The 457,703-nt window shown below is 54.0% G+C and overlaps 3 protein-coding genes and 2 long non-coding RNA genes across 10 annotated transcripts; 1 reads left to right on the plus strand and 4 right to left on the minus strand.

Moving 5' to 3' along the window:
* Window positions 1–10,722: 10,722 nt before the first annotated feature.
* Window positions 10,723–18,138, minus strand: LOC102131557 (ficolin-2). Of its 4 annotated transcripts, none has more exons than XM_045374229.3 (8): window positions 18,027–18,138; window positions 16,358–16,471; window positions 15,629–15,674; window positions 13,467–13,498; window positions 12,882–13,009; window positions 12,345–12,474; window positions 11,676–11,810; window positions 10,723–11,077 (listed from the first exon to the last, which is right to left on the minus strand). In XM_045374229.3, exons 1-8 carry the CDS (start codon window positions 18,124–18,126, stop codon window positions 10,830–10,832), a joined length of 933 nt encoding a protein of 310 aa, XP_045230164.2. In that variant the 5' UTR covers window positions 18,127–18,138; the 3' UTR covers window positions 10,723–10,829. The 4 variants fall into 4 exon arrangements, with proteins under 4 accessions (XP_045230164.2, XP_045230163.2, XP_005580537.3 ...); XM_045374228.3 differs by having other exon boundaries at window positions 12,882–13,033; XM_005580480.5 differs by having other exon boundaries at window positions 13,467–13,499; window positions 15,621–15,674.
* An 11,737-nt stretch (window positions 18,139–29,875) lies between these two features.
* Window positions 29,876–37,640, minus strand: LOC102132200 (ficolin-2). Its single transcript, XM_045374230.3, has 8 exons — window positions 37,088–37,640; window positions 35,282–35,395; window positions 34,548–34,601; window positions 33,331–33,363; window positions 32,700–32,827; window positions 32,163–32,292; window positions 31,161–31,295; window positions 29,876–30,595 (listed from the first exon to the last, which is right to left on the minus strand). Exons 1-8 carry the CDS (start codon window positions 37,257–37,259, stop codon window positions 30,348–30,350), a joined length of 1,014 nt encoding a protein of 337 aa, XP_045230165.2. The 5' UTR covers window positions 37,260–37,640; the 3' UTR covers window positions 29,876–30,347.
* An 18,331-nt stretch (window positions 37,641–55,971) lies between these two features.
* On the minus strand, window positions 55,972–264,616 carry COL5A1 (collagen type V alpha 1 chain). 3 transcript variants are annotated; one of them, XR_012424123.1, is made up of 66 exons: window positions 264,121–264,616; window positions 214,016–214,183; window positions 204,784–204,997; window positions 203,296–203,458; window positions 177,278–177,409; window positions 175,873–176,010; window positions 174,290–174,529; window positions 172,953–173,120; window positions 172,490–172,546; window positions 165,906–165,947; window positions 165,611–165,673; window positions 154,544–154,618; window positions 154,278–154,370; window positions 151,711–151,767; window positions 150,448–150,501; window positions 150,027–150,080; window positions 147,580–147,633; window positions 146,104–146,157; window positions 143,512–143,565; window positions 141,330–141,374; window positions 139,102–139,155; window positions 138,337–138,381; window positions 137,781–137,834; window positions 137,480–137,524; window positions 136,379–136,432; window positions 131,267–131,311; window positions 129,127–129,180; window positions 123,990–124,034; window positions 121,480–121,533; window positions 118,814–118,921; window positions 117,858–117,911; window positions 114,414–114,467; window positions 107,705–107,749; window positions 107,516–107,569; window positions 106,423–106,467; window positions 105,940–105,993; window positions 104,434–104,487; window positions 100,579–100,632; window positions 99,598–99,705; window positions 97,854–97,943; window positions 97,703–97,756; window positions 96,699–96,806; window positions 93,681–93,788; window positions 92,662–92,715; window positions 91,614–91,667; window positions 91,409–91,516; window positions 90,509–90,562; window positions 90,300–90,407; window positions 88,915–88,968; window positions 88,025–88,132; window positions 87,300–87,353; window positions 86,944–86,997; window positions 85,872–85,925; window positions 85,180–85,233; window positions 84,250–84,357; window positions 84,111–84,164; window positions 83,959–84,012; window positions 82,764–82,871; window positions 80,830–80,883; window positions 79,994–80,029; window positions 79,552–79,605; window positions 77,724–77,979; window positions 76,674–76,786; window positions 70,263–70,463; window positions 65,246–65,479; window positions 55,972–58,359 (listed from the first exon to the last, which is right to left on the minus strand). XR_012424123.1 is itself a non-coding variant. In XM_045374232.2 (66 exons), exons 1-66 carry the CDS (start codon window positions 264,236–264,238, stop codon window positions 58,213–58,215), a joined length of 5,526 nt encoding a protein of 1,841 aa, XP_045230167.2. In that variant the 5' UTR covers window positions 264,239–264,616; the 3' UTR covers window positions 55,972–58,212. The 3 variants fall into 3 exon arrangements, 2 of the variants coding, with proteins under 2 accessions (XP_045230167.2, XP_045230166.2); XM_045374232.2 differs by having other exon boundaries at window positions 70,263–70,331; XM_045374231.2 differs by having other exon boundaries at window positions 70,395–70,463.
* On the plus strand, window positions 164,821–167,876 carry LOC141408578 (uncharacterized). Its single transcript, XR_012424125.1, has 2 exons — window positions 164,821–165,219; window positions 165,829–167,876. It is a non-coding gene; the product is annotated as an uncharacterized lncRNA (long non-coding RNA).
* Window positions 264,617–351,945: 87,329 nt separating the features above from the next.
* Window positions 351,946–395,541, minus strand: LOC135967323 (uncharacterized). The gene is made up of 2 exons (XR_010581335.2): window positions 395,465–395,541; window positions 351,946–354,163 (listed from the first exon to the last, which is right to left on the minus strand). It is a non-coding gene; the product is annotated as an uncharacterized lncRNA (long non-coding RNA).
* Window positions 395,542–457,703: the final 62,162 nt, after the last annotated feature.

Below are 457,703 nucleotides of genomic sequence, written 5' to 3' on the forward strand. Positions count from 1 at the left end.
TCCATCCTTGGCAAGCTCTAAACATGTACCCTGGTTCCCTTCAGCCTGCTAAGTTGACAAAATTCCCGCACAGACTTGAAAACTCCTCTTTGATTGGTGAATGACCCCAGGCAAAGATACTCACAGATGCTCCACTCCCGGTTTCTATTTCTGCTGAATCTTATTCTGGTCATTCCTCATTACTCTGATTATCTTTAGTGCTTAAGAAGAGTATCTCTGAACTTTGTCCAGCTTTTTCGATTTCAAAAGGAAGTTCGGCCTTGTTTTCTAACCCATTATTACTGGAAGTAGAAGTCTGCACTTCCATTTCTATGTTCTAATTTTACACTTAGGTTTCCAGGTCACTAGAGCTTGCACATTGAGCACTTTTTTAAATGGCCACTTAATACTCACTGGAGGAAAAGGACATCCTCTTATTGCTGAACACTTAGAATCTATCCAGCGTTTCCTCTTATTGTTGAATACTGATATCCTAGCCAGTAATTAACACATTTATGTACATGCTGTTTTCTCTTATGTTGCATTTTTTTCCCCAAGAGTAAGTTCTCTGGTGAGCTTACTGATTCAAAGGGTACAAACTTTTCTTTAAGATCGTATTGTGTCGTAAGGGACACTTATGAAACAGACTCAAGTCGTAATACCACATCCCCATAAAACAATCTATTTAAGGCAGGTAAATAGTCACCGTAATTAATTTGATCTTTATTCTGTGTTTAAAAAAAATATTTGAGCTTGCTGTTGATTTGGATCACTCTCACCTTTATTCTGAGGGATGGGTGGGGGGGGCCTGGGGACACGTGGCCCACAAAAGGCTGGAGATGGAGTGGGAGGTAGGCTAACTTGTCATCTCCGTTTGATGTGCTGTCGTGTGGCTTCCTACCACAGCTCATCAGCAGAGAAGAGGGACGGCTCTAGGCATCACCCACTGAGATTTTGGTTCTAAGAGTCTGGGATGGGGCCCCTGAATCTGTATTTTTCAGAGCCTCCCCAGGTGGCTCCGATGGACAGTCAGGTTGAGGAACCACTAGTGTGCTAGTTTCAGAGAGTCAAGTAGAAGGCCTGATGATTTTAGTGCAAGCAAACAAAACCCGGAGACCTTCTGGCTCATCAGAGCAAACTCATATTAAAGAAGACAGCAATCCTGGAAGGGAAAAGAGAGATAAACAAATTAACGCAAATGGGTTTCAATTAGAATCCAGGCTCGCACAGCCCAGAGAAACAGGAGCTGGGAAGCCAGGTAGGTATCAGCCGAGACAAGTATTCATCAGAGCCAAGCATGCCGGATACGTAATGGCCGGTCCGGGTTTTGTTTTTGGTTTTGGGTGTGCGTTCTGTCCTTGACTCTCACGTCTTGGCCATCAGCCCAGTAGAGGCCCTTCCTGATGGTATGGGGTAAACAACTGTGGACTTCCCACCATACAGGTCGCTTGGCCCACTCCAAAGATTAGCTTTTATGGAGAAGCAGAGCTACATTTGACAAGAGGAAGACCTTCCAATGTCAGTCACCACCGTCCCAGGCCACACCGATCTGGTGGTTGCTCATGACAGTGAGTTTCTTGTGCCTGTGGGTCTGCTGGGAGCTGCAGAGGCACTGAGTCGAGTTCGGCATGGCAAGATCACCCAGAGCAGCTGCCCCTTCATTTCCAGTTCTCAGATTTGAAGATTTACGTTTCAACCCCAATTAAATTGTAGAGCACCCATCCCGTCATGGAAAGCACAGTGCTCTGGGAGGGCCCATTTGCTACCTTGGGACAGATGGACATTTCCAGATTGTCACTGGCTCTGCCGGCTTCCCAACTGGGACTTCTGCCACATTATGGGGTGGGCGTGTGAGCTTCCAGCCTCCTGTAAAGCTGCAGGAATCAGAAAATTGGCCGCCCCCCACCCATATGGCCTCAGGCTGATGAGCCACAGTGACAATGAAAACCATACTGAGTAGCTCCAGTGCAGCTAAAGAAATCAGTAGGAGGCCAACTTGGCACAAAGCCCAGAGTAAGTTTTCGAACCAGGAGGAGAATGCAGGTTTCTCCTCTCCTTGCCTGGGCCACCTCTTTGTAAAGATAAGAAACAGCAGCTATTTTAACAGGCAATCTTAATATCTCAGGGCTGAAATACAATGCAAGTGTGTTTCTTGCCCAGGTCACAGTCCAGGGCAGGGCATGGTGACAAGAATCACTCCTGCAGTGACTCAAAACCCCAAATTTCTTCTGGGCATCTTCTTTTCTGAGATAGAAATTTGGTTCATATTTGACTCAGATTTGATGCACTTCTTTGCTAATTTATCCCCATGCCTCCCTGTATCTCTCATCTTAAGGAAGTATTCCTTGAAGTTTTCAGGCTTGAGCAGGAAGGATCTTTACTACAATTCTGAGTCACTCTGTTCAAAACAACATATTCCATTGATCCTTCTTACCCTAGTGCTTTTAAAAGCTCATCTCTTACTGTTTGGAGTCTAACAATGTTCAGGCATTTTCCAACTCTGAGAGATTTCCAATTCCTAGACTCTTTAATCCATTTTATTCCTGCTTGCTAAGTTCTTTTCTAAGCTATTCTTTCTCTTGTAACACCTAGTTAGTCAGTCAATAAAAATAAACACACACTGAAAATTCTGTTTTTCAAGCTGCTCCCGTGGGGCTAGAAGAGATGTTCCAAGGAACTGCCTCCCAAGTTATTGAAGGCAACACGTTCATCAAACAAAACTCTGCAGCCCTCCACCCACCATGTGGCTGCTAGGCTAGTGCCTTGGATTTTAGGTGTTTTTTGCCACGCTCTTGCACTTCTGGTACCAATCTCTGCATGAGTCAGTGTAAGTACCAATAGCTGCTATAACAAAGAACCCCTCAAGATCAAGTGTCATCATCTTCCCTTGTGCTGCAATGCAGGGCCCATGTGGTGCAATGCAGGTTTACAGAGGGCTTTGGGGTTCCCCACCAGTACATGGGACTGAAGGTTTGGGGGTCCAATTTAGAAAGGGATCTGCATAATCTCTGTGAACATCCCATTGACTAAATCTCCATCATATAGTCTCATTTAACTGCAAGAGAGGTTTAGAAAAGCAGCCTTCTTGTACCCTCAGGAGGGAGAAAAACAGGTTTGGTGAACATATAACATCATCTCTGTCTCAATGCCACAAGGCATGCCTTTTGTAAACAACAATAATGAGAAACGCTCCTGGAGTGATGGGAGCACGTACAGTAACGACGCAGCCGTCTTCCCCATGGGTTTGCCATTTGTGTATGGATTGGAATGTGAACTGTCTGTATTTGCACTTAAATTTGGACCTCCATCTGATGCAGGGCAGGTGAGCGCCAAATTGGGGCTTAACCCAGGAAAGAATTCAAGGGTGAGCTGGGGGCATCAAACGGCAACTTCTGTTGAAGCGGCCATGTACAGCAGTAACCAAGGTACTCTCCTTGCAGAGCAGGGCTCCCCATAGGCAGTGTGCCCAGAGCAGCAGCTCAGAGACAGTTCTGCAGACACACTTAAACCCACTTTTAACTATATGCAAATTAAGGGTGGTTTATATAGAAGTTTCCAGGAAAAGGATGGTAACTTCTGGGTCATCAAGTCATTGCCATGGAAAGGGGTGGTAACGTCTGGGTGTTGCTGTGGCAATGGTAAACTGACATGGCACCCTGGTGGGTGTGTCTTACGGAAAGCTACTTTCCCCTGGGCCCTGTTTTAGTTGGTCCTCAATCTGATCCAGTGTCCAAGTCCCTGCCTCCAGAGTCACGTCCCGCCTCCTAACTCTCTCTCTCTCAGGTCAGACAGGCAGTGAGAAAGTAACTGGGAAGTTCTGGCTCCTCTAAGGATTCAGGAGAACTTCAGGCTGAGCCTGGAAGAAAGAAACAGGACAGGACTCACTGGAGCCACTGCTTTGAGTCTTCCATTTAGGCCGTTTGTCTGATGCTTTTGGAAAAGGCCTCATGCTCCTGGTGAGAGGGCAGCCTCCTTCAGAGCAGGAATTCACTGCCCTGTACTCCAGACAGGGCTGGGCACCTAGCAGATGTTCCATGGGGGTAGTGGGAGAAGGGCTTGGCTTAGTCTTTCTTCACTAAGTGATTAGTGTCATTCTGGTGAAGAAAAGAGAAGGTGAAGGTCAGTCAGGCAGGTGTCCTGAACTCTGTGTCTTCCCTGACCTTGAAGATAGGGCATCCAGGGTTTTGGGGATTTTTCACCTGTTGCATCTGACTGGGGTCACTGAGACTCCTCTTAGGACAACCGATCATCCTGGTGGTCGGGGCTTTTCCAGGAGATGGGATACTCAGTGCCAGAACTGGGCAGGCCCAGGCTCACTGGGACAAGTTGGCCACCCCACTCTTTCTGACTACGGGCTACTGCGAGAGGAAAGAAGCCTAGGACACAGAGGAATAAATGGACAAGAACAGACACCCAGAGAGGCTGGGGACAAAGAGATGGGAGGGACCCTCCATGCCCAGGAGCCTGGAACAGTGATGTCCTCCTAGTGTGGGGTCACCTCCCACGATGCACAGTTCATGCTCTGCAGCAGGCCATGTTTTCTGCCTGTTACTCCCCACTTGCCTTCAGCCACTTCCCAGAATGCTGTTTCCAGCTCTCCACTCGTTCCCCAGCAGTGTTTCCACCTAGGTTGCTGTAAAGTGCAAAACTTAGAACCCAGGGCACAGGTGTGGAGTGACCTATGCAGAGGCGAGTATGGCATCTTCCTTGTTCTAGATGTCAGGTCTTTGTGAATGCAGCCTAAAATCACATCCCACCTTTGGTGAGCAACATCACGCCCTGCCTAGAGCCAGCTGAGCCTGGAATCTGTCCGGAGCTGCACGCCCTGGCCATAGCGAATGGTAACTGACGATTAAAAACGCCTGAGCTCTATTCATTTCCACCTTCTACCTCCTCCCTAGATCTGCCTTTTTTCCCTGTATTAATACCTCATAAAAGATGGCGCTCTTCCTGCTTCTTCTTCACCCATTTTTCCCGCGCCCGCGAAAATTACTACCTGACAGCGCAGGTGCAACATGACGTTCGACCAGAGAAACCAATACCTACTTGGTCACGCCCTTTGCGATGAGATCATCTCCGCCTCTGGCCCAACCCCTTTCCCTCCAAGTGTATATAAGGCACTGCATTACCGCCATTAAAAGAGACTTGATCAGAGCACTGTCTTGTCTCCATTTCTCGTATCTCTTGTTCCCCAAATTCCCACCCCCTCCTCCAGGGCCTGCTTCGACTATCCCGCGGGCCGGGATAGGAATCCACAAGACGGCCCTTTCCTGGAATCCACAAGATGGCCCTTTCCCGGTTCTTTTTTTATAAATTGCACTTAAGGCATGGAAGCATTGGAAGAACTCAGAAACCCATGGTGAAGGGAAGGGAAAGGGCAGGAAACACGGGGGTTTGGGTCGATGGAGGCAAGAACCACCTGGTTTCAAGGTTTGGGCGCCTGTCAGTCACAGCTCCCAACGATCAGCTTATTGGAGGGAGACAGTGTCCCTCAGGCCAGGAAAGAGAGAAGAAGAGAGCCAGTTCTCCCTCAAGCAGATTCTGAAGGCAATAAAGGCAGGCAGCCTGGCCTCTGCGCTGACCTCAGGGAGCCCGCCCTGGCTCGTGTGGGCAGCAGGGAGGGAGGCCTTTGCTGGAGCCCGGCCCACATCAGGTGGCTCCGTCCTCCTCTCCCAGGTCTGGATACACAACAGAGTCAATCCCTGCCTGCCACTCCTATGCCAGGGCACAGCTCCCAATACCCTCAACAGAATAGCCTGGACTCAGCCCAAGGAGAGAGGCAGGTGACAGGAGGTGTTGGGGGCAGGCCAGGCAGGGCTGGAGCCCACAACAGAGACCTATAGCCAAGGGCTCCTGCGTCCAGGGGAGGCCTCACAGACAAGGGCTGTCAGCTGGGCAGGTAGTCCTGTAGGAGGAGGACTGGCAGCTGGGCCAGGTGGGTGATGCTGTGCACATTGCACACCCGGTGTGGGAGCACATTCTTCTTACTCCCCGGGTCCTTCAAATCTACCCTGTCATTCCATGTCACGCGAGAAGGAAGATTCAGAGAAGTCAGGTCACTGATGAAGGCCACACAGCCCAGGTCTCTGAGGGCAAAATGCCGCTGCACTTCACCAGCTGAAATGAAGAGACTTTGCTTTTGAATGAGGCAAGTTCTACTCCGAGACCCTGCCTGGGAGCGCAAACCACACATAATGCCGTGTGGCCAATGTCTCCGTAAACACGTACTAACAGCTGAACAGGGTTAGGGACCAAAGGGCACCAGGCAGAGCCACCAGCACCAAGGCCAGGAGGCCTCACAGAGCCCCAGACTCGGTCGGTTCCTCCTGAAGACTGGACAGGAAGCGAGGTGGGGATCAGGCTGCAGCAATTCCATTGCCCAAGGGCTGAAAGTCTCTGGGTGCAGGATGGAAGGGTCCTAAGTTCCACAGGAGGCAGAGCACAGGGAAGACAAAACCAGAAACCAGAGATTCTGGAGAGGTGAAGGTGAGTGACAGTGAGGTCTGGGAGCAGGTGTAGCAGGGGCAGCATGGAGAATGATGATCCCAGGGAAGGGTCAGGGTGTGCCCCCATTCCCAGAGGGCATCACACCTTCATGGAGAGAGTCCTCGGAGGTGCAGGACTGCCCTGGACCTGGATTTGTTAAATGGCCCTCTCTCCTGCAGAGGAGCTTTCTGGGAACACCGCTTCACCTTCCTGATACATGGGGTTCCAGCCCTGCAGGGCGGGTTCCTTTCTCATCCTAAGGACGGGGCCCTCCTGATGTTGCAACCACCCAATGGGTTCGCCTTGCCTGCTGCCCAGACAGAGCCAATTTATCAATGCAGGGGAATTGGAATAGAGAAAGAGTAATTCACGCAGAGCGGCCGTGCAGGATACCTGACTAGAGTTTCATTATTACCAAATCAGTCTCCCCGAGCATTCAGGGATCAGAGTTTTTAAGGACTACTTGGTAGGTGGGGAGAAAGCCAATGAGCCAGGAGTGCTGATTGGTCAGGGTTGGGGGGAAGCCAATGAGCCAGGAGTGCTGATTGGTCAGGGTTGGGGGGAAGCCAATGAGCCAGGAGTGCTGATTGGTCAGGGTTAGAGGGAAGCCAATGAACCGAGTGTGCTGATTGGTCAGAGATGAAATCATAGGGAGTCCCCACTGTCTTCTTGCACTGAGTCAGATCCTGGGTGGTGCCACAAGATCAAATGAGCCAGTTTATCAATCTGGGTGGTGCCAGCTGAGCCATCAACTGCAGGGTCTACAAAATACCTCAAGCACTGACTTTAGGAGCAGTTTAGGGAGGGTCAGAATCTTGTAGCCTCCAGCTGCATGGCGCCTAAACCATAATTTCTAATCTTGTGGCTAATTTGTTAGTCCTACAAAAGCAGTCTAGTCCCCAGGCAAGAAGGAGGTTTTGAGAAAGGGCTATTACCATCTTTGTTTTTAACTATAAACTAAGTTCTTCACAAAGTTAGTTCAGCCTATGCCTAGGAATGAACAAGGACAGCTTGGAGGTTAGAAGCAAGATGGAGTTGGTTCAGTCAGATCTCTTTCATTGTCTCAGTCCTAATTTACAGTGGCGGTTTCAATGTCAGTTACTCCAGACAAAGCAAGGCTTCACAGCTTTGGGGAAAACAAGCATCCTTATCCAGACTCCAAGAGAGGGTTCTTGGACCTCCCACAAGAAAGAATTTGGGGCAAGTTCATCAAGTAAAAGCAAGTTTATTAGAGAAGTAAAGAAACAAAAGAACGGCTACTCCATAGGCAGAGAAGCTCTGAGGACTGGTAACTGGCTATTTTTATAGTTATTTCTTGATTACATACTAAACAAGGGGTGGATCTTTCATGAGTTTTCCAAGAAAGGGGCAGGGAACTGAGGGTCCCTCCCTTTTTCAGACTATACATGGTAAGTTCCGGAAGTTGCCATGGTGTTTGCAAACTGTCATGGGAGTGTCTTTCAACATGCGAATGCATTATAATTAACATATGGTGAGCAGTGAGGATGACCAGAGGTCACTTTTGTCACCATCTTGGTTTTGGTAGGATTTGGCCGCCTTCTTTCCTGCATCCTGTTTTATCAACAGGATCTTTATGACCTGTATCTTGTGATACCCATCCTACCAGCCTCCTGTGACTAAGAATGCCTAACCTCCTAGGACTGCAGCCCAGCAGGTCTCAGCCTCATTTCACTCAGCCCCTATTCAAGATGGAGTCTGGCTCGAATGCCTGCATCACCCCCAGCCTGACCACAGAAACCACAGTTATAGTTAAGAATCTAGGGTCTAGTGGGCACAGGCCCACTGCCAGGTGCTGTCCCTTCTTCCAGCCCTCCCGACAGCAGAGGCCTGAGACCTCTGAAAATCAGGAAGGGAGGCGCCGGTCTCCAGCAGAGGGACAGGGACAGTCCAGCAGTGGTCCCCAGCAGAGGGACAGGGACAGCCCAGTCCTGGGGACACTCTTGACCTTGGCTCAGGCCCCAACCTGGCTCAGCCCCCTGCTCTGGAGGGAGACAGACACCCCGAGGCAGCACTGGTGACATGCAGGAGGCAGGTCTCTCGGGAGATCGGAGAAGCAGGCACCTGCAGCTCCAGGCACTCGCCCATTGCCAGCTGGTCCTACAGAGCCCTTCTGATGCCTGCCTCAGTTACACCTCCCAGAGGCCCCGCAGGTGCACGCATACACACATATGCACATGTGATGCACGTGTCATGCAAATATGTTTATGTGACATTAGGTTAATTACACATGCCTCCATGACCTCCCTGTGCTGTGCTAACCACACAAGCCCCCTGACATACTGATTGCATTTTAATAAGTACTTTTTCTTATCCCAACAAATCCCCGAAGTTTGAGAGTATTTATAAAGTATAGCAAAGCTACATTAAATATTTAGAAAAAGTTACTTTTTAGCTCCTCTCTCAATTAAGAAAATTTTAAAAACAATATTTTAAAAAATCTCTGACTTGTCAGACTAAAAATATTTCTTTATTTAATAGCTTTATTTTTGCCTGCCAGAATAATGCCATCATAGATTCCAGAGAGGACCCCGTTTCTAGAACTCGAGGGTCAAGATTTGAGAGGAATTCCAAGTTCCTCACTTTACAGTTGAGTGAGGTGCATGTTTTCCTCATTTCGGTCTCCTATTGGAGATTGAAATGCCCAGAATGGGGGGTGGATGGCGCTGAGGGGAGTCCCCTCCCCTCTGAGGGGAGGTCTCATCCTGACTGGCCCGGGGTGTGTGGCTGAGCTCTTTGCTGCCCTAGAAGACTGCCTAGCAGTGAATGGCTGAAGTGTGAGGCTACAATGCATGTAAAGTCAGTACCTGTCAATGATGTGTCATCCTGTCTAAAAGCTAGGGACCCAGGTCTATGAGAAAAGAGATGTCTGGGTGTAATTTCCTGGGGCAGCACCCCATCATTTAGTTATAAACCCTCAGGTTTGACAGCTTGCTAGTTTCTGTACTGAGGACAGGTCAGCCCCCTGGGTGGGTGGTGTGGCCCCCTCCTGCTGGCCCAGGAAGGAAGGGCCATGCCCAGGGCTGTCCCTGCTTCCCCCTGTCCTGGCTCATCCCAGGCCTTGAACCCAGAGTGAGGAGGGAAGGTGGGGATGGCTTACGGAGGGTGAGGCCAGAGCTGCATCCCGATCTTCATGGTGCACACCCTCCAGGAACTCAGAGGAAATGGTGCACATCCCCCCAGAAGTCCCAGACACTCACCCTCCCCATGACTTACGTGGGGCTTAGACCAGCTAAGACCCAGGAGGGACCCTTGTAGGGGAAGGAGGGGGCCCACATTAAAACGCTCAGGGAGGGATCATGGCCTCCTTGGACGTGCCTGGATCCTCTCTGAGTAGAGGGTATAGGACAAGGGCAGGGCTGTTATGAGAGGGATCAGGGACCCAAACAGGCGGACAAGGGTCAGCACTGGCCGATGCCGGGATGTGGAGCCTCCAAAAGCCTCATCGGGCTGAGCTGGCCAGGGACTGGGGACAGGGGATGGGTCCTCAGGAAGACCAGGAGGTGGCGAGAGGAGAAGGCCAGGTGCCGTCCTCAGCAGACACAAGCTGCTGCACTAATACACTTTGCTGTCTTGCAGGCGGCTTGCCTGAGAGAAGCAGGTGGAAGGGCCCTTGGCTTTCTGATTCTAACTGCACTGGGCTCAGCTGCAGGGCAGCTTTGGGCTGGACACTCATGGCCAAAAGGAGGATTCTTCCCTTCTCAGGAGTGCTCGGGTCCCTCGCACCTGCCTTGTATAACCACTCTCTCCATTTTGATGAGGGAGTCACAGGCACACTCTTGCTTTGGCTTGTGAGGAAGTAGCGAGCAGGTCCCACGAATACCCAACAGAGCGGGCGACAGGAAGCCTGGGTGACGGGGGTGAGTGGGCAGAGCTGCGGCTGGGAGGCTGGGGGCCTTGGACAGGCAACAGCATCTCTGATTGCAGGAGAAACCTCCTCTCCAATGCGCCTTCTCACTTCCCCACCATCCAGCTCACAGAGAAGCCCAGATGGTCGAGCCCCAGGAAGGCATTTAGCCTGCCCAGGGACCAGAGCAGGGCTGCACTCTGAGCCCATCATAGCGTCAAAGTCTTGTATTTGCTCTTAAGGAAGGTTCCTGCTGGCATGGTCAGAAACACATTCTTACTTGTTGCCAAGGAAAGACAGAGGTTTGAGGTGAGTTAATGTCACAAATCTGGAAGGGCCGATTGTGGAAACAGCAGGATTTGAACCTCTTCCGCACAGCAAGACAAACGCAATTTAGAATCACGACATGTGTTTCTTTTAAAAACCCTAGGGCCAAGCTCCCAACCCTACCCCCCACCAACTGTGTGTGGAGGCGTCCTGACCCTGAGGCCGGCCTGGGCTAGGCAGGTCGCACCTTCATCTCTGACACCTTGTAGCTGTAATTGTATCCTTTCCCCGACTTCCAGTTGATGCCGTTTGCAAAGCTGTCGTGAGCCCCCCTGAGGTAGCGACCATTCAGGTTTGACACATGGCAGGTTCTATACCACCAAGCTCCCTGATATATCACAGCACAATTTCCGGTGTTAAGGTCATTGTCCTGGTCTTTGGTGGAGAAGGAGTGGTTGTTGTGGGATGTCAGGGAATCACCTGTGCAGGAGGAAATGTGAGCATCATTACAGGCAGTAACATCGTTATAGGCAGTATAAGTCTTTATACCTGAAGCCTGGCCTGGTGTGTCCTCCATGTATGGTTAATCAGGTTGTGCACTGCACAATCCAAGAAGTGCAATCCGTGACTCCAGTGACTACTACCCTGCTGTCGGCAGTGGTCTTGGCAATTTGTCTTTAGGTCTAGCCCTGCCACCGAATGTGCACTATTTTATTTCACAGAAGAACAGGAGGCAGGGGTCGGGATCATCATTCTCTACTCCGGATTTCACCATGGCAGACCCCTTCCAGCCACACCCCACAGAGATAGCAGCTGCTGTCGTGTGCATAGGTCCCTGCTCTGCAGAGATTTCCTTCCTACCGGATGTCCTTGCTGGGGTTTCTGCAGTCATGCGCTGATGTGTCCCGTGACCCCCCACGCTACACAGAGCGCAGACATTAGTGTCTGCATGTAGAGACGGACAAACCGGCTCAGAGGTGAGGCCTCTTCCGCAGACTGCCAGGACACTGAGCACGCTCTCTCCACTTCCCAAACCCCCTCAGAAGCCCAGGCCGCACAACCCCAAGCAGACACTCACCCGCACTGCCCTCCGCAAAGGCCCCCAGGACCAGATTGTACTTCTCCTTCTCGTCGGCCACCTTGAATGATCTGTACTTAGCAAACTGGTGGTTGTCCTCAAAGTCCACCAGGTCTACACGGAGCTCGCTGGTTCCTGTTACAGGAAGGTTTCAGGGTCCCAGCAGAAGGACCCTCTACCTTTAGACATGGGAGCTGGGGATCTGGGGCAGAGCCTGGAAGGAGGTCTGGACTCCATGGAGGCAGAGGGCAGAGAGCACCGCAGCTTCCCCAGGGCCTGTGTAGCTGTGACCCGGCAGGGTGAGCTGAGCAACAGGGCGAGACTCTTGACTCCCAAATCCTAGCGGATTAGAGGCAGAGTTGGGGTTGGGCCCAAACTCCACTATGGGGCCGCTGTGTCCTTCCTTCCCACTCTCAGGGTCTGAGATGCTAGTGGGGCCAAGACCAGAAGAGGCTTTCAGCCCAGAGCTCTACCCTCTCCTGTCCTGATGCCACCAGAGCCTGCGGCAGGGGACGCAGCCCTCGGAGGTCCCAGTGCCACCCTGAGTGTGCTCAGGGCCCACTCCCCTGTGGGCTAAGAGGCGCTTATGTTCCAGGCAGTCCAGGCCTAAGGGGCAGGGGCACCCCCATTCAGGGCCCCCTCACCCCCAAGCCCCAGCAGCGGCCCTACCCTGGGCGGTCAGGGCGTGGATGTTGTCGTTCCCCAGCCAGAACTCCCCCAGCCGACTGCCAAAGCCCTGCTTGTACGCGGCCCAGTCCCGGTAGAAGTCCACGGAGCCGTCCACCCTCCGCTGGAAAACCTGTGGAGGAGCCAGGGGACGGGAGCCAGGCGGGGCAGGCCGATGTCCCACAGCACGGGGGACCCGCCCTCCAGAGGAGCAGCATTTGTAGTTGGCAGAGCATCGCAGGCTGGGGTCCCCAGCACGCCCACCTGGTCTCCTCACAGACCCCACGGGATGAAGGAGGAAATGGGGGCTCAGAGAGGGGAGGCAACAAGTCCCAAGCCACACAGCAGGAGAGCACCAGGCCCCTCCCAGCCTCCCCCACGGCCTGGACTTTTACCCACGGGTCACCTCCCCCATCATCTCTGTCCCCGACCAGGGGAATAGAGAATTCCAGAGCGTGTTCTCCGGCCAGGTGTGCAGCCTGGACTCCGGGTCTCCCAGGCTGACCACCTCTGCCCAGGGCCCCTCAGTCTCCCACTCACGGTCCAGCCCCCTCCGTCCGTGTCCATGTCACAGAGCACAGTCAGGGGCCGGCAGTCAGGCAGGTAGATGGTGTGCCAGCCGCTCAGGAAGTGCCCTCGGTCTAGCAGGTCCTTGCAGGTGCGTGGGCCTGAGAAGAGAACCCAGGCAGTGGCTGCAGGACAGGGGCCTTGGGCAGGGCAGGGGCAGTGGGAGGGAAGCCCAGGAGGGAGGAGCAGGGCCATAGGCGTCTGTATGAACAGAGCAGAACTCTGAGGCCTAGAGAGAGACAGGGCCACACAGCTGTGATGGCCACACCCAGTCGGCCTGACCCTCCCACCTCCCAGTGTCACCCCCACCTTCGGCTCCTGGGCTCCCGGCCTTCTGGGGTAGATTAGAAGATAGGAGAAAATTGCCATGAAATGTATGTAAGTTGTCTGGACAATATTTGTCACTTCCTTGAATAATTAGAGGACAAGGAAACGGGCAAGCAACCATTTTCTTTTGTTCCTATTTGTCACTTCATTCCGGCAGTGGCGTCGTCTGACCCTGAACTTCCAGACAAGAGCAGCCACAAGCCGTGGGGGCAAGTGGGGATGGCCAGTCACCTGTCAGGCACGGCTGGGGCTCCCCAGGTGCTCCTGTTCGTGGATGAGAGAGGACACAGTTTGGAAATCAGAGCCCTTCAGCCCCCACTGGTCCACGGACACTGCGTGGAAAGTGGAGACCATTTTCTGGGCCTCCCCAGGAGGAGATGGTATGGGTCCAATCAAAGAGTCCCTGACCCTGCTTCTGTTGACCAAATTTTTCTTTCCCTCGAGGGTTACCTACACTGGCCCCTCCACCCCATGCACCCCTTTCGGAGGTCCCTGGGGAAGGAGACGCCACCATTCCAGAGACTGCTGAGGTCTCCACATGCCAAGTAGAGGGAGCCTGGATCTTCAGGGTTCTCTTGAGGTCCCAAGGCCTGCAAACAGCCCATCTTGGTGGACACGGTGATATGATGGGGGTAGGGTTGTTTGGGGTCTGGGCACCAACCCTGCGTATTTTACGTTTAGACACAACCCATGACTGAGCCTGGGGTTTGGTGAGTGTAGGGTGGTCTTATCCTGAATAGGTCTGTGGGTAAAGGTGAGTGAGTAAAGGGAGCTTCAATTTCCGACTGCATATTTCCCTGATTCTTCAAAATATTCCTCAAGAAAATATATCAGGAAATTCTTTGTTTTAAAGCAGAGAATTTCTAGTAATTCTGTATTTGGAGCTTGTTGGCATGGTTCTCCAAGCCATCTGGGGTTGATCCTGGTTTTTGAGCAGAGTCAGGAGGAGGGGACAAGACAGGGCCTCGTGCTCAGGGGACAGAGGCCAGGATTGAGTGGGTCACAGAGGAGTGAGCAGACACTCCCATCCCAAGACCATTTCCACTTTAGAGGAACAGGATTTGGCCTCAGACCCACCCTCAGGGCAGATGCTCCTGCATTGAAAACCTTCCCCTACCTGAGAACCTCTTCCCCCATACAGACAGCCCCCCACTAAGAACCCCCCCCACACTGCAAGTCCCTCCCCCAATAATCAGAACCTCTGCCCATCCCAGAATCTCTCCCCCATACTGACAGCTCCTCCCTCCATGCTGATAACACCTCCCCACAACCGGCCCACCAGGAACCCCTCCCCCAACACGCACCCCAAGAACGTCTCCCTACACCCCCAAGAACCCCTCTTCTGACACTGAGAACCCAGCTCCCACACTGAGGACCCCACTCCCCCAAACTGAGACCCCCCCACACATACATTGAGAACCAGCTCCCATACTGAGGACCCCACTCCCCCAAACTGAGACCCTCCCCCACACATATTGAGAACCAGCTCCCACACTGAGGACCCCACCCCCCCAAACTGAGACCCCCCCACACATACATTGAGAACCAGCTCCCATACTGAGGACCCCACTCCCCCAAACTGAGACCCTCCCCCACACACATTGAGAACCAGCTCCCATACTGATGACCCTGCCCTGGACTGAGCCCCAGGAGCCCTGCCTGGGCAGGCGTTGGCTCCCGCCGGAGGACAGTGTCGGAGAACAGTGTCGGAGGACAGTGTCGGAGGAGGGCGCCGGAGGACAGCGCCGGAGGACAGTGCCGGAGGACAGTGTCGGAGGACAGTGTCGGAGGACAGTACCGGAGGACAGCGTCGGAGGACAGTATCGGAGGACAGTATCGGAGGACAGCGCCGGAGAACAGTGTCGGAGGACAGCGCCGGAGGACAGTATCGGAGGACAGTGTCGGAGGACAGTGTCGGAGGAGAACAGTGCCAGAGAACAGTGCCGGAGGACAGCGCTGGAGGACAGTATCGGAGGACAGTATCGGAGGACAGTGCCGGAGGACAGTATCGGAGGACAGTGCCGGAGGACAGTGCCGGAGAACAGCGCCGGAGGACAGTGCCGGAGGACAGCAAGAGAACAGCGCCGGAGGACAGTGTCGGAGAACAGTGCCGGAGGACAGTGTCGGAGAACAGTGCCGGAGGACAGTGCCGGAGGACAGTATCGGAGGACAGTGCCGGAGCAGAGGACAGTGCCGGAGGACAGTATCAGAGGACAGCGCCGGAGAACAGTGCCGGAGGACAGCGTCGGAGGACAGTGTCGGAGGACAGTGTCGGAGGACAGCGCCGGAGGACAGCGTGGCAGCCCCAGAAGGGCCGCCCACATTCCTCTGCAGCTGGGTCTGGAAGAGCCTCAAAGCCCCTCCTCACTCTTGTCCCCTCCTTACCCTTGGACCCAGGTGGTCCTGCCTTCCCAGGAGGTCCAGGGGGGCCGCGTTCTCCTGCAATTTCCAAAGACACTGCCTTGAGCAAAACTCCCCGGCCCAGGATCAGAGGGCCCACCCTGGAGCTGGCAGCTGCCATTTCCAATCATGACCATGACCCTGCTCCTGCTACGATGTGACTGTGGCCCCGCCCGGGCTTGCCCATCCTGCACCAGAAGGTTCTAGACCCAGGACCCAGGCCTCACGGGGCTCTCCTGTTCACTCAAGGGCCAGGAGCTGGAAATCCAGAAACCATGGGTGGAATCCTGGCTCTTTTCTTTCCAAGTGTGAGAACAGAGGGAAATCCCTGGACTCTTTGAGCCCCAGTTTCCTCATCTGAGACAGGCGGAGAAGAGCGTCGTGGCCTCCGGGTTGAGGTGGGAAGGCGGAGGGACATAGAACTTAGAAGTCGTGCCGGTGGCCGAGCAAAGCTGGAATTGGATCAAGGACTAGGAGACAGAGCTACAAAAGCGTGTCCAAATGTGAGCTCATGAAATAGTTAAGAAAGATGCTCCCTCCATTCCAGAACCCTGTTGGGCCCTAGAAGTCAGCTCTGCTCCTGGCTGTAGCAGGGACCCGACCCAGGCTCTCGATCCAGGAACCATGGGGTTGGGGGGTGCCCAACTCAGCATCTAATTTCAAAAAGAGCAAGAGCCAGTGCCCCCCGCCATGCCTGGCCTCCTGATGCGGCCCGCACCTACCTCTGTTTCCATTGGTGCCTGCCTCTCCCTTGGGCCCAGGGGCCCCGGGCAGCCCCGGGCAGCCTCGGAGAATGGTGAGCTTGTCAGAGCCCTCCAGGCCCACCACCTTCACCTCTGTAAAAAACACAGGTGGCCACTTAGTGTCACCTGGGCCTGAAGACTCCACTGAGCCACAGACACACCACTCAACTGAAAGGCACCTGCCACCTTGGTGACATCAGGACTGGGCAGATGGCTATAGCCACAGCCACCTCCCCCAGCTGGAGGGTCACCTGGAAAGGAGGTTTTCCTGCTCTGGTGGCCACTTGGTCTGTCCTCACCTCTCGGGCACTGGTCAGGCAGGAAGGTGATTTGGGGCAGAACCCTGGCCTTGGAGGCTACCCTGCCCGAAGGCAAGCCTTACTTCCTCAGTACTGTGTGTCCTGAAACAAGTCCCTTAACCCCTCTGAGCCTCTGTTTCCTTACCTACCTAGGGGTGCAGGTTCATTTCAGCTCCTACCATTCAGGGTAGCATCCTAATCTCGTCTGTTCTGTAATCAATATCGGGTGAGAAGGACAGGGAGCGAGGGCTACCATCGCGACTCCCACGCCTGATTTTGGAACAGATCTGAGAATGGATGGGCTCCTGTGGGTCCACCTCGTTCCTCCACAGAGGGAGGCGTCCTTCAAGGACACAGAACAAGTTGGTGCAAAACTAGAACTGGAATGCAGCTTTGTTGTTTTTAGATAACTCAAATTCAAGTTAGTGTGTTATGAAAATAACACGGGCTATTATTTGATCATTTAGAAACTCTAGAAGTGTTTAAGGAAGAAAATAAGGCCACCCTAACCCCACCACTCCACAACAAGCCAGCAGGAGTTTCCAAGCGAATTTCTGCTGTTGCTGGCCTGTGTCACACTTCACTCCACTGACTGCTTCTTGAATGTGATGCCAGCCACAGCACACCCCAGATCTCTGTGTCTCGCATGCGTTCCAGAAATCCCGACACGGATCTCTGCAAGCATCGGGAGCGTCACAATTCCTGACCCTCCATCCCAGCCTCAGGTGGATGAAGTCAGGACCTGACTCCAGGACCTGCATTTTCAACCTGCCCTCCCATGCATTGAAGCCCACGGTTTGGCACCGCAGTGTCCTCTTGGGAGCCCCGAAGGAGGTCCAGAACTCATGGGGACAATGCCACCTTTATTGTGCCACATCAGGGACACCATGGGAAATGTCATCTCCAGAGCCCAGCAGGTGCTGGACGGAAAGGTCCCACAGTGCTGGTTGCTCATCCCCGCCTGACACCTTGTCTCTCCGTGATGGTGATCATGGCAGAATATCTGACTGGTGTTTGTCCAGCTGGCACCACAAGCCCCCCCTCCCCACACAACACCGTGACTGCGCTTTTTACGCTTAGAGAGGGACATGTGGCCCAGGGAGGGTGGAAACCTGCCTCGGTTTCCATTATGGGACGGCAAGCAGAAGAAGCCCCATTTCTGAGATGCCACATCCATTCAGGGCCTCTGCATTTGTTCCCATAAGATGAGGTGTGCAGAGCTGCTGTTTTGCTGGACGATGCACCACATGGCCTGGTGCAAGGCCTGGAAGCCAGGAAGCCACCAATCACGAAGCTGCCAGCTTTCAGGGACGAGAAGTTTCCAACAAGAGGCCCTGGAGTGCCCTTACCTGGACAGGTGTCTGCCGCCTGGACAGCCCAGGCCAAGCCCAGGAAAGTGAGCAGCAGGGTGGCAGGGCCCAGGACCCTCACAGCTCTGTCCAGCTCCATCTCTTCTGGTCTTTGCTTCAAGAGGTCCCTGCGCTCTTATAGGGCTGGAGGAGCCGGCCTCCCTCAGACTCCAATTTCTCATCTTCCGAGTGACAGCCGCTTCCTCTCCATGGGCTTGGTGACGCCAGCAGGAGGTGCGAGATCATCTCCAGGGCTGCTCCCTTCCCCCCCGCTCCTTGGGGATACCGTGGGGACTCTCATCCCTGCAGGGGGACGGTCTCTTTCCAGGGAACAGGCTGACTTGCTTGTGGCCTTGCGCAAAGCCCGGGCCCATCCTCCCACCTTTGTTGGGCTTTGAGCAGATGACACCATGAGCTGAGAATGGGGAACAAGGAAGGTTTGCTAAAGACGTTCTGCTTCAAAGAGGTCCCTCGCCCTTATCCAAATACCTAGAGTCCTCGTGGCCGGAGCTGGTCATGGACCACGGGTGTGGGCCTTACATAGTAACCCTCACCATGCCATGAGCAGACTTGGGACGTTCCTCAGGAGGCTTGGAAACTGCCACTATGAGGTCCAGGCAGGCTGCCAGGGTGAAAAGGAGAGGAAAATGCCTGTGTGTGTTCACTGTTTCCTGGGGCAGTATGTAGAGCACAGTGGCACACACACAGGAGGGAAAGGACAGAAGGGTGGGGAGCCTGGGGGACTATGACCCAGGTGCACGTCTGAGGGGAAGACCTTGAGGGTGAATGCGGGGGCTTAGCCTGTAGGGAGGATGAGAGGAGGCGAATTTCACTCCTAGGGCCCAGGGAACCGCCTGAGCCCTGAGGCCAGGCATCCCACCTGTAGGATGGCTGTGGACGTCAGTGGTTGTATTCACCTTTTGGAGAAGAACTGGCCTGAAGGTGCACTCTCACCTGGCACTGAGCCAGGTTAGAGACAGTAGCAGGTGGGGCCCCAGAGGCCGTATACTTAAAGTCCCCAGAGACAGAACCGGCACTGCACCTCCCATTACCACCACCGCACCCTGCTACCTGCCGCCATCGGGATGCCGGGGTGCCTCCTCCCTTAGCAAGATCAGTAGAAGCCCAGCAAAGTCATGCAAGAAACAAAATCCCATTGGATATTCCTTCAATGCCCATGGAGATGTGTGGTCCTGAGATTATGACTAGTTAAGACCCCCCCCTCGGGTTCCATGGTGTTTAGGGCAGACCTCTCAAGACTTAAGGCTATGCCAGATACAGATGAGGTCCAGGGATGAACCTGGGGAAGACACAGGCTCATGGAGGTGCAGATATGGAACCGGGGAAGATGGCTTGGAAGCGTCTTCCTCAAAGTCCTGAAGTCACCTGCAGAGGAGCCAGGTCCCCGGAGCTGCCCAGTGAAACCCCAGCAGCCAAAATTTCAGGTCCTTAGGCAAGTTCCTTTACTGCATGCTATTTGTCCTTCTTAATAGAAGCATCTTTCAAGCCTGGATGACTTATAATTAAGTCTAGAAGGCTTTAAAAGCTCAAAGATATTATATTAATATTTTAGCGTTCAGAAATCTAAAAAATATGCTGTTTAAAGTACTTGTAATAATCAAGAGAATTTGGCCTATTGGAGTGGGTACAGGGTAACTTCAACAGAAAATGGTCACTTGAGTAATTGATTTGACAGAGTGCATTTATGCAGAAACCTTACTGAATTCATATAAACTATTGAATCCGTTTATTGGAACTCTGAGTTTATCACATGGTGAATTTAAACGATTACATTTCTAACAGTTCATATTCAGAAGAATTTTTTAAAGTTAGACAAGGTACTAAAGGATGAATGTGGGTATATTAAATGTATAAATGCGGTAACAATGTTTGAAGGTGTTTAGCTAGCTAAGTTAGGGAATGGACCAGGAATTATTCACAGGTTCCTTATACGTGGTTATTAAAAAGATAGAATAATAAGATTTATAAGTCACACTTTAAAAATGAAGGCAGAATGCAGCTTTTAAAGTGCAATTTTTTTTTTTTTTTTTTTTGAGATAGAGTTTCACTCTTGTTGCCCAGGCTGGAGTGCAATGGTGTGATCTCGGCTCACCACAACCTCCACCTCCCAGGTTCAAGCTATTCTCCTGCCTCAGCCTCCTGAGTAGCTGGGATTACAGGCATGCACCACCATGCCTGGCTACTTTTTGTATTTTTAACAGAGACGGGGTTTCTCCATGTTGGTCAGGCTGGTCTCGAACTCCCGACCTCAGGTGATCCACCCACCCTGGCCTCCCTAAGCATTGGGATTACAGGTGTGAGCCACCGTGCCCAGCCCTAGAGTATGATTTTTAATAAACGGAAATAATTAAATTTGAATTCATTTTAGAAAACAAAGGAAGACCTGAAAAGTCTTCGGTGAACTCAAAATTGCCCACAAATGATAACATACAAAAACCAAAGCCCTCACAGGCACCAGTATAAATGTTGGTGGGGGGTGCTTCCAGAGGTCACGTCACTCGTTATGGGCGAGGAGGCTGAGGCCCGGAGAAAGGCAGAAGGTCCTACAAGGCACATGGCCAGTCCATGGCTGAGCCGGCATCCAGCCCCAGCTCCTCAGGTCCCACCCCAGGGCCTTTTCTACCCCCCTGTGTTAATCAGGATTATTTTAGAGGGATGGAACTAATAGGATAGGTATATATAAAGAGGAGTCTATTAAGTATTAAATTATAGGATCACAATAGGCTGTCTGCAAGCTGAGGAGCAAGGAAAGCCAATCTGAGTCTCAAAACTAAAGAACTCGGAGTCTGATGTTCGAGGGCAGGAAACATCCAGCACGGAAGAAAGATGTAGGCTGAGAAGCTAGGCCCATCTCACTTTTTCATATTTTTCTGCCTGCTTTTTATTACTGGCAGCCGATGAGATGGTGCCCACCAGACTCAGCGTGGGTCTGCCTTCCCCAGCCCACGGACTCAAATGTTCATCTCCTTTGGCAACATCCTCTCAGAAACACTCAGGATCAGTACTTTGCATCTTTCAATCCAATCAAGTTGACACTCAGTAGTAACCATCACATCCCCCTTCCAGAAGTTTCCCTCCCACACAAGCTACTTCTGTGCCTGAGCCCAGGTCTCCACCCTCAGGTTGCCAGCTGTTCTAGGGCAGGTGATGCTGTGCAGAGGAGATGGACCAGGCAGGCATGGATCCTGTCTGTGAGGTCTCTAACGTGACTACCTTCTCACAAAGGCCAGGAGGAGAGAAATGGAGAACGCGGCCATGAGACTCTTGTAGCAGACAGCAGTGGCTTCATGTTTCCAGAAGGTAAACTGTGATAGTGGAAAGAGATTTACTACAAATTCTAACGCGGCCACTGAAATCACAACTTTCTACAGATTCCAGCCATGCAAAGTGTGTTCTCTGACAACAATGGAATTAATTAGAAATCAAGAAAAGAAGTGTGTCTAGAAAATCCTCCCAAATATTTGGATACTAAATAACATTCTTCTAAATAAGATATAGGAAACAGAAGAGGCCAAAGGAGAAATTAGAAAGAATTTTGAATTGAATAAAAACAAAAAGGCAGTAAAATACAGTTTGCATGGTGTTCCTAAAGCACTCCTTGGGAGGCAAATTACAGTGTAAAATGCCCACTAAAAAGGAAGAAAGGCCTCAGGTTAACAGCCTCTGCTTCCATCTCAAGACTAGAAAAACAAGAGTAAATTAAATCTGAAGTAGAAAGAAGAGAATGAATAATAATGAAAAAAGGCAGAAAATCAATACAACCTGAAGCCAATTCTTTGAGAAGGTAAATAAAATTTATAAACCTCTAGTCAGACTGAAGAAAAGAGAAAAAAGAGAGAGAATGCAAAATATCACTATTAGGAAGAGATCGATGACCTCACTGCATCTTCTACAACTATTAGGAATATAAGGGGATATTAAAACACTTTAGCACCAATATATTCAACAGCAGAAATGAAATTGACAATTTCTTTGAACCACCAAAGTCACTCAAGAAATACATAAGTCGAACAACTGGGGTGGTGGCTCATGCTTGTAATCCCAGCACTTTGGGAGGTCGAGGCGGGTAGATCACCTGAAGTCAGGAGTTTGAGACCAGCCTGGCCAACGTGACGAAACCCTGTCTCTACTAAAAATACAATAATTAGCTGGTGTGGTGGTGGGCACCTGTAATCTCCGCTACTCAGGAGGTTGAGGCAGGAGAATCGCTAGAACGCAGGAGGCGAAGGTTGTGGTGAGCCAAGATCACGCCATTGCACTCCAGCCCAAGTGACAAGAGCGAAACTCTATTTCACAACAAAACAAAACAAAACAAAACTATACATATAAAATAAATTGAAATTGTAGTTAAGCCTTTATTTTTATTATAAAGAAGTTTATCAGGATAATGTGGTACTGATGTGAAGGTAGACATATAGACCAATGGAACAGACAAGAGAGTCCACGAAGAAATAGACAGTCTGCAGAATAGACAGCCCAGCAAAAAAAATCTCCAGGCCCAGACAGCATCACTTATGAAATCTACCAAATATTTAAGGAAGAGATAATAACAATCCTTCCCACATTCTTTCTGAAAATCAGAAGGTTGCAACTACTTCATCACTCATTCTATGAGGCCAGCATTTCTCCAATAGCAAAAGTATATAGAAATCATTGCAAGAAAAAAGTAACTATAGACTGATAGCCCTCATGAACATAGATACCACAATTGTAAGCAAAATTTTAGCAAACTGAACCCGTCTATGAAAATAATGTATCATGAGCAAGTGAGGTTTCGCCCAGGAATAGGATGTTTGTTTACCACTTGAAAATCAATGTAATTCTCTATCTTACCAAATTAAAAATGATATATGATAATCTCAAAAGAAACAGAAAAAGATTTGAACATTTTCATCCATTCTAGATGAAAAAAGGCTCTCCAAAAATAAAGAATAGGAAGTATTCATTTTCTATCATTGTGTAAAGAATTACCACATATTAGCAGCTTAAAAGAACACCTGTTTATTATCTCATAGTTTTTGTGGGTCAGGAGTCCATGCACAGTTTAGTGGGGTCCTCTGCTAAGATCTCAAAAGCAACAATCGAGGTATGAGACAGGGCTATAATCTTATCTGTGGTTCACCTGGGGAGTGGTCTGTTTTTAAGCTCGTTCAGTTGAGGGGCAGACTGCAAACCCTTGTCATTGTATTAATAGGAATTGAGGGATCCATTTTCTTGCTGGTTTTTGGTTGGAAGATGCCCTTTATTCCTAAAGACTACCCACAATTCCTGTCCCATGGGGTTCCCCAAATGGTCACTTCCTCCCTCAAAACCAACAAGGGAGTGAGAGACTCCAGCAAGACCAGCAAGATGGGAGATACCATCTTATGCAATAATCACGTGCACATAATCACATGCACAGCTTCCTCTTTGCCGTACTCTGTTGGTTAGAAGCAAATCACAGATTCTCTCTACACTCAAGGAGGGTGGGGGCTGGTGGGGACCAGACAAGGCTGTGAGCAATGAGATGTAAGGATCCTGGGGGATGCCCTGGGGACTGTCTACCATGGAAGGAAGCTTGCTCAAGGGCATCCACAAAAAAACCCATAGTTCACATCACGTTGAATGGTACAAGATGGAATGAATGCAATTAGAACAGCCAAGAGCAAGAGAAGGCGTCCACTCCCACCATTTCTACTCAGCAAGGTGCTGAGGTCCTCAGCAAGGTACTAGAGGTCAGTGTCACTGGCAAGAAAAAAAAGTCATGCATGTTAGGAAAGGAAGAAGTAAACCGTCTTTTTGTATTTAACACATGACATGATTCTGTAGAAAATCTGATCAAATCTGTGAAAACTCTACTAGAAGTACAAAGTGAGTTTAGTAAGGTTGGAGTATATAACTTCAATATATAAAATCCATTTTTTTTTTCAAATCACTAATGAATAATCAGAAATTAATTAAAACACCATTTACCATGGCATTGAAAATATAAAATACTTATGGATAAATCCAACAAAATATGTGTAAGACCTATTCAGAAAACTACAAGATATTGTTGGAAAAAATTAAAGATCTAAGTAAATGAGAGATTATACCTAGGTCATGGATAGGAAGATTCAATAATGTTTAGCTGCCTAATCTCCCCATATTGATCTGCAGATGCAACACAGGCCAAACAAAAATCCCAGCAGCTTCTTAAATGCAAACTGAAGTTGGTTGTAAAATTTATATGGAAAAACACAGGATGTAGCATACCAAAACATCTTAAATAAATAAATAAATAAATTTGAGGGGTCAATACTACCTAATTTTGAGAATTATTATAAAGCAACACTATCAAGAAAGTGGTTGTTTGGATGTAAAGGCAGACAAATAGAACAATGAAACAGAATAGAGATTTTAGAAATAGACCTACATGGATGTGGAAATTGATATTTGATAAAAGCACAAAGGAAATGTAGTGGAGAAAATCTAGACTTTTCAATAAGTGGTTGTGGACTAATTGAATATGTAACAAAAAGAACATTGATCCCTACCTCACACTATGTAGAAAAATGAATTTGAAATAGATCATAGCCCTCAGTGGGAAATAGAAAAGACAAAACTTCCAGAAGAAAACATTGGAATTAGGCAATGATTTCTTGGAAAGGATACTAAAAGCATAATCTCCAAAAGCAAAATATTGATTAATGGATTGTATCAAAATTAAAATATTCTATTGTTTGGGCTGGGCACAGTGGCTCCTGACTATACTCCCAGCACTTTGGGAGGCCGAAGTGGGCAGGTCACTTGAGGCCAAGAGTTTGAGACCAGACTGGCCAACATGGTGAAACCCCATTTCTACTTAAAATACAAAAAATTAACTGAGTGTGGCGGCATACACCTGTAATGCCAGCTACTTGGGAAGCTGAGGCATGAGCATCACTTGAACCTGGGAGGTGGAGGTTACAGTGAACCAAGATTGAGCCACAGCACTCCAGCCTGGGTGACAGAGCAATATCCTATCTCAAGAAAAAAAAAAAGTTCTGCCATTTGAAAGGCTGTGTTAAGGGAATAAAAAGAAAGCCATAGTTCAAATGAAAATCCTAGCAGCCCTACTTTTGTACAAATTGAAGAATCAACTTCGATTTGTACAAAAACGGGGCTGCTGGGATTTTCATTTAGACTGCATTGCATCTGCAGATCAAATTCAGGAGAATAGGCAGCTTAACATCACCGACTCTTCCTAGCCACAGACTCAGAGAATATATTTGCAAATTGTATGTTGCAGGCTGAAGAATGGCCCCAAAGCCCATCGACCATACGTGGCAAAATGCAGATGAGATGAAGGGTCGTGACCCGGGGAGATGATCCTGGCTTCTCTGAGTGGGCCTGATGTAATCTCAAGGGTCCTTCTAAATGGGGAACAGTAGAGTTAGGGTCAGGGAGGAAAAGGAGGCAATGAGGACAGAAGCCAAGGTTGGAGCCACACTCTTTGCAGATGAAGGGAGGGGCCATGAGTTATCATGCAGCAGTCTCTAAAAGCTGGGAAAGTCAATGAAGCAGATTCTCCTCAGAAGCCTCCAGAAGGAACCCAGCCCTATCGACAACTTGATTTTAGGCTTCTAACTTCCACAACTGTAGAATAATAATTTTGTGTGATTGTAAGCCTCTAAGCTTGTGGTAATTATCTTACAGCAGCAATAGGCTCTCATGCATCACATACAGTTGATAAAGGAGTAGTACTCAGAACACAGAGAGAACTCTTCAAACTCAGTAAAAACAAAACTAACCCTCGAATTAGGAAAACAGGCACACGATGTGAAAGGATGCTTCACTGAAGAAGAGCTATGGATATATAGCAAATAAGCCTATGAAAAGATGCTCGACATCATTAGTCATAAGGAAAATGGAAACAAAACGTGATGAGACGTCACCACACCCCTGTGAAAATGGCTCAACCTGAAAAGACTGACAATACCCAGTGCGGACAAGGATGTGGAAGACCAGCCTCTCTTGCACTGCTGGATGAAGCAGGGCAGCCTTTTTGGAAAACCGCTTTGCAATTTCACAAAAAGCTAAAAACATACCTGCTGATATGGTTTGGCTGTATCCCCACCCAAATCTCAAATTGTAGCTCCCATAATTCCCATGTGGGAAGGACATGGTGGGAGGTAACTGAATCACGAGGGCGGGTCTTTCTTGTGCTGTTCTGGTGACGATGAACAAGTCTCACGAGATCTGATGGTTTTATAAAGGGGAGTTTCCCTGCACACGATCTCTCTTGCCTGCTGCCAGGCAAGACGTGACTTTGTTCCCCCTTTGCCTTCTGCCATGATTGTGAGGTCTCCCCAGTCATGTGGAACTGTGAGTCCACTAAACCTCTTTCCTTTATAAATTACCCTGTCTTGGGTATGTCTTTATGAGCAGTGTGAGAACGGACTAATATACCTACCGGACAATCCAACAATTTCCAAGCCTGGATATTAACCCAGGAGAAATGAAACCATATATCTACACAAAGACCTGTGCACAGAGGTTCATAGCAGCCCGGTTTGTCGTGGCCCCAGCTGGAAGAAACCTAAATGTCCATCAACACCGGAATGGATACACAGCTGTGGTCCATCCACACACGGAGTGTGACTCTGCTGAATGGATACACAGCTGTGGTCCATCCACACACGGAGTATGACTCTGCAGTGAAAGGAAACGAACCGCTGTGCACAGCACAACATCATGACCCTTAAAATAGGTCTGCCGAGGAGAGGAAGACAGGCAGCGGAGAGTGGATAGGATATGATTTCACTCATAAAATATCTTAGGAAAACAAGCTGTAGTGACAGAGACAAGTGCAGACATTGCCTGGGGACACAACGAGTGGGGCCGGATGGGGCTGGAATTGCAATGAGGAAGCGTCTGGGGGTGATAGATCTGTTCCTTGTCTCAACTGTGGTGCTGGTTTCACGGGTGCATCCTCTGTCAAGCGACTCAAGTTGTACACTTCAAAGCCTTGTAGCTTATTCAACGTCAAGTACACCCCTGTAGGCTCTTAGAAAAGAAACTCCTACGGGACCCAGAGCATAAGCTTTCTGATGGCTCTCGGGGGCCTTTCGTTTCAGGCAAGGGGCAGCCAGGACTCCTGCCCATCACAGTCCTCCACCTGCCCACAGACCCACATCCTCCCTCTTGGCACTGGGTTCCAGAAGGAGCTCGGGAGGGGCCGGGCAGGGAGCCCAGTGCCCACTCTGCACAGCTCCCTGGTCCCAGAGGGTCTGGGGCCCCAGAGCCAGAGAGAGGCGAAGAACAGAGGAGTGGGTGTGGGCTCAGCACGCGATCACAGGGGAAGGAGCACGCAGCAGCAGCACAGCGCTGCCCCACTCCTCTCTACTTCCTGCCCTTTTCTTGGTCAGGATGACGAGGTGACCTGGCGAGTGGGACCCTCGAGATGCCAGGCATGTGCCCCCCATCAAACTGCCAAGCAGGAGGACACAGGGATGGCCCAGACAGTGGCCCCCAGACCAGGATGCGGTCAGCGATCCCAGAAACCACACGCCATGAGAACCACACTCAGAGGCCAAGCTGTGGGAATCCATGGCAGAGACAACCCATTCCACCAGTCCTCAGAGCTGAACACCGGGTTGGACAAGGAATACGGTCCTGCCTGATTCGGATCACACGTTCTGAGTAAATTGTAGAAGAGGGGCAACCGTAATAACACCCAGGCCTGCCCACTCAGGGTCTTTCGTAGTGCTCAAATAAATACATAAAAATACAAGGCATATTAGAAAATAAAACACGCTTTGGGCAAGGAAACTAAAAACCATGTCGGCCGCAGTGGGAACGGGGTCGCCCGGCTCTGGAGTCAGAGGGCAGCGCCTTTGGGTGGGGAATGGAGAGAGGGCACCACCGAGCCCAGTTCTGGTGCTGGAGGAGCCCTGTGCAGTGAGGATTCTGACCCACTTAAGGGAGGAGGCTCCAAGCGCACAAGCTGCCTTCTGCCAGCTTCCCTCCCGCCTCCCTCCCACCCCACCTTCGTCCTGATACCTCTCCCTCCTCTGGGGCTCGGCGTCCTCTCCCCTCCCCTGGGAGCATCTGTGATGACTCAGAGTCTGGGGGCTCACACCGTGCTCTCCGAGTCCCCCTTCCTTTATCACAGCACAGCAGCTGTGCGATCAGCGGTGGGTTGGCTGTCCCCCCGCGGGGCCGGGCTCTGTGCTCAGGGTGGGGTCCCCCTTGCTCACCGTGGCTGCTTGGGGCTCCGTACGGGAGGCACCCAGGGCACCCCCGAGAACGCTCATTGCTGCTACTCAGGCACGGCCTCCCTCCACGGAGGTAACGTGGGCTCGGCACCCCCCAGGGGCGCAGCTGAACTCAGAGGCCAGGTGGTGGAGTGGCAGGGAGTGGCAGGCGTCAGGACCCCCAGGGTGAAGGCTGGGGCTGGGAATTTCTGGGCACCCCCTGGCCCTTGCCATTCCCAGGTCTATACTCAGCCCTCCCAGTGAGCCACGGACCCCTGCACCCACACTAGGGCCGGGTGGACAAGGCTCCAGGCAACGGAGTCACAGCCGTGGGGCTGCGAGACCTGCTGCCTCAGCGGGGACAATGTGCTGGCGGCCGCTGTCTCCCACACGGAGCTGCGGCCAGAAGAACTCGGGGAAGCCGGCATCCAGTGTCCCACGGCACGGGGTTTGCCAGGTGCCACCAGCCACCTCCACATTAACTCCTTCAGGCCAGGATGTCCCTTGGGCAGAGGAACCCTGCCTAGTCCAGGAGCTGTCCGCGGGGGGAGTCCAAGAGTAGACAGAAGGACCACCAGAGTCAGATCCGATTCATCCTCCCAGGCATGGGGCAAACCTACCCCATGTGAAGCCCCCTAACAACAGGAATTTGTGGGCCCCCCAACTCCTGCAGCTGTCTGTGCCCCTTATGCAGTCTATGGGTGCTTGCAGACAGCAGGAGCTCAGGAATAGTGCGGTGCCCATCTGAGGGGCCTGTTCCGTGATCACATAGCCCTCACCTGCACCAGGAGCACCTGAGAGCAGGAGCCAAGGCTCCTCCATGCTCCGCACACCCTCCCCTGCGGGCCTCAGCCCCTCGAGGCCTCTGCTAGAGGCTTATGGGTCCCTGTAGGTCACAGGTTGAGAAGAGTCATCTGCACAGCGGCCGCACTGGGCCTGCCAGCATTTCCACCTGGCGAGTTGAGTGGAGCAGAGAAAAGGCAGAAGGAAGCCTCGGAGAGACTAACAGAAGCAAAAGCAAAGCCAGGGGCCCAGAGAGGGCCCTGAGTTCCAGAGGTGGGGACGGGAGCCTGCAGGGGTCTGAACCCTCTCCAGGAGAGACAGACTGAGGCTGGGGAGAACCCTCCATCCTCTGCTGGGTCTGGGCTTAGGGCAGCTGGTCCCAGGAGAGGGCCTGCTTGGCTGACTAGGAGAAAAACAGGTGGTGTCAGGCCTTATGCAACCCACGGTTTTGTGGGCTCAGCCTTCCGGCTACTTCCAAGAGGAAATGCTTGAGGGAGGAGGACCTTTCCCTCTCCCGTGGTCTCAGATCCGTCTCACCCACTTGCCTCCTTCAAATCTTTGCTTCATTCTTGATGAGGGATTCACGCGCACGCAATCACCTTTGGTACAACAGGGGACCCTAGGAGGCAGGTGGCAGGAAGCCCCGGCAGGGGGACCAAGTGGGCAGAGCAGGGGCCAGGCAGCCGAGGTCAGGTGGCTGTGAGTGCAGGGGTCAGCGAACACTCTCTGTAAGGGACTGATTAACACACAATTTAGGAGTTGTCAGTCATATGGCCTCTGTCCCAACTACTCTATTCTGCCTGGCGTTTGGAAACTGCCAGAGATGATAGAAACCAACCAGAGACAATATGGAAGCCATGGGAATGGCTGTGCCGATAAAACTTTATTCACCAACAGGCAGGGTGGCCCTGCTTTGTCTTAGCCAGTGGGAAACCCCCTCAGCCCTAGGGCATCTGATCCACCCACAGGGCCAAGTCGCAGGGAAGCAAGGACGGATGAGCAGCACAGTGGCATGGCCAGTGGTCAGGGCAGGGCAAATAGCCATGGCATTCCATGATCGCCTGTGAGGCAAGCAAGCACTGACAGCTGCCGTGAGGGAGGCACACTGGGGCTTCGCCTAACCTTGCAGACGGGAGGCAGGGGGCTGGACGCTGGCACTGGGCGCAAAGCTCTGTGGGCCATGCCTACAAGGGACTGGTGGGAGCTCCCTCTTTCCATGAGGATGGGGGCCACGATCCCCACGTTGCCCTCTTGGTGAGGGCTGAGGGATGCGCTCCTCCAGCCAGGGTTCGTGGAGAGACCCTCTGACCTCAGCGCCGGGCTAGGTGGGCCGCACCTTCATCTCCGACACCTTGTAGCTGTAGTTGTACCCTTTCCCCGAATTCCAGTTGATGCCATTTGCAAAGCTGTCATGGGCCCCCCCGAGGTAGCCACCATTCAGGTTTGACAGGTGACAGGTGGCATACCACCAGGCTCCCTGATAGTGCACAGCACAGTTTTTAGCATCTTGGTCGTTGTCTCGGTCTTTGGTGGAGAAGGGGTAGTTGTTGTGGTATGTCAGAGAATCACCTGCTCAGAGGGAAAAGTAGGGCATTTTCCATGAAGTGCCAGGGAGCCTGGATCCTAGGTCCAGTGCAGAGCTGCCATGGCCAGGAGCCCATGTTGTGCACTGCACAACTCCAAGGGGCACCACCCAGTGAGCATGCGCTCTGCTGGGACGGCAGCTTTGGCATCTCCTCGCCTGGTCTGCTCAGCCAGCTAACAGGCATTGCTACACTTGGAGACCGCCTGGCTCTGGGTGGGGCAGCAGAGGGGAAGAGTGACTTCCGGCAGAGTGTAGGGATTCAGTCTTTGTAGAAATAGACTTATCATCTTCCCCATTTTTCATCAATAATGGCAGCAAATAATCATAGCCACTATGTGTTGTACTTTTTATGACATGTGGATCATAATTTTCACAAGTACAATAAACTGGGTGAATTGACGGATGAACAGATTGTGGGTTTGTGGGTTGGACAGGTTAAGTCACCCCCAATGTCACACAGCAGAGGCATAGCCAGATGCTGAGCACGCTGTCTCCCCTTCCCCAGCCCCCCTCAGAGGCCCAGGCCACTCAGCCCGCACAGACACTCACCCGCGCTGCCCTCCACAAAGGTCCCCAGGACCAGCTTGTACTTCTCCGCCTCACTGGCCACCTTGAATGATCTGTACTTAGCAAACTGGCGATTGCCCTCAAAATCCACCAGGTCTACACGGAGTTCGCTGGTTCCTGTGGGAGAAAGGTTTGAAGCTCCCAGCCCAAGGGCCCTTCTGCCTCCAGGAACCGGAGGTGGGAATTGGAGTGTTTTCAGATGCCTGAACTTGTGATCCACGGAAAGCTTCCTCAAGTTCATGCAGAAAGTCGTCTGTGGTAGGAGGGATTGGGAGGACCTACTCCCTCAGGTCCACCCGCTGAACCTGGAGTTTCCCCCCTCCTACAAATATCACTTCACTTCATCAAGGAACCGTGCATTTCCCTGGAATGGGCTGTGAGGTCACCGATCCTCACTGTGGGAAAGTACTGCAGTCCTTCCTTGACGTGGAAAGGTCACAGCAAACACGAGGAGGTGGCTTAGGAGCTCGGAATGGGCTCCTGCGGAGGAAAGGGACCATTTTCCAGTTTCCCCAGGATCAGGGACCAGCTGATACGCTGGAGCTGGTGGCGGGAGGATGAAGGTGCTGTCCTCACTCCTGCTGAGGGCTGTGGCCTGGCTGGAGGAATGAGAGGAGGCCCAGAGAGGAACCTCCCCCTGCCCCTGAGACAGCAGCTTTAGGAAGGGGAGACAGTGGGAAGTGAAGTTAGGGCTGGGGGTTGGGCCGATGGTCTCTTTCTCTGCATGCTCAGGGTCTGAGATGCCAGTGGGGCCAAGACCTGAACAGGCCTTCAGCCCAGAGCTCTACCCTCTCCTGTCCTGATGCCGCCACAGCCTGCGGCAGGGGACGCAGCCCTCGGAGGTCCCAGTGCTACCCTGAGCGTGCTCAGGGCCCGATCCCCTGTGGACTAAGAGGCGCTTATGTTCCAGGCAGTCCAGGCCTAAGGGGCAGGGGCACCCCCATTCAGGACCCCTTGACCCCCAAGCCCCAGCAGCGGCCCTACCCTGGGCGGTCAGGGCGTGGATGTTGTCGTTCCCCAGCCAGAACTCCCCCAGCCGACTGCCAAAGCCCTGCTTGTACGCGGCCCAGTCCCGGTAGAAGTCCACGGAGCCGTCCACCCTCCGCTGGAAAACCTGTGGAGGAGCCAGGGGACGGGAGCCAGGCGGGGCAGGCCGATGTCCCACAGCACGGGGGACCCGCCCTCCAGAGGAGCAGCATTTGTAGTTGGCAGAGCGTCGCAGGCTGGGGTCCCCAGCACGCCCACCTGGTCTCCTCACAGACCCCACGGGATGAAGGAGGAAATGGGGGCTCAGAGAGGGGAGGCAACAAGCCCCAAGCCACACAGCAGGAGAGCACCAGGCCCCTCCCAGCCTCTCCCACGGCCTGGACTTTTACCCACGGGTCACCTCCCCCATCATCTCTGTCCCCGACCAGGGGAATAGAGAATTCCAGAGTGTGTTCTCCGGCCAGGTGTGCAGCCTGGACTCCGGGTCTCCCAGGTTGACTGCCTCTGCCCAGGGCCCCTCAGCCCCACACTCACGGTCCAGCCCCCTCCGTCCGTGTCCATGTCACAGAGCACAGTCAGGGGCCGGCAGTCAGGCAGGTAGATGGTGTACCAGCCGCTCAGGGAAGGCCCACGGCCTAGCAGGTCCTTGCAGGTATGTGGGCCTGGGAAGGGAACCCAGGGAGTGGCTGCAGGACGGGAGCCCCTGGGCAGGGCAGGGGCAGTGGGAGGGAGGCCCGGGAGGGAGGAGCAGGGCCACAGGCTTCTGTGTGGACAGAGTAGGACTCCCAGGCCTGGACAGGGACATGGCCCCCAGCGTCATGCAGCTGTGATGGCCACACTCAGTCTGCCTGACCCTCCCACCTCCTATTGCTTCCCCCATCTTCACCTCCCGGGAACCCGGCCTTTCGGGTACATTCCAGTTTTCTTTGTGGCACACAACCATGAAAGCCATGCCCTGCTCCTTCCAGGGGCATCTGCCAGGGAACCAGTCACCCCTGTTCTGTGGATCTGGCCAGTGCAGAGAGGGAAGAAAGGGCAGAGGCCTCGGGCTGGGATTGCACAACATCCCAATGCTGCCCGGCTCCTGGTGGGTGCAAGTCGGGGTGGGTTGGGCTGGGTTCCATAGGACAGGTGGAGCGGGAGGATCCTGGGGCCTGCCACCCACCTGTGTTACATTGATCAGATTCCCAAGCGTCTCCTGGAGATGCGGACAGACAGGCAAACACACAAAGAGTTGGAAGTCAGATAACTTGTCCCCAGCACAGAGCAGAAGATGGTGGCACTTGCCTCACTTTCCTGGCATGCAGGTGGCCACTGCCCTCCAGAAAAGCTGCCAGTGCCCATGGTCATCTGGGGTAACTGTGGCCCTTCTTGTCCCTGGAGGCAGCAGAGTCACTGTGCCTGCGTTCATTGGCCCCTTCCTCCTGCCACCTGTCTAAGCTAGAGGGAACTTGGTGCTTCAGGGCTCCCCTGAGCCCCCAGAGGCTCCAGCGTGGCCTGTGTTTGTAGATGCGGCACGAAGGGTGGGGTGAGGTGGGGTCTGGGCAGATAGGCATTTATTTACATTTAGAGGCAAAGTATGACGGAGCCTCCAGGTCAGTGAGAGAAAAGACTCCTCTCACAGCGCACCCAGGACAGCTCAGAGCAGCTCAGGGGTGAACGGAGGGGTGAATGTGGGGCTGCTTTCCCTGCAGCACGTCACTCTGGTTTTTCTAAATAATCTGTAAACACGTGCCTCAGAAAATGCGTTCTATTTTATATATTATACACACATAACAGATAAATACATAGTATTTCTATCTGCGTGGGATGCATAGATTTCTATTGGAAGGTATCTAATGTATGTTTACACATTCTCTCTGATCAGAGCTTGTCATTAATATTCCCTGCCCACTCTGGCCAACCTAGGTTTTGAAACAGTGCCCCCAAATGACAACACCTGCAGGGGGCAGGAGACACGAGGCGGCAGCACAGGGCCTCCTGCCTAGTGAGATGACAGGTGAGATGGGATGAGAGAGGCTGGCAGAGGTGACCACCCACCCCAGCTGATGCTGACCTTAGACGGGGAAGGCTTGGTCTCAGACCCACCCACAGGTGGATGCTCTGGCACTGAGAACCTCCCCCAGACTGAGACCCCTCCCCCAGGCTGAGATCCCTCCCCCACACTGAGACCCCTCCCCCACACTGAGACCCCTCCCCCAGACTGAGACCCCCTCCCCCACACTGAGACCTCTGCCCGGGACTGAGCCCCGGGAGTCCTTCCTGGACAGGCATGGGCTCTGGTGAGGACAGTATGGCAGCCCCAGAGGTCTCATCCATGCTCCTCTGCAGCTGAGTCTGGAAGGGCCTCACAGCCCCTCCTCACTCTCATCTCCTCCTTACCCTTGGGCGCAGGTGGTCCTGCCTTCCCAGGGGGTCCAGGGGGGCCGCGTTCTCCTGCAAATTCCAAAGACACCACCTTAAACAGAGCTCCCTGCCCAGGACCCGAAGGACCCACCCTGGAGCTGGCGGCTGTGACTCTTCCTGTCATGACTGGGATCCTGTTTGTGCTGCGATGTGACCGTGGCCCCACCTGAGCTTGCCTGCCTTGCACCAGAAGGTTCTAGACCGAGGACCCAGGCCTCACGAAGCTCTCCTGTCCACTCAGGGGCCGGGAGCCCTTCCCAGAGAACATAGGTGGAGTCCTGGCTCTTCCCCTTCCAGGCATGAGCACCTGAAAACGTTTCCTCACTTCCCTTAGCTGCAGGTTCCTCCTCTGAAGCTGGTCCCTGGGAGACGTTTAGCCCCACAGCCCAGGTGAGAACAGGGACTGGGAATCAGAGTCCTGCAGGGGGCCACACAGCAGATGGTAGGTCAGGACTGAAACCAAGTTTTCTGCCAAAACACCCACTGGGCACTCATTAAGTCATTAAAAGATGAGCACCCCACTAAGGCCTTTTCAGAATGCCCACTGGGCCCTGGGAGTCAGCTCTGTCCCTGGCTCTAACAGGGGCCAGACCCAGGCTCTCAATCTGTGAACCATGGTGGGGGTGTTGCCCAACTCAGCATCTAGCTTCAAAAAGAGCAAGAGCCCGTGCCCCCGCCATGCCTGGCCTCCCCACCCGGCCCGCACCTACCTGTCTTTCCATTGGCGCCTGCCTCTCCCTTTGGCCCTGGGGCCCCGGGCAGCCCCGGGCAGCCTCGGAGAATGGTGAGCTTGTCAGAGCCCTCCAGGCCCACCACCTTCACCTCTGCAGAGAAACACAGGTGCCCACTCAGTGCCTGGCCCAACAGTGGCTGGGAAGTGAGGTTTTCTGCTCTGCTGGGGCCTTGGTCTGTCCTCACCCCTCGGGCACTGGTGAGGCGGAGACGTGATGGGGGCAGAGTCCTGGCGTTGGAGGCCACCCCTACCTAGGGGAGCCCCATCTCCTCAGTGCTGTGTGTCCTGGGGCAAGTCACTTAACTCCTCTGAGCTTTGTGCTCTGGGCTACGAAGTGGGGATAATAAGGCTGTGGCCAGGGCTGTATTAGAGAATGTGCATTTTAGTCTCTTAGTGTAATTCGTGCCATTTAGAAAGAGCTTAATAAACAGTGAGCTCTTGCAGTAACCAATGACAATCAATGTTTCTAAGAAACTTGGGGAATTGAGGCTCACAAAGCATTTTCCCTTCCAGACCTTGGGAATGTGGTTGTGGAATTACTGGGCTGGAAGGGGCCTTCTAGGTCCTCTGGAGAGGGGCAGTGTGGGGTCCAAGGACACAGAGCCAGGTGTGGCACAGCTGGAGCCAAACTGAGGGTTTTCTACTTCCTTGAAAAAATATTTTTCATGTTGTTGATTATGAAATCAATATGCCCTGCTAAGGGCGCTCTTAGAGACTGGGGAACGGAGCAGCGCTCTCACCAGAGACACGGCAGCTGCCACTGCTTGGTGCATTTTTTTTTTAATCTGTCCTCACCCCTGGCTCACTGGTCAGAGCAAGTGTAGATCACTTTTTTATTTGCTTCATTTTTCTCATTAAAAAAGAATACTTGGTAATGTTGGATAATCTGGAAAATAAGACATGTTTGGGGGGAAAAAAGTTAACTCACTCATAACATAACCAGCGAAGGGCCTCTGTGGTGTGCATTTTCTTCCTAGCCCCACTCGGGGCCTTTCTCCACGGGACCCATCATTGCCCTGGTCCCCTGGTCCCCTGGTCCACCACGAGCAGGCTCAGGCCATGGGGCCCACCAGGGTTTTTGGAAGCCATCCTGGGTTCTGAGTTCAGAGCAAGGTACTCCAGCGTGGCCACGATGCAGGGGGGCCCAGAGCCTCCCCCAGAAGGCAGAGCTACAGGTGGAGCTACTGGGAATCACCTGAGTGCCCCCAGGAGCTCAGGGAAGGAGGTCTGGAGCCCTGGGGTCACATCAGCCTCACTGGACTACATCAGGGACACAGTGGGGACCACCTGTCCCCAGTGCCGGGCACATCTCAGGCCAAATTCCCCGCAGAGCTGGGGCTTGACTTTGCTGGCCACGTCCAGCGGGGTGGTCTTCCAGTGACACGATCGTGGCACAGACTCTGACTAGGCCCACCCCCCACCGGCGCCCTGTACGCCCGCCGCCTCCTCACACAGCTGGTGGGACTCTCAGGACGGCCCTCAATGGAGGAGGATTCAGCCCCAGGGAGACTCCCCAGTTGCATGCTCTGAATTTGGGACCTGGCCCATTTGACCCCAGGGCTCTGTTCCTAACCCCTGTGTTAGCTGCATCTGTTTCTTTGAGCCTCTGTCTCCTCTTTAAAGTGCGAGGCTTAAAACGAGCTGTTGAGAAACTAAGGCAGGAACCTTCACAAAGGGCGTAGTACCGGGCCTGGCGTGCCGTGAGTGGTCAGCAGGTGGCCGCTGTCAGCTTCCCGGAGTGTGATCGCTCTAAGGTCCTAACCCCCGGGGGGGACTGACTCACCTGGACAGGTGTCCTCAGTCAAGGCCGTGGTCCACAGGAAGGAGAGGGCGAGGAGAGCAGGTCCCATGGCCACGGCAGCTTGGCTCAGCCTTTGTGGCTCTGGTCTTTGCCACTGAAGGAACTCCGTGGTTCTTATAGGGTTGCAGCCGCCCACTGTAACCTCTGTCTCCATTTCCCAACCACAGTGGGGAAGGCCACTCCCTCCTGACAGCTTGGTGGCACCAACTGGCGGCGGAGACAGCCTCAGGGCTGCTGCCTTCCTCAGGCCCCACAGGCTTCCCACTTAACGAGCCTGGCTTCCCCTGGCAGGGATGCTCTGCCCAGCAGAAGGCTCCCCGAGGCCGGTGTGGAAAGGGCCTGCCTGTTTGTGTCTTTAGGGAAAGCTTGGCGGGAACACTGCCTGAGGCCCGCAGCAGGACAGAAGGGCTTGTGGAATCCAGCCCTTAAGGAGATAACTGGCCGAGAAGCTGCTGTGAGTCCACAGAAATTTAGGAGCATCCACTGCGGTCTGAGGTGATTCCCAGGGGAGGGAGAGGGACGCAGGACGATTACCAGGGACCTCCCTGGGCCAGCGTGCAGGGAGTTGGTTCCAACCCTAGAGGACATTGGCTGGAGAAAAGTGGTATGAGCAGACCAGGAGCCTTGCCAAGGAGTGGCACGCTGGCACTGGATCAGGCTCCTGTCCAAGCCAGTGCTGCAAAGAGGCAGGACTGTGAATGAGACGGAAGCAGCTTCAGGTGGGAGCGGGGGCAGGGGTGGGGAAGGGTGGCACGCAATTGCTCGCAGGGGCCACTGGACACCTGCCCCCTGAACAGGGGAATTGGTGAATTGGCCCCAGTTTCAAAGTGAGGTTATCCACACCTCTTAGAGGAGAGCAAAATCCTGAAGCAAATGCTAGCCTTGGATTCAGTCCCATCAGGGAGAAGTGGCAGGCTGTGGCCCTAGTTGCACCACCACTGGTCCCTGTGCAGGTGTCAGAAGGGTTAGAATCATGACCCCAGGTGGAAAAAGCCCTGTGAGGTTCCTCCATGGCAGACCAGCTCTATGTCCCTGGCGTCCTATGGGCCTGAAAACACAAAGCCATTCAAAGGCCTCGACTCTGACCGTGCCAGACCCAGTGTGAGCAGAACGTGGCTGGGAAGGGCAGGCTCCCAGGGGTGTGTGGAAACGGAACTCAGAGATGTGGCCTCCCTCCTGGCACCTCCTCTTCTCACCAAAGTGCCATGGGCAAGACTCACACAGAAACAGTGAACCCCTCAGAACTGGTAGCTAAAAGCCCACGGCAGGCTGCCCGGATTCCCTGGCCATTAGTCACCTGGGCTCCCTGAGTGGAGACGGCCTCCTGGGTAGGTGTGCGTTTCTTCTAAAGTCTAGACAGGATCGAGAAATTGAATTTCATAGTATGAATATTTTAGCATAAAGCAATCTATGCCAATTTGGTATTTTGAGGAGTGGAGAATTTGGCCTATGTCAGTGACACCCTGATAATCCAATTGAAAGTGTGAAATCGAGGAATTGAACGAGTTAGTGTGTACAGTTTTGGAACATTTAAGAGACCTCCCCTAAGTTCATCACAGTCATATGTTTAAATTATTAGATTTTGAAAAACTAGTTTATACACAGAAGGCAAGGTAGAAAGCTGAAGTACTAAAGCATCAATTTAAACATATTCATTTTGGAAGTGCAATCAAAATGTTCAAAACTATTAAATGAACTAAGTCGGTGATGGACCAAGAATTATTCACAGGCCTCATCAAGGACGTTATCAACATTTGCCTGTTACAGGTAGAACAAGGTTTATCTGCCAAATTTCAAGTCTCAAGGAAGCACTGGACTTTTGAAATTGGGATTTTAATACATTGAACAAATTACATTTGACTCGAACTTTTTAAAAAACGAAGTAATCCACAGAGTAATCTCTGTGTGAGAAATAAAAGTAAGCAATAAAATACTATGGAAGGAACCACCCATATCACTAGGACCGGGCACAGGTCGGCTGCTGGGTCTCTGAAGGCATTTTTGCTAAGGATAAGAAAACGGGGTCCATGGAGCTCCCTAAGGGTCTACAGATGCTCCTGCCCCACCCCCGGCCTCCCTGTGGGTGCTCCATAGCATCATTCCTTGCGTCAGCACACAAGGATTTGGCTTCCAACTGTTGTGGTCTCACAAGTATGAGAGAAAAAGGGCTTGTGTTTAATAAACACTTACTACGTGCCAGGTACTGTTTTATGCCCTGTGGTGCAGTAAGGAACAGAAAGACCAGTCCTTGTGCCCTAGACACCTGTTCTATTGAGGGCAAACAGAAAATAACCAACTAGACAAACAATCGAACGAATGCATAATTATGATATCAGATCATATATCTCAAGAAAGCAATGTGGGCTGCAAAGTAAATATGAGTAGAGAGTATTATTAAAGTAAAGCAAAATGAAACAGCTATCTCAGTGGCTACACACACGCACATACTCACACACTCACACGCACATACACACACACCCACACGCATGCACACACACACATTTATTTGTTGCTGTCATAAAAGTACAGGGTGAGTGCCCCTGGCCAGACATCTCTCCTTCCACAGTGATTCCAGGTCCCCAGCTTCTTCTAGCATGTGGCTCTTCCCTCTTCCGTATGTGGCCCCTGTCCTGAGCGTGGTCTCCATTCCAGCCACTTGGAACTGGAAGAGAGCATGGGGGAGCCTGTGGCAGGGGCTTCTGGTGACTTCCTGGTGCCTAATGGTGATGATGCACTTCCCTTCCACTCATTGTCCCTTGGCCCGACCTACACCACCGCTGGGTGACTGCAAGGAACACTAGGGAACACAGCCTGGTTGTGTGACTGGAACAGGAAACAGGGGTTGCCAAGCACACAGGAAAATGAACTGAGGTTATCTGGAGGGTGCATTTCAAGGTCACTGTTTGCGTGGTGTGTGTTTCTCCATTCATTTGCTTTCATCCTGTTTGTCCCTGCAAGTGTCTTCTTGTAAACAGCGTGTCACTGGGTCCTTCTTTAAAACAAAGAAAAAAAAAATGCATCCTGACAATCTGTGCCTCCTGAGTGTTTAGTTGATTTACATTTTATGTAATTATCGATACAGTTCTGTTAGGGCTACCATCTTGCTATTTATTTTATATCCTACCTTTGTTCTGTCTTACCTATATTGCCTTGAGCTGGTCAAGCATGTTTTAGTACTTCATTCTTTCTCCTCTGTTGGCTATCTATCTATCTATTTATTTATTTATTTATTTATTTTCATTTGTTTATTTATTTTGAGATGGAGTCTCACTCTGTCATCCAGGCTGGAGTGCAGTGGTGCCATCTTGGCTCACTGCAACCTCTGCCTCCCCGGTTTAAGTGATTCTCATACCTCAGCCTCCCAAGTAGCTGGGACTATAGGCACAGTCACCATGTATTTTTAGTAGAGATGGGGTTTTACCATGTTGGCCAGGCTGGTCTAGAACTCTTGACCTTCAAATGATCCACCCACCTCGGCCTCCCAAAGTCCTGGGATTACAGGCGTGAGCCACCACACCGTTTAAGGGAAAATCTTGAAAGCAACCGGAGGAGAAGAAAAAAGCAAAAATTAATCAGAAGGGTAAATGACTTCTCATAAAAGGAGAAGATAATGAAAGAACATTTCTGAGGTGCTGCAAGACAAAAATTCTTAACTTAGAATCTTAACTAGATGATTCTAAAATGAAGGTGAAATAATATTTTTTTCAGTTGAGTGAAAGCTGAGAGGATTTGTTGCCAGCAGATCCATATCCCCAGCGACGCTGAAGGGCGGTCTACAGCTCAGGGAGATGTCCCCAGATAGAAACACTGATCTGTGGGGAAGGTGGAAGAGCAGTGAAAATGGGAAGTCTGAGCGAGATTCCTTCTCAGAAAACAAACGAGGTTTTCCCTTGACCTTTTGTTTTAAGCAGTATGCCTTGGTGGGATTTTTTCTTTGTGTTTATCCTGCTAGGGTTTCTTTTTCTTTCTTTCTTTTTTTTTTTTTTCCCCCGAAACAGAATTTCACTCTTGTTGCCCAGGCTGGAGTGCAATGGTGTGATCTCAGCTCACTGCAACCTCCGCCTCCCATTTTCAGGCAATTCTCCTGTCTCAGCCTCCCAAGTAGCTGGGATTACTGGCGTGCATCACCATGCCTGGTTAATTTTGTATTTTTAGTAGAGACAGGGTTTCACCATGTTGGTCAGACTGGTCTCAAACTTCTAACCTGAGATGATCCACCTGCCTCAGCCTCCCAAAGTGCTGGGATTATAGGCGTAAGCCACCACGCCTGGCCTCCTGCTAGGGTTTCATCCAGATCCTAGATATGCAGGTTCATGTGGCTGATCAGATTTATAAATTTTTGGCCAGTATTTCTTAAACTATTCTCCTGCCCCATCATCCCTTTCCCTTCTTTGGACTGCAATTGCACTCTCTCCATTTGCTCACTACCTTCCCAGTGAAGATTGAAGCTTTGTGCACTTGTCCTAGAAACTTTATTTTCCATGCCTTAACTTTGGTATCTATGTTATATGTAAAAATGTTTAGAAACAGAACACTGGTTCCCTGGTGCTGCAAAGAAATAGGCCTTGAACATAAACTTAATTATCTCAGCAAGGCTTTTTGTACTTTCTGCCGAAAGGGTGCTCATCGCAGATGGAACAGTGGTGAGAGCACATCCGAACAAAGGAGGGAAGCAATTTTTATTCCTTATGCAGTTTGTCCCTGCTACTGTGTCCTGTCTCCATTGCCTGGAACCAGACCTTACAATCTAAACTAAAACTTGATTGGCTAATCTTAGTTTAAAACTTTTCTAAATAGGTAAAAATAATGGAAAGACAAAGGAAAATAGGAAGTTGTTTATGAAAGGACTTAGAAAAGTAATAACATTCCCAAAAAGGAAGGGGTACAGGCTGCGAGCTGGGACATGCCTGTGAGCACATCCAGCACGGATATTTCGGTTAAAGTACAAGGATATAGAATGTACTATGTGCCTATGAGCACGTCTAGCATAAAGCTAATCTTTAAAAGAAACTATTATTTCTAACACTTATGATTTATTCTTTAATAAGAATGGAAACTTTGAAGAGGAACATTTTACTTTCTACATCTATCAACACTTCTTTATATTCCCTGATCCTTCCTTATATTCTCCATCTGATAAATGCTTAATTTTACATACCAAAATTTTTACTTTTAATATTTATACTTCACTCATCATTAGATTTCCATGTCTTTTTTGAAATCCTCCATTTCTCCACTCATTATATCTTAGTTTTCTTGCATATAAATTAACATATTTATGCTACTTATTTAAATAATTTGCCTGCAAATTTCAGCATCTGAACACTCATTCATTTGTTTCCATTGATTTTCTTCTGTTTGATTAAGGATTACATCTTCCTTCTTCACTTGCATGTCTAGTAAGTCTTGATTCTGTGCAAAGCATTGTGAATGCTATGTTACAGAATTCTGAATTCTGTACCCTCTCTCAGAAAAAGCTGAGCTTTGTGCCAGCAGGCAGGCAAGTTGCAATCACTTTTGATTCTGTGGGTGCCTGGTTTTAGACTTTATTAGAATGGTTCTATGTTGTCCTTAATCCTAAGGTAAAAGCTTTGGTTCTGGAATATGGTGCTTATATAATACTTAAGCACTGGGTCTCAATGGAGAGCCTGATTTGCCAAATTCATTAAAGTGTGGGGCTTGAACTCCAATTGTCTCCTCAACACTGGGGAGCTGCTGGAATCTCTGCTCAGCCATGCCAGCCTTCCAGCAGCTTCTCCCCAGCAGGTTCATTGGAGTCTCACTCATGCATATTGACACCAGGAGGCAGGCAAGGCTATGAAAGCGTTCTGTCAGCAGATGCTGGGGCTTCCCCACACGGCTCTCTCTTTTTCAGGATTTCTCACCCCAGTCCCAGCCACTCTGGTCGCCTCAGTCTCTGGCAGCAAGTCCTCAGCCTCATAGGACAGCTGCCTTCTGCTTGGCCAGTGTCCCCTGCATTCCATGGACTTGGAAGGACCCAGGGGAGGAAATCGGGGTGCCCAGCTGTCATGCAGGGTGGCTCCTATCTCCTGTCTCTTCCTCCACGTCCGGATTCTGCCTGCTTTTAGTGACTCTGCATTGCCTTCCAATAGTTGTATTTTCATAGGTTTTCTAGAGTATTTTTGTTCACAGGAGAGTTAATCTAATGTAAGCTGTCTCTCAACTGTCAGACGCTACAAGTCTGAAGGGTGAATTTTTTTTAACTTTTAGTTCCACAAAGCCTCTCTGAGAAGGTGACATTTGAGTCAAGAACTGAAAAACATGAGTCAGATATACAATATTTGGGGTAAAGTCTTACAGAAAGAGGAAAAAGTCTTGGTGGATCTGAGACACAGTAAAGGGGCCAAGTTGTCAGAGAGGAGAAGAGTGGGAGAGGAGTGGCGGGAGCCAGCGTGGAAGGCATTGACTGTATAGGTGGCCTGGGGTCCCCTCCTGCACCAAGCGGGGTGGCAGCGAGCAGGGTGACTGTCGTCCACGCTTTCTCCCATGTCCTTACTATTTCTCTAGACATCTGAAGCCACCTCTGTGCCTCCTATGCCTGCCTTTCACACCAAATGCCAGGTGCACATTGTTTTTCTTTTTCTCATTGTACTTTAAGTTCTGGGGCATGTGTGCAGAATGTACAGGTTTGTTACACAGGTATACACATGCCACAGTGGTTTGCTGCACCCCTCAACACACCGTCTACATTAGGTATTTCTCCTAAGGCTCTCCCTCCCCTTGCCCCCCACCCCTCGACAGGCCCCAGTGTGTGATGTTCCCTTCCCTGTGTCCATGTGTTCTCATCATTCAGTTCCCACTTATGAATAGGAACAGGCGATGTTTGGATTTCTGTTCTTTTGTTAGTTTGCTGAGAATGATGGTTTCCAGCTTCATCCATGTCCCTGCAAAGGACATGAACTCATCCTTTTTTATGACTGCATAGTATTCCATGGTGTCTAAGTGCCACATTTTCTTTATCCAGTCTGTCATTGATGGGCACATTTTTAAAGCGAAGCTGGGATTACATCCACCTCCCGTCCTCAAACCCTGTCCCCGGATGCGTGTCCACTGCTCCTGAACACAGTGTAAGCCTCGTAAAGGGTTCAAAGCCATGATCCATATTCCAGGCCACGCCTGATTTCCTGCACTGTCTTTCATTCTTCATCTACCCCATGACCAAACGGGGAATGCTGTTATTATCTACACACAATGCATTTACATCCCTTCCTCCAGGACATTTCTTATGATGCTCTCTCAACTGTGAATTCCCCTCCCTCATTCATCCGTAAACCACTTCTTGTCCCAGCGCTTCATTCTTCTTTCTTCTGAGAAGAAATCACATTCTTCTCCCAGAGGAAAATTAGATGCCAACTAGGGCGGAACAAACCAGTACGTGAGACCGCAGTGTCCTCCACCCATGGTTATGTCCAGCGGGATCTCAAACAGGAGAGAAATAACACCTGTCTCCCCTGATGAAGGATTAAGTGGGCGAGATCGGCTCTTAGTGCCACATGCAGCACACTCGGCCTCCATCCATTAGAGGAGCCCTCCACATTTCTCTTCTTTCTCAGGATCTTGTCTTCCGTACCAAAATTCTACCCTAAATAAAGGTTGTCAAATTGATTTCTACAAAAGGATCAGAACCTTCCTAGAGTGGTTTATAAGAAAAACAGCTGGCCAGGTGCAGTGGCTCATACCTGTAATCCCAGCACTTTGGGAGGCCGAAGCAGGCAGATCACGAGGTCAGGAGTTCGAGACCAGTCTGGCCAACACGGTGAAACTCCTCTACTAAAAATACAAAAATTAGCCAGGCGTGGTGGTGGATGCCTGTAATCCCAGCTACTCAGGAGACTGAGGCAGAAGAATTGCTGGAAACCTGAAGGCAGAAGTTGCAGTAAGCCGAGATCGTGCCAACCTGGACAAAACAGCGAAACTGCATCTGGAAAACAACAACAAACAAAAACAAAACAAAACAAAACACCAGTCAAGTCTTCGAGACACTTGCATTTTAATGATATTTCCAGCTGTATATGGGAGGAGTAAGTTTCTTGATAGTGGAATTTTAGCATCCGAGGAACCTCGGTGGTATGGTTTCGTGAACCCACTGTGCGGGAGGTACCTTACTTTGAGTACGACCTGGCTGGGTTGACAGCACAAGTCTGGGAAGGCTAGCAAATCCTGCCTGTTTCAAGCCGCAGCAACACCTGCGCACTTTCTAGAAACACACATTCTCAGTGCCGCCCCCTACCTACTGAACCAGGCTCTCAGCAGGGAGGGGAGCTGGAGGGGACCCTGCAAACTGTTTTAGGAAACCTTCCAGCAGGCTCTGAAGCAGGCTCAAGTGTGAGAACACTGTCAGCCCTTTCCAGGGGCTCCCAGGCCCTGCCCTCTGTCTCCACAGGCTCCCCTGAGGGTGAAGGAGAAGCAGCTGTCCCGACCTGGGACAGATCTCTCTTCTTTTGGTCCAATCTTCTCTGGTCACCCAGCTCCAAGCGTGGAGCCCAGATCCACACCTTCCATGCCCACCATAAGCCTGAATGTGGAGCTCTGATGAACGGTGCCCCCACCCCGCCGCCCGCCTACGCTCATCAGAACCAAAGCCTTGGGCCAGGCTACACTCCTGCTTCAATATCTGCCCTGCCGCTGTCTCTCAAGAAAGTGCAGAATGAGGTGATCACGGCTGACTCCCACTAGCACAGTCCTATTGTGTGCCCGGCACTGATCTAAGCGACCCTCATGCCTGGCACAAAAGTTGGGTGGGCAAGGCTCCTGCAGGGAGGTGAGGCAGAGCCACGGGCTCGTGGGGCCTGCCCTGCCTTGGGAAACATGCGACGGGAGTGCTGTGTTTCCAAGAAGAGTCGAAGCCAATAGAACCTGAGAAAGCGGCGTGGCATCTGGCATCAGTACTGTGGCTGGGAGTGGGTGGAAGGCTTGCTAGCTGCACCCAGCCAGCCCCGTGGAACTCCTCACTCCTGGAATGCCCCCCGGAGGGAGGAACCAAGCTTAGCAGGGCGGCTTTCCCTGGGCTGAGGCAGACAGGCAGGGTCCGGGGTCGGGAATTCACCCTCCCAGGCCTGGGTCAGATCCACTTCACCCGGGATCTGCGTCCCTCCCCAGAGCCTGCTGGTGCTGCATGGGCAGTGGGAGCTCAGGAGGGGCAAAGCGAATGGCGGACGGCCCTAGTCCCAGGCCCACATCGACCTCCACCTGCCTCTCGAGCACCCGAGGGCACGGCTGCCTCCTCCATGACATTTGCCGTGGGACAGGGTTGGAGCTGGACCAATGTGGACTGGCGGCATGTGGCCCAAGTTCCCACCCTGGTTGTCTTGGCTCCAGCTATGAAAACGGGGGCTCCCTCTCCCCCACTGGAGAAGACCACCTCTTCTCATTTGGTGCTCTTATCTTTTGGAATCTGGCAGAGAGGTGCAGAGGGTCAGCCCCAGGACCCAGCCTCCAAGTGCAGAGGGCACAGGGCTGTTCCATGAACAGCGTTCCATGCAGATCTCCAACAGACAGACAGACAGACATCACAAAAGCATACTTGAGAAAGGTATCCAAATGGCTTCTTCAGTCCATCTCCACATTCCACCTTCTTGTGGAGGGTGAGATCCCACCTCTTTCTGGAAGCCTGTCCTGAATACTCTGCCTGCTTAGAGCAGGCTCGGCGCTCAGCCTGGGGGTTCCTGGCCTCTGAGTGGCTCTTGGGGGGCCTCGGTTGTGAGTCTGGTCTCTTCGGGTGTATTTGAGGTCATCACAGGCAGGACATTCTCTTCTCTCAAGATACTCACTCAACAAACCCAGGGCCGCACACCCAGCACGTTCTGGACACTAAGAGATTGCTCTGTGATCAGTGGCACCCTGGGATCCCCCGGCCAGCACGTGGTGAGCAGCACCGGTGTGACCGAGTGCATGACAGTTGCTGGGGCCCTGGAAGAAAGCGTTTCCCAGCTATTAACTCAGCTGGCCCTGCAAGCTGTGGAAGCTCCGTCGTTTCTGTGGATGAGGAAACCAGGCAGCCGGACATCTCGCTTATGACTTATCCCATGCGTGGATGGTTAAGAAACACACTTCAGGCCCCAGAGTTAAGGAGCACTTGGGCACTGCCACTCATACCTCCTGAACGATGAGCAGGCCAACCAAAAGCTGGCACCGCTGCTCCCTAACTCCCGCACCCTCAGCCTTGTGGAGTCCCCGCCCCTTGAATCTGGGCTGGGCGTAGTAATTTGCTTCTAACCCACAGAATACAGCAAGGGACATGGTGCATCCCTTCTGTGACTGGCATAAAAGATGGTACTTCCATCTCGCTAGCAGTCTCTCCTCTTGTGGTTGTGATGGAGCAGGTGGCTGTGCTGGGAGGCCCGCATCCTAAAGAACTGAGGGTGGCCTCCAGCCAATAGCCAGTCACCACCTGAGACCCTCAGTCCAATGGCACTGAGGGCCCCGAATCCTGCCAACCGCCATGAGTGAGCTTGGAAGTGGAGCTCTCCCCAGATGAGCCCCGGATAAGCCCCCAGCCCTGGGTGACACCTCGATTGCAATTTTGGGGCAAGAGGGATCCCGAGGCAGAGACCCCCTGAGATGTTTCTGGATTCCTGACCCTCGGAAGCTGTGAGATGATACACAGGTACGGTTTTGAGCTTCCAGGCTTCGGGATAATTTGTGATACAGTGGTAAAGAATGCAAGCACGGAGGAGGGTGCCCTTGTATGGCCAGACTCCCACCTTTAGGAAGTCTTTGAAATCATCCCCACCCTTATAAGGAGCATTCAGTCTAGTCTAGTGACTTCTAGTTTTAAAATGAGTTTGAGAAAGTCCCAAAGGGTAGTGAGATTCTTGCTCCGTTGAACATGTCAGTTCTCAACAGATGTCAGGGAATTCGGCTTCTCCCAAACCTACGTGATTTCCATTTGTCAATTTGGAAAGAAGAAAAGCAAGATGTTTGGGGCGGAAAGTGCATGTTGCTTTTGTGGAAGTGTTCACTCCTGGGATATTACTAGAAAGTAATGTTTTCCAGGCTGGGGTACAGAAACAGTCCCCAGTCTCCAGGAGAGGCTATGGGTTCATCACAACCCAACCAGAGTAGAGCCAAGGCAGCCTGCACATCCTCCCAGCTTGGGCTGGGAGGACAGGAGGAGGAGCAAGCCCAGTCCTTCCAACCCCTGCCGGCTTCCCCAGGCTGAGGACATGATGGGGATGACCCACAGAGCTGGGGAGTCTCTCCCAGGCCTCAGAGTCCTTTGGAGACCTGGCCACACTGGGAACACGGGCTGTGTGCCTGAGCCTTGTATGCCTGGAGGGACTCTCCTGGGGGAGCAGTGTACCCTTGAACACTGCTGGCACGTCAGGATGGGCTTCACCGGGCCCCTGGGCAAGGATGACGATGCTGCCTTGTCACCTTGCAGGCTGCCTTGTCAGGGGAAATCTGGACAAACATCCATGCCTCCCGTGCCTCAGTGGTCACCCCAGGGCTGTGGGACCTTGTCGTGGGGTCTGCTCTTCCCATGCGCTATGGTTGCACATCCAACACCCTCAGACGGCCACACCGCCTCCCTGGATGGCCTGCCTCGCTTCGGTTGGATCCTTGGCCTGTTTCCTCTCCTCTGTTGAAATGGTCCTCATGACAAAGTCTCATTTGTGAGACTGTTGGATCGGAATGAATGGCTCCCTTTTATGCTTCGGGTAGGTTTCATTATATTAGAAATATTTAAATCTGACTCCCACATCTCCACGCAGTGGTATGTTTCCTATGACACGTACGTAAAATATATGCTTACGTTTTATGTCTGCATCTAAAGCACCCACTGTTACACGGGCACGCCTCCAACTCCATCTAAAGCACACACAATGCTTTGTGTGCACTCCTCTAACTTCATTCAAAGCGTACGAAATGATACTTCTGCACACCTGTAACTTTAACGCATACATAATGTTGCATGTGCGCACCTCTAACTTTATTCAGTGTGGTTTCCTGGATCCCTCTTCAGGAGGTTTTAGTATTCGACTTCATGCAGCTGCAGGCCCAGCCCGCTGTGGGCTGTGACGGGAGACCCCTTCCTGCAGAAGTGCGGGTGTGTGGGGACAGGTGGGGCTACTGTCTCCATGCAGCTGAAGTGAAATGAGTTCTAAGCGCAGCCGAGCAGAGAACGCTATGGGGTGGGGTGTGGGGCCTCAAGCACCGCAGGTTCTACGTTCTAGGCTTAGAAGGCCTAGAGGTGGACCTAGAATGTGAACTTTTAGGGGGCTCCCTGGGCGACTCTGACAGGCAGCCAGGTTGGGGACCACTGATGGGCAGACACCAAGAAACACCAGGAGCATTTCTGCTGAGCGCAGGCCTTGTCCCATCAAGAACCTGTGGCTCCCCTGGGGGGGTGTGACCCCATGCTCCCTGGGGGGGTGTGACCCCGTGCTCCCTGGGGGGTGTGATGCCGTGCTCCCTGGGGGGTGTGATCCCATGCTCCCTGGGGGGGTGTGACCCCGCGCTCCCTGGGGGGTGTGACCCCACGCTTCCTGGGGGGTGTGACCCCATGCTCCCTGGGGGTGTGATCCCGTGCTTCCTGGGGGGTGTGACCCCGTGCTCCCTGGGAGGTGTGAGCTCATGCCTGTTGGTGATGGAGAGGTGCAGCTCCCCAGTGGGGAACAACCAGGACCCGGCCCTGGGAGGCATGGATTCGGGAAGGCCCTGGAGGCCTGCATGAGGCAGTGAGAGCTAGGAGGTGGTGTCCACACTGGGAGCTGGGCCCACACAGTGGGCATGAGGGGTAAGCATCAGTGAAGTTCCGGGGGTCAGGCAATTGCGCCCTCCCGATGGCCCTGGAGCAGCTGCAAAAGCTTCCTGCTCTCCCCTCTTCCCCTTCTCCAACTGACTCCCGAATGCAGACGCCCCTGGCCCTCCTGGGCTGTCAGAGTCCGGGGACATTCACTAGGACAGCCCTGGGCAGCTCAAAGGAGCACTTTGGCCTGGCACAGGCCAGCTCCAGGGACGCCCCTACCTTCCTCCTCATGCATGGATGGGGTTTCGTCACCAAGACATCTGCAGGACAGGAGCGGGGCCACATGGCCAGAGTGCTCCTCCATTCATGGGTCCTACGTGCAAATGGGCAGACAGGAGCTCTGAGCCGCAGATTCCACGAGGCCACATGGGGCACTGGTGGCGTCTGAGCCTGGGTCACTGAGGCAGCTGTCCTCAGCCCGTTCTCACCAGGCCACAGCTGTCAGTGGGGAAGCGTGTGTACACGCGTGTGTGCTCCTGTGGGGGTCATGCCTGTGGCCGAGCATCTTCTAGAATTCTCTCTTCTCCCTTCCGACCTCCTCTTCTCAGCAAATCCCATCAACCCCACCTTTGAAACACCTGGAGCTGGAGCGTGACCCACTCTCGTGGGTCTGCGCCGCCCCCAGCCTGCGTCTGGGTTACTGCCCCATGCGGCTTCCCTCCCCATCTCTGCTCAGGCCACACCAGCCCCTCCCGCTTCCTCTCCCTCTCCCTCTTCCCTCTGGCCTCTGCCCTGCTGTTCTCTCTCCTGCAACGTCCTTCCTGCCCACTGGGTTCCAGGCAGAGAGAACCTTCCCAGCAGCCCTGGTCACCCGGGAGGGCACTTCAATCCCCACCCCCCACACACTGCACACCCCATACACACAGGCGCACGCAAGCACGCACACCACATACACAGGCACACACCATGCACACAGGTAGACACACTATACACATGCAGCACACACCACACACAGGCATACTCCCCACAGGTGCACACACAGGTACACACACCACACACACAGAAACACACACACCACACACACAGGCACACTCCCCACAGGCGCACACACCGGTACACACACCACAGCCACACACACTACAGACACAGCACAAACCATACACACAGGCACACACCACACACAGAAACACACACACCACACACACAGGCACACTCCCCACAGGCGCACACACAGGTACACACACCACAGCCACACACACTACAGACACAGCACAAACCATACACACAGGCACACACCACACACAGAAACACACACACCACACACACAGGCACGCCCCGTACACACAGGCGCACACAAGCATGCACACCACATACACAGGCACACACCATGCACACACACGCACACACACCACAGCCACACACACACTATACAGACACACCACAAACCACACACACAGGCACACTCCCCACAAGCACACACAAAGGCACACACCACACACAGAAACATACACACCACACACACAGGCACACTCCATACACACAGGCACACACACCACAGCCACACACACACTATATAGACACAGCACAAACCACACACACAGGCACACACACCGTACACACAGAAACGCACACACCACACACACACACAGGCACACCCCTCCACAGGCACGCACACACACACCAGCACACACACCACACAGGCACACGCACAGACACCACCCCCACACACAGGCATACACCACACACACACCATACACACACAGGCACACACACCACATACACAGGTACACACACAACACACGCTTCACATAAACACAAATAGCACATGCAAAATACACACACCACATAGCACATGCACACACATGTGCCTTACACACGTGCCATACACACATGCACATCACCCACACACACACACCACACGCATGCACATTGTCTCCTCCCCTTTACATTCCCTCAGGTCTCATTCCTCTGGGCACACCTCACCCCTGCCTTGTGGGTCTTGGTCAGCCCATGTCCCCTGGAGTGGCATCTCCTTGAGGGTGGGTTCTCCCTTGCTGCTCCCACCTGGCACACAGCAGATGGTCAATGAACTGCCACTGAAGGAATGGAGGCATGAATGGATGAATGAAAGAGTGGATGGATGGATGGATGGATGAAATGATGAATAGATGGATGGATGGATAGATGAATGGATGGATGGATGGACAGATAAATGGTGAATAGATGGGTGAATGGATGGATAGATGAATGGATGAATCAAAGGGTGAATGAATGTGTGAATGGATGGATGGATGGACGGATGGATAAATGATGAAGAGATGGATGGATGGATAGATGAATGGATGGATGGATGGATGGACAGATAAATGGTGAATAGATGGGTGAATGGATGGATAGATGAATGGATGAATGAAAGGGTGAATGAATGTGTGAATGGATGGATGGATGGATGGACGGATGGATAAATGATGAATAGATGGATGGATGGATAGATGAATGGATGGATGGATGGATGGATGGATGGATGGACAGATAAATGGTGAATAGATGGGTGAATGGATGGATAGATGAATGGATGAATGAAAGGGTGAATCAATGTGTGAATGGATGGATGGATGGATGGATAAATGGTGAATAGTGGGAGGAGGAAGGCAAGGAAGGCAGACCAGGGGCATGCACCCCCCCTCCAGGATTCCTTCTCCCCAGGAAACTTCCCAGAGCTGCCACCTACAACCTCGAGAAATCATGGGACTCCCCTTGCATGACGGGTGCGAGGGGAGTCCCACAACTCTGGGTCACAACTGTGCCATGGCTCAGCCGCCGGCCTCGCTGTGACTGAGAAATCAGTTGGATCCCAGCCCTCCTGGGCCCCAGCCAGCCAGGTTGGCTGAGAGCCAGGGGTCTCTATGCACATCCACATGGAAGCCCACCCGTGGCCCACATGGAGGCCACTGCCCAAGGCGGGCTAGGATCTTGGTGGCCAAGGGCCCTGGCAGGCAAGGAGGTTCCCTCACCCCACACCTGCAGCCCAGGGGCCCAGCTTTGCAGGGACGAGGCCTTTTGGCAAAGCCTCTGTGCTTGCCAGGCTGGTGTGCACACATTTCCCCTCCTGCCTTCCTTCCTCTCAGTCATGCTGAGGACACCCTGAGGGCCCAGGGCACTAGTGCTAGGATAAAGGGGGGCTCAGGGACATCTCTTCCGATACAGGAAGCTTGAATTAATTCCCGCTCCGGATGGCAAGTGACAACCTGCTTTCTCCTTTGCGGGAATAGACGTTTTCCCTCATCCAGCAAGGATCAACCTGGCCCGCTGGGAATGCTTAAAATGAAAGGACAGTGATCACCCACTCCTGCTGGGGTTTTCCACGCGAATCCCACTCTGGCTCATGAGATGCAGTGAATGGCGACACAGCCCCGGCCCCAGCCTCTGTCTTTCTCACAGGGATGCGGTGGGCAGGGAGCGGATCTCATCTCCAAGGCTGAGATTGGGGACCGGCACCCTGTCTTCAGGAGACTCAGCCCAGGCCAGGACATGCTCAGGTGCTTGCTGAGGAATCGCCGGGGCCATGACGGTGGGAGGCAGAGGTGTGCGGGCTGAGCCCAGCTGTTCTGCTCACGTTCCTGGTGACACTCATTGTGAACACTCATGGGACACCAGGCCCAGTGCCGGACCTCCAGCCAAGCTTGCAGGCAGGTGCTTTCATCAGCCAGGCTCTTAGGGGTGAGGCGAGGTGCACAGAGGAGCCAGGGGCGGGCCTCGCTTGGGAGCCTTGGCCTTGGTCGCCTCACTTGGAGGCTGAGTTCACAGTGCTTGCCTCAGATGAAGCTGGCAGGTAGCTGAGCTCTGTGCCTGCAGGCAGCGGGGAGGAGTCGCATTGTAACTCCCTGGATGAGAGTCACTCTGTCTCCAGGGCACCCCCAGCAGGACCTCAGCTTTCCCCTGGGCCAGCCTCACTTAGCTTGTCCTGGAGCTTGACCCGGGGAAGAGAGGGCCCTCCGGGTTGCCGGCCTCTACCTGGGTGGTGCATCTAAATGAAATCTCTCTTTCCAGTCATCTCCGGAGCCAGTTGCAAAGGGAGCATCTCCAGAGGCTGCACCCAGGAAGGGGCTCCTGCCGTAGCAGCGCGTTTGCCAGTCTCTCAGCTCCTGGGAGGCTCCTCCCTTTCCAGCCTTCCCTGCCCACACCCTCGGGGCACTTCATAGGAGGGGGCAGTCCCTGGAGGTGGAGCAGACCTCACGCCTCCTGCTGCCTGGGACGGTCAAAGCATCATTGTGAGTCTGAGCCGCCGACTCCTCCAGACCAGGCTGGGGCCCCTCTGCAGGATGCCTCTCTGGAGGACAGATCAGCTGCCCACCTGTGCGATTCTGGCCGCTCCACCAGCAGGCACCACGCCGACTGTCCGCCCACCTGCCTTGCTCTCTCTCCCGCTCTGGATGCAATGGCAGGGACCTTCAGACCCGTCACCCTTTGACGACTGCGAGCGTCCATTGCCGGAGTCACTTTTCACTTTCCCAACTCAAGTGCATTTATTAGGCGCCATCCTAATCTATTCCAGGATTTTAAGAAAGGGATGGGCTGCTCAAATTCATGATGACTGAGTTTTAACTGGCGTGTGTCCCTCAAGGCGTCTCTCAATGTGGCATTTAAACAGTTGATGTCGGGAAACGGTTGCCTCTTCCAGCCCTGCACATCCTTGATTCGTGGACCGTTTCGGTTCGTTCCTGGCTCTTTCCAGAGCTGGTCTGCCACGTGGTACCTTGCCACAGAGAGTCCAGGCATCCAGCCTGCCCATCATCATTTCATGTGGAGCCTCCTCCCCAAGGGCTGCTGGCTATGAGTTCGTAATTTCCCTCTGAGCTATCACAGTGATCAAACAATTGTACCCAATGTTCTGCCTGTGGATGGCATGGGTCAACAGCCTCCCATCCTCTCACAACAGCCCCAGCTTCCTGGGGCAATGCTGCAGCATACCCTTCTGTTGTGAAATTCGCCCCATCCTTAGGCACCTACACAATTCAGGATCACCTAGGTTACCGGCTCTCCGACTGAACGTGCAGCAGAGTTGCTTAGAGGCCTGCTCTCAGATGACTCAGCCCTCTCCCAGGGCATCTGGGCCAGCCGGTCTGGGATGGGGCTCAGGAATTGGCACTTCTAACAAGGTGGTGCCATTGCTGCTGGTCCGTGGACCCCGCGGGAGACCCACTGGCCTAGGTTCTTCAGCAGTAATAAACAGTCCCTGATATCAGTGGCTTTAACAAAGCAAAAATGTGCTTCTCCTGCTCCTGCTACCAGTTCTCACAAGCTGGCAGGGGGCTCACTCAGGGAACCTGCTGGTGATGCAGTCCCTCCATGAAACGTGGCAGGTGCTATGCATGAGGGAACCACACCTTCAGACTGGAAGTGGCGAACGCCATGTGGGCTCAAGGTCACTGGCTGGAACGAACCCCATACCTTCCCCGACCCCTAGTCACAAGGAGCCAGAGACTCTAATTCTGCTACACAGTTGGAAAGGCAGTGCTGGAGAGCTTCCAGAACATTCCTGCAGGGCGCTAACTGCCCGGAGTGAAGAGTGAGGCCAGTACATTGGTGGTGTGGACGCCCAGCAGTTGCTGAAACTCACATCTTGGGCTGGTGCCCGGCCATGTTCTAACATCCTCCCAAGGGCACACAGCTGTCCATGCCAGCCTTGGCCTCTCCTGAGGGACAAGCTCCACCTAAGGACAGCCGGGGTCATCCCTTCCTTTCTCCGGGTGGCCAGTGTGGTTATCTCCAGAGCCCCTAGTGTCCTGGGACTGTGTCCTGTCTGGGAGGGGCCTGGCCACCCTTAAGAAGACAGCCACTCACATCTGTTTAGGGTGGAAACAGCCAACTCGATTTATTGAAAATCTATTACAATTATTCCTTTGTTACACAGGTTTAGAATATTTTAAGGTATCCTTTCCTGGGCATTACAGTTAAAACTTACGACATGTCTACCGGATTTTTTGAAAATGTACAATGCATCATTTGACATTGTATTTCAAAGGGCCTGATGTCCTAGAATCTTTATCTTGGGTTTGTTTTTTTTTTTTTTTGCTTACCATTTTTTCTTTTCACCAGCATTTGTCCAATTATATATATATTGGGAGGAAAAAATAAAATTACACCAAAAGAATTTCTGCAAATATAAGAAGTAATTTTATTGCAATATACTGTGGCAAGAGTGGTCTGGGGAGAACGGGACATATTTTGAAGTTCAGTACAAATTATAACAACTTTGAAGGGACCACAGAGGAAGCAAATGACAGGAGAAAAGGACAAATTGGATGGGATGAGAAATGAAAACAGAATCACATGACCTAGACGCAGTCCACGGGGTGTTGCGGGGCAGTCCTCGGCTAAGGCTTTTCTTTTGAAGAGGTGAAGGTGACAGTCATTGGCATACGCTGGCATCCTGGGCTCCAGAGACTCTCCAAGCCAGACTTTTCTTTGGCAAGAGCAAGACTTATTTTCCAGGGAAATTTGGAAAAGCCGCATTGGTGGTATTGTGTTCCTCCTGGGTGACTTGGTTGTGGCTTCCTAAGCTGGAACTGCGTTCTGGTGGGGGTGGGGGACAGCACCAGAGCCCTGCGGGCTCACCCCGAGGGCCCAGCCTGCATTTCCCACAGCGGAAGGAAAAGGCGCTGCACCTGGGCAACTTTTCACAGTGAAGAGATCGCCTTTCCTGACTGCCCCTCGGGTCCTCCTGCCCGCAGACGGCAGCCCCCCGACCTCGACGGCCAGGAAAGGGTCCCCCAAAGGGGACCTGACCCACCCCGAGCTCTGGAGCTGCTGACGCTCGCATCCAGGACATTTGAGATGGGAATCCAAATCGGCTACTTGGAAATGAAGTGCTGCAGGCAGCCCTGGAGAGACTCATGGAGTTCACTGTACATTATTCCATCTACCGAGGCAGCGCGTGGCACGACTGAACGGCTTGGAACAAACACAGAAATTAGCACCACAAACACTCAGGAACCAAATACAATCCGCTATGGTCACACCACAGACAATGCAGGAAGAGGCTTTTTATTGCTTGTGTGTGTTTTCAAATCAAGTAGGCACAACCCAGTCCTCATAACAGCCCTCGGGAGTGGACGCACTGGGGCGGGAGGGCGCCGGAGAGCGCAGGAGGGTGAGTGCTTGGCTATCCTGCCCAGTGGAAAGGAAAGTGACGTGCATTGATCTTAAAGTCCTTGGCAACAGACTGTGGAGGCGATAACAGGATAAAGAAAGCAGGGAGAACGAGGCATGGCCAGGTACCCCGGTGCGCCTTCGAGGAGACCTTAAAACAGATAGCACCACAAGAGAGAAGTATAAAAAATAAGCACCAATTTTCATTGAGTTATCACCTACAAAAAATGTGGTTTCCCTGCCCTGGACATTCTCCCATCAGGCTCTGTGGGAAGAAAAGCGGAAAAAAGGAAGCAAATAAAATTAATCTAAACCTGTGTTTTAGTTTAAGTGCATGTAGAAAAAAGTAAAATATCAAAAATTTTTTTTCCCTCCCTATTAAAAAAAGGTCTAGAGTGAATCAAAAACTGTCTGAAAAGGGGCACTGGGACCTGCTTTTCAACGGCAGCATCAATTCTTGCTGCCCCGGGTAAATCTCCAATTTATTGCACGTTCTTGGCCAGGGCGGGGGTGGGGAGATTTCCTACTTCTAATCAGAACTGTCCTGCAACCCAGAATCCATGCCTCGCCCATTCTGTTCGCGGGACTGAGACTGGGTTTCCGTGCATGATTGAAAGCCAGGCACACTTAACATTTATAACAATACAATACAAATATTTACTTAAAACTCACAAAAACATAAGCACCTTTAATCCATCGGGAAGGCACCTGCAGAATGACATTTGGCCTCTGAATGGATCGTGTTGGGGGTTGTTAAAAACGGAGGCTTTGGTGACGGTGGGATGACCTTTACAAGGCTTACCTCGCAACATTTTTTGAAGGTCAGGGGAAATACGCATCTTCAAGTTGAATTTAGAAAAAAAAAATACAGCGTCCACATCTGGCAGTCCCTCCCCCAACCCCTGCGAGCTATTCACGAACAGGATTGGTCAGGCGAGCTGGGGGGCCGGAGGCCTGGCCCCCGCTCCCGGGGCGCGTGGGTGTGGACAGAGCGTGGGGCGGGCCCAGGCGCTGTGGTGCAGCTAGGTCATGTGATTCGGCTCCGGGTGGGGGCGCGGCTCCTTCCCTCTGTTCTCTCCGGGCTGGGGTCCCACGCCCCGCGGTGCCGAGGCGCAGATGAAGTCAGGCGGGAGGGGAGGGAGAAGCCTTCACTGTCCAGGATCAGGACGTGCACGGGACACTCACGAACGAACGGCATGCTGAGGTCACGAGGTTGCTCTCGGGAGCCCGGGCTGGGCGGCTCCTAGCCCATGAAGCAAGCTGGCCCCACTTCAAATCCAAATTTCTGTGACGCTTCACCGAAGTCATTGAACATGATGTCCACGATGGGCACCTGCTCCACTTTGGGGGTGTCGATCTCCAGAACCGTCTTCTGGTAGCCTTTCTTGGTCTGGGGAAGAGGGAGACAGGTGGCCGGTGGTTAAGAACAGTAGGGGGTCTTGGGGTTTACCAATCGCCTCCCATACTCTGGCTGGCTCGGAAACCCGGGCTGGTGTCCTGTCTCCCACCTATGGCTGTGCTTCCCCGGGCGAGTGTTGGAGGAAATACAGCTGATCAGAGCATGCACTTAACCCCTGTGGATGTCCCGAGAGTCCCCCTTGCACAGGTGGGAAGGGGGTGGGGTGGGCATCAGTGAGGCGACAGGACCCTCCCAAGGCTTCAGGTGCAGCTGAGGCTAACACAGGATCGGAGCTGATCAGCCTACCCTGTGCCCAGTCCAGACTCCTTGTGATACCCCAGGTATTTGCTTCCAGGCAGCCCCCCAGGACCCAGGGCCAGCTACAGAACAAGCAGGGCACATGGGAAAATCAAAGGGTGGTTCTGGATCAGCAAAGGAAAGAGTCCAAGGTGGCACTGGCAGAGCCTTGAGCCACGTAAGACCCCCCTACGACCACCTGCCTCACACCGCCTTAGGCACTCGGTGGGCTGCGTCTTCACCTTCACAAGTATGGGAAGGTGTGGGGACCTTCTACACCCTCTGGTCCAGAGGAGTCGTAGGTAAACTGAGGCACAGAGGGCCGGGGTAGCGCAATGAACCTGGCCTGCACGATGAGTCGGCACCCATCCCTTGCTCAAACCAGCACAACCCTGGGTGCTGGGGTGGGGGATGGAAGCCTAGGAGAGGCCTCCTCCCTCCCAGAACACAGGCGGCGAAGGTGTGAGATTCTTTGGTCCCTCCCCAAAGCCACCCAAATGTAACTCGCGGTGTTCGGGGCATTTATAACTGAGGCTGAGCTGGCCCTGCTGTCCTGTCAACTTCCCCCAAGACAGGGGCCTCGGAGGTTGCATCTTTCCCGCAAACCAGGAGCCTGCAAACGCATGCTGGGCAATGGCTTTTGCCACCTCAGACCCAGACCGGATTTACGGTCTCAGCGGGATCTGGACCTGGGAAGGATCTTCCACTGCCCCATCCCCAGAAGAAATGATCAGATAAGCAAGTCGAGCCAGCCAGGGTTCCCTCCGGGGTGGGAGGCAGTGTCCCCAGGACACAGCCCTGCAGAGGGCCCAGCACAGGCTCCCAGGCCAGAGATTTCGATAGCAGACAGCAGCTCCAGCTCCCCTGGTGTTCTGCTCCCTGACCTATGGGGAGGGCGTGGCCACGAAGGGCCTTATTCTCCCCGGCTATGATCTTAACGTTCCCGTTCCCAAGGATGGTGTTAGGAGGTGAGGCCGTCGGATGGGAGCTGAGGAGGTCCTGAGGGTGGAGCCCCATGAGTGGTATTAGTGCCCCTATAAAAGAGGTACCCAAGAGACTCTGCCGTGTGAAGGTGCAGTGAGAAGCTGCTATCTGCAGCCCGGAGGGGAGCTCACCAGAGCCTGCCTTGCTGGCAACCTGGTCACAGACTTCCAGCCTCCAGAACTGTGGGTGACAAATCTCTGGTGCTTATGAGCCACGCAGCTGGTGAGATTTGTCGTGGCAGCGAGTGGACTAAGAGACCCTGAGCTAGAGCCAGCCAGCCGCGCCTGTCCCAGGCTTCTGACGCGCGGACACGGAGTGAGATAAACATCTGTGGTTTTAAGCTGCTAAATTTGGGGGGCTCATTGGTTACGAGCAATGGATAACCAATTCACTTTCTGTGACTCAGTTTCCTCAGCTGGAAAATGGGCACGCCAACGTCATAGATGCACTGTGAGAATGAATGAAGCTCACCTTCCCTGCATGCATTCCTGGTATTACCCACGAGACTCTCGAGCTTCACCTCCTAATGTCCACTTCTCCCCACGACCCTGCCCTTCTCACAACCCTGCCTCGATAGGAACACCTTTCTCCTTACTGCAGCTGGCTCGGCCTGGAATGATTTTCAAGTTGGGATTGGAACTTCAGAGCGAACGCGAGTTCTCGGGGAGCTTGTTAACCCCATGCACCTCTGACCCCCGCCCAGAGAGGCTGATTCCGTCAGGCTGGGGTGGGACTCAGAATCTGCATTTTAACAAAATGGGTGTCTCAGACAATTCTGATAGGCATGTTCATGACTGGCCTTTGAGAAATGCTGTCCTAAAGGACCTCACCACAGGGCGCCCCGGGGCTCGACAGCAAAAGCACACGGTTCCACGGAATGCCGAGTGTGGGGCAGACAGCACCCTGTGGCCAGCTCAGCCCTGCAGAACGCAGCTGGGATGCTGCTGTCCCACAAGCCCGCCTGGGGGTGGCCACAGCTCTCCCATGGAGAGGAAGGGCAGGGCCAGTCGCAGCTCTGCGGTGGCTGGGAAGGATGGGTAGGCAGCAGGGCTGGACACAGGATATTCAATGAGAGGCAGCCACCCATACCCTCCAGGGGTGAAGCCCTGCGGGGTACTGACCTCCTCACCCTTCCCACTGGCGAGGAGCGAGAGACCACCCCTGCCTGTCTAGGCCCCTCTCCTCAGGCCTCTGCTCCCTCGCCCGGTCCCACTCAGGGAGTCCAGTGAGATGCTCGGGCCTGGCTTCGCCGGGCCACTGCAAGGCGGCACTGTCCTGGGGAGCTACGTGAGCTTGGCGACAGGTCAGCAAGCCAGCAGGCAGTGCCCGGCCTTTCTCATCCACCCGGGAGGCCGGGCAAAGCAGTTCTTCTCAGCGGTGGCATCGGTCACAGCCCTTCTCAGCGATGGCATCAGTCTCTCCCCGGAGGGACGGGCGGCGTTTGCTGAGCTGTCTGGTGATTTCAGGGGATTTATGGGACCCCTCTGCTCCCATTATCAGAGTGCTTAGAGAGGGGCGTATTTAAAGTAGGCCGCTGCAAGCCGCTCTGTTACCCCATTATTCCAGAGGCATAAATAACCATTATAGGCCAGGAACGGCCCCCCAGAGGCGCCGAAAGCTGCACAAACACCAGGATTTATGGGGCGCGCTGCCTGGGCCCTCCTGCAGGTGATTTGTGCCTCTCCACTGGGCCCGCTCAGCGGCCCCGTCAATCAGGCGTCCCAGCCACACGATGGCCACGTTGGAATTCCAATTTCTTCGGCCGTTATTACAATATGAATCACGCGGACCTCTGGGGCCCGAGGCAGGGCTTTTGCCGCTGGCCCAAGTTCGGGGCATCGGGGCCTCCTGCAGCAGCCCCCGTAATTAAATGAGAGGGTTGTGACTTTTCAAATTGCGGCTGGGCTTGTCAGGGACGAGGGTCAGCAGGGCACCTGCGAGTCCAGGCCAGCGTCCCTGCATGCCACCCCCATGGCCGCCTTGCACCCAGCTCCACACTGCTGCCACTGCCTACCGTTCCACCCAAACCTCCCGTCCAGCCTGGCCACACAGCCTGCCTCTGCCCTCTGGGGTTATGCAGTGTTGAGCCATTCTCTCTCCATCTTTTCAAAGTCAGAATCTTTGCTTTCCAGAAGTAAAACGGCCCTGGAGCTGCTTCTCCTCTCCCAGCCCAGAGTGCAGTCTGGGTAGCCCCGTGTTTCCAATCCCGTCTCTGTGTGCAAAGACACTCTAAGGACAGTCCTGGAATTCAGGAACGCCTGCCATGGGGAAGGGGTGAGAGAGCGGGCCAGTGTCTCCTGACTTGTAGCACTGGGTGGCTAACCGGACCCACGCTGCTGACTGCCTGAGGACGTGGCGCGGTCTGGATGGCAGCTGCACTTGGTTCTCGGCTTCGAGGGTCCTGATCCTCGGCCCCAGAAGTGCCAGCTTCTTTGGGTTCCATGGGGAAGAGGAAGGAACAGGTCCTCTATGCCCTTGCAGCAGGTGAACCCTCTGTACTCCCTTCAAACCTTAGTTCTCTGTGTAGAACGGTGCTTCTCCATGGGGGAGATTTTGGCCCTGGGAGATGTGTCTGGAGACATTGTGGGTTGCTGTCACTCGGTAGGGCGGCTCCTACTGGCATCTAGTGGGCGGAGGCCAAGAATGTCAAACAGCCTGCAGCCCCCATCAGAGAGCCGTCGGGCCTTGATGTCAGAGGGGCTTGCTGGGAAGCTGCTCTTGGACCCGGTTCCCTCCGCATGGCTGATGGGACCAGAACCAGGAGGTGATGGGCGGATGTTACAGACAAGTAGACTTAAGCCCCGTTCTCAGAAGAGCTTCCTCGTCCTGCGGCTCTGCAGCCATGGCCTGGGCTGTCTCAGGAGGTAGTAAGGTAACTGTCAACCGAGGTATTCAAGCTGCAGCTACGCCAGGAAGGGGCTATGGTGAGAAGAATGCTGCAGTGGGAATTAGGAGCCTCAGCTCTGCCACACCTGGGGACCTTGGGCGAGCCGCCGTAACTCTCTGGGCCTCAGGTTTTGCGTATGTAGAAAGAAGGGAATGCTGCTATCGGAGGTTCACATTCGGAAGTGGGGAGCGTTTCTGGTGGCGTTTGGCGCACCCAAGACTGGCAAAGTTACATGTCCAGATGCCAACAGCACACCCTCATCACCGGGAGACACTGGGCTGAGCGACAGCCCTCTCTGCTTGTGGAGTTTAAGCGATCCCGGCTTGACCCTATCCCGGGATGCAGGTGCAGCCAGGAAGTCAGGTTCTGAGACCAAAGACTTCTGGGACCTCCCAGAAGGTCATGGAATGAGTAGGGGCAAGAGCTTCAAGAGGAACTGGGATGAAAGAAGTTGGATCTTCCAGGAAGGCCTTAAAGGCAGCAGGAGCCTGTCTAAGCCAGATTAGGGAGCCGGGGTCTGGCCCACCCTTTAATCTCCACAGGTCCTCTGTGGGATCCATCTCTCTAGCATTGTCTTCCAGGAACCTTCCCCTCTCTGGAAAGCTGTTCCTTTCCCTTTACCAGACTATACCCACTGGGCCAACTAGTTTCCCTTTTTGCCATGGAAGCCAGGAAGCTCAAAGCCAAACTCAGGGATCTGTCACTCCAGATCCTGCCTCTCCTTTACAGGGTTCCTGATTTCTCTTCACCTCCATGCTTACTGCCTGACACTTGTGATCCATAGTATCTAAAAATAGTCACAGGAACCGGGTGCTCATCCAGGGCTTGTAGTGAGTCAGACACAATTCCGAGCTCTAAAGGCATGGTTTGATGTGCTCCCCAGAAAGCCCTGTGAGGCAGGTGCTACGTTATCCTCATTTGGGGAGGACGGGTAAGGTCCCTGGCATTTTTTAATGCCTCTTTCCAGGGATACAGATCCATCAGCCTTACACAGGGATGAGATGAGTTCGGCACATTCCACAGTCAGATCTGAAGTACTGACCCCAACCAATCGCAGAAGGCAGTGGCGGCGACAAGTACTCCCAGTGGCCGCGGGATGGCCCTGGGAGACACAGCGTTAACCCTCAGTGTAGCCCTTGGGCAGCAGAGAAAAGGAGCTGAGCGTCCTATGGCTGAGAGCCAGGTGCTCCCCAGCGGTGCTGGGCAGGGGGAGGCGGGATTGGAACCCAGGTCCACTCTGCTCCCAGGGCTACAGACGGTCCTGGCAGTCTCAGTCAGCGCCACCCTCTGGCTTTCCTGCCTGCCCAGGCCTCACTCTGAGGACCCATCTGTGCTGCTCAGAGGAGGGCACCCTGCAGGGCTGGCCCTAACGCCAGCCCCGTTCCCCTCAGGAGCTGGCCTGGGTCGGCGCCATGGCTTGGACGTTCGCCCCCTCCAAATCTCGCATTGAAATGTGGTCCCGGTGTTGGAGGTGGGCCTGGTGGGAGGCGTCTGGGTCACGGGGCTTGGTGCTGCCCTTGGGGTAATGAGCGAGTTCTCGTTCTACTAGTTCCCATGAGAGCTGAAAAAAGGGCCTGGCACCCCCTCGCTTCCTCTCTCCCGTGCCTTCCACACCCCAGCCCCTTCACCTTCCCGAGACTGGATGCAGCCTGAGGCCATCACTGGATGCAGATGCTGGCACCACACCACCTTCCTGCACAGCCTGCGGAGCTGGGAGCCAGGTAAACCGCTTCCCATTCTCCCAGCCTCAGGCGTTCCTTTCTAGCAACACGAAGGGACCCAAACGCTAAGCGGTGTTTTCTGCAGGGTCTCTCAGGAATCAGCGGTGGAGAGAACGGGCTCCAGTGTCAGTGACAGGAAGACCCACAGACTGGGCTTCTCAGCGACTCCCACCTCCAACCTCTAAAAGGCCACACGAGGGGGACATGTCTGAGGCTCCCGCAGGCCTGGGATCTTGGGGCACAGCTGCACCCTAAACACCTCTGGGACACGCAAGCACGTCCCAGACCTGTGCGATGGCCCTGGCAGCCCTGGGAGGAGCAGTCTCGAGGAAACCTTAGCGGAGGTGAGCCCCGCTCGCTACGTAGAGAGGAGGAAAAGGCGTGCATGTGGGAAGGCCCACGGGGGGGCAGAAAGGCAGGGGTATGAGCACCAATACCAGCCCTGACTGCCCGTGAGGTGTGAGCAAGCCTCCCACAGCTCAGGCCTCCGTTCCCTTGTCTGGGAGCAGAACAGCTCTCCCTGCACGGAGAGGGTCCACGGGCCGGGCAGTCCAGAGAGCTGGCAACTCTCCGTCTGCAGTGTTTCCAGCATGGCCGTGCTCTCGGGAACAGGCCCAGCTTAGTTCTGGCCACTCCCAGAAGAGCCCTGTCCAAGGAGAGGGAGGCTCCCAGCTCCAAACTGGAACCACAGTGGGTCCTCCATTCCTCACTCCACACCACAGCCCTGGATGGGGCGCGGGACCCAGGCCCCTGGCTTTTCCAGCCAGGTCTCAGATGTCCCGTCCTAACCCACGGAACTCTCCAAAATTCCCGGAGCTCTGGCTACACAGGCCTGGGATTCCCAGTCTACCCTGCAACTGTGGGGCTGCCTGGGGGCGAGAGCCTGGTCCGAGGCCCTCACTGCCCTCCGGCAGGCATCCTGGGGACAGGTCAACCTGTGCTGAGTGAGGCGTGAGCAGGGATGCTGGGGGTGGCGCGGGACACTCACTGCACAGCCGTCCACCAGGGCGCGGATATAGGGGTTGTTATCATAGGACATCTCCTCGTCGTTGGAGCCCAGGAAGCGGATGGCCTTGTCGTAGCTGCCCGTGGCTGCGTCCTGCCAGGCCACTGACTGGTAGCAGTGGTAGGTGACGTTCTGGTGGGCTGAGGCACTCAGCAGCCGCAGGAAGGTCATCTGTACCACGCCCACCGGGTTGCCCTCGGCGTCCACATAGGAGAGCTGGGGGGACAGGGGGGTTGGGGCTCAGCAGGGCAGGGACACACACAGCAACAAAGCCCCACATCCGCACTGCCCTGGGCTTCACCCACACTGTGTTCTTCTTGGGGGCACTACCTGGAAACGTACTACACCCACAGATCCCCCCCGAGGCCAGCGCACATGGACTCCCCTGGGCGTTCCCAGGAACAAAGGGAACCGTGCCTCATGTCCTTCGGGGCCTTAAATAATCCACCCACTCCTCTTGGCCTGTGTAGGCTCGGCACCTGTGCTGCCTCCTCCAGGAAGCCCACCCAGAATAGATGCTCTTGCACTTGCTCTGTGGCTGCCCTCCCCAACCTCAGTTTGTCACAGTGTCTTCCCTAACAGACTGTAAGTTCACAGAGGGCAGGATGGCATCCTTCTTGCTCGTTTCTGGCCCTGGTACCCACTCCATGGCTGCCCCAGTGTGGACTTGATAAAGCTTTGCTGCATGGTGAACGGCAGCCAGTGTCTCCTGGGCCAGCGCCCACTGCAGTCCCGGCTGCAGCTGCTCTCCTTGCACCTCCACCCACGCCCTCCTCCCCTTCTGCCACCTGGGTGCCTCCATCCCAGATGGTGATCTGGGTCTGCCTGGTTTGTATGTGTTGAGTGAACAGAGAACCATTCTCAAAAATACGGCTTGCATGAAGACTGGCCTCTCATCCCTAAAACACAGAGCTCTGCACCCGATCGCTAGGTTGGGGCACCTGGAGCAGCAGGTGAGCCCTGGCTTCCCCTGAGTCGGGGGGTGCCGGGCCAGAGAGGGGCATTAGGTTCCCTGGGGGTGAGAGGAGGAGGTCTTAGAGCCCCCCTCCCAGCTGTACCACACTTCTCCCTGCGCCCTGGACAGTAGGCGGCCTCCTTCTGCCCCGAGCCACTGACCGGCTCCTCCCTCTGCCTGGGACACTCCCCACCCGGTAGGAGGTGCCCCCACTGCTGTCCTTTGGGTCACACTGCCCCTAGGGAAGGCTCCTCCCCACCTCCAGCCTTTAAGGCTGGCTTAGGGCCCCTGGTCTGCATCCCAGCCCTCCCTATGTCCCTCCACTCCAGCCCTGGCCCCCTATCATCCTGCCCCAACGCTGGCAAAGGAAGGTGCTCACAAGATTATGTGAACAAATGACCATCTGCCGGGTGCCCAGGATGTACAAGGCCCTGGCCAGGGAGACTGTGAGAAGCTGGAGCCAGAGGGGGCACGAGGCCTCAGGGAGTGAGTGGGCCAGCTGTAGTGAGGTGCTCGGGGGAGGCAAGCCTGAGGGTCAGGGCTGTGCAGATGGCTGGGGTGACCGGGGACCCTCCTGGAGGCACGGGGGTCCTGGATGATGTCTGGCACGACCACTCAAGAAAGGCCACTCCTCCTCTTCCCAGAAGTGTCCCCTCAGGGCAGTGAGCAGGCTTCCTGTGGCCAGAGTGGCTCCATCTGCCTGCCTCGCCTGTGCCAAAGGTCAGCCGGGGACTCTGGGGACATTGACCCTCCCTGAAAGCCCTCCCAGGCTCTGCACAAATCCAGAGAAGGCATCAGAGAAGGACAACATGCAGCTTCTTTGGTGGCCTCTCCAGCATCACTAGCTGGGTATCCAGAACTGGGCTGCTCAGCTCCACCAGGCACAAGGCCCGTGCAGGGCATCCTGAGCGATGATGCATCTCACTTTTGCATCTGTTGCAAACTCAAGGTTTCTGAAAAGCCTGACACTGCCAGGGGACATGGATGCATCTTAGCTCCCTGAAATGAAGCACACATCTCTCCCGGCCTAGGCAGGGCCTTGAAGGACCTCTCTGCAGGGAAGGCCTGGCTGGGCAGGGCAGCCTGTCCTGTTTGCAGCGTCAGGGAACGAAGCAGGCTAAAGCCAGGGCCTGAGACCTGCTCTGCCCACTCCTGTGCAACCGCTGCCTCGTGGTGGTGTGTTTTGGACCCTGCCTCTGGTCTGCTCCGGAAGAGCCCCAGTGAACACGGGAAGGGAACTGACTTCAGTGTTACCACGGCTGTTTGGACACCAGGACTGGGAGGAGGGTGAACACACTGCAGGACCCACTTTTTCAACAGATGTCACTAGAATGTGCCCAAGGTGAGCAGCCGGCCCGGGGCCTGGGCCTTCCCAGGGGCGAGGGAACACACTGCGGCCCCAGGGCTATCGGTGAACTCCACTCGGACGCAGCCACGAGAACCTTAGAGGCAAACCTTGAGGAGGAAAAGTGAATACCAACCGCCAGGCTGTGCCATCCGGCGTCCTTCCGGGAGGGAACGTGACTGACTCAAGGAAGGGTGTGCACCACAGGGAGCGGCGGTGGGCAGCACCGGACACAGAAGGACCTGAAGCCCCCAGTGCCCATGGGGCGGCAGGGGGGCCCGGGGGCATGGGGCACGCAGCCCTGCATCGGAACTCCAGGGTCCCATGGTGAGGCCCTGCTCTCCTGGTGGGAGGGGTCTCTACAGTATTATCTCAATATGGTGCATCGTGGGTAGCCCTGCCCAGATACAATTCCCATTTCTGGTTTTTTCTTTTTTGTTTTCCTTTTGAGATGAAGTCTAGCTCTGTCCCCCAGGCTGGAGTGCAGTGGTGCGACCTCAGCTCACTGCAACCTCTGTCTCCTGGGTTCAAGAGATTCTCCTGCCTCAGCCTCCCGAGTAGGTGGAATTACAGGTGCACACCACCATGCCCGGCTAATTTTTGTATTTTTAGTAGAGATGGGGTTTTGCCACATTGGCCAGGCTGGTCTTAAACTCCTGACCTCAGGTGATCCACCTGCCTCAGCCTCCCAAAGTGCTGGGATTACAGGCGTGAGGCACCATGCCCAGCCTATTTCTGCATTTTCTTTTTTAATAGAGATGGAGTCTCGGTGTGTTGCCCAGGCTGGTCTCAAACTCCTGGGCTCAAGCGATCTGCCCGCCTCAGTCTCCCAAAGTGCTGGGATTATAAGCACGAGCCACTGAACCCAGCTGAAAAATCCAGTATCTTTGAGGAGAGGCCTCCATCTACCTCTTGTCCACGTATGATCTTCACAGAGCTAGAAATAAGGCCGTGGAAAGATCCTGAAGTAAGCTGACGTGTTCCCTGGGTCGTCCCTTCACCCCACCCTTCATCCACTGTCTATGGGACAGGATGAGAGGTGGAAATGGGCTACTCGGGCTGAAGGTTGCAAATGAGGTTTCACAGCCATCTCCTCCAAGCGAGGAAAACAGGCTCTTTCTACTTTTCCCATGTTGGAGGTGCTGTGAGAGGCTCTCTTTGGAGGCTGAGAGCTGTCATTGCGGGGAGAGGGCAGTGCCGAGCACAGGCTGGTAGCCACTCGCAAGACTGCAGAATGCACCCTGCCACCTCGGCCCCCAGCCTCCCCAGGGTCCCTTCCCTGCCTGAGCCCACACCAGCATCCCCTACGCTCTGTCCCTCCGGGCCAAGCAGCCTTGGTCCCGGGCCCTCCCTGTCCCCGGGTGTTTCAGGTCCTTCTGTATGCCAGCAGCTCTTTTTGGAACACAGCACAGAGGCGGCGGCAGAGAGGAAAAGCAGGAGGAGGAAGGGAGAAGGGGACTGCAAGTCCACGGCAAACCACAAAACAGGAAGCCTCCAGAAACACGGCCACAGTGAGCACAGACCCTCGGAGTGTCTGCAAAGGAGCTGGTATCTGACTTGAAATCAGTAACAATGAGGGCACGAGAGATTAATAATCAGCTGTGAATGCCTTCAGGTTACAAGACGAGAGGCTTCAGGGGTGCAGACAGGGCAAAGGCGGCTCAGGGCCAGTGCTCTGAGTCCTTGGGGAAAGGATGGCCTCTGTGTCCACCCAGGGAGGCTCGGGCTGGTGCCAGGGTGCAGCAACCAATGGCAAGTGGTCAGGCCAGAAGCCGCAGAACCCACGGGCTAGCTTCTGAGTGAGCAAGGCCCTCCTTTGAGGGCCACTTGGGAGTGGGGTCACCAGATCCCAAGAAGGGAAGGAAAGAAGGAGAATCGGGCCCATAAATGGCACCCAGAACCCATCAGTGTTCTGGAATCGTGGTCCTTTAACTTGCTGGGAGAAGAGACGGAACTCTGCCCTGCATTCCAGGAAAGGGCCCAAATCCAGCTCCCGTGGGGCTCCTAGGGGGACACTCCACGTGGCAGAAGCAGCCACTGTCCTCACATCAATGTGTCCAAACTGGCTCTTGGGCACTACACCGGCCAGAAGAACCTCCTATGTGTTCCTTCCTGGGAGGACAACGTCTTTTGCTTTCAGGGATGGATTCCGTAAGACTCGATCCCCAAAAGCAAAAGCAAGATTCGTACAGTGGTGTGCAGCGTCACTGGGAATCTGCAGCCCGGCGGGCAGAGAGACGGCCCCTCAGCCCTGAGCAGCCGGGGAGAGGGGATCCGTGGTGCAGGTTCTAGAAGGAGTTCTGAATGGCTTAAGTGGTCTTGGATCCATATCCTCTGCTCTGCCATCAGACGCAATGAAAGCAGCTTCTGGAGCGTCTGACCTCAGTGCCCAGGTGCCTGGGGCTGCACCGTCTGTGGGCAGAGGTGCAGCTCAGGCTGGGGCCCACACCCAGCTCTGGGCGCCCTGCACAGAAACGGAAAACCATCCGCCAACTCCAGGCTGAAATGCACTCTTGTCGGGGTGACGGGGGTTGGGGAGAGGACTCCACACCTAGCTGAGTCTTGCTGTCACGTGACGTGGAGCAGTTTGGCAAGAGCGGTGTGGCACACATGGCAGCGATGGGTGCCATGCAGAGCCGCGAGCCAGCCGTGCCGCAAGCAGGCAGTGCCGAGGTGGCCGGGCCGAGGTGGCCACTTACCAGGGACCCCCGCTTGTACTGACTATACCAGGTGGAGGGCTGCTCTTTGGGCCAGCGGGCCATTTTACTCTGTAAGATACGAGATGGGCGGGTTTAAAGTGACAACCGCAAAGACGCCAGAGGCCACCTTACCAGTTTCCCACGCTTGAATTCACTGAACCAGGAGCCCGGGTTTTCTTTGGGCCAAGAAGTGATTCTGGCCTAAATGTGCAGCGGGGAGGTGGGGAGGGAGAGAAACAGAACAAGTGGGTTACTTCTCTGGCCTCCAGAGCAATGCCCCACGCTCTCCCGGCCCCTGGCACCTGCGTCCTCAGGCGAGGGGCTGCGGGGAGGCCCCACCGAGCACCTCTGATGCAGCCTGAGGGCCCCGGCCCTTGGGGAGACTGACGGTCACGTGAGAATGAGCCCGGCCCAGGCCCTCAGGGGATGAGCCTGGCCTGGGCCTTGGGGGAGACTGGAGGCCACATTAGGAGCCTGGCCCTGGCCCTCAGGGAGACTGGAGGCTGTGTGAGGAGCCTGGTCCCCGCCCTTGGGGAGACTGCAGGCTGTGTGAGGATGAGCCTGGCCAGGGCCCTCGGGGAGGCCGTGAGGAGCCTGGCCAGGGTCCTCAAGGAGACTGGAGGCCACATGAGGGCCCAGCCCCGGCCCTTAGGGAGACAGGAGGCCATGTCAGGAGCCTGGCCCTGGCCCTCAGGGAGACTCTGGAGGCCACGTGAGGAGCCCGGCCCCGGCCCTTAGGGAGACTGGAGGCTGCGTGAGGAGCTGGCCCGGGGCCTCTGGCCCCTGCTGCTGCCCACGAAGGGTGCGCTCTGCCTGTCCTGTTTTGCATGTTAGTCCCCAGGCCAGCGCCTGGTGCTCAATCACTGCTGGCAACGCTCACTGAGGGAGGGAATGAATGAATGAATGAAGAATGAATGAATGAAGAATGAATGAATGAAGAATGAATGATGGGCCAAGGGAATGGTAATAAAAGCCAACATTTACTGCAGGCAAGGGGTGGGGGCACCCTCATCCCATCCTCGCAGCCTTGCCTGGCTGCTGCGGCACCGGACTGTGTGTGTGTGGTGTGTGTGTGCATGGTGTGTGCCATGTGGGTATGTGGGGTGTGTCTGTGTGGAGGGTGTGGTGTGTGGTATGCATCTGTATGTGTGATGTGTGGTGTGTACTTGTGTGTATGGTGTATGTGAGGTATGTGTGGTATGCATCTGAGCGTGTGGTATCTGTGTGTGTGGCATGTGATGTGTGTGCGCGTGGTATGTATATGTGTGTGTGTGATGTGTATCTGTGTATGTGGTGTGTGTGTGGTGTAATGTGTGGTCTCTGTGTATGTGATGTGTGGTATGTATGTGTGTGTGTGGTGTGTGGTATGTGTGGTGTGTGTAGTGTGTTATGGGTCCATCTGTGTGGTGTGTATCTGTGTGTGGAGTGTAGTATGTGTGGTGTGTATTTGTGTGTAATGTCTGTATGTGGTATCTGTGTGTACGATGTGTAGTGTGTGATGTGGTGTGTGGTGTGTGGTGTGTATTATGTGTGTGCTGTGTGGTATCTGCATGTGTGGTGTGTATCTGTGTGGTATGTGTGGTGTATGTCGTGTGTGTATGGTGCGTATCTATGTGGTATATGTGGTGTTTATCATGTATGTATGTGGTGTGTATCTGTGTTGTATATGTGATGTGTGTTGTGTGTGTGGTGTGTGATGTATGGTGTGTATCTGTGTGTGGTATGTGTGGTATGTATCTGTGTGTGTTGTGTGTGTGATATGTGGTATGTGTGGTGTGTATCATGTGTGTGGTGTGTATCTGTGTGTTTCATGTATGGTGTGTATCTGTGTGATGTGTGGTGTATGGTATGTGTGGGTGGGGTATGTGGTGTAGTATGTGTGGTATGTATCTGTGTGTTTGATGTGTGATGTGTATCTGTGTGGTGTGTGGTGTATGGTATGTGTGGGGGGTGTGTGTGGTGTGGTATGTGTGGGGTGTGTGATGTGTGGTGTGTATGGTGTGTGGTATGTGTGGTATCATGTATCTGTGTGTGTGGTGTGTGATATGTGTGGTATCGTGTATCTGTGTGTGTGGTGTGTGGTATGTGTGGTGTGTATTGTGTGTGGCATGTATCTGTGTGATGTGTGGTGTGTATCTGTGTAGTGTGTGGTATGTGTCATGTGTGGTATGTATCTCTGTGTGTGGTATGTGTGGTGTGTATTGTGTGTGGTATGTGTGGTGTGTGGTGTGTGGTATGTGTGGTGTGTACTGTGTGTGGTATGTGTGGTGTGTACTGTGTATTGTGTGTGGTGTGTGTGGTGTGTGGTGTGTATTGTGTGTGGTGTGTATTGTGTGTGGTGTTTGTGGTGTGTACTGTGTGTGGTATGTGTGGTGTGTATTGTGTGTGGTATGTGTGGTGTGTATTGTGTGTGGTATGTGTGGTGTGTACTGTGTGTGGTGTGTGTGGTGTGTACTGTGTGTGGTATGTGTGGTGTGTATTGTGTGTGGTGTGTGTGGTGTGTGGTATGTGTGGTGTGTACTGTGTGTGGTATGTGTGGTGTGTATTGTGTGTGGTGTGTGTGGTGTGTGGTATGTGTGGTGTGTACTGTGTGTGGTATGTGTGGTGTGTATTGTGTGTGGTGTGTGGTATGTGTGGTGTGTACTGTGTGTGGTATGTGTGGTGTGTATTGTGTGTGGTGTGTGTGGTGTGTGGTATGTGTGGTGTGTACTGTGTGTGGTATGTGTGGTGTGTATTGTGTGTGGTGTGTGTGGTGTGTGGTATGTGTGGTGTGTACTGTGTGTGGTATGTGTGGTGTGTATTGTGTGTGGTGTGTGTGGTGTGTGGTATGTGTGGTGTGTACTGTGTGTGGTATGTGTGGTGTGTATTGTGTGTGGTGTGTGTGGTGTGTGGTATGTGTGGTGTGTATTGTGTGTGGTGTGTGTGGTGTGTGGTATGTGTGGTGTGTACTGTGTGTGGTATGTGTGGTGTGTACTGTGTGTGGTATGTGTGGTGTGTATTGTGTGTGGTGTGTGTGGTGTGTATTGTGTGTGGTGTGTATTGTGTGTGGTATGTGTGGTGTGTATTGTGTGTGGTGTGTGTGGTGTGTGGTATGTGTGGTGTGTACTGTGTGTGGTATGTGTGGTGTGTATTGTGTGTGGTGTGTGTGGTGTGTGGTATGTGTGGTGTGTACTGTGTGTGGTATGTGTGGTGTGTATTGTGTGTGGTATGTGTGGTGTGTGGTGTGTACTGTGTGTGGTATGTGTGGTGTGTATTGTGTGTGGTATGTGTGGTGTGTGTGGTGTGTGGTATGTGTGGTGTGTATTGTGTGTGGTGTGCACCTGCGTGTGTGTGTGGCTGAGGCTTCTTGGAGACTGACACGTGTGCAGGTGGGGGCTGCTCACTGGCTGCCTGCCTGGATCATATGCAGCCAGCTCACTCTGCCACAGGGCACCACTTGTGCCTGCTTCCTGGGAGGGCGCCCACTTAGGGCCTGCTTTCCTCAGAAGCCGAGGCTGTAGACACACAGGCTGGGCCCAGCAGGGCGGGCCTCAGTGACGCCGCGGAAGGCACGGATGGATGGGTGGGTGAGCGGCCATTCCTCTGAGAGGAGACCTGCATGCTGGGTCCCAGCAACAGGACAAGGGGAGCCCCGGCTGCCCGAGGGTCCACTTGCTGCAGGTGTGGAGTGGAAGGGCCCCCAGGGCCGGCCTGTCCCCAGCCTGGACTGACGGGGGCCCACGTCGTGCGCCATGAGGACACAGAAGACTGATTCTTGGCTGAACCCCCCAGCCTTCTTGAGCTGGCCTCATGCCAAGAAGGCCAGAAAAGGGGATCCCCTGGAGGAAAGGGGTGTCCCACCTGCCTCTCACGCCACTCAGAGCTCTCCCACCCTCTCTCGTTTCCAAATGTGCCACTGTCGATGCCAAGCCCGGGCGGCGTGAAGGCAGCTTCCTCCTGGAAGAGCCCCAGGATGTGGGCGAGTGCGGCTCCCCCAGCCTCTGCTGTGAGCCTCCTCCAGGTCCAAGGGGGCCGCCTAGGAGAGCGTCTCCACTTGCCCTTGGCCAAGCAGCTGTAGCCCAAGCCCGAGGCTGCAGCCCATGGACGCCTGGCTGGTCAACACCTGGGGAGCCTGGGGTCACTCGGCGGCCCCACACAGCTGTGCCGTGAACACCCGCCACGGCTTCCCAGGAAACCTCTGAGTCTGGAGGACTCTGTCCCGTGATTTCCACAGCGGAGCGGCCACCCGTTTGCAGAGGCAGGCCGTGAAGGAGGGCCGAGAAACCTCTTTTCTAAGGGAATTCCATGCAGGGCCTCTCTGGCTGGACTGAGGGAAAGGAGAGCTGAGATGGAAGGTTCCCGTGTTTGGGTTCTCTCTGAACAGGTTTGTCACTAGGAAGGCAGGTTCTCAAGGAGTTAAAACTCCAGGTGGGGGAGGGGACCCCTACACTCGGAGCCCCACAGATCTCCAGCCATGTGCAGCCTCCGCTGTAGCCAGTGGGCTCCTGACCCAAAGCGGGTGCTGAGTTCAGCACGGTCAGGGCGTGATTGAGGGGTAAGGGGATGGCAGTCCCCAGGGAGAATGCAGCTGCTCTTCCCCTGGCAGGAAACTGCTTCTGGGGCGCTGAGGGTGTTAGGAAGCGGAGGCTGCAGGGGCGCACAGGTCTGGACCTGCACAGCAAACCGTTGTGGCCCCAGAAACAGGTGGCCTTTGCCTGGGGCCACGCAACAACCACGAGCTCATGGAGGAGTGGCCGTTCAAGCTGATGCAGGGGCACGAGAGCTGCAGGCTTGGTCACCTTCCAGGAGCGACAGGGAGACCCAGTCCTTACCTGGCCTGGACCAACACTGGACCTGCTTCAGGTGCATGCTTGAGGGATAGCAACACATGCCCGTCCACATGCATGCACATGCCAGCCACATGCACCCACACACCATCCACACACATGCACACGCCAGCCACACACACCCACATACCATATACGCACCCACATCAGCCACACGCACCCAAACACCATCTACACACCCACACACCAGCCTCATGCACCCGAACACCATGTACATACCCACACACCACACACACACACCCACACACCACCCATGCACCCACACACCATACACCCACATGCCAGCCACGTGCACCCACCACCCACACACATCCCACACAAGCCATACACACACACCAGAGACACCTACACACACCCCCACACACCATCCACACACCCACACACCAGCCACATGTACCCACACCTACACACACCCATACACCACCCCCACACCCCCCCCACACCCACACACCATCCACACACCCACACCAGCCACACACCATTCACACACACCCACATACCAGCCACACACCACACACCAGACACACACACCCGAGCAACACATGCCCGTCCACATGCATGCACATGCCATCCACACACGCACCTACAGACCATCCACACACACGCCCCCACTACACACACACACACACCATCCACACACCTATCTACATGCACCCACATTCTGTCCACACACCGATCCACACGCACCCACAGACCACACACACACACACACATCCCAACTACAAAACCATCCACACAGCATGTACACACACACACAGCATTCACACACCCATCCACATGCACCCACAAACCACACACACCTACACACCATCTATAATACTCCCCATCCACACAGCATCTACACTCACACACACCATCCACACACCCATCCACAGGCACCCACATTCCATCCACAGGCACACACAAACCACACACACCCACACACCATCTACATGCACCCACATACCATCCACACACTCATCCACGTGCGCCCACAAACCATCCACATGCACGCAAACTCCTGCTACAGAGCCGAGGCCTCCGAAAGGCCAAGGGGGTGGGTATCTAAGTGACATGCCACAAAATCTCCACACAGCCTAGCTCCCCACCCCAAATTCTTGACTAAACAGACTTCAAAACAAAGCACTCAGGAGGGACTGGGGCCAACCCACAGAAACAAGCTGGATAATAAGAATTGAAGCAAAGGGCAGCTTCTGGAAGATGTCTCGGGCTCACGTTATTATACCTGCTCCCAATTCCTTTAAAGGGTTTTAATGGGGGTCTCCGGTCAGCGGGACCACGGAGTCACCAGAGAAAAGCTTTTATCAACCGGTGAGTGGAGTCCCAGCCCTGGGATGGCAGGATGGCAGGTGGAAAACCCTCCAACCTTTCCTGACCGCAAGCTGCACAAACCTATTTTATGGCTAAACAATTTCTTAAAATGATTTAAGGTCTACTTCTGGAAGAACAGTTTCACTTACGAAACTGATTCATTTCTGGCTTTCAGTCTTAAAGCTGCATACACAAGAAATGCTTGAAGCCCTCAGCATGGCCCTGTCTGCGACGACTGTCCCTCCTGGGGCCATCAAGGGACACAGCTACTCACCCCTTCAGACTTCTTGTCAGGGAAGACGCATGTCGACCCCCCGGCTGTGAAGTTGCAGTAAACCTTGAAGGAATCCCTGGAGCATCCTTGGTTAGGATCGACCCAGTATTCACCTGGATTTCAGAGACGGGGAGGGAGGCAGGCAGATTCAGGAGGATTGCTCCCTGGATGGTTCCGGAAGCCGCAAGGACATTTCAGTCTGGCAGTTAAAATGCATGCCCCAGGAATGCCGCCAACACGGGCCTTTCTGGGATTTACTTTATTGCATTTTGCTTTTCCTGCTGGGCCCATAAAAAGATGTGGAGAAACTCATTCGCCAAGAACACAGCTGGGGCATCAAGCAGCTGGGTTCGTGTTCTGGGGGCCGGGAGGGTTGAGGTCCGGCCCCCTCTCTGGGTGGACAGACATGCAGAGAGGGCTCTGGAAGGAACTCTGGAAATTCATGCATGTAGCATCAGAGTCTACTGGAACTCTGAACATCCCTTGAATCTTGGAGGGGAACATTCAAACTTCCCGGGGGAAGACAAGCTAATGTGATTTTATCCTTCAGGTGGTGCCTGATGCAATGACAGTGAGAAGGAGGATGTGTTTTTACGGTATCGCGGAGTTTGAAGGCCGTCTGCCCGAGCGTGCCGCCTGATGCCCGTCCTAACACTGACCCTTATTTCCGCCGGCACTGTGCCAGCCTCTCATGCACTGCCTCATGCAACTCTGACCCCCTCCTGGGAGATCTTTTTATTCCCACTTGACAGGTCAGGAACACGAGGTTCAAGCAGGTCACCCCGCCAGAAAAAGGCTAAGACCAGATGAGGACCTGGAGGGTCGGACCTCAAAGCCTTGGCCTCTGCACCCAGCCTCACCCTGAGATGCCTCCATAAAGTTCAAGAGGGGAGGCTCCCGTGCACCCCTGCCCCACAGATGGGGAGGCTGTGGCTGCCCATCCTGTCCCTTCCGCTGTGCCTGGCTGAGCTGCCCTTGCCACACTCTGTGTGTCCTGCAGGTCCATGCCCACACTTTGGGGGGCCAGCCCTGCCCTCGCTGGGCCCTCACCATCTGGAAAGTCGGGGTGACAGAGCTGCAGGTCCTTGCAGGTGCGGGCGGGGTTCTGCTGCGTGCCCAGCGGCCGCTTCATCTGCTCAATCTCCAGCTTCAGGGAGTTGAGAGAGCCGAAGATCTCTTCCATGCCATCCGCATAGTCCACGTAGTTCTCGCCATTCCCGTCGTCCAGCAGCTGGCTGGCGTCGATGTTCCGCCGCGTCCTGGACGCCTGGATCGGCAGGGGCTGGATGACCTCTCCTGGGGGGCCCTGGGGGACAGAACAGGAGCAGTGGTGGGTGACGGAGGATGGGATGGGTCCCAGGATACGAGCAGAGCAGGGGCAGCTGGGGCCACATCTGCAAGGATTTCCTGGGGCCTGGCAACCTGGGCTACATGGACATCTGTCCGCCTTAGAACTGTTTTCTTCCTTTCCTCTGGCCTCTGGAACATTCCACACCCATCCCCACTGCCAGATGCTTGCCAGCACGGAGCACTTCTCTAAGCCACATCCCTAGCTCCTCTTCCCTTTCTCTCTAGAGCTGAAACGTAACAGTTTGCAGCCTTGGGCTTGCATCTACCATCCTGCCCTCAGCCACATGAAAGGCCAAGCCTTGAGGAAAGGGACCAGGTCTCCCCGCTCTTGCCTCTGCAGCCCTAGCTGGGGCTGAACACAGTGGGGCCACATGAATGCCTCCTGAGGCAAGGAGCCGTTCAGTTCCAGGAAGCCCCAGCTAAGATGATGGGAGTTGAGAGACTACACAACCAAAGGCGGTGTTCGATAGTGCTCTCGCCATGCCCTGGTTCAAACTGGCTTCATCTTGCGCCTCTAGGGCCTCGTTTAGTGCTCCCCCATCCCAACACACACGTATGCACACACACACACACTATAAATACACATGCGCGTGCACACACACACGAGTCTAGTGCTCCCCCATCCCAACACACATGTACGCATGCACACACACATTATAAACACACACACGCACACACACACATGAGTCTAGTGCTCCCTCATCCCAACACGCACGTATGCATACACACACACATTATAAACACACACACGCGCACACACACACATACATAAGTCTAGTGTTCCCCAACCCAACACACATGTACGCATGCACACACGTTATAAACACACACACGCGCACACACATACACACATACACGAGTCTAGTGCTCCCCAATCCCAACACACATGTATGCATACACACATATTATACACACACACACACATGCATATATATCCCAGACACGCATGCACATGTATACATACGCACACACACGCACACATACACACAGCCATGCATGCACATACACAATATACACACACTACACATATATACATGCACATACACTACACATGCACACACAAATACACAAGCACACATGCACACACATACATGTGTCCCACACATATACACATGCATACCCATACACACATCATGTACACACAAGCACATACAGACCATGTACACACACATTACACATGCAGGCACATATACAGGATGCAGGTACACATACAGACGTGCACACACATGTGCCCAGTCACATACACACATATACACGTTCACACATTCACACATGTATGCATACACACAGCACACACACGTGTGTCCTCTCTCTCCTGGCCAGCTGTTCTTCCCAGGGTTGGCCTGTAAGCTTCCTGTGGACAGACTGTGTGGTTCGCTTCCCCTGCTGTGCACCAGGGACAAGGCCCGGGCATGCCACACGGGCTTCATGAGTCTCCGGGGGCAGTCACACACACAGTTGCTTTCTCGATTCCCTTGGAACTAGCCAGAGCCCCTACCCCGCTTCCTGGGCTTCAAGGGCTACTTACCGGGGGGCCTGGGGGGCCTGGGTGGCCTGCCTCACCCTTCGGGCCAGTTGGACCCTGAGGAGAAAGAAAAGAATCAACCCTTGGTCGCAGAGGCATGAGGGGACTTTGAATCCACCTTCAGCTCTAGAACGGTCCCTGGAGACCTGTGTGGAGGAGGTGGCCCTCACAGCCACAGGAGAGAAGAGAATGGCAGAGACCCCCATACCCTCCTGGATCCCTGAGATGAGGACAGAGTGGGATGGAGCCCTTCCTAGGGCAGGGCGCGAGCAGCTCACATGCCTCAGTCTGCCATGCTGGGGTCAGTGTAGAAAGACGGGAGGATCGTGAGCAGCAGGGCCTGAGCTAGGATGGATGTGTGGGTGGTTTGTTCCTGTGCCAGGGGACCCGCCACCCTCCCCTACCTTCCAGGCATGTGGCCTGGCTGGGGCAGCGTGTCACTTACCGAGGAGCCCTTAGCACCTTTTGGACCAGGCGGACCCTGCAGAGAGAGGACGGCAGAGCGTCAGCAAGCCGGGTCTCAGCTCCAGCCCCACCGTGCTCCATGTCCTGCCCAGCCTGGTCTCATCCCTCGCCCCTCTCCCTCCCGCATCCCCCTCAGGAGTCTACGCCTGTATTTGCCCGGCTAGAGTGGGATGAGGGTTGGGGCCTGGCTGGTGCTCACCCCTCGTGGAGACACAAGGTGGTCCTACCTGCCCCCGGCCAGCCTACCACCCACCCTGGCTAGGAAACCACAGCTCAGACAGCCGGGGAAGGGGAGCGGAAAAGAGCGTGTCCTGGCTCAGAAGGGGCTGATGAAATGCACCCCCAGCCCTCTCTGAGAGCACACAGCAGGGGCCAGCCCTCAGCGCAGCGGGGGCCCCGGGGACCGTGTGCACCTGCGGCCCAGTGGCTGTGGGGATGTCCTGGGAGTGCAGAGTCTCCCAGCAACGTGAGAGCCAGGAGGCACTGCCAGAGGAGGGGAGCTAACTCCTCTTGTCGGGGCCAGGCTGGCCGGGCTCCTGCCAGATGCCTACAGACAAGTGTCCTTGTTCCCTGAAACGGCCACCGTTTCCCGTCCCTGTCTTCCCCACCTGAAGCCAGGGCCAGGCAACGCCACTTCCTTTCTTCTGTCTCCTGGGACCCCAATGTTGAGTTAATGGGCAAAGCTACCCTGGAGGCCCCAATTCTAGCTTCTCGTGTGACTTTTCCACGATTCTCCAGCCCCACACTGAGGCCCCAAGGCTTACCCCCACCCTCCCTGCCCTCCCAGGAAGGACCACACCCCTCCCAGATACACACCGGCAGACCAGGGGGCCCAGGAGGCCCAATCGGGCCGGAAGGACCAGTGATACCCTGAAAAGGAGCAGAAAATGCAGGTTATTACCTTCAGACAAGGAGGAGCCACGGAGCTGTGACCATGTCACCCAGCCACACCCCTCGGCTCCCCCTGTCCCTTCCCCACGGTGCCCCTTCGGCCCCTCAGCAGCCTCCTGTGGCTGCTCTCTGATCCCGGGCTGTGCATGTCAGGGGAGCCATCGACCTGAGCATCCACCCCAAGGCTGTCAGCCCTCGGCACTGCTCCCCCGGCTGGGCTGCCAGGAACTCTCTCTCATCCCCCAGGCCACCGAGGACTTCGGGCTGAGCACCTCTTTTCACGTTCAATCAGAAATACGGAAACCATTGCCCTGACATGGCAGCCCCGGCTTGGGCCCCTCTTGCTGTTTCCTGCTCATGGTGTTGGTCTCCCCACTAGAACTAAGCCCAGAGGGGTTGGGCAGGGAGTCCCATCCATGCTGACTGTCCTGTCCAGCCTGTAAATGTGCTTTCTGCATCCTTGGAGCATGGAACCTCCGCTCAGACCCCTTCTCCCCACTGGCTCCCTCGGGGGCTGAGCTGCTGGCACAGAACAACTTCGGCTAGCTTTGCCACAGACACCTGGGCAGCTGGAACCACTGCAGCCCCTCCCCCCATAGCCCCGGATTCCACTCAGAGCTCTCTCTGGGCGGAAGCTGGAGGCAAGGGTAGCGGAGGGCTGATGGCCATATTTCACTGGGGAGGGAGTGCTTCCCTCCCTTCACCTTGTCCCTGCAGGGACTTGGGCTGTGGCTCATTGTAAGAACCCCACAACTCCCCAAGCCTGCACACCAACCCGACACCTTCATCAGCAACACTGCCAAGATCACAGTTCAGGGTGAGGGCAGGGGAGCAAACGGTGGACACAGAGGTGCTTTCCTGTTGGCCGTGGGGACCCTGGATGCCTCTCTAATTTTCATGGTCACTGCGCCACCACACCCTGGGCGGCACTCCTCTGAGGACCCTGCTGTGACCTGGGGACACCGGCTGAGGAAAATGGTCAATGGCATGAAGGACAGTGGCCAGCGATGTAGGGTTTGCAATGAGCTCCACCCTTCAGCAATGTCCTGCAACCTTCCTGGAGCCTGTGGTGAGGATGCCACCTTACTCCCAGCCTGCAGGGGCTCTGCCTGCTCCTGCCCTGTCCCCGGCATCCTATGAGGCATGGGGTGGGCACAGCGTATTGTGCGTGTGTGTGTCCGTCACGCCTTGCTCGGGACGGAAAGATTCCCACATGGGAATAAGGACCCGTGGCCCTCATGGGGGAAGGACAGAGACACCGCAGGTCACCTCATCCCCTCTCCTGCCTCCACGGCACACGTCACCCTCCCCAGGCCACTTCCAAGTCACTCAGAGTGTAGGACAGAGTGAAGCTCCCTGCATGGGATTTCCTTGGATATGGTTTGCAGAGGCTGCAAACTCCAATGAGCTACAGTGGCTTCCAGGGAAGTTTGGGGGCAGCTGGGGGCAGGGTGGAAGCAAGAGCCACAGCAGCCACTCTGCCCGCAGCACTGGCAAACACGGCTGGTTGTCACCAGTGACCTCCTGGGCAAGCGGTGGGTGACAGGCTCTCCCACAGGGCTGGGAACCAGGCAAAATGACCTGACTTCGGAGTCCCTCCAGCTCTGGGGGCCACCATGGTCATGAGGAGGAAGCCCCGCCTGCCAGTCAGGGCATGGGACTGGGAGACGGTTCTGCCGCCAGCTCCCTGTGCACCTGGGCGAGCCCAGCCCCTCAATGTTCCCATCTGCCAAGCAGGATGACCGGACTCAATGGACGTGTGGACGTCCTTCCGGGCTCTGATGGGCCCCTGGGTGCCTGCCGCAGGGATCCAAAATGCCTCTCCACAGCCCACATGCAAGAAGTGCCATCTCACGCACCTGTTCTCCCTTAGGACCGGAGGAGCCCTGGGGGCCGGGGAGACCGCGGTCGCCCTTCTCACCCTGTTCACCCGGAGGACCGATGAGCCCAATCAGGCCTGGATGACCCTGTGGGAAAATGAAGACGGGAAGGGGCATTTGAGGGAGCCATGCCTCATGCTCGGCCACGGTGGGCCAGGTAGCATGCAGCACAGCCATGGCACAGGAATCTTCACGTCATGGTCAGCCTCCCCCGGAAGGGGAACAAGCTCAACAGAGGGGAACAAGCTCAACAAAGAAGCCAGGTGACGAAATGGCAGGTCCGAGGCAGCCCTTCGCTGGGCCAGAGTCATGTCTAAAAACAGACAGGGAGCCACAGACACAGAGACAGACCAAAGTGATAAAGGGGTTTTCCTGAGTGGTCATGTTTATCTCTGTCTTTCTCTTCATATACACTCGCCAATTTCCTCACGGCAAATCCGAACGCCTGCTCCTATACGGGACTAAAACAAAGTTTGTGGACTGACACGGAAAGAAAGATGCAGAGTATTACAGATACTATAATCATGGGTTGTTTTTTAAAAAAGAAGAATCCATGACATTCGCTGTCTACGTCTGTCTTCTAGGACCCCATGGCAAGCCCCGCAAGGAAGCCCCAGCTCTCATCTGCCTTGGGGCTGGGGGCGGTGGTGGTGGACGTCGGAGTGGAAATGAGAGGGTCCTCATTGTCTTCTGCTTCATATACAACCGTCTCCCTCCTGAGTACCTTTTATGTTTGTAAATAAATCAGTGCGAGTGGAAAACAACTCCCAGCAGTTAGGAAAAATAAAAGGGTTTTGCTCCCACTGCAGAACCGTCCCCACACCTCCTGAGGGAAGGATCTGAGGCCGCCCAGCCCAGGGAGAGCAGCAACCTGGGATCCCGCACATCCATCAGCCAGGGCCTCTGCGCCTCGCCGGAAGGTTTTCCATCAATACCGCAGGGGCCTCCGGGATCTCCCGAACTGCTCAGGACCCTCCAAAGGCAGGGGCCAAGCCTCAAACACAGCGTGTCTATTTTCCTTTGTTTTGTCACCTCTCAGGGTCCCCACCACCAGCTTGCAACAGGTGCTTGACAGATTCGGGCGACGGAGCAAGAGCTTGTTGAGTTTGAGACCCAGGGTTACAAATTTAAAGGTCCCGAGTCACAACTGCCAGGGCAGGGAGGTCCCTCTTACCTTTTCACCTTTGGGACCAGAATCTCCTTTGAGGCCGGGAAGTCCTGGGGGACCCTGAGGGAGGAGGCAGAGGGATCAGAGTCCTCATCCCAGGGGTTTCGGGCGGCAAACTCACCCCACCCCCTACCCTCACCATGGGGAATGTCACTCACCATAGGGCCGGGGGGACCATCCGGGCCTGGGGATCCTGGGAGACCTTGTTCACCCTGAAACACAGAGACGCTCCGCATTAATTGCTGGGTTGCCCGTCCCTCCACCTGGCAACCCCTCCGCCCCTCACAGCCTACTCACCACAGGGCCAGGGATCCCTCGAAGGCCATCGGGTCCGGGCTTCCCAGGGGCCCCCTGGGGACCGATGGGGCCAGTCTTCCCAGGAGGGCCTTCCAAGCCAGCTTCTCCCTGCAGGGCGGCGGAGGGCAGAATGAGGTCCGGAACTTGAGGCTCCAGGCACCCTGGCCCAGGACCACTGCTTGGAAATCCTGGGCACCTCTGGGAGAGCCCCAGAGTGACCCCATATCCAGGGTTGCCCTAATTCTCCACATTCTCTGTGGAAGCTGCCCTGGCCAAGTCTCCATCCCGACATTTCCCCGGCCAGCAGGGATCCCCAGTCTCCGCGGACTGTGCCGACCACAGCCCGGGCGTCACAGCACCATTGTCCGAGCAGGGATGGAACCGCACAACCTCCCGTCTCACTTAACAACAGGCGCCTCCAGGAGGGAGGCAGACAGCGCCAGGCCAGGCCCTCAACACCTTGCTGACAGAACAACCTCCCGTGTGCTCTGGGCCAGGCCCCAAGCCAACTGCATGGGTGACGGCATCCCATCTTCTCCACAGGCCCCGAAGCAGACACGGTCACCATCGGACACGGTCCACTTTAGAGGTAGGCAGCTGCAGTGTGGCCGACTCAAAGAGCAAACATGAGGTCGCAGGGCTCCCCGGGACAGAACTACTCAGCACTGGGCTCCCTGAATCCCGCACCCACCACCCGCCTCCTTCCTCAGGCGGGCAGGACAGATGGCCCCAGTCTCGTGGCTAGCACTTGGCTGCCTCCTTGAGAGAGAACCAGGTCTCCTCCCCAGGTAGGCCATGAGCCAGGTGCCCCTGGGGCAGCCACTCTTGGCCTCCGTGGCCTTCTCTGCCCACACGTTTGTTCACTCCCCGCCCACTGGGCTCCCTTGGGGGAGGTCCACGCGGTCACGGCCTGGCCCCAAAACACATTACCTTGGCCCCTTTCTCTCCCTGTCTGCCTTCGGGGCCTGCAGGGCCCGGGGGACCCTGAAACAAGTAAGAGAACAACAGGTGGTGAGTGTGTCCTGCAGTGGTGGGGGGACGAGCTCGGGTGCAGGCGCTCAGGGTGTGCCGGGCTGCAGGGCAGGGGTGCAGGGTCATGGAAGCTGCTTCCGGGCCACCCGCAGGGACACGGGTCCTCAGCATGAGTCCTACGGACTCCAGTCCCAGGTAAAAGCCTCTCAGGCCACATGGGGAGGCGCAGTGCATGCCTCGAGTTCCGTGTGGCCTCCGTCCTGGGTGCACCAGGCAGCTGTTTACTGTACCGCCAGCAAGCGGCCGGGTCATTCAATCTGCTAAGGATGCCTTCTCATTTCCTCTGGCTTTTCAGTAAAACCTGAGCTAGGGGAGAAGGACTTCTGCGGCTTTGCAGGTGTCTTTCTCCCACAATGAATACCACTGACGGTGTCAGCAGCCGGCCTGTCCTAAAACGAGCAGCCGCATCCGCCGGGCAGGCCTGTGATTTTGTGACATGGTGGAGGCTGAGTGGAGAACACGCCACACCCAAGCCCTTCCACATCAGTGTGGCTCGGAGCACCCAGGGCCCAAGCAAAATGTGACGGGAAGGGGCGGGGATGCTTCATGCAGGGAGCTGACGGCAAGGATGTGCTTGCAGAATGATTTACCCTTTTTCCTGGAGGCCCAGATGGACCTGGTTCGCCAGTAGGGCCGGGGGATCCCTGGTATTGGGAGAAAGAACAGTGTCAGGAACTGGGGTCTGTTAGACTCAGTTAAGGCAAAACCCACGGAGATTTCAGTCTACTCTCTCCTCGGCCGTCCTGCAGCTGCCTCTCTCCTCTTTTGGGGTGACCGCAGAGGCTGTTAAGAGAGCGTGGCACCCGGGCTGTGACAGCGTAAGGAACCCTGACTCCCATCCCATGGGTTTTCTGCATTTTGGAAGAGAACTTTCCCACTCACGGTCCTGACTCTTAATACACAATGACTGGTTCAGTCCTCGCCACAACCCGGGCAGGGACAAGGCACTGGCATCCACTTTCACAGAAGGGGGGACAAGAATCGTCCCAGGACACAGGCCGGGACGTGGTGGAATGGGGGCATCTGTTGGGGAAATCCAGCCCGGGGCTTGATCCCTAACGCCTTCTCTGAGTGGACACTTCTCTCAACTCGGTGACATGGCCTTTGCCCTCAGGTCCGCAGTCCCCTGCGCTTGGCCAGGCTGGGTGCGAGGTGGCGCAAGGGCACCTGCAAGGCCTCAGGGGCCACCTCCAGGCCCAGTCCTGCCCAGGGCCCGTGGGGGTCGATCCATCCCAGAGAGACAATCTGGGCTTGAAGCAATGTTTAAAACACGCAACGCCAAGCATCAGATGCAATGTCCAGTGTGACCTCGGTCAAAGTAAGGCAGGAAGGGCCCGGTGAGGAGAGGCACTGGCCCTGCTAGGCAGAGCTGTGGGTAAGATCTGACGTTCCTGTGCAAGCCCGTGGCGGGTCGTGGAAGCCCTGGGGCTGCCTGCAAACCTGCTGCTGAGATGGCACATACATCTCAGAGGGAGTTCATGAGCCCCGTCACTGTCCAGAATCAATATCGTAAGGGAATCAATATCATAAGGGAATCAATATTGTAAAGGAGTCAATATCAACTAGGTTGGAGTTTTTCCCAGACATGAGCCAAGCAAGTTGCAAAGTCCCAAGAATACACTGACACCTCCACCAGGAAGCCAGCGCAGATTGTGGACTCACCGTCTGCCCGGGTTCACCATCATCTCCTTTGTCACCAGGGGGACCATCTTGACCCTGTGGGAACAAACACGAGCTCCTTGCTGACCCCCAAATGGCACCCTGAGTTCATGCACCAGCTCCCAGTGCATCTCCAGTCCCTTCCCAAAACCCAAATCCATCCTGGTGCAGCACAGAGCATGCTCAGTGGGGTCAAAGGCGTCTTCTTGCTCTGATCACCAAACATGAGTGCATTTTGGGACACTGCCTGCCCCAGTGAGAGTTCATCACGAAGAACAACCGGAAAGAGGGGACATGGGGCTGGCAGAGGCAGGCCAGCGTTGTGGGGATCCAGTGGCTTTACCCTCTTGTGCACCTACCGCGGGGCCAGGCTCTCCAGGGGGACCGGGATCTCCAGGAAAACCCACTGGGCCCTGAAAAGAAGAAAGAAAGAGGCAGCCAAGGCCATCAGCAACCTGACTGAGACCACACGTGGCCAATCATGTTGCTGCCTCAAGACAGCCACCTGCTACCGTCCAGCTCCTAGGACATTCCAGCAATTCCAACACCTCAGTGCACTTTATGGCGCAGAAACCCTCCCATGTGCAGCATGCCCCAGAGCCAGCAAGCCTGGCCAGTGGGCATGGCACAGGTCAGCTGTCTCTTGCTTTCCAGAGCCAAGCAAGGGGCAGGCGTTCCGCCCACAGGTCCATTCCTGGGAGCTCCAGGCTGCAAGTAGAACCTGGACCTTCAGACTTCCGGAATGTGCCTCTCCAAAGCCCCTCTGATGCAAAATCAGGGCCGGCCAAGGGCAGGGGCATCTTCCCAAAGCCCAGCTGTCACTCGTACATCTCAGCTGGCTGCCTGGTCCACAGAGAAGAACCACTCAGGGCTTCCTCCTCCAGTCCACGCCCTCTGTCTCATCTCTGCTATTTTGGTTCAGTAGCTGGTATGAAAACCTCTAGTGTCTAGAAAAATTAGCCAAGACATGGAACGGTCTTGAAGCTGCTCTTGGAGCAGAGTGCACAGCCAATGAGTCAGAAGGATCCCAGTGCAGAGCCCCGCTCCTGCTGCAGGGTCCCTGAGGCGTGACCGGCATACTCACAGGGCTGCCTTTAGGACCATCGTCTCCGGGAGGGCCTTTGGGTCCAGGGGGTCCAGCAGCACCCGAAGGGCCCGACTCGCCCTTCTCTCCCCTTTCTCCTTTGGGTCCCTGGAGGAGAGACACCAGGGTCAAGTTCTCAGAGCCAACCACGTCGCCGCCCAGAGCAAGGCAGGTGCCGGTTTACGGTGGGCCTCCCCGGTTCTCACCCCATTCAGACCAGCCTTTCCAAGTATCTGCTGAACCCTGCAGGGGGCCGGCTGCCAGGTCGCTCCCCAGCCCTGGGCAGAGTCAGCTCCTGTGTGCACCCTGAGAGGGACCTTCACTTTTTGGGAGCCCTCGAAGGCTGAGATTCAGCTCTAGGTGGGAGGGACTGACTCCTGGACCAGACGTCAGTCAGTGAAGACCACAAGGGGTGTCCACGTACTCCATGGATCTCAGGGGGAGGGAGCAGCTAGAACCAGGAGACCTGAGTCCACCCAGCTGGTCCTGGGCCTGAAAGCCGCCTTTGGACTGGCTTCACAGTGAACACTCATCCGGCCTGAGAAGGCCTGGATATTCCTAGTCTGTCCCTCATGGTCCGGGGGAACAAGGTGACAACAGCCACCCTCACACTTATGGCAGCCCACGAAGGGGCCAGGAGCAAACACTACAGAGGACAGAGTCCCTGCAGGCCACGGGGCACAGGTAGTTATTGCTAAGTCTGCGTGCGCACGCTCATTCCCACATCACACACCTTGTTCACGGTAATTCCATGAAACGGGCACAAGAGGGGTTACAACTCCCATTTCACGGATGGAAAAGCTAAGGCAGAGCCAGAGCCTCTGACCCAGCACCCCGTCCACACACCTGCTCGGTCGTATCTCACCCTCCCGCAGTGCCCGCTCACTCACCGGGGGGCCGCCTTCTCCTGGAAGGCCAGGCTCGCCTGCTTCGCCGGGCTCGCCCTAGGGAGATAGTGGTTATGGCAGCGGTGAGTGCTATGGTTTCAAGCATTTGCCACATCCTGCCTGCTGCCTGCCTGCCCCTGGGCACCCAGGACCCAGCGGCTCCTGGGGCAGTGGTTGCCGTCCCCAGATACTTCCGGAATTGGAGGTGCATGAGGAATATGGCAGACACGTGATGGATACAGGGCAGAGTGTCCAGGTTGCAAGCAACACTGGCCGTGAAGGCTTTCCCGGAGCACTGCTCCAAGGGTTGTGGAGGGCAACTATGAGAAGCTGGTAAGTGACTAGGACGGCACTCCAGGTGGGGGATGGCCAGGGCCGAGGCAGGACAGGCACGCCGTCCTCAGGGACACAGGCCACAGGGGCGCAGGGAAGGGGGCACCCACAGTGGCAGCAGGTGAACGGAAACACATGCCCTACGGCGGAGACACCACGGCAAACACCACCTCTCTGCGTGGAAGCCGCACACCATCACCCTGTGGTCTCGGCAGGGTATACTTCTCTTTAATTTCTATATCATAAAAAATGAGCAGTGGTGGAAGGCGTCTTCCAATTTAATGGCCTGATTGATGTCAGAAAGAAAGCTCTGGAAACCGTGCGCAGGAGGCTGCAGTGCATGGATGCACACTGTGTCTTCCCGCTTGTCCAGGGGAACTGGGAGAGGTGCTTTTGCAGTCAGGCGAATGCAGGAACAAGGATGTGGAGTCACAGCCCAGCGCCATCCCGCCCAGCATGCAGGCACACACACATGCACCTGTGTGCACACACGAACTCACACACACAGGCACGCGCACACACACGGGTCCATCACGCTGCACACACGAGCTCACACACACAGGCACGCACACACACACGGGTCCATCACGCTGCACACATGAGCTCACACACACAGGCACGCACACACACACGGGTCCATCACGCTCATGGAGTCTGGGCTCCAAAACCAATCAGATCAAATGGAGAGGACCCATTTGAGAAAATAATTCGGCTGAAATGGAAGCTGCAAGCTTGGAAACACCAGTTCTTTAAGGAATAGTCTCCACCAGAGCTGAGCCTTGGAGAAGGAGGCAGGGGCTTTGCCGGTGGGGCGTTGTCTGGAAATTCTGCAAAAGGCTGTCACGAATGGACAGTCAGAGTTCTCAGCTCCATTTCACAAGTATTTGCCTACCTTTCAAAATGCCTTTCACAGGAATAACCCAGCCATGCCCATAGAGATGAGTACATCTCATCTCACACACATGCATGTACCCCCACAAGCACGCACGTACATATACACACACACACACCTCAAACAACCACAAATCTGCCACCAGAGCAGGCACAAGCCTCACCTTCTCTCCCACTGCACCAGGGTTTCCTATTCCACCTGGGGGACCCTGTGGGCCATCAGCACCTGGAGCTCCGGAGGGTCCTCGGGGGCCAGGGGGACCTGGGGGGCCCTAGGAAAGGGGAGAGACCACTGAGCCCAGAGGAAACGCAAATGTTTCCCCAAAACTGAGCCGCTAGGATGGCAAGGCGTTGGAGTCTCAGGCACACTTACCATCTGGCCCACGTCTCCTGTCTCACCCTTCTCACCTGGAGGTCCTGGCAAACCCTGAGAACAGAAAACTTCCCAGTTAAGCGCTGTTCTGTCATGTGCATGTCAGACACACACACGACTTTCATGACCTCCACCCACACAGCACCGCTGAGCGTCGGAAGCCCCGGGAAGGTGCTTCTCTGTGCATAGCTACCCATGAGGACGTCCTGGGGTTCCCAGTCTCAGAATCAGCCCGAGGAAACAAGCAGAGGAGATCGCAAAGATTTACGACAAAGGTGATTGTGGCAGGATCCCATAAAACAATAAAGCCTAAGGAGCCAGCAGCAGGGGACGCCTGGGTAAATTATGTCACCACCAGATGCTGACTTACTGTGCAGTGACTAAAAATCATGTTTTCCAAATAAATAGAAAGTCATGTGTAATGGCATTCAACACGCTCATAACATAAAATGGGAATGGAGGATGGAAAATGGGGAAAGCTGGGTACAAACTTTCTCTCTTACAACATGATTCATTTTTCAAAAACCAAATACAATTACATATGTGCCTCTGTGTATGAGAATACACACATTTAAAAGGCATGGCAATGAAACGTGCCCAAATGTTTATTGCTGTCATCTCTAGGGGGTGCATTTAGAAGTCACTCTTGCTGTGTTTCTTACGAATCGTCAGTTTCCACAATGAGCACAGAAATAAATGAGATTGTTGAAGAGCGGTAAATGCGGGCACGCCTGGAATTCTGGGAAGCCACAGCACTTCCAGTTGGAACGAGGAGGCCCGGGAGGCCCCCTGCAGCCTGGCTTTAGTTTTCCATTCTCAAAAAGACAAGAGGGGAGAGCACAGGGAAGACACAGGGGACGTCAGAAGCGGAGACCGGCGTGGTGAGAACCCCGCAGTTACCTGAAGCCCCACTGGCCCAGGGGGTCCAGGAAAGCCTCTGGGACCTTCATCACCTTTCTGCCCGAAAAGGCCCTGCTGGCCCCGAGGCCCTGGCTCGCCGTCAGCTCCCTGCAGGGAAACAACCGGCCACAGGTGAGGATGCTGGCACCCCAGCAGCTCCAGGGGGCATGGGGCTTTCCGAAGGTCATTGACCGTGGATACTCACAGAGGGACCCGGCTGTCCGATGGGGCCTTGAGGACCTGTAGGCCCGGGAGGACCCTGTGGGGAACAAGACAGAGATACGGGAGGCTTCCGGGATTGTGGATAAGGCTGAGGGAGGGGTGGACCACACCCTGAGCCCAGGGACCGATGCATCAACATCATCAGTTCAGTCTCCACATGTGTCGTTCCTTGCACCACGGTGCAAGCCTGCTGCAGCCTCTGGGAGGTAGATGCGGATCTTGGTTCCACCCCGAGCCCATTTCTGGATGGCAAAGAGCTGCCCCCAATGTCTCTCGAGAGCACCGTGTGTCATCTCAACTCCCACCATGCACCCACAACACGGGCACGTGAGGCCCCCTTCAACAGGGAGGGTCCCAGCACCATGTCCCCTGCTGTGCCATCCTCAAGAGACCTCCGGCATGGGACCACGGGAAGGAGGCAAGCAAGGAGGGCACCGTGCCCTTGGCCCCGGTAGCCCACCCACGGCTGGAAGGACACAGCCCCTGCGGCAGGCCTCCCGGGAGCGCGGATCCTGCTTGACTAGGAATCAATATATTGGGGGAAAGGCCTGGCCGCACAGGGGAGAAGGAGACGTTTCAGCCGTCGGGAGGGAGCTGGTAGCAGAGCGATGGGGCTTTTGTAAGAACACACTAGGATTTCTGAACAGATGAAAAAACAAAAAGGGGAAAAATGAACAGGCACTTGGTCAATGGTGCTGCCTGTGCCGCAGCATTCTGGTCCCCTCACCTCAGAGGGCAATGGGTGTGTCTGCAGAACCCAAACCCTCAAGGACAGAAACGCTTGGTTTGTTTAATTTCACAAAACTGGAGGATGCATCCTGTTCATTCTAACACAGAGACTCACTGCCAGATATGCATGCGTGTGCACACACATGCTGTTGGAACACACACACACACACGGGAGATTTTCACAGCATGTCCTGCCAGTCATCAGCAATGTTGGAAGAGAACGTGCATGGCACACGGCCTACAGCCTGTGACGAGGCCCCTGGGGACCTGGGGGCCGCCGCGCCTCCCGCGCCAACTCTTACCTGCTCTCCTTTGTCCCCTTTGCTTCCTTTCTGCCCTGGCTCCCCGATCTCTCCCTAGAGGAAGGTGTGTGGGATTCTGTTAGACAGCTTGACAACCGTTTGGACCTTTTCTGTTCCCCATAATGAATTTTTCTTGGCGATGAAGAGCAGTGTCCTCTCCAGGTGGCCCTATAACTTTCCTACACATAAATGTTTCCATATATTAGCTTGATTTCCTTTTTAATACACGGGCTAAAAGGGATGAGGTCTTGATCTGATGCTAGACGGGCTTTTAGTGGACCTGAAAATGTGGGAAAAGTCATATTGAAAGTATTTACTCTGTTTTTCAAATTGGGCTGCTGCCATGACAACGTAATAACAGACAACTCAATTACTATGTTGCCAAAGAAGTTACTAAAATCCTCTCTGTTGTTTCTGTTGGGGTAAGGCTGTCTCCAGCCCGGAGATGTAAGGCATCATCCATGCCGAGGTGACAAAGTCGGAAATGTCCCCAGAGAGGGGTCATAAATAGAAAGTTACAGCAGAGCAAAATTTCACTGTCTGCATTAAACGAAGGATAAAATACAAGCTCCTGCAGTCATCATTTGAGAATTATAAAGCACATTGTTAATGAACGGGAGCCTGGATCATTCAAGTGGAGACATTTAAAAATAGACAGTGAGCAAAACCTCATTAAACCGGGCTCCGCAGCTTCAGAATTGGAAATGATTCGGGGGGGACCGGGAAGCATTTTTCTCTGCTCTGGCTACTCACAGCAAATGTCGTGGGCAACCTCAAAATGACACAGGAGGAGGTGGTTTCTAAGTCCCTCAAGCATGCCGGGGACTGCGTGTATTACCGTTTATCTGTGGGCTGCTGGGACATTATCCCCTAACGCCAGGGCTGCAGGGTGGGTGCAGTATCACTCCACCAGCTGAGCCGCTCTACCCACCGGCATCCTATCCTTTAAATTTGCCACCCTCCCTCGCACCCGCCTGCCCAGCCAGGCCCAGCCATGGGTCACTCTGGATTCGCCTTACCTTATCTCCGTCTTCTCCAGGGGGACCCACAGGGCCAGCTGGACCCGGGAGTCCCACAGGACCCTGGAGACCGTCTCGGCCAGCTGGGCCTTGTGGGCCTTTCTCACCCTAGAGAATACAGAAGATCTCAGGTCAAATGTGGTTCCAACCTGGGAACATCCCCTCACCAGCTCATTACCCAAGAGAGGGACCCGTCGGCAGGGAGTGGGAGTTGGTGAGCGTCGACTGTCCCCACAGTCCTAATGGATTTCAGCCAGGGCCACTGAGGGCCGACTCTGAGCCCGCCCCCAGACCGTGAACTTCTGGTGCATCGCTTCAATTAATCCACACTCATCCTATGAAAGGCTGCTCTTTTACAGATGGGGAAACTGAGGCACAGTGAGTGAGTAGTAGAGACAGGATCCAAACCCAGCCAGCCTGAATTCAGGCTCAAACAAAATGAGCCTGTATGTGGATCGTCTAAGCTAGCGACTGGTAGCCAAGCCCAGTGATGGGTATAGCCTGAGCTCCAGCCTTCACCAACCTTCTGATTCTTTATACTCTCTGCACTCTCCCTGCACACACGCAAAAGGATGTGCATGCACACACATGAAGCCATATAAGCATACACCAACATGTACATACATGCACACACGCAAATATGGCTGTGTATATACATATATACATGTATGCACACACAAACGTGTGCACAAAACAAGCATACTCACATGCACATGCACACACATGAATATGCACTGACGTACACACAAGGACATGCATGCACACACAAGGACGTACACACAAACAAGCACACCAACAGGTATGTGCATGCATATATGAGTATGCACACACACGTACACACACAGGACATGCTTGCATGCATACGCACACCCTATTTTTCCTGTCCTTGTAACTTCATTTTCCTCCTAACTGCCTGCTTGGTAATCTCAAATGATCCTTCTTAAGTTCTTGCTTTGCTCAGTTTTACCAGCCATCACATCACTCGGTGAGCAGCCTATATTTTCTCACTCCAGACAGGAATCCCTGTCTTCCGACAGATATACAGAAGGAGAGTGTGCAAGTTGGGAAGGGAAACATGGAAGAGAGAATGTACATGCAATGTTCTGGTCTAAATGTAGCCGGGATTTAGTCATCCATCACTATTTCGTCTTACCATTTCCTCCCTCCACAATGCACGTCCTGCTCCTCAAACTTAGCTCCTATTCATAGAAATTTCTACCCTACTTAAGCCAGAGAATGCAAAGACCACGTGTGGGGCTTTTGTGGGAGCTTCCTGTCCTACATTCCGGGTCAGGTTGGGAGTTCTCGGAGACGTCCGACCTTTGCTTGGCCTTTCCTTCCCTCTGGAGCTATTCTAGGAGGATAACGAGCTTCTCCCTGGATAGAGCAACTCTTATAAGGTTTCTGCTTAAATATCTACTCTCTTGAAACCGTGAACCGAGCCATTTCCAACTGACTTTGTGTGCACTCTCTGCACTGACTGCCCAGTTGGCTTCAGTTTTCTGGCACAGAATCCAGCTGGATCCATGTCCTGGGTGCCTCACTGGAAATGATTAGAAATCACCAAAATTGCCAATAACATATTAAACAGATTCTCAATGGCCCAGATGTTTCCAATGTGGTTTCCAGGGAAGTTCCTGCCCAGGGAATGTAGGCTATTCCTGCCACCCATGAGCCACTGAGAGTGAAACGTACAAGAAAATCACAGCTTTCTGGCTGGGCGCAGTGGCTCACGCCTGTCATCCCAGCACCTTGGGAGGCTGAGGTGGGTAGATCACCTCAGGTCAGGAGTTCGAGACCCGCCTGGCCAATATGGCGAAACCCCGTCTCTACTAAAAATACAAAAATTAGCCGGGTGTGGTAGCGCACGTCTGTAATCCCAGCTACTGGGGAGGCTGAGGCAGGAGAATCGCTTAAACCCAGGGGGCAGAGGTTGCAGCGAGCCAAGATCACGCCACTGCACTCCAGCCTGGGCAACAGAGCGAGACTCCGTCTCAAAAAAAAAAAAGAGAAAGAAAACAGCTTTCTAACAATCAGCACTCAGACCTAACTCAATTTGAGATGGTCTGCGCTGATACCTGCTGATTGCCCCAGAGAACTCAAGCTCACTCTGACCGTCTATACTGGGAAGGAAAAGCGGAGATTAATTAAATTGGTCTCCATAGCTGATTGAATGCAGAGGTAGGGGACACTGCAAAATTGTGTGGCAGAAGTCAAACACGGGTCAGGGTGGACCACTTCTGGATGGTAAGTGGTATTTTGTGGGTTATTCACGAAAGCAGGCTGGCAGGAGGCATCTAGGCGAGGGCGCTCACTCATCTCCTTCATGGAGACCAAGATCTGGGCGGCCTCAAGACATGCTCCTCTCCACTCCTGAGGCTCCACAAAGCCTGCAAAATTTGGGGCTCACCGGTAGGTGGACTTTTCCTGGACACAGAGGATGGTGCTTCGTCTTCCCGTTATCCACCCATCCCCTGCCCCTTCTTTGCTGGACATCTGCTCTCTCCACCTGCCCCCCAACCAAGAAACGGGGCTCCCCAGTTCCAAATATCCTTTCCCATGAAGAGCCCAGCCATGGGTCTAGGCCAGTAGCGGGGAGCAGTTCACACAGTGGGCAGCTGTGGCCCGATCACACAGGTGGCACTGAGGGTGGACGGAGACCAAGTCCACAGGTCACTGACTGTCTTCGGCCCCTTCCTCTGTCCACACGGGTGGGGAACACCAGCACGCAGGCGTGGACAGGCTGAGCCCTGCCCAGCATCATCCCCGCAGGGCCCCTTTGGCTCAGCTAATGGCAGGAAGAATGTGGTTGGCGCCGGGGCTCCTCCTGTGCTCCTCGGGCAGTTCACCAGGTCACTGTGGGACACTCCCTCTGGCCTAGAGGGCCACAGACCCCACCCTATCCCCAATCCCAAGGAAATACCCCTGGGGTCATCACAGGAGGAGGGACAAGGCTGGACACGGAACGACCCCAGCACCTCTGAGGGAAGGGCTCCCCCGATCCAAGGCAGTACTTACAGGAGCCCCTTTCTCTCCTGCTGGCCCTGGGGGTCCCTGGGGCCCAGGTCTCCCTGGAATTCCAATGGGCCCAGCGGCTCCGGCTGGACCTCTCTCCCCTGGAGATCCCTGGAGCAAGAAAACAGTCTGTTTCAAAGGCTCTCAAACTGCGTGGACGTGACTTTGTAAAGTACCAGCTGATCCCTCCACTTACCTGCTCACTCTAGAGCCCACAGTGGCTCCCTATGGCCCTTTGCAAGCACAAATTACCCGGTCTAGCTTCGGGGCTCTGCGTCCTCCTGTAACTCCAAGCTCCCAGGTGCTCCTCCCCTTGGTGTCTGACAGTGTGCCCTGTGGTGTGCTTGCCTTCAACAGGCTCCCTCTTCTAGGAGCCTGGCACTCCCTCCCCTCTAGGGCCCACAGGGTACCCCCTCTCCTCCAGGGCCCACGTGCCTGCGGGGTGCCCCCTCTCCTCCAGGGCCCCCATGCCCATGGGGCACCCACTCCCCTCCAGGGCCCACATGCCCACGGGGCACCCATGCCCCTCTCTGCTGTGCTCCTTCATGGTGTGCATTTTCCAGGGAATGCCCTGCCTGGGGGCTGGCATATGGATGGGTGGGTACCTGGCCTAATCGAGAGGGCTATCCTGCCCAGTGTGCCCCCGCCGTGGGCAGCCTGGCTTTAGCGTGCATCTTCAGAGTCCCGGGAGACCCGCGTCTGTTTCTTCCCCTGCTGGCCCAGCCCAGACCCATGCTAGATGTATAGGCTTTCTCCTTGCTCCTCCTGCCCTACAGGCTGCCCAGCGCTCTCCTTTCCTCGGTGTGCCCCGGGACCCTTCATCATCCTGGCTGCAGGCTTGGGATGCACCGTCCATATCTCCCCAAAGGCCATCTTCCCCCCTCCACGTCCTCCCCAGGATCCTCAGGGGTCTGGGGCAGCTGCATGCTCTGGGCTCTCAGGGACTGCCCCTTCTGACCTGGAGAGTAGGATTCAAGAAAGAGGATGGGACAAAGGCTTTGACTCACCGCAGGGCCTGGCGGGCCAGGGGGTCCTTCATTGCCTTTCAGTCCAAGAGCTCCCTGCAAAGCCATGAAAAGGTTGGTCAAGGGCACGCAGGGAGAGGCCTCCAGGGCTGCATCCTGTCCCATTTCATTCCCCGCCTGGCCTCTCACTCACCACTGGACCAGGAAGCCCTCGGTCCCCAGGGAAACCACGTAATCCTGGAGGGCCATCTTTCCCAGGGAGGCCTGCGGGGCCTGGGTCACCCTGAAAACAGAGTCAGAAATGAGTTTTCTTGGAGCCAGCGACGCAGACCTCTCAGCCGCCCCAGAGCGAGGCCAAGCATTGGGGCCTTCTCATCAGACACCCCGGGACTTGGGTTGGATTGGGCTTCTCCTGGCCACTTTCCAGAGTCGTGACTGGACTCAGCAGTCCACACGTGGGAGCACAGCCTGAGCCTCTGCCTGGAAGCCATGCCCATCTGGCAGGCTCTGCGTGCAAATCTGACCCTGCCCCTGCTCCATGGGGTTCCTGGGTCCTTCCTCCCAAGGCCCTTAAGGGCTACGATGGGCCCCGTGGCAGCTGAGGGCACATCCACCTTTTCCATAGATTTGGGGCTCCTTGTAAGACCATGCTCAAAGAAATCCGTGGTCAAAACAGCGTTAAAAGCATTGTCCTAAATGGATTTATCGCTTAAGGGACTTCTTCACGCCTGAAACCACATTTTCTGAAAAAAAAGTCACCACTTAGCCTCGACTCTCCCTGAGGTGCAGTAAAGCTTTGATAGCTTCCAAACTATTCTCTGGGGTCCAATGTGGAGCACAGTGCGGTTTTCAAACGAGCAGGTCAAATGCCCGTGGCCGCCTTTCCAAGCCTGGAGAGCTCTCTTTGTGTCTAGAATACACACACGTGTGCGTGTACACATGTGTTTTGATTCCTATATCTACATGCACACACGGGTGTGTGGTTTTTTTCCGGTATTTCTTCATTTGCTTCACTTTGTTATTTTTCAGGTTTACTCTTCTGTGGTCCTACGGGCTGGAGAGCTTGCCTTTGCAGCATCCCTTATTGAAGAGCTGAAAGGGAGGGGCTATTTTTGTGCTAACACAGCAAGTTATGGCCACTCACTCTGGGGCGCCCAGGGGAGGAGATATGAAAAGAGGGTAGTTGGAGCTGGCACCAAGAGGTGGGACAAAAACACGTTTGCTTTTCACTTATATAATTTCTCAGGCTCTTGGGGTGAGGGCTGTTTTTTAAAAATAAACAAACAAACAAACAAACAAGAAAAAACAAAAAACCAGAGCTTCATTGGTGTTAACCAGGCTGGAGTGCAGTGGTACGATCTCGGCTCACTGCAACCTCCGCTTCCCGGGTTCAAGCGATTCTCCTGCCTCAGCCTCCCAAGTAGGCGGGATTACAGGTGCACGCCACCACACCCAGCTAATTTCTGTATTTTTAGTAGAGATGTTGGCCAGGCTGGTCTCAACTTCCTGACCTCAGGTGATCTACCTGCCTCAGCCTGCAAAAGTGCTGGGATTACAGGCGTGAGCCACCGCACCTGGCTGGGGTGAGGGGTTTTTAAAAGGACCACTTTCTGCTAAATGTGATATGGACGCACGAAGTCCCAGAGCTTTTTAACCTTTTCTGGGAGCAGGGCTGGCAGCTGGGGAGAGAGCAGACGGTGGAGGATGGTGATGACCCCTGCACTCCCCCTTCAAGCCCATCCCTGAGCAGGTCAGCACGACTCCTGGAGTGAATCAAGCAAAAGTGAGTAAATCGTGCGGTCTGGGGAGTGAACTGGCATGAGGAGCGTCTGTTTCAGGAATTACCCATTCATCAGGAAAGAGCAAGAAAAACACCAAGTCCCAAAATGATTCCTTAGGAAACGCCTGAGCTGACACAGAAGGTTCCAGAAACTCACCTTCGTCCCTTCTTTTCCAGCAAGGCCCGGAAGCCCCTGTTCACCGGGGGGTCCAGGGGGCCCAGGGTGGCCACGCTCACCCATTGGGCCCGTTTCTCCCGTGGGACCCTGTGGGGAAAATCAGTGTCAGCCACAAATGTTTCGAGTGACTTGCAAGGGAGCGAGCATTTCTTCCTAAACCTAAGAACAGCCCTGGTCACGGAGGCAAAGGCCTGCTGCAGGCCCACCAAACCTCCAAGTGCCTTTGCAAGCCTTCTCTTCCTGGCAACAATCCAGAGGGTGGGTGCTGGTGCGCTGCTCACTGCCTGGCCCCTGCTGGGCCCCGCGTGGCCCTCTTCCCCAACCTGGCGCCTTCAGGAGGCACAGCCAAGCCTGCCTTCCTGGGACATGCCCTGAGAGAGGCTGATTCAGCCACAGGACAGGCTGAGGATGGCAGAAAAGCCACACCAGGGGCAGAGCCCACATGCCCTTCAGTTCTGTGGCTGCAGTGGGTCCACATCTTACCACTACATGAGGTGTGCGCTTTCTAGGACACAAGGTGACCCCTCCCCGTTTCACAGCTCTAAGCCATCCATCCTGGCTCTAAGCCGCTCCTGCCACTGATCTGCCACCGATCTGCGGTTAGAACGGCAGGCCCGTGGCACCCACAGGGCCCAGTGGCAGGAAGAGTTAGCTGCCTTGGACACCCACAGCAGCGATGAGCCCAGTTCCTGAGCTGGCCCAGGTCTGGCCCCAGCCACGCTGTGAGCCTCGGGCAGCCTTCCTTGGCCCGTGTGCTGGGTTCGCGTCGAGGGCAAACACATCTTTGCTCGTGTGTGGGGGCGAGCCTCACACTGACTAGCATTCAGGACCTAAGACAACCTCTCAGCAGCACCTGCACCTCCAGAATCGTGGAGGGAGCAGACGCCTGGGCTGGGACCCTCTTCCCTGTGGGCAAGTGACACCGGGTGACCCATGGAATTCGGGAAGGCTGGAGCTTACCTGAGGGCCGACCACGCCTGGGGGGCCTGGAGGGCCAGTCTTGCCTTGGAAACCCTGTCAAAAGAGAGTCACTGCACTGAGGGTGCTGCAGTGGCCTGCGCCACCCCGCCCTGCGCTGTTCTCAGCAGGATGCTTGCCCCCACCTCCCTTCCCCCATAGTAGACCCTCCAGACTTTGTGTGAGAGGCCCATGTCTTTTGTTTCATTTTTTTTTTCCCAGATGGAGAGTCTCGCTCTGTCACCCCGGCTGGAGTGCAGTGGCTCGATCTCCGCTCACTGCAACCTCTGCCTCCCAGGTTCAAGTGATTCTCCTGCCTCACCCTCCTGGGTAGCTGGGATTACAGGCACGCACGACCACACCCGGCTAATTTTTGTATTTTTACTACAGACAGGGTTTCACCATGTTGGTCAGGCTGGCCTCGAACTCCCAACCTCGTGATCCGCCTGCCTCAGCCTCCCAAAGTGCTGGGATTACAGGCGTGAGCCACTGTGCATTTGCACTAATTTCACGAGGGTAACGAAGCCACACAAGCTCATCTCACTGGCTGCTCTTCTGCCTCTGCATCTTTAGGCCGATGCAATTCACCTTTATCATGTCACCAAGCGTTCCTTTTCTGAGTCGGCTCAGTGCCCTTTCTGGACCAGGGGCTACCTCTGGCTGTTTCTCAGCAGTGGCTCTGTGGCGACTGCCCTGCTTTGGCATGAACGCCTCTGATGCACGACAGGTGACTCTGCCCGTGTGCTCCTCAGCATGTATTTAAAACAGGCTAGAGCGAGAGCCAGCTGCTTTCATAACGCGGCAGCTTGGATGCGTTATTTTTAGCTTGATTCAGCGGGAATATCTCACGCCCGCTCTGCATGCTCATGCGTAGGTAACGATCCTGGCTTGGCTGTGGGTGTCGCCACGCTTGCTGTACTCTCCCTCAAAGGAGAAAGATGACCTTAAGGCAACACAAGCTTCATTTCCGGGCACCTCTGCAGAGCACGACAGGTGCCAGCGAGAAGCCACCTGCAGGTGCCACATGACACTGGTGGAGACATGCACATCTTCCACCCGGAGGCCTCGAGGCAAACTCTAGACTCTGGAGGAGAAGGTGGCTGGCCCCGAGGCCAAGCTAGGGCTGGAGGGTGAACAGCCCCAGGCCTGGGCTCACTGCCTCATTGTCCAGCAGCCAGTGGCACAGTCTCACACCAAGCCACCGGGCCATAAGAACCCACAGCAGATTCAGCTTCCTTTTTTTTTTTTGAGACGGAGTTTCACTCTTGTTGCCCAGGCTGGAGCGCAACAGCACGATCTCGGCTCACTGCAGCCTCTGCCTCCCAGGTTCAAGCGATTCTCCTGCCTCAGCCTCCTGAGTAGCTGGGATTACAGGTGCCTGCCACCAGGCCTGGCTAATTTTTGTATTTTTAGTAGAGACGGGGTTTCACCATGTTGGCTAGGCTGGTCTCAAACTCCCGACCTCAGGTGATCGGCCCACCTCGGCCTCCCAAAGTGCTGGGATTATAGGAGTGAGCCACTGTGGCCAGCCCAGATTCAGTTTCGTTGCAAACTCTAGGAGGGCTCTCTCCTTTAAGCCCAGCTCAGTTGTATACAGCTGGCTAGAACGATCGCTTCTAACGTACGTTACACTTACGGGGTCAGAAGGAAGGGGTGGTGGACAGGTGTCAAGGGCATGCCCTGCTCAGTGGACCCGGGGAGAAGAGCCCAAGGGCCCAAGGGGAGACAGGAGCCTTGGTTAAGTTTTGCTAACGTCAATGTTAACACAAAACAAAAAAAGGCCTCCCCCAGGGGCCCTCAGCCACTCCTAGCTGTTGAGGACGGAATATGAGCTCAGCCCTTTGCTGAGAAATAAGTTTCTGGCTCACATTTAGGAGAAATAATGACCATTTCTGTTCCATTTTTTTAAAAAAAGAAGGAAATCAACACTCCAGAGAAGCTCTTTCTGGTGGGCTTGTCTGGACTAGCCCATGGAGGAGATGCTGTGCCCCAAGTGGGTCTCCGAGACATGGAGCGCCCACTGGCATCGCTCCAGCGCCCTGTGTCTAGGGAGGCGGCCGCGGTGGCAGAAGGCAGCTGGAAGTACATGTGCAACTTTCTGAGCAGAGACGAGCAGCTTAATTCTTTTACCAGCCTCCGTCCAGTATAAGTCAGAGGGAGAAAAGCACATAATAGGTAAAACCTTCTATCTTGTCTCCTTGAAAAGGCATTAGAGAAAAATATGCAAAGCTCAGAAGAAATGTTTTAATTTTTCTCTATAAACAAAAGAGCAAAGCAATCTCCATTTATCAGGCAGCACGCGCCATGCAGAACAGCAGTGAAGGCATAATTAAAAGAGGTTTCATCACAACGAACCAAAGACAGACAAAGGGGATTTTGTCAAAGCAGGCACGGAGAATATATTCAACAGGGCACTCACAGACCCATTCCACGAGGGGACCTGCTTTTGCTGGTCCTGTAGAGACCCCTAGAAACCTGGCTGCAGAGACCCTTGCAGTGACCCTGGCATGCCCCCCGGTCTCCTTGGTGGGAAATGCTGCATTTGTGTAATTCATCCTTTAAGCTGGACAGAGCGGGTGGGCACTCAAGAGAAGGAACACAGCGTGGCGATGAGGAAGTCGCCCGATGCTGCACATCCCCAGAGAGTCAAAGCCTGGAGTCCCAAGCTTGCAGGTGTGGGCCAGGTCACCGGCGTGCCTGCACCCTTTCCTGAAACACACCTTTAGGGAGCTGGGTCAAATTCCAAAGGGCTGATGGGGCCAGGAAAATGATCCCGTTTCTGATGAGGGCTTTTTCTCCCAACTGAAAATGTTGGAGTCCTTTCTGGTCTAGATGAAGTAGCCTGTGATATGTATTTCTTTTTTTTTTTTTTTTTAAGACAGAGTCTCCCTCTGTCGCCCGGGCGGGAGTGCAGTGGCCGGATCTCAGCTCACTGCAAGCTCCGCCTCCCGGGTTCACGCCATTCTCCTGCCTCAGCCTCCCGAGTAGCTGGGACGACAGGCGCCCACCACCTCGCCAGGCTAGTTTTTTGTATTTTTTTAGTAGAGACAGGGTTTCACCGTGTTAGCCAGGATGGTCTCTATCTCCTGACCTCGTGATCCGCCCATCTCGGCCTCCCAAAGTGCTGGGATTACAGGCTTGAGCCACCGCGCCCGGCCCATGATATGCATTTCTAAAGTGAAGGGCAAGGTCAACGTGGAGTCTTTGGCTGCAAAGACCATGGGCCCTGAGGCATGACCAGTTAGAGGCCACTTAAACCTGCCTGGCACGTGTCTTCTTTACTGTAAAGGGGACATCGCAGGCATCCTCCAGACCCCCTGGATTGGAGCTGAAAGGGCCTGGGTAAACGCGGGTGGGGATGGTACGTGGCCCACAGCCGCCCTCTTGAAGTGCTGCAGCGTCGAATGACTGAATGACACTGAGTAACATGTAGACCCTTTCCCAGCACTTTCCCAATTAAAGGACGTATCCCTCAAGCTCGGTGACACTCAGCATTATTCTAGAAGGAAAATAAGGCTGGATGCACGAGGCTTCAGTCTGCCCAGGATAATCTGTGTATATCTTTAAATGTGGCCTCTTACCAAAGTTTCCAAAACCAGCCCACAGCCAGCACCTGTCTTCCGCCCACAGATGCCACAAGGCGCTGCCAGCCAGCAGGACTGCTCTGCCCCAGCCCTGCCTCATAGCCCGGCTCTGAGTCAGTGGAAGCCGGCCGAGCCCTTGGGAACCTTTCTGAGGCCAACCTGTCTCTCCCAGGCCAGGAGGGTCCTAGATGGCACTGGGCAGCGAGGGCTGTGCCCACATGCAGGGTGTTCAGAGAGCCAGCCAGCCACGTCCCCCAGCACCCAGGATACTCACAGTCTCGCCTCTCTGTCCAGGGTGCCCCGGGAGTCCATCCTTGCCTGGAGGGCCCTGAAGAAAAAAACCAAAGGAAACGAGGTTCATTCGTGTCTGAGAAGCACCCACCTTTGAGATTTAATGCCACGTGGAGCGACCGTTATTTCCATGGCTCCTGTCCCTGCACATCCTCTGAGAAGGACAATCACCCGGCAGGCAGGGGGACAGTGACAACAAATGTAAGGCTGCCCTTGGCGCCTGCCCGTCATCCTACAAAATCCTCACAACTGCCCCAAGGGACGTGCTGTTGTCGCCCTCATCTCCCAAGGGAGAAACCGAGGCAGAAGAGGCCACTCGGCATCCCGAGGTCCGGCAGCAGGTGGCACAGGCGGCGCCAGGACCTGAGTCTGTCGGTTGCAAAGTCCAACCCCCTCCCCACCAGCCCCGCAATGCCTGCTGGACCATAATCCCACTGCTAGATGGATGTTGATACTGGAGGAGATACATCACACCCATCGTAAGGCGAAGTGTGTCCCCCAAAAGGGCATGTCCCCCCGAGAACCTGTGCCTGTGACCTCACTTGGAAATGGGGTCTTTGCCAGTGTAACTGAATTAGGATGAAGCCAACCTAGATGGGTGTGGGCCCAGCCCAGTGACTGGTGTTTTTATAAAACGAAAGAGATGTCCAGGTGCAGTGGCTCACGCCTGTAACCCCAGCAATCTGGGAGGCTGAGGCGGGTGGATCACCTGAGGTCAGGAGTTTGAGACCATCCTGGCCAACACGGTGAAACCCCGTCTCTACTAAAAATACAAAAATTAGCTGGGTGTGGCAGCGCACACCTGTAATCCCAGCTACTCTGGAGGCTGAGGCAGGAGAATGGCTTGATCCCAGGAGGCGGAGGTTGCAGTGAGCCGAGATCGTGCCACTGCCACTGCACTCCAGCCTGGGCGACAGAGCGAGACTCTCAAAAAACAAAAAAAAAAAAGAAAGAGATTAGAAGACAGAAAGACACAGAAGGAAGTCCACGTGAAGATGGAGGCAGCGGCCAGGGTGAGTGTGCACAGGCCACTGGGTGCCAAGGACTGGCAGCAGCTACCAGCGCCCCGGGAGAAGCTTCCAGAAGGTGCCCGCTCTGACTGACCACACTTTGCTAACTTCTGGCCTCCAGGGCTGTGAGAGAAGAGCCACACCCAGTTCTAAGCCACACCCGGTTCCTGGTCATTCGTGATGGCGGCCCCAGGGCACTAACACAGAATTGGGTGAGAAAATCACTTCAGTCTAAAGGAGAGAGGACCCCAGTGCGCAGCTCTCTCCAGCGCCGGTGGCCCGGCAATGGGACACAGTCACGGACTGCCCTGCAGTAGCCTTGGGCGGGGGTCTCCCCCTCATCTGAGCAGCCAGAATTTCACCTCGGGCCTCCCTCCACCCACCGGCCACTGTGAGGAGCTCCGAGCAGACCTCGGAGACAAGCAGGCGGTGTCGGAAGGGACAGGCAGTGCTGGCCCAGCAAGGAAGCCATTACTTACAGGGGGGCCCTTTGGTCCAGGAAATCCCGTGGGTCCTTGGGGTCCGTTGGGTCCCTGGGAACACAGAAAGGCCAGTTTGAGGATAAGGGGTCTCTTCAGAGCAGCTCCTGCGGCTGACGTGTCTGTGCCGGTGGCTCTCGGAATGCAGGTGTCATTTCTTGCCACCCCCATGACCTTTCCTCCATTATTCCAGCCTCTCCCTCACCCTGCCCCACCCTTGGGGGCAGGATGGAGCCTGGGACCCATTTCCTGTCATCTCCGCCATTCCCAAACCCCAAGACCAGGGCTGGGGCACAGGTCCCTGACGTATGGAAAAGTTCACTCCCTGGGTGTGACCTATTCTTGGTATCTTAGGAAAACCCTACCCTTCGGCAGGGTCTGAGGTGTCCTTCCCTGGCCCCAGCCCACCCCAGGACAAAGTGCAGGGGGCATTCGAGGCAGGCTCTGCCCTCGGAGACACCCCCGAAGGCTCCAGCTGCTTACCCGTTCACCAGGAGGGCCAGCTGGGCCGTCACCTCCAGAGTTGCCCTTGAAAAGGAAGGAGAGAGGGGGAAAAGCTTATGATTGTTATTATTTGGATAAAAAGACTCTGGCCCATAATGTCATCAAAACGTCTCAGTCAAATATTGCACCTGCGTGCACCCCTCAAGGTGGCCCTGACCCTCAATAAGGGGCAGAAGGCATTGGCACTGATCTGTGGCTACTAAAGCCAGCCTGCCCCCCGCCTCTGCACGCAGCTGACCGCCCAGTGTCTACAGGGCTGGACATTTCCAGAGTACTCTCCTGAGTGGGACAAAGGTTGTGGCCCAGCCTCGAGCGCCTCGAAAAGTCAAGCAGAGGCAGAACGCAGGGACCCATTCTAGGGCCACCCCCACATGACAGCTGCTGCTCTGAGTTCTCCTACGTGAGCCTCATGTCAGCTCACCGGGCATGAGAAGTGCCCCAGAGCTTGTCCCAGAGGAGTTCAGGTTAGCCTGTGGGTACATTCCAGTCAGCTGAGGGACAGGCCAGGTCGGCCCCTCAGCCACTGGAAGACTTATCCCAGCAGGAACCCGCTCTGGAGTGGCATCCTGGACAGGTAGGAGCAGCCCGCCTGTTGGGTCTGTGTCCAGATTCTCCACCCAAGGAGTGGCTTCAACGTCCCTCAGTGGGAAGAATGTGCACGAGGCCGGCCTGGGCCTTCCCCTGCCAGAAAGTTCTGGTAGAGGCCTCTGCAGGTCTCAAACCCCTTTCAAGAGAGGAAACAGGGCCTCCTGACCAGGGCGGGTGAGTCTGTGGTGGACCTGGCCCCTGCTGCTGTCTCGGGTCCCAGGTGTTGGGGCGAGGCCCTGCCCCTGCTCTGCTGGGGCCACATCTCATGACCATCGTTCTCAATCACTTAATTAAATCTCATCTAAAGCATCCAGAGGCTGCTGGAGGGGACAAGCTGCTTCTTAAATACACCTAAGAAAAGGTCCTGTTTGTTTTTTTTTTTTTTTCAATAAAAATGGTCACAGACACCCTCAGATGCTCCGTATCTCTGTAGCTTTGCAACTTGGGTTCATGCCACCCACCACCCAGGAGGCCAAACACGTACCTTGGGGCCAGGTTTCCCAGTGATGCCCCGGGGGCCTCTTTCACCCCTTGGACCCTGGACAGATGGGAGAGAAGGAAAGTCAGCTCAAGTCCCGACTCACAGACACCGCCTTCCCCCAGCCCCCAGCATGTGCTCCCTAAACCATACTCCCGTGTCCCAGACATGCCCACAAGCTGAAAGGGCGGTTACCGTTGGGCCTCGCTGCCCCCGCGGTCCCGGCTTTCCAGGGGTCCCCTAGAATCAGAGAAGGGGCTGGTCAGTCATTCTCTAAATGCCCGGCCCTGCTTAGGTGGCAGCTCTCTCCCGGGTTATTGAGAGACTCTGAATTCAGAGCAGGCTAGGAGGAACGCGGGCCTCCCTGCCACCCACCTTTTCCGTGTTTTAATAGGAGATTTATCAGGGCGAGAAGCTCACCGCACACCCGACACACAGAGCTTTGCTCTTCTGCACAAGTCCTGCTGAAATCCAATTTTCCTCCTGCAGTCTGATGGATGTTTATACTATTATCTGGTTTCTCTCCTCAGAGCACCGCCACATCCTTCCTCCTCCTTCCTCCCTCCTTCCCCTCCTCCTCATCTCTCTCTCTCTCTCTGTCCTCAGCAGGGAGGGAAATCATTATTGCAAGGAAAGAGAAGAAAGTCAACCCCTTTCATACATAATTTACTTTTGCTACAGTTAAGAATATTAGCCATTAAATTTTCAACAGGCTCTGCAGACGTGCAAACTTGCAATTTAATATATAAATCATATATCCAAGAGTCATCGGCTTCTCCTCTAATAGAATTTATACTCTTTTTTCTGTTGCTGTTTTGCATTTTCCAAACCACAGAAAACAAATGTAGTGCAAAGATATCAGAGCTGGAAGATGCAGATAATCTACAGTGAACGGAAGCCAGGGGCTGAACGCGCACCGGCCCCTACATCCCCACCGGGTCCCAGTTCAGCTTCCTGAACTTGACTGGTTTCTTTTTTTTTTTGGAGACAGAGTCTCACCCTGCCACCAGGCTGGAATGAATGCAGTGGCGTCATCTTGACTGACTGCAACCTCTGCCTCCCAGGTTCAAGCGCTTCTCCTGCCTCAGCCTCCCAAGTAGCCAGGACTACAGGCACACGCCACCATGCCTGGCTAATTTTAGTAGAGACGGGGTTTCACCATGTTGGCCAGGATGGTCTCGATCTCTTCACCTCGTGATTCACCCGCCTCAGCCTCCCAAAGTGCTGGGATTACAGGTGTGAGCCACCGTGCCCGGCTGATCTTGACTGGTTTCTGATGCTCCGCCCAAGGTGGCTCTGTATGGCTGGAGGCCACCTGAGAAGTTTCCTCTCATCATCTTTCATTCATTTGCTGCCAGAGTCAAAACTGCTTCCTAGAGTCTCCCATTTTGAAATGCATTTAATAAAACCATTTATGATGATGAGTTAATCATGTGGCTTTTTAACAATGAGCTCCCTTTCCAGTTCTTCAATTACTATGGTGATATCCTTTGGCTTCAAATAAATATTTGCATATGAAAATTAACGAAACATCTGCTCTCTTCCAGTGACAGGCATTCTACAGGCAAGGACGCCCACAGCCAACCTGGTTACTCCCGGCATTTAGGTGTGAATGAGCTCCGGTTGCCAGGTTTACACATTCCCATCCTCCCCCAGAATGAAAACCCTCTACCCTAAAACAGTCCCACGATGACCTGGACCACAGGTTTCATCCTGCAACACAAATGACTGCAACCCAAGGCACAGGCGCGAGGGCCCTGGCAGGGAGCACAATACCGGCTCGGCCAAAGCACCATCTGGGGCTCCCTGCAGGCGTCTTGCTCATCTGTTTTCTTTATAAACTAATTCAAGCCAAAGAATTTCGAGTCCCTGTGACTGGAGCTGTGGAACAGAATGTCCCCCCTCGTCCCTTTAACCTTCCTTCTCCCTGGCAAATTGCTTGTGGGCACCTGTCTTCTTGCCCTGAGGAAGGAGAGGACAGTCCCACTAATGGACGTGCTGGGAAGCCAAGCACAGTTTGAGAGGGGACCTTCCGCTGGAGAAGCCAAACACAGCTAGGAGAGGCCTTCCACTGGCGGGCAGGTGCATCTGAAGAGTGGGTCTTCCCCTTTCCCGGGAAGGGGCTCCTGGGATCACTCCTTGGCCCGAGGACGAAGGGGCAAAGCAGCACTTTGCTCACACCCACTCCTCTTCCTTTGGCTTCAGCTGGCTTGACATAGCAGCTTATATTCCTGCCATTTCCACGTCTGGCCCATAGTCAAGGTGTCAAGGGCCACAGACCAACACTAGCTCTGCAGAAGGTAGGACCAGGCAGACAGAGGGCAGGCAGCCCTCATGTGGAAGGCAGACATACACACACACGCACACACATACACTTGCATGAACACACACGCATGCACACACATGCACGCACACACAGGCACATGCGCGCACACATATGCACATACACACACATGCATGCACGCATGCAGACACTCAGGCCTGGCATCCTAGCACCTAGAAGCATCCGTCTGGCCAGAATATCCAAGATCTTTTAAAAGACCTGTCTGGGCCAGGCACGGTGACTCACGCCTGTAATCCCAGCACTTCGGGAGGCTGAGGCAGGCGGATTACTTGAGGTCAGGAGTTTGAAACTGGCCCGGTCAACATGGCGAAACCTTGTCTCTACTGAAAATATAAAAATTAGCCAGGTATGGTGGTGCACACCTGTAATCTCAGCTATTTAGGAGGCTGAGGCAGGAGAATCGCTTGACCCTGGGAGGTGGAGGTTGCAGTGAGCCGAGATCGCACCATTGCACTCTAGCCTGGGTGACAGAGCGAGACTCCGTCTCAAAAAAATAAAATAAATAAACAAAAGACCTCTCTGGATGAGCATAGACATCCCACTGGCTTTCCCTTCACATCCTTGGAATGGTCTCCTTCCCATTCCTGCCCCACACTGGGACCAGAGTTGTTTCAAACAGCCTTCAGTGCCACTCCCCCGGCTACAACTTTCAGTGACGCTCCCCCTGGCTACAACCTTCGGTGCCACTCCCCCTGGCTACAACCTTCCGTGCCAATCCCCCTGGCTACAACCTTCAGTAGGTCCCAGTGCCTTGGGATAAAGAGTTTTCCCCACAAGCAGCTGGCCGCCCCAGCAGGCTCTGCAGCCCACAGCCCACTCCCACGTCTCTCTTGCTGGGCTCGGCCCTGTGCCAGCCCCTGCCTCCTCACCTCTTGACCCCACAGCTCTGCCTGCTTTCCATACCTCACCTATCCACTTCTGTCCCTCCTGCAGGGCTCAGCAAAAATGTCACTGCTCCAGGAGGCCTCCCTGGACCTTCTGGGTCAGACTCTGGTGCCTATGACCTTTCCCTGACTCACCCTTGTCCTTCATCGTCACAGCCACCACTTCTGAGTGCTGCTCACTGGGTGGTGTTCCTCTCTGGATGCCAGAGGAATGTCTGGTTTGACCACCAGAGTCCTCAGAGCCTAGCAGAGCACCCAGCACGTAGAATGCATGTGCGATGCATGCGCCGTTTAAGTGAATGGACTGCCCCGAAGACTACCAAGTCCAAAGCCCAAGGCAAAAGAAGGGCGGCCAAGGGCGAAACCCAGGAGGCAGCGTCTGTTCACTAAGGCGCAGAAGACAAGCCAGCGCCCAGAGGCTTCTGGGTAACCTGAGTGAGGCTTCTGCAGTCAACAAAAGAGGAAGGGTCCCTTTGCAAGGCCAGCCCAGTCCCCAGCTTCCTGTTGGGCTTTCCTGTTTGGGAAGCCCAACCTACTAGACCAGAGGGCACCCACGCTCTCCACCATTCCCCAAACTTGGCACAAAGCATCAACCCTGCCCAGAAAGCCGGGCAGTGCTGCCGGTGTCATTCTGCAGTGCCTATGCCACCGAAGGCTCACGGGGGTAAAGACTATGCTCAGCGTCCTGAACGGGAGGCTCTGAAGAGCTGTGATGGCAAAGATGAAGGAGGCCAGGGCTCCAACTCACACGCATGAACCACCACCACCACGGCTCAAGGTGAAGCAAACAGCCTCGCCCTTTTGGCCTGAGGTCTGTGTTGTGGGTTGTGCCACCAGCCAGATGCAGTGGTGAACAAAATGTCCCTGGGCAGGGCCAGACACCCAGAGGCTACAGAAAGGTTGTGAGTGGCTCCCATGTGTGACTGGGGCATGTGGCAGGTCTGGGCTTGAGTCAGGTTTGTGTTATGTCTGGTGACCCACAGTGCTGATGCCCAGGACATCTGGAGCACCCATCTCAGCTCCTTGGCTCGGGGATAGGGAGGCTGAGACGCATGAGGGGCAGAGCCCCAATCAGAAGCATGGGAGTGAGCAAGGGCTCCAGGTGCTCCAAGAGGTCCCTGGTCCCACATGGTCCTCCACGGAAAGGGCTTGCGGTCACATCCCATGACCAGCTGCAGAAGGTCATTTCTTCCCCCAGGCACTCTCACTACAGTGCAGGGTGAAAGGCCCCCCAGCACAGGAGCAGTGTACCGGGGTACCCCACATTCCCCATGCTTCTCAGAGTGGTACCTAAGAGTATTTCAGAAGACAGTGTATCCCCAAAGGCACTAGCCAGGCTTCCAGAGAAAGAATGACAGCTAGATAGTGACAAATGGAGAGGTGGATGGGTTGGATAGATACGGACAGAGATAGACAGATAATAGAAGATGGATGGATGGATGGATGAATGGGTGGGTAGATGGATGGATGGGTGGGTGGATGGATGGATGGATGGATGATGGATGGATGGATGGACGGATGGATGGATGGATGGATAGATGGGTGGGTGGGTGGGTGGGTGGATGGGTGAATGGATGATGGATGGATGGACAGATGGATGGATGGACGGACAGATGGTTGGGTGGGTGGGTGGATGGATGGATGGATGATGGATGGATGGATGGACGGATGGATGGACGGATAGATGGGTGGGTGGATAGGTGGGTGGGTGGGTGGATGGGTGGGTGGGTGGGTGGATGGATGATGGATGATGGATGGATGGACGGATGGATAGATGGACGGATAGATGGGTGGGTGGATGGGTGGGTGGGAGGGTGGGCAGGAGGGTGGATGGGTGGATGGATGATGGATGGACGGATGGATGGGTGGTTGGATGGGTGGGTGGGTGGATGGATGGTGGATGGATGGACGGATAGATGGGTGGGTGGATGCGTGGGTGGGTGGGTAGATGGGTGGATGGATGATGCTGGACAGATGGATGGATGGACGGATAGATGGGTGAGTGGTGGATGGATGATGGATGGATGGATGGATGGATGGATGGATAGATGGGTGGGTGGATGGGTGGGTCGGTGGGTGGACGGGTGGATGATGGATGGATGGACAGATAGATGGGTGGGTGGATGGGTGTGTGGGTGGATGATGGATGGATGGACACATAGATCGATGGACGGATAGATGGGTGGGTGGATGCGTGGGTGGGTGGGTAGATGGGTGGATGGATGATGGCTGGACAGATGGATGGATGGATGGATAGATGGGTGGGTGGTGGATGGATGATGGATGGATGGATGGATGGATGGATGGATAGATGGGTGGGTGGGTGGACGGGTGGATGATGGATGGATGGACAGATGGATGGATGGACAGATAGATGGGTGGGTGGTGGATGGATGATGGATGGATGGATGGATGGATAGATGGGTGGGTGGATGGGTGGGTCGGTGGGTGGACGGGTGGATGATGGATGGATGGACACATAGATCGATGGACGGATAGATGGGTGGGTGGATGGATGGGTGGGTGGGTGGATGGATGGGTGGGGGGGTGGGTGGGTGGATGGAGAGATGGGTGGATGGATGGACGGGTAGAAGGACAGAGACAGAGAAGGGTGGAGATGGAAATAATAGTCTCCTCGGGTCTGTGCTGTCAACTTACACTCAGAACAGTCTTCCTTTTCCTATTTTGTGAATCTGACAGAACACATTTGTTTGCTCACAAGGTTTTGGCCAGAAGGGATGGGCCCAAGAGGGAGCTGCAACCCTGTAGCTCTGTCTGCCCTGGGAGAGCAGGATGGGGCATACGAGGATGGGCTGGGCGGGGCCGCAGGATTGCGGCTGGGGCTACGAGGCAGGTGTGAGCTCTGCCATCTTTTGGGGAGCGGGTCCCCCGGGCCTGCTCTGCAGACGCTGTCCTGCATGTACACCACAGACTGGTCTCTGTCCCCGCCATATGCCCCGTGGACAAGGCCAGCTCAGAGTCCAAGGCCTGAGGACCATCTCTCTCCTGTTTTCCCAAGTGGCAATGCTCAGGCACTATGATTTCACTAACAAGCATCCAGGGCAGCTCCTTCAGGGAGGCCTGGGCCAGCGGGGGCTCCAGAAGGTGTGGGGAGAACACAGCTCCCTCTGCCCAGCTCTCGGTTCCTTCGTTGAGGGTGAGAACAAAAGACACTCGAACCACACTGCAACCTGGTGGGTGTTTATGACAATGGCAGCTTGCTAACCCTGTTCAAGTTAATGTTAATTTAAATGACTTTAAATTTGGACGACGGTAGGTAGCAGGACATTTTTAAAAGGAAAAAACAATCTCCTTTTTCCCTTCCTTTTAAAATTAGCTTGGAGGAAAAGTCCACTTGGGTAGAGGAGAGGAATCTGATTTTCAGAATGACCTGAAAGAGCCTTCTGGATTGCGGTGCTAATCGGAAAGCTCCATTTTCTCAACATACTTCCCTCCTGCCTCTGCCCCGTCCTATCACATACCTGCCTAGCCCAATGTCTGGAGAGTGTCACCAGGGCTTGGTGCTAAAGGTCAAGAGCTTAAGGCCAGCCATTCAGGAGAGCAGTTTCAGAAGCAAAAGGGGTGAGAAATAAACAGGCCATCAGCTGGAGAACCAACCCGCTATGCACCCAGGCAGCCGAACAAGCTGCCTGCCCAGGGGCCAGGCTGTCCTTACCCTGCCGCCCTTCTCTCCATTGGCGCCAGGAAATCCAGGGAATCCAATAGAGCCCTGAAAGAGAATTTAAGGAGGAGGCATAAGAGCTGGGCCAGGAATAAGTCACGCTGCACGGGCAGCCTGGGGGACCGCCTGCATGCCAGTGCACAGCCTCTGCCCCAGACTCCACCTGCCCACCCACCTAACCACCCACCTACCTGTCTACCTACCTGCCCACCTATGCACCCACTCATCCATCCACTTGTCTACTCACCCACCCACTCATCTGCCTGTCTACCCACCTACCCATTCATCCATCTACCTGTCTACCCACCCACCCACTCATCTGCTTGTCTACCCACCTACCCATTCATCCATCTACCTGTCTACCCACCCACCCATTCATCCATCTACCTGTCTACCCACCCACCCACCCACCCACCCATTCATCTATCTGCCTGTCTATTCACCCACCCACTCATCCATCTGCCTGTCTACTTATCCACCCAGGCCTCCATTCATCTATCTGTCTACCCACCCATCCACCATCTACCTGTCTACTCATCTGCCCACTCATCCATCCACCTGTCTACCCATCTGCCCACCCACCCATCCATCCACCTGTCTACCCATCTGCCCACCCACCCATTCATCCACCTGTTTACCCACTGGCCCACCCATCTGTCTATCCATCTATCTGTCTATCCATCTACCTGTCTACCTACCCACCCACCCACCTACCCATTCATTCATCTGCCTACCTATCCACCCGCCCCTCCATTCACAACTATCTACCCACCTGCCCACCCATCCATTCATCCACCTATCTACCCACTGGCCTACCTATGTATCCATCTACCTGCCTACCTACTCACCCACCCACCTAACCATTCATCCATTTGCCTGTCTACCCATCCACCTACCCCTCCATTCATCCATCTGTCTACTTACCTGCTCAACCATCCATTCATCCACCTCTCTGCCCAGCAGCCCACCTATGTGAATATCCATGTGTCTACCTACCCACCTACCCATTCATCCATTTGCCTGTCTACCTATACACCCACCCCTCCATTCATCCACCTGTCTACTTACCTGCCCACCCACCCATCCATCTATGTATCTACCCACCTGCCCACCCATCCTTTCATCCACCTCTCTTCCCACCAACCCACCTGTCTATCCATCTACCTACACACCCACCCACCTACCCATTCATCCATCTGCCTGTCTACCTATCCACACCCCTCCACTCACCCACCCACCTATCCCCTCTATCCATCCTCTCTACTCAATAAATATTTCCTAAGCATTTCACAGGCTTCAGCTCTAGAAACCCGAATGGAGTTTTCATCATGCTCCCTCCCCCACCACCATCCCCGACACACCCATGTCCATAGGAGGGTGGCTGGTGTTTGGGAGAAAGGGACACATACTGCTGAGCTGAACTGAGGTGAGACATGAACATCGCACTGTGACATTGTGTTTTCTGTGCCTCGTGCATGTTGTGTTGGCGTCCCACAATCCCTCTAAATAAAGCACGGCAGCTTGCAGAGTTGGGAATGAATGCAAATTTATGCACTGACTGTAGCACCTACCAGCTCTTTAATTCTAGAAGTCTGCAAGGTGCACACAGACCAGAGATGGATTTAGGGACTCTGACCTGGTGAATATCCAAACACCCACGCAAGAAGCATCACCGCAGTGAGGCCGCTCAGCTGTCCGCAGGGTTGGCGCTGGCCACTGTCTTTGGCAGGTCTCTATTTGTCTGGCTTAAAATCCTGTCCTGAATGCACACTTGTATCCACGAAGAGCTCACACATGTCCAAACCTTATATTTCTCACAGGGGACTGAGTTCAGCCAACCCACTCATACACCCACCTGCCAATCCAGGCAGGAGGCGGGACCCAGGAAACTTCAGTGCAGGTGACACAGAGCTCAGTTCAGAAACCAGGTCACTGTACTGATGGCTACTTCTAGTCTCTGCCCAGGAAACACGTGCCATTCCTTTCCAAAAAGTTGCCTGAACTTGATTTAGACCACCCATCTCTCCCAAACTTCTCCTCTTTTCTCCATCCCCAGAGGGATGTGTATTAACAGAGAGGAAAGTGCCCATCAGCCCCTTTGACTACATTCGGGTGATGATGCTGCGGTCAGCAGCTACATCACACCCACGTTCAATGAGCCACTGTTAAATCCTAAATGAAATTCCTGTTTCACAGCAAGCTCTCCTACATGTGGGGTGTGCCTTTACACACCCGTGGCAGGGGGCTTCGCATTCCACAGGAAGGACGGATAGCAGCATTTCCTTAATGAGAATGGAAAAACCTGGAGGAAAGCCCCAGGCCACCACGCCCATCCTCCTATTAACAAGACTGCTCCAGTGAGACCGAAAAGGTACCCAGGCTAAAAGGAGGTGCCTCGGGCAGAGGCAGATCTGAGAAAGACGACCCAGCTTGGGCTGTTAATTATGTCTCCAGTGCAGGCAGCTGGTTATTCTTTAAGGAAGAACCATGAATAATAAAATGTGAGATTTGAAAAAAAAATACCGTTTTCAATGATTTCCAAAGCCTCAAGGAGCTGTTTCATTTAAACCTGAACACGATTTCACATAAGAAAGGTTTCCTTTTTCTTTTATACTCCATTAGGAGCAAATAGCCTTCAAATCGCCAGTGTGGTGGAGTTGAGAGGCGACCGTCCCACGGGTTCTGCGTATAGACAACCCGGGGGACAAGGGCCACCAGCCAAGCAACAGGTGCAGAAGATCGCAGGACACTCCAGGAGAACCCTAGAAGGACCCCAGGTGCCTGTGCCGCCTGGGACAGAAGACTCATCGCCCAAAAGCCTCCTTTCAACTCAGCAAATTAATGCAGAAGGCAGTGAACACGGTGGAGGTTGAGAGCCACAGTGTCACACACGCCCCCAAGGATGGGGAGCAGATGAACCTGTGCAGAGTTAGGAGGACCGCTGGAGCCTCCCTCCACCTGTCCCGGGACACCTAACACGGCCAGATGCGAGGTGAGGAGGCCTGACGGTACAACCCTCCGCCTGCGCCGGGATACCTAACACAGTCGGAAGTTACCGTCGGAACATCCCTCTGCCTGCACCGGGGCACCTAACACGGCCGGAAGTTACCGTCGGAACATCCCTCTGCCTGCGCCGGGGCACCTAACACGGCCGGAAGTTACCGTCGGAACATCCCTCTGCCTGCGCCGGGGCACCTAACACGGCCGGAAGTTACCGGCGGAACATCCCTCTGCCTGCGCCGGGGCACCTAACACGGCCGGAAGTTACCGGCGGAACATCCCTCTGCCTGCGCTGGGGCACCTAAGACGGCCGGAAGTTACAGGCGGAATATCCCTCTGCCTGTCCCAGGACACCTAACGTGGCCGGATGCAGGGTGGGGAGACCTGGCGGAACATCCGTCCACCTGTCCCGGGACACCTAACACGGCCGGAAGTTACCTTTGGTCCTTGTCTTCCTGGGTACCCTGGTAACCCTGGGACTCCGAGTTTTCCCTGGGGGAAGAAAGAGTTGCATTAATGGCCAGCATGGTATTGCTCCATCCGTTTCCTCGGAGCAGAATGGAGACGTGCGTTCTGGCAGGGGCCTGGAGGAGGAGGGTGTGGTTTCCAGAGGCCAGGGCACACGTCGTCATGCAGAACCCCTGCCTGCCCTGGGTGGGGAGTGACTGCCAGCACCCATGAAGTCCAGCGGGTACCCGATGGTCCCTGCACCGAGGGAGAAGTGAAGGCCCCTGGAGGAGAGGTCGTGCCACTGTGGAGCAAAGCAATTAGAGGCAAGTGCCCCAGCTCAGAGTGTTCTTCATCTCGGGGCACCTCTGAGCCCTTCTGTATGGGTCTACCTGGCAGGATGGGACGACAAGTCTGGGCCACTGCATGCACCATTCCTGCCGGAGCCCAGGGTGGAAACAGGGTGGAGCAGGGTGTGTGGCTGGCCCAGGAGCCTCCTGCAGCTGGAAACTGCAGGCCTATGGATGGCTGCATGCCCCAGAGCCTGCTCCGTGGACTCCGGCCTTCCTTCCTGCCAGGCTGCCACACCTTCAGGCCATGGTGGGGACACCGTTATTACCCAGGTGTGGTGGCGGGAATGTGACAAGGACGGGGTCCTGGAATGTTGGGGCTCAGAACGCAGGCTTTGTAGCCACTGGGAGGAAGGAGCCCTCCAAGGCAATGGTGGAGGGCTGGGAAGGGCTGAACCCGGGACAAGGTAAGGGTCGTCATTCAACAAACAGCTTCACAGGAGCAGCAACAAGAGCCCAGGGTGGAGACAGGAGCCCGCTCAGGAATCACCCCCACCCCATGCCTAGGGCAGCCACAGCCAACAGGAGCCCGAGGCCATGGGGAAGGGCCTGTCAGATCCCTCCCAAGAAAGTGGCTGGAAGTCCCACATCACAAACCTTCTCCCCAGGGGGCCCCAGAGGACCGGGATCACCATTGGGACCTCCACGACCCTTCGGGCCTTCAGGGCCATCTTCTCCCCTGGGACCGGGCGGGCCGATCTCCCCCTGCAAGCCAGAAAAGAGGAGGTGTAAGAGGAACCCCCTACACACACACACTATTCTCCACCACTGTTGTGAGAGCAAGGGGACGGCTTACAGGCACCCTGTGGTCTGAGCTGCTCCACCAGCTCAGCTCCGCCTCACTCAGGCCGCCGAGCTGCTCCTGGAGCCACTGACCAAACGAGCACATTGTGCCGTGAATTCCGGGCTCTGTGGAAGCTGCACTGAGGTTGCCTGCTATTTATTTTCTCAAGGCTGCCTGCTCCTACTTCCCAATTACCTTCTCTAAATTGAGTGCCTCTTGGCTAAAATAACTTTGGTTAACAATAGTAGCTCTGAATTGCTATTTCTCCAAATAGAGCAGAGTGACTGGGAGCTGCTGCTGCTGCTGAAGCCCCAGGAAGTATGGAAGTGGGCCCCAGACCCGATCGAGCGGTTACCTGGGCATAACCAGCACACGGGAGAGCCACAGGAGGCGTCCCAGCAACAGACGGGCTTAAATTCTACCTCGTCCAACTTCCCCAAGTTACAGATTGGGAGCTCAGGGCTCAGACAGGGCAGAGGGCTCTGGAGCCTGCCCAGGCAATGGTAGCGCCACGGGAGAGTCTCCAAATGCCCTTCCGGGCACCCTTTGTCCAGCAATGGACAAATCCTCCTCTGATCATCTGTCTCCAAGAGCAGCTATAAAGCAGTGGTTCAAGTCCACAACACAAATGTGTATTGCTCAGATAGACAAAAATTAATAACTTCCTCATTCTGAAGCTCTAACCTGTCATTGGGTCAGGACCTCTCTGTCCCTCGTTCAACAAAATAATCCTGCACACATTTACAGAGCACCGAGAAGGTGCAAAGCCCCAGGCTGTGCTCTCTGAAGAGGTCCGGGTGTGGGGTCCTGTTCCCTGGGCTCAGGACAGGTCCCACCCCTGCATCCCACCCTTGTCCCATGGCAACAAGTGCTCCACTCTCGGAGCCCTGGCACAGGAATGTGTGTCATCTCTTCTGAAGCTGCAGCCTCATCATGTGGACGCCACATGTGTGAACAGAGGCATCAGAAAGGAGAAGAAAAGGACTTTGACCATCAAACTGAAAGGCCGCTGAGATGTGGGGATTCAAGAGCCTTCCACTACGAAAGGAGTTCTAGAATGGGCGCCTCTAGCAGCCACTTAACTGGGACAGCATTGCGAAACAGATCCCCTCCTCCCTCCCCCTTCCTTCCCACAGAGGTGCAGATTGCCTCTGCCTTTTGCCTGCCAGGTTGGGACGAAGTGCCAAGTGTGTGGGGCTTTCCTGTTCTGGAAAACCACCTGCGAGCCGGCGCTGCAGGGGGACGATTACGGCAGCTGGGTGACAGCCATGCTACCGCCGACAGATGTCCGTCCCGGTGCGTGCACAGCTGCCACCACGGCTGTGCCCACCGGAGGCCGAGGCATCTCGGCTCCTTCTGCCGGGCTCCTGCTCACTGAGAGGTTACTGGGGAAACCTCCAAGAGATTTTTGGCCGCCCTGGCTGCTCAAAGAGCTCCCTACCCTTCCTTCGTGCCCTTGGTGTCGCCTTCTCTTTAATTATAGGAATGTGCAGCCTGTGGCTTTCTGTGGTTGCCGGCAAGCCCCAGTCCCTCCCAGCACCCACCGGCTTTCTCTGGAGCCGAGCTAAATCATTCATTTAAAAACGGCCGGGCACGGTGGCTCAAGCCTGTAATCCCAGCACTTTGGGAGGCCGAGACGGGCGGATCACTAGGTCAGGAGATCGAGACCATCCTGGCTAACACGGTGAAACCCCGTCTCTACTAAAAAAAAAAAATACAAAAAACTAGCCGGGCGAGGTGGCGGGCGCCTGTAGTCCCAGCTACTCAGGAGGCTGAGACAGGAGAATGGCCCGAACCCGGGAGGCGGAGCTTGCAGTGAGCTGAGATCCGGCCACTGCACTCCAGCCTGGGCGACAGAGCGAGACTCCGTCTCAAAAAAAAAAAAAAAAAAAAAAAACAAGCCAGGTTGCTGTGGCTTCTCCTGAGCCAATATCACAGACCACAGGACTGTGTGGGAGTCCCAGGGCCCCTGAAGAACTGTTTGGGGACCAGGATGCTCCCCGGGCTCACAGGGATCCTAGACCCACGTCGCGTGCTGCCCTGTGGGCGCCGGCCCTGTGGCCTGGGGAGCAGCTGTGCTGCTTGGGTAAGCTGGGTCATTTCCAGAGCTGCTCTCCTTCCTCTTCCCAGGCATGGCTTATCGCTTGAGTCAGGTGAATAACTCTGCAATCCACAGGAGCAGCCTGAAGTGAACCCAGCCCCACTGACCCCTTGTGTGGGACACTGGGCGGAGCAGCTGGCGACCACAGGTTATTCCCAGTCCCCAAGGGGCAAGCTGAGGAGGAGGAGGTGAAGAGGAGCTGGAGAGAGTCGGGCCCTGGGCTCCAGGCCACTGTCCCCTTCCCACCAGGAGTCTCTACCGAGAATTTACCTCCTTTCTGAGACGCTGCCCTGTGGCAGCGAACATCCCCACCCCCTCCCATATGGCCAAGCACACCTGGCCTTTCCCCAGCGCAGATCCCAAACCCAGGATGCTCACCCGATCACCCTTGATGCCCATGTCTCCTTTAAACCCAGGAAAGCCGTCTTCACCCTGAATACGGGACAAGAGAGTGCCTTAGTCCAGGCAAGAGGACCCGCCTCCCTGGCGGTCCCTTCCCCGCTCCAAACGACCACGCTCAGCACCAGGTCCCCCACCCTTGAGGGGCAGCGCACACCCCGGACTCGAGGGTAGGCTTGGGGCCCGTCCCTCCAGCTGTAACATTCTGAAGCTGGAGAGAGCTGCGTCCCTGCTTCTCAGGCAGGCCCAGTTTGAATCTGAAAGTTCTGCATGGTGAGGCCTCAGCAAGCCGAGGCCCCCGAGCTCCCGGCATCGTTTCTCAGTGCACTTTGTGGCATCCCATCAGCACTGAAGCGACGGGTAAAGGGGGTGACAGTTGAGGACGGGGAGCTGGATGAAAATGCCCCCGCAAAGAATCCCTAAGGCCTGCAGTAAGAGGCAGTGCTTTTTGAAGGGTGGCGGATGTTCCTGAAGGTGGCAGGGGAAGTCGGCGGCCCACACACCCCAGGGCTACTGGTGAATCTGGGACACAAATGAGGCTGCCCTGCTGTCCGTTCGAGTCCCTGGTCTAGACTTTCCCCGTCCAGGAAACCACAGGGCGAAAGCCCTCAGATCCTTCCACAGAGGGGACGGGTGGCTCCTAGAGAAGGCCCTTGGCTGGGCTTTTCCTCTCATTATTCAGGGACCACATCTTGATCCAAAAAGAGTGAAAGGACAGGATCTGGGGACTCAGCCAGGTCGTAAACATTCAGGGCCTGGCTGGGAGCACACGCAAGGGAGGCAGCCTTCTGTTCAGTGAGAATCCAGCCCTCTCCAGCCAGCGCCAGCTCCCAGGGCCCCCAGGACCTCAAGGCCCCTGTTCGCAGTGTTCACACAGTGCTGGAAGCTTAGCAGCGGCCACAAATAATGCAGAAGTCCACAAAGACGGCCCCTTGACACCGCTCCCCTCCTTCCCCAGACCATCTCGGGCTGCCCGCGTGGCCCTCGGGAACAGTGCGGTAGCTGTCCTGGCAAGAAGGCGTCCTCTGCACAGCCTCATCAATATCATCTCAAGTAGCCCTGTCTCTGGCTAGGGACAAATGTGACAAGATCAAGTGGCAAAGCTGGACTCTCTGAAGCCACCTTGGAAAGGATGAAAGGTCCTCAGGTGAGGGAGCCTCCCTGGGGACCAACAGGATGGAGACCCTGTGTCGTCAGGGCCTCGTGTTCCGAAGCCCCGACGGGCTCCGTGTAGAAAGCAGTGCTCTTGGAGAGGCCAAACGGCTCAGCTTTCTTGGATGCAGACTTAGGGTTCCGCTGTGCGGGTACCCTCAGGAAGGAACCGAGATGGCACGGGCTCAGGCCTCTTGGCTGGTCCTCCCACAAGGGCAGTCACTAAGAACAGAAACCAGGGACAAGCACTCTCAGCAAACGCCATGGAACAAGGGCGTTCCTGCTGCCGCGTCGTTTCTGATTCAGCTGTGGCCATTCGATGTGTCCCCTCGGGAATGGCTTTAAGGCTGGCAGATTTCACAAGAAAGGATCCAAGCGACATCTTTGACAGGTGGCAAATAAGGAGTCTCGGCACGTGGACCATCCCAGCAGCAGACGCCAGCACCCGCACTCCAGCCCCACAGGCCACCGTGGCCAGGGGAGAGGCCAGGGTCTGCCCAGCGAAGGGGCCCAATGTGCTTTATGGAAAGCAAGTACTGCGTGGCTACACGGCACAGCAGGGTGAACCCGCACAGTTAGGCCACGGTGGGGAGGGTGGCACGGTGAGGCCGCCCTGAGGCCTAAATCTGTGTCATAACTGGGCCTTGGATTTGGCTGTGAGCTTCGTTCCACCAGAGTGAGAAGAGAAAGGTGGCCGGCCACGCAGCTCCATGTGGCTCAGGCTGTCGCCGCTGCAGGCTGTAACCAACCTTCTGACTCTGGCAGGCATGCATGGAGGTGTCGTTAGCTTTGTTTTCACCACAGTGATCCGCTAGGCCTGACTTGCACCCACGGACCATGGCCAATGGCGTGGCCTCTCTCCCTCCCTGCCTGGCTCTGGTGCATGCCTGGCTCTGGTGCATGGTGAGTTTCTGCTGCTTGGGCTGCCCAGGGAAGAACGTCTAACAACTAAATGGACCCTCATGCCAGCGGCCATGCAGGGCGGCCCACCTGGGGGTGGGGAGGGTGACAGGTGTCCACTGGCCCCCGCAGGCACGTGGGGGCCTGTGTGTTTTCTCTGGGGCCAAGGCTTTCTTGTGCAGAGACACAAACCCTGGACCCACTCAGCTCTGCTAGGAGATGTGCTCCAGGGTACCCGAAGGCCCATCCTCCTCAACTCATTGTTCTTCCATCTGCAAACAGACACTTTCCACAGAGTGGCATCAATTCCCCTCAATACTCAGAGGCGACGTCCACCTCAGCTGGTTTCATGGAAGAAGCATTGCGGGAGGGGCCCGCCAGCTGGAATTGGGCTCTGGACTAAGCAGAGGGCTCCACGGCTGCAAGGACAGACTTACCTTCTCACCCTTCGTGCCCTTCAGACCACGGATGCCATCGGCCCCCTGTGCGGGTGGGAAAAGCAAAAGGAGTGCCTGGTTACAAATCTCAGCCTCCCTAGAGCTGTGGCAGGCGCAGGTCCAAGTCCCAAGTGTCAAGACAGGCTGAGCTCTCCGAAGCAGACAGATGAGGCCAGCGCCCTGCCCTCAACACACTTCTTCCCACGTGTCCCCCTGTGGCCTCGGGAGGCCCAGCGTGTCCACGATTACTAGGCTGACTCCACTGACTCCTATATATGCAAAGACCCAAGCCCATCCCTGGCCTTCCAGCTCAAGCTCTGGGTCTGCCCTTCCAAGGGCCCACACCCCACAGCCCACACACCCCTCCTGCTTCCCGTTACAGCATCATCTTCTAGAAACACCCCCACCTTTCAGAGGTTTGGGAGGAAGCAGGAAGTGAAGTCTGAGTCAGGTAGATTTGATTAGGTCCCAGCTCCCCCTCCACGGCCTCTGACAATGCCCGAGACTCAGTTTCCTCATTTGGGAAGTGGAGAGGACGACAACCCTCAACTCATTACCACTGTTGGGAGGGAAATGCCTGCTAAGCCCTCAGGACAGCACCTAGCACCCAGCACACAGTAGGTCTCAATAAGCAAAAGCCCAGTGCCATCTGAGTATTTCAATTCTGTGTTATCATGAATAGATGATACCGTGATATTACTAAGTAATGACGATAACATTTATTGCAGTTGTCGTGAGTTCAGGACACACCATCCCACCTCCTTGCTGAACAGGACTTTCTGGGACGGGGGCCAGGACTATTTCTCTGACGCTCTCACTGTGCCAAGCGCCCGGGGCAGTGGAGGTAAATCTGTGGGTAGAATTACGCAGCCGCACCCTTGCCGTTAATGTCTTTGACTTCAGCCCTCCCAGCAGGGTGACTTTTAGCTAGAGAGACTACCTCGGGCTACCTCAGGCCACCTGCCCATGGGATGTGAGAGAGAGAGAAGCCACACTGCCCCCCCGCACCGGGATTCCAGGCTGAGGCTGAAGCCAGGGCCACAGAGCACTGGAGGACGCAGGGGCTGCCGGCTGCCCTCTGGTGGTCAGAACTTCCCACATACTTGGCAGTTCTGGCCTTTCCCCACGTCCTGGAGAGGGAGGGGCTCTGGGAAGGGATGGAGACACAGAGGGTGCTCCTTTCTAAAGAGGTGGCTGGGCTTGGGCTGCGTGCCCTGGCCCTCCCAAGGAGCTGCGGATGTAACTGCAGAAGCACCTTCCACTCCAGTGCCAGCTGCAAGGCACTTCCAGCCACGCAGACAGAGCAGCGGCGTGGTTGCCCTGAACCATAATCACTGGAGGATTTGGAGCACGGGGACAAGCAAGAGCTCTGCCACTATGCCTGCACGCACCATTGCCAAAGTCATGTCTGCTCCACACCTGGCCGCCACCACTAGCAGAGAGGCCTGGGACACCCAGCACAGGGTGGAGGCAGCCAGGAGGGCAAGGTGGGCTCGAAGCAGCTCTGGTTCACCTGGCCCGGCACTTGGCACACTAATGCGGACCAGTATGGAGTGCCTTGGGGGGACAGGGCACAGCTCAGAAACAGCACTGGCCCAGGCAGGGAGGCCGACTCCAAACAAACCTCTCCCACGCTAATCTCTACCCGAGCCTGAGACGGGACGTGGACCTCACGATGGAGAGGAAGCACCGGGCAAACACAGCATGCGTATTCCAGGGCCGAGTGGGAATGGCCAGCCAAGCCGCGAGGACACTCAGAACAGCCTGCTGCAGGCCGCTGCCCCCGCTGAGCACAGCGCGCACTTGGCAGCACCTGTGGGCCCGGGCAGCCCAGGAAGGTGAGAAGTGACTCAGCTGGGCCAACTGCTGAGAGGCGAGTGGTTTCTAAGCACTTGGTGGTGGTTTTTTCCTACAGACGCCTTCTTCCGAAGCAATCCTGGCTGGAAGCCCCCAGAGGAAAAGAGAACAGGTAGGCCCACGAGGGCTGACACAGAGCTGCGGACCCTGGAAAACCACCTGCCATCTCACCACGGTGAGGCACCGCCTCAGACACAATAGCCCTAGAACCCCACAGAGAAGGGCTTTCTGGAGATGAGCTACTTCCTTTTCTTAGAGCAATTTTGAGTTCTCAGCATACTTGCAAAATAGAATAGCAACTTGAGATTCTGCTTATTTCCTCTGAAGCACACAAGAAAATTGCAGGTGTGGTTGAGAATACACTCAGGGTTGAGCCTGCTCAGCAGTGTCTGATCCTAAATGCAAGGTGATGTCCAGCTGCCCCTCCCTGCCATGAGTCCTGGGGGACGGGGTTTGTGTGGCTGGCATTATTTTTCAGGAGCACTAAACTCCCTGGTACGGCATCCAGGGGGCATTGGCACCAGCTCTCCTCCCTCTCGCTGGGCAGGCTGGGCGACGCTGCTGCTCCCACCCTGCCCACGCCCTGCTGAGAGCAGGCAGGTAGGACCACAGCCCCCTGAGACCTCTCCCAGTCCTACAGTTCTAGCGTTTTAGGATCCCCATCAGAGCAATGGGACCAACTAGACAGAACCAGCACTTCCCAGAGTTTCTCGGCCACGGGGCTGTTGACATTGGGGCTCCTGTGTGCATGGTGGGGTGTGTGGTACCTCCCATTAGAGGGCACTCCTCAGTCATGCAGGAAGTGGCCCTGGCTGGGAAGGGCTGGACTGGAGCATCTGTGACACGACGGCCAGCCAGCCGCCCCAGCAAGGAGCACTCAGGAGCTGCAGCATGGCTGGGGCTAGATGTGCACATAGCCCAGAGAGGGGCAGGCTTTTGCCCGAGGCCTGGATGTGAATTCATATTTTAGGCCGCCCGGCAACCTCCTAGCAGCTGGGGGCTAAACAAAGGGTGGATTTGACTCTGTTGACAGTCAGGTTGAAACGGGTGCCTCTTCAGAAGTGCAAGGCAGAGGGAAGCCTGGGGGCGGGCCAAAGGTCAGTGAACTCAGAGGAACACAAAGGGAGCCTGCTGTGACCTGAACATCGTGTGTCCACCAAAAACTCAGATGGTGAACCCCAACACCCAAGGCAATGGAACTAGGAGGTGGGGCCGTGGGGAGGTGACTGGGTCACAGGGCGGAGCCCCTGTGATTAGGATTAGTGCCCTCACCAGAGGCCCCAGGGTGCTTGTCCCCCCTCTCCTGCTATGTGAAGGACACAGTGAGAGGGGACCATCCCAGATGGCAGCCCTCCCCAGACACTGAATCTGCTGCTGCTGTGATCTTGGACTTCCCAGCCTCCAGGACGGTGAGAAATAATTTCCTGTTGTTTACAAGTCACCCATTTTAGGGTCTTTTTATTGTAGCAGCTCCAATGGACTAAGAACCTTTTCCCAGGAAGAAAGTAGGGCTTTGGTGGAAAATAACGGGCCCGCTCTCACCGAGGACTATTCACCTCGAACGGCGGCAGCTTGGCCCACACAATCCCACGCCCTGCCGCCATCACCGCCGCCCAGGCCAAGCTCGTGAGGCGCCAACACCACTCACATTTCCAAATGCACGGGACCATGAGAAACTTTTTCCCCGACGAAAATTATTTTAAACCTCAGTTTTCCTTCCACCCTCTGCTTCCAAGTCTAACTGGATTGCTCATGTCATGAATGAATTTTAATCAGATAGACAAGATAAGAGCATTCTCCATAAACATTTTAAAGCAAACACCTTTTTAGCTCACAGAGCAGCGTTATGCAATTAGCCATGTATGGGAGTTGGCAGAGGCTCCTGCTATGCGACAGGAATTTGTAAAATAAACATGCTATAGAACTCACATCATCAGCATTTCTGCTAAATTATCACCCTTATAAAATTTGCTAGGCATTTTGCTGCTAGAAGCTGGCTTTAGGGAAAAACCTGACTCGCCTCAGGCTCCCAACCGTTGGAAGGTCTCTCTTCAGTACCTCGTGAACTTGGAACGTCCTCATTCCTGGGAAATGGAAGTCGGGGCCTCCCGGGGACAAGGGTGGGGCACACGATTTCGAATCTGGTTTGATTTCTGACAGCAGCCTCGCTTTTAGTGTAATTTGGGGCATGTCACTGAACACTGATGTCTTGGGCTCTCAGAGCAGGTGAGGGGGTGACCAGCCTGAGTCAGGAGGTTGATTCGGAGCAGGAGGCAGTTTCCAGTCGGCCTCCATGCCCCAGGGCGGCCACACACTTCTGATGTGCAACAGTGTTTGAAAAGCATAAAGCCCTTTGGACCAGGGAGGTGAGGGGCAGCTGAGCTGATGAGTCATTTCTACAAATCCCTCAAGCTTGACTAGTTGCTATATATACACACATATTCCTTCACATCCAGTTAAAAGCATCTTGAAGGAAAGAGTCATCATGAGCCTTTAAGATGCCGCAAGTCCCCATTCTCAGAGGAGGAAGAGAGCTGGTCCGCATGCTCCTAGGCGTATGTCTGTCTACACAGAACGGGCCGTGTCCAGAGAGCTGCACAACTCGGGATTGCATTACCCAGCTCAGAGCAAACACAGTTAGCTGGGCTGTGACGGAGGGCACCTGTGTCTGGGATAGTGCTCTGGAGCCGTGCGTCCCACGTAACGAGGTTGTCAGAGCCCTTCATGGCAGAAACACGATTGATTGTGAATAAATGGACAGCTCCCATGAGCTCCGCCTTGCGACGGGGCTGGCCCGCCCAGATGCTATCAGCGGAGACAGATTCTCTTTCTCATTCGGAATGTGCAAATGGCTAGAAAGAAACGTTTCCGAGCTTCCCCAGGAAAGAGGCCAGGCTCTCGGCCTCAGCCGGGATCTGCTGTCTCTGAGGAGAGTGGCAGAAGCCTGACAAATGGCAACAATAAAAGAGGCAAGAAGCAAAAGGACGTGTCCCGTCCTGAAAGATGGCTGCCAGCGCACCCCTGGCTTCATCACCACAGACTGCAGACTGTCCCACGCTCCATATCAGCCCTCCTGACTCCGGTTGGTCACACCCTCGCCTGCTCAGGCCCGCTGTCCTGAGACCTAGCATCCACATAAGTGACTGGGAGGACTGGGCTACTCCGGTTTGAAGGGCAGGGACATTAAACCACAGAGAATTCCCACAAACCAGCCACGCCAAGGCCCGCAGCCCCAACCCTGACCTCCAGGATGACCTGGAGCGGCGTGAGTCTCTCTCACCTTGACTCCTCGAGGACCTGGGTAGCCGATCGGACCCTGGGGGCCAGGTGGACCCTAAAACCAAAGAGAAAAAGACCGTTAGCCCCATGCCAGTGTGGAGGTGCCTGGGGAACTTCAGGAAACCCCAGAGTTCTGGCATAGCCCTCCTGCTGAGAGCAGGGCGAACATCCCAGGTCAGAGAGGCCCCGCCATGGGAGACTCACACCGGTGTTCCCAGCCTGCACTGACGGTGGAGGTGTGGCTGTGTCTCATGTCTCATAGCAGGACACAGAGGTGAAGCAAACGCTGGTCCCACCCGGCAGTCAGGGAAATAAGGGATAGGCTGGGGGAACGGTGAGATGGTGGAAGACCAGCTTTGGAGCTCTGCAAGGAGCATTGCCCCTAAAGAAATGCATCCCCAGACTAAGGACCTTGGAATAAATCAGGAGCGCCTCCGGCTGGGAGAAGGGTCAAGGCTGCTAGACAGGGAAGGGGCATCCGCCAGCAGCCAAGGGCCTCGCTGATGCTCATCTAGAGCTCACGGGGGTGGGCATCCAGCCCCGCCTGCCCCAGCCCAAGACACAGGCATGACGAACGGCTCCCACCACCTCCCTCCCAGCCCCCTTTCCACGTGGTGTCACGGCAGCAGCTGGAGTTCCCAGACAGGATAGGCTTGGTGGCCTCCTCTGCAAGGATGCAGTTCTGAGACCCGGCCCCGGAGTGCCTGCTCCCTGCTGTATCCCATCGCTAACAGGATGCCTGGCACAGAGAGTAACTCAGGAAGTCCCAGGGAGTAAATGAATGCCTCTCATCCCAGCTGAAAAGCCAGCACTTGGAACAGCGGGCCTGTGCTGTGGGCTCTACGTGCCAACCGCCGGTCAGCACCAGTTCCGGGTGCTGTGCAAGCACTGGTGGCCCCAGGTGCTGCCTCCACCTCTGATGATAAGAGGCTGTGCCCAGGGAGGATGGTTGGTAAATGACCCACTGGAGGCAGCAGGAACAGGATCTCTCATGGTGAACAGAAGCCAAGGGCCGAGGGGAGCGTTCACCCCAGTGGCTGCTGTGACTTTCAGGAGAGGAAGCAGGACAGAAGTGGCGAATCTCAGACCCCACTGGGTCTCAGGGGCAGCATGTTGGAGAAGTGCCACTGCCAAGCAGGCCTGGCACTGGAAATGGAACCCCTGTGAGGACTGGCGCTAGCTCTGCTGCCCTGGAAGGTCAGTCCTGGCCCACTACACCCTTGGCAGGGGGCGCTAAGACCAAGCCCCGGACCCCATCTTGCCTGTACAGACCCTGCTTCAAGAGATAAATGTTAGTCAGGCCCGATCCCAGAGCCTGTGACAAATGGGGCCTCTGGAACCCTGGTGCAGGTGGGCCTCTGCCCTCAGCCCCGGGCTTCCAATGACCATGAGCTCAGTGTGAGGTTTCAACACACAAGTGGTCTTGGGGTGAACAAAGTTTGGGGCACACCAGGACAGCAACAGCAGTCCCCGCTGTCTACTCCTCCTGTCTGGAGGCTCTTCCCACAGAGGCGCTTGCAGCCCAGCAGCTTTGTCATGAATCACAGTGGAGAGAAGGCGCTGGTGAACGCGCTGCATGGGACCCTCACAGGCCCAGCAGGCCCCACAGGAGGAACCATGAGCCACTCACAGTGCCAGACACAGGCATCCGCAGAAAGACCCCATCCCTGGCACTGGCATGACCTGGCAGTCTGTCCCTGTTCATAGCGGCATCTCCCTAAAACTCAAAGGCCACCCAGCTTGTGCAGATTCAAGGCCAGGGCTGAACACCGAGACACTGCCCTGCTGCCCGCATCCGATCTGGTCATGGGCACCTGATCTGGTCATGGGCACCCGATCTGGTCATGGGCACCCAATCTGGTCATGGGCACCTGATCTGGTCATGGGCACCCGATCTGGTCATGGACAGCAACTGGAGGGTGGGGTGAGGGGCAGTGACCCAGACGGATGCCCCGCTTCTCAGAGAAAAGGCCTGTGTTCCCCCTAGGCTGGGTCCCTTGGCAGAGACGCCTGAGGAAGGTGTGAGTGTCCCCGGCTCCTTCCTTTCCAAGCTGGGCGTCCCTGAGCAGAGGCTGAGCCCAGAGCACCTGGACCCGCCCCGCCTGAATGCTGAAGGGTAGGAGGGCACGGAGAGCACCCACCTGACCTCCTTTCTCTCCTGGAGGGCCTTCTTTGCCAGGGTGTCCCTGTCACAAAAGAAGAAGCCTTGATTAGTCAGCGCCACTCCAGAAAGCAACCTCCCTCGCTTCCCCTCCCTGCCTAGCATCCATGATCATGGAGCCCATTTCCCTCCCTCCCCAGGAAAACTAAGAGCACCAAAAGTTGAAGCAGCCGGACAGGCAGCCAAGCACAGCCCGGCCTCCCTGGGCCTGCGCCAGGCCCTGAACCTCGACTGCTTCATATGCAAAATGGAAACAATAAGCCTGACCCTGGCCCGACCCCGACCACAGTCAGAGCGACTTCGGGAGTGTGCAGCAACCCCCAAGCGCACAGGTGACCTGCACGGTGGCTCCTGACCCGGCCAGAGCCAGCCCCGCCCTGCAGTGCAGGTCCACAGACCAGCGACCCATGAGTGGGGACAGGGCCAACAAGGGCCTCTTCCCCAGGTCACCTAACAAGATGAATCTGCATGATAACGAGCTGGGACTAGGTTCCTGGCATCCCTGCTTCCTGGACTAGCAACTGCTGAGCTGTCTGCAAACCTCGGAATCTCTGACTGTTGGGGAACCAAAAGTAAAGCAAGGTTGGCGCCGGGTGGAGGGTTAAGGCGCGCAGGGTGGAGGACAAGGCGTGTGGGGTGGAGGACAAGGCGTGTGGGGTGGAGGGCTAAGGCGCGCGGGGTAGAGGGCTACGGCGCGCGGGGTGGAGGGCTAAGGCATGCGGAGTGGAGGCTAAGGCGCACGGGGTAGAGGGTAAGGCGCACGGGGCGTGGAGGGTTAAGGTGCGCGGGGTGGAAGCTAAGGCGCGCGGGGCAGAGGGTAAGGCGCGCGGGGCGTGGAGGGTAAGGCGCGCGGGGTAGAGGGTAAGGCGCGCGGGGCGTGGAGGGTAAGGCGCGCGGGGTGGAGGCTAAGGCGCACAGGGTAGAGGGTAAGGCGCGCGGGGTGGAGGGTAAGGCGCGCGGGGTGGAGGGTAAGGCGCGCGGGGTGGAGGGTAAGGCGCGCGGGGTGGAGGGTAAGGCGTTTAACTTGACTGAGGGGTCCCAGCACATCCATAAGTCTTCAAACAGTGCCTCATTTGAGACCCACACCCTGGGGTCTCCACCTGGCCTAAGGATGGAGGGGAGCTGAGCGAAGGTGAGGACCTGTGCCCCACGTGACAGGTGCCTAGCCAAGGCCCTAGGAAGGACCTGTGTCTCCTGCCTGCCTGGACCTGTACTAATTCCATTCCTAGGAATGCAGGTTTCTCTGACCTTCCAACCCAAATGGGTCACTCGGTTTAATGCCTGTGAGCTCAGGATCGGTGAGCCAAATGTCCAGGATAAAAACAGAAAGATCATCAATGTTCACTGTGCAGAAATGCAGTTCCACCAACAAGGATTCAAGGAAAGAGGCCGGGCGGGGTGGCGAGAAGGCTGGCAGGGCGGGGTCTGGTTCTACTCCTGGATACACTCAACCTGCTGTGTGAGCTTGGGCAGGTCACTTGCCTCTCTCAGGTGTAACACGAGAGGGTGGCGAGATGCTCTTCTACCTTGAGTGGCCTAACGATGATCTGAGACTTTTTCTAGACACAGTAGCATTCAGAAGACCCAAGTCCCGTCGCCTGAATTAAATGGTTTGTGTGTGACTTTCAAATTTTTATTAGCTGTCCAGTTGGATTTGATGCCTTTGCAGACAGCCTATCCTAGCAAGTGAGTGGGAGGGTGCAAAGTTCCCCTTGAGGGAGGCTTTGAGGAAGTCCAGGCACCTGTGGGACCCCACTTGCTGCTCCAGCCAGGAGGGGACATGCTTGGCCACCACGCCGCCTTCCAGAAACAAGGCTGATCGCGCCAGCACCTCACGGTGGCCGGGCTGGACCTGGACAAAGCTAACGGGAGGGTGTCCTGGTCCAGGGTGGCCGGGAGAGGTTCTTTGTGGCCCTTTATTACAGTTTCTATCAAGCACAGACACCGTTCTGTGAAGGACCTGGCGGGTGGATCTGCAGGGGGGCCAAGAGCCCGGCTCTGGACTGGGCAGACCCAGCCATGGCTGCTCGAGGAAGCCCCCAGGCCTCTCCCCATGGTCATTTCCTCAGTTCCAGGCTGGAGATAACAGCACAACTGCACACAGCGCTGCTGCGGAGACGCACAGAGCGTTTGCAAAGTGCTCAGGACCGCGCCCACCCAGGGAGCGCCACGCAGAGTTAGCGGCTGGCATCACGGCAGCCTCCATTCCCATCCAGGCCAAATTCCTTTAGGTATATTTTCAGTTACAGATAGAGAATGGGAGTAGGCAGTGGGGGGAAGCACAAAGCTCCCTTATTAAAAATGTTTGAGGCCGGGCGCGGTGGCTCAAGCCTGTAATCCCAGCACTTTGGGAGGCCGAGGCGGGCGGATCACAAGGTCAGGAGATCGAGACCACAGTGAAACCCCGTCTCTACTAAAAATACAAAAAATTAGCCGGGCGCGGTGGCGGGCGCCTGTAGTCCCAGCTACTCGGGAGGCTGAGGCAGGAGAATGGCGGGAACCCGGGAGGCGGAGCTTGCAGTGAGCCGAGATCACGCCACTGCACTCCAGCCTGGGCAACAGCGTGAGACTCCGTCTCAAAAAAAAAAAAAAAAAAAAAAAAAAAAATGTTTGAACAGGAAAAGGCAGAAAAGAAACGTCACAAGATAACCATGACTGATTTTCCTGCAAAGCCGGGCAGGATCACTTTCCCCTTTCTTTCTCCTTGTGTGCGTTTCCCAGTATTCTATAATGAGCATTGCTTCTGTAATGGGAAAATAATAAAGCTTACATTATTTGTATTTGATATTTTCTGATTTAAAAAGTAATGTATGTTCATCTTAGACAATTAGGCAAGTGGAACTGGAATTAAAATCCTTCATCACTTCACTGCACGGAGTGGCTGTGGCTAATTGTATGATAGGATCATCCATTGTCTCTGCATATATGCATGTGCCACTGGCTGTGGCTAATTGTGTGATAGAATCATCCATTGTCTCTGCATATATGCATGTGCCACTGGCATGGTAGATCATTTTTAATTTAATATTACATTGTGAGCATTTTCTCATGTCACGGAGTATTTGTCTAAATTCAATTCTTACTGGCTCTGTAATATTCCACTGAGCCATAATTCACTTAATCATTTCTTCAGCGTATGGTATCAGGAATATATTCCACTGAGCCATAATTCACTTAACCATTTCCCCAGCGTGTGCTATCAGGAATTATTCAACAACATATTTCAAGGTATCGAGTCTGCTCCGAAGCACCTCATATTTCTTGATGGATTTTAAGTCAATCTTCCTTTCTTTGAAACCAAAACCAAAGCAAGAAAAAAAGAAAACTCTGTAGCGTTTACCCTCAATGTGCTGCCTTGTAAAGGAGAATTTCTAAAAATCTTTTCTTTCCTCCAGATTGGTGCGAGACAGCTGGGGCTGTCTTTGGGCCTACCCATGGCTTCCTTTTGTTCGACGTACCTTCATGCGAATGGGGTCCGCCTATGCTCACATTTTAAGGTTTAAATTCGGGCCGGGGAAGGGACATCTTAAAGGCCCTTCCTTCCCCCAAAGAATATAAAAGGAAACTGCAGGCTCTTTAGGGACCCCAATTCTTTGGAGGTTTCAACATGGGGAGGGGAGTTCCAGGGAGAACAAGTTAGGTCAGCTGAGGGCCGAGAGAATGATCTTGTCAGGAAGGTGAGGTGCGGCCCCCTTCACACCCAGGCCCCCCTCCTCTCCTCAGAAGGAAAGTGGGGTGTGGCCTGCTTCACACCCAGGCCCCCCTCCTCTCCTCAGAAGGAAAGTGGGGTGTGGCCTGCTTCACACCCAGGCCCCCCTCCTCTCCTCAGAAGGAAAGTGGGGTGTGGCCTGCTTCACACCCAGGCCCCCTCCTCCCCCTCTGGGCCCAGCCACCCTCCCCACAGATTGCGGCCCATACTCCATCGACATCACAGCCAGCAGCACGGGAACAGAAAAAAAGGCTGGAAGGACACACGTCCACCTGCTATCAGTGGCTAAATCAGGAGATGAGATCAAAGGTGGTTATAATTTACTGTAATTGTATTTATTTTCCTAATTTTCTATAACGAGATGTGCTGTTTTGATAATTAGAAAGGGCAATGAAATGTCAATTAAAGGACACAAATAACGCATTGGACAATGAACCACTCAGTGCGCAGACTCCCATGTGGCCAGGTGACCACGGGGCCCCACAGCTGCCCACGTGGGGATGAGAAGGCTCCACTCTGCTTGTTCTGATCAAGAAGGGGTAGTTTGTGATGTGGGAGTCACTGGGCCGACTGACTCAGCCTGAGGGATGCTGCGTGGTGAGCAGTCTCCGATAATCGTCAACATATTTAACTTCCTTGTTTAGTTTTCAACAGTGTTATTAAAACCATAAAGCACACGGTGTCTTCAATAATTAATTCTGCTAATCTCGTTTGTGAAATAGACTCAGCATTAACGGAATAATCAAAACCAAAACCGCAGCAGGCACTTACAGAGGGTAGTGGGTGCAAATCAGCTCACACTCGTGTACATGCACGTGTGCACACACGCACGTACGCATTCTGAGTGTGTTCTACTTCCTCACACCTACGCCCTCCACACAGCTTAGCCACAGATTGGATTTGTCACCAACTCGCTATTTCCAGGCAGAATCTAATTTGGCTCCACAGCTGTGCCCGCACACATTGCAAACGCGTTTGCTCACCACCTCCCTTCTCAGTGCGTGAACACTAAAAATACACACCACGTACCCTGCCTCTTCGCTTCCAACCCCGGGGATGGAAGCGATGGCGTGAAGCCCGGCCCAGCCCTCCTAACGGCTCAGCACGCAGGCCTGACTTCGGTAATTAATCAGCACACCCTAATAAATAGCTAATATTCCTACTCGTGCAGTCACCACTCGTTGATTCAAACACATGATGCTAAGGGTGTCCAAAACCCAAGAATGACCCAGCAGTCAAGCTGGAGACCAAACGGGTCTTCATCAACAGAGCCAGAATGAGTCAGTGCCGGCCAACAGCCCCAAAGAGCCTGGGCCCACAGCCCCTGTCCGCAGGGAGGAGGTGGGGAGAGTATGCAGGGATGAGGGGGGCAGGGCTACTCACCGGGGGTCCGTCAGCACCGGGCATTCCTGGAAGGCCTGGTTTACCCAAGGGACCCTAGAACAAACCAGAGACTCCGTGAGGCTCCGTGAGCCTCCCTAGGCTCACCTGACCTCTCTGTAGGCCCCCAAGGTTACTTTTCAACATTTCTGCCCACACAGCGTTTGCTGAGAAGTGTGGTCAGAGGCACTGGGTCCCTGGCTGTGAGGCATGTAGCCACAGTAGCGCCCTGGGGGCAGCTCCACCGTTCTGATCACCTTCAGGTTTTGCTGTAGGAACAGAGTCAGCCCACCAAGTGCCCCCATTCTTCTCCACATCCACCTGCTGCATGCTGGGGCCCAGGAGGACATTACCCAGCCTCCGCTGCTCTTACGGTGCCGTGCCTTCTTCAAGTGCTCCCACCAGCCTGTCCTCCCGGGTCTGTTCACACAAACACCCCAGGGCGGGGCAGGGCATCCCGCAGTGTAAGGCCCACAGCCTCAGCATCCCACAAACACCAGCTCCTGGAAGGTCCCAGGCCCGGCAGCAGCCCGGCCCTCTGTGTTTCTCAGGCCCCCCGCGGATTATCATGCACTCAGAACCACCCCCTTGGAGGTGTTTTTGCTGGTGGCAACCAAGGCGCTTCGAGCTACCTGAACTATCTCATGCCTGGTTAAGCGACAAACCCTAGAAGGGCAAGTGCTTCTAGCTCTCGTTGCAGGGCACAGGACAAGGTAGGCTCTGCAGACACAGCCAGGTTGCCAAATTTAGCGAAACTAAACTAAACCAAAATAAACAACAACAAAACAAGATGCCCGGTTAAATTTGAATTTCAGATACACAATGGTTCAATACACGGCCTGTATTTTTGTTCCTTGCTAAATCCAGCAACCCCTGTACATACTAGGGAATGAATGAGGGAACAAATGTATGAATCAGTGAGACACGGATCCAAGATTCTTCTCATGCTTCTGGCCCAGTTCTTGGCACTCTGAGCTTTGGCATCTCTTGGGAGCACTAAGATATACATTGAGAGCTGGTGGATATGAGGGGTCCTCCTGGGGCAGGCCAGGGAATTCAACTACAGGTGGGCAGTGGCCCGCAACACAGCCCAGGCCCACCTACCTTTTCTCCTGGAGGACCAATTGCACCCTGGGGGCCTGGAAGACCCTAGGAGGGAGAAAGAGCCAGAAAGGGAAGGTGAGGGCGCTGATTGACTCAGAACCCTGCCCTGCCATCCGCCCATCTTCTCATTGATGTCTCCCTCATCCGGGCACCAACCCAGGTCCTAGTCTCCCTCCAGATAAGAGGAGGGGCTGCAACTTGGAGGGGACAGAGCTGGCCGCTCCCTCCCAGGGCTCGGGGCTGAAGACACGTGCCTCCCACAGCCGGATCCCCGTGAGCTGCCTCTCCCGGGCTCACTTACCTGAGCACCTGGATTACCCTGCTGTCCCGGGGGGCCAGGCTCTCCCTGGGGACCCTACAGGAGACAAAAGCAAAGGCACTGAAGGGGGCTCTGGGAACTGGACCCCCTCCCCTGGGTGTCGTGTGCCCCCTCACTGGCCTCCCATCCTTTCAAACTGCTCCCCACTGCCTGATGCCAGGGGGAAGGGAAAGGCGGCCAGGTTCCACCACAGAGAGCAGCACCAGGACCAGGCGCCTCTGAGGCTGTGGAGGTTGACTCTGATGGAGTGAGCACTAACTCGTTTATGCAAATACACCTAGACATCCGTCCAGGAAGGAACACATGAGAGGAACCGACCAGAAATGATATATCGGGTAGAAAACTCCCAAGTCGCCCCATCATGCTAAAGTCTCCGGGTGCCACTCGCCACTGGAGGGTGGGTGCCACGGAAGAGGGTCTGCAACCTGCCCTTCACGTTCCCAGCTGAGGTGGACGGCGATGGACCTCCCTAGCGGGGCGAGGAGTGTGCCCAGGGAAAATGCCCCTGAAGCCGGGCCACGGGACGCCAGGGACTTACCACATTTCCTTTCGGCCCCGGCTGGCCGTCCATGCCCGTTACACCCTGTGTGCGATTTTAAGAAGAAAAATATGTAACTGAATGCGAAATAACTCACAGTACTCAAAAGGAAAATCCCACTCAACCCAGCTCAGATGCCCGTCCTACAAAGAATCAGAGGACAGATGCTGTCTGGGGAAGGGAAAGACCTGACTCCGAATCCCGTCCCAGAGGTCCACGGGTCAGCCCCGGTAACCCTTGGCTAAAGGTTAACTGAGCTGCCAGGCCCCTGCATTCCACGGGGCAGGCCTCAGGTTCTAGAAAACCAGGTCACACAGGGCTGGGAAGGCTGAAGCGGGCAGGCCTGGCCCTGGGGAAGCTGCCCACCAAGACACGGCCCCACTGGAATCAAGGGCTTCCGCCTCCTTCCAGAATGTTCACAGAAGCTGCTGGAAGTTCTTTCTAGTGGGGAAGAAACGTGACATCCTGAGTTTTGGCTTAGAACTGAAATAGCACGTGCTGTCTGCCGGGAGTAAGTGCCGCCAAGGTGAAGCGGACGTGTGAGGCCGGCAGCCTCGGGCCTCCACCTGCGAGGCCACACCTGCTGGGGCCGTGTCTACAGCGTCTGAACGTCACTGTCCCACTCACGCCTCACACTGGCAGCAGGCAGGCGTCACAGGGGCCAGTGCAGACTTCCTGCCTCTGTGCCCAAGTGGCCACCGGCTGGGAGGTGGGGTCTCAAAAGTCAAGATGGGGGCAGACAAGAAGAGTGGCGATAGGACTTACGGGAGGTCCGGGAGGACCTGGAGGCCCCTTCGGCCCAAGCAGACCACGTGGCCCCTGTAAGAGGAAAGGGAAAATAAAGGGAAGACAGGTTTTAAACTCGGGCAGAAACCCCAGCCCTCCTCTCTCTGTCCCCTAAGCCCGCTTGGCCCTGACTCCACCCAGAACCCCAGTTGGTGACTCAGGCCTCCCGGCCTCCCAGCAGCGAGGTCCAGACTCCCTCCCAGCCTGCTGTGCTGCCTCCCTCCACCCCACCCTGGTGCTGGGAACAGGGGCAGGTGTCTGGAATTGGTGGGAACTGAGAGAGAACACTATGGGGCACCCTCAGGGAAAGGAGGGTTTTCAAGCTGACCGGCTCCTCTGACACTTGCTGGGGCACAGACGCTCCCCCCAAGAATCATCACGCAATTACATTCCACCGCACGGAGCCCTTGCGCCCCGTCCTCATTATCAGCTCCCTCTCGAATTCCCCTCCGCAGCAGCGACATACAACTGTTTTTATGATATCACAGGGTCCGAGGGTGTGGGCAGGAAGGCGTCAGGCGAAACTAGTCCCTGGCGGGAACCCCACGACTGAACGTGCGGAAGGAGGCACGGGGTACAGATCTTTTCCAGGACGCTACTCTGGTCAGGAGTTGGCACGCCCTCCCCGGTGAGCCAGGGCTCCTGCAGAACAGTCCCCGCTTACCGCAGGTGGAGTGAGATTCCGGGAGCACTGCCTGCCACCCGCGGGGAATTACGGAGCCTTCACCCCAGGTACCTGGACTTCAAGTGCTCTTAATTTTGACAGAACCTTTTCAGATTCTGTAGAAGGGAGATCCTTCCCCCGCTCATTGCCTCTTCAATGTTTCCTTCGTTATTTTAATACCTAGTTCTAGCAACGTTTCTTGGAAGCTAACAGCCCGGAAGGTATTGCTTGGACGTGTGTTAAGGAGAGAGTGGAGTTGATGAATTCTCCTTAGAGGCTAATCAGACATCTGGGGTATAATTTAGTCCCAAATGAGTCTGCAGGCGCCGACCCCTGCCTCCTCTACGCAGTGCCTGCGATATTTCTCATCAATTAGCACCACCCGATGCACGCAGCCGGGCTGACGTGGCTACGAGAAAAGAGATTCTTTAAAGCAACAGCAAATGAATAGTAATGAACGTCCTCTCAGTCAGGACATTTGCTCTGGGCCTAAATATATGTCCGCTTAGGGAAGAGCTTTCCCATGCCCAGGGCTGGGGCAGTCTGCTGGAGGGATCTGCCTCTGGAAGGGCGGCCACTGAAACAGGCCCAAGCTCGGGCTGACTCAGGTGTGTGAACCCCGCCCCTGCCACGATGCCCCTGATGCCGCTGTGCTGCCCCGGGACCCCTGACAATGCACTCAGATCCCCTACAATGCCCTTGAACCCCCCATGCTGCCCCCTGACCCCCACAATGCCCTCAGGCCCCCCATAATGCCACTGAACCCCACCATGTTGACCCTAGACCCCCCACAATGCTCTCAGACCCCCCACAATGCTCTCAGACCCCTCACAATGCCCTTGGGCCCCCCACGATGCCACTGAACCCCACTATATTGCCCCTAGACACCCCCACATGCTCTCGGCCCCCCCACCATGCTCTCAGCCCCCCCGACAATGCTCTCAGACCCCCCACAATGCCCTCGGATGCCCCATAATGCCACTGAACCCCACCATGTTGCCCCTAGACCCCCCACAACACTCTCAGACCCCCCACAATGCTCTCAGAACCCCACAATGCTCTCAGACCCCCCACAGTGCCCTTGTTCCCACCCATGCTGACCCCGGACCCTCCCAATGATGCCCCGGGACCCCACCATGTTGTCCCTGGAATCCCCAATGCCCTCAGACACCCCGCACTGACCCCAGACCCCACCATGATACCCTCAGACCCTCCACAATGCCCATGGACCCCACATATTGCCCCCTGACTCCCCACGATGCCCCTAGACCCCACCACACTGCCCCTGGACTCCCACAACAACACTTGAGGGCCGTGCTTGCTCCTGTAGGCGGCTCAGACTTCCTCCTGGGGTTGCCAGCCAGCCTCGCCTGTGCCTCCTCTCTTTGGTTTCCCTGGGAAATGGCCAGGTCCGTCTGTTCTCAGGTCGAGCCCTCTCTCATCTAAGCTCCTGGCTGATCCCAGATCCTGCTCCAGCAGGAGCCTTGGACAAAGCCTTTCTCCACACTGAGCCCCCACCGTCCCACTCAGCCCACAGACTTACGGGCTCCCCAGGCAGCCCCCTGGGCCCGACTTCTCCGTCGTCACCCTGCAGAGGAGAAAAAAAGGCAAGGTTAGAGGAACGAGCTGTTAGCCTGGACACCAGTTTCCCCTCAGTGGGGCACAAGGGTTCTCTGGCTTGGGGCTGCTTCACATATGCCAGGTTTACCAGCCCTGGTACCAGCTGGGAAGGCCTGGAATGTCCTCGCTCCCAGCAAGCTGCTAGGTGTGCAGACGCTGCAGCTGAGGCCTGAAGGCTCTGAGATGCTGGTTCAGGAGCTCACATACCACAGCTCTCCAGAGGGAAAGACTGGGCAGAAAGATCATATAATTGAAAGGATTTGGTGACCTTCATGAATGACAGACTCTGGGGCAGAGCATCAGGGGAGAGTCACAAGATCCCCTGGGCCGCCCTCTGGGGAACCAGGTGTCCCCCCTGGGGTCCTAAACAGCTGGGAAAGTAAAGCAAGAAGAGGCTTCCTCCTGGCTGCAGAAGGGGGAGCCTCCCTGGCTCCACCGCTTCACACCCACGGGCTGCCTGCAAACGCTGCCCCTCACCAAAGCACCAGTGCCCCTTCCCACCTGCCTCACGTATGCAAGCACGCATGCTCACACACAGCCTGCCTGCACATGCCTACACATACATGCACACACAGACCCTATGTGTGCACGTGCATACACAGCTGTGCTCACACGCTTGTGCACATACCCCCACGCATGCACATGCATACACAGCCATACACACACGCTTGTCAACACACACATAGGCCCTGTGCATGCACGTGTATACACACACACTTGTCCATACACACACCACACGCCCTGTGCATGCACGTGCATACACAGCCATACACACATGCTTATGCACACACACACACTATATGCATGCACACACATACACAGCCATATGCACACTTGTAAACACACACACACCCTGTGCATGCACGTGCATATGCAGCCATGCACACATGCTTGTCCACACACATACAGCCACGTCTGCATGCATGCACACAGGTACATGCACACTCCCTGCACATACACGTGCACACAGCCACACATGCACACACACACACGTCCTCTCAATCAAGCAGCACTGACATCTAGAAGGGTCCCTCTCTCCTTCCTTATCTTACAGCAGACTGTGCTGAGGCCCAGACAGGAGCAGGTGCCCCGACCACGTCAGCCTGAAAGCTGGTGAGACAGAAATGCCCCTGGAGCCGCTCCTCTTTCTCACCCTCCAGGGTTCCTTAAAGCTTTTCCCCTAAACACCCCTTACACACAAAGGTGTCTGAGTGACTGTGGTGCCTGCCGGGAGGAGCTTAGAAACTCACAGCCTCATACATCCCATGCCCCAGTCCCACTGTGCTGTGGCCTAGAGATCACACTTCGCCTCCACACACAAAAACGACATGGCAGATACCAGACCCCAGCCTGTGCGCCCATGCTGGGGAACAGCTCCCTCCCACGCTCCGACCCCACTCCGGCCGCAGCCACTCGCTTCCCTACCTCCAGGCCCACAGAGGGTTATTCCAATCCCCCGCCCTCCTCTGCTCCCCAAATCTCAGCTTTCTGCCACCTGCATGCCTCCAGCTAACTCCTCATCTGGACGAGATAAGCAGAGATGCCGAGCTCAGTAAACTCTCTGGCCACCTTTCCTCCCGGTGGGGTTCAGGGCACCTGTCTCCTGCAGTGAGAGCTGACAGGTGGCCCTGGGCTCCGTCCACCGGCAGAACCAATAGAGTCACTAAACGTCCACCGGCAGGGCCAATAGAGTAACTAAACGTCCAACGGCAGGGTCAATAGAGTAACTAAACGTCCACCGGCAGAACCAATAGAGTAACTAAACGTCCACCGGCAGAACCAATAGAGTAACTAAACGTCCACCGGCAGAACCAATAGAGTAACTAAATGTCCACCGGCAGAACCAATAGAGTAACTAAACGTCCACCGGCAGAACCAATAGAGTAACTAAACATTGCAGTCAGGGTCTCTCCCATGCCCCGCAGCCTCTTGGCATCTGATCAATTGCTTTGCCCACTGGGAATCCCCCTCTGCCCTCTCCCAGCTGGCCCTCCACATGCAGCAGGCCGATCCCACACCATAGGCCTCTCTTCTGCGGTCTTCCTGCGCAAATCACTGAGGAGCAGGGCAGGCAGGAGCAGTCACAGGGACGGCAGAATACCTACCCTCTCTCCGTCGTCTCCTGGAGGTCCTGGCGGGCCGGAAGGACCAGGGTCACCCTAGGAAGTGAAAGGGTCAATGTCAGCCTCTCCTGAGCAGGTCATGCAGGGCTTGTCCAAGGTCCACACTCTGTTTTTCTCTAATTCTGACAGTAAGATTCCCAAGCTCTCGGAAGGCCCTTCCAAAATGAGGGAAGGTTCCTTAGGAGATCACGTGTGCCTCGGCTGGGCTAATGTAGGCTGCAGACTCTCACCTGAGTCTCGCCATGATGGCCTGAAGATAGGAGGGTGCTGGACTGAGCACCCTGCGGGGCCAGGCAGGGCCACCCACGTGGGCAGCCTCAGGACACTAAGCCAAGGTCTGAGCTATCCTCGGCCCAAGTCCTCGAGGTGAAGCAGCCTCACCCTCGGGGAGAACCGCCTGCCTGCAGCCTCAGAGCGCGCATGCAGTGGGTGCTCAATATGTGCTCATCAGTCATGCAAAAGGGCTGGAGCTGAGTCACGGACGGCCTTCGTGGCCGTGCTCTTTCCATGTGGTTGTTGGAGAACACAGATGCAGCAGCTTTGGATAAACGGCAACAGCCAAGCCCCTTCTCAAGGCATCATGGAGGGCAGCAGGCCGTGCTTACGGGCACAATCGACAGAGCGGTGGGGTGAGGGTGGACGTGTGGGTGCACGCATGTGTGTGTGCGGGCATGTGTGTATGTGAGTGCACGTGTGTGGGTGGAGTGTGCAGGGGTATGTGGGGTATTTGCATATGCATGTGTGCATGTGGGGGCATGGGGGACATATGTGTGTGTAGGTGTGCATGTGTGTGTGCATGTCAGTGTGTGGGTATGTATGTGTGTGCAGCATGCGTGTGTGCATGTGGGGGTGTGGGGGTATGAGTGTGCATGTGCGGGGGTATGTGCATGTGTGGGGTGTGTGCACATGGGCATGTATGTGTGCATGTGGGTGTGAGTGTGGGTATATGTGGCACCTGTGCACGGGTATGCATGTGTGTGGGTGGTGTGCGCATGTGTATGTGTGTGGGGGTGGTATGCATGTGTGTATGCATGCGGAGGGGTGTGGGTATGTATGCTTGTGTGCATGAGTGCGTGTGTGGGTGTGCGTGCATGTGTGTATGTGAGTGCACGTGTGTGAGTGGAGTGTGTGGGGGTATGTGGGGGGTGTGCACGTGTATGCCTGTGTGCATGTGGGGGGTGGGGGTGCATATGTGTGTATAGGTGTGCATGTGTGTAAGTGTGTGTGCATGTACAATGTGTGTGGATGTGTACACATGTATGCAGCATGTGTGCATGTGTGGGTGTGGGGTATGAGTGTGCATGTGTGCATGTGTGGGGTGTGTGCACATGTGCACGTATGTGTGCATGTGTGTGTCAGTGTGGGTATGTGTGGAGCCTGTGCACCTCTGTATGCATGTGTGTGCATATGTGTATGTGTGTATGGGGGTGGTGTGCATGTGTGTATGCATGTGTGTGTGTGCATGTATGTGTGGGGTGTGTGGGTGTGTATGCATGTGGGTGGTGTGCATGTGTGTATGCATGTCAGGGGTGTGGGTGTTTATGTGTGTGCGTGTGGGTGTGTGGGTGTGTGTGTGCGTGGGGGGCTGTGTATGCATGTGTGTGCATGTGTGTATGCATGTGGGGCATGTGGATGGGTATGCGTGTGTGTGCGTGTGTGAGGGTGTGCACGCACATACGTGCCTGTATGTCCTCGATGTGCTAAAATATAAAGGAGCCATCAAAGAAATCTACTTCAAAGAAAGCAGGTCAGAGAAGGAACATCTGACAAGCTGTGAAAAGCCCTCGTGTCAGGTCCCCAAATGGCCTGAGAAAGCAGGGCGGGTGGCCAGGACGGGCCTTCCCCACCACACCTCCTCAATAGGGCGTGAGATTGCAGGCTTTCCGTCACGTTGTTGTTGAAAGAAGACCACAGTCTATTGAGACAGATGCAAGAAGATTCAAGGGGCTTGGCTGTTGCTGTTTATCCAAAGCTACCACATCTATGTTCTCCAACAACCACAAGGAAACGGCACAGCCAGGAAGACCCCCAGTTCCCTGCACTAGCTCGGGACTCACGGGACACACTTTCAAGTTCATCCATGCCCGTTAACAGGGAACAGGTAGACACCTGGCAGGTTTTGGTGACCTGGTCTCCTCATGGCCACTTGAGATTGTCCCCGACCCCCTGGGACCACCACTTTAATATTGCAAAGTGTCCTTGGCCGCCCCTGAAATGGCAGCTGCTTGGATTCTGTGAAATGTTCAAGGACTCCATGAAACAGATCTCTAAAAGGAAGGGCTCCTTCCCTGCCCCCTTCACGCCCCTCAGGTGGGTCGGCCCGTCTGGCTCACTTGTCACAAGCTACAGATAGATAAGAGCTCCAGTTCCTTTGGGCTGGTCACCCATCAACAAAGACATCATTTGGGGGCTCTCTGCCATTTGCTGACTCCCGTGAGGTTTGTATAGTGACTGTTGGAATGGCGGAGACCTGACGCCATAGGAAATCTGAGGCTGCCTGGAAGGAGAAGGACCCCCCAAGAGACACTTCTGCTGCCCATCGTCATGCCCGTCTCTCGCAGAGGAGATACTCACCCTGTGGCCCTTCTCGCCCGGCAACCCAGCCAGGCCGTCGAAACCCCGGTCACCCTGCCAAAAGGACAGAAAGGCTGCCTCAGAGGCCACCCTGCACACGCAGACAGCCCGTGATGTGATGGCCGCCCCGCCTTGGACCATGTTTCACGCAGCATCTATGCATCCTGAACGCCACTGGCCAGCCCTCTCTCCATAGGCCCCCGCTTTGCATCTACAATCCCAGCCTCTTCCCCTGAAAACACCAACACGGGCTGCAAAGGGAGAGATGGCTTTCGTCCCCAAGTCCCATGCCGCAGGAACCGATGGATCCTTAGTCACGCGGTATTTTGGCGACCGCCGCAGTGTCCTGTGTGTGTGAGTGTCTGCCGCTGATCTCCCCCACCCCAGGGAGGCCCCAGGAGAGGGTCCCCGTGTGCGTCCGCTCGTGGCTGCATCCACAGTGCCAAAGGGCTGCCCACGCGCAGGAGGCACGCGTGCCCATTGGTGGACGGGCCAGCACTGGCTACTCTCAGGTATCCTGGCTCTCTGGCCAACCCCTCCTCTGCATGCCCTGGAGCCCGGGAACAGCACCCTGTCTCATGGGTGTGCACACCAATGTGGGGTGATGTCAACGATGGGACATTTTAGGCTTTCGGTCATGTTGTTGAAAGAAGACTATGGTCTTTTGAGACACAGTCAACAAGACTGCGTTTCCTCCTGTCACCCCCCAGGCCACCTCACTAGCTCGGGACTGACGCGATGCACTTCAGCGTTCATTCACGCCCGTGAAGAGGGAACAGGTGTAGTTGAGCCCTGGCACTTTTTTGGTGACCCGGTCTCCGATCTCCAAATCACAGCTGCCGTCCCAAGGTGCACGCTTCATAGAAGGTCAGTATCTCCCCTGTCCCCCATCGCCTGGGACAAATGCTTCCAGGAGGTGAGGAGGAGGGGTGAGCCAAGACCGGGGCAATGCTCACAGCAATGCTGGGGCACAGGGGTGGATACACTGAGCACAGCAGTGGGCGGGCACGGGTGGCGACAGCAACAGCTGGCGCATGCCTGGTGCAGGTTCGTTCATGCCACACACACAGGCCTGCCTTTAGCCACGGGCAACATCTATTCACCTCCACAACACCCAGGAGCCCAACTGCATAAGACCTTCTGGCCCCTGGACTTGCCATAGGCCCTGCCTGTGCCCCACATGTAGCCTCATCACCTGCACAGCCACGGATGGTTTTCACAGTTGGGATCCCACCCCCATCCCTGCTCGCCACTGCTGGAAGGAAGCAAATGTCTCCCTTATGGAAATGAACTGCAGCTGTCACACTCGCTGGTGAAATTCACCCACCAACCCTATCTTCACGTCAAATGCCAGTGACGGAGCCACCTGTCCTCATAATCACAGTCATCACATAACCAGCATTGTGGTCTCGTCATCAACATGACCCCAGGGATGACGGTGACGCCGGGGCACCAGGAGGGTGCTGGGTGGCCTACCTTGGGGCCAGTTTGTCCAGGCATTCCTCTGGCTCCGTCACTCCCAGCCCGACCCTGGAACAGAAGAGGCAAAACTGTCAATGCAAAAGAGCCCCTGGTTCACGGAGACCCCCAAGCCATGGTTTTCCAGTAAACCAAGTTGAGCGGTCCACCGAAGCCACGCCCACCCCCAAGGTCACAGCCCGAGTGGCCAGGCTGCTGAGAGGACCCAGATCCGGGAGCCCAGGCGGGGGCTGTTCTGCGCCCCACACACCAACAGATAGAACACACGGGGCTGGTCTTTCTGGCCCACGTCATCCCAGATCGCCAAAGGGGGATCACGCCACTGCCCCTGGGCTTTAAGAAGACGCCATGATGTGGCAGAGGAGACCAGGCTGGGGGAGCTGCGTCAGTCTGGGGGACCATGAATTTAGGACTCAGGCGAGTGCAGGCCGCTGACATCACAGACAGCACAGCTCCTTTCCACCACGTGCAGGTGAGAGGAAGGACAGAGAGGATGCATCTGGTTTGTCCACTCGACTAAGGAAGAGGCCCAGGCCCAAAGCGAGGCCCGGTCTCACTCAGACCACACAGCAGATGCCCCGTTCCTGACGGCCAGCCATGGACACAGCCAAGGACACGGTGCCCACCTGACTGGCCATGGGGCTGAAGAGGGGACCTAGACCTTCCGGGGCCCACGGTGCAAGCCCCACCTTCACCACAGGGAGAGCCCTCCAGGGGAACAAGGTCTCTATGAAACTCAGCCAAACCTCCACGCCAACGAGGCCCCCCAGCCAGCGAGTACAGAGGGCCGCCACCCTGCGCTTCCATTTTCCATGGGCTCCGCCTCATATGAGGCCCTCGCCCCCAACCCGCCACCAAGCAGAGAGAAGATCTGGAGGGCGGCAGCTTTGGGTCTCAAAGCACCGGAGACAGACGAGGCGGCACCAGAGAACAGCAGAGAAGCAAGAAGAGAGAAATCCAAACAGACCCCAAGGAGACAGTCTGTGCTTCCGTGCTCCCCAAAAAGGCATCTCCCTGAGCGGCAAATGGAGGGGCCCACTTCTAAATTTCCAAACACTTTTGGAAACCAAGGGAAATTTGTCAGAAAACTTCACGGGATTTCACAGCACGACCCAGTCCTGCAAAGCACCCAGATGCTTCTACAATCCACCAGCCAGTGTTCCTTGCAGGATATGCTAGCAAAGAATGGAAGAGGCTGCTCAGACCGCTTTGGAGTCGACCCCTCAGCTCCAAGCCCCTCTCTCGCCACCATCTTTTCTTCTGCAGTGGATCTTCTGGGCAGACTTAATGCCTTAAAACACACGCATATGCATGGCCCCGACGCCACGTCACTCTGCAGGTGGCCATGTCAGACAGCATTTCCCACGTCTCCTCTCTTTCCAGTTTTTAACTTCACCCTGACTAGGAAATGAGCTCTAGTGAAACTGGGTGGTAAGTATTTACGGAGACACGCAAAAACAACTTAGGGAACTAACACATTTTTCAGCATCAGATCCAAATAAATGGCCCAATTGTCTACTAAGAGTCAATTCCAGAGCTGCTAATCCTCCTGGAATTATCCAGCCCAGGAGTCTGTCTCATGCCCAGATCCCTGCATAGACCCTCGGACCTGCCAAACTGCAGCTTCTCGGGTCATTTCTACCCACTAATCACAGCTTGCTCCCCGAGTCAGGAGCATCCAGAACCACCAGGGAAGGGCCCATTTTTGCCTTATTGACTCAGACTAAAGCAGTCAAGGGTGGCTTAGGTAGACAACATGCTGGGAAGAGGTCCACACCGAAACAAATCCAACCCTGCACCGAATATTTCTCTTGTTCACCAGAAATGTCCGCTGGTGGAAAAGGTCCACCTTCGAGAACACAATCTGGGCTCCCAGGGCCTGTCCCAGCCTGTCCGGGTGGTGGTCAGCACTCTGGAAACGTGTATCCTCCTTTAGGAGCCAGGGTCATGTGCAAACAAACTAGTTCCATCCAAGAGAACCACACACCAGAGAGAAAATTCCAGACGCCAAGACAGCAGGTGAGATGCAGGAAGTGAGATGTAGGAAGTGAGGTGTAGGAAGGCCCGCCCATGCCCCTGAGTCGGGCCATTTCTGGAGTCCCAACGCTGCCCAAAATATATAAGGCCCGCTGATAGTTTTGTCTTCTTAACATTTGCTCCCAAAGGGCCTGGGAAGTTTCTTGAATTATAAATGTTTATTAAACTAAATGAATGTGCCCAGGACAGAGGCCTTGGTCTGCTGTGTCTGCGTCCAGGACACAGAGCGCTCCTCCTAGGCAGCTGGCTCAGAGGTGGCCTTGGGGACGGACACACCCATCACAAGAAGGGGAGCCACCTGGCTTCATGCAGCCCAGCCTGGCTGTCGGGGGCACCCGCACCCCAGATTTGGGCTCCTCCAGCGCCCACACCGCTGTCACTGAGCCACGCACACTCGCACCACTTACCCGTCTTCCGGGCTTCCCGGCCGGACCAGGCGGGCCTTGCACACCTCGAGGACCCTGCCAGGAGTAAGAGACAAAGGGTCAGTGGTGAGTTCACCTTTCTCAGGAGAAAGAGCAAAGCCTTGTCCCCCTGCTCATCAACCCCGCCAGTAATGCCTGGCTGTCCAAGCCACTAACATGTGGGCACTTCGGGCACAGGGCACGGATCTGCTGCCCAGAGTGAAGGCCAGGGACAGAAGAGAGCCGGCTCATTTCTGCTGCAGGCATCAGAGTTCATGGTGCTCCACACTCACTGCGTAAAGCAATGACAATTCCCAAATTTCCTTGGAAACATGCAGCAGCTGGGGGCCCTCCACACTCGCCCTCGCTGCCCCCGGAAAACGGGAGGCACCCACCAGATAGCAAAGGCCAGGATCCCACGTACCTGAGGCCCCACGTCTCCCGGCTCGCCCTTCAAACCTCCGCTCCCAGGGGGACCCTAGGGAGACACGGTGTGGGTTAACGTCTGCTCAAGGTGGGGACTCGGGAACACAGGAAGGACTGGGGGTGGCAGGGGAGGAGGTGGGGGAGGGGACAGGGCTTCGGCCACGGTGCTCAGCACACAAAGCGCGACCTGCCTGCCTCGAACAGAACCGGGGAATGAACAATGACTTTCCAGGAGCGGGGAAAAGCAGTTGTTTGGATCTCTTCCTAATCGGGAATAAAATTCTAGACATTGGGGCCAGCAAACACCACAGAGCTCCTGGAGACATTTCTCTCTCCAGGGTGAACCTGACCATGGTCCGTTACAGCCCAAAGCTTCCAGCAGCATGTGCACCTGCTACGAGCCCCTCAAGGCCAGATCCCCCAGACATGGGAGGCTAGCCCTGAGTCAGGCCCTGTGTGGAGGGGACCGAGCCTAGACCCAGCAGCAGGCGGCAAAGCCAGGAGGGCCCCTGCGGTGTTGAACTCCTCTGTGTCCCTGTAAACCCACACTCCTCCCTGGAGGCCCCGGAACCCAGCCCCCGTGCCTGACACTGCCAGCCCCTGAGTGCCCCTGGGCACACGCTGTATGTTTTTTAATGAATCGAGCACCCCAGATGGGAGCTAAGTTGAGGCCACAGGGTGGGGGCGGGTGAGGCTGGAAATCCTGCACTCTGCCCCACACTAAGCTATCTTCGACTCTGGAACAGAGCTATGAAGATCAATGGAGGCCCCTGGTCCACAAGGCAAAGCCACAGCCTGTGCGAGGGACTTCCCCAGGCCCCTGGCTGCAGCAGGACTCCACCCCTCCAAGGAGCCACTCCTCTGGTGACAGCTCATAGTATGTTCTCTGCAGGGAGAGCCTGGAGCTCCAATGCAGGGGTGAGGAGGGGCCTCCTGCTCTGATTCCTGCCAGCTCCTTCCATTCAAGATGGAGTTGGGGGCTGTTTCCCAGGGATCGCTGATGTCAGCTCTACCCCGCTAAACTCCCTCAAGTGACTTCGAGGCACAGTCACCCATCCCCACCCCCCCACCAACGAGGAGGCTGGAGCAGCACCAAGAGAGGCCCCTGGTCTCCCTGGCCACCCTCCTGGGAACAGACACTGGACTGAGGGCTGCCCTGTGTCCACAGGACTCCAAGGCCACCTGCCACTGTCCGCCAAGGACACAGCCAGTGGGCCAATCCCCACACCACACCCGGCTCTCAGATTTGCCAATGACTTACCACAGGGCCGGGTCTCCCTGTGAGACCCATTGGGCCAGCTGGTCCCCTCAGTGCCAACTGCAAAGGAAAGTGAGACACGCTGAGACAGGGCCCCAGCAGCGGTGCCCCGGTTTGCTGGCACCTGAGCTGTGAGATGTGGCAGAGTGGACACAGATGTGACAGGAGACTCTGGAAGAGGAGGTCTGATGACTCCCCAACAGCCCCCCCACTTTTGCGGGGCTCTCAGCATCCATGGGAGTGTCGTGGGACATGTAGAGGTGGAAGCCAGTGGGCCCCCATTGCCTCCCTTGGGGGATGGGCCCCATCCCTCCTTCCTGTCTCTCCAGCCCACACAGAGGGCCTGCTCCCAGCCCATCACCCTTGGCTAAGTCTGAAATAAGCCTCTTACTCTGGGCTGGGCGTGAGGAGTACATTTTACACCTGAGCTCAGGCTGAGTCATGACATATTTTATTTCATATGGGAGGTGCTTCAAGCACTCCCAGCCACCAGGAAAGTATTTTGGGAGGGTAGGAACCCACCTGCCCCATCTGAATGTGGCCCCTACCTGCCCCAGTGCAGGACCCACCACTTTCCCACAGAGCCGCTTCTGCTGTTGCTAAGTGACTCTGTTTCCCTGGCAGATGCCATCTGAATTTTAGGAGATTGTTTAGCATTATAAAATCTTCTTAGAGCCTATCGCCCATTTGGTTTCAATTAAAATACACAAGATAAAAGGCCAGCCAGGCAGGCCCAGGCCCATAAACCCAGTGGCAGGTAGCGGGGTTCGCCGCACACCGCCTTCCATCATTCGGGCAATTTGCTCCATGGTGACGACTCCGTGCTTACACTGTCCTGTAATTACCTAAGCACTCTGATCATTAACATCTGCTCTGGCTGCTGTGGGAGCTGCATAAATATTTCTCAAACAAGGGATTACTGAGCAGCTTTCTTGTGCTCTGCTGGAGGATTACCCACCCACTCACCCGCCCCACGGGGCAGTGTTTACACCCATTGTGGGCAATCGGCAGTCCGGAGCCATGTCTGCAGAAAACACAGGCCACTGATGAGCTGCTTCACGATAGGAAACCAAGTGCTCCTCTGAGGACCCTGCTCCTTAGGACCTCCTCAGGCTGAGAGCGAGGGGCTCTGGGGCCCAAGGGCTCTCTCCCAGAGGAGCCTAGCTCAGCCCAGCTCCAGCCCAGGCAGCCCCTTCCAGGAGCCACGTGGGTTTCCAGCTTCACTTCTGGATCCCAGCAGAGGGCCTAGCACAGAGGCAGAGGTCACAAACGGTGGAAGGTGGGCCCGCTGGGTCAGAGGTGGAGGGGCCCAGAAGCCCCTTGTAAAGTTAGAACCCAGACCCTCAGCATGGACCAAGAACCCTGAAAAACTCCCCAAACAGTCCCCAAGCTCTCGGGGTCCCTATTGGACACTGACATGTTCTCGGGTTCCCTACTGGACACTGACTTGCTCTCGGGGTCCCTACTGGATACTGACATGCTCTCAGGGTCCCTACTGGACACTGACTTGCTCTCGGGGTCCCTACTGGACACTGACTTGCTCTCGGGGTCCCTACTGGACACGGACATGCTCTCGGGGTCCCTACTGGACACGGACATGCTCTCGGGGTCCCTACTGGACACTGACTGGCTCTCGGGATCCCTACTGGACACTGACACGCTCTCGGGGTCCCTACTGGACACTGACTTGCTCTCGGGGTCCCTACTGGACACGGACATGCTCTCGGGGTCCCTACTGGACACGGACATGCTCTCGGGGTCCCTACTGGACACTGACTGGCTCTCGGGATCCCTACTGGACACTGACACGCTCTCGGGGTCCCTACTGGACACTGACACGCTCTCGGGGTCCCTACTGGACACTGACTTGCTCTCGGGGTCCCTACTGGACACTGACTTGCTCTCGGGGTCCCTACTGGACACTGACATGCTCTCGGGGTCCCTACTGGACACTGACTTGCTCTCGGGGTCCCTACTGGACACTGACTTGCTCTCGGGGTCCCTACTGGACACTGACTTGCTCTCGGGGTCCCTACTGGACACTGACATGCTCTCGGGGTCCCTACTGGACACTGACTTGCTCTCGGGGTCCCTACTGGACACTGACTGGCTCTCGGGGTCCCTACTGGACACTGACTTGCCCTCGGGGTCCCTACTGGACACTGACTTGCCCTCGGGGTCCCTACTGGACACTGACATGCTCTCGGGGTCCCTACTGGACACTGACATGCTCTCGGGGTCCCTACTGGACACTGACTTGCTCTCGGGGTCCCTACTGGACACTGACTTGCTCTCGGGGTCCCTACTGGACACTGACTTGCTCTCGGGGTCCCTACTGGACACTGACTTGCTCTCGGGGTCCCTACTGGACACTGACTTGCTCTCGGGGTCCCTACTGGACACTGAGGACTGCACGCTCCCACAGCTCCTAACCCCAGCAAGCAGGTACCCTGGGGTCAGGACAGCTGCTTCCCTCCAAGTTGGGCTCTGAGCCTGACTCACTCACTCCTGTTGGCCCCTGAGGCTGGGCTCTGTCCCCTTCAGGCCCCTGGGAACCCAGCACTACTCACCCTGGCCTGCTGGAGAATGGCTTGCGCCTGGGACTCCTGGGCTGAGACCATGGGGCCTTTGGAGCCCGCATCGCCACCACCTCCAAACCGGAACTGCAGGTGCAAGACAAGGGTCACTCTGGGAGCAGTGACGTGGCGCCCAGGCCAGACCGCAGGCTGAGACGGGGCCCACAGGCCTCTCCGGCGACGGCGCAGCCTCGGAGGGTCTGGTTTGGAGCCCACCTGCCCCAGCTGCCTCCCCACCTCCGACCGATGAGGGTACTTACGGGCAGCATGAGCATGGTTCCTGGAGGACCGGGCAGGCCATCGGCTCCAGGAAGGCCTGGGCGTCCAGGGGGGCCCTGCAGACAAGGGGCCAAGAGAGATGAGTCAGAGTGCAACCAGGCTGGGGCCGGGCTGCAGTGAGAATGAGGGCATCAGAGAAGCGGCCCACCCGGGAAACGCACTGGACATGCACAGAAGCTGCGAGATCCCATGGCAGGAATGTTTCAGAAACCCCAGCCGGGAGAAGGGAGGGGCACGGCCATGGGCTTCAGAGGCCACGGATAAGAAGGGAGTGGGCTTTCAGAGGATCAGAAAGCCTTCAGAGGCTGGGGATAAGAAGGGAGGGAGGTCTGAGCTGGATCTAGAGGAATCCAGAGACCCAGCAGGCATCCGCTGGAGCCTGGAAGTGAGAAGGCAGTGTCAGGCTCCTGTCGCTCCAGGAATGCCCCTTCCAGGTCTCCACAGCCAACAGGAAACAAGGACTCCAGCCTCAAGGCCCAGTGCCTCCTGCACCTAGTGGGCGCTCGTCCTTAACGGCCTCCAAGCAACCCGCGTGTGCCTGCTCGGATGGAAGTTGGGACGGAGCAGTCACTTACGTGGACAGACACGCAACACGGCAGAACACACACTCAGCCAGAGCAAATTCAAGAACCCATTTATACGCAAAGAGCACAGTGCCCTCCACATGCCCGGCCAACCTGGCCTCTACCACAGGACCCACACACACATCCCCAGGACTGGGTTCTCTAGACTAATTCCAGCCAGCTTCAGACCACTATATGCATGTAAAACAAGTAAGATGATTTATTTTCAAAATAACATTTGATCGCAAAGCTATTTCACAAAAGCAAGCAGATTCCCAGCCAGTCTAAAGTAGATGAGGCTTGTTTTGCATAGAGATAGGAGTTTAACTCCCTCTCCCCACTGAGAAGAGCCTCGACCAACTACACTGCAGCACAGTGGCTGGGTGTTGGCTCCAGTCTTCCAAATCAGGAACAGCTACACTGAGCGTGTGTGTTCACACCACCCGAGCAAGACACTCCCGGCCAGGAAACCCACGATGGATTCCCAATTCCCAGCCAGGAAGACCAAGAACCTGAGTGGTTCTTCTGGAACTGTCCAGGAGGCTGCGGAGTCATCTGGGCCTGAACCTAAACTTGCCTGCCTTTTCTTTACTGGTTGTTTTTTTATTGCAGAAGTAACTCCAATTCTTGTGAAATGTCTTATGGTACAGATTTATAGAGTGAAAGAGAAAGATTCCTTTTCATCTCCGGATGTAACCAGTGCTCAAGTTCTGTAAGTGCAAAGGCAAAGATGGAGACGCACACGCTGGACACACTAACTAACACATTCGTCACTGTGAGGCTGTGTGGCTTCGGAGTTATCTTCCTTCCTTTCTTTTCTTTCTTTCTTTTTTTTTTTTTGAGATGGAGTCTCACTCTGTTGCCCAGACTGGAGTGCAGTGGCACAATCTCAACTCACTGCAACCTCTGCCTCCCAGGTTCAAGCAGTTCTCTGCCTCAGCCTCCCAAGTAGCTGGGATTACAGGTGTCTACCACCAGGCATGGCTAATTCTTGTATTTTTAGTAGAGATGGGGTTTTACCATCTTGGCCAGGCTGGTCTTGAACTCCTGACCTCGTGATCCACCCACCTTGGACTCCCAAAGTGTTGGGATTACAGGCGTGAGCCACTGCGCCCTGCCTCCTTCTTTTTAATGGTACTGTCCCTAAATATTCTGCAATTTGCTCTTGAAAATCATGACCTATCCCTGTAGATCTCCCTGGCAACATCTGTTGCATCTCCCAGGCACAATGGACTCATCGTTTATTGAAGCCTTCTTCCACTGATGCACGTTGGATTGGTTCCAGTTTGCATTATGACAAACAGTGCCCAATAGACGTGCTAACATATTCCGCTAGGTAAGTCCCTCAAAGCAGTGCTGCTGGGTCAAAGAATGTCTATATGTGTATATTTCTTCATTGCTAATGGATACTGCCAAATTGCCCCCAACTGCCATTTTGGAAAACACTCTCAGAAGACAAAAATCCCGTTTAAAAAAGAAAGATCCAGAACATGTTTGCCACCCAGGTTTTGTCATTGACCTCCAATCCTGACAGCCACTTACAGCTGAGATTCCTGTGTCAGAATCAATTCCAAACCAAACCTTGCATTTAAAATTTAGGGTCAGTGTCTCCTAAGGATGAACTGCTGTCTGGGCAGTGCATGTGTGTAAGTGTGTGTGCATGTGTGTGTGGGTGTGTGTGTGGATGTGTGTAAGTGTATGTGTGTACGTGTGTGAATGTATCAATGTGTGTGCGTGTGTGTGACTGTGTATGCATGTACGAATATGTGTGAATACATGTGTGCACATATGTGACTATATCAATGTGTGTGTGCGCATGTGCATGCATGTGTAAATGGATGTGTGCGTATGTGCATGCATATGTAAATGCATTGTGTGCATGTGTGTACATGTGTGTAAATGCATTGTACGTGAATGTATGTGTGTGTGGAATGTGTGTGAATGCACATGTGCATGTATTTGTATGTATGAACGCATGTGTGTGCATGCATGTTTGTGCATGTGTGTGAATGCATGTTGTGTGTGAATGTGTGCACATTTGTATGTGGGAATGCATGTGTGTGTGTGCATATGTGTGCATGTGTGTCTGTGCATGCATGCTCCTGCTCACATGGTGTTGCTGTAGGAAGCTAGGAAGTCTCCTCAAGGCCACTCCTTGTCCACTGCTGTTCATTTCCAAAGACCCTCGTTTCGGCATCCTCCCTGCCTGTTCTAAGCCACAGTGGTAAAAATCCAGCCTCCGGGCTGTGAAAGCAGCTTCCCTCTGATGCTGCCTCTCACCGACAACCGGAACAAGTCCAGAGAATCGGAACGTAGATGAACAAGGATAACATGAAGTCCTAGAAGAAGGAGACAGTGTGGAGAAGAAAGGAAAGAATGTCGCCACCTCCACGAACCCTTCCGAAGTGTTCAAATTTGACACAAGTCCTCATGGCCACCAACATGAACCTGCATTTGCCATCACTTAGAATCATTGTCAGCAAGCCTTTTGCCAAGCCCCGTGGTCTCCAACAGAAAGACTTGGACCCCTGGGCTGAAAGACACGGCTACCCCTCGAAGTCGCACTTCCAGTTTCACAACACAAAGCACGGGCCAGTGATGTGGCTGTTATCTGCGACAAGGCGGGTGTCAGATACCACGGGAGCGCTCCAGCAGGCGACACACAGGTCATGGGGATGCTGCTCGGCTCCAGCCACTGGCAAAATAGGGCAAAATAAGAAATCCCGCCTTGCCTTTGCTATTTGCTAGTGTGTATTTTCCTGCTACTCTATTAGCTGGCCCCCCAATCCATGCCCTAACGTGGTCAAACAGCAATGTTCTGAAGGCCCTGGCACAGAAGGGCTCTCAGTGTCATACCTACAGCAGGAAAAGAAATCAGGCACCAACTTCCAAATGAAGGCACCACTGGTATCTAACACGTTTTCTTTCCTGAGGACGTCCAGGCATCTTCTGCACAGAGACGACGGGGCCGGATGACCAGATGCCCCACAAAGTGGCTTCCTCTGCCACTGCAGATTCAGCTCGTGAAACTGTCCCCACGAGCCCCTGGCCCAGTCTCAGAGGAGAGGCACAAGGCCTCCTTCCAGGCTGGGATTTGGGTCAAAGCGGTGAGCAGAGAACCCCGAGACTTTTCTCTTCATGGTGGTGGCAGGTTTGGGAGGAGCTGTAGGCCCGCAGGAGGCTTGGTGCTGAAAAGCTCCCTTCCGCTCTCAGAAAGACCTGGAGCAGGAGGACAGCAAGCAGGTGCCCCTCCAGAGCCTTTGTGTGTGTGTGGTGGTCCAGGCCCGACCCTGCGCAGGCGCAGCTCGGGAGTGGCCCAGAGAAGCTCTCAGTGGTCACTTCCTTCTGGACGTCTCCTGGCTGTGCGGAATCCGTGCGTGACCACGTGCGGTGGCCTGAAGGATGCCTCATCGAAGGTACGTGCAGCTCCTGAAACACGTGACTGTGCCCTTACTTGGGGTCTTTGAGGATGGGACTGAGGATCTTGAGATGAGATCTTGGGCCCTAAATCCAATGACGAGTCCTTGGAAGGGAAGAGGAGGGGAGGCAGTGACAGAGACACGGGGGAGGGTCGCGTGAAGACAGAGGCGGAGACTGCAGAGATGCACCAGCAAGCTATGGGGACAGAGGACGGCCAGTGGCTGCCAGGAGCCGGAAAAGGTGAGGAAGATCCTCCCCTGGAGCCTCCAGAGTGGGCGCAGCCCGGCCCACACCTTGATTTCAGATTTCTGGCCTCCAGAACTAAGAAGACACTTCTATTGCTTTAAACCCCAAGTTGGTCATCAATTGTCTGAGGATCCCAAAGAAATGAACCCACGTTTCATTCATTCATTGACAGGTACCTACTGAGCCCCTTCCAAGAGCTAGATACCCTTCCAGGAGGCTTAGGGCCCATCTAAAAGACTGGAGGTGGGGGGCCCTGTCAAGAGGCCTGATGCCTCAGACCACACCCCTCGACCAGAACTAACAGCCAGCAAATCCACAGGAGGGGCTCTTTATCCACAGGCCACCAATAACCAGGGCTCTGGGTAAGACCTGCGGCCTCGAGGGGCCCACCCGAGACAGACTCCTGGATGCACCCGGCCACTGCCACTAACCAACCCTGATGAACACCCTGGCAGGCCCCGCATCGGGTCCGAGAGCACAGTGCGCTTGGGGCCAGACCTGCAGCTTCTGCCAGCTGTCCCTTCACTCTAGAAATGTCCCAAGGCCTTTGCTCCCTTCCCCTCTCTCCCCACAAACTGTACTTGATTTTCTTTTCCATACGAGAACGTACGCCCTCCAATGAATCTTCCTTTCGACACCGAGCTTGCTTTGGGAGACACACACTGCTTCCAGGGCTACAGCAGGGAAACCCACGGTTCCCACAGATCTCCTGGTAGGGCACCTGAGGCTTGGACAGGTTCCTACCAGTAGCCTTGGGGGACAAAGCTTTGAAGATAAATGAGACTCGAAATGGCCACAAGTCATTCACGACCAGGCTGCCGGGGATGCAGGCACACAAGCCTGCAAACCAGCCTCCGTGGAACGGCCGCCGTGTGGAGGTGAACCCAGACAGCGCATGTGTGCGTGTGTAGGGGTGTGTGTGTGTGCGTGCATCTGGGTGTGCACGTGTGCACGAGTGTGTGTGCAGGTGTGTGAGTGCATGTGTGAGTAAATGTGTGTGCACATGTATGGATGAGTGTGTGCATACATGCATAAGTGTGTGAATGTGTGTGTACATGTGTGGGGGTGTGTGCATGTATGGGTGAGCATGTGCACGAGTGTGTGTGCAGGTGTGTGAGTGCATGTGTGTGTATGGATGAGTGTGTGCATACACGCATGAGTGTGCAAATGTGTGTACGTGTGTGTATGGGTGTGTGCGTGAGTGTGCAAGCATGTGAGTGCATGTGTGTGTAAATGTGTGTGCACACATGCATGGGTGTGTGCATTCATGCATGAGTGTGTGTGTGCATGTGTATGTGAGTGTACGTGTGCAAATATGGGTGTGTGCATGAGTGTGTGTGCAGGTGTGGGTGAGTGTGCATGTGTAAGTGTATGTATGGGTATGTGCATATACGCATGAGTGTGCGTGTGTGGGTATGTACATGTGTGCATGTATGGGTGTGTGCATGTAGGCATGAGTGTGTGTGCACATGAGTGCATGTGAATGTGAGTGCATGTGTGGGTGAGTGTGCAAGCATGTGTACTTAAGTGTGTGTGTGAACCTCTCTGAGCAGCTCTGCCAAGATGTCCTGAACACTTCCAAGCACAAGGAGAGACTGGATTGGCATGTCCCGTCCACGGGAGCCTGGGAGCCAGGAAAACAAAGCTAATTCCTTCTGAGTTGGACAGCAGCCGCGTGCTCATGAGTGAACATGCTCTCTTTGTCATGTTGCCAGTGATCTAGTCTGTGTCCTATCCCACCCTGGGTGTAACTCCAGCAGGCCATGGGGAGGGGATGGCACAGCAAGGCGTCATCCCAAGGCTGCTCCTGGGGAGACCACACCAGAACCTGTTATGGAGAGATGAGCCACGCATTCTGGCTGGGAGGGAGTGACTGCTGTTTTTCAGGGCACGGCTTACATACAAACCTTTTCAAGGCACAGAAAAATGCACTCACGCAAAATCCCATGAGAAAGGCTAATCCTGGACACATAAAAAAGAGGGGGAGAGAGTTTGAGCCCCTGCTGAGTGACAGTGCTGGGGAGCATCATTATTGCCAGGCTGCTTCTGAACCTAATGGGGTCATTGAAAGGTGGGGGGGCTCCTCCCAAGGCATCAAATGCATCCGATTATGCAGGCAGCGAGGTGCCCCTGTGTGGCAATCTGGAGAAAGCTTGGGAAACTGCCTCCACTCTGAGCCTGGGGCGGCTGGGAGAGAAACCTGCATACTGAATCCCTGGGGCTTCCCAGAGGAGGATCCAGGCCTCGCGGAGGGTGGGACCTGCCCACAGACTCAGAAAGCAGATCGTTACTTTACCCAAAAATAATAAACATGCTGCAGATGGAAAGATCTGTGTGAAGTCTATCTTAAGGGCAATAGATCAGCGGCTGGTCAACACCAGCTGGAGCTCCCGGGAGTCAATTAGCCGGCAAGCAAGCGTATTTCTAGATGAAAACATTAAACTCTCCAGTGGACCGCGGAGATTCAGGAGGAGTGTGGCCACAGCGTCCTGAAAAATGCAATCAAATCCACAGTAACACTGGATGATATTCAGGAGCTGCCTTAAAACACAGCAGTGCCTGGGGTGCAAGGCTTTCGGAGAGGCGCACACAGGGAAGCGAAAGGAAGGGACTGGCCTCAAAGACGCTCTGATCACACAGAACATTTCTTAGGCACAAACATCCGTGGGCACCAGCTCTGGGGCACACACGCGAATGGATGTAGGGGGCGCTCACAAGCAGCACCGAGGTGGCGCCTGCCTTCTGAGTGCTTCTATCGAGGCTAGCAGGTGTGGGCCCTGGAAGTCCACGGAAGGCGGGACTCACTGGGGCCTGAATCTTTACTGATGGCCCCCAGCCCTCTCCTTCCCCCACCTGCTCACGACCCACAGGGGCACGGCACTGCCATGATGGGATCACAGGGAACCTTCACAAATGCATAACCTCATGCTTTCAGACCCACTGATGTCTGACTATATTCCCAGATGCCCAAAAGAGTCAGCCCCTACAGAAACGCACTGGCAGGTGGCACGGAAGCCAGACCCACAAGAAACCCAGGCCAGAGAGGGGCTGGGTAATGGCCACCTGACTCGCAGCTCCCTTGGGGAACTCCCAGCTCTCTCGGGTTTCTTCTGAACCTCAAAGTAAGAGTGGCCACCTTCCTTCTGCACAGGAGATCTGCATTCAACCCCAGTTCTACCTCTATCTCCCTGCGGGCTTTTGCACACGGCCCCAGCTGTGCACCTGCTCACCAGTCATCTGGGAGAAACTGGATGGGATGATGGCTCGAGCCCCTTCTCCACCCGGACACAGCCGCTCCAGACCTCCCATCTCGAGATTCCCAGTTCTTCCTCCAATGCCTTTACTAATTAATTCTTGCCGTCTAACCACGTCTGGTTTGTGCCTTTTCTTCCTCACTGGATGGTGAGTTTCTCAAGGCAGGCCCCACTTCTGTGCCTCTCCTTGCACCCTGGTCCCTGCAGGCAGCCATGGGCATAAGAGCAAGAAAGGATTTGAGGTGCTAGAATGCAGACGTAGCATGGAGGGTCGTCCAAGGGGAGCAGCGGGAGAGTGTGCAGGGCCCACCAGACAGTGTGAAGGAAGCGATGTGCAGGGCTAGTCAGTGGAGGCACAGGGTGCAGGCTTCAGCGGCTGGTTAGGGCTGCATGATGCCCAGTGGGATGCCACGCCACAGGTGCACAGACGGTTCCCGGCCAATTGTCATGGCTGCCCACAGGGAGCAGGGTGTGAGGAAGGGCACAGAAGTGAGGCCTGTCTTGAGGAACTCACCATCTGGTGAGGAAGAAAAGGCACAAACCGGTCACGGCTAGACGGCCCTTGGGGAAGGGAGGGAGGGCTGGGGAATCCCAAGGCGGGAGGTCTGGGGTATCAGGGAGAAGAGGGTTCTTCCAGACCATGGGGAAAAGGCCATCCTAGAGAGGCACAGGAGGCCACGCAGACAGAGGGGACAGAGCATGCCACTCCTCTGCAGGACTATTTTGTGCTGAAGCCAAATAAGAATCGATGGATGCAAGAAGAGTTCTCTTACCTCCCGCTTTCTGCCTAAAAGCAGGGCATTACCCCCTCCTCCCACCCCACCCTCCCGCCTCTGCTTCTCTATCAGAATTTGGGGAGTGCCCCTTATCACCTGAGAGGGAGGCCAGCCCGAAGAATCTGCATCAACAGACTTTGCCAAGATAACCTTAATCTTCCATTTGTTCCCCCGTGGAGTCACTTGCCTACCATCTGTCACCCCTCGAAGCCCAAACCCTCTTTTCCTTGGTCTAGCCACTTCTCCAAATCCTATTGCTTGTTAAAATGGTATATATGCTCCCGAGCCTAAGCACTTCTTTTGGTTTTTACTTCTTGGCTGTGAAGCCCCCGTGCATAGAAGATTAGAAGTGTTAAAATCATATGCCTCTTCTCTTGTGAATCTGTTTTTTGTCAGTTCACTTTGGAGGCCCCAGATGCTCAACCACCTGAGGGTAGAGAAAACATTGTTTCTCCACTGCACAGGAACCTGAGCCCGGTCCACTGCAGGCAGCGCTGCATGGATCCACCCCACAGCCAGTGATCTTGCACAGCTGATTAGCGGGCATCGAGCAAGATCTGGGCATCAAGAGGACGCTGAGCTGGGAGCAGGGATGTTTTCCTGAACAAGGCTGGCCGGAACTGGACCCAGAGGGGTGGGCAGCTCTCAGCTCCTGGAACCAGCACCCCTCCCTACTGGAAGGGCCCTGGGGAGGCCGGTGGGCTCCAGGTCTCTCCTCCAACTCCACGGATGCACACCCTGGAGGAGTTGGTTCCTCTGCCAACCCCAACCTCAGTCCTCATGCTCCTGGACCCTGAGTGAGTTGGAGGAGGACCAGCTCCTAAACCAACGATATTCTTCAGTCAGGGCCCTTGGCTCCTCTGCAGCAGCTGGGCTGGTCACGGTGTTACAAGGCAGTGGCAGGGCGACCCACCAGTGACCCCAAGCCGGGATCAGCCCATAGGCAGGGACCGCGTGGTGAGGTGTGAACCAGCACCCCTCTGGTTCACACCATTGAGATCCCCAGGCTAGACCCGTGCCCAGCACTCAGTACAAATCTGTATGCTGGATGGATAGAAGGAGGACGGAGCCTTGGAACACCACTGAGGTAGCATCAGTTGGCATCTGGGTGCCCTGTGTGTCGGCCAGCATCTGGGTGCCCTGTGGATACTACCCTGTCCTACATCTGGGAAAGAAACCAGCCCCCAGCGCCATGCAATACACTTTCCTTTGCACAGGAACCCAGCCACATCTGTGGGCCCATCCGCAGGCGGCTCTGTGGAGGGGGAGCTTGGCCATCGCCCCATCTCACATGAATCTGCAGGGAGGGGGTTCCAGAGTGAGCTGGGGTGGCTGCAGCCCCCACCGCAGAGCTCCAATCATGCCGGTCCTGGCTGAGCAAGAGCAGTGGCTGCTGGCTGTTGCCTGTCTGGAGTTTTGGAGATGTGGCTGCCAAGCCGGGGATGCTATGAAAGCTTCGTGCTCCAGGGGCCAGCCAAGCCCCCACCCCACCCCGCTTCCTGCCACGGCCCTTGCCATGGAACAAGACCCGCCTCTTCTGGGCGCCCAAATCCCTGACCGTGAAAAGCAACGTGGCAGAGACTCTTACCGTGTGGCCCAGTCTGATGTGTACTGCCCTCAGAGGTCACCCGGCCACACAGAACGATAACAACCTCCTCCCACATAGTTGACCTGAACCCTTCTCCTCCAAAGGCTGGCCTCAGTACTCCCATCTCTTCCCCAGGCAAGCATCCCCACCGGCTTGGCTCTGGCCCCCACAAAGGCTGCCGCCGTCTGCCCCTGCATCCTGCTGCCTGACCTCACCTATCCTGCACCTTCCCAGCTTCCCAGGGGTACTGAGCGCCCACAAGAACCTCCAGGTCCAAGGCCAGGACTTACTGTCCTGGGCTCTTCCCCGCCTTTCCTGAGCACTGCTGCAAAACCACCAGGCACTGCACAAGACATCCCCAAACGCCTCCCTGTGGAGTAGCCTGGGAAGCATCCCTAGCCACCGTGCTCTGACATTACAAACCACCTTCCCACAGGACCAGACCCTGCCCTGCATCCACCCGCAGTAACACCCACAAGGTCCTCACTCTGCCCCAGACAGCAGGCGGGTTCCTGACATGAACAACTGTGAACACCCACACGCAGCCCTTGTTTCTCCCACCCACAACCCAGCCATTCAGGAATCAGTTCTTGGTCCTTCTGCACTCAAATCCACATTCATTTCAACAGCAGGAAAGAAGAGAGAACTCTCGTCCCCACCGGACACCAGGAGGCCGCAGTACGCGGAGCGCCCACCAGGTGTCAGAAGGAAATCGCGGCGTCTGGGGGGCGGCTGTCCCTCCATCTCCTCCGGCGGCCAGGGATACCGAGGACACCTCTGAGCCTGCGAGCCAGGTGCAACCCACACCAAGTAAGTTCCCAAACCCAGCAAGGAGGGCGGCCGTTTCCGCATAGTATGGCTGCCCGGCGGCCAGGAGTGGGAAAGGCCCCGGAGCCATCCGCTGTGTTTACTGCGGCTGCTGCCATTTGCTGGACAACTGCAGCTCCCGGGGCCACCGTCTGGGCTGAGCACTGGCAGGCTCCCTGGGCCCTGAGGGACCCCACTCTCCCCATAGCCACAGCCAGCCCCAGAAACATCTGAACAGGGCTGGTGTGAGGAGTGCCTGGGTGAGGAGGGGATTTGAAGACACAAGTCTCTGTGTCACCTCCACGGGCAGGGACAGCTCGGGTCACAGTGTGGAGGGGAGGCATGGGCAGCCTCACAGTTCATGTGATCTCAGGAAACACAGTCCACCTCTTACCCTTTCTCCAGGGTCCCCGACTTGGCCAGTAGGACCCATGGTTCCTGGAGGTCCGGGAAGACCCTAGAATTTAAAATAAAGTTGGGGCAGAGTTAAAAGATGGGGCCGCAGGACAAGGTCCGACTTCCACCTTGCCAACCAAGGCAGAGGTGGGGGTGGGAGAGTGCTGGCTCCCAGGGTATCTGCAAAAGTGAAGAGCCCCCCTCTTTTCCATCCAGGAGACATAAGGGGTGTCACCAACCCCACCCCACCAACAGCACCTTCTGCAAGTCACAGGATAAAGCCGGATACTCACCGCGGGGCCTTCTGGGCCGGGCGGGCCCTCGATGAGCATGCCCTGGGGAGACAGAGAGAGGGCGTCTGAGACCGCGGCCCGTCCCTCCCAACACCCCAGACCCCAGTGGTGTGGACGGCCTTCAGCTGCGTGCACAAGGGGCGCTGGCTCAGCTCCTACTGTCCTGGGGAGTCATGATCACAGACTGCAAAGGGGGCCTGTGGCAGGGCCTCAGTGGCTGTCCTCCTAGCACTGCCAGGCAGAAGAGCAACCTGGGTCAGCGGCCAGCGACAGACACCAGCTCCCTCCAGACCAATGCTACGAGAAGCACCTGAAGACACCGAGGTGAAGAAAAGGAGCCGAGACCACCAGGCTCCCCACATTGCCCCAAAGGGGAGTGCCAGCCAGGCCACAGCCACTCAAGGGAGGAGGTGGATGTCAGGACAAGGGGACTAGGGTGGATTTAGGAAGGATGAGGGAAAAATAGGTGTCCCAGCCCCAGGCTGAACTTCTGCCCCCAGCCAGGACCACCGTCAGGCCCTGGGGCTGCAGCCTCCAGACCCTGCCTCCCTCCGGGTAGGAGGTGCGTCCTCCCATGCACACAGCAGCCCAGAACCCACAGGAAACCCTGTCAAGTCCACCTGCCCACTCGGCCCTCCTCCCCCGGCCCTCACCTCACCACACGGCCCGGCTGCCTCAACCACCCCCAGGCCTCACTCTAACCCCAATGGTGACAGGGCCTCCTGGCCCCTGGGTCAGCCTGAGCCCCGGGAAAGGCAACGTGAATGGCTGTGAAGGCAGCAGTGGGAGTGGCTCCCTGCAGGACGGGGCTCCCTGCCCTGAGACCCCCATTTCCCTAGGGCAGGATTCCTCTCCGCTTCCAACCTGGCAATGCCAGGGTCAGGCGCCCCCAATGCCCCAAGTGTCCTCTGTGTTCCATGCCGACTTCAGGGTGACTATTCCTCAAGGGACTTGCTCTGACAGATGGGAGCCAGGTGCCATTCAACAAGACAACGGAGAATGACCCCGAGGCAGCCAGAGATCTTTGAGGCAAGCTAGGACCCGGGGGGCCATGTTTTCAAAGAGGTGCCCAGGAACTCAGCACTCCCTGCCCTGCACCCCTTCAAGTGTCTGCTCCCCACATTGCAACACAGCAACCCTCAGCCGCCCAGCCATGGCTCCAGCAGGCCTAGGCGCGGCTCTGGCTCAGCTCTAGAGGGTGTGGGTGTGGCCTTGGCGGTGCCCACGGGTGCTGATGATCCTGCAGCTGCAGGGAAGGCAGGCAGGAATGGCAGCCATGGCGCCCTCCACCTAGAGGTCAAAGGGTGGCACGGACAGCCTGGGGTCCCACGCAGAAACCAGCCACAGGGGCGGAGGCTCTGCAGAGAGTTCCCTAGGATGACGCCTGGTGGAGCTATGGAAGTGGAGCCACCGTTGAGACCCCAGGACTGTAGCCTCACCAGAGTACAGCGCCAGCCTGGGAGGGCAGCAAGGACAAGGCTCCAGCTCCTGAGACCTGCTGTGCAAAGCTGTATGAGCAGTGCTGCCTGAGGCCCCGTGGCCGCCTCCACCCAGCGTATCCAGGAGCACTCACTTGGCACACCAAGTGAAAGATTATTCTAGAGTTGTCGGATAGAAGGTGGTTCGTCCTGTTAGGTTTTGAACTTCCTTGGGGCTGCTGCCCCTTTCTTCATGCCTCCCTTTTGGAATGGGAATCTGTCCCCCCTGCCCCCCGCCACGTAGTTTGGAAGCATGAAGCTTGTTTCATTCCCCAGCCTCACAGCTGGACAGGGATTTGCTTCAAGATAGATCATTTAAGCCTGACTCGCCGGTATCTGATTCGGGTGAGACTCTGGACTTCGGACTTTTGAGTTGATGTGGGTACTGGATGGGGTCAATGTAAACTATGTGAGAAGGACAGGAATTTGGGGGCTGGGGCAGAATGCTAGGGTTTGAATGTGTCTCCCCAAAAGTCATGTGTTGGAAACTGAATGCTCAATGCGACTGTGTTAAGAGGTAGGATCTTCGGCCGGGCGCGGTGGCTCAAGCCTGTAATCCCAGCACTTTGAGAGGCTGAGACGGGCGGATCACGAGGTCAGGAGATCGAGACCATCCTGGCTAACACAGTGAAACCCTGTCTCTACTAAAAAATACAAAAAAAAAAAACTAGCCGGGCGAGGTGGCAGGCGCCTGTGGTCCCAGCTACTCGGGAGGCTGAGGCAGGAGAATGGCGTAAACCTGGGAGGCGGAGCTTGCAGTGAGCTGAGTTCCGGCCACTGCACTCCAGCCTGGGCCACAGAGCGAGACTCTGTCTCAAAAAAAAAAAAAAAGAGGTTGGATCTTCAGGAGGAGATTAGGTCACCAGGCTCTGCCCTCCTGGAGGGTGAATGCAGCTATGATGGGAGCGGGTTCGTTAGGGTGGAGTGGGCTCTTGATGACAGGATGACAGCAGTCACCTTCTCTCCCGCTCCTTCTCACCACACAATGCCTTACGCCATGTGAGGACACAGCAAAAAGGCCCTCGCCAGATGTGGTCCTTCTATATGTGACTTCCCGACCTCCAGAACTGTGGACCAATGAAGTCCTCTTCATTCTAAATCACCCTGTCTGTGGTATGCTATTACCGCAGCTCAAAATGGACTAAGACAGCTCACTTCTGATAAGTCAAAGGGTGTGTCCAGCCAGGCCACAGGCCACTGGAGGCTGCTGCCAGAGGTGCTGGGTACCAGGCTGGGGAGGGGACTCCCGGCTGGGGGGCTGAAGATATCCAGCCAGGCCACAGGCCATTGGAGGTTGTCGCCAGAGGTGCTGGGTACCAGGCTGGTGAGGGGACCCCAATCGGGGGGGTCGCAGATCTCCCCACCCCTCCCATCCTGCCCCAGCTGGGGAGCCTCGCACTGTGTTTACACAGATGCACGCTCAGAGAGACACTCGTGTGTGTGCTGTACACACAGAGCTCATCCAAGCAGCCTCCAAGAGCCCAGCTTTCCAATTTCCTTCTCTGACAAAGGCAGCTGAGGAAGCCCAGGGCTGAGCTGGGATTAAGGGAGAAACCACTGGCCATCAAGGCGCCAGGGACAGCAGCTGCCTTCCCAGACACACAAATTGCTTTTCTCAGGGAACTGGGGCAATGCGGGCGGGGACCACACAGGGGAGGCAACCCCAGATCATCCCAGGTCAGCGTCTGAAGGAAGCTGGGAACAGCTGGAACAAAGTGCCTGGGGGAGGGAATGCCTGAACCTTCCCTGGCAAGTTGTGGCTCCGCTCTGGCCCCTGCCCACCCAACCACAGATGCCACTCTCAAAATTCACCCGGCAAAAGAGGAACGAGAGGAAAACGTCTTGATATCATTAATGATAGTGCATTGTAGATGTCATTTGCCGAGAGAGTAGACTTTAGGCACTCTTACCCTAAAGAAGAAAAAGAGGCAGCTACAGGGTGGCAGTGGTGGGTGCAGGATCACGTCACTGTGTCTGTCTGTGCCTGCGTAAGTCTATCAAACATGCTGCGCACCTTCAATGCACACAATTTTTTTTTTTTTTTTTTTTTGAGATGGAATCTCACTTTGTCACTCAGGCAGGAGTGCAGTGGCACGATCTTGGCTCATTGCGACCTCCACCTCCCGGGTTCAACTGATTCTCCTGCCTCAGCCTCCAGAGTAGGTGGGATTACAGGTGTCCACCACCACGCCTGGTTAATTTTTTTTGCAGTTTTAGTAGAGACGGGGTTTTGTCATGTTGGTCAGGCTGGTCTCGAACTCCTGACCTCAGGTGATCCACCCACCTCGGCCTCCCAAAGTGCTGGGATTACAGGTGTGAGCCACCGCACCTGGCTGAATGCGTACAATTTTAACAAAAGAAATAAAAGACCTCAGACCTGGCAGAACTCAAGACAACCTCAAAGGAGGTCCACCCATCTGTTAAACAGCACTTTTTAAAAAACAAAAAACAGCGTCAAGTGGAGATGGTGATTTGGATGCCCCTAACCGACGTGGCCCAGGTAAAATCAGCCCCTGGGGGCCTCCCGGTTGGAAGCCCAGGGATAAAGATGAGCCTCTCCGTTCTGTGGATTCCTGTCCTTTTTAGGGAACCTCCGGTTTGGCTGACAATGAGAGGGAGCGGGACTGAGTGGGAAAGACCAGGAACAGATGCATCTCCCAAGAGAGAAGTCAGGTGGGGCAGGTTGCGGGAATGGGAGACAACAGACACCCCCTTCCACAGGCCGGGACGCCTGCAGGGCCCCAGGACCTGGCAATCTGTTTATGTGCAGCTTGGACCCAAGGACATCTGGCGATGCTCCAGGTTGAGAAATTCCAACTGTTTATGTGATCTCTGCAGGGGGCCTGGCCAAAGGCCCCGGGACACTGGGAGCAGGCTGGGGCCCGGGGCAGGGAATCCTTTTTAAGTGATCCAGACGGCTGCTGCTTTTCCCAACAAAGGTGAACTGGACTTTCCGGAGCCGTGAGGTTCCTGTGGGGCCACCTCGACTCTCCGCCCTCTCCTTGACCCACCCTTGCCCACTGCTGGCTTCCCAGGGGCCTGGCAGTGGAACACCTGTGCCCACCCCACACGCCCACCCCCTTTCAGGAGCCCCGACACCACGTCTACACTCACAGAACCAGCTTACTCGGAAATGTGAGCCAACGCGAAGCTCGCTCAAAGGTTTCAGTCTGGCCCTCCCAGAGCGGGGAGGGGAAACCGGGATCTCGCAGAGCCAGCCGCACCTGCCCACTCCTGAGCTCCCATCTTCCTCCCCGAGCAAGGACCGCCTTTCACTGAAGCAATGGGGACAGCACAAAAGAGGCCCAAGGCCAACCTCAAGTCCACCTGCGGGCCAAGACCGTCTGGGGAAATGCGGCAGGATGTCCCACCTCCCAGTAACAAGGGTGGCTCGGGGCTGGGACCTTGGATGCAGCCTCTGCTGTTGTTCACTTTCTGGCCAACACCCTTGGGCAGAACAGAACAGGCCTGCAGCCCCTGCTTCTGGGTGAGTCCGCCCAGGTGGACGGCTGTCACTCTCCCCCGTAGCCACTCTGCTCCCTGAGCTGAGGCCTGGCTCTGAGGTTGTCCACATTGTTGAGCAGGGGGACCCTGGCCTCAGAGTTTCCCTTCACACCTCTGCACCCCCTTGCCCTGCACCCCATGACCCTTCTGCCTCAGACAAGCTCTGTCTTTCCTGGACCCCCAGAGAGCACTGGAAAGGGGCTCCGGTCTGAGAAAAGGATGTGTCTGTGGGCACTGGCAGGTCCTACCCCCGGGCTGGGCCTGCAGCAGGGGCATGGAGCCCCACCAGAGCCATCCAGACACTTCCATAGGCCAGGAAGGGGTGAAGCCCTGGACCCTGGGAATTCCACCCCAGAGATGGGACACATCCCGTCTGCCCTGGCCACGGGCTTCAAACAGATTCCAAGGGGATAAATGCCTGCTAAGTGCCATCTGTCAAGGTTCCAACGGAATGTCCCCAGCTCTACAGGAGGGTGGTGGGTCACCATGACTCCACATTCCGGGAACCGCAAGGTCACGGGGCTTCTGGGAGCCCCAAGGTGTATCCTGAGCTCAGCCCTCAGGAACGGAGCCCTGGCAGCAGAACAAACAGCCGCCCCCAGCCTCGCGACTGGCCGTGATGCAGGACGCGCACATCCTCCTGTGGGCACTTGGACAACATGGCAGGGTGGGCCTTGGTGCTGGCTCCTCCCTGCTCTCAGGTCGTGCCTACCACATGCAGCTGCCAGACTCCCTGCCCAGCTGTTCACGGGGCATCTTGCCCGCCGGCAGGGTGGGCGGGATGTCAATACCTTGACCTTAGCGCCTCTGAGCCCCAGGGAGAAATGCAGGCCTCCCAGCCAGGCCATGACCCCCTGAGGGACAAGGACACCCCAGTGTGGGGCAGGGCCCCCACCAAACACGCCAACCCAGGAGGGGCATCTAGAATGTCCTCCGCTACAGTCCCACACTTGAGGGCATTATCAACAGTAACTTTTTAAACTCACCCATGATCTGATTACCTAACATAGTTGGGTTTTACTCAGCTGGAATTTCGGCACAGTGCTGTTTTATTTCATTATTTCAGCACAGTGCTGTTTTATTTCATTCCCTTGACAAAGTTTCATAAACAGTATTCCATGTTTCAACGGCTTCAGTAAATTTACTCCAAACGGTTGCATAACAGACGCGGAAAGTACAGCCATGTGTTAACTATTCCCTACCACTGCCGCGCGCATCTTTTACAAGGAATGGCCCATTTACATTCTCTCCTCCACCCCTCAAAGGGGACTCCACCTCTGCCTCGAAAGCGCTGAGCTGCTTTTCATCCCGGGTGAAACTGACAAGCACTGAGATGCTCAGAGCTCAGGTGCAGGACGGGCTGGGATCAGCACCTATCCCGCCCCCTCCATCATGGTCCAGAACATCCCCGACCTGAGGGGATTCTTCCCAAGTCCTGGTGACGAGTGGTGCGTGGACTCCACGAGACCAGGTGATTCCTCGAAGTGACCCAGTCCGCGCAGGTCCAGGGGCCCATGGACCTGGTCACGCCCTACACACCCCACTGTGCCCCCAAGCAGCAGACACCACGGCTTCAGGGAGAGAATGAGAAAATGTCCTCACCGGCTCGATGATTGCTGGTTCTCCCTTTTGGCCTTTCTCGCCCCGAGGTCCTCCAATCTGGGGGTGATAAAAGGCAGATGGAGAGAGAATCGGAGAGAAAAGTGAAAAAGAAAGTCCAGATTACACAAAATCTGCCCGATTTCACAAGGCGAGGGCACTATCGCAGTCAGGCGTCTCCCCAGGCCCAGGAGGATGGCAGGAGCGTGACAGAGGCCAGGCCCATGGAAGCCCATGAGACTACTAATGAAGAAACAGGCCCGGAGGAGAGCATGCCGTGATGCACACGTTATTCAGAGCAAATTCGAGGCACTGAGGTGTCTTTAAAAATAAAGTTTTGGGAACAGCATGCAACACTTGAGCTGCCCGTAGAGCCCCACCCCTGAGGAGGCTCCTGGGCAGGAGCCCCCATGATGCCCCGCCAGCCCCCCAGCCCCACCTGGAATGGGGGCCTGCACCCTCTCACCCCTTCATAGATGGTATCCTGGTTCGCTGGCATTCCTGGCCCAATCTCCGACGGGGAGTTGGTGGGGTCATAGTAGGGGTCGTAGTAGTTCTCGTCAAGGTTCCTGATGGTTTCCTCAGTGAACTCCCCCTCCAAGTCATCCGCACCTTCCCCTGGAGGCGGAGCTGGCTGCAGAGGGAGAGGAAGGCGCAGGGTCACCTCACAAATGCACCAGGCACTGCCTCTCCATCAGACCCTGGGCGGGCACCATGGCTACCCAGTCAACCGGGCAGAGACCCCCCTCTGGGAGAGACCTCCTCTGAGGGCTCCAGGTCTGACAAATCCAGGACTTCAAGACCAGCGGCCTCCTAAGCTACACAATGCCTGGAGTCTGGAGTCCAACCCACAAGGAGAGGTCCTGTGTCCCCTGGCAGCCTCTTTATGCATCTTCTCCCTCCAACAAAAAATCATCAGCCCAGATTGCCCTGGCACGAGGGCACACCACGGAGCTGGCACACCCATGCACCCGGGGGACCTGCTCAGGCAGGGGCTCCACCCCACAGCCCCAGGGTCTTGCAATAATGCACTCCGAGTGCGGTGCTGCAGACGCAGGGTCTGGACCTGCTGGAACGGGGGCTCCTCTCTGGCAATGAAGATTCTGCATCACACAGCGGCTGCGTTAAGCATCGGCCATGTGCTACGTACTATGCAAGACTCCCCACGAATCTGAAAACTTCACAGCCCCCAGAGACAAGGCTGTGTCAGTGCCATGATGGAAATGAGAACCCCGAGGTCCGGAGACGCCCGAGGTCCAGAGACGCCCAAGGTCCAGAGATGCCTGAGGTCCAGAGACACGGGCTCACTTTCCAAGGTCTCGGGCAGAGCTTTCAGGCCTGTCTGCTGACAGTCAGCCCCCGTCCCAGCCAGGGCGGCCCTAGCTCCTGCTTCGCTGTATTTATCTGGATCCTGGCTCCCAGGCCCATCCTGCCTGGCCACACCCAGGCCACAGGCAGGGACTCTGTCCACAAGCCATCCCCGTCCTCATCCAATTTCCACTTGAACCCTCCAAGACCGGAAGGGCTCGGGTCATTCTACCCATTTTCCAGGCGAAAAATTGACCACACTGAGATCAACTCAGCAAGCCAGGGATTCCAAACTCGTTCAGCAATGGCCTCCCCTGGGGTGCATTACACCGCCCAGCTGCAAAGGGCCCAGGGCCAGGGTGTGGCGGGAACACAGGGGCCACCCAAGGACACCAAGGTGACAACTGGAGTAAGAAGGGAGCTCAGCACTGTGGCCCCAGCCCTGGCCCTTGGCCTGCTGCCCCAGACCAAACCAATGGGAAGGAAAGAAATTACGTAGGAGGAGTTAGAGGTGCCGGCGGTGCTGGTGGGAATCTCGGCCCCGGCGCCTGGATCTGTGGGCTGGTCGGGGTTCTCCTCCCCCTCGCCATAGGTGAGGTCCTCGTAAGGCGAGGGAGTGTAGTAGTCCTCGATGGGCAGGTAGTCATAGTCCCCGATGCCGGGGTCCTCTTCCTTCCCAGCCGCTTCACTGGTTTCAGGCATGGGAGCTGCTTCCGTGGGGGTTGGGGTCAGCTCCTGGCAGCCAAGGGCAGAGACAGCGGGAGTCAGGGAGGAAGCTGGCAGCGGAGCCAGGCCTGGGACTTGCCGCATGTCCGGGTTCAACGGACATGCATCTCAGTGGCATCTCAGTGGCAACGCCCGGAGCCCTGGGCTGTCAAGAGGCCCAGAGGCTCAGTGCAGGGGCTGCCCCCATCCACGGGGGTTGGGGGCAGAGCAAGTGGGAAGAAGGCGGCCCAGCTGCGAGCCCCCAGTCACCAAGCATGCTCGGAATGGACTCAAACCCACCCAGTTACACACCAGAAAAGGGCGAATCATATATCAATATTTAAAAAAACAAAAGTAGCCAAACATTCCAGGCTCTCAGAGCGATGTGAGATGACCAGATCACCTTTCCCTAGAAGGATACAGACACGCTCACATACACAGGTTCATGTACACCTGTGCCTGCGCGCACACACGCTCACACACACTCACACACATGCTCACACACACTCACACACGCGCTCACACACACACAGGCTCATGCACACCCGTGCCCGCACGCACACACGCTCACACACACACACGCGCTCACACACACACATGCAGTTTCATGCACACCCGTGCCTGCATGCACACACACACACACGCTCACACACACATGCTCACACACATGCAGGCTCATGCACACACATGCCTGCGTGCCACATGCTCACACACACTCCTTCATGCACACATACACACCGCCCATGCTCACGCCCCACCCTCTTTACCGCTGACAATGGCTCTGAGGCTGGACAGCCTCCCTCCCCAGCAGAGCACCCACCCATCCCCACTCCTGCATGGGGCCCGAGCCCTGCTAGGCGTGGCCCTCCAGCTCTCATGGCTGCTCACACACCCTCACAACGGTCCCCAATTTCAGAGGTGAGGGGGTGACAGCCCAGAGAGGGGAGGACCCAAGGCTGACCTCAGACTGCATCACCCCCCGCCCGGGGAGCCCCTGAGCTCTCCTCTCTCCTCTCCCACCACAGCTACACCTACACTTGAGGAACCCAAGAACCAAACTCATCCTGGGCCTGCTCGAGCCCTGTGCCTGGTACAGGGTGGGGACCGGGGCCAGGGCCCAGAGATGCTGGTGGATACTCCCCTGTATACCTTGCATCTCCCAACATCCTCCTCACGGCGGAAAACCCAATGCTCCCCGTGACGGCAAAGCTTACACAGCCCGCAACAGCCGGCTCCCTCACTGAGCTGCCCCCGCAACCTTCAGCAGACAGCCCCCAACCCTCCACCCTGACACAACCTCTCTCAGCCTCGCCCTCCTCTGCACCACAGCCTTGAGAGACCCAGCCCAACCCAGTCCCCCGCTCAGCACAGACCTCGGGGACTGCTGTGGTTTCTTTGGCAGCTTCCACGGGCTTCTTGCTGGGGGTGGGCTCCTTCCCCAGGTCTTCGGGGTCTTCATAGTAGGGGTATTCGTAGTAATACGTCTCACCCTCGCCGTCTCCTTCCGTGTACTGAAAGCGAATTGCGGCCCCGTGAGGAAGCAGCGAGCCCACAGGGCGACCAGCCTGCTGTCCTTCTGCAACCTCCAGATTTGGCTGGGAAGATTGCACGCCACGACGCCCCGTCCAGCCCCAGGCGTGAACCTCCCTGTGGGTCCCCAGCTGGGGTTCCTCCCTCTCCAGCTCCTTGGAAAGCTGACGCAGCCTCATCAGAAGCACAAGGGAGAAAGCGGGGGGGGGACACCAGGTCCCCTTGAGCAGTCAGAGAAAGATGAGCCCTCAAAGGTGAAGGCCTCTGGCCCTTTGGAACCCAGGCCAGAACAACTAACAGAATGGCAGGCTGTGCAGCCGTCACCACGTCACCAGCAGGCTCCCGGGCCTTCAGCCCCAAGCCTCAAAGCCCAGGGACCCCATGGGAGGGGCTTCACTGGGACAGAGCAGGCCTCGTCCTGAGCCCATTCCCATACCAGGAGCTGGGAGGTGACTGGCAGGAGGCCGGGGCAGCAGGGACTCAGCTGGGAGCTCTGTCCAGTCCCTCCTGGGGTTTGTAAGATGTGGCCTGGGCCACGGGGTTCCACAGCTTCCTGAAAGCTACCCTTCCTTCTCTCCTGACTGGTGGTGAAAGAAGGAAGACCCAAGGAGAAATAAACAAGATTTAATATTACGGATGAGAAATGAGAGGCAATGGGCCCAGGGCATGGGCGAGCATTTTCATGCAGAGGTGATAGAAAGAACTGCAAATAAGATAAACTGCAGCGCCACGAGGGTGGGGGGCGGGAGGGGGAGGAAAGCTGACCCATGGACATGGCGGGTCCCAGGAAGAGGGACAAAGGTGTCAGGCACGTGGCTGCCACTCTACAGCACACTCTACACTCAAAGGAGCCGAGGGCTGGCCATTCTACAGTAGACAAGCTCAGGCTCCGTCCTCTTTGGCGAGCTGCACATGGCCCCTCCGGGGACACCTGTGGCATCCGTGCTCACAAATACCCCATCAAGGTCAAGCCCAAGGGTGAGAGCGCACTGGGCGTTCATCATCAAGGAGCTTGTTCAAAAGGTTAAAGGAGAGGGTTATTGATGACAAACGCTGTGACCCTATCATTCTGGGCAGTGCTATTTAGTAAAGTGAGTCAGATATCCCAATGTTTACTTCCTGAGTCCCTCTGAATTCTCACCCAATGGATTTATTTAAAATAAGGGTCCCATGGCTTATGTGTCCCTTCACCAACCATCCCAAGTAGTCTGCTCTCGCCCCCCAAGATCCCAGCCAGAGTTAACTCACATATTCATCTGGATTGGGGTCCTGTGACTGTGGGGTGTCAGGTACTGCAGTGTCACAGTCAGGGCTATAGTGCTCGCAGTAATCATAAGCTGCGCGGTGGTCCGAGACAAAGAGCAGCTGCTGGATGTCACCCTGGAAAAGAACAGATGCGCATGAAAAAGCAGCTCACAGAGCACTCGCATGGGGACCTGGGAGACACAGCCCCATGTCTTGAAGCAGGGCAAAGTCCAGACCAAGCCACAAGATGAGCTTGTCCTCAGAGCCAAACATTCGCCCTAGAAGCTGCCACTCACAAAAGACACTCAAGCTAGGCTGGCCCATCCAACCACCCATCCATCCATTTACTCGTCCATCTACCCATCCATCCATCCATCCATCCATCCACCCACTCATTCATTCATCCATTCACCCATCTATCCACCTATCCATCTGCATCTACCTTCCATCCATCCACCCATCCACCCATCCATCCATCTATCCATCCATTCACCCATTCACCCGTCTATCTATCCATCCATAAACCCTCTATCCATCCACCCGTCTGTCCACTCATTCACTCATCCATCCATCCATGCATCCATCCATCTGCATATATACATCCTTCCATCCATCCATCCATCCAACCATCCATCCATTCACTCATCCATCTACCCATCCATCCATCCACTCATTCATTCATCCACTCACCCATCTATCTACCTATCCATCTACATCTACCAATTCTTCCATCCATTCACCCACCCATCTATTCATCCATCCACCCATCCATCCATCTATCCATCCATTCACCCATTCACCCGTCTATCCATCCATAAACCCTCTATCCATCCACCCATCTGTCCACTCATTCACTCATCCATCCATCCATGCATCCATCCATCTGCATATATACATCCTTCCATCCATCTATCCATCCATCCATCCGTTCACTCATCCATCTACCCATCCATCCATCCACTCATTCATCCACTCACCCATCTATCCACCTTTCCATCTACATCTACCAATCCTTCCATGCATTCACCCATCCATCCATCACTCATCCACCCATCCATCCATGTATCCATCCATTCACCCATTCATCTGTCTATCCATCCATCCATTAAACCCCCTCTATCAATCCACTCCTCCATCTATCTGTCCACTCATTCACTTATCCATCCATGCATCCATCCATCTGCATATATACATCCTTCCATTCATCTATCCATCCATCCACTCATCCTTCCACCCATTCACCCATCCATCCACTCATCCATTCATCCATCTACCTATCCACCTGTCCATCCATCCACCCAGCCATCTATCCACTCATTAATTCATCTATCTATCTATTCATCTAGGTACATCCATCCTTCCATCCTTCTGTCCATCCCTCTACCCATCCTTCCACCCATCCACCCATCCATTCATCTGTCTATCCACCCATCTACCCACCCACCCATCAATCCACCACCCATTCACTCATCCATTTATCAGACACCTGTTAAACACCTGCCAGATGCCAGTGCAATGCTGGCAGCTTTTGCCTGTTGTGAGAAACAGCCTGCACTCTCACCCACCCTAGACCCCGAGGGCTTGGAGGTACCCTGCCTCCTTTGCCATTACCCCTCAACCACTGGGGGAGACAGTATTTTTAAAGAGGTGATGTCTGGTTTCTCAAAAAGTTAAAACTAGAATTACCATATGACCCAGTAATTCCAATCTCAGGAACTGAAACAGATGCATAAACAATTCACCCAAATCAGTTCACCCTCCAAACAAAGCAGGTACTCAAACAAATAAATGTATACAAGTGTTCATAGTAGCATTAGTCACAATGGCCAAGAGATAAATGCAACCCACATGCCTACCGACAGATAAATGGATAAAAAGAGTGTGGTATGCGCATAGAGCGGAACATTATTCAACCATAAAACAGACGGAAGTACTGACCCACACTACAAGGCAGATGAATCCACGCTGCTAATAACTAAACTCTTGGGTTCATTGTGAGCAGCCTACAGTCTCACTGTGTCAGCCAGGAAAAGCATGCAAGCACGTATTCCTTCTTCCTCTAACCACAATGTGTAGACAATTTATTTCATTATTCTCTGACCACGATGTGCGCACAGGAGAAACAAAAGGGCTGCTACTAGGAATAAGAAACGCAGGTCTCATAAACGCTATCTGCAGATATGAAGATGACAGGCATGCTAGGTGTCACCCTGGGTGTTTCAAAGCAGAGGATCTTTTGACCATAATCAGACGCATAGAAGCCGACCAATATAGTAATGATTACAATAATGAGTGATGACGATTTAGATCATGTTGACCACAGATCAAGTACTAGGCAAACAGCCTGCACATGGTCTTTCTGTGCCCTCAAGAACCCTATGAATTGTGTCCCCTAATCCCCACTCTACAGCAGAGGAAACTGAGGCCCTGTGAGGTCACCTGTCCAGGGTCCCCCAGCGGGTGGGGCAGGATCAGCCCAAGGCAGCCTGCAAGGTTCCAACCACTACACACCCCACCGCACTCAAGGGAGGGAAAGAACACGGAGGACCATGTCTGGGTGCTGGAATCCTGTCACTGGAGACAGCGCTGCAGGCAAGGGGAATTGAGGCAGGGCCAGGTGCTGAGTGCTCTGGGTCTGGAGCCCATCTTGCCACCCTGCATCACATCTGCACACTTTTCCAGAGCCACAATACCCAGCGGGCTGCAGGGTCAGGGTGCCCAACCCCATCTGGAGGACGGCACGTTCTCCACGGTTCATCCGAGCCTGGTTCATCCGAGCCTTCACTCCATCCAGGCAGAGGCACCACCTCCCCCGGCCGAGGACCCTCTCTGGGCCAGGAGGAGTCTAGTGACAGCTTTGTCTCTGCCATGAAGACGCTGGCCTGCAGCCGCGGTGGCTGTGACGTGGCTTTGTGCTGTGTACTTCTGACCCTGGTGAGTCACCCTCAGCCCCAGGGTGCCAGTGTTCTGGAAAGGGCTGGGGGACATTCACAGCTGTGACCTCTCAGCGCACACCCGCCATTGTTCCGAGGGCTGCTCTCTTCCACGAAGACCCTTGGTGTGAGGGTCTGGCCACAGCAAGACAGGCACTGAGACTTGGATGGAGCGGGTGGGAGGACCACAAGCACTGCACACACGGGTGGGGCGGAGGGAACCCCAGCCCGCAGGCACGCTCGGAAAAGCAGCAAGCTCTGTGTTGCCAGACAGGCCCGGCCCGCACACCAGCTCCGCCGCTGCCTGGCTGTGTGGCCTGGGATGAGCCTGCTCACACACGCCTCTCAGCTCCCTGCTTTCTCTCTGAAAAAATTAGCATAAAATAGCGGCATTCACCTCACAGAGCTGTGGAGTCCTCCAGGCAAAACTCCTTGTGTATACAGAAGGCACTCAATAAGTAATGCAAAAGATTTTGAGGTCAATGGGGGAAGGCGTGTGCTCAGGAAAAGCCCTGAGTGGGCAGCAGGTTTGGAGGAACTGGGCGTCAGCACGGGGCTGACGCAGGATGCAGGGTGGGGCCCAACAGCAGGTGTGAGAGGGTGGCAGGGAAGAGGCCACAGCAGCCAGGACAGTGCTCCTGAGAGGGGAGGGAGCGGTACGAGGCAGGATCCGAGTGGAGGACCTCGGGGCTCAACAGGAAATGGATCTCAGCACCAAAAAGGGGAAGGAAGTGGGGTATGTGTCTGTGGTTACGGTGGGTGACCCCAACCTATGTTTAAAAACCTCAAACGATGAGCGAGGAGCTCAGAACCCTCCCCAAGCCCACCCGACTCTCCAGGCAGCTCTGCCAGGTGTAAAGTTGCTGCTCCTGGCTTCAGCCACACATCCACACCTGCCTCTGGGTCACAGGCAGACGGACCCACCTTTCTCAGCACCACTGTGCCACAGCCCAGCCCTACAGCCCTTCTGCCCACCTGCCCCTGCCTCGCCCCATCCAGAAGGGTGCAGCCAGGGTTCTGAGGTCCGCCCAGTGCCTGGGTGCCCGCCAGCACCCGTTCCCTTGCAGGACTCAGGACTCACAAGGGAAATTTCGGTCACCTCCATTTAACAGATAGAAAGAAGGGGTTGAGACAGGAGACATCACTGGCCCCAACTGCAGAACCACAGAAGCAGTGGCCAGGACCTGGAACCTGGGCGTGCAGCGGGGCCCCCGACACTAGCTGACCCAGCCCTGTCTCCCCTGTCCCCACATCTCAGAACAGATGGAGCAGCACAGACAGAGACGGGTGCTCCTCCCGCAGGCCTCAGCCCCAGAGCATGGAGCGTCCTTGGCCGCCACGTACCTACCGCCTCATCTGAAGTTTCAGGGACTGTAACCCCCAGCATCACCCCACATCATGGACAGCACTGCCGAGCCCCCTCCAACCCAGGTCCTTCCTCTCCGCAGGATGCCTCAGGACAGTGGTGCAGGAAGCCGCTGAGGGTTGGCGGTTGTCGGGAGCTGAGCTTGCACCTGTTCCCTGGGCTGGGGCATCTGCCGGGCTGAGGAGGGCACTGGGTGACATATTCCTCTCCTTCCAGACTTCACCTCAGGGGCTGTGGCCCACAGAGGGACAGAGCACGGGGACGGGAAGTGACCGAAGACAGCTACCTGCTGTTCCCTCCTGCCCCTGAGACCTCATCACAGTAAACTGGGGGCATTCTGAGGAGGAAGCAAGAGTGGGGCCCTGATGAGCACAGCCCTCAGCATTTCACACCTTCCCTCCCCGACGCCAACCCTCAAACGGGATGCCCTACTCTCCACCCCTTGAGGCCAGCGCAGCTGCCCACCTGCCCCACCTCCCTCTCCCTCTCCCTCCCTCTTTCTCCTTCTCTTTCTCCTGCATCAGAGGATCCTGGCCCATGTTTCAAATTCTCCAGAAGACAAGGAGGAACAGTGAATCAAAACCACACATTTTTATTAAGCAACATGACTTCTGGATCAAATTTCATCCAATTCAAATAAAATATGTTCTCCTTTCAACTGGCAATTTGACATCTGAATATACGCTCTCCAAAGGCACTTCAAAGAAGGAAGAGAAGCCTCGGGGGCCTTCAGGGGCAGCTGTGGTCCTGGGCCCTGGTGCACCCCTGGATCCAGCTCTGCTTCCCCGGAAGCCCCAAGCTCCTCGGATCATGGGTGTGTCCGGCACACCCCCATACCCCAGGGTGTCCAGCACGGCGGCCATACCTTACAGGTCCTGCATAAGGTGCTGGTGCTGGTCTCAGTGCATGTGCGCACACAGCACCCAGGCACACCAGCACGGCCATCAGGGCCCAAGGCTAGGTAATGAACACCCACAAAGGGAGACAAAGCCTGAGGTGTCCCCAGGTGCCCTGCGCTCTGATCCCAGGCTGACCTGGCCCTCAGCCAGCCCTACGTTGTGGCCTGCCCGCCACGCCCCCAGATTGCAGCCATGAATAGGCAGTAAGTAGGACCAGGCGTGAGGCCTCTTCACTTCAGTGCCCCCTCCTCTCTGCAAATGCACCTGCTTCGTTCGAATCATCGCCCACCAAATCCTCACGTGGGTTTTCACACTAGTAAGAGCCGGTGTGTTCTGTGGGCACCACTGCCAAAGGGCAAGGGTCTGCCCAGCCCACACCACCCCCGTGGAGAAGGAGAAACCGAGGCGCAGGTGCTAAGGCTTGGGCTCAGAGTGCTGCAGAAGCAAGGTCGCTCTAGATCTGGGTCCCGGCCCAGGGCTCTTTCCAGCCCACCCACTGCTTCTTCCCTACACATGCAGGTGAGGGAGAGGGCCCTGAACACCTGGGTGCCCAGCAAGGCTGTCGACGAGCAGGAGCTTCTCTGCAGGTCCCCAGGCAGATGGGGCCGTGGTGAAGGATCTGCTCCAGGCTCCAACACGGAGCACATGCCTGCCCTGAAGCCCAGCAGACTCCCACAGGCCAGCCCCACGGCTGCACGAGCTTTCACTGCTTCTGTGCCACCTCCCAGGCAGGGCTGAGAAAAGGGCTCCGTGATGTCTGCACCCCAACATCTGCCCCCCAGCAGACCCCCACAAGGACTGGGAGGAGGAGGAGCTGAAGCTGACGCAAAGGCTGTAACCCACTCTGCAGGACTCCGGTGAGATACCTGCCTCTGCCCTGGGCCGCCCCTGGGGCCACCTGATTCTTGCAAGTCCAGAGGCCCTGGTGCATGGGACTTCCGGCTCTGCCCTCGGGGCTGTGGGTTGGTGGCTAGTCCACTGCTCAGAGCAGAGATGAGATAGTGATGGGATCCAAACACAGTCATCGGGTGCCATGGGGTGATGAGAGGCACTGAACAGCCCTAATGGGGTCATGGGGGGTCCTGGGCAACCCTGTATGGGTACTATGGGGAGGTTACAGGGTGGTCCCAGATAGGGTACTATGGGGGAGCCTGGGCAGCCCTGGATAGGGGTGCCATGGGGGGGGACACCTGACAGCTCTGGATGGGGATAGTTGAGGGGACCCTTGAGGGGTACCATGGGGGGCCCTGGATGGGGACCGTGGGGGCCACACTGAAGTCCTCCTGCATCCCTGAGACCCGTGTCCATCACTGTTCTGGTGAAAGATGTGATGGGTCCAGGGTGGAGAGAAGCTTCTTCCCTGACACACGCAGCCACACAGTGTCCTACCCAGCAGGTGACACCTGCGGAACCCTGGGACCCCCAGAGACTCCATGGAGCGTGTCTGGGGGGTCCTGGGATTCAGGAGCCATAAATGCTCATGAGATTCTAAGATGCAGCCAGGACTGGAGCCGCCCCTCACAGACCTCAAAGGCAGCCGTGGATGCGGAAATGCCCCTCCTTCTGTCAGTGGTACCCGGTCAGTTCCTGAGCCTGCGCTCCTCCTTCTGGAACGTTCACTCAGAGTCAGCTCCTCTCTGGAAGCCAGGCTGGCATGTGGAGACGTCCAGCCCAGCCACCTACCAGCCAGGCAACCAGCCCCTGGAAGCCACCGTCTCCCCATTTCATCGCAGGAAATCCCAGCCTCCCCTGACCCCCTCTAGGCTGTGTGGACCAGACACACAGCTCTGCCTGCAGCTCAAGAAAGCCCTAGGCAGAGATCTGCCCCAGTGCCCTCAGAATCCTTCTCAACCCAGGGCTTCCGGCAGCCACTGCCCACTGTGCTGGAGAGGGCACGCCACCCTGGCCGCTAGAATCTGGCACACACCGTCTTTCAAATACAAAACTAGGATCGTAACTTCATGTTGCATGCTGAGAGCATTTTCACAATGCCTCCTGTGATGCGAAACCAAGCTGCAAACTACAGACCAGGAAAATCGGACGAGAAAGCCACCTCTCCTGGCGAAGCCTTGCCCGGCACTGGCTGGTGGGAGGTGCTGGCGACCTGGAAAAAGGGCCCGGGGCTGGTGGGCAGCCCCTGCTTGGGCTTGGATGTGCTCATGGTTTTTCAGGGGACAGGGACAGGAAACTGGAGCTTGGGACTGGGTCACAATGCACATGCGCAGCCAAAGAAATCCCAGAGAGACCTCAGCCTGTAGCCTTCCAGGACCCAACCCTGGGCCTCTAAGAGGTTGGGTCAGAATTGTCCCGTGGGTCATGCCCTGACCCTTCCTGAGGCACTGAGGCACCCCAGGAATTTCTTAGCTGCAGCTGCCCTCTCAGACAGGTGGGCTCTGACCCCAAGAACCTGCAAGCAGCTTGACCACGACCTCAGAAAGGCCCATGGTCCCCACAGTCCCCCTCCCAGGTGCCATCAGAGCCTCTGGCACACAAGCACATGGAGCCAACCTGATGCCCTGCCCAGCAGTGGCCCATGGCTCTCCTCTGATGTCACATCCAGCTGCCGGGTGTCATGGCACACGCCCCATCCCTGAGCAGGGCAGTAGATGTCACTCCCGACCTTCCTCAGACACGCCCCTTCTCCACCCTTCATTGCTCCTTTCTCCCCATCCTCCATCCTCCATCCTCCTACCAATGATGGCAGCTGCCTCCTTCCTGAGCCGCCCCCTTGCCCTGGAAAGGCAGAGGCCGATCGCCACCTGGGATATGGAGCATGATACACTGCCTTGCCCTTGTCCTGCCCAGGCCATGAGATGAGCATGTGAGGTGCTGTGTCTCACTTGCTACTGTCCTCTTCATGCTGTTTTCCAGCCCTCCTGCAGGGCCAAACACCCACCAGACGCAGGGAAGCCCATCCAGCAACCCCATACTTGTAGGCCCATGGCCGGCTTGCAGGCCAAGCACCAGGACCTGGGGTTGCTTGGTGTGTTGTGTGACTGTGTGCACACGTGTGTGTGTGCATGCGTCCGGTACCGTGTGGGTGCAGGTGTGCACTTGCACACATGAGGCCATATGTGTACTGTGCACACGTGTTTTGCATTCATGTGTGTGTTGTGTGTGTGCATGACATACATGCGTATGTCATGTGCACAGTATACATACGTGTGCAAGTGTGACAGGGGTACATGCACGCACTTTTATGCATATGTATATGGTATGGCATGCCTTGCGCACGTATGTGAACAGGCATGCGTGTGTGTGACACACATGGGTCCTGGCACAGCACTGGCGATGGCCCCGAGGTGCCTGGGACTCAGTCCCCTCCCTTAACAACAGCCCACAGGTCCTTGAGGCTGCTTGTCCTAAGCCACCCCACTTCCCCGCTCCAACGTGACAGGCGGTGTTGACATGTCGGATATCCTCAGCATGAACCGCCTGTACCCGGCCTGCGTTGGGAAAGACCCTAGTGTTTCACACTGACCCAATTCCCAGCCCTACCTCACGCCTCAGCAAAAGGGACTTTTCCTACAGGTCTGGCCCTACTCCCATTCTTTCAGCCACTCCAGGAGGAAGGCAAGGCCTCCTTTCCACTCTCTCATCCCCATTTCACAGATGCAGCAATGGAGGGTCTGAGAGGCAGTGCCACTCTCGCAGGGCACATGGGAAGAGGGCTGACTGGGGCTCCTGAGTCTCCGCCTTCAGCCCCCATAGTCCCCAACCCAGAGCTGCCCACCTTGGAGTCAAGGCCATCGTGCCAAATCACACATCCTACACACGGAACGGCCATAGGCTCCCAGTTCCCACAACCTTGTCCCGTCACCCACACAGCCCTAGGAGCAGGGGCAGGCACCTGGCCAATTCACCTGGTAGATTCAGGCTTCTCCTGTTCCATGTCTTGGCTTCCCGGGCTGAGCCCCTGAACCACTCCATTTAACTTTCAAAGCCAGGACCCAGCACCAGCTGCCCCACACAGCTGGCCCTGTGGCTGCCCAAAGAAGCAGGTGGCAGCCGTTTTCACGCCATCCCTCGCTCTGATAACTGACCACTGTGTCTCCCTTTACATTCCTGGTTTCTGCCCCCTGCCGGGTCACTAAAGTGCCCTGGAAGTTTCCGCCACCAGGCCAGGGTCATTACGGCCATTCCGCTCCGCTGTGGAGCCTCTGCCCACGGCACAACTGGCGGCCACGTTCGACGGAAGACGGGTCGGCGGCCGCGGCGGGAGCGTGTTGTCCTTGGCTCTGGCAGAGACGGGAGCATTTTGCTGAGAGAATCAGTTCTGCCTTTTCTACTAATGAGACTGTATCCAGGCTGCGTTTCTGCTGTGAGTTGAGGAAATTGCAAAGTTTTCATTGGAGAGCCTCATAAGCCTGGGGCCATGGAGATGGGAAACACGGGGCTCACCAAATTATAGGCTCCCGTGGCCGGGGCCCCCAGCCCGGCCTGCTTTCTCATGATGCTGTTCCCTCTAATCGCATGCTCAGTGCCTCCTCTGCCATTTAATCATGCAGTCCTCCTTTCAACTCCTTTCAACCCAATCCCCCATCCCTGGGGTGAGCCAGCCCCCCACCACTGCCTGGCACCCAGACCCCCTCCTCATCCAACCGAAACAGGTTCCACAGGAATCCCAGCTGAGCACTCTGCTTGTCCTGCAGATTTTATCACCTGATTTTAGCCAGAGCGCTTCGTGCTGGTAAACAGAGACACAAATTATTTAAGACAAACCCTTCTCATTCGAGGCTGTGGGAGAAGCGGGCGGCAAGCATGTTGTCCAGGAGAGACTGCTGTGCCACTGCCAGGCCCTGCCACACACCTCCCCTGTCCTGGCAGGCGGGCACATTGTCCAACCTGCCATACAAAATGCAGCCCAGCTGAGTTAACACGCCGACTGGAAGGGACAGAGGCAGGGAGAGCCACAGGCGGTGCCAGGGCCTGGAGCTGGGTTCACCTGGGCCCACAACTGAACCTTGCCCCTTACTGGCTGAGTGATCTCAGGCGTGTTCACAAACCACGTTAAACCACGCTTTCCCCTTCTGAAGCTGGGGATGGAACAACGCTGGCCCCAGAGGCTCCTGGGAGGGTGGAGTCTGGCCCTGGGCTCTGAAACAGGAGCTAAGAACATGACTGCATTCCCTGCAAGTATGGTACCATCATTAGCAGTCTCATGCACAAGGCTTCCCTCCCGCTGGGCCCGGCAGATTCTGACAGACACAGCCAGAGCAGCCTGGCCGGACGCCACCGGTGCCCCTTCTCCACGAGTCACTTCCTTGATGTCCATAGCACTGCACACGTAGGAGACCACCAGATTCCCCCATTCCAGCTGCCCTGGGCCCCAACCAGTCACACTTACAATCTCGCTTTGATATTTTTCATGCGTGAGTCATACAAAATGGAAAAACAAAATGCCCCCAAGCCAGTGAGGTCTAAATAATTTTTTCCATGGTTTTCACAGCACCTGTGAGAACGAGTTTCACACTATTAACGAGAGTGTTAGAGAAATATTTTCATGTCGTCGGAAATTACTTTCTGCTGTCCCCACCATGTCCTTGCTCGCTGCCTCCTGTCCCAGTCCAATTCTCACCTGCAGCCACCCGCCCAAGACGCATAGGGTCAAGTCTACTCACAACAGCTCTGGGTGCGAGGCTGCAAAGTGACATATCTGTGTCTCCATCATGGGGGCAGGACACATGTGTGCAGAGAAGGGGCATGACCAGGTCACAGCCTCATGCACACCCACAGGGACTAAAGGGTCAGCTCAGCAAACTGGGAAAGGGGGGCCTCATCACTAGACCAAGGGATAAAACAGTAGCACCAGTGGCAGGGCTGGGGGGCAGGTCCACCTCCTCAAAGACTCGCCATCCAAAGGGTGGCAACCTCACAAAGGCCTGCACTTGTGGCTTGGGCAGTGCATACTTAAGCTGCTCCTTCCTTCTCCACATCCGGACTTTTGGAGCAGTGGGCCTGCAGACACTGTTTTATGGCACACGGGGCATCGCTGGGCACAGGGGACATTCACTCGGTCCAGGCTCCCCAGAAGGAAGCCACCTGACCCTTGGCAGGACTGCCCAGAGAAGAATGGCACAGGGAAGGCATTGACCACAGGAGGCCGGGGCACTGGATCCCTCCCTTGTCATCTGTGAGGATGTCAGCATATGACTAATTACTCCAGGTCTCCATTTGTTGATAAAACAGGATAATAAGATCTACCTCACGAAGCAGAGGACTAAACGGGATTGCACCAGAACACTGTCCAGAGCAATCAGCATCCACCAGCACAGCCTCCACGGCCACCACCAGCACCAAAACCACAGAACCAGCACACTACTAGCATCACGACCACCACCAGCAGCGCTACCAGCACCAAAACCATAGAACCAACACACTACTAACATCATTACCACCACCATCACCACCACCAGCATCACCATCACCTTCACCACTACCATCACCATCACCACCACCACCATCACCTCCACCACCACTTCCATCATCATCACCATCACCACCACCATCACCTCCACCACTACTTCCATCATCATCACCATCACCGCCACCATCACCTCCACCACCTTCACCATCATCACACCATCATCACACCATCACAATCACCTCCATCACCACCTCCACCAGCATCACCACCACCACCACCACCTCCACTACCACCTTCACCTCCACTACCATCTTTACCATCATCACCATCACCACCACCATCATCACCTCCACCACCTTCACCATCATCACACCATCACAATCACCTCCATCACCACCTCCACCAGCATCACCACCACTACCACCATCACCTCCACCACCGTCACCAGCATAACCACCATCACCTCCACCACCACCTTCACCAGCATCACCACCATCACCATGACACCACCAGCATCACCTCCACCACCACCTCCACCAGCATCACCACCACCACTACCATCACCTCCACCACCACCTTCACCAGAATCACTATCACCACCACCATCACCTCCACCACTACCTTCACCAGCATCATCACCTTCACCACCATCACCTCCACCACCACCAGCATCACACCACCACAATCACCTTCATCACCACTATCACCTCCATCACCACCTTCACCAGCATCACATCACCACCATCACCACCATTACCTCCTCCACGACCATCACCAGCATCACTTCCACCACCACCATCACCACCACCACCTTCACCACCACCTCCACAAGCATCACCACCACCACCATCACCTCCACCACCACCTTCACCAACATCACCACCACCACCACCACCATCACTTCCACCACCACCTTCACCAGCATCACCACCACCACCAAACCATAGAACCACCACACTACCAGCATCACCACCACCACGACCATCACCTCCATCACCAGTATCACCACCAGCATCACCACCTCCACCAGGATCACCAACATCACCATCACCACCACCACCATCACCATCATCACTACAACCATCCCCTTCACTATCACCACCACCAGTATCACCACCTCCACCAGGATCACCAACATCACCATCACCTCTACCACCACCATCACCGTCATCACTACAACCATCCCCTTCACTATCACCACCACCAGCATCACCTCCACCACCACCACCACCAAAACCATAGAACCATCACACTACCAGATCATCACAACCACCACTACCTCCATCACCACCATCACCAGCATCACCATCAGCAGCATCCCCACCACCACTACCATTATCATCACCACCAACACCCTCATCATCACCATCATTACATTCACCACCACCATCACCACCTCTCCACAACCACCATCACCATCATCAGCATATTCACCACCATCAACTTCACCATCACCTTCACCACCACCATCAACTTCACCATCATCATCACTACCATCATCATGACCATTACCACCACAGCACTGTTATCATCATCATCATACTCACCATTAATATCACCACCATCAGCATCATTATTGCCGTCATCACTACCACCACCTCCTCTGTCACCACCACCACCACCATCAACAGTCCTGATCCCTGAGGAAGTCTCACCAGCCCTTCCCGAATACTCCTCTGCAGCATGAAGGCCTGCAGAAAGGCAGCCAGCTCTGATTGCTCATCCTTTTCTTCATTCAATCAGTATTTTTGGCATCTCTCTGGTAAGTCTTAGGGACATAAAGATGAATAAATCTGTGTCTCTGACTCTAAGTCTCAAGGGAGAAGCCTTGGGAGGCAGCACAGGAGCAACAGACTTTGCCTGGAAGGTCAAGGAGAGGGTCATGAATGAGGTTGTTCAGAGCTGGGCCTGGAGGAGAAGGTGGCTGTTACAAAGGTTCACATCCTTTCACTGGCCTCAGTCTGTTATGGTCTCATCCCCTCTCCTCTGGACAAGACCCCACATTCGGGCCACCGACCCACTCTCCACTCCACCAACCTTCTCTGTCCCTGCTTCAGACCCCAGTTCTTTCTATTCAGCTTCCATTCAGCACAGTTTCCAGACCTGAGATCACTCTGCCTTCCGTCCCTAACACCACCTGTGACCGTGCATTCCTGTGGCCGCCATACCACACTGATGTTCATTAATGGGGTTGACACCCACAAACCCCTAAGTCTTTTTCATATAAAACACTTTCATATAAAACACTGCCACTTCTCCTGGCCCTGTGCTTGTACAATTGATTGTTTTGAAACCAAGTGCAGAAGCTCATGTTTATCCTGATCAAATTTCATTTCCTCAGTTCCAGAGCATAGTCCCAGCTTGAAAGATCTTCTGAGTCTTCATTCTGTCAACCAATAGAGTAAGATGGCTTCGCCTGTGATGGGGACAGTGACAGATGCGACTCCCGGGTGTCTCTGCAAATCACCCACCATCAGGAGCACCCGCACATCCCTGTGGAGCACACACAGCCCTGCTGTGGCTGCAGGCCGGGAGGGAGGAGTGCTCTGGGGTTATGTTAGGAGCCAGGCTGCTCCACACTCTCCCCGCCATCCCACCCTGCGGTGAGTAAATGGGCCTGTGACCCAGGCTCCCTGACAGCATGAAGCCAGTGGGGTGGGGCTCAGACATCCCGCTCAGACACCCCAAGGCATGGCTCAGACTGCCTCTAGGGCAAAACTCACTATCGGACATGAGAGAGGCAGGGTGAGGCCACGTGGCTAGCTCGCAGGAAAACCTGCACTTCTCAGCTCCAAAAAATATTTCCAAACACACAGCCTCCCACAGGCATGGACGGCAGGCAGTCAGGGCTCTGGAGAGAGGCCGCGGGGCGCAGCAGGAATCATGCCTTGTTTGGAGAGTCCAGAGCTCTAAAAGCGCTGGGAGTCCCCGGCTGCAGCCTGGTCACCCACAAGCCCTTCTGGAGGACGGGCTTGCAGGCACAGCCAGGATGGGTGTGGGCTGGGAGCACCTGGACAAAGGTGTCCAGGGGAGACCTGGTCCCCATGGTCAAGGAAACCCCAGCAGAGGACAGGGTGGGGCCATTTGAACAAAAAGCAGCAACTCAGGGCTGAACATGAGAAGAACCAGGGTCTAGGGCTAGAGAGGGGCAGGAAAGATGAGGGCAAGAAGAAAGGGAAGCAGAAAAGAGCGGGGCAGGATGGAGGAGGGCAGAAGGAAGAGGGAAGGAATGAGGGGGAACAGGAAGGAAGGGGGAGGGGAGGAGGGGAAACAGGAAGAAGTGAGGCAGAAAGAAGGGGGGACAGGAAGGGGTGTTAGGAAGGAGGGGGACAGGAAGGAGGAGGGACAGGAAGGAGAGAGAAGAAAGGAAGGGAGATAGGAAGAAGGGAGGGAGGAAGGAGGGGGGACAGGAAGGAGGAGGGAAGGAAGGAACAGGGACAGGAATAAATAATAGAGACAGGAAGGAAGGAAGAAGGAAGGAGGGGGGACAGGAAGAAGGGGCAAGAAGGAAGGGGACAGGAAGGAGGGGGGACAGGAAGAAGGGGAAGGAACGAGGGGAACAGGAAGAAGAGAGTCAGGAAGGAGGGGGGAGGAAGGAAGAAGGGGGGACAGAAAGGAGGGGTGACAGGAAGAAGGGAGGCAGGAAGGAAGGGGGGCAGGAAAGAGGGAGGAAGGAAGAAGGCGGACAGGAAGAAGAAGGGGGCAGGAAGGGGGGACAGGAAGAAGAGGGGCAGGAAGGAGGGGGACAGGAAAGAGGAGGGACAGGAAGGAGAGAGAAGAAAGGAAGGGAGATAGGAAGAAGGGAGGGAGGAAGGAGGGGGGACAGGAAAGAGGGAGGAAGGAAGAAGGGGAACAGGAGGAAGGGGGCAGGAAGGAAGGGGACAGGAAGGAGGGGGGCAGGAAGGAGGGCAGAAAGGAGGGGGAAGGAAGGAGGGAGACAGGAAAGAGGGGGAAGGAGCGGGGACAGAAAGGAGGGGGAAGGAAGGAGGGGGACAGGAAAGAGGGGGAAGGAGCGGGAACAGACAGGAGGGGGACAGGAAGGGGGCCAGGGTAAAGGGGGTTCACGTTCTCTTGGGCACTCACAGACAGGCCCAGGAGTCCAGGGCGGGTAAGATTCAAGCCTAGGGCCATCCACCTGCGGGGAGAGCCAGGCACTGACTCTACGGGGCCGGAGAATGAGATGCTGAAAGAGGACACAGGAGATATGACTGAAGAGCGGGGACTTGGATCAGGAGACGCAAGAAGGGGTCATGAGAATAAGGAGACAGGACCCAGCCAGAAGTCTCCCATCTGGGACCCCAAGTCCTGCCCCTCTTCGTCTGAGTACGGGAACTCAACCCAGAAAGATCCAGGCCTGGGCTGAAGTCCTGCCCGGCCTGTTCCCAGCTGTGTAACCTTAGGCAGGTGGCGTTACCTCTCTGGTTCCTCCATCTCAGAGCCTTGGGTTTTCTGAACAAGCGGTGGCCACTGCACCAGCCCCCAGTGCCCCATCCAGCCGAGTGCTTGGGCCCGTGGGGTGCAGCGTTAGAACAGAGCAGCCCTTCCCAACTGCTGGATTTTCAAACAGACCAGAGGGTGCTGGTAGAAAAGTGACTCTGAGACGGATTTTCCATGTGCTCTGGGATCAAGACTCACTCATCAGCACACCTGGCTGGCAAGACACAGCCCCACACCCCAGCCACACGGTCTACAGGACAGCACCCAGGCTCTGCAAGTGGGGTGTCACCGGCCTGGCCAGAGGGACAGTCTGCTCGGGTCTGAGGAAGAGCCAGGAGGCCTCCCCTAGACGGGAAATGGAGCCAACCCGGCCTCCAAGCTGACTCCACAGGCCCACAGGGGCTTCTTCGAGGCACCAAAGGGCCGACCGAGCAATTCATGCCCAGAGGCACACGGCCGTGGAAGGCGGAGGCCAGCTATGGGAGCTCCCTTCCTGGCCTCCCGTGTGGCTGCCCCACCAAGTGGTCCCCTCCCCCACCACTGCACCCAACAAACAGGGCCCCTCCCCCACCACTACACCCAAAAAACGGGGCCCAACCCTCACCACTGCACCCAACTAACAGGGCCCCTCTCCCCCACCACTGCAGCCAACAAACGGGGCCCCTCCCTCACCACCGCACCCAACTAACAGGGCCCCTCTCCCCCACCACTGTACCCAACAAACAGGGCCCCTCCCTCACGACCACACCCAACTAACAGGGCCCCTCTCCCCCACCACTGCACCCAACAAATGGGCCCCCCACCACTGCACCCAACAAACAAGGCCCCCCTCACCAATGCCCCCCAACAAACGAGGCCCCCCTCACCACTGCCCCCCAACAAACGAGGCCCCCCTCACCACTGCACCCAACAAATGGGGCCCCTCTCCCACCACTGCAGCCAACAAACAGGGTGCCTTGATGGGGAGCAGGCTTGGGTCCTGGCTCCCCCACCTGCCCGCTGAGCTTCACACCCCTTTCAGTGAGATAGGGTTAATGGCGCTGACGGCGATACTATGAAAATACCACACAATCGCCATAACCACAATCCTCATCATCATAACAGCCACCGTCCCAGGCGCCGGCAGGAGAGCCTGCCAGCACACAGTGGCGCACCTGCCACCTCGCTGAGTGACCACAGGGCTGGCCGCACCGGCTTTGCCTCCTTTCATCCGCACCACAAGCCTGACATCCCCACTTTCCAGCTGAGGAAACTGAGGTTCAGGCTGGCTCAAAACCGTGGGAAGGATGGGTGGAGGGCTGGGGCTTGACTGTGGCTCCCTCAGATGCCCCTTGGTGCTGAAGAAGGACATCACATTCGTGGGCCCCCTCACCCTTCGGCCGCTTGATGCCAGCTCCTCCGCTCAGGTGGGCGGCTCCCCCAGCCACTGGGCCCTCCCACAGGGACGCCCTGCCCCTTTGCTTCCCCTCCACCGCGGCCCTGCGCGCCCTGGGCACCCCCCTCCAGAGACCCTCCAGCATCATGCGTCCCTTCCCAGAGCCCCTCGGTGCCGTCTTCTGGGAACTGTGGATCAGAACATCCACCATCGGCCCAGCAAGATAGCCTTGGATAAGGCCGGCTCCCGAGATGACATCATTCCCGTCTGGGCTGGGAGATGGGTCTGTGGCTCACATTTTCCATGGAACAAACCTGAAGCCCAAATCTCGGGCCAGGCAGCAGGAGGGGCCAGACCCCACAGCACATGGGAAGAGGCAGGCCCTGCCCAACTCTGTGGGGTCTCTGGAGCCCTCCCTGTTGGGTGCCACACAGATCACCAGCAGGGTCACTGGCACCTGCCAGGCGGGTCACCAGCCACCTGCAGCAGGGAGGAGTCCAGGCCTCACTCACTTACTGCTCAGGCCTCCCTAGACCAGAACTGCAAATGAAAATGTACCCCAATACCAAACTGCACCCCAATACCAAACTACACACTGGTTCCAGTCAGCCAGGCAGCTGCCTACTGCACCAGGGAGATGCCTGCAGGGCTTGGCCAACTGCCAAGTGGCCCACCTGCCCCTCCTCAGTCAGGCACAGCTCAGCAGCCCACCCCGAAGCCTCTGCGAGAAGCTCATATGCATGCCCAGAGGCTCACTTTTAAGCACACGTGCTCTGTGGGAATTAAGAGAGAAAAACCCCTTTTCCACACTGGTGTAGGGAAGTGGCTGACTGGTAACCCCGAGGGATGCATCCAGGTCGGAACTCCCTGAATCTAGATCCACAGGTGACCTTGTCCAGAAATAAGATCACTGCAGATGGAATGAAGGATCTGGAAATGAGAATATCCTAGATTAGGGCGGGCCCTAAATCCAACAAGTATCCTTGTGGGCCACGCAGAGGAGAGACACAGAGGGAAGAGAGAGGCCGTGTGAAGATGGAGGCAGAGGCTGCGGCAACACGGCCACAAGCCAAGGAGTGCCTGGAGCCACCTGGGGCTGGAAGTGGCGGGCAGGGCCCCCCGCTAGAGCCTTCAGAGGGAGCATGGCCCCGTCCACACCTCGATCTTGGAATTCTGGCCTCAGAGCTGGGAGAGCATAAATCTCTGCTGTTTTGCCACCAGGCTGTGACAATTGCTTGCAGCAGTCCCAGGAGATCATGCAGAGTGCAATGTCCCTGTCCTTTCCAGGAGCAAGAGGAGGTCTCTGCAAAGTGGGCAGAGCTGAAGACATGACAAGCGGCCTCTGCCCTTCACCCTCTGGTGTTCCACTGCCAGGGCCTGCCTCATCACTGCCAGGGTGGGGTCTGGGCTGCCACACAGGTGGCCTGAGACAGTGGAAGTGGCTCCTACAGAAAGTACCAGTGGATGCTAAGGAGACAGCAGGGCTGGGTAGATGCAGGTCTTGGACCGAGGACCTAGACGGGTGACAGTGCCCTGTGTCAGTGCAGGTGCACCAGAGCCCCCCAGGGAGTTGCAGTGAGCCGCAATGGCAGGCGCACTGGGCAGGCAGCAGCAGGGGCTTGGGCCAGGACTCGGGAGGGACAGGCACACACTGCCCCCGGGGAAGCCCTGGCAGAGGGACACCTGGCCCATCTACGCTGCCTGGCCAGTGAGGATGGAGGCGCAGAGACAACACAGTAGGGTGCCTGGGGCTGCCCGAGGTGGTGGAGTGCCCCGCCCCACCCAGGTGCACACATCACACCCATCTCATGTCCCAAGTCAGAGTTGGCCCAGCCAGCCCTGCAAACGCGCCCCTCCGGGCAGCTTCCAAGGCGGGGAAAGCCCGGACATCTCCCCATTCCTCTCACGGGGGAACACGGCTCATCAAGTGGAGGCTGAGCAGCAGGGCCCAGGAAAGTTCCGGCGAGGTGGGCTTTCCCAGCCCCGCGGCCCTTCCCCCACCAGGAGGAAAGGTCCTCAGCAGAGTCCCCTCGTGTCCCGGGAGCCGCCAGCCGCACACAGCTCAGCGCCTGGAAGTCAGCTCCCCTTCAGGGCTGCGCTTTCCTCCCCGGGGGCTTCCCCGGCTGCCCAGTGACGGGCTGCGGGCTCCGGAGCCACCCTAGACCCAAGCCTGAGTCCTACCTGCTGCATCCCACAGGCAGCCCAGGGAGCCTGCGAGCAGCAAGGTAGTTCTGGAAAGGTCCAGGGGCTCCAAGGGCCCCGGTCTGGGAAGTTACAGCAAACGTGGACCTGGGCCTCTAACAAAGCCCTTGCTCTCCCCTTCGAGGCCCTGACACTGAAGGGCCTGACGCCCTGGGGGACGTTCCCGCTCACAGCAATCCCAGGGTACCTCCGTGGATGGCTGAGAAAGGCCCCCTCAGCACAGGCCCCACTCCTGTCCCCGGGACAGCAAAATTCCAGAAAGAACATGTCAGTGGAAAAGCCAGGCCCCTGGAAAAAGGGAATCAGGGATTAGGTAAACCACTTGGAGTTTTTCAAAGGCTGAAATGAAGGCAGACAGACGGAGGAACCGCTCGAGCTTGGAGCCGATGCCATCGCTTTCCCACCAGCACCCAGGGGTTTTGCAGGGAGAGCTGGAGTTTATAGTCTGTTTGGCCTTGTTGCCCCTTGAAACCTTCAACAGCTTAAAAGCACATTTGGCTCCTGGCCCAGAACTCGCTGGCCAGCCGGCCGGCCCCCAGGGCAGTTCTCATCCTCTCCACTACCGGCTCCTGGTCATAGCTCACCGGGGGAGGAGTCTTTCATGGCAGGCCTCAAGGCAGAGGCACCCCAGGCCCCCTCTTAGTCCTGCCTCCCAGCCTCCCCGACGTGGATCACTTGGCCGGCTCAGGTCCCACAGATGAGGTGAGACTCTAGAGGGGAGCATGGAGCCCTCCAGATCAGCAGCCAGGCAGCCTCGTGCTGCCCATCTCAGGCTGGGGAAGGTGCTGGGACAGGGGCTTGGCGGGTCCAGGTCACCTGTCACACACAGGAGGGACACTCTTGGGCCCTCTGCCCTTGCTAACAGCTTATGCTGGCTCTTCCTGGAAGGTTCCAGGGTTTCACAGACCCCATAGGCCAGGGGACTCCAGGGTCCTCAGGGCCTGTGCAGGGAGGGCTATGAGAACAGAATGCCAGGCAGGGGCCCACGGTGCTGTCAGGCCAGTCTGAGTCCAGTCTCCTGCTAGGGCGAGCGTTCCAGGGTGCCTCCTGCTGGTGCCTGCACCTGCCATCACAGCAGACCCTCAGCAAGGTGTGGGTTTGCAGGCCCCTGTCCTCCTTCCCCAGCAGCGTCCCCCTGTGGAGCTGGCAGGAGACCCCCCTGGCATGGGCTCTGTCTCCTAGGATGGGGTGGGATGGCCAAGGATGGGGTTGGGCAGCAATGCCCTGAGTCCTCCTCCAACACCAGTGCTGGCCCCAGGGCACTGGCACATGCAAGAAGGGACAAGAATTGGGATGAGAACTTTGCAGGATGATGTCCCAGGCAGCTCCCGCATACTCGCCCTGGGAACAGGCAGCATGAGAGGAACTTGGCCATCCCACCCCATCATGAGACAGAGCCCATGTCGGGGGGTCTCCTGCCAGCTCCACAGGGGGACGCTGCTGGGGGAGGAGGACAGGGGCCTGCGAACCCACACCTTGCTGAGGGTCTGCTGTGATGGCAGGTGCAGGCACCAGCAGGAGGCGCCCTGGAGCACTCGCCCTAGCTGGGGCTGGCGGGACCCTAAGCCAGTTCTTTCACCCCGGGCTTCTCAGTGGCTCCATCCTCCTGAGGGCTCAGGGGCCTCATCTTTACGGCAGGACTCACAGCACCTAATTCATAAGGGGAGTCCAGAAAAGCTGAGAAAAGGGACAGCTCAGGACAGTGCCACTGTGGATGGCGGGCCACCTCTGGCCCATTGTCACGGGCAGATGACCACCGACAGTGGGCCAGAGAGTAGCTCTCACTGCCAAAGACCCAGGACAGGGTGGTTCCCCGCGGCCCTTGGAGGCACTCGCATCTAACACAGATTTGATCTCACCAACCCGAAATCCAACAGCGTTGGCCCTATTGCCCCATTTTACAGATGAGGACACGGGGCTCCAAGTCACCAGCAGGGAAGGAAGTCCAAGGCTGGGGGAACCTGCCAGCAGCACGCCCTCCATGCCCATCACTTCCTTCATGCGTGGTTCTGTGAGGGACAGCAGTGTCCCACTTGCCCTGCACGGCAAGGCTGCCCCGCTAGAACCAGACTCAGGGACTGGGAGGCAGTGAGGGGCTGGTCTACAGGCGTAGGGGTCTGCTGACATGGCCAAGGCCACACACTAAGGCCCCGCGTCTATACCCAGGGAGGCGGCGGGCACAGCACCAGCCGTTAGCACTGTTCTTGCACTGCGGGAGACACATGTGTCTTGGCCCTGAGGGTCTCTGTCTCCCCGTGTCCCTCAAGGGTGCATCACTTTGGACAAAGGGGGCCTCTGTGGAGCCACACACACCCCAGGAAAAACCCCAGTCCCTGTTTAAATGAACTCTCTTAGAGAGTTAGTAAATCCCTGTTTGGTACCAATCTAAGCACAGAACAGACTGGCTTTGAATGAGCGAAAGTCGTCCTTCCAGGGGAAGATTGGGGCTGCTGGAGGAATATGTCTCAACAGTGCCAGCCCCTCGTTTTTAGAGCCTTCTAGAGCAGCCAAGCGGCTGAGATGGGAGGTGGTGTTACGTGGAGCCTGCTGGAAAGCAGAGATAAATCACTTTTACTTCAAAAGAAACAGAAATTCTCTTCCATGTGCAATGAGACAAAAGGTGGCTGGGACTCTGAGGCCAACTCACCGAACTTCCTCCTCACGCTGTTAAAGAAAAAGAAAAAGAAAAAGATGCTTGGGGCAGTTGAAGGCATCGCTGATCCTGCTGGACTTCATTAAGAGAGACAGGTCCAATTTTCCAACGTGAGCACAGCTAACAGCCAGGAAACTCTGGGGCTAGGAAAACACCTCCTCCAGACCATTAAAAACTTGTGGTCAATAAAAACCTCTCGTTCCTGGCAGCCACTCTGGCTCCAATCGAATTCCACGACAGGAAAAAATGGCTCACCCGAAACACAGGATTCGGAACCTATCTGTGACCTACTGTTTCGCCCAGAAGCCTGCCAGGCACCAGCTGCAGTGTGAGACCTGTACCGTTCCCGGGAAGAACAAGTCGGGGTAGGAAAACAGCCTCCTACATTCAAGAGGCATTTCCTTTTGAAAACTGCACGTTACTTTCATTCTTTGGTAATAAAGTAGGTAAACTATGGCATGTTTGCTGTCGGCCACTCATAGGCATTTTTCCTGGATTAATTCTCACGGTGTCACACACACACACACACACACACACACACACACAAATGCGGTGGGTACTATTATTGTCATTTTACAGATGGGCAAACTGAGTCTCAGAGCGGTTAGACAACTCACCCGAGATCTCACCACTGGGAAACAGTGGAGCCAGGATGCAAACCCAGTCCTGAACACGGATTTCTAGTGCTTTCCTGTGGTAAGGGACTCTTCACATACGTCTGCTTTTGGGAAAACAGCTTTTCCTGCTCAGTTAGAATATCAACGAAGCACTACTTGTTTTAGGATCCTAATTTTTTAAAGATAAAATAAAGCTCTTTCCTGAATCTTTACAGCAGAACACACTAGAAATTACAAAGATTTGACACAGCACAAAAAAGCGACTGCATGACATACATTAAAACCCCGGGGCCCGGCGCGGTGGCTCAGGCCTGTAATCCCAGCACTTTGGGAGGCTGGGCACGGTGGCTCACGCCTGCAATCCCGGCACTATGGGGGCTGAGCGCGGTGGCTCAGGCCTATAATCCCAGCACTTTAGGGGCCAGGCGTGGTGGCTCACGCCTGCAATCCCAGCACTATGGGGGCCGAGCGCGGTGGCTCAGGCCTATAATCCCAGCACTTTAGGGGCCAGGCGTGGTGGCTCATGCCTGCAATCCCAGCACTTTAGGGGCCGAGCGTGGTGGCTCAGGCCTGTAATCCCAGCACTTTGGGGGCCAGGTGCGGTGGCTCACGCCTGAATTCCCAGCACTATGGGGGCCGGGCGCGGTGGCTCACACCTGCAATCCCAGCACTTTGGGAGGCTGAGGCGGGCGGATCACAAGGAGATCGAGACCATCCTGGCTAACACGATGAAACCCGTCTCTACTGAAAAACTAAACAATTAGCCAGGCATGGTGGTGGGCACCTGTAGTCCCAGCTACTTGGAAGTCTGAGGCAGGAGAATGGCGTGAACCCGGGAGGCAGAGCTTAAAGTGAGCCAAGATCACGCCACTGCATTCCAGCCTGGGTGACAGAATGAGACTCTGTCTTAAAAAAAAAAAAAAAAAAAAAACCCGAGGCAGGGCCTCGACCCACAGAACAACAGGCAGCGGTGGGGGCGGGTCTGGCAGGTGCCCAGGCCAAGCCCAGAACCTCCCCTGCGGCTCTGCAGGTAGCCTTACTGTGACCCATGTTTGACATCAATGTCACCTGCTTTGCCTAGATCCTCCCACCAGCAAAAGGCAAAACCAGCACTCGATCCCAGCCTGTGTGACCCCAAGGCAGCTTTTAACCCCAGCTCCCCAGAATAGCCCAGAAGCTGCCTCCTGCCTGGCTGAGGACGGCTCCTGCGCCCGCAGTTCCTTCCAGGCATCTAGGCAGGTCTGGTCAGAAGCGTGCCCGGAGGGTGTGTCTCAATAACTTGCAAAATCTGGCTGTGCCAGCAGGACCCAAGCACCCGCCCTACTCTACCGAAGCCTCAGGCTACAGCTTCCTGGAAACTGACGCAGAGCCAACTGCAGGTTCAGCAGAATCTTCACCACCTTCACACCTACTCCTGGCTTCTTCTAACAGGCCCATCTCGTTCCGCAGAAGGTGGCTGCTCTGATCATTCCTCTGCTGTCTGTACTGGGTCGTGGGGCTCTGTCCTGCCTTTCTGCTTGCCTTGACACTGGATTAATATCCAGAACAACTGCATTTGACGTTAAGCCAGGGCTTCCTGTAACAGAGGCAGTGTGCTGGTGTGTCACTGCATTCGACCTCATGGAACCTTTGCCACAGCTCGTGAAGCAGCCACATCTGCGATCCCGTTTTACAGATGGAAACGCTAAGACAGAGAAATAGCAGAGCAGCGTGCCCGAGGCCCAAACCCAACACTCGACAGAGCTGGGAGTCCAGCCCAGGTGGGCTTGCCCCGAGGCCAGCACTCTGCGGAATGTCCAGCTCACCGTGATACTACGCAGTCCCCAGTATGATTTTCTAGAAAGGTGAGACTTTCAGAATTGCCCTCTTCTCACACGCTCAAAGCCCCAGGGCCAGTTCAACTGTGCCCATCCCCACGAGCAGACATCACCACCTTTAACACAGAAATGAACTCAGTACGTGTGATGTCTCCTTCGCGTGCCCTTGGCAGAGCACCAAGATTGATTCAACACGGTGTCTGCTTTGGTGACTCTGAGTCACCGAGAAGAAACATGGGCCTGGGGACCCCACCTCAGCCATGAAACAGGGGCAGCTGGATGCAGAACCGATGTGTAGACACAGCCAGGAGCTCACGGCAGCGCTTGGGGATTTAAGGAGGAGACACTGCCCTTTGGTGTCCCATCTCTGCAGCCCTGGAGGAGGAAATCCCAGAGCCGGGATGGCCCTTGGAGACCATTTAAGCCAGTGGCTTTCAAACAGGTTTTAGCCACAGAGCCCTGGGTGCAAACTAAATCTTCTGCAAAACCCAACTTACATAAACCAAAAAAGAAGCCCAGTGAAGGAGTCCTGGCTGCTGCCTAACCCAAGCTGCAGGGACAACGGTCACTGCAGTGCCCTTGGGAAGTGCGGAGTCCAGGACCCTGTGCAGGCTGTCGCCCCAGCACCTCAGGAGGCAGGGCCCAGGCTCCCGGTGACTCCAAGGCCCCCACCCGGGGCAGCTGGGGATCACTGGTCACTTGCAGGGGCTCTCAACCTGTTTCTTGGCAGTGGAACAGAGCATTCTCATGCAGAACCCCAAACTATGAAGGGCTCCATGGGCTGAAGTGAGGGTCCCAGAGCCCACCCAGCTCAGGCCCCCACTCCCAAGCCTCTGAGGCATTCCCCAGGAAAGCAAGGTCCCTGGCTGGACACAGCTAGACTCTGGAATGAGGCCAGCCTGAGTTGAGTCGGCACAGGTCTTACTGGTGCATCCACACAGTGGCCCAGCTCTGCCCTCCAAGCTCACCCAGAGGACGGCTCCCCCTGTCCCAGGATGGCCCCGGATACAGAGGGCAGGAGTCTCCATGTTTCCAGGAGCCTCAGCACGAGACTGGACAAAGCCCCTGTCCTTTCCAAGCCAGCACTCAGGACACACATACTGGGCCCTTGGGACAAGGGCGGCCACTGTCATCCCCACACAGCCTACAGGCGACAGCAGCTCTGGCCCCTCCATTTCCGAAAGCTACAGACATCCCTTAGGACAACAGCAGAGGCTCCTGAGCAACAGAGACAGTGACCACAGCGGACCACCGGCTAGTCCCTGCCCGAGGAGCCCTCTCCAGCAGCAGTCACAGTGGCTCCATACGAGGAGTGCCCTGGGTGGGCACGGGCGGTGGTCTGCCCTCCTGCTCACCTCAAACACCTCCTCATCCAGGATCCGGGTGCCAAACACGATGATGCCGTTGACGTCTATCATGGGGTGGTCACTGCGGTCGAGGAATTTGGTGGTCTTCTTTTTACAGTCGAGGACCAAGGTGACATTTTTCTTGTGGACGCTGAGAGCAATTCTGTGCCACCTGCAGAGAAACAGACGGTGAGGACAGGGCTTGGATCACAGACGCCAGTTCAAGCGATTTTGCGGCAAATTCCTCGAGACACAGGGAGAAGGCCCACTTCCTGCACGAACGTGGTGGGGTGGAGCGGATCAAGGCCCGGCCTCTGGAATCGGACAAGTTAGGGCAACCCCACGTGCCATGAGATCTACTCATTCCCTAGAATCCTGGTCCCTCAGACAAGGACAGCTGTCTGAACCCTGGAAGCCCATCCAGGAGCCCAAGTGAAAGAGGAAAGGGGGAGCGTGCAGCACTCGGCACGGGCTCGGGAGCGGGGAGCGGGGTCCCTGCGGCACGGTCACAGCCATCGGGAGAAGGGCAGGATGGCGGCCGTTGCATTTTGCTGTGTGCATGAGAGCACTCGTCATGTGCCCTCTGAACCTCAATGGCAAACCGCAGGCAGCCAGAGAAGACTGGGTGTGAACGGGAAATGGTGGAATGAGGGCCGGGCGCGGTGGCTCAAGCTTGTAATCCCAGCACTTTGGGAGGCCGAGACGGGCAAATCACGAGGTCAGGAGATTGAGACCATCCTGGCTAACACGGTGAAACCCCGTCTCTACTAAAAAATACAAAAAACTAGCCAGGCGAGGTGGCGGGCGCCTGTAGTCCCAGCTACTCGGGAGGCTGAGGCTGAGGCGAGGCGGAGCTTGCAGTGAGCTGAGATCCGGCCACTGCACCTCAGCCTGGGCGACAGAGTGAGACTCCGTCTCAAAAAAAAAAAAAAAAGGGAAATGGTGGAATGAGTGGATCTGTCTGAAAGTCTTCGCGAAGAATTCAGATATCATGTACTGAAGGCCTTCCGAGGCATGACCTCACACGTGCTGACCACGAAAGAGGCGACTGACAACCCCTGGTGCTGAGGTCCGCACCCAACAGAGCGCCCTGGCACAACCCGCCTTTCCTCATGCTCACTCCCACTCCTAACACATCTGTGTCCTTGAAGGATACCTTAAATCCTTTCTGGAAAAGGTTGGGTGTAACCTCACAATTTCCTGTGTCCCTTCTGACACAAACAGGCTGGAATTTCACGTGCTTTAGTACACTTTACGAAGGGGCAATGGAGGGCCAGGAAGGAGAAGCGACTCCACAAAGCCACAGACGATGAATCAAGACCATAACCCAGGTTTTAGGACTCCAAGCCCAGCGCCTTCTCCTCTGCTGTGGCGTCTGTGGGAGTCTCGGTACCGGCTGCTGCACGTCCCCTAGTGTGCCCCACATCTGGTCAGTGGTATGAGCTGGCCTGATTCCCACTCCGGCAGGAGAACAGTTGCCCAGAAGTGCCCACTTACTTGCCATCTGACAGGTTGATGCCCCGGAAGAGGGGGTAGTCTTCCGGGCCAGGCTTCCCCGTGTGGTCCTCGTAGAGGAAGACGGGAGAGCGGCCCAGCTCCAGCCCAATCTGCTGGATACCCTGCTCGTTGTAGATGGAGACCAGGAAGGCCTGGCTGCCTTTCTTGGCTTTCACAGTTGTTAGGATGGAGAAGTCCTCGGGAAATGCAGACGCTGGAACAGAGCACAGAGATGAGAAGGCAGTCGGGGAGCCCCCCCAACCACGCCCAGCCATGGCTCTCTGCAAACAAGCCAGCCCGGGGCCCTGGGAAGCTGTGCTGCCCATGGTAGGGCACTGTCATCTGATGCACATCTGCCCCTTGATCAAACTGTTCCTGCAGCCCTTCCCTGCTCCCACTTGGCCAAGCCTGCCCCCTTCAAGACTCAGTGCAAATGCAAACTCCTCCATGAAACATGGCCAGTCCTTCCAGCTGGGAGCCCTCAACACCCTGTCCTCAGCTCCTACACCTCAACCCATCTCTGTGTCAATCCTCAGGAGAACCTCTTGGGCTGTGAGCTGCCTCTGGGCGGAGGCTGCTTCTCAGGCATCTTTGTACACTCCATGGGGTCTCACCACTCAGCATGCAAGGAAGGGAGGGAGGGAGATGGAGGGAGGAAGCAGAGAGAGGAAGGGAGAAGGGAAGCACCAGCCTCAGACTGCCACTAGAATTGTACTTTGTGACCTTTCCTGGTTGATATGCAAAACAGAGAAAACGTGGAAATTAATCAAAAGAATTGAATCCAAATTTAAAATTAGAAAAAAAAAAATCCTTAGTATATTAACAGGAGAAATTACGTCTTACAACACCCGCCAGAAGCAATCTGAGGTCATTAAAAGGCAGACCCAGGCTGGCCCGGCCACGAGCACCTAAGCCCACCCCACATGTCTGCCCCTCATCCGTGGGCATGACCGGAAGCCCTGGCCCCTCCTGTCCATCGATCCTGGTGGCGAAGGTGGCGATGCTCACCCTGGACCACCTGCAGTTCTGCCAAAAGCCCGGGGATGAGGGAGGGCCTGTGGCTAATTGATGCCGCTGGGCCAGCCAAAAGTGCTGGGCCTAAGGCTGTGGGCTCCTCAGAACCAGCCAGAAGGATCATCCCAGCAGGGTGTCACAGGGACGTGCCAAGGAAGGGACCCATGACCTCCTGCTGGAACGGCCCCACAAGCAGCACCGCTACGGAGGGCTGGGATCTGGTGAGGGGACTTGAGCCATCGGGAATCCATTATCAGACCCACTCCTTCTTTAGAAGTGCGGACAAAGGTTAACCAGGTGGCCCAGAGGCCCCTGACCCCATGGGGCGGCAGAGTCTGGATCTGCGGCAGCGGCGCCTGCACGGCGGCTATCCGTGAGCACCCTCTGCTGGCGAAATCATGGCAAGGCAGGCAGCAGCCTCACCGCCTCTGCCCCTGGCCACTCCAGCACAGCTGCAGGGGCCACACTGTGGGGAAGGGGATGCTGAAGGCCCCCTCGTCCCACAGCATCCTGAGGCTTCCCAGTGGGAGGAGAATGCACCGCCAGTCGCAGCCTCTGCATCCTCTGTAAGGTGCTGCAGGGAGATGTCCCGAGGGTCCGAGGAGACCCTCCAAAGCCCCCACAGGCCAACCCAGAGCCTGTGTAAGCGCTGGAAGCTGCCACAGCAGCAGGTTCATCCTGCAGGTCACGAATCTCTCACTAAGGCGCTAACAGGGAACAGCAGGGAACAGCTGTGGCCAGGCACCCTGTGTTGGCCAGCTCCAAGTCATGACTCGGCTGTTCCCACAGGAGACTGGGCCCCAGGTGGGCCTGGCGAAGGCCCCTGCCCCCAAAGCTGGGGACAGCCCCAGGTGGGGGTGATGATAGTCAGTGTGGTCATCTGGGAAAGGCAGGTTTCACGGAAGAACTGGCTTAGGACTCCCACGTCTAGACACAAGCCATCAGCTTTGTTTTTTGTTTTTTATGGGGGTTTTTTGAAATAGAGTCTCATTCTGTCGCCCAGGTTGGAGTGCAGTGGTGAGACCTTAGCTCGCTGCAACGTCCACCTCCAAGGTTCAGGCAGTTCTCCTGCCTCAGCCTCCCAAGTAGCTGGGACTATAGGTCCATGCCACCACACCTGGTTAATTTTTGTATTTTTTGTAAAGATGAGGTTTCACCATGTTGGTCAGGCTGGTATCGAACTCCTGACCTCAGGTGATCCACCCACCTCGGCCTCCCAAATCGCTGGGATTATGGCTTTGCATCATCCCTCCACATGTGGGCATGTGGGCACGGGACCCTGGAGATGGTGGCCTTAGCTGGTTCCACCTATGTCGAGGGAGTGGGACCTGCCATGCCCACCCACAATGGGGGCCCCAGATGGCAAGGCTGCCAGCAGGACCACAGTGGCATGGGGCACTGAGGGCCAGGTGGGATCTCACCTGAAGCACCCAGGGCAGATGGCACAATCACCATCTGAGTCCACTCCCTCACTCTCATGACAAAGGGTCACATCCCTACCCCATCGCCACCTTGTGTGCCAGAGTCATTCTTCCGTCTTAAAAGATCAAAGAATGAGTTGAGCACGCTCATCTCTCCGGCACGAGGCACCGCAAGGCCCATGAACCCCCATCTCCTGCAGCTCATTAAAATGCCGTTTCTCAAGTTTTGAAATCTCTATGGTAACAAATTTTCTCAGCTCAGATAAAACCCGAAAGGATAAATTATGTTGAACATTAATCTCTCTCCTGGCAAAATAACAATGGATTCATTGTCACTGCGAGATGGCCCATTCGAGTCATGACATGAGCTGGGATGCTGACACTTTATAATCTACGCTGTCCGGGCACTCTGGGAGGAGGGAGTCAGCTGTTGAACACTTCATGTTTCATTTCTCCCAGAAAAGTCACAGTTGAGGGGCGTGGGCTCCGGACTTCCGTCTCGTTCTGTCGCCCAGGCTGGAGTGCAGTGGCGCAATCTCAGCTCACTGCAAGCTCCACCTCCTGGGTCCAAGCGATTCTTCTGCCTCAGCCTCCCGAGTAGCTGGGACTACAGGTGCCCACCACCACGCCGGGCTAATTATTTGTGTATTTTTTAGTAGAGACGGAGTTTCACCATGTTAGTCAGGATGGTCTCTATCTCCTGACCTCGTGATCCGCCTGCCTCGGCCTCCCAAAGTGCTGGGATTACAGGTGTGAGCCACTGCGCCCAGCCAGAGCTTTTCATTTTTACTTTTGCTGAAGTCCAAAGGCACTAGAGCATTTTTGGTATGCAGTAGGAGTACAATAAATGCATTTGTGTTGAAACGGCGTCACACTGAGCCGACAGTTACTAAGCACACTGACTGCTCACTACAGTGGATCGTGTGATCAATAAACGGTGACCGGTCCCCTAATAAACAGTGATTGGTGCCAGGCTCTGGGGTGACACAGTCGATGGACATATATGGCCCCTGACCTCAGAAAGTGATACTCCCATGATACAAACAGAAATCATCAAACCAGTTAGTTAAATAATTGCAGGCTGGGTGAGGTGGCTCACACCTGTAATCCCTGCACTTTGGGAGGCCGAGGCCGGAGGATCACTTGAGGTCAGGAGTTCCACACCAGCCTGGCCAACATGGTGAATCCCCGTCTCTGCCAAAAATATAAAAACATTAGCCAGGTGTGGTGGCATGCACCTGTAATCCCAACTACTGGGAGGCAGAGGTTGCAGTGAGCCAAGATCACACCACTGCACTCCAGCCTGGGTGACAGAGTGAGACTTTGTCTCAATAATAATTGCAAATAATGCAGGAGGCAGTGGGGCAGGGGGGCAGAAAGAGGCCGGAGGATAGGAAATGAATGTGGGGTGTGGCTAACTTTGGAAAGGGGGCCAGGAACCTGGGGGGCGGGTGAGGTTTCAGCTGGACCCTGGCAGCCCAGGAAGGGCCGGGCTCAGGAGAGCATGGCAGGCCCAGGGTAGAAACCCAGGATCCAGGGGTACCAAGGCAGCCCTGCAGAAGGAACTTCCCAAGCCATCCTCGGTCCTGACGGGAAGGGCTCTCAGTCCCGACCGGAAGGGCTCTCAGTCCCAGACTGGGGTGGGACAGGTGAGGGGCCCTAGAGAGGAAGCTGTCATCTGGCAGCCCCTACAGGGAGAACTTAGTTCTGGAACCTGCCGGCCTGGACCCAAACTTACTACATTTGTCATGGCCAGAAGTGAGGTTCATATTCCCTGGGCTGGACCAACCCATGGGGTCGAAGATGGAGTGAGAAAGAGACAGTCTCCAGTCTCAAGGGGAGGCCTGTGCACGTACCCAGGTGGGAACCCCACATCTTACTTCATGGGAGCCCCTCGTCTCAGCCATGAGGGACCCTCCATCCTGCCCTACGGGGGTGCAGGGGAGTGGGGAGCGTCTGCTCAGTGAGTAGAGGGTCTGCAAAGCCCCCAGGCTGAGGACAGTACCCTCCTACTGCTGCCTCCATCTTCCCCTCACATCAGCCTGCCCCTGCAGCCGGCACCCTGTCCTCAGCCATCCCTGTGACCCTCATCCAGCACTCAGCACAGTCCTACGGAGGGTCCTGGGGCCCGGCGCGACTGGCTGCTCCCTCGCTTTCTGGCAGGAGGGTACTGGCGGGGGCAGCGAGGAGCAGCAGGACATTCTGCCCGAGGGAGGCTGATTCTGGAGCCCAGGCCCTGGGGTGCAGGAGAGCCACAGGTGAGGACAGGGTGTCAGCCAAGGGGCAGGGGAGTGTGGACAGAGCCATGGCCTCCACCCAACCCTGCCTGGGGCCCTGAGTAGGAGGCAAGTCTCAGAGGCCTGGGCAGAGGAGGGGTATGGAGGAAAAGGCACCTACAAAGGACAGAATGGAGAGGACCCCACCCACAGCACCAGAGCCGAGGAGGAAGCTGCGTGCTGATCCGGGAAGTGGGCTCAGGTGGGGCTGGTCCCTGAGTCAGGTGACCATGGGGGACACTGCCTCGCCTGGTCATCCTCAGAGGGGACAGCTCAGATCTGGATCATTACAAACAAGTAGTGCTGGGTCAACAAGGCAGGGAGCGCCCAATCCCGGGCTCCCAGTGGGGATGTGGATCCCAGAGCTCAGGCCACCCGGTAAGGAAGCCAGGCCCGCTGCCTTCAGGGTCTCAGGCCACCTTACCGTGAGGCAACGTCTGCACTGCAGACATGGGGGGCTGAGGCCTGGGACCCCACAGGGAAGGAAGGAAGTCCCAACCCTCCCCGCTTCGCTGGCAGCCCCCGCGCCACAGTCCTGGGCTTCAGTCCCTGCAGCCTCATCTCCCTGGTGCCAGGATACCCCAGCACCCACGATCAGTCAGAAACTGTGGCTCGGGGTGGAGCTCCCTGGTCTGACAGATCCCAGAACCCAGACTGCTGGGTCTGAGCAAGACTAGAAAACCCTCTTCGAATAAGGGGGGAGTTCTAGCCTCTGTCCTGCCCCCAAGTGCAGAAAATGCTAACAGGCTTCTTCGCCTGCACAGAAGGGAGAGCGGTGCCCCTGAGGAGGGCGGCCTAGGGAACCTCGCTCTCCCAGGCCAGAGGAAGCCGGACTCCGTCTGTTCTGTTCATGGCTATGTCTCCCTGGCACCCAGATCACTCTGCCAGTTCGTGCCCAGTGCGGGATACAGGACCAGCTGGTGCCAAAGTGGGTGGAGGGCAGAGGTTGACACCTGTGCAGCCTGGGTGGGGAGCGGCACTGTACCCAGGTGGAGGCTCCCAGTCACCTGCTCATCTCAGCCTCCAAACCCCCACCCCCGTGATCCAGGGGCCACTTGGCTGCTGGGTTGCTGAGAGGTGTGTGGGCTCTTCAGGGAATGTGGGGAGCCAGCTCAGGGATTTTGTCAGGGGATTGGATGCCAGGGAAACAGCTGCCTGGATGTGGGCTCCCCCTCTCGCCAAGAGATACTTGCAGATACTGTTTTTGCTCCACTCAGTTCCCCACAGCCCAGGCCTTGCCGTGGCCACCTGGGCTGCACCATCTCTTCTTCGTCTGCAGCTGCCAGGCAGGTCAGGTCTCTAGAATCCCGCAGATGCTGCTGCTCCCTGAGACAGGGCACGGTGCAGCTCCGGCTCCCCTAGCACTTAGGCTGACCCACACGAGTGGCTGACGTGAGGCCATGTCGGTCCCAAGCAAACAGCCCTTTCCTATGTGTGACCCCTACACGCTGAGTGAGCACTTCTCAAACAGGAAACCTGAAGTGAGCTTCTGAGTCCCTCCACTGAGGGGCCCACAGGCCAACGGGGGTGGAGGGAGTCAGAGCAACAGAGGACAGGTAGCGAGTTTGCTCTGAGAGCCGGGCGGAAGGGGGAGGTGGGCTACAGCGTCAGATCAAAGGAAATGCCGTCCTGTGACACTGGTCTCCAACAGTGTCCCTTGAATGGCTTTCCCAACCCAACACTTGGGGACCTGCAGAAGGGACTCCATAGACATCCCTGCTTAAATACTTCCCAAGCAACCTCCAGCTTCATCTGCCATGAATGGGGCAACTGGCTTATATGGACCCACTCTACTCTCTAAGCTAATTCACAGAAGGCCCTGGAAGAGGAAGGGCAGCACTCTGGAAAACTTGGAAAAAACATGGACTTAAAAAGACATCCCACATACTACTCAGAAATTTACCCTAGATTATGTGTTGTTTGTTTTGTTTGTTTTGTTTGAGACAGTCTCACTCACTCCGCTGCCCAGGCTGGAGTGCAATGGCGCGATCTCGGTCCACTGCTTCACTGTGTCACGATAACGTCACTCACCTAGCATCTGGTAAAAAGCCCGAAACAGACATGGAAACCAATAGATCTGTAGATAAGAGCCCTGCTCAGGGACAGGGGTCCCTGCTGAGAGGGAAGCACAGAGAGCCTGCTATGCAGAAACTGCTGGAAGGCCAAGCCATTTCTTTCTTTTCTCTTTTTTTTTTTTTTTTTTGGACATAGTCTCACTCTCACTCGGGCTGGAGTGCATTGGAGCCATCTCGGCTCACTGCAACCTCCGCCTCCTAGGTTCAAGCGATTCTTCTGCCTCAGCCTCCCGAGTAGCTGGGATTACAGGCGTGCACCACCACGCCTGGCTAATTTTTGTATTTTTAGTAGAGATGGGGTTTTGCTATGTTGGCCAGGCTGGTCTCAAACTCCTGACCTTAAGTGATCCACCTGCCTCAGCCTCCCAAAGTGCTGGGATTACAGGGTGAGCCACTGCGCCCAGCTGATCCTAGATTATTTATCCAATAACTAGCCTGTATTCCTGAGATACTATAATATTTCTGGCCACAGGATAATCCAGCAGAGAAGGACGAAGTCCAGTGAGTATGTGGTGCCAGTGCCCCAGAATTGGGTGACACAGATAAGATTAAACACAGTGGCTGAGCCGGGCATGGTGGTTCACCCTGTAATCCCAGCACTTTGGGAGGCTGAGGCAGGTGGATCATTTGAGGTCAGGAGTTCGAGACCAGATTGACCTACATAGTGAAACCCCGTCTCTATTAAAATACAAAAATTAGCCGGGCATGGTGGCGGGCGCCTGTAATCCCAGCTACTTGTGAGGCTGAGGCAGGAGAATGGCTTGAACCTAGGAGGCAGAGGTTGCAGTGAGCCGAGATCGCGCTGCTACACTCCAGCCTGGGCAACACAGCGAGACTCCCTCTCAAAAAAAAAAAAAAAAAAAAAAAAAAACACTGACTGAAGATCCTTGGAAAGCAGGAGCGCTTACTTCCCCAGTGTGCCCCTCAGCCTATCACACACCCAGAGTCCACGGGGTCCTTGGCAATCAGCTCCCTAAGCCCTTCCCTGGACCAGCCCTCCCAGGTTCTCTAGGTCACGAATTCTAAACCTGGGGTCATGGGGCAGAAAAGGGTGCAAATTCTGGGCCAAGATGCAGGTGAGCATTCCGTGACTAATTCCAAAAGAGATGTTCTCCCAAAAGCTTAGGAACGCTCCTCCAGCGGCCAGGAGAAACGAAACCGCTGTGGTCCTTCGTGAGGACAGGCTGTCCGTGCCAATGAGTTCCACACGCTTAAGGCTGGGGATCCACAACCCAGGGCCACTTGGGCACCCAAAGGTGGGTTTTTTAAGAGAATGTGGGCTGCCAGGGGTCCCAGGCCACCTCGCCTCACCTCCACCGAGCTGCAAGGCAGGGACTCGGTGCCTCGGAGGTATTTCTTGAAATACCTCATTCTCAAAGATATTCTTGAAAAGAACCGCCCAGATTCTCTCAGAGACAAGCTCTTCAAAGTCACATGGATGTAAAAGAGGGCTGGGCAAGGGCTGGGGATGAGCGCACAGAGAGTAAGTCTGTGGAAGCAGAAACGGCCCCTCAAAAGAGGGTGTCCTTCAGGGGCCCCACAGAGACAGGATCATCAGAAACCCCATGGCACGTTCACAGATCGCCCTGATGGTGGGTTCAATGCCGGACTCACCTCCAGGTCCACCAAAAAGACGCTGCGCTGTCTTCTAATAATTACAGAGCTTCTCATAGAGTGAATTCACCTACCCTACATGCCCCGTCCCTGTCTTATCTGAATCAGAAAGAGGAGCTCATTTTAGTCCAGGCCATGAGCACCCGGCTCGGGCAAGGCGATGAGGTTCTCCGTCAACAGCTCATTAATCACGTCCAGATAAACCCAGAGGGTTTAATTAACTGTGACAGGTGCCACCCCACGACTGGGTGACAGGGACAACTTGAATGCTGCATCTTGGAGCTAATGCTGCTTAGAGCTGATGCTGCTTCTCGCTCCGGGTATGTAATTAAAAGCAGAGACCCAGCGTTTGGCAGTTGATTCTCATTAAAAGCCTCGCGTGCTCTTGCTAAGAGTCACGACGTTTGATTCATCGTCTCTCAATGTCACTGCCCCAGTTAAGCTTTGTCTGGAAGTGCTTCCTTTCCCACGACCCCGAGGTTTCTCTCGACTCATCCCTCAGGACCCACCCAACTGCTTCTGCGCTTGGAGTCCTGGCGGCCCAGCTACCACCGGAGACACGGCTGATAGAAGGTCAAGGGCACTGGGCCACACCCACCCACCCACATCCAGCAGAGAAGGACAGGGACAAAGCCCAGTTCAGTCCAGAAGGACAAAGTCCCACCGTTGCAACCGCGTTTTCACGACAGTGAAACGAAACAGGGCTCGTGAAAGGGGCTTCCTGGACAACTGAGCCTGTATCCGCCACCACACAGGCTTGAGCGCTGCTCCCGGCTGGAGGCCAGAGGGCCAACGGGACCCGCCACCCCAAACAGAAGGGTGCGGCACTTACCAGGGTACAACTGCTTGGTGGGTGCGCTGAGCTGCGCGTCTTTGGTGACTCTGTAAGCGACATCCGGGCCTTTGGAAGATCGCCGCGTGGCGCAAAAGCCTGTTGTCTTTGTTATTCCATCGGGCAAGTTGTGAAAATCTAGAACCTTCAGGAGATCTGCTGGCTGAGCTGAAATGACAGAGGAGGACCGGGGTTAGCCTCGGAGAGGAAAGGAGCGCCTGGGAGCACCCGGAAGCTGGGATGACGGGAAGCACCCCCACCCCCCACCACTGTGAATCCCAGGCACTCGGAAGAGCCCCAGGACTGGCTCAGAGCAGCCTGCTGGGAGAGGCAGGGCGCCACGCTGTGGAGGAGGGTCCCATCCCGGTCCCCACCAGCAGTCACACACCAGGGGCAGACCCAGGCTTGCCCAGCTCTGATGACGCCCGCTTTCCTCATTGTGCTCTCGTGGCTCCTGAGGCTGGCAGGGGCCATACACCCAGCCTCCCAGACACTTCTTCTCATTGGCCACGTAAGGACAGCAGCCCGGGCCGATGCTGGAAGGCCGCAGAAGGCCCACTGCGGAGCTAGCCGCCTTATGGGGTGCTGTGCAATGACACAGAAGCACTGAAGGGTCACAACGTATGCCCTGCAGCCCTGAGAACCTTCATCCCGCCTGAGACTCCTCCGGAGGGCATGGGGATGTCACTGGCCTAGTTTATCCCCCCTCATTATCCACATAGACTGTCTGTCGCCTTCCCATGACCATTTACAGCGGGTGTGCAGTTTCCATTGCCCCGGAAGACCCCTGCCCACATCACCAGACCATGCAGAGCCAAGAACAAGGGAGGGGCAGCCCCCGCATCCCTTCCAGAAGGTTCCTGACCCTCAATCCGGGGGCTCTCAGGGAAGGGCAGGGGATAAGCTGACCTCTGGCCAGCTGAAGCCATGATCGTTACCAGGGAGCTCAATGGTCACCCTCCAACACAGAAGACGGCCCCATCGGCCAGAGCCTCCGTCCCCAACACCACGAGGACCCCAGACCTGCATCCACCGCAAGGCACGAATCCAGGTACCCGCCCTGAACAAGGTCAGCTTCATGGGGGAAAGCACCGCTCCTGTACCTACAAACAAGAGGCTCCTTGGGAGTCTGGGCAGAGAAAATAAACTCAAAGTTGGCGTTGCAGCGACAGAACAGTGTGTGCTGGGGCGGCCTGGGGGTTGGAGGAACCCAGGAGCCACCAACCGCCTGCCCAGTAGGTGTGAATGGGGTTGGGCCGGGCCCCCTCTGCTGGCCAATCAGAGCATGACACCGCCCTGTCCCAGAAGCTCAGCTCAGGGACGGACATGAGACCAGCCAGGATAAGGAAGCTCCGTCCTAGGGCTTTTTTCCTTTGGGAACAAGGAATCCTCCCGCTCTGCCGGCTCCAAACACAGAACAGGAACCTGGAACTGCTGGCAACTGTCTTCTGAGCGGGCAGAGAATGCCTGCCTGAGGACGCAGAGACAGACTCTGGCCACACTGTTTGGGTAGCTGGAGCAAGCTGTGCCTGAACAAGAATCATCTACAGAAACCGGTGTATCCATCTTTATGCTAATGCCAACTGGAGTTAGAGCCCAACATCTGCTACTAAACAGTGCCCATCTCCGGGTGCAGCGGTGTGGGCCTCCTTAGCTATCAGTTCTCCCCTCCGTGGCCCTCCTCCCCAGGGAGGAATGATGACAAGCCTGGGACAGGCTCAAGAGGAAAGTCCCACTTTTTTCACAAGGGCGGAAGGTTTGGAGGTGAGACAGGATGGCCAACATAGGTTTCCTCTCTGCTGGTTTTCGAGGACTCCTGCAGCCAGGGGCACCTGGAGCCTCAGTACTGCCATGGGAGGAGGTGGCCACCAGAGACGACAGTGCAGCATCAGTGCTTGTCCCAGCAGGCCCTCAGCAAGAGGGGCACCCAGACGGAGGATCTGTCTCCCCAGCACTCCCTGTCCCTCCAGGGGACTCAGTGTGGGCACTGTGCTTGGTGCACAGGCCACAAGGAGGTACAGACAGGGCCCTGTGCCGCCCCTACCCCCGCCATGACCAGCTGACGTGACGGTGCAGGGAAGACAGCAGCCTGGGGGTGGGGCTCTGAAGGAGACCAGGGTGGAGGGATATTGAAGCTGCACTTCTCAATCATGAAGCACCTCCTCATCCACAGTTCTCTGGAAGGTTCCACAGTACCCCAGGTCCTAGGGTTTTGAAGTCCCTGCCTCCGACGGTGTCATTTCTACAGCCTGGCTTCGCTGCAGTCCTCTGCCAATCAAATCAAGAAGCCAGAAACATGGGGAAACTGAGGATTTCCCACCGCAGTGTGGGAACAGTTACAAAGGGGAGGGGTGGCCCAGGGACCCAGAACACCCTACGTCCAGGCTGGCCTCTCATGGCCTCTCTGATTTCCTGAGTGGCTTTCGGCTGCCAAGCAGGGCACAGTCCACCCAGCTCTGTCACTCCCTCAGGCATGTATGGCACCTCCCACCTGGTCCCCGCAAAGAAGGCTTTGGCGGGCTTTTGCCTTTGACTTGAGAAGCAACGCTGAGTGCAGGTGCCTGGTGAGGCTGCACCGCACAGCCCTCGGCCTGGATGCAGCCCGTGGGAAGAAAGGACGCGCCAGCTGCCGGCCCACCTGCTGAGGATGACACAGCGCCGAGCCCTGGGTCATCCCTAAGACTCAGTTCCAGCATTGGCAACAGCCAGGGCAGGGGAGCAAGGATCCCAGCCGGGGCTTCCTGGACTCACACCGTAATAAGCCCGTGATGCTCTTCCCAGGCTCAGGCTCGCAAGCCTGTTTTCTCCATTGCTGAAGGCGAGAGCTGTTTCCCAGCAGGCTCGGTGGACATGTTCACAGATCTCTGTTGCAACAAGTTTAAGAGGCCACCAGACCTTTCCCAGGCCCAGTGCCACCCCTCCTGCCGGCCAGGGGCTTCCTTTGCCAGAGCAGAGGAAAACATTCAGTATTTTTTTAAAAAGAAAAGGCTGGGGAGAGCCTGGGAAGAGCCTGGCAACACAGCCTTTCAGGAGCTTTTCTTCCAGTCTCCATCAGGATGAAAACTCCAGTTGGACACAGCACGAGCTTTGGGGAAAGGGGGATGTGGGTTTGAAGCCAGTGTCACCCCCCACCAGAGGGTGGATCCCAGTGAGTCAAGGCCAGTGAGAGAAGCTGCAGAATCAATGGTGGCCACCACACACTGGTCCGTGCACTGCCCAGCTCAGCAAACAAGAACCCCTCTCTTTTACCCTTTTCTCCTAGACGGCCAGGCAGGGGCCCATCACCAGCAGTTCCCATAGGACCCACCGAGCAGCCCAGGTGCTCAGTGAAGATGGAGATGGCATCACCCGTGTGGTCTCCACACCCAGCCTGGTGCCCACTCCTTAATGAGGGGCCATGTGGATGTGCCCAGAGGTTCCTGAGACCGACCATTTGATGCACAAAAGGCCAGCTCCCAAAGCTTCATGAAACAAAAACTTTGTTGCTTCCATGGAACCCTCACCATGACCGGATCACCTATGCGGTCAGTCCATCACATGGTGGAGGGATGGATGGATGGATGGATGGATGGAGGGATGGAGTCCCAGAGAAGAGCAGGCATCCTGCTGTGCCTTGGCCACCCAAGGTCCACCCCCACCTCCTCTGGGCACCATCCTGCTCTGCAGTCTGGGGAGCTAAAAACTACATTTCCCAGGTGCCTTTGCATAAGGATGCAGGGTGCAAATTAGAGTCTACCAATCAGAGAGACTCATAGAGTTAGACAGTGAGAGGGAGGTAGCAGCCTCCCCAGCCCTGGCACAGCCAGCAGGGTCATATCACCAGACACAGCATATGGAGGTGGTCCTGGTGTCCAGACCCCCATGCACGCCACAGCCTGGGACCAGCTTCAGGGCACCGGGCGGCACTGGCAGCAGCAACTTCCTGCAGGCTGAGTGGCAGCCTCGCTATGGTGGTGCAACCCCAAATGGGATAGTGGGGTGGGGCCTCCTGACCCCACCACACCAGTCTCCCGAAGACTGTATCCACCTGACTCCCTGCATTCAATCCTTTCCCCAAAGTGGCTTGCTCCCATCAGCTGTGTGCACTGACACCAGGAGCCTCCCTGGAGCCACCTATAGGACATGGGCCCAGCACAAGGCCACTGGCATCAGAGTCTTTAAATCACAGGCATTTACCCCCAGCACCTAGGGGTCAGGCTTCCTGCACAGCCTCGCTCGACCAAGGAATACCTCTTGCCCTTCCCTGAGTTGACCAGAGTTAGAGAAGTAGGCCTCTGCGTCCCCTGCACTCTTACAAGTAGACGTATTTGTCATTGGCATCCCAGAGGCCCATTCTCATAAGGATGTAACCAGGTATCATGTCCCCAGATGTATAAAGGAAGGGACACCAGCAAGGTCAGTTTTAAGGAAGAAGGGAGGTGACTGAAAAGAATTGGATGGCCAGGCGCAGTGGCTCAGGACTGGAATCCCAGCACTTTGGGAGGCCGAGGGAGACACATGGCTTGAGCTCAGGAGTTGGAGACCAACCTGGGCAACATTGTAAAACCCCATCTCTACATAAATACAAAACTTAGCTGGACTTGGTGGCATGCACCTGTGGTCCTAGCTACTTGAGGGGCTGAGGTGTGAGGCTCATTTGACCCTGGGTGGTGGAGGCTGCAGTAAGCCAAGATCGCATCACTGCACTCCAGCTTGGGTGACAGAGCATAATCTAGTCTCGAAAAAAAAGAAGAGGAAGAAGAAGAAAAAGAAGGAGAAGGAGGAAGGAAGGAGAATAATTTGGAAATGAGTGTTTGAGTTCTATGTGGGTGCCATGCACCACAAAAGGCAGCACAAAGACTCTGATAAGAAATACAAGCAAGACTGCAGCACTGGCACATAGGAGGAGCTCAACATAGACATGTAGGATGGATGGATGAATGGATGGATGGTAGATGAATGAATGGTGGATGGATGGATGGATCAATGGATGGATGGATGAATGGATGGATGGGTGGGTGGATGGATGGATGGCTAATGGATGGATGGATGAATGGATGAATGGATGGATGGTGGATGGATGGATGGATGGATGGATGGATGATGGATGATGGATGGATGATGGTGGATGGATGGTGGATAGATGGATGAATGGATGGATGGTACATGGATGGATGATGGATGGATGAATAGATGGATGGATGAATGGATGTATGATGGATGGACAGATGATGGATGGATGAATGGATGGATGGATGAATGGATGTATGATGGATGGACAGATGATGGATGGATGAATGGATGGATGATGAATGGATGGATGGATGGATGAATGGATGGATGGAGGATGGATGAATGGATGGATGGTGGGTGGATGGATGGATGGATGATGGATGATGGATGGATGATGGTGGATGGATGGTGGATGGAAGGATGGATGAATGGATGCATGGTGGATGGATGATGGATGGATGAAAGGATGGATGGATGGATGAATGGATGTATGATGGATGGATGAATGGATGTATGATGGATGGACAGATGATGGATGGATGATGAATGGATGGATAGATGGATGAATGGATGGATGAATGGATGGAGGGTGGATGGATGGGTGGGTGGATTGGTGGGTGGAAGGATGATGGATGATGGATGGATGAATGGTGGATGGATGGATAAATGCATGGATGGTAGATGGATGGATGATGGATGAATGGATATATGATGGATGGACAGATGATGAATGGATGGATGATGGATGGACAGATGGATGGATGAATGGATGGATAGAGGATGGATGGATGGATGGAGGATGGATGAATGGATGGATGAATGGATGGATGGATGGAGGATGGATAGATGAATGGGAAGATGGATGGTGGATGGATGGATGGTGGATGGATGGATGGAGGATGGTGGGTGGATGGGTGGATGGATGGATGATGGATGGATGGATGGTGGATGGATGGATGAATGCATGGATGGTAGATGGATGGATGATGGATGTATGAATGGATGGATGGATGAATGCATGGATGGTAGATGGAAGGATGATGGATGTATGAATGGATGGATGATGGATGGATGGATGATGGATGGATGGATGATGGATGGATGAATGGAATGATGGATGGATGGATGGATGGGTGGAATGATGCATGAATGGAAGGATGATGGATGGATGAATGGGAGGATGATGGATGAATGGATGGATGAATGGATGCACAATGGATGGATGGGTGAATGGATGGATGATGGATGGATGGATGATGGATGGATGAATGGATGGATGATGGATGGATCGATGGATGAATGGACGGATGGTGGATGGACGGATGGATGGATGGGTGAATGGATAGATGGTGGATGAATAGAGGAGTGGATGGATCAATCAATCAGTGAACAAATGAGCACGTGAATGGTGAAAATCAGGAGGTACAGGGCAATTTTACAATTGCCACACTAAGTTGTCAGTCTTTCCACCAGCCAATAACAATGTCTCCACTAACCATGCTAGGATAACTTTCTCTGTCCCCAACAGGCATTTCCATGATCACCCATGGAGGTCAGCTTCTCTGCTCCTCCAGAGCTAACCCAGAGTAACGGCATTCCATGTCACTCTAGGGCCTGCCACCCTCTCATCACACAGTTGCAGGACATGAGATGCTGAAACATCATCCAAGGACCACAGTGCTCAGTGCACGGAGGTGCTCCTGGCCTGGACCAGCAGTGGACTAATGTGGCCCAGCACAAAGAACCAGAGATGGGGGACTGAAATCGAGCTGGTGAGGCATGAGGATGGAGCCCTGGGCTCCCCTTAAGGCCTGGGACTCACAGACCTGCTGAGAAGGATGAATGCCGGCAGCCAGGTGACCCAAGACACAGTGGGGCAACATCACAGTGCCCAGCCCAGCAATGCTCTGCTTCCCCCTGGGACCTGGGGGGTTGCTGGATATCTGCACAGGGCTCTAGCACCTACAGCAGCTGATGGAATGAGATGGCTTTAGCGGGAACTTAAATCAGTTCCTGGACATCCACTGGTGCCCAGGCACTCCTCCGAGTGCTCAGAAGCAAGAAAGGGGCAACTTCGGCCCGGTCACAGCCTGCCCTGCTGTCTCTCAGGCTCAGCAGCCTCTCCCCTTGGAAGTGGAGCCCCTCACGAAAGAATGCTTCTCCACCAACAACAGAAACGCTGTGGAAGTCAGCCGCTTTCGGGAAGGAGAGCAGAGGTCTGGGGCCACCCTCTTGAATGACACAGATGTGTCAGAATGGAATCCGGAACCCGAGGCTGGACGCTCCATGGCACCACCATCCCGCCAGCCTCGGGGAAGGGAGACACTCAGGGGGTGCCCTGTCGAGTGCTGACCTCAGTGCCCCATCTCACAGGGCGGCAGGAACAGAGCCCTGGTGTGATGGAGAGGGAGCACCGCAGGGCGGCAGGAACAGAGCCCTCGCGTGCAGGGTAGGGCCAGGGTCTGCACAGGAGCCCCCACACACTGGGCACTCAGTCGTGTCTGCTGAATGACTGAGTGAGCAGACCCACAGCTTCTACACACAACAGCCTGGGAGAGGGTGTAAGAGGACACAGAGAGACAGACTCTGGACACACTGTTTGGGTAGCTGGAGCAAGCTGCGCCTGAACAAGAATCATCTACAGAAACCGGTGTATCCATCTTTATGCTAATGCCAACTGGAGTTAGATCCCAACATCCGCTACTAAACAGTGCCCATCTCCAGGTGCAGCGGTGTGGGCCTCCTTAGCTGTCAGTTCTCCCCTCCCTGGCCCTCCTCCCCAGGGAGTAACGATGACAAGCCTGGGACGGGCTCAAGGGTAAAGTCCCACTTTTTTCACAAGGGTGGAGGGTTTGGAGGTGAGACGGGATGGCCAACCCAGGTTTCCTCTCTGCTGGTTTTCGAGGACTCCTGCAGCCAGGGGCACCTGGAGCCTCAGCACTGCTGTGGGAGGAGGTGACCCCTGACCACCTTACAGCCGTTCTACTTTTCTAAATAAAAGCCTCCTTCGGCCTGGTGTGCCACTCTGCTGTCACCGTCTCACGGTGGTCCTCACAGAGCAGGAACAGAGGGGAGGGTGCCTGCCCTGCCCAGGAAGGAGGCTGGGTCTGAGGCCGTGGGATGGCACGCTCCTACGAGGGCTGCTGGGGCCTGCATTGGATCTTTTTCTCTAATTCCTTTTTTTTCCCCCTAAACAAGTTCAGTATCTTTAAGCACTGGCTATGGTTGGGCTGCCTTTGAAGCCCAGGCTGTCTGTCCCCACCAGATGATGTGCTGGCCACGGTCCTGCCTCCCAAAGGCTGGGCATTTGTGATCCATCAGAGCCTGCTCCTTTTTGCCAGCAAATGCACAGGGGTGCTCCCGCGGCCCCAGAATCACAACACACCAGCGGATTCCACCTGGTCACTCGGGTCACTCAGGGGATGACTTTTCCTCAGGTCCCCCATCCCAGTGACCCCCTGAGCCGGAGCAGTGCCCACTGCTACTTTCCAGTCAAGGAGTGCCCCTCAGTGCTGATTCGCCCACCTGCCTGACCTCCGGGATTACTGCACCCTTCCTGGGGCACCAGGCTTTCCCCCAATCCCACCAGGTGATGTGGTAGGATTCTAGTATTATCTTTATCTCCTTATCTCATTAGAGGGTTATTTCCAACTCTGACCCCAGCACTGGGCTGGCTCCATTGGTCCTGGGGTCGGGGGTCTCTGGGGAAGTGTGCCGGCCCAGCCCAGTCTCTCGGCCCCATGTTTACCCATACAGTGCCCTCCACATGCCCGTTGTGTTGGCTAAAGGAAGCCGCCGCTCTTGAGTGACACAGGTACAGAGTGCTCTGCTCAGGACCCGGCCTCCAGAAAGCACGGCTGGGGGAAGGCAAGGCACTCAGCCGGGTCCCCAGCACCCAGCAGAATGGTGCTGTCGGCTCTGTGGACACCCAGTCCGGCCCCCAGCCCAAACAGAGCAGCATTTCTGCCTGGTCCTTAAAGCTCCCCAGCCTGTCTTCCAGAGGTCGCCGTCAAACACTCAGCACCCCAGTCCCAGATATTGAGCCCAGGTCGCGTCCTGCCAAATGTCTGTGGCCTGCACAGCCAAGGGACCAGGGTGGATGGACTTGATGGAATGAGCTGGGGATCAGGGGTTCGGGGGAGGCAGCTGTGGGGACAGACAGAGAGCGAGAGAGAGAGAGAGAGAGGGAGTGGGAGAGAGAGACAGAGAGAGAGACAGAGATAGAGACACAGAGACAGAGACAGAGGGAGAGACAGAGAGAGAAAGAGGAAGAGCGAGGGAGAGAGGGGAGGTTTCTGCGGGTCCCAAAGTCAATATCCTTATCTTCAAGAGAAAACTTGAGAGTCTCCAAATAACCCCAAGCTTGAGGTCTTCACAGTTCTCGGGCTAGAACTCTAATTTTAGAGCCAAGAGTCATAAATAGCACCTGGGCTAAGAGTCTTCACTGGGAAAGAGGAATCGAGGTGCAGAGCAGGCGAGCATGGTCACTCGCAGGCTGGTGCCGCACTGGGGCCGCAAGCGAGCTACCCTCAGCGCCCAGTCCATCCCAGTCCCAAGCGCTGTTCCACTCTGGAGCCAGCGACAGGCTCCCGAAACCACAGGCACACGCTGGCCTCTCCAGACACAGCTGGCAGCCTCCATTCCGGTCCCGCCCGTGGCCCCATCACTGGAACCATATCACTGCTACGTGCATTCCCCGGGCAGCGTGTGCCTCCTCCACCGGCTGTGAACCGCAGGAGGGCAGGGGCCCCGCACAGCCCAGCACCCGCGGATGCTCACAGAAATTGCTCGCGAAGCCGTCAATTTGCTCTGTTTGTAAAGGGCCCTGCGGAGCCGGGGAAGGGCAGCTGTCCCTCCTAGTTCCCTTCCTGTATTTCCTGGAAGCCAGAGAGCAACAGCTCTTGAAGGGCCAAGCTGAGGGCTGAGCCATCGAGCCACAAGGGAGGGTCTGGCCCAGGGCTGAGGCACCCCCCACCCTAGCCCTCCCTGCAAGGCAGGCGGCCTCATCAGTGAGGTCAACCCAGCAGGTTGAAAAACAAACAGAGGCGCTCTGGAGGCTCCGACTGAAATTCTTCCTCAATGACTAAACCAGGCAGCAAAGCGAAGGGGCAGGGGTGGAAAATGCACAGAGGCCTGGGGGCTGCAGGGCAGGCCGAGGACACCACCCTGGGAGGATGGCAGATGGCCCGGCCTCTCCCGCTGCCCCCCAGGGCTGCAGTGCCGGGCGGAGACCTGGAGACCTGAGCCCAAACTGCCAGCCTGTCCCTGTGCTCACTGCCACATCACGAAAGCAGGCTCCATGCACCCACCTAAAAGCTCCCATCAACATCCAACTCCTCTGCCTGATGTCAAAGTCCCGGTCCTCACCCATCCCTCTGCCCCTGTGGGATTTTCCCGGGAGACCCTGGATCTCATGGGTCCATCTCCTCACCAGTGTCATAGCCCTGCAGGACCCCATCATGGTGCATTAGAACAGCGCCCCCTTGGGATTGTGCAGTGCACAGCATGGCCACCCTCCCCAAGCCCCTGGGGCCCCACCTCAAGACCTTCTGCACCTCAGGACCTCACTGGGCATGGCACAGCAGAGAGCAGCAATTTGGAACCGACCAGGGCTAGTCAGGACGCCAGCTCCGCCCTCCACAGCGGGGACCGTGGTTGGTGTCCTCGGCCACGGGTCACGGAGGAACAGGTAGGGGTGTGCTAGGCAGGGAGTTGCACCTGGAAGGGGCCTGCTGTCCCCACCCCTCCACGCCACCAGCCTTTGCAAAAATGACTCTGACCACCTGCCCAGCTTGTCTGTCACCAGAGCCTTCAGGGCCAAGCTAAGGCCACCTCCAGACACCTGTGCCCCGACCCGCAGTGTTTCACAGGGTGAGCAAATGGCCTGTAGCCAGGCCTGGAGGCTCTATGTTAACCTTCGCCTGGATGGCTGCCCTGAGTGGGCTCTGAGGTGCCCAGAGGCACTGCGCTTGTTCATGACTCCCAGCTCATCATTCCTTGCTGAAGAATGAAGGGCCCGTCCAAAGGGCCTCTGGCGGAGTTCTTCCTGAAGCAGACAGTGTCACTGCTCTCACTGCAGTAGTTACTATGAGATTCTCTGTGCACAGGATCTGTGGCTCATCTGGGTCCAACACTAGACCCCCCTCCCCACAGGCACAGGCCTGCCTGACCCGGCACCACCCCACTCCTGGGGTGGATCCCAAATCGCCCATGTACAAGCCCCATGGTCCTGGGCAAAGTAGGTCCATCCCGGAGGCTGCCTGTCATTATCTGTAAGAGGGACACAGTGGGGCCTCGCAAGGGGAGTGGCTGGCAGGAGCTTGAGATCTGACCACTGGAGAGCACCAGGGCACCTCTGCAGTGCCCCCTAACCAGCCTCACAGTGCAGGGGACAGAGCGGGGAAGGACTGTGGGGTGGTGGGTTAGGGCCTCGGAGACTGTTCTTTCCACACAAGACACAAGACTAGGAGGCCCAGAGAGCGAAAGGAAGAAAAGGATGATCAGGCTCCCAGCGTCAATGGCAGGGTATCGTTTTAAGGGTGTCGAGTAGTGAAGAGGAGGCTCCAAATGAACTGAGAATTGATGAGAACTGAAGGCCTGAAAGGCATCTCGGATAACAGAGGGCAGAGACCACGTGACCCCAACACAGAGCCACTGAATGGGACTGACCCAGCAAGCCCTGGAGCCTCGCCCTGCACAGATCTAATGCCTGCCCCCCAGCGGGGGGTAACACCAACCAGCCTGATCCCTGCTCCCTCTTCCCAGGCTCTGCCTTGGCAAAAAGCAGACACTTCAGGGGCCATCCAGTTCCAACGGCATTTAGCTCCAGCCCCTTCACCCAGGGCCCGGCCCACCGGTTCCTCCAGCAAGGGCCAGTTTCATTTTGTCCGCACTGCGCTTCTCTTTGCCCTGGCGGGCGAGAGTCTTGGCGGATCGCTTGGGCTGTCATCCTGGGTGGTCCAGCTGCCCAGCCACAGGGCAGGAAATGGGGGTTTCTGTCACTCACTGCAAGAGTGCACATCAGTTCAGGGATGACAGCAGCCAGGATGAAAACAGGCTCTGAAGAGACCACAGGGGAGCAGCAGGTGGTGAGAAGCAGGTGTCTGCCCTGCAGGGGTGCAGATAGCTTCCCGGGGCTGGCACCAGCCAACACACCTGCCGATGGGACCCCTGAGTCAGGGATGCACGCCGGGGCGGCAGGCCACTGCAATGAGCCTGTCGTTGGGGGACTGGACCCTGGGCGCCCTCCATGCACCCGAACACCCTGGGGGAGGGGCGGCTGAGGACCGTGCACCCATTATGCGCTCTGCGCCCAGCTGCCACACTTCCCTTATCATCAGCTCGGCCCACAGCGTCGGCCCCTTCACTGGCACATGAGGAAACAGCCTGAGAGAGGTGGGGTAAGCTGCCCGCAGTCTCAGAGCCACTGACCCCAGAGACACAGTCCACCTGAGTTTCAGAAAGCATCCATTTGGGTCCAAAACCTTCTTTCCTCTGCACCATGGGGCTGCAAGCTGGGAGAATGCCTCCAAGACCCCCGCAGACACCCTGCTGCAGAGGCAGTGACCCTGGGGAGAACTCTGGGGCCGTGATGAGGGCAGAGCGAGGCTCACTCTGGGGAAGAGCGGAATTGTTCTTCACAGGATGCTCAGGACCGTGGGAGGCCTTGCATGGAGAGGAGACCCTCCATATCCAAGCTATGGGGCAACAGAGAATCTTGAGACCCCCAGCAGCGGAACAAGGGCCGGGCAGAAGACGTCCCTCCCGCGGAACCATGCCATGGGGCGTTCCAGGCAGCGGTGGAGAAAGCAGGCTCCTCACGGTCCTCCCACATCCACTGAATCAACCACGCACCTCAGCCGGGCACTCACTCGAGGACGGACACACAGGCACGTGGAGAGATGAAGGAGGCACAGTGAGTGAGATGGCCAGACTGAGAAAGGATGGAAGGATGGATGCAGACAGACGGCTCACGACAGGATGGAAAGGGGCGCTTGAAGAATGGCCCCAGGGATGGCTGGATGAAGGGTGGCAGCACCAGGGAGTGACTGCCTGGGGGAAGGAATGTCATCATCCTGGAGATCCCGTTGATAAACCTCACCCTCCTATCATTTCAGAGTCAGAGGCAAGGGCCTGGCTGCACGAACCTGAGCATTTGCACATGGCCTCTCTCCACCAGGTGCACTGGATTCCTGCCTGTGTGGGCAGATTCAGGACTTAGAAGGCAGTGAGAAACCTCTCCTGCTGTCCTGTAATGCTCAATGGAACCCAGCACAAGGAAGTACCTGAGAACCAAGGGCAGCTCCACCGCTCTGAGCCTTTTTCCCCGCAGGAAAGGAGGTGTAATACCAGGGCCTGCCTTCCCCGAGAAGCCATGACTGGCAGCTGAGATCTGGAGCGATATTAAGGCTGGACTTTCAGGCTTCCCACCCTCAAGAGTTATTCTGAATATTCAAGGCGGCATCCAGCGAGACACTGTTCCTTCATGAAGCTCAAGGAAGGTGAGAGGCCCCGCCACCAATCACGATGGGATGGACCACCGCTTCCTGGTTTCCCTGCCTCTTCTGTGTCTCACCAGCGAACCACAACACAGAATACCCCATGACCTCCCCCAGCCCAGGACTGGCAGCAGGTGCTCCAAGGGACTTGCTATTTCCCAGACCATCAGCTCCTTTAGGGAAGGGACAAGTCTTGCCCTCAATCCACAGTGGAGAAGAGAGCTGAGCTCAGAGCAGATGCTTGGTACCATGATCCAAGGAAGGAAGAAGGAAGGAGGAAGCCAGCCAATGAGCAAGCAAAGGAACAAGTAACCAAAGGAACCAATCAACAGATGGTCAAACCAACCAATGAACAAATGCAGCAATGACCCAAGCAAAGAACAAACCAACAAACCAACTAAGGGACAAGTGAACAAACCAGTAAGTGAACAGTGAAGCACTACCCCCACCAGCAAATAAAAGAGGGACTAAATGAACAAATCAACCGATGAACAAACAAAGGAACTGTGCATTCGTGGCTCCATGGCGAATGCCAGTGGAAGAAAGCTTTCGGGAGCAGCAATTTTGCAGGATCTCAATGTGGGTGTGCACGTGCATTGACCTGGCATATCCTCCTTTAGGGCTGAGTCCTACAGAAAGGCTTGCTCTGTGCCAGGACATCCAAGGCTTGCTCACAGCAGCAAAGAACTGAAAACAAGGCACACGCCCATCAATCGGGAGCTGGTTAAATCAACAAAGCCGCATCCACCAAATATGCTGCAGAGGCCAGACAGGAAGGGGTTCACGCAGACAGCCTGAGAAAGAGAGATGGCCCAACATGTCCTTAAGCCATGGAAATCCTTATAAAGCACGATCTCTTTTATGTTAAAATAAGTAAAACACGGTGATGTCATCTGATAACACATCATGCAAATGCACACACCAATAAGTACAGAATGATACCAATCAAAGAGTTGAGGGGTTACTTCTGGGAAGGCGGTGAGGTTTGGTGGAGCAGGGAAGGAGGTCTGCTTATCATTCTCTGTATCCCTCTACTTCATAAAAATTGTGTAAATACTTAGCCACATAAAACTGGCATAATTTTGTTAACAACAACAACAACAACAAAATGCTAAAACGAAAGTTTAAAGTGTGGAAGTTTCAAAATGGCCACAAATTATCTAACGTAACAGCCCATCAAGGGGTGGTGTCTATGTCCCCTTCCCTTTAATCAAGGTGGGCTTTGTGGCAACCTGACTGATAGAACGTGATGGAAGCAACACTGCTGGCTCGCAGGTCTAGGCTTTAAGAAACTGGGAGACTCTACTCCCATGTCCCTCAGAATGCTCCTTCTTAGGACCAAGACACCATGCTGTGGGGAAGCCCAAGCAGCCGCTTGGAGGGCCCATGGGAAGATAACCCCAGGCCTTCAGCCAACAGCCAGGATCAATACCACACGTGTGGAAAAGCCATCTAGAAATGGATGCCCCCAGCCTCGGACAAGCCACTCAACCTGAAGTCATGTGGAGCACACAAAGGGTCCTCAACAAACCGTGCTCAAAACACAGATTCATAGACAAAATAAGAGCATGCTATTAAGACACCAGGTTTTGGGGTGATCGTTTTGTAGCAATAGAGAACCACAACAACAACAAAAACAGGCAATAAACAACAAGATGCGTATAACAGAAATACACAACTAGAAAAAGCGGGTGTAGGGGGGAACAAATAAATAGCGTTCAATGTTACTAGTAGCTAAATACAAATTAAATCAAGAGGCCTTTGTCTCCCATCAAACTGGCAAAAAAAATTTTTTAAGGGACCAATTTTTGGCAAGGATGCAAATTCTCATTGAGTACCCACAGGAGTCTACATTGACACCTCTCAGGAAATAGTTTGACACTTAGTACTGGAAGTCTTAGGGACATTCATTCTCTTCATGTTCCTATGGGAGTTTAACACTGAATTCTAGATAAATACAAATGCTTAATCAAAGACGCTCACCCAACAATTACATGCAATACAGAAAAAACATTGAAAGAAAGCAAATGTCCCAACTGGAGAGGATTGAACATATCACGGTACACTCTGTACAACCAACAGAATACCATAGCCATTTATTCGTGTCTTAATGTTACATTAATATTATCATTTATTTCATTTATTAATAATTATTAGTATTAATAAGGGAATATTTAAACATGTGAGGAAATGCTCATGGCATTTGTGGTTTAAGTGAGGTTCATGGAGGTGTAATTTATATGCAATAAAATTCATTCTTTTTCTTTTTTTTTTTTTTTTGAGATGGAGTCTCACTCTGTTACTCAGGCTGGAAATGCAGTGGTGCCATCTCGGCTCATTGCAACCTCCACCTCCCGGGTTCAAGCAATTCTCCTGCCTCAGCTTCCCAAGTAGCTGGGATTACAGGTGCATGCCACTACACCCAGCTAACTTTTGTATTTTTAGTAGAGACAGGGTTTTGCCATGTTGGCCAGGCTGGTCTCAAACTCCTGACCTCAGGTGATCCACCCATCTTGGCCTCTCAAAGTGCTGGGATTACAGGTGTGAGTCACCACACCTGGCCAAATTCATTATTTTTAAGTGTGCAGTTGAATGAGTTTGGACAAATGGATAGTCCTGTTCCCTCCACACCCCCATCCAACACACACACACACACACACACTATCAAGATACACATCATGTCCATCATCCCCAGGAGTTCCCTCATGTCTCTCTCCTCACTCATCTTTTTCCTGTCCCTGCAGTTCTGCCTTTTCTCAAATGTCATATAAGTGAAACCGTGTCCCCTGCGTCTTTCGTGTCTGCTTCTCTCGCTTAGCACAGTGCTTTCGTGCCACCCTATTCAGGTGTCCATGCCTTCTGGTGCCGAGCAGTATTCTCACTTGTCTGTCCCCATAGCAGTTGGGCACTTGGACTGCTCCCTGCTTAAGGCTATTGCAATAACACAGCACATGAGTGCTCACATACATGTCTCTGTATGGACGCATGTTTCATTTCTCTTGGATGAATACCTATACACGGAATTGCTCTGTCCTGTGGTAAAGGAAGGGCTAATCTTATAAAACACAGCCAAACTGTTTTCCAAAGTGGTTGCACCCCTTTGCATCTCCCCCAAGAATGGGTGACAGTTTTTCCACATCTTCACTCACACTTTTGCAGTATCTCCTTATGGTTTTCATTTATATTTCTCTAACGACTAACCCTGACAAACATCTTTTCAGATGCATGTTGGCATGCCTCTGTCTTCTTTTGCGGGACATGTGTCTGAATCTTCTGCCCAGTTTTAAGTGGGGTCATTTGCCTCCATGCTGTGGAGTTGTGACCATGTTTTATGCATTTTAGACGTAAGTTCTTTATCAGATATGTGTTTTACAAACATTTTATTCCAATCTTACTACCTTTCCATTTCCAATAGTGCCTTTTGAAAAGTAAAAGGTGCTGTTTTAACAAAGTCTGATTTATCAGCTTTTGAATCTTTTAATGGCTCATAATTTTGTTTCCTTCTAAGAAATCTTTGCCTAACTCAAGGTCAAAAAGCTCAAGATTTTCTTTTTTGTCTTATGCTTTATAAAAGTTTTAAATCTTACATTTAAATCTATGACCCATCTTAATTTTTGCATATTATTTGAGGTAAGGGTCAGGGCTTTTTCCTTTTTTTTTAAATTTATTTATTATTATTATTATACTTTAAGTTCTAGGGTACATGTGCATAACGTGCAGGTTTGTTACATATGTATACTTGTGCCACGTTGGTGTGCTGCACCCATCAACTCGTCAGCACCCATCAACTCGTCATTTACATCAGGTATAACTCCCAATGCAATCCCTCCCCGCTCCCCCCTCCCCGTGATAGGCCCCGGTGTGTGATGTTCCCCTTCCCAAGTCTAAGTGATCTCATTGTTCAGTTCCCACCTATGAGTGAGAACATGCGGTGTTTGGTTGGTCAGGGCTTTTTCTATCGCAAATAGATATCCAGTTGTTTCAGCACCATTGCATCCTAGCCCTTTTTTTTTTTTTTTTTTTTTGAGATGGAGCCTCACTCTGTTGGCCAGGCTAGAGTGCAGTGGCGTAATCTCGGCTCACTGCAGCATCTTAGCATTTTTATGGAAAACCAAATGATTATTTACGTGTGAGTCTACTTCTGGACTTGATTCTATTCCATTGGTCTATATGTCTTTCTGTCAACACTACACTGCCTTCATCACTATAACTTTAGAGTAAGTCTCAAAATCACAAAGCATAAGCCCTCCGATGTTCTTCTTTCTCAAAATGTTTTGGTTATATTAGGTCCTTTGCATTCCCATATAAATTTCAGAATCAATCATCAATCTCTATTTTAAAAAAGCTTGCTGGGATTTTAATTGGCATTGCATTGAATCTGTAGATCAAGTTGAGGTGGAATAATATCTTAACAATATTGAGGCTTCTGGTCCATGAGAATGGTATATCTCTGTATTTAAATCCTAAGATCTTCATTGTTTTCTCCGAGCAATATTTTGTAATCATCAGCAAATAGGTCATGTATATTTTCATTAGATATATCTCTAAGTATTTCATTTTTTCATGCTATTGTGACAGCTTTTAAAATTCCCATTTCTAACAGTTCATTGCTAGTATCTAGAAACACAATGAATTTTTGCATATTGACTTTGTATTCTGTTGCCATGCTAAACTTTTTAGTTCTAGAAGTTATTTTGTAGATTCCTTAGAATTTTTTTATATATTCACGAATGTGCTCTACAAATAAAGACAGTTTTACTTCATCCTTTCCAATCAACATGCCTTTTATTTTATTTTCTTACCTTATTTCACCAGCTAGGATCTCTATACAGTGTTAATAGGTGTGATAAGAGCAGACGTCCCTGCCTTGCTCCTAATCTTAGGGTGAAAGCATTTAGTATGTAGATTTTACATGAATGTCCTTTATCAAATTGAGGGAATTCTCTTTTATTCCTAATTTATAGAGATTTGCTCATCATGTTTTAAGTTTAAAACTACTACAAAGTAGTATGTAATCCCAATTTTGTAAATACAGGCACAGAACAAATAGTAGAAAATAAATACATCAAAATGTTCCTTTAGTAATGTGTTTGGTTGTACTTAATAGAAACCAACATCATTATCATCATCATAATCATCACCGTCACCATCATAATGGTTTCAACAAATAAGACATTATGACTCATTTTCATCTTCTTCTTTAGACTTTTTGTTTGTAGCTTTGAACACTTCTATCATGGACACATATTGCTTTTATAACAAATGAATGGAAGAATAAATGCCAACTGGCATCTAGCAGGAAATTGCGTTACATAATTAAATACATAGATATTTAACAGCGTCTCTCCATATCTAACTGAAGCTGCAAGATAGTCACGGATCCTTGGCGTTTGCCTTGATAATAGGCAATTTTTAACTGGCCTTTATAAAACAAAACTGCATTTGCACTTCTCAGGAAGGTCTCCACTTTCCAGGAGTGTGACATTTGAAGTGGCTGCCCCCACACCACGTGTCCTCACAGGGCCCTTGGTCAGGCCCGAGTGCAGCATGCACTTGCCCTTTCAGACAAAAATATGGAATGTGGACAAAAGACGAATGTGCCTGTCGGCTCATTGTTCTTCCCCAGCCCTGGCATCAGACGGCACTTGCCTTTACGTTTTCATTATAACGGGCACATTTAGAAATACAAGGAAATTGGCCCCGGGAGATGGTTTAGCACCTATTAAATGCTGCAAAACAGACAACGTGAGAGAGGAAGCTAAAAAGAATACACTTCTAGTTACAAAGGAAAGCTGCTGTCTGTCCACTCAACCCTTCACACACTCGTCCAGATGTGCGGCTCCTCACAGCCACCCCAGGGGAGCAGCTTTAGAGCTGCGGGTGAGCCCAATGGGCTTCCTCTGGCTCTGTTGACTTGGCTCTGAAATTATTGTATTCAATTCTTTGATGCAAGTAAAGGAACATTGCGGTGGGTCACTCTGACCTCTGAGAGGAATCTTTTACATGACTTCCCCCACGGCCAGAGGCATTTTTCAATTACGAGAGCTATGCAAGTTTTCGAAACACTCGGAATGGACTCAAAACCAGCTACGTGGGTCCTGAATGAACACATAACTGTACTGCGCGAGATCCCAGAGACGCAACCAAGGACACACCACACATTGGTGCACTGGGGGCAGGACTCAGAGCCGACGTCCCCTCGTGAGTCTGCACACCCAGTGGGTTAACGGAGCCAAGTTTCAAGGTTCCCTCTGGGGTGGGCAGCTGGGGGCTCTCCAGGTATCTCATGCACAGGCTCAGACAGCCCCGTCGGCCCTCCCAGAAGTGGGTGAAGCACCAGTGTGTGGGGCCACATGGAGCTCATTTTCACACTGAAAAATCCATCTGCAAGAGTCCAACCTGCTGCCCCAGACAACTGAGTCAGGCTGCGACCCCAAAGCTGCAGCAGGTCTCGCCTTCACATCTCCCCACAGCAGCCCAACTCCGTCCCTCTACCAGCCACCTCCAGACATCAGCCCCACCCCGGCCTCGTGGTGCTCCAGTGTGGAAGGCAGGCCCAGGCACACACATTCAGTGCAGGACATCGGGTGGGGAGAAGACCTGCGAATCAGCAGAACCCTCACATGGACAGTGCCGTCCACTCCATCGCCACGGCGGGGACTCAGCACACTGACGGCCAGAGAAAGGGAGGGAAGGAGGGGAAAGTAATGAGCATCTAGTGAAGGTCTGCTGGGTTCTAGAAGATTCCCTTACATTTTTCTGACTCAATGGGAGCAGAGGTCTAAAGCTCTGCATGCATGTGAGTTTCCACTCTTAAGAATCATGCAGCTTCTCGGGACAGCCTGTGGAGCAGGAAGTGCTGCTCCATCCTCCAGACAAGGACCCGCGGGCTCGCCTAAAGGGGTCCCCAAGACGTGCCACAGGCCCAGGAAACAACCACACCAGGACCCAAGCGTTAAATCACAGCTCCCCACTGCCTCTCTAGGAGCAGAGAGGGGGAAGTAACTGGCTTAGCATGGGTGAGCAGCCTCAGTCCTCGGACATGGGGTCCACCTGGGTTTAACACCTGAGGATAACGCTACCCAGGGCATGGTTGCTCAGGTGACAATTGCCTGTTGGTTGGAATGTAATTCTGCAATAAAAAGGTTTTAAAATGTCTCTATGTGTGGATGCAGTGAGTCAATGTCTAAGAATCCGCCCTAAGGAAATAATCAGAGAGGCAGAAAGGATTTATCAGAAAGATGTTCATCCAAGTGTCATTTATAACAGCAAATAATTGGAAACAACCCAAACCCAACATGCAAGCAACAGTTAAGAAAACTATGATACAAGCATGCGGTGGAGTGCTCAGCAGCTCTTGAGTTATTTACAAAGAGCTGATAATGACATCAGAAAATCTCTGTGTCTAAGCGCAGGGCACAACACCGTTTCTGCCCATGAGTTCAATCATGTAAAAAAACATGTGAGGAAAGGAAAATAAAAAGTCATTTTGATATTTCCCAAATGTACTATAATGAGTATGCATTCCTTTCAGAGTCAAGAAAAGTTAACAAAGTTATTTGGAGAATGAGTTGGGTCTCTGAATCTATAAGCAAAGATCCAGGAACATGTGTACTTTTCACCTCCCAGTTCTCAGTTCCCACCATGGAGTTGTGTTATGTCTTACTGTTGACAGGAATGCTCTCCTCACTTCTCCCCTCCCGTCCACACCCCACCTCTGCCGAGAACCAGGGTTACTTCCACATCCCCACCTCCTCCGGCACGGTGGGCTGCCTCCTCTCATAACTCTTAAAAAGATCTCAGCACCTCATGATTTTGACTATACCGTCAGCTGCTGCTGCAACTGGATTTCTCTTGTCTCTCAGTTCAAGCCAACAAAACAGCTTGAGAATCTAGTTGAATCTGGTACCATTCAAAGCACTGCAGAAACTGGTAGGTTAGCCACTCCTGGCCCCCTAGTGTAGAGAGTGGAAGTCTGAGACGGTCATAAACCACTCGAACACAAAAATGCCAATCGCTATGGTAGAGGAGGCAGCCACACATACTTGGAGCCCAGGGATTTAGTTTTCGTTTGGGCTTAAACTCAGTACAGGGAGGGCTGGATTACAGAAGCCATGACAAAATCATGGACAGATGAATGGATGGGTGGATAAGTGGATAGATGGATGAATGGATGGGTAGGTGAATGAATGAAGGAGAAGTGAAGGAAGGAAGGAAGGAAGGAAGGAAGGAAGGAAGGAAGGAAGGAAGGAAGAAAGGAAGGAAGAAAGGAAGGAAGGAAGGAAGGAAGGAAGGAAGGAGGGGGAGGGGGAAGGGGAAAGGAAAGGGAAAGGAAGGGAAGGGAAGGGAGGAAGAGTAGTTAGAAGGGAGGGTGGATGGGTGGGTGATTGAATAGATATATATGGTCTGGATCAATGGGTAAAAGGATGGGTGGGTGGATGGATGGATGGATGGATGAGTAGATGAATGGATAGGTGGATAAATGGATAAATGGGATGGATGGTTGGGTGAGTGGGTGAGTGGATGGATGGATGGATGGATGGATGGATGGATGGATGGATGATTGGATGGGCGGAAGGATGGATGGATGGATTGATGGATGAGTGGGTAGATGGATGGATGAATGGGTACATAGATGGATGGACAGTTGTATGGTTGGTTGAATGAATAGGTGGGTAGACAGGTGGATGAACAGTGAATGGGTACATGAGTGTGTGGACACATGGAGTATGGACAAATGGGTGGACAGATGGATGGGTAGATTAATGGTATGGATGGACAGGTGAACAGATGGAAGAACAGTTGGATGGATGGGTGAGTGGGTGTCTGATTGGATAGATTTATAGTTTAGATGGATGGGTTGGTATATAAATGGATGTGTGGGTAGATTAATGGTATGGATGGACAAGTACACAGATGGGTGGGTGGATGCATGGATGGATGAATGGGTGGGTAAAGACACCAATACGTCTTTGCTAATTTAAACTAAATTTAAGGCACCCAATTTCTTGCTGTACTCTCTCTCCTGCTACCCTATCTCATGGTGAGTGATAGCCAAGCTAAACGCCTCACACAAAGACCAAGATCACACATTGCCAAGGCGTTTGCACATTCTGTTCCTCAGACCTGGAATCCTCCTATTCCCCCAACTCCCACTCCTGGTGAATTCCTCTTCATCTCATAGACCTCAGCTGACACATTACTACCTCTGGAAGGGCTCCTTAGGCCTCATGCTGGATCAGTGGCCATCCTATGTGTTTATTCTTATAGCATTAGATTGAACCATGTGAAATGGCCTATGTTTGATCAGTTTGGCCTACAGGATGGCAATTTCACATGGATCACAAGATCCTCTGATTGTCCAATCCCGGAAGGACACAGGACTCGAGGGCAGGGACGACACCCCACCCTTTTGCTTCTGACATTTGGTGCTATGACTGGTACATCCACAACACTGTCAGCTGAAAAGGTGGATGAGCAGGTCTCAACTCCTTCCCACCCCCACAGCTCTGTGCTCCAACAGAACAGACCAGCTCAGGCTTTCCTGGTAGGAACAACAGTTGCTGAAGTTTGGGGGAAATGTCATGTTCCAGCAAGGACTGCATAGAAACAAGACACAAAGGGCCCTAGGAAGTGAGGGATTTTAGCTCCTTTTCTAGGATGAACGGATCCCTGTTGCTCCACAGAGCCCCCTGTCCTGGAGTCAGGCACTGGTAACCCCCTCCCATGACTGTCTGTGCCTGAGGACTTCCAGGTGAAGGACCTTCAAATCTTGTGTCTGGGCCGGTTTCCTGGGAGGTGGGGCACCTCTGAGCAGAGAATCAGCCAGAGAGGAAGACTGCAAGGATGCCTGTGATGTGGAAAGAGAAAGGCCTAGTGACAGCAGGTGGCCCTGCTGCCGGACATCAAGGTGAGGCCCTAGTGGGGCAGTGCATAGAGATGGTGCAGTTATGAGTGACAAGTGAGCCAGGGAGTGGGGGGTAGTGCTGGCAGGGTTGGAGGTCACCAGCCATACCACCTCTACGCCATCAACTGCTGAACACCAGTGCAGTGACCACACAGAGCCCTTTCCACTGCACACGCCATCACATCCTCTGTCCCACTGACTCACCGAGGAAGGCCCCGGTGGTCAGAATTCCACAGCCACTGATCCTGAGAGGGCCTGGAGGCATTTCCAAACCTCCAGTGCCCACCAGATAGGCTGGGGACAGGTGCCATGCATGGCCACGATGCTGCCAGTGGTGTATAAGGTACAATGTGTGTGCGTCCATTCCACGGGTGAGTGTCAAATAACAGGACAGGCACTGAGCCCATAGAAGTTCTGTGCTGGGGAAGTCACCATAAGCGGCTAGATCCAAGGTCCCAGCTCTCAGTGGTGTGGTTCCTGGCAATTTCCTTCATGTTCCTCTTTTCTAAAAAGAGCTCATCATTATGCCTGACGACTGAAACATAATATCTAGACAATCAGTGCCAGGCCCACAGGAAGTCCTCAAAAAAGGGTTATGTGTCATCACCCTGTCATCAGCATTGGGGTCACGTCGTCCCCACCCTCGAGGAGATGTGAGTTATTTTGCAAAGGTAACTCAACAGGTATACCATGAAAGGAGAAAATAGTGAATTTAATGAGGGACCAAAATGTTTTACCCCATTGCACAGATGATGAAACTGAGTCCCAAAGAGTCGACTCCCCCAAATCTCACAGGGTCAGTGCTGAATCAAGGCCAGCCCAGGTTTGTGTCCCCACACCCGCTGGCAGAAGAAAAGCGTCATGATGGGCTGGCCACACTCCATCCTCCAGGCATCCCCAGTGAGGGAGCCCCCTTGTAGAGAGAGGACAAACAGCTCACCCCACCCTGAGGCCAAATAAGAGAGGCAAAGGCCTTGACCTTCACGAGCTCTCAGTCATCCTGGAGAGAGGAGAGGAAGGAGCATGCCAGGCTGGGACTGTCCCTGGCCAGTCCAACCTGTGTGCCTTTAAGAACAAGTCCCCTAGGCCGGGCGCGGTGGCTCAAGCCTGTAATCCCAGCACTTTGGGAGGCCGAGACGGGTGGATCACGAGGTCAGGAGATCGAGACTATCCTGGCTAACACGGTGAAACCCCGTCTCTACTAAAAATTACAAAAAACTAGCCGGGCGAGGTGGCGGGTGCCTGTAGTCCCAGCTACTCGGGAGGCTGAGGCAGGAGAATGGCGTGAACCCGGGAGGCGGAGCTTGCAGTGAGCTGAGATCTGGCCACTGCACTCCAGCCTGGGCGACAGAGCGAGACTCCGTCTCAAAAAAAAAAAAAAAAAAAAGAACAAGTCCCCTGAAGCCTGCTCATGCCCAGTGACACCCAAGGCCCAGAGCCTCCCCAAGAAGAGAATTCTCCTTCCTGGACAGACTCACCTGAGGCCAAAAGCCACTCTCCAGAGAAGAGGGCCATTGTCCTGAGCAGAATGACCCCAGGAGCCTATGCTGAGCCCAGGGACCCAGTTGCAGTTTCTCTGCCCCCAGTTTACTAAGTGACACCAGGAGAGGTAGGTACCATCCTCAGTTTCCCCACCTGTAAAATGAGTGGATGAAGGTTGCCAAAGACAGTTTCAGTTCTGAGCATCTACAGGAGCACACTACTATTTTCAAAGCACTACTGAGTGATCATATACAGTCAATCCAGCTTCTGCCTGGGTTGATCTCGTTTCCTGTCTTCGTCCTTTTTTAATTTAATTTTATTTTATTTTGAGATGGAGTCTCACTCTATCACTCAGGCTGGATTGCAGTGGTGCGATCTCAACTCACTGCATCCTCTGCCTCCCGGGTTCAAGCGATTCTCCTGTCTCAGCCTCCCGAGTAGCTGGTAGTACAAGCATGTGCCACCAAGCCAGCTAGTTTTTGTATTTTTAGTAGAGATGGGGTTTCACCATATTGGTCAGGCTGCTCTCGAACTCCTGACCTCAGGTGATCCACCTACCTTGGCCTCCCAAAGTGCTGCGATTACGGGCGTGAACCACCACGCCTGGCCTTTTTATTTTTTAAGATCACAACTTGTTTTAATTGACTAAATCATTTCAGCTAAACGCCAGCCGCTTGCCAGCTGGAAAGGTTCGCAACTCCCAGAACCACCAGCCCCACTTCCCTGTCCCTGCTCTGTGTTGTGCACACACACCAGTCCACCTTCCAAAGACCCACCTGCTGAACAACAACGCATTCAACCCCTTTCAAAAGATTCAGGAGAGACCTGCACCCTGTGCATCCACCTGTCCACTCTACAGAAACTACACACGAGTCCCAATTTGTATGCATCCCCTTTCAATAATTACAGACAAGCCTAGATTTGTGTGTCTTTTCTTCGAGTAGAGATGGATCCATTACGACGAGCATTCTTCATTCTGCTTTGCCTTGGTTAACATATCTTGGAGACTGGTGTATCTCAGCAAGCGAAAACTTCATCCTCTTAGCTGCTGCTCTTGTTTTGTTCTGCAGATGCATGGTAACCCACCTAAATGGTTCTCCTTGACGGGCGTTTGGGTATTTGGCCCCTTCGCCCTTCCAGACTGTGCTACACAACGGTTCTCCACACACACATGTATCTGCAGGAAACATTCTGAGAACCGGAGATGCTGGTCAAAGAGTGTGTATGTATGTGTGTGTGTGTGTGTGTGTGTGTGTTTTGACACAGAGTCTCTCTCTGTCACCCAGGCTGGAGTGCAGTGGCGTGATCTTGGCTCACTGCAACCTCTGTCTCCAGGGTTCACGCAATTCTCCTGCCTCAGCCTCTTGAGCAGCTGGGATGACAGACGCCCGCCACCACGCCTGGCCAATTTTTGTATTTTTAGCAGAGATGGGGTTTCACCATGCTGGCCAGGCTGGTCTTGAACTCCTGACTTCAGGTGATCTGTCTGCCTCAGCCTCCCAAAGTGCTGGAATTACAGGCATGAGCCACCATGCCCAGCTCTAGTTTTTGTATTTTTAGTAGAGATGGGGTTTCACCATGTTGGCCAGGCTGGTCTCGAACTCCTGACTTCAGTGATCTGCCTGCCTCAGCCTCCCAAAGTGCTGGAATTACAGGCGTGAGCCACCATGCCCAGCTCTAGTTTTTGTATTTTTAGTAGAGATGGGGTTTCACCATGTTGGCCAGGCCGGTCTCAAACTCCTGGGCTCAGTTGATCCACCCTCTTTGGCCTCCCAAAGTGCTAGAATTATAGGCATGAGCCACCACGCCCGGCCGAGTATGTGTGTTTTAATGCTTGGATAAATATTGCCAAATGCCTTTCAGAGAATGCACCACGGGAACACCCACTGCCCCTCACAGAAGCCAGTGCCACAGACTCTCAGCTTCTGTTCTCTGTCCATCTGGCCGGGGGAGCAGTGCCTCTCCCTATGGATTCACCTCCATTCTCTCCTTGTGAGTAAGGTCTCACATCGTCTCACATTTTAAAAGTCACCTGTATTTTCCTTCCTGAGAACTTGCCGTGTGTTTCGGCCATCTTGGTGTTTGCTTGCTGGACTTTTCTGACTGATCCGCGGGAGTTCCTTGCAGGTCGACCCCCTTTCTGTTAGATATGTGCAGATTCTCTTCTCACCGTGACCAGTTGGGTTTTTTTGCTTTTCTTTTGGCCAGACAGGAAAAATCTTGACTTTTATGGGGTCAAACTGTTCTCTTTTATAACTGCTGGGGTTTACGTCACACTCGGAAAGGCTTCCCATCCCGAGACTGTAAAACCTGGCCTCGCATGTTTTCTTCTAGTAGTTTTATGGTTTCGTTTTTAAAGTTTGCATCTCAGATCCATCTGGAATGCATTTGGGTAGAAGAGTAGGGCAGGATCCAGTCTTTTTTTCCCAGATGGCTTCTGCAACACTCCGGCCCAGTTCAGTGATGAATCCTGTCTTTCCCAGCCAACGTGACAGGCTCTCTTTACCAAACCCGACATTTCTGCCAGTGCCCTGGCTTTATAGGGCAAAAGCTCTGCCTTCCTACCAGCTGACTGATTCCTGAGGATGGGCAGGGGGTCTGTTGCTTGTCCAGCACCCCCAAGATGTTCCTTTCTCCCTGGAGTGCCCAAGAAGGCTTCTAGCACCCTCCGGAGGTGGCAGCTCTGGTGATCCACCACAGCAAGCTTCCTCAACACCCCTGACTTTGCACTATCCAAAACGGGGGAGCCACCCCAATATCCAATAGGAGACACTTTATAGTAGACTCTTGACAGCGGTCATAAATGAAAGAGAACGCCTGCACTATAAAGTGACATGAGAAAGTCCAAGTCCGCTGGCTTCAGACTCCAAGGTCTTCCCCTTCAGGGAAGGGCCCTCGGGGCAGACGCCTGGGGACAGTCCAGGTGTTCCCCATCCGCCACCACCACGTGTTTCCCTCCGCACTTTCTTCCCTGCATTCATAATCTGGGCTTGGCAGAATCTGGGTTCACAGTCATTTTTATTTTCTTCTTTATACTTTTTGGTGTTTTCTAAAATGACTATAATGAAATGTACTATTTTCATTAAAAATAGATATTAAAGAAGGAAGCGGAGGAGGAGGAAAATGCTCAAGTGACATTTATCCGCCCCCCTCGGGCAGCCATGGCCTCCCGGCCCTGCCAGGCTGGCCAGGGCAGCCTCCTTGCACCTCTTCAGCAGACTCCCGAGGCCTCTGAGCACCTGGGCCACGCTCCCTCCCCCAGCCCCAGCCCTTCACCCTCTTAGGCTAACAGGACAGTGTGGGGACAGCAGAGAGGAGACGTGTGCTACGTTCTGGGAAAGGCCCCCGGCCACCACACACCGACTCCAGGATGAGGAGCCCAGGTGTTCAAAGCCTCAGGACCAGCCCAGGTCAGGCCAGGCATCCTCTCTTCTTTCTTGGCCCACATAGCCCTCGTTCCAGACAGGGGCTGCATCCGATGGATGCACCCAGCACAGCAACATGCAGACGGCAGTTCAGGAAACATCGAATTTCATTTTGGGAACGTGGTCTCTTCAACCACCCCCTCAGCAAAGCCACGCACAGGGCCTCTGACATTGTGCATACCCACAAAAGTGTGTGGCGGGTTGAATGCGGAGGCAGTATGTTTAGTAAATTTCCAAACACGGAGGCTCACAGTGCAGGCAGTAGCTGTGCAGCGAACACTCATCATTCTCCGCTAACAAGGCACATGAGGTTCTTCTATGGTTAACAGCCCCGGGTTTAGAGTGACCGACTCTGGTGCAGAACTTGTGGCCCGAGGAAGACGTAATTAACAACAGATTCAGAGCATTGCTTTGCAGCCCGGAGGGTTTCATGCGAGTTAGCCCGTCCCCATCCAAGCTGGCAGCTGTCCACGTCCCCACCTCACTCTAGAGCTGTAAAAGCTGAGGCCGGGAGAGAGATCAGAGGAGAGATACGGGCTGCAGAGCATGAGGGTGGAGAACAACCCCAGAGGCCCTTCCATCTGGACGGCTCTCTTGAATCAACCCTCACTTCTACCCTCCGCCTCCCATCACCCAAGGAGCACAGAATATCCCCACTGGAGAGGTTCAAAGTCCTTGGCAGGCAGCACTGGGCATCTACGCAGGGGTCAGGAATGGTGCTGGGGAGGCCTAGGTCAGCTCCACTGGCACCGGCAGGCCTGAAATCACGGGCTTCAGAGCTTCCCAGACTGTTAGGAAAGTCGAAGTGGAAAAGAAGGAGGCAGCCGGACTGGGCTGGAAACCAGCTGAGTTGTCAGAGAAGAATGTGCGAAGCCCTCAGTTTGACATATCCCAGGGAGGGCAGCTGCCCCGAGTGGCCTGGAAGTCAGGGCCCTGCCTGGGGGCAGTTATGTGCTGGCCGCATACACGACTGCAGAGATCAGATCAGGAAATATTTTCACAAGTGACTAGAAAGAGACCAGACTACCCCCCTTCAGAGGAATTTTTTTTTTTTTTTTTTTTTTTTTTTTTGGCCAAGATATTGACCAGGCATCACATTTTATGGAGAAAGGCACATACTTGGAGCCCAGTGATTTCATTTGGGCTTAAACTCAGCACAGGGAGGGCTGGATTACGGAAGCCAACAGATAGGCACAGAGTCAGGTTCCCGCCTCTGCATGAGTAACTGCCCCAGGGAAGGCGGCTTTCACCCTGAAGCACTTGCAACACTGGTGTCTGTGTCCAGGTGAATGCCATCCTGGGACCAGCCTTAGCATCCTAGAGAACAGAAGCCGCTGGAGGGAAGGGCTGGAAAGGGAAGAAGCGGTCTGAGGAACAGCGAGGTTGGCACTGCTTAAGGAATTCCAGAGCACAGCTGGAAGAACTCCTGGGAGTTATTTATAGGGTGAGATGATTGATCCCAGAATTAAACACATTTAGGTTGAAAGGGCCTGGGGAGATTACAGCTAAGAAGGTGCTGGGTGACATCTGGGAAAACTGTCAGGAAGATGTGGTAGGCTGGGCAGGGTTGCATGGGAAGGGGGGTATGGGTGTGGTGCGAAGGGGACACTGGCGTCTAAGAGAGCCACTAAGTCTCAGCTCTGCTCCCTGTTGGCCAAGTCACCTGGACACTTCCTCACGGAGTCAGGAGAACCGTACTGACCTTGCAGGACTGTTGGGTGGAGTGAAAGTCACCGACAGAAAGCAGTCGGTGCTGGGAGCCATCAGCCCATCTGTCACCATCTGCCCACAGGACTGGAGGCTCCTGCACATCACGCACACACCCTGCTGCAAACTGGTCATCTGCTTGGGAACCCCTTGAAAGATCCAGGGTGGTGCAAACAGCTGTGTGAAGCTCAGCGACACATGGCTGAGCCCAGATTAATGTCAGATGTGGGATAATTAGTGAATCCCTGATCCCAAAGATCCCAATCCAAGCAAAACTGATAGGCAGCTTCCCCAGACGGAGCACTGGGAAAAGTGTCCCCGACACTTCCCCAACCAAACTCCCCAGACCACCCTAGGCAACTCTCAGTTTCCTCTCCCACCCAGCCTCTTTGGGGTCAGCAAGCCCAGCATACCCCACCTCTGCCAGCCAGTGGTGGGTGTGGTAAGCTGAGATTACTCTTCCGGTACCTTCCATCCTCCCCTAAAAGAGCCCAGGCGCATGGTTCACAGCTTCTAATATCTGCTCTCCACCCCACTTCAGAGAGCTAGTTCAAAACAGAGCAATTCCCTGGGCCAGTCAGCACCCTCTGAGTTTACAAAGCACTTACAATTCAACCCAATAACCATTCACTGAGCACCTCACAGTGGTAGGCACTGTGAGATGCAGGAGGAACTCACACAGACCGTGCCTGTTTCTATGCAGATCTCAACTGTGCCTCCTTAGATGCTCACCACAAACCTATGAGGTAGAGAGACATCATCAGCTCCATTTTACACATGAAGAAACTGAGGCACAGAAGAAAGGTAATGGTTTTGAGGTCACACCATGAATACTCTAGCACAACCCAGGCCAAGCCTAGGTTTTCACAATGTCTAGTAGAGCTGGGATGCAATACCCTCCTTGGCCTCCAGGGGCACCACTCCTGGTCTCTAGCTAGACACTGAAGTTTGAGGCTTTGATGTCATGAACATGAACTAGGGCTTTGGGTTACCACTGTTTACAGTGAATTCTGGCTATTGAGGTGACCAGAAACTAGAAATGCCTAAGACCACATATGCAGCATCATCACTATTCCACTGGTTTCTAATAAATTGAAACTTCCTAACTTTTCCTAATAGAATCGGTCTGGGGCATACAGTAGGGGGTAGGTGGGTTACTCAGGTAGCAAATCTTCAGAGGGCTTTGACAATTCTTTAGGACTCATGGTTCATTTTAAGGGAAAACCAAGAGTAAAACTCTTTCAAGCCTGGTCCTTGGCAAACCTGAGGACTCTTATGGCACATAGAACACATCGTTCTGCTAATAGGATAAAGGGTAGACTTGGAAATCAGGCCTGGGGCACTGTTTCTCTCAGAGTTTGCATTTTTCTTTTCTGAAATGCTGATGGTTTAAAGATGTGGATCGTGGCCCAGGTCCCTGACCCAGGAGGGGTTCTGTGATGCTATCCCAGCTCAGCTCCTGAAACATCTGGTCCATTTCTGTCCCTGGCCCGCCTGCACCTTATCTGCTATAGCATCTGGCTTGCTGGGCCCCACTTCTCCTTGGCCATGTGTCCGCTGATACTAAACAGGCAGCACCTACCTGGCAATAATCCTCCCCTATCACTCCTTCCTTTCCGCTAAAATGGAAAAAATGACTCAGACCACAGCAGCTCACCCCCTTAAGCAAACAGCGCACGCACAGCTGGGCACAGGCTCCAGATCTAAGCTGCAGATCCCATCTAGGACGGTACTCGGGGTGCCTGTGGAGCCCATGGCTGAGTGGGCTTTGGAAGAGGCTGCTGAGTGATAGGATCCAAACGGCCCTGCTCCCTCCTGAGACCCACCACCCGGGCCATGGTGATGCAGGAGGGCAGGGAGGACAGAGGGTTGTTCACGGGCATCACCGGGCTTCAGGCTCCTCCTGCTCCTGTCTCTCAGTGCCTACTGCAGGGATGAAGTCCCCAAAGAAAAAAACTGCAACCATCCCTCGGATGGGGCCAAAAATCCCACCTTACTTGGCTACTCGGCACTCGGCACTCTCAGAAGGCCTGGACTCATATCAGGCAAGTTCCCAAGCAGCTGGACAGAATCAAATGTCCACAGTTCAAAGGCATTTTTTTATTTTTTTATTTTTTTGAGATGGAGTCTCTGTTGCCCAGGCTGGAGTGCAATGGCACCATCTCGGCTCACTGCAACGTCTGCCTCCCAGGTTCAAGCAATTCTCTTGCCTCAGTCTCCCAAATAGCTGGGATTACAGGCATGCACCATTACGACTAATTTTTTTTGTATTTTTAGTAGAGACGGGGTTTCACCATATTGGCCAGTCTCAAATTCCTGACCTTGTGATCCACCCGTCTCAGCCTTCCAAAGTGCTGGGATTACAGGCCTGAGCCACTGCGCCCAGCCTCAAAGGTTATTTTAAAGGCCTAACTCTGCCACTTCCTAGCTGCAGGGCCTCTGAGCCTGCTTCTCACCTGTAAAATGGGATGGTATCTCCTGCCTCAGACAGAGGTCATCGGGATAAAACACGGTGTAAAGGCACTTAGGGTCAGGTCAGAAGAAGAAAAGTCCCAAAAAGTCCTATTCTTCACCTGCAGAAAAAAGTCTCAAGCAAACCCCTCCCTCCTCGTATGTTTCATGTGAATTTCTACCTTCACTGACATTTCAGTTACCAGGCTCCGGAGAGACCTTCAAGGGGGCCAGGACCCACCTGGAGCCCAGCAGCCCCTCCCCTCCAGGCCTGGAGACTGACCCTCCCAGCTGCTCTCCACACAACCACAGGGTGCCTGCACCCCCACCCTCCAGGGGACAGAAGCCAGGCAGGGTACAAGAGGGGCATCGGTTTCCATTAAGACCCCCAACATGCCTTTAGGCCCACACTGCCCTCGGACTATAGCCCCTCCCCAGAGCCTGCAAATCCTGCTCGAGGGCCAGGCAGCTGTGTGTAATCGGCCAGGCCCTGGCTGCAGGAAGGGGAGGCAGGAGCGTGTGCACACGGAGGGGCCCAGAGCGTGCAAGGACAGGCTCAGCAGGGGCGGGGGGATGTGCAGGGGCAGGGGGACATACAGGCCCGGCTTGGGCCGTCCCTCCCAGGGCTGTCCCAGCAGAACTGGAGACCCGGGCAGCCAGAACAGGAAAGAAAGAGGAAGCGGGTGTCTGCACTTCGGAGCTGCTTTCCTTTATCACTGGTGAGCAAGCAGATTTTCAGGGTCATGATGAAACCTATGGGCTGCGGAGGCCGGGGTCCAGAACCTCCCAGTGTGGGTGCCGCCTGCCCGCAGAGGGTGAGCTGCCCACCACCATGGGTGTAGGGTGAACATTGGTCCTCAGAGCCTGCCCTGGGCAGAAAGCCCCTGCATTAGAAAGCCTGGGACTCGCTCCAGCCCACCAAGGCTGAGAGAAGACCCAGTTTTGAACACCATCCCCTGACGGTGGCAAGAGATGGGCAGGGTTGCTTTCCTCAGCAACAGGACTCCGGATGCAGTCCACCACAGCAGGCAGCATCTCCATGCCCGGCCCATCCCTCCCCAGTGAAGCCCACCCAACAGGCCAGGACTCCCAGGCCTGGTCTCCCCACTTCTCACCAGCCTGTGACACCAGAAACCCATACCCTCTAAGTCTGAGCTTATTCATCTGCAAAACGGCTCCAGGGCCATAAGCCAGGCCACTGACTCTGTGTACCCTCCCCAGAAGACATCAGAGTCCTCTCTAGGAGTCCAGGCATGTCCTGTCCCATCCCCCTGCCTTCCCTGTCAGGCCTGGCACCCCTGGGCAAAGGAAACTCATCTGGAGAAGCTCCTAGGAACTGAATACAGAGGGAGGTTCCACAGCCCTCACCCCCCATATTATCTATAAACTGTACCCCCTCCTCACCCCCCATATTATCTATAAACTACACCCCCACCCCATCCCCATATTATCTATAAGCTGCACCCCTCTGCCCCGCCCCACATATTATCTATAAACTGTACCCCCTCCTCACCCCCCATATTATCTATAAACTACACCCCCACCCCGCCCCCCATATTATCTATAAGCTGTACCCCTCTGCCCCACCCCACATATTATCTATAAACTGTACCCCCTCCTTACCCCCCATATTATCTATAAACTGCACCCCCACCCCAGCCCCATATTATCTATAAACTGCAACCCCGCCCTGCCCCCATATTATCTACAAACTGTACCCCCTGCCCCCCCATATTATCTATAAACTACACCCCACCCCGTCCCCCATATTATCTACAAACTGTACCCCCTGCCCCCCATATTATCTATAAACTACACCCCCACCCCGTCCCCATATTATCTATAAACTGTACCCCCTGCCTCCCATATTATCTATAAACTAGACCCCCACCCCATCCCCCATATTATCTATAAACTGTACCCCCGCCTCAGCCCCATATTATCTATAAACTGCAACCCCGCCCTGCCCCCATATTATCTACAAACTGTACCCCTGCCCCCCATATTATCTATAAACTGTACCTCTGCCCCCCATATTATCTATAAACTGCACCCCCTGTCCCACCCCATATTATCTATAAAGTACACCCCCACCCTGCCCCCATATTGGCTATAAATTACATCCCCACCCTGCCCCCATATTATCTATAAACTGTACCCCCTGTCCCCCATATTATCTATAAACTGCACCCCCACCCTGCCCCCCCATATTATCTATAAACTGCACCCCCACCCCGCCCCCCATATTTTCTCTAAATTGCACCCCCTGCTTCACCCCCCCCCATATTATCTGTAAAGCACATCCCGTGCCCTGCAGACTGGACCCTCTGGCCCCTTTGTGCCCACCATTTAGCATCCTCTGAGGTCCCTGGCTGGGCCTGAACCTGCGAACAGCAGCTTTAGTCCTTCTTTCACACTTTATAAAAGCTACAATTACTGCCTCCCAACCTCCGTATTAACAGCCACGTACAGTAACAGCCATCTCTAATAAGAATTATATGATACCATCTGCGACCATCCCAATAAAGGCAGCAAGCATTGTTATCAATACCACGATTGCACCTGCTGTTTGCACTGCACGGAGCAATGTCCTGCACACTGGGCACACCTAGGTCTTTGCATCCACACCAATATCCCTTCCTTAGATCCTCACAGCAGCCGGTCCAGGTAGGTGGTGCTATCACCTCTGATATGCAGACAAGCTGCCTCGGGATCAGAGAGGTTAAGTAACATGTTGGAGGTCGCACAGCCAGGAGTTCAAACCTGCTCTCCCAGCCTCCAAAGCTCCCAGTGTCCCTGAGAATCACTGCTCTCCTCCTCATCCCCTGAGCACTCTTTGCAAAAGTCCAAGAGGTGACTGTGAGCTGGTGATAGGGGCAGGCCCTGTAGAAGGACAGAGGGCTGGAGGGAGGCACAGGCCTCCACCCTCCCCTGCTCAGAGTTTCCCAAAGTGCCCTCGACTGGTCACTGCCACTGCATTTGGGGGGCAGGACAAGGAGCCGCAGGCCCCAGGCTCCACTACAGACCCTCAAAAATCTGAATCTGAAAGGTGGGACCCCGGGGCTCCTGCACCTGTCCACTGTGGGGGTCCCAGGCTCCACACAACGGCATCCTCTGGCATCCAGTGATGAGCCCCCCAAAGTCCTACCCTGCAGGAAGGTGGACCTGCCCACCCTCCTTTGTTTCCAGTCAATCCCAGAAAACACCAGGCAACTCCAGGCCAGGGTTACCCAGAGAACTCAAATCTTTGGCAAAATGGCAGTGCAGCTGCTGTCTTGGTACCAACCCCCCGTACCAGGGCATTCAAGGAGGGCAAGGCAGGGGCGCCCTGCTGCAGGTGTCATAGCACAGCCTGGTGGGCACAGCACCCATGGCGCCCTCTGGGTCCTCACCCACAGCCTTCAACTAAACCAGCACTACAGACGCCCGGCCCTACACACCCCCAGCCCTACACACCCCCAGACCTACACACACCAGCCCTACACACGCCCAGCCCAACACACCCCCAGCCCTACACACACTGCCCTACACACCCCCAGTCCTACACACCCCCAGCCCTACACACCCCCAGTCCTACACACCCAGAGCCCTACAGAACCCTAGCCCTACACACACCAACCCTGCACACCCCCAGCCCTACACATCCGCAGCCCTACACACCCCCAACCCTACAAACACTGCCCTACACACCCCCAGCCAAACACACCCACAGCCCTACACACACCGCCCTATACACCCCCAGCCCTACACACCCCCAGACCTACACACAACAGCCCTACACACCTCCAGCTCTACACACACCAGCCCTACACACCCCAGCCCTACACACCCCCAGCCCTACAAACCTCCAGATCTACACACCTCCAGTCCTACACACACCAGCCCTACACACCCCCAGCCCTAAACACCCCCAGCCCTACACACCTCCAGCTCTACACACACCAGCCTACACACCCCAGCCCTATACACCCCCAGCCCTACACACCCCCAGCCCTACACACCCCCAGCCCTACACACCTCCAGCTCTACACACCTCCAGCTCCACACACCCCAGCCCTACACACCCCAGCCCTACACACCCCAGCCCTACACATCCCCAGCCCTACAAAACTCCAGCCCTACACACACCAGCCCTACACACCCCCAGCCCTACACACCTCCAGCTCTACACACACCAGCCCTACACCCCACCCCTACACACCCACAGCCCTAACACCTCCAGCCCTACACACCTCCAGCTCTACACACACCAGCCTTACACACCGCCAGCCCTACACACCCCCAGCCCTACACACCTCCAGCTCTACACCCCCCAGCCCTACACCCCCCAGCCCTACACACCCCCAGCTCTACACACCTCCAGTCCTACACACACCAGCCCTACACACCCCCAGCCCTACACACCCCCAGCCCTACACACCCCCAGCTCTACACACACCAGCCTTACACACCCCCAGCCCTACACACCCCCAGCCCTACACACCTCCAGTCCTACACACACCAGCCCTACACACCCCCAGCCCTACACACACCAGCCTTACACACCCCCAGCCCTACACACCCCCAGCTCTACACACACCAGCCTTACACACCCCCAGCTCTACACACACCAGCCTTACACACCCCCAGCCCTACACACCCCCAGCCCTACACACCTCCAGTCCTACACACACCAGCCCTACACACCCCCAGCTCTACACACACCAGCCTTACACACCCCCAGCCCTACACACCCCCAGCTCTACACACCTCCAGTCCTACACACACCAGCCCTACACACCCCCAGCCCTACACACCCCCAGCCCTACACACCCCCAGCTCTACACACACCAGCCTTACACACCCCCAGCCCTACACACCCCCAGCCCTACACACCTCCAGCTCTACACCCCCCAGCCCTACACCCCCCAGCCCTACACACCCCCAGCTCTACACACCTCCAGTCCTACACACACCAGCCCTACACACCTCCAGCCCTACACACCCCAGCCCTACACACACCAGCCCTACACCCCCCAGCCCTACACACCCCCAGCTCTACACACACCAGCCCTACACACCCCCAGCCCTACACACCTCCAGCTCTACACACACCAGCCCTACACCCCACCCCTACACACCCACAGCCCTAACACCTCCAGCCCTACACACCTCCAGCTCTACACACACCAGCCTTACACACCGCCAGCCCTACACACCCCCAGCCCTACACACCTCCAGCTCTACACCCCCCAGCCCTACACCCCCCAGCCCTACACACCCCCAGCTCTACACACCTCCAGTCCTACACACACCAGCCCTACACACCCCCAGCCCTACACACCCCCAGCCCTACACACCCCCAGCTCTACACACACCAGCCTTACACACCCCCAGCCCTACACACCCCCAGCCCTACACACACCAGCCCTACACACCCCCAGCCCTACACACACCAGCCTTACACACCCCCAGCCCTACACACCCCCAGTCCTACACACACCAGCCCTACACACCCCCAGCCCTACACACACCAGCCTTACACACCCCCAGCCCTACACACCCCCAGCTCTACACACACCAGCCTTACACACCCCCAGCTCTACACACACCAGCCTTACACACCCCCAGCCCTACACACCCCCAGCCCTACACACCTCCAGTCCTACACACACCAGCCCTACACACCCCCAGCTCTACACACACCAGCCTTACACACCCCCAGCCCTACACACCCCCAGCTCTACACACCTCCAGTCCTACACACACCAGCCCTACACACCCCCAGCCCTACACACCCCCAGCCCTACACACCCCCAGCTCTACACACACCAGCCTTACACACCCCCAGCCCTACACACCCCCAGCCCTACACACCTCCAGCTCTACACCCCCCAGCCCTACACCCCCCAGCCCTACACACCCCCAGCTCTACACACCTCCAGTCCTACACACACCAGCCCTACACACCTCCAGCCCTACACACCCCAGCCCTACACACACCAGCCCTACACCCCCCAGCCCTACACACCCCCAGCTCTACACACACCAGCCCTACACACCCCAGCCGTACACACTCCCAGCCCTACACACCCCAGCCCTACACACTCCCAGCCCTACACACCCCTAGCCCTACACACCCCCAGCCCTACACACCTCCAGCTCTACACACCCCAGCCCTACACACCCCCAGCCCTACACACCGCCAGCCCTACACACACCACCCTACACACACCCAGCCCTACAGATGCCCAGCCCTACAGAACCCCAGCCCTACAGATCCCTGGCCTGAGAGACCCCTGAGCCTGCAGACCCTCCAGCCCTGCAGAGTCTCCAGCCCTATAGCCCCCTGCCTGAAAGACCCCCAGCCCTGCAGACCATCATCCCTGTAGAACCCCGGCCCTCCAGACCCCCAGCCCTATAAACCTGCAGTCCTATAGACTCCTGGCTCTGCAGAGCCCGGCCCTGTGGACCCAGCACAGTACTGATGGAGGGGAGGTCTGGGTGTGGGGGGAGCCCCTGGGAGAAGCACAGACAGCACACGGCCAGCAAGCTGAGGTGAGCGTGGAGTGGGGTCCTCCTCTTTCGCAGACTGAAATGGTTACCAAAGAACGGAGCTGACGTCAGGGACTGGCTTCAAATCACCGGGTGCGGGGGCGTGGGCCGGCCTCCGGCTGGAACGGGGCTGGCTGTGGGCTGGTCCTTGTGGCCCCAGGCAGAACATGACCTTTGCTGTGCTGTGTCTGAACCTTCCCATAATAGGAACATCAACAACAGCAGAATCTCAAGGCCAAATCCACGGGAAACCCCCTCCCTAGAAGTTCACCCCCAGCCCCAGGGTCTCCCTGCTCCCTAAGACCTGCAGGATAGCGGCATCTTCGCTTTGGAGATGAGTGAGTGCCCCCGCCAGGTGCGCAGGGGAAGAGCACCATGGGTCCTTGGTGAAGCGGGGACCACCAAAAAGAAAGTGGGAGGGGCCGGGCGCGGTGACTCACGCCTGTAATCCCAGCACTTTGGGAGGCCGAGGCGGGTGGATCACGAGGTCAGGAGATCGAGACCATCCTGGCTAACACAGTGAAACCCCGTCTCTACTACAAAATACAAAACATTTGCCAGGCGCAGTGGCGGGCGCCTGTAGTCCCAGCTACTCGGGAGGCTGAGGCACGAGAATGGCGTGAACCCGGGAGGCGGAGCTTGCAGTGAGCCGAGATCGCACCACTGCACTCCAGCCTGGGCGACAGAGCGAGACTCCGTCTCAAAAAAAAAAAAAAAAAAAAAAAAAGAGAAAGTGGGAGGTTCCTGAGCGGCGTGGAGGAACAGCTACACCCTCCTCTCTTCTCTCCAACGCTTCTCCCCTGGCAGGTGCCCTCCCCACCCCACGACCACCATTAATGCTGAAATCCAAGACCCTGGGCTGGAGGATGCAGAACGACCCATGGTTTGCAAAGTGTGGCACCCCGGACGCCCTGGCATCAGCGTGGTCTGGGAACTTACCTCGCTAGAAATGCAGTTTCCTGGACCCACCCCGGGCCTCCTGAGTCAGAAAAAATCTGTGCCTTAAGAGAGGCCTCGGGGGGATGCCAGGGCCTGGTGAAGTGTGGGAACCGCTGGTCTACACCATGAGGAGAAACCCCGGACCCGGCCTAAGAAGAGGCCCTCCCTGCTGTCTGACAATGAGCCATGAGAAGGCCACGGGGCAGGGCCGTGGAATCTCACCTTTGCTTCCTCTATCCCACGGATTCCTGCAGCCTCCAGACTGGGTCAGTCTTTTTGGTGGGGGCTGTCCCGTGCACTGTGGGGTGCAGAGCAGCATCCTCGGACTCCCCCAACTACAGGCCAATAGCCCTGCCCCCACCCCAGATTCGACAATCCGAAAACATCTCCAGACATTGCCACATGTCCCTAAATGGCCTGGTCTGAGAAGCCATGATATCCACCTGTTTCAGGGCCAGGAGGATGACACTGGCAGGAGGATGACACTGGCATCCCTGGCAGGACAGTCGCTCACCTTCCCTCCCACCCCCTCTCCCTCTCCTGATGGCTCCACCTGGGGCATCTCCTTGCCCCACCCGGCAGAGCCGTGTTACCCTGGCTCTGCCTGTTGTCACCAGCTCACTGTCACCGCCACACCGGCCCAAGGACGCTCTGTGTATTCTCAACCTTCAGATGAGATATCTCCACTGCTCAAGCAGTACTTTTTGACCTAGACAACCATTCGAGATCATCACCCTAAATAACATGAATAATAATTACTTACAAAGCTATTACAATTGCAGTCAGAAATCTAGTTCCCTCCTCTTCCCATAAGAACACCCTTCACCCCGCCCCAACCATGTGAACACTCTGCAGCCAAAGGGTCTGAGAAGAGGCAGTGTCACTTTCTCCTTCTTTCCTTAGAGCCTCTGGGAGTCACCACCCCTCCTTAGGAAGAAGGAAGGGAAACGTCCACAGGAACATGGACACGGGACACTTTCTCCCCACTCTCCTTTCCCCAGGGGAAGAGCAGAGAAATAGCACGGGAAGAGGATTTCAGATCATCCCCAAAGAAAGAAAACAAAACAAAAAATTGAGGGAAGAAAATCAGCAGCAAAGACAGATCCTGGGAACCTCCCTGATGGACACAGTGCTGGGAAGGCAGAAGACCTGAGAAAAGTCCCCCCAGGGGCCCCTCTGTCCTGCGCCTGCCATCCCACCTGTGCAGAACCCACAGGCATCAGGCCGGCTCTCCCCACACCCAGGCTTGCCTGTCACCCCCACAACAGGCCCCAGTGATTGACCTAAGTGTGTGCCGAGGATGCAGGCGCTGGGCCTCTGTCCTCCAGAAGAAAGAAGAAACCACAGTTGGAAAAGCTGAGACTACTGTGCTCTCTGGTGTACATTTTTATTTTTAATTTTTATTTTTTTGAGACAGGGTCTCACTCTGTCACCCAGGCTACAGTGCAGTGGCACAAACACAGCTCACTGCAGCCTCAGCCTCCCTGGCTCAAGTGATCCTCCCACCTCAGCCTCTCAAGCAGCTGGGACCGCAAGCACACACCACTACACCCGGCTAATTGTTTTTGAAATTTTTGTAGAGGTGGTGCCCAGTAATGGGATTACTGGGTCAAATGGTATTTCTGGTTCTAGATCCCTGACGAACCGCCACACTGTTTTTATGTCATTTTGTGGCATTTATTAAAAAAATAAAGAGGCCACCAGATGGTGCCCAGGCTTGATGTGCATTTTTATACATCTGAAAGGAAGAAGGAGAAACCAAGGCAGAGGCTCCATGTAAGCACTGTTGTCTGGGGCCATGGCTCCCCTTCTGAAGCACCAGGGCCCAGCTGCCACGGAGGCCAGGTCGGCCCCAGGAAACAAGCCGGAGGGAGCGGAGCCATGCTGCCCTCACCTGGCCTTGAGGATGGACAGTGGCTGCTTGCATCCATGCATATGACTGTACGGACCTGAACCAAAATGCAGGCCATGAGACCACTGGGACGTGGAGGGAGGCCGTCATCCCCTTGTGCCAGCTGGACTTGAAGAGCTAGACTGGCACATCTGCAGAATGGGCCGTCCCACCTGGCACAAAGGGCTGGTCTGAGGATCACAGGTGCTGATGGGACCACCCTCAGAGCAGGGTCCAGTGTGAATATGAAAATATGAACAGGAGCCAGAGGAAGAACATGCATGGGAACATGCCCTCTGCATCCACCAATGGGAGCCTGCCTTCAGATGCATGCACCCCAAAGGGCTGGCCCTGGAGAAGCAGGCTGGTCTCTGATTGGCCACCGCCCCATGGGGCTGGCAGGTGCCTCCCTAGACTGGCTGTGGCCACATGCTACTCCCACTTCTACTGCACCTCACTCGGTAAAACCACCTGTTCATATGGCTGACTCCCCCACCACAGCGGAAGACCCAGTAGGGCACAGACGGCTCACCTATCGCTCACCTGTGCCCCCCACATAGGTCCGACTCATGTTGGGGGTCCATAAATGCTGCCAAACAAACCTGCTGACACACCCAATGTCTTCACATACGGACCTCACCTGTTCCCTCTGTACCCACACACGGGAAAGAGTGCTGATCCCCCAGGCCACCCACCAGAAGAATGGAAGACGGTCGCTTCACTAGGTTACAACACTCACGTGTTCTCATTGGAAAATCACTGTTTCCCAGTGCAAGGGTCAGAGTTTTTCAACTTAAATCACTCCTGCTACATACACACACTTTTTAAAAAAAAAAAATTTTATTATACTTTAAGTTCTGGGATACATGTGTAGAATGTACAGGTTTGTTACATAGGTATACACGTGCCATGGTGGTTTGCTGCACCCATCAGTCCGTCATCTACATTAGGTATTTCTCCTAATGCTAACCCTCCCCCAGCCCCCCAGCCCCTGACCTGCCCCAGTGTATGATGTTCCCCTCCCTGTGTCCATGTGTTCTCATTGTTCAACTCCCACTTATGAGAACATGTGGTGTTTGGTTTTCTGTTTCTGTGTTACTTGCTGAGAATGATGGTTTCCAGCTTCATCCATGTCCCTGCAAAGGACATGAACTCATCCTTTTTCATGGCTGCATAGTATTCCAAGGTGTGTATGCACCATTGTCTTTATCCAGTCTATCACTGATGGCATTTGGGTTGGTTCCAAGTCTTTGCTATTGTGAACAGCGCCACAATAAACACACGTGGGCATTTGTCTTTATAGTAGGATGATTTATAATCCTTTGGGCATATACCCAGTAATGGGATCACCAGGTCAAATGGTATTTCTGGTTCTAGATCCCTGAGGAATCGCCACACTGTTTTTATGTCACTTTGTGGCATTTATTTAAAAAAAAAAAAAAAAGCCCACCAGAAACCCTATTGCCAAGGTCCTGGCAAGGAAGAAAAGGACAGAAGAACAAATTTCCCTATAAGAACACAGGTCTAGGAAACAGAAAATAAAGGAAGCTTCCATTTCATGGGCACAGACATCTCAGCAAATAGGCTGAGCCCGTGTCCCCGGAGCTCTGCATAATTAAATTTTGAGAAAAGTGGGTCATGCTGTGGTTCCATTTCTCAGGTCTGAGTCACCAAAGGATGGTGACATTTACTGCTAATATGGGGTTATCACCTAGTTTGAGATTCTTCCAGAAAAACTCCTCTGCTAATAGGAAGCCGAGGGTGTGACGGCTCGGACTATCTGACACGGACAACTCAAAGTGACCCGCGCCCCTCCACTGAGCATCCAGCCACCAATTCACTCGTTCTACGGTCTTCTCTCCAGTGGCCTGAGGCTGGGCTGGCACAAAAACAACATCTGAGATGGCAAAGCCCCCCCCCACCGCCCCTGCCAACTTCACCCACCCCGAAACACCTCCTTTCAGTGATCAGCCACCACTCGACGCCATCACGTCACAGAGACAGAACAGAGGCCTGCAGCTGGGAGGTGTCCAGGTTCATCTACCTCCTGGACCTCAGTTCCTTGTCAAGAGCAAGTGGCTGGAGGAGGCAGGGGAGGGCCACGCTGCATGCTGAACTTGGCCCGGCCTGCGACTGCCCAAGGATGCATCTTCCTGGCTCAGGCTCAGAGCCTCAGAGGCAGCAAGCAGTGAGCGATCTGCTGAACTGACCACTGGTGCTTACTGCCTTACCTTTTCTCTTGCTCACCCAGTGAGGGAAGCAGCAGTGTGACCCCACACAGGATGGCAAGGGAGCACGCACAGACCAGTGAGTAGAGGGCCCCGAACCGCCTCACAGCCTCCTGCTGCACTGGGGTCCCCGGTGGCAAGGGCGGTAACAGGGTCTTACTCTGTACTTTATGTGAGTAATGCATTAGACATCACTAAAACCCTGCTGTAGTTACAGTCATCACCCCCTTCTTACAGATGGGGAAACTGAGGCACGGGGTGGTTAAAATGCACTGCTGGTAGACACTGGAACCAGGGTAGGAATCCAGGCATCTTGCTGGTTGCCTGTCCTTCACCAGCATGCCACCCTGGTCCCCACGCCATGTCCTGGTGGCTGCAGTCCTGCCTATGAGCAGGGATGTATTAGTCAGGGTTCCCTTAGAGGGACAGAACTAACAGGAATAGAAATCTATATATATGGGAGTTTATTAAGTATTAACGTACATGATCACAAGGTCCCACCACAATAGGCTGTCTGCAAGCTGAGGAACAAGGAGAGCCGGTCCCAAACCTGAAGAACTTGGAGTCCGATGTTTGAGGGCAGGAAGCGTCCAGCACAAGAGAAAGACATAGGCTGGGAGGCTAGGCCAGTCTCATCTCTTCATGTTTTTCTGCCTGGTATTTGCTGGCGGCTGATTAGATGGTGCCCACCCGATCAGAGGTGGGTCTGCCTTCCCCAGCCCACTGATTCAAGTGTTAATCTCCTTTGGCAACGCTCTCACAGACACACCCAGGATTAATACTTTGTATCCTTCAATCCAATCAAACTGACACTCAGTAGTAACCACCACAAGGGCCGCTGTAGGCTCTGCCTGCAGGATCTCGGCACATCCACCAGCCAGGCCAGAAACATCAAAACTGACACTTGGCAAAGCACCGACAGCAGACTAGTCGATTGTATGGGAGAATGTAAATAGAGGAGAAGCGGGAGCCATCATGCAACATCGCCCTCCTGGGAGCTTAAAAAGACATGAAATTGTCGGATCCAGCCAGACCCAGCTTGCCCTGCAGCGAACCCACAGCCTCCTGCTCAACCGGCAGGCTCCACCTCCTCTCCCATCCAGCCATCTCCTCCTCTCCCGTCCAGCTGGGGCCAGGTCACGGTAAGGAGAGAAACGTCGCCCTGCCACGAGCTCCTGAAACACACCAGGTCCTGCACGTGGAGTCAGCCCGGGACACCCACGTGAACGCATGTACATGTGCAAGGATGCGCATGCATGCACACTCAAACACACATGTACACCCACAAACACACGTGCGCAGGCAGATCGCGGGGAGACATACACATTATACATACATGTACGTGGCCTGATACACATACACACAAACGCACACATAAGTGCAAACCCTGGAATTGGCTTCTAAAACCTTTCACGTGCCTCACACCCCACGGCCTGGATGATGACCCCATGAGGTTCCGTGGGAAAGCAGAGAACCGAGGCCAAGGAAGGCAAGGGGGCAGCAGAGACCAGCTAAGCGGATGACAGCAGAGCCCCGGGGGTCTCAGCAGGGCCAGGCCCCACACAGGCACACCTCCCTCACCTGTGCCTCTGGGATACCTGCATCTAAAGAGGGCTGTGGGAACGCTGCTCTTTCCTCCTGCAAAAACCGCCACTGAAGATGGGGGTGATAACGCCCCCACACAGCCAGTGCCAAGTACAGGTCAGGCAGCTTGCAAAGCTTCTTACAGTTGTGGCCTTAATCAGTCTTCACAACCATGCCTCAAAGCAAGAAATGCAGTTCTCCCCATGTTCAGGAGGGGAAGCTGAGGCGCAGTGACTTGTCCTCACCCAGCCCACCCGACGGCCCCTCAGAGGCACAGAAATTCAGCTCCGGCCTCACACCAACCTTGCTGGCCTGGGGTTCAGTAATCTGATTGCCAAGGAAAGTCACCTCCCACATCGGACCACCTGTCACCCAGCACAGGTACCCAAAATCGCCCCCAGAGGCCCCCACATCCTAGGCCACAGCCGTGGAGCTGTCTGCAGAGCTGTGCACACTGAATTCGCTGTGCCAGGCCAGCAGGGCCCACTGAAGGGAAACAGGAGGAACGGGGGCAGAGAAAGGGTTAAGGAAGCTGCCGGGATCTGCCACTTCGCTTCGGGGCACTTGCAGTCCCCTGGCAAACAGATGCTGGGGGCACCTGCCAAACCCACGAATGAGGGACTTTCCAGCCAAGGCAGCCGCCCAGGAGAGCTCTGGGACATGGTGTGGAATGTCCTGTCAGGAAGGAGGGAAGAGGGTGAGCGAGATTAAAGCCAGAGGCAGAGGAGAGCCCCACGAAGGAGGTTCGTTTCTACAGTAAAAGGAAGGAGAAGAGGAGGAGGGAAGGTCAGTTTCACATCGCCTCCTCCAGGAAGCTCCCCGGCTCTCCTCAGTGCAATGAACCCTCCCAGATTGTCGGACACAAGACCCAGCACATCCCACGTAGGCCCCTGAGTAAAATTCACAACAGTCTGCATGTGAGACCGTGAGCTCCCGGAGGGAAATGAGGGGTCCCATCCCATTTGCCTCTGTCTCCCCAAGACAGGCCCAGTTCGTGTGAAAAGGCAAAAGCCTTCAGGGGCCAGGCAGGTTATACTGATGTGTGGAGAGGCCTGGGTGGCCAGAGGCGAGTGGTGGAGACTGTGGCTACTGCATTCCTCTTGAAGGCATTGGAGTAAAAAGAGAAGGGATAGAGGGATGAAGGCAAGGAAGGAAGGGGATGGGAGGGAGGGAGGGAGGAAGAAAGGGAGGAAGGAAGGAGAGAAGAAAGGATAGAGGGGGAAAGAGGAAGAAAGTAACTTAAACGCTGTCTTGGCCAAATGGAATGGCTCTGCTCCCAGGACCCTGTATGGACTGGGCCCCCAGGCCGGGACTACAGCTCAGGGCCCTGGCCGTCTCCCCGGGGAGAGCTGATAAACCGACGGGAAGTGAGAAGAGGGAACTCTGATAAGTCAAAGAGTGACCATGCCAGGCGGAGAGTGGACGCTGGCTTAGGGCCCCAGAGCAGGAATGGAAGACAGGGCCTGGCATCCCTGCCCCCTGACTCCTAGGCTCTGTCCCTTCTCAGAACAGGGTGAGGATGCAGTGAGATGGTGCAGCTGATGCTCACCACAGGCCAGGCAAGTGCCAGCCCCTGCATTCCCGTGTGTGACTGTCTCCCAAGGCCGTTCCCAGAGCCACTTCACATGACGAAGCAGGGACAGGTCCTGCACTGTTCCAGATGCAGCTTCGCTCAGGCTCCCAAGTGGGTGCCTTCGAGAAGTGTCCGGGCCTCATCCTGGGCCTCCAGCGGGGCAGCTCACTGCTCTGCGCAGCCCCTGCTCCACCCATCAAGGTCTGTCTCCCGGGAAGTGGGATGGGGCGGTCCAGGGAGGAGGCAGGGGCAGGCAGACAGGCCAGGCAGCGAGAAGGCAGGGCGGGACGGGCAGTACCAGCTGTGTTCAGCTAAGGCGTGGCGGTGGGGAGTCCAGAAATATCTGCAGGGCGGGGTGAAGAGCAGGCTCTGGCCAGCCCCGCAGGAGCAGCCCAGGGGTAACCTCACTGGAGAAGCCGCTGCGAGCCTGGCACTGGGAACATGCCCCTGCCTGGGGCTGTGGCACTGCTGGGTGGGCACAGCCCTGGGTGGCGACCAAAACTCCAACCCCTCCGGCAAATCTGGAGCAGAGCAGGGAGAGGGCTTGGGGAATTCTTGGGGCTTCTGAGCTCCTCCCACTCGCTGCTCTTTTATGGGGAGAGGGAGGGAGGGGGCTGAGGATGGAAAAGGATATCTTTTCAGCCAACTCGATTGAGTCAGAGGAAATTTAACCATTTGATATCTGTCAAGTCTCACAAAACTTGGCCGACGCTCCCCACAAATTATTGCAAAAAACAATCACGTGACTGGAGTCAACCAATGGCGTGTAGAGGAGATGACCTCAATTTCCAAATATTGGGGTCATGTTTCACTTCCCATACTCTCCTTCCCCGTTACACTGTTCCGCAGCCCCAAATGCAATCCTACTTTTCATTCCCTCACACACTTGGCCAAAAGGAGGCAGGCAGAAGAAATGTGTTCAGAAAACCCTCAGAAAACATCTGGCAGATCCCAAGACGCAGAAGACAGCGGCCACTTGCTGGTGGCTCCCCGCCGCGCCTGCATCTCCAGTGGACAGCCGCCCCCTCTGGCCATGCTCGGAGGATGACTTCCAAATAGGTCCCACCCTGGGAGGTGGAGAGACATTGGCGAAACCCACGAAGTAAAGCGGTCTCTTCGCATGCTTCTAAAAGTCTGTTTTGTCAAAAGCAAAATGTCCAACTCCAAAGCCCGCCGCTCTGGGCCGTCCTCACTCCCACTTCCAATGAGCCACACTTCGATTAGCCAGGGCAATCACAGAGGGAAAAAGACAGTGTGGAGGCGGGGAGATGGGCAGGGAGGGAAATGGAACCCCACGCCCGGGCCGATGCACGGTCCCCAGCCAGTGCCCTGCCCCAGCTGTCTAGGGTGACGATTCCCCTGAAGGACTCCCTCTTGAGTTTCTGTCGAAAGTCCCCAGAGGCGCTGAGACAGGGCCCAGTTCTCCGGCAATGGCATGGTCCCTGACCACACCTTCCTTCTCCTCTCCACTTTTCTAGGGACCTCTATTGTCCCCCACCTTCAGCTGACCCCTGGAGAAACACAAGCCCAGTTACCCCAGGGTCAGGAGAGAGTTGGTGGCGGCCCAGGGATGAGATCCCAGGTCCTGGGAGTCAGGCCAGGCTCCTGGCTCCTCCCCCAGAGCACCAGGGCAGCCCCCACACCCGGACTGCAGTTCATCCAGTTAGCCCAACAAGCACTGATCATGCCAGGAAAAAAGGAAAAGAGTATTTTAATTGACAAGCAGAACACGGACAATGATTCTTCCCATTTGTCTTCCAATCGTGAAGCAGAGAGAAGCATTCTTGCTGGCAGGCGGCGGGCTGGTCCAGCCGTTCGCTGAGCCCACGGTCCCATCGCTCTGCCCGCCACTTCTGACCTGGCGGCACACAGCTCTGAGCCTCCATCTCCCCACCTGTCAATAAGGATTCAGGGGACCTTCCAGAGCAGAGGGTTCTGATGTTAGAGAGTCTGTTGAAAACCCACCCCACCACTAACTACCAAGAGCGATGCCTAGAAAAATGCCCCTGTCAGGAAGCTGCGCCAGGGAGAGCTGAATCCTCGAGAACCCAGCCAGGGATGCAGACAGTCCTCGCCTTGCAGCGCCCTCCCCGGGAAGCAGGGCTCCTTCTAAGGGCTGACCCTTGGCAGAAGGAATCCCACATCTGCATATCATCCCAACCACTCACAGCCCCGCCTGCAAACCCATCTCTGGCTTTGCTCCACGCATCCCATCTCTCAGCAGCGAACCCAGGAAACGCTGCCTTCCAGGGATCAAGAAGTTTGGGGGTGGGATTAGGAGCAGGGCTGTCTACCACCCTGCAGGGGTCCCCAGTGCCCCCGAACACTTAGGTGACCAAGACTGCAGGAAACGCTGTCCCTGGGGAAAGCAGGGCGCCAGCTCAGCCTAGAGCAAGAGTGCCTGGGGGAAGTTCAGTGCTGGGGGTCCAGGTTTCTGGGATTCCCCCCACCCCAGGAGTCCCGGGATTTGAAGGGCTGTGACTCTAGGGGGCGGCCCTGCCCGGTTTTGAGCGAGGAAGTTCTGCTGTAGGGTTGTGTCGGCCCAAGCTGGGCGCCTGTGATGTGGGACAGAGAAGGAAGGTTTCGGGACAAAAGTTTGCCCGCCTCGTGGACAACCCCTCCTGCTAATCCAGCCCTCGGTCCATCCTCGGCTCGCGCGACAGCCCCACCCGACCCGCCAGTTTGGGGAGGGGGCGGCGGCGCGCCCACGGGCATTGTGTCTGCGTGTCGTCATCTCGGGGGGGGGGCGGGCAGCAAATGGCATTCGTGGTCTTGGCCCGTGCACTCCACAGGCCAAGGAAGAAAAGTTCTGCGGGCGAAGGCGCCCGGGGATGACAGCGGCGTCCGGGCCGCGCGCGCCCCATCCCGCATCCCCGCGCCCCAGGCGCCCTTACCTGCGCGGCTCGGAGGCGGCGCCCACAGCAGCAGCAGCAGCAGCAGCAGCGGCGGGGGCAGGAGCGGGGCGCCGGGGCGGAGCGGGCTGCGCGCTTTCCAGCGGGTATGGACGTCCATGCCGGCGGGGCGCGGGCCGGGGCGCACAGGGGCGCTGGGAGGCGCGCGGGGACGCACAGGGGCGCGGGTCACGGCCCGGGCAGCGCTCTCAGCGGGGACCGCACCACTTTAGGAGGTCATGGGGACCTCGGCACCCCCCGTTCTTCTTTGTGGCGGCGGCTGTTCTGGAAGGGGCGGCTGGCGCGCTCGCCCACGGGCGGGAGGGCTCGACTTTGGCCCGCGGGGCGGCCGGGACCCCGCTCGGCTCGCTCGCCCTCGCCTCCTCCTCCTCCTCCAACTCCTTCTCGCCTCCTCCTCGCCGCCGCCGCCCCGCGACCCGCTCCCCGTAGGCGCTCCGCTCGAGTGAGGTCCTGCGCCAGCCGCGGGGACGGAGAGTGCGGACCTCGCCTTCGGCGCCGAGCACTTTTTTCCCCCTTTTCCTCCCTCCCTCTCTCTTGGAAGGCAGCCGCTGAGGCTGTCGATCCCCAACGCCCGCAGCAAATCAGAGCCCGGCGCCGGGCTTGGCGAGGCCAGCCCCCGCCTCCCACTGGGCGCCGCGGGCGAGGGGGTGGAGACAGCGGGCGAGTCGCTGCGAGGAAGGGGCTGGCCCGGGGCGGAGCGGACGTGGGGCGGGCGCGGCCCCCTGTTCTTTCTCTGAGAGCCGGTAGGCGGGCGGGCCTGGGGCGGCCTCGGAGCCCAGGGGCCCACCGTGGTCCCCCCTACTCTTCCCACCCCAGGTGCCCGCACCTGGCGGAGCTCCAAGAACCAGTGCAGAGGGGCCCCGAGGTTTGCTCACTTCGGGTTAAAAAGAAAGTTGCAGCTTACCCCGCCTAACTTTTTCTTTAACGTGGAGGAGTTCAGAGCTCCTCTTCTGGGTGGAGACTAAACTTCCCATCCAGCCAGATCAGGGCGCCCAAGACTGTGGCCTACGTGTCAACCCGGACCGAGGACCTGCCGCCTAACTGCAGACTGGCACGGGACCGAGCTGGGGTCTGACTTCCCAAGAGCTCACGAGACCTCCATGTGTTTGGACGGGAACATCTGGGTTATTAATTAGGCGAAGTTTGGTTCTGCAGTCCCCAGGCCCCCACCCCTCACGCCTACCCACTCCCTGGTGGCCCCTCTCCAATAAAAAGGAAACCAAAGAAGGCACCCCCTTGGGAGTGACAGCTGGCGCAGGGAGAAGGCATTCCTGAACGACTGCTCTCAGGGAAGAGCTGGGGCCCTGATACTCCCGCCTGGCTTCTTTAAGCCCCTCAGGGTCTCCTCCAGCAGGAGGCCCACCAGTCCCTGTGTGGTAGGTGGGCGTCTCTCCCTCCAGCTTCCCCAGGCCTGGCCTCCCTGCACAGCCTCCTGAATCCTGACCCACGACCCTTCCCCAAGGGCTGCAGGGCTAGTTTTTTTAAAAGAGGGAATCGAAATGAATTAAGAAGGCTTTGCAAACCCTGGGCCATCCCCATTCCCTTTGAACAAACAATTTAGCCAGGGATGCCAGACACGGCTGGGACTCCCCTCTCCAGTTACATCTCCAGACTGGGTGTGAAATTCCCCAAATGCCGTTTAATTCCCACCATTCTGGAAACAGGAGGTGAGGGAGGCATCCGAGGTTAGGTTCGCTGGGATAGCCATGGCAAGCTCCGGAGCTGGGTGATAGGTCGCTGTTGCTAACTTGGTGATGAGGCTTTTAGTCTCCATATCTAACACATGCACTTGCATAGGTATCAAATATTTCACAGGAAAAGAATGAGAAGCTCTTCACACACAGACGTGGGGAGGTGCTTGAGATACATTCAGAAAAGCAAATGTTCCTTGTTATTTGATTGTTTTTTTGTTTTTTGTTTTTTGTTTTTTTTTTACAACTTGTATAAAGTATATGTGATCAGGGAAAAGTGTGTGTGAGTTGTGTACGTGTGTGTGTGTGTGCCTGTGTGCGTGTCTGTACGTTGGTTAACCTGCAGCCACTGGCCGTTTACTTTGCCTGTGAGCTTCAGTGAATGAGATACTCCATCAAACCCCCGCCTCCGCACCAGCCCCCGCTGTGCTTGGTCCTTGGAGTGCCCTCACCCCCACCAGCAAGAGGTCCAGCTTCCCCCTGAAGACTAGGGGTGCTGACACAGGGCATGGCCTGGTTATCAGAAGAGAGTGCAAGCTTTCTGGTTCCAACTTCCAGCTGGGATATTATCTTTTTCCCCAAGTGCAAGTGGGGCTCGTTTCTGACAGTCCCATGTGCACATCCGTGCCTGTCAGCAAGCCCTCCTGTAACTCAGAGCCAGCATCTAAACTTTGGCCTGAATTAACACAACCGGTGCCCTAAGAGCTGATACTCCAGTGACCACCCCAAGGTCCCCCAAAAGTTGACTTCTCAGCAGTGATAAGATGGCTCAGGCTTGCAGCTCAAGCAGCCATAACAGATCCACTTTATCCTCTCTTGAAGAGCAAGTGGTGCAGTGGCTTGGAAAGCTGTCAAATGTGAGTTTCCACCCTCATCTGAGCGTTGAGTTGGGTGGGGAGACGAGTTTCTATCCCACCAGGAAACTCAAAGAGAAGTTCGCAGACTTGGCAACCTGATGTGTCAGCCAGGGACTATAGGAGAATGGCCTGGCAGTACTCAGTCCGGGTTGACACGTAGGCCACAGTCTTGGGCGCCCTGATCTGGCTGGATGGGAAGTTTAGTCTCCACCCAGAAGATCAGGATTTGAACTCTGTTGCCAAACTAACAATATCACACATCTTAAGGCTTTTGCCTCACACTCTTCACCCACATGTGCATCAGTTCTCATGCACCGGTAAGGAATACTGGCATCTCTCCCGTCCACAGATGAGGAAATCAGGGGCCAGAGAGGGCAGGGGACTTATCCAGTCCATTCGTGATAGAGTCCAGATTTGGACCCAGGTCTCCGTGCTTGGAGCCCAGTGTGCGCTGCCTGCCTCCCCATAGCATCCAGACCACACGACTGCCACCAGGACCACCCCTGCGCAGATTCAGACACCAGCAACTGGTGCCGATTGTCCCCAACTCACCATCTTCCATGCCCCCCCCACCAACTGAGCAAAACGAGAGTCCTTGGAAAACTTTATTGCACGCGTACTCCTTGCCAACACTGCTCTAGGCTTTAGGGAGTATGTGGTGAGCAAGGTGCCTGGGTCCCTTCCACACTGACCTGCAATGCAGCAGTGACTCCCACACCCATGCAGAGGTGGCCCCCCTTTTTTTTTTTTTTTTGCATGTGTGTCTTCCTTGTCTTCTGCTATCCATCGTTTCCCATCTAGCCCCTCCCTGGCTGCCTGCTCCTGCTCACAGCACTCACCGCAGAAGGCTAACCAGGTCCTGTATCCTGTGTACTCCTGGCCCACCGGGAGTGCCACCACCCATCACTGCATGCCTCCCACGGTGCCTAGCAGAGAGTGGAGCAGGCCAGATGCCCTGCATCTTACATCTAGAGTCCAATGGCCCAGCTTCTCCTTCCGAGTCTGTGTTTCTTCTCATTTATTTTTCGAGCGGCAGAGCTGTGGTCTGGAGACAGCAGCCGTGGCAAGCATCAGGTGATGTCCTCACGTGGACCTGATGGTTCACCACCAGCCCTGAGGGTCACATCAGCCTCCCAGAGTCATGTCTGGCTGGAAAATGGCTGGCTGCTTCCCAAGACAAAGGCCTCGAGGGGCAGCCAGATTGTCCCTGCTTCTCCTTCTCCTAGACCCATGGAGGAGGTGGAAGAACACAGGTTTTCATGGAGTGCCTGGAGGCAGATGTCTGCTTGCCCTCCAAGTATTTATAGTCCAGAGAGTGCTGAAGCAGGTCCAGGAGGGCCTGGGTGAGCCATGGCCTGGCAGAGTGGCTGGAGCTGCCCCACTCTGTCCCATGCAGGGGATGAGTTCCCTCTAGCTGCCCAAGGAGAATGTTCTGAACCTGCATCCGGCACCTGGGGCTGCAGCTGTGTCCTTCGGCTGATGTCCTGGGGCCAGGCCAACTCCAGAGTCACACAGACTTCCGTGAGAATCCCGGCAGCACCAGTCACTAGCCACATGACCTCGGGCAAGTGGATTCTGTCTCTGAGCCTCAGTTTGTTATATGTGAATGCGAGGTGAAGAAACTGACCTCTGGGGGTTCCCTGTGAAGCTCAGATGAGAAGGTAGGTGAGGGAGGCCTGGCCACAGTCCCCTCCCTCCCTGCTCCCTGCTGCTGGGCAGTCATCCTCCTCTGCCTCCTCCAAGCCCCCTGCTGCCCTCCAGGGCTTCACCCGCTTACCTGCGTCATCTCATTCAATGGAGCAACAACCCTTTGAGGTAGGAGGAAACTGAGGCTCAGAGAGGTGGAACTATTCACTGGAGGTTGAACAGCAAGGGTGTGGTTGAACCCAGTAGCCCCAAACCCAGCCCTTAACCACTGTGCATCCTGCACACCAGCAGCAGAGCAAACCAAGGAGGCACCGGATCCGAGGGCCGGCCCGTGGCTGACCGCGTGTCCTGCCGGTTCCAGGGCCCCAGACCCCCGCTGGCCCTGGTTTACCTTCTGACCCATTGGCCTTGACCACTGTTCCATGTGAGCTGTGGCTCCTCAGCAGACCAGGGGCCACCTCTGTGCCCACAGAGCCAGCAGGACTCTCCCTATGTACTGGGGTGGGGCAGATGGGAGGGAGCCCCTTTCAAGCCAGCCCTCTCTTTGAAAAATTACTTGGGGAAGGTCACCACTTTAAAGACCTTGGACAAAGCGCATTCTTCATTGCCTTGTTTTTGCAGCTTTCTTCAGCCTGTGTCTGCCAAGTGGAGAGTGGAGAAGAGGGTGAAAGAGGGGCTGGGTCCATGCCCCAGGTCACCAGGCTTCCCAGGTGTGTGAGTCAGCTCGGCCGCCACAGCAGAGTGCCACAGATGGGGCAGCTTAGACAGCAGGGATTCATTCCCTCACAGTCCTGGACGCTGGAAGTCCAAGGTCGAGGTGACGGCAGGGCTGGTTTCACCCGAGGCCTCCCTCCTCGGCCTGCAGACGGCATCATCTCCCCGTGCCCTCACAGTCATTTCTCTGTGTGTGTCTGTGTCCTCATCTCCTCTTCTTTTGGGAACCCAGTCGGTTGGATGCGGGCCCACCCTAATGATCCCACTTTAACATAATTATCTTGTTAAAGGCCCATCTCCAATCACAGCCACATTCTCAGGTGCAGAGCTTCCATGTACGAATTTTAGGGGGACACAATTCATCCCCCTAAAACTGGATTCCTGCAGAACAGTTCCAGTCCATGGGCCTTTAGCAGAAACCTGAGGATTGAGGGGCTCTGTTTTCTGGCACTGTAGAGACTTTAACCCAGCCAGGTGCTCTCCTGTTGTGGATTCTGACACCCCAAGGAGGGGGCGGGGGTGAGGGGTGCGGACTCTGGCCAGTGGGAGGGGACTCTGGGCAGTGGGAGGGGACTCTGGCTTCTGATGAATGTGTACCACCCTGTCTCCTTGTCCGTCTAGCACGTAGGCTGAACCTCTCCTCGGTGGCACTGTCCACCGTGGGTGTGAGAGTGGGGCCAGCAGGAAGGCCCAGAACACAGTGCAGAGTCAGCATCTCCTCCAAAAGGTTCCAAGCCCACTCCAGAGTCTCCTCTCTTTGCTTCCCTCCCCACAGCAAATTGCCCTCCCCTTTCTGTGAGTGAGGTGCCACCACCCACACCACCTGTCAGGAGCACATTCTGTTCTGGATATGAAGGAGTGTTGGTGAATAAGTCAGTCTTTGGGACAGATGTGTCTGGGAGCAGGTGTGCATGGGAGCAGCGGTGCACAGGGTAGGTGTGTATTGGAGCAGCGGTGCATGGGGGTAGGTGTGTATTGGAGCAGCGGTGCACAGGGGTAGGTGTGCATTGGAGCAGCGGTGCACGGGGGTAGGTGTGTATTGGAGCAGCGGTGCACGGGGGTAGGTGTGCATGGGAGCAGCGGTGCACAGGGTAAGTGTGCATGGGAGCAGCGGTGCACAGGGTAGGTGTGTATTGGAGCAGCGGTGCATGGGGGTAGGTGTGTATTGGAGCAGCGGTGCACAGGGGTAGGTGTGCATTGGAGCAGCGGTGCACGGGGGTAGGTGTGCATGGGAGCAGCGGTGCACAGGGTAAGTGTGCATGGGAGCAGCGGTGCACAGGGTAGGTGTGTATTGGAGCAGCGGTGCATGGGGGTAGGTGTGTATTGGAGCAGCGGTGCACAGGGGTAGGTGTGCATTGGAGCAGCGGTGCACAGGGGTAGGTGTGTATTGGAGCAGCGGTGCACAGGGGGTAGCTGTGTATTGGAGCAGCGGTGCACGGGGGTAGGTGTGTATTGGAGCAGCGGTGCACGGGGGTAGGTGTGCATTGGAGCAGCAGTGCACGGGGGTAGGTGTGCATGGGACCAGCAGTGCATGGGAGTAGGTGTGTATTGGAGCAGCAGTGCACGGGGCAGGTGTGTACCGGAGCAGGTGGGTACAGAAGCAGGTGTGGCTGGGGGCACACAGTCAAGCATGGTATGTGGGGGCACAGGCCTTGGAATACTGTGTGGTCACATCTGTGGATCCCTCTGCTTCCAGAGAAGCAGCCGTGGGTCTGACCTCAGTCTCCCTAGTCCAAGCCTGCAGCCTGTGCTCCATCTAGATGTGGGTAAAAGGGAGTGGGAGGGGGTGAGAGTGGGCGAGAAGGGGTGGGAGTGGGCGGGAGTGGGTGAGAGCGGGCGGGAGGGGGTGGGAGCGGGCAGGAGGGGGTGGGAGGGGGCGTGAGGGGGCGTGAGGGGGCGGGAGGGGGTGGGAGGGGGTGGGAGGGGGCGGGAGGGGGTGGGAGTGGTTGGGAGGGTGTGAGAGGGGGTGAGAGGAGTGAGCTGGGAAGAACCCGGGCAGGCTGTGGTCCAGTGAACTCCAGGCCCCATGATTCCATTGAAAATGCAATCCGCTGACTCAAATGGTTTACCCTTGAAGCCCTCCCCGCGCACCTGAACTTCCACCACTTTGTGAAGCTGAAGCCTCTTCCTCCTCCCCAACCCCCAGCCTTCCCCAACCCAGAGTCCAGCAAAGGAGCTGCTCTCTTCCCAGAGCTCCCATCCCGGGACACCACGGTGCCAGGACCCACAGTCCAGTTTATCAAGCCGCACAAGCAGGACCAGACACAGCTGGCCCTGGCGTCTGATCAAACATCAAACATGCAACTGGAGGTTGGAGGCGCTTTTCATCACGGCGGCTTCTCAAGCATGGCGGCTCCTGTTCTTTATCATGGTCTGATGGAGGGCCAGGAAGCAGGGCTCTCAACAGCTGAGGGGCTTCCCCTTCCTTCAAGCCCAGGGACAGAGCAGCATAAATCACCAAGGGATGGAGCCGTGACACCGATGGCTGAAACAGCCTGACTGTCCCTTGCCTGCGCCTGGCCCTCCCATCTCACTGGCCCCGCTCCGCTGTGCAGCACAGCACTGTTTTCATGTCATGTCCACGAAGGCCTGGTTTTACTGGACCTGGATATCCCATCAGGTGCCAAGTAAACCCTGCAAAATAATGGAATTTCCAGGCCAGAGAGCCCATGACGAACACCAAACTAACTTTAGATATATAGAGTGAGTTTGCAATTAATTCAGGCCACAGTGTGCCAATGCACGTTTCCAAACTGGGCCTAGCTTGGCATGTCATCCTCCAAGAGAATATGTTAGAGATAAAGGTTGAGTTTGCAGCCCAAGAGAAACATCAGTTGGAAAGATCCCCGCTATTAAATATTTTAAAGAAACATCTGCGTAGATGGAAAGAGATGCTTCCCAGTCAATGGGCTGTTCCCCAGGAGTCAACAAGATCACCCAGGTGAAACAGCATTGGAGGGTGTCTGTGACAATTCCTCACATAGGAATCTCATGCAAGCTTTCTCACCATCCAACGAAGGTGAGGGCAGGCAGGACCACGGAGCCGGGAGCAAGCGGCGTCCTGGATATGAGTCTGCCTCAGCAAGGGGCCCTAGGCTGCAGCCTCCGGACGCTGGCTCAGGTTCTCCTCTGGAAAGGGGACAGCAGTGCACCCCTGCACAGGACGCTGTGAAGGTTATCCGAGATGATACACAGACTGTGCCAGGCACAGAGCAGAGGCTCTGAAAAGGCTCCATTCGTCCTGCTTCCAGCAGCTTCATGATCGACTGCGGAAACTGAGCCTCAGAGGGTGAAACCACTTAACTCGGAGGTGTAGGAGTGGAGAGAGCCCCACCCCATCTGAGCACAGAGCTCTTTCCATGACCAACCGCCCCAGCGACGCTCCAGGACGCCACAAGCGTAAGGCAGTGGGACCAGCAGAAATGCCTGTTAGCTGAAGGCTTTCTCAGGAAGTCAGGAGCCAGTGCTCCACACTGTGGAGGGGGGTTGGCCCAGACCCCCTCAGGGGCCTGACTCCCCTGGCCTCTGTCAAGAGTATGGATTGCCGACAGCCCACAGCTGAGTTCCTTGCCTCAACTGCCTTTTACTGGAGGTTAGGCCCATTCCCTGCTCAAGGGCAGCCCACACCCAAGGACGGGTCAGAAAGAAGGTCCTGTCCCTTTTCCTGAAGTGGGACAACTCAGAAAGGTGGTCCCTGCTTCCGAGTCCTGCGGTCGGGGGGCTCCGTGAGGCCTCTGCAGAAACTGCATGCACCTGTGCCCCCGCCCACTGCCCCCACCCGCTGCCCTCGCCCCTCACAGGCCTTGTTGGCAGAAAACCTGGAACCTCAGAGTCAGCTCCCAGGGACCCTGACATAAACACTGTACTCCTAGACACTTCTCCCTGCAGACAGGGGTCAGCAGGGCCCAGGCTCGGGGCCCAGGGATTCAGGAAGTAGGGGCGCTTGTGGGAGCATGTCCCAAAAGGACACAAGAGGAGGAGGGGCATCTTGGGGCGAGGTGCCGCCCCTCACTGATGCCATCCTGGACTCTTCCCCCTCCTGCAGAGGGAATGCACATGCCCAGGCCCAGAGGAAGCCACAGAGGGTCACCCCAAGGGGGCTGTGATGGAAGAGGGAGGAAGCAGCCTGGGGGCTGAGGGGCTGGAGGCAGGAGGGCAGGGCGGCTGGCACAGGACAAGCCAGTCTAGACAGGGAGTTTGGATCCTTCCCAAGGAGAATGGGGATGCTTAGAGCGTTTTAAGAGGAGAAGGCTATATCACACTTGCATCCTGGAAAGCTCTCCTACTTCAGTGTTGAGAATCGCTTAGAGGCACAAGAGGTGGGGCCCGAGTCAGAGGCAGCTATGGTTTCCAGTGAGAGGGGAGATGGGTGGGATGCCTTCCAGGACACAGTAGAGGAGGAGTCAGCTAGGACTCGCCGGCAGCAAGGGCAGTGGTGCCCAGGACCCCGCCCAGGCTGTGCCTCTCATCATTTGAAGGTCTTTGCCTTGGACACCGTCAGCTGAAGAATGCGCCTCCGGCCAGGCACCACGCAGCCCCTCCAGCTCCCCCGCGAGGCAGGCACTGTGGCCCTGCCTGTTCCCAGACGTAGTGTATTAGTCCATTCCCACACTGCTATGAAGACATACCCGAGACAGGGTAATTTATAAAGAAAAGAGGTTTGATCGGCTCACAGTTCCGCACGCCTGGGGAGGCCTCAGGAAACTTACAAGCATGGCGGAAGGTACCACTTCACAAAGCGGCAGGAGAGAGAATGTGGCCCGGGAAAAGCAGGGAAGCCCTTTACAAAACCGTCAGATTTCGTGAGAACTCACTCATTATCCAAACGACAGCATGGTTCAATGACCTCCACCTGGTCCCGCCCTTGACGTGTGGGGATTATTACAATTCAAGGTGAGATTTGGGTGGGGACACAGAGCCCAACCATATCACATGGGAACCATGGCTCCCATCACTCAGGAGCCTGTGTAGGGCCTCTCACAGGGAGCAGAAGATAGAGTCTATCCAGGAACCTGTCTCAGATATTGTTTTCCATACCATCACCTCCTTCTCATGGTCTCACACATGGCAACCACCCGCCCCCCATTCTCCTGGCCCTTGGCACTAACTCCCCTGTGAGGGAGGCAAAGGCCACACTTCCCGTTTCAGAGATAAAGAAACTGAGGCGTTGAGATGGGACTGATTTGTCTCAGGTAGGAAACCAGCGCATCTGCCCAGGTCTGGCAAGAGCCCCCGTGAGTGACCTATAAGATTCAGATGGCGTGTTCTTCCCTCGGAGAAGCAGGGCTGCCTGCTGGTTACACACACCTTAACCATACTTCCTGGCCCACTTACATCAAGCCTCATCAAAAATCCCCACCCTTGGGGCCCTGGGGACCCCCTTCCTGAGCAGGGTGCTAAGAGATTCCATGGATTCACTGTCTCATCCATCCCCTCACCATGGCCACGTAGTGGGAGCCGACAGACACCGAAGACCTCGGGCATTAGGTGGCTTTGGGGAAGTCATTCTGCAGTTTGAACCGGGCCCCCCAAGTGCACGGAGCTTGCCTTGACTTTTGGGCTTCACTGTGGGATGCACATTTACATGCACCCTGGCCCCCAGGCAGACCCTGAGAATACACAGCTGCTCATCTCAGGCAAGGCCTGGGGCTATTTGATGTCATGCAGGCACACCCTCCACCTCTCAGGGCAGCGTTCAGGTGGGAAAAGGATGCCCTGATTGTGGACTGAAACAGCCAAGCTTTACTTGTTAAACATTCTAGTCCTTGAGCCACGCCATCTGCATTATGGTCCTTGCATCCGAGTCCTGAAGCTGCCATAAGAAAATACCACAAACAGGGAGGCTTAAAACAGCAGACATGTTTCTCTCCCGGTTCTGGAGGCCAGAGGCTGGAGACCAAGATGTTGCAGGGCCACATGCCTCAGAGGCTCCTCCTGCCTGCTCTGGTCCTGGAGGCTCCAGGCCTTCCTCAGCGTGGCTCCAATCTCTGCCTGCATTTCGCAGAACCTGTCTTCAGGGCATGCTGTTGTTTTGACCTCCTCTGCCTCCATCTTACAAGGACACCGGGGATGGTATTTAGGGCCAGGCCAGCCTGGCTAATCCAGGAGGATGTCCTCATCTCAGGTTCTTAAGCTGATTGCATCCACACGGACCCTTTTCCAAATAAGGCCATCTTCACGGGTTTGGGGGCTAGGACATGGGAGTGTATTTTGGGAGCCACCTTTCAACCCTGTATTAGTCAGAGTTCTCTAGAGGGACAGCACTAATAGGGTAACTGTACATATGAAGGGGATTTTATTAAGGAGAATTGACTCACGCGATCGCAAGGTGAAGTCCCGCCATAGGCCATCTGCAAGCTGAGGAGCCCAGAAGCCAGCGTGAGTCCCAAAACCTCAAAAGTAGGGAAGCCGACAGTGCAGCCTTCAGTCTGTGGCCGAAGGCTCAAGAGCCCCTGGCAAACCACTGGTGTGAGTCCGAGAGTCCAAAAGCTGAAGAACCTGGAGTCTAATATTCAAGGGCGGGAAGCATCCAGCACAGGGGATAGATGGAGGCCGGAAGACTCAGCCAGTCTAGTCCTTCCGCGTTCTTCTCCCGGCTTTATTCTGGTCACGCTGGCAGCTGAGATGCTGCCTACCTGGGTTGAGGGTGGGTCGGCCTCTCCCTGTCCACCGACTCAAATGTGAATCTCCTTTGGCAGCACCCTCACAGACACATCCAGGAACAGTACTTTGCATCCTTCAATCCCATCCAGTTGACACCCAGTATTAACCATCACAACCCACTACATTCCGGGACACAATAAAATAGGCCTGTGTACCCCTTGTCTTCCTGTGCTCTCCAGCTTTGGAGGCTGAGAAGACAGCAGGGTGGAGACAGCCATGGTTTGGAGCAACGGGGGGTAAATGGTGCCTGCTGTGCAGCTGGGTGTCGGGGGCAGAAACCTGTCCCCAACAGGAGGGTTAAAGCTGGCAAGGACACACGGGGAGCTCGGTCAGAGGCTGCGTGCGGTGGCGCAGTGCTTATTCGAGACACACACCGTCTGGGGCTGTTATTTTTTCCAGCAGGCTCTAGTTTTATTTGTTTTGATTTTTAGCATTAAACCAATGTTTTTAATGGAAATCTCTCCCAGATTAGATTTTCTTCCACAAGAGGAAGTGAAAAGGGATATAGAATTTAAAACGACTCTCAAACTGGAATCGAACCCAGAAACCATATGTATTCCGCCCTCAAAATCTTTGAGCCTGGTCCACAAGCTGAGCCTCCGGAGGGTTCTCGGGCCGCAGAGAAGTAGGAGGAGGAGACAGAGGAAGAGTCCACACAGGAGTCGAACACTCAGGCTCGGAACCCTAGAAGCAGACTGAGGGCCACAGCGCCCAGGAGAAGGAGCCACATAGGAGGTGAGCACTCAGGCTTAGAGCCCTGGAAGCAGGCTGAAGGCCACAGTGCCCAGGTGAAGGAGCCAGGACCCCCTCCCAGCCCATTCCTCCCGGGTGCCGGCTCTTTCACTTCCACCTTCCAGCAAAAACAGGGCTGATCAGATGCCCAGGGCCTGGCAGGGGCAGAGGACAGGAGTGTGGGCAGGGAAGCTCGGCCGTGGCAGGCCAACAGTGGCTCCTGAAGAGAGGCCCACACCCACGCCCCGAACCCCGGGATGTGATCTTATTTGAGAAAAGCGTCCGTGCAGTTGTGATTAGGTTAAGGACTGTAGGATGAGGCTATCCTCCTGCGTTTGCCGCGTGGTCCCTAATCACCACCCCCAGTGTCCTTATAAGAGAGAGGCAGAGAAGATTAAACACCAAACAGGAGAAGAGCTGTGTGAAGACAGAGGCGGAGGCTGCAGCACGGCGGCCACAAGCCAAGAAGCACCTGGAGCCCCCAGAGCTGGAGAAGGCAGGAGGGTGCTCCCCTGGAGCCTCTGGGAGTGCAGCCCTGCCAACGCCCTGGCTGTAGACTCTGGACTCCGGTGCTGAGGGAAGAGATCCGTCTCCAGCCTTCGAGGTTGTGCTCCTTCCTTCCTGTGGTGGCTACAGGACTCACCCACACAGCCTTCTGAGCTCAGGGCTGAGTGGGCAGGCCCACAGCATGGGGCACCTGGAAGGGCTGGGACAGCGCCAGCAGGGGAGGGGCTGGGGGCGGGAAGTGCCAGGCGGCAGGTTGGGCAACCTGTGCCAAGACCCCTGTGCGACTGGGCCAGGGACTTGGCCCTCGGCATCTCTCCCATGCCTGGCCAGTGAGGCTGACCAAGGAGAAGGCACCAGGCCTGGGCCAGCCCCAGACAGGCTGGAGACAGACGGCCAGCCAGGGAGGCCGACATGTCTGCTGCGGCCACTCCGGGCTGGACTCCTGGAAGAAGAGGATGGGTTCAGAGGCAGGAGCAGGCAGGCTGCCCACCCAGTCCAGACAGGGAGCGGGTCACACCCATGAGCCATTTTCCTGCCAGGCGCAGGGCTGGGAATTCTCATGGATGCAGGGTAGGCCCTGTCCGGGATGCCATTCAAACACTGGGGCAGCGACTCCCAGACCGAAGTGCCCCAGCTGAGCTGCAGGATCAATCCCACCATGCCACAGGGGCCCGGGGGCTTCTGCAGCCAGAAGTGTGAGCTGGGCAGGGGTCCGCAGAGGAGCTGCAGGGGAATGGGCCTGGGGGTGATGTACAGGGTGAGCGGCAGGAGCCTGTGCAGCTCCCATCCGAGGGGCACAGGGGCGGCTCACCCACGTCAGCATCAGCCAAGGCAGCTATGAGGCGTGAATTTCTGGTGAGGGCGAATGGACGTTCTCTTCTGATTGCTTCTATTTGGCTGGGGGTGGGGGTGGACAGGAAGGGAAGGAAAGGCAGGGCATGGTCCTCCAGGGAACAACCAGGGATGGGGGGCCGTGCTTACTTCACTTGAGTGACCGTGAGCTTCAGTGGAGACGGTCACTCGGCTGTGTGCCCTCCTCCAGCCACACGTGTCCACATGGGGTTGTGCTGAATGGACAGAGGTTGAGAGCCAATCAGAGGCCACTGACATGAGTGTGGTGCATGTGTTTGTCTCTGAGTACAATGTGTGGAGAGGGTCAGTGTGTCCCATAGATGTTCAAACGGAGGGCACAGCAATAGCTGATTAGAATCGTGTTGCTGTTCGCATCCATTCTGCTTAAATAAACTTGAGGGAGAACTATTTGCTCCAAGTCTTGTGCAAATTCCTAGGAAGATAAATTTCTTATGTGTCTCTGCCTTCTATGTCCCTGACATATCCTACTGAATACCGTGTCCCTGACACACCCTACTGAATACCGTGTCCCTGACATATCCTACTGAATACCGTGTCCCTGACACACCCTACTGAATACCGTGTCCCTGACATATCCTACTGAATACCATGTCCCCGACATATCCTACTGAATACCGTGTCGCTGACATAGCCTACTGAATACCGTGTCCCCGACATATCCTACTGAATACGGTGTCCCTGACATATCCTACTGAATACCATGTCCCTGACATAGCTGACTGAATACGGTGTCCCTGACATATCCTACTGAATACCATGTCCCTGACATAGCTGACTGAATACGGTGTCCCTGACATATCCTACTGAATACAGTGTCCCTGACACATCCTACTGAATACCGTGTGGAGTGGGTTGAAGGGTGGTCCCCAAAACAACAGGTCCACATCTAACTGGAAACTGTGGCTGGGGCCTTACTGGAAAAATGAGTCTTTGCAGATGGAGATAAGTTAAGGGTCTTGAGATGAGATCATTCTGGGTTATCCAGATGGGCCTTAAATCCAATGACAAGTGTCCTCATAGGAGACACGTAGCGGAGACACTGGGAGAAGAGGAAGGCTGGTGTGAAGACGGAGGCAGAGGCTGGAGCAACGAGGCCACAAGCCAAGGAAAACCTGGGGCCACTGGGAGTTGGATGAGGCAGGCAGGCCTCCCCGGGGGGCCCCTGGAGGGCAGCAGCCTTGCTGACGTCTGGATTTCATACCTCGGGCCTCTGGAACTATGGGAGAGTACATCTGTGTTGTTTGAAGTCCCCTCGTTTGTGGCATATTGTGCAGGACACTAACATGCTGTTTAATGTAGGTTTTCCCACTTCGCCATCTACAGACCCAAAGCTCAATGCTGTAAGAGCCGGGCGGAGTTCCCACCAGGGGTGAGATGGTGACGTGGCGTCCACCCGCCTGTCAACACCCCACTCTCTTCTGCACAGTAGCTGCCACAGTCTTTCTGCTCCAGGGTGCAGCTGTCTGAGGTACCTGCGCTATGAGTGGACCACCCATCCTCAGCGTCTCAGACGTGCCCACCCACCTGCCTGAGCTCAGAAAGTGCCGTCTGTGCAGCCCGAGTGTGCCATGGGCTTCCACTCTGCGTTCACGTCTCACCTCTCAGCTTAGGAAAACCCATGCCTCGCGCCAAGGAACATGAAGCAGAATGTTGTGCAGCGTTAATGAGACTGTGGGCCTGGGCATCTCCCGGCTGCTGCCCCCTGGGGAGGCACTTCCATTCACCAGGGCGCCCCGCCAAAGCCCCTGCCCGATGAGGAATTTTCCCCGCTTTGAAGCTGGTGGGCCTGTGCCAGTTTGGAACACGGGGATCCAGCTCCTTGCGGGAGAATAAAAGCAACTTGCAGACAGTAAATGCTGGCAGAGATTCGGTTCTCTTTATTTTTGTCAACAAGGAGCTTTGTTTTAATGGGAACCAGCAGATTTTCCACTCCTGCAGGTCTCAACAGCAGCAGCCTGTCTTCCACCCCAGGTGGGACAGCTGCGAATCTGGGGACGGTGGGGATGGAGGGAAGGATGGGGAAAGAGGGAGTGTGTCCTAGGGAGAAGGGGCCTCAGCAGCTGCAGGGCCGCTCCCGTCTCTCTCCTGGCCTTCTGCCCCATCCTGCACGTCACCCTCCAGCTCGCTGGACCTCCGCTTCGGGCATCTGATGCCACTGTCCCCAGTTGCAGTCTCCTCTTTGTGAACCAACCTCAGGGCGGGACGCTGACTCCTTTCCCTCCCTTGTAAGGAGGAGGGTTAAGGAACAGAAATGCTTTCTGCAAGATGATCACATATCTTAGCCAAAGTACTTAGCCTCTCTGTGCCCCGTTTTCCTCGTCTGTAAACTGGGGAACCTCAAAGCATTGTCATGAGGATTTCGTGAGATAATTAGTGCCTTATCACCTGGCCTGCAGAAGCAGCTGGATTTACACGTGCTAATATCAATCAGGCTTCAGCCTGCACGGGGAGAACTGATCAGAGAGGCTCTTGGTTGCATGTGTGTTTCTGACCCAGCCAGGGTGCAAACCTCAGACACTTACAGGCCTGGAGGCTGTTAATAGTTCCACAGCTGGACCAGGCTGCCCGGGCTGCCCCCTCCTTTACTCTGTAGACCCTGAGGCCCTGGCAGCCCTCACCTTGACCCTGATCCACTGCTTCACCTGAGATTGGTCCACCTTCCTGGCCTTAGGAAAGGTCCAGGTGTTCCGGCTTGCTGCAACCAACAGTGCATGTCTCTTCCAAAGTCTGTGTTAAAATCTGCCTTGGCCAGAGAGCTTACACCACAGAAATGGGCAGATGCAGCAAATTAAGGCCTTTCCCCTGAAGAGTGAGTCAGTCATTAAGCACCCGGCAGCACCCACTGGTTCCACCCCAGTGGGCTCCTGCTGACGTTGGCCTGCCCTCGTGCGGGCCCGGGGTTCCTTCCCTGCACCCTCCCGGTGATGTGGCAGGCCCTCGGGGGAGGATGGGAAGTTCAATCATCCCGTTATCCATTTTAAAAGCCCGGATTTCCTGTGGGATGGCCATCTGCCTTCTTAAGAAGCTGTCTTTCCTAAACAGCTGCCTGCAGATATTTGCACGGCCGTCACGGGGAGCAGGATTATTCCATATGGGCCAGGAGGAGAGAGGGAACATCGCCACGTGGATGTTCGGGGAAGCAGTTTTGCTTTCACTCTGCATGTGTCTTGGGGTCACAAAGGCCCTTCCCAGGCCCGTTTCTCTTTTCTGAAGACCTCTCAAAACTCCGCTCACTTAAAGAGTACGGAGATACTGCCGCTGCAGAGCCCCTGCTGTGTCCATTTACGAACGGTGCCTATCCCCATCCCTGCTTCTGTCACCCAGCGGCCCTCCCCCTGAGAAAGGAGAATACATGCCTAGCTCTTGACACAGGCCTGGTGAGAATTCAATGTCTGGCCATCAGTACGTCCCAGGCCCACGTTCGCATCGAATCATAGAACTACTGGGAAGACTCTCAGAGGTGTCGAGTTAACTTTCAGCAACTCCCCCCGCCCGCCGAAAGGAAGCCAGTTTCTTCATCAAAGCCCCCAGCTGAGGCTTGCTGAGTGGGGACGCCGTCCCTGCCTGCATGGGGTCTGGAGCTACTTTGGTAAATGACCAAACTGTCTGTCTGTGTTGAGACCAGCAACTGCACAGCCTGGACACAAAACATTGCTGTTTTGTTTGTTTTGTTTACCTTTGAAACAAATTAAAACAATTAAGACTAGATTTAAAACTGGGTTGACTGACAGTCTTTTGGGGGTGGGGTCAGGGACCACATGAGCCTGAAGATGAATCGTGAGTTAATGTCACAGGAAAAGGTTGGGTCTAATCTGGGGCACGTAAGTATTTCGCTTCCGTGTTCTTTCGGTTTATGCAGTGCTTTCAGACAGGCTCACGAGGAAAGTAAGTGCAGCACAGGGAAGCCACAGGTGGGCCCAGCGCGGCGCTGTGTGGGGCGAAGCTGAGAGGAGAGCTCACAGCTCCTGGCCACTGCCTCCGTCTTCGCTCCCACGTGGAATGGCGACTTTTCCCTTTCAAAAATGATAGCGTAGTTCAGTTAATTCTGCAAGTGGGAGTGTCACATCTGCCGGGCGCTCATGGTTACTCGAGACTCAAATTGCGGTCTGTAATTGCCGCGGTCCTGGGAACGCGAATGCTGTGAGGCTGGAAGCTTGCGGGAGGAAATCTCCAGGCCGAAGTTTGGACCACGCCTTCCCAGCTCCACGGCCACGTTCCATCTCTGTCTTTGAGCCCTAACACCTTCAGTGGTTAGGGAACTAACCAGCTCTCCCCTGAGCCTAGACCTCTTATTGGCTTGATTTGGGGTCAGAGAAAATCGGGCTTCTCGTTGAGAAGGAACCTGTAGGCTTCTGTTCACACATACAAGTAGGTGTGGATTTGAGAGGCTGCTGGGCCTGTGTGAAGAAGCATTTGCTGCAGAGTCAGGAGGGCCTGGGGGTCCATTTATTGCCGAATCCAAATGACTGACCTACTTTCCCTCCTTCTCTTTGGAATGAGACTTACTCTCCAGAAAGGCTGTGCCCCGTCCACTGTACCCTCCAGGCTGCATGACTCAATCGCAGGAAACTCAGTCCCTCCCAGTGATGAGCAATGGTGCTGGCGGGTGGGTGTCTGGAGGGACTGAGACGGCTCCCCTCCTCTGCAGAGAGACTGTTTTCAATGACCAGAGTGTGGGGAGGTCAACAGACATGCCTCACACCCCAGCCCCACAGGCAGGGCCAGCTGGTGACTCAGGGGCATGCAGGCGTGCAGAACTTCAGGTAGGCGGTGGGCCCTGAGCTGCAGAGGCTGGGGCAAGCGAGTGCGGGACCCAGGAAGAGGCACCCCGTCGGGCAGTGTTTGAGCAGAGTGCCAGAAGGTAAGCTGGGATGGTGTTGGCCTTTCTGAGGCAATGTGGTGGCTGCTGTGGGCTTCCGGTATGTCCTGGTGACTTCTGGAACATCTACCAGTCCCCTTGCACATAGATGCTGCAAGAGGCAGACCAGATGGCTGGTGGATTTTCCCATTTCTTCTTACAAAAGCTGAATTTTTTGTTGTTGTTGTTCTGAAGAAAGAATCTCGGAGAATTTGAATGCCACATAAAATGGAGCTGAAGCTGACTATATTCTTCCTACATTGCAGTGGGGGTCAGCAAACAGCCAGAGAGACCAATGAACAAACCCTTGCACGTCAGTCCTGGCCAGTCACGTGACCTTGGGTAATTTATATCCCCTCTGAATTTCAGCTCCTCCTCCCTGGGCTCCGGTGAGGATGAAGGGCAGCAAGTCACGCTGTGAGCGTCTCCCGTGCTGGGCATGGAGCAGCTCTGCGAATCTCAGCTGTCAAATGTAGACCTGACCCTTGTTCAGTGCTGCCTGAGGCCAGGGGCGTTGCCAGCTCGGCTGTTCTGCAACTGCACTGTGCAATGTGGTAACCGCTGGCCAGACGTGGTTACTTAAATATTCATTTAAAAGTCATTAAAATTAAACAACATTTAAATTCAGTTTCTCCGTCGCAAGAGCCACATTTCAAGTGTCAATGGCCACATGTACATAGTGGTTACCAATCGCCCGGCCCACATGTAGGATGTTTCCACTGGTGCAGAGTTCTGTTGGACTTCGGATGGCATCGGTCTGGAATCTTGGGGGACCCACAGTCAGCTGGGACACTGGCCAAAACTGCAGACCCCTGTACTGCCCTCTACAGATTCTACTCAGTGGAGTCCCGGTGATGGTCCCCAGAGTGCCAGGACCAGACGCAGAGCCACGCTCGCCAGGCTGACAGCTGCTTCCGCTGAGTGACACACGGAACCAAGAGGCACATTGACGGATGAAACAACTGAGGCCCAGAAACCTGCTGAGACCCCACAGCCAGGGAAGGAGCTGCCCATTAGGCAGGGGTGGAGACGGAGGGCGTTTGCTCCTCTTTTCTTTTTTCTTCTTCTTTTTTTTTTGAGACGGAGTCTCGCTCTGTCACCCAGGCTGGAGTGCAGTGATGCGATCTTGGCTCACTGCCAGCTCCGCCTCCCGGGTTCACGCCATTCTCCTGCCTCAGCCTCCCAAGTAGCTGGGACTACAGGCGCCAGCCACCACGCCGGGCTAATTTTTTGTACTTTTAGTAGAGACGGGGTTTCACTATGTTAGCCAGGATGGTCTCGAACTCCTGACCTCGTGATCCGCCCGCCTCAGCCTCCCAAAGTGCTGGGATGACAGGCGTGAGCCACCGCGCCCGGCCTGCTCCTCTTATGAGTAGCCTCAGCCCCCATGCCTGCTGGGGGACAGGGACTGGCACCCTTGACTCCTTGGTCTCCCCAGATTACCGTGTGCTGCATTCTGGACACACAGCATGGTAGGGCCAGGCTTTTCAGTGTGAAACCCAGTGACGCTGGAACACAGGACCTGTCACAGACCCAGTGTGCTAGGCCAGTCCACTGAAAACTGTCCCTGACCCTCCAGAACATCTGAATGGAAATGACTTCCAAATGGAGGGAACTGGCAAGGGAGCCAAGAGCCCGTTTCTTGCAAATGAATCATGTAGGGCTGGCTCCAGCCAGGCCCTGGGTTTGTACAGGACTGATGCTTGTTTCTGTTCATTTAGAGCCACAGTCAGTTCTGGATTCACTCGAGTTCTGGAAAATTCATCAGCGTGGCCCAGAGGAGGGCTCTGAATGCGCGTCTGTTGGACTGTGCAGCCGCCACGGCCGTTCTGCAACCTGCAGAGCCTCTTCCTGAGGCCCTGCGCATCCTCCCAGGCCACCATTGCCAAAGATCTTTTCCAGTTAACTCGGGCCCAAGGCAGTCTGCAGTCCCAAGTCAGTCCTTCACACGACTGTAAGCAGATACCACGCCATGCCGGAGAGTTCCGTGTCCCCATTCAGTCACCAGATCTCCGAAGTGCACCAGCTCTAGCCAGCTTGGCCACTAGCACTGCAGTGACAAAGGGGGACAATGCACAGCCCCTGCCTTTGCAGAGCTCCAGTTTGGTGGCAGTTGACACTCTTGTCAGCATTTGGCTACAGCCCACTGGAGACGTCCCATACAAAGCCCATACAAAGTGGTGTGCGTGCTGGAGAAGCTGTGATGAATCCTGTGGGAGAAAGAGGAAGGCAGGGAGAGAGGGGCAGAGAGAGGAGGGAAAGAAGAGAAAGAAGAGAGGGGAGGAAGGAGACAGGCATGGAGCCAGGGAGGAAGGCAGGGAGAGAGGGGCAGAGAAGAGGGAAAGAAGAGAAAGAGGAGGGGGGAAGAAGGAGACAGGGATGGAGACACGGAGGAAGGCAGGGAGAGAGGGGCAGAGAAGAGGGAAAGAAGAGAGGAGGGGGTAGGAAGGAGACAGGGATGGAGGCAGGGAGGAAAGCAGGGAGAGAGGAGCAGAGAGAGGAGGGAAAGAGAAGAGAAAAAGGAGGGGGAAGGAAAGAGACAGGGATGAAGGAAGGAAGGAAGGAAGGGGGGAAGGGTCAAAAAAGGAAGGAGGAAGGGAATGGGAGAAGGAGAAAGAGGAGGATGGAGAGGAGGAAGGAATGATGGAAAGGAGGGAGAGAAGGATGGAGGGCAGGAAAGGAGGGAGGGGAGAAAGAGGGCTTTTCGGAGGAAGAAGTACCTGTGCTGAATGAGGTGGGAGGATTAAAGGATACATGGAAGCGCAAGCTTTGAACAAAGCACAGGAGCCCCTTCCAGGGAGTTGCCCCCTCCGGGGAATTGCCCCTTCCAGGGAGTTGCACCTCCCAGGAGGTTGTGTGTGGGTCATCGGAGGATGGAGAGGCATGGAAGGCAATGGTGGGCAGCCGGGCTGCTAATCACCAAGGGCCTTGTCTGCTGTCACTGGTGTGATTTTTGTCCAGAATTGTCATTAAAATGAATTAAAAGCTCAAGCCAGTTTTTTCTGTGTAGCCCCTGCTCCTCAATGTGGGGTGTGGAGCCTGGCACATGGGTGCCCTGAGGGGGACGCCAAAAGACTCAGGGCTCTCAGACCGATGCAGAACTATCTGTGAATCCAGCTGAATATACAGCGACCCCAGTGCCCCTGTGCGGCCGGCCTGCCCGGGGACAGCTCTCCTCCTTACCACACACTCAATCTCGCCAGGTCCAGCTGCATCCCCCATCTCTGCAGCAGGTCTGCCCCGAGGACTCACACACAGGCGAGAATTGTGTCAATTTAGAGCGGGGCAGTTTAACTTCAGCACTACTGACATCTGGAGCCGAGTCGCTTTTTGTCGTGGGAGCTGCCCTGTGCATTGCAGGATGTGGAACAGCACCTCCAACCTCTGCCCATTAGACGTGGGTAGCATCCCTCCGCCATGTGCCATACAAAAGCATCCCCAGACGTGGCCACATGTCCCCTGGGGGACAGAATTGCCCTTGATTGAGAACCACGAATATGCATGGATCTGGGGGGTCCTGGACTGGACCTTCCGGCAGCCACAGGGCAGATGCCCTGCACCAGCCCCTTCCTGAGGGAGGGAGGCCCCAATCAGCAGATACTCATAGGGCACACACCCTTAAAGGTTCAGATCCTTGATCTGGAAACAGCAGAAACTCTCTCTGTAAAGGGTTAGCCAGCACATACTTTGGCCACACAGGCACAAGCATTGGGGCGAATTTGGCTGGTGGCCCCCTGTGGGCCTCTCCTTCTGCCCACGCGTCAGTGGGATCGTCCAGAGGCATGAGCCATAAGTGGTATCCTTGACGGGCGTCCAGCCGCCCCGACCGTACGCCTGTGCCCTGCTGCCCCCTCCCACCTTGGATCACACACCCGGACCCTGGAAGGGGCCAGCCCGGTCGGCCTCTGACCTGAGGCACACTTGAAGCTCCGGATCTCTTCCTGGTCAGGGTGGGGAGTGTCTGGTGAGGAGGGGAAAGAGATCGACATTAGCAGGAAAGAGCGGGATTAATTACTGCCCCGAGTTAATCCCACTCTGGGGGAAAGCCATCAGAATGTGACAGCAGGGGCAGGAAAAGCCCAGGGCAGGTGGCTTATCAGAACCTGGCCACTCCACGTATCTGGCAGGAGGAAAGATAACTCCATTGTCAGGGGCACGGAGGTCCTCCAGGGCCTGTCTCAGCAGCCGTGTGGTCGGCCCCAACACACACAGCTGGCCTGGGACACCTTCTCCCCGAAAGAAGTCTACCCCCAGGGTCCAGGCTGCCCTATTTATAGCTCTGCCCAAACCTTCTCAAGATGGCAATTTCATGCCCACCCATAAATCTCTCCTTCCAAACGGGTACTTGTAGGTCAGTGGAGATGAAGCCAAGAACCAAAATTGCTGGACTCCCTCTCGGGTTGCTGAGGCAGAGACACAATTAGGATCCCAGCAAGGCAGCGGCCTGGGCTTTGTCAGAGGCAGGACACGTCAACTGTGGGCAAGGGTGAGGCCTGGCGGTCAGGTGGGTGAGCAGGGCACCGCCAGTCTCAGGGAGGACATGAGGGCAGCCTCTGCGAGCTCAGCTGGTCGAGCCAGGCCAGTCGCAGGCACTTGAGTGAAGGCCAGATGTCCTGGCCCAGCACCATTGTGTGTGTTTCTCTCTGGGCAAGGACCAGGTGCTGCCCCCTGATGTGCCACAGTTCCGCAGTCACACACCCACCCCGAGGTGCACACAGCAGCCTGTTCCACATCCTCCCAGCACTGTGGCCATACAGAGGCCTCTCACCCAGGATCCCCTGTCAGACTAAAAGCTGGACGTGCCATGAAGATGCAGCCAGTATCCCCAACGTGGGTCATCCCAGAGGGGCCTGGGGACAATGGGAACCCAGGCCAGGTGCCAGGTGTCAGCGCAGCCTGGACCGGAGGCCTGGCCAGGTACCTCCCAGTGGCCAGCTGGCTGGGAGACCCTGGGAGCGTCCATCAGCTCCTTTGGGCCCCAGTTCCCCCAACCATAAAGGGTACATTGGACTAGATGGGCCTGGGTCTCAAACGCAGTATCGCCAGCCAACCCTGCGCCGGGTCCTTCTCCCATCGGCCCACAGTGCTGGAGAGGATATTATCCTCAGGAAGTTGACAGCACAGGGGGCAGGGGTGGGGCTTAGGCTCAGATAACTCCAGGCTCAAGCCCTGGCTCCCATCTGATCATCCACATGTACTTCCGGAGACTGCAAATTCAGGTGGCCCCAGACCTCGGCAGAAGCAATCTAGACTCCTGCTGGGCCACGCACTGAGGGCCCCATGGGCAGGCACCCGACTGCTGAGTGGCACAGCCACTTCTCCCGGCTCTGCCTCCTCCTGGCCTCCTCTCTTCTCCCCTGGGAAGGATTAGAGCCGGGTCTGGTCTTCATGAAGCAGCACTTTTTCTAATCCTGGTGAGGTCAGAGGCAGAAAGCCTGATGTGATTGTCTCTCTCTGCAGATGACAAGTTCCCTCCACCCCCCACACACCTAGGGTTTAGGCAGGAAGCCGCTGTTCACAGGCAGGGGACCCTCAGCTGAACAATATGAAGGGAGATTACCCCGGGACCCCCCCCACCAGCTGGGAGACTCAGGATGTGGGCCTGTCCCATCCAAGCAGACTGCTTCTGTGATGGATAGACGTGGTCGCCACACATGGGTGTGGGGGCAAGGTGTGAGCTGTCACTCCCACGTCCCTGCACGGCCTCTGGGACCCCATCCTCTCAGCACCAAGCCCCCGAGCCTCTGCCTGGAACTCACGTCCTTGTCCTCTCTGACCCTGGTGTAGCCTGTCATAGAGCCCCTGCCAGTCTCCACAGGCCACTCCTGCAGTTTACTGGGCTGACCACACGCCCTGGGGATTCCAAGATGGCACCATGTAGCCTCCACCTGTGAGAAGCCCCAAGTCTGGTCGAGGAGACAGACATGGGAATGGATCATTAGAGCCTACCGGGGTGGAGAAGGGCACCGTGGGAACAGGGGCTGGGTCTGGATCCACCCCTGAGGCAGCCTGGAGGGCCGGTGCAGTCCCACCGCCATGTGCCTGGAGTGCAGCAGCCTCCCTGGAGGGATAGAGGCACAAGACACAGCATCTCTGGAGAGCACAGCCCACCATTCCCCTGGCGTAAACGTCCACACAGAGGAGCAGGCGTAGAAGCCAGTGCACGGGGCCAGCTTCTCACCCGGCCTCGCTGCCCCAGGATCGCTGCCTCCTCACGGCCAGCTTTTTGCATACTTTTTCTTCCCCACACCCTTCTCTAGGAAGCTGGGCTACCTTTCCAGGAATGAGAACCCACCCCTCAAGTCCCATCTGACCCCTCCTACCTCCCTCAGCAAAGCAGCCAGGGCCCTCCCCTCTGCAAGACTGCCCCACGCTGTCACTCTGAACAAGGTAGCAATGGGCATGGTCCCTCCATGGGTCTCCTGCGGCCTCATGTCCACCCTGGTCACCAGAGAGGGAACCAGCAGGCAAGACACGTCCCAGAGCCCTGCAGGAGGGAAGTGAACGAGCCTTAGACAAACACATGCTGATGGGTCTTAGGAAATGGAAAACATCAAATCCTTTCTCTGGCAAGAGAACCAAGAGAGGAGCTGGAGGAAGCCAAGGAGGTTCCGGCCCGGCCTGTGGGCTCCAGTGCAGATGGTCCAAGCATCAGGCAGAGAAGCCAGCCTTGGCACCTGTATGCGTGGATACCGACATGTGCAGGCTGCACGAAGCTCATAAAGGCGGCCGGGTCTGGAGCTGGAACGTGGAGCAGGAAATGGCCTGAGTGAGCAGGCGGGGAGAGAGGTTCGCAGGCAGCCCCGCAGCCCCCCTTCTCGAACCAGGGTGCCCTGTCTGTCTGGGCTCCCGAGAGCCAACAGCCAGGAGCTGGAGATGAGCTCCCTGGGGGAAAGGAGGCTGAACAAGCAGGCCACGGACAGGGCCTGGAATTCCGAAGGCGGCGGAGTAGTTGGAGGAAGGGGGCTGGGATGTCACACTCAGTAGACAGGGGCTAGCGATTCGGCCAGGGGTTTGCATGAGAGGGAGCCCTATGCTTGACAACCGGGAGGCTCTGTCTACAGGTAACAGAGTGCTAACTAAGGGCCAGTACTGCGAGGAGCCTAGGTTTCAGGAGGGCTCAGGTCCTGCGGCTGCGGGGTGGATTGGGCCAGCAGCTCACCCGCGCCTCTAAGGCCTTGGTTCTCCTGGTTCACCTGTGCTGCTGGCCTGGGTGCAACGGCAGCCGTGGGCATCACATCCTACACACCTGTATCCTGGGACGGAAGAGCACTGGGTCCTTCTGAGCTTTTATGGATGTTTCAAGAGCTGAGGGCCTTTCCTTTCCCAGAAAACCTCCTCCATGCTCACCCCAGCAGCATCTCCCTCGTGGCCCTTCCCCTACCAGTCAGAGAGAAGAACAGAGGCATGGTGATTGGCTTAAAGCAGGGATGATCCTGTTTCTGGGGTGGGGGATAGGGTCGCTGTGTGGGGTGACACCCAGGCACCCTCCCCCCGTTGCTGATCCAGTGGCCCCAAAGGGCTCAACTGTCTGCAGACCCTTCACCAGGCCAGCCTGACCCTGCACAGCTTCCTGCCTCCCCACTCAGATGTCTCTGTCCAGGGAGGGCCTGGGAATAATACCAGACACCCCTCAGTGCCCAGGCATGAGCCACCCGAAAGGAAGGGGAACTTCCTACCCCACAGGGGACACCTGGACCCACAGGAGCACAAGCCGGTGGATGAATTTTTCCCACGTTCTCCCCCTGGAGTGATGGACCCAAGACCAGATGTAACGCTTCCCAGAACCTGTCTCATGGGAGACTTACCCCACCCCCCATCCCGTGTCTGCTCCAGGAGGCCATATCCCCAAATAAATCTGTAGCATGCAGTCCTTCGCCGAAGGCTAAGACAGGCGTATTCTCTGAGCACGTGGGTAACACGGAAAAGGGTAAGCTCTGAAGCCAATCAGCCAACAAGAAAGAGAAATTTGGGTAGGGAACTAACAGTACTGCTAAAACAGTGTATTTTAGGGCCAAGTGTGGTGGCTCACGCCTATAATCCCAGCACTTTGGGAGGCCGAGGCAGGCGGATCACGAGGTCAGGAGATCGAGACCATCCTGGCTAACACAGTGAAAACCCGTCTCTACTAAAAATACAAAAAATTAGTGCAGGTGCCTGTAGTCCCAGCTACTTGGGAGGCTGAGGCAGGAGAACAGCTTGAACCCGGAAGGCAGAGCTTGTAGTGAGCCAAAATGGCGCCACTGCACTCCAGCCTGGGGGACAGAGCGAGACTCCATCTAAAAAAAAAACAAAAAAACAAAAAAACAGTGTATTTTAATAAATTTGAAATCCAAGTAATGGGGAAAAGATGTGAGAGAAAAAACTTGTTCTGAGTAATACCTTCAGAGAAAAAAGGTCTGGGCCAAGACAGTTTTATGAAAACGCTCTTTCAAATGTTCTAGAATTATGATTAGAATTCGATCGTGGTAGAAGTATGTATTCCCAGGCTGCGTAAGTGGTTCCAGGTCACAGAAGAAGCAAAAATTGTTCAACTCATTTCATGGCACTGCATCATTTTTACGTCAAAATCAAACACATAGAAAGTAAAAGCGAATGTATGAGTGCTTCCTTGGATCAAACACTGTTTGAGGCCAGGTGCAGTGGCTCACGCCTATACACCAGAAAAGAATTGAACCGGAATATATTCAAAAATGCCTACAACTAATTAATCAAAAGGTAAAAAGCTGAAGTTTTGAAATGAAACAAACTAATAAAATTTTGTTAGAAGAGATAATGAATAGGCAATAAGAACATGAAAATATGCTCAACATCATTAGTCATCAGAAAAAGGCAAGTGTAAACCATAAAGAGATGTAAATACACACCCATCAGAACGGCTAAAACCTGAAAAAACCCAGCGGTAATTCCGGATAACTATCCAAGAAAAGTGAACATATAAAAACACACATAGACACACATGACCGGGCGCGGTGGCTCACGCCTGTAATCCCAGCACTTTCAGAGGCAGAGACAGGCAGATCACTTGAGGTTAGGAGTTTGAGACCAGCCTGGCCAACATGGTGAAACCCTGTCTCTACTGAAGATACAAAAACTAGGCAGGTGTGGTAGTACATGCCTTTAGTCCCAGCTACTTGGGAGGCTGAGGCAGGAAAATTGCTTGAACCTGGAGGTGGAGGCTGCAGTGAGCCGAGATCACGCCACTGCTCTCTAGCCTGGGTGATAGAACAAGACTCCATCTCAAAAAAACAAAAACAAACAAACACACACACAAAAACACGGTTTGAAGCATTTTATTTGTTCCATGATAGGGATACAATTGTTATCCAGTTTACATAAGAGAAACTGAGGCACAAAAACATTAAGTTCCATGCCGAGGTTCACCTCCCAGATCAAATATGTAACACTTCCAACACCCCTGTCCTGCCCTCTGTCCTGCCCTCTCCAGTGGAAACCCACCTTAGAGGCCAGCACTGCCATCTGTAGATTCCTGCATATCAGTCTTGCTTTTTCTTGAATTTTAAATAAATGAAAGTACACAGCATGTGCACCTCTGTGTCTGACCTCTTTTGCTCAAGATAGTGATTTGAGATCCATTCCTGTCGCTGTGAACATCAGCAGATTGTTCTTTCTTTATTGCCGGAAAGCATTCCAAGTCTAAATCTATCAGTTTGCTGAGCCCTCCTTACTTGGTGATCAGTTGGGTTGTTTCTAGTTTGGACCTTGTGTGAATCAAGTTTCTATAAATGTTTTTGTACATTGCGTGTGTGTGTGTGTGTGTGTTTTTGTTTTTGTTTTTGTTTTTTTTTGACAGAGTCTCGCTCTGCTGCCCAGGCTGGAGTGCAGTGGTGTGATCTGGGCTCACTGCAAGCTCCACCTCCCAGGTTCACGCCATTCTCCTGCCTCAGCCTCCCGAGTACCTGGGACTACAGGCACCCGCCACCTCACCTGGCTAGTTTTTTGTATTTTCTTTTAGTAGAGACAGGGTTTCACCGTGTTAGCCAGGATGGTCTCGATCTTCTGACCTCGTGATCTGCCTGCCTCGGCCTCCGAAAGTGCTGGGATTACAGGCGTGAGTCACCGCACCCGGCCATGTGTGTCTATGTGTGTTTTTATATGTTCACTTTTCTTGGATAGTTATCCGGAATTACCGCTGGGTTTTTTCAGGTTTTAGCCGTTCTGATGGGTGTGTATTTACCTCTCTTTATGGTTTACACTTGCCTTTTTCTGATGACTAATGATGTTGAGCATGTTTTCATGTGCTTATTGCCTATTCATTATCTCTTCTAACAAAATTTTATTAGTTTATTTCATTTTAAAACTTCAGCTTTTTACCTTTTGATTAATTAGTTGTAGGCATTTTTGAATATATTCCAGTCCAATTCTTTTCTGGTATATACATTGCAGATATTTTATTTTTCTCCTAATCTATCAATTACCTTTCATTTTCTTAGTATTTTATTGAATAGCTGACACTTTAAATGTTTATTAAATTCAATATATCAATTAGTGCCTTTGGTGCCTTTAATCAATCTTTGCCTAGCTCAAGGCCATGAAGATATTCCCTGATATTACCTTTTAGAGAAGGTATAGTTTTAGTTTCCACAATCAGGCTTATAATCCATAGTAAAGTAATTTGTGTTCATGTGATGAAGTAGAGGATCAAGTTTCTGGTTTTTTTTTTCTGTATCATATCCAGCTTCTTCAACACCATTTATTGAAAAGACTTTCATCTTCCCCGCTAAATACAATCAATGCCTTTGTATGAGCCTATTTCTAGACTGTTTTGTCTTGTTGATCTGTATGTCTGCTGTCACACCAAAGTCATGCTGACCTAAGGAGTGTGCCTTTATAAGAAGCTGTGGAATTGGGTAGTGTAAATTCTCCAACATTCTCTTCTTCTCCAAATTTATGTTGCCCATTTACTTCTGGGCTCTTTTCATTTTCATGTAAATTTTAGACTCAATTTATAAATTTCTATAAAAAATTATACTGTGGATCTATTTTTCTTCTGTATCAACTTTTTAGTTAAATGGATCCCTTATAAATTACAATGTGTATTCTTGATTTATTAAAGTCTTTTAGGCAGATCACTCAAAATGCTAAAAATCATAAATAAAACCTTAAAAACAGCCTGAGGGTGGGGGGCATATTGTCTTCAAAAGAACAATGGTAAACATGATGGCTGACTTTTCAGTGAAATGATGGAAACCAAAGCACAATTGAACAACATCTTTAGGGTGCTTAAAGAAAGGTGTCCCCCGTCTCTACTAAAAAATACAAAAAACTAGCCAGGCGAGGTGACGGGCGCCTGTAGTCCCAGCTACTCGAGAGGCTGAGGCGGGAGAATGGCGTGAACCCAGGAGGCAGAGCTTGCAGTGAGCTGAGATCCAGCCACTGCACTCCAGCCTGGGCGACAGAGCGAGACTCCGTCTCAAAAAAAAAAAAAAAAAAAGAAAGGTGTCAACACAGAGTTCTACAGCCAGTGAAAATGCACTTTACAAATTTAGATGAAATAAACATATTTTCATACAGTAAAAACAAAGCTTAAAGAATATGCCACCACCATACTTGAAGTACAAGACATGCTGAAGGGAGATCTTTAAGCTGAAGAAAAATAATACCAAATAGAATCATAGGACTGTACAAATAAATGAAAAGGGCCCAAAAGGTAAACATGTGGGTAAATATCAATGAACTGTTATCATGTAAGGTAATATCAACAACAATGTCTTTTTGGTGTTTATTATATGGAGGAAACAACAAAATGTATGACCATTGCACAAAGGGCATGGGGCGTGTGTGTGAATGGAGTAAAACTAATATAAAGTTCTTGCATTTTGGGGGGAATTATTCTAGTAAGGATTTTTTCTTAAAGTCTATTCATTGATATTAATCTAGCTATGTCTTTTTGTTGTTGTTTATGTACTTGGTCTATTAACTTTCATCCTTTACTTTTAACTTCTAGGTATCCTGATGTTTTAGATAGATCTTTTTAAAACAGCTTATAATTGAACTTTTTAAATGTGATTTGGCAATCTTTATCTTTTAACAGAATTTTTGGTTTATTTAAATTCATTTTAGTCACTAATATGTGGGTTTATTTCTATTACTTATTTTGAACTTTTTATTTATCTTGCCTCTTTTGTTTCTTTTTCTTCTCTTTTCTACTTCCTTGGGATTGATTCAATATTTTTATTTCAGTTTTCCCCCTTATAGTTATACTCACTATTTTCACTATTTTATTGGCTACCTTAAACATTAATATTTTAAAATGTACATTGAACTTATGAAACTTCAAAGTCAATCAACAGATTTACCCTGCTCCAAAACAACAAAGGTATAAAACACTTCAACTCAAACCATTCCTTCCTGACTTTTGTATTATTGTAATTTGTAAAACTCCCTAAGTCATTTTCATTGTTTTGCATTGTCAATTACTAGTTACATTGGCCTACATATGTAGTAACAGTTTCTTGGAGTTTCGCTCTTGTTGCCCAGGCTGGAGTGTAAAGGCATGATCTTGGCTCACTGCAACCTCTGCCTCCCGGGTTCAAGTGATTCTCCTGCCTCAGCTTCTTGAGTAGCTAGGATTACAGGCAACTGCCAAGTTATCATTTCTTCTTGCATCTCACCTCCCACCTAAGATTACTTTCACTTTGCCTGACATACATCTTCCAGAATTTCCTTTAGGGAAGATATGTAGGTAGAGACAGTTTTGCTTATCTAAAAATACTTGTATTTTGCCTTTATTCTTGAAAGATACTTACTTTGGGTATTACGTTCTAAGAAGAATTTTTTTTTTTTTTTTTTTTGCCAAGAAAATAGAAACATATGATTTCACTGTCTTCTACATTCGTTTGTTAATATTGAAAAGTCAGATGTCAGTCTCATTGCCATTTCTTTGTGGGAAATTTGTCTTTTCTCTCTGGTACTTTAAAGATATTCTCTTATTCCTTGTGGGGGTGTTCTGCATTTTCACTCTTGTCTCTAGATATTGTGTGATTTTTATTCCTCCTAATTTGGATTTGATGGGCTTGATGAATATGAAGATCAGAGTTTTTATTTTATCATTTCTCATCAGAATTCTTGGCCATTACTTCACCAAGTATTGCTTATTCCTCAACTAGATGTAAGTGAAAGCTTTTCTCTCTGTTTCTATGATTATTTATCTCTCTTTTATATCATCTGTGCTTTCATATCATTTGGTATATATAACAAAATTTGTTGCTTGTTGATATAAAAATGATCTTTTATATCATTTGTTTCTCTGCTGTGGTTAGAATAATTTCTACAACTCTATCTCTCAGTTCATTGACTCTCTCTTTAGTTGCATCTAATCTGTGGTTAAATCCATCCATTGAGTTTTTAAATTCAGTTAAAATGTTTTCCCTTTCAGTGATTATATTTGGCTCTTTTTCAAATCTGTTTGGTTCTTATACTTTCTTACTCCTACTCACATTTTCAATCTCTTCTTTTATTCTTTTAAACCTATTAAGGATACTTATATTCCTGCCTAATAATTCCAGTAGGTGAAGTCTTCTGCTTCTTATTTTTCCAGTTGTTTCATTTTGTGTTTTGGGTTTCATCTGAGCCTTCTTCATAGGTCTCTGTTTTCTTGTGTGTAATATGACTGAACTCAAGCCACTTGAAATGAGCTTATTTTGGGGAATACTTTGAGGCCAGATTTGAAGGGCAGTTTCTCCCAGAAGGATGTATCCTTACTTCTTTTTTTTTTTCTTTTTTTCTTTTTTTCTTTTTTTTAGAGACGGAGTCTCGCTCTGTCGCCCAGGCTGGAGTGCTGTGGCCGGATCTCAGCTCACTGCAAGCTCTGCCTCCCGGGTTCACGCCATTCTCCTGCCTCAGCCTCCCAAGTAGCTGGGACTACAGACGCCCGCCACCTCGCCTGGCTAGTTTTTTGTATTTTTTAGTAGAATCGGGGTTTCACCGTGTTAGCCAGGATGGTCTCGATCTCCTGACCTCGTGATCCGCCCGTCTCGGCCTCCCAAAGTGATCCTTACTTCTTTGAAGTACCTCAAGGTGCTGCAGACCCTGGCTACTCTAAACTGCATTTTCAAGTTGAGGCTCTTTGGACCACCTAGGTAGTGTGAACTCACGCTGCAAACCATGTAAGGGCTGGATTGAGGTTACGAATTTCAGGGAGAACTTTTATCTCCATTCAGTGCCAAGTTGTTTATAGCTGGTTTTCTTGACTGCCCCAGGGCATATGGGAAGTATGTTCAATTCACCCTCACACTGATATGAATCCTTTGGCATTGCAGCGATGGTTCCGTCTTAGTCCATTTTCTGTTGCTTACAGCAGAATACTGGAACCTGAGTAATTTATAAAGAAAATGAATTTATTTCTTACAGTTATGGAGTTGGAGAAGTCCAAGGTCAGGGGACCACACTCGGTGAAGAACGTTTTGCTAATGGGAGGCCATCTGTAGTGTCCCAAGGTAGAGCCGGGCATCATGTGGCAAGGGGGCTAAGTGTGCTAGCTCAAGTCTCTCTTCCGCTTATGAAGCCACCATTCCCACTCCCATGATCACCCACCAATCCAGAATCCACAATGAATTAATCTAGTCATGAGGACAGAGCCCTCGTGATGCACTCACTTCTTAAAGGACCCACCTCTTTTTTTTTTTTTTTTTTTTTGAGACGGAGTCTCGCTCTGTCGCCCAGGCTGGAGTGCAGTGGCCGGATCTCAGCTCACTGCAAGCTCCACCTCCCAGGTTCACAACATTCTCCTGCCTCAGCCTCCCGAGTAGCTGGGACTACAGGCGCCTGCCACCTCACCCGGCTAGTTTTTTGTATTTTTTTAGTAGAGACGGGGTTTCACTGGGTTAGCCAGGATGCTCTCGATCTCCTGACCTCCGTGATCCGCCCGTCTCGGCCTCCCAAAGTGCTGGGATTACAGGCTTGAGCCACAGCGCTCAGCCAAAGGACCCACCTCTTAATACTGCCACCTTGGGGACTGGATTTCAACATGAGTCTGGAGGAAGCAAACAACCAACCACAGCAGACTCCTGTCAGAGTCCCCTCATTGGGCAAATGCTGGCCTTTTGTTGTTCCCTGCACCCTGGAAAGCCACAAACACAGGTGACATTCACCTAAGGTTGTCATGGCAAAGACGTGCTCTGATACATGGGGTATTTTGCCTCAGGGAATTCTTGCTTTCTTGCCAGGAGGGCGCTTTGACAAAGCGGTTTTAAAATGAACCTCAAAGAATAAACAGGTGAGAATAGCAGCCAAGGCATTTTGGGAAAAAATAGTGAGTCATAGCATATACCATCCCACATTAAAGCACGAGAGAAAGAAGTCCTAATAATTTTACATGTACGGCGTTAGCTCATGTTACAACTAGAGATCAGCAAAAATGAATAAAATGTCTAGAAATTGACTCTGTTATAAGTAGCATTTTAAATCAATGAAGGTAGAAAGAGTTTGTCAATAAATAACCAATGGTTGGTAACTGTTAGCCGTTTAGAAAAATGTTCAGTTAGGGTTTCTTGTCCATCAAAACACAGTGCAGATGTATTAAAGAGTCAACAGTAAAAAGTGAAAACATAAAAGGATATTCAAAGAGAAAAATAATATTCAAGCAATCTCCAGGTGGGAAAGTCATTTGGAAGCATAAAAAGCAAAGGAAGAAAATATAAAATAAAATTTAAAATATTTAAACTTCTATCCATGAGAGAACGTGGTGACTGAAACTAATGGGCAAAGACCAATTACGGAAGGAGATGGGAATCACGACAGAGGTCAAGATTTATATTGTTTGCCTTTAACGAAATATTGCAACTTAACAAAGCGAAGGCTAGAATGTGGTATAAAAAGAAAACTATACCAAAAATTCTCACATTCACTAGTAATCAAAGAAATGTATATTAGAAGAAATATAGCTTCCAGACTCACCAAATTTTTTTCAATGATAACACTCTGTTAGCAAAGTTTGGGTAAATGGATGTTTCCTCTCCTGATGGTAAACTAAATTGTAATTTCTGGAGGACAATTTGGCATTCTGTATCAAGAGCTATAAAACTATTCCAACACTTTGATGTAGCAATTCCCCTTGTATACTTCTTTTCTAAGGATAAATGAGATCCAGATACATATGATTGTCATTAGCAAAACAGTAACAACAACAAAATCAATATCTAATAATAAAAACTGACGAAATACAGTAAGGTAAATCCAAAGAGTTGACACATGATGAAACAAAAACTGACTAAATACAGTAAGGTAAATCCAAAGAGTTGACACATGATGAAACAAAAACTGACTAAATACAGTAAGGTAAATCCAAAGAGTTGACACATGATGAAACAAATATTTTTAAAAATCAGGCTTTAGACAAAGGAGCAGAAGCAATACCATGGGGCTAAGATAGGCAAGAAGACAAATGGTGCCGAAAAAAACCACACATCCTATGTAAAAAACTGACTCTAACCACAGCCCTCACATCCTTCACAAAAATTAACTCAAAAAGGATCGTAGAGCTGGGCGCAGTGGTTCACGCCTGCAATCCCAGCACTTTGGGAGGCCGAGGTGGGTGGATCATCTGAGGTCAGGAGTTTGAGACCAGCCTGGCCAACATGGTGAAACTCCATCTCTACTAAAAAAAAAAAATACAAAAATACAAAAATTAGCCAGGCATGGTGGTGCATATCTGTAATCCCAGCTAGTCGGGAGGCTGAGGGAGGAGAATCGCTTGAACTTGGGAGGTGGAGGTTGCAATGAGCCAAGACTGCACCATTGCACTCCAGGCTGGGTGACAGAGCGAGACTCTGTTAAAAAAAAAAAAAAAAAAAAGGATCATAGTCCTACATTTAAAAGGGTTAATAATGAAATCTACCTGGTAAAGTGGCTTTGGGGATCGGCTAATTTATTTAAGGCGGTTTACAAAGCTTCCACCTGAGGAGACCAAACACAAAACTATACAACTCCTAGAAGATTGGCCGGGTGCGGTGGCTCAAGCCTGTAATCCCAGCACTCTGGGAGGCCGAGACGGGTGGATCACGAGGTCAGGAGATCGAGACCATCCTGGCTGACACGGTGAAACCCCGTCTCTACTAAAAAAATACAAAAAACTAGCCGGGCGAGGTGGCGGGCGCCTGTAGTCCCAGCTACTCGGGAGGCTGAGGCAGGAGAATGGCGTAAACCCAGGAGGCGGAGCTTGCAACGAGCTGAGATCCGGCCACTGCACTCCAGCCTGGGCGACAGAGCGAGACTCCGTCTCAAAAAAAAAACAAAAAAACAAAAAAACAAAAAAACAACTCCTAGAAGATCACATAAGAGAAAACCTAGATGCCCCGGGGTATAGCAGTGACTCTTTAGATAGAATATCAAAGGCACAATCTCTGAAAGAAATAACTGATAAGCTGGAGGTTATTTCAAATGGAAAACTCTTGCTCGAGGCAATGCAACACTTTGCAAAACACAATGTCAGGAGAATGAGAAGACAAGCCACAGACTATGAGGAAATAGTTGCAAAATAGATATCGGATAAAGAATTGCTATCCAAAATATACAAATAACTCCTAAAACTTAACAACAAGAAAACTAACAATCCAATTTTTAAATGGGCAGAAGATCTGAACAGGCACCTCATCAAAAAAGATGAACAGGCCAGGTGTGGTGACTCACACCTATAATCCCAGCACTTTGGGAGGGCGAGGCAGGCAGATCACCTGAGGTCAGGAGTTCGAGACCTTCCTGGTCAACATAGTGAAACCTTGTCTCCACTAAGAATACAAAAATTCACCGGGCATGGTGGTGCACACCTGTAATCCCAGCTACTCAGGAGGCTGAGGCAGGAGAATTGCTTAAATCTTGAAGGCGGAGGTTGCAGTGAGCCGAGATTGCAGCACTGCACTTCAGCCTGGGCGAAAAGAGCAAGACTCCATCTCAAAAAAAAAAAAAAAAAAGGTACAGATGTTCAACATCACAAGTCATTAGGGAATTGCAAACTAAAACAACAAGGAGGCACCACTGCACACCTAAAACAGCCCAAATCCACAATATTGACAGCACCAGACGCTGGTGAGGATGTGGAGCAACAGGATTGTTGCTGGCAGGAATGCAAAATCCTATGACAGTTTGGCAGTTTCTCACAAAACTAACCATACTCCTATCATACAATGGAACAATCACATTTGTCGGTAGTTATGCAAAGGAACTGGAAACTTACATCCACAAAAAATATGCATACAAATGTTTATAGAAGCTTTGTTTGAAATTGTCAACATTTGAAAGCGATCACTACGTCCTTCAGGAGGTAAATGGATACATAAATGGTGGAACATCCAAATAACGAGATATTACTCAGAGCTAAAAAGAAATGAGCTACCAAGCCACGAAAAGACGTGGAGGAATCTTAAGTGCATGTTACTAAGAGAAAGAAGCCAACCTGAAAACACTACTTGCTGTGTGATTCCAACGCTATGACATTCAGGAAAGACAAAATTACGGAGACAGTAAAAGGCTCAGTGGTTACAAGGAAAGGGGTAGAGGAGGGGAGATGAATAGGTGGAGCACAGAGGATTTTTAGGGCATTGAAACTATTCTGCATGATGTGGTACTGTTGAATCCAGCTCATTAGACATTTGTCAAAACCCACAGAATGCAAAAACCAAAAGTGAGCCGTAACGTAAACTCTGGACTCTGGGAGATGATGACATGTCAAGGGAGGGTCCTCAACTGCAGGAAAGATATTCTTTGCTGGGGAGTCTGTGCAGCAGCCGAGGTCCTGCTCCTTGCAGGGCAGGGCTACTCCACACGCAGTGATCCCAGAGTAGCAGCTCAGAGGCAGGGCTGCAGGCATATTTATACCCATGTTAATCACATGCAAATCAAGGAGCCGATTATGCAGACATTTCTGGGAAAAGAGTGGTAACTTTCAAGTGGTCAGATTGTTGCCATGGCCGTGGTAAACTGACAATGGCACATTGGTGGGTGTGTCTTACGGAAAGCTCCCTCCTCTCCATTCCTGTTTGAGGGCAGGGTGCCAAGGGAAATCTGTCCTTTCCTCTGAATTTTGCTGTGAACCCAAAACTGCTCTAAAACATAGAGTATTAATTTAAAACAAAATAAAGGCGACACGAACAAAATTGATGCAAAACAGGCCTGCAGAGCTGTTGCGTCCTTTTTCTTTTTCTTCTTTTTTTTCTTGAGACAGAGTCTCGCTCTGTCACCCAGGCTGGAGTGCAATGGCATGATCTCCGCTCACTGCAAGCTCCGCCTCCCAGGTTCACACCATTCTTCTGCCTCAGCCTCCCAAGTAGCTGGGACCACAGGCGCTCACTGCCACACCCGGCTAATTTTTTGTATTTTTAGTAGAGACGGAGTTTCACCATATTAGCCAGGATGGTCTTGATCTCCTGACCTAGTGATCCACCAGCCTCGGCCTCCCAAAGTGCTGGGATTACAGGCGTGAGCCACCGCGCCCGGCAGCTCCTGGTGTCCTTTTTCACAATGTGAGGACTCAGTAGGAAGGTGCTGAGACAGGAGGCGGAGCTTGATTCAGGAGGCGGGGCTCAATTCAGGAGGCGGGGTTCGATTCAGGAGGTGGGGCTTGATTCAGGAGGCCGGGCTCAGACACGAGAGAAAATTGAGGACAAGCTAAATAAAACAGGAATGGAGAGGAGGGAGCTTTCCATAAGACACACCCACCAGTGCCCCATTGTCAGTTTACCATGGCCATGGCAACAATCTGACCACTTGAAAGTTACCACTCTTTTCCTAAAAATTTCTGCATAATCGACTCCTTGATTTGCATATAATTAAAATGAGTATAAATATGCCTGCAGCCCTGCCTCTGAGCTGCTACTCTGGGCTCACTGCATATGGGATAGCCCTGCTCTGCAAGGAGCAGGACCTCAGCTGCTGCTGTGCATGGCTGCTTCAATACAAGTTGCTGTTCAAACACCACCCGCTCACCCTTGAATTCTTTCCTGGGCAAAGCCAAGAACCCTTGTGGGTTAAGCTCCAATTTGGGGCTCACCTACCTTGCTTCAGCACCTTCTATAAACCAGGAGACAGGTCCTCACCCAACACCAAATCTGTTGCCTCCAGAACTGTGAGAAATGAATTCCTGATTTTGTTTTGGTTTGGTGTTTTTTTTTTTTTTTTTTTTTTTTTTTGAGATGGAGTCTTGCTCTGTCACCCAGGCTGGAGTGCAGTGGCAGCCTCTGCCTTCCAGGTTCAAGTGATTCTCCTGCCTCAGCCCCCCAAGTAGCTGGGATTACAGGTGCGTGCCACAACACCTGGCTACTTTTTGTATTTGTAGTAGAGATGGGGGTCTCACCATGTTGGCCAGGCTGGTCTCAAACTCTGGACCTCAAGTGATCCACCTGCCTCAGCCTCCCAAAGTACTGGGATTACAGGCATGAGCCACTGTGCCCGGTCCCTGTTTTTTTGTAGTGATCTGACTTAAGGTGTTTTGTTATAGTAGACCCAGCAGACTATGATGGAAAATTGGGGAGAAGCAGGGTCCTGGTACAACAAACCCCTGGACATGTGGACCCAACTTCAGAACCGGGTAACAGGAAGAGGCTGGAAGAGTTTTGAGGTGTGTGCTAGGAAAAACCCACATCACTGTGAACTGACTGTCGGGAATGATTCTGGTGAGGGCTTGGGAGGAGAGCAGGAGAGCTACAGAGAAAGCCTCAGTCTTCTTGGAGATGACCGAAGTGGCTGTGAATAGAAGGTTGGTAGGGACACGATGGGAGAGGCCATGACTGTGAGGTCTCAGATGGAAATAAGGAGTACTTATTGGAAACTGGAGGAAAGGCCATCCTTGTTACCGAGTGGCAAAGAATTTGGCTGAATTGTGTCGTGTCTGGGTGTTCTCTGGAAGGTGGAATTTGTATGCAATGAAACAGGGTATTTGGCAGAAGAAATTGCTAAGCAGTGTAGAGAATGAAGCTTGGCTTCTCTTAAGGCTTGGAGTAAAATGCCAGAAGAGAGGAATACTTTAGACAGGACTCCTTTAAAGTGGAATCTGTAATCATAAAGGAAGCAAAACTTTAACTTTGGAAAATTCTTAGCCTATCCTCATTGAAAAGAATGAGAAAGTGTCTTCGGGAGAAAACACTCAGGGCGCGGCTGCATTCGCAATTGAGAAGAAGATAGTTCCACCATCTACATGGAAGCCAGGAGCTGTCATCTAAGACAATGGAAGAGCCGACCCGAAGACCTTCAGAGGTTTCAGACTTTCAGATGGGAGCTGCCCCTCCCATCACAGGCCCAGAGTGCGAGGGCCTGGGGGGACAAGACGATTCAAAAGGGGCCACTCTAGCTTAGAATCCACTGGGCCCAGACCTGGCACAGGCCACACTGGCCCTGCTCTCCGGACCTAGGGATGAACTTTTGCTGTGTCTGCACAGTGCTATATTTGCCAGTTTGCACAGTGCATGAGCTATGGAGCTGCGGCTGCCTCTACCTAGATTTCTAAAGATGGAGCCAGCTGGAGACACAGGTTCACAACCCACAACAGAGGCAGGGCATGACTTCAAGGGCTGGGTCCCACAGAGAGGCCCACAGAGGTAATGCCTGCTGGAGCCACAGGGGCAGGGTTCCCTCTCCATCCTAGACCAGTAGAACCACCGACTTGTGATTTCAGTCCAGGAGAGTTACAGACACCACCCAGCAATGTCTCAGGGGCAGTGCCACAGGTTCCTTGCAGCCCAGTCACTGCCCCAGTGTGTGCGGAAGGTGGAACGATTATTATTATTATTTTTTGAGACAGAGTCTCACTCTGTTGCCCTGGCTGGAGTGCAGTGGTGTGATCTCTGCTCACTGCAAGCTCCGCCTCCCGGGTTCACGCCATTCTCCTGCCTTAGTCTCCCAAGTAGCTGGGACTACAGGCGCCGGCTACCATGCCCGGCTACTTTTTTGTATTTTTAGTAGAGACAGTGTTTCACTGTGTTAGCCAGGATGGTCTCAATCTCCTGACCTCATGATCTGCCCACCTCGGCCTCCCAAAGTGCTGGGATTACAGGTGTGAGCCACCGCGCATGGCCAGAATGATTCTTCTTGAGTCTAAGATTGGTCTGCCTCGCTGGATTTCGGCCGTGCTTGGGGCCTGTTACTCCTGACTTCTTAGTTGGTTGTCTCTTTTGGAATGCGAGTGTCTGTGCTACACTTGTCCCACCATTTAATTTTGGAAGCATAACGTGCTTGATTTCACAGGCTCCTAGCCGGAGAAAAATTTGCCTGAAGATGAATCGTACCTTCAGGCTCACTCACATCTGATCTAATAAAGGAAAAAAAATAAATAAACAGACTTTGAGAACTATTTAGCTGCAGGGAAAATGTTCACAATGTAACGTGAAGTGACAAAGCACGTTCCTAACTGCAGCCGATTGACGACTGGCAATGATTGGCACGCTGGAGCAGCATTCGTGGTGTATCACACCACGGGCCACGCTCAGAGGACCCTAGTGTAGTTTATGTGGGGGGGGTGGTGGAGAGAGAGAGAGAGAGAAAGATTGGATTTGAGAATGGAATTGAAATTGAGTGTGCATGAATGGAATTTGAATTCCAAGACAAACCCATTCTAAATTCTCGCTCCTCGAGATAGCTCAGCCCTGCACAGTTCCTCTAACCTGTTTCTACAATGCGGAGTCTTTGGTGGAATGAAGGTAGGGAAAAGCCTCCCTCAGAGGGCTGCTTGAGGGGCGCCCTCATAAAATACTGATAGTGGAAGAGGCTTTGCAAGCTGTGAAGTGCTGGGCAATTGTTCCTCCTAATTTCCAGTGAGAATCACTTCCACTCAGTGTCTATCCAGAATTGGTATCAGCACCACACAAACCTTCTAAGGCTCCGGGACCCAGAGTGGAGCTTGGGAAAACTCAGAATGGAGGCCATGACGGGAGGGAGCTATGGAAAAGGAAACAGAGGGAACCACATTGCCAGTGAAAATTCTCCCCTGCCTTCTTTTCTTCCCTTCGCATTCCCTTCTTTTTCTCCCTCCCTTTTCCCTTCTCCCCCCACTTCCTTCCTTCTTCTTTCTCTTTCTTTCTTTCTTTCCCTTCCTTCCTTCCTTCCTTCTTTCTTTTTCTTTCTTTCTTTCTCTTTCTTTCTTTCTCTCTTTCTTTCTTTCTTCTCTCTCCTTCCTTCCTTCTTTTCTTTCTTTCATTCTTTCTTTTTTTTCTCTTTCCTTCCTCTTTCTTCTTTTTTTTTCTTCATGCATTCACTCATCCAGTGTCCACTGTGCCCCAGGTCTATACCAGGCCTATAACATGAAGCTGGCTCAGTCTAACCTCAAGGAACATCACTTGGGGGATAACAGCTTTTATCACCGGGGGATGCCCGTTCACGTCCACTGTGTTGTGTCTGCCTTCGTGCACTCAGCAGAATCCCAGCCACGCTCACATCCCCACGAGGACGTTCCCCCCATCTCATCCCTTCTGGGTCTCTCTCCCTGTGGCCCTCTGTGCTTAGATGTGGAAAGCTGGCCCTCTGTGCCCTTCACAATGGTGGCCTTGTTCCCTGGGTGCTGGAGGCCTGAGGAGGCCAGTGCTTCTCCATGGCCTTTATCTGTCATCGCTGTGCTCTGGGCCAGAGCGTGGTGCCCTTGTGCTCGCCCACGATGTCCTGCCTGCCAGGTAAAAGGCACCGGAGAACATGACATGTCTTTATTGTCATGGAGAACTCACACGGCAATTAACCAGACAAAAGTTCCTCGTTTCTCTCCTGGCTCTGCCAGAACACGGAGCTGACCCCCTCGGTGCTTGCAGGGGGCCGCCCTGGCCATGGTGCTGGTGGCCCAGGGCAGGGTGAAACACCCGCCATCCACGCACCGCACCAGCAGGCTTTTCCTCTGAGAAGAAAGGGGCGGCGATGGGAAGGACGGATGATCCAGTCTTTGTCAGGAAATGGCAATGGTGCGGGCCTCGAGCAGGCCTGCGGGTTCCCATAATTGCTGGGCTCATCAAAGAAAATCCATCTAAGCAAATTTAAGAAGAGCCAGCCCCCTGGCTGGGAGCTGCTCAGGCCATTTGTCATGACTTCCTCCTGATAAGGCCAGTGTTTCATCCAGGAAGAATGTGGCCCACGCGTTCCCAGTCTCTTCTCGGGCCATTCCGAAGGTGGGAGCTGCGGACTTCTTAAGAGTGCAGACGGAGCCCCCGGCTCTGTTTGCAGAAATTCCACTGCTGGTCTGGGCCGTGAATCATGCTCAGGGTTTGGAAAAAATTGCAGCATCAAAGCCAACTGAGGTTTGGGGCTCATCCCAGATGTGGCGTCGGGGCTGGGGGAAGGGCAGTGTTCCTTCCTGAGGCTTCCCCATAGGCACTATCTGGGGACGGAGCGGGGGGTGGGGGCCGTCAAGTAAGGATGGGACTTAGTCACTGGTCAATGTTCCCAGAAACATGGATTCCTCCAGTTGACCAGCTCAAACCACAAACACAGCCTCTGCCTCCTGGTTCTACAATTCTCTAAGGGGCCTCAAACAATTTCTACGAGTGTCCCCAAATCCCCAGAATAAAACTGTTGGTCAGCAGGCATACAAACCCTTTTACCATCACCCCAAACATTCAGAATGTTGGTGAGACACTAGGAGCAGGGAGTTGGGGGTAGGGGTTCTTATTAACAAATAGTGGAAGGACACCCCAGTCATCCGACGACAGACAGCTTCAAGAGACCAAAGGCCTTGTTTTTTTCTTTTATAAATAGAGAAATTGAGGCCCAACAGAGCAAAGGAGTCCCCTCCACCCCAGGTCTCAGAGCATTAAGCAGCATACACCACAGGACTTGCATCTACTCTAGAAATTTCCACCATTAGGGTCTCCTCCCACGTGACCTGCTGAGGACATATATGCATTTTTCCACTTTATAAGCAAACTTGCAAGACTTCACATGGAACTCATTCATCACCGCCACCTCTCACCCCATGGCCTCCTTTTGCAAGTCTTTACATCTTGCTCTCTGGCACAGCTGGAGTGCACCCCTCAGGGATATTTTTCTGCAGCCATCACGCACTGCTGGCAGCTCGCCGGGCATGGAATTTAGAGTCACAGTCTCTATCCTTCAATGTTTGCTGGAGAGTTGCTCCAGTGGCATTTCATTTCGTGCCGCAGAGAGACCTTGGGACCAAACTGATTCTGCTCCTTTGTAAATGAACTTTGTCTCCTTCTCAGGACGACAGGAACCCTAAGAACAAGGTTTTCATGTTTCCCATAAGAAATGAATGCAGCTCAGCCAAGTTTCTCCGTAGGATCCAGGGTCCTTGCCTGGGCCTGAAAACCTGGACTCTGACTTTGTCCTGTCATGAAGTGGGTGTGTGGCCTTCAGTTGTCACTTCACTCATTTCTTTAGGGAGATCATAGTTCCTTCCTGTATCTGCTAGCTCAGGCATGGTTATGCTGGGAAACAAGCATCCCCTAGCATCTCCATGGTTTAAAACAACAAGGAAGTATTTCTCGCTCCTTGTACCTTGAGGGTCAGGGGGCTGTCCTGTACCTCTGGACACCTTCATTCTGTGGTCCTGGCTGCTGGAGCCTCCACCCCCTGGGAATATCGTCCATGGCCGTGGGAACAGAGGAAACAAGCGCTCCTTCTCTCAGTGCCTCTGCTCAGAAGTAAAATGATGGCTTCATTTGCAGGAGTCAAATGACCATGCTCCACTTCAAGGAGGGAGGAGGTGCTGCCCCCCTGCCCAGAAGCTGAAGGAGGTGGGCACTGGTGAGAAGTAGGAATGACAGCACGTTCCCTCCCAGGGTCCACATGAGGGGCAAGGAGACCCTGACCCCACAGCCAGCAGCACACCCTGGTGCAGGCAAACAGCAGTGAATGCAGGGCCCGGGGACTCTGCCCTGGGAGCTCCATGATTGCTGAAGATTAAATATGGGAAGCTGGAAAAGCATGAGGGCGGGTGATGGGACTCTTTCTGCTCCAGGCCACCAGTTAGAGTAGGAAGTGATGCTCCCTGAAGGTGGCCCAGGGGCAGCATGTGCACCCAAAGGAAGAGGTTCAGGGAGGGACAGCTGAGAATATGGCCTGGCCTGGCCAGTGAAACAGGGACCGTGATCCTGTTTACTTCTCCAATGCCTGTGTAGTTTTTTTTTTTTTCTTTTTCTTTCTTTTCTTTTTTCTTTCTTTATAGACTGGGTCTTGCTACGTTGTCCAGGCTGGTCTTGAACTCCTGGGCTCAAGCGATCCTCCTTGGCCTCCCCAGCAGCTGGAACCGCAGACAGGCACCACCATGCCCGGCCCGAGTGAATTTTTTCTTCTCATCTCCCTTCATTTGATGTAGGTTGGGGACCTTACTCTGGAGATCACTCATGGACACTCCTTTGAAAAGGAAGAATGTTGCAACCTGGCAAAAATGGGATCATCCAGTTTTCTAAATCTCCAAGTCCTTGGGATCCTTAAGAAGCGATCTTGCTTTATCTGAAGCTCCAGATGGAACAGAACTCAGGTGAGAGGCCCTGGTTTCAAGTGCAAAGCCCCATGGAATGGGGCGTGGAATCCCCAGACCACCCCGTCCAGGGCAGCTGGGATTTTATCTTTACGTTCTCTCTCTTTTCTTCCCTCTCCTTCTCTTCTCTTTCCCTCTCTCCCTCTCTCCTCTTTCTCTCTCCCTCTCTCTTCCTTCCTGCCTCACCCCCTTTCACCCTCTCTTTCTTCTCTCATTCCCTCTGTTTCTCTCCTCTTTCTCTTTTCTCTCTGTCCCTCTCTCTCTGTGTCTCTGTCTCCTCTCTCTCTTCTCTCTGGGTCTCTTCTGTCTCTGTATCTGTCTCTGTGTGTCTGTCTCTGTATCTGTCTCTGTGTGTCCATCTTTGTGTCTCTCTGTTTCTCTCACTTCTGTCTGTCTCTGTATGTCTTTCTGTCTGAGTGGGTGTCTCTCCCTTCTCTTTGTCTCTGTATGTCTCTCTGTCTCTGTGTGTGTCTCTCTGTCTCTGTGTGTGTCTCTCTGTCTCTGTGTGTGTCTCTCTGTCTCTGTGTGTGTCTCCCTCTGTGTCTCTTTCTTCTCTCTGTCTCCGCGTGTGTCTCTATGTGTCTTTCTTCTCTCTCTCTCCCTCCGTCTTCCTGTCCAGACAACACCACACAATGTTACTTGGAGCCCAGCAGCCGCGTGTGCGATGCCTGAAGAACCCACATGTTTTTGGTGTTTTAGCAAAGAAGAACCCGCTTCCTCTCACGGGGACAGGGCAGAGCAAACCCCGGCCCTGGAATAGATTCCTCAGACCCCGGGGACCACACGCTGGGTGCCGCTCAGAGCTCTAAACCCCTTGGAATCCAGAGACTTCCCTGCTCATGGAAAATGAGCCTCACAGAGGCTGCCAAGGTCTCTCCCTGTCCAGGAGGCCGGTAAACAAGCTGGCGGAGTCAGTGGAGCCCAGTGGGCTGATGACAATCACAGGCCTGCTGGAACGGCTGGGACGCCAGCAGATGAAGCAGCCTCAGCTTCCCCTTCCAGGGTCTCATGTTTTCTGCACTGGCCTCAAGCGCCTGCCCGGTGGGCACACGCGGTGGGTCGCTGGCTCCCCTCAATGGGCTGCGATCCACCGAGGGTCCCTGCCCCGGATCCCACAGCACAAGGCCTTCCTGTTCGGTGGGAACTGTCTTTGGCACCAGATCCACAAAAAGTGCGTGTGTCCCTCTGCAGCTTAGGGCCGAGCCAGGGGCCTGGTGACAGCTTCCGCCGCCGAACACGGCTTTTCCTGACCGGTCATTTGTCAGAGTCAGACGCGGACTGGAGGCCTAGGGATGTGCGCGGGTCCCGGGGGCAGGCCTGGAGGAGGCTGGAACCAAGGAGATTAGAGACTAGAGAAACAGACGTGCCTCTTGCTCTCAGTTTTACTGAACAGATTTTCAAGGCAGTAAAGTTTGACAACGGAAGGAAAAAGAGGGAAAAGCACAAATTCATACATTGCAGGTTCTCCCTTGCACGGTGAGGAACAGAGAAAAGGGCCAAGTTTCCCTTACCCAAAGGCAGGTAGAGCCACGTGCAGAATCTGCTCCCAGAGATAAACCAAGCGTGTGGGTTTCTGGTAGCCTGAGGGGCCAGGACCTGCCTGAAAGACGGGGGACGGCACACCCTGGACACCCCGAAGATTACAGAACAGGGAGCTTTAGCAGGAGAGACCACAGATAAGAGTCCAGTCTGCCCCTTGTTTTACAGATGGGGAAACTGAGGCACACGCAAGGAATGACTTCCATGAGGCTCTGGTTTTATCCAGTTTCCTGATTCTTAGTTTAGATTTTTTCTCTTTAAATCTTGGCCATCTGGGGAGAAAGCTGACTAGGGAGAGGACGAAGGGTTGTGGAATAAGAGTGCAGCGCTCTTGCAGCCACTGAGGCTGAGGCAATGCGTCCATGAGTGGGAAGCGCAGTGGGGTCCATCCTTGGCTCCCCCGTGCTCCTGGATGGACAGGGTAGGAAGACTCAGCCGAGCACTGCTTAAGAGGAGCAAGCTGTCACTGCATGACTCTAGAGGACACAAGTCACATGGTATGGACAGATCCCTAAAGTTGTGCAGTACACAACCTGCACAGCCGTCCACAGTGACCCTGAGTCTAACATATCCTGGTCACTTTGCGGCCCTGCATTTGGGGTTTTCACCCTGCTTGCAGGGCCTCCGTTAACATACAGGTGAAGCGTTAGAATCCTAAACTGGTGAAGACAGACACTGCGGACCCAGGCATAGCACCCGGAGCCCTGGAGAAAGAAAAGACTTGCCCACCCATGGGGTGTCTGGTGCCTCCTAGGTTCAGAAACTGATTTTACCCTCTCTGCTGGCCCATCAGGTAGACCGTGCTGTCCTCAGTTTACAGGTGGACAAAACCGAGGCTCTGAGGCGAGTCCACAGTGAAAGCACTCAAACACCAGGCGCACTGGGCCCTGGGCCCCTGGCCTGTGTCTGCTGAGAGCTGGGGTCGGGGTGCTGAAACCGCACAGTGCTTCATAGGCACGCAGCGGGTAAGTGGTAACTGTGCACATCTGATGTCACTCAGCGGGGCCACCTCGAGCCTCATGCCACCTGCCACGTATGACGAGTACAGGGGCTGGCTCAGCAGCACTTGCTGGATGGAGTGTGAGCTTGGCGATTCATCCCATCTCCTCATGAAGTCCTGTATGGGTCAGGATTCCACAGAGAAGCCACCAGCGGCAGTTACAAAGACTTCGCAAGCAATTAGCTTACAGAATTGGCGGTGTATTAGCCAGATGTGCATACATATCTCCAATAGGTTCTTCTCATATATATGTATATGAGTGTATATGTATGTGTGTATGTGTGTATATATATGAGTACATGTGTTTACATATATTAGTATATGTGTGCGTATATGAGTATATATGTGTAAATGAATATATATGTGTGTATATATGAGCATAATGTGTATATGAATAAACATGTGTATAGATATGAGTATACATATATGTGCATGTATATATGAGTACGTGTATATATGTATGTGTATATATAAGTATATATGTGTGCATGTATCTATGAGTATATATGTGTGTGTATATATCAGTATAATGTGTGTGTATGAATATATATGTGTGCATGTATATACGTGTGTGCATGTATACATAAGTATATATGTGTGTATATGAGTATGTGTATATGAATAAACATACATGTGTATAGATATGAGTATACATATATGTGCATGTATATATGAGTACATGTGTATATATGTGTGTATATATGAGTATAATGTGTGTGTATGAATATATATGTGTGCATGTATATATGAGTATATATGTGTGCATGTATATGAGTGTGTGTATATATCAGTATGTGTGTGCATGTATATATGAGTATAGATGTGTACATGCATATATGTGTGCATGTATATGAGTATATGTGCATGTGTATATGAGTATGTGTGTGTGTATGAGTCTGTGTATATATGAGTATATATGTGTGTATATATGAGTGTATGTGTATGTATATGTAAGTATATGTATGTAGATATAAGTATATATACATGTGGATGTGTATATGAGTATATATACTTGTGTATATGTTAGTATATATGTGTTTTTGTATATATGTGTGTATATATGAGTGTATGTGTCCATATACATGAGTATATGTGTATATACATTAGTGTATATGTATATGAGTATACAGTGTGTGTATATATGAATATATGTGTGTATATATGAGCATATATGTGTGCCTATATGTGAGTGTATATATGTGCACATGTATATGTGAGTATATATGTGCATGTGTACATATAATTGTATATGTGTGGATGTGTATATATGAATATATGTGTATTGTACATGAGTGTATATGGGTATGCATGTATATGTGAGTATATGTGTATACATATGAGTATATATGTGTGCATATGTGAGTATATAAATGTGTGTTCATATATGAGTATATATGTGTGCATGTATATACAAGTATATATGTGCATGTATATATGAGTGTATATGTGTGTATATGTGAATATATGTGTGTGGTTATATATATGAGTATATATACATGTGCATGTGTATATGAGTATATATGTGCAAGTATAAATGAGTATATGTGTATGAATACATACATGTGTGCATATATGTGTGTATAATGAGTATATGTGTGTATATGAGTGCATATATGTGTATATGAGTATATATGTGTTTATCTCTGAGTATATATGTGTGTATATGAGTATGTGTGTATATATGAGTACATATGTGTGTGTATATATGAGTATGTGTGTGTATATGAGTATATATGTGTGTATATATGAGTATATGTGTGTATATCTACATACATAGACATATATATGAGGAGATTTACGATGGAGACCAAGAAGTCTCACAGTCTGCGATCTACAAGCTGCAGAACCTGGAGAGCCCGTGGTGTTCAATTCAGTACAAACCTGAAGGCTGAAGAACCAGGAGCACCAAGGTGAAGGCCGAGAGAAGATGCAAGCCCTGGCTCCAGGAGCAAGCCCCCGGTCAGGTAGGTCCTGGTGTGGCCTGAGGTTTATGGATGATGGAACAGAGCCCCGGAGAGAATAAACAACATGGCTGAGGTCTAGTGGCTGGTGCCCAGCCATGCCGGGATGTGAACTCAGGTCAGCCCCAGGTGGGCGTTTCCTTGGCTTGATCTTGTCCTTGGTGCCAGGGGCAACTCAAGTGCTTTCACTGAAGTCCACCCCTAGAAGTCCCCACACGGTCTGCCCCCCAGGAGACCAGCAGCAGGCCAGAGCCCGACACCGAGGATGCGGTGCAGCAGTGGGTGGAACAGACCCCACCTCTCCTGGGGGCCTCCACACCAAGGTGCTAGGTGGACTTGAGACAAGTCATCCATTCACAGGTGGGTGGTGACCCCAGGTGCAGGACAAGGGGACCCAACAGCTGGGGCAAGTGGAGGCTTCAGACAGAGGGCATTTCATCCAGGCTTAGGGTGATGAGGGCCCAGTCAGCACGGGCTGCAATAGCCAGTTTCCACAAAGTGGGTGGCCCGAGCCACAGATGTGGATTTCTCACTGTTCTGGGAGCTCAGGGGCTAGCAGCTTGGGGGTTGGTTGAGCCAGCGCCCGTGAGTCCGCTTCCCATTGGCAGGATCTCACTGCCGCTGTGTCCTCTCTGGGCCAGAGGGAGCAGCAGGCACCCTAGTGTCTTCTTCCCAGGGCATCGATCCTGTTGCAAGCACCCCACCCTTGTGTCCTCATCTGCCCTAGTTATTTCCCTGAGGCCTCTCCTGCAAACACCATCACACAGGGGATGAGGCTTTGGCATGGGGAGGGACACTCAGTCCATGGGCTGAGTAGAGTGGGGCCTCGGGTGAGTGGGAGGTGTGTGGGGGCTGGTGCTTGGGAGGGGAGCAGTGCAGGCCGGTCCCTTGGCAGGGCACCTGGAGGGTTCCAGGACCCGGCATGCAGCCCCCAGAGGGTGAATTGGCTGGAAGAGGACAGGACAGGAGGCCACAGAGGGCCAGCTGGTAAGAGGTTCAGACTGCACCAGTCTGCCTGTGCAGTGTTGGGTGGGGAGGGGCAGGCACCTGAGGACTGCTCCACTGGGATGGCCATTCTGGGGCAGGTGCTGCTGGGGGGCAGAGTGGGGCCCTGGACTCCTGCAAGGAGCACCCCCTCAGCCGGGCCAACCATTGCTCCTCCCTAAGTGTAGCACGAGTGCTCCTTGGGACTCCCTGGGGTGGAGTCTCTGGGCTGTTGAAGGATTCAGACCAGGGAAGGCACTTCTCTGGCTTCCTCCAAGCCCCAGCCTTCTTCCCATCCCCTCATGGGACCCTCGAAGGTCCAGCAGATGAGGTCCTGCAGCCACCACTTACCAGGACAGGGGAGGCCTTTCTCGGTCCCTGTGGAAGACGAAGTAGTGGCTCTATGGCCAGCCCTGCACTGGGCTGCCCTGGGAACACAGCCTCACTGCCTGGCAGCCCCGACAGAGGTGTGGCAGGGGACATCAAGTCAGCCACCAGCCCCGGAAGACAGAGAGAAGGTTCCCGACTGATGCCTAACCCCAGCACCCCACAGGACATCACCCTAAAGCCAGCATTTGGCCTTGGAGTGACCTCAGAAGGCAAGATGCAGCGCAGACCCTGCCCTGGCCAGCGCTTCCCACACAGACCCGGGACCACCTCAGGAGACCTTAGAGAGGCAGAGCGGGCATGGCCCAGGGCATAGGGTGCACCTGACCCTTCAGAGATGCTTCCTACATGCAAGGCTGAGTCCTCAAAAGTGCTCGAGGCCCCCGTATTGATTCCGTCACTCAACAAATATGAATGGAACACGTTTTATGTTACACTCCACGCTAAACATCAGGGAAACCAGCCAAAAAAGAGAAAGAAAGAGACCAAGAAAAAGAGAAGAGAGGGAAGAAGGGCTGGAAGAGAGAAGGAGGGCAGGTGATTGTAATGATGTCTGGCCATGCCGTCACCTGGCTGTGCCCAGGCGCTCCAGGCACGGGTGGGGAGGGTGAAGCCTCAGCTCGCAAGGACCGCAGGCAGCAAGCGAGGACAACGGGTCCCGAGGTCAGCACAGGGAAACACGGGCTTGCAGGGAGTAAATGGCGAGGTCCCCAAAGGGCGGTGCATGGCGAGAAGGGGCGGCCAGGTGGTGCAGGGAGGGGTGAGCTGTGTCATGAGGCCCCAAGGGCTGTGCTGGCAGAACCCAGCTGAGTTCAGTTCAGTTGGGAAGGGCACAACAGCCTAGATGGGGGTGGAGGACTGTCAGAAGAGGCTTCTCCAGGTGGAGGGAGAGCCCATGAGGAGATCAGTGTGGCTGGGGCAGGGGTGTGGGGCTCATCATGGCCAGTGAGGGGTCGAAGGTGGGTCCAGGTATAGCCCAGTCTTGTAATCTCTGCTGGCTGCAGGGTAAAGAATGGAATGAGAGAGTGGGTGTGGGGCCTTCTGACCAGGGACATCCGTGGGGTGGAGAAGAGGGGATGGATGAGGGGTCCATGGGGCTGCAGGGGTGAGAGCAGTGGGACCCCAGTCCCCTGCAGCACCTCCCTCCCAGTGCTGAGTCCCCCACCCGCCCACCTCGCCCTTCAGCGCTTTCATGCGGTGGTCCCTATTCCTCCCTCCGGGTGGTCCAAAGTTCCAGGGGCACCCGGGAGAACAACAGAGGAGAAGGATGGGGTATGACTTCACTTGAACGTGGCATCCACCCAGCCCAGCCTCTCCCAGGTCTCTGAGCACAGACACAAGGTGACCCTTTGCTTTCAGGAGAACCCTGGCTCCAGCAGGCTGCAGGGCCGGCCCGGGGTGGACCTCAGATCATCCGGGAGGCTTCCGTGCGGCCAGCTGGCTCAGCGCCTGCCCTGTTCGCTGGCCACGGCGCTGTCTACGTGGGGCGCCCTGGGACCCCCATCTCAGAACCCTGAGTCCTGGGCCTGGTGATGCACAAGCGTGGTCTGAGTCTAGGAACCCCAGGGGGGCCTGGAGGCCGGGCCGGGAGGGGCAGTGAGGCCAGTGGAGGATGTTTGCACAGTGAGTCAGCGCAGATGTGGCTCTGTCATTACACGCTTGTCCACGGAGGCAGGAGAAGGCCGCTGCTCCCCAAACCCCACACCCCACGAAAGGGGAGGCCCTGGGAGGGGAGCAGGGAGCCCCGCCGCGGACAAAGTCCTCAGAAACACACTGCCCACGGGCCCAAGGCCAGTTTGAATTAGTGAACATCTGAAATGAAGAAACTTTTGTTTTGTTCTCAGAACCCAACTCTGCTCGAACCGCCAGCCGCAGAGAGAAGCCGAGGCTGGCCGCCAGCTCAGCCTCTTGCTAGGCCCGCCTCGAGGAGCAGATATAAATAACTTCCTTTCAGAACTGGAGTGTTCGAAGGGACACAATTAAAGGGACCCGAGAGCCGGCTCTCTCAGTTTGGGCAGCCGCGACCTCAGGGTCACCACCGGCTCTGTGGCCAACTACAGCACGGGGCTTGTTAAGCCAAGGCTGCCACCGCCTCTGGGTGCAAGGACTGGGCTCTGCTAGGGAGGGCCTCGTGTGGTGGATCCGGGGCCCCGAACATCAGAAATGCCCCTCCAAGGACTCGCTTCCACATCGGCGGTGCTGTTTTCCGAACAGAAAAAACCACTCAGATATTCTCCTGTGGCTAATTTGTTCCAGAAGGCACCAGACTGAATATTGCTACTGTAAATAGATTTCTTCATTATCCTGGGGCCAAAAGACTAAGGAAACAAAAAAAAAAACCCAGGAAAGAGTCAGTAAGTGTCTGGGCTCCCAGCAAGTCCCCAGCAGGGTGTGGGAGGACAGGCACAGGGGAGACTGGGGCCAGCGGCGTGTTCTCTGAGGGATGTCATCTGTGTGGCTGTGTTTATTAACGTGCTCGCCCGGCTGGAGGGTTCTGGGCTGTGCTTCCGTGAGAACCACATCAGGAAGAGGCAGATGCTTAAACCCCCAGGAGGGAGTGCAATGGGCACTATTTCATGATGGTACCTGGGGTTTAATTTATGGAACTAACCAGGTGATGATACAGGAAGGCCAATGTCATTGAAAGAAGAGTTTATTACTCACAGCTCCCAAGAAAAGAGGGGCACGCCACACCGTGCAGGGCCACGTGGGGAGGCACCACGGTCGGTCAGGAGGCAGCAGGAGTGAGGGGAGAGTGTGCCCCAGAACGCAGACAAGTCACAGTGAGCGCAGGACTGGGCAGTCTGAATAATTTTGGCAGGCTCTGGTCTATAGGGATGGTCTCTAGTTGCCTGGCACCTGGCCCTGGGGTGATTTAGGGCAGTGAAAATATTGGTTTGGGGTGTGAGAGTCAGATGAAGGAGACAGTTAGGGACACAGGCTCCGGAGTGGTTGGGATGTACATGAAAGGCGTGTTTGTAGTCACGTTGCCTGTTAGCTCTAGGAATTAGCCAGCCATGGGAGGAGCAGTCTCTCCAGGATTAGCAAAAGCATCATAAAATACAGAAGATAAGAAACGAGGTTAACACAGGCAGATGGGCGCTTGCCGGGCCCACGCTTCTGATGCCCTGGGGAGCAGGCGGCCACTCCCTGCTCCTGGGAACTGCCACCCCCATCTCGGAGAGCCCCTTCCCTCTCTGTGGAGTCCTAGTCTCCCTGCAAAGCCTTCTTCTCTGGATGGTTTGTCGCTGCCTCTCCTCAGGGCCTGGTCTGCGGTGGTCCTCTCCTATCACGGACATGTGTTGAGTGGTCTCTGGGTGGCATGCATAGGCTGAGGGCTTTGTCCCTGCCTCCATCTCACCCCCTCCTGAGCACCATATCTGTGTGTGGATCCTCCCAGGGACTCTCTCTGTGGGCAGACCCTCTGTTCTCACCACGCCCAAGCCAGAGCCCGGATCTTTCTCACCTCCGCCACCCCCTTGTCCACACCACCCCAAACCCATGGATGGCTACAGGGTCTCTACTACAAATACAAAAAAAAAAAAAAAAACTAGCTGGGTACATAGTGGCGTGCACACGTAGTCCTAGCTACTTGGGAGGCTGAGATGGGAGGATGGCTTGAGCCCAGGAGACGGACGTTGCAATGAGCTGAGACCATGCCACTGTACTCTAGCCTAGGTAACAGGATCAATCCCTGTCTCAAAAAAAAAAAAAAAAAAAGATTTTTAACAATGTAATTCCCATTTTTATTTATTTTGAGTCACTCATAATTCGTTGCCCAAAAAGCATTGTTTACATTGAGTTGGGGGATAGTGGATCTTAGTGTGGTGTTGCCTGGAGCGGGGAGATTTCATATTTATAATCAACCTGTGGGTTAACACGTTTTTTTGAAATCCAAGCAATACACAGGAAATTTAAGTAGAATAAAAATTGCAGCCCATTTTTGAAATGTCAGCCTGTGCTGTGTTCAGTTCAGGTTTTTGTTGTTTGTTTTGTTATTTTTTAGCTAATAAGTTGGTTATCAGTGGTGGGTTTTCAAAATGTACATATTCTAATAAGTTGTACAATGAAATAAATCAGTGATATTCTCTAGATAATGTGGGGGAAGGTTAGAATATTTTCTGGCCTCCTGTGAGTAGCAACCCAGAATCAATTTGAATTAGTCCTATTTTGGTGGAGTTTGTACATTTTAAATCCTGTAACAAAAATAATCTAGCTTTCATTTCCTTCCTAGCCAGATGCTAATTTGCCTTTTCACATGATCCTGTCAATAACCCAAACGCTTCTGAGACTTGGCCCGTGTGTCTGGACGAGAAGCCATTCATCATAAGGGTGGAGAAAACTTGACCAAGCTGAATTGCAAACAGCATTCACTCTATTTTTAAATGTACAGGTCCAATCGTTTCTATAGAAATGGGTTTATCTAAGAAAAGTCTTGGTATGTCTTGCTGCTGTAAAAGGCCTTTCCGAACCCCTCCTTTTATTCCTGTTCCCTGTAGCGTGTGTGTAGAGTTGAGGACCTACTGCATGTCTGTCTCCAGGGCCCTGGGGGAAGGAAGGCAGCACCTGCTCTTCCTCAACTCAGCCCATCATCTGAAATTTTGGAAGTGAACCAAGGGTTAGACACCAAAGGTTCGGCTTCTGTTAACAGGGGTTTCAAAACATGAGCCTTATGAGAAGTAGCCTTAAAAAAGGAATGGGTGTATGCAGCGACTTCCGATGGAAATCTCCAAAACAATATTCCTAAGTAGCAATGGGGTTGGCTCAAGTCTTTGTTAACAAAAAACATTCTCTTTTGTCTATAAATAAATTCTTTTTTTTTTTTTTTTTGAGACAGAGTCTTGCTCTGTTGCACAGGCTGGAGTGCAGTGGCATGATCTCAGCTCACTGCAAGCTCTGCCTCGGGTTCAAGCGATTCTCCTGCCTCAGCCTCCCTAGCATACAGGTACCCACCACCACGCCTGGCTAATCCTTCAGTATTTTTAGTGGCAACGGGGTTTCACCATGTCAGCCAGGATGGTCTCAATCTCCTGACCTCTTGATCCACCCACCTTGGCCTTCCAAAGTGCTGGGATTACGGGCGTAAGCCACAGAGCCCAGCCAAGAAATTCTTAAAGATGCGTTGACAGTATTGAATTACCAACAGCCTGTGAAGATCAGTTCGACCGGCGTGGACACGTGCTGGTTAAGAGCTCAGACCTACGTGGGCCTGGTGGGATCTTGATCATGGGACTGGTGTGTGGATGCACCATCAGATTCTGTCTGCAGAGGAGGACACAGGGGGCCGTCCCAACCACCAGGCCTCCCTGCTGTCCTTTCACACAGGCAAAAGAGGTTCACGGCAATATAACAGTCAATGAACTTTCAGTTTAAATTGTGTACATTTTTAAATTGTAAGATTTTTACTGTATATTGATGCATAGTGTGATTCAGTAAATTGCTTGTAATTTAAAAACTATTTAATATTCACAATAAATATAGTTATGTATTTATAAAAATAAAGAACACTGACCTATCCCTACAGTCAGGAAAGTGGTTATGTTATCTTCTAGAAGGCATATTGTTTTATGTTTTACACTCAGCTCTACAAACCACCTAGAACTGTAAGTTTCTTTTCTTTTTATCTTTTTCTCCCCATGTGGCCTAAATGAGTGAACACCATACTTTTTTTTAAAAAAAAGTCTTTTTTCCATTGCTCCTCAGAACCAGCTGATCATAAATCAAGGGATCATATAGATGGGTCTGTTTCTGTACCGAACCCTGTTCCATTGGTCCATGTGTCTATTCTTGAGGAAATATCACACTATCTTACCGTAATTCTACAACACATTTTAGTACATAGTAAAGTAACTCTTAATATTTTGTTTCCTCTTTGAGATTGTCCAGGCTACTACTCTTGGCCCTTCACATTTCCATGTAAATTTTAGAATCAGCATAGAAATCTCCACAAAATGTATGTGGGGGTTGGATTTCAATTCCATTGAAAGTAGATATATTGGGCGATGAATGAACATCTTTACGTAAGTGAGTCTTCCATTCACGAATATGAAACATCTTTCCATTTGTTTGCATCTTCTTTCATTTTTCCAAACAAGGCTTTGTAGTTTACTATGAAGGTGTCTTCCATATATTTTAATGCCTTTATTTTTTGGAAAACTGTATGTATTTTAATACCATTATAAATGACATCTTAAAATTTTATTAAATGTCAGTTAAGGATGTAGAGAAACACAATTTCTTTTGTGTCTTTACATTATATTCAGTGACTTTGCTGAATTCACTTGTTAATTCCAATAGTTTATATATTCTTTTGCATTTTCTATGCAAATAATCATACAGTTTGTGAATAATACTTTTATTCCTTCCTTCCTCATCTTCACACCTTCCATTTGATTTCCTCTGATATCTCCAGTACAGTTTGGAAAGACATGGTGGTAACAGACGGCTTGGTTCCAGCCCCAGTCTCAGAGGAAAATTTCAATATTTCACTATTGAGTAAAATATTTGCTACAGATATTTTTCATTTTGTTGGTTGGTCGATTTGAAAATTCTCTTTTCAGATTAAGGAAGTTTCCTGTATTTCTGGGTTACCCATAGATAATAACTTGTTTTTCTCCTTTATACTGTTACTGTAGTGAATTACACTGCTTGATTTATTGAATGCTAAAATATCCTTGTGCAATACTTTTCTTGGTTATGATGTATTAGCCTTTTATTATTTCACCAGATTAAATTTGTTAAAATTTGATTAGAATTTTCACATGTATGTTCACGAGACAGACTGGTTTATACTTTTTCTTTTGTGTAACATCCTTATCAGATTTGATGTCAAGGATATGTTGTCTTCACAAATGGAGTTGAGAACATTCCATCTTTTCCTATTCTCTGAAAGAATGCATGAAGGACAAGCAGTAGTCTTCCATGAATATTTGGAAGGATTGACTAGTCAAGCCATCAGGCCTGAAGATCTTTTGTAGGAACATGTTAAATTAATGATTCAATTTCTTTACTAGTTAAATTAAATTTTACTTCATTTCTTATATCTCTTTTGGTAAGTTGTATTGTTTTTCAGAATTTTTCCATTCATCTAAGTTTTTAAATGTATTGGCATAAAATTGTTCAAAATATTCCTTTATTACCCTCTAATATCTGTAGGATCTGTAGTGATGTCCCATTTTTTCTTCCTGCTATTGGGTATTTGTGCTTCTCTCTCTCATTGGAGGTTTATCAATTTTAATAGTCTTTTCAAAGAATCAACATTTAACTTTGTTGATCCATGCTATAACATATTCTTTTTTTATGTCATTGATTTCTGCGATTGTCTTTTTTTTCTTCCTTCATTTTTGCAATTTGATTGAAGATACTATTCTAGATTCTTGAGATAGATACACAAATCACTAATCATTACTTTCAAGTTTTCTTCTTTTCCAAAAGGTACTTTTGTTTGACTATAAACTTTCCTCTAGGTATAGCTTCAGCTGTATCCAAAATTGTAAATATGTCATATTACCATTTGTTTTCCATTCAAAATATTTTTAAATCTCCATTTCTATTTATCCTTTTGCCCACTTCTGAAAGCATTTTGGTGAATTTCCAAATACTTAGAGATTCTCTAGTTATATTTTTATTACTGATTTCTAGCTTAATTCCACTGCGGTTAAGGGAAGATATTCTGTATTATTTCAACTATCAGAACTCTGTTGAAAGATGACTTATGGACTGGCTTAGTATCACTTTTGGAAAGTGGTCTAGTACACCTGAAAAAGGATGTGTATTTTGCAGTTGTTGGATGTAGTTCTCTATATGTCAAGAAAGTCATATTTATTAACAGCATTTTTCAAAGCATTTATTTTCTTACTGAATTTTTGTTTGATTAGAACAATCCAATTACTGATAAGATGTATTCAAACCTCTCAATAATAGGTACATGCAAGTTTAGAATTATATCTTCCTAGTAGGACTTGATCCTTTTATCATTACAACTCCCCTTAATCTCTGGCAATCTTCCTCATCCTCCTTCTTCTCCTTCCATCTTCCTTCTTTCCTTCTTCTCTTCTCCCTTCCCCTCCCCCTCCTTCTCCCCTCCTCCTCCCCTTCCCCCTTCCCCTCTCCTCCTCCTCCTCCTTCTTCCTTCTTCCTTCCTCCTCCTCCTCCTCCTCCTTCTTCTTCTTCTTCTTCTTCTTCTTCTTCTTCTTCTTCTTCTTCTTCTTCTTCTTCTTCTTCTTCTTCTTCTTCTTCTTCTTCTTCTTCTTCTTCTTCTTCTTCTTCTTCTTCTTCTTCTTCTTCTTCTTCTTCTTCTTCTTCTTCTTCTTCTTCTTCTTCTTCTTCTTCTTCTTCTTCTCCTCCTCCTCCTCCTCCTCCTCCTCCTCCTCCTCCTCCTTCATCAGATAGGGTTTTTCTCTGTCACCCAGGTTAGAGTGCAGTGGGATGATCATAGCTCATGGGTTCAAGACATCCTCCTCACTCAGCCTCCTGAGTAACTGGAACTACAGTCACACACCACCACAGCTAGTTAACTTTTTGTGTTTTTTTTCTTTTTTGGAGAGACAAGATCTCACTATGTTGCCCAGGGTAGTCTTGAACTCTCGGTCTCAAGCAATCCTCCTTCTACCTCAGCCTCCCAAAGTGCTGGGATTATAGATGTGAGCCACGATGCCCGGCTAGCAATATTTCTTTACTTTGATATCACCAAAACTATAGTAGCTTTCTTATAGTTATTATTTGTCTGGTGTATGTTTGCTAAGCCTTTGCTTTCAACCTTTCTAAATCCTTATATTTACATATAAATATTTTTAGTAATATAGAATAGGTTATGCATGAGAGAAATTTTGGCTTATATTTGGAGTATTTTTCCATATACATTTATTCTATATAGCTAATATTCATCCATTCTTTCTGATTCTAATCCATTATTTTACACTTTTTTCAGTAATGCTAAGACTAGGACTCTGCAGATTACAGTTCTCATTCTTCCTTACTAGCTGGTCTTTTGTTGGGATTCATTCACAGAATAGCCTAGAGAGAGACACAGGACTTGGGGTGAGGGGACTTTCTGTTTTTTCCTGTCCCTTTCAGCATTACTCCTGTGGCAGCAACAGTTGGTTCTTGCTGTGGATATCTTCTTGCACCCCATCCCATGCCCTTGGAAGTATCAGCAGTAGCCAGGCCACAGCACCCTTCCCATCTCTTCCCTTTGGTTCCTCCAGACCTAGGAACAGTAAAATCTTTCTGCAGTTACCATCTTTGTGTTATCTCATTGCTTCTTTTTTGTTCTTCAACAACTGTGTGATCAATTCCCTCTAATAAATTCCCTTTGTTTGAAATAACTCTCGTGGTTTCTGTTTCCCTGACCAGACCTCAACTAACATTCTGTTATTATTATTGTTATTGAGATGGAATTTCACTCTTCTCATGCAGGCTGGAGTGCAATGGTGTGATCTCAGCTCACTGCAAGCTCCGCCTCCTGGGTTCAAGAGATTCCCCTGCCTCAGCTTCCCGAGTAGCTGGGATTACAGGCACCTGCCACCATGCCTGGCTAATTTTTTGTATTTTTAGTAGAGACAGGGTTTCACCATGTTGGGCAGGCTGGTCTGGAATTCCTGACCTCATGATCTGCCCTCCTCAGCCTCCCAAAGTGCTGGGATCACAGGCGTGAGCCACCGTGCCCGGCCTCTGTAATTATTCTATATCGAGCTTTAAATCAATCATGTTACTCTTTCCATATGCTTCATCTGCCCTGTTTTTCTTTTTGTTTTCTTTCTTGCCTTCTTTGTTTTTTATTGTTTCATTTTTGCTCTACCTAATCAAATTAATTAGACGTTATTTTCTACTCTTTTAGTGGTTACCCTAGAGATGGTAGCATGCATTCTTGACATTTTGAAGTCTGGTCTATATTCACACTTTTATCACTTCTTGGACAAGGAAAGGACCTTACAAGGCTTCGTTTACCATTTCCTCTCAACTTACGTGCTTTCATGGACATAGTTTATTCACCATTTGTTTTAAGTATCGCAAGATATTAGTATTGTTTTATCCATTGAGTTCTAACCACATATTCACCTTTTTCACTGTTCTTCATTCCTTCTTGCATTTCTGTTCTGCCATCTGGGTTAATTTTCCTCTGTCTGAAGAGCTCTCTTTAGTATTTCTTTTAGCATCAATCAGCTGGTTCTATCAGGTTTTGATGGTCTGGAAATGTCCTTGTTTCCTCCTAGTTATTAAAGGATATTTTCACTGGGTATAGAATTATAGACGGGCCGCTTTTTCTTTCAGTCCTTTGAAGTTTTCATTCCATCATGTCTGGTTTCCATCATTTCTGTGGCTAAATTAGCAATCCATCTAATGTTAACATTTTTTTTAAAAATGATATGTCTTTTTCTTTGGTTGATAATAAATTCTGTTTTTGGTTTTCAGTATACTTATGACAATTTTACAACATGTAGTTTCCTTTGGATTTATTCTACTTTGGGATATCACTTCTTGGATCTGTGGCTCCTTGTCTTTCTTCAACTTGGGAAATTTCTTTTCAAATACTGCTTCTGTCTTATTCTGCGTCTTCTCATATTCCGGGACTCCAATTTCATGTATTAATCCATATCACCATAGCCTGTATAACTCTTATGTTCTTTTCTACATTTTCCATCCTTTTGCCTATCCATGGAAACTGAACATTTTTTAGACCTATCTTCCAATTAATTAATTCTCCAGTCTGCTGTCTACTGCTAAATGCATCCATAAAGGTATAGTCCTATTTTTTTCATTTCCAAATTTTCTATTTTTTAAATAGTTTCTGGACTTTTGCTAAAATTATCCATCTTAAATTTTAATTTCTTATATATATCATAGTTTTTTTAAAATCCCATATCTGGTGACACTATTGTGTGTATCCCATGGAGGAGTCTGTCTTTGCTGATACGTCTGTGGGAAGGGATTCTACTGGCTTCTAGGGAGCAGGAGTCAGTAGTCATATCTTTGGATCAACAGAGCCAGTCTCTAAGCCTCCAGGAGCAAAGCCAGCCTGTAAGCTAGCACCCTTCAGAGTGTCTATGACCTCATCATCTCCTCGTATAACACACACATGGTTAGCTCTTGCTCTGCACCTAGCAGGGCTGGGGCCAGGCAGGACAAACACGAGAAGGACATGGTCTCCGCTCTCAGGGAGAGCCCATCATCCATCAGGGAGTGACAATTTTAATGGGACCTATGAAATACTGAGGTTGGGCTCACCCTGAAAATAATGGAGGCATTGGTGGCAAAGGTATGGGGTCCTCAAAATGCAGGGAAATCCTGAGTCTGGAAGTGAATGATGTTCAAGACATAAGCCCAGAAGGCACAGGAATGCTCGTCCATCCCAGGAGCTGCAATCCTGTTCCTCAGGGATGAAGCAGACATCAGGCATCTGCCAGGCAGGGAGCCAGGCAGGGTTGCAGGGGCTTTTCAGAACCCTTCCTTTTCAGGAGCATCAAGGTCATGACCTGAGAGACAAAGTGGGTAGCACTAAAGATGAGACTTCCGCTATTATGGCAGGTGAGAGGAAAAAAGGCTTGGGGTTCTCCTCAAATTGCATGTACCTTTCTGTATGATATACAGTCAGCTCTAAATCCATAGCAGTGCCATTCTCTGCAAAACACGGCCACTAGAGAAACTAAGAATCCACGGGTGCACCTTCTGGTGGCCAAGATAGAAGCAGGCAGTCACGTTCTTCAGAGATGCCGGCTCAGGCCAGAGAGAGCTAGACTTCACCATGGGTGCAGGGTGGAGTGCAGTGTGTGAGTTGGTGGCCAAAGGAGGGTCTTAGAGACGGGAACTAGGAACTCTTCCTCTTGTCTTCTCCAGCAACTCTCACACTGTCATTAGCCCACGTCTCAGCATTCCTTGGATGGCCCAGCCCCCTTCCTGCCTGGGCCTCCCCCAACTGTGGCCGCCCTGCACCCCCTCTTATCCCTCCAGATCCAGACCTGCCACAGAGCCCCAGTTCCCTCACCCATAGCTGTCATATGACTTAATCCTTGTTTCTGAATCTCTCTTCCCGAACTGGAATCTCCCAAGAGACAAAGGCCTATGCCAGCCTCATTCCCTCCATCTCCCAGCACCCGGACAGACTCTGATCAGCTGGGTTAAATTTGTGAACAGGCTCTACTGTGGGCCTCGTGCTGGGCACCCCACTGGGTGTTCCCAGGGGACCTGAATCCAGGGCTGTGGGATGCTAAGGGGGAAAATCTGGTTCTTAGTTCCTTGGCATTACCAAGAATGCAGCCATCCCTCCCCTCCCCTTGGGGCCCCTCGGGGCAGGCTGTGTCTGGAATTCCTGAGGTAGGGCAGGTTTACATTGGCCACTGGGGCACTGAGGCTGCAGGGAGGTGCCCAGGCCAAGGCAAACAGCAGAAAGGATTCCGATGACTGACGAGTGGAGGTTGAGGGTAGCCCCAGCCCAAGTGGGAGCCATCAGGGACACCCACACCCTCACATGTCCTGCCTTCAGTGGGTTAGATACCAAGGAAGGCCTGCCACACAGGGAACCACCACAGAACAGACAGGAGACAGAGAGGGCCAGCTATGTTCCCTGGGAGTTGAGACAACTCACAATGCCAAGGCCCCAGCGTCACTATCGTCTCATGAAAAAGCAGGACAGGTGCACTGTGCCTATTGATCGGGGAGGAAACTGAGGTGCAGAGAGGTCTGGGGCTTGCCACAGCCCTCAAACCTAGTGACTCCAGCCCCAACAGAAGGGCACACGGGAAAGTCCATAACGAGGGGGAAGAGCTGGATCTGCCCAAAGCACCTGAGCCTTTTCCTCCAGCACCTCCATGGTTCCCCTGGCCAATTGCCTTTCTGGGCTGAACCTTCTCCCATTCCATGTTCCCGTGGGCCCCTGGGAGCACCCCACATGGGGTTGTCTACGTGGTGTTGGAGGTGGATGTCTGTCTCTCTGCCCATGTGCCTTATCACTCAGCAGTGCCCTGGAACATCCAGCACAGGACTCACACACAGTAGGTACTCACAGGCACCCCTCTGACACCCAGGCAGGGACTCACACACAGTAGGAGCTCACAGGCGCCCTTTGACACTTGGCCTGGGATCTTCACATAGTAGGTACTCACAGCGCCCCTTCTGACACCCAGGCAGGGACTCACACACAGTAGGTACTCACAGGCGCCCCTCTGACACCCAGGCAGGGACTCACACACAGTAGGTACTCACAGGCGCCCCTCTGACACCCAGGCAGGGACTCACACACAGTAGGAGCTCACAGGCGCCCTTTGACACTTGGCCTGGGATCTTCACATAGTAGGTACTCACAGGCACCCCTCTGACACCCAGGCAGGGACTCACACACAGTAGGTACTCACAGGCGCCCCTCTGACACCCAGGCAGGGACTCACACACAGTAGGTACTCACAGGCACCCCTCTGACACCCAGGCAGGGACTCACACACAGTAGGTACTCACAGGCGCCCCTCTGACACCCAGGCAGGGACTCACACACAGTAGGTACTCACAGGCACCCCTCTGACACCCAGGCAGGGACTCACACACAGTAGGTACTCACAGGCGCCCCTCTGACACCCAGGCAGGGACTCACACACAGTAGGTACTCACGGGCGCCCCTCTGACACCCAGGCAGGGACTCACACACAGTAGGTACTCACGGGCGCCCCTCTGACACCCAGGCAGGGACTCACACACAGTAGGTACTCACGGGCGCCCCTCTGACACCCAGGCAGGGACTCACACACAGTAGGTACTCACGGGCGCCCCTCTGACACCCAGGCAGGGACTCACACACAGTAGGTACTCACGGGCGCCCCTCTGACACCCAGGCAGGGACTCACACACAGTAGGTACTCACGGGCGCCCCTCTGACACCCAGGCAGGGACTCACACACAGTAGGTACTCACGGGCGCCCCTCTGACACCCAGGCAGGGACTCACACACAGTAGGAGCTCACGGGCGCCCCTCTGACACCCAGGCAGGGACTCACACACAGTAGGTACTCACAGGCCCCGCTCTGACACCCAGGCAAGGACTCACACACAGTAGGTACTCACAGGTACCCCTCTGACACCCAGGCAGGGACTCACACACAGTAGGAGCTCACGGGCGCCCCTCTGACACCCAGGCAAGGACTCACACATAGTAGGTACTCACAGGCGCCCCTCGACACCCAGGTAAGGACTCATAGGTAAGAACATAGTAGGTACTCACAGGCGACCCTCTGACATCTAGCCCAGGACCTGCACGCAGTAGGTGCTCAACACACACCCCTGAATGAACAGAAAGCATCACTGGGGAAGGCCCTCGGTACAGGAGACAGGAAGTGTCCTGGCCCCACTCAGTAGCAGGCCGGTGGGACCACTGGGCTCTGCTGCTCCCCGTTATCAGGCACAGGGCTGGCGGCGGGACTGTTGGGTCCCCAAACATGCCCATGTCCTAATTTCTGAAACTGAGGATGTGACCTGATAGGACACAGGGGACCTCACAGCTGTGATGAAGGATTTTGAGATGGGAGATTAACCCGGTTCAACTAGGTGGACCCGGGGCAGTCACAGTGCTCCTTGTAGGAGAGAGACAGCAGGATTGGAGGAGTCTGAATCAGGAAGTGATGGGCCACAGAAGCAGAGATTGGAGGGTGCGCTTTGAGGACAGAGGAAGGGGCCACAAGCCAAGGAAAGCGGGAGGCCACTAGAAGCTGGAAAAGGCAGGGTTGCGGATTCTCCCCCAGAGCCTCTGGGAGGAGCCAGCTGACACTTTGACTTCACCTCCATGAGACTGACTGCAGACTTCTAGCCCCCAGATCCGTGAGAAAACAAACTGTATTGTTTTGAGCCACTACGTGGGGGGTCATTTGTCATGGCAGCAGCAGGACACCCGTATGAGGGCAGAGCTGGCAGGGGCAGGAAGGGCTGCCTCGCCGTGGGCTGGGGGGCGATGCCTGGGAGAGACGGTGTGGATTTGGCTGCAGAGGCCCAGGATGTCTGGATGTGGAAGGAGAGTCTCCACTCGTTCCCTGGGCTGTGCCACAAAATGAGAGCGCCCAGCCCGGCCAAAAAGCTTTGACTACGATCCCAGTAACATGATGTCCTAAACAATTCCACCCAAGACCTGAAATCCTCATCAGAAGATGTGGGACATGAATGAACGGAAGGGTCCTCGGCAGCCTATGAGTCCTCACCGGCTCAGTGACCCTGGAAATATGGAAAGCAGGATAATCCCAGCAGCAACCGCGGTGCTGACAGCCGCCGTGTGCCGGGTGCCAGGTATGAGTTCGGTTCTGCACCAGCACCTGCTAAGCACGCGAGGCTCACAGCAACCTCCTCCACGAGTCTCACGCTCCACTTCCCAGGTGAGGACACGGACTTGGAGTGCTTCGCCGAGAGCCCCCCGCCCCACCCTGCCCCCGAGTCGGGACGCATTTCTAATCCTAAAGCCTTTTCTTTCAGCCCTGATACTTTACTGCACTTGTAACCCCCTGGGGGCCCCAAAACCACAGACGCTCACTAATTTGGACACTAACTCCGATTTTGCAAACATGGGGCCTTTGCTTAAGGAAACATTTCCTCGTGGGCACCACAAATTCATGTCACCAGCACCACTGCCAAGCAAGCTTTGGAAAAGCCTGAGAAAATGTTTGCCCCACTCTCAGAAACCTCTCCTGACTGTTTACCCAGAAGGAAAAAACAAATCCAGCTATTCAGTTTCACTGGTCCTTTAAGGATCTCAAGAAGACAACTTCCAGTGACCTTCACACACCGTTTCCAAGTGATCAACGCACACACCGAGTCACACAGCTGTACTTACAACCTCGACTCAATTCAGACTTCTCCAAAATCCACTCTGGCCACTCTCCTAATTCGAGGAAGTGATGGCGCCTCCATCCACCCGACCCATCTCCCTCCAGCCCCTCTGTGTGCTGGCCGCCATCTCCCCACAGAGGCCGCACTGTTTGCTCACAGCACTGAGTGCAGCCAACAGGAAACCCAGGTCCCTAAGGAGAGCCACAGATGCTCCGCTGGGGCACTGCCCAGGTGCTTCACAGGGCAGCCTACATCTGCCAACTCTGTTGATTGCCCCAGAGGAACAAGGCACAACCATCCGAAAGCAGACGCTCAAAGGAGTGCCAGAGACCTCCCTGGAACTCCTAGGCCTGATCCCCGCCAAGGTGGCAGTGAGGAGGCAGGAGGAACTAGGAGCATGCTGAGGGCACCTGCCACCCTAGCTCTGCCCTCGGCGTCCACCTGGGTCTTGGCCGAGTCCCCGGCCCCCTCCTGGCCTGGTGTGGCTTCACCTCTGCACCAAGGAGGTGGGCGAATTAGCTCACAGACCGCCAGGTTTGGGACTTTTGTCTGTCAGTAAAATTATCCCCCAACCCTCAAAAACGGAAAGGCAACCTAGGAGTTGCCAGTGTTTGAAAACCGTTTAATAACCCCTGTCTCCTGCCAATAGAAAGAATGTGATCCCAGAATAAAGGGCAGGATAAATGGAGCTTCATGCAAGCCTTGGTGTGTTATCCTTGTTTGGTTTATTTTGCCTGGGTCCTGCGGAAATGCTGCCCACACTGGCATCATTTGGGACACACAGGGCTGGGTGGCTCTAGGGCCTGCCCAGTTTCTGACCCTTTATGAGTTGTAGGAAATCCATGTTGAGGCCAATTTCACTGACCAGGTCTCCTCGTCCATCCCCCTGACTCACATAAACTTTTTTTTTTTTTGAGACGGAGTCTCACTCTGTCGCCCAGGCTGGAGTGCAGTGGCCGGATCTCAGCTCACTGCAAGCTCCGCCTCCCGAGTTTACACCATTCTCCTGCCTCAGCCTCCCGAGTAGCTGAGACTATAGGCGCCCACCACCTCGCCCGGCTCATTTTTTGTATTTTTGGTAGAGACGGGGTTTCACCGTGTTAACCAGGATGGTCTCGATCTCCTGACCTCGTGATCCGCCCGTCTCGGCCTCCCAAAGTGCTGGGATTACAGGCTTGAGCCACCGCGCCCGATCTGACTCACATAAACTTTTGAGGGCTAAATATGGCATTCGATAATTTTGAGAGCCTAATTTCCACTAATGACAATTTGCTGCATGAATACAAAACTGTGTGGATACCCCGGTAAAGTGATAGACCGTGACCACACTGAGCATCATGTTGACTGTAGGTCACCTTGGCTTCAAGAGGTTAAAAGGTTTTAGGGCATTCGTTTGCATTCCTTCTTTTATTACTAGTCTACTTCTGTTCTTTATTTTTCTCTTTCAGAAAATGCAACTTACCACTTTCAACGAGGTCTTTATTACAGAGAAGACGGACTCTTCTATGTCACTTTCAGTAGGCATGGCTCCCTGCTGCTAGTCACCTTTAATCTAGAAATGTTCATGTCTCAGTCACTTTTAATTTGTGTTTCCTCTGTGACATTTATCTAACTGATGCTTTTGTTCCTCTATCATCTTTACCCTTTGTGTGTTTTCTCTGGATTACAAATATGCTTCAGATTGTTTTGTTTTGCTTTTTAGCCAAAATACTTTACGAATGTTACATATTAATGTTTCAAACATAATTTTTTTTTTCTTTTCATGTTAAGCACACAGTCTTTTGTTAGGCCTTCAAATAGTCTATGGCATGTGTATATACGTAAGAATCGGGCAGAAATTCAACATTTGCATTAAAGCAAACTTAGTCTGGTGATCGTTATAAACATTTGGTGCCAGAGTTCTAAGAACAGAACTCAAATTCCATGCACAAAACACCACTACGCCCAAATTTCAACACATGAACATTTGCCTAATTCCATCTTGTCACTGTTACACACACACACACACACACACACACACACACACACACACACAACTTAATAATAAATGATTCAAATATCAAGCTTGGCCGGGCGCGGTGGCTCAAGCCTGTAATCCCAGCACTTTGGGAGGCCGACATGGGCGGATCACGAGGTCAGGAGATCAAGACCATCCTGGCTAACACGGTGAAACCCCGTCTCTACTAAAAAAAAAAAAAAATACAAAAAACTAGCCAGGCGAGGTGGCAGCCGCCTGTAGTCCCAGCTACTCGGGAGGCTGAGGCAGGAGAATGGTGTAAACCCGGGAGGCGGAGCTTGCAGTGAGCTGAGATCCGGCTACCGCACTCCAGCCTGGGCGACAGAGCGAGACTCCGTCTCAAAAAAAAAAAAAAAAACAAATATCAAGCTTAGCTGAATAGAGTCAGCTTTGGTTTCTAAAAGTGATCTTGATTTAAGGTACCATAAAAGAAAAATAGCAAAAGATCAAATATTTGGGATTAAGAATCATAAGAATTTTACAGTGTGTGTGTTTACATTTATTGATTCAAAGTTCATTCAAACAAGCGAACCCCCCTCTGCAGGCTTTGGGCTGGCTAGGGGAACCTCCTTGGGGTCAGAGGGGCTCCAAGGCCTTAACAGCCTCACAAAATATAAGAAGATGCCTCATTTTGGAAACAGACTGGTACTTGTTCCATCTTTGCTCCTCCCTCGATGAAAAGTGAGGCAGGCTAGTGCTCAGTCCAAGAGTAAGGGTCCTGCAACCCAACTCCCACTCCAAAATCTGGGGGTGGACAGGGGACAAGGGTATCTGGGGTGCCAGGGAAGACAGTCCAGGCACCACAGTCATGGGACAGTAAGGAACTGACCCTGTGATCCTCTGGCCAGACCCTTCAGTGAACATGAAAGGGCACTGAGGCCCAGCAGAGCCCAGGTTATGACACAGGGCTGGGGCTCTGGGCCCAGAGATTTTTCCCTCTCCACTGGAAGGCATTTGACTCCAGGGTCTGCTGAGGGCATGTGGGCCACAGTGCAGTCAGGTCTGGGTCTGACCCAGCTGGGGTGAAGGCTGATCAGAGCTGCCCTGCTAGGAAGGGTGGTGGACAGCGGCCGGGAACAGTTTCTTAAGCTACATTCCGGGAGCTAATACAAATTCCACAGGGCCATTTTGGAGGTGAAGAGGGAAGGTATAGAGGAAGGAAATGTCCATGCAAAACGTAGTGATGAAAAGAGAAGAGCAGGTGTGAGGGGCACCTGAACCCATCGGGGGATCCTAACCCAGGTGATTCCAGAATCCTGCTGCAGGAAAATATCATTGTTCAGACAATTGTAACCAATATTATCGGCAGCCTCACTCAATCAGAAACTACCACAAAACCCTTTATTTTGAAAGTCACACTAATGTTTCCTTGGAAGGTTTAGTAAACCTTTAGTAAAGATTTTAGTAAAGTCTAACAATAGGTTCATGAAACTTACTCCTTTAAAAGCATTTGACAGAAGGAATGGGGAGAGGATTGATATGAAAAATATCAAATCACCCCAGAGAGATAAATAAAAGATGATGATGGTAGAAAGAGGGATGATAGATACATTGATGACAGATAGATGATGAATGGATAGAGAGAGAAAGAGAGAGAAAGATAGCTATAGATAGCTACAGATAGGTGATTGATGGATAGATAGAGATATATATGATAGATAATAGATGATGGATTGACCGATGAAGAGATACATAGGTCAATCAATCGATTTCCTGTTTCATTGGTCAATACCCAAGAGGCTGTGTGTGTTAAGATGACGTGGAAGATTATATTTTCCACAGATGAATGTGACACTATCTTCCCTCCCACACACTCGTCTACTGTGTGACCTTACCACCCTTCCATCACGAGGTGGGGTCTACATTCTTTCCCTCTGAATCTGGGTGGATTTGTGGCTGTTTGGGCCAATAGCATCTGGGAAGAGTGATGCATGTGGCATCTGGTCACTGGCTCACAGGGCCATGCAGTTTCTGCCGAGTCTACTGGTCCACTCGCTTTTGGAGCCTGGAAACACCAGATAAGAAGTCTGGCTCCTCTGAGGCAGCCATGCTGTGAGGACACTCAAGGTGCATGGAGAGGTCGCATGCAGGAGCTGTGGTCAACAGTCCCAGCTGAGCTCCTTGGCATCTGCGGGCATCAACCACCACACAGGAAGCAAAGGCTCCTTCAAATGGTTCCAGCCACCAGCTGTCAAATCTTTCCAGAAAGAAGGCCCCAGAGATGGTGAATCAGAAACAGGCATGCCCAGCACACCCTCTCTAGCTTCCCGCCTCACAGTATCATGAGTACACAATAGGGTTGATTTGCACACACAGCAATCACTCCTGGGACACATACGGCTTAGCATCTTTCTTTCTCTAACCTCTCTTTTTAAAGTCCCTCCAAGTTAAAAACTCTGAAATGCTGTGATTTTCTTGTTGGAAAAGTGGCCATCACTGCAAAGCACATACATTTGTTCCCCTACCTAGAGCTGGCAGGCAGCTCTCAGATTTCCCCGACTCCAATCAGACTCCTTAATTCCACACGGCTTCTAAGCGGGAAATTGCCAGACATACACACGCTGGTTGGGCAAAGCCTGACGTTAAGAGGTTGTGGAGAAGCCAGAACTGGCCCCAAGGTAGCCAAGGGGCCCAGAGGCCTGGCGTGAAGGTCAGGAGGACCCTGGGGAGAGGAAGAGGGACCCACCAAGCCAGGACCTGTCAGCAGTTATCTGTAGCTGTAAACTCTGTGCAAACCTATGGGGTGCTCCAAAACTTCTCAAGCTCTGCGCTAAGAGCTATGCATGCGGGTCTGTGCAGTGGCAGCTCTTTGCGTTTCACTGCCTAGCGATATTCCACGGGGCATGCCATGTTCATTTCTTCATTCGCGTTCCTGACTGTGGGTCGTTTCTGGATTTCCATGCTCAGACTCTGTTGCAGCTGCCCTCCAAGGCTTGGCTCCTGGTGGGCACACAGGAGTGGCTCAGTGCCCATGGTCAGTGATGGAATAGGGGGAAGCTGAACTTCTTTTTGTTGCTGTGGTTCAGCTGTTTTTTTAAAACAGCTTTCTTGCCGGGCGCGGTGGCTCAAGCCTGTAATCCCAGCACTTTGGGAGGCCGAGACGGGCGGATCACGAGGTCAGAAGATCGAGACCATCCTGGCGAACACGGTGAAACCCCGTCTCTACTAAAAAATACAAAAAACTAGCCGGGCGAGATGGCGGGCGCCTGTAGTCCCAGTTACTTGGGAGGCTGAGGCAGGAGAATGGCGTAAACCCGGGAGGCGGAGCTTGCAGTGAGCTGAGATCCGGCCACTGCACTCCAGCCCGGGCGACAGAGCGAGACTCCGTCTCAAAAAAAAAAAAAAACAAAAAAAAAAAACAGCTTTCTTGAGATACAATTTACAGACCATGCAAGTCGCCTATTTAACACGTACAGTTCAACGGTTTGTGATGTTTTCACAGATACGTGCAACCATCACCGGTCAATTGTATAGCATTTCGGTGATCTCAGAAGGAAACTCTATGCCCTTCAGCCATCACCCTCGTTCCTGAACAACCACAGGTCTGTCTCTGTAGATCCCTATCGTGAACATGGGATAAATGGGATCATGGGTTGTGTGATCTTCTGCGACTGGTGTCTTTTGCTTGGCAACTTTCCAAGTGGTATCCATGTTGCGGTGTGTATCGGTACTTCATTCCTTTTTACAAATATTATTCCATTGTGTGGATGTAGCAGAGTTTACGTATTCATTCATCCATTCATGAAAACTTGGGTTGTTTCCATTTCTGGCTATTACAAATAAGGTTGCTACAGACATTTGTGTACAGGTTTTTGAGTGAATGTAAGTTTTGTTGTTGTTGCTGTTGTTGCTTTTTTAAGAGGGTGAGATCTTTTTCTTGTTGATTTATTAAAATCATTTATGCATTCTAGATATTAATCCATTACTGCACACATGTTGAAAATACCTTCTACTGCTCTGTGGCTTGCCTTTTCTTTTTGTGTATGGTATTTCTTGACAATCACAGGTTTTAAATTTCAATAGAAAGGACTTTATTAAACTCTTCTTTGTCTGTATATCCTCTTTGTGCCCTGTTAAGAAATCTTTCCCTACACTGGAATCATAAAGGTCATCTCCTTCTGTATCAGTCTGTCTCTGTCTCCCAGACTGTGGAGTGCAGAGGTGCAATCTTGGCTCACTGCAACCTCCACCTCCCTGGTTCAAGCGATTCTCCTGCCTCAGCTTCCTGAGTAGCTGAGACTACCACGCCCGGCTAATTTTTGTATTTTTAGTAGAGACAGGGTTTCACCATGTTGACCAGGATGGTCTTGATATCCTGACCTCATGATCCACCCGCCTCGGCTACCCAATGTGCGTGAGTCACGGCACCCTACCGAGTGAATGTGAATTTTCATTGCAGGAGTGGAATCGCTGACTTGATGTTGCATTGTTGGAGCCCCTGCTTCCCACAGCAGTCGCACTATTTCACATTCCCCAGCAATGTGTAAGAGTTGGATATGTGCTTCTGTAACTTGACAAGATGCCACCAAACTGTTCCCCCAGTTGGTGAGTCATTGTCATCCATCAGCCCCTCTGTCAGCATCTATAAGTCCCTGCTGTGCCCCTCTTCACCAGCAAATGGTATTGTCAGGCTTAAACCTTTGACACTCGGACGGGTGTGAGGAAACTCAGATGGGTATGAGGACACTCAGACGGGTGTGAGGACACTCAGATGAGTGTGAGGACATCGGACGGGTGTGAGGACACTCGGAAGGGTGTGAGGACATCAAATGGGTGTGAGGACACTCGGAAAGGTGTGAGGACATCAGACAGGTGTGAGGACACTTGGAAGGGAGGACACTCGGATGAGTGTGAGGAAACTCGGACAGGTGTGAGGACACTCAGATGGGTGTGAGGACATCGGACAGGTGTGAGGACACTCGAAAGGGTGTGAGGACATCGGATGGGTGTGAGGACACTCGGATGGGTGTGAGGACACTCAGAAGGGTGTGAGGACATCAGATGGGTGTGAGGACACTCGGAAAGGTGTGAGGACATCAGACAGGTGTGAGGACACTTGGAAGGGAGTGAGGACACTCAGACGAGTGTGAGGAAACTCGGACAGTGTGAGAAAACCCGGACAGGTGTGAGGACGCTTGGACGGGTGTGAGGACACTCGGACGGGTCTGAGGATGCTCAGACGGGTGTGAGGACACTGGGACAGGTGTGAGGACACTCAGACGGGTGTGAGGACACTTGGACGGGTGTGAGGATGCTCAGATGGGTGTGAGGACACTCGGATGGGTGTGAGGACACTTGGACGGGTGTGAGGACACTTGGATGGGTGTGAGGACACTCGGATGGGTATGAGATCATGGCTCACTGTGGTCTAGCTCAGACTTCCCTGAGCTCTAGGATGGAACCGTGGGAAAGCACCAGCATTCAACCGTGTTGAGCGGCTGAAAGTGACAATTTCATAAGGTTCAACCTCATAGTAACATTGAGCTTCTTTCCATGGGATTTCTCTCTTTTTTGCCCATTTTGATGTCTTCCACTGTGAATTTCCTGTTCATATCTTTTGCCCATTCTTCTGCTTTTTTAAGAGGGTGAAACCTTTTTCTTGTCGATTTATTAAAATCATTTATGCATTCTAGATATTAATCCATTACTGCACACATGTTGAAAATACCTTCTACTGCTCTGTGGCTTGCCTTTTCTTTTTGTGTATGGTATTTCTTGACAATCACAGGTTTTAAATTTCAATAGAAAGGACTTTATTAAACTCTTCTTTGTCTGAATATCCTCTTTGTGCCCTGTTAAGAAATCTTTCCCTACACTGGAATCATAAAGGTCATCTCCTTCTGTATCAGTTGGGGTTCTCCAGAGAAACAGAACCCATAGGAAATACCTATCTATATTCCATATTTATATCAATACCCAAATCTATGTATGGGCACACAGAGAGAGATTATAAGAAACTGACTCACACAATTATGAAGGTGGAGAAGTCCCACCATCTGCAAGCTGGAGACCTCAGAAAGCTGGTGGTGTCGTTCTGGTCAGAGCCCAAAATCCTGATAACCAGGAATACCAATGGTATCAGCCCCAGTTCAAGGGCTGGAGAAGACCAATGTCCCAGGCTGGTGGAGGAAGTAACTATTTCTTCCTTGGCCTCGTCGTTCTACTCAAGCCCTCAATGGATTGGATGGTGCCCGCCCATAATGGGGAGAGTGAGCTTTGCTCAGTCCACTGATTCAAAAGTCAATGTCTTCCAGAAACACCCTCACAAACACACCCAGAATCAATGTTTAGTCAAACATCTGGGGACTCTGTGGCCCAGTCAAGTTGACACATTAGAATTAATCACCACACCTTCCTTCTCTTCTAGAAGTGTTAAAATTGTGCTTATCTCACTTAGGCCTTTAATCCACCACGCACATACCTTTTGTGAGAAATGTGGTGTAGAAACCCAGTGTAACTTCTTTCCTATACTGATAACCCATTATCTTGGCCCCATTTCTTCATTTGTCCTTTCCTGCCACAGTCCAGTCCTCTGCCACACCAGTCTCCCTGTACAACTGGGTCTCCTGGGCTTCTGTCCATCTGATCCCTCTGCAACGATCTACATTTTTTTGACCTAGCTTTTAAAGACTTGATAGTTTAAGGTGCAAGTGACCACACCTTGCCCTTCAAAATTGCCTTGCTGACATTCCAGCCCTCTCCTTGCTCAATAATACACCTTGTAGAGTCGGCTGATCAAGTGTCACTAAAGCAAACACAAACGTATTTGAGATTTTATTGGAATTCTATTGAATGAATAGATTAAGTCAGGACAGATGATATCTTTAGGAAACGGAGTGCTTCTACCCATGAGCTGAGAGTATTAGCTCATTCTTTCTTTCCAGCTGCTTAGGATTTCATTCTGGAGAGGAACCAAAAATGACTTAAGCAGGTCCTGACTGACCGAGTGTTCAGAGAGAGTGCAGGATTTTCTGTTATAAACAATACTGCAGTGAACATGGCCATGCAGGCGTCTTGGAATGTGAGTGGGAGGATGTCAGTAGGGTGAATCCCTACCAGTGGAGCTGCTGGATACGGTGTGAGCACTCTAAGTTTAGGAATGAATGCCAAAGTTCCTTCTGGAAAGATTATTCCAGTTTACATGGCAAGGAATCAGACTTCATGTGTGAGTGGTGGGCTCAGGCTGGTGGGATGGGGTTCATCCTGACTCCCTTACAGGCCTGCAAATGTCAAGGTGTCCTGCTGTGACTTAAAAACAGCAAGACCGTCCTGCACTGGTCCCTCTGCCCCTCTCACAGATGGGGTTCTGAGGACAGTGCTGGGAAGCGCAGTTCCTCCTCCCACTTTACTTGTAGACCTTGAGTAAGAGCCAACCTTAACTCATGACTCCGGAGCTTACCTGCATTCTTCCATAGGGCGCAAATTCTGCAAGGGACAGGGGTTGACCCTTGCCCGGAGCTTGTGCCCAGTAAATACTTGTTAAACTAATCGGGTTAATAACATGTCCAGCTGAAGGATTCACATTTGGCAGAGGCTTTCCTAGTCCTATTAGCAAGACACACCCTGGTTTGTTCCTCAATGCACTTCCTCCAACCTTCCAGAGGCACCTGACCATGAGCCTTCAGCACATCCCGTGACCCAGGGAGCCATGTCTCCTCTGTAATCTGGCTGTGGAGCCAGGGACCAAGTCTGGGTGGCTGATGTCCCAGGAAGCCTTCCAGTCTGATCTTCAGCAAGACCTCAGAAGTTCTTAGACCTTGCTTCTGCTGCATTTTATTGACCCGTGCACTCAGATTCAAGGGGAGGAGCAATAAAATCTACCTCTCAGTAGGGAGGTGGCATCAATGTGTGGCGGGGAGGCAACTGATGGTGCCATCTTTGGATCCAGCAGCCCAGGACATTGGCCATAATGTAAACACCAACAATCACAGATGCCACTTGTTAAGGTTTAATCCGTGCCAGGCACTGGGCAAGAGACTCTTTTCAGCTGCCCTTCTGGGTTCCTTTTCTACTTTTCTTATGTTATGGGTTGGTTAATAAGATTCTGAAAGGTTTCATGTCTTGCCCAAGGCATTATATGCATTATAGTAAGGAGCGTCACCAGGGATCAAACCCACTCCTTTCTTGTTCCAAAGAGTGTGCCCTTTCTGCCACACTGGGGACCTCCTTTTATTATTTTCTAGGATATTTTTTCAAAGGCACTAAACTTGCCTCAGCTTTCCCATATATCTTAATTTAAAAAAAATTTTTTTTCTTTTTTTTGAGACGGAGTCTTGCTCTGTAACCCAGATTGGAGTGCAGTGGCACAATCTCAGCTCACTGCAGCCTCTGCCTCCTGGTTCCAGCGATTCTCCTGCCTCAGCCTCCCAGGTAGCTGGAATTACAGGCACACGCCACCACGCCCGGCTAATTTTTGTATTTTTAGTAGAGATGGGGTTTCACCATATTGGCCAAGCTGGTCTCGAAACCCTGACCTCAGGTTATCCGCTCACATCAGCCTCCCAAAGTGTTGGAATCATAGGTGTGAGCCACCACACCTGGCCTAAAAATTATTTGAATTGTGAAATATAACATACAAAAGAGCATGTATATTGTTATAAAGCAAACATCCATGTATCCATCACTCAGGTCAAGAAATAGGCAACAGCCCACACCCAGACGCCCCCGTCTCGGACATCCTGAGCTCCCAGCCGCCTGAGCAGGGCCTCCTCCCCTTCCGGAGATAACCACCACCTTGATTCTTATGGTGAGTGCTTCCTGCTTTTTCTTCTGAGTTTTACTATCTAATTATGCTGCCCTAACAATGTAGTTTCGTCTGTGTTTGAATGTTATATAAATGGAAACACACAGTAAGAACTCTTTCATGTCTGGTCTTTTTTCTCCCTCAATATTATGTTTCTAGGTTGATCCGTGTTGTTTCCTGGGTTCGGTTTATTGGTGTATGTGTGTGCTTGGCGGATTTTGTGGGTTTCGGGTTTTTTTGTTGCATGGTGTCTCATTGCATGAATCTACCACGCTTCAACCCTGTTTCTCTGGATGGGCATTTGGGCTCTGGCAAAGCGCCAATGAGCCTCCATCCCTACCTCTGGGTGCACCCGAGCTCAGGTTTCCACAGGAGGGAGGTGTCCCTGGAGTGGAGGCCCTGCCTTGTGGGCAGCCATGGCCTTGACTTTCCCAGGTCAGACAAGCCCCTTCTGCATGTCCACTCCTTCCAGCGAGGATATGTTTTTCCATGGCTTTGTCTTCTTGCCAACACCTGCTATAGATAAATATTTTAATTTTTATCCATGTGGTGGGCACCTCATGATGTCTGCATGTGATTTTTATATTCCGCAGCATCCCCAAGCCAGTCTCCAAGGGCACGAGGCACACACATGACGCGGAACAACCCTCTCCCGCATCTCAGAGCGCAGTTGCAGAGCTCGGACAGCTTCGAGTCCAGCCCCGGGCACATCTGACCTCACAGCCCGTGGCTTCTTCTCGGACTCCACCTTCAATAGTCTCAGGAGCCAACCAGGATGATTGATGTCAGACCACGCACAAACGTGGGCAGGGACGAAGCTGCCCTCCACGTGCACCTGTTGGGCAAGCGCCCCTGAATTCTCCACTCAGTGGCCAGGACCTTTGATAAGTGGTTTGGATGAAGCAGGGCCGGAGGCTGCCATTCATTGTCCAAGCCTTCAACTACCCACAGGAATCGATCATGGCTGAGAGGATGGAGCTCTGCTAGGTGCAGGTACTGTCTTCAACATTTCCATATGCGTGAGCTTTTTTTTTTTTTTTTTTTTTTTTTTTGAGACAAGTCTCACTCTTGTGCCCCAGATTGGAGTGCAATGGCGCAATCTCGGCTCACTGCAACCTCTGCCTCCCAGGTTCAAGTGATTCTCCTGCCTCAGCCTCCAGAGTGGCTGGGATTACAGGTGCCTGCCAATACACCCGGCTAATTTTTGTATTTTTAGTAGAGATGGGGTTTCTTCATGTTGGCCAGGCTGGTTTTGAATTCCTGACCTCAGGTGACCCGCCCACCTTGGCCTCCCAAAGTGCTGGGATTACAGGTGTGAGCCACCACGCCCAGCCCGCATGAGCTCATTTAACCCTTACACACACTTTGAGGTACAGCAGTTTTCCCATTTGACAGCCAAACCACCAAGGCACAGAAAAGTTACAAAAATTAGCCAAGATCTCACAACTAGCAGATGGTGGAGGTGAAGCTGTGTTTGGGGTATTCTGGTCCCAGAGCTGGCACACAGAAGCTCCATGCTGTGCCTCTCCATGCACCACGTGCTCAGGGCACCCAGAAACAGCTCCAACCTCCCCAGACCCAGGAGGACTCCTGCTGCTCAATTGCAAGACACTATAAAGCCACAGACCACATGATGGTGAAACGGTACACACAGATCAATGAAATAGGGGAGAACGCCCAAAAATCAAGACACACAAATACACCTAACTACTTAAAAAAAAAAAAAAAAGCATTTAAAAATTTAAAATGGGCTTGAATTTACAGAAAAATTGCAGACTGTAGGGAGAGTGCCAGTGGACCCTGCACTGTTTTCCCCATTTTTAACACCTTACTTTCTTTCTTTTTTTTTTTTTTTTTTTTTTTTGAGGCGGAGTCTCGCTCTGTCGCCCTGGCTGGAGTGCAGTGGCGCGATCTCGGCTCACTGCAAGCTCCGCCTCCTGGGTTCCCGCCATTCTCCTGCCTCAGCCTCCCGAGTAGCTGGGACTACAGGCGCCGCCACCACGCCCGGCTAATTTTTTTTGTATTTTTTAGTGGAGACGGGGTTTCATTGTGTTAGCCAGGATGGTCTCGATCTCCTGACCTCGTGATCTGTCCGTCTCAGCCTCCCAAAGTGCTGGGATTACAGGCTTGAGCCACCGCGCCTGGCCAACACCTTACTTTCTGATGGTGTGTTTGTTACAGCTGAGAGACCAACAGTGGGATGTTATTAACTGAACCGGCCTTGGTGCTATTCACTTCACGCTTTAGTCTGAGCTCGCCAGTTTTCCACAATGTCCTTTTCTGTCCCCAGAGAGCCTCCAGGACACCGTGTCACCTTCGGTCACCATGTCTCCTTAGCTTCCTCTGAGCTGCAGCAGCGTCTCAGACTTTCCTTCTTTTTGATGAACTTGGCAGTCTGAAGGTGTTTCAGTCAAGTCTGTTGTGGAGCATCTCCCAGCTGAGATGTGTCTGGTGTGTCTCTCTTGATTACACCGGGACTACGGGTGTTGGGGAGCAAGACCGTGGAACGGAAGCGCCATTGCAGTCTCCCATCGTGTCAATATCACTTATCACCACGGAGTTGACCTTGATCACCTGGCTGGGGCAGCAGGTGTTGGTTTCTCTACCGCTGAGTTCTTTCCTTCTCCTTTCCATGCTGTCCTCTCCAAAAAGGAGCCACCAAGTGCAGCCTACACTCCAGGCTGGGTAGGGCCGGAGGCGTAACTACATAAAGTAGAGCTCTCGTGTGCCGGGGCCTTGTCTCTCCTCCCCATTCACTGACTTACTGAATCATTTATTACATCACTGTGGAGTCCTGGGTGTTTATTTTATAATAATTTGGGTTATACCCCAATACTTCGTTATTCATTGTTTGCTCAAATTGTTCCAGCCTTGGCCACTGGGAGTTCCTTCAGGTTGGCACTGCGACGTGCCGTATCCTTTTTGCTTTGTTTGAGTTCATTTTTTTTTTGGCGGGTGGAAGTTTGGGTTTTTTTTGACAGAATCTCACTCTGTCATCCAAGCTGGAGTGAAGTGGCAAATGGTGTGATCTCGGCTCACTGCAACCTCCACCTCCTGGGTTCAAGTGATTCTCAAGCCTCAGTCTCCTGAGTAGCTGGGATTACAGGCGTGCGCCACCACGTCCAGCTAATTTTTGTATGTTTAGCAGAGATGGGGTTTCGCCATGTTGGCCAGGCTGGTCTCGAGCTTCTGACCTCAAGAGATCTGCCCGCCTCGGCCTCCCAAAGTGCTGGGATTGCAGGCGCGAGCCACCGCGCCCAGCCTTGAGCCTGTCTTTACTTTCTGGCACCACACAGTGCTCCCATCTCACATGTCTACTCCCTCCCCAAGGAGCTCTGGTCCCTTTGACTAGAGGATGGAATCAGAACCCGAGATCTGGGCTCTGGAGTGTTTGCCACAAAGGCACCCTTGCTTCAGTCTCTCTCGGCAGACGGGGTTAGGAAGTTTGTGTAGAGCCCATGTATCCGTGCATAGCTAGATCTCTTTCCATACCCACCCACCGCTAGCTATGGGACGCTGACAGGTGTTCACAGTGACGTCCCCAGTGCCCGTGGTTGATTCCAGTCTTGCATCCTTGCTCATTCAAAACCTCCCTCGCCAAGGGCAAGGAGCCCAGCTACTGTTTCGTCCCCGCACACACGCACGGCAGCTTCTCACCCGCACTCCCGTGAGAAATAACTGCACCAACTGCAGTGTTTACGCATGGTTCCCTTTTCCTGTAGTCTTACAGATTTTCATCAAAATACCGTTTCCCAAAGTCGCTTAGGTGAGTGCATCCGCCATGCTTACCGGGGCAGAGGAGTCACACCACGGGGGCCATGCAAAGCAGCTTTCGCCTTCCCTACCGGCTCTTGCAAATCCCACAGAGGATTCTTCGACCATCACCCTCACCCCACAAAGCAGCAACCTGTTCCCAGGAAGAAATGGACGCAGGAAAGACAGAAAGCACGACAGGGACCCAATTGCATATGGCGGCTGAGCACTCCCAGTGTGGCAGCCCAGAAGCAACCTGGCTTTGGCGTGAGAAAGGGAGGAAGCGTCTACCCTCTGACACACCTACTGTTCCCACCAGAGGCCCCTGCTGTCTCCAGCGCACATCTGCAAGCCAGTGGCTATTCCACAAAGCCAACTGCCAGGGCCAGGGCCTCTTCATCACGGTGCGTGCGTGCAGCCATGGCCCAGCCTGCTCTCTTCCTGCTGCATTAGAACATCTCCCCCCTGGGGATTCCAGAGCCCTGAGCATTCTTGTGCAAATCTGTTTCCTTGCAGAGCGCATATCTCAGGCAGACACAGAATGTATAGAAAGAGCCAGGCCATCTGGGCTGCAGTCCCACAGGCACAGGGCTGATGTTGCAGTGCCGGACACGCTGTTGACTCCACACCCAGCTGAGCTGGAAGGCTTTCCCTTGTATATTCCAGCCACCGCTGACGAGAGGTCCCTGACGAGAGGTCCCTGCCTAAGTCCAGCCCAAGGCACCCCTGAGGGTTTGGCAGGAGTGGGGCACAGAGCCTACTGGTAGGGAGAAGGGACTGTGGGCTCAGGCAGCCCTGACTTTGAAACTGCTGTGCCCCTCACTCGCCATGGAACCTGGAGAGGTGGAAGCTGCCCCTGTGGGTCTCCATCTGCTCATCTAGGAGAAGTAGTGATAAAAGCTGCCTGATTTGGTTTTTTGGGGGTTGGTTGGTTTGAGATGGAGTCTTGCTCTGTCACCCAGCCTGGGGTGCAGTGGTGCAATCTCCGCTCACTCCAACCTTTGCCTCCCAGGTTCAAGCAATTCTCCTGCCTCAGCCTCCCGAGTAGCTGGGATTATAGGCGCCCACCACCACACTCGGCTGATTTTTATATTTTTAGTAGAGATGGGGTTTCACCATGTTGGCCAGGATGGTCTCGAAATCCTGACCTCAGGTGAGCTGCCCGCCTCGACTTCCCAAAGTGCTGGGATTACGGGCGTGAGCCACCGTGCCCGGCCATGCCTGATCTGTTGAATGGACTCAGAGAGGCAGTGAGAGGTGAGAACTCAGTAGACGATGCCTGCAGCAGGGCTATTCTGTGGGTTCCTGCCTCTGGTCACCCGGACATGCTGGAGCCTCCGCCCCAGGCCCTGCACCAGGCACCTGACAGGATGAGATCACCTACCATTTCAGATGGGTGGGCAGGACCCCCACAGAGTTCAGACACGCTGGGTTTGCTCCTGAGCCCCCCTGACAGGGGGCTGGCATGCAGTGGGTGCTGCAGGAAGCCCCCAGTGGGCCACAGTCCGATGGCTACCTCCTGACCTTTCCCCGTGAGCCCAAAGCCCTTTGACGGAGGAGCGTGTCCCAGAGACAGTCCTGCAGGCGGCAGGTGGGTTCAGAGAGAACCCTGCCCTTTACTCTTTAGAATTAGAGCCTCCCGATCAGAGCCAACCTCCTGGGACCCTCGGCAAGTCCGTACCCTCCTCTGGGTCTCCCATTCCCATCTGGAAACACAAGGGTCAGCTTTCCTCTGTGGTCCCAGCCGGCTCTAAGAGCCTTCCTTCCAGAACGTGGTAAGTAATTTATCAAAGGCTCTCAAAATGCCCCGTCCTCTGCCCAGCTCTGTGGCTCAGAGAAAATTCCTGTGCTCTTTCCACGACTTCCTGCAATGCCTTCCCACATATTTCCATATCACTGGGTCCTGTTCCCTCAGCCGCCCCTGCAGCTGTGCGGTTTTAACAACTGCTGGTCTAGAAGGCAGCATCCACTGGGACGGTGACCACTGAGGAACACGAGAGACTCAGAAACGGGGAAACAGCCGCCCAGAGAGGGCAAGCGAGTCCCCCGAGGCCACACAGCGTAGGATGGGTGCTGGGATGCGGTGACGCCCTCCATCCCCCTCACTATCCTCAGGGGCCTCCCTGAGATCTCCCGGGCTTCCTGTGCCCAGAGCATCCACGAACCCAGGACCTGGCACAGCCACCAGCCACTCTGCACGGCTGGACCCGTCATCTGAGGACCACTGAGCCTTTGGGCTTCTCTGGATGATTCCAGCCCCACCCCAGCTGGGCCCAGGCTGCTCCAGGGCCTTGGGGAGAGCGGCTGGCCCAGCATGTAGATGAGCTCAGCCTTCCGCGTCTGGTCCCCAGATGCCCCAGCGAGACCTCCTCTGCCTTCTCAGGCGATCTTCCTCTGATCCCCACCCAACACGCTTATCCTCAGGAGACAGAGGTCAGCTCGTGCTTGGCCTACAGAACCCAGGCCATGGAGGGCCCAGCCAGGACAGCCAGCGGAGGTTGCCTTGCAAGCCTGGGGGGTGGGGCCTCCATGGCTGGCTGCAGAGCCTAGTGGGGAGGAGGCTAAGGCCTTGAGAGCAGGGAGGGGCTGGCGATGCCTGCCATGGCTCAGATGGGGGTAAGGCTCACCGTGTGGACCATGATGGAGGTGCCCATGTGTCGCTGTGGCACTTGTCCACCTTAGGGCTTGTTTGCTGGTCTGGATGGGTAGAGAGGGGCAAGGGGGCCCTGTCAGTCCAGGGCTCTGCCTGGGCAGCACTCCACACAGACAGTGCCCAAGGCAGGCGCAGCATCCACACCAGCGGCGCTTCCTCAGTCCTGCAGAGCTGGACACCTCAGCACCCGAGCTGCTGTCACCCAGACCGTCTCACCTGAGCCTGCAGCAGTCGATGAGCACAGAGCAGGGGGAGTCAGCCCGTCTCTCAGATGAGGCACTGACCACCAGGGCAGGGTCACAGTCAAGCGACGGGTCCCGGCAGAGCCACCTCCCACCAACCCCAGCGGGCTGTGCCTCTCACACCTCCTCTGCGTCCCGGCAGCCTAGATGCCTGGCACCCTAGACGGCCTCCTCCCACCATTGTCCATCTCTGGCTTTCTGTGTGCTGGGCCTCCGGAGTGCCCGCCATCCACAGGGTGTCAGCCCACGTGGGCCTCCTGAAGCGTCTTCCTGCCTCCTCACCTTCCCAGCCCCCTGCTCACTCTGCCAGGCCTGCAGGACTCCCAGGCTCTGCATCTCCCTCAGACCCACCCAGGCCCCCTCGGGCTGACAGCCCCCATCCCCTGCTGGGAAATGAATTCCCCCTCTCCAGTCTTCCTCTTCCTCCCCTTCTCTTCTCTGCCCTGAAAGGCATTCGGCAAGAAAGTGAAAGGAGAGGGTTTCTCTTCTTATTAACCTGGAGCTGTGCTGGGGGCGGTGCCAGAAACTGCAAAACCATCGCTGTCCTCGCGTGCTTCTGTCTGTGCAGACTGAGGGAAACAAAGCCCTCCAGAGCCACACAGGACACCCCGTCGGGGATCGGACGGCACCCCTGATGAGCTGGTATTCCACAGGGAGCACTGAGGGGCTGGAGAACCTGGGGGCGGCAGGAAGATCACTCTGATTTTGCTGGGAGTGGGGTCTTCACCGTCACAGCCGGGCACCAAGGGGGCACTTGCCAAAAGTCTGAGATCATGGGGGTGGGCTCTGCCCGGCCTCCTGCCCGGACCTCCCAGGAAGCTGGGAGTCCAGGAGGACGGGGTGGAAAGTGCGGAACGCAGACCTCGGGCCCCTGCTCTCCTCTCCCCAGTCTGCCTGTCCCAACAAGGAGGCCTGGTCTACACTCGCACTGGGCCAGCCGGGCCACGCCGGGCCTGGCACGTGCTAGGCACTCGAGAAGTGCCCGCTGCATGAAGGTCGGGTGAGTGCCAACCCCAAGCAATGCTGTGCCTACAGACCGCTCAGGGTGGCTCTCTGGACACAGCCCACAGTGACTTCTGCCCCAGATCAGACGGCAGCTGCTGGTGCTGCCAACAGCAGGGAAGCCCCTTGGGACCCAGGAGGAGGCCTGGTGAGGACCTGATGCCGCCGAGGCCCAGGCTGAGCTGGAGCCCTGGGTCAGCCCCAGACACTGCATCAAGGGACACAGCTGATCGTGGCTCTTCTCTCCGCTACCCTGACCCAGCCTCTGGCCCGCCCCTTCCACTGCCCGAAAGGAAAAGGCCACAGTCTGGCTCTGCAGAGGGGAAAGTACACTTGGTTACGAGTGTCGGCAAAACCAGAGCGTAAAATGCTGAGCCCTCTGAGTTCAGAACTTACTGTTCAAAGGCTCACCAAGTCCTGAGGTGGCCAGCAGCAGGGAGCCAGCTGCAGGGACCCCGACCAAGGCAAAGGCCAGGCCCTGTCCTGGGGAGCCACAGGCCAGGGCAAGCATGGCTAAGGGACACGGGCACAGGTGGTCCCAGTCCTCACCTTAGCAGGTGCTGGCACTGGGGCCCCAAAGGACTCCCAGGGGAGATGGCGCCTAGGGTGTGGTTGGCGGTTGATCTGCGATTACTGGTCCCCTTTTCAGGTCACTATAGTGGGGTTACATGGAAGCCCCCAGTCACATTCACCTGGAACCCCCATTCTGTTCCTGGGTGACCTGCACACCTGCAGAGAGATTTCCATGCCTGCCCCACCCAGGGAGGTGGAAGGAGACAAGGCAACCTCCGTCCGGTCCCTCAGACTCCGCCGGATCCCAGTGTCAGCAGAGCTGGCCGCTGAGTAGTACCAGTACTAGTACTACACGTGTACGAGGGGGACCCAAAGCCAGGGCAGGGACCCCAGGCCACCCCCAACCCCACGTCCTCTTGTTCAGCTGGACTGGCCAGGATCTCCCTTCTCCTTGCCATTTCAATCATTTCAGGGCAATTTCCTTTCTCGTCTGAACTCTGATTTCTCCCCAGATGGCTTCCTCCCTCGGTCCCCCTCTAGCAGGTCTGGGCCAAGCCCTGTGGCTAAGGAACATCACAAGCCGTCGCTAGGAAGGGCACCGCGGCGGGTCGGCCGGAAGGCTCTGGCGGCAGCGCGCGTGCTTGGAAAGGGAAGTCCTCCTGCAGAAAGGCCCGGGCTGGGGCTTGAGGCCCATCCCACCGAACCAGGCTCAGTGGCCACAACTATGCCATATGCACATTTTTAGACTGTGAGTCAACTGCTAATAGAGTGATTTTTATAATCACCCCAGAAGGAAGGCTGATTTATAGCTCTTCTCGGTGGAGCAGAGTAAGCAGAAGGTGGGTCTGAAACAGACTTGGGGTGGGGGGCAGGGGAGGGACCCCTCCTAGACCAGCCACTGGCTGGCGTGAAACAAGGCAGAGAAGGCTGCACAAACCTCTTGGTCCCTTATCCACAAGGAGTCTGGCCTTCCTCAGATGAAGAGCAAGACCAAGTTTGCTGTCCTGACAGTCAGGACACTGAATTAGATCCCCTACGGCTGGCTTGTATTACCGTCACTTCAGCGCTGAGTTACCAGGGAAAATCCATCAATCACAGAGATCATTGTCTGTCTCCCTATCCTGTGCCAAGCCGTATGGATTTGGGGAGGAGACGGCGACCAACCTTTTGTGCAGGAAGGGGGCCACGTGCAGGAAAAAGAAAGTTCCAGATGTAAACAAATAATGCTCCATGGGTCTCATCTGAGCCTGTTGAGCAGGAACTCAGTGGAGAGCAGTCCCATCAGACCAGCCTGTTGGTGTGTCGAACGCTGCGAGGGATGCGCGTACGCCTGGACCTCTGACGCGGCAGCGGCTCTGAGCCTTCGCCCTCTGCCCCATTCAGGTGGAAAGCCGGCTCCCTTGCCTGCGGAGGATGCCAGGTCACGGCAGGGCTTCTGCAGGGCGGCTCCCAGGACCACTGGGGGTCTCTACTCGGGAAAAGGGGCATGGGCAGGGAGCCAAGACCCAGAAATTCAGCGACTCAGCCTTTTGTGTCTCCAGGACAGGGGGAGTCGCTGCACAGAGGACCCCTTCGATTCCACCCTCGCACCCAGTTGACAACCAGCTCTGCCCCACAGCTGCGGCCCTGGGGAACAGTTAGAGCTGCCCCAGCACTAAACTGAAGGTGGGCGTGATGTCTCCCTCACGGAGGATGTAAAGTAGGGCAGGCGCGGAGAGGCTGAGAGACGTAGGTGCTGAAGCACCATCCAGTCCAAGGACAGCAAAGAGCCAGTGTCCACCTGGACCCCTTCCCTCCTAGTCTCACGACACACGTTGCTGGTCAGCCCCACCCCCCCCTCCCGATTTCAGGCTGCTCCTCAGACTCCTTCTCAACACAGCCCTCTGGGCCACCACGTGGAATTGGCGAGGATCGTTTGTGAAACAAATTCTCCGTTTCTCTACATTATAAATAAAATTGAAACTCAGAGGGGCAAGGACCTGCCTGAGATCACTCAGAGTTGGGGCAGAGCAGACACGTGGCCACAGTTGTCCAGAACACCAGGAGAGGGGACGAAGGCAGCGTCCGGGGAGGGGGGGGGCACCTGAACCACACAGTGCCAGATGGGATGGGGGCTGCAGGGGCATCACTAAGGACGCGTGTGCTTATTGAGTGGATGAAGGATAAACATGAAGTCAACAAGGCGTGTGGTGGGGGGCGGCACAGGAGCCGAGAAGGTGGAGTGGAAAAACAAACAGAGATGAGAATCAATGGCCTGCAATAAAGGTTATTGTCATTAGAAAGCAAATCTCTTATCATGGTGGGAAAAGAATATGGGAGAGAAGGCCCGTGGTGGAGGCCTCGGCTCTGTCTGTCGTCACTGGAAGGACAGGATGGTGGCTACCAGGTGCTTTGCCAGGCCCCGCTGGGCATTGGAGGAGTCACCCGTTGCTGCCCATCTCAGCAGATAGAGGCAGATGACCCCGGAGCATCGCCCCTCAGGGCAGGGCTGTGAGTTTTCATCCCACGGAGGCTCAGGCCATTCCCAGTGAGAGGAGACCATGTCTGCGTGGCACGTTCTCACGTGCACTGAGTGTGATTGTAATCAGTTGTCCCAAAGCCATGGGGATCAACTGTTCGTCGACTCCCTTTCAGGGGCTGTTGGAAGAATTAACTGCACGTCAGCTAGACGCAGAAAAAGGCTGAACTGCTTCTCAGCGTGTATGTGGAATTCTTAACTGGGATTTTCAATATGGTTCAGAGCCAAACTGTTCTTTCTCTCGGAAAACATCTGAGAGTCCTGAAAGCCGGTGAGAACGTAATCGCACGTACACACTTTCGGCAAGCCTCGGGCTGGAACAGCTCTCACATGTGGACTCGGGCTTGCCGGGATACAGACGGGTTGGAGACAGATCTGCTCAAAGGCGGCCCAGCAGGAGTGAGAAACCCACTCTTCCCCACCCTTCCAGAGCTTTCTGCAGCCCCTCAGGAGCCCACCGAGGAGGCTCAGAGGCTGCTCTGGGACAAGGAGCGGCCAAGGTGGGACGCAGGGCAGTGGGCAGGCTTCCCCGGGCAGCGACCCCAGCACCCCTGCTTCCAGCATCCCCGTCTCAGTCCCCTTCATATGCAGAGCTTCCCCATGTGATTAATGTAACAAAGGGGCCCTGTGGCTAAGGAAACACCAAGACACAGGACGGTCACATAAACGCCAGCCATGCTTCGGCAAGATCCCCGTTGGAAATACAGAAGCGAGACGGTGCGTCTGCAGCCACGTGTCCGTCGGGTACCGAACCACCCAGTTCCATGCTGGGACCACATGGATGGGGAGGGGACACCGTGGCCACCCCCCTCCCCCGCCCGGCGTTGCTCAGTCATTCTTGTACGGCGTACAATCGCTCGTTTATAGGAAGAATGCTGACCATATATTCTGGTTTTCCATGCACAATACTTCACTAGGAAAGAATGCAGAACTCACCAGAACGAGTACACACTGCAGTTTTCCTTCCCCGTCAACCAAACCTCTTCCCAGTCGTTGGGAAACAGGATGGCGGGGCTCTCCTGCCCTCCCGGCGCCTGGAGAAGGCACAGGTGGCCCCAGCAAGGTCTCAGACAGATAAGAGTCCCAGAGATCGAACCATAGGGTCTTCCTACCTGAGACAGGGGCATTTGACAAGGCAGCTGTGAGTCTGGAACCTGTAGCCAGGGCCCGGCACCTCGTGCTCAGGGCACTCCACTCACCCTGCAGAATGAAATCTCAACCCGGGATGGACAGTGGAGGGAGTGCTGCCTCTCACGGGCGAGGGCACAGCCTCACCCAGCCACAAGGCTCTCTGTGACACAGGCTGAGCTCTGGGTCCTGGGGGATGGCACACACGCTTGCAACGTGAGGTTTCCTTGCAACACAACGTTCAGATTTAGGAGGGGAAAGATGAGTTTCAGATGCTAAAACTAGTCTTTGGGGACTTTTCAAGGAAGAGCGATGGCCTGCTGCTGGGCCGGCCTTTGGGAAAGGTTTTCATTCTCGATTTCCAGCCTGACGGATGCTGCGTCGTGCTGTTGATACGTGAAATGTGGCCTGTGACGTCCTGAGGCCTGGAAATCCAGATGTTCCCCAGTGTAGACTTAACAACTCAGGAAAGACAATCTGAGTGAAATACACATTGCAGTTTTTAAGAACTGTTTTTAAGGAGACATGTAACAAAACGTGACTCAGTGAATGATCACAAAGTTTGCATCCAGGTGACGGACACCCGGGTGAAGAGGTACAGTACGACCATCTCCCTGGAGGCCCTTTGTGCCCCTCCCACCCTCATTCCTTCGCCCTTCCCCAGAGCGGCGGCCGCCTGCCTGCTCACGCTGCCTCCGTCACCGGGATCCTGCTGTGGGTGAATCTGGAGTCTGGCTCCTTTTACTCCATGTGGGCGGACTCCCCTCTGCTGCTGGGCCTGGCTCTTCTTCATTCACTCCCATTGCTTATAAGCACATGCATGCTTTTTAAAAGGAGAAAAGAAAATTAGCCTGTTGTCTGAAGGCAACAATCCTGCCTTGTCCAGCTGAGAACATCTGCTAGGAGAGCTTGGGGCTGTGCCGTGCAGGGAACCGTGAGAAGCAGGGTAGGCGGGTATCTGTCAAGGGAGAGGAACCAGGGATTAGGCCAGAAAAGAGGCAGAACAGGGAGACAGGCAGGACCAACACCATCTTGGAGGCTCGGCCAGACCAGCCACTCATCTCCACCAAGTCTGATGCCTCCAAGGAGCTGGACCCTGGAGAAAGCTGCAGGGCCGGGAGCCTCTGGGACTGAAGGACCCCACCTCCAGGGCAGCCCACTCTGGGGTGGGACAATGGCCTCCTTTGCTGCTCTGTGGACGATGAATGGCACTCATGTGTGACTCATGCCGCTGGTATTTTCTGGCTGATACCAGTGAGCCGAAGGCAAGAACCTTAGCTACTAAAGTCTGCTCTCACTGCAAGTCAGCAGCTCCCTGCAGCTGGTGAAAGCGGGCGCCGCAGGACAGCGCAGCGCTGCCCCTTGCACTTCTCCAGATTTCACTTTTCTTTTAATACTATGAGGATGAAAGGACAGAGGCTAGTCTAGGATTGAAAACATGGGCCAGGCGTGGTGGCTCACACCTGTAATCCCAATACTTTAGGAGGCCAAGGTGGGCGGATCACCTGAGGCCAGGAGTTTGAGACCAGCCTGGCCAACATGGTGAGACCCCTGTCTCTACTAAAAATGCAAAAATTAGCTGGGCATAGTGGCACATGCCTGTAATCCCAGCTACTCAGGAGGCCGAGGCAGGAGAATTGCTTGAACCCGGGAGGTGGAGGTTGCAGTGAGCCGAGATCACGCCACTGCACTCCAGCCTGGGTGACAAAGAGAGACCCTGTCTCAAAAACAAAACAAAAAAACAGAAAACATGACACTCCCTCCCGGCACTTCAAACACCACTATGACATCTGTGCCCCCTGCCCAAGTCCTGTCCTGCACAGAGAGGGCGGAGAATCCACATGCGAGGCACAGAGAAGCCACACAGGCTTAGCGAGGGGGGGCGGCCACGCCCACCCCACAGAGGCCATAGGCTCAAAATCCTTCCACCATAATCAGCTGCTTTCCTATCAAGAAACAAAAGCCTGGTGCACGTGCAAAGGAAGAAGAGAGCGCAGATCTAAAACACCAAGACGTTCAAAGTAACTACGGATGTTTAACAAGAAACGCACAGGCCTACATGAAGAAAAGTTAGAAACTCTATTAAGTAACCTAAGACAAAAATGGAAAAAAGAGGAAATTCCTGGCGCATAGGGGACTCATGAAAGGTAAAACTGGGCCAGGCACAGTGGCTCACGCCTGTAATCCCAGCACTTGGGGAGGCCGAGGCGGGCAGATCACTTGAGGTCAGGAGTTTGAAAGCAGCCTGGCCAACATGGCGAAACCTTGTCTCTAGTAAAAATACAAATATTAGCCGGGCGTGGTGGTGCACACCTGTAGTCCCAGCTACTCAGGAGGCTGAGGCAGGAAGAATCTCTTGAACCCAGGAAGTGGAGGTTGCAGTGAGCCGAGATTGTGCACTCTAGCCTGGGCAAAACAGCAAGACTCTATCTCAAAAAAAAAAAGAAGAAGGTAAAACCGTCATTTTCTCCTAAAATTATCTACAAGTTCAATTCAATCCTACTAATTAAAATACCTCTAGTAGTATTCTCTGCGGTGGTGGAGGGGGGCACTTAACAGATGATTTTTATTTCAAATAAAATAATTCATGAGAACAGACCAGAAAATTCTGCTCCTACGTAATGAATTGCCTAAGTAGCCTTCTGTGGTATCGAGGTCACCTTGGCACTAGAGCCACTGATGCGGCTGAGCAGAGTCCAGAAATCAGCCCAGAGAGACTTGTGGGATCTTAGATTTTGACACATTGAGGAGAGAAGACAGACTGTCCCATAAATTGTGGGGAGGCAAATGCCCCGTCATTCAGATAAACAAACCAGAAGGAAGAATTGAATTCTTACCACCCTCCTTACCCCAAAACAAATTCCAGAAGGACAGAGTTTAAAACATGAAAAATGACACATAAATAAGTAGGAAAAGGCCACGTGTGGATTTAAAATACAATCCTGGAGCGTGAACGACGATTCTAGATGGTACCAAAAAAGTGATGTCAAAATGTCTATTGATTGGAGTACATGAAACGTGAAGGTTCTGTATAGCACACACGCACACATATGTGTATACACACCTGTAAACACATGTATGCTACATGTATGTATGTGTGAATGCGTGTATACATACACACACATATGTAAATATTTCACATATTATTCAAATACGATGACAAACTGGACAAAAAGAAAAATTGCTACAGGATAGACCAAGGCTTCAATTCCATAACATACAAGAGCTTGTACAAATCAATAGGGAAAACAGTGGACAGGAAGCAGACAATTCAAAGGAAGGGAAAACAATGAGGCTATGTGTATTGAGAGACGCAAACTCAATCGATATGGCTTTGCTGTGTCCCCACCCAAATCTCACCTCGATATCCGCATGTGTCAAGGTAAAGATAATTGAATCGTGGGGGAAGTTTCCCTCATACTATTTTTTTTTTAATACTTTATGTTCTAGGGTACATGTGCACAACACGCAGGTTTGTTACATAAGTATACATGTGCCAAGTTGGTGTGCTGCACCCATTAACTCGTCATTTGCATTAGGTATATCTCCTAATGCTATCCCTCCCGCCTGTCCCCACCCCACAACAGGCCCCAGTGTGTGATATTCCCCTTCCTGTGTCCAAGTGCTCTCATTGTTCAGTTCCCACCTATGAGTGAGAACATGCGGTGTCTGGTTTTCTGTTCTTGCAATAGTTTGCTAAGAATGATGGTTTCCAGCTGCATCCATGTCCCTACAAAGGACATGAACTCATCCTTTTTTATGGTTGCATAGTATTCCATGGTACATACTATTCTTGTAGTAGTGAATAAATCTCACAAGATCTGACGGTTTTGTAAATGGCAGTTCCCCTGCACAGGCTCTCTCTTGCCTGCTGCCATGTAAGATGTGACTTTGTTCCTCCTTTGCCTTCTGCCATGACTGTGAGGCCTCCCCAGCCATGTGGAACTGTGAGTCCATTAAACCCCTTTCCTGTATAAATTACCCAGTTTTGGGCATGTCTTTATTAGCAGTGTGAGCACACACTAATACACCAACTCGAATTATTTTTGACTCATTCTACTGGCAACGGTTAAGAAGTATTCAATACCTGGCATTGGTGTACAGGAGGAGAGGTGACCCTCGTGCGATGCCATGGGGGTGCTCGCTGCCAGGCCAGTGTGGTCATAGATTGGTATCTAAACTGCACATACCCTGCACCCTCAGGTCCTCCGGGAACATTAACTTGATCCTCACAGCTGCCTGCAGATTAGGTACCCTCCTCATCCTCATGACACAGACGAGGAAACAGACGCACAGAGAGGTTCAATAACTGCCCAAGGTCACACAGCAGTCCCGCCTTCTCGCCAGTCATGGCAGGGCACAGTGAAGGAGGGGTGTGAGCCTCATGGTACACAGCCTGGCGTGCAGTGGGTGTCCAAACCCTGCCTAGTGCTACTGTCATCACAGTGGGCACGGGGTGCTCTGGGCAGTAGTTCATTCCTTGAAAGGACTTAGATCTCCCTCCCAAAAAGTTTGAGGTTGATCCTGCTTCGCTAAGCACTCTAACAGCAAATTGTAGGGTGGACCCGATGCAGGGTTGCAGTCCTGTAACCACCAGGCGGATCTGATGACTCTGCTGTGTCCTGAGACCGTCGCTGTCCTGGGAGGATGCCACAGGGAGATCCCAGCATCCCGAAAAGGACCGTTAATACACAATTGCCCAGGGGATCCGTGGATTCTGGACGAGGGGCCTTTTCCTCCCCTGCAAAGCCACAGCCCCTCTGGACCCTTGAGCCTAAGGCCGAGTTGGCCAGGCGGCCTGTGACAAGCATGACCCTCCTCCCCTGCACGGAACATTGATCTCCAACGAGGCCACGGGGGCTACGAACGGCACTCGGCCATTTCCAGGAAGTGATTTGAAGCCAGCCGTAAAAGTTGGGAGTGTTCCCCCTCCTCTGGGTTCCGGCTCTGGAACTGGTCCAGACCAGCTCCCCACACCCTTGGCGGAGGTTCAGGAGGATTTTTGCCTCTCGTTGAACCGGAGAATCAATAGGGGGATTGTCCCACAGATGAGAAGGTAGGTCCCGGGGTCGCTGAAACGATGACTCTGGTGCCTCCCCAGGCAGCGTGGAGGTCCCTCTGGAGGTCAGGGCCTGGGGAGGTCACGGCCTCAGCCCCCAACAGCTACAAAGAAGGCAGGAGCAGATGCCTCACATATCCATGGTTTTCGGTTTTTTCACCCAGGAAGTTCCAGGTTCTTTCCCTGGTGCCAGCCTTGGACCATCCACAGGGCCCTCAAGCACGTGGGAAGGGGGTGTCTCCAGGGGCCACTCTGGAGATCCCCGTGGGAGTGTCCAAGCCCAAAGCTTCAGGGCCCTGGGGCTCCCTCTCCTGACAACTGCTTCACCCTTCCTGCTGGTAGGGGAGCACCCGGTCCCTACCAGAGGAGGTGGGACCCTCCTCTCGGGAGAGACCCACAGCCTAGCTCCAGCAAGCCAGCGAGTGTGTGTTTGCAGCATGGGGGTGGGAAGGCCGCTCCCTTGATAAGGAAATAATTGTCTGTAGTTATTCCCGGTGCAGTCAAGACCATCTTGTGCATTGACATTGACGCCCCTCTAGAAACATAACCTTGAGGTCAGTGAGGGATGGTGGGGTAGGAGCGCGTCAGCCTTTCAGGGGAAGCCTGCACTGGGCCATTCACTCCCCAAGTCGCCTTAGAAAGCTCCCTTCTCACTCAGTCCTCAGTTTCCCTAACTGACCAGGTCTCATTCCCTTCCAGCTGTGCCTTCTGGGCTCCCCCAGGTCTCTTGGGGCATCTCCTTGGGGTGTCCAGGTAAGGTGGTGAGAGCACAGCTGGCCATGGCAGGACCATGGGGTGACTGTGAATTTCCCTGTGGGACAGGGAGGAGGTAGGACACAAGAGCAGATGGGCTGGGTAGGGAGGTGGAAGAGGTGGATGTCCATGGAGGGGCTGTGAAAACGTCTGAGGTAGGGACCTCCCGTGGCCCAGTGCACAGTGCTGAGCGAAGGGCAGGGGAGGGCACCCAGGCAGCACCCCCCCAAGCTGAGGCGCCCCCAGGAGAGGTCCCAGAAATCAAGGGCCCAAGAAACCCAGCACTCCAGGAGGAGGACAGCACACCCCCGGCCCCAGCCTCAGAACCAAGTTCCCAACAACAGTTCCCATCCTTCTCCCTCGGCCACAGCTGGGCAGCAGCTGTTCGTGTCTGAAACCTTCCCCTCTCCCCCCACATCCTTTGCTTAGAGTGCTTTTCGCTCCAGTTGAAATTTTGTTCCAAATGGTAAATATTTTATTTCCATCTGCACGCCTCCCATACAGATGACTTTAACACAATACAGAAAAATACCTTTTGCTCCTCAGTTGAGCCCAGGAGTCGAGATGAGTTCTCTGTGCAGCCAGAGGGCACGCTTTTGGTAAGATATCCCACCTTCCTTTCGATCACGATAAGCCCAGGGAATGTGCTTCTCCGCTCCTGCCCTCCAGGGCCTACTTTTGGGCTTGTGAGATGACATCATTCGGGCAGGGAAGCAGCATCCACACGTGGGTTTTCATTCTAGTCCTGTCTGCCCGGTGTTGGCATGCACCTCTGAAACTCCTGCACCAAGTGCAGCACAGTGGACAGGAGTCTGGACAAAGTTGCTGGGCTGCTTTGGGAAAGTCACCTCCCCTCTCTGATCCTTGGTTTTTCCTTCTGTAAACTGGAGGTGAACACAACAGAGCCCATTCCACAGATTTTTGCAAGGACAGAATAAAATAATGCTTATGAAATGCTTAGCCCACTGCTAAGGCTGTTACAATAGCAGCCACTATAAATATGGAATCTTAGAAATGCAGTCCGCCCCACGTCAGCTCACTGACGGGGGAGTGGTGCCAAAACCGTGCTGGCTGATTTGCCTTTAGCGACTTGGATTACAAATGAAGCAAAGGCTGTGGGGCCCGGGAGGGGCCCTGGCACATCAGAGTACCCCCAACACTGCATCAGCACCACGTGCCCCACATGCATGGAAAGACCAGCCCCGCTGTGGATGTCCCTGTCCTGGGAGAATGAATCTAGGGACCAAGTGGCGGCCTCTCTGTCCACCCCAGCGTGGCACATGCTCAGGGCCCTGGTACCCAGAGATCTTTCGCGGGTTCATTTCCAAATAGAAGGCTCTGCTGAGAGGTGGGTTGACGGCAGCAATAGGGTCGGGGAGGGGCTGCTCTGTACCTCACCCCTGGACCCACTGGTCCTTTAAGAAAGTTCACACCCGAGAACAGCTGCCTCATAAATTCGGTTTTCATTAATTTCCTGGAAGATGATGTTTTAATTTCCACATGGTCAGCCTTGGGAGACCTGGGGAAGGAAGGCCGAGTGTAGAGTGGGTCCTCTGCAGTACCTGGCACCCTTGTTTTTATGGATTCCCACACTTTCTCTTTAATCATCTCCAGCCTACAATTCTGGCACCCAAAGAGACAGGAGCAAGCTGATGGAAAAACCCCAATTGCTTTCTTGGAGTGAGAACCCAGTTTAGAGCAGCTCAAAGAGTCACAAAGGGGGAAGAAGTCAGAACCCCACAAAGGACAGCCAGGCCCCTCCAAGGGCTGGACATCGCTTCCCTCCGCTGAATGTCCATCCCAGGGAGAAGGTCGCTGCAGTCCACGTGGCACAGGGAAGAGGAACCTTCAAACATGCAGCAACAATGCTGTGTTCGGAGGGAGACAGACTCTGCCCAATTCCGAAAGTTCGTAGTTTTTTAATTTTCTTCGGGTTTCCACAAAACCTCCAATAAACAATAGGCTAGCAGGGTCATTTGTAGTGTGAGGCTGGGGTGTGGACGGGGATGAGGTCATGTAGCCTGGGCTGCTGGGATCCTGGACACAAAGAGAGCTGCCTGGTGCAGTCCCGCACAAGCAGAGTGCAGAGGCTGCTGCATCTCGGCGGGTGTCAGGCTGTGGGGCCAGCGGGCCGAGCAGGGTGACAGAGGATGAGGGCTCCAAACTCTTCCTTTACTTTAAGATACTGCCTCCAGCTAAAGTGCAGGTGGCCCCAACGTAGCAGCCCAAGGACCTGAGTCTCTCTGGACAGATCGACAGATCATAAGGCCTGGTGGTAAGGTGCACAGGCTCCCAGCCAGACCCCAACTGACAGTGTGACCTTGATGAGGTCACCTATCCTCCCTGCCTCAGTTTCCTCATCTGTAAAGTGAAATTCACAAGACCACTCACCCTGTGGGGTTGCCATACAGATTCAATGACCTAAACTCTGTAGGCGTTCAGAAAGGGTCATGTCACGTGGCAAGTCCTTCCGAGGCGCTGGCAAAATTCAGCAAATGCACCGGAGGCCCAGCCAGGAGGAGTACAGCGTCCTGACCCTGTGGGAGACCAGAGCCCCCACTTATTTCAGACAAGAGGAAACCGAGGCCCAAGGGCCTCTTGGGCTTGTCCAGTTGCCCAGCTTGTCGGCCTGAGCCCTGCTCTGTGGACAGGGTGTCCCCGCTACCCCCGCTCCAGCACGTGCTCTGCTCCTGGAAGATGGGAGGGGGCACAGAACCCCCACTCAAGGTCCGCTTCTGCCTGACCCTGTGTGCCCTCTCCAGGCGCCCTGGTGCTTGCAGCTATACCAGCCTCTGGGCGCTTTACAGACCCTATGGCCTCCTGGGTCTTCACATCCCAGCTTTGAACCCTACTCCAAGCAGTGCCTTGACCTGCCCTACCCGGGACAGCCTCGTCCATGTCCCCAGACCCACCCAGCTCTGTAGGGGCCACATTCCAGACTGAGAGGCTGAGCCCAGCTTCAAGGGCTTGGAGTCAGCTCGTTCAAGCCAGCACCGCCAGCAGTCCCCGCCGATCCCACCCCCGCTGATCCTGGCCCTACCGATTCCTCCCCCACTGCACCTGTGCCACTCTCACACTCCAAAATGGCTTATTTTCGTTGTTCACTTGGGGGTTCTTTGGGGCATTTTTTTAAGTACAAAATGTTTCCCAAAAATATAGAGCAGCAGCACTGTCCAGTAGAGCTTCCCCGATGACGGACACGTCCTATATCAGCCCTGTCCAATTCGGTAGCCACTGGTCCCTTGAAATGGGGCCACTGTGCTTCTGGACCCGCATTTAAAGTCAATCTTATTTTAATTCACCTCCATGTAAACAGCCAAGTATGGACCGTGGCTTCCGTATCGCACAGCACAGGTTTAGAGAAGGTGACTCGGAATTAACAGATCTCACTTTTGTTAAGTTTCTGTGACATTTCAGTTTCCCCAGAAGCAGCCCCTGACATGAGGACCTGAGGATGGAGAGAATGCTGGCGGGGGACCGGGGCCACCAGGGAGGGGAGTGGCCGTCGAGACAGCCTGTGCAGCTCCACAGCCGGGCGTGTGCCTGGAAGAACCAAACACACGGACTCCAACAAGTGTGTGTTCACTGAGGTTCCTAGAGCACAATTCATAGAAGCCACAGGTGGAAGCAGCCCAGATGCCCCTCAGCAGAGGAGGGGGCCACACACGGTGGTCTCTCCAGACAAGGGGATGTTCCTCAGCCATGTAAGGGAACCAAGTTCTCACACAGACGACCACACAGCAGAGCCTCAGAAAAGAAGCCAGCCCCAAGCCCACATGTTGTGTGATTCATCTCCATGAAATGTCCAGAACGGGCAAATCCTCCAAGACAGAAAGCAGATCTGCGGTCACCAGGGACTGGGCACTGGAGGGGGAATGACGGGGGTGATGGCAGACTCGCGGTCACCAGGGGCTGGGGGCTGGAGGCGGAATAACAGGGGTAATGGCAGACCCGCGGTCACCAGGGGCTGGGGGCTGGAGCGGGAATAACGGGGATGATAGCAGACCTGCGGTCACCAGGGGCTGGTGGCTGGAGGGGGAATGACGGGGGTGATAGGAGACCCGCGGTCACCAGGGACTGTGGGCTGGAGGGGGAATAACGGGGGTGATGGCAGACCCACAGTCACCAGGGGCTGGGGGTTGGAGGGGAAATAACGGGGGTGATGGCAGACCCATGGTCACCAGGGGCTGGTGGCTGGAGGGGAAATAACGGGGGTGATGGCAGACCTGTGGTCACCAGGGGCTGGTGGCTGGGGGCTGGAGGGGGAATAACGGGGGTGATGGCAGACCCATGGTCACCAGGGGCTGGTGGCTGGAGGGGGAACAACAGGGGTGATGGCAGACCTGCGGTCACCAGGGGCTGGGGGCTGGGGGCTGGAGGGGGAATAACGGGGGTGATGGCAGACCCGCGGTCACCAGGGGCTGGGGGCTGGAGGGGGAATAACGGGGGTGATGGCAGACCCGTGGTCACCAGGGGCTGGGGGCTGGAGGGGGAATAACGGGGGTGATGGCAGACCCGTGGTCACCAGGGGCTGGGGGCTGGAGGGGGAATAACAGGGGTTATGGCAGACCCGCGGTCACCAGGGGCTGGGGGCTGGAGGGGGAATAACGGGGGTGATGGCAGACCCACAGCCACCAGGGGCTGGGGGCTGGAGGATGATAGGGGTGATGGGACATGGTACAAGGTTCTCTTTGGAGTGATGCAAATGTTTTGGAACTGGACAGAGGCGGTGGCTGCCTCACATTATGAATGTACTAAATGCCATTGACCTGCTTACTTTAAAACGGTTACCTTTACATTACGTGAAGCCAGTTCCCAGGGAGGGTGATGGGGAGCCCTATGCGGATGCTCTGGAAAAAGGGCCCAGAATTCCCTTCCCTCTCAGGGTAGGGAGCTGGGGTATGTATTCACCAATGTCCATCTCCAGCCCCACCATGATGGTGAGGTGTGCCAGGGACACAGAGATGCAGCCACGGGGGGCCGGGTTGTCGGAGGGGGTCCCTGACGGGGGTGGGTACAGACACTGCTACCCTTGTTTCTTAATGCAACAGTGATGATAAAGCTGTCCAGCCTCAAAGACGCACCCTGCATGCCTCCCCTATCCCATCTCCCCTCCCCAGAGACCCTATTCTCCTGGGTGCATGTTTGTCATTCATCTGTGCGATAGACAGAACGGTGGCCTCCAAAGGTGTCCCAGTTCCTGGAGGTGGGAATATGTCACCTGATTTTGCAGATGTAGTAGAGCAGTGAGTCCAGTCGAATTAATCAGGTCCTTACAACAGACAGGCAGGGTGGTCAGAGTCAGAGAGAGAAGACGTGAGAATGGAGACCAAGGCTGGGGAGAGAAGATGCTACTGGCCTTGATGATGGAGGTTGGGCTTGAGAGCCAAGGACCGCAGGTGGCCCCTAGGTGCTGGAGGAGGCACAGACAGGGACTGCTGTCCAGAGCCCTGCCCACACCTGGATTCTAGACCAGGGAGTCCAATGTTGGACTTACGACTTCCAGAGACATAAGGTAATCAATATGTGTTGTTTTAAACTATACATTTTAAATTTACGGCGATTTGTTACAGCAGCAGTAGGTATGGCATTTGTGAGATGTATGAAATTGAATATACATATCTTTCTTTCCCTGACTTTTCTCCCTCAATTATATTTGATTTTCATCCATGGCGAGGTGCGCCTGGGGGCACCCGGAGCCATTATCCACGCATCTAACTGCCGTGTAATATTCCGCCACGTGGATACAGCCCCATTCCTTTGTCCAGCCACCTGTTGATGAGCCTCTGAGCTGTGTCCATTTTCTTGGCTTTATAAGCCGTATTCTTACAAACATTCTTTCCCGTCTTCCTGTTATATAAACAAGGGTTTCTCTGGACTACCATGTTCTGTTATTTGTTTATTCAGCAAATAGTTCTTGTGCATCTGTGCTCTATGCTGAGTGCAAGCCGGGGCTCCATGCAGCTGGGATCCGCCACCCACACGCCCAGGACACTGTCAGGCTCTTCACAGTTTCCTCAAGTCCCCTTACCTGGCCCTACATGAGCAGGCAGCTCTTCTATCTCCCACAAACATGGAGAGGAAGCACCACCTACAGGGTCATCACATGAATCTGAGACTATACCATTCACAGGTGGGCAGCCGAAGTCACTTGCCCAGGTAAGCCCAAGGTGGGGCTGAGCCACGATCTCGTTCTTCCCAGACTGCAGAGCCTTCACTGCTCCTCTGCCAAGTGAGCTTCCACCTTTCATGGGGCTGTCCTCAGCACCTAACTGTCCGTTTGATTCTCTTTTATAGAGGAGAAAGCCCTCAGGGAAGCCGGTCTTTTCTCCACTCAGGCCCAAGGCCAGAAGCTCCACGTTTCCAACGTGCTTAGAATATGTGAGCAACTATTGAAACAGTGAGGCCATTCTTTCTTGTGTCCGAAAGATCCCTACTGACCTCTGCGTCCTGCTGGGCACTCGGCTTGGGGAATACGAGGAGGGGAGCCCCTGCCCCTCGGGCTTCGAAGGCACATCCAGTCCAGAGCACATGGGGGTTGGGGGCTGATTGCAATAGGAAATGGGGGACTCGCTCCAGCCCAGATGATTCAGGGACCGCCGATTTACAATGGGAGTGTTTGCAAGAGTGTGGGTGAAGGGAGCCCCAGGAGAGTGCGGTCACGGGGCTCTCACCACGGGTCTGGTAGGTAGGAGGGAGGCAGGATTTCCGATCCCCATGGAGATGCACCTTGGGAGAGCTGCCACCTCCACACAGCTGCACGGCCACCCTGAGACAACCTCACAGGGAGGGCCCTGGGAACGCCCATCCCCGCCTTCCCTCCTGTTACCCCGCCCGCCGGCTGAGCCCAACCTGAAATCGGAAGGGAAGGGGGCCTTTGGCACTGTCTACCCAGGACCACGTCCTGTTACAAAGCAGAGCCGAGAGAGGTGGAGGGTGGGTACTGAGGGGCCAAACAGACCCACCAGCAAATGCAATGTGTGCAGTTGGAAACACTGCAGCTGTTCCTCAAAAAGCTAAACACAGAATTACCAGGTAACCCAGCAATAATACTCCCAGACACAGTCCCGATGGAATTGAAAACAGGGGCTTGAGTGAGTCCACACACACACAGGCTCCCGGCAGCCCTATTTCCAATCCCCCAAATGAACCAACCACCCACGTGGCCATCCGACAGGTGAATGGATAAACAAACTGTGGTCTTTCCATACAACAGAATATTACATGGTCATAAAAAGGAATGGGGTTCCATACAATGGAATATTATGTGGTCATAAAAAGGAATGGGGTTCCATACAATGGAATATTAAGTGGTCATAAAAAGGAATGGGGTTCTGGTTCCTGCTACAACATGAATAAGCCGATGAAAAACACCACACCACACACTGTGTAATTCTATTTCTTTTTTGAGGTGCGGCGGGGATGAAGTCTCACTCTGTCGCCCAGGCTGGAGTGCAGTGGTACAATTCCTGCTCAAGGCAACCTCCGCCTCCTGGATTCAAGCAATTCTCATGCCTCAGCCTCCCAAGTAGCAGAGATTACAGGCACACACCACCACGCCTGGCTAATTTTTATATTTTTTTAGTAGAGATGGGGTTTCACCATGTTGGCCAAGCTGGTCTCAAACTCCTGACCTCAGATGATCTGCCTGCCTCAGCCTCCCAAAGTGCTGGGATTACAGGTGTGAGCCACCACATCCAGCCTATAATTCTATTTCTATGGAATAGCTAAAATAGGCAAATTCACAGAGACAGAAAGTAGATAAGAGGTTACCAGGGTCGGAAGAGGAAAGAATGGGGAGTTAACTGCTTAGTGGGTGCAATTTCTCTTTGGGTTCATGATATTTGGAAAACAGATAGTGGTGGTTACACATTGCCAATGTAATTAACGCCACTGAACTATACACTTAAGATGGTTGAAACGGCAAAGGTTATTTTGGAGATTTTTTGTGGTTGTAGTTTGAGGTAGGGTCTCACTCCGCCACCCAGGCTGGATATAGTGGTGCAATCACAGCTCACTGCAGCCTCAATGTCCTGGACTCCAGTGATCCTCCTGCCTCAGCCTCCCTAGTAGCTGGGACGACAGGCCTGTGCCACCACACCCAGCTAATTTCTTAATTTTTTGTGGAGACGGGGTCTCACTATGTTGCCCAAGCTGGTCTCAAACTCCTGGAATGCTTAAGAGATCTTCCCGCTTTCGCCTCCAAAAGTATTGGGATAACAGGTGTGAGCCATCGCCCCTGGCCACAAATTGTACATTTTATATATTTTACCACAATTTTTAAACATATAAAATAACAGACCAAAAAACATTGACTCATACACTTTAAATGGGTGAATTGTTTGGTATGTAAAATATATCTCAATAAAGCCATTTAAAAAAAGAAAAAAACGGCCGGGCACGGTGGCTCACGCCTGTAATCCCAGCACTTTGGGAGGCCAAGGCGGGCGGATCACAAGGTCAGGAGATTGAGACCATCCTGGCTAACACGGTGAAACCCGGTCTCTACTGAAAATACAAAAAATTAGCCGGGCGAGGTGGCGGGCGCCTGTAGTCCCAGCTACTCGGGAGGCTGAGGCAGGAGAATGCCGTGAACCTGGGAGGCAGAGCTTGCAGTGAGCCGAGATTGTACCACTGCACTCCAGCCTGGGCGACAGAGCGAGACTCTGTCTCAAAAAAAAAAAAAAAGAAAGAAAAAAACACCCAATACATTCCACCCCTTTTACCCCTCAACATCCATGGACTCCGGTTCTTCATCTGGCTGAAAACTTGGTGTCCTCCACGTGCTACCATGTTGTCATGGGTGGTGTCGGGGGCTCCTTGTGAGACGTAACGGATCAGCTGCCACCAAGGCTCTTTGCATAAGCGGAGTGGAAAGAGCAGAGGCAGGAAGGAAATGACAGGAGCAGAGCTGCCACCATCCCGCTTCTGGAGCTGACCTCACACCCAGATCAGCACTCCTAGCTCCTTTCTCCCAACACAGGTTCTGTGTTCCTCTTGTCCTCTGCCAGGGCCTCGGTTGGCAGGGTGACCCAAGGCTCCCCACTAACAGACCTAGGTCCTGCCTTGATTTTCTTTTCTTTTTCTTTTTTTTGAGACGGAGTCTCGCTCTGTCCCCCAGGCTGGAGTGCAGTGGCCGGATCTCAGCTCACTGCAAGCTCTGCCTCCCGGGTTCACGCCATTCTCCTGCCTCAGCCTCCCGAGTAGCTGGGACTACAGGCGCCCGCCCCCGCGCCCGGCTAGTTTTTTTGGTTTTTTTTAGTAGAGACGGGGTTTCACCATGTTAGCCAGGATGGTCTCGATCTCCTGACCTTGTGATCTGCCTGCCTCGGCCTCCCAAAGTGCTGGGATTACAAGTGTGAGCCACAGTGCCTAGCCCAGTTTGTTTGTTTATTTATTTATTTTTACAATGGAGTTTTGTTGTTATCACAAGGTTTCCTAAGAACACAACCAATGTATTCAGACTGCAAGATTTCTTTTTTTTTTTTTTTTTAGACGGAGTCTTGCTCTGTTGCCCAGGCTGGAGTGCAATGGCACGATCTCGGCTCACGGCAACCTCCACCTCCCAGGTTCAAGTGATTCTCCTGCCTCAGCCTCCCAAGTAGCTGGGACTACAGGCGCCCACCACCACGCCCGGCTGGGTTTTTTGTATTTTTTAGTAGAGACGGGGTTTCACTGTGTTAGCCAGGATGGGCTCAATCTCCTGACCTCGTGATCCGCCCATCTCGGCCTCCCAATGTGCTGGGATTACAGGCTTGAGCCAGCGTGCCCGGTCGATTCTCTTTCCTTATGAGAAACTTCTTACGAAAACAGCACATACCTGGGTTTTACATGTTTTTCCAGCCTGTCAATTTCCTCTGTTTTTCCCCTCTGCTGTTTGGCCGTAAACCATTCTATTTCTGTTTACGTTTAGCTGTTGTCCTTACCATTCTGACATGCATACCTAAGCCTGAAATTGATTTCTCTACCTTTCTCTTAAAGAGTAAAAGGAACCCAACTGCCGCCAACTCCTCTCGCCTCCTGTTAGCTGCAGCTGATATTTTAGTTTAGTTTTTTTTTTTTTAATCTTTCAAACTGGATATTATTTAATACAGTCAAAGTAGACAAGGCTGATGCATGGCCAAGCCTCCTCTTTATACCATTTCTTGAGCACCCTCTGGTGTCAGTGGACTTTTGCTTCCAAGAGCAGCAATTCTAGGTATTTTTCTTTATTATTTTATTTTTTGCCCTTGGGATATTGCAGCCCATTTTCCCCATAGGCTGGAAGAATCAGAGGGAACAGGGGCTGACCTGTACCGACTCTTGACCAGGCCCAAGGGTGGGAAGCATAAAGATACAGCCCCTCCCCAGAGTGGGGTAACAGCAAGGCCAAAGCCCTGCTCTTCACTCTTCGGGCCTCCCCCTTGGCCACCTTCCTTTCTTCTCTACTCCCTGCTCCCCTGCTGACCTCCCAAGAGCACTTACTCAGTCGGCCTTGGATGAATGTGTGAGTAAATCTAAACGATTCCCTCGCATGTCACTCCTTCTGGCATCTCATTCTCCCTTCTGGAATCATTTTCTTTCCTCTTGATTTATATTATTTACAAGTTGTTTTAGAGTGGGTTCTGTGAGGAGGATCTAGCTCAGCTTTAGTTTGTGTGAAATGTTCCTTATCCACCATGATTTCAGTGACATTTATCTGGTACAGAATTGAAGTTAACAGTTCTTCTGGAGCGCTTTGAAGATAGTTTCTAATTGTTTGGGGCTTTGTTTCTGTTCGGGGCTTTTTTTGTTGTTGTTGGAAATTGGCTGGCAGCCTAGATGCTCTCTGATAGGGAATCTGTCTTTTGTATGGTTGCTTATAGGATCTTCTCTTTGCTTTTAGCACAAATTTACCATGTGTCTAAATGTCACTTACTTTTAATTACCCAACTTGCCTTGAGGGGCTTCTTGAATCTGAAGATGCATGTCTTTCATCAGTTACTGAAAACTCTCAGCTACCATTGCTTTAATTACTGCCATATCCATCTTCCCCAGTCTCTCCTTCTGTGGTAGCTGGCCTCCATGATGGGGGGGCCCCTCCACACAGAATCAGAGCTGACCTGCATGACCAACACAATGTGGCAGGAGTGACAGTGTGTGACATCCAAGACTGGGTCTAAAAAGCCCTTGCAGCTTCCCCCTGCACCCTCACCCACCCACTTGAATCTCTCACTTTAAGGAAGCTGGTCACCATGCCTCCTTGCCACTCTGAGGACACCCAAGCAGCCTACAGAGAGGTCCAGGTAGAAAGGAATTAAGAGCCCTGGCAAGCAACCTACACCAATTTTCCTGCCGTGTGAGCGGATCCTCAGCCCCAGTTGAGCTTTCAGATAATGGCAGCCCCAGTCATCAACTACCTTCAACCTTATGAGACCCCAAGCACAGCCCAACCGAGATTCTCAGTTCCTTATGCACAGAAACAGTGAGAAATGAAAAGCAATTGCTGTTGTTTTGAACCATTAATTTTGGAGGTAATTTGTTATGCAGCAATAAATAACTAAGCCATCTTCTGAAATGTCTCTCAATCCCTCTTCTATACTTTCTGTGCTGTCGCTCCACTATTTTCTGAATAATTTTTTGGATATATCTTCTAGTTCACTAATTCCCCCTCAGTGGTATCTAATCTTCTTTTAAGCCCATCCAATAAGTTTTGAATTGAATATTTTCTATTTCTAAAGACCTATTTTGATTATTTTTCAAAAATTTACTCATAACTGTTGATATTTGCTAATGTTTGATTTAATCCTTTATTTCTTTAAACACACTTGTTTTATCAGTGTGTTTTATATCTGATACTATCAATATCTGAAATCCATAAGGCTTGAGCAGTGCTGTTGTTTTCTCTGCTGACTTGTGCCTGAGGTGGTTTGCCTCCATCCGTGGTCTCCAATTTTGGATTGTGAGTTAATTTTTGGCTGGTATTAATCTTGGGGAAAACAGAGGGACCTGTAGAGCGTGTACCTGCACTTGTATGCATCTGCCATCATCTTAAACATTTTAAACTTCATCCCCAAGTTAACAGTTTCATAAACTATATAGTTGGTGCAAATTTGAACACTGAATTAATATGAGAGAAGATGTATGGTCATGAATTCTCAGAGGCAGAGCAAAAAGTTTAAAAAAATAACAAAAGGAGGTCACAGCCAGGTTCTGTGGCCCATTCCTGTAATCCTAGCTCACTGGGAGGCTAAGGCGGGAAGGTCACTTGAGCCCAGGAATTTGAGACCAGCCTGGGCAATACAATAAGACCCTGTCCCCAAAATAAAGTAGATCAGCACAATGACAAAAACTAGAGAGAGATAAACTGGACTACATCAAAATTTAAAACTCCATGCTGTAAATAATAATTGCCAAGAAAATGAAAAGATGACCCACAAAAATAGGAGAAAATCATTGCAAATGACATTTCTGATTAGGGACTTGTATATTCAAAATACATAAAGAACTCTTCAACCACAATAATAAAAAGACAAATAATGTAATTTTTTAAAGAGAAAAGGATCTGAATAGACATTTCTCCAAAGGAGATTTGCAAATGACCAGCAAGCACATGAAAAGATGCTCAACATCATTCACTGTCAGGGAAATGCAAATCAAAACAACAATGAGATACCTCTTCACACCCACTGGGATGGCTGTTACGGAAAAGATAGATGATAACTAGTGTTAGTGAGCGGGTAAAGGAATCAGAACTTGTATAGACTGCTGGAGGGAATGTAAAATAAAGCAGCCACTGTAAGAGAACAGTCTGGCAGTTCCTCATAGAATTAAACACAGAGTTAGCACATAATCAAGAAATTCAACTTCTGAAATGAAAACATCCGTTCACACAAAAGTTTGCACGTGGGTGTCCATGGAAGCATTATTGGTAGCTGCCAAAAAGTGAAAATAACCCCACATTCACAAATTGATTGATAAGTAAAATGTATTACGCCCATACAATGGAGTATTAGCCATCAAAAGGCCCAGCATGATTCATGCTACAGCAAGAATGAATCTTGAGAGCATGACACTGAGTGAAAACAGACACAAAAGGCCACATACTGCCTGATTCCCTTTATATGAAATGCCCAGAATTGGTAAATCCATGGAGACCACAAGTAGATTCGTGACTGCTGAGGGAAGGAGTCGGGAGAATGTGAATGGGGTTTCCTTTTGTGTGTTCAAAGATTACATTGAGGTGCTGGTTGCACAACCTTGTGAATATGCTAAAAACCACTGACTGGGGACAACTTAAGTGGGTGGATTGCCTGGGATGTGAATCGTATCTCAACAAAACCGTCCCAGAAAACAGACCACTCTTTCCCCAGGGGTGTCACCCTTCCAGAGGTCCAACCTCCTCTTTCGTCTGAGCCCTGACTCTCCACGCACCACTGGCCCCAGGCCTTGCCCCCATCTCTAATTCCAGGAGCTGGTTTCGGCAAAGATCCCAAGGAGTCCCGCGAGTTCATGGGTCACGCTTTGCTTGGTTTTCAATGCCTGCTTCCTCACACTCCCTCTCAGAAAGCTTATTTTCCTCTGCAATCGTTTATGCCTTCGGGGGGATGTTTGTTGCAATTTGTCCAGACCATCTAGGTGTTTGGGCGATTTCCACTAGAGCCTCATCACAGGACAAAGGCTTTGACACGGACAGAGGAGAGTTCAAATCCCAGCTCCACCACACAGCAGCATGAGGCCATCAGTGAGTTATTGAACCTCCCTGGACATCTCTTCCTTATGCACAGAATGGGGATGCTTCCTCCTAAGATGATTGATGAATGGATAAGTTAAATGTATTCCACCCATTTGATGGAGTATTACTCAGCCATGAAGAGAAATGGAGCTCCGGTTCACGCTTCAATATGAACGAACCTGGAAAACATGATGCCAAGTGAGGAGGAACATGTATCCGCTCAGCAGTTGCTCCTTCCTCACAAGCTAGATGCCTATGTGAAGCCTCCTGCACTTGCTGGTGGTTCCTCCTCTCCCCAAGGGAAGTCCCCAAACCCTGCTCTCAACAAGCCTTGGTTGTCTGAGACCTTCTGCTATGTATCTCTGCACGTGGCCCCTTCCCCACAGGGCTGCCCAGGGGAGAGGCTCGGATTTTTTTTTTTTTTTGAAACGGAGTCTCGCTCTGTCGCCCAGGCTGGAGTGCAGTGGTGTGATCTCGGCTCATTGCAAGCTCCGCCCCCCGGGTTCACGCCATTCTCCCGCCTCAGCCTCCCAAGTAGCTGGGACTACAGGCGCCCGCCACCACGCCCGGCTAACTTTTTGTATTTTTAGCAGAGACGGGGTTTCACCGTGTTAGCCAGGATGGTCTCGATCTCCTGACCTCATGATCCACCCGCCTCGGTCTCCCAAAGTGTTGGGATTACAGGCGGCTCCGATTCTCAAGCTGGGCTTCCCCGATGTTCTTCCCCTGAGCGGCCCAGCCCCTCCCTCCCAGAGAGCGCAGCAGCCTCCGGCCCTCGTCACCCTTCCTGCACACACAGACCTTCCCTGGATCCAGAAAGCTTCGGGAACCTCTGCTGCCATCTGATGTCCCCTCTCCATCGCCCTGGGCCTTCCACCCTTTCACTCAGTGACTCGCCTCCTGGCATGATTGGACGTTCCATTCCATTGTCCCAGCTGCACCGCCTGAACACCAGGTCTCTCTTCTCAGCTTGTTCCCAGTGCCCCGTCTGGGCCCTGTGTGGTCCCACGGCCCCATTCCCCACGAGGTTGTGTGAAATCTCTTGGAGACTCACTGCCTGAAAACTTGCACCTGGAGGAACTCACATTGCTGTCCCCATGAAGAGGGACAAGTATACGGGGGCTTCCTACAGCGGGGACTCTCTGAGGGTGGGACTGTTTTGGTTTCATCATCAGTGTCGTGTCTCCAGCACAGGGCCTGGCACGTAGCAGCTCAATTTATCTTTTCAGAATGACGGCGAATGGACAGTTTTCTTTTCCTTTTGGCTGCGGGCAGAAGAGGGGCCGCGAGCCGCAGCTCCACCCCGCCAGCTGGGAGGACTTGGGCCCGGCTCTCTCTTCTCCTTCTCCCTGCTCTAGTTGGAATTTTCCCCAGCCCAGAGTTGTTTTCTTGTTTTGTTTTGGTTTGGTTTTGCTTTTTTTTTTTTTTTTTAATTGCAGGAAAATACACATAACATAAAATGTAGCATTTTAACCACTTTGCTCTGTGCAGTTCGGGGACATTTAGCAGATCCCCAAGGTTGTGTAACTGTCGCCACGCTCCAGTTCCTGAGTGTCTGGCTCAGGGATTTCCTAGCGTCTTCTCATTTTAATTCTTCACTGTACAGTTTCCCAAGAACCACCGCAAATCCTCATGGAGTGAGACAAGATTTCCACCAATGAAACATTGAGTTTAAAGCATTAAAGTTGGGCTCCTTCAAACCTGTGGCACTCCTGAAAACTCACAGGGATACGGGGTAGGTTGAGGGTTCCTGGGGCAGCCTCCACCCCTCGTGCTGTCTTTCTATATTCTGGCAGCCTAGGAACTCCTTCCACAGACACCACCAAACCCTGGGGGCTCCTGTTCTCGGGGGACCATCCGTGGCAGCGACATGCCCGAGAGCTGTTTCAGCAGATCCTCGCTTCCTCGGGCAACACACAGCTCTGTCCGCTGGGCTCTGTGCCCTGGTTCTGTGGTTACAAACGACGGGTGCTCAGAAGAGCCATTAGGAGCCTGCATCCCTGGAAAGGTCTCGGGTCAGGGCTTATCCAAAGGGACCCTCGTGGAGCCCCGACAGCAGCTGTCCGAAGGGCAGTGGCTCCCATCTTCCCGCCGTGCCCAGGCAGTCGTCTTTCTCCGCTCTTGTCCTCCTCCTGGCGGTGCCTTTGCCAAACCCTGAGTGGAAACATCTGGGCCACTCTGGCTGGCTCTCAGGGCTGGGATTCGAACACGGTGATTTCATCCTCAGCCACAGCGCAGGCTGCCGCCGGTCAGCACGCTAGATGTGGGCTGCTGTTCTCCGCACCGTCCGGCAGTGCTTGGATGCATGGTGGCTCCCAGGAACAGGAGGGAGAGGTCAGTGAACCGGTGAAGCCCTGGTGGTGAAGAGGCCCTGCACCTTGCCGCCCACTGGTGCTTTGTTTTAACCGTGACCTGATTGTCAGTGCCCAGGAGGCTGGGCTCCATCAGGCCTGGAGGAGCACACGGCCGAGAGAAAACCCCAGGCCACTGCCTCCCCACCAGACCAGGCCCCCGACCGGGCACAGCGCCTCCAGACCGGGAGGCCACGTAGGCCAGAGGACCCTGGGCATTGCCTGTCTACTGTCCAGCGAAGAGCCTCGGTCAAGGAAGGGAAGGAGGTCACCCTGTGGCCCCCGAGCATGGGGCGGGGCCAGGCCGCACGGGGGCATTGGGCCCTGTTGACCCCGTCGCATCTAACAAAGCTGCAGACCGGGACGCTGGGGTTCTCATCTGACGGTGACCTCAGGCTCCTCAGTTGTGAGCTGGAAACGCTGAGTCCCCTCCCTCTGGGATCACGTGAGGCGGGAATGTTTGGCATTCTGGGATTTCGCAGGTCTGGCAGCCCAGGGAAGTTTCACCAGGCAAGACGGTTGTTAGCTGGAAGTGGGTGTGAGCTCACCGTGCACACCTGGGCCACCGGAAGCCACATTCACAACCTCAAGGGGAACGCTGTGGGCAGAGCTGGGCCCATGCCACTGGTCCTGAGGCAGCAGGAGCCAGAGTGGGTTTGCTGAAGGAACCCACTGGCCTTAGCAACGCCCCTCGCGGGAGGTGACGTGGCCTCAGCAGCAGGACTATGTAGGGAGCACTCTTCTCTGAAAGGTTGACCTGACCCTGAGTCAACCTTTGGGGGTGCCACACAGGGGAAGGGGGACCCGGCAACAGGACAGGCTGCCAGGCACTGGCTCCGGCCTCCAAAAGTCAGCGTCGTAGGGAAACAGAAGATGGGCATGTCCTGGCATAAAACAGATTCCGAAGCTAAACCAGACACACCAGGTGCAATCACGCACTGCCTCAAAAATAAGCACAAGGGACCGTTTTGAACAATTAGGAAATTCACATGTGGACTGGATCCCAGGGGATGGGAGGCGATGGGAGGGGATGGGAGGGGATGGTCAGGTGAACAATTAGGAAATTCGCATGTGGACTGGATCCCAGGGGATGGGAGGGGATGGGAGGGGATGGTCAGGTGAACAATTAGGAAATTCACATGTGGACTGGATCCCAGGGGATGGGAGGGGATGGTCAGGTGAACAATTAGGAAATTCGCATGTGGACTGGATCCCAGGGGATGGGAGGGGATGGTCAGGTGAACAATTAGGAAATTCACATGTGGACTGGATCCCAGGGGATGGGAGGGGATGGGAGGGGATGGTCAGGTGAACAATTAGGAAATTCGCGTGTGGACCGGATCCCAGGGGATGGGAGGAGATGGGAGGGGATGGTCAGGTGAACAATTAGGAAATTCACATGTGGACTGGATCCCAGGGGATGGGAGGGGATGGTCAGGTGAACAATTAGGAAATTCACATGTGGACTGGATCCCAGGGGATGGGAGGGGATGGTCAGGTGAACAATTAGGAAATTCGCGTGTGGACTGGATCCCAGGGGATGGGAGGGGATGGTCAGGTGAACAATTAGGAAATTCGCGTGTGGACCGGATCCCAGGGGATGGGAGGAGATGGGAGGGGATGGTCAGGTGAACAATTAGGAAATTCGCGTGTGGACTGGATCCCAGGGGATGGGAGGGGATGGGAGGGGATGGTCAGGTGAACAATTAGGAAATTCACATGTGGACTGGATCCCAGGGGATGGGAGGGGATGGGAGGGGATGGTCAGGTGACCAATTAGGAAATTCGCGTGTGGACCGGATCCCAGGGGATGGGAGGAGATGGGAGGGGATGGTCAGGTGTCTTGGGTGCCAATGCTGTGGTTCTGAAAGAAACCGTCCTTATTTTCAGGAGAGGGATGTCCACCTGTTTGGAGGTCAAGATTCAGGACGCCTGCAGCTTTCTTCTAAGTGGTTATGAGACCAGAAAGGAGGCAGGAGGCAGGAGGAAGACACGAAAAGAGGAAAAGAAAGGAGGAGGGAAGAGGAGCAGGGCGGGAGGAGGAGACAGAGACAAAGGTCAGAAGGCCAGTCCAACTGGGTGGCTGGGGACATGAAGTGGAGGGACAGTTTACACACTGTCTGGACGGGGTTAAGGACCCGAGACAAACAGTATGCCTGCAGTGTTAGTGACAGTGGGAGCCACGACTCCCACCCACTGGTCTGAAGAAGGAACAGGGAAGATTCTGGGCTCCCAGAGGGCAGTTCTAGGCAGAATCCCTTGAGAGGAGCTGCGGCCTCCAGCTGAGGTGCCACATCCTTGACCACGCTGCAGAGAGGGAGCCGGGAGCAAACGCGATGAGTGCACTGTGGAATCCAGGTGGTGGCCATATGGGTAATCATGGTTCTATTTTTTCAATCTTTGCTTAAAATGTTGAATGCTTGAAAATTTTCATAATAAAAAAAAAATGGAGCCAGGTATGGTGGCATGCACCTGTAATCCCAGCTGCTCGGGAGGCTGAGAAGGAAGGATCGTTTGACCCCAGGAGGTGGAGGCTGGAGTGAGCTGTGATTGTACCACCGCACTCCAGCCTGGATGACAGGGCAAGACCTTTTCTCATTAAAACAAAAAATGAGGAAGGGATGATGAGGAAGCAGCCCAGAAAGAAGAGAGGTGAAAGCAGACCCCAAAAAGAGCTTCTGGAGCAGCGGCTCCCAGGCAGAGACAGAGAGACAGCCACTCCCCCAGGGAGGATGGCGCAGGTTTCCAGCTTTGGGAGCGCTGTGTACCCCCACATGGGGCCTCCCAGAAGCCTGGGACCTTCACAGGCAGGCCAAGGGCTGGCTCCCCAAGGGAGCCGAGCAGGCATGTGTCTGGGGCACCCAAAAATAGGTAAAATATGAATAAAAGGGGCTTCTGGGGAAAAAATGGGGACAAAACCAAGCTGTCTTGGACAAGTTGGAGTGCATTTCACAGTTCATCACTGTTTCACTGGGATTCCATGAGCGTCGGGGGTGCTCCATGCTTGGCCTCCTAAGCAGCCTCTGCCAGGCCCAAGCGCCCATAGCAGACGTTGGGCACAGACCCGCGCATGGTTCGCAGCAGGTTGGACGCACCAACCCTGTGGCCGTCACACAAACACAAGGAAACCCAGGGCCCAGACAGAGGTGGAGACCTGGTCACTCTGGTGAGGCCCAGCCACGTCAGCCCCTACAGGAATCCCAGGGGCTCTGGCTCGTGTCTTGGTTGCTCGGTAACCAATATGTCGTGCCCTCGTCCGCACATTGAGGAGACACAGCCCCCAAGCCTTGGGAAGCGGGAGCAGAAAGAGAGAAGAGGCCTGGGGATGAACCAGCGAGAAGCCAGGGCACCCCCACCTGCGGAGAGCCTCCTTTCTAACAGGGACAAACGGCAGCTCTGCCTTGTGTCTCTTGTAGGAAATTTGGGGGGACGAGCGTCCATGCAGAGACGCTTGGTGAGCCATCGTCAGCTCAGTGAAGCTCCCGCACCTCACGGGCTCTGGTTTCAAGGGCCGGCCCATCCTCCACTCTGATAAAGCAAACCTGGGGGTTGCCGTCTCTGGCCCCACCCCTCAGCAGGGGCCCCCACTCTGAGCAGTACGTTCTTGGAAGTCCTCTGGCCTCTGGGGTTACAGCAGGTCCTGTTTCTGCATTGGCTGGAAAAACTAGATGCTACCATCCCTGGACTCCTGGCACTGCCCCAATTCCCCTGGCCCCCAGAAGCTAAGAGCCCAGCCCTGAGGAACCCTTACTAGCCCCTAGAGCTGGAGGTTTCCAGCCAAAAGGAGCAGAGAGCCTGGGCCTGGGACAAAGGGGCTACGGTCCGGCCTCAGCCTGTCCTATCCCCACTGGGGGACCAGGGTAGGTTAGCTCACCTCTCCGGGCCTGGTTCTCCCATATTTAAAATGCTTAAAAAAAAAACGCCTGTCTCCACAGTATAATAATATTATCTATGAGACCAGACTTTATTTTTTTACACACTGAACCCCCCATCCTCCTTGGATGGGGCAAAGCAAGGGGACGCAAACAAACCACCAGGTCAGGGCTAGATGGGTGCTGTGTCCATGCATGGTGGTTGGTGCAGTTTTGCCCATGTGTCAAGCCATGCTTTGTTGCTGATGACAGTACTTTGAACAGATGATGACATGACATGAACACACATGCCCTGAAAGGAGATGGATGACCATTTGTTATGTCTGCCCTGCCTGTCGAACTCACCCAGATCTCTCAAGGAGATTTGTGCACCTGTGTGGAGAAAGCTCTTCAAGGATGTTCACCAAAAGGTAGAGAGCAGCTGTCATAGCATATTTGGATGTTAGAGGATTTTCATGTTTTTAGCTCTAACTTTTAATATTATGAAAATTTTCCACAATTAGTGTCAACTTTGGACTTCCCCCAGATTTTATCTTCAGAAATAAAACAAGCGTCTGATGGCACCCAACCACCTTTCCATCTCCAGGGTCTGCGTCCCGAGAAAGGAGGGTTTCCCATAAATAACAGACAGTGGACGATGTGGTGTCCAGCACGCAGCTCCTTGTGGGGAAAGGGGCACCATGTGGGCAGCGTGGCTTTCTTTAATGACAAATGAGCAAAGCTGACCACGGACTGAGACAGACCTCACCTAAATCAAGAAGGAAAGAAACATAAGGGGGACACTGTACTCCTTCTGGGGAAAAAGAAGGCATATCTCCTTCTCTATTAATAGTTAAAACATGAAAAAGACACTTTCAACAAAGCCAGGCCAGTGGGAGGGCAGAAGCGCACTCACCCGGGCTGGCGGCACGCAGGGCGACTCGGCCTCTGAGCACATTTGTGAGTCTGTGGAGAGCCAAGCAGATGAATGGAGGGTTATAATGGATCCAATTCAGTGACACCCCTGAGGTCTAGGAAGATGCCTTCAAAGGCCAATAAAGGCTCAACCTATCCTAAGGAAAAAAATAGTATTTTTAGTGGGTGGGAAAGCTCTATGTACAAAGATGTTATTTGCAGTATTAATTAGGACAGGAAAAATTCAAAATACCTAAACGTTCAGCCGTAGGGAACAGTCAGTCTGAAATGTCTGCCCAATGCCAGAGCCCACAGATATTTAACATGATATGGGAAACCCACATCATGAAAGACCGTGTCTCCTGTCTGTCATGTGTAGGAAAACCACCCGACTCCCCAAGGGACTGGCCAATAGAATCATATCAACTAAAGCAGACACATGGTGTGGCCACCATGACCGCCACAGTGTGACACATGAAGGGAAAAACACCTGGAAGGGGGCAGAACAAATGCACGCGGCAGTTATTTTAGGGATAAAAATACACGTATGTAAAAAAGCACACGGAGCAAGCCAGGTGGGTGTGGAAGGGTGACGGGGACACAGAGCCTGGCCACAGTGTCGCTTCCAACCTGACAGGTGAGGTGTGAGAGTCCAAGACACCGGTCCAGGGCCCAGCACCCTGCCAGAGCCGCCGGTCATTCACGGCATGCCTGCATGCAGCCCTTCCCCCAGAAAGCCCTGTAGATGTTTAACTTGGGTACAGGGAGAGACCCCATGTGTGTTCGTTGCCAAACAGAGAACAGGAATGCAATGCATGGGACGCGTCACTGTTCAGGGAAGACCTTCAGCCAGCCCACTGGGCCTTGCTGCCCAGCTCCACACCCCCAGGCTGGGCCCTGACTGTGGCAGCGCTCCATAGTCCTGACACTCACTCGGGGACAGTGTGCACTTGCAACCTCAGGCCCCCGCCCCGTCCTCTCCCAATTCCTCAAATGTGGTATCCCAGGCAGATCTGTCACCTCTTTGTAAGGAGAGGACACAGTGGCTCAGGAACCATTTATCCCCAAAGCTACACAGTATGGACGGTGCAAGGGCCCAGGACCCTTGATCAGCCAGGAAGAGCCAGTAGGCAGAAGAAGCCGAGAACACATCTTTGGGTCAGCCAGACTTGAGTTCAAGTCTCCCCTCCATAATGTGTCTGAGTCTCCACATCTTATCTCATAGGGTCACTGGGAGGATTAAATACACTGATCTGCCTTCATGGGCTCACTATGGGATTACTGTGTCAGCTCATAGCCTGACTGTATATACTGGTACCAGGGCAGCCATAGCCAGAGCCCGGCAAGGTCATCCTGCTTGGTACAAATGCTCTCCTTCCCAAGGCCTCAGTTTCCTCATCAAGGGCTCTGATGGTTTGTCCTTCATGGGTCTCAGGCCTCTGTGGAGGGCACAGCCCAACCCCACCTGCAGCCCTTAGCTCTGTGGACACTCGGAGCCAGACAAGGCCCTGGTCCTCAGCCTTGTCCACAGCCACAGGTGGGCAGCAGTGGATTAGTCCCTTCTCACACTGCTGGAAAGAGCTGCCCAAGACTGGTAATTTGTAAAGAAAAGAGGTTTAACTCACTGACAGTCCTACATGTCTGGGGAGGCCTCAGGGAACTTACAGTCATGCTAGAAAGGGAGGTAGCCAGTCTTACATGGCGGCAGGAGAGAGAGAATAACTACCATTTATAAAACCATCAAATCTCGTGAGAATTCATTCACTATCATGAGAACAGCGTGGGGGAAGCTGCCCCCATCATCCAATCACTTCCCCCTCTAGACCTGTGGGGATTACAATTCCAGATGAGATTTGGGTAGGGACACAGAGCCAGACCATATCAAGCAGGGAGAGGTGAGCCCCAGTGGCTGGGGAGAAACGGCTCCCCTGTCCAGGCCTGGGGGCCTGGCCTCAGCAGACGGTGCCCAGGCCTGCCGATTCCATGGACTCTACATTGAGCAACAGCTCAGCAGCACAGAGGCCGGCAGGCCAGGCCCAGAGCTCCTTGGTGAAGCACCCTCCTAGAGCAGGAGAAGGACCACAGCTCGAGGCCCTGGTCCCAGCTGCGCCCGCCCCCCTCGGGTGCAGTTCCTTAGTGAATCACCCCACCCCACATTCCTGCAGGGCCTGGCCGCCCCCTACTCTGCCTGTTGGGGACAGGCCAGGATTCTGCGGATGAGGCCGTGGTTCTGGGATGAGAGGCGGCAGCCCCACCATGGCCGCAGCAGCCATGGCCCCCTCCTCATTAGCTTGGGGCTCCCAGCTGAGCTGTCACTGGTGGCCCGGCGCCAGCGCCCGCCAGGCCGAGCTGCAATGACATCATCTTGGCCCGGGACGCCACTAAGTAGAAACAGACGGCGGCCTCCCTCCTAGTCCAGGAGCACCTCGGGAGGCACCCCGCGAGCAGCCCACCACTGCGTGGGCCCAGGGGCACAGAGGCGTCAGGACAGCTGCCCTATCACAGTCCCACCCAACCCAGCCATAACCGCTGTCTGCTTTGCCTCCCCCGCTGGCTCGGCCCCATGAGGGTGGGCACGGTGCCCACCTTGCTCGTGCCATTTCCAGCACCCAGCGTGCTGCCTGTGCATACTTGGTGCTGGGGAAATACCAAGTGAAAGGCCGCCCCACTGTCCCCGAGGACTTGGTGGGACTCCGACCCCCTCCCCCAGAGCCTTTAGGTGGTGCTTCCTGCCTGTCCAGGCTCCCTGAAGTCCCCACCACCCCCAGACATGAACCACTGCCTCTTGCTTGCTGGACGGGAGTGAGACGAGCTGCCAGCAGCTGGTGAGACAAGGGACAAGAAATCTACCTGCGTGAGGTTCTGAGGCTCCATCCGCCTCCCTGACCCCCAATGTTCCCTCTGTCCACATGGGGCGGGACCTGAGCTGGGTGAAGGCGCGGCAGGACCAGTTGGCGGGGGGAGCAGTTGCCAGGTGGGGGTGTCCTTGAGGCACAGGACACCCCTCAGGCCAGGGTTGGCACCAGCCAAGACAGAAAAGCAGAGCCGAAACGGGGCCGCCAGCTTTGTGGGGAGCCAGGCTGGGTTAGGGCCCCAAGGAATCCCACGTTGCAGAAGGGATCACCTATCAGCCAAGAGTGAGCTAGGCCCACACAGATGAGCCTCGAACCCATTGTGCTGAGTGAAGGCAGCCAGGTGCTGCACGACTCTACTTACACAAAGCATCTGGAGTAGGCAAATCCACTGATACAGAAAACAGACTGACAGCTGCCAGGCTGAGGGGAGGGAGAGGAGGCGGGAGGGGAGGCAGGTGGCTGAGGTGTATGGGGGTGCCTCTCAGGTAACAGAAGCATCTGAAATTGATGGTGGAGACCGTTGCCCAGCTGTGAATATTCTCAAAGCCACCGAATTGTACACTTTCAATGGGTGAATTGTATAGTGTCAATTACATCTCAATAAAGCTATTTAAAAAAAAAAAAACAAAAAACAGTCACCTGGTTGTTGTGTAGAGAAGACCCAAGGACTGGGGCAGAGGTACCCGAGGGGCTCTGCTCCGAGGACCCCCCTATTTGTAAAGTACATTAAGACCGCCTGGTGGGGGCCAAGGGTGTTTGTATGACCCCTGTCTGCCTTTAAATGGGGCCTCCCCTGCTGCTAGTGGAGACGGACAGAGACCAACAGCTCACTCTTATCATCATCATTCTTACAGTTACTGTCCGTCTAATGCCTAAAGTGGAGGATCAAGCACTTGACTTGGGTCTCATTTGCCCCTTTAAGAACCTTAGACTGATGGTGTCATCGTCTCTTGTATAAATGAGGGAGCTGAGGCACAGAGGACCTCAGCCTAGGGCAGGGGTTAGGCAACCCGTCCACGGACCCACAGCTGACAGACGGCCACGGGGCGGGCATGAGACCCGACACCAGACACTGAACCAGGCAAGGACCCACTGCACAGTAAGCAGCCGCAGGTTCTGTCGCCATTCTCGGAGGCTGTCAGAGTATACTTTACAGAAAGAGCAGGGCTCTTGTACAAATATAAAATGAATACACATCAAAAATGTATGAGCTCTTTAACACAGAAACTCATAAGATGGGATAAGTCCATTCCTGGAGCCGTCTGAGGACTTGGAAGGGCATTCTGCCACGCCTTTGCCCAGTCAGAAGTAAAACTGGTTAATGTGCTACAAGGCAGTGGTCGTAACCCTTTTCTTTTCTACCAGATACAAATCTATGGGTTAATGTAACGTTACAAAGTCTGAATCCTTAATTAATAGGAAACAGCAAAGTCAAACACAGGCACCGTGCATGTCTCTACATAAGTAAATTCTCTTTGCATGTCATACAATGCCCCAGGATGACTTGGAAAAGATACTTGAAAAGGGATGCTTTTTCTTTTCTTTTCTTTTCTTTTCTTTTCTTTTTTTTGAGATGGAGTCTCGTTCTGTCTCCCAGGCTGGAGTGCAGTGGCACAATGTCAGCTCGCCGCAAACCCTGCCTCCTAGGTTCAAGCAATTCTCCTGCCTCAGCCCGCCGAGTGACTGGGATTACAGGCACATCCCAAAACACCTGGCTATTTTTTTATATATTTTTGGTAGAGGCGGGGTTTCACCAAGTTGGCCAGGCTGGTCTCAAACTCCTGACCTCAAGTGACCCACCCGCCTCAGCCTCCCAAAGTGCTGGGATTACAGGTGTGAACCACTGCACCTGGCTAGATTATTTTTCTTAACAGGGGAGAGAGTGGGGCTAAATCACAAACACCGTGTCAGATCTGGAAACACATCCCACTCGCTACCTTCTACCAAAAGTCTGTGTGGAAACTGGAGGCCGCTGAGCCCCATCCCTGCCTCCCGTGAGCAGCACACAAAGAGACTTAGTGCCTTCATTTATCCACCAAGCATGACCTGAGCAGCTACTGGGTGCAGGCACGGTGTGGGTGCCGAGATGCCTGTGAGCCTCCACTGTACAGGAAGCTGGACAAGCAGGTTCATCCGGGAAGAGGTGCTAGTTTCTCATGGTGAGCCACAGCAGTAAAGAAAGAAGGAGACGGTGGAGGTCAGAAAAGAGCTGACGGGTAGGGCAGGGGAGCTGAGAGGGCTCTCGGAGGACCTCTCTGCAAGACAAGATTGAGAAGGGCCTGAAGGATGAGACAGACTCCGTCTTGCGAAGCGCTGCAAAGTGCAAGACTAAAGTGGAAGAACCTTCTAAAGTGGAAGAACCTTCCAGACTATGGGGAAAGGACCAAGATGGGAAAGAGCTTGGCATGGGCGAGCCAGGGCACAAAGGCTAAGGCAGCTGGGGAGTGAGCCGTGGGGAGATGGGGCCGGAGGACTGGACAGAGGCCAAATCACAGGAGATTCAGCCGTGGCGAGGGAATTAGTTTTCATTCTGACTGTAGTGGAGACACGGGAGGGCTTTCCACAAGAAAGGGAGGGGCTCCAATTTGTGTTTCCAAAGTCTCTGACGGGTGGGGAGCAAGGGTGGCCCCAGAGAGCAATGAGGAGGCTGCTTCTGAGACCGGGGTAGGACAGGGAGTAGCCATGGGGTGGGGCAGCTAGTGAGGGCAACGCGACAGGGAGGGCCCTTACCCCAGAGCTCGACCGACTTGCTGATGACGGGGACGTGGAAAGCATGGAGTGAAGGAACCAAGTCCTTGCCTTAACTTACATTTCTGGTAAAGCACCAGGTTAGGTTAATCAGTTCAATCAGTCGCCGAGGAACAAAACTGCTGAAAACAGTATTTTTAAAAGCAAAGAGGTGACCAGATAGTAAGGAATCAGCAGATGCCTTCCTTTATTTATTTATTTATTTTTTTTGAGACGGAGTCTCGCTCTGTCGCCCAGGCTGGAGTGCAGTGGCCGGATCTCAGCTCACTGCAAGCTCCGCCTCCGGGGTTCACGCCATTCTCCTGCCTCAGCCTCCCGAGTAGCTGGGACTACAGGCGCCCGCCACCTCGCCCGGCTAATTTTTTTTTTTTTTGTATTTTGTAGTAGAGACGGGGTTTCACCGTGTTAGCCAGGATGGTCTCGATCTCCTGACCTCATGATCCACCTGTCTCGGCCTCCCAAAGTGCTGGGATTACAGGCTTGAGCCACCGCGCCCGGCCAGCAGATGCCTTCTAAAGGGAGGTGGGGCCACAAAGAGGTGAGCAGGGCCCGGCAGTGCCCTTTGTTGTGAGCCTATGGCAGAACCAAATGGACTCAGAGGCCGTATGCAAGGCACAGAGCCAAGCCCAGGGCCCGCTTGAGGAGGAGGCCGGCGGGAGGCCTTGCTCGCAGAGCCGGGGCACAAGGAGCACACCCCTCAGATGTAGGTTAGCCAGAAACAAACCCACCCGTGGTCCACCTCAGGAGACCACCAGAAACGCTGCCTTGGTGCTAAGCTCAGGGTGGGGCTGGGGTGGGCATGTCACTGAAAATGGCAACCACAAGCCAGCATTGCAGCACAAGCCCCCATCTCTTGGCAAATTAAAGATGCGTCCATCGATGAGTTTGGAGTAGGTAACCCTGGATCTGCGGTGGTCCAGAAGAACCAAACACAAATCCCTTCCAGGAAAATTCACCTTCATCCTAGGCCTCCAAGAACCTCCACATATTACATACTAAAGAACACAGGCAGGTCTCAGTACAAGGACAAAGGGGAACAAAATCCAATAAGTGAGAGACCAGAGAGAAAACAGAGAGCAGAAACAGACACGCAGACTTCAAATACTAAAGAAATCAGGCACATATCATAAAACAACCTGCTTTTATTGAGCTTAAAGAAAAGCCAAACTGAAAATGGTAAGCAGAAAGCCAGAAACAGGAACTAACTTGGTGAAAAAGGAGTAGAAAACTAAGGTAAAAATATAACCAAGATTATATATTGAATTTTTATTTTCATAGTATGTTCAATTCAACTGAAGAATAATTGATAAACTAAAGATAGGTTAGGGCCGGGCGTGGTGGCTCACGCCTGTAATCCCAGCACTTTGGGAGGCCAAGGTGGGTGCATCATCTGAGGTCAGGAGTTTGAGACCAGCCTGGCCAACATGATGAAACCCTGTCTCTACTAAAAATACAAAAATTAGCCTAGCGTGGTGGCGTGCACCTGTAGTCCCAGCTACTCAGGAGGCTGAAGCAGGAGAATCACTTGAACCCAGAGGGCGGAGGTTGCAGTGAGCCAACAACGCGCCACTGCACTCCAGCCTGGGTGACAAGAGCAAAGCTCTGTCTCAAAAAATAAAAATAAAAATGAAAAATAAGTAAAGACAGGTTAGGTTAGAAGAAATTCAGGGAATGCTGCACAGTGAGGCAAGAGGATGGGGATCTGAGAAGTTTGGAGGCACGAGGAAGAATGTGAGAAGCTCTCGTGTCATCTCATCAGGTTGCAGAAGGTAAGAAGGGGCGATGGGAGCAGCATGATATTTGAAGAGATAACGCCTGGGGATGTCACAGAACTGATGGGACACAACCGCAGATGTAAAAAAGCCCAATGGGCCCAGGTAGAATTAATAAAAAGTCATCCACACTTAATAAAAAGCACCCGCCTTGGCCTCCCAAAGTGCTGGGATTACAGGTGTGATCTTAGTGAAACTGCACAAACAAAGAGAAACATCTTCAAAGCAGCCAGAGACGGAGACAATCACCTGCCTGAGAGGCAGGCTGACATCTGCCTTGTCACACACAGGAGTGAAAACCGGAAGCCCATGACATGGCGTCTTCGATGAGCCCAAAGAAAACCCCACTGAAATGCCCTCCGAGAAACAGGGCAGAATAAAGACATTTTCAGAAAATCAAAACCCGAGAGAGTTCAACACAGAGTGTCTCCAACCAAAAGCCTAAAGGATAAATTCCAGGCCCAAGAAACATGGGCCATTCTAGGTGGAAGAACTGAGTGGAGGGGGATAAGGCAGGCATGGATCCCGGCAGAAGTGGATCAGTCGAAAGGAGCTCTGGCTGCAAAAACGAATAAAGCCTGTGGGTTACAACAGAACAGGACAGAATTGAAATACCTAGAAATCAGCGAGGAGTACATGTGGAGCCCCAGGGTTCCGTGTGGGATTCCTGTGCTGTCTGGGTATTGATTAACTCTGTGTCTTGGTAAGTATAATGCAGTGCGTAGGGTCCCCCAAAGTTCACGTCCACCCAGAACCTCAGAATAAGACCTAAATTAGAAACTGGGTCTTTGCAGATGCACATGGTTAAGGATCAAGGTAACATCATACTGAATTAGGGTAGGCCCCTAAATCCAATGACTTGAGCCTTTAGAGGAAGAGAAGAGGACACGGAGAGACACAGAGAAGAGGCCACATGAAGATGGAAGCAGAGGTTGGAGGGATGCAACCACAAGCCAGGGAATGCTTGAAGCCACCAGAAGCTGGAGGAGGCTTCCCTAGACCCTCCAGAGGGACTGCGGCCCTGCTAACACCTTGGCTTTAGAGTTCTGGCCTCCAGAACTGCGACAGAAGAAACTTTCTTTGTGTTAGGCCCACGATTAGTCGATTTATTACAGTTTTCTGTGGAAAACTCACAGAAGCTAAAGATGCATATCGCAACTACTAGATAAACCACAAAAAGACCAGCAATCGTACAGAACTCATACACTAATAGAAATTAAATAATTAAATTAAATAAATAAAATAATTTAAAAATTATTAAAAATAAATAAATTTTAAAAAATAGAAATTAAAAAATACTTAAATCCCAAAGAAGACAATATAGAAGAGAAAAAGAAACATGCAACAGCTAAAAATAGAAAAAAGTAGTCTATTGGAACCTAAATATAAGCAATCATATTAAATTTAAAGAGACTAAACACTGCAATGGAAAGACAAAGGCCGACAGACTAGGGGGAGAAATCAAACCTTGTGGTGTTTACAGAAAATGCTCAAAACATAAAGATCTGCAGAGGTTGGAAGTAAACAGATAAAGAAGATGCAACGGCAAACCAGAGGAAGCCAGACAGAGTATCTGCAGACAAAATGCACCACCAGGAATCGTTGCCTCGTGAAAAGTTCAATTCACCAGAAAAAGAAAATAAAAGCAGTCTGCACAGACTTAAAACACAGCCTGAAAGTTAAAGGCAAAAATCAAAAACCTCCAAGAAGAAACCAGCAAACCCGCAGTCCCAGAGGGAGACTTTGAGAGGCGTCGGGTAGGCAGAGAAGAGGTGAGCAAAGCAATGAGCGACTCGGTTCCGTTCGCAGGAAACCGCACTCACAAACCCATCTGAAGCAGGCATGGAACCCTGAGGAAAGGGGACTATATCCTGAGGCCTACGTGGACCTCAAACAACCTCAAAGAATTAAAATAGCACACAAATATTTTCTTACCACAGTGCAAGATGATTAGACAATCCTCATATGTTTAAAAACTAATGAACACTTCTAAATAACCTATTGTCAAAGCAAAATTTAACAAAAATTAGAAAATGCCTTTACTGAATACTAAAAATTCATGAATGTTATGAATGCAAAATGCTACATAAAGCAATACATTAAAGACACTTAGAGTCATAAGTGATTATACTAGAAAAAAAGACAGGTTGACAATTACTCAGCTAAATCCAGATCTCAAGAAGAAAACACAGCAAAATAATTCCAAGAAAGTAGAAGAAAAAATAAAATAATGAATAAGTGAGTGAATTAAATAAAAAGAACTTAATGAAATAGAAAACTATAAAGTAGAGAGAATAAAAAAATCAAAGTCATTTTCTTAAGGATAATAAATAATAGGCCGGGCGCGGTGGCTCACGCCTGTAATCCCAGCACTTTGGGAGGCCGAGGTAGGCGGATCATGAGGTCAGGAGATCGAGACCATCCTGCCTAACATGGCGAAACCCCATCTCTACTAAAAAATACAAAAAATTAGCCAGGCATGGTGGCGGGCGCCTGTAATCCCAGCTACTCGGGAGGCTGAGGCAGGAGAATGGTGTGAACCTGTGAGGCGGAGCTTGCAATGAGTCACGATCATGCCACTGCACTCCAGCCTGGGTGACAGAGCGAGACTCCATCTCAAAAAAAAAAAGATAAAAAAATTAGAAAAGTTACAAATTACTAATATTGGGAATGAAAAAAGAAAATCACTACACATATTATGATACAACAATGTTATAATAAGAGGACATTATAAAACTTTCACTAATAAATATTACAATTTGACAAAATAAACATGTCCCTAGAAAAATATCACAGACTCAAGAATAAAACCCCTACATGGTCCTATCACCACTCAAGAAACTGAATCACTAGTTCAAAATCTTCCCACAAATAAAACCTCAGGCCAAGAACAATTCATCAGTAAATTCTCATCACTCTGCCGGGTGCGGTGGCTCACACCTATAATCCTAGCACTTTGGGAGGCCGAGGCAGGTGAATCACGAGGTCAGGAGTTTGAGATCAGCCTGTCCAACATGGTGAAACACCATCTGTACTAAAAATACAAAAAATTAGCCAGACGTGGTGGCGCATGCCTGTAATCCCAGGTACTCAGGAGGCAGAGGCAGGCAAATTGCTTGAACCCGGGAGGCAGTGAGCCAAGACCGCACCACAGCACTCCAGCCTGGGCAACAGAGTGAGACTCTGTCTCAAAAAAAAAAAAATTCTCATCACTCACAGATAATAGAAAAGAAGGAATTATTCTACTACCCCCAAGCCTGACAAGGACAGCATGGGAAATGACCATCATGGGCCAGCCTCACTCATGAACATAAATGCAAACACAATATTAGCAAACTAAACCAACCACATATGCAGAGTAACACACCATGGACAAGTTGTTTATCTAAGGAATGCAAGGCTAAATGATTGAACATTCAAAAAAATTAATACGACATACTACATTAACAGATTAAAGATTTAAAAGTCATAGGCTCATCTCAGTGAAGACGGAAGAAGATATTTGAATTCAGGATACATTCAGGATTTAAAACCGTTTTTCAGTGACGAAAATAGAAGGAAACATCTTTAACCTGATAAACAAATAGTTAACTTCTTTATAAAAGAAAACTTCTTTAACCTGATAAAAAGTGTGTGAAAAACACCAACTGTAAAATCACATTTGATAGTGAAACTTTAAAGCTATCCTTTGAAATAGGGCATAAGACAATATGTCCGGTCTCACCACCTCTATTCCATATTGTACTAGAAGTCCTAGCCAGGACAGGAAGACAGGGGCATAAAAGCTACCGGCATTGAAAAGAAAAAACCAAACAGTCACCATTTGTTGATGATATGATTATGTACATAGAAGAGCCATATGAATGTGGAGATATGCCAATAGACGGAAAGTTTGGCAAAGTTGCCAAATTCAAAAATTCATGCACAAATTAGAGATAAATTTCTACATGATAGCAACAAATATTTATAAATGAAGAAAGAGAATACTAATAATATAAAAAAATATGAACTTCCTATGAATATATCTACTGAAAGACATTTATGAAGAAAATAATGTATATTTGGAGAATATAATGAGACTTGGAGACATATTACAGAATATATAAATAAGTGATATAACACGTTAATGGATTGGAAGATTCAGTATTGTAAATATGTCAACTGTCCCCAAAGTGGGCTACAGATTCAAATTCATTGGACTCAAAATCCCAAGAGAATTGTCATCTGTGGAACTGGTAAAGTGATTTTAAAGTTCATGTTTAATTGCAAAGGGCCAGTTATAGCCAAGATATTCTTGAAGGAAAGCAAGGTAAAGAACTGTCCCTTATTGTCAAGATTTCTAATCAGGCTGTAATGATCATGACAGTGTGAAATTGGAACAAGAGCAGATAAATCTCCAGGAGAATAAAATCAAAGGCTCAGAAAGAGACCCAGACACACGGACACTTAGATGGATTCACAGCTGAGTTCTACCACAGGTACAAAGAGGAGCTGGTACCATTCCTTCTGAAACTGTTCCAATCAATAGAAAAAAAGGGAATCCTCCCTAACTCATTTTATGATGCCAGCATCATCCTGATACCAAAGCCTGGCAGAGACACAACAAAAAAAGAGAATTTTAGACCAATATCCCTGATGAATATCGATGTGAAAATCCTCAATAAAATACTGGCAAACCAAATCCAGCAGCACATCAAAAAGCTTATCCACCATTATCAAGTTGGTTTCATCGCTGCGAAGAAAGGCTGGTTCAACATATGCAAATCAATAAACATAATCATCCATCACATAAACAGAACCAAAGACAAAAACCACATGATTATCTCAAAAGATGCAGAAAAGGCCTTTGACAAAATTCAATAGCACTTCATGCTAAAAACTGTCAATAAACTAGGTATTGATGGGACGTATCTCAAAATAATAAGAGTTATTTATGACAAACCCACAGCCAATATCATACTGAATGGGCAAAAACTGGAAGCACTCCCTTTGAAAACTGGCACAAGACAGGGATGCCCTCTCTCACCACTCCTATTCAACATAGTGTTGGAAGTTCTGGCCAGGGCAATCAGGCAAGAGAAAGAAATAAAGTGTATTCAATTAGGAAAAGAGGAAGTCAAATTGTCCCCATTCGCAGATGACATGATTGTATATTTAGAAAACCCCATCGTCTCAGCCCAAAATCTCCTTAAGCTGATCAGCAACTTCAGCAAAGTCTCAAGATACAAAATCAATGTGCAAAAATCACAAGCCTTCCTATTCACCAATAACAGACAAACAGAGAGCCAAATCATGAGTGAACTCCCATTCGCAATTGCTTCAAAGAGAATAAAATACCTAGGAATCCAACTTACAAGGGATGTGAAGGACCTCTTCAAGGAGAAATACAAACCACTGCTCAACGAAATAAAAGAGGACACAAACAAATGGAAGAACATTCCATGCTCATGGATAGGAAGAATCAATATCGTGAAAATGGCCTTACTGCCCAAGGTAATTTGTAGATTCAATGCCATCCCCATCAAGCTAACGACTTTCTTCACAAAATTGGAAAAAAACTACTTTAAAGTTCATATGGAACCAAAAAAGAGCCCGCATTGCCAAGACAATCCTAAGCAAAAAGAACAAAGCTGGAGGCATCGCACTACCTGACTTCAAACTATACTACAAGGCTATAGTAACCAAAACAGCATGGTACTGGTACCAAAACAGAGATATAGACCAATGGAACATAACAGAGCCCTCAGAAATAATATCACACATCTACAACCATCTGATCTTTGACAAACCTGACAAAAACAAGAAATGGGGAAAGGATTACCTATTTAATAAATGGTGCTGGGAAAACTGGCTAGCCATATGTAGAAAGCTGAAACTGGATCCCTTCCTTACACCTTATACAAAAATTAATTCAAGATGGATTAAAGACTTAAATGTTAGACCTAAAACCATAAAAACCCGAGAAGAAAACCTAGGCAATACCATTCAGGACACAGGCATGGGCGAGGACTTCATGACTAAAACACCAAAAGCAATGGCAACAAAAGCCAAAATAGACAAATGGGATCTAATTAAACTAAACAGCTTCTGCACAGCAAAAGAAACTACCATCAGAGTGAACAGGCAACCTACAGAATGGGAGAAAATTGTGGCAATCTATCCATCTGACAAAGGGCTAATATCCAGAATCTACAAAGAACCCAAACACATTTATAAGAAAAAACCAAACAACTGCATCAAGTGGGCAAAGGATATGAACAGACACTTCTCAAAATAAGACATTTATGCAGCCAACAGACACACGAAAAAATGTTCACCATCACTGGTCATCAGAGAAATGCAAATCAAAACCACAATGAGACACCCTCTCACACCAGTTAGAATGGCGATCATTAAAAAGTCAAGAAACAACAGGTGCTGGAGAGGATGTGGAGAAATCAGAAAACTTTTACACAGTTGGTGGGAGTGGAAGCTAGTTCAACCATTGTGGAAGACGGTGTGGCGATTCCTCAAGGATCTAGAACTAGAAATACCATTAGACCCAGCCATCCCAATACTGGGTATATACCCAAAGGATTATAAATCATGCTGCTATAAAGACACATGCACACGTATGTTTATTGTGGCACTATTCACAATAGCAAAGACTTGGAACCAACCCAAATGTCCAACAGTGATAGACTGGATTAAGAAAATGTGGCACATATACACCATGGAATACTATGCAGTCATAAAAAAGGATGAATTCATGTCCTTTGTAGGGACATGGATGAAGCTGGAAACCATCATTCTGAGCAAACTATCGCAAGCACAGAAAACCAAACACCACATGTTCTCACTCATAGGTGGGAATAGAACAATGAGAACACTTGGACACAGGGCGGGGAACATCACACACCGGGGCCTGCCATGGGGTGTGGGGAGTGGGGAGGGATAGCATTAGGAGAAATACCTGATGTAAATGATGGGCTAATGGGTGCAGCAAACCAACATGGCACATGTATACATATGTAACAAACCTGCACGTTGTCCACATGTACCCTAGAACTTAAAGTATTAAAAAAAAAAAAAAAAAAGATGTGTTTCACAGAGATGCCATTTGAGATCAGTGGGGAAGAGATAAATTAATTCAATCAACGATTCAGGGACAACTGAATACCCACCCACATGGGGGGGAAATGAAATTGACACTTGACCTTACATTGCACACAAAAACCAATTCCAGTGAAACAAAGACCTAAACATGGCAAACGCAATTCTACAGCTTTAAGAAACCGACTTGGGGCCGGGCGCGGTGGCTCAAGCCTGTAATCCCAGCACTTTGGGAGGCCGAGGCGGGTGGATCACGAGGTCAGGAGATTGAGACTATCCTGGCTAACATGGTGAAACCCCGTCTCTACTAAAAATACAAAAAACTAGCCGGGCGTGGTTGCGGGCGCCTGTAGTCTCAGCTACTGGGAGGCTGAGGCGGGAGAATGGCGTGAACCCAGGAGGCGGAGTTTGCAGTGAGCCGAGATCACGCCACTGCACTCCAGCCTGGGAGACACAGCGAGACTCCGTCTCAAAAAAAAAAAAAAAAAAAAAAAAAGGAAACCGACTTGGGAAACCATTCCTCAGAGCACAGAAGGATTTCCCAAACGAGGGACCAAGGTCACGAACCATAAACAGAAAGAAGATAAATGTCCCTGTTCAGCAAAAGACATGCTAAAGAAAGGGAAAAGACAAGCCAGGGAGTGGGAAAAAGCTGGAAGCCCAGAACCAAGTCAAGGGTGCAAATCCAGGATACATAAAGAACTCCTATAAATCAGTATTTTTAAAAGGCAAACATTGCAATACAGAAACAGGCCAAAAAAATTGACTTTCAGACAATGAACCTGCAGTAGCCAGTAAACATATGCCAAAGAACTCTAGCACATCCATATGAAGAAAATTTAAGTTAAAACCACAATATAGTATTGATTACCCACCAGATTGTCAAAAAATGGAGATGCCAATTATCGGTGAGGTTTCAGAGCAACAGGAATGCTCATTAGCTGCAGATGTGGGTGTCCATTTGTAAAAACCCACTCTGGAAAGCAATTTGGAATTGTCTCCCACCTTTGAATGTGTGGAAATCTTACAACTCACCAAATCCTTGAGACGCTCATGAACTCTCAGCAGGAAATCGGTGCAAGCACATCTGCGCCATTTTATTCACAGGATCCCTGGACGGAAGCAATGCAGGTGAATTGCAGAATAGTCAGAGAATGAAACATTACATAACAACGCACAAGAACCAATGACAGTCCCTGCAACAACACAGGGGACCCGCACCCACCCTATCCACACGGCCTGGCCACACAGGGGACCCGTACCCACCCTATCCACACGGCCTGGTCACACAGGGGACACGCACCCACCCTATCCACATGGCCAGGCCACCTATGCCCTCCGAGGGCTCAAAGAGCATCTCATTTGCCAACATAGCATCTTGCATGAGGTTGCCTCTGGCCGAGGGACCAGCTACAGTGAGAGAGGTGGCACAAGGACCGTGACCCAGGACAGAATTTTAAAAAATGCCTGATTGCATTTATGTGCATCACAAATTGGAAAAAACGAAATCATTTAAGAATGAAGATCACAAAACAAAACAAAACTGGCTGGGCGTGATGGCTCACACCTGTCATCCCAGCACTTTGGGAGGCCAAGGCAGGCAGAGTACCTGAGGTCAAGAGTTCAAGACCTGCCTGGCCAACATGGCGAAACCCATCTCTACTAAAAATTCAAAAATTAGCTGGGTGTGGTGGTGCGCACCTGTAATCCCAGCTACTCGAGAGGCTGAGGCAGGAGAATCGCTTGAACCCGGGAGGAGGAGGTTGCAGTGAGCCAAGATTGTGCCACTGCACTTGAGCCTGGATGACAGAGCAAGACTGTGTCTCAAAAAAACAAAAACCTACCGTCATCACAAAAAAACAAATCAGTTGCAATCTCTGCAGCGAGGGGCAGATAGGATTGCTTCCTGGGGGGGTGGGGGGCATGCCTGGAGGGAGGGCAGCATCATTTCTTCAGTCCTCAGTGGCAGTTACAACTTTCCCCTTTCACAAACCCGGAGACGAGGTCCTTCTCACTGGCTGGGGGAACTTGGCCTTCACCCACCTTCCCTGGTCCTCAGTTTCCTCATTTGTAAATGGAGAAGATGAAGATAATGACCTTGTCTCCCTGCAGCTATCCAGAGGCCGAGTGAGTGAGGAACCAGCTGTGCCTGGTGCGCCTCCGGCACGCCGGTGCTGGCGGCCAGTGAATGGCGGCTGCTGCTGGATTTTCCCAGCAGGGAGTCAGTGGTATTCCTGCTGTACTGATGTGGGGACAGCAGAGCCAGGATTTGAACCCGAGACTGTCTGACTCCAGTGCCTGTGCTCATTAACTTCTGCCCCCGATAGGAGGAGCGGGAGAGACCCAGCCCATGGTTCAGCAGGGGATACAGCCAGGGGGCCCGGCTACCCTTCCTAGCGCAGCTGGTCAGCCGGGATGAGGCCTGGGCTGAGGCTCCCGGCAGTTGTGGGCAGGCGTGGGAGGCGCCCAGGGCACTGGCTGGTGGGGTCTGAAAAATGGCAACGTCACAGAGTCTAGTGCGAAAGGTGCCTCTCCCCACTTGCAGTGATGGGAAACCGAGGCAGGGAAGGCAGTTGAAGGAAGCTGGTTCCTTGGCATGAGCTGGTAGGTCAGATCAGCGCCTGTCTGAAGGCACAGGGGAAAGGGGCCGACAGATGTGTCTGGGTGTGAAAAGGACCAGGCTGTGAGGCCGGGCGTTGGCTGCTCAGTGTAGAGAAGTGGGGTGCCAGTAGACCTGAAGGATGAGGGGCTCTAAACGCCCTGGTCTGGCCCAGTTGCCACAGAGCCCACCAGTTCTGGAATGCAGGCTGGGTGCCGGAGGGGAGCGTTCCGGAAGCCGCCTCCGGCTGAACAGGAAGGAGCACCACTAATTGTGGAGAGGGTAGAGCTCACTGCCTTGTGCCACCATTGCCACCCCAGGCCACCTCGTCTCTCAGCAGAAACAGTGCCAGGCCACACTCTGAAAACTCCAGGCACTGGTCCCAGGAGCTTCAGGACCCTGGGCCTGTGTCTTAATTTCTGTGAGCCTCAGTTTCCCCATGCCAGGCCATTGTATCAAGAGGAAAGGTCCAGCCATGCAGCCCCCACTAGAGTGACAACTGTCCAGTTTTGCTCAAAACTCTACCACCGCCAGAGCTGAAAGGCTTGAGTCCTGGGAAGCTCCTCAGTCCTGGGCAAGCGAGGGTGGTGGGCCACCCTAAGGCAGGCAGCATGGGTCGGACATGTGGGCGGCCAGGGCCTCTCCCCTCCATGCCCGGCCTGCGGCCCACGACAGCTTTTCCGCTGCGAATGCGGCCCCCTCCTGGGCTTCCGCGCTGTGATTTCGTCATAACGCAGGGATAAGCCCGGACTCCCCAGACAGCTGGGCCTGCTCCGCTCAGCTCCCAGCTCCCGATGAGTCAGCCCCAGTCAGGCCTCCCACAGACAAGGCCGGCCAGGGCTGCGGATGCCACGTCCCCACCTCAAGCCTGCCCCTAGGCCCCAGGATGGCCTCCCTGGCTCAGGCCCAGCTGCAGGCAGCAGCAGCAGCAGGAACGAGGGAGAGCTCCTGGCCTGAGGGACAGGGAGGCACCAAGTTGGCTCCCCAGCCACATGGCCTCACTGCTCACGGTCCTCCTGGCCTGTCCTGGAAGGGGGCTCGTCCATGGACACCCCCACATGAGACAGAGAACAAAGGTGGAGGGCAGGAGGGCGAGGACGTGGCCTGGTGGCCTCTCACTGTACCCACCTCTCACCCCAAGGCCCCTTTATCAAGCTCTGTGGGCCACAGCTGGCACTCAGACTCCACCAGGGGCTGGGCCTGGCTGTCACCCACCCCCATCCTCCAGTGAGCGAACAGGACTCAGAGTGGGCCACATGGCCAGCTGGAGCCACCAGGTCCCCTGTCCCCCACGACCTAAGCTCACCCCTTCGCCGGCCCCACGGCATCTCGGTGCAGAGAGAGGGCCCGAGCCTGGTCCTGGCAGGAGGAAGGAGGGTGCAGAGCTGCTGCTGAGGCAGTGGGGAGGCAGGGGGAGGCAGAAAGGGAGAAGCTGGGGTTGGGGGGGTGCCAGCTGTACGTACAGGCGGGAGCTCTGCGCCCAGAAGCCCATGGCGGTTCCCAGCCACATGGCTTGTTCCCCACCCCCAGGGTCTTCAAGGACCCCACTCACAAGGGCAGCCCTGCAAAGAGAAGCTAGAGAGAGGGTGTGACGGGAACGGATGTGACGGGAGTATCGGGACCCCCAGCTTGAGGGTGGGGGGTTGGGGGCAGGTTGGGGAAGAAGTCACAGACACCCCCACCCCACGCACAGAGCCGTCCTCCTAAGGAGGTTGCCGGCAGTGGGAGAGAAGCCCCCAGCCCCACCCTTCCTCTCACCTGCCCTCCTCTCCTACTCCCGGAGAAACCACAGGCCAGAGTGCAGGAGCAGAGCCGGAGGCCTGGGGCAGACGTAGTCTCCCCTCCTCCCAGCCACTCTGGAGTCTGCAGGACCAAAACCTCCCACCAGCCCCCTCACTTTGGCAGGAAGAAGAGGGCTGAAGGCTGAAGCCGCAGAGGCGGAGTTGTGATTTAGATTGGACTAGGCTCCTATACCCCCACGAGCCTGCCCTGACACCTCCGAAGTGCTCCCAGGACCCACGGGCCCACCCAAGTTGCCCCACAGGGGTAGGGAGGGAGACTCAGCAGGGGTGAGGGGGCGGGTGGGAGAAGAACCCTTCGCTAGGGACACACCCGACCCGCTTCGAGCCCTGCACGCAGCCCTGATATACTTAGCACGACCGTGATTGAAAACCACGCTAAGAGTTCTGGAGCCCATGCCCTGCCTGGCCGCCTGGCCTGGGTGGGCCAGGGGGATCCCCAGAAGGCGTGTTTGAGCTGAGTCGGAACAGAGGAGGATGGGCAGACCAGGGGGGCCAGGAGAGCAGGAAGGTCCCAGGAGTACAGCCAGGGCCCAGAGGCTGAGCGTTGGCGCGCACAGGATTCCCGGGGCTGAGCGTTGGCGCGCACAGGTTTCCAGAGGCAGAGCGTTGGCGCGCACAGGTTTCCCGAGGCTGAGTATTGGCGCGCACAGGTTTCCCGGGGCTGAGGATTGGCGCGCACAGGTTTCCCGAGGCAGAGCATTGGCGCGCACAGGTTTCCCGAGGCAGAGCATTGGCGCGCACAGGTTTCCCGGGGCTGAGCATTGGCGCGCACAGGTTTCCCGGGGCTGAGCATTGGCGCGCACAGGTTTCCCGGGGCTGAGCATTGGCGCGCACAGGTTTCCCGGGGCTGAGCATTGGCGCGCACAGGTTTCCCGGGGCTGAGCATTGGCGCGCACAGGTTTCCCGGGGCTGAGCATTGGCGCGCACAGGTTTCCCGGGGCTGAGCATTGGCGCGCACAGGTTTCCCGGGGCTGAGCATTGGCGCGCACAGGTTTCCCGGGGCAGAGCATTGGCGCGCACAGGTTTCCCGGGGCTGAGCGTTCGCGCGCACAGGTTTGTCCCTGCATGCGTTGATTGATTCAACCACTCACGGTGAGCGGGCTCTGGGCTGGCAGGTCCTGGCTGCGAGGCCTCTTCCCATGGGGTTGACAATCTAAGGATGGGCACGAGGAGAGAGGAGGAAAAGGTCAAGGGGAGGGGCAAGGACCCAAAGACAAGAGGGGAGGAGGCACCGTCCCTCTCCTCACCCCCAGCTGGGTGACCACGTGGTTCATCCCCAAAGCCAGGACGCCTAGGATTTCTCCTGGCAGGGCACCAGCAATCATTAAATTTATAAAGGCTGGAAATGCATATTTTAGTGACTCGCTGGGTGTACGAAAATGGTGGCTCCATAAAAGACAGCCGGCCCTTGAACCACGAGGGGTTCGGGGCACCCACCCCTGTTGCAACTGAAAATCCATAGAAAGTTTTTTGGTTTTACTTTTTATTTTTTAGACGGAGTCTTGCTCTGTCACTCAGGCTGGAGTGCAGTGGTGCAATCATCGGCTCACTGCAACCTCCACCACCCAGGTTCAAGTGATTCTCCTGCCTCAGCCTCCTGAGTAGCTGGGATTACAGGTGCCCCGCCACCACGCCCAGATAATTTTTGTATTTTTACTAGAGACGGGGTTTCCCAAAACCTTAACTGCTAATAGCCTACTGTTGACCAGAGTCTTACTGATAACAGTCAATTAACACATATTTTGTACGTTATATGTATCTATACTGTATTCTTACAATAAAGTAAGCTAGAAAAAAGAATGTGATTATGAAAATCATGGCTGGGGACGGTGGCTCCGGCCTGTAATCCCAACACTTTGGGAGGCCGAGGCAGGCAGATCACCTGAGTTTGGGAGTTCGAAACCAGCCTGACCAACACGGAGAAACCCCGTCTCTACTAAAAATACAAAAAATTAGCCGGGCGTGATGGCGTGCACCTGTAATCCCAGCTACTCGGGAGGCTGAGCCAGGAGAATCACTCGAACACTTGAGAATCACTTGAGCCAGGAGAATCACTTGAACACTGGAAGTTGTGTTGAGCTGAGTTCACGCCATTACAGTCCAGCCTGGAAGACAAGAGTGAAACTCCGTCTCAATAAAAAAAGAAAAGGAAAGAAAAGAAAAACCATAAGGAAGAGAAAATGTATTTACTATTCGTTACATGGAAGTGGATCCTCATAAAGGTCTTCATCCTCGTTGCCTTCATGTTGAGTGGACTGAGGAGGAGGAAGTGGGGTTGGTCTTGCTGTGTCAGGAATGGCAGAGGCAGAAGAAAATCCACATGTAAATGGACCCATGCGGTTCAAACCCGTGTTGTTCAAGGGTCAACGGTAGGTTCTAAACTACTTTCAAAAATACAATGTGGCCAGGCACAGCAACTCACGCCTGTAATCCCAGCACTTTGGGAGGCCGAGGTGGATGGATCACCTGAGGTCAGGAGTTTGAGACCAGCCTGGCCAACATGGTGAAACCCCATCTGTACTAAAAATACAAAAATTAGCCGGGCATGATGGTGGGTACCCGTAATCCCAGCTACGCGGGAGGCTGAGGCAGGAGAATCACTTGAACCTGGAAGGCAGAGCTTGCAGTGAGCAGAGATCGTGCCACTGCACTCCAGCCTGGGAAACAAGAGCGAAAGTCCATCTCATAAGTAAATAAATAAATAAATAAATAAAGCTTTCTACAAATATGAAAATATATCTGTGTATACTAAAGCAACATGAAGTAACATCTTTATACTAATTATTTTTGGCACATAACCAGGCATTCCCATCAGTGTCTCAGACACTGGTCTCCAATACTTGTCCCTGGTGGTTTTTTTCAATATGGCATTATTTTTTTTTTTCATGAAATGCCTGACAAATCATTCAATTTATGTTAATTAATTAGAATTTTTTTTGGTGCCCTCCAGAGCCAGTTCTCTGGAGATAAAATAGCGTTTTTATTTGAAAAAAATACCTTCTCACCAGATGCTGAGCTCAAACCTGATGACGGTTTCTGCTGAGTCGGGAATACTGGCGACCCTAGGTTGGTCTGTTTAGGGGCTTTTGGTTTGTTTCATTTTTGTTTTTGATTTTGTTTTGCTTAAATGTGTAAATATTTCCTCCCAAATATTCTCACAGGTGCTGTATGTAGTATGCCCTTCTTCAACAAATGTATTTGTGAAACGAAATTCAAATAGGCCGTCTCTGCATAGGATTCTTTTGAATGACCTTTTCAATTTTCTTCCGCTTAGTTTCAGAATATAAATGTATCCACTTAACACAAAAGCAGCAACAAAGCATTCTTCCTACAGGTAAAGATTTTCCAGAGCACAGTTATTCAATTTTGAAACTGAACGCTGCACACCCCCTGGGCCTGCAGTTAAGTTTGTCTTGCTTCCTCCTTGCTTTCATAGGGATAAGCCTTATTGTTGAACTCGCCTTTGCAGAAAAAGATGCAAAAGTTCAAGTGTTTTGACACTGTCTGTCAAATCGCTTAACGTAAAACCTCCAAATGGTTTTAAATAAAATGCAACCAAATTTAGAGACTCATTTTCTTTTCTTTTTTTCTTTTTTTTTTTTTTTTTTTTTTTTTTGAGACAGTCTCGCTCTGTCACCCAGGCTGGAGTGCAGTGGCATGACCTCGACTCACTGCAACGCCACCACGCCCGGAAAATTTTTGTGTTTTTAGTAGAGACAGGGTTTCACCATGTTGGCCAGGCTGGTCTCAAACCCCTGTCCTCAAGCAATTGTCCCACCTTGCTGGGATTACACATCATGCTGGGATTACAGGCGTGAGCCACTGTGCCCGGCCTGGAGACTCATTTTCAAACATGTTCAATACCGTCATGTTGAATTACAAGGTAATTCTTCAGTGGCTCAAACAAAAAGTTCATGCCTCCACGTGGAAAGGTTTTTCCTGTACGCATCACTCTGACACAAACCGAACTACAGTTGAGTTACTCTGTGTATATATAAAAATACGTGCACGCTTTGACAACTACACCCTCTATTTGTACTGGTTGAATATCAAGCTTGTTTAAACGCAGTGAGGAGTTTTGTACACCACAAGCGGTTCCCCTTAATGGGCTTCTTAACTGAGTCACAACACTGCATTTTTACCATGGTGCCAACGGTCCTCCAAAATTCATCTCCCTGTCACCATCATCAAAACAAATAAAATGCCAATGTTGACATTTTCTTGCTGAATTTGCGGCAGTATTGACTGTACATCAGAGGTTTCAAATGTGATAAAACATACTTGCAGATGCTTCACCTAGATTCCTGCAGCTGGATAGGAAAAAAAAAAAATCAAAGCATTATTGACCTAATTTAATTGATTTCCTGCTTGACACATCTGATGAGCCAAGCGAAACAGACATCAATGAATGGTTTGTAAAGTTCTGAGAATCCATGCACAAGACAATGTGGAATAAAAGGCAAGCAAAATTCATTTAGAGGAGCAGACATTTCATCTGAATAGGGCAGCAGGCTCCACAGAGTCCTGTGTTAGGGCCCCTCAGCCAACCACGTCCTCAGCCAGTCCTCTTAAAGCAACATCCTGAAGGACCAACTCACTCCCCCGGTTCTCATGTGTGTCATTGCAGCCCCCATACTGGATGGTTAATACCAACACTAAGTTTATATACGAGTTCATCATCAACTTCCTCAAGAAAAAGAAATAAAAATTTAACGTTGTTATTAAGCATGACTTTTTTTCTGCTTGTTGCTGCTGAATGGATTTATTGCAAAATTTGAAAAAGCATTACCAAACAGTAGAAAAATAGTTGTGGGTTTACACTATTCAATAAATGACAAAATCACAGGGTAGTTGAGGCGATTGTACGCTCACACTCAGGCAGGCCCTCTGCCTTTATTTTCCACACACATTTCATGTTTTCTTCACATGGCATTTCCCCTGCCCCCCACATACTCTGGCCACCCATGATTTCGTGCACGTGCCAGGCCACAGCGGCGACCAAACTTCAACCCCCCTCTCTCGGAGTGGCCCTGAAAGGTGGAGCTGTCAGCAAGACGCCTGACATCCACGTTGCATGGAAGGAGACATGGACGGAGATCTGGATACGCTGTGAGTCCTGGGCAGTGGTCAGTGGCCTGGAAGGATGGTCGGGGTCTAGAAGGAAAAGACTGGAAAGATGGAGACAAGATGGCTTGGGGGAGAGGCGTGCAGGTGGACTGGGAAGTGTGTGAAACTTTGTCTGAGACCTCCTGGTTCATGGGTATGAGTGTAGCTGGGAGGACAGATGCTGGGCCTGTGAGTCAGCAGTGAGTCAACCTGCCTTCTCTGCCCCGCAGAGCTGCAACAGTGAGCGCACAGCCCCAGCAGCATGGACGGCTCACGTCCGGGAGGTCCTCTCGCTCAGGCTGCTTGTGTCTGCCAATGCCGCGTGCCAGCAGAGCAGAGAGCCACTCGAGCCGTCCAGAGGAGGCTTCAGTTCTTAAGGAGACCAACCAACACCTTCATGACCGGTGACTTGTCAGAATCCACCTGGCCCTGCCACCCTGGAGGCCACTTCCCCGGTGACACGTCAGAACCCAGCTGACCCTGCCACCTGGAGGCCACTTCCTCGCTGGGTGAACCCACATCCCAGGCATGGCTCACCTGCCCTCTCCACGTGGCCTTGCCACCTGCGCCTTCCAAGGACTCATAGGGCATCTCATTTGCCAACACGGCATCTTGCATGAGGTTGCCTCTGACAAGGCACCTGCTACTGTGAGGGAGGTGGCATAGGGATCGTGACCCAGGAGCACCGTGGCACTCAGAACCTGCCAGCCTGCAGAGCGGGAAAGCTCCTTAAAGTCGTTAGCAAAGGCTCCGGGTGAGGATGGCCTCTGCGCCGATATACAGAATGCCGTGGTCCAAGGGTGGGAGCCACCCAAACATCCAGCAACGGCGATGGAGAAACAAAACCGGCCCAACCCCACAGTGAGTGTGATTCGACAGGAAGGAGCAAAGCTCAGAGGCACGCTGCAACGGGGACCTGAAGGACATGGGGCTCAGGAAGACGTCGGATCCCAAAGACTCATACCGTAGGATCCTATTTGTATGAACTAGAATAGGAAAAAGCAAATCATACAGACAGAAAGGAGGCTCGTGGTTGCCAGGGGCTGGGGAGGGGCTGTTTAATGGGTAAAGAACGCTCCTTTGGAGTGCAAAAAGTTTTAAAATGAGAGAGAGGTGGCGGTTGCACCTGGTGAATATACCGATTGCACACTTTAAAGTGGGGGAGTGTAGGTGATGTGTATTTCACCTCAATAAAAATAAAATAGAGCCTCACACCTATAATCCCAGCACTTTGGGAGGCCAAGGTGAGCAGATCACTTGAGGTCAGAAGTTCGAGACCAGCCTGGCCAACATGAAACCCCGTCTCTACAAAAAATACAACAATTAGCCGGGTATGGTGGCAGGTGGGCCGCCGGGACCGCTGGGCCAGGGTTTCAGATATTGAAATATTGCCTTACGGGTTGGGGTCAGTACACAGTCACTTCCCCACTCCCATCCCCCAAACACCGGTGTGTCAATGGGACTAAAAGGTTAACTCCACAAACGGCTCCAGGACATTACCACAGCCTGGCTCCCAGTTCTCCTTCTAGGGGAGAGGTAATGGTCATTGTTGAAATCTTCTCAGTGCTTCCACCATGTGGCCGTGCCCCCGGCCCCACCTCCTCCCCGCTGTCCTGGGTCACCAACTCCCTGGCCTGTGCAGAGCCCAGGTGTTGCCCCCACTCCCTCCTGCCCCAGAGCATAGCCTGTCTCCTCTGTCTTGGAGGCTACGGCCCCAGCTCTCCACCTTACTAACTCCTACTCAGCCCGCAAAGCCTTGACTCAGATGCTGCTTCCTCCAGGAAGCCCTCTCTGATCTCAAGGCAACTCTGGCCCCCACAGAACTGAGTGCCCGCCCTCTCGGCACTGCCCATGTTACTCTTGGTTCTCAGGTCACTTGGCTAACACCTCTAGGCTGTTCGCTTGTTGGGGCCAGAGCAGATTGGGTTGGGTTTGTTCTGTTTTGGTTTTTTCCCCGCTGTATCCTCAGCACTGTGCAGGGCACCCAGCCCAGAGCAAGAACCAGGCTAAGGGAATGAATGGACTAGTGAATGGAATGCCGTCCTCACTGGCCCCGTGTTCCCTGCAAGCTCCCCACCCAGGAGGCGTGGGCTCCGCTCTGACTCCGGACTCCTGGGACTGCTTCAGCTGCACGGAGCAATCTGCTCAAAAGCCGAACTGGACTCCTTGTCTTAAAGGATTGCAGAAAACCCTGGAGCTCGCTTTAATCCCAGCTGTCCATGGAGAGAACACGCAAACCAGCAGTGCTCAGGGCCCGGGGGTGAACTCACTGATCCTTAATCAGCAGCAGATGCTGGGAAGGGCGTGAGCAGACTTTTCTGAACCATATGGACTATTTCTTAATGCTCATATTGAAAATTCTTCAGAGGCAGATCGGGGCTTGCTGGCCACGCAGGCTTTAGCTGGAGGCCTGTTCTTCTCTGATCCGGCACGGTGCTTGGGGTAGGGTCCATTCCTCCTCTGACCTCTCAACCTCACGGGTCAAGACCTCCAGGGGTAGCCCAGGGAACGGCCAGGCAAGGGGCACCTCCCTCAGCCGCCAAGAAAATGCAAGTCCTGTCTTCTCAGGCAGCTTCCCCGACATCCCGAGCCCGTAGCCCGTTTTCCCGTTAGGACTTGGGCGGAGTTAGCCATGGCTTGTCCTCTGACTCCATCAGGCGACAAATACTTACCCAGCACCTCCTGCACCATGGCTGGAGGGCCTGAGAGGCAGGCGGAGGCAGGAAGAAGTGGTCGGGGTACCGGAGTGGCTACAGTAGCCCTGGGGTCAGGCGTGGGTTCAAACCACAGCAAATGAATTTTCCCACTGATTCCACAGTCCCCTCATCTATACAATAGGAAACAAACGAACTCTCCTTTCAGAGAGTCAGCAGACACGCTGCGCCCGGCACCTAGTAGGCCGTCCATATGCGGAAATGACTTTGTGATGTCCTGCCGTCCAAAAGGCTCTGGGCTCAATAAAAGACAGCTCTGATGGTGGCCGCTAGCCCCGGCTGTCCTGGGGGCCTGACTTCTGACCATAGACAGATCCTGCTTCTAGCTCAGATTATGATGGGGCCCCTTGTTCGTCCACAGAGAGAACCTAGACCCAGGATTGCGAGCATGCCGACGAGGAAAGAAAGATGGGAGAGTCAGGCACTGAATTCACAGAGCAGGTCACGCCCCAGGAACAGGCCAAAGAGGCAGTCACTGTTTCTGCAGTTTCCTCGGATAAAAGGAAGCAACATGGCCCACATGCTTTGCTGGAAGGTTCCGCCAGTGAGGTCTCAGGTGAGAGGGAGTGGCAGAGCCCCCGACACGCAGAGGCACACAGCACAAGACAGGACGGCGTGGCACACGTGGAGACACAATAACAGAATACTCCATCCCTGTCTCTCTTTTTGTTATTCTTGGATATCCTTTTTTTTTTTTTTTTTTTTTTTTTTTTTTTTTTTTTTTTGGTCACAGAGTCCCTCTGTCGGCCAGGCTGAAGTGCAGTGGTGCCACCTCGGCTCAAAGTAACCTCCGCCTCCCGGGTTTAAGTGATTCTCATGCCTCTGCCTCCCGAGTAGCTGGGATTACAGGCACCTGCCACCATGCCCAGCTAATTTTTATAATTTTAGTAGAGACGGGGTTTCCCCATGTTGCCCAGGCTGGTCTGGAACTCCTGACCTCAAGTGATCCGCCCGCCTCAGCCTCCCAAAGTGCTGGGATGACAGGCATGAGACGCCACACCCGGCCAATTCCTGGGTATCCTTATTGAGCAGTTACTCTGGCCAGATCCCCGGCTAAATGTTCTCCACCCCGTATCTCACAGACTCCTTTTTTTGAGATGGAGTCTCGCTCTGTCACCCAGGCTGGAGAGCAGAACCAATCTCCGCTCACTGCAAGCTCCGCCTCCCGGGTTTACGCCATTCTCCTGCCTCAGCCTCCCGAGTAGCTGGGACTACGGGCACCCGCCACCTCGCCCGGCTAATTTTTTTTGTATTTTTAGTAGAGACGGGGTTTCACCATGTTAGCCAGGATGGTCTCGATCTCCTGACCTCGTGATCCGCCCGTCTCGGTCTCCCAAAGTGCTGGGATTACAGGCTTGAGCCAACAGACTCCTTCTAACAAGAGAACCTGATCACCAGGACTGTGCACGTGGAAGGCTCGGAAGTGCCAATAACGTGCCCAGGGTCCCAGGCAGAGCAGTGAAGATGTGGACACAGGCCTGAGGTCCATCAGGACACTCATGCAGAAGAGAGGCCTCCGTGCCAGAACAGAGACTCGTCCTCCGCACACACAAGTGAAGCCCAGAATCCTCTGCAGTTCTCAGGAGGCTGATTCTCAGGTCCCTACTGCCTGTCTCTTCTAAAGATGGGATATAACCGTGTCGGAGTTGACTTCAGAGTGTCCGCCCCATGGTATCCCTGCTACGGTGCAGGCTCAGCCATCTGCAACTTCCATTGTCCCCCTGGGAGCCCGAGGGAAGGAGCCCCTTCCTCCCGGGGGCATTGGGTGTCCATATCTGCACCATGCAGACCTCTCCTCCCTGTCGCAGACAAGGCACTGGAGCCCCTAGAAGAAATGGCCCCCAGTAGTAAGGGGCTGACTCCAGTGTCTGCCACATGCTGGTGCTTTGCATCATTGACCCTCTTCAACCTTCCCAAACTGTGCGACATGGTGACCTCACCCCAACCACCCTGACTCACAAGCACACAGGCTCCTGGAGGGGACCTGACCCCGGGCTTAGTTTGGATTTGAACCCAAGTTGGTGGCTCCAGAGGCTGAGCTCTTCTCATCATAAGGCCCTGTGGTACTCCCAGGGGATGTTCCCCACCCAGCCCCTTTCCTTTGGGGACAGCCACACTGGGGAGGGTGGTTCCTTGCAGCAGGATCTCGGTCCTTTCTTTACACCGGCATGATCAGCCCATCCAAAGCAGGACTCTGTACCGGTGTCTTTCTCTCTCCTTCCTGCATCCACCTCAGGGTGAGAAATGAAGCAGGTGTTCCAGTACGACCTGGAATCATCCCAGAGTGAGTGTGGCGCCATGCACGGAGGGAGATATGCTCCTCCTAGGAGGAATGATAAATAGGTTTCACCTCTTGGAATTATTCTGGAGCCAGTGTGGCGCTGTGCACCGAGGGAGATGTGCTCCTTCTAGGAGGAATGGTAAATAGGCTTCATCTCGGAAGCTCCCTGCAACCCAGGGGTAGCGCCCCCTCCCAGCCAGGCGAGAGGTTGTGTATACAAGTTGGTAACAGCCAGATCGCATATAAAAACGACTCTGACCCACAGTCCGCAGCAACCCACCCAGGACACAACGCATTACCCACAGCAAGCAGCCCAGGAAGCCACCCGCAGCAACCCACCCAGGACACAACGCATTACCCACAGCCAGCAGCCCAGGAAGTCACCTGCCACCTGTAAGTCAGCCTTGCAGAGAAGGTCAGACCACTGTCTCTTGCAAACAGTCCAGGAAGCCAAATGGTAAGCCCTGTAACAATCTGCCCAGAGCGGCCTGGACTTAATGAATAACTGATACGTTTCCTCATGTTTTCCTTCCTTCCGACTTAGGACCAACCAGAGAAAACTCAAGCCACATCCCTAGCCCATCACACAGGACACTGCTTCTAGTCAACCACCTCCAGCTTCCCGACGCTAACAGCCTCCAACCAGGGCTCACCTGAAGTCTTCCCTTTTGTCCTGTATGGTATCAGGTTTTTCTACTTCTCTGCCTGCCTTTGGGCCTCTGCTAAAACACAAGTGACAGTGGCCGACTCCCGTGCTAGAGTCAGATCTGAATAAATAGCCTCTGCCTGTTCTCGCTTGGGTGGTCTTCGTTTATTTTCACCAAGGGCACTATGTAAAGAAGAGATGTGAGACTCCTTCTGGGCTCGGTGGCCAGTTAGCAACGTCTGCCCCGGTACAGGCGGTGGGCAGGGGGTGACCTGGATGCTCAGATTCAGCCCCTCCAAGGGTATTTCCTCCTGCTTCCACCAGAAAGATGCTTCTGTCCAAGCGCCCTCCTTCTGCTTCCCTGATCCCTGGGGACTGGGTGAAATGCAGGAGGAGCAGCTGGTAGGGGAGCGAGGGAGCTTGCTCACCCACAGAGCTGACGGAAAGCACAGCTTGGCACTGGCAGTTTTCCACGGCCCCTCAAATCACACTGGAGTGAAAGATGCAGCGTGGAGCTTCCACAGACAGAAAGTAGACGTCCCCAGACTCTGATCGTTTGACCACGAAATCCACACAAAACTGATGAGATCACAGATGGTTAAAATCCCCCCCAGGAAGGGCAACGAGGCAGGATCCCAAGGACGGAGCTCAGCAGAGGTGGCCGAATGTCCATCAGGCTCTGACTCCCTCCGGGGCACAGTCACCGTGGGAAGCAGCTGCCCGCAGGGATGTTTCCCAGCGCCCTCGTCGCTGGGTGGAGCCGAGGCACCGGTTCTCAGCGGTGGAAGCCCCGAAGTGATGGAAGCACTTCCAGGTGGAGGTGGGTACGTGCAGACACCACTGTCTCCATGCACTCTCCGTAAAGGGCTCAGAGAAGCCACCAGACAAAAGGAGCTGGGTTTTTACGCAACTGCTCAGAGGAGAACTGCCTGAGCAGGGGCAGCTGCACCGGGCCCTGCCTGAATGAGGCTCCAACCTCTGTGTCCACTGCCGCTGCCACGCCGTGCAAGGCCAGGGAGCCAGATGACCGCCACCCACTGCAGTCGTATTTGCATACCTGAAGGCATGAGGCATCCAGCATGAAGGGGCATCCTCTGTCCTGGAGGAGATAAGGCACACGCCTATAATCCCAGCACTTTGGGAGGCCGAGGTGGGTGGATGACTTGAGGTCAAGAGGTTGAGACCAGCCCGGCCAACATGGTGAAACCCCATCTTTACTAAAAATACAAAAATTAGCCAGGTGTGGTGGTGTGCGCCTGTAATCCCAGCTACTCGGGAGGCTGAGGCAGGAGAATCGCTTGAACCTGGGAAGCAGAAGTTGTTGTGAGCCGATATCGAACCACTGGACTCCAGTCTAGGCAACAGAGCAAGACTCCATGAAAGAAAGAAAGAGAGAGAGAGAGAGAGAAAGAAGAAATAAAGAAGCAAGGGAGGGAGGGAGGCAGGGAAGGAAGGAAGGAAGGAAGGAAGGAAGGAAGGAAGGAAGGAAGGAAGGAAGGAAGGAAGGAAGGAAGGAAGGAGACAGAGAGAAAGAAAGAAAGGAAGGAAAGAAGAGAGAGAAGAAAGAAAGAGGAAGGAAGGAAGGAAAAAAGAAAGAGAGAGAGAGAAGGAAGGAAGGAAAAAAGAAAGAAAGAAAGAGAGAGAGAAGGAAGGAAGCTAGGAAGGAAGGAAGGAAAGAGAGAGAGAGAAAGAAAGAGAAAGGAAGGAAGGAAGAAAGAAAGAGAGAGAAGAAAGGAAGGAAGAAAGAAAGAGAAAGAAAGAAAGAGAGAAAGAAGGAAGGGAGGAAGGAAGGAAGCTAGGAAGGAAGGAAGGAAAGAGAGAGACACAAAGAAAGAGAAAGAAAGGAACGAAGAAAGAAAGAGAGAAGAAGAAAGAGAAAGGAAGGAAGGAAGGAAAAGAAAAAGAAAGAAAGAAAAGAAAGAAAGAGAAAGGGAAGGAAAGAGAAGGAAGGAAGGAAGGAAGGAAGGAAGGAAGGAAGGAAGGAAGGAAGGAAGGAAGCTAGGAAAGAAGGAAGGAAGGGCGGGCAAGACAGCAGACGCTCATGCGTGGGGCATGTGGGAATGAACGTCCCTGCCTACTCTTGGTAGAGGTGGGGCTGGGTTGCTTTGGCAGAGGTCATTTGTCAGTAGGCATCAAAATACAAGAAAAAGCATTCATTCAGAATCTGTAGTCCTGACCTGCGAAGCCAGCCTCGGAAGGAACAAGCCAAGTTCACAAGGTTCAGGGAACGTTACTGTATTAACAAATCAGTGGGCACCCCCTAAATGTCCGTCACCAGCAGGCTGGAGGAAAGAGGGTTTGCTGTGCTCGTGGCTGTGGGGCACCCATATGGTGCCCTAGAACGTGGGGGACTGCCAGGTTCAGCCCTGCCCACTGTCCCCGCTCACTGAGGAAGGGGTCCGCACAGGAGAGATGAGCCCCCACGGTCAGTGTACCCGGCTTCTACCCATCGGGGCTATGGTTCCATGCCGCCTGATGGGAACTCCAGCAGAGCCGACTGGGGCCTACGACTTGGGCTCAAACCCAGATCTGGAGGTTCTCCCTCTCCAGCTAACTGGTGGTGCAGAAACTCAGGCATGACCATGCTCTAGGGCACAGGGCAGGGAGAAGGGGAGCAAGAGGGCTGGGCCCGTGGGGATGTGGGCTCAGCCCACAGCTCTGCCTGCATGGAGCGGGGGAGGGTGAGTGACCCAGCTGGGAGGGTGCTGAGGTCCCTCCACCCGAAGAGCAGCAACATGCTCACGACAGCGGTGGCCGTTGAAACTGCTGATGGACAGACACACGGACGGTGAGGAGCGCGGGCCACGCAGAGTTCGCTCGCCGTGGATTTCCAGGCTGGGGCATTTCAGCGGAGCTCTGTCTCTGTGATCATCGGACGCGGGGAGATTTTCCCTCCCACGTGAACCTGGCTCAAATGTTTGAATCGTCCACAATGAACACGGGTGCTCTTTGTAGAGAAACAAACTATCTGTAACGAGTTGGCAGAGAGGCTGGCACGGAAGGAACCTCCAGTAAGGTTGGCAGAGGCAGCGTGGCATAGACACCAGGAGAAAAAAGTCCCCCACACTGGGCAGAGCCTGGTCCTGGCCAGGAAGAGACCCCCTACAAGGTAGGACAGAACCACCACGCGGTTCTTCCCAGCGTCCCCACGTACACTTGCCAGCAAGCACCTCCCTCCAGCTTGTCCCAAGCCCTCGGGCACGTGGCAGCCTGAGACTCCCTCACCCACCATGCCCTGGAGAAGGCCACCTGGCACTGCCCATTTTGTGTGTGTGAACAAGTCCCGGTCTGGGTCCCTGGGTCCCACCACAAGCGGCTGCGAGGCTTGGACACGCCCCTCCCTGCCTGGGCCACTCTCCCCCTCCGTCCAACAAGGAGAGGCTGCAGAGCCCTCTCCATGGTCCCGCCCAGCCCCAGGAATCCTGTGATTTCATGAGCCCATGGTTATTATCCCTGGATAAACTCTCCAGCCCACAGCATCACAGGTCGAGGAGCCAATTCCAGAACCGAGTGCCGTGTAGGCATGAGGTGCATGCCCGCAGTGCCAGCCCGGCTCTGTCTTCCATGGAAAACCCACATGTGAAGGCCTGGCCTGGGCACCTAGGACCCACCAGCCTCTGGGCACTGGGTCTGGGTAGAGTTTAGGAAAGTCTCAGGCCGGGGGACTTCCTGGAGCAATGGCACCGCTCCCCGGCTTGCGGGGCAAAAGTGCTGGGCCAGCCTGGGTGCGATCCCCGTTGCCAGGAGACTCGGACACACCTCATAACCCCTGCCAGGCCCTGCCAGCCTCTGCCAGACCCCGCCAGGCTGAGCTTGGGAAATCCAGTGAGGTAGGAGAGCAGGAGGACCCCTGCCCAGGAGCGGCCGGGCCTAGACACAGGCCGACTCTGCCTCTTCCTGTCTTCACAGCCTGGAGCATGCTGCTTTGCCCCCATTAGCCTCGGCTTCTCATCTGTACGGTGAAAGGGCTTCAGCGAAGGTCTCAGCAAAGGCAGCAAAGGCTGACGCAGCCTGCAAGAGATGGAGACCCTCAGTCCCACAAACACCAGGAACCGGATTCTGCCAATGACCACGAACACGGGGGAGGGGATCCCTCCCAGCCCAGCCAAGTCTGCAGATGAGACCGAAGATGCAGCCGACACCCCGATGGCTGCCTCTGAGACCCCGAAGATGAAGACCCTGCTAAGCTGTGCCCGACCCCAGAAAACTGAGACAATAAACGCGTGTTGTTTTAAGCCAATCACTTTGCGGTAACGTTGTCACACAGCACTAAGTAGCTAACAGGTGATTTGGTACCTGGAAGTGGGGGCTGCCATAAGGAATACCTAGAAATGTTGGGGCAGCTTTGGAACTGGACAGGGGCAGAGGGTGATTTGAGAGTTTGTGGTAGAGAAAGCCTAATTTGCCTTGAGCAAACTGTTGGTGGAAATCTGAGCTTTCAGATGACTGCCAGAGGCCGGGCACAGTGGCTTACGGCTGTAATCCCAGTGTTTTGGGAGGCCAAGGCAGGCGAATCACCTGAGATGGGGAGTTCGAGACTAGCCTGGCCAACATGGTGAAACCCCTACTAAAAATACAAAAATTAGCTAGGCGTGGTGGTGCACACCTGTAATCCCAGCTAATGGGGAGGCTGAGGCAGAAGAATCACTTGAACCTGGAAGGCAGAGGTTGCAGTGAGCTGAGATCACGCCACTGCACTCCAGCCGGGGCAACAGAATGAGACTTCATCTCAAAAATAATAATAATAATAATAATAATTTTTTAAAAAATCACTGCCAGAGAGGACTCGGAAGGAAGTAAGGACAATGTCACTGAAAACTGGAGGAGGGGAGATGCTTGCAAAGTCCTAACAGCAAGTTCAGCAAAATCGTCACCGGCAGGAATGCGGCAAGGAGGATGGATCGAGGCTGGGCTGAGTTACTGAGCTAAAGAGGCTTCCTGCAAAGTCTGGGATGTACTGTTTGGTTTCTTTTTGCTGCTTACAGTACAGAGCAAGAGGAAAGAGATATATTGAGGACAGAACTGTTAAAAAAAAAAAAAAAAAAAAAGAAAAGAAAAGAAACAGGACTTGATGATTTTGAAAATTCTCAGCCCCTCTCAATGGTAAATGGTGCTAAAATTAAGAAACACAAAAGCACAGGTGGGGCCATAGGGAGTCTGCTGCGCTCCTGGCTCCTTCTGCCAGTGCTCCTGGTTCTGCCGCTGCACACGGCGGCTCCCCCACTCTCCTGGGCTTCCCCCTCTCCTGTTTTCTCACGGGCACACCCCACGCTGTTCCGGGCTACACTTTTTTCTCACCTTACATGTTAATGACCAAGGGATGACCTTCAAATTCATGGTATCTAATACTGTCAGCTTCAAGTAGCAATATACACCTAAACGAAATCTCATGGTCGCAATCACTAGGGGTTTATTTTTCTTACCCAGCAGTCCTGAGATAAGTGGCTGCTGGTGATGATTCTCACCTAGGTGTCACCACAGCTGCATCTCTGTGACTCTGTGACTACTTTTATCCCTGCTTGTTACCCACACTCACGAGCTGGCTGCTGGGTTCCCAGCCAGGACATCCACATTCAAGGTGGGGAAGAGCAGGGGAGACAAAGAAAAATGCTTTCTGAGCAGCCAGGAAAGTATGGCCTGGAGGAAAAGCTGAGATTGTGACTGTAAAAGCTTCCGCTAAAATTCAGAAAAACCAGAAGCTAAAAGTACCAGGCCACACAAACAGTCCTGTAAGGAGATGAAGGCCAGTCTCATAGACGCTCTCAGTGGAACCACAGAACCTCTATGGAGCTCAAACGCATGGCCCTTTGACCATCTCAGCAAGCGCCCAAGGCAGAGAAGAGCTTCTTTTAAAAAGATCTTTGTGTGTGGCCTTTTCTAAGGGAGTGAATCCAAGGGAAATGTACAGGAGACCACAAAGTTTCTGAAAAAATTGTCTCAGCAAAAATACTGCCAGTGTGAGCTAAAAGGAACCTAGAGCACACAAAACACAAAGATGCCGTCAGATCCCCAAAATTCTACCAGCAGAAGCAGGCTGGCAAAGCTCCTTGGTGGCAAAGCTACGTTTCACAAAAAACGAAAGGTGACTCCGTGGACAGAAGCGTAAGTCTTGGGGGCAAAGCCAAGAGTCAGGGAGAATCATTGCCATGACTCGTAGCCTCATGGAGAAGTCCCAGCATTCTCCCAGCTGGATTTCAGAGTTGCTGTGGACCCACGACTCCTTTGCACCCTGTAGTGCTCTCTGTTTTGAACAGGAGTATCTGCAGCTGTCGCCTGGGCCTGTCCCACCATGGTGTGTTGGGTCGGGGAGAGGATCATTCACTTGTCTCTGTTTTACAGATGGATGGATTGGGCGGGTCACACCCCAGGCACCTTGCACATACCTGGACCTGATTAGATGATGAGCAAATGCAGTCATGGATGAGACTCTTGGCAACCTTGAGAAGAGACAAATGTATTTCACATGTGGGAAGAACATGAATTATTGGGGGCCAGACAGCCAACTGTGATGGGCAGATTACAAAGTGGCCTCCTGGAGCCCATGCCCTTTGCACTCTGCTCCCCTGAGTGGGGGCTGGACCTGAGACTTACTTCTAATCCTTTGGATATGGCAAAGGTTGTGGAATGTCACCTTCAAAACTGCATCACACCATCTCCTAACACCCATCTTGCTAGGAGACGCTCTCCCTCATGGGCTGTGATGAAGACAGTGCCATGCAGGAGAGGTCCACATGGCTGAGAGAGGCCTGGGGGCAGCCTCCAGCCTCCAGCCAGCAAGAAACTGGAGCCCTTGGTGTGACAACCCACAAGGACCTGAGGCCTCTTGACAGCCACGGAAGCTTGAAAGCAGACTCTTCCCCAGCTAAGCCTCCAGATGAGACCCCAGCTCTGGCCAATACCTTGGCTGCAGCCTCGCAGAGGACTCAGTCAGATCATGTGCAGGCTCCTGACCCACAGAAGCTGTGGTGTAATAACTGTGTGTTGCTCCCAGCTGCTCAGTCAGGGCCACAGTCATGCAGCACTAGGTACTAGACCCACTGCAGGGAGGCCACACACTTGGTAGCAATAGTGGAGAGATAATTTATATACTGAAGTGTTTTAAATAAAATAATGTCTGCAATTTAAAGGACTGCACTACAAAGTGCAAAACACTATTCAAATTTTGGAGAGAGCACTGTGGCTCCCAAGACCCATTACCAAGAGAGAGGGGCCCAAACCCCAAAACACACTCAGGCCCCGGATTTCTGAGCCGTTTGTGATGTGGGAACCTGCCTTGGCTCAAGTGGGATATGTTACCCCTTTCTTTTTCCAAGTTTCCAGACCACCAAAAGATTCTTAAGCTCAGCTCTCCAATGGCTGTGAGTCAACGGGGCCGTTATGTTGGCTTAGCCAGAGTCATGAATCAGGAAGCTTTAGCGTCACTCCTGGCTCTCTGAAACCATTTGGTGGAGACCTAGTTCGAGAAGCAGTAAGGCATTTGGACCTGTCTTCTTCTGCTCGGGTGCCCATAACAGACACCACAGACTGGAGGGCTTAAGCACTAGACATCTACTCTTGGGAAGTACAAGATCAGGGTGCTGGCCAATTGGTTTCTGATGTCGGCCGTCTCCCTGCCTCGTGTCCACACACAGTGGAGACAGAGAGAAAGAAGAGGGAGCCCTCTTGTCTCTTCCTATAAGGACACTGATCCTATGGGATCAGGGCCCCATCCTTATGCCTTCATTTAATCACCTCCAGAAAGCCCTCATCTCCAAGCACAGTCACGCCAGAAACTGAGACTTCAACATATGAAGGCAGGGGCAGTACACAGTTCAGCCCATAACAGACCCCCTGGCCATCTGCAGAGGAGGTTAGAGGCCTCTCCCTCGGCCATGGACAAGCATATGGGTCCTGGGCTTTCTCTTATTTCCCTCAACTATAGAGAGAGTGGCCAAAACACTGCCCAAAATCGTTTTCCATCACACACAAGCGTACACACAAGAGCAATGGATATTTGAGAACAAAGGAGTCCACCGGGAAACAGGTTCAGAGTGACTGGGTCCAAGCAAGAAGGACAGGTCTCCCCAGGGATGGCCCACATGAGCATCGTGTCCTAGAGAGGCCGCCAGACTCAACCAGGATAGACCTCGTTGGCAGATGGGGTGTGGACGGTGCCTCCAGCCCAGACACCACGTGGCCACTCGTCCTTCTCAGTCCAGCCACTGCACTGCTCGGTCATGCTGTCGCCAAGGTGAGTCAGAGCCTGGCGAGGAGGCCTACCTACCCCGGCAGACAGATCACCCCCAGGGGAGCCCCGTGCAGGTCGGCGCGGGTGTCTCCCACCCAGCGGTTCCTCCCGAAATCACATTTTATTGCTGCTTTATACAATGACTAAAAGGTCACTACTCCTGCCAACTCATGAGCAAACTGAAACAAGAAACTCTTCCTTCCTTCACACATCTGAAAGGGCATCCAAGGTCTCGTCAGCTGTGCCCGGCTCCCTCTGGGTCTCAGCACACCGAGCAGCCCGGCACATGGGCACACCCGAAGAAAGACCTTCCACCCCACCTCACCCTGCCAGGGACAGCAGGACCTCTCAGAGGGGTGGCTCTGCTCATCCATCTGCCCCTCAGCAGCTCGTCTGGCAATCCCTGGTCCCTGGGGGCTCAGAGAATCCCAGCTGGAGTTCCTGTGGGCGCAGGAGCCTGCGGAAGGTGCCGGCTGCAAGCGCCAGGTGTTTCCTTGGTGGCAGAGCTGGCAGGAGTCTGATGAGAATGACCAGGCTGTGCACGCATCCAGCCCTCCTCTGGGAAAATCATCAGTCTGGCACAGAGTTGGTGCTCAAAATAGAAACGGCTAAGCCATTCCCAGACATGGCTACAGTGGCAAACAAAATAGACATCACAACCTACTGCACGGAGCAGCTGCCCACAGGAGGACAGACCAAAAACAGCGCTCCAGCCCCGCTAAGTTCCATCTCCTTCCACCACGTGGGTGCTGGCCGGTCCCTGGGAAAGCCCCTTTCACACCTTCTGACTTCAGTTTCAATACCTGTAAAATGGGAGTGTGGAGCCTGCCTTCCCGAGAGTGATCAGTCCGGCCTCTCCGTAGGGCCTGCTGTGGTTGGCATAGGAACCACTGCCCTGGTTTTCCTTCAGGAGGGACCTGCCGCCCGGCCGCGGGGAGTGGTTGGCACACAGCCTCCTGCTGGCAGCTCCTCCGCACCCTAGGTCATGCCCCTTCCCACGCTCCGTGGGTGAGTCACGGCCGTGTGCCACAGGACACCAACAGGCGGGACACGGCATGGCGCGGGACACTTTTCTGGCGGTCCCCGGAGGGCTGGACTAGGCCTTACGAGGTCCGCACCACGGTGCAGTCACCTTTTCCACCCAATCCAGCTTCTTCCTTCCCTTCTGTCTTAGTCCGTTTGAGCCAAGATAAAAGAAAACTACCCCCAGACTGGGCAATTTATAAAGAACAGAAATGTATCTACCACTATCTGGAGGCTGAGAGGACCGAGCTCAAGGCGCCACGAAGTCCCTTGGCCAGCAGCCTCTAGAACACCCTTGGTGCCTGGTGAGGACTGCGCTCTGCTTCTGGGGTGGTGCCGTGGCACCGCGTTCCCACCCGGCAGAGGGCAAGAGGGGCCCAGGGGCGAGTTTCCTCCAGCTCTCTCGTGAGGCCCGAATTGTTCATGAGTGTGGCAACCTCGTGGCTCAATAACTCCCCCAAAGGCCCCACCTCTGAATGCCACCACAATGCGGGGCGGGGAGCTTTCAACAGGAATTTGGGTGGGGACACGTTCAGACCCCAGCACCTTCACCACGTGGACGTGAGAATCCCTCACACATAGGCAGCTTCCTGAGCTCACCTCAGTGTCTGCTTCCGGAGCTTAGAGCCTGAGACCGCGGGCCCGAGAGGCTGAGAGGTTCGCCTGGCCTTTGGGAGCCACTCACAGCCCCTTCGCTGCTGGAGTGTGGGGCACAAGCAGCCCCCCATGGAAGCTAGGGGTCCAGCTGTGACAGCTTTGGCTGGGGAAGAACTGGAGCTCGTACCCCAGGAGGGACAAGGGCAAGTCTGGGTGGGTAAGGGAGCAGGTGGACAATGAGCAGCATATCCATGCACCACAGGAAGGGCTGGAGCAGGAGGCGGGACCCAGGTGCTGAGGGGCCAGGGAGCCCAAGGGCCTGGAGCAGGAGGCGGGACCCAGGTGCTGAGGGGCCAGGGAGCCCAAGGGCCTGGAGCAGGAGGCGGGACCCAGGTGCTGGGGGGCCAGGGAGCCCAAGGGCCTGGAGCAGGAGGCGGGACCCAGGTGCTGGCGGGCCAGGGAGCCCAAGGGCCTGGAGCAGGAGGCGGGACCCAGGTGCTGGCGGGCCAGGGAGCCCAAGGGCCTGGAGCAGGAGGCGGGACCCAGGTGCTGGGGGGCCAGGGAGCCCAAGGGCCTGGAGCAGGAGGCGGGACCCAGGTGCTGGGGGGCCAGGGAGCCCAAGGGCCTGGAGCAGGAGGCGGGACCCAGGTGCTGGGGGGCCAGGGAGCCCAAGGGCCTGGAGCAGGAGGCGGGACCCAGGTGCTGGGGGGCCAGGGAGCCCAAGGGCCTGGAGCAGGAGGCGGGACCCAGGTGCTGGGGGGCCACGGAGCCCAAGGGCCTGGAGCAGGAGGCGGGACCCAGGTGCTGGGGGGCCAGGGAGCCCAAGGGCCTGGAGCAGGAGGCGGGACCCAGGTGCTGGGGGGCCAGGAAGCCTGCAGGGCTGGAGGATCCCACGAGGACCAAGCCCAAGACTCAGTGGCTGGACGTCAAAGACAGTCGAGTGTCGCACAAGACAGATCCGGTCAGGAAACCCTGGAGCCACACACACGGGCTGGAGACGTGTGAAAAGCTTGGCTCCCCAGTCCCCTGGGAGGCCGTGGAGCCTGTAGACATGGCCACCCATCGCTGTAAGAGGCAGACCACCAGGGCCCCCAGTCCCACTGCAGAGAGGCCTCTCCTGGTCAAAGAACACGTGCCCCGCAGTCCCCACCTAGAACTAGGGTGAAGTCACAACTCAGCCTCAGCAGGGAAAAGGTGACTGCGCCTCAGAGCAGTGGGGAGCCCAGGTCACAGACAGACCAGGAGCAGCTGGGGGCACACGTGGGATTCAGCTCCCAGGTGCTGGAGCAAGGGACTGGCTCATCAAATCAGACGGGGACCAGTTCCACCTGGCGCAGTCGCCCAGAAGCAAAATTTGTCCCCTGGCTAGGAAAACACACAAGAACCAGTGGGAAAGATGCAGTGTGGAGACCCCCAAGGTGCCGGGGCCCTCTTCAGGGTAGGAGTATAGTCCTCTGGGGAAGCAGCCTGGCGAAGACTGCAGGCCAGGTTATGGGACCCCAGACCTCCCCGTCACAGACTCAGGCATCCCTGGCACCAAGCCTTTCTAAGAGGCAGCAAGACTTCTCAGATGCCACGTGGGCAGGGCCAGAGGACACGAGCAAATTGCAGGTCCCTGGCCCCCGGCCCCCTCCACGGTGGACAGCACCCACCCTCGGCTCCCTCCTTGGGCCACACAGGGGGTCCCACACCCAGGCTGGGTGCCAAGTGGGTTGGCTCAGTCTGTGGGTGCAGGTGAAGCTGGACAGCAGACTCACTGCAGCCTCACCGAGGCAGGCCTTGGACCAGAGTGGCAAGACCCTCCCGTCCCATCCACACCCGGAGCCCCTGTGGAGGCTGATCTCACCCCCTCAAATGGCTCCTTCCTTTTAGTAAGAAAAAAAAAGCTCCCTGAGAGCCACGTCCTGGGGACCTGCCTTGAATTTTCCTCAAATACCGAACACACGCAGAATATATATATATTTCCATTTCCTTTGAAAGGAGTCTCAAAAAACTGCATCTGAAAGCATTTTTTAATTCATGCTGCAACTGTGGCAAAACCTAAAAGCTAATTTTGTCCACCTGGCTTCTGTATTTCCTAAATAAACCTTCCCAAAGACCTAGAATGTTTTCCCATTCCAAAGTGTGCCTGGGCACATTTATAAGGGCGGCCCGCGTGGTCCGTGCCAGAGTGTGGAGGGGAGAGGGAGGGAGGGAGGGAGATGGAGAACTCTGGAAGGCAGGGACAGCCCGCGACTCTAATCCCAGTCCACAAGCTCTGCCTGCCCCAGGTTCCTGGCTCCAGCCCGGGCTCCATCAGGAGTGGGGTGCGTCGGTCCTTCCAGACCTGGACTGGGGAAATTAGCTCAGCCCTGGCCTGCCCCACCCTCCTGAACTCCCGGGCTCCCTGCGAGTTGAGTTAGTTGGTGGTGGAGACGAATGGTGGCGTCCAGGCCACAGCTCAACCTAGACTGCTGATGGCAGGGCTGGGGAGCACAGGCTGTCTCCGGGTTGACACCCGAGAAGCTGGGGCATGATGGAGGCAGCAGGATGTGGCTGGAAGACGTCCCTGTCCTTCCCTTCTCCTCTTGGGGCTTGGGGCTCTAGCCCACAGAGCAGGAGCTCACAGGTTCATGCCAGCCTGAGCCTCAGTTTCCTTGCCTACCAATAGGTGGATGAGAGGCCACACGGAGCCTGGCACCACTGGGAGGGCCTGCTGTAGCCACTTTGCCCACCCAGAGCTCCCAAGTTGCCTTCTCTGGCTGAGGCTCAGGCTCCAGTGGAGGGGCCAAGGCCAGTGGAGTCCCCATGAAGTCTCCTGGCCAGCAGTCTCTAGAACACCCCAGAGAAGGCAACTCGGGAGCTCTGGGTGGGCAAAGTGGCTACAGCAGCCCCTCCCAGTGGTGCCAGGCTCCATGTGGCCTGTCATCCACCTATTGGTAGGGCAGGGAAACTGAGGCTCAGGAGACCTGGCCACACTGGAACTCAGATCCTCAGCTGTCCAACACTAAAGCCTATATCTTAACCCACACAGCTTGTGGAGACCCATCTCAGGGCCACCTTGCTCTTCATGAAGATGGGCAGACTGAGGCCTAGAGTGAGGAACTGAGGCCTAGAGTGAGGATGTAACGAGCAAACCCCAGTACCAGTCGCGGGTCCGGGGCCTCCAGCTCCGAGCGCAGCATGCACTCATGCTCAGTGCCAGAGAAGCTCTGGGGGCTCCAGGGATTTCCAGGGAACCCCCTTGGAATGTGTCGAGGCTGGAAAGGCGGCTGTCCTGGCTGCAACCCCAAACCCAGGCTCTCTGTAAAACCCACACAGGCTCTGGGCTTTGGGACGAGCAGAGTGGGGAGTGGCTTGTGCAGGCTGAAGTTGGAGCCAAGCAGAGAGGCCAGCAGGAGGGGGACCCCACCAGGGCCCCAGCACAGCCCCCGCCCCACCCTGGCTGGGGGCTCACCGAGGAACAATTGCCTGGCCAGAGCTGCCTTCCCTCCTACAGCTCACAGCCCCGCCTCCCGGGACACGGTCCAGAAAAGGAGGAAGAAAAGTTCATTTCCTGAACACGCCTGGAGAAAGAAGTGTTCAGCCTGTCCACGTGGCAGGGTTTGCAGATGCCACCGGCCTCCCGCAGGCTCAGGTTGGATAGGCATCCTGTGTGGAGCACAGCGCCCCTCCTCGTCCAGGTCCCTCCTCCTTCCCCGGGGATCTGTTCCTTCCCTGGGCCCCTCCTGCTCCCCGGGGATCTGCTCCTCATTCTCTCAAGACAGCAGGGCAGCAGGTTCCTGAGGTGCCGATCAGAGTCAGGGGACGCCCACCAGGCCTCTCCAGGCAGCAGGAACCCACCCAGCTCCCCGAGGCCCAGGCAAGGCTTTCCGGCGGCAGCCAAAGCCACATCTTGTCAGCTTCCTCCACTTGCTCAGTCAGCCCAGGCCCCAGGGAAACAGCTAAGAGCAAAACACATAACGTCTCTGCAACATCCTCCAGCACCCGGAGGGAGGATGCAGCGAACAGAAGCCAGATCGCTATAGAGCCGTGGGTGGGCACCGTCCCCTAGAGCCCTCTGAGGAGGCCCCTGCCAGAGGCAGGTGCAAGGGCAAAGCCAAGTGCCACAAGCCCCAGGCAGGTGCACCTGGACAGAGGGGCTCCTGGGGTGTGGGAGGGAGCGAGGCAGGGGCTAGGGATGGAGCAGGGGCTGGCTTGGGGCCTCCTCTTTTCCCGTTGGTGGCAAGACACACTCCATGGCTCCACCTCAGGAACATCTGATTGCTGCAGGGAGAGCGGGCATGCCATCCACTCAGCAAACACACACTGAGCCCCAGCTGTGCGCCTCACCCTGGGGCTGGGGACTCATCGTCAGCAGGCCCAGGTCTCAGCAGGGGTGAGTGCATCAGCCAACAGCCCCCTCCAGGGAGGTTCCAGCAGGGCCAGGGCCTGAGGCTCATTCTTGAAGAGTCTCAGAGTCAGCCTTCTAGTGGCAGACAAGCCCTCTGCCTCCAGGTTCTGCTGTCAGGACACAGGGAGATGCTCATGGCCCAGCGTGGCCTTAGACGGCAGCTCTGCACAGCACGGGCGTTTTTCTGCCCCGTTTTGGCCTTCCTTCAGCAACTGCCCTCCTCGCCGCCAAACGGGAGGCACTCTCTGTGGAAGCCCACCACGATGGAGCACCCAGGAGGCTGCTCTCAGAAGGTTCCAGGACATTTCCCAGAGCCCCCACATCCCGTGGGATCTGCAAGCCTGTGCGGTTTGGGCTGCTCCAGCCAGCGGAGGCTGTGGGAATCGAGCCTTTTGGAGGAGTCGTGGGACTCCACAGGGGTCAGCAGAGGAGCTGGACTTCACCCTAGGGACAGTGGGGGAGGCCTGGTGGCCACGCTCAGGACACACTGTCTTGCAGGAAGAGGCAAGTCCTCACTCGGCCCTTTCTGCTCCCTGCCCTCCCAGCCCACTCTGCTGCAGCCACACTGGCCCCCCTGGTGATTGTCCAAAATAAATACAAAAGTCCTAACAGCTGCAGTGACCGGGCCTGGCTCGTACACCCGTGCACTGTCTGTGCGACTCACATCAACCCAAAGCGGGGAGATAGCCACCCCTACAAGCCCCTCAAGTCACCAGCTCCAGGAGCCCCCCAGGCACCAGCCCAGGTCAGCCGACGGCAGGCCGAGCCTCCAACCTCCACACCACATTCTGGAACACAGACTGGGCCACCCGGAGCCCAGTGTTTTCAGGATGAACGTAAGTCAGCGAGAACTAGAGGACCTCAGAGCTTCTCCCCAAAAGCCAGCGAGGTTCCTGCATGCAACAGCCTCACCAGAACAGGCATGGAGACGTCGGAGACTTCAGAGGGAGGGCAGTCCAGGCAGGTTTCCTGGAGCAGGTGTGGGACAGGCCAGTGGGCCGGGAAGAGGAGGTGGAAGTGAGAAAGGAAGGGAGGCAGAGCCATCCACCTCAGCTGGAGCACCTCCCAGCCTGCCTCGCCTCTGAACCTCCAGGCCAGTACTTCTTCCAGCACATGTGAGGCTGCCCGTCCAGCGGCTTCTCCCATCAGGGCAGTGGCAGGGGTAGCCTCAGGGCCAGGCCAGATGAGGGAGCCCACAGCCCTGTGCTAGGGCGGCTCCAAGAAGCCGGAGTGAGTACGGTCTCTGCAGCCAGCGCCACTGAGGCTCATCTGTGCGCGATTCCCAGAGAACATCATTCAATTCCAGACTTCATTGGCATTAAATTGGACATTCTAGTAGAATAGGTTGAGTTCCAAATTGTCATTATGCAAAACATCCACTGCAGCTGATGGGACCGTATGAGCCAAGAGAAGTTCATTTGAATCAGAAGACAGCAACTCAGGGTTGGGCATCTTTCAGGAGGGTGACCGGGCCTCCCTGGGGACACGGAAGACAGGACTCTGTGCACCTTGGCCAGGGCTATGGTGCTGTGATGGGCAGGCTGTGGCTTCCTCCGTGGGCCCCCTCTGAACCTCTGGTTGGAAGCTGGAGCCCTAGCTCTGTGTCCCTCCTGCCTGGGGAGGGGTGCACTTATTCCCTCGCCAGCCCCCTGGAAAGGGAGGTGAAGTCGAGAGTCCAAGCCAGAGTTCCATGGTGCTGTGACCCGGGGTGTGAGACTCAACACTGGGGTGTCGCCTGAGAGAGGGTGGACCCGCCATCTCCTCCAGGCCCAAGGGAGAAGGAGCCAGGAGCCCAGGGCCATGCAAACACAGGAGGCACTCAAGGAACGTGGAAGCGGCGCCTGTAGTGAGCCCGGCCCTGGCCATGATCAGGTACTGTTCGGACTCTCAAAGCGGGAAGCCCAGGCCTCAGACCACCCAGCCTTTCCTTGGGAAAAAGTGACAGTGGAGAGGCCCCAGGGGTGGGGTGGGCCAGGGACCCCAGGGCTCCAATTCCAGCTGGGGACTCTGGGGATGCAGGAACCCAGGGAGCCCACAGTCCCTTCCGGGCCTGAGTGAGAGGGGCCCATGTCCCTCACCCACATGACCAGCCTTTCCAGGCTCCGGACCAGCCAGATGTCCGTTCTGCTGCTTGGCAGGTGCTAAATGAAGGCTCCTTGGAAACACCCCACTGGGGAGGTACTATGGCTCCCCAAATTCCAGCGGGGAACTGGGGCTCCCAGAGGTGCAGAGTGACCTGCCCCAGGCGAGTAGCTCCAAAGAGGCAGGGCCAGGCCACCCCTGCCCCACCAAGGCAGGCACTGAGACTCAGACGGCTCCGCCGAGCCCGAGGCTTGCAATACCACCGAGGAAGGCGTCTCCACCCCAGCCAGCCTCCCGCCTCTGACCAAGCTCCTGGGCTGCAGGGGCCAGGTCCCTGCCCAGAAAGCCTCTCCTGCCCACAAATGTCAGCAACTCCAGGGCTGGGGCTGCCACCCACAGGGCTCATGCCCAGCCTGGCTCCCACCCCTCAGGGACAGCCAAGCAGGAGGCTAGAGGATTCCGCCAAAGCTCCCTGCAGCCAGCCTGAGGGCCAAACACAGCCAAGACTTCTGCACCGCCCCACCACTAATGAACAGCGGGTCTGAGCAGTCATCAGGGGTGAGGAAGGCTATAGACCAACAGGCTGTGTCCCCACTGTCCCAAAGAGACCACACTCAAGAGGGGCCGAGCTCAAGAGGACCTGAATCACAGAAGGACAACGAGTTCCGGAGGACCTGGTCTCAGGAGGACCCCAACTTCAGGAGGACCCAGGCTCAGGAAGGCCCCAGGCTCAGGAAGACCCATGTTCAGGAGCACCCCAGCTCAGGAGGACCTTGACTCAGGAGGGTCCCAGGCTCAGGAGGACCCTGACTCAGGAAGACCCCAGGCTCAGAAGTTCCCAGGCTCAGGAGGACCCCAGGCTTAGGAGGACCCATACTCAGGAGGACCCAGGCTCAGGAGGACCCCCAACTCAGGAAGACCCCAGGCTCAGAAGGATTCCAGGCTCAGGAGAACCCCAGACTCAGGACTACCCAGACTCAGGAGGGTCCCAGGCTCAGGAAGATCCCAGGCTCAGGAGGACCCCAGCTCAGGAGGACCCAGGCTCTGGAGGACCCAGGCTCGGGAGGACCCCAACTCAGGAGGATCCCAGGCTCAGGAGGACCCTGACTCAGGAGGACCCAAGCTTAGGAGGACTCAGGCTCAGGAGGACCCCAGGCTCAGGAGGATCCTGACTCAAGAGGGCCCAGGCTCAGGAGGACCCAGGCTCAGGAGGGTCCCAGGCTCAGGAGGACCCTGACTCAGGAGGACCCCAGCTCAGGAGGACCCAGGCCCAGGAAGACCCTGACTCAGGAGGACCCTGACTCAGGAAGGCCTCAGGCTCAGGAGGACCCGAGGTTTAGGATGACCCAGGCTCAGGAGGACCCAAGGTTTAGGATGACCCAGGCTCAGGAGGGCCCTAGTTCAGGAAGCCTCCAGGCTCAAAAGTTCCCAGGCTTAGGAGGACCCCAGGCTTAGGAGGATCCAGGCTCGGGAGGACCCTGACTCAGGAAAACCCCAGGCTCAGAAGTTCCCAGGCTCAGGAGGACCCAGGCTCAGGAGGGTCCCAGGCTCAGGAGGACCCTGACTCAGGAGGACCCCAGCTCAGGAGGACCCAGGCCCAGGAAGACCCTGACTCAGGAGGACCCTGACTCAGGAAGGCCTCAGGCTCAGGAGGACCCGAGGTTTAGGATGACCCAGGCTCAGGAGGACCCAAGGTTTAGGATGACCCAGGCTCAGGAGGGCCCTAGTTCAGGAAGCCTCCAGGCTCAAAAGTTCCCAGGCTTAGGAGGACCCCAGGCTTAGGAGGATCCAGGCTCGGGAGGACCCTGACTCAGGAAAACCCCAGGCTCAGAAGTTCCCAGGCTCAGGAGGACCCAGGCTCAGGAGGGTCCCAGGCTCAGGAGGACCCTGACTCAGGAGGACCCCAGCTCAGGAGGACCCAGGCCCAGGAAGGCCCTGACTCAGGAGGACCCTGACTCAGGAAGGCCTCAGGCTCAGGAGGACCCGAGGTTTAGGATGACCCAGGCTCAGGAAGACCCCAGGCTTAGGAGGACCCTTGCTCAGGAGGACCCAGGCTCAGGAGGACCCCCAACTCAGGAAAGCCCTGGGCTCAGAAGGATCTCAGGCTCAGGAGAACCCTACGTTCAGGACTATCCAGGCTCAGGAAGATCCCAGGCTCAGGAGGACCCAGGCTCAGGAGGACCCAGGCTCAGGAGGACCCCAGCTCAGGAGAACCCCAGCTCAGGAGGACCCCAACTCCGGAGGACCCAGGCTCAGGAGGGTCCTGTAGTTGGTTTAATGCTTTGTTGCTGCCCTCTTAAAATTCGCAGTCATTTCCATCTGGAATGTGGGGCCTCTGTTTTTTCTTTGCAGAAGCACTATACATTCTGTAGTCGACAGCTCCCAGCCCCCACACTGGGTGGGTCAGAAGCCTCATCTCCCACCCCAGCACCGTGGCTGCCCATCTGTGAAATGGGTTTAGTGCTCACTTCCCAGGGTGGTCTGGGGTGGCAAGAGAAACAGAGACAGAGCTTTGATTTCCTGGGGTGGGTGGTGAGGGGCGGGAGACAGCGGCAGGGACAGGCCCCCGCCTCGGTCTAAAGTCTCTCACTCTTTTTCATGTGGCCGCCCTCTTCACTCCCTCCTGGCCAGTCCTCAACCCTCCCCAACAAGCCAGGAAGACCCGGCATGAATCCCGTGGAAAAGAAGTGGCTGCACATTTTCCGAGATGCTTTAAACATTGTTTTGGCACAGCGGCAGCTCCTCCGCGGCCCAAGTCACCCTGACATAAAACAAGCGTGACCGGAGCCAGGGCCGCAGCCTGCCAGTCCCCTCCGGCCAGCCCGGCTCTGGCTGCCATGTACTGGTCACCTTCCCAGCCCTGCCCCTCCCAGATGCCGGGCACACAGGGTGGGGGAGGCCGGCCTGCCTCTTCAAACGGCCTCTCTTTAAAGCCAAGGAATGCCTCTTGATGAGTTTGTTTCTGCGGTTGCTAACCAGCAGCATCGCATGGTCTGGGAAGCCAGAGGGACACCTGGGTCACTGGTTTCATGCTCTGCACAAACTCTGTGGGCCAAGAAGGAGCTCCAGTCAACTAGCGTAGCCCCTCGTGGTGCAGGGGGAGAAACTGAGGCCCAGAGACAGGGGAGGAGGTTGCCAGGGTCCCAGATCGAGTGGCCATACTGTGGGTGGGTTCCGAGTCTTGCCTCGGAGAGGCAGGGCCCCATGCTAGCCTGGGGAGGCCTCCCAGGCATCAAATTCCTGAGGGAGCATGCGTGTCGGGGGGGACGCAGGCAGCCTCTGTCTCCCCCACCTCATTTCTTGCCCCTTTGCATCAACCCTGCACGGCAAGGGATAGCGTTGCCTCTACTTTGCAGACACAAAACCAAGACTTGGAGACGTGAGGTGACATGCTCCTCACAGGCTGCCCCAGGTGGAACTGGGGTTCCATGGGGTTGGTGTCTGGAGCTGGGTCAGACCCCGCCTCGTGGGCAGTCCCACTCTGCAAATGGACAGGCCTTTGAGGGGAGTGCAGAGGTCCCAGCCTCCACCCGCAGGGCCCTAGGGTCCTGGGGTGGATGTAACAGCCTGGCCTCAAACCTGCTGGGGCACTTGGGGGAAATCGCGCCATCCCTCTAAACCCTCAGCTCCCTAATCTGTGAAGGAGGACACAGGGCCGTAAACATGAAGGACCTCATCGTTCCTAAACTACCTGGCCCAGGACCTGATTCAGGAACAGCAACAAAAGCCAGCAGCCCCTTCTGGAAAGGAGGTAGTGCCTGCAAAGGGCTTGGACATGGGAATAGGAGTCGATCGTGCTGGCCAGGCCGAGACAGGACCCAGGTGTTCGTGGAGAGAGGTCAGCCCAGCCCCACCCGGACATAAGCAGACCACCCTCCTCCCCGAGTCTCGGGTCCCCTCAAGGGGCCAGGGGCTCCGAGGACAGTTCCCATGGGGATAAAGGGCTCTACCATCTCTGATGATGGCATTGTGTCCTGCAAAGTAAATGGACAAAAGGCAGATTAGGAAGAGGAAAAATGGCCGGGCGCAGTGGCTCAAGCCTGTAATCCCAGCACTTTGGGAGGCCGAGACGGGCAGATCACGAGGTCAGGAGATTGAGACCAACCTGGCTAACATGGTGAAACCCCGTCTCTACTAAAAAATACAAAAAAAATTAGCCGGGCGCAGTGGCAGGCGCCTGTAGTCCCAGCTACTCGGGAGGCTGAGGCAGGAGAATGGCGTAAACCCGAGAGGCGGAGCTTGCAGTGAGCTGAGATCCGGCCACTGCACTCCAGCCTGGGCGACAGAGTAAGACTCCATCTCAAAAAAAAAAAAAAAAAAAGGGAAGAGGTAAAAATGTTTTCGTGTGGAAATGTACATGGGAGACCACAGGAAAATGGGATTCAGAGGAGTGGTTAGAATCTGGGGCTTACATATCCTCTTAGGGGTACACAAAACTCAGGGGAGAAGGAGAAGGGCACACACAGGAAAACGAATGGCTTTTTGGACAGGTAAATGGGCCCTGAGGTGGACAGATGCGACCACGCCCATCTCCGTGTGCTATGGAGGTTTCTCGTCACTGATTGTGATAAGAGTCCATCTTCCCTGGTTGCTCCAGGAAGGGATGTATGACAACTGAGTTCTTTCGAGTTCTTTTGGGAGTCTCTGCTTTTAGGCAGATAAGGGGTTTCTGAAACTCAAATAGCTTCTGCACAAAATAATTTTATGCCCCAGCGGCACGTTCTGAAGTCCCTCCCCCTCCCCTTAGACCTTCCATCTGGCAGGTGAGCATCTCTACTTTGTACCTAAAGAAACAACGGCTCAGAAAGGTTCAGACCTGCTCAGAGTCCCTGAGGGAGAACCATCAGCCACCCAGAACCACCTCGCCCCAAGGCTGCACGCCCCAGAGTTTGGGAGCATGGCTGCTTGGTGCTGATAGGACAGCACCCCCGGGGCCTCCAGGATGGCCAAGCCGCCTGGGAGCTGCTCAGGGACACAGTCCTCCTCTGCTGATGCACCCTGGAGCCTCTGGTTGTCCTAGTATGACTCCAGGCTGCTGGCACCAGAGTCTTCCCACTTTCCTCCCTGCCCTCTCATGGGTCCCCTCTGGGCTCTCGGCTCATATCCCTGCATGCAGGTGGGTGTAGCAGGGTGGAGGGGTCCCCAGAATGGGGCTGGGGGAAGTAGAAAATCAAAGTCCACCTTGGAGCTCTGCTCTGCTTCCCGCCTCCCCAAGATGGGCACTTCTGCAGGGCCCAGGTCATCGGCACGCTTCAGGGGCCCGGCACCAGGTGACCCCATCTCCCAAGTGCAGGCCTGGAGCGGATATGGGAGCCGAGGCCAGGAGGCCCATTGGAACTGAAGCAAGGGACATGGGCAGTGGCGCATGTGGTGCAGAGTGGGCACTAATGGGGGTGCCAGCCGGGTGAGCAGGGCAGAGGCATGTGTGGTGCAGAGTGGGTACTAATGGGGGGGGTGGCTGGCAGGGTGAGCAGGGCAGAGGTGTGGGGAGGAGCAGAGGCATGACATGGGGGCCTCCAAGAGAAGCAGAGGCTGCTGGCTCTACCCCCAAGAGGCCAGCGGGCTTCCCTTCCTATCCAGGAAGCCCCAAGATGTCCCATCAGAGCTCATGACACTGAAGTCATCCACAAGAGCCGGCCCTGGTGGGTGTCAGGTCCTCACAAGTGAGAAACATGGCCAGGACTCCCACGATGCCTCAGCTCCTACTCCATGTTCTCACCAGCCCTGGTGTCCCCCTGCCCAGGAGGGGCATCTGGCATACCCCCTGCCCAGGAGGGGCACAGAGCATCATAAACCATCCTCCGTCTCCCCCACAGTCTCCTCCACAAAGGACTCAAATTTCCAGCACAGAACAGAAGCTCTGCTACCGCAGGGTTTCCAGAGCCGAGGCTGCAAACCCAGAACGAACCGGCCAGCTAGGTCCCAGACTGGCTGGCTGCCCCAAGGCCCAGGAAGGAGTCTACCTGTTGGTGTTGACTCTGGAATTGGGGCCACAACTGAGGAAATGGGCCTTGTGTATTTCCTGTGGCCAAGGGGCTGTTGGCTTGTGTGTTCATGGTGGCTCCTCCTCCCTGGCCCCAACAGCACCATCACGATCTCCAAAACTGCACCTAAGCTGTCGCTGTGGCGTCCATCCTGATGCCCACTGGATATCTACACCGGGCCAAGCCCTGGGAACAGGGAGGGGAGGCCGGGGCCCTCAGGGAGGTCACAGCCCAGCGAGGAAAGTGGACACCCGCATTGCAGCTCCAAGGGGGCAGGGGGATGGGGGCATGCCGAAGGGCCTGCAACCCAGCCAGGGTCTCTGGGGTCTCAGCCCTGCTCTGAGGGATGAGGAAGAGAGGACCAGGTGGAACGGAGTTAGGAAAGGTTTGAATTACAAACTCTGAGGACAAAACACACAAAGGGGAGGCGGCCCTGCTGAGGCAGGCATCCGGGGACGGGAGAGTGGCCCGGCTTGCCCAGGGCTGGAAGGCGGGCTTCAGGCCCCAACTCTGCTTCACCTGGAGGATTTCCAGCCAAGGAGTGACTAAGTCAGACTGGCAACCCGCTGTGGGGTGAAGGGCAGATTTCAGAGGGAACCTGGGAAGAAGTGGGCAGACCAGGGACACTGCAGCAGCTGCAGGCTTTCAGGGCAGTGATGACCTCACAGAAAGGTGGCCGGGGGACAGGCAGGAGGCAGAGGCAGCCCCCCGACCCCACTTCTTCATAGCCAGCAGAGATCTCTGAGCACCAGTGCCCTCTAAAGCCGAGGTCAGGGACCAATTGGACCTAAAGTGGGAATCTTCCTTCCTCCTTTTCAAACTTGTTATTCTTTTCTACTTAAAAGGAACTTGGAGGGACAGAGAATGAAAACCATTACCGTGGAGATGTTGGGGACAGACTCTAGAACTGCAGCCTACACAGATGCAGAATCTTCCAGAGGTAGGGCAGGGCCCGGCAACCCACCCACGGACTTATGCCAGGTGGCCCAGCTGACCGGGGCCCCATGTCCCACCACACCAGCAGCCCGTTTCGCCCACAATGCAAACCTCCCGCCTGTCTGGGCTTTTATTGTTGAGTAGGTGTAAAGGATTATGTTTTCCCTTCTTCCAGCATGATTGTCACCTTTGCTCTTCAAGCTGTCCTCTGTCTTCAGGCAGAAAAATGGAACCAAGGGGCTCTGTAACTGACATGACCGTAAGAGGAGGAAGCAGGGTTTGGCCCAGACAAAGAAACAGAAAACGCTTCGGAAACCAACCAGCCCACAAGGACTCCCTTGTGCTCCCCAACCACGAAGCCTGGGGCGCGAGGTGCCGGCAGGAGTCCCAGGTGGGACTGAAGCCCTCGCACTGCCCTCCTACCTCTGAGCTGACTGACGTCACCCCATGCTCTCCCACCCCCACATCTCTGCACTGGCTCTGCTCCACAGCCAAGTGGATTGTATGGCCTGAGCCTCATGACAAGGGGCCCACCTCCCAGATTTTCCTATCACAGACACAGACCACAGCCTGCAGCTGGGAGGTGCGTGCCCTCCCCCACATCTGTCCTCCCCGTCGGTCCTCTCCAGCTCCTCCCACAGCCAGCACGGCCAGCACACCTCTCCCATGGTGGAGGCCAGGGTATTGACAAGCCACACAGTTGGCTGTCGGTGTGGTTTTGACAGCCCCCATTGCCACGTCTGCAGCCCCATCCAGCTGCTGTGCTTCAACCTCCAGGAGAAAGTTCCATCGATATTCTCATTTTACAAATGAGGAAACCAAGGGCGGGCAGCATTGTGATGAGCCCGAGGCCACACAGCGAGAATTAGAACACATGTCCCTTTCACTGTGCATTCCTCCCAAGCTACAAAATGGCCCACGCAGGCCCTTCAGAGTTCAATGAGCTCCATAACCCTGGGTCGAAGGCAAGCTGGGAGGCCTGGGGGCTCGGTTCAACTCAAGCACTGACCAAACTCCTCCTGCAAATCAGCCCCAGGGGTCCCGTTGAGAGGAGCCAGGCATGTGAGAAAATGGGCCATAGGGCAGAGCCATCTTGGAGAAGGGCCACTGTGGGACCTGGCTGGGCTGGAGCTGGCAATCTGAGGGGTCAGGTGACCACCAGAACACTGTGGACACAACAATGCATGACTCTCAAGTCTGGCTCCTTAATGGCATGGCAGCTTCTGCCTTGGCCTGCTGGATCACCTGCACTGGGGGAAGCCAGCCACCATGTTGAGAGGATGCTCAAGCAGCACTGTGGAAGCAAGCAGCGTGGCAGCCTCGTGGTGTGCCACCTTGGAAGCGGCTCCTCCAGCCCTGGCCAACATTCAGATGACGCAGCTCTGGCCAACATCTGGCTGCAGAATCATGGGAAACCCCAAGTCAGAACCACCCATTGACTAAGCCATTTCCAAAGTCCCGACCCACAGAAACTGGGAATGGTGATGAATGATTACTGCTGTTTTAAGCCACTAAGTTTTGGGGTGGTTTGTTACATAGTAACAGAGAACTAAGAGGCAGACCCTGCACGGCCCTTCTTGGCCTAAAGAAAGAAGGTGGAAGATTTTCACCAGGACCCAAACCTCAGGCATGTGTGGCACCTTTCACTGATATGTCTTTTCCCATTCAGCCCCCCATGGGCACATGGCAGTTGCTCCCTCCCAATGTAGAGCTCTTGGAGTAAGAGTGGGGTCTTGCTGTCCTCTCAGGAACCCCCAGGACCCTGTGACAGGATGATGTACACAAAGGGTGAAGTGGCAGGTCTACAGCCCTCTAGAGAGGCTCAGAGCAGCCAGGTCAGGAGACAGCGCCAGCAGAGGGAGGGGGAGAAGGCCCCCAACCATGGAGCCACAGGCCTTCCTTACCGTCCTGCCCAGCCCGCAGCACCCCACCTCCACACAGGGAGAGGGATAGGCAATGAAGTGTGGGCAGACTCTCATAAAGGTCACCTACCTGCTGACAGCCACACCCATCCAGGACTAGGTTGACCAGCCCTCTAACGAGCAGGACAGGGTTTCTCTGAGCTCAGGGAGCTGCTCTGTTCAGCTGAGGAGCTCCAGAGCCTGTGGTCCCGTCTCCTGTGGCCACCTGTCATGCCCTGGTCACCTCTTGTCTCAGCTTCTCCAGGCAGGGCCTGAGGCAGAGTCGTTTCTTTGGCAACGGTGCCTGACACCTTCTGGAAGGGGGCAGGGACCCCAATACAGCTCCCCACATAGGTGACTCCCGCTGGGTGAAGGCTTCCAACGGGCCCCAGGGTGCCCTTCACACTTCCTCTTCAGAGAACCAAAGCCCCAGCGAGGTCCCATCGAATTTTAGAACGTAAAACGGGTGCGCCTCTTGGACCCAGCGATGTCGCTTCTGAACTCCATCCAGGAGAGCACCTGCCGAATGCTGGACAGGAGTGTTCACGACGGCACCAGCTGGTGACAGCCCCACAGAGAAAATGGCCCAGGAGCATCATTAGAAAGAACAGGAGCTCCGTGCGCAGCCTCCAGGAAGGAGGGTCTGACGCTTGCACGTGAAGGAGAGCCATTGGCAGAAGCACACACTGGAGTGTCGGAAACCAAATGTGTCGTGGGAAGGGTGGGTGCTGGAACATTCCGGAAGAATGAGCCCCAACAGCAGCAAGGCCAGCTGAGCGAGGGCATCATCAACTTTAATCAAGCCCCCTCCGGAAGTTTCCTTCTCATGCACACACACTTCTCAGTGCAGATACCAAGAACGGAGCTCATCCTGGCGGACTATCAGGGTGATGTGTTCGAGTCTGGACTCTGTTCCAACCCGCTGCATGACCCACAGCTGACATCTTCCCTGTTCTGAGCCTCAGCGTCCCATCTGTCACCCATAAAGTCTCTTGGAGACGGGACCTCAGGGGATTCAGCGAGCGTCACGCTCCATCCTAGGGAGTGGGTGGTGGAGTCCCTTCTGAGGAACTCACGGCTGCATGGAGGCTGCACGGAGGCTGCACGGGAGGGGCAGAGAGGCAGGTGGCATTGGGCCTCACCATCCCCAAGGGGTGATGCCACAATGAGGCCACAGCTTCAGACTCAGGCTCGATTTGGGTCACAGGGGACCTAGACGTCAACATCGTCTAGCATCTGGGAAATGTCCTCCGTGGGTAACAGCAGAGGTGTGCAAGGGCTGACTCCGAATGACCACCAGGGCCAGTGAAGTGCTATGAGAGCCCTGCTAGGCCCATGGTACACACAGGGCAGAGCCTCGAGGGGCGAGGCCTCCAGCGATGAGGGCCACAGAGCCAGCAGGAGGGAGGCCCGGCCACGACAGGCCCGAGAGATAAGATTTGTGTTCCCTGAAAACCTAGAGGACATGGCAGTCAGGTGTGGATGACAGGCAGGAGCCACAGAGGGAGGAGCTCAGACTGGCAGGGCTGGCTCAGACGGGCTCCTGGAGGAGGGGTTGGGGTTCGGATGGTCACGAAGCCTCCCCTGTGAGTCCCCAGGTCCCTTTCGTAAAGCTCTCTTGGAGAAAATTCACCTTGGGTCCTTCCTAGCTGCACCTATTCCTAGCCAGGAGGCTCCAGGCTGGAGACCCGCAGCCTGAGGTCGGCCTATCTGCCATTCTCCATGCCCTCACCCCGCCCCTGCCCATGCTGCGGGGAGAAGAGGGAAGGGAGGTCCCCGGCTTGGCCGCAGACTTCTGTTTTCCCAGTTGACACTTAGCCACATTGGACCACTGCAGATCCTGCCCCACAGCCCAGGCCCACTTGAAGTGCACGGCCTTGAGCTCCACGGCTGCCATCCTGGTCTCCCGTGGGGAGGGATGAGGCCTTCGAGGGGTTCGGGCAGGCTTCTGACCGACCTGTTTACAGCCAGTGTCTCCCAGCGAAGAACCACCCGGGGGTCACACAGACCAGGTGGATGCCTCCCCACCGGCTGTTGGGTCAAGACCAGGGTGGCCCCTGGGGGAATTTTTCAGGGTGGCTGCTCCTAAATTCAGCAGCACTGCAAACTCCCAAAAGGTCTGCCAATTTCACCTCAATTTCTGCAGGCCCCAGGAGGATGATGCACACCCCTCCCTCCATATCCTGCCCCACCTTTCCCTTCAAGAGTTAATGGAGACCTGGAGCCCAGCGTCCCATCACAGCCCGGTCCTTGCCATTCAGCCTCCAGCCTCGCCCAGAGCCCTCACCCTGGCAGAAGGCAAAACTCAGGCTCAGAGGACAGGCACTTGCAGGCTGGGACTGGGTCCAGAGTCTGGCTGTCCGGTCCCTGCCTGGAGCTCTCAGCCCATCCAGGCCAGTGGAAAGTCCAGCAAAGAACTGCCACAGCCCCCACCAAACCCTCGGCAGGCGGTGGGAGGGGACAGAGAGCTCCCCGGTAAGCAGAGAGCCAGCAGCTACTTTCCATGGAAAAAATGTCTTAAGGCCCCCCCAGAGGCCGGGAGGCCCCAGCCATGACTCAAGGCTCTGCTGCTGAGGAATCGCTCCCGACCAGACAGCCCCTCGGCCCAGGCAGGCTCCACCCCGCCCCCGGCTCCCATCACGCCAAGGCCCCATTCCAGGCAGGGCCCCAACGTCAAACCCCGGGGCCCCACTGCAGGCTCCGAGGCTCTCTGCATCTCACCCTGGCCATGGTGGGAGCCATTAGGCCTCGACGAGCACAGGCCCTGCTGCTTGGGCCCGTCTGCAGGGTCCTCAGCTGCCCATCTGCAGAGTGGGAGGGGGGTCTGTGGGGTGGCTCCCCATGGGCCTTAAAAGTCCACCAGAGGCTTGGCCAAGGCGAGCCCAGAGGGAGGGCTGCAGTCCTTGGCCCCTGGTAGACTGAGTGCCAGAGGGCAGGGCCTGGGTGTCACGGCACAGCCCCAGTCAACTGTCAATAAACACTGGTGGGTGCGACTCCGAGGCCTCCGGCAGACACACTCATCCACACCACGGAACTGGGCTTCTCCTTCGGGTTTCATTTCAAGGTGTTTCTGAGACTACACCTGGAGGTGACAGGACACTACACCACAGTCCAGAGACCCTGTCTGTGACAGCCTCAAGGCAGAAGTACTTGCCACGTGGCAGGCAAACCCTTCCTGCCCTGGGGTACCTTGGCTCTAAAAAGCCTCAGGGGTCTGGGGCAGGTCTGGGAGAGGCTGTGTCCTTCTCCCAGAGGCCGGGGCTCCATCAGGGTGCGGCACTGTCCCTGAGGACTCTCAGGCAGAGAAGCCCTTGGACTCTCAGGCAGAGAAGCAGCAAAGAGGACCAACCCATCTCAGCAAAGAGAATCACCCCAGCTCCTCAGATTTCAGACGCAGGCAGGACCCAGCTCAGGATGACCCCAGGGCAGGAAGGACAGAGATGGTGACCAGAAGCTGGGAACACTGTGAGAGACACAGACCCCAGCCCCACCCAACAGGACACAGAGGGTCTCAGACCCCGGCCATACCCTACAGGACACAGGGGGACTCAGACCCTGGCCCCATCCCACAGGACACAGACCCTGGCCCCACCCCACAGGACACAGAGGGACACAGACCCTGGGCCCCCCCAACAGGACACAAAGGGACACAGACCCTGGGCCTACCGCATAGGACACAGCAGAGGGACACAGACCCCGGGCCCCCCCCACAGGACACAGAGGGACACAGACCCCGGGCCTCCCCCACAGGACACAGAGGGACACAGACCCCGGCCCCACCCCACAGGACACAGAGGGACACAGACCCTGGGCCCCCCCAACAGGACACAAAGGGACACAGACCCTGGGCCTACCGCATAGGACACAGCAGAGGGACACAGACCCCGGGCCCCCCCCACAGGACACAGAGGGACACAGACCCTGGGCCTCCCCCACAGGACACAGAGGGACACAGACCCTGGGCCCACCCCACAGGATGCTGGGACGATGGTGACACCCAGCTGCATGCTACAGGACACTGGAAACCGCTGATCCTGGGGCAATTGGAAAGCAGGGACCCCTGAGGGCCTGGCCATGGCCCCCCTGCCAGCCTGGACCCTCATAGCTCTGTCTTGGAGTGGAAGCTGAGCTCTAGGCAAGGCTGGGCCATTTCTGTCCAGGAGCCTATGGCGTCAGACAGGGTGGATGCAGCTTGAGCAGGGGAAGGCACAGCTGGAGCTCAGAGAGGGGGCACTCCAGCATGTCCACAGTTAGGGACCCCTTCGCCCAGCTTCAGCTTCCCTCCTGGGAGAGACCCCTGTTGGTGGGCTGTCGGGCTGAAGCATGGCCGGCCGCTGGCCCGAGCCGTGTTTCGTGGGGTGTGTGTCACCACGCAGTCCGCGAGCTTCATAGTTTCCCACTGACGTCACCGCATGGCTTGAATCTGAAGTGACTGCGAACCCTCAGAGGCATAATTGCAGTTGTCTTTGCAAAGTGAAATCAGATGGCTTTTCCAAACCTCCCCCAGCCCTGCCTTCTCCCCACTGCTCTCCCTTTTTTTTTTTTTTTTTTATTATGTTCCTTGGACCACATCCAGATGTTTCCTGCAACTACAACCCTCCAAGAAGTTACAAAAAGAGAGCGAGAGTGTGCAGCTTCCTGCCTGCAGGGTGGAAGTGGCGACGTGGCAGGGTGGGGGCGGCCACGTCTACAGGGTGGGCGGGGGCGACCACGTCAGCAGCTGGGGCAGCAGCAGGCTCCAGGCAGGTCCCAACCCCCTGCCTCCTTGTGCCTGGGGTCTGGGTGCTGAGAGACAAGGCCGTGGGGCCAGGGTGCGTGAGGGACAGCCCCTCCCTGGCCGCTACGGCCCGGGCCCAGCTGTGGGCCGAGTGGAGACCATGGCCGGGAAGGAGCAGGGCATTGCGGTCAAGATCAGCCTTTGGGTTCAGGCTGCTCTGGGCGCCACTCCCAGCTGCGCTACTTATACGTGTGGCCTGGGAGCCACGTCTCCACCGGAACCTCTGTTTCCACGGCGATAGGGCTGGTTGCTGGGAGCTTTAATTAAAACCAGTCTCTGTCCACTGCTGGCAGCAGGGAGTGTCTCACCTGGACCCAGGCACCTAGGACAGGTGCGGTCTCGGAAGACACAGCAGAGCCTGACACGGAGGGGCTTACAAGGGAAGGACCTTGAAGGAGGCCCAGGGTTTCCTGAGGCACAGGCAGGGAAGGGGGGCCGAGGCGAGGAAGCGGCTTCATCAGAGGCCTGGCGGCTGGGCACACAGGCTGTGGGGGCCCAAGGCATTCCTGAGAGAGCCGCACGTGCGGGTCTCTGGAGAAGCAGGTCCAGCATTTCCAGGAGAAGGGGGGTCCTGTAGGTTTCTCCTGCGGTGTCCCTCTGTCCTGTCTGCCTCCCTCATCCAGAGGATTCCCAACTGTAGGGGGCAAGCAGGGCAGGCTCACACCCGACCTCAGTCCACAGCCTGTACCTCTCTGACCTAGGCCATCCCTGGGTGTGGGCACAGTCCCTGGTGGGCAGAGCTGGGAATGTGGACAAGTGGAGACAGGTGTCAAGGCCAGGCGAAGGCTCAGCAAAATGTCTAAAGGGGGAAAAATGGCCCCCGAACCTTCCATGGGCTGTTTCAGAAATAGGACTTGAAAGTTCGTAGTCAACCCAGGCTGACACCTCCTTGTCACCTGCCTTCAGAACCCATCAACAGAAATGCTGACACTGCAGTTCAGGGTCCGCAAACCACCCTCAGGCTCAGGGACGTGCCGGACTGGCTCACAGAACTCAGCCAGGCAGCAATACTGGAGGTCAGGGTTCAGCACCGTGAAAGAACACAGCCTTGAACCAGCAAAACAGCCATCTCCAGACGGCAGGGTTTAGTCAAGACCAGACTCCAGCACCCAGGGGTCCCGTCTCAGTAGAATCGGGCAGACAATGCTCAATTCTCCCAGAATGGTGTGCACCCGCCCAGGGTTCCTACTGGGGATCCATCGCAAAGACATGCCTGACTGTCCGTGTGCTTGGCCTTGGTCTCATCCCCAGGATGATGAGCTGATACAGCATAGCCCAAGGTCCCACTGTAAATGACATCATTAGCACGGTCACTAGGGTGGCCCAAGACCCCCAAGCAAACACAGACACTTATCACACTGTATATGGCAAGTGGGTAGAGGTCAGAGGTCACCTCCCAGGAACTAGGCCAGAGCCAGACCTTCCTTTGGAATGTGCAGGGTGTGGACAACTCGGGCCTGCTGAGTTAACCCTTTCCTGCACAGTGACCAGAGCCCACCAGCACCCCACTGGGAGATGATCAGCTTGAATGAGTCCCGACTGGGGCGGGAGACAGGAGGAGGCGGAGAAAACCACAGACAAAATTACAGCCCAGCGGGAGCCAGGGCAGCTGGCGTCACCTCCACTTTACAGATGATGGGACGGAGGCAGGAAGAGGGGTTATGACGTGTCCAGGTCACAGAGCCAGCCTGGGATGGTGCCAAAACCCAACCCTGTCCTCATGCAGCTTGCTCCTGTCACCCCTGGCTCCACCTCTTCAGCAGTGGAGGAGCCAAACGGGGCCTGGCCCACGTCTTGAGGGGGGCTCGAGAACGGGGGGCCTGGTGGTGGCTGCCTCTGGGGAAGCAGTGGCATCTGTCTTGAACCTAAGGTGGAGCTTCAGTTTTGAGAGCAAGTGTTCTTTGTGTGGCCACGTGCTGGGCCCTGCTCAAACCTCTTCAGACTCCCAGCAAGAATGAGGTCGGGCCCTTTCCACCCTGAAATGTGTAGCAAGCTTCTGAGAAAGGGGAGGGCAGTGCCTAACCCTCAGGACGGAGCCCCGGGGAGGGCAGTGCTTAACCCTCAGGAGAGAGCCCCCAGGGAGGGCAGTGCCTAACCCTCAGGACGGAGCCCCGGGGAGGGCAGTGCCTAACCCTCAGGACGGAGCCCCGGGGAGGGCAGTGCCTAACCCTCAGGAGAGAGTCCCAGGGATGGCAGTGCCTAACCCTCAGGACAGAGCCCCGGGGAGGGCAGTGCCTAACCCTCAGGAGAGAGCCCGGGGGAGGGCAGTGCTTAACCCTCAGGAGAGAGTCCCGGGGATGGCAGTGCCTAACCCTCAGGACAGAGCCCCGGGGAGGGCAGTGCCTAACCCTCAGGAGAGAGCCCCGGGGATGGCAGTGCTTAACCCTCAGGAGAGAGTCCCGGGGATGGCAGTGCCTAACCCTCAGGACAGAGCCCCGGGGAGGGCAGTGCCTAACCCTCAGGAGAGAGCCCCGGGGATGGCAGTGCTTAACCCTCAGGAGAGAGTCCCGGGGATGGCAGTGCCTAACCCTCAGGACAGAGCCCCGGGGAGGGCAGTGCCTAACCCTCAGGAGAGAGCCTGGGGGAGGGCAGTGCTTAACCCTCAGGACGGAACCCCGGGGAGGGCAGTGCTTAACCCTCAGGAGAGAGCCCCGGGGAGGGTAGTGCCTAACCCTCAGGAGAGAACCCCGCTGCTACGATCCTGGGCAGCAGGGAGGCAGCGTTAGAGGAGGGGGAGGCCTCCTTCCTGCCCCCACCAAATCACACGGACCATCGGATGTGGATTCCAGAACAACTCCCTCCTTCCACAGAAGGAGAAGCTGAGGCCTCGACGGAGCAGAAAGGATGAGCCTGTGGTCACACAGAGATTGTCCCAGGCCGGCCGCTCCCAGGCTGCTCATCCAGCTAAGGATGTCCCTGACGTGGGTTCCTTTGGGTTCCTCATAGAAACGTTTTGGAAGATTTGTGTCTAAGGGTTTTAACGAAAATGGCAACTTTCCAGGCTGGTCTCAGATAGCAATCGTGAGCAGCCCTGCCGGCCAGCGCTCACCTGGGGCCCCAACCACTGGGGAGGGGAAGGGGGCATGTTGAGTCAGCAGCAAGAGAGATTGCAGTTAGACCTAAGAAGGACCACCCAAGTGAGAGCCAGATGGCCATGCCTTGTTATAGACAAGTTTCAGGAGCCTCTCCACACCCCACCCCCAGCACTTCCTCCTATAACATGCAGGTACAGGACCTGGAAGTTCACAGGCACACGCACAGTAGCCTGAGTGATCTCAGGAAGTCCTTAAAAATAGGTTGGACCAGGGGATACCATCCAGTGGTCTGACCAGCATAGCTCAACGTTTATGGACTTTTCGGCGGGCAGGCACCAGTCTGCCCTCCCAGGCTGATAACCAGAAAGGCAGGCCATGATTCTTCCAATTAGCTTAATTGGGAAATTGATTCCATGTGGTCTCAAGGGCCACCAACTACGGGAGAAGGCAGGGCAGCGGGACAGTGAGTCTCCCAGCACCAACCCACGGAGCCCACACCCGGAGGGGGCTTACGGGCTCAGAGCAAGGAGCTTTATTCCACACGTTCTCCTCTCCTTGTACTTCCAACCCCACCATCTGGTTGGAGCTCTAGCTCATGCAGATGCTCTGAAAACCGTGGCTGTAAGTAGCTGGACCTCCAGGCCCTAGTGTTTGTCACTATAAGATGGGGAGCATCAACAGTGGCCCAGGGACCAGGAATAAGATGATCTGAACCATGGGTCCATAAGAAGCACCTGGTGGGGAGGTCATTAAAGGCTCTTGGTTTCTTCAGGCTGACCTGGACCTTCATGAGCCCTACTTGGGGCACCAGGGAATTGGGAGATTTTCTTTTCCCTATTTTTCACCTGAAGAACTCCTGTTCATCCTTCAGTGCCCCAATCCAGTGCTGCCTTCTCTGGGAAGCCATTCAGCCTCCTCTACCCATGGTTGCTTCTCCTCCGTATTCCCATAGTACCTTGATTGTGACCTCCTTATGGCACAGATCAGCCCACATTTGCTGCCCACATGCAACACCATGTGAATATTCTAGACCAGGACTGTCCAATGCACAAGCCACTTGCCACATGTGGTTTCAAGAGCCTAAAATGTGACCTGTACAAATTGAGATGTGCTACAAGGCTAAGATAAACACCAAATCTCAAAAACTTGCCACCAAAATATGAATGTAAAATACCTCGATAATTGTTATATTGATTGCATGTGGAAATTATAATATTGTTTATATATCAGGTTAAATAAAATATTACCCTTATTTCACCTGGTTTTAGTGTGGCTACTAGGAAATTTTAAATTAATTACGTATATGGCTCACATTGGATTTCTACTGAACAGACTCTACAAACTCTGCTCTTTCCTGGAGCCAAGTACAGGACCTAATCCCTGCAATTTCCATTCTGTATTTGCTGAATGAATAAGTGGATGGATGAATTATGGGTGGGTGGGTGGATCAGTGGATGGATGGGTGGGTGGACGGATGGATGGATGAATAGATGGGTGGGTTGGCTGGGTGGATAGATAGGTGACTGGGTGAATGAATAAGTAGATGGATAGGTGACTGGGTGGGTGGATGGATGGATAGATGGATGGATGGATGGATGGATGGATGGATGGATGGATGGATGACTGGGTGAGTGAATGGGTGGATGGGTGGATGGATGGGTGGGTGGATGGATGGGTGGGTGGATGGATGGATGGATGGATTGGATTTATGGGTGGGTAGGTGGATGGGTGGGTGGATAGATGAGTGGATGGATGGATGGATGGATGGATGACTGGGTGAGTGAATGGGTGGATGGGTGGATGGATGGGTGGGTGGAGGGATGGATGGATTGGATTTGTGGGTGGGTAGGTGGATGGGTGGGTGGATAGATGAGTGGATGGATGGATGAGTGGATGGATAGGTGGATGGATGGATCGATGGGTGGATGGATGGATGGATTGGTAAGTGGATGGATGGATGGATGGATGGATAGATGGATGGATGAATGGATTGGTGAGTGGGTAGGTGGATGGGTGGGTGGATGGGTAGGTGGATGGGTGAATAGGTGGGTAGATGGATGGATGGATGAATTGGTAAGTGGGTAGATGGATGGATGGATGAATGGATTGGTGGGTGTGTAGGTGGATGGGTAGGTGGATGGATGGGTGGATGGGTGAATAGATGGGTGGGTAGATGGGTGGGTGTATGCTCAGGGCTAAACACCATAAGCCTTGCCTTGGAGCCTCTGATTCACCATGGTACACCTGTGCACTTGTGAAATGCAGACAACCTGTGAAATTTACAAAACCACAGTTCCCACCTCTTGGAACTATACCCATTCATGTGATTAGCCCCAGTGGATGCCTGCCTTGGGGTCTCAGGGGACCTGGTCAAGAAGATGGGAAGCCCTAGCCAGCAAGGAGTGAAGAGGTTTGCAAACACACTCTTGACCAAGCCTAAAGACTCAATCCAGACTGTGCTCAGGCTGGATTGGGCCTGAGGGAAGGGAAGACTGGGAAGACTGGGAGCTGGCCTTCTTCTCAGGGAGGAGTCCATAAGGCAGATGAAGGGATGGAGGGAGAGAGGGAAGGGAAGGAGGGGGCAGAGACACAGGCCAGGCAAGCTGACCCTCCTGAGCAGGAGGGAACGTTCGTGAAAGGTGAAAGAGGCATTTGAGAGGGGATTGAGAAGAAGCACTGGAATTGCTGGATGTCTGGACGATACATCCAGCAATTCTGGCACATGTCTGCCTGGGCAACATGGAGAACCCTCAGCCCCGATGGTCCCACCTCATCACCAGCCTCTCTCCCCATGTGTCTCTGTGTTGTTCTTTGCATACCTCAGTTGTCTCCTGCCTCTGAGCCTTTGCATATGCTGTTCCCCCACCCTGGGATGCCTTTCCCTGTATTGTTGTATAGTTGTGCTATAGACTGAACATCTGTGTCTCAACAAAAGTCATGCATTGAAATCTTAACCTCCAAGTTGATGGTGTTGGGAGGTGAGACCTCTGGGAGGCTCTGCCCTCATGAGTAGGATGAGTGCCCTTATAAAAGAGGTCTCTGAGAACTGCCTTGCCCACTTCTGCCATGTGAGGACGCAGAGAGAAGCACCCATCTCTAAACTAGCAATGGGCCCTTGCCAGACACTAAATCTGCAGGTGCCTTGATCTTGGACTTCCAGCCTCCAGGACCATGAGCAATAAGCTGTTGTCTGTGAGCCACCCAGCCCAAGTGGACTAGGACAGGTCAGCTTCCCATGGAGGCCCCAGTTGCCATGCTGTCGAAATTGGCACCCCCACCACCACCTCCCACACTCACTGCCTGCCCCATGCCTTGATTCCTCACATGCTTAACTGGGACCAAGGGCTCCAGCCCCAGATGCAGGCATCCACCAGCCTCAAGGCCAGGCACCACGAGCAGGCTCCAGGCATGCCGCTTTTTCCTCTCTGTCTTCCTTTGACCTCAGAAGGCACCTTCCTGAGTCTTCCTGCAGGCCCTGGGGACAACTTAGTTGTGTGCCACTGAGGTTCAAGTCATTAGAATTCATAGTCGCTTTGTAGTTGACAAGGTCTGCTCCAGAAGGACCACCACAAATCTCCCCTGTGACTAATCAGGGCAGATGCCCCAGGCACCACACTTCCACGCTCCTGAACCCCAGTGTTCTGCATCTCCTCCCTCCCCTCAGCAGCAGGCAGGGGCAAGACACTCCCCAGTCCATGAGATGGGCAACAGGCAAGGAGGGGTGCAGGGGCTCTGCCTGGGGAATCACAGAAGCATCACAGAGTTCTCTGCCTTCACTCCTGGCTCTGAAAGCCCCTTCACTGTATTTTGCTCTTCATTTCCAGAGCAGGATGCGGGAAACACAAGCACTGGAGGAAAAGGAGGACCCTTCAGCTAAGATGAAATCAGGGATGTTCATACGTGGGTCTGTCCCTGCTTCCACAGTCCACCATGGTCCATTTTGGGGCAGCATCTTGGCCCCTAAGCATGGGGATGGAGAGCAAAACGACAGCTTCTGCAAATAAAAATAAGCAGCATGTTCCACAGCTGGGCAAATGGGAGAGGGAGGAGCTGGGAGGTGGTTGCCAGGGAAACGTCAGAGCTTAGCCAATCAGCAAGGGCCACCAGTTTGGTTGCCGGGTGCACTCTGCGGGGTGACGCTGCCCTCAGGTGGTGGATGGGGATGCTGACAGCCACGGCACCAGGGATCGCTATGTCCTGAGTCAATGGAGGCACATTAGGATGTTTTCCCTTCGCTCCGCGTATAGTAAAGATACCCGGGTAGGGTTGACCCTGCACACAGCTCACATGGCTTCTCTGGGGGAGCAAGCTGAGGATCTTCCGTTGTGATGAGGTTTCACAAGCATCCTGACCTCTGGCGAAGTTGCTTTTGCTACAGTTCCCATCAAGTGTTGCCCTGCATGCCAAGGAAACAGAGGCCCTTGCAGGGAAGACAAAGGGTCCATGAGATGCCTCCTTCCTTGAACATGACTAAATTCAACGCTGTCATCTGCAGAATTCAGTGGCAAAGGTAGGCTTTACTGAATTTCTTCAATAAGGTATTTTGGTTTTCGAAATCCTAAAACTTGGAATCATTAGAGGGTGCCACCCAGTGGAGACTCAGAAAATTGCAACCCAGCTTTATAAGCTGTTGTAACTCTCCAAACAAAACCAAGGTCTCTGCCTATGTGTGGGGTGTAGGGTGGGGCAGGGTGGGTGTTCAGGGACTGGTGGAGTTTCTAAAGCCCAAGAGGGGTTGACATGACCAACAGAAATAAACCACCAAATTCCAAGTTCAGGAGGACAGTGGAACAAAGTCTGCTGACCTTGGACCTTTAAGCTGTCTACCTTCCCACCCTCACTTTCCAACTGACCCAATGAAGCACGCAACTGCACAGCGACAGTCCCACAAAGCCTGTGTCTGCTGCACCCAGACAAAGCCTCAGAATCCTTCTCATCACAGTGCTGTGGGCAGCCCCTGCTACCTAGAATGGTCAAATGGCTGTATGGCCCCCTCAATCCATGTTCCATTTACTCCTAGTTCACTTGGGGTTTTTTGGCAAATTGTTCGCTTTTATCTAAAGTATATTGTTTGTAACTAAAGTAGCTTGTTTGTTGCACCCAAAGTTCACTAGGTTCATACTTACTGGAAAATTCCTGGGTCCTGCCCTTTTGACTTGTCCCCACCCAGGGCCCACTGCCACCTCATGTCCTCCAGTGACACTGATACCTTGGCCCTCTATGCCCTGGACAGTCTGCAGTTTGCTGACTCCAGGCCCCTGCAGTCCAGGTGACCCCACCTTCCACTCCCACTACCAGCCCTATGACATTCTGCCCCAGAGCCAGGTTAGACTCCCTGAGCACATGCACCTCTGGTTCTCCCAGGCCCTTCACAGCAGCTGGGTCCTCAGTTGACCCACATACTTGTCATGGCTTCTGTGCAAACCACCCACCTCCGTGGGTACCCAGAGAAAGGACCTTAGTAGAAAAGGCCAATGAGGCTGCAAAGCCTGGCACCTGGAAGGTCTCTCGCTCTCAGTCTAGCACAGCTGCCCCTCACTGAGTGTTGGAGTGATGCCAGATGGGAGCCACTGCAGGTCTTGGCTCAGGCAGCACCACAAGCAAGGTGCTAGTATTAGCCCCATTCCACAGGGGCAGAAACTGAGGCTCTGGGTGAGCAAGCGGGGAGCTGACATGTGTGACTCCGGAGCCCACACTCGTATCTCCCAGGGGCAGAGCAGAAGAGACCGAAAACTGGGTTCCAGGCCTGCACCACCAACAGGGCCCTTGGCTCCTGGCCACTTCCTGAGCTATAGAGGGTCTGCAGAGCACATGTCCTCCTGCTTCCCTCCCCCACCTATCCAACCCCCAACAAATGAAAAATCTTCCCCAAACCCTGCCTGTCTGTTAGGAAAGCTCCCGACTTCAGTCCCCTGGCCCTGGGGCCACTAACCCAGGTCTTACTGACCAAGAATTTGGGAGATTTTTATGAAAGAGCAAGAGTCTGAACCAGAGGGGGTGAGATACTCCCCGGGTGTCAAGCTGAGGCCCCGGTCCACCCACAACTCCTGGCATGTTCACTGGCACTGGGCCTGGAAACCAGGCCATGGCTCCTCCAGGTGGGCAGTGTCTGGGAGCTGGGATCCCACTTCTGCTTCCCCTACCCCAATGCACACAGGCTGCTCCCAAACAGGCTGAGCCTGGGGGACCTTTCAGACTGAAATGCAAGAGCTGAACCGTGGAGGCAGACTTGCCACAAGCAGCCCTGTGACGGTCTCACGCCTATCCCACAGACAGTGGTCACACTAAACACCAGAGGAAACTGAGTCACAGGCATGTGCAACAATGATCACCAGCTCAGCAGGACCAGGGCCAGGACCCCAGAGAAACCCCTGCCCACCGCCACCCACGTCAGCCTGGAGGAAGCCCCACAGCTGGGCCCAAGCACCCTGATGCCCCACCATCCACATCCTCCTCCCTCTGGGTGATAGGGCACTGAGTCTCCGCACCTGACTCCCTCAGGGTGCTGCTCCGGATTCTACGTGTTCCTGCTGCTCCCATGTGAGGGCAGCACTCCTGACCACTGCTGGTCATGCACCAGCCTCAGCTTCCCCAGCTGTGACAGCTATCAGGGAATAGGCCTGCGGTGGCAAAGGTGCCATCTGTGCTGGAGGGTGGACATGCTGCTTCCAACAGCTGCACCCCAGCGAGTGCCAGGTGAGAGGAGCCAGTGAGAAGCTTCCCAGAAGTGCCTCCCTCCTTCCAGAACGGGCAGCGGGAGAGAAGGGAAGGGCCGCGGGCCCACCTGGCTTCCCTTTGAAGCCCTTAAGGAAAGACCCTCTCTGATCACTCTGTGGGAACGAGGCCTCTGCTGACCTGCAGAGACAACTTTCCTGAGAGTCCTGACACTGTTGTGTGAGTTGTGAGACCCGTCCCTCTCCAGCCCTCAGTTTCCTTTGTGAACCTGGGCTTGTCAACCTTGTCCCTCCTTCCTCACGGAGGTGCTGGGAGGATTTGAGCCCCTGGAGATGAAGGACATTGCTACGCTGGTAAGAGCCAGGCAGATGTGAGAAGGGCGTGAGGGCAACGTTCAGCAGCCATGCAGTGGGTGGGTGGGTTTTGGGTCTGCTCAGGTGGAATCCCCCAGCCCCTCAGCCCCAGCCCCCTCCCACATGGGCTACGGTTCTTCCACAGTTACCTGTCATGAGCCAGCACTGTGGGAAGCAGCATCCCCCTCCACACATGGGCAAGGATCCTCAAGTCACTCACACCCCAGCCTTAGAAGTGTAGGAGGGAGGGAAGAGGCGAGGGGGAAGGAGTTAGGGGACAGCCAGCCTCAAAAGTCACTTCATTGGGCCGTGCATGGTGGCTCACGCCTGTAATCTCAGCACTTTGAGAGGCCAAGGCTGGCAGACCATTTGAGGTCAGTAGTTCAAGACCAGCCTAACAAACATGGTGAAATCCTGTCTGTATTAAAAATACAAAAAAAAAAAAAAAAAATTAGCTGGGTGTGGTGGCATGCACCTGTAATCCCAGCTACTCGGGAGACTGAGGCAGGAGAATCTCTTGAACCCTGGAAGTGGAGGTTACAGTAAGCCAAGATCATGCCACTGCACTCCAGCCTGGATGACAGAGCAAAACTGTTAAAAAAAAAAAAAAAATGTCTCCCCATGAGCCTCTTCCCATCACCAGCCCCGTTCCCTCATTCTGTGTCTCCTCCACTGCGCATCTGACTCTGGAGATTAGCAAAGGCATGGAATCACTCTGGAAAAGCTAGGTCCTTATTTCCAGCTGCTGGAATGTCTCATGATAGGTCTTCAGTGAGCAGGTTGGTTTCCATAAGGACTAAGGCAATAGTCTGTGACTTTTTTATTTTTGAGACAGTGTCTTGCTCTGTTGCCCAGGCTGGAGTGCATCAGTGCGACTACAGCTCACTGCTGCCTTGACCTCCCAGGCTGAAGTGATCCTCCTGTCTCAGCCTCGAGTAGCTGGAACTACAGGCATGTACCACTGTGCCCAGCTAATTTTTGTGGGTTTTTTTTTTTTTTTTTTTGGTGGAGACAGGGTTTCTCCACATTGCCCAGGCTGATCTCAAACTCCTGGGCTCAAGCAATCTGCCCACCTTGTCTTCTCAAAGTGCAGGGATTACAGGCACCTCAGCCAACTTTTTCATATATATACATGCTGCTTTCAGTTTTTTAAATAAGCTTTTTAAATTTTAGAATAGTTTTTAGATGTATCAAGGAGTTGCAAAGATACTACAGTTCCCATATGCCGCACACCTAGCTCCGCTCACACTAACATCTCACGTTAGTCTAGCACCTTTGTTGCAATCATGAGCCAGCACTGATACACCGTTATCTATGTCCTTATAGGACATTCAGTCATCGTGTCTCTGGAGGCTCCTCTTGGCTGTCACCGTTTCTCAAACTTTCCTTGTCTTTGATGACCTTGACTGTCCTGAGGAGTGCTGATCAGGTGCTGTTTCAGTCCATTCTCACTCTGCTATAAAGAACAACCTGAGACTGCGTAATTGATAAACAAAAGAGGTTTAACTGGCTCACTGTTCTGCAGGCTGTCCAGGGGGCATGGCTGGGGAGGCCTCAGGAAACTTAGAATCCTGGTGGAAGACGAAAGGAAAGCAGGCACGTCCTACACGGCAGCAGGAGAGAGAGACAGTGAACAGCCAGATCTCGTGAGAACTCATTCACTATCATGAGAACAGCAAGGGGCAAGTCACTCCCATGATCCAGTCCCCTCCCACCAGGCCCCCCTGCCAACACCGAAGATCGTAATTCAACATGAGATTTGGGTGGGGACACAGAGCCAAACCATACCATTCTGCTCCTAGCCCCTCCCAAATCTCATGTCCTTCTCACGTTTTTGTTTGTTTGTTTGTGGTTTTTGTTTTTGTTGTTTTTGTTTTTTTGAGATGGAGCCTCACTCTGTCACCCAGGCTAGAGTGCAGTGGTGAGATCTTGGCTCACTGCAACCTCTGCTTCCCAGGTTCAAGAAATTCTTGTGCCTCAGCCTCCTGAGTAGCTGGAGTTACAGGCACCTGCCACCACACCTGGTTAATTTTTGTATTTGCAGTAGAGAAGGGGTTTCACCATGCTGACCAGGCTGGTCTCGAACTTCTGACCTGAAGCAATTCTCGTGCCTCAGCCTCCCGAGTAGCTGGAATTACAGGCACCTGCCACAATGCCCAGCTAATTTTTGTATTTTTAGTAGAGAAGGGGTTTCATCATGTTGGCCAGGCTGGTCTCGAACTCCTGACCTCAAGTGATCCACCCACCTCAGCCTCCCAAAGTGCTGGGAGTGAGTCACTGTGCCCAGCCCCTTCTCACATTTCAAAACACAATCCTGTCTTCTTAACAGTCCAAAAGTCTTAACTCATTCCAGCATTAACTCAAAAGTCCAAATCCAAAGTCTCATATTTGCAACCTGTCAGATGTGTTTCCCATGGTTAGAGGGGGTTAGAGTTTTGGGAGGAAGGCTGCAGAGGCAAGGGTCGCTTCTCACCAGGGCTTGCTCTCCACAGGACCCTGCTGATGACACTGACATGGGTCACTAGGCAGGGGGAGTGCTTGTCAGAAAAGGGAATGGAAAGAGACTCCTTGCTCTCCCTTTTGTGCCATAGTCTTTATAAAGAAATCTTCATGTTCAGCCTACATTCATGGAGTGATAGCTATGCCCCGCTCCTTAAGGGCTGAACATCTGCAGAAATTATTTGGCATTCTGCACTGGGAGTTTGTCCCTTTCCTCTATGTGTTTATTGATTCAGTCATTTATTTGCATGAGTGTGGACCCATGGATATTTACTCTACACTTTGAGTTCTAATCCAATATTGCATGATTTTTTTTTTGCTCCAGCTTACATGTTCCTGCTTTGGCCATCAGGAACTCTTCTAGTTGGCTCCCATGTCCCTCTGACACACTCTCATTGTTTGGCTTTGTTTTTAATATTTTTTTCAGCACTTCTTTACTTGTACTTTCTGGTTCTGCAAGATGCTCCTGTCCTAGAATCAGCATTTCTCCAGTGGAGAAGGGTGTTAGAAACCAAGATCTGGGCTCTAGGGTGTCCATTGTTACTGGGAAGTCTTCATTCCTTCATGTCTCTCACAGCAGACACAGCAAGAAAGTCACGTGTACATCCTAACCTGTGTACAGACACACATCTGTCTGTAGGGGTCCTCCAAAGCAGGCACTGCAGGCAGCTCTTGTCCCTGAATGCCACCTGCTCTCCAGCCACATTCCTTACCTGAGCAATGGCTTATCTCCCCTGGTGGATCATTGCTCTCTCCACTCTTTAGTAAGAGCTCAACCCTGGTGTGACCTTCCTGAGCTTCACAACACAATGCTCACTGTAACTCTTACCCAGGCCATGAGGGAGACTGAGGCTGGGTGGGGGGGGGAGTGCTTTTGCCCATGGTCCTCCAACTGGGCATGGACCTCAGGCCTGGTTTTCTAACTTTCACACTGGGGTAGGCGGGGTTCCACTGCTCCCCAGATGGGCTGGGCCAGGCATTGGAAGCTACTGGTGCAAGGATAGGGGAGGATGAAGGCCCTGTCCAGCCTCCTGCCCCTGAGGATGGAGCTCCCTCTTCTTCATGGGCCCTGGGACCTGTCTCTCTGTCACCGAAGTGGGTTCCACTGCATCAGTGTCACCCCTGGGGACAGTGAGGAGGTGTCTGAATCCTCGGGGATTCAGCTCCAAGGGCCTGGTCTTTCAGTGCCTTCCTGCTCTGGTAGTAGATAAGGGTCCCTCAGGACAGGGCCTGGGCCAGAAGGAGAGGAGCAAGGAGGGAGGGAGGAGGGAAGGAGGGAGGGAGGGAGGAGGAAGGAAAGAGAAAGGGAGGAAGGAAGGAGGGAAGGAGGGAGGGAGGAGGAAGGAAAGAGAAAGGGAGGAAGGAAGGAGGGAGGGGGAAGGAAGAAGGAAGACGAGAAAGAGGGAGGAAGGTGGAAGGAAGGAGGGGAGGAAGGGAGGGGGAAGGAAGAAAGAAGGAGGAAAGGAGGAAGTGGAGGGGAAGTGGGGAGGAAGGAGGGAGGAAGGGGGAAGGGGAAGGAGCGAGGGGGAAGGAGGAGGGGAAGGAAGGAGGGGGAAAGAAGGAGGGAGGGAGGGGAAGGAAGGGAGGTGGGAAGGAGGGACGGAGGAAGGGAGAAGGAGGGAGGAGAGGGGGGAAGGAAGAAGGGAGGAAGGAAGGAGGGGGAAGGAAGGAGGGAGGGAGGTGGAAGGAGGGATGGGGCAAGGAAGAAGGGAGGGGAAAGGAAGGGAGGTGGGAAGGAGGAAGGAGGGAGGGAAAATAAAGGGAGGTTGGAAGGAGGGAGGGAGGAAGGGGAGGGAAGAAGGAGGAAGAGGGAAGGAGAGAGGAAGAAGGAAGGAGGGGTAAGGAAGGAGGGAGGGAAAGGGAAGGAAGGGAGGGGGAAAGAGGGATGTAGGAAGAAGAAAGGAGGGAAGAAGGAGGGAGGGGGAAGGAAGGAGGGAGGAAGGAGGGAGGGAAGGGGAAGGAAGAAAGAAGAAGGGAAGAGGGGAGGCAGAGAGAAGGAAGAAGGAAGGTGCTAAGGAGGGAGGATGGTGGAAGGAAGGAAAGAGAGAGGGAGGAAAGAAGGAGGGAGGGGAAGGAAAAAGGAAGGAGTGAAGGGTAAGGAAGAAGGAAGGTGGCAAGAAGGGAGGGAGAAGGAAGGAGGGAGGGGGAAAGAAGGATGGAAGGGGAAGGGGAAAAGAGGAGGGAGGGAGGGGGAAAGAAGACAGGAGGAAGGAAGGAGGGAGGGGGAAAGAAGGAGGATGGGAGTGGGGAAGGAAGGAGGAAGGAAGGATAGAGGTAGGAAAGAAGGTAGGAGAAGGGGGAAGAAAGGAGGGAAGGGGTAAGGAGGTAGGGAGCGGAGAGGAAGGAGGGAGGGAGAAAAGAAAGAGGGTGAAGGGGGAAGGAAGGAGGGAGGGGAAAGGAGGGAGGGAGGGGCAAAGGAAGGAGGGAGGAAAGAAGGCGGTAGAAGGGGAAAGGAAAGAGGGGGGGAAGGGGGAAGGAGGGAGGGGGAAGGAAGGAGAAAGAAGGGAAGGAGGGGGGAAGGAGGGAGGAAGGAGTGAAGAAGGGAGGAAGGAGGGAGGGATGGGGAAGGATGGAAGGAGGGATGGGGGAAGGATGGAAGGAGGGATGGGGAAGGATGGAGGGAGAGATGGGGAAGGATGGAGGGAGGAAGGAGGGAGGGAGGGGAAAGAAGGAAGGGAGAAGGAGGGAGGGAAGGGGAAGGAGGAAGGGAGGGGGGAAGAGGGAGGGGGAAGGAAGAAGGCAAGAGGAGGTAGGAAAGAAGGAAGGAGAAGGGGGAAGGAAGGAGGGAGGGGGAAGGAGGGAGCAAGGAGGTAGGGGAGGAGGGAAGGAAGGAAGGAGGGAGGAAAGAAGGAGGGAGAAGGGGGAAAGAAGGAGGAAGTGGGGAAGGAGAGGAAGGAGAAGGAAGGATGAGGGAAGGAGGGAGGGATGGGGAAAGGAAGGAGGGGGCAGAGGGAGGAGGGAGGGGGAGAGGGGAGGGGGAAAGGAATGATGAGGGGGGAAGGAGGGAGGGACAAAGAAGGAAGGAGGAAGGGGGAAGGAGGGAGCAAGGAGGTAGGGAAGAGGGAAGGAAGGAGGGAGGGAGGAAAGGAGGGAGAAGGGGGAAGGAAGGAGGGAGAAGGGGGAAGGAAGGAGAGAGAGAGGGGGAAGGAGGGATGGAGGGGGAAGGAGGGATGGAGAGAGAAGGAAGGAGGGGGAATGGGGAGGGATGGGGGAAGGAAGGAGGGGGGAGGCGGAAGGAGGGAAGGAGGGGGAAGGAAGAAGAGAGGAAGAGGGAAGGGGGGAGGGAGGGGAAGGAAGGAGGGAAGGGGGAATTAAGGAGAAAGGAGGGAAGGAGGCGGGGAAGGAAGGAGGAAGGAGAGGAGGAGGGAGGAAGAAGGGAGGGGGAAGGAGGGAGGGGGAAGGAGGGAGTGGGGGAAGGAGTGAGAACAAAGGAAGACCATTGAGTCTCCTCTCTTGTGCTTCCCAAATGCCCCCACTGACCCACACAGGGGTCTCTGCCCTGCCCTTGGACCTCAAGGGCTCCGTTCCTCACCTTGGAGGGCACCATGGTACCTGACCTTCCCCATCCCCCATAATGGGAAAAGCCACGTCATGGATCCCAGGCCCTGGAACCTGGGCCCACCGTCCTGTGCTTCTCCAGAGGTGGGCCCTGGGTCAAATCTCCAAGGGCTCCTGCTCTCCACCCTTTGCTCAGGGAACCAAGTCGCCTGGCCTCCTCCACCGATACCCTGCATTACAGCCTCTTCACACCAAAAGAAAGGAGTAAGTGGCTGCTTCCTCCTAAAGCATTTTCTGGGTGAAGGCCCTGGTCACAACAGCCCTGGAAAGTGGGGAGTCTGTCCTCACTTTGGAGGTGGGGAGTTGGGGAAACTGAGGCTCGGAGAGGGCAGGACCCGCCTCCCTCCCTCCCTGCACCTGCTGCAGGCCAAGCCTACCTGGCACCTAGTAGGGCTGTGAGCCCAGCTTCCCGAACAGCTGACCACGGAGGCTTCCTGGTGAAACTGGGATGAAGCCGGCTCCTGACTGGACCGCCTGCTGCAATGAGCGGGGGTATGGCTGGGTGGCGGAGTGCCCAGCTGATTCTAACTCCCGGTAATTAACCCCACTGCCGGAAGCCACTGTGGCCCCTACGGGCCTGGAGGAGCAAGAAGGGACTGGAGGACCCGCGCTGTCCCAGCGTCGCCAGCAGGGGGCAGGGCTGCCTCACGCCGTGGGCACCGCAGCGGGCGCCGGGGCATCTGTCCTTGTGGGTCCTTGGGTTTCTAATCAGGTCCTTCATAACCGAGGGGGTGGGATGGGGCCTGGTCCTGCCTCGGCCTCCCTTTGGGCAAACTCCTTCCTCTGGGGGCCTTTGTGAGCTGTGGGGACACAGCCCCGCAGGGGCTGCGGGTTCCCTCGGGGCATCTTTGCAGAGGGGGCTCGCTGCGGAAAGGCAGGTAGAAAATGCCACACTCAATGGCCTGCCCGCCCCGATGCTGTCTGAGTCCCTGCTGGGGGGCAGCTGTGCCCATCTGAGAGTCCAGGGGACTGGGCTGCAGGCTCTATGTGGCCCTTCCACGCCCCAGTCCCTTCCTCCTGAGGCCCCTGAGACTTCTCTGACCTCTGCTTACCTGGGTGCAGCTGTCTTCAGGCACAGCCATGACCCTCCTCTGCCCTGAGTGTATCTGCCTGCACACAGCGCAGGGGCTGCCCCGTTCTCTCAGGAGGTGCTGTCAGGATGCACCCCATTCCCCACGCCTGCCCTTCCTCCCATTACGCTGTCTGCTGGCTGATGGCAGAGACAGAAGCGCAGGGAGCTCAGCAGCACCCATCCAGGAGCCATGTGTCCCTGCCCCCACCGCAGGTGCCTGAGTCCCTGCCCCTCCCTCGACTCTCGGTTCACAAACCTCCAGCCCACACTGGCTCGCTGTCGCTGCCTGAGCGTGCTGGTGAGGAACTTATCAAGCCCAGCATCTCTGGTCCAGAGGGACAGCCCTGGGCAAGAGTCGCCGTGGCAACCAGATGCCACAGGGAGGCCCAAAGCTGGGTTGTCCTGCGATGCCATGCCAGCCAGCAGCCTGGAGTTTCTGCCTGGCTGGTGGGAGCACGGGGAGGTGTTCACGTCCCTGGAGGGGCACCAAACTCCCCCCACGCTCACCCCAGGAAGTCCCATAGTAACGCCTCGTCCCACTATTAAAACCAGCACCAAGGCCCTGGGAACCCGTGGGGAGCTTCCCCTTCCTGGGGTTCTCCCAGAGCCCCGAGGGCTCTGTGTCCTGCACCCACATACCTGAGCTTTCCCTTTTTGTCCCTGCGCCCTGGCCTGAGAACGCCGAGGGCTCACTCACCCCAAGGACGGGTGTCTGTGGAGGCTGTGCCCAGAGTCCAGGGGACCACCAGGGGACAGAGCCAGGTTCCAACCGCTGGTGTCTCACACAGCAGCACTCAGCCATGTGCGCACATGTGCAGCAGGACGGGAGCCCCTCAACAGGGAGGCCACAACCCAGCTCCAGAGGCCCCAGGGTCGACCCCTTTTCCAGACCATGGAAGAGGCCCACATGCTTCATGTGTGTAAGATTACATGCAGAGAACATGGGTGGGCCAGACCCAGGAGGCCAGGTTGGCAGAGGGCTGTGCCAATGAGGAGAAAGCAGGTGGGCACTTCGAGGACTCTGCCCTCCCTCGG

The sequence above is a fragment of the Macaca fascicularis genome, chromosome 15 (assembly GCF_037993035.2).
Source record: "Macaca fascicularis isolate 582-1 chromosome 15, T2T-MFA8v1.1".
NCBI classification, from domain to species: Eukaryota; Metazoa; Chordata; class Mammalia; order Primates; family Cercopithecidae; genus Macaca; species Macaca fascicularis.

What these genes read in the sequence shown, in the direction of transcription:
- COL5A1 (XM_045374232.2), bottom strand. Translation starts at nt 264,238, where the DNA reads ATGGACGTCCATACCCGCTGGAAAGCGCGCAGCCCGCTCCGCCCCGGC. An exon ending in CAGGTCCTCCCGGACCTCCC is followed by an intron (nt 138,382 to 139,101) that starts GTAAGTCCTATC and finishes AATCGCACACAG; the next exon opens with GGTGTAACGGGCATGGACGG. An exon ending in TCGGACAGCCGGGTCCCTCT is followed by an intron (nt 91,517 to 91,613) that starts GTGAGTATCCAC and finishes GTTTCCCTGCAG; the next exon opens with GGAGCTGACGGCGAGCCAGG.
- LOC102131557 (XM_015436234.4), bottom strand. Translation starts at nt 18,126, where the DNA reads ATGGAGCTGGACAGAGCTGTGAGGGTCCTGGGCCCTGCCACCCTGCTG. An exon ending in AGGCACCAATGGAAACAGAG is followed by an intron (nt 15,675 to 16,357) that starts GTAGGTGCGGGC and finishes TGGAAATTGCAG; the next exon opens with GAGAACGCGGCCCCCCTGGA. An exon ending in CCACGCCCTGACCGCCCAGG is followed by an intron (nt 11,811 to 12,344) that starts GTAGGGCCGCTG and finishes TTCCTGTAACAG; the next exon opens with GAACCAGCGAGCTCCGTGTA.
- LOC102132200 (XM_045374230.3), bottom strand. Translation starts at nt 37,259, where the DNA reads ATGGAGACAGAGGTTACAGTGGGCGGCTGCAACCCTATAAGAACCACG. An exon ending in ATCTGATCAATGTAACACAG is followed by an intron (nt 32,828 to 33,330) that starts GTGGGTGGCAGG and finishes TTCCCTTCCCAG; the next exon opens with GCCCACATACCTGCAAGGAC. An exon ending in CTTTGTGGAGGGCAGCGCGG is followed by an intron (nt 30,596 to 31,160) that starts GTGAGTGTCTGT and finishes CCCTCTGAGCAG; the next exon opens with GTGATTCTCTGACATACCAC.